The sequence below is a fragment of the Pristis pectinata genome, chromosome 14 (assembly GCF_009764475.1).
Source record: "Pristis pectinata isolate sPriPec2 chromosome 14, sPriPec2.1.pri, whole genome shotgun sequence".
In the NCBI taxonomy this organism is placed as follows: Eukaryota; Metazoa; Chordata; class Chondrichthyes; order Rhinopristiformes; family Pristidae; genus Pristis; species Pristis pectinata.
In genome coordinates this window covers 31,277,565-31,854,280 of record NC_067418.1, presented here as the reverse complement: position 1 = coordinate 31,854,280, position 576,716 = coordinate 31,277,565, and the positions used below count along the sequence as shown (strand labels likewise).

The following is a 576,716-nucleotide window of genomic DNA, read 5'->3' as shown; positions in this document are numbered from 1 at the left end:
AGAAACCTATAAGATGGCATTGAAAACCAGGAATGAACCAGAAATACAAATGAAATTTCTCATGTCCATTCCCTGTCATTTGCATCCCATAGGTTTACCTACCGTTTGTCAGCCCAAGTACTTATATTGTCCAAGTACTACAGAAAGCCAGATTGAGTTTTATGATCAGTGACTGGAGTTGAACACAATAGTGTCATGAAAGCAACTTCCCCCAGAGGTCCTTGACATGACACAAGCATCTCTCACCTCTCCTCAGGCATTCACATATTTTGTCAACATCTTAAAAAGTTCCAAAAAAAGTCTGGAACACAGCAATCTTGATGGGACCATTAAAAAAAGTAGGTGGCACTAGAATGGTTTGTCAACAACTTCTTCTATTGTTTTACTGCTGCTTGGGAAGATGTGAATAGGGTAGTCAAGAGCATTATTCGTTTCCTTTTTTGTGGTGGAATATAACTGGGGATTCTTCCATATTTGTTTTGTAAAAGTTAATATATTTTGCAAGAGTTTGAATAGGGGACATTTAAATCAAGAGTACTGATTGCCACCAAATCATCACAGTTCTCAGTCTTTCCTATGTTTTATGATATTAAGAAGCTACCCAATACGTTGAGTGCAATTGGTTAGGCACTGGCTTCAATCAATAAGGAGTCATTCATTTAGGACAGGATCTGAAGAAATTTCTTCATCAACAGTGGCAAATCTTTGGATTTTTCTGCCCAGAGAGTCAAAGATCCATGGAGCACAGAAATAGGTCCTTCAACCCTGTATGTCCATTCCAGCCATCATAAACCTACCTACATTAATCCCATTTCCACCACTTGGCCTGTAACTTTCTATGCTATGGCATTTCAGGTGCTCATCTAAATACTACTTAAATGTTATGAGTGTACTTCCTGCACCACCACCTCAGGTGAGAAGTTCCAGAATACAACTCACCCTCTGGGTGAAAAAATTCTTGCTCAAGTCCCCTCTCAACCACCTCCCCCTCACCTTCAACTTATGCTCACTGTTCATAGACACCTTTGTTAAGGGAAAAAAAAAATTCTCACATTCTACCCCTTCCCCTCATTATTTTGTATACTTCAATCAGGATATCCAGTCTTTCCTCATCACAGAAACACCCCAACCCAGGCAACATCCTGGTAAACCCCCTCTGCACCCTCTTCAGTGGGCAGTCGAGGCTCAGTCAGTCAGTATATTCAAGACAAATGGACAGTGCAGGAAAAGGGAACTGACACAGGCATGTTTAGCTAAAGGACTTCTGGGAAACACTTCAGTCTTGATGCTTGAACTTGTGTATCAGAATCTACTATGGTTGAAGATGGTGACGTTTAGGGAATTTCTCTGACAAGTTTAGTTATTCATCATCAACTGGATGTGGTTAGGCTCCAGAACTTTGGTCCATTGTTCTTGGGAACTACTTAACTTTACCTGAAGATGCCAGGTTTTGCACCTTGTAGCCAGAAGTTTTGATGGTGAGCAACATTTACTGAAGGGGTTCTCTCTTAATTCACATAAACAAAATGGAAGTACAACAGTAAGTTAAATATTCTGCTTTATGTTCAAATGTCTCTTTTATAAACCAACTTGCAGAAATTCAGAGAACCAAAATCTTTTCATCAACAAAAATTACACTGCAAGGAAAATAGTACAATATTTCAACTAAAAACAAAACAATGGTATATTTTAAAATCTGTTCACAGCACTATTCTCTTCATGGCTAAGACAATGAATTTAATTTGAATTTCAGTGGAATACTTGTACATACGTTTGTGGTAGAGTTTTCTTTAGAAAGGCAGAATGGGGTAAAGAAGCAAATAATGAAACATTGCACTTAAAGTCAACAAATATGCAATACAATGCATTCACTTCTATCCCAGGTCACAACTTTCTTCCTTTTAATTTAAATGAATTTCATGTTCACTAAGGTTGAAGATGTGGTACCAGGATAGTTAACACAGTTCTAGCTTTAACATTCTACTTTTAAGCATTCCAGATTAGGTGCAACATCAATGCAAAAAAAAAAGCTAACAACCCCCCTCCCACAACATGCTGCAAATATATGTATTCACACAAAGACACTCAAGAGGACCCCTGGATCTATCTGTAAAGGCATTTTGTATTTCTAATATCAATGAGGTAAGAAACAGTGTCAGTTTGTGTTATGGTAAGTACAGCTTTGTGGTGTGGATCTTATTTTAATAATTCAATAGACGTGTGCTAAACACTGAATTCAATCTTCCTTTATGTAAAATACATGGATTCCTCTGGTCTCAATAGGACTTACAAATTCTCACCCACAATGCTCCTAGCTTTTTAGGTGTTTCAGCAATTAGTTCTAACCATGCAAGATGGTTTGATAACAAATAGTATTAGTAATTTTGAAATATAAAAATATTTTTCTTGGCTACTGTATAGCAATGCTGCTGAGGAAAATGAGCCTCCAGGCTTCTGCTAATATCTGACCAGTATGCCAAGAGAAGCTTCACTCTAATTTCTCCCCGTCGTAAAACCTGGACTTCATTTATTATCACCTCAGATTAGCACAGCTAAATCAGCATGTTTAAGAGGAATTATGTGCAAATCCATGCTCTCCAGATTAAGGTAAAGTGCACTTGTAATTCAATGCACCACATTACTGTACAACTTCAAACTGAACAATAAGTTCATTAATTCAACAATCATCTGACAATGAAAATGTTGTCAGCTTCTTGAATTCGAGAAGGCTGCAAATCTTAAAATAATAAAAAACAAATCAGTCTCTAATGCTTAATGCCTTCAGCATTATCCAGTCAAAAGTATTCATACAATAAAATGCAAGAAACACATGGTGCTTAATGTTTGTATACTTTACAATGGCAGAAAAGTATTTAGGAAACCAAGCTGTTCAGGGTTGGAATTGTCATTGATTCCTACAAATACCATAGGCTTTGCCAGAATACAGATGAACCAGTATTACCATACACAGAGTGACCATTGTATGTGTATTAAATTATAAAAAAAAAGTGGAATCAGAGAATGATTGGATGATTCTTAATTCAAAATTCCCGAATACATTTTAGAATTTATGTACTAATATGGCTTTTAAAAGAACCATATATTAAGATTTGAGAAAACATTTAAATCTTATCTGCAATTATAATTTACTATTGGCAAATGAATAATGGTGTCTTTTAACAGGTCTGAACTGTCAGAATTTAAAATTGCTTCAAATTCATACACATAGGCAATCCAACATTAAAACATCTATATTCATCATTGAGCATTTAGTATAACTCAATGCTTTGTGACTAATGACAAATCATTTTAAAATATGGCATTTTAGAAAATTAATGTGGTGGCAGCTCCTGAATCTGGAACTGCTATTTGGTAATTCATACAAGTCTGTTAGAATGTTTGGATTGTTAGTGAATTATCAATGACATGGACAGAACATGGTCTCAGATTATGTTTTACAGATCTCATTAGAATGACAGAGTATTGATGGTATTGGTGGACTTTAACAAGAGTGGCGGTTAAAAAGAAATGCTGAAGTCTTCAGCTATTGGAATATAATTTTAAACATTACTCCTAGTAATCCTCCAAAATCCATCAATGTAACAAATGGTAAAGTCTTTAAAACACAGTGGAAGAGTACATGCACTTAAATATCCCTGCTTTTTGTTTTGGCCAAAGCAATCCCCCAACAAAATGTTAACGATCCATGTGCAAGGATTCCACAGTACTCATTGTTGACCTTGATAGCAGCAAATTTGATAATTAACACATTAGCTTTGGCCTGTATGGATAAAATACTGGAGATCCTCAGAGAGAAGAATTGTAGCTGGAAAGATGCAACGGCCACTGCACAGTAGAGATAGTAGGACAGAGCTAATAACGTGTCTGCTATCCCAAATCTTTAACCCAATTCCTTACATATAAGACGAACATTTCTCCTACTGCGAACCCCACATTACTGTTCCAAATTTCTCATTTATATTCTACAATGAAATACCATAAACAAACTTTAATTCTGTCCCACAGAACCATCCCATTCTCCCAACAAAAGAAATACATGTATAACAAAATGAAAACATTCTTACAGCTGCTCACAACTAAATGGAGTTAAATTCTATTATAGTTTCAATTTGCAAAGTTATTGTCAGACACTAGTCAGGGTGTTTGTGAAATTCAGTTCAAGACTGTTCAAATATCAACAGAAGTAAACCACCTTTCTCTGAAAAGTACCTGCACAAGAGTTTTCAGTAACCACCTTGAACAAAATGCTTGCAAAACAGTGGTCTTCACACAGCATGAAATTAACATGACTAAACAGTGGCAAAAAATATTGGATTAGATTAGTGATCATTTGGACCCAAAAAGAAACCAAGAACGCCTGTATTAGCACAAATACTGGAGGCAAGAAGGTTACTGATGAGGCTGATCCTGTCCAACTGCAGGTGGCTGGTTTGGGTCTTGCAATTGGTCATGGCCTGGAGGAGCAGGCTGTTCCATACCTATGAGAATAAACATTTAGCACAACTTAGACAGGAAGCTAACGTTTCAGGAAAATGTGATGTTTACACTCGAGGATCCTGAAGCTTAGCTCATGAAGTCAACAGCAAGCAAACAGGCAACAAGATAACAATGATCTTATTTTACATTCTGTCATATTAGTTTCTTCACCAATAATAAAATCCTGAAAAAAATTTCAGGGTAAATTTTCTTCTTGTTTTCACTTGTATGTGGCATAACTCAAGCTGTGGCCACATAATCTTGATCACCCCAGCAGAAAAAGCAATATCCCTGTATCTATCCTATTGACTATCCTTGTAAACAAATTCAATTTGATCACAGGAAAACATTCTAAGTCCAAGTGAACACGAGCCAAGTTAATGCAATATATCCAAATAAGTTAACTCTCAAAGCCCTGATATCATTCCAATAAATCTGCACTATACCCCGGCAAAGCCAATATCTCCTCCCTGAACTGCTGCACCCAAGACTGGATGCAATACTCCAGATGAGACAAGGTTTGTGTAACTGAAGCAAAAATTACATCCCTCTTGAGCTTCAGTCTCATGGAAGTAATGGTCAACATTCCCTTTGCCATTTTAATGCTTTTTGTACTTCTGCACGAACTTTTAACAATGCATGCATCTGGATATCAAATCCCTTTGCTCTTCCACAATACCTAGGCTCATCAATGAGATGCTGTTTCTAAACACAACTGATCTACCAAAGGATATTTAATGTTGTTTTCCCTCTAACTTTCATGCTAAAATAATTTGATTTTAGTCATAAGGATAAAGGAAAATCATGCATCACTTGATAAACTCAAATAACTACTTAAGGAAAATTATGAAAATTAATTGGGCCGAGTCATCATGCAATATATTAGTAAACAATGATCTGAATCAGCAAGTCACCAACCAGGATGAAACTGAAGTTCCCCATTTGGTCCTTCTGGAGGAGGAGCTTGTTGTGCTTGTCTCTTCTGTTCCAGTTGCTGTACAGCCTTTTGAATTTTATATTAAAAAGGGAAACAAAAAAAATAAAAGACAGAAAACCTATGATTCTTTTGTACATTGAGCTAATAGGGAGTGCAATAAAGTTCCAGCAACCTCTCCCCCAGTTATTACTTTGAATTAACTGTTCTGGCTTTTCAAAATGAAGACAATACAAACTTGGTCTGGAAATATTTATCCACTTTTAATACCTAGCATCTGACACTCCCAGATCAAGGTAAAGATGGAGTAAAGTTCAATGCTTGCACTAAATAATGTGCTTTGACACGAGTTCAGTAGTTTCCTCTGCTCTTTGATAACTTTCATATATTATGGAATTAAATATTCTTTCAAACACTATTTTTTGTGCTCTGGTTCTACACCAGAGATTAAGAGAAGAGAGAAAATCTCTAATTCAAAATGTAGGCCTTGTACCTGATGGAATTCCAATTTCTCAGCATGGAGCTGATCTTGTTGAAGCTGCAACTCTTCCCGCTGCTTTAGTAGATCATCTGATTTCATCCTCAGTTCATTCTCCTGCTTAGTCAGTCGCCTCTCAAACTCTTGCAGCTCATCTTCTGAATAGATCTCCTGTTCATCTAGAGTCTGCAGTACAAGACACAATAAAAGCACCAAGCACCACCATGGTGGAAGGTTGTTTGTTGGACTGCAGGCCTGTGACTAGTGGTCTGCCTCAGGGGTCAGTGCTAGGCCTATTGTTATTTGTCATCTATATCAATGATTTGGATGAAAATGTACAAGGCATGGTGAGCAAGTTTGCAGATGACACTAAAATAGGTGGTGCCGTAGATAGTGAAGATGGCTATCAAGAATTATCTTGATCAACTGGGTAACTGGACAGAGAAGCGACAAATGGAGTTTAATTCAGAGAAGTGCTAGGTGCTACATCTTGGGAAGTCAAACCAGGGTAGGACTTTCACAGTGAACAATAGGGCCCTGGGGAGTGTTATAGAACAGAAGTACCTTGGAGTACAAGTACATGGTTCCCTAAAAGTGGCCTCACAGGTAGGCAGGGTGGTGAAGGTGGCTTTTGGCAGACTGGCCTTCATCAGTCAAGGCAGTGAGTATGGAAGTTGGGACTTTATGTTGCAGTTGTACAAGATGTTGGTGAGACTGCATTTGGAATATTGTGTTCAGTTTTGGTCACCATGCTATAGGGAAGATGCCATTAAGTTGGAAAGAGTGCAGAAAAGATTTACGAGGATGTTGCCATGACTCAAAGGGCTGAGTTATAGAGAGGTTAATCAAGCTAAGACTATTTATTGGAACACAGGAGAACGAGGGTTGATCTTATCGAGGTGTATAAAATCATGAGGGGTATAGATGTGCTGAATGTACAGTCTTTTTCCCAGGGTTGGGGAATCAAAAACTAGAGTGCCTAGGTTTAAGGTGAAAGGGGAGAGATTTAATAAGAACCTGAGGGGCAACTTTTCCACCCAGAGGGTGGTCCATATATGGAATGAGCTGCCAGAGGAAGTGGTTGAGGCAGCTTCATTAACAACATTTAAAAGGCACTTGGACAGGTACGTGGATAGGAAAGGTTTAGAGGGATATGGGCCAAACGCAGGCAAATGGGATCAGCTTAGATGGGCACCTTGGTTGATATGGACCGATTGGGCCAAAGGGCCTGTTTCTGTGCTGTATGACCCCAAGTCAAATGAGCAAGCACCCTTAACCTATCAGTATTTCTGACTTATGGGAGAGGAAAAGCTAAGCATTACCAATTATGCCTTAAATTCAGAATTAATTGTTGGCACATTTAAAATAACAAGGTAGCATGGATTAATCGCTGGCAGTAAATACAAGTCCCAGTTCTGACTTGCTTCATCTCCAGAATTTTAAAAAGTCAGATGATCAAACTAGGCACCATCAGCTTGTCCTTCCAATAATACCCCTTCCCTGGCAAAAAGCATGATGAGAAAATTAAAACCAGACTAAAGCTCAAATATAAATTTTATAGAAGAGCAAAAATGGAACTACTAAAATGCATACTTCATTCCAACAATGAAAATATACTGTAATAAATCTCATGCTGCACACCTCACCGCAAGTGGGTGTATTTCATGGACTGTAGTCACAAATATCCCTAGTGGCACTGAATTATAGACTTTACACAGAAGATCCTTTGCAATTATCTCACAGACCCACTCACCTCCCAAGGGTCTGTTTCTGCAAATTCCTTCTTTTCTGAAGCCCTTAAAAATTCTTGAGCTGATATCAACCGATCCTTGTTTGTATCAATCTGAAAAAGAAATAAAGTTGATTTTGAGCAACGTGATTAGTTTAACGCATTTAGTCCAACACCTGGCACTTGTATAGCATCTCAACATTAAGCAAAAAACTAAAAAATATACAGAGAACGTGTTTAAATATAATGAAACAGATAGAGCCATTTTCCTATAGACAAGGAAAAGTGAACCAAACTTTCTTTGAGATGATGAATTTAAGAAAATATTTAAGTAACATAAACAAAAGTGAGGCAAAGTCTGAGAAAGCAGGACTAAGGCAGTTGGCAACTCTATTACAAAAGGTAGGTGGGGAGACACAAAAAAAGCAGGAGTAGGAGAACAGAAGCATGCAGGAGAGAACACAAGATGGAGTCATCCAAGTTATGATCTTGGACTATTTGGGAGGACCAGGAGCTTATATCCAGTGTATTGAGCACAGAATAAATCAATCCAGATAGGAATCCAGTCAAACATTACCAAACCAGATAAATGAATTATGAACAGTCCGTGTTTATTATTCAGGATGGACACATGCAGCAAAAGAACTGATAAAATAAAAGTAAATTCAACACCTTACAAAAGCATGGATAAAGGTCTAAGTGGCAGTAGGAACCAGGTTGAGGTAGAGGTAGAGGCAGACAATATTCAAGAGCCTGAAGTAGAAGTCTTGATGATAGATAGTACATCACAGTTTAGAACTCAGATTGGAGTCAAACAGTTGTTGATAAAGCTCATCACAAGAAAATAAATTCACTCTTCCTTGTGTCTACTTGGAGGCATTTTAACAATATCATGAGCACACAAATATTAACAGTATCAAGCGAAGTGGTACATGGGAAGATTAGAGTTGCCATTCTCCCTTAGGAAAGTTTAAGCTTATATCCCTTATAAAGAGAATAATGAACTGGACTCACTGGAGACATAGCATAGAGCTAAAAACTAACACAAAATAGTACTGAAAAAGTTGGAATAATGATAAAACCATCTTCAATGTTATGTAACAATCAAAACAACTTAATTTTAAAATTAAATTTACTAACAAAGCTCCAAACCATTTGCACAAGGACAACAGCCTCCATTTACTAATTTCATAATCTTGAAAATAATAAATCACATTTAAATAAGTTTCACAATTAAATATGATTAGCAAAAGGTATGTCCCTTGCACTTCTTTAAACTAAATACTCCAAAGGGACCATACAACACCATGTGTGTGCTTATCCTGTACCTCTGTCATAACATGTTCTCTCATCCTCAATCGTTCTTCCTCCATCTCCACCATATCATCTTCTGCATTGTTAGGATCATAAATCTTCTCCAGCTGCATTTTTGTTTAAAAAAAAGAGAAGCAGCTTAAAATGGGCACTTTAATTCTGTCCCTTATTTCTTAGCAGAACCAACATTCCAGCACCTTCAGAGAAATTACAGCTTTTTTTTGTTGCAGAGTGTTCAGTCATTAAAATTTTTCAAAACTAAACTTCCCCATTTGCTAAGTGTTTTGAATGTTATGCTTGTGAACTCTATGGAGTACTTAAAAGTAGGGAAACATGTAGAATCATAGTGACAGATAGGGTGGCAAGTTGGAAAAGTTCACAATTGATGGCAATCAGTACATTGCCCCAGATGATTTTTTTTAGGCATCAAAAGGGAGTGCACATAACAGTTAAGCAAGCTCAGAAGTACAGATTTCTCATTTTCTAATGTTGCAATAAATCTGCTATCTGCAAGTAATCTCTGGTTCTGAGTAATGGCAGTAGGCTGGTTAAGAGGCCAACCAGATCATTTTTAGAAACTATCACAGACTCCAAACTAGGAAGGAAAATTGAAACACAAGGAATTCTGTAGATGCTGGAAGGAAAATTGTTTTTAAATATTTAAAATAGAATATAGAAAGCAAAACAAAACTTGGGATGCACATATGGAATTAAGATTGAAGTTAAAATAGGATACACTTTAAAATAAATTAAAATAGCAGTTTTAAAAAATATTTTGAGGGAATGGCAAATGATATAAAACTTGCTTTTTGGACCAGAATAGATTGTTCACCAGATATTGTGTGTCTTGGTACATTTAAAAATATAGTTTTAGCTCACTCTACAAAGCTAAACATTCTGTTTTTTTGTTGCCACAGCAAGAACAGTGCATAAATATCTAATGAATACACAAGTATTTAAAGTGTGACATCCTGCATTCTGTGGAAGAATATCTGTAACAGCAACCTGTGCAATTTTCATGTTTAATTATATACTCTTGAACACCAGCTGTTGTTGCTAAGTTTACAGAATAACAATAACACCACTGACAGTTTTACTGTTATCACAAAAAATTTCAGGGCAACAAATTCCTCATCCCCTTGTACAATGGTTATTACAACTGTTAACTTGATTAATCCTGTACAGTTTGGAATTTAAGGCAAATATGCTTACAAGCAGACCAAAAATAGCACAAGAGAATGAAAATATAATTATTGTTAACACATTTTGAAAAGCACAGGCTACGTTCAAGTAGATTTCTTAGAACTGATCTCTCACGATGTTATAAAAGTGATTGAAAATTGATTTTATACAGGAGAGATTTTCAAGTAAGGAAGTACTGCAACTGGGCCATCAAACATTCACCAAGAAGAACGCCTGTATTTTGTACTAAATGCCAGTATAAATCTGAGGATACACAAGAATTTGGGTGGAACGGTATCAGAGACACAAATAAATTACAAAGACAGTATACTTCTCCACAATGCACATCCCAATGAAAAATAAGATGGCAATCTGGAACAGTTTAAATTGTTCATAAAGTGCACACTTCTGCAGGAAAGTAGCATGAACAATGAAGAGGAAGACAGAGAGAAGAGGGTCATAGAGGGACAATACAAACTCTGCCAGTGTGAGAGGAGAGCAAGAACAACTTGGACTAGGAGACAGATAGTTACTAATTCTCAATACCAAGATATTTAACCAAACTAACTGCAGTACCACCTTCAAAAAGAGAGCAAATGTTATCTGATCAAATGTTAACATTATTTTACTGTGCATGATTGATACTGCATGATTATTCATTTTCCAAGATGCTGTAATCACTGGCAAGGCCAGCATTCATTGTCCAATCCACGTGACCTCAAGAAGCTGGTGGTGAGCCAACTTTTTGAACTGATGCAGTCTTACTGCTGAAGGCACTCCCATAGTGCTGTTGATTAGGGAGCACCATCATTCAGACCAGCAATGATGACAGAATGGAAACCTATTTCCAAGTTGGATTGGTGTGTGATTTGGAGGGTGTGATCTGCAGTTAATGGTGTCCCCAAGCAATTACTGCCTTGGTTCTTCTTGGTGGTAGAGGTCACAGGTTTGGCAAATGCTTTCAGAATAAATGTGATGCTTTTTGTAGGTTGTACACAATGAAGTCATTGTTAACCAGTGGTGGGGAGAATGAATGCATAGGATGGTGCGTGGGCTACCAGTCAAGCAAGTTACTGTGAGCTGAATGATGTTGAGATTTCCAAGAGTTGTTGAAGCTCCACTCATCCTGACAAGTGGACAGTATTCCATCATTCTACTGATTTGTGACTTATAGTTGTGAGTAAGGCTTTGGATGTTAACAATTAATAATTTGATGGCAATTATGCCATGGAACCTCAAGAGCAGGTTCTTAAACACACTTGTGTTAGAGATAGTTAAATATTACAATACCTGATCAAGAATACATCAAATACAAAATTGACAATCATTTCTCCCCCCAATTGTGCCAATGAGTGTTACTGATTCACATTAAATATAGGACATATAACATTCTTAAAAATAATTCAGACAAGAACAGAACGGATAGGATTACTGACTAACAAAAGAAATATTCAGAAATAGATAGCAGAAAAGGAAAGACACAAAGCAGATGTAAACCTTCAGAGGAGCTCAGATGGCTCTTTAACTGCCCCTAGGAAGCAAAGGAGGAGGAGGGAAATGCAGAAAATAGGATAATTCAGGATTTGGGGAAAATAACACTCAGAAAGCAATTGTTATATGAGAAGACTCTCAATGGAGCAAATATTCGGCTAACATTAGCTCAGCAATAACAATCCCAGCAGGGGAGAGTCCTGCCATAATATTTATTTGTCAGGATATCAAGTCATGTTGTTAAGTTGGGTGGGAGATGCAAACAGAAATTCTGCCATATGTATACAGAAAAGAATATGGACATGTGATAATCAAGACTTAACACCAAACTAAGGCACTTCAAGTAATGAGGGGCAAGAATATGATGATATACCAAGTTTAGGCCTCATACCAGCTTTTAATTCAGAATACTGGCAGGGAGTTTATCCGGGGGTGGGTGGGGGGGTGGTGGGGGTGGGGGGTGCTGGTCATGAGACCAGGTTGGAAAGAAACAGCACAGGTTTAATGACTATGGTCAATTTTTTGGAATCCATTATTCACAAACCAGAAGATTATCAGAGTAACACATGGACAATGCTCATATTAAAGCATTTTTGAATATGATTGCCATTTATACATTCAGCTGCAGTCAGTTTTGGTACTAACTGCATAAAATGTCATCTGTTGCACAGGTAACACTGGTGTTGTGCTGATTTTCTCAAATTGCATAACATAGGAGTGGTCAGTGCAAAGTGAAACTATGTGGTGAGATATGAAGATGGAAAAAAAAGATGGGATAAATGGTACATAAAGGGGTAAGGAAATAGATCATTCCTGCTGTTGGCCAATTGAGAACCTGTCATCTCTTGTTGCTTTATTCATACCAGTGATGAGGTGAGAAATACAAGGAAGCCATGTAAGGTAATACAAAATAGTTCATGCAAAACATACAGTCAGTGAACCAAAAAAAAGGCACATTTTTCTCAGCAGTGTATATGTAGTTTCTGCAGCACATATAACTCCAAACACCAAAACCCAATTCCAGCTGTGAATTTTATTCTGAACGTGTTTGACTTCAAATTTAATTTAATGTTGTGTTTTAATACAAACACTGTGGCAAAGTTTTCCAAAGAGGAGCAGAATATTGGTTAATACCTCTTTAGTAAATAATGCTTCCATCTCCTGCTCATCCAAGAATCCATCACCATTGGTATCTGAGGGGGAAAAACTTCTTGCAGTTAATTCTTTAACAAGTATACCCAATAAGTATACAAGCAGAAACCTGTCCCTATTCTTCTCTTAAAGCTAATGGCAGATAGTGGATGAAATCAAATGTTAATTTCAATATTAAAATAACATATTCCTGACTAAGCCAGTTACTAAAACTATGGTCACAATATTATAATAATTGCTAAACACTGTCTCCAGAATTAGGTGGCAGCATTGTGGGAGTATATTCATTCATTTTGGGGGCCTGGGCAGGACCGGCAAGGTGAGCATTTATTGCCTATCCCTAACCACCCTCGAGAAGGTGGTGAGAATGAGCTGCAACCTTGAAGTGCTGCAATACTTCTGGTGAATGTACTCCCACAGCACTGCTGGACAGGCAGCTCCAGGATTTAGACCCAGTGACAATATTATTTCCAAGTCAGGGTGGAGGGAAACATGCAGGTGGTGATGTTTTCATGCAGCCGAAGCCTTTGTCCTTCTTGGTGATGGAGGCTGAATGTTGAAGAGGTTGCAGAGGAACCAACGTGGGCAACTGCTGTACATGTTGTAGCTGGTACACTCTGCAGCCACTATGGTTGGTGGAGAAAAAGCATTTTTAGAGAGATGTTGGAATACTATTTAAGTGTACTGGCCTTATCCTGGATAAGCTTCCTAACTTATGTTGGAGCTGCACTCTTCCAAACTAAGAGAATTCTGTCATGTAGGTAGTGGTAAGGCTTCGGGATGTCAAGTGTTGAATCACTCGCCACAAGATACCCCAGTCTCTGACCTGTTCTTCCAACCACAGTATTCATGTGGCTGATCTAGTGGAACTTCAGGTCAACGGTGACTCTGCACCCTGCCTGCCTCCAAGACTTCAGTGGTGAGGGACTTAGAAAAGCTGATACCATTGAATATCAAGGGTCAGTGGCTAGACTCTCTTGTTGGAGGTTGTCATTTCTTGGCGTGTGTGGCACAATCTGTACTTGCAACTTACCACCCCAAGCCTGAAATATTGCCCAAGTCTTGCTGCATGAAGGTATGGCCACTTCATTTGCCAAGGAGTTGCAAGAGAAATTGAACCTGTGAAATCAGCAGTGACCTTATGATGAAGCAACTGAAGATGGTTGAAGTTAGGACAATGCCAGAGGAAATTCTGTGTGACATCATGTGGCTGGGATGATTAACCACCAATAATCATAACCATCTTCATTTTGTGTAAGGCATCATTCCAACCATTAGAGAATTTTCTGCTTGATATCCACTGAAATTAGTTTTTCTAAGGGCTTCTTGATTTGACACACAACAAATGCTGCCTTGATGTTACATGCAGTTAGCCTCGTGCCATCTGCGGAATTTAACTCTCTGGTCCATGTTTGAATCCAAGCTGCAATGAGGTATGGAGCCCAGCAGAAACTAGCATACCCTGAAACATCTCTTGATAGCATTGGCAACAATGCCTTTCATCATTTTGTTGATGATTGAGAGTAAACAAATTAGACATTAATTAGCCAGATTGGATCTGTCCTGCCTGTGAACAGGACATACCTGGGTAACTTTTCCACATCATTGGGTAGATACTAGTTGTAACTGTACTGAGGTAGCTTAGCTAGAAAGACAGGTAGTTTTGTAGCACAGATCTTCAATATTATAGCCAGGATATTTCCTAGTCCCACAGCTTTTACTGCATCCAGTGTTTAATCATTGCTTCACATCACATGCACTGAATTGAATTGACTGATGACTGGTTTCGGAGGTAGTGGGGAGCTCAGAAGAACCCAATCAGCACTCACGCTTCTTGCGCCACCACAATTTGCAAGGGTAATAAATGCTGATCTTGCCAGCGAAAACCGTATCACATGCACAAAAAACAAATTTTAACTGCTTAGTGCTCTCACTATTATCTCGGTATGATAATTTAAATAAAGAAATAATTAACCAATCTTACCATGCAGCTTGAAGAATGTCTTTGGTTCAAAGTCATCAGGATCAAGGCCATCAGTTTCCTCCCAAACTTCTTTCAATTGATCCTTGCTTCCCTGAAAAAGGATGATGGGCAGAACATTTAAGACTCAATGCCAACATCATAGCATACAGCACCAAATAAAAATCACATCCATCGTTCCCAACAACTACCAAATTCTCTTCACACTTGGGTCTACTTCCATATGGCACGTGTTAAGGTCTTGAAAACAGCCACATGGTCTAAACCAGAGGACAGAGAGTAAATAACTGACATGTTGCAGGTGGGAATACGGAAAAGCACAAAAATTTTCACATTTGGCAGGAAGATACTAACCTCACTATATTGTTATGGTCTACCTTTTAGAAATATGACAAACCAAACTAGCTAAAAATGTACATGTTGCACTGTACAAGGAATCACCAATGTTGAAGGAAAAATAAGGTAATCCAGGCACCATGGTTAGCTGAAGTAAAGACCAGGTTTTATAAGTCCGGAGGAAAAAAAAGACAGTATGTGAAGATGAAAAATGTGAGCTTTAAAGATAGACGAATTACAACAGACGATCATGGAAAATGAATAAGTGAAAACTGGAGCAATCTAAGAGCAGCATTGTGAGAGCTCAGCTCAGCAATGTAAAGCAGCCAAAGAAAAACCAGTGTCATTATCAACAAATTTAAGAAAGTGATGTAGTACAACCACCGACTTTGAAATTGCTAACAAATGAGCAGCAGACCTGATGGAAATTGATCTGTGCACTCAATTCATTATATGTAGAGTAAATATAACTATAAAAAGCACATACATTCTAAATCATGAATGAAAGTTTGTTTGTGCAGACCCTGTGGAAATAAAGCAAGGCATAATCCGAAAGAGACATCACAATGAGCATAGAATACAAGATCAGAAGCCAAGAAATTGGGCAGGCAAGCAGCAAGAAATGCATTTCTAAAGCAATGGTGGGAATAAAGAGTAAGCAGCTATAAACTGTGTTAAAAAGGAGGAGTGCAATAGGAAATTTAAAAACTGAGGACTGCTATTGACATCGAGTTAACCTACCTGTACAGTAATGCAGTGCCTCCATACAAAAAAAATGGCAATATTAACTTGTATTGTTCTAGAGAAAGATAAACAAAACCCTACAGAATGCCACATATTGAAAAAGATAAGATGTGCAAAGGAAAGTTATGTGGTCATACTTCAAGTTAACAGAATGGCACTAGAAGTTAACAAAGCCAAGAACTTATGTAGATGGATATGAGAAATAAAATACATAACAATCGCACTAAAAGGACAGTCTGTAAACCAGGCAACTGTGGAAAGGAGGTGCAGGAAAAAGTATGCAAACAAATTAGTGAAATGATTAACCAACATTGTATAACCACATGGGAAATGTCAACTACTCTGAAATTAAATGCACCAGCTATGCTTCACCATTGGATTCTTCAGCAGAGGTACACAAAATTGCAGTAACCCCCCAACACTTGTAAGCTGAGGAATCCATTCAAAGTCAAACACATTTAGAAACATTCCAGAATGCAACCAGGCAGCAAAACAAAAAGAACACTGAACAGTAACATAAAGGCAGACAGTTTGTTGAGTGGGGTGGAAGAAAGAAATCACTGCCTGCACTTGCCTGGTTTGGATCTGCGAGGAAAAACTTCCTGCCTGATGGCCTTAATTTTTCATGACAAGTACCACATGCAATTATAATACTGATCTCAGAGGAGTCACAAATCACTTGCCCTTTCTACAGGAGTTCTAGCTTCAACTGGTTTTCACAATTTGAAAATAAGATCCAAATTCAGAGGCTTTTTCCCAGGGCTGAACCGGTTGCCACAAGAGGACACAGGTTTAAGGTGCTGGGGAGTAGGTACAGAGGAGATGTCAGGGGTAAGTTTTTTTACTCAGAGAGTGGTGAGTGCGTGGAATGGGCTGCCGGCAACGGTGGTGGAGGCAGATACGACAGGGTCTTACAAGAGACTTTTGGATAGGTACATGGAGCTTAGAAAAATAGAGGGCTATGGGTAAGCCTAGTAATTCCTAAGGTAGGGACAAGTCCGGCACAACCTTGTGGGCCGAAGGGCCTGTATGTACTGTAGGTTTTCTATGTTTCTACGTTTTTATTAATACAAGCAAAGTCAAAGAGCCCAGAAGTGATCTATTTCAGCTTTCTTTTCACTTTAGTTATATTGCTCTTACTGGATGATTAATTTTTGGGTGATCCATGTGTTTCTTTCTCATTTCTTCATATCGTTCCTCTTCCTCCTTCCTCTTCTCTTCATCCAGCGTTTTCAAATACTCCCGCCTTTCATGTTCTTTCAACATCTCATATTGTTTAAATTCTTCATGTCGCTCTCGGTCATAGTTTTCCAGATCATTGGTGGCCTATATACAACAAAAACAAATCAAACCAACATTCTGTACTAAATGCAAAAACCCCAAAATTCCTGATGAAATTAACAGCAGAAACAATGTTTTAATATGCACAAGTAGCATGATTTACATATAGTTGTTAACAAAAAGGTTTTAACAATGAGATCTACAATTCATCATTGCACTCTTTGTAACGGCCACTTACAGTTTTAATCAATAATTCCAGATCCTCAGGCTCAAAGCTATGAGGGTTTTGGTGATTGAGGTGCTCAAATTGCTTCAGTAGAGCGTGATGGTCTATTCTTGCATCTGAAGGATTAAAACAAAAGCTTAGCTTGATGTGCAGAATATAGTGATTTATATTAAAAGGATATATATTGTAATTGATGGCGACATTTTCTCTGAAATGCAAAATAATGAGTCAGCCCATCTGGCTCACATATAACAGTACATTAACCAGGCACTAGAGGGCATCATTGCCCTGCAATGGAACCCTCCCTTTGGTAGCCTGATGAGATCCACACGTGCAGAGAATCCACACCAGGAGGGAGGTGTTGTTCACCAGTGGAACAAGCAAACTTCTGGCAGCAACATTTCTAGAAACGTGGAGAAAGGCTGAAAAAAATACCACAACCTCACAATATGTTGAGATCAAAAAAAACTCCCTCTAAAGATCCCAACTTCAGCCACAGTACTCAGATACACAACCGCACCTAGATCCAGTAAGAATGTTCTTGATAGACTAGAGAAAACATCCTACAAGCAAGTTGAAGGATCCAGGCCAGCAAATCAGATTGTGTGGGAATTCTACTGTCGGAGGGTGGCAGGAGAATCAGGGGGAGTTGATAAGCTCAAGAGACAGAGACAGAGAGAGACACACACAGAGAGAATAGATTTGGGAGAGTGGGACTAATGGAAATGGTCTGAGAGCCAGTACAAACTTGATGGGCTGAATCGCCTCCTTCTATGTTGTGAGAAAAACAAACTATGAGAAACCTAGCTATTGTGTTCAGCTTCAGTATTTAGCCTCCTGAGTTATCTGCAAATGGCTCTGCAACATAGTAGGCAATATTACAGAGACCTAAAGGGTCCGTGACAGGCAACATTGGTATCTGATCTGTTTAGTGTTTCTTGCATCTTCTGTCTTTGTTTCAGACTTCCAGTCTCTGCATTATTTTGCTTCAAAATAGAGAAATCTGCTTAGTTTGTGACAACCAAGTAACAGTGATTCTTTGGACAAGCATTATTGAATGTAAAGCAGTAGTATACTGAAATGACATAACCCCTAAATGATATCATGGGGTATCCATGCAGAAGCTGCATCAGATGCACAAGCTCACATCATGATCAGAAGGACATTATCTGATCCATATTCCACTCCAAACAAAATAAACTAAAATGCTGAATCAATATTATACATGCGCATTCTGATTTTAATATTCATTCCAGCAAGTTCCTCTTAGATTAAAAAAAATAGAAAAAGGAAAAAGAAATTTGAGTCCCTGTTGTCCAATGCCATTAACAGTCAGAATCATTTAGTTCAATCCATCAAGGGACATACTTTTAGCAGTAACCAACAGTAATTGTTCTTTCCATCCAACTTTTGAATACTCTTATTTTAATACTACAAGGAATCCAACAATCGAGGAACTGAATTATATGTGCAGACCTCCAGTAAAACTTATGAAATAGGTTTGGTACCCAGTTTTTGTAAAGCGCTAGCCAATAGCCAAATCAATATCAATGTATCCCAATTATCCAGCATTTCATATCTTTATACAAGATTTTTTTTATAATTTAAAAATGTATTCTTATAAATAATTATGATTTATTCATAAGTTGAAAGACCCCATTCACAAAACAGAACTCAAAACTATTGCACTAGTTTGGAGACGTAACATGTATCAGAGACTTAATAAAGGATGACAGCAGAATTATGTGGTCACAATTTTTGATACCCAAATGGAACCAAATTACGTGTGATGAAAGAGACTGCAGGACATTCAATTAATGGAAAACCCGCTTAGAGAATGCACCAGATACCATCCCTCATCCAGGGTGAGCAAACATTTTAGATTCCATCTCAAATGTCCTTTGCTCTACAAAGTTGAACAATGGCAAACAAAGCAATGATGTTTCCATACAGTACCTTTACCTTGCTGTGCATCTATTTTGGCTTTAATCAGCATTCGTAGCCGGGACACCTCCTGTCTTTTCAATTCATCCAATTTAGTTCTCACAAGATGACTTACTAAGTTTAGTTCCTTTGCCATTTTACCGCTCTTCATTAAAAGAGAAAAGGAAATTAATCAAATTATCCCAATAATTGGCCAGGCATCAAAGAATCGCAGGCATTTACTGATGAGATATTAAAATATTTCTGCTTCATTGTCACAGAAACCTAGAACCACCAACCCCCTCTTCCACCCCTCACCATGTCACATCACAACACCCAACCACCTGCTGAATTACTTCAAAGTCATTGCTTCTTCAACTGATCACCAATTTCAGCCAATCAATATATTTTATGAACAAATTCTAATTTTTTTTTCTTTTCTTAATTTACATCCATGTGCTATTGCACATGTAATTTACTTTCTAAAATATGGTCAGGATTAATTATTTACTACTCATGGCTTCCTGTTACTCTGTCAGTATCCTGTCCAGGTCATCAAGTTATTTTCACTTCTATGTTTTTCATCTTTAGCTGAGGTCTTATTAAAAAGATTAATCAAATATCTTCTGGAACTCCTTACAAATAATATCCATAAACTACTTTGTCCATTACTTTTGTTCTAAAAAAATAAATTGGGTTCATCAGGCAAGTTCTACCTGCACAGATCCATGTTGACTTTCTCTGAACAATTGAAATATATATAAAAATAATCTATCCTTAAAACAGATCTTGGGTTAATGAGTTTGCAAGATCTTGATGATCCTGTCCTTTCTCTACTGAAAATACTGGCCTAAAAACATTTCCAAATAAATTTTTGTAAGATTTATAATCAATCTTGCAATTTGAAATCAGATCAAAGTTTGTCCATCCAAATTATTTATGCTAGAAAAATCTTTAAATACTCAAAACTTTACACCTGAACAGGAGAAAACTCCTTTAAAACTGCACTTTCATTTTTCCTCACAAGGATTTAAACCTAGAGAAAAACTTTCCATAGCTAAAACATTAACATCTAAATCTTTTAACTCAAATTGTTTTTGAAAAACACCATCTTATATTTACATTGCATTGTTAACAAAGTAAATTATCTCCAAACTGCATTACAGGAGTAAATCAAGGTTTGAAAGCAGGATCTTTTAGGAAATACTATGACAGGCGATCAAAAACTTGATCAAAGATTCAAGAGTCCTTTAAAAAGGGAAGGACAGTTTTAGGAAAGAAATTCAGCAGATGGGATCAATTAAACGAGTAATGGACAATATTAGATTTGGAGGCATTCAGAATTCTTGGAGAATTGCAATTTCATGAGAAAGTTACAGAGACAGTATGGGACGATTTGAACACAAGGATAAGTTCAGTTTCAACAGTCAAGAAAGGGATGGAAACAAGTTTGTGGTAGGGAGCAAAGATAATGGCTTTGGTCTGTGAAATACTTAACTGGGGATGAGCTTTATGATTACTATAAGTATGGTGGAGTACTTAAGACAAAGCCAATGGTGAAGTCAAGCAGAGTGCTATCAGCAGACACTTGGAACCTGTTGTGTTTTGAAAGAAAATGCAAAGGTATAGAACACAAGAAGTCGTCAGAAGAGGCCAAGAAGTCATCCTTGCATAGCTCCAGGAGGTAATCAAGAAGCAAGATTGTGTAACAATTGCAGGACTCTCTGACAGTAACTGAACAGATAAGAAATCTTAACAGGTAGCATACCTTAATGTCTTCTATATCTGCTGTCTGGAGCTTTTCACGGAAGTGTTTATCAGTTTCTAAAACGTCAATTACTTCTCTAAGGTAACGATTATAATATAACCCAGTGTCCTGCAGGAATGTGGAAGAAATGAAAGTGTGTTACAGAACTCCAACAAGAATATCTATTCTGAAAACTATAATCCATTTTTGTGGTGATCCCATGAAGTAATTTTTTTTTAAAATAAAGCCCATCCATGACCCATTCAGTTGAACATTGAACATGCACAGTGCCTTTTAAAGCATGTTGTTTCATGACCATCCAAAACAAAGGAAAATTGAACAGGTAAGGAAGGTAAAGAAGATAACTGAAGGTGTAAATCAGTCAGACATGTTTTCAGGAAGCTTTGGAAAGTGAAGAAGATGCAGCAAAATAAAAAAGAGCTGCTGGACCTGTGCACACCTGCAATCACATTCTAAATAAATTTTGAGTTTATACGCAAGGTTAAAATGGTATTAATCTTCCAGTTAGTGCTGTCAATACAATCTCAGAAAAGCAAATGGCAGGCTTTTGAAATAGTCATGCTTTGTTCTTTTAAACTAAATAGTTAGATATGGCTACACAGATTTTCCCTTGCAAACCATAGGCTGTACTCAGAGAAAGCTTATTGAGCTATTAATGATCTCTCATTGTTACAAGTTTGTTACTGATGGTAGTAATTATGGGAGAACAAGCTGAGTTATGCAGAGTTGATTCTTAATCTGGTATATATTTAACAGAACATTATTTTTGCTAAGGGCTATTGACATAGTAAGTTGAATAAAGATTCCCAACACAGTCACAGGTTTACACAATCTGGTTAATGTAGAAGTGATACATAGTGAGCTGATGACTTTACAATGAAAGCCAAAAAGGGACAGATTTTTTTTGTAGTGATACTAGATGACAACAATCCATGGACAGATATTTTTCATATTAACATTTAAAATACACCAGGAGTAAATCTTCCCAGAAGCCTGCAATAGGACTGTGCATCCATTGGGCCCTATTGGACCAATGCAGTGATGGACAATGTTTTCAAACGGGGGCTAGACTAACCATCCAAAATACTTCCAAAGGCAGCTCCGGTGAAGTAGGTTTTAGTTTAAAATATCAGTATCTGGTTATGTTATTGGTCATCTTTTGAAGGCAAAAACACAACACTTAACAACCTAATCTATATTCAGTTTGTAACCAAATACGTTCTTAATTAAAATGTGTGGAATTGTTACTCGGTTTTATTTGGGCTCAAAACTATTTTAAGCCTTCTGTGCTTGAGAATCAATAGCAGTATGGGTCTATAAATTAAAAGAACATTCTATCATTGATTTTAAAACATGCACTGGTTTGCAAATCAAACTAAACTTCAGTTGTAAAATACAATAAATTTCCACTAACAACCCCATAAACTTTGTTGACCACTTGACCTCTGACCACACAAAAACAAAACAATTGTTTCAAAAATAAGCGAATTGAACTTAAAAGAATTTCTGTTCTGCTGGTATGTACTGCACATCATTCATATCCTGCCCACTCCTATTTCAACTGGTAACCTAATGATAACCAATTTACCAGATGATGATTTTTGGATTCAACCCAGCAACTTTACAAATGATTTGCAGAAGATTTGGCAAATGGGTTGAACATCTGATCGGAGTAGACCTCTAATAAACTTGCAGGTTCATAAAGGTAGAACAGGGCATTTATTATAGAGCTTTTCATGAAAAGGGAGACTCAGAATTTCTAGGACTCTTCCCCCGAATACAAAATTGACCAAGTATCTAAACTTCAATACTGGATATACTGCAGTATACAAGCCAAAATTTTGGAAGCTCAGATGATCCAACAGATCGATTTGGAATCTCTGTGTTTTTATTTGGTCAAAATTGAATGGCCAACAAAACTAATGCCAATACCATACAAACCAAATGGGAAAAGCCTCCTCACCCATTACAATTCCACTTAAATTCCCTATAACAGCATCAACACAATCCCCTAGAAACAATAGAGAAGGCCCTCTCTAGCCATCCACATATAGCAAAATTTTCCAGGTCAGGGAATCATGGAAGCAGGTTGCAGGGTGTCTGCTTGACGGCAAATGAAAGTCTTTTAATTGAGACAAGAGATTCTGCAGATGCTGGAATCTGGAATAACATACACAAAGTGCTACAGGAACTCAACAGGTCAGGCAGCATCTATGGAGAGAAATAAACAGTTGATATTTTGGGTCAAGACCCTTCAAAGGGACTGGAAAGGAAGAGGGCAGAAGCCAGAATAGGGGGAAGGTAGGACAGTGGGGGGGGGGGGGGGGGGGGGGGGGGGGGGGCGGGTGGTGGTGGAAGAAAAGATAAGGAGGTGATAGGTAGAAGAGGCAAAGGGCTGAAGGAGGAATCCAGTAGGAGAGGGCAGTGGACCATGGAATAAAAGGGAAGAAGGTGGGGAATAGATGGGCAGGTCATTAAGGTGGGGGAAGGGGAAAGGAATGTGTTTTAATTTTTTATCTTTCACTGTTAATTTCAGGTGATCATTTGGAGATGAGCACAACCTGCAGACACTAATCAGGAAGTTACTGTACCACTGAAAGATGACAAACTGCATGCCTGGAATGACCCAAATGCTTCCACTCAGTGTTGATCACTTGGACTCTTCAAACTGGCTACCAGCAGGTTTGGTTAAGCACACACACCTTGTAATCATGTTGTAAAAGGCTGTGAAATTTTATAAAATATTTGCATTGTAGGTAGTTAGACCTGTTTGGTACCACAGGTAAGGAAGTAGAGCCAACCAGCAGGACCAATCTATCTGCCCTCCCTTGCCACGTCAAAGGCTCTGAGGCAGTTCGGGAAGAGTGATCTGATGTGCAAGATCCACATTGTGGCACAAAAGTGTAAAAGTATTGAACAAATAGAAATCACAAGAGGACAGAAACTGAAACTTGAGATAAACCAACCCAATGCAAATTACAAATCTACCCTGCATCATAAGAAATTAATGCAACAGGAACTGACCAATGCATAGCATCCAACCACTTTGGGTCTGTGTGAGTGGGTTAGCCTTTACCAATGTAGTCATCAAGAAAGCTCCCAAGAAACTGAAGTGATCTTTAGAGAAGACAATGCAGTGGACATACAGAAAGAATTGTTCCTTTTCATCACACTGGTATTTGCCATTGGCAAATATCATACTACCCACAAGAAAAGTTTCTGTTCAGTTACTGAGCCACAACTTGCCACCATCGTATCTAAAAATCTTGCAATATTTCTCATTATGTAATTTCTAAAAAGGTTCCTAGCTTAGAACCGAGCATTGCAGACTGAAACAAAATGGCAATGATCCAATTCAGAACAAATTTCCTGCAGCTCCCTGGTTGTCCTCCTCCAGCAAAACTCAAAATTTAGACTTTGGATTATGAAAATACTTTGACTAATCTATGCACAGTTTTGTAGGCCCTAAAGTGCTTAAGACTGGAATATAAGCATTTAAATAAAGTTAAAGAAAATTTTGAAACTATATGCTTCTGTTTTCAGGGTGGGTGGGAAAGAAGAAGAGGAATAAAAAGCAGGATACCAGCAAAGGATGACAGGCAAGCAACTGATTTCCTGAACAGGATTCCACTTCAGCACAGAGGTGCCAGATTGTCATGGGACTCTCCAACAACTCACTGCTGAAAAAGCTTCCCACAGGTGCACTGCACAGGCATCCTCCCCATTTTTCTGATGTGGAAATCATGGCAGGACACGAGGATGGCTCATATGTACAAGTATCAGTGCGAATTTCCAGAAAGGAAAGGAACCACTAGAAGTGGGCATCAATGCATCTGGCTCCAGGGGCAATTGAATTGTTTTGACTAATGCCGGAAAAGACTTACATGACTGAATTTCTAAACAAAGGCCATCAGAAAAATCTCAACCAAATCAGCTAGTCCTGTGTAACTGAAAGCACCAGTTGCCTCTTGCTTCAAACCCCATAATTCCATTTTCAGCATTTCCTTTTATAACCATACTGGTACTAATATGAAACAGATTTGCACTGCAAGATGTCTATTTATAGCTTTATGTATGAAGTTTTTATTCATATATTGCTGCTATTTGAACAGAATTTCAACTCAGGATGGTGAGAGACTCAAAGAGAAACTTGGAGGTGTAACCATGCAAATACTGCCCTCACCCTTCTGTGCTGTAAATGCCACAGGCCCTAGAGGTGCTATTAAAGAATCCTCGGTGATTTGCTGCAGTACATGTTTTTGATAGCAAAGACTGCAATCATGTTGTATCACTGGTGATATGCAAGATTGTGGATGGATTGGGAACCAAGCAGGTTGGTTGGTTTGACGTGCAATAGGGTAGTGAGCCAATCAAGTACATTAAAGCACAAGATTGGTTTCTCCTGACAGCTTAGACAAAGACTTCCACGACTCAAACCAGGTTGGCACTAACGTCATTACAGCCAAATGGCCATGTTTTTGTTCACACTTTATTTGGCACCTGGTTGTCCTCTGTCTCATGCTAGACCGGTTATCCAATGATAGAGTCATTATCAGTTCCTTGCCAGTAATTTCTGAGCATTCTGAGAATATTTTGTGGACTATTACCCATTTTTGCATGCGACAGCCTCCAAATGTTTATTCAAACTGAAATCTGTCCATTCTTCTCTTCTGCATTGGTAGTTTTTAACCATTTGGCTACCACACTCTCAGTGACACCTTCTGCCATTTTGCTGACGATTGAGAGTACCCTGATTTGGGCAGCGACTGGGCCATACATAACTTTTTGGGACAGGATCTGTGTTATAGATTAACTATAGCAGCTTTAGGGTGATGGCTGGTTTGGCACTACTGCCTTCAGCATGACAACCAGTATTTTGTTGTAGCACTGTCTTTGGTACAACCTGCACCCAGCAATTTCCTGACGTCATAGAATTCAAGCAACTGAAACCTGGCTTCTGTAACTGCAGGAACATCAGAAAGAGAGAGGATTTAGTCACCCAACACCTAGCTGAAAAGAATGAAAATGCTTCAGCCCCAGCCTTTAGCTGCTAAAACCACACCTGGGTAAATAACTGGATACAAAATTATCCCTTTACAGAAACAATAAATCTGATTTATTGTCATTACAAATTGCAGTAAATGATTTATTGTGGAGAATTCATGTTACACCCACTATCAGTGCTCTTGTTAATCACTGTGCTAACAGCAATAGGAACAGTATTCTGGCAGGCAGTCAGATTCAATCTGAAGTTCCCACCTTCAATCAGAGGTTCCCACCTGTTTTAAGGCAGCCACTATCATCCCAGTACCAAAGAAAAACAAGGTAACATGCCTTAATGACTACCAACCAGTGGCTCTGACATCCACCATCATGAAGTGCTTTGAGAGACTGGTCCTGGCACGCATCAACTCCAGCCTCCCAGACAACCTCAACCCACTGCAATTCACCTACCGCCTAAACAAGTATACAGTGGTCACCATCTCCCTGGCCCTACACTCATCTCTGGAGCATCTGGACAGTAAAGACACCTACATTAGACAATGGTTTATTGACAACAGCTCCACCTTCAATAATACAATTCCAAGCAAACTCATCACCGAACTCCGAGACCTGGGACTCAACACCTCCCTCTGTAACTGGATCCTTGACTTTCTGACCAACAGACAGCAATCAGTGAGGATAGGCAGCAACACCTCCAGCACGATTATTCTCAACACTGGTGCCCCACAAGGCTGCATCCTCAGCCCTCTACTCTAATCCCTATATACTCATGACTGTGTGACCAGATTCTGCTCTAACTTCACCTGCAAGTTTGCAGATGATACCACCATAGTAGGCCATATTTCAGATAATGATGAGTTGGAGTACAGGAAGGAGATAGAGAGCTTAGTGACATGGTGTCATGACAACAACCTTTCCCTCAATGTCAGCAAAACAGAAGAGCTGGTCATTGACCTCAGGAGAGGGGGTGGTGTACATGCACCTGTCTATATCAATGGTGCTGAGGTCAAGAGGGTTGAGAGCTTCCAAGTTCCTTGGAGTGAACATCACCAATAGCCTGTCCTGGTCCAACCACATAGACGCCATGGCCAAGAAAGCTCACCAGTGCCCCAAATTCCTCAGGAGGCTGAAGAAATTTGGCACGTCCCCTTTGACACTCAATTTTTATCGCTGTACCATGGAAAGCATCCTATCTGGATGCATCACTGCTTGGTATGGCAGCTGCTCTGCCCAGGACCTCAAGAAACTGCAGAGAGTTGTGGACACAGCCCAGCACATCACCGAAACCAGCCTCCCCTCCATGGACTCTGATTATGCTGGTTGCTTCACCAAGGCAGCGAGGGGTACAGACAAAGACCCCACCCACCAGATCATTCTCTCTTCTCTCCTCTCCCATAAGGCAGAAGATACAGGAGCCTGAGGGCACATACCACCAAGCTCAAGGACAGTTTATATCCCATGGTGATAAGACTATTGAACGATTCCCTTATACGATGAGGTGGATTCTTGACCTCACAATCTACCTTGTTTGACCTTGCACCTTATTGTCTACCTGCACTGCACTTCCTCTGCAGCTGTGGCACTTTACTCTGTATTCTGTTATTGTTTTTACCCTGTACTACCTCAATGCACTGTGTACTACATCAATGCACTGTGTAATGAATTGATCTGAATGAACAGTATGCAAGACAAGTTTTTCACTTACCTCGGTAAAAGTGACAATAATAAACCAAACCAAAAAACTTAGAGGAATTTAAGCTTTCAAATTGATTATCCAATTCAGTTATTTCAGATCAGCAACGTTAATACAGATAAAAGCAAATGAACTGACATATAGCAAAGCACAGAAGTCAGAAAGTTTCAGATTCAGAGGTCTCCATGATGTACTTTTTGCTAGTCAAAGGAACAGTAGTTAACCGAACATATAGTTAACCGAAGGAATCAGCAATACCCTCCAACTTGATCACTTTGTAGGATCCTTGTAGGAAAAAAAAGCATTTAAATTTCAGCATCAGGTTAGGTGGTAGTGTCACTGTGCTCATTTATTCTTAGAAAGGAGACAATACAAATGAGGTCACTTTTAGAGCCCATTGCTGGTTTTCCTTTGAAGGCAATGATAAGCCTCTTCCTTGTATTGTTTCAGCTCAAATGCTGGTAAGGAATGAATAAAATAAAATCTAGTGCAAAGACATGAATCAAACAGATTGCCATGTCCTGGCAGGCTGTGAACTTATGAATGTTTTTGTATTCATTCCTTACCAGCATTTGGAAGGTACATGCAAATTGTAATTCCTGGTAAATACTTCAATTTCAACCTGGTACCTCTAGACACAGCTGACAGGACACGTTTCAAATAACAGCAAAATTAGAAAATTGTTGCCAGTGAAGGCCTCTGCAATTGTTCTACGAGCTATTTTATTCACACTACCAAAAGAGGGCATGTAATGAGTTTTTTTCTTATTCAATAAACTTATTCACTGGCAGCTCAGTGACTGCCAGCATTCACATATCGTGCCAGTCTCTACAGTCTAGTAGTGAAGATTTTTTATCCTCACTTTGGCAAGATTCCCTGGCAGAAGCTGGGGGTGCACAAGTCACAGACAGCAGCCCTCAAATCCCCAACAACATCAAGTAGAGACTAATGTTGTGTGCTCAGACCTAGTTCAAGGTTGAATAATGGAACACAAAAATAATAAATGGATCATATATGACCTGCATCCAAGAAAAAGGATGTATTTTGCTCAGAGATATTTCTCTCCCACCCCACTTAACATCATGCTCACCAATATCCCTCTCAGCCCCAATCCATTTGAGTAGAGGCAACCGCCAGATAAAAATGCAGATATGACTTTAATTTAAGCTGAATCGGCTTCACTATATGTTGAAAGAGAAAGAATGTAGGTATTGTAATATTTATTACCTGTACCATTCACTCAGATGACGTGCAAAAATATTACAAGCCACATAACAGAAAAGAACAACATGACCACAACTGTGTGATTTTAACGACCTGCCAAAGATAACAAATTCATCCCACCTGTAGCTCCAAGCTATACTGCAGCAAAAGCATGATATACACATGCCTATCAAGTCAACAGAACAGAGGTCAGAAGGCAAAATACAATATATGGTCACTACTTTATAGTGCGTTCAGTGCTACTATCCAGTAACTTCTTGGTAATGCTGCTCACATTTGAGTAATTTTTATTATGGTAGGCGCAGAGTTCAAAATGATATTGAGTCACTTGAACTTTATTTCGACCTTGTTGGTGGTGCAACCTTAATGCAACAAAATATTTAAGAAAGATACATCAAGTGGAATTCTACAATTTAGATTGACTAGGGTGGTATAACCCAAGCTTAAAATAAAACTTCATCTCTCTTTCCAGATTCCACACTCCAAACCATTTGTTCTCCTACAGATAAAATACATCTTAAGTTTTGAAGGCTATTAACAAGCTACAGGAGCCTTCAGTGGTAGATGTCCAGTTATTTCACACCACATGATATCCCGCAGTGTCAGTTGATCTTTTTTTTAAAAAAGTTCTTCCTTGGCATGTGTCCACGGACAAAGTCTTGGCATTGGGTGCTTCAGGATAAATCCAATTGCTTCATGAAATTACTTGATGAAACTGAGGCGCACAAGCAACCATCAAACAAATTTGATTTTGTTCTCCAGGAACATTATTTGTTTTGCGAGTATATTTACTCTATTAGCTCTTCAGTGCTCCTGGCAACCCTTATGAAACATCACATAATTCACATAAAATTAACACAGCTATTTAGAAAATGGAATAAAACCTTTCAATAAATAGTTAAGGATTGATTATGGGATATATTCGAAATCTCTCACAGGTCTGAGGGTCTATATTTAATACTCAAGCATGTTCGACATCTGTGAGTATGTCTCCAATGCAAATAAACTTTTTCATATAAACCATGTTGGATGATTCAAATGCTTACTTGAGGTTCAGGTGTCGTCTGCACTTCTGGCTCTTCAATTTTGGTCACCTTGATTTTATCGATTGGTACGCTTTCAGCAACAACGAGACAGAACAGCAGCCAACAGTCTGACGTTGATACATACTTCCAATACATCTACAGAGTACAAAAGTAAAACAATCTCAAATACTTCTGAGAAGGATCCTTGCAATTTATTCACTCAACTATAACTTTTCAATTTAGCAAACACTCAAAATTAAGAATCATCTTTTCTCCCCCCCCAATATAATCACGATGGCTATTAGAATCAGGTTGTTTGATTTGTAGGAATATCACGGTGAAGAGCATTTCTAGGCTGTCTTATCAGTACAATTTTCCTGATGGCTTCCTATCCTCTAACTTGTAAACTCCAGCTCCTCCAAAACTAGGTAGTTATATTCTACATCAACTTCTGTGCATTGTGTCTCCTATTCTATTGTACAATACCCCCACCAAATGCAATTTAAGTTACTGATAAAGTCACTTCACACCTCACCTCAACTTGCCTAGCAATGCGGCCCCATAAAAAATCATCATACTTCTGTATTATAGTCACTATTCACCCATTTAGGTCCCACCTTGTTGAAATCCTCACTAAAACATTCAGCATGTTAACCTCCCTCTAATCCTTCAATAGTCATTTAAGGCTTAAATCAAAGTAGTTTCTGGTCAATTGCTGTAATAATGCTATCTTTGATTCACTATCTTTTAGCTTGGAAAATGACTATGCGCCTCCAAAATGCTTTGAAAAATTCCATGTAATGTATATTATAATGGATGGCGTACAACAGAGTGATACGCTAGGGCATGTCGACATGAGGAAAGAGGATGTGCTGGAATTTTTGAAAAACATTAGGATAGATAAGTCACTGGGGCTGGAGAGGATATATCCAAAATTATTACAGGAAGCAAGAGATTGCTGCACCTTTGGCGATGATCTTTGCATCCTCACTGGTCACAGGAGTAGTGCCAGATGATTGGAGGGTGGTAAATATAGTTCCTTTGTTTAAGAAAGGAAGTAGGGACAACCCTGGGAATTACAGGCCAGTGAGTCTTACTTCAGTGCTGGGCAAATTACTGGAGAAGATTCTTAGAGACAGGGTTTATAGGCATTTTGAGAAGCATAGGCTGATTAGGGACATTCAGCATGGCTTTGTGAGGGGCAGGTCGTGCCTCACGAGCCCAATTGAATTCTTTGAGGATGTGACAAAGCACGTTGAAGGTACAGCACTGGATGTGGTGTATATGGATTTTAGTAAGGCATTTAATAAGGTTCCTCATGGAAGGCTCATTCAGAAAGTCAGGAGGCATGGGATCCAGGGAAACTTGGCTGCGTGGATTCAGAATTGGCTCACCCATAGAAGACGGAGGGTGGTGGTAGATGGAGTCTATTCTGCCTGGAGGTCGGTGACCAGTGGTGTTCTGCAGGGATCTGTTCTGGAACCCCTACTCTATGTTATTTTTAATAAAAGACTTGGATGAGGATGTGGAAGGGTGGGTTAGTAAGTTTGCAGATGACACAAAGATGGTGGTGTTGTGGATAGTGTAGAATGTTGCTGTAGGTTACAACAGGACATTAATAGGATGCAGAGCTGGGCTGAGAAGTGGCAGATGGAGTTCAACCTGGAAAAGTGTGAAGTGATACACTTCCGGAGATCGAATTTGAAGGCAGAATACAAGGTTAATGGCAGGACTCTTAGCAGTGTGGAGGAACAGAGGGATTTTGGGATCCACATCCACAGATCCCTCAAGGTTGCTGGGCAGGTTGATAGTGTTGTTAAGAAAGCATATGGTGCATTGGACTTCATTAGTCATGGTATTGAGTTCAAGAGCTGAGGTAATGTTGCAGCTCTATAGAACTCTGGTTAGACCATACTTGGAGTATTGCGTTCAGTTCTGGTCTCCTCATTATAGGAAGAATGTGGAAGCTTTAGAGAGGGTGCAGAGGAGATTTATCAGGATGTTGCCTGGATTGGAGAGCATATCTTATGAGGATAGATTGAGTGAGCTAGGGCTTTCCTCTTTGGAGAGGAGGATGAGAGGTGACTTGATAGAGGTGTACAATTATTCTCAACACTGGTGCCCCACAAGGCTGCATCCTCATCCCTCTACTCTACTCCCTGTACACTCTGACTGTGTGGCCAGATTCTGCTCTAACTCCATCTACAAGTTTGCAGATGATACCACTGTTGTAGACCATATCTCAAACAGTGATGGAGTCGGAGTACAGGAAGGAGAGAGAGAGAGCTTAGTGGAATGGTGTCATAACAACAACCTTTCCCTCAATGTCAACAAAACAAAAGAGCTGGTCATTGACTTCAGGAAAGGGGGCGGTGCACATGCACCTGTCTACATCAATGGTGCGGAGGTCAAGAGGGTTGAGAGCTTCAAGTTCCTGGGAGTGAACATCACCAACAGCCTGTCCTGGTCAAATCACGTTGATGCCACGGCCAAGAAAGCTCACCAGCGCCTCTACTTCCTCAGGAGACTAAAGAAATTTGGGTTGTCCCCTTTGACCCTCACCAACTTTTACCGATGCACCATAGAAAGCATCCTATCTGGATGTATCATGGCTTGGTACGGAAACTGCTCTGCCCAGGACCACAAGAAACCACAGAGTTGTGGACACAGCGCATCACGGACACCAGCCTCCCCTCCTCAGACTCCGTCTATACCTTTCGTTGTCTTGATGAAGCAGCCAGCATAATCAAAGACCCCACCCACCCGGGACATTCTCTTTTCTATAGGGTGGAAGATACAGGAGCCTGAGGGCACGTACCACCAGACTTAAGGACAGCTTCTACCCCACTGTGATAAGACTAATGAACGGTTCCCTTATACAATGAGATGGACTATGACCTCATGATCTACCTTGTAGTGACCTTGCACCTTATTGCACTGCACTTCCTCTGTAGCTGTGACACTTTACTCTGTATTGTTATTGTTTTTACCTGTACTACATCAATGCACTCTGTACTAACTCAATGTAACTGCACTGTGTAATGAATTGGCCTGTACGATCGGTTTGTAAGACAAGCTTGTCACTGTACCTCGGTACAAGTGACAATAATAAACCAATACCAAGATGATAAGAGGCATGGATCGAGTGGACGGTCAGAGACTTTTCCCCAGGCGAAACTGGCTAACAGGAGGGGGCATAATTTTAAGATGATTGGAGGAAGGTACAAGGGGGATGTCAGATGCAATTTTTTTTATATAAACACAGAGTGGTGGGTGCGTAGAATGCACTGCCAGCAGAGGTTGTGGGGACAGATACATTAGGGATATTTAAGAGTGTCTTAGATAGCCACATGAATGATAGAGAAATGGAGGGCTATGTGAGAAGGAAGGATTAGATAGATATTAGAGCAGGATTAAATCTCGGCACAACATTGTGGGCTGAAGAGCCTGTACTATGCTGTAATGTTCTATGTTCTATAAAGCCAAATTGCTGTAGCATTGTTTGCTTTGCACAATGTGATATCAAACTTGTTAAGACTATCCAGTGGATTACTATATCATGTGATTTTTCTTTGCTACTCTGCAGCACCTACATAAACTTCTCATTTTAAAAGCTAATGCTGTAGAATTTAACCCAAAATATCAGTTCTAAAAGATTATCAAGACACAATAACAGTGCTAATTTTGTTTATAATGCAAAACTAATTTATTTAATTCCAACAGAATACTCAGCAACTTAAATTTCATTTTTGGCTGGATTCCTACTGTCAAATTCAATGGAATTATCTTAAATAGTAAAACTTTAATGCAATAAACATTGTAGCAGTAAATAAAAAGTGCCCACAAACAGCTGGAGAAAGTATTTTGGGAATGAAGTACAGAATTGAGAAAAAATTTGAATCTGTTCATGTCAGATACAAATTGTACTGCAGTGCCAAGAGCAAGTTGTTTTACTGATTTCCAAATTAATATCTTGATTATTAATTATCATTCAGAAACCCACTACCTCCCTTGTTTCACTTGTCGCCAACCTATAATAATGATAAAGTAATGGCCAATTAACCTACAACCAACACGTCTTTGAGATTTGGGAAGAAACTGAAGCTGCCCCCCTTCCCCCCACCCCACACTAAAAACCCACATAGTCACAGAGAGAATGTGCAAACTTCACACAGACAGCACCAGAAGCAAGGATCAAACCCAGGTTGCTGAACTGCAAGGAAGCAGTACTACCTGCTGTGCCAGCCCACAGTATTGTCAGAACCACAAAATCAGAAATGTTACTACACGGCCCATTGAGTTCAATAGGTCGTATGGTCGTTCGTTCAGAAAAGTCCAAAATTAACCCAAAACATTAACATCAACCTTCTGCCTGCACTGACGCTGCTTGACCCACAGTTCTTCCTGCATTTTGCTTTTTGTTCCAGATTCCAGCATCTCCAGTCACTTTTGTCCCCAAAACTCATCATACTGCCCTCGATAGCCTTGGACCTCACCCTACTTTTAATAGAAAATTGGATAAATACTTTAAGATAGATGCAACAATTCCTGTCTCAACCCCATCACATGGCAAACTATTCTTATCTGTGTGAAGAATTTTCCTGAAAAAATACTTTGAGAGTTGAAAATGAGGAATCACTGTTTTGGTGAAGAATAACTAGAGAACGTTCATTGTATGAAAACTCCACATAGCTTTAAACATCATTTGAACTCCACTGAAAACCCTAATAACCCTCATCATTATAATCATAGATTACACTACTACTGCAATCCCATCATGGAACCATTGTGTGGTTTCTTCATCTCTCAACCCATGGCTACTAGATCTTATCTCATCAGTACTTTTCCACCTCTATTCATAAGCCATGTTTCAAAGCTCTAACCCACTTTGATATACCTCCTGCTCCCATGCTTCTCCTTACATTCTCCCTTGAATCAACCATCAATACCTCGTGCACAGAAAGTTAAATTTCTCTATCTTCACTCACCATCAAGCGCCTCCAAATTCTGTACACCACTGCCACCACACTGGGCAATGTAGCAAATAGATCACAACTCTTTCCACATTTGCCTCAAATACATTAGGTTCAGAAAACCCTGAATATGTATAATTTTGTGGACTCCTCCATTAATAATTTGGCTTTGACTTAAACTTGGATCAATGGCGGCAATAACATGCCTCCCATTCTTCATCATTACTTTCAGTTTTAATTTAAAGAAAACTATTCTGTCTCAAACCAAGACCCATCTCACCCATCAGCCTCAATTTTTTTTTTCAGGTTGATCCCAAAAGTGTCAAATTTAAAATTAACATAGTTTGCTCTTAATTTCTTTTATGGCCTTGTCTCTCTTTACCTTTATAACTTCAAATCTTACAACCCTCAAAAAGGTATTTGGCAAGGTTTCTTCAGGTTTAGACATTTGATAAAAATGACAGCACCAACTTTATACAGCATCATTTAATGTTGATATAAGAAAAATAAGTTTTCAACTCCTCCAATTTGGATATTTTATTAGTTAAATTTATGCCACCATTAATGGCCATTAAGATTAAGAGGTCCCTCCCCAAAGCTTTGAGCATTCACATTTTGCATTTTTTGATCAATGCTTTTACTTCGGTCAACATAAAAAACATTGTCTCCAAAACAACTAAAGATAGCTTTCTACTTTAAAATGGTGCTGGATAAAGTTGCTGCTATCAAATGTCTAAATCATGGAGGAACTTCGCTTAATAAGTTCTAAAAGTCCCTTTGTACATCTGTTGCAATATTGTCAGTGAAACAACTCATCTGTACTTCAAAAAAAAACTTTGATGTTGGTTACGTTAGATTGGTTTATAAAAAGGTCCAACATGTTAACCTTGTTGACATTTGCCCAAAGCATCATAGTGACATTAGACCAGATAACAGATACAACAAAAACACTACTTCCACAATATCTTCCCCTTCCCATCAGAAATTGCAGCAACTCTGTCATTACTGTCAGCAGAGTTGATTCTCTACAGTTGTCTCCCTCTCATCAAATCCTTCTTGAGACTACCTGCTTCACAGCTTGTTTTTGCTGAGCGACTAAGATAATTGCATTAATCATTTGTTTAATTACACCATGTAACTAAATCATCCAATAAAAAAGTGACAAGTATGACTTATCCTGACCTACTGCTCTTCGCCCATGTGCCTGCTTGTGAAACAACCTTTTCACTGCATCTTTTATTTGAAACAAAATGCTCATTACTGGACTTTATGGTTCCTTCCCTAGTTCCTACCTTCTAACAGAGAAGGCGGCATATATCAGCCCTTAGAATATTCCCACCAGTCTCATTACCCACTTATTTACCTGTGGTGTATCCTCTCTCTCATGCCCATAACTCCCCTCAATTCTCCCATCACCCACCTACAGTCAGGGCAGTTTAGCTAATGAACCTATCAGCACCATGTTGGGAGTTGGGAGGAAACCCACATATTCATAGGGAGAACTGGAATGTCGACACACAGGCCTGCTTCCTGAACAGATCCATTGTGAAAAACTTTTGTCCACAACCCAGGGCTAAGCTGATATAACTAACATCGTCTAGTATTCTGGTGCTTTCATACAAACTTCATAAGCTAGAACTAAATCAGTGTAACTGATCAACACAAAAATAGAAAAAGCAGACACATGTACAATCTTGTTATCAAATCAATTAGTACATAACCCTAGATAATAAGGGCCCCAAGAAGAATGTTTAACTCACCAAACATAATTACCATTCCTGAAAGGGCAGATTAATAACTCATCTTCATGCTATCTGCAATACAATTTTTATGCCTATATAAAATGGCAATCATTGCCCAGTTCTAAATGCAGACATACAATAATAAGAAGAATAAACAGATGAAAGCAAGAACTACATATGGGCTCAGTGTACATTAATATTGCATCTAATTTAGTGATAAAGCACAAGACTGCATTAACTGTTCAACAAAAGGAATGTCAACATTTCAAAAAAAAAGAATGATGTGTTCCTTCCAACCACACCATGCATCTCCATCCAGCAATCACCTTACCCAGGGGAACCCAGAAGGTGGAGATGCCGAGGCAGAAACTGACAAACACACCCACCCTTTATCCTTTTTATACAGAATAGAATTAGCAAGGCAATTTATTCAATTTTAACATAACAAACATGCTGAATCAAGGAAGACGTGCCAGCATATTTACTTTCTGACAAGATTATGGAGGTTCAGCATGGCACTGAACACTCTAACAAACTTCTAATAATGCACTGTTGAAAGTATCCTGATTGGTTTCATGATCTGGCAATTCAAATGCGCAGGAACACAAGAAGCTGCAGAGAGTAGTGGACCCAGCCCAATACATCATAGGCACATCCCTCCGCACCATTGACAGTATCTATACAAGGGGCTGCCGCAGGAAGGCAACATCTATCAAAGATCCCCATTGTGTGCGCCATGCCATCTTCTTGCAGCTACCATTGGGCAGGAGGTATAGATACCTCAAGTCGCACACCACCAGTTTCAAGAACAGCTTCTTCCCTTCAATCATTCAGTTCTTGAACCAATTTGCAAATCCCTAATCTCTACCTGACCACTTTGCACTACAATGGACTAGTTTTGTTTTTGTTCTAATTGTGTTCTTGTGTAATTTTGTACATGTTTAATTTATGTTTTTCCTGTGAATGTTGCAACTCTAATGGTATGTGCCTGTGATGCTGCGGCAATTAAGTTTTTCATTGCACTGTGCACACGTGTACTTGTGCATATGACAATAAACTTGACTTTCTCCCCCAGAGATCGTGGAATGCAACAAAATCATGGACGAAAGAAAATACTGCCTGATCGCTTATGAAGTGTACCAGCAATCCTCATAACACAGATTAATTATACAAAAGCTGGTTTGACTAAATATTGCTGGTAAAGTAAAGGCAATTCTGTGGCATGCAATATTATGAATGTCATGCAACAACTAAGGGAGATGCTCTATTGGATCCAACATTCACCAATGACGTCCATCAGTTCACATTTCCAATAATACGTTGCAGACAGGAGACAAAAGGGAAAATGCAGATGCTGGAAATCTGGAGCAACACACACAAAATGCTGGAGGAACTCAGCAGGTCAAGGCAACATCTATGGAGGGAAGTGATATTACACCTTGTAATACAATCTAAAGAATATAGGAAAAAACTCTAATTCAAAGGAACCAATTGAAATGAGCCATTCCAATAACTTTTCAATATGCCTTTGCTTGTGAAATCTGTGTCTTGTTTTATTTTCCCTTTATAGTTGCTTCATCTGGCGCAAGCTACCTTGTTTCTATTGTTTCACTATAAAGTAAAATGTAACGGTAAATTATCACTTCATATGAGGTTTCGGTTATTGTTCTGAACACCATTCCTGAAACATCAACTTTCTTTTTCAGTTGTTTCATCACTGGCAGGCAACAATGCCCAAAACATCAAACACAACAAAGTAACGACATTTTTGAGTACCGCAAATTCTCACTCTCTATAGTCAGATATCGCTACCATCTCTATATGAAGACTTCTTTTTAAATAAAAGATTACAAACGCTAAATCTTCGTGGAACATTCTTCAGAGTGCACAAGTGTTCTGCAAAATGGATAAGATGTTTCAGATCAAACGTCTACTATGAAGCATAGCATTACAAAACGCACTCACTCACAATAATTGTATTACAGAATAGTTAAAAACAAAAGTCTTATCCATTTTGTGTGTAACTTTTTTGTTGTCATTATTGATAAGCCCTTAATACAGTTACATATGTTCAAAACATTCGTCATTTGATTCATCTTTATAGGGTGCTGGGAAATATCATTATCAGTATTTTGCAACATAGCCTGCAAGAAATAAGCAGATGCATAACATGCTTCTGTGTTTCACGATCTGAGCAAGAGGCTTGGCAAGAATCATGGATAAATTGCAAAGATCTCTGTCTCCTGATACCTGCAGCAGGTTTGAAAGCCAAGTTTAAAAACATGGCAGCTAATCACACGAATGTTTGTAGCAAAACAAATTTCATACAATGAATCACGGTAACGGTATAGCTTTACTCCTTACCCTGATATTTGGGTACCTTCCGTTTTCAAACGCGATTTCTGATAACAAAGTCCCTCTTCGATTGGTAAAGTTAGATATCAGTCCTCCAATAACACACAACACTTATACACTAATCAGCCCTGCGACCCTCCCCGGGAACGAGCACCCACTAAGTCCAGAGAGCAGAGTGCAGCCCCATTTGTCAAAGATCACAACCTAACCGAGCAGCGGCGCCTACGTGCCCTGCCTCTTCTGGTTGTCATTGGCTCGTTGCTGCCCCTGCCTCGCAATCTCTGTTTGTAGCAAATCCCCATAGGTTAATCCTGATTGTCGATCTGGGAATGGGCGTGATTTCACAGCAGGGTTGGTTGAGAGGCGAAATAAATCCACGTACGTGGCGTTCTGAGGATCAGACTCCACCTGGAAGGGATGTGACGTCAACTTGGTAAGGAGTTGTTTTGCAATTTGTTGCCATCTGAAAGCATTTTAGGATGAACTAAGGAAGATTTCGTTTGGTGAACAATGTCAATACAGTCTTCGGAGTGATTTTAATTAATAAAGAGTCATGTAGTTTGCAAATGCTTCTATATAAGAAAGATAGGCAGTGGGTAGATTCTATATTTGAAATAGTTTCGTCAATGTGGATTGGTAAACTACTCCTGTAAACAACAACATAGGGTTTGAAATTAAGTCATTGATAATGACTGGTAAAAAGTCAGTCCCCTCTCTGGGTTAAGCTTGTTCGTCGTTTATATTAGAGCAGAAAGAAGCTAAGATGATATTTGATGCATTGAAAAGCGTGAAGGGTTAGTGAGAGAGTAAGAGCAAATTTGTTTCCATACCTTGAGGCAATAAATTTAAGGTAATTGGTGCATGACGAGCTATAACTTGAGGATAGGCTGCTTTTTAAGATGAGTAATTAGGATTTGGCATGTACTGCATAACGAGATTGAATGTAGACTTAATAGGATATTGAATAAATACTTGAGGGGAAAAAAATCGTGGGGATATGGGAAAAGAGCAGATGAGAAATACTCACTGGTTTGCTCTTTAAAAGAAATGATAGCAGCTTAATACACTCCATGGTCTCCTATGTTGTATTAACGTATACTTCTGTCACAGACACAAGAGATTCTGCAGCTGCTGGAAGCTAGAGCAACACAGACCATGGCTACAATCGGAAATCAGAGTCTGGATAATCCTTGAGGTCGTGTGTGGCCTGTTCATGAGGAGAGAGTGCATACTGTAGTTTTGACATTGAAGTTTGGAAGTAAGAGAGATGATCTCATTGAAACATGCAAGATTCTGATCTGATGTATATGCTGGAAGTTTGTTTCCTTTGGTTGGAAAGTCTATGACTGTGGGCAATGCTTAGGATAATGGAGTGTCTATCTTAAACCGAGATAGGTAACTTCTTTATTCATTGTTGTGAAGCTTTGATGTTGTCAATCTTGGATGGTAGCATATGTTCAGTTATTGAGAGCGATGATTCTTGGACCCTATGGAATTTGTGAGATGTGGGGATCAGGCAGTAAAGTGTATGAAATAGAAGATCAGTGTCGACCTCTGGATGGCAGTGTGGCCTTTGTACACTGTGTGATCCACACCTGCTTCCATTTTTCTTATCCTTCAGTAAGTAACTCATCCCATCAGTTTCCAAAGCCTTGCCACCATCTTCAACATAAGGAAGAAAATGATGGAATACTGCTGATCTGCCTACTGCAACAACATTCAAGAAATTCAACACCATATAGAACAAACATGTGGGTTAATTGGGTATCTATCCACCATGATAAACATTCACTCCCCCTACTAGCAATGCATCATGGCTGCAGTATGCTGCTTCAACAACACATCCTAAATCCACAGCTTCCAGTGTTGGAAGAATGTCAGCAGGCAGATGAAAATGCAAGCACTCGCAAATTTTCCTCCAAGTTGCATCCAGACCTGGAAATACCTGTTGGTTCCCTCATCGTTGTTGAATCACTTCCTGGAGCCTCATAGCAAACAGTCCTTTGCTGTAAGGATTCTAGTATTTCAGGACAATTAAGCTTGTGCATTAAATGCTGGCCTGGTCAGCATTGCCCATATTCTGCAAGTGAATTGGGTGAATTGATATGAGGTTCAGCAGTTCAAACAGATAAAAAGTGAGTCCAGCTAAGGTTAATGTTCCTGACTGCTACACCACTGACTCTTGAAATGTGTATGTGGATAGCAGCAAAAGCCAAATTTGGATTGGTTTGATTATGGCCTTTCATACTGATCTTTATTTGATATGTCATTCTATCATTGTAGGCCAAAAGTACCACAGCAATGGGAATATGTTGAACTTCAGCCAAAAAGAACCATTTTGGCAGGGGGATGGGTGCTGGAAATACTGGAATCATAGAAAATGACAAGTGAATTGAAGACAGGTCACGTGCAAGCTCTAATGATAAATTTGATTTGATAGTATAATTAACATCAGTTAATTATAATATTACTGTATGTATGGCTGCATCAGCCTTGGAAGGAAAGCCTTTGGGAACTTGAGAGGATTAGAAAGGAAGTAGAGCTAGAAATAAAGTATAGAAAATGGAAAATCAGATATCAGTGTTCATTAATTCAGTGGGCAAATTAAACTATTATTTCCTGATGATATAAAGATAATTAAGTTGAGTTGCTTTCAAACATGTACACCAATTTACAATTCAATTGTACTGATAAATTAAAAAAATAAGTAAACTGCAATACTAGTTGTACTGCTTACAACAAAGTCTAGAAATAGCTGCCTGAAGAGCTGAATCCACATACACCCAAGAATAAAGACTTCAGTAAGCTTGTGAACATTTTCCATTGACTTGCCCAGCTGAATCTCATCAAAGTTCAGTATTGCTTTTGAAAGGACTGGTATTTGCTATTTTATCAGATAGTAACAAGTCCAAAATTTGGACATCATTCCATTACAATACAAGATATTTACCAATTTGTCATAAATTGAATGAAGCATACCACATTTTAATGTAATCTGGACTTATACCTGTTTGAATATTTAATAAGATCATGTCTGATCTCTTACTTCAGTGGTACTATCTTGTATTATCTCCATATCCCTTGATTCCCTTAATAGCAAAAAAATCTAAGTCACTATCTTTAATTTACTTAGTAACTGATCCTCTGCAACCCTCTTTGGTAAAGAATTCGAAAGGTTTTGTATGACTGACCCATTATTTTGAGACTGTGAATTCTGAATGAAAAATGTCAGTCAGAATGTCTGCATCTACCCCATTATAATTTTTGTACATTTCAATGAGATCACTTTATGAACTCTAGAGAGTATCACCCAATCTGCTTAATGTCTCAAAGGACAGTCCCTCCATCTCATGAGTCAACTTGGTGAACCTTTATTACCATCTGTTGATAATATATATAGCCTTGAGCAAGAGAGACTAAACCTATACATAATATTCCAGGTGTGATTGCACAAGGGTCCTATATAATTGCACTTTTGTACTCGAGTTCTCCACTCAAAGATCAACATTCCATCTCCCATCCATGTAATGTTGATATTTGTATTGTTTGCTATACTTGCTTGTTAATTTTTATGATTCATGAAAAAGGACACTGAAGTCCCTCTGAACAACACCTTTCAATCTCGCCATTTTCTTAAAAAATTACTTGCTGTTTTTTTTTTCTCCATCCAAGTACATTTGCCTACACAGTATTCCAGCTGTGATCATTTTTTTTATTCAATTAGCTTGACTGTATCCCATTATGAAGTCAGTTATGCAGTACAAAAGCAGGCCCAACACATCCATGCCAACTATGTTGCCTACCTCAGCTAGTCCCATTTATCTGCACTTGGCCCATATTCCTCCACATCCTTTCTATCCATGTACCTGTCCAAGTGTCTTTTAAACATTATAATTGTACCTGCCTCTACCACTTCCTCTGGCAGCTCGTTCCATTTTCCCACCACCTTCTGTGTGGGAAAAAGTTGCCTCTCAGGTCCCCTTTAAGTATTAAACCATGGCCTCCCATAGTTTAATAAATTTTAGACTCCCTTACCCCTGGAAAAAGACTGACCATTCACTTTATCTCTGCCCCTCATGATTTTACATAAGGTTACTCTTAAGTCTCTCCTTATAACTCAAGCCCTCATCCCGGTAACATCCCTGTTAATCTGTTTTCCAGCTTAATGAAATCCTCCCTATAACAAGGCAACCAGAATTGCTCACAATACTCCATGTGCAATCTTGCCAACATCTTGTACATGATGTTCCAACTTTTGTACTCAATGCCCTCAATGATGAAGGCAAGTATGTCAAACACCTTCACCACCCTGTCTAACTGTGTCACCACTTTCAGGAAAATATGTACTTGAACCCAAGTTAAGTTCCATCCGCCATCCCTTGGCTCACTTTCCCAGTTGATCAAGATTCTGTTGTAATCATAAATGAGCCTCTTTACTGTACCACCAATTTTGGCATTGTCTGCAAACTTACTAACGGTGCCAACTACATTCTCATCCAAATCGTTAGTATAAATGACAAACACTAATGCAGCACTAATCCTTGTGGCACATGACTGGTCATAGCTCCCACTCTGGGGAAAAAAACAACCCTCCAGTACCAACTTCTGATTCCTACCATCAAGCCAATTTTGTATCATGTAGGCTAGCTCACCCTGGACGCCATGTGATCTAACCTTCCAAACCGGCCGACCATGCAGGATCTTGCTAAAATCAATGTAGACAACATGTACTGCCCTGCCCTCATCAGTCCTGTTGATCACCTCTTCAAAGAACTCAGTCAAATTTGTGAGACAAGTTTTCCCATGCCCAAAGCCATGCTGACTATCCTTGATCAGTCCTTGCCTTTCCAAATGCAGGTAGATCCTGTCTCACAGAATACCCTCCAGTAACTTTCCCACCACTGATGGAGACCCAAGAGACTGCAGATGCCAGAATCTGGAGCAAAAAGCAATCTGCTGGATTAATTCAGCAGATCAGGCACCATCTATGGAGGGAAACGAACAGTTGATGTTTTGGGTCGAGATCCTTCATCCGGACTGAGAGTAGAGGGGAGATAACCAGTATAAAGAGGGAGAGGGGTGGGGCAAGAGCTGGCAAGCGATAGATGAATCCAGGTGGGGAGGGATTGATTGGCAGATGGAGTCAGGTAGGGAAGGAATGGGTAGAAATAGTGACAAAGGCTCAGAGGTGATAGGTGGTAGCAACAAAGGGCTACAGATGATGAAATGATAGGAAAGGAAGGTGGAGCATGGAACAAAATGAGGTAGGGTGGGCAGAACGGTGAGTGGAAGGGACCCAGTGAGAGGAGTGCATCGGTGACGAGCAGATGGAGTAGGTGTGGGAGGGGAAAGAAACTGGGTGAAAGGGGCTGGGGGTGTGTGAGAGGACCTGGGTAGATCAGAAGGAGAGATAAAGGGACCGGAAATTGGAGAATCAATGTTAATGACGTTGGGTTGTAGACTACCCAGGAGGAATATGAGGTGTTGTCCCTCTCATTTGCATTTGGCTTCACCCTGGCAGTGGAGGAGGCAGAGGACAGACAGGTTGGTGTGGGAATGGAGAGGGTTAGGCTTGCGACTGTGAGCTCCAGATGGCCATGGCAGACAGAGCAGTCACCACGCGGCAGCAGGTCTCACTGATGTAGAGGAGGCCACATTGAGAATACAGAATGCAGTAGACGAGGGTTGGAGGAGTTCATGTGAATCTCTGCTTCACCTGCAAGGGCTGTTTAGATGCCTGGATGTAAGTGAGGGAGGAGGTGTAGGGACAAGGGAAAGTGGCCTGGGTGGAGGAGGGATGGGTGAGGAGGATAAATGAACAAGGGAGTCACACCACTGGTGTTAGACTCACTGGCCTGTAGTTCACTGGCTTGTTGTTGCAGCTCTTCTTAAATAAAGGGACAACATTAGCCATCCTCCCGTTTTCTAGTATCTCACCCTTGGCTAACAATGATACAAATATCTCAGCCAGGACCCCAGCAATTTCTTCCCACAATGTCCTAGGAAACACTTGGTCAGGCCCCAGTGATTTATCCACCTTAATATGTATTGAGATTGCCAGCACCTCCTCTTTTTATAATGTGGTTATGTGTCAAGACATCACTGTTCCATTCCATGAGTTCCCAAGCTTCCATGATCTACTCCACGGTAAATACTAACTTAAAACCTCACCCATGTCCTGTGGCTCTACACATAGACAACCACATTAATCCTGAAGGGGACTTATTCTCTCTCTAGTTACCCTTTTGCTCTTAATATACTTATGAAATCTGTTGGGATTCTCCTTTATCTTATCTGCCAAAGCTGTCTCATGTCTTTTTTCCCCTGCTATTTTCCCTCTTAACTCTAATCCTACATACATACAGCTCATGGGATTCACTTGATCTGTTCAAGACTCCCTGCATCCACCTTGCAAGCTACACTGCCACTCAATTTTGTATCATTAGCAAAACTGAATTTATTACATTTGGTCCCATTATCTAAATCGTTGATCTAGATTGTAAACATTTGGGGTCCCTAACACTAACTCCTGTGGTATCCACGAGTTGCAGACTTATTTATTCCTACTCTGTGGCTATTAACCAATGCTCAGTATATTAGCCCAATTCCATGTGCTATAATTTTGCTTGATAACCTCTTATGTGGCTTCTTATTGAAGTCCTTCTGGAAGTCCAAATACAGCAATTACATTTTTCTCCTTATCCATTCTGTTACTTACAACCTTAAAGCACATTTGCCAAATGTCAATTTCCTTTCACACAATCTGTGTTGCATCTGCCCAATCCTATTATTTGCTAAGTAGCCTGATACAACTTCTTAATAAGTGAAAGCAAATGTCATTTCGCCATTGCTTCCCATGCACAGACTTTGGCCATCTAAGGAAAAGAGTAATTAAAGATGAAAACCTCAAATTGGCACAAAGCTCACAATCTACTAGGTAGCAGTGATCCTCATCCTCCATAGCATCTAAAGTGTGAGCTATCTACAACAGGCACCTCAAAGTACTGGAGTGAAATCACAGTGCTATCTTTGTAAAATCCTCTACGTCCACTGGCAGGGAATGTGATCCACATTAGCATTTTTTCCCGATTTCATGCCATTAGGCAGGCCATGTCATTTGTCACTTGTGTGCCCAGTACCAGACTCCTAAAACAGGTTCCATTTAGAGTTCCGTCTTGGGCAGAGATTAACAGAAGAAAAGATGTTCTCAAAACCTTGTTGAAGAAAATACAACATCTCTATCACAGAAATAGGCAGGGAATAGAGGGATAGAGAGGATGTGCAGACAGATGGGATTAATTAGATTAGCATAATGGTTGATGCAGACATCAACCAAAGGGCCCATTCCTGTACTGTTCTATGTATTGACTCGTGGGAATCCATGGCTCATGACTGCTCAAGGTGGAAAAGAAGTACTAGCAATGAGAACTTGGGTCTTTATGTCAAAGCATATATGAGCCCAACATAAGTGGTGGAAGGAATGCACCACCTCACAAACTACCCATCCTGCCAAGCACCTTCTGCTCCATCAGTGGCATAATCTGTGGGTCCCACATTGGCCTAACCAGTCACCACAAAACCTACAGAACTGGAGTGGAAGCAAGTCATTCTCTAGGTATTACTTAAGAAGAAGAGAATAGGTTGTAGTATTTTCTCCACTACTGATATAAAGCTAACTGGTCTGCAGGTTCCCCACTTTCTCACTTCTTCCTCTCTTAATTAAAAGACTTAGTTTTGCTACCCATTGCCCCAAAGCACCTCTCCTCGCCTATTAGGAGTATGATTGGAATGATTAGTTTTACCAGTGCATACAAAACAAAACTTCTGGTTCTCCCTCCTGTTTTTAGTTTTTATTTTACAAGAAATAATACTTATTGTTGGTCCTCCTAAGAGCATTTGCTTATCTCTGATTGAGGTAGTGGATAGGAATTTGCTCACTACCTGTTAATTCTGCTCTCTTTTATCACTCCTAAAGATCAATGACTTTTCACTTATTTTTCACTTCCTGGAGGGAAGCATCTAGTTTTATTTGTATCTTTACTGTCAGATAAAAGTTAGACAAATCTTTGTGGTGAATTTGGATTGCTCTTTGCATTTTATAGAATAGCCAGTTTTGGCTGAAGATATTTTGATAATCATAAACAATGCTGTTTAGGAAGTACTCAGCATTGGTCAAGTCTTTGTTTTCCTACTTATTGAGTCAGCTTTGTGAACCCTTTCTAGATTCACCATGTTTGTTTCTAATTTCCTTGATTTCCTCCTTTCATCATTTTCTGAAACCTTTCTTGGAGCAGAGACCCTCCACTAAAAGGTCTGGTGTTGTGAAAAAAAAACTAACTGAATTTTCTGAAATTTGCAGGTTTTTTTGTCTGTAGGAAGAAATAGTCACTTAACCAGAGCTCAAAATCCATTCCTGATATATGGCAAATATAAACTTCAAGGGCCATCAGAATTTCCTCTGATATAACAGAGACTTTCAACAGACCTAGAATGTCTGGTGAAATCAATCAGCAAGGCAGTGAGAGAATGCAACCTCTACCACATTGTGGCAAATCTGCGGTTAAAAAAAAATGATGAAAGTCTAAGCAAATATAATGGTGGAAATCTGATAACAGCTTTCAAAAAATGTTCATGTGCATTTATTATCTGTGATTCCGTACTGTACCATGGAGAGCACAGCTTTACAGCCTTCTCTAGCATTATCCAGACAAATTGGGAAACTGACATAAACTTAAGGAACTTAATTATCCTTTCTTTAAAAAAGGCTGGGACTGTTTTGCATCAGTAAGTCTGAGTTTTTAATGAAAAACTAAGCCATATATACTGTGTAGTGGTGTCACTGAACCTAAAATGCCTAAAAATGTGAACGCTGTCATTGCCAAATACAAATACTTATAAAATCTATATTTTTCTAAATAAAATTCGTATATACAGTATTTTTGTTGTTAATGACATTTCAACCTTTATTGTCTGTGTATGTTCTGATCTTTGTTTGAAAGGTAGTTCAAGTCATGATTTTGACATCCTGGTTTACTGCAAAAATTCTTCAGGATGATTGGCTGCTTAACTTGCTTGATGGATTTGTTGTTTCTGGATGTCAGAACTCCTCTTGAGTTGAAATGTGAGAGCAACTTGTACTCAGAAAGATGACATTTGTTCCACTGAAATTGCTAGATCTTTGCAGACATATTTCCTCCAATTCAACAGAAAGCACTGCATACAAAATTTGGTCCATTATTTTTTTTTATCTATCCTGGAGAAAAGCAATAAAAAATCAATACTTTTCATTTTAACATTATACTTCTTCAATAGTGTCATATTGAGCAGTCACTGCATTAAGGCATGTGGTTTATATTAGGGTTGTTTCCCTGACTGTCACAAAATTTCTGCACTTAATCCTGTGTCAGAGGAATGTTCATTCCAACAGAAGGGTTATAAAGCTAGATTGGTGCCATTCAGTGCTTAAAAGGAAACTATGTTAACAAATCTGTGATCAAACATGGCCTTCAGCATATAAAAACACAACATCTAAATTTAAACAAAAGTTGCTGGAGGAACTCAACATGTGCGTGTACTCTTTCCCCCTCCCCTCACCTTCTTATTCTGGCTTCTGCCTCTTCCTTTCCAGTCCTGATGAAGAGTCTTGGCCCAAAACGTCAACTGTTTATTTTCCTCCATAGATGCTGCCTGACCTGCTGAGTTCCTCCAACACTTTGTGTATTGCTCCAGGTTCCAGCATCTGCAGAACTTTTTGCGTCTTCTAAATTTAAAGTTGTGGATATGTTAGCTGTAAATCAATGCCGAGGCTGGTTGGATCTTTATTATTATATGTAAATTAAGTAGATTTTCTGTCACATCAAAACTTTATTTCACATCTATTCTGTACAGAATGAACACTTAATATTTTGAAAATATTTTATTACTTTCATTTAACATTTAGATTTTATTTCTCATGCACATCTTTATTGCACCAAGTGTCAGAATGATTGCAAATGTTTTCTTACTTAGATCTAAAAGGCACACACTAAAGTTTAAATATTTATTTTATTCATCCCTATTGGGAGATAGAATTTAGTTTCATCGTGATTAATTGCTGCCTCTAAACTGGCTATTTAAGTATAGAATAAAACAACATCATTGCAAACGTTGCAAGTGTTTCATTGAAATTTTGTTACAGACAGTTTAATGCATCACACTCCACAACTACAATCATTATAAGTAACTGATGCTGTGTTGCATCAATTGTCATATTGCACCATAGTTTTATTGCTTAATTTTTATTTTTAAAACTTCCAGGTATAGCAACCACTTGACTTGAGTGGATCTGAATGATAACAAATCACTTGCTCAGGAATAAGGCACCAAGAGAGCTAGCACATAGATCTTTGTGTTTGAAGTTTGTCCATCCCATCAGTTTGTGATAGTATCTGCAATACCACCTTTGAGTCCTAAATGAAATCTTAATATTGTTTTCTTTTAATTGCAGATTAAAATCAAAACTTTGCAGAACTAACAAGACTAAATTATCAGTCTCACTCAAAAAGGCATTAAGATAGCCAGAATGAAAAAGGGAACTCTAAACATTTTGTGATAGATTGCTTTCTCCATCTTCTTTTGCTGATTGTGACAAGAAGACAACACTTGGTATTAGCCCCATTCTATATTTGACTTGATATGCTAATACTGGGTGTAAGAACTAGAAGTATCCTTCATTATGGAAATGGTGGGACTTGCTTTTGTGACAGCAAAATTTAGTGCCTCCAGAAAAACTTAAAATACTAGATTGAAAATGTCAAAATTTGATGTGTTGGAGAGGTTAGCGACTGGCATAAGATGCTGAAAATGTTTTGTTGTATCAGTTCTTATTATTGGAGATCTGCTGAAACCAAGGAAACTATCACAGCAGAATTAATATCCCAAATTGCAGTGAAAAATGGGAAAACCTCCTGTCATTATAAAAATAAATTTATCTGTAGATTACAGGCTTCCTATTTGCTTGAGCTTGGATTCAACACATATTAGAATGGCTTCAGTCATTGAAAACCCATGGTTAGCATATTCTCTCTACTGTATTGTTGACATTTTACAGATCCTCAAAAGCAAATGGAATTGATTTAAAAAAAAATCATTCATGTCTATACTCTCCCCTCTACTTAGAAATCCAGTCCAACCCTACATGCTTATGGCAATAATTTTTCTTTAGATATTTGCAGTACTGATCAGTATCCATAATGAGTAATTCTCATACTTGTTGCATAGCCTTTTAGTCTTTAAGAAGGATGTATTGGATTTTGGTCTGTAAAATAGTAAGAGAATTAATTGCATAGAAGTTAAAGAGCTACACAGAACAGTACAGCACAGGAGCAGGCCCTTCAGCCTGTAATGTCTGTGCTGACCATGATGCCAATTTAAATTGCACATCTACCCACACATGTTCTACATCCCGCAATTCCCTGCCTGTTCATGTGTTATCTAAATGCCTCTTAAATGTTGCTATTGTTTCTGCTTCCCTGGTAATGCATTCCAGGCACCTTCCATTCTGTGTGTCGCCACATAATTCTCCTTTAAATTTCCCCCACTTGCCTTAAAGCTACGCTCTTCAGTTTTTGACATTTCCATCCTGGGAAAAGGACTCTGACTATCTGTCCTATCTGTGCCTCCTTAGACAGCACCTTACAAACCCACAATCTCTATCAGCTAGAAGGACAAGGGCAGCAAAAGCATGAGAACACCACCACCTGGAAGTTTCCCTCCAAACCCCACACCATAAGACACAGGAGCAGAATTAGGCTATTTGGTCCCTTGAGTCTGCTCCACCATTTGACTATGGTTGATGTATTTTTCCCTCTCAACCCGACTCTCCTGCCTTCTCCCTGTAACCTTTGACACCCTTACTAATCAAGAACCTATCAACCTCCACTTTAAATAAACCCAATGACTTGGCCTCCACAGCCATCTGTGGCAATGAATTCCACAGATTCACCACCCTCTGGCTTAAGAAATTCCTCCTCATTTCTGTTCTAAAGGGACATCCTTCTGTTCTGAGGCTGTGCCCTCTGGTCCTAAACACTCCCACTACTGGAAACATCCTCTTCACGTCCACTCTATCCAGGCCTTTCAATATTCGGTAGCTTTCGATGAGATTCTTCTAAACTCCAGTGAGTACAGGCCCAGAGCCATCAAATGCTCCTCATATATTAACCCTTTCATTCCCAGATTCATTCTTGTAAACTTCCTCTGGAAGCTCTCCAATGTCAGCACATCCTTCCTTAGATATGGGGCCCAAAACTGCTCACAATACTTCAAATGTGGTTTGACCAACACCTTATAAAGGCTCAACATTACATCCTTGCCTTTATATTTTAGTCCTCTCAAAATGAATGCAAACATTGCATTTGCCTTCCTTACTACCGACCCAACTTGCAAGTTAGCCTTTGGGGAATCCTGCACTAGGACTCCCAAGTCCCTTTGCACCTCTGTTTTCTGAATTCTCTCCCCATTTAGAAAAAAGTCTATGCCTTTATTCCTTCTAACAAAGTGCATGACCGTACACTTCCCTATGCTGTATTACATCTGCTACTTCTTTGCCCATTTTCCCAACCTGTCCAAGTCCTTCTGCAGACTCCCTGTTTCCTCAACACTACCTGCCCCTCCACCTATCTTTGTATCATCCACAGACTTGGTCACAAAGCCCTCAATTCCATCATCCAGTTCATTAACATATAACGTGAAAAGTAGCGGACCCAACACCAACCCCTGCGGAACACCACTAGTCACCACAGCCAACCAGAAAAGGCCCCCTTTGTTCCCACTCTTTGCTTTCTGCCAGTCAGCCAATCTTCCATCCATGCTAGTACCTTTCCTGTAATACCATGGGCTCCAATCTTGTTTAGCAGCCTTATGTGTGGCATCTTATCAAAGGCCTTCTGAAAATCCAAGTAAGCAACATCTGCTGACTCTCCTTTGCCTATCCTGCCTGTTACTTCCTCAAATAATTCCAACAGATTTGTCGGGCAAGATCTCCCTCTTAAGGAAACCATGTTGACTTTGGCATATTTTTATCATGAGCTTCCAAGTACCCCGAAACCTCATCCTTAATAATGGACTCTAACATCTTACTAACCACTGAAGTCAGGCTAACTGGCCTATAATTTATCATCTTTTCCCTCCCTCCCTTCTTAAAGAGAGAAGTGACATTTGCGACTTTCTAGTCCTCCAGAACCGTTCCTGACTCTAGTGATTCTTGAAAGGTCGCTACTAATACCTCCACAATCTCTTCAGCTACCTCTTTCAGAACCCTGGGGTGTAGTCCCCTTCAGACCTTTCAGTTTCCCAAGCACCTTCTCCTTAGCCATAGTGATTACACTCACTTCTGCCCCCTGACTCTCTCGAATTTCTGGCTTGTTGCTAATGTCTTCCACAGTGAAGACTGACGCAAAATACTTATTCAGTTTGTCCGCCATTTGTTTGTTCCCTATTACTATCTCTCCAGTGTCATTTTCCAGCAGTCCAATGTCCACTCTTGCCTCTCTTTTACTCTTTATATATCTGGAAAAACTTTTGGTATCTTCTTTTATATTGTTAGCTAGTTTACCTTCATATTTCATCTTTTCTCCCCTTATTGCTTTTTCAGTTGCCTTCTGCTGGTTTTTAAAAGCTTCCCATTTCTCTAGCTTCCCACTAGTCTTTGCAATATTGTATGCCCTCTCTTTTGCTTTTATGCTATCTTTCACTTCCCTTGTCAGCCACAGTTGCCTCATTTCCACCCCCCCCCCCCCCACCCTTTTAGAATGCTGCTGCTTCTTTGGGATGAACTGATCCTGCGTCTTCTGAATTACTCCCAGAAACTCCTGCCATTGCTGGTCCTGTTAGGGTCCCCTTCCGATCAACTTTGGCCACCTCCTCTTTCACACTTCTGTAGTTACCTTTACTCGACTGTACTACCAATATATCTGATTTCAGCTTCTCCCTCTCAAACTGCAGGGTGAATGCCATCATATTATGATCACTGCTGCCTGATGGTTCCTTTACCTTAAGCTCCCTAATCAAGTCTTGTTCATTGCACAACAGCAAATCCAGAATTGCCTTTTCCCTCATGGGCTCAACCACAATCTGCTCGGAAAAGCCATCTCGTAGGCATTCTACAAATTTCCTTCTCTTGGAATCCAGTACCAACCTGATTTTCCCAATCTACCTGCATACCGAAATCCCCCATAACCACTGTAACATTGCCCTTTTTACATGCTTTTTCTATCTTCGTTGTAATTTGTACCCCTCATCCTGGCTACTATTCGGAGGCCTGTATATAATTCCCATCAGGGTCTTTTTACTCTTGCAGTTTCTTAACTCTACCCACAAGGATTCTACATCTTCTGATCCTATTGTCACTTCCTGCTAAGGATTTGATTTCATTTTTTACTAACAGAGCCACCCTCCCCCTCTACCCACCCACCTATCTTTTCAATAGGATGTGTATCCTTGGATGTTCAGCTCCCAGCTGTGATCTTCTTTCAACCACAACTCTGTGATGCTCACAACATCATATCTGCCGGTTTCTAACTGCTTATTTTGTATACTGCGTACATTCACATATAACACCTTCAGTTCTGTATTCACCACCCTTCTTCTCAAGTTTGTCTCCACGTTGCCTGAAGTTAAATTATCCCTTTCTAAACTTTGTCTTATACTTTATTCTGGAGAATTCAGTAACCTCTCCTGCATTCCCTTTCCGTTTTACTTTATCCATACTCTTCCAATCTGTTGAACCCACCCCCCTACTATTTAGAACTCGCACCATCCTGACTTGGAAATGTATCACTGTTCTTTACCATCGCTGGGTCAAAATCCTAGAACTCTCTCCCTAACAGCATTGTGGGTATACCCACACACCAAGGACTGCAGTGGTTCAAGAAGTTCACCACCACCTTCTCAAGGGCAACTAGGGGTGGCAAATAAATGCTGACTCAGTCTACGAAGCCCATATCCCTTGAATGAGTAAGTTTTTTTTTAAAAAAATATTCAATACCTCACACTTGTCTGAATTAAACTCCATCTACCATTTCTCTGCCCACATTTCCGACTGGTCTATATCCTACTAAATGCTTTGACAACCTTCCTTACTATCCACAGTTCTGCCAATTTTTGTGTCATCTGCAAACTTGCTAATCAGCCCACCTATATTTTTATCCTATGGTCCCAGCACTAGTCCTTGTGAAACACTATTGGTCACAGACATCCAGCCTTCCACCACTACCCTCTGTCTTCACAAGATCACAAGATAAGGGAGCAGAAGCAGGCCATTCGGCCCATCGAGTCTTCTATGGCCAAGCCAATTTTGAATCCAATCTACCAAGTCTCCATGGAACCCAAGTGCCTTAATCTTCTGGATCAGCCTACCATGAGAAATCTTGTCAAAAGCTTTACTAACATCCACTGCATACCATCAATCATCTTCATCACCTCCTCAAAAAAACTATCAAATTTGAAAGGAACTACCCCACCCAATGCAGTGCTGACTATCCCTAATAAGTCTGCTTTTCCACATGCAAATAGATCCTATCCCTAAGCTGAAAAGAGTGCAGAAAAAAAAATTAAGAGTATGTTGCCAGGACTAGTATGTTGAGCAGGCTAGGACGTTATTGATTGGAGCATTGGAGACTGAGGGGTGATCTTATAGAAGTGTATACAGTTATAAGGGTATAGATAGGATGAATGCACATAGTCTTTTTCCCAGGGAAAGGGAACTAAAAACTAGAGGGAATAGAGTTAAGGTTAAGGTAAGAGGGCAAAGATTTACTAGAGTTAAGGTAAGAGGGCAAAGATTTACTAAGAACCTGAGAGGAAACATTTTCACTTATTACCTGTCGGTTATATGGAATGAGCTGCCAGAGGAAGTGGTTGAGGAGGTACAATAACAACATTTAAAAGGCATTTAGACAGGTACATGGATAGGAAAGATTTGGAGGGATATGGGCCAAATCTACTGCAAATGGGACTAGCTTAGATGGGCACCTTAGCTGGCATGGACCAGTTGGGCCAAAGGGCCTGTTTCCATGTGTATAATTATATGACTCCATGACTCTAAGAATCTTCTCCAGTAACTTCCCTACCACTGATGTAAGGCTCACCGGCCTGTAATTTCCTGGCTTGTCTTCTTAAAAAGAGGAACAACATTGGGTATTCTCCAATCCTCTGGGGCCTTGCCTGTAGCTAAGGAGGATGCAAAGATCTCTGTCAAGGCTCCAGCAATCTCCTCTCATGCCTCTCTCAGTAACCTGGGATAAGTCCCCTCAGGTCTCGGGGACTTATTCACCTTAATACTCTTCAGGAGACCCAACAGCTCCTACTTGCTATCAACATGCCCTAGAGTATCAGATTACTCCTGCCGAATCTCACTATCCTCCATGTCCTCCTTGGTGAATACTGATGCAAAGTTCTCATTTACTACCTCACCCATTTCCTCTGGCTCCAGGCATAAATTCCCTGCTTTGATGAAAAAACAGTATGATGCTGGAGGAACTCAGCAGGCCAGGCAGCATGCGTGGAGAAAAGCAGGCCGTCAATGTTTTGGGTCAGGACCCTTCTTCAGGACTGAAGACAGGAAAAGGGGGAGGGAAAAGCAGAGCAGTGATAGGTGGACAAAGGAGGGGAGGCAGGGTGGGCAAAAGGTGGTGATAGGTAGATGCAGATAAGAGATAGTGATAGGCAGGTGTGGGGGAGGAGGGGAGAGCAGATCCACTGGGGGATGGGTCAAAGGTAAGGAGAGAAAAAAAAGTGTAGAAAAGAGAGAGAGAGGCTAGGAAAGGGAAGAAAAGAAGAAGCATAGTTGGGGGGGGGGGGGGGCGCGGGAGGTTGTGGGGATTACTTAAAGTGGGAGAATTCAATGTTCATGCCGTTAGACTGCAAGGTTCCAAGACGGAAAATGAGGTGCTGTTCCTCCAGTTTGTGCTTGGAATTCTCCTGACAGTGGAGGAGGCCGAGGACTGACATATCTGTGATAGTGTGGGAGGGGGAGTTGAAGTGACTGGCATCAGGGCGATTCTGCCTGGCCTGCTGAACCTCCAGCATCATAGTGTTTTGGTATTGGTTTATTATTGTCACTTGTACCGAAGCACAGTGGAAAAACTTGTCTTGCATCCTGATCATACAGGTCAATTCATTACACAGTGCAGTTACATTGGGTTAGTACAGAGTGCATTGATGTAGTACAGGTAAAAACAATAACAGTACAGAGTAAAGTGTCACAGCTACAGAGAAAGTGCAATGCAATAAGGTGCAAGATCACAACAAGGTAGATCGTGAGGTCAGAATCCATCTCATTGTATAAGGGAACCGTTCTATAGTCTTATCACAGTGGGGTAGAAGCTGTCCTTAAGTCTGGTGGTACACGCCCTCAGGCTCCTGTATCTTCTACCCGATAGAAGAGGAGAGAAGAGAGAATGTCCCGGGTGGGTTCCAGCAACTGCAGTCCTTTGTTTCTCTAATTCCCTGCTTTGTCCTTGAGTGTTCCTACCCAATTCCTAGTTGCCCTCTGGTCTTTAATGTATGTATAAAATGCCTTGAGATTTTATTTAATCCTACTCACTAATGACATTTCACCGTCCCTTTTGGCCTTCCTGATTCCCTAAGTTATCTCCCGCTTTCTACTCTTTCTTAAAGGCCCTGTCTGATTTCAGCTTCCTAAACATTACGTATGCTTCCTTTTTGTTTCCTTTTTGACTAAATGCAATGAGTACAAGTTATCCATGCACAGGAATAGGCATATTTTTGAAATACTTCTCTACACAGAGTTGATGGCTTATACAGCTAGTTGCCAACTTATACAATGAGTGTGCTATCACTGCAAGCTTTTAAAAATGAGATCACTTAATGCATCAACTGTGCTCAGTTCATTGCACATTCACCTCTGAGCAACAAACTTGAGTTTTGTGTGATACTTCAGAGATGCCATCATTAGAATGAGACATTAATACTAGGAAGAACAAGTGAGTTTCCCATTGAACCTTAGCCAATGTTTCTTCCTCAATCGGTGTCTCTAAAACAGGTTATCTAGTCTTCATCACATTGCTGTTTTTGGGGATCTGTGGCATGAAAATTGATTACTGCACTTCTTGCATTATAACCATTATCTTTCCTTCAAATGTGTATTGGGTATCTTGAGGAAATGAAAGTGCTATTTAAATGCTATCCCTTTCTGTAACAGTCTCCAATCATTGTGCTGTCTTCTTATCACCTGGGATCTGAATGCAAAACTCCTTAACCAACCTTTAACTTTCTTCTGGTAAAATTAGAGACAACATTCAGATATGATAAGGCACCATTTTATGTTGGCTGATTATAGTCATCGGCCACTATTGTGATGGCTGTAGTATCAAAATAGAAATTCCGGATTGGAATTATTGGATAAAAACAGAAAATGCTGAAAGTACACAGCAGAATAGGCAGTGTCTGTGGCAAGAGAAACCAAATTAATATTTCATCATAACTTGGAACAGTTTTTTAAAAAAAACATGTTTTAAGTTTGAGAAGAGGAAAGAATAGAGAGAACAGAGGGAATGTTTGTCATTGGATGAAGAGGAAGAGTAAATGGATGACACAGATTGGTGGTTGAGAGAGCAGTAGTGAAGACTTGTTAATGGCAGCTGATCGGTCTGGAAGAGGTGTGAATAGAAGGAGAACAGAGAGAAAAAATGCTGCCAAAAGACTTGTTTGCATACAGACAAAGTATGTATGCTTTGTGCATGCCCATTGTTTTTCAGAAGATTGCGATGTCCTTCCTTGCACCCCCCTTCCCCCGTCATTGTATCATGCAATCATATGTTGCCATTACTTCCTAGTTGAAGGAGTACCGGTTCTATCATAGAGACGCAAGAGATTGCAGATGCTGGAATCTGAAGCAAAAAGCAAACTGCTGGAGGAACTTGGTGTCTGGGTGATGGGCAGATGGAACCTATATACCTGGGTTTCTTCTCCCTCGGTCTACCTTTCCTATCCTCTCTCCTCACCTAGCTCCATCTACCGATTCCTGCCCCCAACCTGGTTCTACCTATCACATACCAACCCCTGTCTCACCTTTCACTCTCACCTCTTTATAGACTACCAGGAAAATGCCTCCAGCTCTGGTGTTTTGCAGGAATTTTTTCATTTCTGGAGGGCTTGTTCACAATAATTGCAATGGCATGAGGATCCAGCGAAGCCAGTATTCTTGAATAAAGGTCATGAGCTTCCATTAACTATTTATTAAGAGAGTAATGATTGAAAGGATTGGCAAAATTGCATTTCTGCCCAAAGCTAAATAGAGTATTTGTGTTTACTTCTGTCTGCCTGCACCTTCAAGGCATTGGTAAAACATAATAATAGGATAATGTTGCCATCACTTTGTCAGCTTCAAATTTATCTTATAGCCACATTGCAATCGATTTCAGACTGTTGAACTTGTTTCAGAATTATGGAAGCTAAGTTTTTAAAAATGTTTAAAAATGATTTCCTTCATTAATGAGCAGTATTGATTCTTCATCTTTTGTTTTACCTCTGCCACATATTCAGCCAGTGATTCATACTGCAGTACAGTTCCTTGGGTACAAGTGCCTTACTTTACTTGAGTAGTTAATGTTGAATCCTGGTAGTAGTCCAGATTCTCTTGTATTAATATTTTTGGAAGGTATTACAGCTGCTTGATACATAAACCATGCAGCTGTGTTCAGTTGTACAGACCCTCATCCAGAAATCATTCTGCACCTTAATCAATTATGTGTTTTATGTGTGAACTGCCCGCAGTCATATTCAAATGTGCTCAAGGCCCAAGGATTTTTTTGCAATGAAATCAGCTTTACTGCCTCTGTCAACTTCACAATTATGGTAATAAAGGGGAAATTCAAGGTAAATTTCCACTTGTCACATTTGAGATTTGATGCTTCAGGTTGGGATCTTCATTCTTTCGGTAGGCATGTTGTTCAGCATCTTGAGAATTGAATCAGATCATCAGTGAAATGAATGGAGGATTCATATTGGTTCATTTGCTTTGGGGTGTCAGGAACATTGTTGGAGCTGGTAGAGAAGGTCCAGAAGGAGACCTTCAGCAGGGAGTGGATGGTGAGGAGTTGGTTGTTCAATATCGAGAGGAAAGTGGGAAACATAGGGAGATCTTTCACTAGGAGAATCCATGCACTGAACTCTGTGGCTGGCTCCATTAAGCTTGTGCTGAAGCAGGCCTTGTTTGTCTTGTAAGGGCCTACTTCCCCAAGTTTGTTGATCAATTGAACTTTGAAAAAGAACATCAAAGGCTATTTTGACTATGGGTAAGTGCATCTGGTTCATGGAGGACCTGAAAACAAATTGCTGTCCTAGGAGAATTGCATATGAATTACCCAGTCAAAGAGTCCTAGAGAGATACAGCACATAAATGGGTCTTTCAGCCCACTGAGTCCCCACTGACCAACAACCACCGACTTGCACTAATGCTACATTAATCCCATTTTTTATTCTCCCCACATCATGAGCTTCCCCTGTATTCTACCACTCACCTGCACAATAGGGACAATTTATAGTCAGCAATTAACCTACTAACTGGCACATTTTTGGGATGTGGGAGGAAGCTAGAACACTAGGAGGAAATCCACGCAATCAGAGGGAGAACATGCAAACTCCACACAGCACCAAAGGTCAGAATTAAACCCAGGTGCCTGGCATTGTGAGGCAGTGGCTCTGTTAACTGCACCATTGTGTTGTCCATATTTTGGATTTGTTTCTCAATGCCGTTTATGAAGAGCACAACAGGGGTGGTATAAAAACTTACTTAATAAAGGATATTTAAGATCATGATCTTTCATTAGCTATTTTTCTAAAGAGAATAATCGATGATTGACAGGATTGGCAAAGATTGCATTTCTTCTCAGAGTAAAAGAGGATATTTGTGTTTACTTCAATGTCTGTCTATACCTTTTTAAAGGCATTAGTATAACACAATAAAAGGATAACATTATAACCATTTTTGTTTGACAGATTCAAAATGTCTTACAGCTATATTGCAGTTAATTTGAGGCCTTTTTTAAAAATCTTCAAAAATGATTTCCTTCCAAAATTTATTACATTTTCATCTTTACCACTTATTAAAGCCTTACTTTACCTGAGTGCTTAATGTCTGAATCCTAATAACGTAACTGCTCTGCCCCCGACAGCAAGAAACTGCAGAGAATTGTGGACACAGCTCAGCACATCACAGAAACCAGCCTCCCCTCCATGCAATCTGTCTATACTTCTCGCTGCCTTGGTAAAGCAGACAACATAATCAAAGACCCCTCCCACCCCGGACATTCTCTCTCCTCCCCCCTCGCATCGGGCAGAAGATACAAAAGCTTGAGAGCATATGCCACCAGGCTCAAAGACAGCTTCTATCCTGCTATTATAACACTATTGAATAGTTCACTAGTACGATAAGATGGACTCTTGACCTCTCAATCTACCTTGTTATGACCTTGCACTTAATTGCCTACCTGCACTGCACTTTCTCTGTAGCTGTTACACTTCATACTGCATTTTGTATTGTTTTACCTTGTACTACTTCAATGCGCTTTGTAATGAATTGATCTGTATGAACACTATGTAAGTTTTTCACTGTGCCTTGGTGCAAGTGACAATAACAAACCAATTCCAATTCAGTTTTTCCTACTTGTATCAATGTTTTTGGAAGGTACCAGATATGTAAACTATCTGGCAAATGCTATTCAGCTGGAAAGACACTGACCTAAAAATCAGGATGTTTCACTTTAATTTAAAGTCTTTGTTGCATCCATTCATATTTTTGTTATGTACAACTTCAAAAAGGTCTCACTCAATGAATGTCCATTTGACATGGATGTCTAAGATTACATAACAACAGTAATTAATGTGGAAATTATGGATGGGAGTAAGCAATATTAGGGAATGTGTATTTGCTGTTTCATTTCCCTTTTCAATTACTTTTTAGGTAGCATTAAAGTCCAGAGAAAAAAAGGCTGTTTGATTGATATTCAAGAATTATCCAGTGAGACAATGCTTTTACAATTCATAATTGGTGCAGGCAGGCATGGTGCTTTGAAGGAAAGGAGAGGTGGGACAAATCTGTTATAGGCATATCATGACACTTGCAAGAAGATGACCAACCAGCCATGGTGACTCTATCATGAGCCTTTGTGACAAATGATGGTGTTTTCACTCCAGGATAAATACTGGCTTCACTAGATTCCGGATGTGATGTGAATGGGAAAATAATAAGTCCAATAGAGAGACGCAAGTTGTTCAGGTTACATGATAAATGTTCAAAGCTCATTAACCAGTACTTGTATTGCCATGTTTACAGACACAACTGGGTAAAACTTAAGTTACCATGCATTCAACAGATTGTACAAAATCAAGCATATGAGAGTAATTAAGAGCCAGAGTTGGTTGGCAAGCCACATATAAAACCTTGCCATTAACCACTTGTATGGGCTCCTACAGTGACAAGTGTCCTCGGAGGTAGGTGTAGCATGCTGCATGTGCTGTAAGAAAGCTAAAGCCACATTTTAGCTTTAGAGTAGTGCAGGAAGACAGGAATACATGATCTAGAGCTTTGATGTAGGTGATTTAATCAGGATAATATTTTGAAGAGATGCTAAGTGTATCAGCTTGGAAAGCATCTGATATATATATACCAACAGCTACTAAACTGAAAACCAGGTGCAGAGTTGCCATCTTACGCTTTCCTGAACAGTGGATTTCTTTTCCTTTAGTTTATGTCCTCCTCTTCTATATCACTTGTCCCATCAATGTATAGAGATATTTTCCTTATGCTCTCCGAAGATGTAGAGATGTTATTTTGCCACTTTATCACCCACCCCCACCCCCATGCAACTAATGGAACAGTTATTAATTGGCTCCCTGCCTTTAATTTTGATTTACACACATCCTGTTTTCACCTGCCAAATGCAGACTTAAATTGTAAACTATCTACTTCTGTTTTGACCCTGTAACCCAGCTGATAGCTATTCTAATCTTAATGCCAAGATGTATATAAATCTCCCATCATAGCCAGTCAATCCTGTTTTCATTTATATGCACTTACAAGCAGGGATCACTAAGTAGTGATTGGGAACACACATCTGAATAGATGTACTGTTGAAGTCTCTGGAGATGAATACAATTGAAATCACTGAAATGATGTGAACTTTAAATTTTTGTACAGTATTCCCATTGTAAAGACCATCAAAAGAAAATGAAGTCTTCTGAATGAAGTGTAATTAAGTTTTTTTTAACTGCAAACTAATTCATGTTCGCTGAACAACCTTTCTGGTTCTGTAAAACTAACATTGTGTCTGTGTTATGCCAAATTCCCTATTTCATAGTTAAAAACTGCATGAATCTTAAACTTTTTTAAAAACAAAATTTGTTAATAGTAGTTCATCTTCTAATTGAATCCCACATGTTTGTTCCATGCTTCATTTTTGCAGCACTTATGAAAAGTGAACAATAAAAGCAGTCTGATGGATAGCCTAGCCTGGTTGATAATGTCATTCCTGGATGTCAGACAAGCTCTTGAATTAATGCTAGAATTAGACTAATTTCAGGAATGGTGATATCCACATGAGAAATCACTAGATTTTTCTCTTGCAGCTTTCTCTTGAGGTCAGTGCTGAGCATAGTCACCTTGTCCTTGATTTACAAGGCTCTTTTCCTGATAACAAACAACATTTAATGTCAGCAATAAATGGCAATTGAAAACTGTGGAGCAGAACACTATCCTTGTTGACACAGCTGCTCGACGAAAATCACAAACCACTTGACACGTGCGCTTAAGAGTGTGGGATGAAAGCTCTAGGCAAAGTGGCAGAGAGAGTGAGAGGAGGAAAGGGTGGGTGAGGAAGAGAAAATGGGGACAGCATGGGGTTCGCGGCAAGGGATAGCGAGAAACAGGAGGGATGGCAGAGAGATGGCAAAAATCAGGGGGGAGAGAGCCAGTGGAAAGCAAGGGAGAGATGACTGACAAAAGAGAATCATTTGTATGTTGCACTTAACTGCACTACATAGCTGTTGTATTATGTCTGTTTTCATTATCTTATTTTAAGATTCAATTTATAATATTTTATTCAAATACTTATTGATGTATTTTAAGTCTTTAGGAGTTATTAACTAAAATTCTTGAGCTCAAAGCAACCAGAATTTTTGCATTGAAATTAATAGGAAACGCCTTTATAATTTGTAAATTTTCACTTAACACAATGATTTCCCAGAATGTAATTCCTTTGTAAATTGAGGGATACCTGTATTTGTTTATTGTATTGCTAATAATCATGTGGTCCAGTTTGCCCAGTTTTTGTTTCATTCTTGTGATCCTTTGACCTTACTACCCACTTATTTTTTTTTTGGAGACAGTGGCTGATAATTAAACTTTCACTATTGTGCTTCTAAAGAGAATGCCAGTTTTTACCAATTGCTCACTGATACCCAACTGTGTCCTGAACTGGGAGTCTACAGAATGAATGCTAGCAAAGTGTTCAGCCACTGAGAGCAACATTCAATCTAACTTCCAGTTGTGACTACAAATCAAAAAGTACTTGGCTGCTTGAAAAAAGATTGGGACATCCTGAAATTGTAAAAAGCAATTTTTAAGTAAATCTTTACAATATTCTCTGCATCAATTTACATCCATTTGTCATCAAATTAATGCACCATGAAAAGAATGGAATTCTTGATTTTGTTTTCACCATCAATCATGTGAGCTATCTATGTGGCAGTAGGAACCATTGGAGCATCACTATTACTGACTTAATTCGTATCAGCCATAAAAGCAAAACTGACAACTTAATGTGGGGTTTTTCCATAGATTCCATATTCCACAAATAAATATTTTCACCCATTAAGCATTGGACCCATTCTAAAAATTGGACACCCATCAAAATTGATAATAGGTGAAGCCTGCAACACTCCTTCAAGGCCTTGAAGCAGCCATATTTAATTTATGGTATTTCTTATATATACATTTTTTGAATTTGTATCTTCTTCAAGGACCAGTAAGGTCTTCTGAAATTATTCATTGGCTTTTCTGAATATTAGCATCTGGCAGGTACAGGGTGTAAATAATTTATTATAAATGTGTATACCAATTGTACTACTTTAAATATTGACTGTATAGATACTCTAATAATTCAAAGCAAAATACTGCAGATGCCATACAACTGAAAATACTCATCTGTGGATTTCCATGGCTGCCAGTTGTCCCATTATGTATTTCCAGCATCTTCTCTTATTTGAAATTATTCATACTTAGTAGTCTGGTTTAAAATTATAATAATGGTAGAGGTAATTTTCGAGAAGCCTCATCTTTCAATGTTGGCACACCATGTAGTTTAACAGTATATGAGGAAATGGGTTCTTAAATCCAAGAACAAACTCAAAAGAAACCAAAAGATTAGTATGAGAATGTTTAGCATATTTTTCAATGTAAATCTTGTGGTGGAAGGAATGTCCTAGCTTCTCAGATGGCTTTAAACAATGAAATTTATTACAAAATATTATGAATAAATCAACACAAATCTGTAACGCTCATTAAGACGGAAGCACTGGTTGGACTAAGAGGTAAACTGCTCCCCAACAGTAGGGGGTGCTTTTCTACACACAAAGCAGAAATCCGTAGCAAGGTCAGAATTGTTTCTGATAATGGGGAATATGACTTGATGATGAAGATGGGCAAAGTTCATTTCATTTAGCCTTGAACCACAGACTTTAATTAAAATAAGCACAAAGAGAAAAGTGGCAATGTCCACGTGGCAAAATGACTCAAATTCTTGTCCTGCTTAACTTTGGTCAGACCTAATTGGAGCACTTTTTTTCACAAATACAAAATATTCATTCTTCCCTTCCCCATTTCTCCACCCCCCCCCCCCCCCCCCACTTCCAGTGAAGGAGCCTTGGAGTACTTAAACATACAAGGTGCCAACTTAATAACCAGAACTCATTTTAAAGAATCACAGAATTGGGGAACGAAGGAAACTGAGTCACAATCAGCATCGATATAATAATCTCTTTGAACAATTTCACCAAACATCAAGTTTCAATTGTGCAATGATAGAAATTATATTTGTATAAAGCCTTTCATGATCAATTATTGCCTCAAATCTCCTGAAATATTTATTTGCTTTGAAATGCAGTTAATGCTATTTATTCAGTGGCCTGTTAATCTATCAAACTGTGTGTCCTTGGGATTTGAGAGGAAACCAGAGCAGCTGGGGAAATACCCATGGCCAAAGGAAAAACATACAAAGTCCACCAGAGGTCAGGATTAAATCCTGGTCAATGGAGCTGAGAAGCAGCAACACTTGTGTTACCCTCAGACAAATAACTCAGGGATGGGTGCTGACATTACCTAAGCAAAAGCTAAATGGCAGGAATGGGATTTAAACCTGCACCTCCAAGAAAAGACTGCAACCTGAACAAAGTGCTGTACACCACTCAGTGATCTCGGTACAGTCTAGTGCTTTCTGGTAGAAAAGCTATGAGTCTCTTCACAGGTGCTAGTCATGGTGGGCATCAGGATAATCCAGATGCTGTAGACACTCTGAAACTTCTCTCAGTTGAGGATCATCAGGTTGTCTCTGAAGCATTGTGTGAGGTCTTCAACACTGATTTTCCTGAAGCAAAATTTCTGTTGGCATCTTTATTTTAGGGCCAGGGTTAGGAGATAATGAAGTAGATCCCTTTTTAGACTTGGGGTTTATTTTCTTTTTACCATAGCATAATAAGTGAGTGGAGAGTTATGAGAAATTTATACATTCCACAGTGTCAATTAATGATTTGCTAAACCAAATACTTGATGACAAAGTTCACTCGTGAAACCACCTTTGTTCTGAGTTGGTTCACTCTTGCCCATTGCGTCGCACTCAGGGTGGTGAGATTAAAGTCAAAGTACAGTGTTCCTACAGACGCAGGTACAATTACAATGATTAAAAGACATTTGAACAGAAAAGGTATATGGATAGAAAAGGTTTTGAGGGATATGGGCCAAACACAGGCAAATGGAACTAGGTTGGATAGACATCTTGGTCAGCATGGACAAGTTGGGCCAAAGGGCCTGTTTCTGTGCTGTAGAACTCTGTCAAGTAACATCTGTGGAGACAGATACATATTTACTATTTCAGGTCAATGAGGCTTCAGCAGAATAGAAAAATGAGAAAGCAAGTGTATTTTAAGTTGCAGAGAAAAAAGTACTTCATAGCCTGGAGACAAAGGTTGGATGATGGTCATTAGCTGATCTGGTTGGAGCAGTGTAAATCAAGGAAGATGAATAAGGGCAGTTAGTACCAGCACGTTGTTACTTTTCTGTGAGAAGCAGAACACAACAACTGACACAACAATGAAAAGCCAGTGAGCTGAAATTATTGTATTTAATATTGAGTCCCAAGGGTGAAAATGTGCCTAGATAGAGGATGAAGTTATATTGGGCTTTGTTGGAACATATTAACAGTATTGAATGCCAAAGGCTGAGGTGCTAGAGTTGAGTGGCAAGGAGAATTATAGCGACAGGTGATTGGAAGTTCCGGGTCACCTTTAGATGTTCTGCAAAGTAGTTACTCAATCTGCATTTTTTTTCCTCCGACACAGTGGAGACCATGTCATGAGCACCAAAAGCAATAAGGTGATTCCAGAGGACAGAGTGACTGCCTTGACATCAAGGCAGCATTTGACTGAGTGAGGCATCAAGGATCTCAGTTAAAACTGAAGTCAAATGGCATCAAAGGAAGAACACTCTAGTGGTTGGAGTCATATCTCATGGAAAGATGGTTTTGATTATTGGAGGTCAATCATCCCAGTCCCAAGACATCCCTACAGGAGTCCCTCAGGGCAGTGCCCTAGGACCATCTACTGCTGCTTCATCAATGGCCTTCCTCCCATCATAAGCTCAGAAGTGAGGATATAAGTGTGTGATTGTAGAATATTCAATTCTATTTGCAATTCCTCAGCAAATGAAGCAGTCCATGCCTGCATGCAATGAGACAAAGACAATCTTCAGGCAAGTAATAGTCATTCCATTGAAGTGCCAGGCTTCTAATAAGTCCGTTTCTGAAAATAAAAGAAATACTGTATATGATAAATTAGGAGAAACACAAGTTAATGGCTGCTTCATGGGAATGACTGTTTGGGTCTCCAAATGGTAGCGAGAGAAGAAGAAGTCCAGTCTCGCAGGAAATTGTTGTGACAAGGGAAGTGTTCGGTGGAAATGGAAGAATGACCCAGGGGTTTGCAGAGCGAATTCTCCCTTTAGAATGCCGAAAGGAAATCAGATTCAGAATCAGGTTTATTATCACTGATTTGTATGTCATGAAATTTGTTGTTTTGTGCCAGCAGTGCAGTGCAAAGGCATAAAATTACCATAAATTACAAAATAAATATAGTGCAAAAAGAAAAGGAATAATGAAGTGTTCATGGACCATTCAGAAATCTGACGGCGGAGGGGAAGAAGCTGTTCCTAAATCATTGAGTGTGGGTCTTCAGGCTCCTGTACATGTCCCCGATATTAGTAACGAAAAGGGGGCATATCCCGGATGGTGAGAGTGGTGGATGACACTGCCTTAAGGCACCGCCTCTTGAAGGTGTCCTCGATGGTGGGGAGAGTTGTGCCCGTGATGGAGCTGGCTGAGTCTACAATCCTCTGCAGCCTCTTGTGATCCTATGCATTGGAGCCTTCATACCAGGCTGTGATGCAACCACTCAGAATGCTCTCCACGGTACATTTATAGAAAGTCTTTGGAGACATACCGAATCTCCTCAACCTCCTAACGAAGTAGAGCCATTCGCATGCCTTCTTCGTGATTGCATCAACATCAATGTGTTGGGCCCAGGATAGATCCTCTGAGATGCTGACATGCAGAAACTTGAAGCTGCTCACCTTCCCCACCCACCCGCACCCCCCGACCCCTCAGTGAGGACTGGTATGTGTTCTCCATATGCTATGACTGGCAGTGGAAATTACAGAGCATATATGTGGAGACCGGCCAGGTGGAAAGTGAGGAGAGGGAATATCCTATCCTTGCTGTGGCTGAGGAGGAAGTGAGAGCAGAAATGCAAGAAAAAGAGGTGCGGTTGAAAGACCTGTTGACTGTAATGGAAAAGGAGTCACAGTTAAGGAAAACATGAGAGATCTCAGAAGCAATGGTATGGAAAGTCTCACATTCAGATATGACAGAGGCTGAGAAACAGAATAGAATGGTGTTCTTACAGAAATCGGGGTGGAAAAAGGTGTAGTCATGACATCTGTGAGAATCTCTGGGCTTGTTGGGGATATTGATTGCTAAACTCTCTCCCCAAGATGGGGAGGGAGAGGTCAGGGGAGGGAAGAGTCAGTTACAGACTTGTGAAAGAGAGCAGAGTACAAATTGACAGCAAAGGGCCCCATGTCTAAGGAAGGATGTGCTGACATTGGAGAGGATCCAGAGGCTTACGAGAATGAGAGAATGATCCTGAGAATGAAAGGGTTAACATACGAGGAGCGTTTGATGGCTCTGGGCCTGTACTCACTGGAGTTTGAGGGGGGATTTCATTGAAACCAACCGAATATTGAAAGGTGTAGATAGAGTGGATGTGGAGAGGATGTTTCCAATTGTGGAAGAGTCTAGGACCAGAGGGCACAGCCTCAGAATAAAAAGGCATACCTTTAGAATAGGGATGAGGAGGAATTTCTTTAGCCAGAGGGTGGTGAATCTGTGGAGGCCAAGTCATTCGGTATATTTAAAGTAGTTGATAGGTTCTTGATTAGTAAGGGTGTCATGATCGAATGGCGGAGCAGCCTCGATGGGTCGAATGGCCTAATTCTGCTCCTATGTCTTATGGTCAAAGACAATCAAATGCGAGTTCTGAGGGACACCAGAGTGGAGCCTAAATAAGACTGAAGCAAATACTCTGCCATGTATCCGATAACGAGATACATAGGCATAGCACGTGTCCATCAAGTTCCCATAACTATACCTTTGATTTGGAAGATACAAAACCAAAAGGAGGAGTCCAAGAGGAACAGAAACCATGGAGATGGAAGAAAGGGCTCCGTCTAGGGTGAAGAGTCCTGGCCAAAGAAATGAGCATGAAGGTGAGGGAAGAAGAAATCAACATCAGACCTGCCTTAGAATTCATTAAAGTGGAAAGTAGGGAGATAAAGCTAAGGCGCGAGGTGAGCACCAGTCATTCCGAATGAATTTGGAAAAGATCGCCCTCGGTCTGGGTGAGGAAGCGACTCCAAAGGATAGTGAGGGGTAGAGGGAAGATCCGGGCGTATTGCAATTTAAAACCTGCTCGACCAGTCAAGCATCTCCAGCCCCACTTGAGGCCTAAAAGTCCCACATTGGCCACCTCAGAACTAGTGTGGAAGTCATCCTCTAGCCCCAGCGACCGCCTAAGTATTAGGAAGAATTGCCTGACTAGTTGGAACAATTAACATTAAGGTCAGATCCAGTGTGGATCGAGAATTCCTCTTAGCAGATAGCTACCAGTTTATGTTCAGCATTTGTTACAAGTTTTAATGCTTTGGTTCAGATTTACTGTTATATTCCCGTTTCTCCCCCTGTGGTCCACACGCAGGTGGTGTAATTTAAAGTGAAATGAATGTAATGTCATACAATTTGTGGATTATTCCAAATATTTAACTCGCACATCCCAGATGTCTATGAATGCAGACATATCCGAATGTGAGAAGCCTAATTCATACATAGAGTCCAATAAATTCGTTAAATGTAGAATTATCCTGAAATTATTTAAAGTTAACATTTTTAATCTCAGGAAACTCTTGATGATGGAATGACCAAAGCTGCAAATGTATCAGTGAATTCGTTTCCTGAACTACTCGAATCAACCCTGTACATTAATTTCAGCTTGGCGAGAACGACCAATGTAACTAACAGACGCGATTTCGGACACGCCATAAATTTTGTGTTGGGTGGGGTGGAAATCAAAGCATTGTAGATGTTGGAAATATCATATAACACGATGGAAGCCCAAGCCGTTGTGTAACACAATAGCAATTGGAAACTGTCATGCTGCTGGGCTGATTTGCTACGTTTCAAGGAGGTGCGATCGGAATTCCTGCCATTGTTTAGGCAGGACGCTGCATTTCATAGGACGTCAAACAATTCGCGCACCGCAAGGGCAGGTTTCCTGCGTGACCACGGCATTCGTGCAGAATCCTGAGTGTTCCGAGAGAACGCTGCCAGACTGTCTCGGGGTTCGATCGGAACGTAGTCCTATTGTTCTCGCCGAACGCCCGGCTACTCGGGATTCCATCCTCCCTTCTTCTGTCGCTTCGACTGATAGCCGTGTTCACTCGCCACTTATCCGAGCTCGACCACGCAGCAAAACCTCCTCCTGTCCAGCGCGGTCATTTAAAGGGCCCCCTGCATCAAGCACTCGAGCCTCGACTTGATTCCCGGAAGTGACGGCCCCTCTGTGGCTACTGGAGATCGCTGGAAGATGGCGGCTGGATACAATGCTGCGCTGTGAGGTGAGTGAGGAGGCGCGCTGCACAGCTTCCAATTTTGATTCTTCCAGCTAAGTGTCTCTGACGGTGAGAGGTCCGCCTGTGAGGTTTAATGGAGTTGGAAGTATAGGGGTTGGGAGGTGGATGAACTTTTAGTTTACTGTCTACTTGCAAATGTATGAAATAATGTGAAGTTCTGGGGCTGTTGTAGCGGCTATAGGACTGGGTCAGAGCTAACAGTTTAGAGCGCTAAAGGAGATAATTATAGAAACTAGTTTTGTTCATAACAATAAGTGTCCTGGAAAATGGAAAACACTGGCGCACCTCTTGTGTTTGTATCTTTCTAACGGTTTGCTTTCCGTGGGCTTTAGGTCGGCAAGAAACTTTTTGGTTCTGAAGTCACTGTTTTTAAATGGTGCAGTTGAGTTTATCTTAATTTATGGTTTGTGCTGAGGGACTGTATTTAACCCTTTTCTCAGATAGATTTTGTAGCATACCCAAAATACCATTTATTTTCTTGCTGCCAGTGTTAGAGGGACAATGTTTAAAATGTTTTCCCAAATGTCCTGGAAGAGAAAAGATATCAGCATTTAGTCTTGATGTTTCAGTTCAACTTCTGATGTTTTGATGTATGTCCAATAAAAAGCTTTACAAAATTTCAGGATGTTTTGAAAATGGGCATGTTTCTCCCAGCTTTTAGAGATTTTTAAATTGTTAGTGTTTTTGCCAGCTACTGCCTGATGTTCTGAAAATCTAATTTCAAGATGGATTGAGTTAAATCTACCTCTTATGTTTTGAATTCTCAGTTATTGGTAACTATGATATATTATGTCTATCATAACTATTTTTTTTGAAACTACTTGCTCCTAAATCTGGTCTGTTGGCCATTGTATAAAGACTTACTTTAATGGATTGTGTAAATTCTCAAAGAGAAATCTGGTACCAAAAAGTTTTGATGAATTTAGGGCAGGGGTTTCCTGAATGGTTAAGATTTACATCCTTTTTATTCACAGAGTAAAAGTTTAAACCATCAGCGTGATTGACTTCTGGACTAAAAAAGCTTCTTGGTTTTAATGTTTTTGTTTGTTTGGGCATCTTAATGGTGAATAAAAAGGATGGTTTGTTATCCTATGTATTTTATAACCATTCATTCTTGGGCTGATCCTGTTCTAATTGTTTTCAGTCTGATCTGAAGCACACTGCTGCGTTGGCTCTTTTCAAATCATTAATTTTGACACTTTGTATTTCATTATGTTCAGCCTATTGAAATCCTTGAATTGCCTGCACTGCCCTTCACAGATGTTTCCCTTCCTTCAGTTGAGAATTCTGTTACATCTAAAGGAATAAAAGTTCTGTGCTTTGGGTTTTATGAACTTGAGCAAATTTTGAAATGCATTCACTATTTTGGAAAGACAGTGGTTATTTTTGCCAATGATGGGTCAATTTCATTAAGAAATATCTGGTGCTTGGAACTTTAGACTATGGTCATACACGTCCTAGACAAGGGATAAATGCTGATTTTTTTTTCTATTGAAATGTTCTATTCAACATTAAAATGTGAAATAGAAACAGAAAAGTTAACATGCATTTAACATTAGGCTTATCAGCATTTGATGGGGGTGTGCTGAAATTTAGAGCATCCCCAGTGGATGAACTACTGCTACCAATATCACAAATGGAAAGAGGGACAAAGACTAGTTATCTAGTTGGAAGAGTCTGTGCAATAATTCAAGGAAGAGGATTTTAAACTCACATCATGTTTCATAAAATTTATACTGATAAATATAGTTATAACAGACGATTCAAAAATCATGCCTTCTCTAATGGTGGGGGTAAGAATAATGTTTTAAGAAGAAACCCAAGATTCTAGTAATTAAGCTTCTTTTAGGTATCATTCCTAGAATGTTACAGCAACACAGAAATGGGCCATTCAGTATATGAAATCTGAGCCTGTGATTTGCTTCATCTAAACTGGTCTATTCTTGTACTCTTGTTCATCCTATACCCAGTAATATTTCCTTCAACTTTTATTCAACAACTCCTTTGAATTCTGCTTTGCTTTGATAGATTTCTTTTGGCTCATGACAAAGGTATATTGCAGTCACCCTCATCAAATTGACTTCCAATCTTTAGTTCTTTGGTTATTTCACATTTGAGCTCTGCTGAACTGGCTACATATTTAAATTTCTTTGAATAAAATTAGACACATGCAGTTGCTGTCTGCTGAAATGTACCTACTGAATCTGCAGCTGTAGACTGACTCTTTTGTGCTGAGCCAAAGCTTACGGCATTGATGACTCACTGCAGATTTCTTGCAGCAAACTGTGACCCAGATGTGAGCAGATTGGAAAGGCATGGTAAAATTGGGTCATGCCGTGAGTTTTGGTGAGTTCTAGCAAGTTTTGTAGTTGAGTTTCAATGAGTTTGCGACCTGTCCCCAGTGTTGGAAAGGATGAGCTTGGCCTCGTTGCTGCAAAATGTCCCATTTAATTGGTTTTTGCCACACTGCCTGTCCTCAGCAGAAAAGTTCCTTTTGAAAAACACCTATGACCATGTCGATCAGGCAGTAGTCAGCATGGAATACACTGCAGGCCCTGTGGGAGAACACAATAGATCTTGTGGGATGGTTTGCCGAGCAGACTGTTAAAATTATTTAGCAGAATGCCTCCTCATCAGAACTTGCCAACAGGCACCAAGACCTTGCAAGGTTGGTGGTGAGAGGGTCTCTTCCCCCATCAGATCCATCCGTTATGGTTGGAGTCTCACTCCCAATGCATGCTGCCTTGGAGATGGCTACAATGGGGAAGATACAGGTCCACCTATTTGAGGACTGCATTTGCAAAACAAGTCTGGGAAAGGATGCATAATGGAGGACTCTCTGATCTATTGGAATTGATTTATTATTGTCACTTGTACTGAGGTACGGTGAAAAACTCGTCTTGCGTACGATTCATACAGATCAGTTCATTACACAGTGCACTGAGGTCATACAAGGTAAAACAATACAGAATGTCCCAGCTACAGAGAGTGCAGTGCAGGTAGACAATATGGTGCAAGGTCATAACAAGGTAGATTGACGTCAAGAATCCATTTTGTCGTACTAGGGAACTGTTCGATAGTCTTATAACAGCAGGATAGAAGCCCTCCTTGAGCCTGGAGGTATGTGCTTTCGGCATTTTGTATATTCTGCCCGATGGGAGAGGGCAGAAGAGAGAATATCTGGGGTAGTTGGGGTCTTTGGTTGTGCTGGCTGCTTTACTGAGGCAACAAGAAGTATAGACAGAGTCCATGGAGGTGAGGCTGGTTTCCGTGATGCACTGGGCTGTGTCCACGACTCTCTGCGGTTTCTTGTGGTCCCGGGCAGAGCAATTGCCAAACCAAGCCATGATGCATCCAGATAGGATGCTTTCTATGGTGCATTGATATAAGTTGGTGAGTATCAAAGAGGACGTGCCAAATTTCTTTAGCCTCCTGAGGAAGTAGAAGTGCTGGTGAGCTTTCTTGGCCGTGGCTATGTAGTTGGACTAAGACAGGCTATTGGTGATATTCTCTTTTAGAAACTTGAGGCTCTCAACCCTCGACCTCAGCACAGTTGATGTAGACAGGTGCATGTGCACCACCTCCTTCCTGAAGTCGATGACCAGCTCTTTTGTTTTGCTGACAGTGAGCGAAAGGTTGTTGTCATGACACCACGTCACTTAGCTCTCTATCTCCTTCCTGTACTCTGACTCACTGTTGTTTGAGACATGGCCCACCACTGTGATATCATCTGCAAACTGGCCACACAGTCATGAGTGTATAGGGAGTAGAGTAGGGGCCTGAGGATGCAGCCTTGTGGAGCACCAGTGTTGAGAATAATCATGGCAGAGGTGTTGCTGCCTATCCTTACTGATTATGGTCTGTTGGTCAGAAAGTCAAGTATCCAGTTGCAAAGGGAGGTGTTGAGCCCCAGATCTAGGAGTTTGGTCATGAGGTTGCTTAGAATCACAGTATTGAGGGTGGAGCTGTAGTCAATAAACAATAGTCTAATGTAGGTGTCTTTACTGTCTAGTTGCTCCAGAGATGAGTGTAGGGCCAGGGAGGTGGCATCCACTGTGGACCTGTTTCAGTGGTAGGCGAATTACATTGGGTCGACGTTTTCTGGGAGACTGGAGTTAATGCGTGCCTTGACCAGCCTCTTGAAGCACTTCATGATAGCAGATGTCAGTGCCACCGGGCGGTAGTCATTAAGGCACGTTACCTTGTTTTTCTTTGGTACTGGGATGATAGTAGTCTTCTTAAAGCAGGTGGGAAACACGGCCCAGTCTCCACAGGAGTGTTCCCAGGGGCACATACTGAGATGAACAGATGTGCTTTGGTCTGCCTGAAACTTGTTGATTTTTCCAGTATAAATGGGATGTCTGTAAGTGAATGCTGCTGCCTGGCTCATTCCAGCCTTGCATGTACATGCTGAGCAATTCACGGCTTTGAGGGGAAGGACTGTGATCCAAGGCCCTGTCACCAACGAGAAGCTGCTCCTGTCTAATAGCCTCACGATATTTTAAGATTGTACTGTTCAAAGAAACCTTGTGAGTGACATTGGTGCTTGGTACACAGAGCTGATTGATGTGACAGCGCAATGAATGTACAGCCTGGATGACACAATGAATGTATAGAACTTAATCAATGAGTTCAAACTAAAAGGGGCCCTGAAGTGTCCTTGACAAGTAAGATGAAGGAGAATACTAAGGCATTTTGTATGTCTATTGGGAGCAAGAGTGTAGCTAGAGAAAAGGTACGTCTACTCAAGGACAAAGGAGGAAATTTGTGCATGGACCCTGAGAAAGTGGGTGAGGTTGTAAATGAGTACTTCATATCAGTATTCACTAAGGAGAAGGATGTGGTTGATGCTGAGATAAGGGAGGGATATGTTGATACTCCAGGACATGTCAATATTAAGAAGGAGCATGTGATGGGGGTCCCGAAAAAAACATTTAAGATGGATGTTCTCCACTCCATCCACCACACTTCCACACTCCCTCCCTGCCCCCCACTCACCTTCCAGGGCTTAATGGAATCTGTCCCAGGACACTGAGGGAGGAAATTACTAGGGCCTTGACAGATCTTTGTATCCTCTTTAGCCATGAGTGAGGTCACAGGTGACTGAAGAATAGCCAGTCTTATTCCTTTAAGAAAGGCAACAGGGTAATCCAGGAGATTAAGCTGATGAGCCTTGTGTCAGTGGTAGGCAAATTATTGGAGAAGATTCTCAGGGATGGGAATTATTAGCATTTCAAAAAGCATCCACTTGTTAGGGATAGTCAGCGTGGCTTTGTGCAGGGGGAGGTCCTGTCTCTCAAACTTGATTGAGTTTTTTTGAGGTGGTGATGAAGGTGATCCATGAGTGCAGGGGTGGATGTTGTTTACATGGGCTTTAGTAAAGCATTTGACAAGGACCTTCATGGTATGCTGATCCAGAGGATTAAGTCACATGGGATCGATGGTAAGTTGCATATGAAATTGGCTTGGTCATGGAAGACAAAAGGTTCTGATGGAGAGGTGTTTTTCTGATTGAGAGGTCTGTGACTTGTGGTGTTCTGCAAGGATCAGTACTGGGATCTCTGTAGATTGTAGTACGATAATAATTTCAGATAAAAATGCAGGTGGTCTGATTAGTAAGTTTGCAGATGACATGATGTGAAAATTAGAGTTGTGGATAGTGAGGAAGGTAGTCAAAGGATAGAGATCGGTTAGAAGTGTGGGCAAAGAAATAGCAGATGGCGTTTAATCCAAACAAGTGTGAGGTGATGCATTTTGGGAGGTCAAATGCAAGGGTATTGATAGAGAGGAAATGGCAGAACTCTTGGAAGCATTGATGTACAGAGGATCTTGAGATGCAAATCCATAGCTCCCTGAAAGGCAACATAACTGGATAGGGTGCAGAAGAGGTTTGCCTGGCTTGGAGTGTATTGGTGATAAGGAAAATTTGGATAAACTTGGATTGTTTTCTATCGAGTGTCGGAGGCTGAGGGGAGACCTGGTAGAAGTTCACAAAATTATTATGAGAGGCATAGATAATTTTCTTCCAGGGTGTAAATGTCAAATATTAGAGGGCATAGGTTTAAGGCGAGAGGGAAAAAGCTTAAAGGAGATTTGCTAGGCAAGTCTTTCTTGGACAGAGATTGGTAGGTGCCTGGCATGCACAGCCAGCTGAGGTGGTAGAAACAGATATGATGGCAACATTTAAGAGGGATTTACATGAACAAGCAGGGAATAGAGGGATACAGACAATGTGTATGCAAATAGAACTAGATTGGCATTGTGGTTAGTGCAGACATGGTGGGCCAAAGAGCTTGTTCCTGTGCTGTAATGTTCTGTTTTCAAGCTATGTGCTGTTTTGATTAACTTGTGTATTTTTTTAAGTTTATTTTTGAAATAAAAACAAGTTACAGTTAACTGCATAAGATAACAATCACTGGTCTTTGGTTGTATGAAAGCAGCTCTGGTATTTAAGTACTTGCAGATACATTGAATACCAGAACGTGACCTGTTCCATATCCAGGAGCTTTCAACTTGTGCATTCTAATTATTTGTGAATTATCTAATAAAATTGTGAGCACATTGGCAGTGAGCAGGCATGAGAGGTTTTAAGGAACTTTTTCCAAGAATTTTATCCCATATTTGCCATTGACTGTTACATTAGCTTGTTGAGCAATGTAAAGCTCCTGGCAATATACAGTGGAGTCAGTACACTTGAATGCCACTTTTTAAAATAAAATCTCAATTTAAACGTATGGAATTTAAGCTAGTTTAGGATGCATCCCATTGTGGTGAAGTTAACATGATTAGAGAAATTTTTTGTTGTATATTGTTTCTCTTTGAAAGCATTGTCCAGTGTTTGAAGTTAAAATTTATGCAAGGCCCTACATTTTGAGGTGGTTCCCCATGTATTGTTTTGAGATGAAAGAACGTCTGTTCTGCTCAGCTGTGCTGACTTGTATATTACCACTACTATATTCTTTATGACATCTTATATATTTAAGTTTTGATATTTAGTCCCTAACCCACAGAATGTTAACTGTAGGGACACTTTTACAGTAGCACTATGTTTGGCTAGGTTAAAAGATTGTTCTCCCTGGTGCAGAATACATCAAAGTTTAGTATTTGAATTTTAGAACTCTAAAGTCTGCAAAGCAGTGCATCAGATACATTATTGTGTAATCATTTAAGAGTGTGTGGAAAGACTCTCAATCTCTCTCTCGTCCAGAATGAGTTGTGTAAAGTTAGATCTCCCTCTACAGCTCTATATTCCTTTCTCCATCTTGTTTGTTACTTGTATTTCTCGTATACATCTTCCTCTTCAGTACTGATAGTGGTGTCTGATTTATGCATTCTGTGAATACTGAGTAATAGTTCTGCATTCCCGATCATCAGGTGTCAGCTTCTGTTTACTCTTTAATTTTTGCTGTGGTGAGTGAACTTCTCCTGGTAATGAACTGAAGTTCCTTGTAACTAAACCAGGTACACTCTGTTCCTATTTGCCACATCAGCCGTCTTTGTACCCTTATCTAACTGAACACTTAAATTTAAATATTGATTATTTTAAACTTAAAAAGTTTCCCTTCACCAATAGAAAAGTATTAATTGTCCATTGTTAAACAGATATCTTTATACTTGATCATTACTGAAAGGCCTTTTTTTAATGCTGTTTTTACAGGTTTTGCTGCCTTATTTTCCTGTTTAATTGTTGAAACTAAATGTTTTTGGCCTTTTTAAATACTTGGTTGTTATGTGTATGCCCCTAAGGGTTCCTACTCTCGAAGTGACACGGTGTGTGTGTAGAATATGTGTGAAGCAGGTAATATCTGGAAAATGTACAGCTTATTTGAGATTCTTCTCTGTATGCAAAATATTCTCATGGAGTAATGCCACACTGAATTACTTATATGACATTGAACATTCAAGATTTAGTTATTTGTTAGAAAGCATCCAGAAATGATACATTTTCTTCTTGTAGTGGTTTTCATTATTGGTACTTTAAACACAAGATTCTCGTAATTAAATTTAGTTATCTACTTGTGAAGAAGGCAGTGCAGTTTAGATCCTATTTCACTCTCCCACAGGTTTTCTTCTTGGTTTTCTCTCCTTGGGATCAATATTGATTTAAGATGATTTTGAAGCTCTTGATTGTCACCTTTTAGTTAGACGAATGCCTGTCTCCTCTGGTTGCTGTACTAGTTCATAAAATAAGAATATTAAAACACTATTGGAATGCAAGTAGTGTGGTAACATTCCTCTTCTATTTAATTGATGGTTGTAAACAGTTTAAAATGGACAGGAAAGTACCTAATCCATGAATGGTGACCAGAATTGAATTGATGTCAGGTTACGTTGGTTGGGCAAGATCTATCTTGTTTTTGTCCTGTTTATTTCCATTTGTCAGTGTGGCAGCAATATCGAGTATACTTTGTAAGGTAATCATGATGAAGAATTAAGAGATTTGTATGGAATTGTGTGCCACAGAATTTTGTTGGAGTAGAATCCATACTTTTTGAGGTTTTCTCTTGACATTTTATTTTATGGTAAATGCCTAGTTCTTGTGCTAAAGTAGCTTGAACTAAATAACTGAAGCAAGGGAGAAACAATTTTGCATTAATAGGAGTAGACTGTGGTTGTTGAAGAATAGAATGTACATGGAGGGAGTAACATGAAGTTAGACTGGGTAGATTTTAGGAAAAACATTGAATAGGTTATTGCTGCACTAACAGATTCTGTTCTGATTTCCAATTTCCTTGGAAATGTCTTTTTTTCACTTTGCTTATTTTTGTGGTAACTGTTCTCTACTTGTGCTGGTTACCCTCTGACACGAAAGAAAATGGAAATCTTGAGGTTTTGTGATGTTATTGTCCAAACTACCACATACCTTTTAAAATATGTTTTGTGTATTTAAAACTGTGTCCTTAAGTTTGAATTTGGTGATTTCAGCTTCCAAGACCATAGCCATGCTAAGGTGGTCAGTCAGTTGTAGAGACGTGTTCTTGGCATCATATCCAGAAATGATGCATTTTCTTTTAGTTATGTTGCTGACCATTTCTGCACACCCCCACCACCATGGTGGTTCCAGAAAGTAACTGCAGAGCAGGGTGACATCAGTGTTTCTTGAGGTATGGTCAGCATTTATTGTCCATTTGATATCCTGAGAAGGTAAGATCTTTGTTTATTGGCAGACTCCAGGAATTTAACTCATGGCAATGTGGGAACAAGAGCTTCTGGACCATGATGGCTGTGTGACTTGAGGTGATTGGTGTATCCCTATTACAGGTTATAAAGATGCCAATTTGGCCCAGCAATTCGGAGCTTTCATTTCACATGATTGGGGAAACTGAAATCCATGTTGCATGGCGTAATTATGATGCATCATTTCTTGAAGAAGTAGGAGCCCATTAGCCTTTAAGGTAGCACTTGCCAGTTAATGATGTATCTTCTACTGCTAGCCAATGCATATAACTACACTATAGGCTTATACACACTAAATCAGTGCAGGTCAGTTGTAAGCTTGCATATTAGTTACAACCAGAAAGTCAATTTATAAATTCAGTGATATTTCAAGAACTTATACACAATAAAACACTTTGAATTGCAGGTTCCTTATTCTTGCGGTATCATCTTTTCTTCCTATTCGTCTCGTCCTGAATCATCCAGTGAATAGTGTCCCTGATCTACATTGATTACCTACTGGTTAACATCTTAGCAGGCACTCTTGGTGAACCCTGCATATCCATTACATTTGTTGTATTTTTTCCTATTCCATAAAACCATTTCGTGCTGTAAGTACTCATGTTTATATGCTTATTTTAATGTTCATTCTCTCCACAGCTTCCCCTTTTGAAGTTTTGAATTGCAGATCTTTATTCTGCTTCCCTTCTGGAGACTTCTCCTTTGACTTCACCTTTCCAAAATGCCTCCGAACTGATTTTTACTTTGTTTGTGTAACCACATATTGGCAGTACTGTGATCCATCATCTAGTGCCAGCTCTCCCATTGATTTGATTGTGAATCAAATTGCTAGGCATTGGCATTTTGGCACTTTTTCCTTCAGTCTGAGAACACACAATCAAGAGTTCCCTGAGCAACGCATACATGATTGACCGATGTCACTTGTTAGACTTCCCTTCCTACCTCCATTGCTTTTTTTTGTTTTCACAATAACTTGTCACTACATTTCATTCTCTGGTTCCAGAGTATAGACTTTCCAGTCCTGAGTCTCTGGTAACATTTCCAACAATCCAATGCTAGTTTTAGATCACTCTTTCCCCCATGACGTGGTTTCCTTTAGGTTCCATGGTATTTTCTTTCAACTGATGCTGTTTATGTTCTTTTCTGATGGGCCTTGTGGCTACAGCATTCTATGTATCTTCATCTACAGATTCATGTAGGAAATGTGTGTCACTGTTGTCTTGCTCCCAGTCAAGAATAGTGGTGTCTCTTGGTACCTTTGCTTGTATCATCTTGTTCCCAGCCTGGTATTACAGTCAGTGCTTTAATCAGTGACATTCCATTATAATCACACTTGTGTGTTGTATCTGTGTTGGAACTCACTACCTCATCTGCAATAAGTATCTTCAAATTTTGCTGTGCTTCCTTGTCCTTCACCTTGAATATAGTTGTGCTGTCCTCAAAATGAACACCCAACTTGGGTTATTTCAATGTGGATTCAACAGCCACTATATTCTTAATTTCAACAAATGTAGCCTGTGATCCTGTGTCAACTTGAAGCAGGAATTCTAAAAATCTGTAGTATCCTCTCTCCATGATGTTCTGTGGTCTCTTTCTGTTCCGTGGCTGTGTCAGCTTTCTTGTCAGTCACGCAACTTGAATCGTCATCTTGAGCAGGTCTGTTTCAGTCATTGCATTTCCTGTTTGGTGAGACAATTTAAGATCCTTCTCTAAATGATTTTTTTATATATTGATATTTGTTCTGTCACTGTCCATCTGGTGTAGTGCTTCTCATGGCATCTGTGCTGCTACTTGCCTTCACTTGCAGCCATTCTCTGATGCAGAGTCATAGCTGAACTTCTGATCTACCCAGACACTTTGACTTCACTTTCTCCATGGTCTGCTTGAGTGTCTCTCTTTTGTCTTCCTTGTGCCAAATCAAAGGCTAAATGAGTGATTCTGGAGGGAAAGGGCTGTCATTTTACTATTTTGTGCTTCCATTCCATTAAGCATTTGATGAAAGACAATGATATCTCTAAGTGTTTTAATCAAAACCTTTTGCCCAACTTTTTTTAAACTAGTGTAGACTGTTACAGTTATTGGAAGTTGATCACTGCGATTATCTTAATCTATAGTGCACCTTATTTTTCCCATAATTTCGCACTTCTCCAAGGAACGTGCATTATTGGATGTAACTTTCCATTAGTGCGATTTGTCCATGGTGATCCCTGTGAGTGCCTCATCCCATTATTGAGCAATCTGCTGCAGTATTCACCATTTATAATCTGACCACTTTATTTTCATTGTACTTATGAACTCCATAGTCCTTTTACCATGTTAAAATTCATCTCTATCATGGTAAAGGACTATAGAGTTCACAAATGCCAGTGGTATTTGGAGCACCAACCTGGGTACAGATTTTGGCTCCGGGCAAATATGGGCAGTCATTCTGTGTCAGCTTCTACAGACTCAGTGTCCAATTTTATTACAATTATGACAGTGGGTTACTGTAATTGGGCAGCTTGGTTTCCCTGACATTGATAGTGGGACCTGTCTTTTGCATTTGTGATTGCTCTGCCCCTGTAGTTCCTGTGGTTAGCTGCTTTCCGCTCCCTAAGAAGTCCTTTAATACCCACATAACCATGATGGAGAAGGTGTGCTGGCAATGTCTTAAGGACCCTGTAGTTTTATCCCATAATCCTGCATCTCTTTAAGCTGAGTGAACTATCACGTTTCTCAGTACCATGTTCATTAAAATCACAGTTCTTGTTCCTTCTCAGTAATAAGTTCTTTGAGTTTTGCCTGGTTACTTTAAGCCATACAGTATCTTGTCCTTGAACACTCGAAGTTGTGCTATCTTCCTAACTATCTCAGACTGATAATACAATCCCCAAATGCCACCACCTAATATCTGGTTGCAAGTGCCAAACTCGTAACTCCGATGTATTTTGCATCATGCTGGATTGAAGTCTGCTTTCTGCTTCAATATTCTCATCAAATGTAATGTCCATTGCACTCCATAGTGCCAACAGATTTGCTAGTGTCTCACAATTGTCAAAGTTCACTGCTACAGATGGTTTTTATTTCTGCTCTGAAATGGCCACATTAATGTAGTCATTTATAGCCTCTAGAACATTGTTTTACAATGTCCAAATGTTCCAGGGAAGTACTAAATTCCCCTTGCAGTTGGTTGCATTTCCTGAGTCTTCCAATATAAGCCACTTGAACCATTTCTACTATCTTATCTACTGTCTTAAGCTTGAGCTTCCCTTTGCTTGTGCTAATTTTATTTTGCTTTCAAGGAATGTCTTTTTTGCCCCACATTTGCAAACTTGCCCAGACTTTGCAAACTTGCCCAGTCTTTCTTTCCACAGCTAGGGACTTGCATCATGTCCTATCCTCATTGTTAGTGCAGTGTATTTGGGTTTTTCTGAACTGGTCTCTCAAAATGCACATCACTGACGTCAAATGAGTTAGCTATCGAGCTTCAAATAGACATCACCTTTTAGTTTATTTATGGCGGTTGACTTTCACCTGAATTGCAAACATCATTCAAGCATGTTACGAGGTGTAACCAAGTGATATTGTCTAATAAGATGGTCATAATAAAGGTACCACTTTCGTTAGCAGCTAATAGGCATGCATCCAATACACTTTATTCTTTATTGAGTCATGAAATGGCAGGAAAGGTGAACTGAACAAATCCTCATGATCTGGACTGAGCCTCTGCCACTTTTGAAATCTACAGGAATCAATTGTTTGTCCCTCATTCAAATCACTGTACTCTTAAACATTAACCAATTTGGATAAAATACTTTTCAGTTAAGCTTTTTGCAGAAAACATTAAAATCAAAAGCATCCAAAGCATTTGATGTGAAAAAGGCCAAAGTATTCTGAGTTGTGATGCCGGGTTGGGAGAAAGCCTACCTTTTTCACTAACCTCATTGCCACTGCAACAACATCATGGAAGCAATAATTGTATGTATGATTTATGAACTATGTAATTTGACCAATGGAAGTGTGTAGTTTGGAACTTGAGTGCAAGTCCAAAGACTCTTCACCAAATAAATTTAATTTGTTTTAATCTCTTCAAATCCTTATTTTCTGCAACTACTTTTATACTTGCACCACTGTAGTTTTGATTCTTCCCGTTCTCTAATCATTTATCCACACTGAATGACTTGTAGCCTATTCCTGCTAATTTGCAACTCGTACGGTACATATTTAGCACATGGCCCAAAGAGCCGTAGGTTTGGTTTTCAAAAGGCCTTGGACAAGGTGGTGCACAAATACCAAAATATTGAAAAGTTTGTTAATATGGATTGGAAACTGGCTGTCATATTAAAAAGAGTTGTGATAAATGGGTCTTTTTTAGGCTGGAACTAGTGAAGTACCCCAGGGGTCGGTTCATAGCCCTCAATTATTTACTATTTAGGATAATAACCTGGAGGAAGGAATAAAATGTCAAGTTTCCAAATTTGCTAATGACACAAAAACAGGTGGAAGGGCATGTTGTGATGAGGAAACTTGTGATTTTTGTTTTGCAATGGGATATAGATAGATTTGAGTGAATGGATGAAAACCTGGCAAATAGGATTTAATGCAAAAAACAAACTGCTGAAGAACTCAACAGATCAGGTCATTAATCTGAACTAATGTTGTGAAGTATGAGGTCATGCAGTTTGGTAGGAGGACCCAAAAAGTAGATTATTATCTAAATGGAGAGAGACTGCAAATGAGTAAAGCTTGGAGGGATCCAGATCTTCTAGTGCCTGAATGACAAAAAAATTTAACAGGCAGGTCCAACAAGTGGTCAGGAAGGCAAATGGCATTTTGGCCTTTATTGCAAAGGGGTTGAGTTTAAGAATGGGGAGGATTTGTTAAAATTGTACAAGGTGTTGGTGAGGCCACACCTGGAATAGTGTGTACAGTTTTGGTTGCCCCAACACACAGGATATAGTGGCATTGGAGATGGTCCCAAAGGAGATTCACCAGGCTCATTCCTGGGATGAAAGGGTTGCCCTATCGAGAAGCCAGACTGTTTGGGTCTGTACTCCTTGGAGTTTAGAAGAATGAGTGGTGACTTTATTCAAACAAGATCCTAATGAAGCTTAATGGGGTAGACATTGAAATGTTTTCACTTTGGAGCTTTTCTTCTTTTCCTTTCCTAGCGCTCTCATTTTCTATTTGTTGTCATTGTTTGTTGATTTTTTTCTTCATCTTGTTTTCCTATGTGGTTCCTATCCGGACATGAACTTAAATAGGAGGCAATTAGGGATTAATTTGATTCTAAACTTATAAGATGGGAGTACTTGCATGGGGTTCTGGATAAGTTTGTCCCATTGAGGCAGGGTGAGGATGGCAGAGTGAAGGAACCGTGGTTGATGAGATGTAGAATATCTTTTGAAGAGAAAGAAGCTTACCCAAGGTTTAGAAAGCATAGATCAGACAGTGTTCTGGAGAGTTGCAAGGTAGCCAGGGGAGACCTTAAGAGTTAGAAGGGGGCATGAGAAGGCCTTGGCAAGTAGGATGAAGGAAAACCTCAAGGCATTCTACATGCATGTGAAGAATAGGAGGATGACTAGAGTGAGGGTAGGACCGATCAGGGATAAGGGAGGAAATGTACCTGGATCCAGAAGAGGTAGGGGAGGTCCTTAATGAATACTTCAGTATTTGCCAGTGAGAGAGACCTTGATGGTTGTGAGGATGGCGTACAACAGGCTGAATACACTAGGGTATGTCAACGTGAGGAAAGAGGATGTGCTGGAACTTACAAAAAACATTAGGATAGATGAGTCACCGGGGCTGGACAGGATATATCCAAGGTTATTATGGGAAGCGAGGGAAGAGATTGCTGCGCCTTTGGCGATGATCTTTGCATCCTCACTGGCCACAGGAGTAGTGCTAGATGATTGGAGGGTGGCAAATGTTGTTCCTTTGTTTAAGGAAGGGAGTAGGGATAACCCTGGGAATTACAGGCCAGTGAGACTTTCTTCATTGGTGGGAAAATTACTGAAGAAGATTCTTAGAGACAGTATTTATGGGCATTTGGAGAAGCACAGGCTGATTAGGGACAGTCAGCATGGCTTTGAGGGGTAGGTCATGCCTCACGAGCCTGATTAAATTCTTTGAGGATGTGACAAAGCACGTTGAATGTAGAGCAGTGGATGTGGTGTACATCGATTTAAGTAAGGCATTTGATAAGGTTCCTCATGGAAGGCTCATTCAGAAAATCGGGAGGCATGGAATCCCCAGGGAAACTTGGCTATGTGGATTCAGAATTGGCTCGCCCATAGGAGACACAGTGGTGGTAGACGGAGCATATTCTACCTGGAGGTCGGTGACCAGTGGTGTTCCACAGACTTGGATGAAGATGTGGAAGGGTGGGTTCAGTAAGTTTGCTGATGACGAAGGTTGGTGGTGTTGTGGATAGTGTAGAAGGTTGCTTTAGATTACAACAGGACATTGAGAGGATGCAGAGCTGGGCTGAGAAGTGGCAGATGGCGTTCAACCCAGAAAAGTGTGAAGTGATACACTTTGGAAGATCGATTTGAAGGCAGAATACAAGGTTAATTGCAGGGCTCTTAACAGTATGGAGGAACAGAGGGATCTTGTGGTCCACATCCATAGATCCCTCAAGGTTTCTATGCAGGTCGATAGGGTTGTTAAGAAGGCGTATGGTATGTTGGCCTTCGTTAGTCAGGGTATTGAGTTCAAGAGCCACGAGGTAATGCTGCAGCTCTGTAGAACTCTGGTTAGACCACACTTGGAGTATTGTGTTCAGATCTGGTTGCTTCATTAGAGAGGGTGCAGAGGAGATTTACCAGGATGCTGCCTGGGTTGGAGAGCCTGTCTTACGAGGATAGGCTTTTCTCTTTGGAGAGAAGGAGGATGAGAGGTGACTTGATAGAGGTGTACAAGATGATAGGAGGCATAGATCAAGTGGACAGTCAGAGACTTTTTCCCAGGATGAAAATGGCTAACACAAGGGGGCATGATTTTAAGGTGATTGGCAGAAAGTATAAGGGGGATGTCAGAGGTAAGTTTTTTTTTAGAGTGGTGGGTGCGTGGAACGCACTGCCGGCAGAGGTTGTGTGGGCAGATACATTAGTGACATTTAAGAGACTCTTAGATGGCCCCCTCCATTTTTCTAACATTCATGTGGCTATGTGGGAGGGAAGGGTTAGGTAGATAATAGAGCAGGATGAAATGTCGGTACAATGCCATGGGCCGAAGGACCAGTACTGCTGTAATGTTCTATGCATTCAATAATTTAGTCTGAGTAAATAACAATCTACAAAATGATCCCATTTGGGGCAAAGCTGTCGTTGTTGATGAGAAATGGCCTTAAATGCTGACATTTTTACCATGCACGCTATTGAATTGCTTCAACCCTGTTGGGATCAATAGCTCCCATCACACAGACCCCCTGTTTCAACAGTTTCTATTTTGTTTCTTTCTGAGAACTGCACATTGTTCAGTTTATTTATCTGACGCTTGTTATCCTGCAAACTATAAAGAACCTTTCTCGTACCGCTGTTCAAAGATAAAGCGTTCATCAAAGCTTGACGTGCTCAAGGAGGTGGACTGATGCTACCATGGTGATATTGTAGTTTGCAGATGTCTCTTGTTGATATTCTTGTTGCCTAGATGCACCCAAGTATGAAAACCTGCTTTAGATTGTAGAATTATATTTGCAGCCTACTGCTGTAAAGTTCCCACAGTGAATGCTTTCTTGGACTTCAGCATACGAGAATAAATGTCTTTTCAGTCTTTTGGCAGCGACATTACAGTTTTTTTATTTGGCCTTGCATCTTATCAAGTAGCTCAGTGCCAGCACAGTTCCAGTTCCTAATGCTGAATGAGCAGCCTTGAGGGATAGTGATCACCATTGTACATGTCAGTACCTGCAGAATTGTGAACTGTGCCTTGCCTACTCAGAACTTGAGTAGGAGTACTGCAACATTAATCATCTGTGTTAACCCATCATACTTGGAACAGTTGAATTGTAGTTTTAAAAAGGCAAACAATTGGAATGAAGCTGAAAATCTTCATCAAAAAAGACAATGACCAAGATGGCCTTAACATCGATTTCTCAAACTTCCAGTAACCCCACCCCTTGTCTTCCCTTATTCCTATGGCTCCCTTCCCCCACCCTGATGACCTGTCCATCTCTCCTCCCCTCCCCCATCCTTTATTCTATGCTCCACTGCCCTCTCCTGCTGGATTCCTCCTCCTCCAGCCCTCAGCCTCTTCTACCTGTCACCTCTCAGGTTATTACATCTTCTCTCCATCCCCCACCCACTACCTTCCCCACTCACCTGACCCCGCCTATCCCCTGCCTGCGTGTACCCCCCCCCCCCCCCATCACCTGATTCTGGCTTCTGCCCTCTTCCTTTCCAGTCCTGATGAAGGACCTCGGCCCAAAACGTCAACTCTTTATTTCCCTCCATGAATGCTGCCTGACATGCTGAGTTCCTCGAACATTTTTTTTGTGTGTGGCTCCAGATTCCAGCATCTGCAGAATTTCTTGTGTCTCTGAACCACTAGGTATTATTTTGGTTTATAAGTGTTTTTTCTTTAAACTGAAAACCTTTCGTCTTTTTTCACTTTTTACTTGGAAGGTAATTGTCAAAAGTCTGAAATAAAAGTAGAAAAAGCAAGGAAAACTCAGAAGCCTAATCACCTGTGGAGAGAACAGACTTCAGAGCAACAAGTGAGATTATAACAAAAATGCATGCGTAACTCCTATGCCCATAGCTGCTATCCTTCTTGCCCATGTATTTTCCTGTTTCTTTTTTCACTTCGTCCCACTTTGGATTACAGAAGAAAACCTGCAAGCACAATCGCAACTTGTGCTTTTCATGAAAGCAGTTGCAACTACATCCAAAATCCCATCAACTGTATCAAAGTGGCAGGTAGAAACTGAAGGGCTCTAATAAAAGGTCAATCTTTTGAGAACTTTTGCAGAGAATTCCAATTATGATTTGGTATTATTAATGCATCATGGCTGGTAACTCTAAAATGTAAAGCAGAGCAATATTATTTAAACTGAATCAATGATTTTGCTAATCTTCATGCAGAGAAAGCAGCATTGAACTTGTTTGGAAGCGATGCAAGTCTTACTCCAAGTTCTGCTTCTTAGATGTTTATGCAGCAAGCACAGGGCAGTGCGAAGTGGGATGATGGCCACACTTTATGAATTGGCTGCCAGATGTGTTTTCATCTACTTTTGAATCTTGTAGATCTGAGTTTATTTTTAGGTTCGAACTACAGGGATAAAAGTGGGAAGGGAAATGGTTCTCAATGTGTATTGGTATCTCCTTGGAAACAATGCTATAACTATTCTTGTATTTAACTGGAATTTAATTGTACAAGAATTACTGAAAATGTACAGAGCAACTGGAATTTCTAAAATTATACTGGCAACTCCCATTTGTACTTCCTTTCCTGACTGCTCCACTCTCCGCCTCTGTATGGTTTGACTGTTTTATAATATTCGGTCTCTGATCTGCAATTTTGCCCAAATAAGTATTTCAAAAACCAAATATAACTTTTTTTTTTGTTGGGCCCAGCAGAAATTCTGTATCCTTGTCCCTTCCCCCAAATGAGTTTTCAATCCCACGTCCTTTCCATTATTCAGTAAAATGATCAACCTAAAATGTTAACTTTGCATCCCCTCATGGAGGCTCCCTGAATCACTACGCATTCCTAGTATTTTTTTTTGTTTTTGGCTTTTGTGTAGATTTTTGCTTTCCATCATTTCTTGCTTTATTCATGTAAAATCAAAACCTCTGTGGACCCCCACCCCAACACTGCTTCAGTCAATCTGCTGCAGAAGCCATCATAAAATATTGGAGCAGAATTTGGCCATTCAGCCAATCGAGTCTGCTCTGCCATTTAATCGTAGATGATTTTTTTTCAATCCCACACTCCTGCCTTCTTCCCTTAATCCCTTTACCAGTCAAGAACCTATCAATCTCTGCCTTGGGTACACCCAATGACTTGGCCTGCACAGCCCTCTGTGGCACCTAATTCCAGAGATTCACAACCATCTGGCTGAAGAAATTCCTGCTCATCTCAGTTTTAAAGGGACATCCCTTTTATTCTGAGGCTGTGCCCTCAGATTCTAGACTCTCCTACTAATGGAAACATCGTCCTCATGTCCACTTCATCCAGTCCTTTTAGTATTCGGTAGATTTCAATGAAATGCCCCCCCCTCCCCCGCACCCCTTCATTCATTACTTTGTCATCTCCACACTTGTTTGTTCTAATGTTGCCTCAGTCTTACTTCCATCCTGTACTCTCCATAAGTTTCAGTTTTTTTGAAATTGTCCATACTTTGGCTTGCTGCTTGTATCCTTGATGATCAATGCTGCTTAAATTCTCCTAAGGACTTGGGTTTTAATGGTATATGAATGCCTTGTGACCTTGCCACCTCTCCTCTTGCTCTACTCTGTAATTTATTCTGTCATATCAAAGAATCCTGGAAACATAAAGCACAGAAATGAGCCATTCTGGCCCACTTTGTCCAGGCTGATTGCAATGTCCATATCCCTCTACTTTCCTATTCAAGCACCTGTCCAAATACCTTTTTTAAACCTTGTAATCGTATCTGCCTCCACTATCTCCTCTGGCAGCTCATTCCAAATATTCACCACACTCTGTAAGGAAAAATGCAGTCAGATACCCTGTAAATTTCTCTCCTCTCACCTTAAACCTATGCTGTCTAGTTCTAGACTTCCCTGCCCTGGAAAAAAGATTGTAACTATCTAACCTAATCTATGCCCCTAGTCATTTTTGAGATTTTGATTGAGTAATAAATGACCAGACTAGTAGAAGAATACCTTTTGAATCGTGCTGTGGGATCCTTGCAGTCACTGAGGGCATCTGGGGATTTAGTGTGACGTCTAAAAGATGACACCATAACCAGCAATGTAGTGTTTCATCAGTACTGAACAAAGTGTTTTCATGCCTCTGAATTCCTCAAAGGTATGCAAATTAATAATGGGGAAAATGTTATTCAGAGATTACTGCATTTCCTTTTCCTCCCTTAGTTCGAATACATTCTCCTAATCACAAAACCTCCCTGTTCTGCCCAAATCTCTTGAATGTGTTGTTGCCAGCAGGAACTGTCTGCCCTTATTTCTCTGACATGAAGTACTCCAATCTGTTCACTTACCAAGAAACCGTGGGGCCTAGAATATATTTTTTATTCTTTATGACTATATATGTCATGATTGTCCTCCCGATCTCTTTGTATTATGTGTATAATTACTGATGTTATATGTATTAATCTGTATTAATTTGAAAATTAATAAAAAGATTGAAAAAGAATTACTCCAATCTTTCATTTAATTCTGGACTTGCCCCGAGGATGTATCCAATCATTTCTCATGTGCATGCTATTTGTCCACACTTCCCAAATTCTTAGAACTTTCTTCAGCTTCTGCATTTCTATGCTCTTCCAATTCTAGGCTGTTGTGCAATCCTGATTCTAATCTACCCTTGTTCTTGAATATTGGCCGTGCTTCTGACCCCTACCCACACCTTTAAATTGTCTTTCGCTTTTTAACATGCTCTTTGAATCTGAACTGTTAATAGACCTTGTGTAATTTGTGCTCGCTCATATTGCTTCCTGCATCAAATTAGTTGTGATACTCATATTAACAACATTGGAATGTGGCATTCCATTGCTGTCATTTTATTGAGAAAGTCCCCTCCCACTGAGCCTACAGATATGTGATCCCATATAAATTTTGTGGCAGAATATTTCCACGCAGTGGGGAAGTCCTTGTCTCTTCCTAGGGTGAGTTGAGTAGCATGTGTCTTGTTTGAGGAGCTAGTAATTCCTCTTCAGATATTGCAATACAAATCATACGAAATAAAAGCAGGGATAGGCCACTCGGCCCCTTCGAGCCTGCTCTGCCATTCAATAACATGGCTGTTCTAACCTGGAAGTTGCCTTCCAAGCCATATGCCATCCTGACTTGGAAATATATCCCAGTTCCTTCAGTCGCTGGGTCAAAATCCTGGGACTCTTCCTTGTGGTATTATGGGTATACTTACACCTGAAGGACTGCAGTAGTTCAAGAAGGCAGCTCACCACCACTCTCAATGGCAATAAGAAATGGGCAATTAAATGCTGGCTCAGCCTGCAAAGCCACCTCCCTTGAAAATTCCAGGGGATTGGTCAGACTTCGGTCCTTTTAGTTGCCCATTACTTTTTTTCCTCATTTTAAATTCCTCACTCTGTATTCTTTCCTTGGATACCCACCATTTTTGCTTCTGAAGTGAAGAAAGAAAATAGCCAATCATTAAACACTTTTCTATTTGCTATTTAATGACTTTGTCAGGTTCTAAAGAACAAACTTTTTTTAGCTTGTTTATTTGAAATCCTTGGAAAATCTCTTGCAATTAGTTTTGATGCTCCTTGCTAACTCCCATGGTCCATCTGATCTATCCAAATCAATTTTTTTTTAGCTATTCCATGGTTCCTAAAATTCCCCCATCTTCCAACTTCATATTATTCCTACTTTAGCCAACTCTCCATTAATTGTCTTTCATTTTAGTTTCTAGTTTGCAACTTAAATTTGTTCAAAGTATGGAAACCTGATTTACTTTCCCTAATAAATCTGTAGAAATTGCTCATCATTTTTGGCTTATTACACATGGTGAAGTCTAATGTAACCTGATCTGTAGTTGGGTCCACAGTGCATTGTTCCTGGGGAACTCTTTAATACAAACCATGAACTTATCCTTAAAACTATCTTTTGGATATTTTAATTTGTCCAGTTTATATGAAAATTAAATATCCTCCAATAACTGTTCAATCTTTGCTGGTCCCCATTATTTCTTCAGTGTGTGTTCAATAGGGAATTTGGATATTTAAAAGCGAGAGGACAAAGAAACTGCATCATGTAATGAGAAGCAGAATGTCACAGGAAGGGACAGAGGAAAATGGCAAGCCAAAATTCAAGATTATTTTTCTGAATGTATCATGCATTAATGAACACCTGGGTAGGTCAACATCATGCAGATACTTATAAACTAGCAGTACTTCAGTGGTTTAATCTGCTCGCTTAAACACAAGTACATCTTGTCATACCCAAGTTTTGGACTCTCATAATCCAAGGTGTCTTCCTCATTCCTTCTGCCAAAGTGTTTCACAATACTTCTCTTCCACATATTTAAGCAGCCAAGCTGATTGGAAATGGTGGAAGTCATTGACCAGAAGTATTAACTTTCTTTCTCCACAGATGTCCCTGACACCTGGAATATTGAGTTTTTATTAGATTTTCAGCATTGGCAGTTTTTGTTTTTTGATTTACGAAATGCCTGTTTGGTCCTTGTATTGCTGTACTGCACTTTATCTGGACCACCTTTTGAGCCTGTGTTGTTTCATGAAAATTGATCAATAGTAAACTGTTTACATGATGTGTTTTGGAATTTAATTCTGGGTTTGACTTGATTTAATTCTACATGAAATTAGACTTGGAATATATACTTGGTTGAACCTAAAGTTTCTGTATATCAGTTGTTCCTGTGGATCTTGGGGAGTGGAAAGCAGATGAAACAGAAGTTTTCTTCCCCACTTTCTCTCCCCCCTCCCCCCCCCCCCCCTAACTGTTGAAGTAAACAATGAAAAGTGTTCAGTCTTTATATCTTATTTTAAGCAATGAATATTTTTTTTTCATGACACTTGCATGTCTCTGATATAAAATAGAGCACAAATAAATGAGCAGGTTAAATGCTTTTTTGTTTTTGCTGTGCTTTTGGGTTTACAGGAACTATTATTAGCATAGCATGTCCTCAGGAACTGAGAGTCTGTGAACTTGTGAGATAAAACAATTGCCTGTTTAGTTCTTGACCATGCCGAACAAATGAGGAACGCCTATGGTTTTTAAAAGAAACAAATGTTCTACATGAACTTCAGTTTTCCTTGTTGTCAGTGAATAGTTCTCGTTATGCTTTGTAATGCTTAATCATCTTACTTTAATTGTTTTAAAGCTAAAGTAGACTTGGTTGTGAATTTCAAAGCTTTTTAAATCAGTGGGTATTAGCTTTCAACAAAGTATACATTATTAACCTGACAATCTGATTTTTAGGCACTATATTTAAAGAGCAAATAATCTGCATCACTTGGGTAAAAATCTCTCAGAACATGAGTGAAAAATGGAGGCAATTGATGGAATATGTTGATGGGAATGGCAGAGCAAGAGAACAAAAGCTAATTCACTTCAGAATCAGACTTGGTATCACTGACTTGGATGACCTGAAATGTGTTGTTTTGCAGCAGTAGTGTGACAACATAAAGATTACTAGAAATTACACAATAGTACAAAAAAAATGAGTATTCATGGATTTGTGACCATTCAGAAATCTAATGTGGAGGGGAAGAAGCTGTTCCTGAATCGTTCAGTGTGGGTCTTCAGGCTCCTGTACCACCTCTCCAATGGTAGTAACAAGAACAGGGCAGGTTCAGGATGGTGAGGGTCTGTAGTAATGTTTGCAGCTGCCTTGAGGCACCACCTCTTGAACGTGCCCTTGATGGTGGGAAGGGTTGTGCCTATGATGGAGCATTGAAACCTCCATACCAGGCTGTAATGCAACCAGTCAGAATGCTCTTCACTGCACAACTATAGAAATTTGCAAGAGTCTTTGGTGACATCGCATATCTTCTCAAACTCCTAACGAAGTAGAGGCATTGGTGTGCCACCTTCATAATAATATCAGTGTGTTGGGCCCAGGATAGATCCTCTGAGACGTTGACACCCAAGAACTTGAGGCTGCTCACCCTTTCCACCACTAACCCCCTCAATAAGGACTGGTGTACGCTCTCCCGACTTCCCCTTCCTGAAGTCCACAATCAATTCCTTGGTCTTGGTGTCATGTTAAGGGTGACTGTCTTGGAGTAAAAATGTACCTTTCTATTTATTCCACTCCATTATATTAAATCCTTGATCTACTATTGCAAAATGGGGTTAGCATTAATTTGAGGTGGCAACTCTATTTTATTTGTGTTCAGTTCAAGCCTTTATGTATGCGCAGCCATAAGGAAGATAGAAATATTGCAACACATTGAAATGCAACAAATCTGCGGTGGTACAGGATTTTGCTGAAATGGTTATTAGCAAATTGTACTTGCTAATTAACTATTATTCAGTAAAGCATGAAGGATTGGATTTATTTTAGGAGGTATAGTAGGTGTAGACTGCTTGTAGCTTTGCAATTTATCTAGTCCAGAATTGTACTCCATTTGTGTTATCAGCCTGTGCACATACTTATTTTCCAGATGTGATGATTATTATTCAGCTGCTTTTACTGGAGGGTGGGGATGGAAAGAGTCCGGTGTGCATATTTATATCCATCTATTTTGAGAGTTCGTGCATTACGTCCATGACTACGTATCAAGAAATACAGCTAAAGAGATTTTCATCCACAAACTGAGCTGAGTTTTAATCCATCTTGCGTGACGAATGTCACCTGTACTTGCAATGACATTCCATTTACTCAATTTTAATTTGCAGTGGGTTACTTTGCTCATAAAACCTGCTAAGAAATACTTGGGAGTAAAATATTGTATCACTCGGGATTTGATTTCCTTGAAATTGATCTAGCTATGAATTTCCATCAGTTCGAGATGGGAACTTTGTGTTTAAATGTTGTCACTTGAGGAAATGGTGCTATCTCAATGTTATGAAGGAAGCACACTATAACATTGAAGGTTCATTTATTCTTTGGGCACTTGCCCATTTATTTTCTTCACAAATTTCAATGTTCTTTCATCTCTCTCCAAAGCATTTTGTTTTCTTTGTAATCGCAGCCCTTTATGGTACAAAAAAATTTCCTGTTGCTGTTTAAACTTGTACTTCTTTTTAAAAAATCCACACGTCAGCTGTTTGAAAGGCTGTGTATTTGGAAATTATTTTGCATGGAGAATGGAAGCAATGTCATTTGGTGAAAATAAAAAGCATTTGGTTGCAAAAGTATATTAAATGCAAACCTAGTTTATGCAGTGCAAATATAACAGTAGGCCAGGACTTGTTAAATACGTGATAGGAAGAGGATTTGTTGGGTGGGTTCCAGTAATTATCAATCAACTGAATCTGGTTTCGGTCTGAATTTACATGATATGGGTTGTGGGATGGAGAAAAGAGTGGTCTCCTGATAAGGCTTCAAATGAAAAATTCTTTTTTAAACTTGGAATCTTTCTGTAACCAAATAGTCAAGGCAAATGCTTGTTTTTCACATTTTCTAATCGGGGGTTTGCTGAGAACAGTGCTCTCTTTTCACTTAGCATTTGGATGCAGGATGCGCGGTCTGGCAGCTCCATTATGGTGGTTTAGTGGAGCACTGAGATAACATAAATACTGACACCAGGTCTTTGGATTGTTTTTGCTGAAGAAAAACAGAAAAATGCAATAGATCAAGGAACCAAGTGCCTCTAGTGGGAGAGTAGAAACCCATAGAGAAGTACAGGAGTGGGAAGAGAAACCATTTGTGGGTAATTCTTTAACTACACACTTGGGTGAGTGATTATGGAACCAGCCACCTGGATGACCATTGAAGGTGGCTTGGGAAATCGACCATTTCAAGTGTAGTCAGAGAAAAGGCATAATTGTGGTATTGTTATGGGTGCAAACAAGAGTAGAGGAACTTGCACTGCTGTAGGAAACAATGAAAGTGGAATGAAAGGATGAATGGTTTCGGGGATAGCTTTTTGATGACTGGGCTAATGGCAGCGTTGAAGTTGTAAGGGTACCAGAGTTGAGAGAAGATTTAATTGTACCAGCATCATAACAGGTAACATTGATGGTAGGAAGGGAAGTTAGATGATTGGTTTAAGCAGAATGGGGTCAAGAGTAGGAGGTGGGACTTACGGACTAAGCTTGCCTTGGAGAGCATAATGAAATTGGCAGGACAATAATAGAAATGTGCAAATTTGATGCTTGGCTTTGAGGGAACCTTAAAATTTGGCCATGTGCACAAGGGGACCAGAGAGGAGTTGCAAAGATGTGTGATATGCTGGTTTTAAAGTTTGTCTCAAAAGATTTTGAAGTGATTTGTTGGAGCAGAAGAGATGGGGATGTGTTTAAGATGGTTTGCATTAGAAGAAGAAGTTGGGTGTATCTAGTCTAAACTGCTGTTTTCTACCCTCTTTCTCTACCCCCCCCCCCCCCCCTTTTCTGAACAAGAATTTCCCTTTTGATCAAGGGATAAAGGTGAAGGTCATACCAGCCATCTTACTGATCCAGTTAAATTTGTTGCAATAAGTTGCAGAGTAACATTGGCTTGTATAATTTTAATATTGATATTGTTAATATAGCATTGTTAACATTTGTGTTTTTGCTTTCAGATGGAGCATCCAATTGAGACACAACAGAGGAATACTTCAGACTTATAACTAAGGCAAGGAAGTTTAAGTTGAAAACCAGGCTGTCAATCAAATGTGTATACAAACAGACCATATGTATATGCTAAGTTTAATGTCTTTGTTTTTCCACTTTTAGGGTTATTGTATCTCTTTTTACAAAGAGCTGTAACATTTTCTATAAGAAACAGCATTTTGTTATCCTTCTGTGAGAACACGTGAGATGGTAGAGTGAGGGATATTCCATTCCAACAATTATATGTAGTGAGGGAATATAACTGTCCCACAACTAACCTATGTCTATGATCTGCCTGTTCTGTTCTGAATCTATCCCAATGAGCATAGTGTAGTGCCACACATCACAATGTAGAATGTCCAGCTGTAATCTTCACTTCTACCAATACTGTCATGGGCAGTTTGTTGTATACATATGCATATATTTAAATATGTATGTGACAATTAATTGTATGTGTGACATGAGCATGCATTAGTTGTTAATTTGCAATAAAGGAGTTAGTGCGTGTTCTGAAGAGCTTCATGTCTCCTAGAGTTATTTATAGCAGTTCTCATTTTATCAACTTGTGTATCAGCACAACTTCTCAACATTCAGCAGTTGGTTGTGAGGAGAACTGCAAACAAATGCTGCACAGCTGGACCTCAATGTTCCCAACTTGACAGCGAGCAGAACTTGCTGATGCATTTAAAGAAAACAGCTGGAATGGCACCGTGAGTCAGTAAACATGTGTTTTGGGCAGCTGTAGTCTGTTCTACTGTGAGAAAATTGAGTACTGATAACCAATGCAGTGTAGAGAAGTCTTGAATACAACATTGCCATTGCTTAGGTGAGAACTGCGCACAGGGAGTGTACAATCAAGCATGCAATTCTCTCAGTGTACATATTTGGAAATTCAAGACTTGTGGGAAGGGCAGAAGCATGATGTACTGCCCTAAGGGAATGTAAGAAGGCTATTTTAGTAACTGAGATGGACCCTGGCTCTGAGACCTATCATGCTTGCTAATCTTGTAACCCTGTGGAAAGCCAAAAATCTTACCTTTTGCAGAAAGGCTGCTGAAATTGGAGGATTATTTCAGTCCAGTCATTTCAAATAGCAGAGAGCACAAGGAATCAATGACCAAAAGAGACCATCAGCAACTATTTTGTCACATTAAAGGACTGAAGGCATTGCAACTTTGGTGAATTCTTCAACTAAGATTTTGTGTGGCCTAATTGAATCAATTTGGTCCAAGTTGTTAAGCAGGAAGAGATTTGCATTTAACCTGAAACAAAGGATGGGAACAAAGGGCAGCACAGTAGTGTAGCGGTTAGTGCGACGCTATTACAGCGCCAGTGATCGGGGTTCGATTCCCGTCACTGTCTATAAGGAGTTTGTACGTTCTCCCATGTCTGCGTGGGTTTCCTCCGGGTGCTCCAGTTTCCTCCCACATTGCAAAGACATACGGGTAGGTTAATTTGGGTTTAAAATGGGTGGCGCGGACTCATTGGGCCAGAAGGGCCTGTTACCACGCTGTATTTAAAATTTAAATTTAAAAAGTTTAATCAGTAGAAATATAGATTAACGTTATAGCACCATTATGGGTGGAGGCAGCTACAGCAAGTCCAGAGAACAGTTGGTCACAAGACCCAGCAATTTTTGAAGATCTTTGGGCAAAAGAATTCCACAGTGCCTTAAAGCTTACCTATAGTGGACTGACGGTTATTAGACAAGCATTGACTAAGGAAACTAATAATCAATTGGACTGAGGTGTTTGATGTCCATGTGCATACTCAAATTGCATTTGGTGATGTTGTTTAAATATGGAGGTAGCTTCAAAATTTCGTATACTGGCATTACGACATGCAAGACACTCATCCATGGCAAGCCCATGTACTGTAACATAGCTGTGTCTACTTGTCAAGTGGAAGTAGTATTGAACAAGCTGGAGAAGAATGGAGGTAAGGTAAGGTGGGGGGAAAAAAAACTAAGTTTGGCAACCCCAAATGTGGTAGTATCATATTTGACAGTAGATAAGACAGTAGGTTATTTGGCAACTCTAAAGTGATCCAGAACTTGGCAATTGATGAGCATTAATTCTTAATAGTTTAAGAACTTTATGTAAGATTGGCTGCAACCCGGTTCTTCGAATTGGGTTTGTTGCATAAATATGCCCAATATTGCCTTGCTATAAGAATGCGCAAGGTCTGTACTCTCTCTGTCCAAAACTGCCGCACGAAATCAAATCTTCAATTTCACAATGGTTATGATCCTGCAAAGCAAAGCAATTGCCTATCCAACCAAAACAACACTTGTTACCACTACTAATGAAGAAGATGATCTTCACATTTTTGAAGCATTTCTTAAATGACTGCATCGCCTGAATGTGAACCAAAATGAACGTTCCTTTGTTCAAACAGAAGTTGCCTATTTAGTAATGAAATTGCAAGCTAGAGGTCTACAGTCTGTCAAAGCCATTGTAAAGTCAAAGAGATCAGAAAATGTGACAGCTTAGCCATTTTAATTTTGGCATGATTTGTATATTAGTCATAATCCTTTGCAGATTCGGTGGTGATGCTTCCACCAGCTGCTCAAGAATGAAGATCAACATGGTATGATCTCATGGCATGCTTGTGGGAGTGGTGTTAGACAATAAACTATCCAATATTTGAATGCCTCATGAGATTCGGTGGTTTCAAGTGTACTTCATTTCCAGCCAAATATTCTGTGCATATCCTCAAGCAATGAAAAGTGAATTTCCAAGCTTCAAATATAATCGTAAATTATTTATTTAGCTTGCATTCTGTTTAAGTATCAGACACCATCATGTTCCACTTTAGGATTCACACTAGCAGAGCTGTTAATGATTAGATTTCCAATGTACTTGAGTTTAATATAGTCTGGTATGGAGGAGAGAGTGGAGAGTCTTTCTGGAAGGACTTGAAGAACTTTTTGGAAGGACTGGAAGAAAGGGCTAAAAAAAAATCAAGTCAGAGCATAGAGACCAGCTCACTAGTAATGCAGGTGGGATATTGCTGACAGAGTACAAGTCTGTGATCTGAGGATTTATTTGCTACAAAATGGAGGAAGTGTTTGTATCAACCAAACAATTGCAGCAAAAGACATAACAGTAGGTAATGGAGAAAGATGCAACGACAAAGTTATTCCAGAAGTGAGGAGGACTTGCAAGTCAACAGTGAGTTGAGTTTGGATGTTACACAGGAGTAAGTTGAGAGCCAACTACAAAGTTAGGGACCCAACTGCCTCAAAGAAGATCTCGAGGAAACCTGTTTGGGTAGGGAGAGGGAGAGGAAGGGGGGGTATACTTTTCAAAGGAATACAATTACATTTTTTAATGTAAATGAATCACTTGCATATGACAATGCATTTGTATACTAGATGTAAGAAAGTTACCTATGAGTTTGCAATAACAGTGTTGGCACATTCTGCAGAGCTCAGTATCTCACTAGAATAGTTTACAGCAGCTGTCCTTGGGCTGGACTGTGCTTGATCTAATCTGCTGTCTGCAGTCTACCCCTGCTAATCCCACAGCTCAACTTGCCTGCTGTGCCACCCAATGACTGAGCCTCGCTGATGGCCTCCACTCTACACTCCTTCTGAGGAGTATTGATCATGTCTCAGGTGGTGGAACCTAAAGCCCCTTCCCCCCAGTATTACTCTGAACTTTGAGCGATCAGTGCCGTCAAGAACTCCTTTCACTGTCTTAAATCTCTGGGGATTAAATTAGTTATTGAAAACTTGGTTAATTTATCTTTATTTCACCGTACAGTTTAACTAAAACACTTTGCTCAATTAATGAATGTCAGTGACATACCCCTTCTTCCCCCCCCCCCCCCCCCCCCCATTTGTACATAAAGCATTATGGCAGAGCAGGAGATGAGACAAGCCAGGAGCCATACTTCCACAATGCAGTGGGCAAACACATTAACAGCAGTGTGCAGGCCCACAAAAAAGCGCAACACAGCCCACTAGTTTTACTATTGCAGTATCAGCATCATCAAACCTACTTCACACAGTTGTTTCTATTGCAGATAATTTGCCCATCCAGGGTTTGCCCCTCTCCCTAATTATTGCTGGATCACTCAGTTATAGTCACTAATAGTGCTGAATTGTATCCTCGCACACCTCATTTCTTCAAAGTAGCATGTCATTGAGTAGGTTGGCAATGGAAGATGATAGTTGGTACCACTTTGTATGACAATTAATGTTCCATTTGGTTTTTCAGTTACTTGTTGTATCTTCCTGTTGACTTTCACAGTGTTTGACCTTAAAGTATGAGGGAATATAATAGGAGTAATGGACAAAGTTTCCCATATCACATGCTTGCACGCAATCAACTTGTCAGGAAAAAGATTTTTAAAATGAATTTGGTCTGTCTTTGAATTTTTATTGCTTTAAATCTATATAAATACATGATTTTTAAACAAAAATGATGATTTACTTCTGAGATGTAGATATCTCAAGTTTGTTTAAAGTGGACCTAGTTGCTGGTAAAGGGCTGTGGGAAGTTAGCTGTGTTGCTTGCTGTTAACAAGGCTACTAAATCAGGCAGTTTGCCAATGTTGTTCTTAACCCTGATACTCTGCTACAGGCCTAATAGACATCTGAAAACGAGTATTTTATCCTGTTTATACTGGAAAAAATAAAATCAGGCCACAGAGTTGAAAAATAAGATATCTTGGTCACATTTACATCGAAACACACAGTGAAATGCATCTTTTGTGTAGAGAGTTCTGGGGGCAGCCCACAAGTGTCGCCATGCTTCCGGTGCCAACATAGCACACCCACAACTTTCTAACCTGTACATCTTTGGAATGTGGGAGGAAACCAGAGCACTTGGAGGAATCCCATGCAGGCGTGGGGAGAACGTACAAAATCCTTACAGACAGCAGCGGGAATTGAACCCGGGTCGCTGGTGCTGTAATAGCTTTACGCTAACCACTACACTACCGCCTAAGACAGTAGCAACGGTACTTCATGCCGGCCGCTGCCAGGGCAACAGCCAGTTATCCCAGGCCAACCAGCGAGTCGTGGTGCTAGGGTATCATTCTGTTTAGGCAGGATTCTGACTTAGGTGTTCAGTCATAATCCTGCAATGGTAGCTTCGCACCATTGGCTTCTCAGCCAAGCACATACACCAAATGTCCAAACCTGCAGTTCCTCTTGTACTAAGCAGGATTACTATTTGTAACAACACATCACCAGTAGGGTAAAACTAACCTGTCTCATGGCGCAAGATTTCTCTGGATGAAATCTAACCAATTTGCATGCAAGCTATTCTTAAAATGATAACCCTTACTGTATGATAAAGAACTGCATGGGTGGATCACATTCCTAATTATTTGCTTTGTAACTTTCTTTTAGGACTTTGACCTCTGACTCCCTGAGGATTTCCTATCTGAGCTTTTGGATCTTTGAATGGAAATCTATAGTAGTTGACACAATGGCCCAGATATCCAGCAGAAATGGGTTCAAGCAGTCTACCTCTTCAACAGTGGGCCACTCTGGGAAGCGAGCTGTTGGCAAAGAGGAAGCCCTGCAAATGGAGGCGGAGGCCTTGGCGAAGTTGCAGAAGGATAGACTTCAGAGCCTAAAGGAAGAACATCCAGTCAAGTCTGCCAGCAGTGCTTGCTCAAAGTCACCAAACACCAAGCAGGAGTATGATCTCATTCACTTTCCAGAGGCAGAAAACTCAAAAAAACAAGCTGCCACACTGTCTGATCAGGATATCATGAAACTAACTTCAGCTGAACTAGAAAAATTGCTGTTGGACAAAAGCTTTGGCCCTAAAAATATAACCCGACCACACACGTTACCAAATACTCCTCTTGTGAGCCCGTCGTTCTCTAGCCAATTTTACAACCGGGCACCTTTCTCTGGGAGTCAGTGGACAGGTGGGTTACAGAGGCCTGTAGTCCAAACAACTGGTTACCATGCAACATCTGTGACATTCCCTAAACCACCTGATCTATTTCAGAATGGCTTTTGTCCTGGACAGTCTTCATACCGTCCTTCAGAATCTATGTACGTTGGCCTTCATGCAAAGCCGTACATGTCCTTCCCACTCCAGCCTGCTACACCTGTACACCCTGCAGGTGCTCTCCCTGTTTATTCACCAGTCACGCCTGAGCTTGCAAAATTATATGATAAAATAGCCAGCACATCAGAATACCTGAAAAACAGCAAATCGAACAATGATTTGGAATCTACCAGCACGATGATTCCTAAGCTGCCAGATTGTGAAAACTTGAACGATGTTAGCAAATTTGATTGGCTGGATCTTGACCCACTCAGCAAAGCAAAGATTGAAAACGTAGAGCCCTTACAAAATGCAGCAGAGGCTGAGCAAAAGGTAGACACGGGTGCTGCAGCTGGGGATCCTTGGGAGCAAGTGTTGCAAAAGCAGACTTCATCAGAAAGCTTCCAGCCCAGTGCTAAGATTGAAGAGACATTATTTAAGCAGCCAACTGGAAAATCACAATCTGGACCTTCAGTTACACGTAGTTTGTCCCTTAACTTGCGGTCTACAAGTTCGCAGTTTTCCCACAGAGTGCAAGAACCAAACACCAAAACATTACAGGTATAATTTTTTTTCTATGATATTTCTAAGAATTACCCTATTCTTTTACCTCCTTTCTGTCTGTCAACTGATAATCCAGGGAACAGTCAGACTTGCCTACTCCTGCCTCCAGCAATAACCTCCACCACACCCCTCCTCCCATGTTTGGAAATATTTGTGAATGCTACAAGATAACAGGTTCAACATAGGCTGGCAGATTTACAAACAATTTCTTTTAAAAGCTTTCTCATGTTTATTTCCCACTTTACTTGCAATATATGAGGCCATTTAGCCCATCAAGTCTATGTCAGCTTTCAGTGCAATCCATCAATCCCACTTCCCCACTAATTTCCGTGTAACCTATTTTCTCTCCTGCTCATTGCCACCCACCTTCACTCAGAATAACGCGGTGGCCAATCATCCTGTCAGCCAGCACATCTTTGGGATGTGGAAGGAAAACTGAGCACTCAGGGAGGTAACCCAAGAAGTCACAGGGAGAATGTGCAGACTTCCCACAGGAAGCACCAGACGTCAGGATCAAACCTTGGTTGTTCTGTAGCACCAGCACTAACTGCTGTGCCTCTGTGCCATCCATTCTTGTGTACTGCAATCTTACGCTTTTACTCAGCTCAGACTGCATCTCCTCTCATTTTAAGCTATGCGGACTGCATTCCCTGTAATCTTACTCGGTGCAGACTGCGATTCCCTCCCCATTTAATCAGAGGGATTATATCCTGCCAATGAGAGAAGATACTTTCATTTATAATGCAACCCTCATGACTACAGAATGTCTGGAAAGTGTTTATAAGTAATGAAGTACAACCATTGTTGTAAAGTAGGAAATGGTTCTATATTATAATTCAGCATCCAGTTGAAACTGTATTACTTCTAATTGGAGACCTGAATTATTTGCATTTATTCTTCTTAAACCTAGCGGGGAGTGGTTATTTTAAATTTGCTATGGTTGCAGCATTTTACGTGCTCTTGTCTTTAGTGTGACTGTTTTGTATCAATGCTTTGTTTTTCATAGTTGAAATATTTAATGAACCCCAAAGAGGTTTAAAATGCTGGCATGAAATTAGAGGAAAACTGTTTTGTTTCCATTTTCAAATGTAATTTTATTTCAAAGCTATCTTTTACCCTGCATGCAAGTAATCCATGCCCAGGAACAGCCACTTATTTGCAGTCATTTCTAAATAAAGCATTTGAATGGACTCCAAAAACACTACCAAAGTGACTTGGGGATCATTTTACATTGTGTACAAGATGTTTGGCTCTCAGTTACTTACTCTGAGATGGTATGGGCAAGAATATGTACAGGCAACCCCCGTGTTACGGGGAGTTGCGTTCCGAGAAAAATGATCCATATTGCTTCTAGAAAACAGTCCAGATCATAATTTTTCTGTAACACAAAGCAGTGTCATCTGTGTATGTGTAAAGAACACGAGATGAAGACAGAAATTTTGTTTATTAACTTTTTTACCACGCAAATTCTCTAAGAACAAATTTTAATCAGTATCTCAAAATTTTTGGGAAGTGATTTGTGAATTCTATTAGGGCAAATTTCCATTATCCGAAACAACCGTATCTAGGGGTAGGGGTGGGGGAGGGTAGAGGGAGGTGGGTGGGGTGGGGGTAGGGGGTGGTTGGGGGGGGTAGATGGGGTTAGGGGGTGGGTGGGTGGTGGGGGGGCCCACTGTCTCCTGTCCTTGGAAATAGCAGACTTTTCTATAACCACCTGTCCTACCTTTTAGCTATGAACACCAAACTCGTCAATTCGGTAGCATTTGGCAACTAGCTTTCCTACATTTCTATTCTATTATTCCGGTCTGTGCTACAGCTTGTGCAAGCCTCTTCTCCGTTCTCTGGTATAACTGAGAGGCCATGTGTGTTTTCAGAGTAGGCCATGCCAGCTTGTTAGGTGGTTTGGCCTAGTCTTTACAATCAGGCATGCATTAACAACAGGTCACTAGCCTGGAAGGGCTTACCTTGACTTGAGGAGGTCCATAGGGCACTTACTGTAAAGCTGTTTCCAGCTTTCTGGTACTGTGTATACAAGGGAAAAGTTTGACCAGGAAACTATTTTACACTATGGATGAGATTTGCATTGCATGATAGAACTATGGTTTGCGTGGGATGAAAGGTTATTATATATTCAAGTGTGACCTCTTGCTTTTTCTGATGTGATCCAAACAGAGTGAGAATTGAGAAACATTTCCAGCATTCCCTGACTAATAATGCAAACACTGCAGCCGGGGAAACATTCCTTTCAACAAATGGGAGGTCTTATTCAGCAAGCACATTTCCTGTTTTTGTAAAATAGCCTAGATTGAACTTCACATTGCTCAGGAAAAAATGAGGAAAAATGTTATAGTTATAAACATCTGAATTGTCTTTGCATTTGTCTTTTCCACAGTTGATTTAATGTGTCTAATTTGTCCTTATTAGCATTTTTAGCATTCTAGAACAGCAGGCAGATGTTTTATTATTCCCTCCTTTGGGTAATATGTGAGTGAATACCAGGAAAACAGTTCAATGAAGATGTTATTTCTTTGTGGTTTGGAATGTGAAGTATATTGTGAATTTCCCATAATGATTTAACACCATGAGGTGCCAGTTTTGAATTGCTTTCTTCTATGTATTTTGCGAACTATTGTTTTTTTTTTTGTTTTGGTTAACTGTTCATGTCAGAAAAGGAACTTTATCTGCTATTCCGTTTAGTAGACATTGCAAAGATAACTGAAATTTTGAGATTTACCCTGTTGTACTTCTAGCTCTTTAAAATAACATCTCGTCTATCTTCTGTTTTCCTTCTGAATGCATTTTGTCTGCGAGGTTGGATTCAAAGCCTTTTCCTTCACATTACCACCCAACAACATCTCTTCAATCTTCAATTTGGGAGTCTAAAGGGGACACATTGGAATATCACACTACTTTCATGCTAGGGAGAGTGCAAAATTGGTAATTATGGACACAATTTGGAGAATGTGTATGCAAAATCTCCATTTCACATCTCTCATAGCTGTGGCTTTGCATATTCTGGCTGGTTCAAATGATTTTAACTTGGGAAATTAAAATTCTGATCAATTGATGCAATATTTTACAAAGTCCCAGTTTGTTTACCTTTTGCATTCTGTTGAGTAATGGTTAACATGGTTAAACTTTCAAGCGGTGTACCTAAAGTTCAGATTTTTGTTATATGAAGATGGAATTGTTTGACAGCCAGGACCTTTATCAAATAAAAACATCCCTCCACTTATTATCTTAAAAAATTATTTCCAGATAAGTCTCAAACATATTTTGTAACTGGGGATGAAAGGAAACCTTGCTTGAAATGAGCAGCAGAGGAGAAAAGTCAGCATCTGGCAATGATCTTAAAAACACTTTACATGATCATTGTTGTACTTGAAAAGCAATAAGTAAATGTGTATTTAATTTAATCTACTTTTTTTTGTATTTATTGCATTATTGCAATATGGATATATCTGATGAAAGTGGTATCCATTGCCTGATCCTAATTATCCCCTGACCGAGTGGGTTCCTAGACCATTACAGAGGTCATTTAGGAATCCAACATGTCACTTATGGGTCAGGACCAAATATTAAATTGGTAAATTGGTTTATTATTGTCACATGTACCAAGATACAGTGAAAACTTTTGTTTTGCATGCCATTCATACAGATCATTTCATCATGTCAGTGCATCGAGGTAGTAAAAGGGAAAACAATAACAATGCAGAATAAAGTGCTACAGTTACAGAGGAATTGCAGTGCAGGCAGACAATAAGGTGCAAGGCTATAACTGGGTAGATTGTGAGGACAAGAGTCCATCTTATCGGACTAGGGGACTGTTCAGTAGTCTTACAACAGCAGGATAGAAGCTGTCCTTGAGATATGATGGCAGATTTTCCATAAAAGTTATCAGTGAACCATATAGGTTTTTGTCACTGTTAGTTTCATATTCACCATTACTGATACCACTTTACTCCAGATTTACTTACTTAAGTTGAAGTTCCCCCATCTGGAGGGGTGGGATTTGATCTCCAGTCATATTCCAGACCTCTAGGATACCAAGCCAAGTGCATGTTGAAGACTGGAGTATTCTCCTGCACCATGAATAACAGATAATTTTGACTTCCTTCTGTTTACTTAAACTTCCTTTTGAGGGACATATAGTCTCTGACTTGAGTAAGTTGACATAATTGATTTTTTTTTGTTGTTAATATTGCACATTTTCAATTACTGGTTTTCAGTCAAGAAAATGAAAACTTGCTTTCAAATAATTCAGTTTGGGCATTGGATATAAAACATTCCTGCTGAATCTTTGTAGTTTGACTGTTGTCTTGCATTTCCTTCCACAACCTCTACTGTCCCCCTAGAATTGGGCTGAAATTCAGTATAACGTTCCTCAAAGTCGATCCTTTAGTAAGAATAACTGGTCATGCAATTGTATAGAGGTTAGATGGACAGGTAAATGGAAATGTTTCCACTTGTTATTTGGTACATGCATTCTTTTTTCTTAAAAATAAAATGCTCTAAGTAAATCAAATCTCAGCTGGAGATCAGGTCAAAAAATAAACTGTTAGACGAACTCAGTGGGTCAAACAGCATCTGTGGAGGCAAAGGGTTGGGTTACATTTCAGGTGGGGATATCAGTTTATTCTACTGAAGTCTGGGCATAAAATTAAAATCCAGCCTGAGTGTGAGGACTTAGAATATCTTTCTCTGTCAGACCTGACCCAGAAGCATTTGCAAAATTGTGAGGAGTGAAAGATTTTGCTACTTTGTTCATTATCAATTCAATGTACATGCAAAGGACTACAGTACTAGTGCTAAACAAAATATCCTGATCTGGACAAGTTACTGTGCCAGATCAGCATTTTGAGGCCCAACCTAACCTGAGTGGAACCCAACTACTTCATTAAACCCAATTCATATACTCTTGTTCAGTTGGGCTTGGATTAGATAACCAGGCTACAAACCAAGCAATTGTCAGCCATGTATCCTCCTGCACTCCTTGTGCCCCTCTGTGCAACAACTTTTCCAGCCTTAGCCATCCATAATTAAGAAAGAAGACTGCTTTCCAATCTGTTCTCCCAGTGCAGCCTATTTGTGATTCCAGACCCATTCAATGTGCTTGACTCTTAACTGCCCCTTAAAATGGCCTTGCAGGTTTCTCATTTATCAAGTGGAGGTAATGGTTGCAGTGGTATTATCACTGGATTAATAATCTAGACACCCAGGGCAAAATCCTGAGGACCTGGGTTCAAATCCCACCACGGAAGGTGGTAATAAATCCAAAATCCTGGACCGTGAAAACCATTGTTGATTGTTGTCAGGACCCATCTGGTTCACTAATGTTCTGTCGGGAAGGAAAGCTGCCACCCTTACCTGGTCTGGCCGACACGTGACTCCAGAACCACTGCAATGTGGTTGACTCTTAACTGCCCTCTGAAATAGCCTAGCAAGCCATTCAGTTGTAATAAACCACTGTAATAAGAAAATGAAACTGAATGGATCAGCTGGAACTGACAACAGCAAAAAAAAAAATGCCCTGTCCTCCATGCCAACATCTGAGGGCTTGTACAAAATTCCTCCACAGATGCTGCCTGACTTGCTGAGTTCCTCCGGCAGTTTGTTTTTGCTCCAGATTCCAACATCTGCAGACTCTTGTATCTCCATACTCATGGAATCGTACCTTACAGTCAATGCCCCGGACACCACCATCTCCATTCCTGGGGGGTAAGTTGGAATCGCTCCACTGACGCACAGTAGCAGAGTTTGTACCATCTACAGGAATGCACTGCAAGACTCCTTGGACAGCACAAAGGATGATGATTGTAGTGGTTGGAGGTCAATGATCTCAGCCACAGGACATCTCTGCAGGAGTTACTCATGATAATATCCTAGGCCCAACCATCTTCAGCTGCTTCCTCAATGACCTTACGATTGAAGTAAGGTCAGAAGTAGGGATGTTTGCTGATTGCACAATGTTCAGTACCATTCACACCAACTCCGATAATGAAACGGTCCGTAACCAAATGCAGCGAGGCCAAGATCATATCCAGCTTGGGCTTGATGGGTGGCAAGTAACTTGTGTGCCCCACAAATGCCAGGCAAAGACTACATTGAACAAGAGAAAATCCAGCTGTCACCCCCGACATTCAATGGCTTTACCATTAATTAAATCTCCACTATCAATATCCTGGGGGTTACCTTTGACTAGAAACTGAACTGGAGTAGCCATGCACACAATGTGGTTACAAGACCAAGTCAGAGGCTAGAAATCCTGTGGCAAATAATTCACCTCCTAACTCACCAAAGCCTGTCCACCATCAACAAGGTTCAAATTGGGAGTGTGATGGAATACTGTCCACTTGCCTAAATGGGTGCAGCTTCAACATTCAAGAAATTGAACACCATACAGAACATCGTAGTTCGCTTGATAGGCACCCCAGCCAAAGCCATTCACTCACTCCACCGACACACAGTAGTGGCAGTTTGTACCATCTACAGGAATGCACTGCAAAGACTCCTGGAAACCCGTGACGTCTACCGGCTAACAGGACAAGGGTAGCAGAAGCATGGGAAACACCACCATCTGGAGTTGCCCTCCAAGCCACAACCACCCTGACTTGGAACTGTATCACCATTCCTTGACCCATCCATTGGGTCAAGAATCCTGTAACTGTCTCCCGAAGAGCATTGTGGGCATATTCACACCTTGAGAACTGCAGAGGTTCAAGAATGCAGCTCACTACCACCTAGGTCAGCTAGGGAAATGGCTGCTTTTATTGCCCCTGTTACTCTTAAAAAAGTGGGTCCCAAGCCATTTTTTTTCCCACATTCATTCAAGGGACATGAGCTTTGTAGGCTCAGCCTACAAAGTAGGGGGACAATAAGAGCAGCCATTTCCACATTGCCCAGAAAATTAAAGTTATTCTACCTGGTTTTTTTTGCCACTCCCTGTAGTAATTGTTTAGCATTGTGGAGGCAGATCTTCCTACTCCTTTCAAACCGGTTATTGATTTAATTTTTCCAGCAGTAATTTTTTCCATACTTTCTTTTCATAATGATTTTGCCACTAATCCGAACTTCCACATCCTGAACGTTGATATCACAGATGTGGTGCTGGTTGTAGCTTTTGTAGCAGAGAAGTGAAAAGCTTGGTTTGTTGGGTGGTTGAAAGGTATTTTGTGAATTTTAGTCATGAGGGTGCTTGAAGGATTTAGTATAATAGCCATATTGAATAGAATTTAAATAAGATTTACAAAATATCACTGCAATATAGTAAACACCATAGGGTGTGGATATTAATTCATGTTCTACATTTAACTAATTTTGATTGGATTTCTACTTCAATTTTGTCTGCCTTGCAAGTAAGGTTAAGGTTACACTTTGAAACTCTTTTGCAAAACCTTCATAAACGGTCTCAAGCTGAAACGTCGACGGTTTATTTCCCTCCATAGATGCTGCCTGACCTGCTGAGTTCTTCCAGCGTTTTGTGTGTGTTGTTTAAGGTTTTGAAGTGATTTAAGTGGTGGCAGAAGCAGGGTGGAGGCTGGGAGAGGAAAGTTCTTGTTCTTGCCATTTTACGCTTGTAAATTGCCATGCGTGCTCTGGAGAATATTTTGCAAATGTTAATTAAAGCAAATTGAGTATATTGGCCTGTCTTCATCACCTAAAGTTGCAGAGTCTCAATATACCTGTTACTGTCAGAATTACATTTGCAGTGCCTACATTTTTGTCCATGGTGCAGTGATGACAATTTTAAGAAATATTTATTTTTAAATATTTTTACTCCTAAGAAAAGTATAAAAGGATTGTACCTGAGAAGGTTATGGTGTAAGTATGTCAATATTTGACTGTAGAAGCTCCTACTGTATAATTTTATGATTTTAAAAACTGATGGGTTGATATTAAGAACAGCAAATTGTTTTGTTGCTTTTGTCCAATCTTGATTACAAAATATCAACCATTGTTTAATGTGTACCTAATGGCCCCATCCATGCACTTTGTTTGAGTCAGTTACATCCTGCTATCCACCATGCTAAATGTGCTAATGCAAACTTGATTTCAGTGTCAAACTCTGCTTTTATTACAGGATGAAAATGGGACCAATAATGATCTTTCAGGAGAAAAATATCTTGAACAAATCAGTTCACAAAATTGGGAAGTGTCAGCTTTTTGGCAAGAAGTTATTAAGTAAGGTTAACCAAACACTTTATTTGCTACTTATTTAATAGATGTGGTCACTTCACATCTGCATGAGAGTGTGTTCAGAAGTGAGAGACTTGGACCTTTCAGTGCTGCCCAGATCTGTCAATAGGTTATTAGTATTTCTAGTTAATTCCACGTGTTCCAAACTCCAGTGGAAGTTGAACTTGGATTGCAGAATATGAGATTGTAAAAAATGTCTATGTCAATTATACCAGAGCTGAAATAATGTTGTGAATAGCAATTTGACACCTCATGCCTGCTCCACCATTCAATAAGGTCATCGCTGATCATTTGCCTCACCACCCACTTTCCTGCAATAATCCCCAAATCCTTTGATTTCCTTAATATCTAAAAATCCATCCATCTCTGCCTTGAATATACTCAGCAACATGAATCTTGCACAGCTCTCTTGGGAAGAGAATTCCAAAGATTCACCACCATTCAAGTGAAGAAATTTAATTTTGCTTCTGTCCTGAATGGCCAATAATTTATCTTGATGACCCACAATTTTGGACAGCTCAGCGGAAGAATCATCCATGCTGCTATCCTTTGTTCCATGGGTAGGGAGAATGGACCAGTAGATGCACTTGCAGTGCAGTCTCCATTAGAGTCCTATAGAATTGGAGCAAGATGTCTCTTCTCTTATGCTCAAATCCTCTTGCAATCCAAGTCAGCATATCATTTGCCTTCCTAATTCTTGCTGTACCCACCTGTTAAATTCCAATGAGAAGGGAATTTTAGATGGGAATCTACATGGGATGTATTGGAGCCAGAGACATGTGCTTAGTGAAGAGATGCGGCTGTGGAAGGGAGTTTTTGAGAGCTTTCATCCTTCCTAATTTCCAGTTACTCATGTATGAGGATCCCCATATAAACACCACCTTTCAATCAATCACCATTTCTACCAACCTCACATTTTTCCACATTATGTTCCATTTACCATGTCCTTGCCAATTCACTTAACCTGTCTGTTTCCTTCTGAGGCCTTTCGGCATTCTCCTTGTAGCCCATCCAGCTTAGTGTCATCAGCAAATTTAGAGAGATTACTCGCAATACTCCATCCAAATCATTGATATAGATTGTGAACAGCTGGGCCACGGCATCAGTCCGTGCAGCATCCAAGCTGAAAATGGTTCATTTATTCTTGATCTACTTTCTGGATGTTAGCTGATCCTCAGTCTCTGCCAGTCTGTTACGCTTGATTAGTTAGCCTTTTTTTCGACTGCTAACTGAATCTTTAGAGTTATGAGATAAATAAGTTCGAGTAATAGAGTAATACAGCATGGAAACAGGCCCTTCAACCCAATTCGTCCATGCTGACCAAGTTGCTCATGTAAGCTAGTTCTGTTTGCCTGCATTTGGCCTATATCCCTCCTGAGCCTTTCCTATCCATGCACTTGTCCAAATGGCTTTTTAAATGTTGTTATTGTTCCTGCCTCAACCACTTCCTCTGGAAGGTCGTTCCATATATGCATCACCCACTGCGTGAAGAAGCTGCCCCTCAGGTTCTTTTTAAATCTTTCCCCTCTCACCTTAAACCTATGACCTGTAATTTTGATTCACTTTCCATGAGGCAAAAGACTGAGTATTCACCCTATCTATGCCCCTCATGATTTTATAAACCTCAATAAGGTAACCCCTCAGTTTCCTACATCCCAAGAATAAAGACCTAGCCTGCCCAATCTCTCCCTATAACTCAGGCCCTCTAGTCCTGGCAACAATCTCAAAAATCTTCTTTGCATTCTTTCAGTTTATTGAAGTCTTTACTATAACAGGGTAACCAAAACTGTACACAATACTTCAGGTGCAGCCTCACCAACATCTTGCACAACTGCAATATAATGTTCCAACTCTTATACTCAATACATTGACTGATGAAGGTCAGAATGCCAAATACTTTCTTCACCACCCTGTTTATCTGTGAAACTATTTTTGGGGAACTATATATTTGTACTCCTGGGTTCCTCTGTTCTACAACACTCCCCAGGGCCCCACTGTTTGCTGTGAAAGTCCTACCTGGTTTGACTTCCCTAAATGCAACACCTTTGACTTGTATGAATTGAATGCTATTTGTCGTTCCTTGGCCTATTTACCTAGCTGATCAAGATCCCCCTGTAATTTTTGATGACCACCTTCACTGTCTACGATGCTATCTATTTTAGTGTCATCAGTATTGTTGTTCATCAGCAGCAATGATGAACAACAAAAATCCCCAGCACCAATCCCTGTGACACACCACTAGTCACAGGCCTCTAGTCCAATTAACAACCTTCCACCATCACCCTCTGCTTCCTACCATCAGCCAGTAACGTATCCACTAAGCTAGCTCTATGCGATCTAACCTTCCAGACTAGCCTTCCGTGTGGGACCTTGTCAAAGGCCTTGCTAAAATCCCCATAAGACAACGTCCAACACCCTGCCCTCATAAATCCTCTTGGTTACCTCTTCAAAAAAAAAACTCTTAACAGATTAGTGAGACAGTTGAAATCACTTTTGCAATACTGCAAGACTTTGCAAATGTGACACTAAATTCTGAAATGGATATTAATAAACCTTTAAAAATGGCTTTTAGAACATTTGAAGAATCAGTAAATTGAATATATCTGGTGGGTGGAGTTAAATATAATGCCTTAGTGAGGTGTTGATACTGTAGTTAATCTTACTATCCAATTAAAAACTAAATTAACATTGGAAGCCACAACAAGAACAGCTATACAAAAAAAGAAGTTGTGCAATGCAAATTGATATCATGGGCATTTGAATCTAAATATTTGTCCTGAAGTTCAAATAACTTTTGCATTTAGGTTACGATCCAAATTTCCATTTACTAACCACTCCACCAATCCAGGTTATGTTTTGAGTCCTGTAATGCTTCACCGTGACATGAATGGAGAAAATGCAAGTGTGAAAGTCTCCATAGAAATTGAAGAATTTCAGCAGCCAGTCACATTCACCTGTGATGGTAAGCTATATCATTTACACTAAAGCATAGATTGTCCAAAGTGCTACAATACGAGATATGTATTGATTTTGTGCAGGTTCAAAAGGAATGTTTGCATAAATGCTGCTTACTCACCTGTGTTTGTTTCAAATTACAAACTGCCAAATACTAAATCTTAACCAAACACTCGGTTTTTGGCAATTGGATAATCAACACTACATTTTGAAATGAGAGATGTGATTAAATTTATAGGGGTATCATTCTGCATAATCCAAAAAATGTGGAAAATGAATTTATGAAGTTGAAAACTGCAAAAAACTAATGATAAATCTAAATGTTCTTTTATCAGCTATCTAAAAGCAGCCTCAAGTATCTAGACTATTTTGAGTTGGATGGCTGAGGAGTGACACTCAAAATAAATCATGGGTATTTACTTGTGCAAAATGAAACTTGCGAAAGAAATTTCACAGGGAACTAACAACCAGAAACAAATGACTGTATTTGCCTGATAATAATATAGCAGAAATCCTGTCTGAATCCTGAACTCTCTTTGCCAGTAACATAAATCCAAGTCAAATAACTTAAGTGTAACTGAAAATCATTGATTGAATCAATATGTTAGCTTATGCATGTTGTAAAATATATTTATAACATTGAGTAAAAAAGACCTAATTAAATGTATGCCTAACTTGTGTAGTTTGGTCATTATGTACAGCTAAACCACACAAAATGTCTCCGCAATTCTGTTTTTCTGTCACTAATCAGGATGGAATACACTACAAATCTGGTTGAAAGACGCATAATGTTTGCAAACTATTTTACTACTCTGGCATTACCACTCTACAATTAAGAGAGACAAAAAGTCCTTGCATGTGGAACATTTTTCAGAATCTCAAGGCATTAAGATATCCTTCATAGTCAGGGAAATATTTTTGAAGTGTAGTCACTGATGTAAGGTCATTTGATTTATTTTTGTAGTCCTGATTCGAAAGAACAAGTAACTCTGTTAATATAGGGAAATTATATTTTGCTGATTTAGAGCACATTTACTTTTGGCCTCCCTTCTTTCCATTCTTCATTTCTTTTGAAACTGCATGCTACTTGCAATTCTATAGAAGCAGAAGTGAAATCTCTTAAATTTGTATACCACCCTAAAATGGTGGTATATAAACTTGCCCTGAGATTTTGTTTAAATTAGTACTTTGAGATTATGTCTATCACTAGAGGCTACCTTGCTGGGTAATCCAATCGAGAAAAAGGTTTTTCTTAAAAAAACATTTTTATCAGTAGTGATTTGCCGTGGAGATGGTGGTAAACTTCCGTACTTGAACTGCTCCAATATGTGTGGTGAGATAGGAGATCCAACATTTTAAACCTGCACTGATTGATGTCCAAGTGCAACACAAACAATGGAATCTGAAAATCCCTGTGCTGATTATCCCCAACCAGTCTCCAAGTGTTGGTGATTCAGGACTTCATCTTGAATATTGTGGTGAAGATTGGTGACATCACCATGGTGTTGATGGCATTATCACTGTGCTCAATAGTGTTGATTCAGGAAAGACAACTGAATTTTGAGATATTGAGAGGCATTAGCAACAACTGAATTGTACACATGACCTGATACATCTCTCACTTTGTTACCCATTAAAGATCTTCTGAAATTGGAAAAAGAGACCGATAAAAATAATTTGATCTTTTGAGTTAGCATGTAAATTGTGGTGACAAACTTCTAAGTAATCAGTATTGATAATTGTGTGGATTCTGTCATCATTCTACCCTGCATCATCCTGGATTAATACCTATTTCTACAAATCTGCTTGAAAGGAATTGGGATCTTTTGAGGAATCCATGAGCTTGCAGCTCATAGAGGGAATGACTCAATACTCTATTAATGAAAGTTATTCGTTCATTTTATATTCACAGGACGCTGATGTATACTTGCTGCATTTTTTCCCCCTCCACCCCAAAAAAAATACGGGCATGAATGTTCTGGTGGGTGCATCATCCCTCCCCCCACCTTCTTATTCCGGCTCCTGCCCTCTTCCTTTCCAGTCCTGATGAAGGGTCTTGGCCCGAAACATTGACTGTTTATTTCCCTCCATGGATGCTGCCTGACCTGCTGAGTTCCTCTAGCACTTTTTATGTATTGCATCCTTTGATGTTCTTGTTCAGCATCTTTTAGCTGGTTTGGGCACTATGTCTGGAACTTAGCATTTTGTGGCATTTGTTTTATCGTGTGGAATATTTTTTCTGAAGTTAGATTTTATAATTTGCAGGCATCTTCCCAAGCACATAGGCTTCAATAACAGGATGTCTGCAGAAGAAAGAGTCTGAATATTTAATGGAATGACTGGAATGAGAATTCCTGTTATATTCATCTGGGAATTAAAGCAGAAATGACACGGCTGTTAAGATGGCAATTAGGTCATTCAGAAGGAATATGAGTTACAGAAAAATCTAAAGAATGTTAAAGCATTTATTTTGGCAACTCAATGTCTTTACAATATGTATGTGACCCAAAATTCTTTAAATGAAATAAGCATCTTTTAAGACTGGAATAAAAAGTGAATTAAGTCTACTTAACAGCCTTTGGTTTCCCAGTGGCATAGCTAATTAAGGTAGCCAATAGCTCAACCAAATTAAGTTGTAAGAGTCATACAGCACAGAAACAGGTCCCTTGGCCATCATTTCCAGGCCAACCATCATGTACCTACTTGTTACTAATTCCACCTACCAGCACTTTCTTCATGGCCAACTATGCCTTGGCATTTCAAGTGCTCCTCCAGATGCTGCTTAAATATTGTGACGGTACTTGCCTCTACCACCTTCTCGGGTAGTCCAATCCAGTGGAGGCAGAGCAGGAAAGACCTCGCCTTTTGATCTGCTCAATTGATTGGCTTATCAGGGTTCCTGCATTTAGCATGTGACCTTGCATTGGGAGAGGACATCAAGCTTCATGCCTTGGAAGACTTCCATTAATTGTTTTCAAATCTTGTAAGTTTAAAGTGGCAAGAGTTGTAATGATAAAACTCCCTTAAAAACCTAGGATCACAAAGGCTAAATTAAGCTGAGAGCCCAGGTTAAGCTGAGGTTCACATAGGTGTGAACACATAAGATGAGAGCCTTCAGATTTGGTCCTGAGTGCCAATGCACATTCTGTCCTGCAACTGCCTGACTCCAACTACAGTGTATGTGTAGGCTGCAGAGGCTCATTTTCTCTCTTCCCCCACTGCCCCCCCCAACCTTTTTTCATTTTTTTCTTCAAGACCTCCACGCCACTTACATCTCTTTGAGATTTGTTTCCAGAGTCAAATACAATGTTTCAAACATAGAAGTCTTTTAATGTGGATATTGGCTTTCTACCAACTTGTGTCCATAAATGGACATGAAATCTGATGCTGATATGTCTTGGTTTCAAATTGTTTGCCGAAGGTGTTAACCATTACCTTTTGTTATTGTCAACCACATTATTTTCTTTTCCATTGTGTACTTCCAAAAGGTATAAAATACCACATTTACTCTGCTTCTCACAGTCTAAACTATTGAATTATAACTGGATTAACAGGAGCAACATAAGATAGCAAAGAAGTGAAAATCAAATATTGCTTCAGCCAATAATAGGTTAAATTATGTTTTTCAGTATACATTCCTTGCTCGTCTTGATGGAAAATATTTGTGAGCAGTTTTTGTAGACCTTTCTGATGTAAATCGTGGATGAAATGAACTTCCAATCTGCAAGCCTTTGATCTCCAGCTGGAAGGGGCAGATTTTAGCTTTGTTTTTTATGTTATGACTTTGAACTTCATCGGCAAACTAAGCAGTGCAGTCCCCAAAATATTTTTGTTGGCTTTATTACTGGTTGTGGGTGACTATGGCTGTAAGGTAATTGTGGAAGCTGAATTCCATTCAAATGCTTGTGGTTAAGAAAATTACTTGGATAGGATGAAAAAGGGACAGTAGATGTCAGATTTCATTACGAGTACTTCTGTCCTTTTCTTCCACCTGACACCGTCAGTTAGATTCTATTACCTTGGATCTCAGTAATTGAGAGCTAAACTGCCTAAGTCATTCATAACATTTGGAGTAACAGCTCCATAGAGAAACTTACTAACCAACCCCTTTTCCTTTGTACTTATTTAGAGGAACAGCAGCAACAAATTTGGCCATGAGGAAAGACACTGTCTTGGCTTTAGTTTTACTTCTCCCAAGTGGGACTTGCCATTTCTATTCGCAACATTCACTTTCTATCTTAATTGCCTATTTTAGGGTGGTTCAATAAAACATTAGTTTTCATAACTAAATGCAGAACACAGCAGAAGTGTTACAAATCTATATTAATTGGTGTTGAATAACTATAATGAGATGTGCTAAAAATACTCAGTTAATTAGCTTCTGAAAGTATTTGAAATTTTCACAACCTGCAACTTAATCTTGACAACTGTAGGCAGGTCACATTTTTAATCTCTCATCTTGCATGACTGACTTCAAATTTCATACAACAATGAATCTGGACATTTTGCTTTTGCAAATTGTTTCAAACCACAGCATGTGATGCTCATAAAACTGCAACCTTTCACATGCATGCAGTATTGCTGCTAAACAATAATTTTCTGTTGACTGCTTCAAAAAAAAACTCTTAAACAATTATGTTACACAACTGTGTTACTGTTATTTGAGAAAGACACCAGAATAGTGCAAGGAATACTTCTCAATCTTTCAATGGATTGTTAGAAAACATTTTAATATTAGATGCTTATTTTTAATTTGAAAAAGCAATACAAGATTTAATTTATTATTGCCTCAGACATGAAGTACTGATTATGGCAGCTTGATCTTTATGTTTCAAAACTCTTATTTGTACATCTAAACTAGATTTATAATTAAACAAAAATATGGCGTGCAATTTATTTGTTTGAGTTCATATAACAGCATGTTGGCAGAATGTCATGACATTCATCTGTATGTTTGGAGTTAAGTATATACTGTCTGCCAATTTCGATAATGTCATACTTCATTCATTATGTCACTAGACAAAAATAGAAGAGTGAGACTGAAATGTTCATGGTGATTTAATCCAGCATCTAAAGTTGGCTATATTTTTGAGGTTTTTAAGAGCTGTCTGAAGATTTTAGCAGAAATAGTCATGGTCTTGGTCTCCAGAAGACAGACAAGAACTTGCAATTATATAGTGCTCTTTAGGACAAGGATGTGACCAGGCCAAAGAATTTTCTTTGAAGTGTATTCACTTTAGTAATGAATGTTAGTTCTCTGCCTGTTTTGTTGCAACAACATTAGACATAATTGGCAAAACACAATGTACAGTGGGTCCTTGTTATTCATTGTAGATGTTGCCAGGAAATTGCGATGAATAATGATTTACTTAAGAATTATTATAATGGAGGATGCAAGAAAGGGTCTTATTGTCCAAATTCTGAGCACTGGTATCATCCAAAGTAAGGAGAATCTTAAAGATAAAATTTTCTTTTGCATAATGGTATTTCATCTCGTGCACAAAGTGGAGTCACAGAGCCATTCAGTATAGAAACAAGCCCTTGAGCCCACCGAGTCCATGCCAACCATCAATAGTCTTTTGCTGGATAAGGGCAAGGATGATTTCCACTAATCATACACTCATACTATTTTATTCTACCCAAAATCCCATCTACTTCCCTAAAACTTTGCCACTCACCAACATTTTAGGGGCAGTTTCAGGTTGCCAATTAACCTATCTACTTTTGGGATGTGTAAGAAAACTGGAGCACCCAGCAGAAATGCACAAGGTATCAGGGAGAATGAACAGACAGCACCATAGATTAGAATTGAAACTGGGTCACTGGATCTACCAGCTGTGTGATTATGCCACCTAAACCACTCCTGGAAGATCTGTTGAGTTATCCACACCTAACAGTGTGATTTCCAGGAGACTTCACATAACTCTTAATTGCCCACAAGTTCTCGCTGTGGTAAATCAGGAAAGCTTCCAGTCTCCTGTCACCTTTTGTATTACTATCTAATAAAAAAAAAAGTAAGATGGCCTTTCCAAAGCTTTAAAAGCAGAAGTACTTTGCTCATTGATGGAAGTATAGGTTCCTGACGGCATCTGTTTTGATACTTGGTGATGGTCAAAACCACTGTACTGTGATTTGCCGCAAAGTGTCCAGATGGCATCAATGTTGGCACTTGGATTCCCCCTGCACTTTGTACATTCTTAAAACTGTGCCACATCTGCAACTGTTGTAAGCAAATAAAGTTTGCAGCAACAGTGTTTTATTTTGCATTAGGGCCTACAGTAGAGCTTTCTATCTCTTATTCCTTGATATCTTTATGAAGGACTAATAGCCTTTTGCTAGATAAGGGCAAAGCTAATTGGTATGTCATTCTGCTGAAGATCAAGCTTTATAGCCAGCCTTCATTCCATTACATCTTTTGCTTCACTACATGGTCTGTTATCTTGTGTCAGATACTGTGTTGTAAGCTTTGCTTTCTCGCTGATCTCATCGCTGTTTCACAGGATGGAGCATATGGTCAACAGCAACAAGCCAGGATAGGGAGTGATGTCAACACCACAATCACCACATTTATTTCACTTTAGAATGTCTAGTTTCACATTGAATCACACTTTTGCGCTGTTGCTTAGTTTGAACAACCTTTGCACTAGTGATGCATTTTTGAGTCACAGATGGAGGATTACATGGATTCAGAACAATAAATGTTAACAACAATCTCATACTTTCATAATGAGAGCTTCAAAGACTGCCAAGGAGAACTCCAGTCCTCATCCCCGCCTTTCACAGAATGAAAAAAATACAAACAGATCAATGAATGTTGAAAAATTGTTCTCTGATGTAGGGCAGGACCTGTATCCAAAACAATGAAAAGCAGGACCACGAGTAATGGACGCTATCTGGTTACGTGAAATTAAGCTGTGCATGAATCACAGACCAGCACTAATCAGACTTGGACTGTTTGACTTCTTTAAAAATCTGCTCCAATTCATTGTTCCTACACTGTTCTCCGGGTGTGCACTGTGATCTTCACACTGGATGAATTTCCATTCTTGTATGGAAGAGTGTGAAACCCCATGTCTGGATCCTGAACCTTCAGCTAACTTGGTCTTATAACTCTGGAGTTTCTTTCTTAATATTCTTTGTCATGTATCCTCATACCCTTCAGAAGTCTTCGTGAATCTCATTTCCCTAATCATATCTTCAGTTACTTTTTCCAATAATTCTCCCCCCTAAATCGCTTACTGTCAATTTTCGCCTCTATATGCATCAGGACACTTTAACACTTTAACATAATTAACTGACATCTGTATTTATTGTCTTTGAACTGACTAGTTAACTAAGAATTAAATAGTTGATGGAGTTTACTCACTTCAGTAATGGTGCATATGCAACCTTTTTAAACCTGCGTAACATTGATCCTCAGTTGAATTAATAAAATTTTCAGCTAAGTTCTTAACCACACTCGTATACTGCTGTAACTTTAGATTTTCAGATGGAGATGTCCAATTGGAAGGAAGCTATACCAGTTAAATAGGTTTTGCTCTTTATTCACACTACCTTAAAATTAGAGAGTTTTCACCCAAAACATTGTGAGATTATTTAAAAGCAACCAAGAAAATGCACTGCAAGCCTGGGGAGTTATCTCAAACCAATCTTGTGTTGTTATTAATAAAATTATTTCAATAAATTATGATGCAAGTGATTCTTGTATGTCCTTTTACTGCTTCTTACTAAATTTTAACCTTCTGCTTTTCTTTTTGCAGTAAGCTCTCATGTAGAGCTTATTATAATGCAGGCTCTGTGCTGGGCTCATGATGACCTAAATAAGGTTGACATTGGGAGCTACATATTGAAAGTCTGTGGACAGGAGGAAGTCTTACAGAAGTAAGGTTCCAAAATCCTAATTAATACATCTTCTCATTACTATCATTAGGAAATAACAATTTACATTAGAAGGAAAATAATTTGGCCCATAGGATTATTTAAGTGCTTATTTAAATTATTTTTATTTGTTACTTATTTGTCAGAGTTGTTTGTGAATGGATACAATATGTACTTTTAACTCTATACATTATTTGTGGCTTTGGTTAAATCCTATGTTATTTTTCTGTTTTGAATAGCTTTAACTTCAAACTGAATCTGATCTCTCTGCTTACTTTCAATTATCGCTGATTATCCATTCTGGGGCAAGAAAAAAGATTTGGATGTGTATGATGCCTGTCAGGATATCCGAACATAATTTATAGACAAGGTGTTCTTTATTTGAAATGTTATAATGTAGGAAATATGACGCCCAGTTTATTCACAGGAAGTGATGTGATAAAGAATAGATCACCTCTTTTAGTACAGTAGTATTGAGTGAACAATGAATACCACCAAGACTTTGGGGAGAATTCACCTGCTGTTCATCCAAATTTTCCATGTCTTCTCTTAAACTAACTGAAGAGACCAGTTGCGGAGCTTGCTTTACTATCTCAGAAGTTTTTTTCCAGTAGAGTTGAAAAGGAAAATACAGAAGGGTAGGGCTTCCTTATGACCTTAATAATCAAGCACATTTCTTAGGTGACTGATTGAGCACTCATTTTCCAGTAATTGATTCAAGGGTGTTAATTTCAGCAATTGACCTCAGCTTTTTGGCCTTGTAACTGTGTTGCATGGGGCAAGATGGTAGTGACTGGGTGGAATGTTGAAATATGTTGCATGTGGCTGGAAATGATGTAACCGTCATAGCCTTGATCAGAGATCAGGTTCCACGTTATGTCAAGATAAAAGTAATTACATTCGTGACATCAAACAATTTACAAGAATTATGCAGCTGTATTTAAATATAAAGGCATGAATTGCCTTATACTACAGCATTCTTTTAAGTTTCTCCCATCCATAGATTTTTGGATATTTTTGAATGTTGAGGGAATCGAAGGGTATGAGTTAGTACAAGAAAGTAGTGCTGAGGTACAGGATCAATCGTGATCTTATTAAATTGCAAATTGAGGGTTTGAATGGCCTAATCATGTGTCTACATTAATGTTGTCATGTTCAAAAAGAAACCAAGTTTGAACTGTTATGGAAAATTAACTTGATCAACCAGAAAATATTACAATGAGATATTTGAGTATTGAAGTCTTTTGATTAAAATAGCATTTTCTATTGGAATTTTTAAAATGAAGTCCCCAATATAATTTATTGTTTGTAATTGTTTAAAAGGTGATTGACTGCACCAGACTTTAAGTGAAATACTATCGGGAAACAAATTAAATTGCAGTATTTGGTATATGATTCATATTGTGAAAATTACAAGTGGTCTGGCATAAAACATTCATTGGATTTCAATTCAATCAGGATCAAGATTTTTTTTAAGGAACCAACTTGTAGTCTAAGTGGTAGCCTGTGTACGAAAGTTAAGATTGCTTATGCAGCTGCTCTTTGAGTAATTATTTGAAGGTACACCTATTAAATTCTCCACCAGGGGTAATTTTTTAAACAAAAGACCTTAAATATATTTGAAATGTCTGAAGTTTCTTTGTGTATCTTGCAGTAAACACTGCTTAGGAAGCCATGAGTACATTCAGAACTGCCGAAAATGTGACACTGAGATCAAGCTGCAGCTATTAAGCCACAGTACCATATGCAGGGCTCTGGCCCGTACGGTGAGCACGATTTATTGGTTGACATTTTTTTCTTTTGGATCATGCAAAATGATTTGGTGGTAATGTAGAATCTAAATTGAAGCTAGCTTAAGTATATGTTATGGTGTAAACTGAACTGGGTCTGGCACAAAATTGCTTGAATGTCATGAATTGATAGCCTTAAATGTGTTTTTTTGTAGATTAATCTACTAAGGACTCTCTTGAGAGCAGATTAGAATTGGAAATTTCACTGTGTACAATTACACTATGTCTGAACTCATAGTCCCTGATGTTGACATTGGGTTTCAAGTGCAGAAGTGTTTTATTTAGCAAGATTGATGCATTTCACTTCAGCAGAAACTTCAAAAGAAGAACCTTTGTAAGGCTTAAAAAAGGATTTTCCTTTGAACCATTTTTTTCAAATTGTACACAATTTTTGAACACGTGTAAATATTTCAGTTTTGTCTAAAATTAAACCAACACTTGTGTTCTACCATGTTTTTTTTTCTTCTGGACTAATATCCTTAATTTCAGCCAAACATTTTGGAACCAATTGCTTTTGTTTCATCTCTTCTTGCACCAATTGACTTGTGTGAATTTTAGTACAGAACCAGGCTTTCAGTGTGAGATTTACAATTTGGTACTGTTGTTGTTGAATGACAATTGCTAACAGCAACTTCATAGGTTTTATGCAAGGTTTGCCACTTCGGATATGTAACTCGGTTACACTTTTGGATGATGCTTAGTAATTTTATTTCCCAACAACTGTCACGATTTTGTTTGTGTTGGTGGGATGAGGTCAGAGGTCATGCAAACTGATGTTATTTAAAATTGGAATTTAATGAGCAATATTTGAAGGCCTTTTTTATTGAAAAGTAATCAATTAGTCGCACAGATTTCAGAATGAGGGTAACTGTTCATATCCTTTAGCAATTCAATTTGGCATCACTGTAATTAAAATATGTACGCAATTATGAATTTGAATGCAAAATCCAATATAAAATAGTGGATGGAGCATTTGTACATATTGTCACTTACTTCATTGATCAAGATAGTTGTGGCCAGCAATTGTTGATCTCACTGGAAGTAGCAATGTATTGACATAAATGTATATAATGAGCAGGCAGAAGATGACGATGGTACCTACAGATTTCACAAAGTATCTCTATCGGTTGGAAAAGCCCTTCAAACAAATTACTACAAGGTAAATAAAAAGTCCACTCACTTATCTCACTATCAAATCAGCACTTTCTTGAACCTTTCCTTTATAAATATTCCTCTTATGCCCATATGTTGTTTGCCTAGGCAACGTCTTGCTGAACTTCTGGAAGCCTATCATAAGCGGGGAAAAAGCAGTTCTTCCAAAAGGAAAGTAGGTATTAATCTGGTATGAAGGTTTTTTTTTTTTGCCATTTTAATCTGCTGGAATGCAAGAGATAAACAATAATGTTGATAAAAATTCAAAATTCAGTCCCATTAGTTGAGTACTATGAAATGGAGTGATGACTATTCCCAGAATCAAATGTGGTGGAAAAAAAATTCACTTGAGTAGCCACTTCTGTGCAGTTATGTGTGTGCTTTAGAGGTCTGCATTTCTGTCAATATTTATGGGAAAGAAAGGTGAAGGGAGATTTGGAATAAAGTTCATTTCCCAATCCAGTTACCCAATTGGAGTAATTTGCAATCTTTGCTGTGAAGAAGGGATTTTAAAAAAAAACCACATGCTCTCACCTGAGAATCATTCCAGAATGTAAAGATTTGTTTGTCTTGATGACAACTTGTAATGCAACAGCTGGGGGAGTCCATTGCCATTCTGCAGTAATTATTGCAAAGTAGTTTGAATATATTTTCCTCTAAGATTGGGCTACTTTCCAAAGTCCAAAGAACGTGCAGGATCGGTATTTTTTCCCCTCCCTATCATGTCAATTACTAAGACTTGCAACGTGAAAAGAGAAAATGCTGGGAACACTCAGCTGGCCAGGTAGCATCTATGGAAGGAGAAACAGAGTTGATGTTTCAGGTCAGGGACGCTTTATAAGATCTGAGGCTTCCGAGATGAAGGAAAACAGGCAAGAATTTAGTTTGAGCTGCCATTATAAACAATCTACTCTATCCCTATCAGCCAAATTAAACAAATGATTTACTTGAATATTATTACAATTCCTTTATGAAAAAAGTGCTGACTGAGTTTAGCAGCATGGTCTATCCTGTATTAATGCTTGCATAAGGGAAATTTTAATGCAGCTGATTGTATTCCAATCTTCTTTGAAAAATGTAGACCAGCATTCTTAATTACATGTTTGTGTTATTGCAGAATAAAGTGTGAGCTTGGAGTGCCTAATGTTTTCTCAAATAAGTTCTTTCAACAATAGTGCCCTGTAATGTTGGCTTTTTTTTCCTAAATATGTACAACGTTCCTGTGCTGTTCAATTTTAACTAGGGAAAACAATACAAAATGGTGGAACAGATTATCCAATCTGTAAAGGACATTTGCAGTGCATTGGATGGTGCAGAGACCAAGGCTGTCACTGATGCTGTAAAGAAATTAAAACGGGTTGTTAATCTACCAAAAAGTAAAACTGTTGAGGTAAGATCATCACATTTTTTGCTACACATCTAATTAATCCATACTGAAAAAATATTCTCTTCTCCTGCACCAAGTTTGACTGAATAGCAGAATTCCTTACAGTTGAGATATTTGAAGATTCTTGCTGTTGTTTTATCATTCAATTGGCTACATTTGTTATCTCATTCTAGGATTAAAGTAATGTGACTCGTTTTACTGGTGTTCAGTTGATAAGTGTTCAAACAGTTTGGCTTACTTATCATATACAAACCTGCTGCTCTAGTACCTACTGGGGAGGATGTGCAGGAAATGACCCCCAAAGAGAAAGCAACTTTTGGTGGTATAGAGCGCAACATTTTTCCTTTGTCAGCACCATATCTCATTGAATAAGGTGGCCATTACTGAATTTAATTGTTAATCTTCGACGCGCAGCGATTCACAATAGTTGCATAATAATGTTATCTTAAACTAAGCTTAGTACAACTCAAACCTTAAACCTACTTTATTTCAATAACGGCACTGCTTTGTCTTTCAGAGTATTTACTTGTTGCTTAACCTTTTATGGCCGTTCAAGATCATTGTTAGTTGGTAATTCCCCCTTCTGGGAGTTACATTACCACGATTTGTTGATCAGTCATAACAATTGATCTATGTTGATCACTGAGGAGGAGCTCATGTATAGCATCAGTCTTAAGCAATGAGTTCAAGAGCTACAACATTCATAATAGCAGTTAAAAGTTGTTGCTGAGCTGGTAACATGATCATTGTTGTGTCACTTGAAGTTGGGAGATTGTGGTGTTTTTCAATGCAAAAATGATTGCCCAGCAGACTGGGAGTAATGTAACCCCTAATGTTCCAATATTATGGGTCATTAAGCAGCAATGTGCTCTCAGTCCATATAAAATGCAATAGTGGGTTTTAGCAATCCATCCATTGAATATTTTGTAGAATATGGAGAAAATCTATGATTCTAGTTTATTAGCAGTCTAAGGAATCCACTTAATACTAATTAAGAAGGGAAATGAAGCCTTATTGGTTATTTCTAGATGCCCCTTAAAATTATCATCAATCTTTATTGCATTATGCCCAAATGTTATTGTCTTATTTTTAGCTTGAACGTATAAAAGGATGTTCCTTTATCAAAAGTAAGGTTGAGGAGCATCTCAAGCATTTTATAGCATGATAGCATTTTCATCTCAGTAAATTGTTGTCAGTAGTGATGGATTTAAATATTAGATAACCTTGATTATTAATTTTGTGTCATACTTGAGAAATGAATTTAGACAGACATACTACCAAAATGTTAGAGCTGGAGAATAAAATATCAGATGATGGTTGAATTGTGTTCAAAATTGTTTTGCTAGGTTCCTGTAAGAATAACGGATAGTGTGTTTCTAAGGACTATGTGCAATCTGTATCCTCTTTGATATATAACCAATCCCCATGTCACCACCAGGCACACATTACCTACTTCCATCTCCAAAGCAACAACTTGCCCTTCTCTAACACCTGTTCATCTGTAGCCAACATCTTTATTACAGTGCTCTCTTAACCTCCATCCTGCGTACTCCATATGTTGAAGTTTCTCCAAATCTCTGCTGCCCATATCCTACCATGCAGCCGTGAACTCTGTCCCAGCTTACATATATGAACTCCCAGTCCTTCCAAAATCACAACTTTTGCAATTCATTCTCATGTTTTGTTCTGCTCCTCCCTATCTGTTTGATCTGTGTAAATTTACTTCAACTCTCAAACTCTTTTCAGCTGTATGTCTCTTGTCCATTAGCTTTCTTCTTTACTATTCCCCAGCCTCATTGCTATTTATGGGTCATTACTTTAGATGCATTAACCCATACGAAGGAATTCTCTTTCCAAGTTCTTCTACCCCTCCACTGTCCACTTTATTTTGAAAGCTTCTCTGAATGTCTTTGTTTCATCCCTCCTTTGGCTTGATAAGGTACAAGAAACACAAAATAGGAGCAGAAGTGAGCCATCAAGCCATTCAAGCTACCCTGCCATTTAGTATGATCATGACTGACCTATGCTGGCCTCAACTCCTCTTCTGTGTCACTTCTCAGTTTCCCTCTGTTCCTTGATCTATCAAATATTTGTTCACTTTCACTTTAAATACTTCTAATGATCCAGCTACCATCACCCACCAGGGCAGAAAATTCCAGAGATTCACCGCCCTCTGCAAAAAGAAGTTTCAATGTACCTCAGTTTTAAATGACTAGCCCCTTTATCTTGTAATTATGTGCCCTTGTTTGAGACTCTTCCACTAGTGAAAACATCCCAACATCTACCCTGTCAAGCTTTCTTAGGATCTTGCATGTTTGACTAAATTCCAGGCCCAAAGTATTTAGTCTCCCTTGGTAGGAGAACACTCTCATCCCAGGAACTAGCCAGGTGAATCTCCTTCAGACTGCCTCCAATGTTACTACTTTTTCTTTTCAAGGTAAGGGGACCAAAACTGTACGCATTATTCCAGATGATGCCTCACCAACACCCGGTACAATTGTACCGCAACCTCCCTATTTTTAAACTCCTTTTGCAATGAAGACCAAAATGGTGTTTGCATTTTTGATTACTTGTTGATGTAGTCTGCCAGCTTTTTGTGATTCATGCATTAGAACCCCTGTGTGCCTCTGAACTTCTCTCACGTTCAGTCTCTTTCCATTTAGATACGAAAACTGCCTTTTGCTTCATCTCACTGAAGTGCATATTAAACTCCATTTGCCAGTCTTCTGCCCACCCACTCAAACTACTCTTTTCATTGGAGAATCACAGTATCCTTATCACAACCTTTCCTTTCACCTATTTTCCTATCATCAGCAAATATGGAAACTTGCACACTGTTCCTTACATCCAGATCATTATTGTAAATAGTGAACGATTGTGGGCCAAGAAGTGATCCCTATGATACTCCACGAGTTACCTCATTTGAGTCTGAAAAGGACCCATGTATTCTAACTGTCTTATTGTATGAGACGGACAGTTTGCAATCCATTCAAAGGTGACCAGAATGACCAAAAGCATCTTCACTTCTCAACTAATTTCATTGTAGCAAAAATCTCTGCAAAAATGACCTCTTTGGATTATAGCATATTTACTGCAGTATTGAGTTACATTGAATCTCCTACCTGAGATTTCCTTGCATTCCTTGCATTCCAGGGTTGTGAGTTCAGTAATTGCTCCCTTTTTTTATTTTCTGGTGAAGCTGCTGCCGTGTTGCTGGTTGCATTTCTGTACAAATGTCATAGTCGTTGCACGGAAATGGGCCCTTTAGTCCACCGAGTCTGTGCCAACCATCAAACACCTATTTGCACTGATCATACACTATTCCAATTTTATTCTTCCCACATTCCCATTATCTCCCCCAGATTCAATCACTCACTTACAAACTTGGGGCAATTAACCTACCAACCCGTTAGAGCTGCGCCATTGTGCTTCCCATTGATACGATAAGAGCGATTTATGAGTAAGCTTGCAGAAATGTTATCCTTTTGATATGAGATTATGTTCTCTTTTTAAGATGGTTTCTGTTGAAACTTGTAGCGGAGACTGAGGTATGGAAAATTGCACAATGTAAAGCATGACAATTTTCCTTCACTTGGAAAATAAGTGTTCATTTGAATATAAAATTTAAGAACATAGTATTCAATTCTCAGTATTCATAACACACCAGGGTTAAATCTGTATTGGATTTAACGCAGCACGATAGTTGATAAGGTAAATTGCTGCAATCTTTAAGTTACTTGTGATCATGTCTGGGAACTATTAACGAACAGTATATATTGTTGAAATCATTCTAAATGCATTAGAAAGAAATAATAGGCAGCAGGGGGAAACTAAAGGGAATGTTGTCATGGAAATGAGCTAGCTGAAATGGAGCTTTGGGTAAAGCTGTCTGAATACATGTTCTGTGTTACCCCGTGTAGCAGCAAGTCATAGAGCAGAAGGTCTTGAGTTTGATTCCATGTCCTTTGTGTTAGTTACTTTGCCACCAGTGGAAGACATTTCAGCCAGGGAGACCACCACCTCTGAAAATGTCTTACCTTCTCTGTTGTATCCCCAACTTCTGAAGCCACCTTAAAACTTTAAGCCAAACTTCTGGCGTCCTTAAGATTTTTACTTTAGCCATGTTTTCTAGCCATTCTTTTTTGTAACGACAATCAAATGTGTGATACTTGCGAGAATGTTTTTTTTGTGTTCTGTTAAACTGTGGTCAATAAACAAAAGCTGCTTGAACATAGGATGTTGAGTACGTATCAAACCATCTATCATTGATGAGTAAACTCAGATTGCTTTGTGTTTAATGTCAAAAAATCCACTATTATCGTGACCAAGTACCCAGGCACAGTCTTCCACTAGGAAGTAAGTCCCAGCTAATTCAGCATTGGGTTTTGCCAATCTTAACAGGCAGACCTGAACCACAAAAGCTGAGTCAGTTAAATCCTGCTCTGGCTTGCAAGCTGTTGAAGGGTGTGAATGTTCATGACATTCACAAATACTTAAAAATTATTAAAAATTAAAAGTACTTTTTTTTAAAAAAAATTAAGAGTTTAAATACTCAAAAAACACTAGGAAGATTTAAAAGCAATTAAATCCAACAATTAAAATGAATGGGTTTGCTGCTTAACAGGTAGATTTCTTAGCATAAGTTTGGTGAAATCTCCTGAACTTTGCGCTTCCCACTGGGCTCCACGAGGAGTCCCAATGGTAGGATATCGTTCTCCCAGGAGCAGCAATCAACAATGCAAAAGTTTTCGGACTTTTGCCTTTGGAAGTTCAGACTTTTGCACAATTACATAGTCGAAACCCTGTAATTTATGTGGAACTGCCAGCTTTTTAAGCAGAAGATCCAGACCATTGAGATAAATGTGAAATTAAATGTTGTAACTTAATTATCTTCCAAGTGAAGTGAAATTATCATGCATTACATTGTGCAATGTTCAGTTCCTTGGAGTCTCCTGAATTTCAATTCACAAGTGACATAGGGAACCATCTCATCCTGACTTTGGAAACTAATTATAAATGTGTTCTCAAAATACAGGTTAAATCAAAAGAGAGTGGCGATTCATCAAATGTTGCAAAGAATGGTAAGTCATCTTTGTGCAAAATTTAAAGTTTATTACTGCAAGTATTTAACAGTGTAGTGACTCACTTTATGACAATGAGGCTGTGCTGTTGAGGACTATTGTGACAGATTTTCTCCTTGGCCATCCCATTACCGAACAAATGCATGCATTTATATATTTTGGGGCCTTTGCATTATCTTGATCTGTACCATGTAAATATAATGCCAAAGAATTTTGCATGTCAGCTGCAAAATTCTGTTCTATTTCCCAGAAATAGAAGTTCCTGACAACTTTCTATAAGCTACCTTATTTCAATCGTGAAGACGCAGGTGACTTTATTTTCAGTTTTCTTGGGTATTGATAGTGACTGCACTATTTCCACAAATGCATAGGATATTTAGATGCCCTCTTCAATTATTGATCACATGAGTTGTTTACACAAAACATAACTCATCCTTTTTGTGCTGGGTTAATTACAAACAGATTGCGTTTAAGTTTAGAAGGCTGATGCACACAACATATAACCTTTGAGCATTTACCTGTATAGCTCACAGAATCAAACTGTTTTAATTCAGTTTAAAATAAAAACAGAAAATGCTGAAAATACTCAGCAGGTCAGACCATATCCATGGGAAGGGAAACAATTAATGCTTGAAAACTGGGAAGGAGACAAAAGAAGCTTGTTAAACTGTGGGGAGAGTAGGGGAGAGGGATGTCTCTGATAGGGTCAAGCCGGTGTGACCACAGGGATAAGATGTAAATAGGTTATCTGGTCAATGAATGAATGGGAGCAGTTAGAGCACGAGGGCATAGACAAAAAAACATAGCTCAAAGAATGTAGGAGTTGCAAAATGCAGAGCAGGAAGGTGTGGCTGGCAGATCAAGCTGGCCATGTACTCTACTCCAGAGAGAAATAAAAGCGATCTGCAAAGCAATCACACAATCTGCATTTGGTTTCTCCAGTGTAGTGGAGACCACATTGTGAACACTGAATGCAATACACTACATTGGAAGAAGTACAAGTGAATTGCTGATTCATTTGGAAAGGCTGTCTGGGTCCTCAGCTGGTGGGAAGAGAAGATGTGAAAGGACAAGTTTTGCATCGCAAGGTAAAGTGCTGTAAGAAGAGGTTTGGTTGGTTGGTTGGTTGGAATGGAAGGGTGGACCAGGGGGTTGCGAAGACAACAGTTTCTGCCAAAAGCTTAAAGGGAAGAGAGGGGAAGATGTATCTGGTGGTGGAATCACTTTTGAAGGTGGCAGAAATTGCAGAGGATGATCTGTCGAATGCAGAAGCTGGTGGGGTGGAAGGTGAGGACCAGGGGAACTCTATCCTTGTTCCACCTCAGAGAAGAAGGATGAGAGCAGAGGTGTGGAAAGTGAGTGAGATGTGGATCAAAGGACTTTGTTAATAATAATAGAGGGGAAGTCATGGTTCAGGGAGAAGGAAGGCATTTCAAAAGCACATGTACGGAAAGTCTCATCATTGGAGCAAATACGACAGAGACTAAGGAACTGCTTGAAATCCTTACTGGAGGCTGGGTGGAGGTCAAGATAGACGTGGGAGTTGTTCAGCTTGTAATCGATGTTAGTAGCTAGCCCGGCCCTCTCTGTTGTCTCAGCAACCAGGTTTGTCTCTTTTTTTGAAGAATTGCGGCACCCCTGTAATTCATTTGCATGTCCTCTTCTTTGGGGGCTGTGGGAATGAGGCTGTGAATTGTGTCTTGAACTTCTGGGATACAGTCTGCTCCCAAAGTTTTGTTGTTTTGTGGTTTTGATATGGCCTTGAATTTCTTGTCAGTCTGGACTAGACTTAGTCCAATGTCCATGTGTGCAATAGGATTGGCAGCTTGACTTATAGAAGCACTGCTTTATTATGCATATAACCAGAGCAGTGCCTAGTCAATATGTTCACAACTAGACATTAACAAAAATTGATAAAGTAGTATTCTCCAGTATTGCCATTAAACCAGAAAGGCAAAATGGACACACTAAAATTAGTACTATTGCAAAGGAACCAGTGGATTATGTGTTTTTTTTAATTGGTTTCTTGGAAATAACACACATGGTACTCGGCTGCTTTATTGTAAAGCTGTCAAAAAGCACAAATGTCTACTTTCTGGCAAGCACCAATTATTTTTTGTCAAAAACAAGATCCAAATTGACTCAACACAACCCCACCCTCAGTAAAGTCAATCAGATATGATCATGTTTATTGCTAAACAAGGTATATCAAGCACTCAATCTTGTTTTCCTCCAGTATTAGTTCTCATTCAGTACTTCTTAAAATCCTACAATACTTGAATGAGCTAAGAGGTCAAATATAATGCAATTTAACAGTTACAAAGTTCTTTCCTTTTTTTTAAAAAAAAATGTTGGAGAGTGTTCAAACTGAGTAGAAAATTGAATCTGACCAATCATATTGGAAGAGTTTACAATTTGCCACACAAAATGTTAGTTATTCTATAGTTTTGCAAGTCATTACAAAAAAACTTGAGAATTTGAAATCCGATTGTTGTCTGTTACTGATTTTGTGATTAGAGAACTGAGAAAATGTCTGGAAGCTTCACTTCAAAGCCTTAGCTGGAGATGTAATCCAGCAGTACCATCAAAGTTACTTCATTAATAATTGATATACATTGAATTATTGTGTTCTGATTACCAAGCCCATGAATCTAATGTATTGCTTCCATGTGGAATTTAATTAAGTGAAGATCAAAAAAACTGCATTTGCCAGAAATCTAAAACAGAAAAGGTTATCTGGTCAGTGAGTGAATGGAAGCAGTTAAAGGGCGAGGACAAAAGAACATGGATAAATGTGAGGGGAGCTACAAAATGCAAATGTTCCTGGCAAGTCAGGTTGGGCATGTCTTCCACTCCCAGAGGAAAAAGAAGAAAAAGGGTGGGGTGGGGGGAATACCAGTAGCTGAGCCGTTATCACAGATGAATGACTGATACAGACAGAAATCAAGCTACCTGAAGTTGTAGTAATCAACATTAAGTCCCAAAGGCTGTAACCTGCCCAGATGGAAGAGATGATGCTGTTCTTCAAGTTGCATTGGGCCTCATTGTAACAGTACTAGAAGCCACAGAGAATAAGTCAGAGTGAGAGTGGGATGGAGAATTAAAGTGGCAGATAACAGGGAAATCAGTGTCACCCCCGCTCCTGCAAACTGAACACAAGTGCTGTTTCCTGTACTCATGCACAAATTCATTACTTTGCTATCAATTTCTACCCTGCCCTCACCTTTACATGGTCAGTCTCTGACTCTTCCCTTCCTTTTCTGGATCTCTCTGTCTCCATCTCACACTGGAGTCAAACAAAGCTCTGTTGTTGCCCCAGTACTCCTCTAAATCTTTGTCACTACAGTACTGCATCTAAGCTCCAACTAGCTCTCTGCTGGAGTGAAGCTAACCTGCAGAACAAATGGAAAATTGTTAAATCTATGTCACATCCACCCAGAACCAAGTTCAGTCATTAAGCTACAGTACACAGACCCTGTTTGCAGACTGAGCACCAAGTCATTAACTTTTGCACAAGTCAGCTTTCGTACAAGAGAATAGTCCTTGCATTAAAATAAACATCCTCCACTATCCTTCACCCACTGTACAACGCTGCCCCAGACAAAATGATGCAACAAGACCCTGGAAAATGTGCACACTTTCCATGTCTCAGAAGCCACCTGTAGTGAAGTCAGACATTACTGCCTTCAGTATGTCAGCACAGCCTTTGGTAATGTAAAGAAAAGGATTTAAAGGTTTAAGACCACAACCTTGGCACAAGGCTCATGCTGTACCGAGCAGTAGTGATCCCTGCCCATTCTGCATGCTTTATGAGTCAGAGAGCAGCTTCAAAGCACTAGAGACGTACCACTGATGTTGTCCCCACAGTATCCTCCAAATCCTCTGGCTGGATAAGCAAACTGTGGTCAGCATCAAAGCTCCAATTGCACTCACGTGGATGTGATGGAGAGACCACATCATTTGTATGCCCACCAGTCTCCAAAACAGGCATTCCACTTGAAACCCTATCATGGTAAGAGATTATGAGGAGACAGACCAAACTGTTGAAGGATGCTGTCATCCTCCAACTCAAAATGGACAAGGAGCATCTGGGATGATTCTCAGCATCTCCAGAGTCCCTTTTAGAAGCACACAGAAGCCCCTCATAAACAGAAGGAGCACACAAGCTTGCATACAACCCATTTAGTCACCCTGTCCAGCACCTCCTGCAGGTCACCTATTGACTACCACAGAACTTGAATGAAGAAAGTCACCTCAATGCTAAAAGTATACATTAAATGGAAAATGGGCTTGGAGTCCATTTTAAATTGAACCAGATTATTTGTTACCTCATTACCATATGGACCCAGTCTTTTATTTTCTCTATCTGAGGTCTGTCTGTCCCTGCTCCCATTTTAGCCCTTTAAAAATCTTGATGCATGCCTTTGTCAGTTCAAATGCTGCCCTGGCTAATATCTCATCATCTAAATCTCAACTTGTAGTAAACTCTATCAAGCATGACATCCCATAATATCTCACCTTTACATTATATCTATCCTTGCTGATCTTTATTGGCCATCAGTTTCTCATGTTTCATTGCTTAGACATCTTTCCTGTGTTTTAATTCCATAAGCCAAGACCTTCCTTATCTCTAACTTCCAATCTTACAACTCATCTCTGACTCTCACTCCTCCAAGAACACTCTCATTGTACACTTCTCTTATTTTGTCTTGCCATCAGTAGCCATGCCTTTAGCCACCCAGGTCCGATATTCCATAAAATCATTTTATCTTTTCTCCTTTCAGATCTTACTTAAATCTGCTTCTGACCAAACTTTTGGCCATTCCTCTGAATCCTCTTGTCCTTTTGGCAATTGCCTTTCATTTATTCTTCATAGATCTCTGAAAAGCTGTGGAACATACGAAAGGTGCTAGTTTTTGGAAGTTTGGCTGAATTGCATGTTTGTTGACAAAATTAACATTTCTCATTAGGCTGGATTGAGTTTGACTTTGCCTGCGTCTCGCATTCCTATACAATGGGATCATTACCGTCCCACTAATCTTTCGTGGCTGCACAGCCTCCAGTATCCTTGAGGTATTGCAGCCATGGCATTCCCATGGAGTGGGGTGGTCAGAGAGCATCAAGGAAATCTCAGTCAGTGGATCCTGAGCACGAAACTATCCCTGATGGTCATCTTGCAGCTTGTGCTGTCAGGAGGCCTCTTCAAATGTGTTTAAACATTTTTAGTGATTGGGAATGTTAAGAAACTTAATTTAAACAACTTTTTAAAATAAAACTTTTCTGTTAATTTAGGAAAAGTTTTTAAAATAAAATCTAGCTTCACTTTTTTTTAAACTGAAGATTAGCTGCATTAGATGTGCCATTTATTGGGAGCCAGTAAGGCTGAGAAGCCACATAAGATATGTTTGTGCTCTGAGCTAAGAACAATTTGGAACTGCTGCTGGATTTGGTGCTGAGTCCAGTGATGGAGTTGGAAGGTCAGGTGTGCTGCTATGTGATTTTCAGTGCATTCTGTATTGCCAATGCTGAGTGTACAGAGATGAAATCAGAACATGCTGATCCACATTCTATAACTAGCCTGCATTTTCCCCTACAAAGTGCATCAATTACAATCAGCAGCAATCAGACCCAATATCTAGAGGTGATGATAAATGAATGAGGATCTCTTTCTGCTGAAAATAGCGAAGCTCCGACTTGCTTCTGACCGTGGAGCAGATGATCCTTTATTTATTATGCTACACAAGGTTTTAATCCCTGTTTAGAAATGATGAGGACAAAGGGATATCTGATTTTTTTCTCTCTTAATGAATCCAAATTGTATCTAGATTCAACTTGGGTAACTCGCATGGTTTAGCTTAATAGCAAGATTGTAATTTCTTTTCTTCCCCCCCCCCCCCCCCCCCAAGAGCTTTCAGCTAAGACAAAACACAGCGGTATAACTTCAGTGCATGGATTTAAATAAGACGTGTTGTACTCTGATTTCAGGATCTTCACCTGCAGTAAATCCTCTGAAGGCAAGCATCCATGACTTAACATTGGCTGTCTATGACCTGCTACAACTCTACTTGAGTTCCTTTAGCAACAGGCCTGGGTGCCACTGGGAATCTGCCACAGAGTGCTAAGTGCACAAAGGAAGCACGGACCACATCAGAACACCTGCAGTTCACACTGTTTGCAGCACATAGAATTCCGGGGATATGGGTCAGCAGGTGGGTGTTGAGGAAAATTTGTAAGACTTATCTGCACAGCCTTTCAAATCTGAATCAGCGCATAAAGAAAATGCTTAAAAAATTTACGTGAACACATAAGAAAGAGAATTGCTTTTTTAAAAAAGATGGACAGAAGCTGCAAATAGGTTACCTAATTTGCTGCTCAATATTCTGTATTTTAGTATAGAAAATTTGACCTAGATTTTGAAGTCCCTTCTGTGCATTCCCTGCCAGAAAAAGAAATGCCTATAAAAATCTGGAACAGAAACTTATGGCAAGAGCCCTGGGGTGTTGTTGGGGATTGGCCTGTTTGAAGTGACACCTGAGAGCAGTAAAGTAATTCCTTCAAATTTCACAGCTTCTCCTTAATGCATTCTTTTACCTTGATAAGTATTTAAAACAGTAATGAGTTACTTTAAACCATTGTTTTAAGTATTTAACAATGAACTCTACAAATTATAAGCGTTACAACATTTAGAAGCATCTTAGTTTTAATATTGTACAATATATTCACACTCATTTAAGTGATCTTTCTTTTATGGATGACCCTTTCCAGGAGTTTCTGTTCCCCTCCCTATAATCTTATCTCCTTATTTTCCACCTAGCCTGTGAAGGCAAGGATAGTCAGTACAGTGCATGTTCCAGGCCAATTTTAATTAATTCACACTTTTATGAAACGTTAGATATTCTCATATTGTGGACATGTTATATGTTTGACTTAGTGCTTTACCTCTTGACACTATTCACTTTACAGACCAGAGACTTGGTGAAGCAGTGTTTGAACTTTAACCACTCCATGTGACTGAACATTAATGTACCTTCACTTAGCTTAAGCATGGCCATTTTCTTATTCTGATTAGCCTTGCATAAATTCATAAATCTTAAATTACTAATATCTAGAAAAGCATAGCAAGTGTAGAGGTGAAATGAAAAAAGGTAAGAATCATCAACGAAAATATAAAGGTGTGTTATAACTACATTGAGATGGTAACTCGGGAAAGGCTGCAACCAATTAGGCAGCAAAAAGTTAAGCATGTGTGGCGATACAAATTGGGTTCTTAATAAATACTAAGCAGCTGGCTCAGAAAAGAGGAGGAGGATGCAAATGTTTCAGTTCAGGAGGAAGTGTGCGAAATATGGGATGTGATAAACGTAGCAAGAGAGGAAGTATTAAGAGGTTTAACACTTCGAAAGTGCATCAAAATCAAGACTGGGGTGCAATATATGCTAGGCTGTTAAAAGAAGCAAGAAAGAAAACTGCAGAACTCTGATCATTATTTTTCAGTCCTCTCTGAGTGTTGGAGTGGTGTTAGAGGATTGGAGGGTTGCTAACCTTGCTTAAAAAGGGATGAGGGGATAAATGATTACAAGCTAGTTAGTTTAACTTAAATGATGGGCAAACTATTGGAATTAATTCTAAGGATGCATTAACCTTCATTTTAAAAGGCACAGATTGACCAAGGACACTCAGCATAGATCTGTTAAAGAGAATTGTTTGACCGACTCAATTAACTTTGTTGAAGAAGTAACCAGGGCAGCAAGTGAAGATAAATTTGATGTAACTTAACATTGATCTCAGCAAGGCTTTTGACAACAACCCATGTGGAAGGCTGAGCAATAAAGTCAAAGCCCATGGGATCCAAGCCCAAGGAGGAATGGCAAATTGGGCCCAAAGTTGGCTCAGTAGCAGGAAGCAAGGGGTTTTTGTGAGGGTTTCATGGGGGTCTTGTTCTTGTTTTGCAGTAATCTTAAATTATTTGAATCTAAACATAGAGGGAAAGATAAAGAAACTTGCATGTGATATTAAGAAGGCTTGATCGGTTGATACGTAAGATGAAAACTTTAGACTTCAGCAGAAAGATGTAAAGGTCTGACCAGTTGGACAGAATAATGTCATATAAAGTTTATTGCAGAGAAGTGAAAGCTGATGTATTTGGGGAGATGTGACAAATGAAAGGAATGCACAATAAATGTGAGAATATTGAGCAGTGTGGAGAAACAGAGACCTTGTAGTCTATATCCGAAGGTACTTAAAGATAGGTTGACAAGGAGGATAAAAAGGCGTAAGGGAACCTCTTTATTAGCCAAAGCAGAGTATATAACACTACTTAGATCACAGTTCAAGTCCTACATATATTTCTGGTCTCCACATTTTGGGGAAAAATATAAATTGCACTGGTGAGCCTTATTATGCTAAAAGGCAAAATAGATATGGATTGCTGTTCTCTCTTGATTAAAGTTTGTATATTAATACACATTTTTAAAAGATTTTACTGAATCAATTGAGAGCTTTTTTATGGCTGGTTATTTTTCCACCTCTAAAATTGACTCTTTTCCAGCAGTACTCTGACTAATGTAAAATGATAGGAAAAGCAGTCCAGAGTAGTTGATCTCCATGATCCTGAGTTGACCCCGTTTTGATTCCAGTCATATTCATTTCTGTTGCTATGCAACAGAAACCATGTAATAATATTGCATATCTAAACTGTAAATTCTGGAAACAGCAATCTTCTACAAAAAAAAATGTAGATCTTTTTCATTTGTTTGAGAGGGTTGTGTTTTCAAAGTGAATAATTACCCCATGTTGCTGATGAAATTGGGAACACTTTCACTTCAGAGCACCATTTCACAAATGTAGTACACAACTGAAGGGCAAAATGGGGCTGGCGATTCAAAAAGATAGCATCCACTATTATGTGAAATCACAATGAACTTTTGTTTTATCCAGTGTTCAACTTTATCACATTAAAGCTAGAAATAGGAATCCCTAAATATATAGATTCTGAGGGCGCCAAGTTTTGTTGTTCTTTGTAGTTGAGGTTTGCCATATAATGTGGAGTCCTAATATATTTGGTAATTGAAAGGTGTTGAATCTTGGTACTGAATGCAAATAACTGTAGTACCTAAGTATTGAATACTATTCAGATTGTCTTGCGTTTTTATTTAAACACCTTGTACCATTTCCTCAATGCAGTCCTCTAACCTCACAGTAACTGAAGCGGTTATCCAAGTGTTACAAGATAATTTGGCCTTGCAGTGTCCATGCAAGTCATATGTCTAACAACCATTTTCTTGAAGTTCCAAATTATTGGTAGTTGCCTCCTGGTTGCAACCATCACTATCTGCAGAGCTGGTGTGGAAGTACGATGCTGCTTCACTTTACCTGAGCTCCCGGCAACAACTACTCTGCTAAAATCAGTGAGTGGAATGGGGTTAAGAGCTATGGATCTAAACTGGTCAGTCATGGTTATTGTGCCCAAAAGTCAATGTCTTAACGATGTCTGCATTACTTGTGCAGGGGGTGGGACTTTTTCATGTGATAACATTCTCTTTGAAAAATAAAAACAGTGCTCGTAACAGTATGATCAACTCTGTCCACTTTTTAGTAGGACTAACCAGAATGAATCAGTTGCTGCAGCATAAAGATGTGAGATGAATCCTGTAACAGTTCAGCCCTGACAGTCTCTTATTAAAACATTGCATGACTGCAAACTTGTTTCTGAATAATCACTTTGAGGTAAAGATTTAGATCTTGTTCCATGCATCTCTTGCCAAGATACCATGGAGTTCTCACTCCATAAAGCCCTCCAATACGTAACTTTGCATTTGTAGGTGATTTTTTTTTTGGTTGGAAACTCGCCTCTTTTCAACTGCACGGTCAGCTATGTTTTCATGGTTTACATTGGTCAACCCACATGCAGAAAGGGCAATTGTTGGTAGGCAAAAAGTTGACTCAAGTATTTTACCATAATATGAATTCAAATTGGGGGCAGTTCTCTGTGTACTACTTCCAAGTTACACATAAGTGGTCTTCCATTTTTAAATTGGTGTGTATGGGAAAGTACTTTGGGGAGGAATATGTGGATGTAAGTATATTCCAGTCATAAACTGGTTAACCAAAACTCAATGACCAAGGCTGGGAACGATGCACTTGTGGAAGGGATGTAGAGCAGGGCAGTTATTTCTTTCACACACCTTCAAGTATATCCATTATACTGAGTTTGGGCGCTTACTAGAGATTTAAGGGTGATTTATTTGCCTTAGCCCAGTCTGTGTAATTGTATCCCAATGCATTAGTGAAGGAATGGGTGAGGAACAGAAATTGAAATGATAGAAATTAAAAGAAAAAACATACACACTATCCAATAATCACTTCTCATTCGTAAATCATAGTAAAATGTTTTTTCCAATTATATTTACTGATCTCCTAGTTACATTATACTGAAATTGGTAAATGAGTCTTGCATGCACTTCAAGTTTAAATTTGATATATAATCCTATTGAATGTTATTTTATTTCCCAAGCTGTAATCAAGAATATACTTGTTAAATGTAATTCTGCTGATATTCGGTGCATATTTTCTCCTCAGTTTTGAGAAATACTTCTTGATATGTTCATTGACACACAATGGGAAGGATCTACTTAAACCAGTGCAATCCAAGAAGGTTGGGACATATCGCAGTTTTTTCTACCACATCAAATGGGATGAGCTGTGAGTATATTTTCTGTTTTACATGCACTAAATGGAGTCCTTGGAATGGTGGGAATCTGAAATAACAAATTTCTTGAAATACTCTGGTCAGCAGCATTTCTGGAAAGAGAAACAAATATAATGTTTCAGAGCACCAATCTACATTAGAACATCAAAGTCATTGACCTGAAGTGTTAACTGTTTTCTCTCACCATAGGTGCTGGTTGATTTGTGAAGCATTTACTGCATTTTCTGTTTTTAACAATTAACCTTGACTCGCTGCTGCTGCAGAAATGCATATCAATTGAGTGAGTTTTGCAATACCCTTTGAAGTGTAGGCAACTTTCACATTTTTTCCATTTGCTGTCAGACTTGGATCTCCTGATGGTCCAGTCAATTAAAAAGTTGGCTGTTGTGCCAAACCACTTAAAGAATGGCACATTACAGGTTCATTTGCTATATGCTGAATTATATTGAGTGAGTTTGGCTGCTATAGGTGACCACTTTTATAAAGAGCTGTTTATAATGGTGCTGTTCAATTCTGTAATTCATACTTGATCATTTTAGGTGAAGACTGGATTGTGCTTGACTGTTATGTGTGTTCAGTGGTCATCTTATTGACAGCACAAGTTTAAGCATGAAGAATGACTGACTGACTGGATAAGGTGCAAGACCTGAGCTGATATGCACAGAATCATACTGGTGCTGTGCTTACTACCACCAGGAAAAGTAGGAAGGTGTAGGAGGAGGAATTCGGGGCACAGATATGGAGGAGGGGGAAGTGTGCTGGAGGAAGGTGGAAGAGAAAATTAGCCCAGTTAGGTTCCACTGATGGCTCGTACGTAAAAGAGTTGACTTGGAATCCAAAGGCAAGTTCCAGGTTCTTGATAACTCCTGAACCTTGTTTATGAAGATCGAAATGCCATGAGCAGTGATTTTAGTTTCCCTTTCATCTAACAATGTATGGTTGTAGGCTAGAGTGAATATCAATACTATAAAGGTTTTTTTCCTTTCCTTTCTATTTTAAATTTCATCTTGCCATCTGCATTTAAGTACAAGCCATCCCCGGGTAATGGACAGGTTCTGTTTTTACAGACATCTGTAAGTTGATTTTTGTCCTTGTGTTGGAAAATACACAAAAATCACTTGATGTGGTAACTGTATCTCCACAGTATTGTAATGAATGGCATCAAAAGCACATAAGACTGAGGAAATTAGTTGTGCCCTTCATTGAAAGGACATTTATATGTACATCAGACTTTTGAATTTAATATTATGAAAGCTCACTTGTATATACGGGAACCCATAAGTTGGGTGTTTCTAACTGTAACAGCCTTTATTCCAAAAATGGGATTCTTTATTTATTAACCACTTAGACATTGGCTCCACCTATTATATAACTCTTGAAGTTCAAATCTTTCTGAAATGAAATTAATTTATTATTTGTAGTTTTCCCTCCTAATATGAGGTTTGCATATCTTTAAGATTAGCATGTTTACATAGACTTGTACAATGGTTTTATCAAATCACTGTGTAATTTGATTAATGATGTCCACCTCTAAATGATGAAAGGAAGGGCAGGAATGGGAATGGACGGAGAGGAACACCTTAATGGAAATAATGACATTGAGGAAAAATAAAGTGAGTTAAGACGGATTCTCAGTGGTATAGGAATGAGTTCACTTAAATTGGCTGCAATTCAAAATGGTCAATGGGATCGATGCAAAATGGTCCCTGAAGAGCAAGTTAAGAGGATAATCTTTCAAATGCTTTGTGAGCTTTTGACCTTCTTTCCATGGCTTTCACTTTTTTTGTATTGACGTGCCCAGATATTGAGCAAATGAAAGGTCAAACAGAGCTGCAAACAATTATTTGCAGCTTTCCTCTTAATCTATCGGTATTGCCTGTTGGGCGAGTTTTCACCCACATCTTCAACCAGGAATAGTTCAGCTGTTTCCTTTGATTGATTAATCATATTGTGGGCTTGCTATCCTTGCAGATTGGGTCAACTTGCAGGGAAGTGCAGCTTTCAGTGAGTATAATAATGAAGGACTTACCACCAAGCACATGAACAAATGTAGAATTGCATTCTATGAATATTAATTTTAATGTTGGAAAGAAAGGCAAATTTGCTAATTCTGTCTATAATGAAGAGGTGAAAGTATCTTTTAAAAAAGATTTAGCAGATACTTTTTTTTGAAAAAAAGCATTTTCACACAAAGCTAAATTTAGACTGCACCTCGTAAGTAATCCAAGGAATGCAAAACTATTGAATAGAAGGAATTTGTGGTTTTCACTGCACTTCAGTAGGAGCAACTTTAATGTTAATGATTCTGAAACTAGGTCACCAGTGATAAATTGGTCATAAAGCTGCAGCTTAAGTCTCCCAATGAAACTGGTAATGCCTCATTTTCGTTGAGGATGTCTTTTTCTGTTCCATTCTATATAAGGGTTATGATTGATGTTTTTTTAATAAGAAGCTTCTCAGTTTATATTGGTCCACAGGGTTAATATGAAAACGTTATGATTATCTTTGGAAGTTTGTTGAGTTTCCAACCTGGCCAACCTAACAGGTTCGAAGAAGCATTGCTGCAAGTTTTATAGTGTCTTACCAGCCATTTATTGACTTTGCCTTCCAGAATCAGCTTCCCTGTTCAGATTTCACAGTTGGCCCTTGAATCAATGCTAAGTCTTAGTTTGTATGGAGTTCCGAATCCCTCAGCAGCTGGATCACCGGATTCAAACAAACAAAGGAAGGGACCAGAGTACCTTGGTCGAGTCTCTATGCCTCTCTTTGACTTTAATCGGTAATAATCTTTTTCTTTTCATTGCCTCAACACAATGTGACAAATTAGACGGTTATCCCATTGCTCCTATATTTTCTTAGATTGTACTGATTTTCAGATGGGGGATCCATAAGGAACGACTAGCTTGTTGCCATTCACATGTCTGTACATTCTGGACTTCCACAGCTGGGCAGCATGCTGAATCCAGTGGAATTCCTGATGATACTGAGACAAGAGGACAGATTCACTTCATACCTAGCTGTTCCAGTTTATGCCCAGCATTATCCTCCTCCATTTAAAAGGAAGGAGAAGCCAAATCATTTGTTTTATTTTCCTTTAATTTACTTTAAATAAGTGTTTGTATAAACATTTATTTTGAATATTTTGTATTTTATTCACTTATTTAAATATATTTCAACTATTTCTGAATGTCCTTGATTATTGGAAATATACAGAAACAATAGGAAAGGCCTTCTGGCCAGATGAGCGATCAGATCAGATTAGTTCATTGTCAAAAACATCAGGGTGCAAAGAAATTCCTATACATGGTAATAATAAATACAATGATGAGCACAACACAGCACAATGGTGCAAACATTGTAGTGCAATCTGAAGTAGTGTAAAAAGAAATGTTAAAATGACAATAATGGAATAACCGAGAGAGGTAGAATTAGGAGTACGGAAATGTGGCCATTGGGCCCGAGGTCTTCTCGCTACTTGTAGACTGCTCCACTTTGCAGGACTGCAGCAGGAACTCCTTCAAAACCTTGGGAGTCATGTAACCACAAAATGTCCAGGCATCTGCAAGGCACAAGTTAGATCAAACACAATTTGCCCATTATATTTTGACACAAACAAGTTTCCTCCTGTGTCTTTAATGTGTCTGTTTTATTTGATAGTGTGTTGACAAGTGGAAGAAAGCTACTTGGTCTCTGGACATCAGACTTTGGAAATACAGGTGGTGGGACCGTCAATAAAAAGGGGAGCTCAATGGAAAGAGTTGTGTTACAGGTGAGTTTTGCTCATCCTGGAAGAAATTTAATCTTTAAAATTGTCCTTTAGTGATATTTTCAACTCTGTACTTTTCCATGAAAACCTTGTTTGACTTGTAAATTGAAATTGTAGCTAGTAACTAGAGGTGACATTTTGTTACCAAAGGGAACAAACTTTTTTTTAAGAGAGAAATTAAACTGTGTTAATTTAACTAAGCAAACTTTGCTAATGAATGACCAAAACCAAGGGCATATTTCAGCCAAAATTAAACAATGCTGACTTTAAAATTGAACTGGACACCAATGAGCTCCAATGATTTCCCATCACTATAACCATGTTTTAGTTAATGCCAAGTTGGCTGACACTGTTTTCTCTCAGAACAGTTTATGTACTTTTTTGCCAGTATTTAAGCTGAAACAAGCATCTATATTTCCTTGCAAACAACTGTTGACACCTTGAAGTCCGTTAAATAATCAGAATCAAGTTTATTATCACTGACATATGTTGTGAAATGTGTTGTTTTGTGGCAGCAATACAGTGCAAGACATAAAGGTTACGATAAGTTACCAAAAAATAAATAAATAAAATGGTGCAAAAGAGGAATAATGAGGTAGTGTTTATGGACCATTCAGAAATCTGATGGCAGAGGGAAAGAAACTTTTCCTAAACTGTTGAGTGTGGGTCTTTAGGCTCCTGTACCACCTCCTTGATGGTAGTAATGAGAAGAGAGCATGTCCCAGATGATGAGGGTCCTTTATGATGGATGCTGCTACCTTGAGGTACCACCTCTTGAAGATGTCCTCGATGATGGGGAAGGTTGTACCTATGATGGAGTTTGGCTGAGTCTACAACCCGCTGCGTCCTCTTTGCAATCCTGCCCATTGGAGCCTCCATACCAGGCGGTGATGCAACCAGTCAGAATGCTCTCCACGTACATTTATAGAAATTTGCAAGAGTCTTTGGTGACATCTCCTCAAACTCCTAATGAACTAGAGTCGCTGGAGTGCCGCCTTCGTGATTGCATCAATTTGTTGGGCCCAGGATAGATCCTCTGAAATGTTGACGCCCAGGAACTTGAAGCTGCTCACCCTTTCCACCGCTGACCCCTCAATGAGGACTGCTGTGTGTTCTCCTGACTTTCCCTTTCTGGAGTCCACAATCAATTCCTTGGTCTTGCTGATGTTGAGTCTTCTGCTTTTATCATTGAAACAAAAAAATATTTTATATTGTAATAATAGATCTAATTTATTTTCTGTACCATTGTGTTTCATATTCTCTTTCTTTGTGTACAACAGATGCCACAAGGCAGCAGACTCTAACCTTTACCTTTTTCAATTTAGGTGGATTTTCCATCATTCGTGTTTGATATTCTCTACTATCCTCCAGAGTCCAGCCGAATGATTGAGCTTGGGTTTGAAACACTTGATCAAGGTTTCCAGAAACAGCTGCTTGACGTGTTTGCTAAAGACTTGACTCTTGAGTAGGTTCTTCCTGTGGACAGTTTGTTTTATATTTGATTTTGTTATGCGTGCAAGGCCGTATTCAATGCAATGTGTGTATAATTCAGCCTTTAAAGTTCATATTAATTTGGATATGCAATCATAGCTTTTAAATAAATGAAATGATACAAAATAAATGATGTTCATCCAGTATGTCTTTTAAGCTGCAGTGAATTAGTTGATTAAAAAGAGTTGAAATGGTGCCAAGTTTTGAAAATGAATTCTTTCATAGATTTACTTGGCTGATTTCATAATGACAAAGGCAATATATAATTTTAGCCTTGGACCCCAAAAAATTAATGCTGCATCTGAAAGACAGAATGGCTGATTGAGCCAGTATTGCATCAACACTGGTATGTGTTTTGCTCTCCAGACATTTGTTGGTGAAAACAACATATCATTTAACCAAACAGACCAGAGTATCCCAAGTTCAATTCCCAGTCTGCTGAGTTGGTTAATCTGAATTGAATTGTTTGTGCAACAAAAACTAGCTCCTTTGCAGGACGGAAATGTGGGTGGAACCAGGATCACATCAGTGCATATTTTTCCATATCCAAGGCCAGATGCTTATAGCAGAGCTACTATGTATCTATTTCTTTCTTTCCTTCCTCTGTAGCGGTATTGCCATCAATTGTTGACTTTTCTAGTAACTGTAGTGCCACATCTAGAAGGTTGTTTCTATTCTTTACTGTCACCGTATCAGATCATAATATGAAGAAATACTTCAGAAATTCAGTTGCTATTTAAACTTGCTTAAAGTCTACAGAGATTTCTGCATTCTTAGCTGTTGACTTTGGTTTGGATTTCTGTTCTCTAATGCATCGATTCTAATACTCTGTCTTTCAGTGACTTGCTTAGGTACAAACATAATATGACTGAAAAAATTACAGTTCAATTTAAGTGCACATTAGGTATTTACAATATAGGTCCAAATAATACCTTCAATTTCTGTGGTGCCAGCAGACTGGTACCATGCCTACAGGAGCCGGCAGCCCCAGTAATCATCTTAAGTAGTAATTCCTTAATGCATGAGCCCAGATAAAATGTCTATGCATGTACTCAGCCATGGAGCGATATCACAACTGAGCCTCATTGTGCAAAAACAAACTGCCTTCACAGATGCTGCCTGACCCTCTGAGTTCCTCCAGCAGAGGGATAGTTGACATTGTGGGTTTGCGTGATGCAATAGCCTCCTAATAGTGGCCAAGTTTTAAAAAATTCATTCAAGGGATGTGGGCTTCTCCAGCCATTTAATTGCCCATCCCTAATTGCCTGTAAGAAGCTGCCACCGTGAATCAGTGCAGTTCTTGAGGTGGGGGTATACCCATAGTGCTGTTAGAGAGAGTTCCAGGATTTTGACCCAGCAACAGTGATATATTTCCAAGTCAGGATGCTGTGTGACTTGGAAGGTAACTTCCAGGTGCTGGCATTTCCATGCTTTTGCTGCCCTCGTCCTACAAGCTGGTAAAGGTCATGGGTTTGGAAGGTGGTGTCTAAAGTGGATTGCAGCAGTGCATCCTCAAGATGGTACAGACTGCTGCTACTGTGGCTTGATTATGGAGTGAGTGGGCGGGGTGCCTATCAAGTGAGCTGTAGTGTCCTGTGTGGTGTCAAACATCTTGAGTGTTGTTGAAGCTGCTCTCATCCAATCAACTCGTGTGAATTATGTCCCTCTAGGATAGATACCAGAGGAATGGCTAGTGACCTAAGAATGTAATGCAACATGCTTACTCCTTTTGGGGATATAGTGGTTATCATTTTATGGAGAAAGTTGTACATCCTCTATAGTAAGCATAATGAAAATGATTGTTTTAACAAGCACTTTTACTTATCTGCAGACTGTCCAAGACAGAGAAAGAACTTTTGTGGGATAAGAGGCAGTACTGCTTTTCCCATGTTAACAGCCTTCCCAAGATTCTTGCTAGTGCACCAAGTTGGGACTGGGATGCTCTACCAGAGATCTACTCTCTTCTCCATCAATGGACACCACTCCCTCCCATCTCTGCTCTGGAGCTACTGGATTCCAAGTAAGATTTCTGACTAATGTCTGAATTATTTCTTTAAATAGCATGATGGTGTTACTTAGTTTTATTTCTCTGACCTGCTGTTGGTGGGTATTGGCCAGAGATCCTGCTTTTGGTAACTCTCCAATCAGAATTCTGAAACTAAAGTACTCTTCTGGAGGTCTGTTCTCTGATCCAGGTTGAAGTTGTTGAACATGACAAGTCAGTTGTGAAATACCCCTGCCCAATCCCAGTGATCACTACTTCATTGGGATGAGTCTGTACAAAGTGACCTTGATACTCGATAATCCCTATTGAACTGTTAGCTCAAAATGCAGAGGCACGATATCATTGTGCTTGGAGGCAAAAGATCCAGAGAGAGAAGTATCGGCTTCTACCATGGCAGATGTGGAATACAAGTTCAGTTTATTATTCCAGATATTTTTGTGTTTAATTACTTCTTACTTTACTGGTCATTATGAAATTAGCAGATTGCATCTGGTAAACTAATATATTCTGAGGGATGAAATACGCTCCAGACCTCTACCAGTGTTTCACAGCTCATTTAAAACCATGGTGCACCATGGAGATTAGGGGTGCCCTTTAAATGCTGGCCTTGCCAGTAACACCCATATATAAGTATAGGAAATAGGATGAAGAATAGAGTCACTTTGCCATTCAATCAAGAAGTGGCTAATCCTTTATCTCAACTCCACCTTCCCACACTATCTCAGATTTCTTTGGTTTCCTTGGACCAAAAATACATCATCTGTGTCTTGACTTTCTTCTTAGCATCCACAGTCTTCTGAGGAAGAGAATTCTAAATAACCCATTCAGTTAAGAAATCTCTCCTCACTTCAGCCCTAACAAGCCAAATGAAACTTGGTCTGTGGCCACTGGTTCTTGACTTGCCAGCCAGAGGCAATCTTGTCCCAGTATTTACCCTGGTAGGCCCTTCAGAAAATTTACCATTTTAATGAGATCAGCTCTTATTCTTCGTAACACGAGAGAAAGTAAGCCCAGACTGCTCAATCACAACTTGTGTGACAATTCCCATATTATGTGTGAGATTGTGAGGGGAAGAAAAACATTGAAAAGGTTTTTTTTAAATGCTCAATTTTTTTTTTAACTTTTTAAATTTTCCTTGGAATCAAATGGGATGATGAAATAAAAATTGAGTGTATTCCACCCTAAGATGACATGCAATTTGTTTCCTGAACTAACATTATAGTGAATTTAAAATAACAGAATTAACAGTAAGAAGTACACTCAGATTGCATGTTTCTCAAAGGAGTTGTGTCGGATTCAGGATCTCATTGACTAAAGCTGAAAATGAACAAAATGAATTTGTACACATTTTAAGACTGAGATTCTGTGTTCTTTTGGCATCTTGGAATGTCTCAATTCAGTTCTTAATAGAGCTGTGACATATTCAACTACTCCCTTTCTCGGTTGATTCCCTTGGCTGTGTATTTTGAATTATCAGTTTAATATTCCTGATACCAAAATGATCCTTTTTCCTTCCATGGTTATGCAGCAAGTTTTAGGCGCAATCTTTTGAGTTCACTGTTCTCAGCTGGGCAGCAAGAGATGTGCTGCAATTGTTATCCACACCTTCTATTAAATTCAAACCACAGCTAATATTCAGGAATGCTATTTGCAACTCATTGTTGGAAGTCTATAAACTGTGAGCATTTGGTGAGGGCAGTCTCTGGCTTTTACACAGTCCACCTGTGAGCAAGGAACTGCATCTTTGATATTTACTGATCTATTTGAAGAAATCCACTGTCATTTTCCCTCTTGACTAAGATATTCTGTCTGAAATTATCTGACCTCTATTTCCTATTCCCAAAATGTCTGCATTTTGATTTACCCAGGATTTTAATTCCTCCCTTTTCGCTGTCCACTTTTCCAGCCACTGGCCCATTCTGCCTCTTGCCTGACTTTGCCTTGACATGACCAACTGTAACTCGTAACAAACTGGCACGAAAAGCAAAATGTGCATGCTCCATAGTTCTCCTAACAATGATGTAAATTTTAATTAAACATTTCAATTTGCCAGTTCCAGCAATAACAAAACTAGAGTAATGTAAGGATCTACTTGTGCTTCATATCTCTGGGGACCTGCTAAACTTACATCAAGCTGTGAACAACTAAGATTATATATTGTATCTATGTTTTGCTGAATCTGGATGTTTGAAGAATTTAATTTTAAATTCATAGAGTCATACAGCATGGAAACAGGCCACTCAGGCTATCAAGTCTGTGCCAATCATCAAGCACCCATTTACACTAACTCTGCACCAATGCCATTTCGTTTCCCTCACATTTCCATTGAATAGATGAAGTAAAGCCTCTACTAAAGTTTAAAATGGCATGCTTGGAGCATTTGGTCATGAGTATTCTTTATAGGTTTGCAGATAAAGAAGTGAGAAGTACAGCAGTGAATTGGATTGAACAAATGACTGACGATGAACTGGTTGATTATCTGCCTCAATTTGTGGAGGTATGTTATTTGCTTACTTGTAATCTGAAACACTTGTACTGTTACATATTTCAGAATTATTTTCTGATGCAAATCCTGTTAGCTGCAGGCAAATTTTTATACAACTTCTGGGGAGATGGAATCAGATGGGGAATTTATCTAAATTGAAACATTCTCAGCAGTTATAAAGTTGTGATCCCCTAACTAAATCCCCTTCCTTATTTAAAATATATATTTTTTAATATTATTTTGATTAAAAAGTTATTGACCAGAAGCATTAACGTTAGTCTGCAGATGATGCCTGACCTATTGAGTATTTCCATCATTTGCCATTTTTATTTCAGACTTCTAGCATCCGAACTATTTTGCTTTTGAGTCAAAAATATTTCTTGTGTGTATATTTCTAACTTAACACAGTATAGGGCAAAACAATCCCTGAAAAATACTCATCACTTACAGAACATATATTTTAAAATGTATGTCTTCCTGCCATTCTCAAAGGCACTTGTGTTATTTGAAGGGTTAGGACTTTGTGTTTGCTGAAGGTAGTGTGATTTACATTGTTGCTGTTTGTTTTATTTATAGGCTGTGAAGCATGAGTGTTACCTGGATAATGCCTTAGTGAAATTCCTTTTATCTCGAGCTCTGGGGAATGTTTGTGTAGCACACCACTTATACTGGTAAGAAGATAACTTTCAAACTTTGCGCATAATAAATATTATTTCTTGGCTAACTTGCTTGGAAGAAGCGTACTTCAGAGCTCTGGTAATGGGTTATTTTATTCATTTTCCACCAAAGATTTTCTTTCCACTGTACCTAAACAAATAGAAAAGTTGTATAATGGTATTCAATTCAATCCATTATGATGAGCGATAATTGGATGTACATTTTTATTTGAAGGGACTGTAGCTTCTCTGTAAGGCAATTAATTACTGACACCATTATTAGATAACATTCACTAATGCAGGAATGATTTGCAATGCAGCAAGAATAAAAGAGGATATCAAAGCCAACAATGAAAAACACATGTCACCCTACATTGGCATCCAGATGCATAGTAATAAAATCTGATATTGATTTTGCTTTTTTCCTTGGCAAATGCTTATCATTTTCATTGTGTGATATAACTGTAAGCTGGATGCCTTCATTCCCCCAGCTTTGTTAGTGTTGATATTGAACTAGGTCAAGTACTCTCCTTGTATAAGTATGAATCCTTCAATTTCATATTTAAGAACAGGACTTACCCCATTTACCAAATGTAAAAGCCCTCGCACAGTTCACCATCCTTTACAGCCTCTGTTGCCTTTTAAACAGTCAAACCAGCCACTTTTCTTTGTTGCTACCTGCGTAGCACAGCCTAGTGCAGACACTTAAATTCCCTACAGTTCTATCCTTGGCCTTCCCCGAGAGAGAGGGAGGCTAGTCATGTAGAAGTGATTGGTTGGTTGGAATACATTGAACGATATTCTTGGCCTTTCCTTCCTCATTTGCATGCTGTTTTTCAATGATGGCCCAGGGACACAGTTCAATTTACCTCAACCAATCAGCCACCTTTGTGTGGGACTACCCATTTCTCACCCCTTCCACTAATTCTATGGTCAGCCTCCTGGCCCAATCTTGAATAATTTCCTCTGAAGCGTCAAAAAAATCCAAGCTAATTTCTTATGCTCACAACGCACTGTTCCTTTGTCAGCAATTGCAAATGGTACCTGTAACTGGCATAAAGAATTAATCAGACTTTTTGGAGCACCTTATTTGACCTGAGCTTCCTCACAACAATCTGTCACTAAAATTGCTTACCTTCAACGCTGCCATCACTCATCTGTCTCATTCAGTAATGCAGTTGGAAACAAGATTTTGTTAGGCCCAGACTTGCATATTCCAATGCTTTCTGCCATCTCTTTGTCTTCCACTTGCCATGAATTTGAGTTCATCCCAAGTCTTCCTGTATTCTTATACTCACTGAGTTCTGCTCATTTTTATCCTTGTGCTCACTGAACTACATTGGCTCTTGGTCCATCGTTGTATCAAATTTAACATTTTCCTTCACATACCTTTACTTCTTCATTCCTCCCTAACTCAAGCTCTGTAGCCCATCAAAAATTCTAACTTTTACCACTTGCACATTCACCAAAACGATTCCCATCTGATCTCAAGAAACAAATTTCACCATCACTCCACATAACAGCCTCCTTGGGAATCAAAGGAAGGTGTTGGTAATGGTTCATTTAGATGCAAAGTAAATTGGTTTATTTCAAAAAAAATAGTACCAGGTGGTGTGGTGAAAAATAACCTGTTATTTTTCCACGTCCCCCTCAACTCCCCAGCTTCTACCACTCACCTACACACTAAGGGCACTCTATAGTAGCCAATTAACTTACCAACCCACACATCCTTGGAATGTGGGAGGAAACCAGAGCAAACCTGCATGGTCACGGAGAATGTGTAAACTCCACGCAGACGGCACCAAAGGTCCGGATCAAACCTGGGTCCTTGGAGCTAGGAGTCATCAGTTCTACTCATGTGCCAATGTGCCTTCAAAAGTCTTCCAAAAATCATAAACTTTGTTGCATGCAGTATATTTGAATTTTTAATCGCAGAATAATTCCTCTAGCCTAAAAATACACTTTGTATCTGTGGACTGTCATTCCCTCAAAATGTTTCAGAAATCCAACCCTTTTTTAAAGTAAAAGTAGTTTTAATTTACTAGGTTTATTTTGTTTGGGCTGTTATAGGTTCTAAATCTTGTGTATGTTCCAATATTTATTTTGCACTCTACAACATGTCATAAATATTTAACTCTTGCTTTATAATTCCTTAGTTTGTTGCCTATGAACACTCCTCAATGCAAAAGGCAACCCAGCACTAGATGCTATCACTGTAGCTGGATGCCACAGATCCCCCCCCCCCCCCCCCCCCCCCCCCAAGAGTTAATGCCCAATTGCAATAGATAGGGTTAAAGGGGTTAATTCATAGCTATCCTCTGGGTTACTAAATCCTGGTGCATATGTTTCCATTTTCTTCACTGTTACCAAGAATCTTTGGCCATTGTTTTCACATGTACCATGATTAATGTGAAACAAGACATACAGTAAATATTAGCATGCTGAGAGGTACAGATACTCATACACTTGATGCTTAAAGCCTAACTTTTAGATGAAGATTTTAATCACCCCTCTGCATATATTCTCCTTTTCTTGGTATCAATTTCGATTCCAATAAGGAATTTAGAATATTTTTAGAACATTAAGAATGTAAGTTGTTTTGTTTGTGCTTTCATTCTCCATAAATACCCTCTGAATAATTTGGATCAATGAAGCACTCAAGCTTCTGTGATTATAGAGCTAAATGTGGTGTTGAGTGTAGTGGCTTCTGATTAGCTTCCTGAAATTAATCTCCAATTGGTACACATTACTCCAACCGTGAAGTCATACCACCATCCCTCATCACTTAAGTGTGAACAGATGCCTTTACAGATGAATTCCAATTAAGGGACCAGAAATAAACACACACTGTAGCTCTTGTAGAAATTGGCCCAAAGCCAGGAAAACTGTAAAATGCATAAGGAGATGTGTTGAGCATCATTGTAATCGACCAAATTGTTTTCATGAGCAATGGACAAAATTGTCTCCCTGTCTGTTATTGAAGGGATATAATTGAATTTGATTGAAGAGGTTGATTTATCCTTTCCCATTCCCAAGTTGAGCATGACCGGTATTGGAGCACCAGTTCATGATAAATGGATTTTGCATTTACAGTGGCAGTTTCACTGTGGGCTTGCTGGATTTGCTAAATTTAGCCACAATGAAGACCAATACTGTTAAATCAGTTCTTCCCTGCAGCCAGCTAAGTAATTCTGTAAAATTTAGTTCGGGATTTACAATGTGTACAGACCCTATGATTCAAGACTTAAAACACTAAACCTGCGAACATTTGTTTTATGCTGATGATAAAATTAATTTAATAATTATTGGAACTCATTTGTATTGACTTGGATTGTTTGCCTCACCTTTAATCATCATCATCTTTTCATCAGTTGTTGAGTAACAGACCCAATACACGTCAGACTTAAGGAACCAGAACCAATAACAAGTACCATTATTTTTCAATAGCTGATATTGATTTTATACCTCCAGTTTTTATTTTGGGTTCTTGAAGGTAGGTCCTTTAATCAACTCCCGACAATTTTGACTGCTAAATCTACTGTGCTTTCCACTGTTACAGACTAATGAAGTCTGTGACTTTTGTCAGGAAAAGGAAGTTGGACTTTCTGGTACATATTGACTTTTGGAATCCTCATTAAAGTAATAACAGCATAAAAGGAAACCAATTAACTCTTGTTGTTAGCCATTTGTTAAAAGTGAACAGGTATTGAAGAAAAATGGATGGAGGAGCCATTAAAGCCCATCAGGAATCCAAGTTTGCCTTATTCTTGATACTCTGCTTCCCAACCACTGCAGCAAGTTACAGGAGGAGGAGAAAACTCGATCAGTGAACAGTTGTATTGCAACAAAATTTACTTTGATGGAAACAAAATCAACTGTACAGACAGTTGAGAGAATAATTTGGAGGGCCATGGGAAAGAGGTGGTGTAGTAGGGCTGACAGAATAGCTCAATTAAGAGCCAGCATAGATCCAATAATCCAAATGGCCACCTTCCATGCCATAGACAATCCGTGTATTAGGGTAGTGAACTCCTTTGTTACTTTTCAACCAGCCTGTATGGGTGCCAAAGCAACACATTATACTCCAAATCACAATTCCTCTTGTACAAGAGGAAGGTAGTGCTTTTATTTTGGATTGCCCTTGCAATAAATCTTAACAAAAGCAAAGAATATGAGTGGTTGTGAACTTTCAAGACATTCATGAAGAAACATTGTCATCAAAGGCAGCCTCCGATGGTTGGAGTCATTCCTTACACAAAGGACGATGGTTGTGTTTGTTGGAGATCAATCATTCCATCCCCAGGGCTTCACTGCAAGAGTTCTTCAAGGCAGCATACTCAGCCCAACCATCATCTTCAGCTGCTTTATCAATGACCTACTTTCCATCAGGTCACAAATGGGGAACTCGCGGTGCAATGTTCAATTATATTTGCAATTCCTCAGTAAATGAAGCTGTCTGTGCTTGCATGCAGCAAGAATTGCACAACCATTAGGCATGGGCTGATAAATGACAGATAACATTCATGTCACAAAATGCTAGGCCATGACCATCTCCAACAAGAGAGAATCTGACCATCTGTAGTTGATATTCAATGGCATTAGAATTGCTGGGTCCCCTACCATCAATATCCTGGGACTTAACTGGACCAGTCACACAAATAAGACTACAAATGTAAATCAGAGGACTGAGTGAGAGCAGCTTTAACAACAATTGAGAAGCTCAGTATCATGCAGGACAATGCACCCTAAACATTAATTCTCTCCATCATCTATAGAATGCACTGCCTTTACTTACCTCTGCCAGTGCCTCCCAAACCAATGACCTCTGCCACCAAGAAGGGCAAGAATGTCAGCAATGTGGATTCATCATCTATGCTTTACTTGCCAAGTCACATACCGGAAATATATTACTGGTCCTTAATTGTTGCTAAATCCTGGAATCTCCCCATCAGCACTGTGGAAGCACCTTGAACCGGAAGGGACAATTAAACCTCATGGACAATTGGTGCTGGCCTTGCAGTGATGCTGTGCCTATTAAACACAATTAATTCTTTATACAAGATCCCACAAGAATCTTTGCAAATTCATTCACCTACTGTGGCATTTTTCAAAAAATAACCTCTGTAAATATCCAGGTTTTGATGTCAATGAGGTTGTTTACCATTAACAACTTTCTTCATCGCGCATGATCTTTTACTCTATTAATTTTAGTATCTAGTAAACCTTTCTCAATCAAGATGTCTGTGGAACATATCTTTCAAGCTGCTTTCCAGTAATTGACAGCTGATGTGCCTAAAACTATTTACTTTCAAAGCCATTCTTTTATGAATATTTGCACTCTACAATCTTCAGGATCAATCCTAGATGCTAGAGAGGTATTAAATACTTGTTTTTTTTCATGTATCCACATTGTTAAACTTGAAATGTAGTATCACAAATGATTATTTGTGAGGCAGGTGATGAACCTGGTGGATCTACAACTATTCATGTATAATTGTGCAGTGCAGACTACAATCTTTCTTGACAGATTAATGTTGCTAACAAGTTGCTTGACACTTCCATTTGCATCACCTTGTTAGATGCTCAGCACTATCGTACCTGGAAGACTCACTTTGAATTATTTAATTATGCTCTAACTTTACAGGCTGTTGAATAATGCACTTCATGACCCATATTTTGGGGTACGTTACGAACTCCTTTTGGGTGCCCTACTTTGTATATGTGGGAAGGGCTTAAGAGAAGAGTTTGAAATGCAGACCAGACTTGTACGGAAACTGGGAGTGGTAGCAGAGAAAGTTCGCCAAGCCAGTGGATCAGCAAGGCAGGTATGGCATCAGAATGAACAGATCAACAAAAATATTCTAAACACTACATGTCTCTGCAAGTTTACATACCAAGCTCATCAACAAGGTTATTGTAAACATGAACTGTAAGTTTGCAACAGCACTAATTATAACTCCACTTTGTATTTATAATAGCCATGTATTCACCCCGTTTTCTTTCTCCCCCACCCCAACCCCCTGAAATTTTGTTTAATCTTTCATACATATAGAGTTACATCAAATTATTACATCTCCTGCACTTGTATAACCAGCATGTACTCTGTTAGCACTGGTAGAAATGTTATATCTTTTGCAAAAATGAAATGTGAAATTGCTCCCTATCTTACTTTTTATATAAAATTTAAGTTGCTGAGCAATTAAAGCTTGATCCACTTATAGGAGGTTTGCTTATTTGCTTAACTGTTGTGTGCCGCTGTACTTATTTCCTCTGCAATTTTTTGGCAAATACAATACTTCCTTCCTTCTGCCCAAAGCACCTCAAGAGCATGTGCTACACATCCATTGCTGAAAGAGTAAATGACTGGCTTTTGTGCATTGTTATGCAGTGTGAGCTTGACCAACTAGTGAGGAGAAAAATCACTTTGCCTCAACCAATGCCCATGAGCACTGATTTACATTAAGGCTGTAAAGAAAAATCCTTCCTGCACCTGGATTCTCCCTTTACTTATTGTTGCTTTTCCTCATATTGATCATCTGTACCTTGCTAGAAATCATTAGCTTTGTTAAATTTGACTGATATTTAACAATATTGATTTACTTGTAAAATGCAAGAGGGTTAATGTGTAGACAAAATGGGAAAATCTGAATTTTTGCGAACAAATAGGGGAAAATATCTTGCTGCTTTGAAGTTAATGAAATCTCAAAAGCTGTGATGATAGTACATTGTTAACACTGGGGGAATATTAATCAGCTTCAAGCGCAAAAGGTGGAATAACTTCACACTATTACTAAAATTCCAGTATTTTTTTCTTAAAAGGCTGTCCTTCAGGAAGGCATGGATCGTGTACAGACATTCTTCAAAAATAAGTGTCGATTGCCTCTCAACCCAAGCCTTGTAGCAAAAGAATTAAATGTTAAGGTATCCATGACCTATCAAAACTTCATTGAAATGCAGTTTAAGCATTGTTTGATATTCTTGTTATGGGCCATCTTTGATCATGTTAGTAGCAACACCAACTCTGAAATTGATGCTTTTAATCTCATTACTTCCTGTGCTACTTAATTGTTCAGTTGTTCTAAATTTTAATCTTTAGATTTGTGATTTTAGCAGGTTTGGCATGTTTTGAATTGCTTTGAATTTTTAAATTGGGCTCATGTATTGGCATTTTGATTTACATGATTAATTCTCTTTAGCAAATAGTTTTACCTGTATCTGCCAAGAAGCTTGCATATTATTTTGCTTAAAATTTGTAGTTGTAAAAGCAGAACTTTCCAAATTATATTTCTTTTTAATTTGGAGACAGATGACAGATGCTGGAATCTGGAGCAACAAACAATGCTGAAAGAACTTGGCGGATCGAGCAGCATCTGGGGTGGGGAAACGTTTTGAGTTGAAACTATGTAATCCAAAATGTCGACAATTCCTTTCTTCCCATAGATGCTGCGCGACCTGCTGAGTTCCTTCAGTAGATTGTTTCTTCTTAATTTACCTCATTCAGATACAAGTTTTATTTTGATTTGGTAATGCTATAAAATTAACAGATACTTTAGGGATAATTGTGCCAAAAGGAATCTCAATTAAAATCCGACATTCACACAACACCCTTATGGACCTTGCTAATCTGCATAGTAGTACATGATGCACAGGAATGTACTTTTTATTTTGATACAAGTCTGAAGCCAGGGGATGGACCTTTATAATGGATATTTAACTTGTAACTCCATATTGGGCCTGATCATGCTTGATCTGGGATGCTCTTCACTCTCTCCCTCTTCCCCCAACATAATGTTATTCACAAGGCTGTGCTTTCTGCAGTGGCAACTAGTAATGGATCTTGAGGGCCCTTTTATAGATGTCTGATCACCTTGTTACCACTTGTCGCTGTCACGGACTACAGCCGTAAATATTGTGCCAAGTCCATCAACAGATCAGAAGGTCCATGTGCCAGGAAATGACCTTTAGTGTGTTCCTGACTTCCAAATTACAATGTGCAGTTGCAGAAGTCGAGAAAGCATTGACTCCATGAAATAGAATGATCCAGCCCATAGTTTAGCATTTACCATATTTAGTTCTGGTTCCGAAGACCTTGTATGTACCATGGTACAGTTTATCTTTTCTGTAACTTTCCTATATCCCTGTCCAGAAGATTCATTCTCCCCACCCATAGCCCAGCCACATACTTAACACATCAACATCCTTTAACTTGTGCAGGATTTGGTTTGTGTTTTGCAAAGTGTCTGGCTCTGATACTTAATTATTAACACAACTTCCTCTTTCTGTTTATAGGCTTGCTCCTTCTTCAACTCCAATGCAGTTCCACTAAAGTTAACATTGGTGAATGCTGACCCACTGGGGGATGAAATCAATGTTATGTTTAAGGTATGTTGACATTTGCAGTCAAACTTAATCTTATTAAAATTATGAGTGGCAAGAAGTCAAGAAATTGTGTCTTAGCCTGCCAAGTCAGCTGAAGCAAATAGATCACTGTGTTTGCAGTTCCACCCTTTACTTATCAAGGTCATTATTTGCTTCCACATTTTAAATGCTAAGATCATTGAAGCCTGTGTCTTCGTTACTGATATACCTTTATAACCTTCCAGTCTTTAGCCCATTTGCAGAAGAAATGGCTTTTCAAGTTTACCACTGTTAGATAATTGGAATGAAAACAATATGAATCTTTTTATATTTGTACATTTGCACTATTTTTACCATAGAAATAGTTATCAAGTTTTATGTGTCATTGTCACAAACCAGCTTTCCAGTTAGTTCATGGCATCTTTAACTACAAGTTTGACAGTGATTGACAAATGCTCATTTATAGGCTTGTATAATAATGTTCCTACTTGAACACAGATTGGGGAAGATTTGCGACAAGACATGCTGGCACTCCAGATGATCAAGATTATGGACAAAATCTGGCTTCAGGAGGGATTGGACTTGCGCATGGTCATTTTCAAATGCATCTCCACAGGGAAGGATAGAGGTATGTTATATTTGGGAATGTGTGCTTGTCTTTCATAAGACTGCACATTTTTGTAACAAATTGTTTAAAACTTCAACCCAGTTTCTTTGCACCTAATTGCAACTGCAATCATGTGTAAACATTTTCCCCAGCACGGTCGTACAAGAAAAAGAATTTTGTCCAATTTTAAATCCTGGTAAAATAGACATGGCAAGAAAATAAAAACAAACTGCACATCTTCAATGTAGGTTCTGCTACAAAATCACTGTTAACTTCAGTGGCTATCTGGTGCTCACCAATCTACTTGCAGAAATTTGGTTGGGTTTGCTTCTTTCACATTCCTACTGCCCCTACATGCCACCAACACAAAGGCCACCTGATGCTAATTTTTCTTAAACTCCAAATAGTTTTGCAGAAACTTGCTGAGATCTGTAAATATTTAAGATGATATTGCAATTATAAGATGACAGTGGATGGTGACAGAAGTTAAATGTTTAAACAGATACTGTAACAAAATCAAATGTTGGTTTCAAACATTATGAATAATTTAGTAGCCAAGGAGGTACAAATGCAAACTGAAATGTTTATAATTCCGTTCATGGCAAGATAGAATGAATGGGAGGATTAAGATGTGTTGTGTTGGAGGATTGTTTCTCATTCAGACTTCATTCCCCTCTCTTTAGGTATGGTTGAACTTGTACCAGCTTCAGAAACTCTTAGAAAAATCCAGGTTGAGTATGGAGTAACTGGCTCCTTTAAGGATAAACCACTAGCTGAGTGGCTTAGGAAATACAATCCCACAGAAGAAGAATATGAGAAGGTGAGGTGCTGCCTGCAGGGTGTGGAGGAGGGAGGGGGAGGTTTCCACCTGGTGTATTTTTTCCAGATTTGTATAGTGCTCAGAATGATCGTAGTTGAGGATGACTTACTTCTGCTCCAGTTCTGAAGAGCCAAATCTTGTATTGTTGCAAATCAGTTACCACATGACTTGAATCAAGTAGGGTCCCGGTCCAATGGTAACAAGATCCAAAACAATTGGAGACCAGGCTTTGCTGCACAGGCTTGTTATGCACATGTATGTATGGGCACACAAAAACACACATTCTGCATGTGTGCGTGCACGCACATATATATATACACACTTGTATATTTTTGTACACTTGTATGTTTTTGCACTTAAGTCCATAAGTCGTTCTCACATTTATTCATTCACTGCACACACAGACACACACACACACATTCACTTGCTCACTCATTCATTCACGCACAGAGGTGCACACAGTTCACAGACTTCTTCCTTTCTCATTCGCCAATTGACTCGCTTGCATTCATGTGTGAACACTCATACACACTCCCTAATGCTCACTCATTCACTCAATGGGTACGTCGGGGCTGAATGGGCGTACCCAGACAACAATGGCATGTTCATCCTGCAGGAGTGGGACCATCTCACTCGGTATCACTCTCCAAATTGGGGCTGTTTGTTCCGAATATTTTCTTGGAGAAGTTACTTCAAATACAATCACTTATTTTGAAATCTAATGACTTTAGCAGATGTTAGCAAAGGCAGCAGTGATTTTTATCATGACAAGTTCCTCAAGCTGCAGTTGCAGTTAGTGACTGGTTCATCTGTTTCAGGTGACATTGTTTGAAAATGAAGTTCCATCTATTGTTTGGAAAATGACAGTTTTAACAGATGACATCTCAATTTAACTTTGGATCTGTATAACAGCACTTGTAGTTTCAGTAGTGGAGCAATGTTTAGCTCCTCCTAAAATGAACACTCCCAGATTTGGAGTATCTACCAGTGTAAACTGGCATTCTGCCAGTTCTGTCCCAGTGATATATTTGAAGTCTTTTACACTATGATTATTGCTCAAACCAAAATGATCAATGGTTGGTGAAATTTGATAATTGTTTTTACTTGTTTTCACTCTCTGCTCTCGTCTGAAATCATGAGCAGCAAGGTTGAGATTACTAAAATTCATTTCAAATGAAATCATAATAGCAGGGGGAAAATATGTTATTTTGGCATGGAGTATGGTTGAGTGGATTCTAGCCTTGCCATGAGTACTCAAATCTGAGGAAAGATCCGAGGAAAGAGAAATAATGTTTTAGGTCAATGACCCTTCTTCAAATCCTCCTTCAAAAGAAGCCTCATCAATCTGAAGCATTAACTCCTTCTTTCTCCACAGCTACTGCCTGAGCTGCTATTTCCAGTATTTTCTGTTTCTTATTTCTGATCCCCAGTATCTGCAATTATTTTGGTTTTCGAGCATTGTTGTCATGATGTGTGCATCACTGCATAAATACTCCAGCAGTTTTGTTGGGAAGACCTGGATTATATTTTAAATTTAGAGAATTACTCAATGCCTATATTTGCAAGATTCCAAAAATTGTATTTTAATTGCTCAACCTAGGCATCTGAAAACTTCATCTATTCATGTGCGGGATGCTGCGTAGCTACCTATGTGCTGGGGATATGTGATCGCCACAATGACAACATCATGCTCAGGTCAACTGGCCACATGTTCCATATAGATTTTGGGAAATTTCTTGGACATGCACAGATGTTTGGAAGTTTTAAAAGGTAAATTTCCTCTTAATGTTATTCTTAACTCCAGTCTGGATTTTTCTTTGTCTGTTCGGTATAGAACACAGAACAGTACAGCACAGTACTGGCCCTTCAGCCAACAATGTTGTGCCGACCTATATAAGCATCTACTCTCTGATCAATACTTCCCTCCTACACAGCCCATAACCCTCCTTTTTTTCTTACATCCACGTGCCTAGCTAAGAGTCTGTTAAGTTTCCCTATTGTATCAATCCCTACCACTACTCCCAGCAATGCATTCCAGGCACCCACCATGCTCTGTGTATTTAAAAAAAAACACCTTCCTCTGACATTTTCCCCTAAACTTTCCTCCACTCACCTTAAACTAATGCCCTCTCATATTGGCCATTGCCACCCTGGGGAAAAGGTGCTGGCTGTCCACTCTATCTATGCCCCTCATAGTCTTATACACCTCTATCAAGCTGCCTCTCATCCTGCATCAGTCTAAAGAGAAAAGCCCTAACTCACTCAACCTTTCCTCAGAAGACATGCTCTCCAATCCAGGCAGCATTCTGGTAAGTCTCTTCTGCACCCTTTCTAAAGCTTCCACATCCTTCCTATAATGAGGTGACAAGAACTGAACACAATGCTCCAAGTGTGGTCTAACCAGAGTTTTATAGAGTTTTACCTCACAGCTCTTAATCTCAATCCCCCGGTCAATGAAGGCCATCTTAACCACCCTATCAACTTGCGTGGCAACCTTGAGGGATCTGTGTACTTGGATCCCACGATCCCCCTGTTCCTCCACACTGTTAAGAACCCTGCCATTAACCTTGTACTCCACCTTCAAGTTCTTTCTTCCAAAATGTATCACTTCACACTTTTCCAGATTGAACTCCATCTGCTACTTCTCCGCCCAACTCTGCATCCTGTATATATCCCACTGTAACCTACGACAACCTTCTACACGACCCACAACACCTCCAAACTTGTCATCTGCAAACTTACTGACCCATCCCTCCACTTCCTCAACCAAGTCATTTATAAAAATCATAAAGAGCAGGGGTCCCAGAACAGACCCCTGCGGAACACCACTAGTCACCAACCTCCAGGCAGAATACTCTCCATCTATTACCACCCTCTGCCTTCTCTGGGCAAGCCAATTCCAAACCCACGCAGCCAACTTTCCATGGATCCCATGTCTCATGACTTTCTGCATGAGCCTACCATGGGGAACCTTGTCAAACGCCTTACTGAACTCCATATACAGCACACCCATCACTCTACCTTCATCAATCTGTTTTGTCACCTCCTCGAAAAGCTCAATTAGGCTTGTGAGGCATGACCTGCCCCTCTCAAAGCCATGCTAATAAGACTATGTTTCTCCAAATGCTTGTAAATCCTGTCCCTAAGAATCCCCCCCAACAACTTGCCCACCACTGATGTAAGACTCGCTTGTCTGCAATTCCCAGGATTATCCCTGATACCTTTCTTGAACAAGGGAACAACATTTGCAATCCTCCAGTCCTCTGGTACCACTCCTGTGGCCAGGGAGGACACAAATATCATTGTCAACCCCCCAGTGATCTCTTCCCTCGCTTCCCGTAGTAACTTGGGGTATATCACGTCCAGCCCTGGGTGCTTATGTATCCTAATGTTTTTCAGAAGCTCCAACGCTACCTCTTTCTTAACCTCAACATGCTCCAGCACATTAGCCTGTTTTACACTGACCTCACATTCATCAAAGTCCCTCTCTCTAGTGAACACTGAAGCAAAGTATTCATTCAGGGCCTCCCCGACCTCCTCTGCCTCCAGGCACATGTTTCCCCCCTTTATTCCTGAGATGTCCTACCCTCACTCTAGTCATCCTCCTATTCTTCATGTACGTGTAGAATGCCTTGGGGTTTTCCTTAATTCTTCTCATGTCCCCTTCTAGCTCTCCTAAGTCCCTTCTTAAGCTCCTTCCTAGCTACCGTATAAATTTCAAAGAGCCCTGTCTGATTTTTACTTCCTAATCTTTAAGTATGCTTCCTTCTTCCTCTTGACTAAATGTTTCACCTCTCTTGTCAACCCATGGTTCCTTTACCCTGCCCTCCTTTCCCAGTATCTCTAGTCTGGACTATTCCTATGCACTCCTGGCTGTTTTCCCGTCTGTTACTCTTTGTAAAATTTGAAGTCATCCAAAACTGTTGTCAAATCATAATTGCAACATCTACCCATCAACTCGCATCACAGAACCAGACAAAGGAATACTGTTTTGTACATGCTCCTCTCTGTGGTTTATCCTCCATCTTTGCAATTGTCTCTGGCCCCATAACCTCCTTGACATTTCCTCCAATTTTGGCTTCTTGATAATCTCTGAATTTAAGGGTATCCCCACTGCTGGACCTGCTTTGAACTTTCTGGGCCCAGATATTGGGGTATTTCCTGACCAGATTCTCCACCCCGACTCTCTTCCTGCCTTCTCTGATCGAGCTTTGAACCATCTTATTTGATTCAGCGTCCATTTTGTTTTGACGATGCTCCTGGGAAATGCCTTCGTATGTTTCTTTATGTTAAAGGTGTAAAACATATGCAATTTATTATAGCTTTACAAGGATTTCATAACCTGGATGAATTTCTGCAAAAGAACTAAAGATTGAAATAAGACGTGCAGAGCATTTGCATCATGCATTTTTTTAAGACGAGAATGTAACCTGTTCACAGATCATGCTTATTTCCACTAAATTCTTTTGCACAGAGTGGCATTCGTGAGGAAAAGCTCATGAGCCACCACAAGTTGAAATCTGTAAGATTAGAATAAATGTTGTACCCTCGAGGTCAAATAAAGCAATCACGTGGTTAACGTTGAGTCCTTTGTTTTAAATTTAGTATTGGTTCCTTTATTTTTTAAACAGTAGGAATCTTACTGACACAGAGTGGCTGCTTGTTTTGTATTCAAACTGTTGTCTTGGAGTAAAATCTGCAGCTAGATCTGTGGTTTGGGGTGAGTTAGCCGAAGAAGCTCGTACAATGTGTGTTGTTTCCAACCAAATGAAAGTGGATAGGGGAACAAATTAGTAGGTTCCTGGTCCTGATCAGCAGCAGCGATTACTGTTGGTATGTGCCAAGATTAAAGCAAAATCTTGCTTGTTGTATATTGTTGTGATATTATACAATGCAACACCACTGGAAAAAATACTACATATGCAGTAATTTATGAATTGAACACGGTCTTCTTTCTCCTTCAGAGATAGAGCTCCTTTCGTGCTGACCTCTGATATGGCTTACGTAATCAATGGTGGGGAGAAGCCAACCAGCCGATTCCAGTTGTTTGTGGATTTGTGCTGTCAGTCGTATAATCTCATCCGCAAGCATGCCAACCACTTCCTGAATCTCCTGTCACTGGTAATGCATATTCTGAATGATTTGTCCCAGAGTCAATATTTGGGCAGCACTTGGGTAAAACGGAGCGGCCATCTCAAGTTCAACAAATGAAACACGATGCTAGACGAGCGTAGTGTCTTCAACAGACCAGTTCATGCTCTGGTTGCAGGTTGAACATCAATGCACACAAGCCTCATTCCTTGGGACTTGGCCAGAAATGGGAAGGTTAAAGTATCAAGCACTGCAGTCACCTTTTGGATATCTGCAGACGTTGATGCAATCTTTAAAGTTCTTTATTCTGTATCATGATGTTACTGTGGTAACTGGAAATTATCTTTATAAAGAAAAACAGTAAAATATTACTTATTAAAAACTTAAAATATCTATTTTTTTTGTATTGACATATTGCTACACAGTCCCTTTTTCTATTAGTTTTTGTTGTGCTTCAATGATTTCATACTTTAAATAGACCACTTCCATGTTGATGACCTAGTGACTGATACATGATACAGTGAGCATTTCCACTAGCGTTTATCATATTTTAACTATGATTTTTTTTCCAGATGCTGTCTTCTGGATTACCTGAGCTCACCAACATACAGGATCTGAAATATGTCCAAGATGCACTGCAGCCCCAGACCACTGATGCTGAAGCCACCATCTTTTTCACCAGGTAAAGTGAACTACACACACTCTCCAAATTAAAGCAAAAGGAGGGTGAGGTGACCATATAAGGTGTCATCCCCCATGGTAAAGTACTAACTTTGTACTTGCAGGAGTAATCCTCCAGCAGATCACTTCCTGAAATTGTGGTATTCAGCTCATATTGAATAACCCTGGAGTACACTGAGCACCAAAGATTCGTCCAGCTATCTTGAGAAACTGAAACAGATGCAATGTAACTTTTTCTATTTAAAATCCTATTTCTCTTCAGATTGATAGAATCCAGCTTGGGCAGTATGGCCACCAAGTTTAACTTCCTCATTCACAACCTGGCACAGTTGCGGTTTTCAGGGTTACCATCCAATGAGCAAGCCATCCTCTCGTTCTCTCCTAAAACGTATTCTCTCAAACAAGATGGGCGAATCAAAGAAGTGACCGTTTACACCTACCAGAAGAGGTACAACCCTGACAAGTACTATGTAAGTATAAGGCAGCTTCTCTGACACTACAGATTCCACAAATGTGCATGAGTGCCTAACACTCGTGCTAATCCAAGATGCAGTCCATCCCCTTCTATCATTCAGTTCTGCGGAAGGCAAAATGTTGTCACATTTTATCTTAAGTGCAGGTTCCAGCCGAGAGTGCTGGAAGGACGGGGGTGTGCCTGTGATTTCCCCGTACATTTCCTGATGTAAGGCAATATTGGAAGCATCAGGAAAAGGAAACACTTTCCTTGGGGAGATGGAGGATTGCTTTGGGCTGCACAAATCCAAGATCAGCTTTTGTCGTGGTTGATGACAGATTCTCTGTCTCCCATTTCAGTTGAGGACTTCTGAAAAGAAAACTCTTCCATGTTTGCACATTCAAATGTGCAAAAAAAGATGTCAAGCAGTTGGAACTGATTGCACTGAAAAGGGAATGGGGAAGAAAGTTTTATATAGTTGGCTGAGGACCATAACACCACAATAAGCTTTCCAGCCACAGGATCATATCCACCAGAATGATGTTTTGCAGCCAGCATAGAAGTAGTTGAAAACCAACTCCTTTTGCAATTATTCATTTGTTTAAAGTCCACAGAATGAATAATATCCTGGCCAAAAGAGGCTACTCATGAAGCATTTCTTCATTTGTTAAAGTTTAGGTTCTCAGTTAAGAATATTTGGAGGGGTATATATTCCATAGTAGACTCCCAAAATGACCTTGCCTTCAACTCCGATGAGAGAATTTGTCCCATTTTGGTGAGCAAGAAAATCCCGCTCTGAAGTTACTAAGAAAGAACTTGCTGTAAAAATCACCAGGGCTGCCAATGAAGTATTAAATAAGAAGTGAATATCATCACTGGCCACCAAGATTCAGCAAAGCCTGAGACTGACACCACACTGCCTCTACATTTTCCACTTACAAAGTTAGATACTCATCCTCTACTTTCAGCCGTCACTGACCTCTCCCCACAACCTCCCTCACTCACAAATTTCAATGATATTGTGATAGTAATTAATGCCTTCAATAATTACTGCATTTGCTTTAAATATAATCTCAAGATTAAAGTTCTGAAAATTGAGGGGGAGCAGACAGAAAGCCATATCTAGATATCAAACAGTGAGTTTAACTTGGGAGTAGCTTCCATGCAGCACTGATATATTGAAGGTTGGGGTTCTGTTTGTCAGTAGACATGGTGTGTCAGTAACCTCATCAAAGCATATATTATTTGTATTATTAAAATCATGGTTATTTTTAAAGAAATTCAGCGCAATATCTCACTGCAGGTTATATTCAAAATGCAAGAAATATTATGCCCTATTATTTTACATGAAAGAAGCTCTTAGAACTCCAGGTGTATTCTTCTTGCAAAACTGCATCATGTGATGTTGCATTGAACCACATACAACAGAAGAGACTAAAATAAAACTCTTTAATTGTGCTAACCTAATTGGAGAGTGCTGAAACTGCCACCACCTGAACTGCTATAAATTTCTCCAGTCAAAGGAAGAAGATTGACATGGACTTGAGCTTCTCTCTTGCTTTTGAGTGACTTGCCAGTAGAATTGCAATTGTGTGGATGTTGATTTAAGGGATGATTGGGTTTGATTTAGGTTTAGACCTTTTGTTGTCTTCATTAACTTGGTTAACCAGGAATTCTTGTTTTGCCAGAACCTCTATGTCTGCATTCTAGAAGCTTTTTAACAATAAGGGTTATGGTAGATCTGGCAAGAGATGTTTAATGGCTGTCACTCTTACTGCACAGATATATGTGGTGAGGATATTGCGGGAAGGACAGATTGCACCAATGTTCATCTTCAGAACGTTTGATGAATTCCAAGAGCTCCACAACAAACTAGGCATCCTCTTTCCACTGTGGAAGCTTCCAGGGTGGGTGTTGAATACATATAAGAAATACTTCAAGTTATGAACTTTTTGTTTACGGCAATTTATACAAAAGCCATTGTTTTTCCAGCTTCCCCAACAAAGTGGTCCTCGGCCGAACTCACATTAAGGATGTGGCCTCCAAGCGGAAGGTGGAGCTGAACAATTATGTGCAATGTCTGATGAATAGCTCGACTGAAGTAGCTGAGGTAAGTGTTGAATGGAATTGGAAACAAAGTTAAGACTCTTCAACACCCAACACCTGTCTGGACACATTCCGTTTTCTCCATCCTTGGATGCACGCTGACCAGGATGTATGGTCCACTTGCCATGACTGGCCTGGTTTAAAAAAAACATCAGGAATGGTATTTTTTCACCCCGTGCACTACCTTGCTCCTAAAATGGCCACTTGCACTTCTGTTCTGAACTATGCACTTGAAAAAGCTATCAAAGTAAACAATAAAAACTTTTGTTGTTGTTAATTTTCAGTGTGATCTCGTCTACACCTTTTTCCACCCACTAGGCCGGGATGAAAAGGCTGAAGGAATAGATGGAATAGTCAAGCCTGCAGGTATTGCAAATGAAATTTTGTTTGGCATGTATCGTTTTGCAATTTGCTTGTGATAGTGGCATATATTCATTTCGTGAATGCGGTATTTATCAACTTGTTGAGGCATATTTTTTTTAAAATCCATACAAGTTGTTATCATATCCACTAATGTGTTACAACTTGTGAAACAATTTGATGTTTTGTGAAATCCAATTTGCAATCTTGATTTGTATGAAAAGATGCAGGTGTGCAAGTTTCTTGTAAGTGGAACTTTGGACCAAGCCACCAATCCTGATTTAGTTGTTTAGATGACTATCAATCTCGCTTAAGTTTTTTCTTTATGTCCAGAAATCGCTACAGTCAGCAGTATTCCTAGTAATGTGGCTGCTTCATCAAGTTTTTGATTGTGAAAACTTTAACCAGCATTGTTAGATCACAATTATTTAATTGTACAATTTGCTTGGGCATGTTCTGATTTTGAGCAGTTTTTTGTCCTAAATAAGAAAATTTGATTTTTCAAAGACCCCATTGCATGATAGACATGAAAGTGTAGGCCAATAAATCTGACAATAATTAGGACTGTGCATGGGGCTAAATTGCCAAGTTGGCCTTGTAGATTCAGTTTTGTAATTGTATGACCCAACTTGATTGATGGTTGGCAGCATTATAAATTGTGCACTGCAAAATTTTTAATGAATCGTGCTTCACTTGGCATATGAGCAATCTGCAATGGAGCCTTAGAATTGACTGAAAATTCCTAAACCACCACCTCTTCTCCCACCCAGGCCTTGCTCAGTTCATGAACGGGCTTCCAGACTTGAATGTTATTCCCTCTGATTTTAAGTTTTTCATCTATTGTCAGAAACCTGCAGGCCAAAGGGAGAAAAAAAATAGCTGCAGCTGAATTATATTTATTAAATACTATTATAGAACTATTATATAGTACTTAGGCACAGTGCTCTTACACTCTGGAGAGAGTAAAACAAAAAGTGAAACATTTTATTTAAGCAAAAGTTGTTTGTCTTTAAGGGAAACTTTCTCCACGTTCTTTCCCCTAAAGGGAGTTCTAACTATTGTTAATTTGTACAGGCAGGAAGGCAACATGCTGTCTGCTGAACAGCTGAGAGGACATCCGTAATGTGAGCATTAGGGCAACCCATTTCTCTTATAACCCAGCATAGTCTTCAGTCTCTATTTGACATCCTGGCCCAACTCTTTATCCCATTATCTCCACTTCAAACTCAAGAGCTTGTAACCACAGAGCTTAAATAGAACTTGCTGGCTGATATTAAATAGCAACTGGAGAGGAGATACTTTCCCATAAGCTATACTGCTATTTAGAGAAATACAGTGAAAGTGAAAAGAAATTAGGTATAGAATTGTGACATTTTTCCCAGATTTTATATTTTTGGGCCTAACCTATTAATTTCGTCATTGCCCAGGTCCTGATTTCCATGCTGAGCATTGGATTGACCATTTAACAATCACTGAGAGTTCACCTGCACTTTGTTAAATGTATTAACTCTGTCTATCCAAACAGTAAGGTGTTCACAGTCTCCTTTTGCCATGTGCAATGTAGCTGATCATGTCCCATAGTTAACCAATATTATCACAAGCACACTCTGGGGCAGGTTACTCAAGTGATCAGGAGCAGGACCTGTAGCCGACTTTTTCCCCTGTCTTTCTCTTGCACATCTTTTCACTTTCACTCTCGCCACTTCCCCAGGATGTGACACTGTTTTTGCTCTCCTGCCACCATGGCTGAGCATGTTAGAGAATTTGGAGCTTTCCAAGATTGTGTGGCTCATTTTGGGCTCTTGAGAAAGATTTAAAAATATCATTCTAAGTAGAGCAAAATCAAAGTAGTAAATGGTCTGGGGTAGAAATCATAGATTCATTACTTCATGTAAATTCCCAAGGGTAATTAAATTTTTTGAATTTGTATCTACACAGAAATAGTTCCACCTTCAGCCAATTCAGGTCAAGTAGGTGGAGAAGTTAAACTGTCCATTTCATACAGGAACAGCACACTATTCATCATGGTAATGCACATACGAGACTTGGTAAGTGACAATTACGCTCAGAGCTATGGCTCCCTGACCCATTTCCTTGATTTATGTACAACCATGAGCTTTGGCTTCTGTGTCCCTTAAGTGCAACCAAATTAAAATTGGAGTTCAGCCTTTCTCATTCGCTCTCTCGCCCTTCTCTTGCCTGCTTTGGTCCTTCTTCCATTTCCACCTTCTCTCGGCTCTCATGCACGTTAGCGTCCTGCCTTTCATGCACTCCTTTGATTCTCTTTACCTTCCTTTTTTATTGCTTTATTTTCCTTCCCGTGTCCTTTGTCTGACACAAGGATTCTTTGATTTTTTTTCTGTGCTACTGCTTTTCAAAATGGTGCAAACACTTAAAACTTTTTTTTTCAACAGCAGGATGCGTTACCTCTGTGTCATATCATAGTAAACATATGCTATATAATTTTAGCCAAGTTTTTAATGATGAAACACTTAATATTTTGCTTGATTTTTTTTACTTAATACTTTAATTATAGGTTACTGAAGATGGAGCAGATCCAAATCCTTATGTAAAAACTTACTTGCTTCCTGATCCACACAAAATAACCAAGCACAAAACAAAGGTATCAAGGAAAACACGAAACCCAACCTACAATGAAATGGTAAGCACCTGTATTTTGTCTGCTGGAACTTCTCACAGTTTCAATTTTCAGCTTTTAACTTTTGAGCCCCTTTAGAAAGTTTACCTTTTGACCTATGAGCAAGTGCTTAAGGCTGGAAGAACAGTAATTGCAATGCTATTTCTGAATGGAAGAAATACAGAATCTTGGATGAATCTGTGCGAGGAGAATTTCACTTAATTGAGACAAGTGACCGACACAAAATCTTGTGAATATCTTTCCTCATTGTAAACAGATGAAGGTCAGCAGGTCCTGTCAGTGTGCCAATGCTATCTAGAAATAATGAGATCCACTTTGGATTATCTTATCTGCTGGGGATGAAAATATTAGCTTCTGAGTAATTCTTTGTCGGAGCACTTACTTAACCGAAGATTAAGCAAAGAGTTTCCTTCCCTTTTGTAATGTTAGTGAACCAACTGGGATTTTCTGATCCTACAGCTTCATAATCACTGATACCAATCATTCTTCCATATGCTTCAAATACCACTTGGTAGTTCAAATAACTCTTTCCCAAATCAAAGATTATAGAACAGTTACTTTACATTCTTAAGAAATCTTACTAGCTCCAGTTTGTAGTGCTACTCACTCATCTACTTGAGGAAATGTTCAGTCCTGGAGCTCTTTTGTGACCTTCGCACTGTTAAGAGTTAGAATGCTTTTAAGAGCAACCCAAAAATCAGTTCGTGCTCCTCTTTTTTGAGGTGAGTAAAGTTCTTGGCCAGGGCCAGAGAGACGTTGGAGAGTGCAGACACTTCTGCACCTGTACAGACTGAACCAGCCATGTGAACATACTAATTACACATCCCACGATTTGGGTTGGGTTCCATTCCCTTCCATCTGGACAGCCTTGGATTGTCACTCTTTAAGTCACCCTTGGGCAATTCCCTATCTATTCCTGCTCCTTGTTTATAGAATATCTTGATTATTTGGTTGGCCAGAAGACATTGTCTAAATGGACAGTTATTGTCTCATGAATTTCAAAAAGTGTATTAAATAATGATCTCTGGGCTATCTACTGGAGCATAGCACTGGCCAATTGCAACAAAACTAACACTGTCTTGCTCTGCTTTGCAAAATAACACTGAACGTGCACATCTGCCTGCGGCTGTACTGGGACCACTTCCTGATACTGGGAGTTAACATCATAAATGTCTAATGTGAAGAAAAAATATGCACACATTATTGAAGGTTTTCAGTTGATATTGCAGTACCTTTATTGGGAAAACTCATCTTCTCACTTGTAAAATTCCTCAACTGCCAACTTGGAGCTCTCACAATCTCGGAATACAGAAACTTGTTCAATGTATATTTTTTTCTTATAGTTGGTGTACAGTGGATACAGTAAAGAATCGCTCAAACAGAGGGAGTTACAGCTCAGCGTGTTAAGTGCAGAGTCATTGCGTGAAAATGTTTACCTTGGTGGCACTACGTTAATCCTGAAGGAATTTGACTTGAGCAAGGAAACCATTAACTGGTACAAATTGACTGCTGCATCCAGTGGGTAACTGACCACTCCCCTCCCTACCATGCCTTGCACAAAGTATGTGAAAAGTGAAACAATTTGCAAAGAGAAATCCAACCAGACTCCTACAATTTACTTGAAAGAAGACTTTAACTGTGGTCAAACAGCAATTTCAGCTGATGCACATCGCCAGTGGACCAATCAGTTTGATGAAATCACAAAGAATATAGTTGCATGCACTTAATGTCACCTTCATCTAATATCTTTTTTCTTAATTTCTCTGATTAAAGGATGGTGGGAAATTGTGTGTGCCAAATGAAACTGTAGAAGCACTTAACAATTTACAGTGTGAAACAATGCCTTTCTCTGTTATGGCTCCAAACTCTCAATTAAATTCAAGGTGCTAAATTCACTGGCTTACTCAGACATGTGCTGTTCCCTGGGAAATATTACAAGTAAGACCAGGCACAAGGATATTAATTGCTGTAACTTCATGTCACTGGGCTGCTTTTAGTGGAAATGAAAACAAAAAGGATACAAGTGTTACTGCCCCAAAGATTATCTGTTAAAACCCAAGTAGAATATATGCTCTTTGAAGGAGATCTTTCATTTGTGGTGGTGTGGCCTCCATGTTTTCTGTGGTTTTTGCCATTGAAGAAGATCCAGGACGAATGACCCTGCAGGCAGACATAACAAGTAATAACTCAAAAACGAACAAAATGAGTGCATGGAAAGGCTTGATTAAGTATCTCAGACATGGTCATGAAATAATAATTGTGTGAAAGGTGAAGCTGAACAGTGAATGCCAAAGTATAAAAGTGAAGTTATGAATTAAATTGCAGTACTTTATTCTTGGGTCCAAAATCTGAGTTGAGAGAATCTGTGACTTTGCAGTCACATAAATAAGTATTGCTAATAGCAAAATTCAAAAGATTTCAACTATTAGATGAAACGTGGATTTCTTGGGATGTATTTTCTCTCTTGCTTTGCTGTTACAGTACTAGACTGCATGCAGAAGAATAAGTTGTAAAAATTGAAAAGGCACATCAAATATGCAAGTGGGTTTCACCTGTGGTTATATTTTTTTGTTGCTGTAATTCTTGCAGAAAAGCACCATGAGTAGCAATTTTATAAGCTACAGTTTACTTTCTAACACACCTCAGTCGCTTGACTGATATTCTGGGGTTAAAATCAATATGTTGCCAGAAAAAATTCCTGAAGGATGACAAGCCACGTAGGGAAGTGCAATGGAAATAATAGGGGTAAAGACTTTTCTGAGAAGTGTGTATGTGTTTATTTCCAAGATTTGGTGAAAATACAAAAAAAAATCTGGGGAAGGTTTGCTAACACTTCCACTGCACCAGAATGGTTAATTGTACCTTCCTTTTAACCATCTGCCTTTCAGCCATGCCCTGCACATGACACTCAGTTCATGTACCACTGGACTGCATTCCTAGGCAACATTTTTGCTGCTGCATTGTGTGCAAGCTTCGGCAGTTAACTGTGGAAATGTGGAATTGTTCAAGGCAGTAAAATGGAAGGTGGATGTATTTCCTCAATTCAACTCGTCTTCTCTCACAGCAGAGTTGAAGTCGGTCTTAAAACTGGCAGACTTGACATTTGCCCCAGTCTGTAAATAACTCTGCAGAAGCCCACAGTTGCTGCAAACTTGCAGTTGCCTCTGCAACCATGGGTACCTCTGAATGATAGATTTGCACAAACTGACCAAGTAGTATTTTGTTTCTTTAAAATGTCTTGCCGACTTAGTGTTTGTTGACTGCATCAAGAGCAGAATAATTTACTTAAATGCTTTGACTGTTCTAATCTTAGAGGTTTACAGCTCTTTCGATGATTTTTTTCCCCACTTCTATCCAAATATTGATTTGTTGCATATATCACAGCTTAGTTTGCACCAGGTAAATGTCATGTGTCTGTTGCCAATTTATTTAATAGGTTGTCTTAAACGAACCAAATTCAGATCTGTAACATAGCATGTTTCAGTCTCAAATGTGTGAACATCACCTTGGGGTTCCAAGTTTGATTTTTTTTTAATGATTGCATATATTCCACCGAAAATACACTACTTTCAACTTCAAGACAGTAGATATTAAAAAATATGAATTTTGATTGATTTTTAAGTAAGATCCAGACAAAAATATTGATCCTGAACAGCAGAAAAAATGGTGCACCATTTCTATGTTGCACCTGTTTTCTTAAAAGAAGATCATTTTTGTGCCTTGCTCAACCTTTCTAGCTGAGTGTCTGCACATCAATTACTTATTAAACATAACTTTTATATGGTGAAAATGAAATTTAGCTGCTCATGTCTATTTTAATGTAAATAAACTTGTCCTTAACATTTAAAAATTCTATATCTACACCCTTATTGAAGATGAATAAATAACCATTAAAATTAATAGGTGATTGTTCATGATTTCCCAAGCTGACGAGAGTTTCAAATGGGTAGTTTCAACAGAACCACCTTCACAATAGCTGAATGTGAAACTAAAGCATTAATTTTCACTACAGTAGGTTGAATTTAGGAGAAAAGCAAAATTTAAACATTAAATGGTAATAAACTGCCTTTATGTATTACTTATACTATCATTGAAAAATATTTGCAGAAGTTCTTAAATGGGAGACAGTGAAATTTTGCATATGACTTGTGTAGGGGACAGGAGGTCCCACTGTTAACATAATTTGATGACATTTCATTTTGCCGCCACTTGATGCTATGCTGTATTAATTGTAAATGTAGCAAAACAAAAAGCATAGTGGGGAGCAAAATTGTTGCCTTGACTGATCTATACCGCCTTTAGATCTAAGAACCAAATGTATGTCCTGATCATGTTTTTTCTTTAACTAAATGAAGATGTACAGTATTTCTATCCAAATCCTGTCCACATCCTAATGGACTAAATGTGACTCCATAACTGTTAAATATATAACTTGTTTTTAATAAAGTCGGTTTCAAAAATCACATGGTTCTGTATCTTCTGACTTGGGTTTTGCTCTTCATGTCCAGTAGGTACTGGAAAGATATGTAAGAAGTTGGTTCCATTCTAAAAAGTGTGGATAAGCAAAAGCCATACTTGCAAAGAAATGGGTCTGTGTGAAACGTTCTCTGATCATTTCCTTTTTAACTAAAGATATGGATATATTGTACAACATGGGTGCAAAAAGTAATTCTAAAAGGATAAATGGAATTGTATCCATTAACTCAAGGTAGATTGCAATGCAATGGGTTGGAGTAGTGCTTCAACTGCTGCTCAGTCCCCAGTGCAAATATGTTCAGCTTCAGTTACCAACATAAGGATGTACTGATCTGTTTAAAGGGAAGGTAGTTAGGGTTAGGCTCTCAAATTCCAATATTAAGTTGCCATGCACTGATCCTGTATTTCCTTCTGGTAATCTGATGGAGCTGCTTAATTGACAGTGAAGATGGAGGAGGCAGGTTCTCTCACAACACTTAAGAAGTATCTGGACAAGCATTTGGATCATCAAGGCATAACAGGCTGCGATCCGTGCTGGTAAATGGGATTAATATAGATGGGACTTGATGGTCAGTATAGATATGGTGGGCTGAAGGGCCTGTTTCTGTACTGTATAACTCTGATGATATTTAGATGGGGAGGGAGGGACGTCCAGCTCGGAAGGAGGAAGGGGCAGAAGTCAAAAGGAAAACTGAAACAAGATTATTCAGCTTTCCAGCGATGCTCACATCCTCTAAATGAATAACACAATACAGAATGCTTCCATCAGCCAAAATTAACACTTCCTAAAATTCTGCTGATGCTCTTGGCACTTGTTCTTCTGGCTCTCCCACTTTCTCCTGATCCAATATCCAATCTTACTGCAATTAGCAGCAAATAGACTAATAATTTCTGCAAGTGCCGAAGTTACCACATTCGGACATTCCTTCATCTTCATCATAATTCAACGGTCTCACGCCTGCGCTTTCTTCGCTCTCTCAGCTGCAGCCACCACACTCAGAAGTTTCCAGTTTCCTCCATTATATTCCCCATGGCCACCAAAAAACCACAGTGGGCATTTTCTTCTGCTGCTGGTCCTCCACTGCTGGCTCACTCCCACGTTGTGTGCATCTCTGACTGCAGTTATTCTCATTCAGTCTGGTTCTGCTCTTGCGTCATTTATTCATTTGCCATTCAATGCACTCAACCAAGCAGATGCAAGACACAAGCTCTACTTCCTCCAAGACAAATGCAACTGATGGCAACCTCGCTGAACTTTGTTTGATTTCCATTCCCTGAAGTGGTATTCAAGCTGCATTAAAAGATCAAAACTCAATGGTTCAGCATTAAAATTGATCTTAAATTCAACATCAGATCGATGAGAGAAAGTAAATGATAGTGGCTGAAGGGAGTTTTAATGACTAGAGGCCACTACAGGACTCAATACCTTGCCCCTTTTCATGGTGTGTATAAGGGACAATAGGTGAAAAGTCTGTCAAAGATACCAAAAGAGCAACGTGGTTGATGATGAAGGAAGGGAGTTCTACACTGCTGTAAGGTCTCAATGGACTGGTTAGATGGATACAAAAACGGCAAGTGTAATTAAATCTGAAGTGTGATGTACTGCATCCGGAGCAGGCAAATTAAGAAAATGTACAGTAAATGGTAGGATGCTATGAGGTGGAGAGGGAACATTGATATTGGAGCAAAAAAACAGACTGCTGGAGGAACTCAGTGGGTCAAGGGGCATCTGTGGAGGCGTAGGGATGGTCGGCAATTCAGGTTGAAACCCTGCACCAGGACTGGGATGTTAGAATCCATGTCCACAGATCCCTGAAGGTACCAGGACAGTGAGGTAAGATGAGTTATAAGATGTATTAATGCTTGTCTTTTTTGGACAAGACTTAGAACATAGAAATCATGCATGAATTGTATAAAGCATGAGTTGGCCTACAGCTCCAGAATGGTGTACAGTTCTGTAAGTACTGGAGAGGGTATGGAGGAGATGCCTGAACAATGCTACCTGGATTGTAGAATTATAGCTATGTGGAGAGGTTGTTTAGGCTGCGGTTAAGTATAAAATTGAGGCAAAGGCAAGATGAACAGGAATGATTCATTTTCTATAGCAGAGAAGATCAAAGGGACATGCATTTAATTTAATTGCAAGAAGAATTGGATAGATTTGGGGAGGAAATTTTTCACTCAACAAGTAGTGGGGATCTGAAACTTGCTGCCTGAAATCTGATGAAGACACAAACTCTCAACACTTGAGTTATAAATACAAGGCCAGGGATCAAGAGATGAGAGCTTGGATTAAACTAATGTTCATGTTTACTTGGCATTAACACAATGAGCCAAATGGTGTCCTCGTGTGCTCTACATACCATACACTGACTGTAAGGAAAAAGCCACCACAGAAAGCATCTGTGGACATACACTATCTCCACAGACTGTGCCTTATCCTCTTCATTGAAAAACTGAGTGGGGTGGGGGTGGAAAGTCAGAAAACCGTGATAACAAATCACCTTGCCCCAATCCACTGCAATCTTTGTGGCAAATGAGATGGAATGATAATAAAATAGCCTGGAATTATAATAGAATCTTAGAGTTTCCATGGATGTGAAACAGTTGAAGCATGCTGTGCCTGAATATATCAGTCATGTGAACCTGAGAAAAGAAATTTGCAATTGCTTAAATTGCACTGATGCTGTTAATTATAGTCTAACAACAAGCAATGTGCACGTTTGTGCAAAGATTTCCACTATAGCATTGATTAAGAGGGATTACATAATGATCTAAGTAACTATAGTGGAACAACTGCTGCCAAGTTAACTGAAGGCAGCCGAAACAGCATACATAATGACTAGGTGCAGGGGCATGATGCTGTGATCCTACTTCTGGGAAGTTAAGGATGTGTCATAGAGACAGCACAGAAACGGGCCCTTCAGCCCAACGAGTCTACACCAAATAATCAATCAATCAACCATTTACACTAATCCTACATTAATCCCATTTATTATTCTCCCCACATTCTCATCAACTCCCCCTAAATTCTACCACTCATCTACACACTAGGTGAAATTTATAATGACCAAATAACCTACCAACCTGCACATCTTTGAGATGTGGGAGGAAACTGAAGCACCCAGAGGAAACCCATGCGGTCGTAGCGTGGGGTTGCTTGAGGACAGCAGTTCTAAGATGCTGCTCCCTGTCAATTAGATTCTGCACTTAGAGCAGTATCCATGTGACAATCTGAGGAGAGCTTGAAGTCTGATGTCTGGTTAAAGAGGGGTGTTTTCAGAAATAGAAAAGGCCAAAGCTGTTGTACATTTGACTCCAGAAAAGATAAATGCTCAACTTCTCATAGAGTTATGAACAGCATCACAAACAACAGCAATTTTCCTTGAGCCTTTCACAGTCACGCACCACACCAGTCCTGCTTCCCCTATTGTTGTGGCTCTGTCAGTTGCATTTGTCATGGAACAAGGGGAACCAAAACTTCTGGAGCTCCCTGATGGAACGTAGGGTGATTGGCTTGTCAATGAACAAAAAAAGGAAGAATAAAGTGTAAGAGATGGACCGGCGGTGATTAACTGCATGCCAATTCAGAGTGAATCGAGCGGAACACAAAAATGCCAATTGCACTCTCTTGTGGACATAGTGAGCATAGTTACAGAACATGGAGACTGTGAGCGCTGCAGTTAACAGCAGAGAGCATGGAGAGTGAGATAGATGAAGTGGAGATAAAGAACAGCAGGCCACAAACAACACAAGACCAATGCTGTGTTAATGATAAAGAGAGTGGTTGTCAGGGCTGGTGAGGATTTGGTTGTTAAATGAAGTGTGAGGCTCTGCATCTGGTTGTGGTGATAATGTTGGGCTTGAGAGGGGAAAATGTACATGGATAGGAAAGGTTTGGAAGGTTATCAGCCAAACACTGGCAAATGGAACTAGCTTGGATGGGCATCTTGGTCGGCATAGACCACTGCGGCCAAAGGACCTGTTTCTATACTGTGTGACTCTATTACTTATAATTTTGGTCTTAATTAAGGTCATCAATTCATCTTGAACATTTTTTTTTCCCTAAGGTTGATGTTCCAGCCACAGGCACCCTTCAGCTCAACTTTCAGTGCTTTGGAAGCGGTAGATTGTATTGGAATGTCAAACTCTACTACTGTCATTGAGAGTTAGCTGTGAAGGCTCCAGCTGTGAAAAGAAGGTTAATTTGTTATTGCAATTGTCTGCCTTTCTTTGACTTGGTTCCCAACAATAAACTGGGCAAGGCACAGTTGGTGAGGTGTGTGTGTTTCTGCAGAACTTGTTTCCTGCTCTCTCCTTGTCCTTGTTATAAATACACAGTCACCAGCAACAATATGGAACCTATGGTCTTGATCTTTTAATGCATCTTGGAAGCCTATTCATGCAGTGGAAATTAAAATAAAAATGTTGCTGTGCTGTTTAGGTGGTTGACCTGTTCTCTGAGCTGGCCTGAACAGGTTGGATAAAATTAGACAGAACAGAACAATCCAGAACTATTCTGAAAGTTTCTTAAGACTAAGAACATACGACAAAGAAAATAAACTCAAATACTGCAAGTAAATTAATATCTGATATTACAAGAAATTCAGAAAGATTATATGGTGTAAAATACAATAAAATGCTAATGACTGATGTGACTTATGTACTCTCATGAATTTTCACAAATTAAATAGCAATGTATCTCACAAGTACTTTTCTCCAACTCTTACTCTGAACTGAACTCACTCTGGTGATTATTCAAAGGAAGCTGAAGACACAAGAGACTGCAGATGCTGGAATCTGGAGCAAAAATAACAAACTGCAAGAGGAAATCGACGGGTCAGACAGCATCTGTGGAGGCAGAGGGGTGGTCGACAATTTGGGTCTAGACCATGCATCATTCAAAGGAATTTATTCCTGTCTGTCACTCTGACTTAATTTCTTGTAAGCTGCCTTTTTAATTTAAATATTACTCACATGTACAGCTCTCTTTAACACCAGGTGATTTCAAACTGAACTCATCCCAATGATCACTTGAAGGCATCTGTTCCCATATGTACAGGGGACCAATCTTGTCTGCAACTCCTACCAGGTTGTTAAGGTTTGCCCCAAATTCTCATTTTGTAGTACAAAGTTACAGCTGCAGCACTTTGAATGATGTGAAACCCCCACCACCCCAGTGCCCCCTTGAACAGTACCACCTTTACCTTCATCTCTTTTGTTTGCTGTAAGTCTCAAGGGAAGTTCATCCTGTTTTCTGTCTCAACCATGATCACAGAAGCGTGTTCTGATGAGAAATATGCTCAGTTTCTAACCAATTTGAGCAGTCACATTTCCAAAGGTTTTGGGGATGAATCTGGACTTGGTGGAACCAAGATTGCTACTTCACTTTTGATCTGTTTGTCACGCAGACAGCCACAGCACATGAGTTCAGGGAAGGAAACACAGCTCATTTCTTTCAATCTCACACTCTGTTCAATGTTCATTAAAAATCCCTTGGTTAATTATAACATGCTGGGATAGAAATTTTGATCAATTCTTAACCAATGCTGGATTATCATGAGCTAAACGCATTCTTGCTACAGGATTCATGACAAAAATCCGCCACGAAGTGGCTCATGTCCTGACCTCTCAGTGGCAGCAGTCACTTCTAACCAGCTTTTTGCATTCTTGCTGAACCAAAGCCTTGTGCGTTAATTTCTGCTGCTTCTTTTTTCATTTCTCTCTCACTGATGGAAACAGCAGATTACAGTGTCCGAATGCATCACAACCAGTACATGGGACACAACCTTTATCCAGGGGTTTATCTCAATTATCGTCCACCAGTACCATGACTGGTGTCACTATGGAGTAGATATATTTTGTATGCCTTCCCCCACTTAATTTTTATTTCCATAATACATGCTGGGTGACATCAAGATAACTAAGGTTATTTTACCCTGAACTTCAGTTTCAGCCAAGTCAATAGCAGAGCTAAATTTGCTAACATGTTTTTTCCATGTTTACATTTGGCAATTGGTTAAATGTATCAATGCTCATTGAGGGGTTCGAGGGATTCTATATCCTATCAATTCTACCTAAGTAGCCACAATATAAAATGTTAGGTGCTTAATTGTGCATGTCAAATAATTTCCAAAGGTAAGAAAATTTACTGTTGTGGTTACACAGTACACTCCTTGCTCTACATGTGAAGAGTCAATAAGTCTGATAAGACAAAACAAAGTTCAATGTTTGATGACTCTCTTACTTTAAAACACCTTTCACAGTGTTAATCTTTTAATCTTCCTTATTTGGGCTGAAGCAGGTTCTTCTTTCTGTCCTTCGCAATTGTTTTTGCAGTGGATCTGGTTAAGGTTTTCTGTCTCTGTTTTTGACATCATAGTCAAGCCTCAATAGACCAACCCATGAATAATGACCAATTGTGCCATGATTGGAATATGTGGCAAGGTTCTAATCTAAGGATTTCAGTATTCATACCAATATCCCCCAATTGTGGGATCTCCTCCTAAATGTGTTTATACTTCTGCATTTGTTAAGGTGTTATAAAGTTTTTGTGACTGGTTAACTTGTTTCATAAACTATACTAGTTGTTCTGATAAGGGTAGATATCATACCCAAACCATGCTACATAATAATGTAATTGTTCCGTTAACCCCTCTACTGCCACTTCACCATTATACCATTACACTATTAATAAACCCTACTACCCGAATCTTACACATGGCACTGGAGTGAAGCAAGAAATCCCTGACAGACAGGACAAGTCAGTGTCTGTACTAATAGTCCCAGTGCAGGGTAGTCACACAGAAACTCCCTTTTCACTCAGAAGGTTGATCACATGGGAAAGTGCAGTTACTGATATGGAACATTTCCAAGGATCCCTGTCCCATCAAACCAAAACACATGTGCAGCAGGCCTCTTTATAGACAGAGGTGCATCTCAGGTTTGAGTAGATTCAGAGCCACTTATACTCAAATAAATTAGGATGGGATAGTATCACTGCACCAGGTTCTCTTTCAGGCTGGTTGTGGAGAGAATGTTGGATAGGAGAAAGATAAGGTTAGAGTAAGCCAGGCGAGTCTGGTGTCTGACTAAGGAAGGTTTAAGAATGAAGGCAGTAGTTTGGACTTGCAGTGTTGCCATTGACTGTACGGGCAGGCAAGCTTTTATTCTGGAGACACAGGAAGCTGCAGATGTTGGAATCTGGAGCAACACACAAACCACTGGAGGAACTCAGCAGCACAGGCCACATCCGTGGAGGGAAATGGGCGGTCAACGTTTTGGGTCAAGACCCTTCATCTGTCCATTTCCCTCCATAGATGCTGCCTGTCCTGCTAAATTCCTCAAGCTTTTATTCTGTTCTGTTTTTTTAGTAACCTATTTGCCTTACGGTGAGCAGGAACTATGCCCACACTTTAAAAAGGATGTAAAGGCTTTGGAGAAGGTGCAGAACAGATTTTCCAAGGTGCTTCCAGGAATGAGGGACTTAAGTGAGTGAACAGAAGAAGATGAGGTTGCTCTCTTTGGAGCAGAGAAGGTTGTAAGGAGATCTGATGAGTTAAAATCATGACGAATATAGACACAGGAGATGGAGAGTAACTGTTCCCATTGGGTAAGGGGGAGAAAATTGAAAATAATTCAGAAGTGAACCAAAAGTGGCATGAGGAATATCCCTGGAACTACTTTGGAGAGAGCACTGAAGAGATTTTCTAGAGCTTTTTACATCCTTCCTAAAGTGTGACGCCCAGGACAGGACTGTTGCAACTTCCTTGTTTTGTACTCAGTGCTTCGGAAGTATTCAGAAACACCAAGATCCCTAAAGTTTTTTTTAACCACTTCTCAACCTGCCTAGCGACATTCAACTATGATGTACATCCGCAGCTCTCTGTTCTCCTATCCCTTTAAGAATTGTGCCCTCTAGTTTATTTTGTATTTTCTCATTCTCCCTTTTAGTTGCATTTGTCGTGGGGAAAAAAAGGATTCCAAAACTTCCAGAGCTCCCTAAGTGATTTGGCTTGTGAATGAACAAAAAAAAAGGAAAAAGCAAAGATGAAGCTGATTGCAAAGTAACGGGAGATGTGTGCAATTTAGGACTGAGTCAGAGTAGAGTGAAAAACTTATAAATGAATGAAGTCAGTAGCGATGAGAGAGGCATCTTGCGTAAGAGAGAATGAAAGGGCAATCGCGCTCTCTCGTGGTGGTAGTGAGCACAGTTATCGAAACTGGTTGTCTTGTGTATGTAGTGCCTGTAGCCAACAGCAGAGAGCGTCCCGAGTGAGGGCAATGGGGCAGAGACACACATAGACCACCTGTAATGTTACCGGATTGATAAGAACTTGGTTGTGATAATAATCTTGGCATAGGAAAGAAAATAGAATATAAGCATGCTGCGTTCTGTGGAAGGTTTAAGAATGAAAGCCATAGTTTGTCCTCAGCAGTATTGCAGGAGTGTGCAAGTTTGTGTTAAAAGGGTAGCCTTGCTGTTGTTGCCGAGAGTCACATTTGTAATAAAAATTCCAACAGCAACACATTTTTGGACTTAAAGAGGCAGGGAAGGCAGTCTTGGGAACTGTTTTTTACAGACCCTGCTTTCTCTGTGTCCTTTTCCTAATGGTGTATGATTAGCAGCAACAATATTAAAGCACAACGTTTTGGAAGACAATTCAAGGAGTTTTACTGGCCCTCTAACAGCTACATTTGCCATGGAATGAAGACAAGTAGAACTCCCAGAGTTTTAATAAACAGTGAAAATCTTGTGAAGAGGGGGGAGAATTTAAGGGGAAAAAAGCGGAGTTGACTTTATTGAGAGTAACTTCAGTGAGAGGTGCATTCAGTTGAGGAGTGGGGAATTGAAAATTGCGCCTTCATGTGGCCACGGGGATTATATTACCAGAACTGAGAATCTTTAGGTGCAGTGTCTGCAGTGAGCAGCAGGGAGCAGTGACAGGTGAAACACATCTAGGCAGCGTGCAATATGATAAATCAATGAAGTGATAATTATATTATAATTTGCAGATGAGAGTTTGGCTGTTGTATAACTTGGCTACTGGTTGTGGTGACAATTTTGGTAGTGGGAGAGAAAATCGATAAGCAGGATAGATGAGCTGTCTCATCTATTAATCAAATTAGATTGTGCAAACTTCTTTCCGCTATTAAGTGCAGGAAAAAAGGATGCATCTCACTGTATTGGGCAGCGGCAACTTGCAGCCTCGTATTCACAGGTGCTACCTGACTCCAGCACAGTACAGGGGCTTTGACCTGCTCCGTTCCCGACCTGGGCCGGTTCACCCCTCTTTAACCACCTGGTGACCTCAGGTTCTCCTCAGATCACCAATGTGGATACTGCGCTGAGTGCAGACACCCGTTCCACATAGACAGCTGCAGCCCAGAACTCCTGCCCTCAAGCAATCTGCATCCTCAGCCTCCCGGCAGCAGGATTACAAGTGCACGCCACTGCACCCGGCGCTTTTCTGCATAGATTCGGCTGCCTTCATTCAGTAGCAGCAGGACGTGCAGACGGGATGCTCCTCTGTCTCTGAGCATCCGAGGGAATTTGTTTGTGGAAACTGGCAGATTGCTTGCAATTTTGATTCTGATTGAGATCATCAACTCAATATGAACGAATGCAAATGTATTTATAAGGCTGCCATTCCGGATAGATGCAACCATTTGCACACTCCGGCTGTTGTCTAGGAGGCTGAGCAACCTTTCCGCGCTCTCCCCCACTTCCCCCTGGCTCTCGTGTAACTGAAATGATGTGGGGCCAGTGAGAATTAGGTTGTTGTATAAATGATTGCTGATCATAATCCTGGAGCTGCAAGAGGAAAGGCTGAGCCAAACGGGACCAGTACATTGCCAACTGTGGGGGTTTGAGAATGAATGGTGCGAGGCAGGTAATAACTGAGTGAGATGGTAAACTGTTATTCTGTGTTGGGCCAGAACGAATGCAAGGGTCTCGACCCGACACTTCGACTTTCCATTTCCCTCCATAGATGCTGCTGACCCGCTGAGTTCCTCCAGCTTTTGTGTGTTGCTGAAGATCTGCAGTCTCTTAAGTCTAGTGTTGAGCACGCCGTCTGCCCAACGAAGCTGACTGTAACTAGGACCTCAATGTTGAGCGTTGGCCTGTGAAGGGACATTGATGTCAGTTTTGTTTTGACCTTCCAGTCATAGAACAGAACATTACAGCATAGTACAAGCCCTTTGGCCCACGATATTGTGCCGACATTTATCCTGCTCTACTATCTAGCTAACCCTTGCCCTCCCACATAGCCCTCCATTTCTTTATCATTCATGTGTCTAAGAGTCTCTTAAAACGTCCCTAATGTATCTCTCCCCCACAACCTCGGCCGGCAGTGCGTCCCACGCACCCACCACTCTCTGTGTGGAAAAAAAACTTACCTCTGACGTCCCCCTTATATCTTCCTCCAATAACCTTAAAATTATGCCCCCTCATATTAGCCATTTCACCCTGGGAAAAGTCTCTAACTATCCACTTGATCTATGCCTCTTACCATCTTGTAAACCTCTATCAAGTCACCCTCTCATCCCCCTCTCCAAAGAGAAAAGCCCTAGCTCACTCAACCTATCCTCATAAGCATGCTCTCCAATCCAGGCAGCATCCTGGTAAAGCTCCTCTGCACCCCCTTTAAAGCTTCCACATCCTTCTTGTAATGAGGTGACCAGAACTGAACATAATACTCCAGTTAATTTGAAGGATTTTGGCGACAGCAACGATTATATTTTTACAGTGCCTTTAGATGCTGACTGTAGCTAGTGCAGAAGCGTATAGGAGGACAAGGATCACTACGTCCCGATAGACCATGAATTTTGTGCCAGGTATGAGGTCTTGATCTTCAAATATCCTTTCCCTCTGGTGTACTGAAGGTGGTGTTGAATTTTGTCGTTGGTGTCTGCCTTTGCCAAGAAGTGGCTGCTGAAATGTGGAAACTAGTCCATGTTTTCCAGAGTCATGCCCTGAACCTTTACTGTCAGGGGGGGGGGGGGGGGCAGCATAGTGCAGCAGAGGTAGGTTGTAGGGGACCTTTGCCTTGTAGATACTGAGCGCAAGGCTCATCCTCTCATATACTTCAGTGCAAGTGTCATCGATGATTTGGAGCTCGACCTCTGAGAGCATGCAAAGTGTCATTTGCACACGGCTGAGAAGGTATGCGGCAGAGTTTGGGACCGGTGTTAGCTGCGGGGTTGGGGACTATTGTGGTTGGGTGTGGGGTTCGGGTCATGGATAGTGTGGGACAAGGACTGGTGTGGTTAGATGGCTGACCGGTGTTAGGGAACAGTGTGGATCAGCGCACTCAATGCAGTCACATACTCAACATAAAGCATAACAGCTCAGGTCTCTTTTTCTCGTGCAACCCAACATCCTCGACCTCCAAACCACAGAAAACACATGCTAGCCACTGCACCCAGGTACTTTGTCTATTTCACTGCCTTCAGTTCAAAGACAGCTACTCGAGGACAGCAAATAATGCTAATGTCAGCTTACTCGTAGTTCATACTCCTCGTGAGTTGTTGTACAAACTTCCACATCACTTGCAATTTTGAGTATAATTAATATTATCAACAAACATTAAATGTTTGCAGGGTCTTTTTTTGAGGTTGACCTTCCTAATATCTCCAGCTATGGCTTCCCTCCAGCTTGTGTTAAAAGGAAAGCCCTGTTGATGAGAGTTGCAATGAAAATTGCAGCAGGAAAGATCAGTGCATTTGTTATTGCTGAAGGTACAGAAGCCTGAAGTCCCACACCACCAGGTTCAAGAACAGTTATTTCCCTTCAACCATTCTGCTCTTGAACCAACCTGCATAACCCTAATCGCTACCTCAGTATATTACATGATGATCACTTGGCACTATAATGGACTTTTGATTGTGCTAATTGTTCTTTCTTGTATAATTTTGTATAATTTATGTTTTGCTTGTGAATGTTATGTATCTGATACTATGTGCCTACGATAGTGTTGCAAGTAAGTTTTTCATTGAACCTATGCATACATATTGCAGGAGTCAGGAGCTGAGAGTGGGAGCAGGAACTTGTGAAAAGGCATGTCTTGTTGATTGGCTAATTGGAGGGCACTTTACCCAATAAAAGGAAGGTGAGGTTAAGTGGATTGGCCATTTTGGAGTGGCCATTGTGAGAGTGAGACTTTGGGTAGACAGATTTTAGTGAGGAGTAGGTAAGGTTTTTAAATTTCTTTTACAATGTTTTTATTGAAACCAGGAAAAAAATAGAGTACATGCATCAAGAAAGAGAATAAAAATACTACTGAATACGTTGTATTAAATCATACTTGATTACAATACTCTAAATTAATAATCACATATAGAAATTAGTTAACAAAGGAAAAAAAAATTGAAATATTTTATTATAAAAAAAAATCTACTCCCACTACCAAAACCTGAAGCTGTTAGATGGAAAAAAACAAGGAAAAACCTTTAAAAATGTAACCGTGTCAGCCAATATCTGTGTTTTCAGTCCCCAAATCAGATTTTGAAAATAATTCAAAAAAAGGTCCCCACTAGGGTTTGAAAGTCTAGGTTAGATTCAAAAACTGAACAGCAAATCTTCTCTAGATTCAGTATGACATAACATCCCGTACCATTGAGCATGAGTAGGCGGAGTAACTTCCTTCCATTTAAGCAATGATTTCTTATTCATCCTTAGCACCTGACTCAGTATAGGCAGGATGGCGGGGTTAGCAGCAGTAGGCGGGGTCTCTGGCACTGTGACTGGCTCTGAGGCACAGAGGAAAAGTGTGCAGTCAGACAGGGCAAATAGTGATAGGAAGACTCGATAGTCCAGGGGGCAGACAGGAGATTCTGTGGCCTCAGAAGAGTTGCCAGGATGGTGTGTTGTCTCCTGGGTTCTAGGGTCAAGGATGTCTCTGAGGAGCTGCAGAAAATTCTAGAGCGGGAGGCCGAGCAGCCAGAGGTTGTATGTGTTGGTACAAATGTCATAGGTAGAACAAGGGATGAGGTCCTGCAGAATGAGTATGGAAATGAGGTAAGGAGTTAAGAAACAGGACTTCGAGAGTAGTGACCTCCGGATTACTCCCGGTGCCATGCGCTAGTGAGCTCAGAAAGAGAAACATAGGCCAGATGAATTCGTAGCTGAGGAGCTGCTGCAGGGATTCAGGTTCTGGGACCATTGGGATCTCTTCTGGGGTAGAGGCGACCTGTACAAGAGGGACGGGTTGCACTTGAACCAGAGAGGGACCAATATCCTTGCATGGAAGTTTGCTAGTGCTACACAGGAGGGTTTAGACTAGATTGGCAGGGGAGGGTGGGACTCTGAGCAAGAGCAAGTCGTGGGATAAAGCAGCAGCTTGTGAGAGCAAGTTCTGTAATCAGGATTGTCAGGGGCACAGTGAAGGTGGGGAAAGGAATACTAAGTTAAACTGCATTTATTTCAATGCACAAGGGTTAACAGGTCAGGCAGATGAACTCAGAGCATGGATTGTCTCTTAGGATTGGGATGTTATAAACATAACAGAAACATGGCTGAGAGAAGGGCAGGACTGGCAGCTCAATGTTCCAGGATACAGATGCTACAGGTGTGACAGAGGTACAGCTAAGCAAGGTGGGGGTGTTGCCTTTTTGATAAGGGAGGAAGTAACAGCAGTGCTTAGAGATGACGTCCTTGGAGGATCGTCCAGTGAGGCCATATGGGTAGAACTTAGGAACAAGAAGGGGAGGGTCACTCTAGTTGGTTTGTATTATAGCCCCCCTAATAGTGGAAATTTGAGGATCAGGTGTGTAGAGAAATTGCTCATAGTTGTAAGAATAACAGGGTTGTATTAGTGGGAGATTCTAATTTCCCCACTATTGATTGGGCCACCCAGAATATTAAGGACCTGGACAGTATAGAATTTGTGAAATGCGTCCAGGAAGTTTCCTGAGTCAATATATAAAGGGACCTACAAGGGAGGGTGCAATACTGGACCTGTTCCTTGGGGAATGAGGCAGGGAAGTAACAGAGGTGGCAGTCAGAGAGCACTCTGGCTCTAGCGACCATAATTCTATTAGTTTTAAGATGGTGATGGAAAGGATAGGACAGGTCTGTGGGTAAGAGTCCTAAACTGGAGCAGGGCTAATTTTGGGGGAATTAGGCAGGAGCTAGCAGAGGTAAATTGGGAGAGCCTGTTTGAGGGGAAAGGTATAAATGGCAAGTGGGAGGCTTTTAAGAGTGAGAGATCAAGAGTCTAGGAGCAGGGAAAGCCTGGCAAGTTTAGGGAACCCTGGCTGATTAGAGAGACTGAGGTTCTGGCCAAGAAAAAGAAGGAAGCATGCATTGTGTTTAAGAGGTTGGGGACAAGTGAATCCATTGATGACTATAAAAAGATTAAGAATTTAAGTGTATTTAAATCAGAAGGGCAAAGAGAAAGTATGAGGTGGATCTAGCAGGTGAGGTTAAGGGAAATCCCAAGAGGTTCTATAGCTATATAAAGAGTAAAAGGGTGGCCAGAGAGAGAGTAGGTCCCTTAAGAGATCAGCAGGGCTGCCTATGTCTCAAGCTGTAGGAGATGGGTGGGATTTTTACAGAGGAGAAAATCTTGGTTGCTCAAGATAAGGGAAACAAGTGGAGATTTTTTTGGAGAACATTCATATTACCAGTGAGGAGGTATTTGCAGCCTTACAGTGCATTAAGGTGGATAAATCCTCAGCGCCTGACAGAGTACATCCTCGGACTTTGTGGGAGGCGAGAGAAGAAATTGTGAAGGCCCTTGCAGAGATACTTGCTTCATCGTTAGCCACTGGTGAAGTTCCCAAAGACTGGAAGATGGCTATTGTTGTTCCATTGCTTAAGAAGGGTAGCAAGGACAGGCCAGAGAGCTACAGACTGGTCAGCCTGACATTAGTGGTGGGGAAGGTACTGACAGGATCTACTAGCATTTGGATAGACATAGTCTGATTAAGAGGAGTCAGCATGGCTTTGTGTGTGGGGAATGATGTTTGATGAATCTTTTAGTTCTTTGAAGAGGTAACCAAAAGGGTAGATGAGGGTAGGGCAGTGAATGTTGTCCATTTGGACTTTTGCAAGGTTTTCAACAAGGTCCTGCATGGCAGGCTGGTCTGGAAGGTTGTGTCCCATGGTGTGGATCCAGGGAGAGCTAGTAAGATGAATTCAAATTGGCTTGGAGGTAGAAAGCAGAGGGTGGTGGTTGAAGGTTGTTTTTCAGAATGGAGGCCAGTGACTAGTGGTGTGCCGCAGGGGTCGGTGTTGGGACCCTTACTATTTGTTATTTATATAAATGATTTGGATGTGAATGCACAAGGCTTGATCAGCAAGTTTGCAGATAACACAAAATTAGGAGGTGGTGTTGATCGTGAAGATGGTTATTGTCGATTACAGGGGGATCTTGATCAGTTAGGGAAGTGGGCCAAGGAGAGGCAAGTGGATTTCAATACAGATAAGTGTGAGGTGATGTATTTTGGAAAGTCAAACCAGCGTAGGACTTGTACCATGAATGGTAGGGCACTGGGGAGCATAATGGAACAGAGGGACCTAGGAGTACAAGTGCATAGTTCGTTGAAAGTGGTGTCACAGGTAGACAGGATGGTGAAAAAGGCATTTAGCATGCTGGCCTTCATCAGTCAGGGCACTGAGTATAGGAGTTGGGACATTATGTTGCAGTTATGTAAGTTGTTGGTGAGGCCACACTTGGAGTACTGTGTACAATTTTGGTTACCCTGTTATAGGAAAGATGTGATTAAATAGAAAGAGCAGAGAAAAGATCTACAAGGATGTTGCCAGGACTAGAGGGCCTGAGTTGCAGGGGGAGGTTGGCCAGGCTAGGTCTTTATTCCTTGGAACGTTGGAGAATGAGGGGAGACCTTGTGGAAGTGTTTTAAAATTATGACAGGCAGAGACAAGGTGGACGATAACAGTCTTTTCCCCAGGGTAGAGGAATCCAAAACTAGGGGGCATAGATTTAGGGTGACAGAAAGGGGAAAAATTTTAAACGGACCTGAGAGGCAACTTTTTCACACATACAGTATATGGAATGAGCTGTTGAGGAAGTGGTTGAGGCAGGTACAATGGTATCATTTAAGAAACGTTTGGATAGGTACATGGCGGGAAGGGGCCTGGAGGGATATGGGCCAAAGGCAGGAAATTGGGACGAGCTAGGTGGACAACGTGGTCGGCATGGAGTCATCGGGCCCAAGGGCCTTCATCCATGCTGCATTGCTCTACGATTCTATGGACTGGTGCAGGTGACAATAAACCTGACTTTGACTTTGCAATTGCATTGTATTTTTTGACTGTTCACTCGCTCGGTGAAGCAGACAGGAGAGTTGTTGGGAATTGCTTGTTTCTCCTGATCCTGTTTTCTTTGTCATTTTCCTTGTGGTAAGTATATTGTTAGGAGTGACAATATTGAAGCAATAGGTTTGATGCATTTGGGAAGATAATCCAAGGAGTGGAAATTAAACTGAAATTTTCACTGAGCCTCCATCAGTTCTATTTGTTGTGGAATGAAGGACAGCAGAACTTTTAGTGATCCTTTTTAATAAAGCTTGTGAATGAAGGAAATATAAGTAAGAAGTTGAGAGTTGACTGATTGAAAGGAGTGAGTTAAGCCAAGAGTGGAGGAGGAGGAATTGAAAATTAATCTCCCTGTTGGCCATGGAGAGGGTCATTATCAAAACTGGAGATTTTGTAAGTGCAGTGGCTACAGTCAGCAGCAGCGCTGCACAAAACAGGTGGTATGCAATGCGGTATGAAGCATTTTGTAGTTTTGTTGTAAATCTGCACTACTGGCTGGTTGTTGCACATTCTGCTGTCACAAAAGATCGAAATCCCATTTTAAGCCTCTTGCACGCAGATCGAAATCCCATTTTAAGCCTCTTGCACGCTTCACCCTTCCTTCCACTCATTTATTCCACTCACTGTTTAATTAACTCAAAACTAATCACTGGCTTATTTAGATTGCAAGAAGCATCTGAAAGAGACACTGCCAAGGTTCCTCACCCCCCAACTAAAGATCACCAAAATCCTTTGTTCAAAGTTTCATTCACTCGCACATTATCAGCTTGGGTGGCAGTGAATGTTGACAGAGCAATTAATGGATAAACAAAACAAAAAAAAATGCAGATGCTGGATATCGCAAATAAAAACACAAAATACTGGAAACACTCAGGATGTGTTGAGTATCTCCACCATTTTCTGTTTTTTTTACATATAATTAATTGCTCTGGTTTCAGCTTGCACAGGAAATTAGTTCATCATCTTCATCAAGTTAGAGCAAGTGAGCTAATACTCCAATATGGAAGATAAAACAAATCACCCTGTTGTTCATTACATACTATCCATTAAATACTTACATATGAGATATTTGCACAGGAGGTACTGATGTTATACATTGACCAACTACAGGAGCCTTTGAATCGGCAAACCCAACATTCAGTTGTTTTTTACCAAGTTTTGTAACTTGCTTTTCAAATACAATTTAAGTAAATGTTTCCCGTTTCATTCCCACCTTTTCAATATTCACTGTCACTTACATTTCCCAACTTTAGAAACTTCTGAATCACGAGACCAGGAGTCATAAAATACGGAGGGGGAGTGCAAGTTCTCAACACTCCAAGCTAGCCCATCCCACAAAATTTGGGAGATAACCATTCTTAGTCGGTAAGATGAGGAGCAGAAAACTTATTTTGATTAAAGAAGTCCCTTCTGATCCCCTCCAAGGTTATTATTGGGAAGCGAGGGAAGAGATTGCTATGCCTTTGGCGATGATCTTTGCATCCTCACTGGCCACAGGAGTAGTGCCAGATGATTGTAGGGTGGCAAATATTGGTCCTTTGTTCAAGAAAGGGATTATGGGCCAGTGAGACTTAATTCATTGGTGGGTAAATTACTGGAGAAGATTCTTAGAGGCAGGATTTTTGGGCATTTGGAGAAGCATAGGCTGATTAGGGACAGTCAGCATGGCTTTGTGAGGGGCAGGTCATGCCTCACGAGCCTGATTGAATTCTTTGAAAATGTGACAAAGTGCATTGATGAAGGTAGAGCAGTGGATGTGGTGTACATGGATTTTAGTAAGGTGTTTGATAAGGTTCCTCATGGAAGGCTTATTCAGAAAGTTAGGAGGCATGGGATCAAGGGAAACTTGGCTTTGTGGATTCAGAATTGGCTTGCCCATAGAAGACAGAGGGTGGTTGTAGATGGAGAGTATTCTGCCTGGAGGTCAGTGACCAGTGGTGTTCCACAGGGATCTGTTCTGGAACCCCTGCTCCTTGTGATTTTTATAAATGACTTGGATGAGGACGTGGAAGGGTGGGTTAGTAAGTTTGCAGGTGACATGAAGGTTGGTGTGTTGTGAATTGTGTAGAAGTTTGCTGTAGGTTACAACATGACATTGATAGGATGCAGAGCTGGGCTGAGAAGTGGCAGATGGGGTTCAACCCAGAAAAGTGTGAAGTGATACACTTTGGATGATTGAATTTGAAGGCAGAATACAAGGTTAATGGCAGGACTCTTTTCTTTTTCAATCTTTTTATTAATTTTTGAATTAGTACAAAATAGTATATCTAACATTAGTAATTATACATATGGTGCAAAGAGATCAGGATAGCAATCATAACAGTTAATATATATATAATCACAAGGAGTAAAAAAAAGTAATCTAGACCTCCCGTTCTCTTATTAAGTGAACAAATACAAAAGGAAAGATTGAAAAGAAATGAAATTTAATTATATGAAAGAAGAACACCCAAATCAAAAAAAAATTGATAATAAACCGAAAAAACCAAAAACTTCAAAAGAAAAACTGGACTGATATTTCTTCAATTAAAAAGAGAAAAAAAAACATTATTACATCGTCAACTCCGCTCCTCTGCATTCAGGGTTATTGAAAGGGATCTGAAAAAGGTTAGCTTATATCATGGAAATATTGAATAAATGGACTCCAAACTTCCTCAAATTTAAGTGAAGGATCAATAGTACCACTCCTAATTTTTTCTAAGTTTAAACATGCATTGTTTGAGAAAGCCACTGAAGAGTGGTGGGAGGTATTGGATCCTTCCATTTGAACAAAATGGATCGCTTGGGCATTAATGTGACAAAGGCAATCATACGACAAGCAGAAGCAGATAAATGGCGAGATTCCATCATTGGTAACCCAAAAATTGCAGTAGTAGGAAGAGGTTGTAAATCAATGTTCAATACAGATGAAATAATGTTAAAAATGTCTTTCCAATATTTTTCCAAAAGGGGACAGGACCAAAACATGCATCAGGGAAGCCACCTTCAAATTACATCTGTCACACATAGAATTTATATGATGATAAAAACAGGCTAACTTGTCCTTGGACATATGGGTCCTGTGAACCACCTTAAACTGTATCAAAGAGTGTCTAGCACACATAGAAGATGTTTTAACTAATTGAAGAATTTTCTTCCATGTCTCTGTTGGTAAAGGTATCTGGAGTTCTCTTTCCCATTCATTCTTAATTTTATCAAGTACCTCTGAATGTATTTTCATAATCCGATCATAAATTATTGCTATCAGGCCCTTCTGATAAGGATTAAAACCTAAAATTTTTTCCGTAATTTCAATTTTATATGGTGTCGGAAAAGAAGGTAAAGTAACTTTTAAAATATTTCTAATCTGTAAATATTGAAAAAATGTGATCTAGGTAGATTGTATTTATTAGACAACTGTTCAAAAGATTAAAAAAAAACAGTTATCAATGAATAAATATCAAAAACATGTTATTCCCTTCATTCTCCATAAGGAAAAGGCTGAGTCAATTCTAGATGGTTGAAAGAAAAAATTAGATTGAATAGGACTTGATAAATTAAATTTAATCAATCCAAAAAATTTAAGAAATTGAAACCATATCCGTATTGTATGTTTAACTATTGGATTAGCTATTTGTTTACTCAATTTAGTAAGTGCAAAAGGGAATGAATCTCCTAAAATAGAAACTAATGAAAATCCTTGCACTGATTCACACTCATGGTGTACCCAACAGGGACAATGACTTGCATCTAAATCTTGTGCCCAGAAAATTAAGTATCTAATATTAATTGTCCAATAGTAAAATCTAAAATTAGGCAAAGCCATACCACCATCCTTTTTTTAATCTTTGTAAATATTTCTTACTTAACCTTGGGTTTTTATTCAGCCTTATATATGAAAGAATTTTGGAATCAATAGTGTCGAAAAAGGATTTCGAAATAAAGGTTGGAATCGCCTGAAATAGATACAAAAATTTTGGTAAAATATTCATCTTAATTGCATTAATTCGGCCAATCAATGATAAAGAGAATGGGGACCATTTAGTGAATAATTGTTTAACATAATTAATTAACAGTAAAAAGTTCATTTTAAATAAGTCCTTGTGTTTCTTGGTAATTTTAACACCCAGGTACGAAAAGAAATCAGTCACTAATCAGTACCTAATAGGTAATTGCCTATAAATTGGGACTTGCATGTTTAATGGGAAAAGTTCACTCTTATTAAGATTTAATCTATAACCAGAGAAAACACTAAACTGAGCAAGTAGTGATAATGTTAGAAGAATCCCGAATAGCAATTGCCAAAGGTTCCAAAGCAATATTAAATAATAAAGGACTCAGAGGGCAACCTTGTCTAGTGCCTCAAAAAAGCCTGAAGAAGGGGGATCTCTGATTATTAGTAAGTATTGAAGCCATAGGTGTGTGGTAAATCAATCTGATCGTGGATATGAAATTTGAACTAAAATTAAATTTCTCAAGCATGTTAAATAAATATTCCCATTCGACTCTATCAAACACCTTCTCGGCATCTAACGAAATAACACATTCTGGAATTGCAGATGAAGGGGTATATATAATATTCATCACAGTGTGGAGGGACAGGGATCTTGGGGTCCACGTCTATAGATCCCTCAAGGTTGCCGCGCAGGTCAATAGGGTTGTTAAGAAGGCATATGGTGTGTTGGCCTTCATTAGTCAGGGTATTGAGTTTAAGAGCCACAAAGTAATGTTCAGGTCTATAGAATTCTGGTCAGACCACACTTGGAGTATTGCGTTCAGTTCTGGTCACCTCATTATAGGAAGGATGTGGAAGCTTGAGAGGATGCAGAGGAGATTTACAAGGATGTGGCCTGGATTGGAGAGCATGTTTTATGCGGATAGGTTGAGCAAGCTAGGGCTTTTCTCTTTGGAGCAAAGGAGGATGAGAGGTGACTTGATAGAGGTGTACAAGATGATAGGAGGCATAGATCGAGTGGACAGGCAGAGACTTTTTCCCAGGGCGGAAATGGCTAACATGAGGGGACATAATTTTAAGGTGATTGGAGGAAAGTATAGGGGGGATGTCAGAGGTAAGTTTTTTTTACACAGAGTGGTGGGTGTGTGGAACACACTGCCAGCAGAGGTGGTGGAGGCAGATACGTTAGGGCCATTTAAGAGACTCTTAAACACATGAATGATAGAAAAATGGAGGGGAGGGGGATATGTGAGAGGGAAGGGTTAGATAGATCTTAGAGCAAGATAATTGTCGGCACAACATAGCGGGCCGAAGGGCCTGTACTGTGCCGTAATGTTCACTGTGATCCATGACTTTTTGCTCCAGCTAGATAATATGAAATGATTGTCTATTTTAGAAAAAAAACAAGATCACAAGCTAAATGAACTTTTTTTGTTTAACAAATGCTGTTGTCTTAACTTTTACTGAGAATTTCAGATTTTTTAAGACTTATTTTTGTACACGGGTTCTACGGTGAATTGTGATAGAGGAGCGGGCAAATTAGCACTCCCTCGTGGACATTTACGGCATAAATGTCAAAGAAACAAGGATTCCAGTACAACATCAAACCTGTGGGCAGTAGAGGGCAGTAGCAGCGAGGCGACCCTAACACGATAACCAGCTCATTAATCGCAAGAAACACGAAAATATAACTTGTTTTAGGGGCCAGGAAGTGACTGAACAATTATTAGGGTGCAGTTGGAGTGTGGCTAAAAAAATAACTAAGTTAAGCATAAGAAACAAGAGTAAGAAAATCCACCTCTCAAGCCTGCTGCTCCATTCACGTAACTCATTTAAAGTAGCGTTTAAGTAGCATTTAAAGTAAAATGCATTTATTTAAGCAGTGAAGGAAACAGACTTCTTTATGGAGAGAATAATATGATTGCTGCTCTTGTGAAGGAAACACTCCCTTCGGTTCTATAAAATGCAATTGCTTGAAGAATGAAAAAAGACTGCGTCCCACTATATTGGGCAGGCTGCACTGCAGCGTCTATTCACAGGCACGATCCCATTACAGATCAGCACGGGGGCTTTGACCTGCTCCGTTTCCGACCTGGGCCGGTTCACCCCTCTTTATCACACCTGGTGGTTCCGAGTTCCCCTGGAAGCACCATATGGATACTGAACTTAATGCGGATGCCCGATCGGCATAGTCCGCAGCAGCCCAGAACTCCTGACCTCAAGCGATCCTGCAGCCTCAGCCTCCGAGCAGCCGGATAACAGGCGCACGCCACTGCGCCCGGCGACTGTACCCTCGCCGACAACCGCCTTCAGTCTGACGGGCCCGTGACGTCACGCGGCCCGGCTGCGGGTGGGCGGGCTGGAGCGGCGTCGGCGGACGGGGTGACGTGTGTTCCGGACGTTCGTCCATAACTGGCGCATGCGCGACCGGGTCGTTCTTTTGCCTTGCTGCCGCCGCCGCCGCCGCCATGGGTCGCATGCACGCTCCCGGGTAAGCGGCGGGCGGATCGGGGTCTGTCCGCCTTCCCCCTCCCTTGGCCAGCTGCACCCCGGGCTGAAGCCCAATCCTTCCCCCTCCTTCTCCCACCTCCCCCGCACCGCTGCTGCTGCGGCCGCTCCCTCGGGCCCGGGCGGTAATGGCGGCGTCTCCAGCCTCGTGCTTTCCTCCCGGGCTCAGCCTCACGGAGCGGCCAGGCACCGCCTGCTGTGACCCGGGGTGAAGGGGTGGGGGGTGCGGAGAAACCGCCGCCGCTGCCACGTTGGTGCAGGGGCCTCTGGCCCAGGAGGCCTGCTCTGGCCGTGGCTGAGCCCGCGGCCGCCGCCGCCTCCAACACGAGGCCCCCGCAGCCCTCTGGCGGGAGTTGCGGGGGCCGCTGCCGGAGTGTTTCCTGCAGGTCAATCCCTCCCTCGGCTTTCTATGTCTGTGACCGAGCGAGGCCGCTGAAAGTTAATGATCGTGCTTTTCAGAAGTCTGACCGCATGTTCGGCTTCTGTCCTCCCTTCCAGTCTCCTGGTGAAGGGTCTCGACACGAAACGTCGACTATTTATTTCCCACCATAGATGCTGCCTGACCTGCTGAGTTCCTCTAGCATTTGGTGTGTTTGGCTTCAGATTGCAGCATCTGTAGAATCTCTTGTGACTGCATGTGAATAATTTGTGCGTAATGAATTACAACTTTTTCTCCACAGAAAGGGCTTGTCCCAGTCAGCTCTACCCTACAGACGGAGTGTGCCCACGGTAAGTGAACGGATTTTATTAAGTGCCCTTGGCTATTAAAAAGCAGTAACTGATCACAACAAAAAAAATGCTCAACTAGTCTCGTACTTTTTCATCGTTCTGGAAAACTATTTCCCTTTTCTTTTACCCTTTGAAGGTTTATATTTAAACACACTCGGTTGCACGGAGCAGGTTGACGTCAGAGGGATATGTGTGGTAACTGGGCTAGTGATTATAAAAAAGCTTGGTCACATTAAATCCAAGTTAAATTTTGAGATACAGTGCAGTTTTGCCTGTTTCAGTTAGGGTTTGAATGTTAGTTGAGACAGTAACTGCCTCTGATATTCCTGGTGTTAAATGATGGCAGAAAATAATAGATTTGAGTAAGGGTGACTTTCATCAAGCTACAGACCAGGGAATGAGTACTTTAGGCTTCAAGAGGATTAGCTAAGAAGCAATTTGTCAGATGTAGTAAAGTGTCACTAAATGTGAGGTTATCAGCTTTAGTGGAATCGACAAATGCTAGGTAGTTTTTAAATGGTGAGTGGTTTGTAAGTGCTGATGTCTAAAGGAACCTGGATGTCCTTGTACACAAGTGATTGAAAGCTACCATGCAGGTAGAGAGGATGGTTCAGCTTTTTGCTACCGGATGACCTACTGTTGTATAGGTGAAACCATTTGTGGAATATTGTGAATTTTATCCTTGAATTTGGCAAGGGATATACTTGCTATAAGAATGCAATGTAGTTTCATGGTTTGCTCAGATGCCATCTCAGGAAGGAGTAAGCAAGCAAATTAAGCCTAAATAATCTTCAGAAGAAGGGTAAGAGATAGTGAAATGTACAAAATTCTTTGAGGGCCTGTCGCGGTAGATGCAGGGAGATGTGCTTCCCTGGCTGAATGTTAGAGGTGTTGAATCTCTAGAGTTCTCTACTCTGGTTGCTTTGAAAGCTGTAGTCCTTGCATTTTGGGTATTAGTGGAATCACAGGATAGGGCAGAATAATGAATGGCCATAATCTTGTTGAATAGTGGAGTGGACCTCCAGGGCTGAATAGCTCACTGTTGCTTCTAATGTCATCCTTTCAGTAGTCTTATTTTAGTGTTGAAAATTGATTTGGCTTGCTTGGAAAATTGCAGATGGTTTGGGGGGAGGGGGGTGGGGGAGGAGAGAAGAGACAGGAAATGCAGAAAGAACTCAATCCAGTCAAGTGGAATCTGTCGAAAGATACCTGCTGACATTTTGGATTGGGGGCCCTTCTTTAGAAGGACCGGTTCTCCCCCCCCCCCCCCCCCCCCCCCCCCCCAAGCTCTGCTTTGAATACATAAATCTTCCACTTGTCTCCCAGTACATTTGTAAGTTGTGAGATGGGATCCACTTTTAGGTAGACTGACCTTGCTTAGAATGTTGTCCAATTGATTTGTAAGTACCATCTATTATAATTGGAGCTCTTTGATGCAATTCAAGTGCCTCAAATCACATACCTTTTGACCTTTTCCTCAGTGGAGGTTTGGAGTTCTCAGATCTTCATCTGGATGACATCTCTTAAACTAAGAAGTCTGTTGCAGTACTGTGATTTTTTAAAATATTTTTCCTAGTGGCTAAAACTCACATCTGATGATGTAAAAGAGCAAATTTACAAGCTGGCAAAGAAGGGATTGACCCCATCACAGATTGGTGAGTGCACTTTTTAAAAGTTGCTTTGATTTACAGCACAAGTTCTGATTGCTGTGGCTTGATATGACAGGCTACTTCCTGAGTGGACAGGTCTATCATGACAGAGTCAACATGTTATGCCTCTTAGGGTAGTTGGCCCATTTTTGAAGTTTGCTGTGTTTCATTTAATTGTGACCTATGGGGATAATCTAGCTTTGGTTAGATGCTCACTATGATGACTGTTCTTCCAACCATTCGCAGTTTCGCCCAGAAAGGACAGGTCCATGTGTTGGTTTGACCTTCCTTGGATGTCTGAGTGAGCATTGAAGTGTTCCCTTGCTATATTGGAGGTCATTTGGTCAGTCGAGGCTATGTGGGCTCTGAGAGTAATCCCACCTCCCCCTGTATTTCCTCTGTAACCTGTTCTTTCACACCCATCAACTCTACCCTGATTCTCCTACCACCCACCTACATGAGGGGTAAATTATGGCAGCCAATTAACCCACCAGCCAATACTACTTTAGGGGTGGGGGGGTGTTCCTGAGGGAAACGTGGGCAGTCACAGTAAGGGCGGGTGGTTAGAGCTATGAGGCAGTTGTAATTCCTGTGGCTCGACAGTGCTGCTTTGAGGAACTCAAATGTGTTCTTTTTTTTATATTTAATATTGTTATAAATACGACTGGTTGGGTAGGGCAGATTGTTGGCTTTGAACTTTAGAATGAGTGGTGGTACAGTCCTAAAGTATTGTATATTTTTTCAGGTGTGATCTTGAGGGATTCCCATGGTGTTGCCCAGGTGCGTTTTGTTACTGGGAACAAAATCCTCAGGATCCTCAAGTCCAAGGGCCTGGCTCCTGACCTTCCAGAGGATTTGTACCACTTGATCAAGACTGCTGTGGCTGTCCGTAAACATTTGGAGAGGAACAGGAAGGTAACAATTTTGCATTAAATGCTCTTCATAATTGGGGTATTATTGGTGAAAGGTTCACTGATGCCAGTTTCCTTAGTCATTGGTTGTTTTGATGGTTAGGTTTTATTGAAATTGCAGCTTCCATAATTTCAAACCATGTTTGTTAGGTAATTATAGAATCCCACTTATTGGTCTTTGAATGAGGCAGCCTGTTGTACATGTATGTTGAAACCTGAATGGTGGTTTGTCCATTTAAAGAAATGAGCTGTGTCAGAAATTTTTAGCATCTCTGAAATTGAACCACTAATTGTATTTGGTAGTCAATTTATGTAATTTGCAGTGCATGTTATTTAATTTTGATTTGTTCTCAATTATGAAGACCATTTTAGTTTATGTATGTGCTTCTGAGTATCAGTTGCACGAGACAAACAGGTTAAGTGGTTTGGCCTGACTTTGCAGGGAAATTTGAATTTAATTTTAGATTATAACTGCTTTGTTTTGGGTATCTGAAAACGATGTTACAGAGCACTTTACGTGATTCGAAAGATGATTTGCACAGTTTTTGCTCACAATGATGAATGTTTTATCCACCATTCGCAGTTTCCTCCAGAAAGGGGTTTTTCTCCTTTGTGTTGGCAAATCCTTCCTTGGATGTCTGAGTGAGCTATGTTGTTGGCTGATGTGCGAGTTCTTGGTATCTGTGACTGCAGCCAATTGTTTCTGCTCAAGTATCTTAAAATTTGCTCTGAACAGTATTTTCTTTGCAGGATAAAGATGCCAAGTTCCGTCTGATTCTTATTGAGAGTAGAATCCACAGGCTGGCCCGTTATTACAAGTCCAAGCGGGTGCTTCCACCCAACTGGAAGTAGTGAGTATCAATCTACAGAGTATCATGGTGTTTTATTCTTTGAATCTGTTGTAAATACATTGAATGGAGTTGCTCACAATGATGATTGTTTTGTCCAATCATTCGCAGTTTCTACCAGAAAGGTATTTCCCTGCATGATGGCAAACCCTTCCTTGGATGTCTGAGTGAGCTAACTTGAAAGTGTGATTTGTGTGCTATTGCTTGAGTTAAAGCACATGGAGTTCTGTATTTCTTAACTTGATTCTGAAAGTTTAGCAATTACCCCAGTTAATTTTTTAGCTGCTCGTGGAAATTGCTGTTTTAGCATTTTCAAGGCAATTTTTAACTTGTAGGTAACACAATATTTTGAATCTAAGCAAATTAATTGGAATGGGAAGAAGCAATGGTTGATTTTTGTGCATTCTTGCAGCTGGGTATTAAATATTAGTTCTGGTAGTTGGGCAAGTGGCAATCCTTTATGCTCCTTTGACCATGACCACTAGTCTGATCCTTCATGGGATTTGAGAGCCAGTCCTTCTGGCTCTTTACCTATTTTGTTGACTTCTGCCTGAATCCTTTACAAATTTGTAGTTGGGAGGGAACTTCAGTCACTGCTTTTTGCTTTTGATACAATGAACTTTTTTTTTCTCTCCGCAGTGAATCTTCCACAGCTTCGGCACTTGTAGCCTAAGAAACTTCGTTGATTCAACGGATCTTAGAAAAAAATAAAATTGTCTTGTTAACAGTCGGTTTGTCTGAGTTTTGATTGAGATGGAAGATTCCTTGGTATTACAGTATAATTATATAATGGATAGTATGATCATGTGGTTTTGTTATAACTTGGTCATGTTTCTTTGGACTGGTTAAACCTTCTTACTGCCGAGGATTGCAAGCCTGAGACAAATGTTCTTCCTGTAAATAATTCCTTGTCTCCTTCTCTTTGCCAACTTAATGTCCACATTATGGTGTGGCTTGTTAGAATCTTTCTAAATAACAGGTTTTGAAACATCTGCTTGAAACTATCTAATCAAATCAGTTAATAAAGTACATGAGGTAATGTAACCTGTAGCTAAGTCTCCCACATGCCTTAAGATTACAGTTTGCAAAATGTCAGCTTTTAATCAGTGCTATTCTTTATTGGAGCTGTTCTTGTGATGAAAATGTTTCTTTTAAGATCTTCATAGCATAGAAATGGCCTATCCTGACTTTTTAAAAAAAACACTAGTTAGCCAGGTTGTACTCATCTAAACAAACATTTTTTGTGTTGGAGATGTGTTATTCTTTGTACGTGCACTCCACTGTTAGCACTGTCTGCTGATCCTTGAACTATTAAAGTGCACTCCACTGTTAGCACTGTCTGCTGATCCTTGAACTATTAAAGTAATGTATATCAGCCTGTGTCACAACCTAAATATGGAGGTAACAGACCAACTTTAAAAATCCTCCTTCAAATTTTGTTGAACATCACTTGGCTTCAATGGATTCTCACATGCATAAAAGCTCAGTTCCTTCAATGGACTTCTCCAAAATAGACTTGCTCTGCAAGCTGCACCCTCGCACCAGTATGTACAACTTTCACTAGTGCTATTCTGGAAAAGCATCTTAAGAATAGGGGCTTGAAGATCTGATATTTTTTCCAGTTGGTAGTATTGGAAATGTTTTAGAGCCATTGAATCAGGTTTATTATCACTGATTTGTATGACATGACATTTATTTTGCAGCAGCAGTACAATGCAAAACCATAATAACTTATACTGTACTTTTAAAGTGTAGATATTTAGATGTAGTACTTGTGTTACAAATTAAGTTGTAATTTTTGCCATTGCCCAAACTGTTGATTAAAATGTTTGAACAAGTCCACTGCCCATTTTATAAAAAAAAGTGCTGTATTTTCATATTTGTGAAAATGGTGAGCAATAGTTGATTTAAACATGAGAAAATGGCATTCTTTTCAGGGTGAAAGTAAGACAAAATGAAATTCTGTTTTTGTTCAATTCTTCCATTTACAATTGCTGGTAGGTTGGGATTGTAGTTGAAGAGGAAGGAAACAAAGAACAATCTAAAAAGATGGACAGGAATGATTGGATGGTGTAAGCAATATTGCAAGTCAAAGATTGGTCTACCAGCAATTTGTAAAGAATTGAACCAAAACACAATGCAGGTCAGGTATCATTTATAATGAGAAAGTCAACAGTTTGGGTCTGTAACCATTCATCAAAACTGAACAATGTTTTCATTTAGAGTTTTGATACAAAAGTATATGCTAAAATGATATGTTGGCTGATTTGTTTTTGGAAGGTTGAAGCAAAAAAAGCTTTAGGAAACCAGCCATTCTGTTTATTGTTTATTCTGCTTTTAAAAAAATAATAGATTTTTTTATTTAATGCATTTACCTGAAATATTGATGCTTTGCAGGATAAAAAACATTTTAAAGTAAAACATTTGGGTTCTGACTGTAGATATCTGGTTAACTTTTTTTTAAAGTGAGTTGCATTAAAGAATCCTTGTAAGTTTGACACCAGCAATAGTCATTGTCATACAAGTCACACTGGGTTTTTTTCTTCATCTTCCCTAACCAGAACTGACTCAGTTCCTCTTCCAATAGTTCATGAAAATACAAAAATTTAACACTGAGCCACTTGAAGAAAATGGGTCAGTGACAAAAAGTTCGAGCAGGTAGGTTTTTAAGGGGTGACGCAATGAGATTCAACATCTAAATTTTATGGAGGAACTGCTGTACCTCAGAACCAAGGTACCTGAAGAAATTGCCACAAATGCTGGAGTATGGAAACTCAGTGGTATGCATGGTTCTCAATAGCAGAAGTTCAGATGAGATGTTTTCACCATATGACTGATTTCCACCCCTCCCCCCAAACACTGCTGGAGGGATGTACAAGTGGGAGTATTGTTTTGAGGAATTAATAATTCCATGGTTTTAACTGTTCCTGCATTTGTGAAGCCAACCTTTTTCACGTAGTTCATTGCAAGAAACAACATTGGATTTGCTTCCTGAATCTGTCATTTCCACAATTAAAATCGATCAATTGAGCTTGGATATTACAGTGCAGGGCAACAATTTGATAAATGTTGAATTAGCTATTAGAATTCCCAGATTAGTTTTTGTCCCATAAGAAAGACTAATAGACATAACTAACTGCTTAGTTGAATCATTCAGCAAAAGTATATTAGGAAAAGTGCACTTTGTGTATTTTGAATTGGTCTGGCAAGCTCAAAAATAACATGAAGAAAAATTATTGAATTAATAGCAACTGTTGGATACCTATATTGAGAACCAGTCTCTTCCCACTATCACTCCTCCACCTGGCTGAACTTGTCCTCACCCTGAACAATTTCATTTTCAATTCCTCTCACTTTCTACAGACTAAGGGTATAGCTATGGGTCCCAGATGTGTCTCTATGTTGAACAGTCTGTTCCAAGCCTACTCTGGCTGCATTCCTCGATTCTTTCTCCACTATATTGATGACTGCATTGTTGCCACCTGTTGTACCTATGCAGAACTTGACAGTTTCATAAACTTCGCCACTAATTTTTCACCCTGCTCTGTAATTCACTAGGACTACTCTTGACACATTCCTTGATCTTTGTCTCCATCTCAGGAAATTCCTTATCCACTGATGCCCTCAGCTACCTTGATTGCAGCTCCTCTGACTCTGTCTTTTGCAAGGACTCTATCCCTTTTTCTCAATTTCTCTGCCTCTGCCACATCTCCCATCATGAGGCTTATCACTCCAGGACATCTGAGATGCCCAACTTTTCTAATTGGAGCTCACCCCCCCCCCCCCCCCCCCAAGTGTGGTCGAGAGAGCTAACACCTGTATCTCTGCCATTTCCTGCACCTCCACTCTCAACCGCCTCCCAGACCCAACAGGGATAGGGTCCCCCTTGTACTCATATTTAATCCCACCAGCCTGAATCCAACATCATTCTCCACCATCTCCATTGGGACCCCACTACCAAGCATATCTTCCCCTCTCTGCCTTTTGCAGGGACCACTCTCTTCCACCCATCCCACCCTGGGAACTTTCCACTGCCCCTGCCATAAGTGTAACACCTGTGCCTACACCACCTCCATCCAGGGAACTAAACAGCCCTTTCAGGTGAGACAAAGATTCACCTGCACCTCCCTTGACATCATCTACTGCAGTTGGTGCTCCAAGTGTGACGTCCTCTACATTGATGAGACCAAACACAGACTAGGTGCCCGTTTTGTACAGCACCTGCGCTCTGTCCGTAACCACGATCTGCATCTCCCTGTTGCCAGTCACTTCAACTCACCCTCCCACACTGTCACTGATATGTCAGTCCTAGGCCTCCTCCACTGCCAGGAGAATTCCAAATGCAAACTGGAGGAACAGCACCTCATTTTCTGTCTTGGAACCTTGCAGCCTAACGGCATGAACATTGAATTCTCCCACTTTAAGTAATCCCCCAACCCTCCCCATGTTACTTCTCCCTTTCCGAGCCTATCTCTTTTCTTCCCCCCCCCCCCTTTTTCCTTTGTCTCCTTACCTTTGACCCATCCCCAGGTGGATCTGCTCTCACTACCTCCCCCTACCCCTGCCTATCACTATCTCTTAGCTAGATCGATCACCACCTTGTGCCCACCCCGCCTCCACTCTTCTGTCGACCTATCACTGTTCTGCTTTTCCCTTCTGATATATTGGGCTTCCCCTTTTCCTTATCTTCAATCCTGAAGAAGGGTCCTGACCCGAGCCGTTGACCGCCTGCTTTTCTCCACGGATGCTGCCTGGCCTGCTGAGTTCCTCCAGCATCATCGTGTTTTTCATCTAGATTCCAGCATCTGCAGTCCTTTATTTCTCTACCTTGTGTTCGTTCAACACAAGTGGTAGTCGTGTTGATGACTCATTTGGTGAGTTCGTGCGGCTTTCTTCCGTGCTCTGCTCGGAATTTCCTGCCTGACGTTATGGAAACTACTGCCTGACGATTCAGCTGATCTTTCTGCGTAATTTCCTCCTTGAGGGGGGAGCTTTCTGATTACAGCAGGCGAGGATTGCCATCTCGATTCGTTGTCCGCTGTTAGTGTTCTGGCTTTGAAAGTGAGTACAAGTTATGAGAAGGTAGAGTCAGAGGTGCCCGCTTTGTGTTGGATGCGGTGTTAAACTGGCCGAGTGAAATAACCTGTGTTATTGTTGTTTGTGTGGAGGTTCCAGGCTATCGTCCCTTGGTGTCCGTGGCTTAGCTACGAGGCTGCTTCAGTGACATGGTTCCCGTTAAGCACCTTCACAGTCAAGACTCACCCACCTTGTTGGCCAGAGTTAACTGCACAGTCTCCGTGCTGTGGCATTGTGGGCAGATTCTGCTGACACAGTTCAGGGTCTTCTTTGGGTTGTTGACCAAGCTCCACACAGGTAAGCGGGAATGGACAGGGGATGTGGTGAAGCAATTTCTGACTCCATCAAATGTGTTCTATGTTGACGGCTATGTAAAGCATTTTGCTCCATTTGGACTGATATGAGGACTGTAACTGGTTTCTCGCTTGCTCGGGGATTTGATGTGCAGAACACCCATCGTAGGTGATGGGAGTGTTGTTCGCGATCTCACCTGTGGTCTCGCTACAACAGCATCGGTCATCTTTCAGTCCTTTTTAACTTTCGGCTGGTTCGGGATACTCCAAAGGGATCGGTTGCCTGTGGGAAACCTTGGCCACTCCGTTTTGTCCGGGTCCATACGATTAAGCGGTTTGGTAATCTGAGCCAGTTTTGTTGCAACAAATGATTGTTGTGAGGTTCCGCGTTGGAGAAAATATTGCTGTAGCTTTTGAAGGATTTGCTTTCGTAGTGGGACAGCCATGTCTGTGTTATTAGTTTCCATGAAGTGGTCTTCCAAGCTATCGAAAACTGAGTTAAACAGTGTCGCTCGCAGTCTTTGTGGAGTCGGCGCCTTAGAATACGTAGATTTTATGAAATAATTGAATTGTGATGAATTTGGAGAGGTAGAATTATGTAGGGATTTATGAATATACAAAATCATTGTTTTCGTTAGTGAAAGTAACTTATAATGGAGACATTGAGATGGTTCTGTCTTCAGATAAGATTTGGAATTGGTGTTACTTCTACAATTTTCTCCATTGAATTTATTTGGCAGCAAGGTGTGTATTTTAGGGGCATTAGCAGGAGATGTATTGTAAGGAAGGGGGAGGGAGGGTATTTTTCAACTGTTGGGTTGTGATAATATCAGGGTAGGTCTTGAATCGAGCTTGGATAGTCCATGCCATACTGACTGTTCAGGTTCACCAGTACTTAATGGACATTTATTTGCAGATCTGGAAGATTGGAATATACAGATGTAAACAGTGACAATTTGATGCATTAGGGAAAGATGAAGGAGCTGGGGGTGAATATATGTATTTGACCCAGATAGGACTAAGCCTTTAGTGGAATGCTAATGGTGTAGCCTTTAGTTGTACTGTTTGAAAGGGCCAGAGAGAGAGATTATTCTTTTAACTATCTTTTATTTTTTGGCAAAATAGTCAAAATGTGAAGCAGAAGAGGTCTGGGACAGCCTCGCTGTTCAGTCTGTCCCCAGTCTAATCCTTTATATATTTTAGTCATTAAAATTTGTCGTGTTTGTGATTATGCCATCATAGTCAACTTCATTTTAAATCTGATACATTGCAGTTCTTCTGCTGTCCAGATCATCGCATCTCAAGCCTATAGAAAACAGACCATCAAGTAATGAACAAGTGGTTGAAGTCAAAAAATTGCTGAACAGGTTTGGAAAAGCAGGCAGTACCATTGATGCAGGTAATCTGCAGTGTGGATTCATACAGACTGCCAAAGGAATTAATTCTCAGTTGACCCTAAATAAATGTAATTTAAATGACCACAAAAGAATCTCCATGCCTCCAGTTATTTCTGAAAATAGTGCTCCGCCCAGTACTGAGAAGAACTATTGTCAACATTATCTGAACAATAAATTCAACCAAGATCACTTCAGAGATGATGGTAACTGTATGACTGATTGCAAATGTGTAGCTGTCAGATACCCTGTCAATCAATGCACAATTACAAAATTGACTATGAGAGAATGGAACAATATAGTGGCTGATCAGGAAGATTGCAGTTCTATTGATAATGAAGAATGGGGTGACTCTGACGAAGAGTCTGATACTCAGTGCAACAGTTATGAATCACTTAGTGATGAGGAACAGAATGAAATCCTCTGGAACTCTTTCTTTACAGCAGACCCTTACAATCCATTGAATTTTGCTGCTCAACTTACCAGTTCTTCCACAAAAATAGTGGGTGAAGATTTGAAGGAACAGTGTTTAGAAGAAAATGTGAAGAGGAGAAACATTGCACAGAAACCAATTTTACCGCAGAGACATTTCCAACACTTTTGCAAACTTGGCACTAGAGAAAACGTCAAATTACATGTGTGGAAAAAGTCATCAAAATGCACTAAATCTGAAGAAGGCGACAAAGTAATGAGTAAACCAGCCAGTAAAAAGGTATGCCCATCCAAAATTTTCCTTCCTTGCTTCTGTTCTGTGATCACTCACATTTTTGGACCTATTTTTTATTTCTACATCTAAAAAAAAACACAAAATACATAGTGAAAAGGCTGGAACTCCTTGGAAAGTCGGGCAGCATTTGCAGAGGTGGAAGCAGTTAATATTTCATTTCAGCAACCATTCAACTGTCCTCCCTTCCACCTTTAGTTTACTTATAGCACTTTCAACTTGGCTTTCTGTAAAATTAGGTAATTACATCCACTACTCTCTCTCATGTCTTGAGTGCTGACAAAGCAAGATTATCTGTTTTAGAATTTTTTTAAATCTGACACTTTTGCATTTTCTTATTTAGCAAGGATTTCATTGTTTTAAATGCAATGCCAACAGTCTGTTGGGTAGTCAACAGTATGCTTCTCTTTAAGGAGAGAGGTAAAGCAAGTCTGATCAGCTTAAAATCAGTGGAATTCTTGCACTCAAGGAGAAAGTTACAGCAGAAAATGGTAAGGGGAGCTGTCGGCAGGGAACAGGGAGAAGGTGGGTGGGGCAGGGAGCTTTGTCTTTGGATTGTGCGTTGTCTGTTTTGTAAAATAAGAGAGATGTGAATAAGAGATTTTTGATAAAAATGCTTTTCTGCCCTGCATCCTTGCAGCACTTGAGTCTGAACTACAGCCAGAAAAGGTAATGGTTCCCATTCTAACAGGTAGAATAGCCTATTATTTTTGAAGGCAATGAAAGTTAGTAAGTGGAAATTTATAGAGAGTAATGTGGCAATGGTGTGGCTCAGGAGTATAAAAATAGAAAGTGTTTAATAAAGTTAAGGGACAGAGCCTAACTACAAGTTATAATTTGAAAGGATTGCATCATGACAAAGTGGGGAAAATGAGAATTTGGTGAATGTGGAAGTTTTATGCAGAGGGCTAAGGGGTTCTTTAGCATGTACAGACATTTGTTAGGTTGTAGCATTGAGTATTTAACACTGAAGGCTTGAGGAATATCTCATTAATGGATTAAATTAGTTAGAAAACAAGAGTAATAATTACAAAACCTGTGGTAAATATACAAGATGCAATTAGGTATGTGGCAGTGTGGGAGATGAATTCTATCTGTAGGGTTTGCCAGGTAGTAATCGTGACGGTGGAGAGAGAGGGTGGGCGAGATAGCATTTTATCAGGCAACTATATTTGTTGTAAATGTGTGCAGCTCGAGGAAGTTAGGTTCAGAATTCTTGAGATGAATTCCAAGGTAACCTAAGTGCATCCTTTGCTAGGAGGTTTAGGAATTTAATCTGAAACAACCTTTTACTTTTATGGATTATTACTAAACTTCCAACTATTTAATCAAGCATCCATGTTGACGTACTAAGACTGCTTTGTACTTGTCTGTAATCCTTTTACAATACCTTTTTATGTACTGTGTTGTTTATTCAGTGTCACTGTTATTCTTCACTTGCATCAGTGAGGAATTATGTATATAAAGCATTTGAAAAAGAGATTGGGAGTATCCATGGCGATATGACTACTGATTTAACAGTTCATTCACACCTTGATGTTAATGGTTGCTGTGTAACTTCCCTATTAAGGGACAGCTTAACTGTATTAAATACTGTGAGACATAACGTTTGTGGTGATAAATGGCTGCAACTGATATTTGGTTAACATGACATTTGCTGCTTAGTTACAGTCATCTTTCAGCTGTAATAAGTTAGCAGTTAGTTTTTCTAACTGGGCTATCACCCACGTTTCAAAACCAGAGCTTCAGTTCCACAATGGAGACAAGAGATTCTGCAGATGTTGGAATCTGGAGCAACACACACAAAGTGCTGGAGGAACTCAGCAGGTCAGGCAGCATTTACGGAGAGAAATAAACAGTCGACGTTTACAGGACTGATGAAGTGTCTCGACCTGAAACATCAACTGTTCATTTCCCTCCATAGATGCTGCCTGACTTGCTGAGTTCCTCCAGCACTTTGTGTGTGTGTTGCTTCAGTTCCATAATGTTTCTGTGCAAAGTTAAATGCAAGCTATCATTGAAGGTTTATGGCCATGGATGTTAGATTAGCAAAGAATGAGAATATTTTCTAGAGATGCGTGAGATGGGAGTTTAGATGAAAATGAACTTTGTATATCAAGGGTAAAGCATTTTGAACAGACACAGCAAATAGACATGTTTACCTGGTATACAAAACACACATATCTGATTGCCATGGATGTGACGTTATTGAAGTGAATTCGGACAATAATGTAATAACATTGATCAGGTAACACCATTGTGAGGGAGTTCAGCACAGCACAGCGAATGGTTTCACAAGAGAAACTGCAGATGCTGGAATCTGGAACAAAAAAAAACATCTCTAGGAACTCAACAGATTGAGCAGCATCTGTGGAGGCAGAGGGAGGTTTTTGTTAAATGAAATTATCAAGAAATAAGAATCTGGTACAAATCATCACAATGTGATAGAATGGCAAAATAGACTTGAAGGGCTGAATGTCCCACTCATATTCCAACACTATCTGTCTGCAAAACAGTACTGCAAACATTACAATTAGTTTGTAAACAAAAAGCATTAGTTTTTTAAAATTATTAATATTTAATTTTTTAATTTTCTTTTCCAGCTCAGATTTTCTCCTGTTGTTGAAGTTCACATAATGGTGGCATGGTCCTTTGCACTACGTGAAGCTCGGAAGGGCCATTGGATACAGGTGGCTAATGACAGAGCCAGGTTCTTACACAGGGTGCACAACACAGAACTGGCAATTGGTTATTGTCTCCACAAGGACCACAGGTTGAAAATCTGGGAAAAAATTCACAGTCAAGCCAGAATTATGTAGTGCTTTTCCCCCAGTCTCTGAGTGCACAAAGGACTTAATGGACGCTGCTGCTCCCTCCTTTTTACCATTTAGGTTATATGGCTATACCAGCGTTGCAGTAGCAAGTCAGGTACTGCCTCTGACATTGATGGATCTTTCCAAGCTGGCCTGGTGGAGATTTGAAATTCTGATGCAAGTCGCAAACTTAAAGCTGCTGGTTCCATGTGTGTAGGCCAGCAAGTGCTGAGTTTTGAATTAAAGAGCTTTGAATGAAGAATATTTTCCAATCTTAGTAATAGAGGAGCTTGCACTGTCCTTTCTGTTGTAATGTAAATTAAGTAGATTCCAGAAACTATAGCTTGTGCAGAACTGCTACTCTGTTCTGGTTTTGTCTGTTCAATTGTCACACTTCAAATGTCTAAATTGCAACAAAATAATTAATTATGTATAATTTATCATGTGTTTCAGTTGTAGTATTTTGTATATCAGATTTATTGATTTCTTGCCTATTGAGAAAGGTTGAACATTTCTGAATATATATTTTGAACTCGCTGTAGTCTTCATTTTTCTGTTGGATCTGATGGTATATTTTGGTCAGTGTATTAATGTTAATAAATAGATTGATATGACTTCACTGAAAACCAACTTTTCTGTTGCACAAATCTGTGCAGATTTCAACACAAAGGGAAAAAAAAGTCTGAATGGATATAACTATCTGAAAACTTCTCTTAACGATAAATGTTATAGTTTTTGTCTTTGGATAGTTCCCTCTATTTACCATGCATGTCACTCTGATAATGGGAGTTAACCATTTTTCATACATGTAGATGCAGCTAGACCCAGGGGTGAATCAGAAATTTTTCACTTGTTAATGCCTTGCCTTGGTAATGGAATATCTCATCTGCTGGCATGTTATCTAATTTTTGAAACACAAAACAAGCATTTCTATCTGATCAGAATGGTCTTCTATTCGTGAGAATTACTATTTTGCTAATGTAACAATTGCAAATTCAGATATTTATGTTAATAGTGAACTTATTGACACTTTTGGTCAAGCTATCCCTCAACATTAAAATGTATATTGAAATATGGTTTCTTCACTTAACATTCAGATATTTGTCACAGTAGACTCATTAAGTTGCTTTTGTATCTCGTCTGTGGATTTGCTGGTTTTAGTTATAAAGTTTAGCATTGGATTATTTTATAAAGGGATATTAAAACTGGCGTCTCATCAACTGATAATTCCCAGATGTACCCTTAGGAAAGTGACTAATATACAAAGTCGCCTCACAGGGTATTTCTAATTAATTTAAATACTTCCTGCAGGAAACAGTTTTTTTTGGTTAAAGCGGGTTCCATTCAAAAACAACAGTCACCTCTATGGGTACAGACACAATCCAGTTGATGCCTATTAACTTACAGCAAGAAACATTGACAAACCAGGGAGTAGTGAATATTCTTAATAATTTGCTGAAATAATTAGTTTTTTTTTGCACATACATATTTCAGAAGAATATGCACTGGATTGTCTTAGCCTGAATGGGAATATAAATAGTGTTGCTTGGGGTAATGTAAGAAAATTAACTTGTGTTTGAAAGGTAGTTGAATACAAGATTTAATTGGTCTTGTCAGAAGCTAATTATGTAGGGACATTACCCCATGGAAGGAAGCAGAGTTGATTGGTTTGTTGTAAAGTTGCAGTGAACCTGCATAAATGACCCAAGTGAGCACATCTATTACTACATGTCAGTGATATCCTTGCTGTAGGATAGTGCACAGAAATATTGTGTACAAGATGAAAATCAAAACAATAGTCAGCAGTCAGGCAGCAATTGTGGAGAGAGAAGCAGTTAATGTTTCACGTCTGTGACCCTTCATCAGAAATTTTTCTCTCCACAGAATGATGCCTGGCTTCCTGAGTGCTTCCAATTTTTGTGTCCAAGATGCCTAGTTTGGAGTGTTGAGGTAAGCTGGCAACCAATCAATGTCACTGGTGGTGACATTTTACATCATGACACTAAGACAAACATATAAGGCATTTCAGGAGTTTATATATTTCAGTTTATTGCATTTAATTGGCAGTTGTGACTTCCCTGGAGTTTATCAAACTTCTTCACTGGCTGCAGATTTTCAGCACAGTCTCTCTGGTCTTTCCAAATTACAGGCACTATTGATAGTACACAATGGCAAAATGGCTTAATTGACCTAATAAATCTAATTTATCTTCTAAATCAAATACAACAATATTTTTCTTTTATTTCCTTCCTTTTGAACAGACTCTGCCATATGAGGGATGTACTGAGTATTGTGTGAATGGTAAGGATGCCATCTCTCTCTCAATGAAAGAGAAATTGTGTTATTTAAAGGAGTACTTTGTTGAATGACTGTGTGGGCGATGAAGCATCCTGTTGATAAATTGTATTTATATAGCAAATTTATCGTAAATTGTCCCAAGGCATTTCCTGGGAGAATTACCAAACGTTACATGCACCATGCCACATATGAGATATTAGGGCAGGTGATAATCATACAAATAGATTTTAAAAAGGAAAGATAAAGGGAGGTTGAGGGTAAGGAAGGGAATTGCAGAGTTTGGTGCCTAGACAACTGGAAACACTGCCAATAGTGAAGACTTGATAATCCGGGAATGGTGAGAGGGTTGAGTTAGAGGGTAACAGGTTTGGATGAGGTGGCAGAAGTATGCAAGAGTTTGAAAAGAATGAGATTTTTAAGACCAAGGCAATGAGAGATCCTAATGCACCACGATGACTGCTTTTTTTGAAAATTATTGACATACAATGCTTTTGCTAGCTGAACACGTGCTCATATATTGAACCGACCTATTTTGTCGTTGCTTCTGTTCTCACAAGAGCAAAGGATACCTCCTATTCTAATCTTTCCCTATGACCTAGCAGGAGGACAATCGTCCCATCAAATCTATGCCAGCTGTTGGAGGAATCCTATCCCCCGACTTAATTCCCTGTAACCTTTTCTGTCTTGCATGCTTACCGATCTTATCAGGGATAATTTACTGTTGTCAAATTAACTACTAATCAACATGTCTTTGGGATGTGGGAGGAAACCAAAACATCCAGGGAAATCCACGTAGTCACAGTGAAATGATTCAAATTCCACACGATCCATTTCCTAGGCCTCTTCTCCCTGCTTTAAAGGAATAAAGATCTTCATTGTGATAGATTTTGATACATAGTGGACAGATAGAAACTGAGGATTGTCTGCAGTTATTAATTAAGCCACAGGGTGGTGCTACGCATTAACGGGTTAGATTTTTACACTAATTTCTTCCACTGAATGCATTACAAAATATTTTATTTGTACACTACACGTGGGTGCCATTGGCAATTCTAGAAATTTATTGCCCATGCAACTACTAGGTCATCATGTTGATCTGCCTTGAACTACTGCAATCTTTGTGATGAAAGTACTTCCAGCACTAAAGTACAAAAGGACTGGTTTGCACTCGTATAATGATCATGGTTTCAGATCATACCACGGTACTACTTCTGCTAATGAATTGTTTCTTTTAGCAAGTGTTACTGTGTAGTGGAAAGATTTTTGCTGGCAGTTTCCACATTAAGGCTCAACAAACCAAAATATGATGTGAAGGAGTAATATGGTGTTGACTTAGGGCTACAGTATTGATGAGAGCCAATCTGCTCATTAAACTCTGAGAGTATGGACATTCATTTGAAAAGATTGATGGGGTTTTATAAGGATCTCATCCAAAATCTGGTACTTGTGCTACATCTCAGTAACTTTGCTACCTTCACTTGATCCAAATTCTCTGCACTTTGTGTTGCCTTTCTCAATTCCATTGCCCCACCTAGTTCGGTATCAGCTGTAGAACTACAATTTTGGGTGTTTGATCCAGATCTTTGATGTATATTATAAACAGTAATGGTCCTCGGCAAGGGAAAAGAAGACTTCTTTTTTTATATTTGTAGTTTCATTTTCATAAACTGTAACTTGGTATGATTTTTGCAATGCACCAGAATATTTGAGACAGCAGATTAATAATCCAATAATCATTCACAGAAGAAATAATGCAGTAATTAGTAAATTGTGAGTTCAAAGCAGATCCTGTCAGTATGGACTATTTATTTGGTTATTCCAATGAGCTATTTTGCATAATGTTTTCTATTTTTTTGTGGAAGATGAGAAGACCCATTTTATTTAGATCTATGTAACCATCTGCTAGGAATAGAATACATTACACTAGAAAATACATTAGATGAATTATTGCACAGATTGACACAATGGCATTATTGCCCATGACAGGGTGCAATGCTATCTGATGAGATGGCTCCCTCTCCTGGAGGAAACAGATGTTAGCTGCAGTTTAGGCCTTCTGTAGGCAGGGGCATGGTATGATATTTGGCGATAATTAGGTAGACAGCAATACAAGTGTGTGATCATTGCTGTTGTATTTAAATATGGCAGGTCACATACAGCCAGCACCCTCTACTTCTAGAACTGTTGTGCTTCAATGACTTAAAGGGGTATAAACCCTTTGTCTAGCACTGTCTTTGAGACTTGTGTTGGAAAATATAATTTGGAGAAGGAACTTCTCTATAATTGAAGGAAATTTGAATTATCCTTTTTGAAAGTCTTCAAATGGAAAAATTTGAAAATTTGTCTGTCATTTCTGCTGTTCCTTTCTCCTTGTCTTGTTCTGTTTAACTCAATATTGTTCCAGTTAGTATATTTAAAAACTCAACATTTTATTGCATTACCAGCTGACAGTCCAAACTAACTAATCAGAGTCTTCTTTACTCTTTTCCCACTGATTTTTCCACTCGAAGTGGCATTAACTTCTGCATTCAAGTCCGACTCTTATGATTATAGTGCAAAATCTGAGCTGCTTCTCCAGTGGAGAATGGAAGGTATGGTCTGCACTTCTGAACTTCCTGCCTTGGAATGGAATGTTAAATCAAAACCATGGCTTGATGACAGTTGACAGGCTGTCATCAGGACCCGTGCAATTGAAAAGGAAGAGAAGGAAAGAATAGTGGCAGTTTCTTTTGGAATGATTTATTATTTGATGTGCTTTATTGTAACCCAAGGCCTGAAATATTAAATGCATTCTTTAAACAGCTAAATTGGAACTGTCGTAAACTTGACCTGATCACTTAAGGCTACAGCTCGGATACTTTTGGTATTTTAGTGACTAACTGATGATGGAAGTTTCTATAGTTTGGAAGCTGCTTGTTGTGGGAGAGCCAGTCAATGAGGGGTGGAGGTGCTGATGACGAGGGAAATGGTGATGTTTGCAGTATGCCCAAAGCAGAGGCAGCAGAGAGGAGCCAGATTCTGTTCAAGTGTAGGCCTGATTTCATCGGCATTAAGATGGTTGACATCTGAATAGAACAACCACAGTGGGTAATGGGGGTTGGAGGTGAAGACAGTCATAGTAGATATTATTTAGGTTCATATCTAAGTTTGAAGAACTCTAATGACTATGAGTGAACTAACGGACTGCATTGATTGTGGCCCTAAAGTATGATATACGGTTGTGGAAGTACCATGATAGAAACAGCAATGACAGGAGGATGTAATTAAATATTACGATGAGAATAGCATGGATGTGCATGACATTTAGTATTATCATATTGTGGTTGGATGCTACTTAACAGAAATGCTTGCAGCAACATTACAAATCTGCAAATTCAATGTCTGAATATTTCTCAGTCTATCAGTCTCTTGGGCAAATAAAGACCTTTAAGCAGAAATCCATTGTTGGACACAATATTAAATTTATCCTGTCAGGGATCAATTAGTCAACAAACTCCAGTTTATCCAATCTTCGCATTGAAATGAAATGAAATAAATCTTCATATTGAGATGTGTATATTTGTTTAAAATACTTTTGGATGAGAGATTCCCAATGGAACGTTACTAAATTCAGTGTAATATAATTTTATGCAGAGAATTAAAACTCATTGTGTTCTATTCAGATTCAGCAGGTCATTAAACAAGCAGAGATTTCTGGGTCTATGTATATTTAATGTGGGCAAGATGTACAACCTGATGAAACTTATGTTACTGAATTTAAAACTTGCTCATTATCACACCTAAGCACAAACACTGGAAGGAATGTTGGAATCACCAGCTACATGAAAGATTTTCAGTGTGTGCCTCAAACTATAATGGGCCAAATCATATTCAATTGGACTTGAATATGGTCCACCCTCTGACCTGTGCTAATCCTGTGGCCCCAGCTACCTGCTGCAGCACCTACAGGGTGGGCCATGCTGGGGATGTCCACACTGCAGCCCAGCTGTGAAGTGGAGTGGGCCACAAGTCACAACAGACCCTCGGGTGGTAGCACCTGAGACCCTGTCCCCAGCTCTGATGGCATTCAACAGCTCATTGCTGTCAAAGATATTTCACTTTTATTTTTAAATCTTTAATATTCAGAAACATTTAAGAACAGTTGAAATTGAATTAAGCAATTGACCTATATTAGTAATGAAGTTTAAAAGAACTTTATTGTAAATTAATTCATTGCAAGTATACAATGAACTAAAGAAAATAAAACATTTGACCTGAGTGTATCATTCTAACAAGTAGGGCTGCCACTCGTTCATCAGCCATGGCGTAAAGGTGGATGAGGAAAAGATTTAACCAGCTCCTCAGTTCAGTCCATTTAGTGGCCATTCTAGGCTCAGTGGTCACTCCAGTGGCAGAGTAGGAAGTCGTGATATAGAAATAAGGCAATAGTTCCAGCATTACTTTGTACAATTCGTGCGTCTTACCGGTGAGTTTTCTATTGCGGCCTTGCTGGACTTTACAGACAAAGGCATCTCCCTTGTCTCCTTTGAGCTTTAAAGACTTGGATGGTTGCAAGTTTGAACTTCAGATTGTGCTGATCAAGAGGATCCTAATGTGAATTGACCGAGTGTTCACTTTTCCTGGTTCAAAGACAATCAGCGAGCATTTCTGCCTCACCATCTACTGCTCTTTTCAGAACGATGTACAGGTTTGGATGTTGTATGAGGACAGGATTAAACAAGTGACAATTGGTTGCTGATTTCCATTGACTAGAAATGCAAATGAACCATATCTTTTATTGGGACGCTAGAAGAGTGGAAACAACTAGAGTTTACATAGGATTTATAGCACAGAAGCAGACTGTTCGGCTTGACCGGTCCATGCCAGCATTTAGGCTCCATTTAAGCCTCCTGTTTTCCTCAGCTGAATCTATCAACTCAAACCTTTATTCCTTCTCCCTCATATTTGTCCAACCTCCTCTCAAGTGCATCTATACTATTTGCTTCAATCACTTGTGGTAGAGTTTGACATTTTCTTTACTCCTTGGGTTCAGAAGTTTCTTCTGAATTTCCCATGGACAGAGACTGAAAATAATTGTAAAATTCAAATGGACAGCTGAAATGTGTGTCCAAATGACTGAAACACCAAGGTGAAGTGCAGTTTTGCAATTGTATGTAACAGTTCCCATATTGAGTGAACTTTGCAAGATTGTCGGGGCCTATAATGTTCTCACTTTCTTCCAAGTCTGATCCTGTGGATTTGTCATTCTTTAATGCCATTATTATTGTTTCTCACTACCTTTTAATTGTTTGCATTAATATTTTTAAGGTCCTCATCCCTGATTCAGTACTTGCTCCTTGGGATATTGTTTATGTTTTCCTCTTCCTCTATTTTAAATATTTACACAAAGTAATTATCAAACATGCCCACTAATCCTTGCTTTCGTTTACAATGTTATCATGATGATGTTTCAAGGGGCCCACACTTCTCTGAACTTCCTATTGAATAGTTTTGTTGATTTTGATATCCCTTCTAAGTTTTTATATTTCCTTCTTGTTATTGTTTTCTTACCATTTGTTTTCTTTCTATTTCTTTCAGATACCAGGATCTGTGCTCTTTTTTTGTCTTTCTTGTTTACTTTTCATTTAGTTTTGTTTTCCTTGCCTCTTTTGTCAAGTATAGTTTTCATTTGATTATAGAATTCTCGGTAGAAGTTAGTATGGTATTTTTTTTGAACGTATATTAATCTCCTGTCTGTATACTTAATAACAAGATTTCCCAGTTAACAATAGATAGGTTCAGTAATACTCCTTTGACATCATTTTTACCCAAAGTGAAAATAATTAGCTATTTGTTCGTTTATTCTAAGCATTCTGCACTGAGAATGGGTCTATTGTGGACCTATTAGTTTGGATCATGGCTTGAATGCCATCAAGAAGCTGATGCAAGATGGAGACAAATTTCCTTGGGCAACCAAATTCGAGGAGTATCCACAGTTGCCTCTTGATCGACAAAGCAAAAACGTGTATAATGCTGATGCTTTTCCTTGCACTTCTTTTGGAGTTTACACATGGTGACGATTGTGTCCATTCTGCTTCTGGATGAAGAGATTCCACACTGTGATTCAGAAAGTAATTCTTCTGCCAGGAGGAGGAACTTGGCAATGACTCTTCCTGTGGCAGACAGCAGTGACACCCCTCTACAGTTATCACACTCAAATTTCTCTCTTGAAATCCGTATTGATCATGGCTATTGGTTATATAACAATTTGTCAGGTTGATTTTTCTTCATGAAAATAGCTTTGCTTTCCCTTTTCTCTACTTTTCATTCATCCTTGTTTACTCACAAGTGTAAAAACATATGAGGCTGTGGCTAAGGAGGTACCTTTCTTGTTTCTGAGTCAAAATATTCGAGGTTCATGCCACTCCAGGGACCTGGAGCTGGCTAACACTGCACTACAATGTAAGATGGTGCTTCATTACTGAGTCTCTCAAGTGGAAGTAAAAGATCCCACACAATCAGGGTCCAAGGTAAGATTGTGATCTGCTATCCAGAGCCCTGCATTTATTGATTCGGAGAATCACACCAAGGTAACTTGGGAATTCAAATTCAAATAATTAAGTAAAGTTGGAATAAAAAGCTAGTATGAATAATACAATGAAATTATTGGACAGTTGTAAAATCTATCTGGTTTACTAATTTTTATCAGGGAAGTAAATCTTCCATCTTTCCCCTATCTGGCCCACATGTGAGCTCAGAACCAGACCAATGTAACTGTCTGATTGAATCCTGAAAGGTCAGACAACCTGCTTTCTTGAACTGTAATTAAGGAGGGGCCATTAATGCTAGCCACATCCCCACATCCCTTGATTCCATTAATATCGAGAAACCTATCAATCTCTATTTTGAATGTAATCAATGACTGAGCTCCAAGTCTCTGACAGAGGATTCCAAAGATTCACCATCTTTTTAAGTGAAGAAATTTCTCATCATTTTAGTCCTAAGTGGTCTTGCATATAGTGGATTGGCTGTAAAACATGAAAAGTTTATTATAAATGCGAGTACTTTTTATACAAATGAAACGTAAGTGTTCTACAGCTGAACAATCTTAAAAAATGAAATACACACCATTAATCAAGACAGTTCTGTGTATTACATTTAATATTTTTTTTTAATTTGTGGTACGGAACAGGAGTATGGAAATCATACTATAGATGGACAAAATTATGCTAAAAACTCACTGGATTCCTATGTTCAGCTTTGGGCACTGTCCTTTAGGATGGATATTGAATTAAGTATATGCTACTTGGACTCCAAAGGTCGAATTAGGAGGAGTGATTGCACAAATTGGAGTTGTATTTGTTGGAAGCTGGAAAATTAGGATGTAATTTCATCAAAGTTTTCAATGTATTAAGGAGGATCAAACAGGACAGCCAGCGGGTCAACTATTATTGGTTCTGGGGGAGTGGGTGGTGCCTTGGATTTTGGGGCAGAGTCCTGATGGGAGTCAGGCCTTTCAGGAGTGAAAGAAGGAATCTCCTCCATCTAAAATGTGGTAGATATGTGAAACTCGCTTCTGCAACTGGCAGATGATGCTGGATCAATCATTAATTTTAAAGCTGAGATTGATCTAAAAGTATCAAGGAATAAAAGGCAAAGGTGGGTATGGAGTTTATTTGGAGATCACTTATTACCCCATTAATTTGTGGCTTGAAGGCCTAAAGGGGCTACTCCTGTTCCTTTGGAAATGATTAAAACTACCATGCATCAATTTTTGATTTGCTCCTACTCATCTTGCTGTCAAATACAAAATCTGCCTGTGGCATAAAATATTTTTGGGTTAGATTTGAGTTTTGGATTCTTATTTACAGTGGAGCTCTGAGCTACAGACACTGTTGGATAAGTATGGGAAGGCAGCAAAATTATTTCAGGCATTAATTTACTCTTGGTTTGAACAGAAATTTTACTGTAAGCATTTGTCAGAATTTGATGTGAAGTTGATATTTTGTGGCACCTTTTGCTTCTGCTGTTTTGTGCTCACTGCTGTGATATCTTGCACGTTTACCACCAGGAGAGTTGCGCCTGTTCAAGGGCAAATGTAATGAGACAAGTTCAACAATTTAGTCTTTATCAACCACTGCAAAGAAGGTGGGTGGTGGTGGTGGACAAATGAAAGGGATGGAGACAACGCAAGGTCAAATCTGGTTAGCCATATTTCTGGAGGTTTTATCATATGACCTTGGCTCCAGCTACACAAAGAAAGCCTTTTTACTTAGTCTCTAATAATTTAGAATCGAATGGTTCAGATACCTTGTTATGTCTTATTTTTCTTCGGGGCTGTAGCTTCAATTCCCAGAAAGGCCAGAACAGTCTGGAAGGGTGACCACATTTGGGTGGATGCAGGTAACCTAATAAATGTCACTAAGCAAGGGGTCGAACAGTGTTGGTATTGTACAACAACTCTGAGATAACATTCACTTGGATAGCATCAGAGATCTGATATCCATTCTGTTATAATTTATATAGAAGAGATTAATAATGGAATTTGATGGAATCTGATTTCAGCCTGATGTTTTATTTGATACATTGTATCCAGTAACAAGTTCAGACGGCAATAACAAAACATCACAGAGCGGGGATATAGTGAGCGATTGTTGCCCTTGCCGCTTGTTATCAGTAACATGTTCCCATCTCCTTTTCCCTGCTGGCAACTGACGTGTTAATTAGCTTTCATTCCCCCTTTAAAGGGAATTAGCCGGGTGTTTTTTCTCAATTGTTATTTTTTGTCGGCGGAAACCAACCTGCACTGTTCCTTTAACCCTGGCCCGTCCTTGATCGAGGGCTGATAATCCGTGAGACGGAGGGAGGTTTTCATGGCAGGATCATGGCGGCTGAGTTGAGGCGGGAGATGCTACCTGATCACTGGTCTTACGGGGTCTGCAAGGATGGCCGTATCTTTTTCATTGAGTACGTTCACCCAGCGCAACTTTCACGCCGCCTCGTCGGTCACAGTAATCACATTTAATTTTAAATGACTATTTTGTTTGTGTTTGTGTGCCCTTCTCTTTGTTTTGTTTCCCGCAGCGATCAAACACGAACCACCACTTGGCTACATCCCAGGACGGCTCTACCTGTCAACTCCGGCCATATGATCCGCTCAGGTGGGAGACTTTGCTAACTTTTCCCTTAAGTTGCCTCCACCTGTTTCCAGACGGGCGGCTTTGTTGTAGACTGAGGCGAGGGGGTGGAAAGTTGCGGCCGCTGACCCGGGTCCCCCTCTTACTCTTTGCAGATCTGCCTCGAGGATGGGAGGAAGGTTTCAGTGAAGAAGGCGCCAGTTACTTCGTAAAGTGAGTTTTGTGTTTCTTTTTGCTGTTGTTTTTTTTTGCTTTTTGCAAACTTGTAACACTTCGAGTTGGTGACCTCGGCGGGTAATCAGCAGCATTCTCAGGTGAACTGAGCAGATCCCGCTTCGCCGCCAACCCACCTGTGCTACTTCAGTGGGTAGTTTGGCGAATGTCTTTCCCCCCTTCTTCATTAAGCTTTGTGCTCCCAACCAGCAACAGTTAATCCTGCAGGTGACATTCACTACCTGTTTAATATTGGCTCGTGTAAACATTTAATGATCGTCGAGGCGGTCATATGATTGTGGAATTTAAGTAACAGGTAGTCACGTGAATTTTACAATCTGTGAGGTTGATTTGTAGTGTGTGAACCTGGAACTGCAGCTTCCAAACAGCACGCATTTTATTTGTGGTATTTCCCGGTATCATTAGTTTCTTTTTAAAAGGTAGCGGCCCACTAGAGAGGGAGAGAGAAGAAGACAGGTGAATTCGCGCTCTCTTTTCTGTTCTAATGCAAATTGGATGCCAGCGTGTTCCCTGGGTGCGTGGAAGCAGCAACAATGTGGAAATTCCGTGCCTTTCGGTGTAATGAGTCGCGTTGGTATGGTGGGTAATAGGAGAAGCTGAACTGTGCGGGATTCCCGAGTGTATCACTAGTTGTGCAGGAGATATTAATCTTTGCTTTGTCGTTTTACGAAAAGCGTTGTAATGGCAAAAATATCTTCAACAATGTAAATTGGGAATTTGTTTGGTTGCTATGGTGATAAATAGCCCCTCGCAGTGAACTGTTCAGTGTCGAATTTAAAATGCCTTCTTCCTCAATAAAAGTCCTGCTTTTAAATTATTCCAGGCAATCTATGTTGGGGTGTCTGCATATAGTCTCTTTGAAACCTATGACCTATGGCGTTGAATTGAAATTGTTTCACAGATGGGAGTCTGATTATATTACCTGTCAAAACATTTACAGCAGAGAAGCACATTTTGTTCTGTGCCTCAATTTTTAGCTGCCTGTACTTTTTTTTAAGAAAAAGTCACTGGATAGACTATGATGTCATGTTAAACTGAGTGATTTTAGGAGATTAAAATTTTCTCCTTGCCTTGCCTTATTTGTGGTATTACAGTTAATCCCCCTTTTGGATGTTGATTAGAACATGTAGGGTTGTCTTATTTTATGGAACTGGTTTGTGATTACACCAGTACATTGTTGTGCCCAGACATAACTTAGTTTATGGGTGGGTACAGTTATTACCCACGCATTGGAATTAGACCACACACCATCAATTGTCTACTTCTGAAACTCTGCCTCAAGTGAGGGAAGAAGAGTACACATAGGTAAAAAATACTTGCCACTATTTTTCTAAATAATTGATTTCAGAATTAATTATCTGGTTGGGTGGTATTTTCACTTTAGATACAAATCAAAAAACCATTGACAATTTTTGGACCAAAGCTGGTGGTTCCAGAGGTGGTGGGGGTACTGGGACCCAGTAACTACATTGTGAAGGTAGATGATGGATGTAGAAAGGTTTATATAGGTTGTGCTACATGCATGTGACACCTGTGAAAACGATGATTGAGACCAGGTACAGAATGATCACGGGTTTGAACTGCAGGACAGTTGTGATGGAGCAGTTGGGGTACAAGTCAGAATGGACTGGAGTTCTGTAATGTAGATGATGCAGGCCTTGCAGGAGGAGGTGATCCAGCAGAGTTGCTGGGACTTGAAATAAACACAAGCTGACAGATGTACCACTGCAGTCAAGCAGATCCCAGCAAACAAGACCAGGAGTTGATTGATTGAAATTAACACAGTTAATTTGTGTATAAATAGTTCCACATCATAGTTTAGCTGTATGGTGCATTTCATTTTAAAGGATGTGTAGGATACCTTTAAGAACAGGAGTGTATCAAGTTGTATGACTCAAATGCTTTGTTTGCGGTTGATACCTTGAATAAATTATGTGGGTCAAGCCTTACCTTGATCAGAGTGCATTTTTGTTGCTTAAAAGAAATGCTCAGACACACGTTATTAGCCATGTTCCTCGTGTACATGTGCTCGCCAAACATTTGTGTCGCTGCCTGCATTGCATTTCTAACGGTTAACAAAATTGGTTTATTTTGATAGCTAGGATGAATCCTGCTTATCATTGTGTTTCTTTAATGGAATATGATTTGTCAAAGTATTAAACATTTCAATTTATGGGATCATGGATTAGAAATCATTAACTGTCAAAGCTATTTGGTGTATGTGTGCAACAATTTGTTGGTCCAAGGTTACTGGAATTTTAATGCTGTCTTATAATACAGGTTAAATGCTTTCTTGGTTAGAATTCTGGAAGGGCATGTCTGATTGGGGAAATGGCCTTTTTGCTTGTCCTTGACCATCCTGTTTGTTGTTGGACCTCTGGTTCATTTCATAGTCACTTCTTCAATTTTGATTCAAAATGTGATGCTGAAATAATTTTAATGACGTTTTAAAACTTAGTCTGTACTAAAAATAGTACAATAATCACTATTAAAAGTGTAGGAAATATATATTTTTGAACATTTGTTGCTTATGTGGTTCTACTGAAGTGTTTTTTCTGCCTCTTTGTTTATTAATTGATGAGTGACAAAACTGCCGCTGGTCTATTTTTTTTAAATGGTTGATTATTGGCATTGAAATCATACAAACAGATGAAGTAGCAGACAGCCTTCGACTTGATGCCTGATCATTGTCATAGATGGAGAATGATATGACAGGCACAGGAGGGCAGGCAAGGGCTTCAAGAGAACACCAGCTTTGAGAAAATGTTGAGTGAATTAAACCATCATGTGCAAGATAGCATGGAGATCAGTTGTGGACATAGGGAGCATGTTAACGACCTGTTGTGTCTGTCTCTGTTCCGGTGGCCTCAGTGGGCTGTCTTGTTTCTAACCTTGCACATGTACATGAGTTCAGTGATAGAAAGTATAGGATTGGAGTATTTTATCTGCCATCTTTGTTAACATAGGCAGTGGTGCCACCAAATTAGTCTCAGCCTTTTACCTATGGGATAAAGACAGATTTTCCTTCTGATGGTGTACTTGCTCTTTCACTACCCTTCTCTCCCTACCTACAAGCTACAGCTCAAGTTAGGGTCAGCTCATTGCAGCTGCTTCATGTGAAGATCCTGTTTGTTTCTACAACCCAAACCTATTGGGAAATCTTTTGTAAATCCTACATGGCATTTCTTCCAAAATCAGTCAGGGCTTAAGGGCTTTAGATAGACATTAGAGTGGGGGAATGGGAATGAATAGATTGCTTTGAGAAGCTGGCATGGATTCAGTCGACTGAATTGTCTCCTGTGCTGTAGAGGTATAGTGTGTGAAATTATTTTAAATTTAAAACTTGCAGCACCAGCTGAATATTTCTGAATGACTTTAATGGAGCAGTTAGAATCTTTGAATGAATCATTGCCTGATTTAATTCACTATCACAAAACCTCAGGGGAAAGTTTACTGTGGCCTACATTAATCTACCGGGGACTTTAAGTTGGGGTAGTTAAAATAGCATATTTGTACGTGGTAGATATATGAATTCTTTATGGAGGGATTGGATATGCCTGAAATTTTCTTCCTGCCTTCAATTTGTGGGAGATTAAAAACTTTCTATTTGGAAGCTTGGCATTATAGCTTGCAAAGTGGAATGAATCTAGAGCTTAAATGTGAGAGAAATTTCTCGAGTCCACAAGGATTCTTTTGAATAATGCAAACCACGAATGAAGTTAACATCTGATATTGTTGCACATTTTTAAGTCCATCAGATGTAATAACAATTACATATTGAAAAGGTACAAATTACTGAAGTGTATATTGATATGTATTAAAATATTGGACCAGTTCAAAGTGCCCTAGCTGACATGTTGTTTATTGGAAAAAAAGAAAAGCATTAGAATTGGAGCAAGAATAATCCATATAGCCCCTTGAGCCATTCACTAAAATCATGGCTAATCTGGTACTGGCTTCAGCTCCACATTCTTTCCCAGTAAAACATTGCCTTGAATATATTCATTAGTACAGCCTCCACAGTTCTTTTGGTGTACAGAATTCCAAAGATCCAAGGCCCTCCTGAGGAGAAATTCCTCCTCGTCTTTCTTAAATGTGATTCCTAGTTCAGAAAGTGTTCCCCTTTCTCTCCATACCACCCCTCCCCCCAACTACCAGATTCCTTCAGTGGGGGAAGCATTGACTCAGCATCTATCCTGTCAACCCCCATCAAAATCTTGTGTTTGTATATGGTTACGACTCATTCTAAGCATGGGCCCAATATGCTTTACCACCTTTGCTTATGGATCAAACTCATCATCCCAGGAATCAACTTACTGAACCTTCCCTGAACTGCTTCCAATGCCCCCACCCTCCTAAAATGAAACCAAAATTGCATGCAGAGCTCCATGTACAGATGCAGCAAAAACTTCCCTGTTTTTGTATTCCATCTCCTTTGCAATAACTGGTTGCTGTATCTGCATGCCAGTCTCGTTTCATGTACGAGGACATCCAGATCCCTTGATAGCTGCATTCTGTCATCTGTTTTCATTTAAGCAATATTCTGGTTTTCCATTCTTTTGAGGGTAGATACCATTCCCCTGCATTACACCACAGCTACCAAATTTTTGCTCTCTTGTTTATTCTGAATTTTCCTTTGTAGATTTTTGCATTCTCCAGCAACTTGCTTCCCCACCTTGGATTGTATCACAAGGAATTTTGGCTATAATGCAATTGATCCCTTCATCTTGGTCATTAACATAGATTGTAAGTAATCGAAGCCCAAGCACTGATAACCTAGTGCAGTCAACTAGTTACAACTCGTCAACCTGAAAACGATCCATCTATTGAGAATGTCATCTGTTAGTATGGATGAATAATTAGCTGATATATCCAATACCTGTGTAGTACCTTTTTTATGTGGAACCTTACTGAATTTCCTCTGGAAACTCAAATGGATTAGTTCCTTCAATCCTTCCCTGAACGTTGAATTTAATGTCTGAGCTCAATTTGTATTTGCTTCTACTGTCTGTCCCAGGACACTTAATGGTGTGTAAGAATCATGTGTTTTATTTTCCTCCTCGCTTTCCCAGACTGGGGCTATCCATTTAAATGGGCGATCTTAACCATGGATTAAGTCAGTCATAGTATCATGGAACATGGAAGTGCCCCTTTCACCCACTGCATTCATACTGAGAATCAAGCACCCATCTACACTAATCCTGTTTTTCCCCCTTGTCACCATCAACTTTTCCACACCTCTGCCCCAATTCTCCTGCCACTCACCAATCCTTGCCATTTATTGTAGCCATTTAACCTACCAATCAGCACGTCTTTGGCATGAGGAAGGGGCACTTGGGCAAAATCCACATAATCACAGGGCAAATATGCAAACTGCAAATGCGCAGCACCCAAGGTTGGGGTTGAACCTGGGTCTCTGGAGCTGTGAGGCAGTAATTTCTGTTCGAGCACAAGTTAAAGTAAAATGCAATCTGTGACGTATCCATTTATGAGCAGGTAATAAAATAGAATATTTGACTATCAAGTGGTTCCACTTGCAATATGTAAATGATCAGTATTTGTCATGAATGAACAACAACATGTGAATGGTTAGTTGCAAAGGGATTTAAATATTGTGGATCAGTTGCTGCATGTACTTCACTGATGTTTCATTAGCTAAAATAACCTCTGCTTACCACAGATATGGGAAATTTCAATTGGATACTCAATTGAAATTGATTAATCAGCCCAGCAGTATTAAAAAAAAGGTGAAGGTCTCCAGTTGATCAATGGATGATCTGCATGCATGAATTTAATGCAGCATTGAAGTCTTAGATTGCCCTGTTAGAATGTTTTGTTCTAGGAAGACGATGGACATTAAATGTTGGAAAGTGGCTGATAAGTGATAACTGATGAGAATATTTGGTACCAGATTTTTTTTTCATATTATTGTTTTCAATTAATTTATTTTTTCTCTTTTTCTGGCATCATAGATTGCTTTGGTCAGATACCTTAAGTGAATGCTGAATGGCAATAGATTTGGCAGCTTTTAATCAAATAGGGCATCATGTAAGGAAACTCTGCATTAAGGGTGGTTAGGTTATGGAAATTCACTCTTATGGAATTCACAAATCACTACCCAAAAATTTGAATTGCAGAATAAAATCTGCTCTTTCAGAAATTATGTAGGGGTAAAAAATATAAAATGTGAAAGCAACAAAAATCTGTTTATTTTTAGTCACTCAATACTGTGGGGCAATAAGATTTGGATATGGTATCACTGTGTTATTTGGATTAACAGTCACAGCTGATTCTCTCTGCAATGGTCTTTCCAGTCCGAGAGCGTGAACAGACATCTCTGAGTGTAGTGCTGCCGTGCTCTTCATCAGCAAGGCATTTTCTCTAATGCACTGCATTGTGGGGAGCAACAGTAACCATGGCCAGCTCCTTGGTAAAGTAGCCAGCATAATCAAAGACCCCAGCTACCACAGACATTCTCTCTTCTTCCCTTTCCCATCGGGCAGAAGACATATAAAAGCCTGAAAGCACGTGCCACCAGGCACAAGGACAGCTGTTATAAGACTACTGAACGGTTCCTTTGTACGATAAGATGGACTCTTGACCTCACAATCTACCTTGTTATGACCTTGCACCTTATTGTCTACCTGCACTACACTCTCTCTGTAACCGTAACACTTTATTCTGCATTCTGTTATTGTTTTACCTTGTACTACCTCAATGCACTGTAATGAATTGATTTGTATGAATGGTATGCAAGACAAGTTTTTCACTGTACCTCAGTACACATGACAATAATAAACCAATTTATAGTCCCTCGGCCTTTTCTACAAGTAGCGGTATGGTAGCGTAGCGATAGGGTTTCGATTCCCGTCGCTGTCTGTAAGGAGTTTGTACGTTCTCCTGTGTCTGCGTGGGTCTCCCCCGGGTGCCCTGGTTTCCTCCCATATTGCAAAGACATACAGGTAGGTTAATTGGGTTTAAAATGGGTGGCGTGGACTCGTTGGGCTGGAAGGGCCTGTTACCACGCTGTAAATAAAACTTAAAAAATTTAAAAAATTTCCATTAAGTCTCCGCACTTTAACCCATTACCCACTGAACCCCTTCTATACCACCTCTCTCCCATGAACCCTGATCTTTGAATCCCATCCCTTTCCCTCATATCCCCACTTCCTAAAACCTTTCCTAATTCATGAGCATTGCGCATCAGAGAAAGTGCCTTGCAGGTGAAGAGTGCGGCAGTGCTACACTCTGAGATGTCTGTCCAACGAGTCCTTGGACTAGAGAGGGTGTGGCAAAGGATTGTTTTGGCTGTGACTGCCAACCCAGTCGAGGTGGTGACGGCATATCCAAATTCTATTGCTCCACAGTATTAAGTGACGAAAAGTAAAAATGGACAAAATTTGCTGTTTCTTTTGCACAAGACTTATCTATGCCCCCGAGTCTAATGTTGGCCTCAGCTGTTAAAAAACGGCAGTGGGTCACTTTGTTTTTGCCTGTAAAACAGTTTAATATGAGACACAAACATCCTGGGGGAACTCATTTACACTTGTAACATGGGATTCCATGGGAAAAGGGGATGCATATTATAGAAAATTGTGATACGGACAGTTTTCTAGGAATGCAGCCCCTCCATAACACAGGGCTGTCTGTACATTTTCTTCATGGGCTTCTTTCCAAATGAATGTAAAATTGTGATCAACAGTTGGAAAAATACTGGCCAGTTCCCTGGAGCGCCTCATGAGGCACTGATCAGGGATCAAACGTACCACTGTTACAATTCTTCAGTCTTAATCCATTGTAGAAATGGATGAAGTTAATTAGGTTAGATAAGCAGAATGGCTTTGCTCTTGGACTGTATTCCCATACAGTTTAGTTTGTTTGTACTTGGAAAGAAGTGATTTGTGATTATTGGCCGAAAGTCGAGGATTTGAACTTTAGTCACCATCTAAAAATTAATTACCAAAGAAAATACTTCCATTGCTAACCAGAAGTAGAGAATCTGGTATTTAATGCATGTATTACATCTTATAAATTGCAAAAATAAATATTAAATTAAGTAAATGTGTCCTGATGCAGGATCTCGATCCAAAACGTCGACCATTTCTGTCTTCACAGATGCTGCCCGACCCTCTAAGTTTCTCCAGCAGTTTGTTTTTTGCTAATGGTTTATGTAACTTGCTTTAGGCCAAGTTGTTTGGCTTCAGTTTCTGTGCATTTATTTGTGAATGAACTGGCAAGATGAAGGATTATGTGACTGGTTGCAATTATATCCTTCCCTGTTCAAGTATGATGTTACTGTACTTCTGTATAATAGGATGCCTTTTAAAGGTGATTGTGACTTTTGGGGGAGGTTTGGTTTGAAGCACTGGTAACGCAACAGTACCTAATTCTGGGCAATAACTTTCACAGGAGTCTGGACAGCAAACATTGGTAGGCTGTTCTCTAATGATTTGTAAGAAAGTCAAGACCAATTCTGTTCTTTATATGAATGAAGTGGATTGAAATGAGACTTGAGCTTGATTTTTGTTCTTGTCAAGATCCTCTATGACTATAAGTCAAATGTGAATCGTGTTCGTTGTCTTGGATTGGTTGGTGTGGACCCTCTTTTTGTTTAAATATTTAGGAAATAATATAGCCCTGATGATGGGAACTGCAGTAAATTTGATTATTGTGACAATCTAATTTGTTCTGTGCAGTCAAAATTAGGATAGTGCATCCATGTGTCTGTCCCTATTACATAATACAACCATCAGTTTGCTCCTAATTTCTAATTACTTCCTGGCATGAAGCACCTCTAATGTACATTATGAAAGAAGGAAATGTTAGTTCTCGCAGTGTTGTAGGAGCATAACTTGTGACAAATTATAAATGGAGCTACTTTGTACATGCTGACAGTTAAGTGTCATAGTGGCATCTGCACTGCAGAAGTTGATAGCATAGGGAGTGTTACCACTGCATTATATGGGTATTTACTAGACAAATCTCACTGTTTTCCTCAAAATATTTCCTAAGCTTGAAATATTTGTTGATTGCAAAGGTCTTCACTTGCTCACTGCAAGATTCCTGTTCAAAGGAAATTTCTCCTCGCCGAGGTACTGCTTCAAAGCTCTCCAAAAGTTGGGAAGATCTGCTGACAAAAAAAAAACTTGTACCTGAATAATACCTACTCAGCTGTGGTTCAAGAAGACTTATGGTTACCTTCCCAAGTGTCCAAACAAGAAAGCACATCTGCTGCACACCTCCACATAATAGGTGACTTATTCACCATGGATGCCATCACAGTACAAATGTCACCAAATATTTTGCACAATCTAACTACCATGGATCTTGGAATTATCAATTTGAACAAACTGTTGTTAATGCTAAGTTGGCTTGGCAACAACTTTGTTTCATAGCACTAACCTTCCATCAGAACTGACTAGAATGGAGAGTTACAGTACAGTAGCAGACAAAGTGTGCAAAGCAACAGTGAAAGGAAACAAGGTGAGTTTTGATGTGTAAATGGGAATAGCAGAATTAATTATTGAACTAAATGTATAGAAGGCAGAATGAACAGATTGTCATGAAAAATAATGTAGCCAATCCTGCAGTAAAAACACATTCAAATATAACATTCAAAGAGGATATTTAGCTGTTTGGAATGGTAGTTTTGTGGCACAAATTGACCAAATTTTATCCCGGTGTGCTAAGAAGAATATAAGGGGTCTGTAAAGAACTTAAGAACAAACAGTGAGTTGAGGAAAATGTAGGTAGAGCTGACATGTGGCAGTTGGAACCATATGCTGTGGCAAACAGCAAGATTGACAAGTCAACACAAGTAACAATAAGTTTTAAGTGTGAATTTGTCCCTGACAACCTCTGAAAGTGGTCAATATTTGAATTGCTACTAGAGCAACCCAATCTTCCAGAATGCTGAAAAACTCATACTCTTTCCCCTTCAAAATAGTTTGATTCTGATTATTGATAAACAAATTACATTTCTTTAATGCAAAGGATTGATTTAGTAAATTGACCAATTTATGGGTTTCACCACCTTTTATCCAGTTCCGTTTTGCATGCAGAAAGACGTGCTGTCTTCCAATGAAGTTTAACTTAACTGTTGATTTCTAGGCTCTCAATTAGACTGATTCAGTAAGGATGACGCACAAAAAAGTATATTTAGAGCTGGATTGTTCCGCACAAGAGCTTTGAACACTCAAAGCAAGATTTAAAGCCTGTGACAAAGGATGATGCAAACTCTAGTTGCAAGGTTATGCAAACAGTTTGGATGACAAAAGACATGGAGACTGCTGAAAATGATCAGAGTTTGACCTTAAAAAGAATAACTCCTTGGCTAGGAAGATGCTGCAATCATGAAGGGATAGCCTGGTCTGTCACCAGAAGATTTGCATCAACAGATTGTCAGTGAATTAACCCCTGGTGGTCAAGGTTCTAACTAAGAGAGCATATCAAAAGTTGTTGAGTCAGCCCTTAATGGGTGGTTGTAATCAACTCATAAGTAGATCATGAGAAGAATAAATTTTGGTCTATCTTCATTAACTATATCCCTGGGTTGGACCCTTGTACAGCTGGTGACACCTGTTGCAAACATGGGTAGGCCTGGTGGAACAACCTACAGCAGTCTTGCAATCTGCAATCAATCTCTTCAGAGGAGATGGCATTGTGATCAGTGTGTATAACATTTAAATTGATCCAAGTACCAATTAATGTCTCACTTGCTGAACTATGGTGGTCTGGAAATTGGGGAGGGAAGAAAGGAAAGGTGTTCATTCACTTGACCTTGCAAGGTTCTCAGTGGCCTGATTTAAACATTGGAAAACAATTTGCATTGAAAAAAAATTTTTGTAGAGTAATTTTGAAGGAAAAACTACTGAATATGCAAAAGTGCTGTAGAGAAAAGTAGAATCTAGAACAACTCATTTTCAACTGGACCAATACTTGCAATGTTTTAAACAAGAAGGAAAGTTTTTAAGATCTGACTTTTCAAAGCAACCAAGATATAAGTAGTTACCTTTTGAGATGCTGGGGGCAAAAAAAAAATAGGTTTATTGAAGTTTTTTTTGTTTGGGGAAGGGCTGGTAGAGAAATTCAATAATTCCTGAATAAAGGTGGACCAAATGCAGTTCATAATTTGTCCATATAGACTGTCCCTGGGTTAAGAGTGCCCGATTTATGGACAACCCCAGCATATGAATGAGCTCCCGTGATATTCTCAAATTCAAAAGATGGCACCTACACACGTTCATTCCTACAGACAGACTAGTTTCCTCTTTCTCCACTTTAGTAATTGTCCTTATCAATCTTTTGATGCCATTCATTACAATACTGTGGAGGTGTGGTTACCATGTTGTACATTTTCTGAATTGCAGACAAAATCGACTTATGGGCATCTGTAAAAACTGAACCCGTTCATTACCTGGGGATGGCCTGTAATGTGTAAACCACAAATGCTGTGCTTTGCACAGCTCGTTTGGTGATTTCTGGGCCCTGTTATTGGAATGGTGGGAAGTGATTAGCACTTGTTTCATATGCATTGCATGATGCATAATGGTATTACAGATTAAAGATCTGATTCATTAATGCTATAGAATAGTGTGATTAGAACATAACGTTACAGCACAGTACAGGCCCTTTGGCCCACGATGTTGTGCTGACATTTTATCCTGCTCTATCCTCTATCTAACCCTTCCCTCCCACATAGCCCTCCATTTTCCTATCATTCATGTGGCTATCTGTGGTAGGAGGATTATGGTATTGCTGCATGTTTTGGTAAATCGGTTAGTTTAAAAAAAAATTCCATCACCATATTGTTACAAGATATTTTCCATTCGATCATATAGTTGCATGATTGTAATCTGAAAAACTGGCTGCATTTCATGAGACAGTTGCGTAATTTGTGTATTCTCCTAATTGCTATCCCCTTTCCCTCATCAGGACTGGATACAACTCAGCTGGAATGATTTGTTTTTCATTGTCCAATCAACTATTGTTTGTCAAAGTTCTGCTTCAAAGAAATAATTAAGCTGCTTGTGGCCCATCAGAACACAAAAACCTATTTAAAGTCCATCTGTTAATTTGAAATGAAGGGCACGATAAAAGAGCAGATGCTGGGTTTCAAATGTGACTTTTCCAAAATGAATTTCAATTTTTGTTTAGTATGAGAGTATAAATATTTGCAAATTATTGGTTGGGTGTCTGTTAGAGGATAATTCTGGTCACTGCATTTCGTGAGAGAGATCAGGCTTTGGAAGTTGTACAAGAGGATTTCTAGCACACAGAGGATTTTAATTAGAGGTTGGATCGACTGGGATTATCTCCTTTTGGAAATGAGAAGGATAATAGGCCCACTGGATATAATCAAAATCAGAGGGGTTTTGATGCAATGGGTGGGAGTAGTTGTTTCTGGCCAATAGCCAGAGGTTGGAGCTGTAAAATAGTAACCCAAGTGTGTTTTTGTCGTCTCCTAGTTAAGACATGGCGTGCACTGCTTGAAAGGATGGTCTAATCGGATTCTGTAAGGTTGTTTAAAAAGCATTTGGACATGTGACTAATTTGCAGAGTTATGGAAGAAATGAATGGATTGTGGGATTAAATTAGATGATACTTTCAAAGAGCTAACATGGGCATTGTCTGAGTGGCTGTTGTATACTGTAAGGTTCTTTTAGATCGAGAGGATCTGGATTGCTGCTACTATGTTGACCGTGAGCTTTGTGCCAGGTTTGAGGCAGAGATGAAAGTAATTTAACTGGCTGGTACAGTTGTATTACTAACATTACTGATTTAACCAATTTTTACTAATTGGTTAAATCAGTAATGTTAGTAATTTTCACTTTCTTATCAGCACACCATATTGTCATCTGCAGGCTTGTTTTTACCTCCTAAGGTCAGTCTTCAAACACACCCGCCCAAAAGCTGTGCTGATGATTGGAGGTGGTGGTGAGTTTCATAAGTGAAGTCTGCGATTCCTGAAGTGTCTTCTGATATATGTGGTCCATGTTTATCTAGGGTCTTGCTCCCCTTTATTGTTGGGGAGAGGAGGAGGAGTGTGTTGTACATGGGGGTAGGCTCGTAGTGGTTTCAGTGAACAATCATCAATGATTTGGACCTTGACACTGGTACACATGCATGAACTGCTTCACAAACCCAGAGATCTGGGTTCAAGCCTGCTTTGAGTGCTTTTTGTGCAGATTTTGCATGTTCTCTCTGTGATTGTGTGGGTTTTCTCCAATATCCCAAAGGTGTGCTGGTGAACTGGCTTCTGCAAATTATGTTGATGGGCATGTAAGGTAAAGTTGCAGAAAAAAGGGGACTAAACAGATTGCTCCCTTGGGAGTCAGCATGGATCCAATGGTAGAATGCCCACTTGACATTCAAAACGTAAAAGATGATAATGTGTCTGGAACTTGATGACTGAGGTTGGAATGAACTTTGTTTTGGTCTGGAGACAGTGCAGCTTGCCAGTTTCCCATGTGTCCTGGAAAGTTGTTCCACTTGAGAAGCTCGAGGTATGTGATGTCCCATATTTCAGACATTGAGGTTACACATTTTTCTCTCATGACTGAAGCTTGCATTTGTAGCATACACAGTGAATATTCTACTATTTTAGAGCTAACATCTTTCATAACAGTACACTTCTCAACTTGCAAAACTGTATTAGCTGTCCACTCAAAGGAGAGGTGCTGTCATTGTGAGGAAAATACAATAATTATAAATGAGAATCATGGTGAAAATGGGTAACGGTATTATGAGTATCACGCTGCTTGAACTAAAAATCTAGAATCCAGTTTATTTTTCATGGACTTTATTAGTGAAATGTTGACCCAATTTTATGATCAGCTGTGAAAATGTTCACCAGCAGCCATGCTAATGGCTTTGGTGGTGGTGTGTACTTTTGTGCAGTGACTTGCTGTTGGGTGTCTCCACTCACTCCAGTGTCCTCTACTGTGGAGTGACAGTAGGATGAGCAATCCCTCTTTAATGAGGGAGGTCATTAGAAAGTAGCTATCTCTGAACACATAAAGTAATCACTTCCAGTTAGTGCGGCAGCCTTAAATTTGTTAGCACTTTTAGTAGGTAAGTATGTAAACATCTCCTTGCATGAGTGTCTGTGCCCACCCCTATCAGTCAAATAGTATTACACTGTAATCTCCCAAGGGTCATGGTGTGCCTGAACACAATTTACAAAATCCCATGCGTAATCTGCAGAAGTTGCTGTCCAGTTCGCAACAAACTAATTGTTGATGTCTTATACTTGATGCAAAATTCAGATCTCCTGTTGCTCCCTTTGCCATTTATTGTTAGGATTGGGCACTTGGAGCAGAAGGCTCAACTTTGGTGAGGGGGAAGGGAGAACCTGTGGAAATTTTACGACGAGTCTTGGGATTTCAGAAGACTGGCTTCACGATCTAAAGTCTGGAGAGGTTCAGTTATATCCAGACGATTTGATCATTTCATTAAACAAAATATATAATCTGCAATGTTAGTAGTCTCTCATTGGCTTCTTATAACCAGCCGTTATTAAAAACTTCAGCGAAATACAATGGCTGCTGGAAATGGCTTAGGAACTCGGAGTGAGAGAGTGTTACCCTTTCAATCAGCTGACCTTTTGAGCTTCATCAAAACAAATTATTCTTAAGCTTTTGCATTTTGACATTTCAGTAATGGAACTTCTGTGTTAATTTTTACAAGATAGATGTATGTGACTGGCAAGGACAACATTTACTCTCCTTCACTACTTGCCAATGAGAAGGTGGCAAACTGCCACCCCGAGCTACAGCATTATGTCGTGAAGACGTTATCATTCTGGGGAGGGAATTCCAGTCTTTAGACTGTAGAAGGGAGAGTGAAGTTTCTGAAGTCAGGACTGTATGCAACTTGCAGAAGAATTCACAAGTGGTGCTGTTTTCTATACACAATTTATCCTTCGAGGTGCTAGTGATTGTGGGTTTGGGAGGTGGTATTGAATAAGCCTTTTGGAGTTGAAGTTCATTTAAAAGGTGGTATACAGAGTAGACTTGGGATGCTGGTGGTAGAGGGTGTGCATATCCAGGATTGTGGATCAAGTGGTTACTCTGATCTAGATGATGATAAGATTTTATTATTCATCATCTAGATAAGAGTTCTCAGCATGTACCTTTTTTCAGATGGTGGTAGTGCTTAGAGTCTGGGAGAGGGTCAGTTGCCACTAAATTGCCAACTAAAGTCATTTCATCTATGTCCATTTAGGTTTCTGGCTGCCAGGAAGATAATGATGGTGGGGGGATTTGGTAGTTGTATTGAATGTGGGGCGACGGGGAGGATGATGATGTTTGATGGTTTCTTACTGGACATGGTCTCCATCTGCCACCTGTAGCACCATGTTCCCTCTTGTAAGCTATCTCTGTCTGAAATACGTCTGTCACTGCAGTGGTCTTAATCAAGCTTTGGATCTAGCAAAGCAAAACAATCCCTGACTATTCATTAATAGAACTGACTCGAGCTAGCCTAATGCACATCCCCAAGAGTTAATAACTTGAACCTTTGTAGCATATTTAGTACAGTAAAATGGCTCTGTGGATAACTTTATTAATTTTAATTTCATGGGAGAACACTCAAAAATAATGGCTACTTAGATGAGATTCTTCACAGTTAAGACTTGGGACTTTTGCAAAATTTGAAAACAAGTTATTTACTGTCTAGCACAATTCACAGCTGAAACTGCAGCAACATCTCTTGATTGAAGGCTTGATGGAGTACTTTGCAAAAAATGGGGTCATATGGTTTAGGGCAAAAATACAATGGACATAAAATAGTATGACACAAAACTTCAATCACTTGATGCAAGGTAGTATTCAATTGTGATTGATAGAATTGCCCAATTGTTTTGATTCTGACTTGGAGGAGTGGTGTCATTAGATGCTGCATTCACTGAACTGGATGATTACTAGGAATAAGAAAGAACAAAGCTCCTACTTTGTCCTAAAACTCATCCTAAGTTTAAAGAACAGAAGGTATTACCCCAAATGTGTATATTGCCAATATCTTTGCAATGCCACATAAGATGTACAGTATTTATTAGTCCCATGCACTTCACTGTGTTTCGATGTACTTCTTTTGTGTAGAGTGTTCTGGGTGCAGCCCGCAAGTGTCGCCCTGCTTCTGGCGCCAACATAGCATGCCCACAACTTCCTAACCCTTATGTCTTTGGAATGTGGGAGGAAACCGGAGCACCCGGAGGAAACCCACATAGACACGGGGAGAACGTACAAACTCTTTACAGACAGTGGCTGGAATTGAACCCGGGTCGCTGGCGCTGTAAAGCATTAAGGAGGAATATTGCCCTGAATTCCAAATGCTGCTTCACCACCTGGTCCATGTATTTTGATATGCAACCTAATACCTGGTATGATGTCTATAGATAAAATAGAAAAGTGAGGGAAAAAGCTGCAATCAATGGATTCTTCAAATCGCATACAATCTGCCCTTGAAAATTTAAAAAACCTGCATTGCTAGAAATCTGAAAATAAAAGCTGGTGGAAATATTCTGCAGGTTAATAAATACGACATTGTGGCAATCACCGAGTCATGGCTTTATGATGGATGTGATTGGGAACTGAATGTCCAGGGGTACACAGTGTATAGGAAGGATAGGCTGGTAGGCAGAGGGGGTGGTGTGGCCATGATGGTTAGTAGTGATATAAAATCAATAGAAAGGAAGGATATTGGGTCAGAGGAGGTGGAATCCTTGTGGGTGGAGCTAAGAAATAGCAAGGGTAAAAGGACAATAGTAGCAGTCATATATAGGCCCCCTAATAGCAGTCAGCAAGTGGACGATAAGTTGCAGTTTGAGATAGAAAAAGCATGCCAGAGTGACAATGTGAAGATAATTATGGGGGATTTTAACATGAGGGTGGACTGGGAAATCCAGAATGGCGTAAGTACTCGGGAGAGGGAGTTTGTGGAATGTCTAAGTGACGTTTTTCTAGAGCAACTTGTTGAAGAGCCCACCAGGGGATCGGCTGTTTTGGATTGGGTGCTGTGTAATGAACCGGAGGTGATTAGGGAACTAAAGGTAAAGGAACCACTGGGAACCAGTGATCACAATATGATTGAGTTCAGTTTCAAGTTTGAGAAGGAGAAGCTGATAACTGGTGTATCAATATTTCAGTGGAACAAAGGAAATTACAATGGTATGAGAGAGGAGTTGGCCCTAATTGATTGGAAGAGTAAGCTGGCTGGAGGGACGGCAGAGGAGAAATGGAAGGAATTTCTACAGGAAATAAGGAAATTGCAGGATAGATATATTCCAAGAAAAAAGAAGGTTTTTAATGGAAAAAAGGCACAAATGTGGATAACGAGAGAGGTGAAGGCTAAAATAAAAGCAAAAGGGGCGGCGTACAAAGAAGCAAAAATTAGTGGGAAAACAGAAGACTGGGAAGCTTTTAAAAACCTGCAGAGAGAAACTAAGAAGGTCATTAGGAAAGCAAAGATGAATTATGAAAGGAAGTTGGCGGATAACATTTGAAAGGATACTAAGTTTTTGTAAGTACACAAGGTGTAAAAGAGAGACACGGGTTGATATAGGACCAACTGATAACGGTGCAGGAGCTATTATAATGGACGATAGAGAGATGGCAGAGGAATTGAATGAATATTTTGCATCGGTCTTCACCGTGGAGGACATCAGCAATGTGCCGGTTAGTCAGGGGTCTCACGAAATGGAATTGAGTTCAGTTAAGATTACTAGGGAGAAGGTGCTAGGAAAACTAAATGGGCTAAAGACTGATAAGTCTCCCGGACCGGATGAGGTGCATCCCTGGGTTCTGGAGGAGGTGGCTTTAGAGATAGCGGAGGCATTGGTGATAATTTTCCAGAAATCAGTAGATTCCGGCGTGGTTCCAGAGGACTGGAGGGTTGCAAATGTAGTTCCGTTGTATAAGAAAGGTGGGAGGCAGCATAAGGGAAATTACAGACCTATTAGTCTGACGTCAGTGGTGGGAAAGTTATTGGAATCTATCTTCAAAGACGGGGTTATGGAATACCTAGAGGCGCAAGGCAAGATAGGTCCTAGCCAACATGGTTTTGTGAAGGGAAGATCCTGCCTGACCAACTTATTGGAGTTTTTTTGAAGAAATCACAGGTAAGGTGGATAAGGGAGAGGCGGTAGATGTTGTGTATTTAGACTTTCAAAAGGCCTTTGATAAGGTGCCTCACAAGAGACTGATTAATAAGATGAGAGGTCATGGAATTACGGGTAGGATAACAGAATGGGTGGAGCATTGGCTGGTTGACAGGAAGCAAAGAGTGGAAATAAAAGGATCTCGTTCTGGTTGGTTACCGGTTACTAGTGGTGTGCCGCAAGGGTCGGTGTTGGGACCGCTCCGTTTTACCTTGTGCATTAACGATTTGGATGATGGAATAAATGGTTTCGTGGCTAAGTTTGCGGATGACACCAAGATAGGGGGAGGAGTAGGGAGTATTGAAGAGATAGGAAGGTTGCAGAGGGACCTAGACAGTTTAGGAGAATGGGCAAGGAAATGGCAGATGAGATTCAATGTAGGGAAATGTGCAGTTGTACACTTTGGAAGCAGAAATAAGCGGGCAGATTATTATCTAGGAGGAGAGAAAATCCAAAGCACGGAAGTACAAAGGGACTTGGGGGTACTCGTGCAGGATACCTTAAAGGTTAACCACCAGGTCGGATCGGTGGTAAAGAAAGCGAATGCTATGTTGGCATTCATTTCGAGAGGTATAGTGTATAAAAGTAAGGAAGTGTTGATGAGGCTCTACGGGGCACTAATGAGGCCTCATTTGGAATATTGTGCGCAGTTTTGGGCCCCACATCTTAGGAAGGATGTGTTGACGTTGGAGAGGGTTCAGAGGAGATTTACGAGGATGATTCCAGGAATGAAAGGGCTTACGTATGAGGAGCGTTTGTCGGCTCTTGGACTGTACTCACTGGAGTACAGAAGAATGAGAGGGGACCTCATAGTGACATTTAAAATATTGATAGGAAAGGACAGAGTAAATGTGGCTAGGCTGTTTCCCTTGGTGGGTGAGTCCAGGACCAGAGAGCACAATCTTAGAATTAGAGGGTACAGTTTCAAAACAGAGATGAGGAAAAATTTCTTTAGCCAGAGGGTGGTGAATTTGTGGAACTCCTTGCCACGTACAGCAGTGGAGGCCAGATCAGTGGGGGCGTTCAAGGAGGAGATAGATAGATATCTAAGTAGTCAGGATATCAAGGGATATGGGGATAAGGCCGGAAATTGGGATTAGAATAGTTTTTTTTTCTTCTTCCCCCATTTCTCATTTCTATTTCCCTTTCCTTGGAGCAGACTCGATGGGCCGAATGGCCTGCTTCTGCTCCCTTGTCTTGTGATCTTGTGATAAGTGGAGAAAGAAATGGTTAACATTTCAGGTGAATGATTTTTCATTAGAACTGGAGAAGTGAGAATACAAGTGCCTCTTGCATTGCAAGGAGGGGGAGGGATGGAGAGAACAGAAGGATTATTTACCATGGGTTGGAAGCCAAGGTTGCCAGGTGACATGTAGTTAATGGATGAATGGGGCAATTAGGGAGAGGGGGAAGAGAGAGGCCAGAAGAACATGTTGGAATTCTGAGATAAAAGAGAACCCTGGAAATACCTAGCAGATCAGACAGCATCTGTGGAGAGAAGAAAAGCTGAGTGCTGTTTCTCAACCTTAGGATGGGCTTTGGAACAATGTAGGAGGCCAAAGACGCAGGTGGGAGGGCAAATTAATGTGACGGGTGACTGTAAGCCCAGGGTCACCCTTGTGGAGTGAATGGAGTTGTTCTGCAACATGGTCACCCAATCTGCTTGGTTTCTGCAGTGCGGAGGGTCTCAAGTGTTTATGCTGATGAATTTTTTAGTCATGATTGTTCTGCAGGAAACACAAATGCCTTAAAACTGTCAAGGCTGGCATTGAACAACGCAGGAATGCTGGACTGAGCAGGAGATTGTCTTTTGGATGAGATGGGACATTTGCATTTAAGAGCAATAATCTTCCCTAGAAGACATCTGGCTCTGATGGACTATATAAATACATTAATATGTCAACCTAGGTTGCTTCTCTCATTATTATCATTCATCTTCAGCTGGACTAAGAATTTCCACTCTGCGCACTGAATTTGACTTGAGCACAAATTGTACAGATTTGTACTTTACAAGTTTCACAGTAAACTCATTTGCAATTCAGAAGCAGAAACCATTATAAACTGTGGTAACACTTCAGAGAGTAATTTAAAAACTCATAGTTTGCACAAAGTTACCTTGCAATTATATTAATGCATTCTGGGGATTAAAAAAAGTAGTTTTAATTATCTGTCTAATCCAGCTTCTGTATGTAGACTGATTAAATAATAAACCTTTTACTATTTCATACAGTACTGCTTTCAGAAAATTTTAGAAATCTTTCAAATCATCCCATATGTTCTCTGATCTTTTTTTTAAAAAAAGTTGAATTTCAAGAGAATCCTCAGACTTGCAAGCACATGCAATTAGTGGGAAAATACAGAAGATTAAAGTTGTTGAAGTTATGGGTGCGATGGATCTTGTTCAGTTTGTTCATTGGAATTGGCTTCTAATGCAATTTCATATACTATTGGCTTCTAATGCAATTTCATATACTAGTTCAAAGTAATTGTTTTCAAAATTCTTCAAACATTTGTTTCAAAATTGCAGAGATGTGGCTGCTGGAAATCTGAAAAAGTAGAAATTACTGGAAACCAGTCAGGCAATATCACTGGAAAAAAAAAACAATGTTTTGGGTTGAAGACCCTTCATTGGAACTGATATTTAATATACCTAAGCTTCTGAAGAAAGGATCCTTAATGATAGTTTTAATGAACTAGTATGTATTGCAATAATTTGGGTCATTCTGAGATATCTACTAAATTATGGATCTTTCCTTTTAATTGACTTTTGGTTTGCTCAACGCATGGTGATAGCAGGATAAGCTGTTTGGGGATTCCTGCAAAGAAAATGGGAAAACTGGACAATCCTTCTGGAGAAGGAAAAGTAATTAATGTTTGTGTTGCTAAGAAGTCCAAGTGAAGAAGATGCTTTGTTGTACCTACATAAATCTCTATTCTAGTTAGCCAAAGAAGAATATTTTAAAATTATTTCATTTTCTGCAGATATGTTTAAACATGGATGGAATTGGCTCCCAGATGTATATTAGTGTTTGTTGACCTTAGCAGAACCAGAACACTCCGTTCTTAATCAATATCTGTTACCACTGTATTTGCAACATTTAACTTGCCCAAAGCTTAAGTTGATTTAAATCACACATGGTATGCTTACCTGAACATTAACTACTTTTCTTGAATTTTTTTTGCTTTTAGGGAAGAAATTTTAAAAATTAAAAAAAATTGTATTAGTTTTTACAAGCAATGACTTGAGCTAAATACGCAGAAAGGAATAACACGTTATGCAATTGCACAGATTCTCATTATCATAATGTGTAGTGTGATTCACAATATACGACTCAAATGTGATATTCCTGCAATGTTATCTTGCATGAGTAGGTGTCAAGTTGTTTAGGAAGCCAGTGAAGCACTAATTGGTTCCTAATGAGTATTAACCTTAGTACAGGAGCAACAGCTGTGCTATTTTATCAGCAAACTATTGTCACTGAAAGCTTATTCATAAGATGTTGAAAATTTTTATGCTTATTAGGAGTAAGTGATGGGACCTGTGTCTGTGTATCTCAATGAGCTTGTGTTGTTTTACTCTGCTTTTTCAGGCACTGAAGTTGCTTTTACAATTCAGTAGATTCAAGTAGTCTTTTGTGTACCTTCAGATCATTTCAAATGAATCATGATGATTTTTGGTTAATTTTGTAAATAAACTTTTCTGAAAATTAATGTAAGACTCTAGAGTTGTATGTCATTAAATATTTAGTTTTGAGTAGTCTGAATGTTTTGGGCTTCTGATGGTAACTTTGGGTATTTGGCGAGTTTTACTCATAGCAAGTAATTTTACAATTAAAAGTATTGCAGAATAGGACCTGAAATCAAGACATCTGCATGGCTTTGCGCAAAAACAGTGCATGTTGTTATGAAATGAAGAATTTCTGAGAGATTTGGGTTGGAAGTGAACATGGGGAATAGAATTGGACATTGGTGTTGAACTAGCAGAAACACAGTATCACTGTGTAGACGAGGAGTTGAGTTTCAGCTGTTCAAAGATCTGTTTAGACCATGTTTGTTGGGTGCTGCATTTCAGGAAGGATATTTTGACCTTGGGGTTGGGAGGGGGAGTGCATTGTAAATTTGATTATGGACTCTGCTAAATTGAGGAGAGAAGTAAACAAGGGCTATGTTTTCTGGAGGAATTACTTGAATTATTTGTAATTCCTTCATTGTCATTGAATTAATATCCTGGAACTGGAACTCGCTCTCCCAACAATGCTAGGAAACCATCTTTAATATATGGATTGTATCAAACATCATTAGTGATTTGAAAACAAATGGACTTTCTACTGATGCTTGCATTTTGTGAATGAATTTTTTAATAAAATTACCTTGGTGTTGGATTTTACAGTCTAATATTTTTGAACAATATTCTGGGCCCTATTACGATGTCAAAGTTGCTAAATAAATGGCAGTGATGTTGGAATTGGAAGGAACTGGGCCATGTTTGTACAGTGCTAAGGGGAATCAACAAGGTGGATACGAAGGAACTATTTCTGATTTTCTACAGTGTTTTAATTTTGAGGTTGGGTAAGTAGAATATGGGCTATTTTGTCATAGCTATCCTGTGTTTAAACATTGGGGCAAGTGACTTTGCCACTTGGAAGCTTGCTAACCTCTCTGTATTTAGTACTTTGACAGCTATGCTCAATACACTAAATCTTCAGAGGATAAAGCTGAGGTAAAGTTCTCAGTCAGTACTTCATCTGTGTTACAAAAGCATTGGTGAACTCAATACCCCTTTGAACTACCTTTCACTGTGAGAGAAGCTAATGTATCTTCAATTTAGCCTCTGCCTTTTGCCTTAAATTTTAAAGTCTCACTTATGTTTTCTCCATCTAGATTATTTCTGTATTGTGTTGGACCTTAAAATTGTCTTAAACCTTTCAGTTTTATATTAGTCATCTGGAAAGCTCTACTTTTTATTGCTATCCTCATTTCCTCCTACAGTAGAATTTTTTTTTGACCTGAAGGAGGGTTTGAGCACGTGGGAGCACTCACTCAGTGATCAACTTTAAGCATCAAATTTCCCATGTTAAATTTTTTTTTATTTACAGCGTGGTAACAGGCCCTTCTGGCCTAACGAGTCCACGCCGCCCATTTTTTTAAACCCATATTAACCTACCTGTACGTCTTTGGAATGTGGGAGGAAACCAGAGCACCCAGAGGAAACCCACGCAGACACGGGAGAACGTACAAACTCCTTACAGACAGCAGGAATCAAACACCGATCGCTGGCGCTGTAATAGCGTCAAGCTAACCGCTATGCTACCGTGCCGCCCCTACAAGAATCACTGGTAATAGAGCTTGCCTTTACGAACAAATTTTTTGGAAATCTATTTACTAAATACTTTTAAATATTTAATGATGGTGTCATCTACTTGGTTTAAATGGTTAAATTTTAATTATTTCCATTGTCTGGAATGCATCTGGTACTTTCCCTTCAACTCTAACTTCATCCCAAAATTCTGCTGCCATTCTGTTTAGTAAGTTATTGCTTTCTTGCAGCCAGTCACAGCTCTATCCGCAAAGACTTGGAGCGGCTTAACATTTTATTTTGGAAATGTTATTACTTTCCCTGGTCCCCTCCTATGGAGCATTTGCCAATACCAAAATTTATTGAGGGTGTTGTGTTTTTATTGGAGATGTTTCAGTTTGCTTGGCATGATTGAAACTGCTCTGTGATTACAAATAAGCTCCATGTCTCCAAGGGAACTGCATCACAAGTTACATAATAATGAATGTCGCATGTGAATTTTGGAAACTATGGAGAGCTGTACTTTTAAAATGTGAAACATGTCCACATCAAAACAATTTCTTAGTCAGAAAAAGAGTAATTAATCCAAAAATGAACTTTGTTGTATATGAACAACTTGGAGGCAGTAAATGTGTACTTGCACTACAGGGCACTCCTATGTTACAGCCATTTGGGTAATAGAAATTTGCTTTTACAGAATTCACAATTTCCTACCCAAGAATTTGAGATGCAGAATAAAATGCACCTTCACAGAATTTATGTGGGGGTGGGGGGGGAATAAAAAGTAAATAAGTACAAATTATTTTTGTTCAACTTGCACTTCTTAACACATGCGCAGCCTTGTGTTACTGAAAATCACAATACAGACCATTTTCTCAGAATGCAACCCCCTCCACCCCCCCACTCCAGCCGTATTGCAGGGGTCACCTGCATTTGCTTTGCTGCAACCTCTTCCACCCATGCCAAATCCATCAATGATGCAGTGTTAGATTTTGTAAACCATTTGTATAATGAGCAAGTATAAATGTTCTGATAGTATAATTTATTTGTAGATTTCCAACTGGTACGAAAGGCTGGAAGACTACCATGACTAAAGCAGAAGAATTAGTGTTTGAGTTTCTCATTAGCAGAATAGAAATTCAAATGCTGGAAAATGTGGCACAGCAAGATTAATTTAATGAAACCATTAATTTGCAGTAAGTTCTTGCTGATCTGAATACATGGTTTAGAATGGAAATGTCACATTCTTTCCACAATTGCTTAATCTGTACAATTAATCTTGTAACAATCAGCTATAAATTGGTATGAAACAGTTTTTTTAATTGTCTGGAACTAACGTTGGGGATAATGTTCTGGATTTGATCCCTACCTTATTCTTGTCTTATAAAGTACAAATTTTTTTTGTTCAGTCGGCAAAACTTTTGCAGGTTGGCCAGCTACATATCCTTGATATTTATCCTCTTTTTGGTGTACTTTCCTCCAGTTTAATGCACACAGAATTTACCAGTCTTTAGTTTTGCCAGTCACCATTATTTTAGATTAACATTTCAACAAACTTCTTCAACTGTTAACCACTGTATTCATAATTTGCTATCATCTGGAATGGTATACTACTATAAAGGCTAAAACAGCTACTTCAGTTTGTTGTAAATTAATCTGTGTACATAAATCTGAAGTCAAATTTTCCCTAAATCACTTAAAATCAACACTGTTAATTTTTGCACTCTGTATATTCAAAAGTTTTGGAAATCACTGCAGTTTTTGCAAAAAGTTTCTTTGTCATTTGCTTTGTCCAATGGAGACCAGCCACCTTGCCATTGCTCATCTGCCTTGATTGGGATAATAGGCTGCATTCATCACCATGTTCAGTCAGATGTGCCAGATAGATGATCCATCTCACCTTCCTCCCTGACCTCCCCACCATTGCAGAAGCTGGTTTTAAGCCTTTTTGATTCAGTCTATGAAATGATGCAATATAGCAAAGGCTATAGGGCCAAACAACTTTCTGACTATGGTACTAAGACCTATTATCCACAGCTCACCAGCCTGTTGCAGTAAACTTACAAAGCTGACTTCTATTCGACAAAGTAGAAAATGGTCCAGGTATATTATTTTTCACAGAAAGTAGGACAAATCTAACCCAGCTGACTACCATCCAATCAGACCACTCCCAATCATCAGTGATGTGATGGAAACTGTTACTGATAGTGCTGTGAAGTGGCATTTACAAATAACCTATTTACTGAATTTTTGTTCAGGACTGCATGGCCCCATTTCTTATCACAGCCTTGGATGAAAAAGCCGAATTCCAGAGGCAGAGTGACGGTAACTGTCCTTGATAACAAAGCAGCATTTGATCCAATTGACATCTAGGATTCCTGCAAAAATTGAATTCGATGGGCATGAAGGGGTTGGAGTTGTACCTTTTGCAAACAAAAATCTAGCTGTGGTTGTTGGACAATCAACCCAACCCCAGGACATCACTGCAGGAGTCCACCAGGGCAGTGTCCAAGGCCCAGGTAAATTTAGCTGATTCGTCAAGAACCTTTCTTCCATCGTAATCCTCATAACACTTGTAACCCTTGATATTAAATGGCATTGTCATCACCATGACTACCCCTCCCCTCCCTCCAAATTAATATCCTGCAGGTCTTTATTAACTGGAACCTCAACCAGACTAGCCACAAATACTATGCTTATAGGACCATGTCAGAAGCTGGATAGCTTGTGTCAATTGATTTCCCCACCTGAAACCCCAACATTTCCATCATTTACAAGACTCAAGTCCAGAGTGTGACAAATCTCTGCATTTATCTGGATCGACATAGTTCCCTCAACAATTTTGAAGCTTGAAGCTCTCTGCATAATTGGTACACCACCACCTGAACATTCCCTCCACCACTGGTGTACAGTGGCTATAGCATGCATCTTCTACAAAATGCACTGCAGTTACTCACCTGGTCTATTCTATTCTGACAGTACCTCACAAATCTCTACCACCAAGAAGGACAAGAGAATGAGCCATGTGAGAGCACCACCTGTACGTTTCTCTCCAAATTGCGCACATTCCTGATTTGGAGAACTATTGGTAGTTGTCCTCCATAATTGGGTCTAAAGCCAGGACCTCCCTCCCCAAAACTACTTTGCTGGTTCCTTCACTGTAAGGACAACAGCATTTCAAGAAGATGGCTCGATACCATCACATCGAGGATAATTAGGGATGGTTAATAAATACTGGCCTTGCTGATGAACCCAGATCCTGAAAAATGAGCATGTAGCGACTCACTGTCCGAGCAAGCGAACTGGCTCGGCGGTCGGGTCGTGCGTCGTTGGAGCGGCGAGGCCCAAGATGGCGGTGGGCCTTCGTCTTCCCCAAACGACAGGGAGAACCCGCGCACAGGAAAGGTTTGATGACATGGCGTATACGTCATTGCTGTTTTGAGTGGGCGGGAACTGACTCTCTTAAAAGGCCCACGCAAGGTGGGAAAATAAACAGTTTTTGTTCTGAAACCCTTCGACTATTGTCTTGTTTCACAGCGTGGTAGCAGCCGCTACGTTGGTGACCCCGACGGTCCAACCGGATCTTGGACCTGCATAATGGACGACAACGCAGCAGCCAACGCAGTGGCACTCAAGCTGCCCACCTTTTGGACGCTTCGTCCCAGCGTCTGGTTCGACCAGGCTGAAGCACAATTCCACCTTCAGCAGATCACCTCCGACTCCACAAAGTACTACCACGTGGTCAGCTCTCTGGACCAGGAGACAGCCGCCCAGGTCGAAGACTTCATCCAGTCTCCTCCAGAGGAGGATAAGTACCCAGCTTTCAAAGACCACCTGATTTGGACCTTCGGCCTCTCCCGTCGCGAGCGCGCTGCCCGCCTGCTTCATCTTGACGGCCTGGGGGACAGATCCCCATCTGCCCTCATGAATGAGATGCTGGCATTGGCCGAGGGACACAAGCCCTGCCTAATGTTCGAACAGGCCTTCCTGGAACAACTTTCCGATGACATTCACCTGCTGTTGGTTGACGCCGACTTCAGCAACCCACGTGAGGTAGCTGCCTGGGCAGATGTCCTGTGGAAGGCCAAACGCGAGAGCGGTTCGTTGGCCAAATCGCCAGGCCGCGAGCCCAATGCCTGCCTAAACCAGTCCCAGCAACTAAGCGACCACACCCCAGAAACACAGATGATGACACTGGCGACTAGCTGTGTTTCTACCATCAGAGGTGGGGCAGGGAGGCCCGTCGATGCCGCCCACCCTGCAGGTTTCAGGGAAATGCCAGGGCCAGCTGCTGCTGACGGCTACGGCGGCTGGTCGCCGACAAAGCCTCCTATTCGTTCAGGACAAGCAGTCTGGGCGGTGTTTCCTCGTCGATACTGGAGCAGAGGTCAGTATTTTGCCCCCGACTGGCCGCGACACTCGTAACAGGCAACAAGGTCCTGTACTCAATGCCGTAAACGGCACAACGATACGGACTTTTGGTACCTGTACACTTCAATTGCAATTTGGCAGCAGCCGTTTTACCTGGCCCTTTACCCTTGCCACTGTCGCCCGACCACTCCTAGGAGCCGATTTCCTTCGGGCCCACAACCTGTTAGTCGACCTGCGAGGGAAGCGGTTAGTCCACTCCAGAACTTTCCAGACCTACCCCCTGGGAGAAACCAGCCCACCAGCCCCGCGCCTGGAATCCATTTCCCTGCCTGGCAAAGAGTTCACCAAGCTCCTAGCCGAATTCCCATCAGTTTTGGCACCTCAGTTTACAAATTCTAGGCCCAAACACGGGGTGCGACACCACATCATTACCACAGGGCCACCCCTTCATGCCCGAGTACGACGACTACCTCCAGACAAGCTCCGCCTGGCAAAGGAAGAGTTCCGTCGCATGGAGGGGCTGGGGATTGTTCGCAGGTCAGACAGCCCCTGGGCCTCCCCCCCCCCCCCCCCCCCCCCCTGCACACGGTCCCCAAAGCCACCGGCGGGTGGAGGCCCTGTGGCGACTACCGCAGGCTGAATGATGCCGCCACCCCAGACCGCTACCCCATCCCTCACATCCAGGACTTCGCAGCGAACCTACATGGGGCCCGCATCTTCTCCAAAGTTGACCTCGTTCGGGGATACCACCAAATCCTAGTTCATCCGGACGACGTCCCCAAGACTGCGATTATCACCCCATTTGGCATCTTTGAATGGTGTTTGGCCTTAAGAACGCCGCGCAGACTTTTCAGCGGCTGATGGACGCGGTAGGCCGAGACCTGGACTTTGTGTTCATTTACTTAGATGACATCCTAATCGCCAGCCGTGACCACCAAGAACACCTTTCCCACCTCCGCCAACTGTATTCCAGTCTCCGTGATTTCGGCCTCACGATCAACCCGACCAAGTGCCAATTCGGACGACTCTATCGATTTCCTCGGCCACAAAATCACCAGCGACAGGGCAACACCTCTACCCTCCAAGGTAGACGCTATCTGCCATTTTACCCGCCCCAACATGGTCAAAGGCCTACAGGAGTTCCTGGGGATGGTCAACTTTTACCATCAGTTCATCCCTGCAGCTGCCCGTATCCTGCGCCCTTTGTTCTCGCTGATGGCTGGTAAGGGCAAGGATGTCGCCTGGAACAATGAGGCCGCGGCTCCTTTGTTAAGGCCAAGGACGCCCTGGCAGACGCCACGATGCTTGTACACCCTAGGACAGACGTCCCAACCGCCCTCACGGTGGACGCGTCCAACACCGCGGTTGGTGGGGTACTGGAACAACTAATCAAAGGCTGTTGGCAACCCTTGGCATTTTTCAGCAAGCACCTTAGACCACCCGAACTGAAATACAGCACTTTTGATCGGGAACTTCTAGCGCTGTACCTAGCGGTCCAGCATTTCCAGTATTTTCTAGAAGGCAGGCCTTTCACCGCCTTCACTGACCATAAGCCTTTGTCCTTCGCCTTCTCCAAAGTCTCCGATCCCTGGTCAGCTCATCAACAGAGACATCTGGCCTACATTTCCGAATTCACAACGGATGTCCAACATGTCTCCAGAAAGAACGATGTCGTTGCTGACGCACTTTCCAGACCAACCATCCACAACCTGTCCCTGGGTGTTGACTACATGGCCCTGGCTGATGCACAGCAAACCAACAACGAGCTGCCCAGCTACAGAACCGCAGTCTCGGGCCTGCAGCTCCAAGATTTCTTGGTCGGTCCAGTCGGCAGACCCTCCTTTGTGACATCACAACAGGTCAACCCTGCCCTATAGTTCCCGCAGCCTGGCAGAAACGCGTTTTCGACTCGATACATGGGTTGGAGCACCCGTCCATCAGATCAACTGTCCGACTGGTCGCCAGCAAGTTCGTCTGGCGTGGCCTGTGCAAACAGGTCTGTGAGTGGGCCAGGACTTGTCCGCACTGCCAGACATCGAAAATCCAACGACACACCAAGATTCCGCCACAGCAGTTCGAGCCTACCCGTAGAATGTTCAACCACATCCACATCGACCTCGTTGGTCCTCTGCTAGTTTCAAGAGGAGCCTGGTACCTCCTTACCATCGTGGACCGGTTCACGAGGTGGCCAGAGGCAACCCCCCTATCTGACATCACGACTGATTCCTGTGCCCGGGCGCTGCTCAGAACTTGGATCTCACGTTTTGGTGTTCCGGCCCACATCACTTCAGACAGAGGCACCCAATTTACCTCCAGCCTCCGGTCTGCATTAGTGACCATGCTGGGGACGCAGCTGCACACCACCACGGCCTACCACCCTCAATCAAACAGGTTAGTGGAACGTTTCCACCGCCATCTAAAATCAGCCTTGATGGTCTGCCTGAAGGGTCCTAACTGGGTCAACGAACTGCCTTGGGTCCTGCTTGGCATACGCACTGCCCCCAAGGAAGACCTCCACGCTTCGTCAGCTGAACTTGTGTATGGTGCGCCCCTGGTCGTCCCAGGGGATTTCATACCTGCCCTTCGGGACCAAGGGGAACAACCCACGGCAGTCCTGCAAAGACTGCGCGAGAGGCTCGGCAACTTGGCCCTAATTCCCACTTTGCGGCACGGTCAAGCCCCATCCTGTCAGCCCAAAGAACTATGAGATTGTAAGTTTGTTTTCGTTCGCAGGGGCACACCTCGGGCACCGTTGCAATGACCATATGAGGGGTCGTTCCGAGTCATTAGGAATAATGGGTCCACCTTTATTTTGGACATTGGGGGCAAGGAGCAGGTCTTCACGACAGACCGCCTCAAACCGGCCCATTTGGATCTACAACAACCAGTCGAGGTTCCCGTACCGCGACGCAGAGGCCGACCTCCTAAGCAGCCGCTAACACAGCCCGCGGACCTTAGGCACCGTATCGCCAGTTCTGGGGGGGGGGTTGTGTAGCGACTCACCGTCCAAGTAAGCGAACTGGTTCGGTGGTCGGCTCGCATGTCGTTGGAGCGGTGAGGCCCAAGATGGTGGTGGGCCTTCGTCTTCCCCAAACGATGGAGAACCCACGCGCGGGAAAGGTTTGATGACTTGGCGTATACGTCATTGCCATTTTGAGTGGGCAGGAACTGAGTCTCTTAAAAGGCCTGTGCAAGGCGGGAAAATTAAACAGTTCTTCTTCTGAAACCCTTCGACTAGTGTCTTGTTTCACATCGCGGTAGCAGCCGCTACAAGCTAATAGTAAAGAAAAGTACTACTTTAAACAGTTACTAATAAAATTGATTAAAATATTGAACATGGAGTCAACTGCTTTCAATAGCAATTTTAAAATGGAGCACTGCAATTAACAGCTAGAAATGAAAGTTGCCTTATAAACCCTAATCTATGTATGGGGGGGAGGAGCAATCTGATCCTTTGGACAACTGTTCGCTTGTAGACAGTTTTCCACATTACAGTGGAGGATGAGGCATGTCCTTTAGAAATTTAGTTATTTTAGCACATGCATTCTTCTTTTGCACTGTTCCCTTTAAGAACAGTGAACATAATCCTCAAACTTTTAAAACTCGAGTCTTCTGTTCAATGTTTTCCTCGAAGGAATCATTAGTGTTACAAAAGCAAACTATCAAGACTGGAAATCTGAATTAAAAGTGCAGAAATGTTTAGGTCAGGCAGCATCTGTAACGAGGCAGAAATAGTTGATATTTTAAGTACTGGAAATATTTATACAATAGCAAAGAGAGAAGGAAGGAAGGATGAAAAGTTCTGATAGGATACAAGATGAGAGAACTGAAATAGCAGCTGGGCTGATAATGCAAAACCAAACTGCATTATGGGAGAATGGTGGATAAATCCCCAGAGCCAAATGTGATGTCGCCCAGGATCCTCTGAGGTAAGGGAGGAGATTGCTGGGGCTGACCGGGTGAGGTGCCAGGTCTTCGAAGGACAGTAAATGTACCTTTTTCATGAAGGACAGCTGGGATAAGCCAGGTTGTCACAGGATGTTGAAGCACCTTTTGAGAAGTAGAGATGGGTGGGGAGGAGAGCAAAAGGGAAGGTTGGTGATGAAGTGAGAAGATAATGGAATGCCGGAAGTGATAGTGGAAGATGGTGGTAATAGGCTGCAGAAGCCCAAGCCTGTCTTTTGGGAGGAAAGAACAAACCAGAACAATCTGAACTTATCAGCACAATGGGAACTTAGGTATTGCCAAGAAATGTGTATTGGAGTTTAATAGAAGAGAATGCATTCTAGGAGCTGGTGTTGGTGATCAAATCTTGTTTGAATGTGATGTGGTCACATCTCTGCTACCATATTTCAATGTTGCAGAACAAATTCTCAGGAGCTTGGCCAAATTATGCTGCTAGGTAGGTGACCAAATGTTTTGTTAGAGGCCTAGGTTTTGAGGAGTGTCATAAAGGAGGAAAAAAACAAAGAAATTCATGGTGTCAATTCCAGAACTGAGAACATTTTGTGGTGGTTGAAAACATGATCGGTAACGGTGGATTGATTTGCTTTTGAGGCCAGAATTAGAGGAATTACCAGTATTTTAGAGTGGAGGATATTCTGGAAATATGGAGGGAGAGATCATGGAAGGATCTGAAAGCTTAGACTTCTTGATTTTAAAGTTCCAATCCTAACATAAATTGTGTTGAGACCGTTGTAAGTCGAGGAAACACAGGGCGCTAAAAGGGATTTTTGGATCTGTGGCTTGTGAATGGGTTGTGTCACTGGGACTGAAGAAAATTTCTTAAACTATAGAAACCATAGAAAACTACAGCATAGAAAACAGGCCATTTGGCCCTTCTAGTCTGTGCTGAAACATTATTCTGCTAGTCCCATTTACCTGCCCCCCGCTCATACCCCTCCAGACCTCTCGTCCATGTATCTATCCAATTTACTCTTAAAAGTTAAGAGCAAGCCCGCATTTACCACATCAGATGGCAGCCCATTCCACACTCCCACCGCTCTTTGAGTGAAGAAGTTCCCTCTAATGTTCCTCCTAAACCTTTCCCCTTTCACCCTAAAGCCATGTCCTCTCGTACTTATCTTTCCTAATCTAGGTGGAAAGACCCTATTTATTTATTCCAATATTTTCATTTATTCCAATATTTTCAGTTGAGATGGTGTCTGCTGGCCCAATCCTCTATGTTAGACAAAGAGTCTGGTGGTTAAGAGTCTGACTGATTAACACTCTTACAGTATATAATTGGTCACTATGATTTTACATGTGCTATATTTCCAAATAATCATTTTAAAAGTTCACAAATGGATCAAGTCACAGTCTTGTAAATGTCAGAAAATCTGTGGATTTCTGAGTGTTATGTTACTTACATTTGTTTTCTAATGACGTGTGTCCTATACAGAAGGAAACCTGCTGTCCTTTAAGTAGATAGACTTCTCTGACTCTGGACCCACCAATCTTTATCTGCCCTCCTGAAATGTCTGAGCAAACCATGCATAGGCCAATTGGACATGGACAATGAATGCTAGCCTTGCCAGTGAAGTTTAAAAACTTGTGCGAAAATGAATATCAACCTAGGGTATTCATGGCTCAACATCACATGGCATATTTCCCAACTTCTCTATGTGGGGAGGTGAACTGAAGATAACACAACCTTGATGTATTTGTTTTTGTTGTACAATTTTGTCAATGAAACAATTAGAAAAATGAAAGCTTTGGAGATGGATATAAGATTTGTGATGCTTTGCATCAGAAACAAAAAAAAAATAAAATGATGGTACAGTTATGCACGAGGTATACTGAACAGTAGTGCTGCTGTGTATGTGCACCACATCATCAGTCATGCCCATAAAAGCAAGGTAAAATGAGACAGGTAAGGCCTCCAGGTATGCTTACACACTGAACTGTCTGCTGAAGATGGTCAGTTTAGCTACAGTGATTCACAGTTTGAAGCCAATAAAAACAATGGAGAAACTTTTCATTAGGAAGCAAATGTAAGAAATTGGCTACTTAGAAATCTGTGAATTTTCTGGCTATTTTAAGAGATGTCTGGCTGTGACTTGATTGTGCCTTCTATTGTGGCCTAATGTAGTGTACTGTAAGTATTGAAGCTTGCTTGTGCCACTTAAAAGAAAATTAATCTCTGTGCACACCATTACAGCTTGCTTCATGCTTCTGTGGGTGAGTCATTTAAGTTTTTGAACAATTTTGGTCCCTGTTGAAATGTCATTGCTGCTGAGGGATGGATTCAGTTGCAATTTCAATCTGAAGCTATGAATTACTGCTAAACAGTTCAGTGCAACATTAAACCAAGAAATAATCTCTCATATACAAGTTTGAGAGAAATGGATTTACTTGTAAGGGTTCCTGGATAGAAGGCGAAAGATGGACAGAACAATCATACTCATTCATATCATATCTGCTTTGCAAAGCTTGTTTCCAATTAGGAGAATAATTTAATTTCTATCTAAGTCTAAAAAGTAATTGAAGGGTTTCAATTCTGACAAAAACACATTAGAAATTAATATCATCTGGAAAGAATGTAGGAAGGCATGTAAAAAGTATTGATTCTTTTCCCTGTTTAACATTGGTGAACTTGAATGATCACATTTTTGTGGTCTGAAAAACAACTCGCACTAAAATAATGCAACTTTATTCCATCCCACAACAATGTGATTTAAGACTGTTGAGGCAATTCTATTTAAATAAATAGTAAAGTGAAATTGAATTCCTTTCCACCTTGCCTCCTAAATTGAACTTAAACTGTTCTGTTTCAGAAATTATTTCACAGTACCAGAGCTGCTATCAACCTTTTTATCTTGAGAAATGAGATAAGGGTTTCATTGGTAAGGTCAGCATTTCACATCTATACCTAATTGCCCTTGAAAGTGGAGATGAGCTACCTCATTTCAACTACTTGCAGTCCACAAGTCCTTGAGTAGGCAGTTCTAGAATTTTGTCCCAACATTCTTGATTTCCAGCATGAGAATATTTCTGACTAGTGTGACCTGTCAGTAGTTGTGGTCCTTGACATATTACATCTACCACTTAAGACAAGTACGTTAGGAATATGTTTGGAATATAGTGATGAAATCTTACTGATTTACTGCAGTGCGTCAGGTAGCTGGTACATCTAGCCTCCAGCGTAAGCAAAATATTGTTGTGATTTTAAGGGTAATGGATGAGATTGTGCCTGCTTTGTTCTGCAGTTAGGCTTTGTGTTGGTGGAACTTATCAAGTGTGTAGGGAATTTTAATCATATCCCTTACTCATGCCTTGTAAAGTCTTTTGAGTGTGGAGGATATCCTGCCTCCAATTTGCTCTGGTAGCCAGAGACAGGAGAGACAGCTTTACCCCTAGTTTTGCCTTGTGTCTGAACCTGTCGGGGGCTTTGGCAGTCTGCGTGCTGAGGCCTTGGCTGAAGCCTCAAGAATCCAGATGCCCAGCAAAATTCCACCTTTGTATTCATACCAGGTTGGTGCGAGCTTTGGTGGAGGCTAGGCAGTGAGCTGGACATGTGGGTCTGCCCAAGGCAATGTTTTATGCTAATGAATATTAAGTGGTTTGCTTCTCTCCGTGAGAGATTGTCATTACTTAGTATGTGTGGATCACAGATTTTACTTTGGTAATTGAATGTTTGCTGGAACATTGTAAGCTGTTACTTAATGCATGGGTAGTTCATCATATGAGGACTTGTTATCATCAATGAGCCTCCCTATTTCTGATTCTTAGAATGCTGCCTAGAGAAATTCCTGCAGTGCTAACCCTGGACTAAGCTGACCTCTGTTTTTGGGTCTATCCTGTAGAGAGCTTTTTGTCTTGGCATAAATTTTATCAGGCTCGTTGGTGTTGCACACACTTGCCTTTTGTGTTACCTACCTCCTGTCTGGAATTCAACTTGTTGAACGACATTCAGATGAAGACTGTGATGTCTGAAACTCTGTGGGTCTGATGGCATACAAACTAAGCATCAGCAAGCAGGTCAGTTCTGACCAAATGCTGCTTGTTGGGCTCACCTTCCATTCGGGACAGTACTGGTAATACCAGGTAGTAAGTACCACACAGAAACACAGTAGATTATGAGGATATGGGAAACATTGCAGCTGAACTCAGTCCTACTTTAAATGTACCCTTGCAGGGATCAGTTTTTAGGACCTGACTATGCACTATATATATATTTTGGAAGAGGGAACTAGATGTAACACCTCCAAGTTTGCAGATGACATAAGGCTGGGGATGTGAGCTGTGAGAAGGATGCAAAGAAGCTCGGTGTACTTTAGACAAATTGAGTAAGTGGGCAACTATATGGCAGATGCAGTTTACTGTGGGGGTAAAATGAAGTTATCTGCTTCAATTCTAAACAAAGGTGGTGAATTATCATCTGAATGGCGATTGGGGGGGGGGGGGGGAGGAGGAACGTGCAACGAGATCTGGATATCCTTGTACGCCAGTTGCTGAAAGTATTCAGATCATACAGTTATAGAGAGAATTAGCACAGAATTGGGATCTTTAGCCTATTGAATCCATGGCAACCATCAAGCACACATTTACATTAATCCTATCCTAACCAATTGTTTTCTCCCCACATTACCAGCTGGCACAGGCAGTTAGGAAGGCAAATACTATGTGACATAAGAACATAAGAAATCTGAGCAGGACTAGGCCATCTGGCCCATTGAACCTGCTCCACCATTCAATAAGATCATGGCTGATCTGGCCATGGACTCAAATCCACATACCTGCCTTTTCCCCATAACTCTTAATTCCCTTGCTATGCAAAAATCTATTTTACTGTGTCTTAAATATATTTAATGAGGTAGCCTCTACTGTTTCCCTGGGCAGAGAATTCCACAGATTCACTACTCTCTGGGAAAAGCAGTTTCTCCTTATCTCAGTCCTGAATCTTGAGGCTATATACCCTAGTTCTAGTCTCACCTACCAGTGGAAACAACCTTCCTGCCTCTATCTTATCTATCCCTTTCATAATTTTATGTTTCTATTGGATCCCCTCGCATTCTTCTTAATGCCAGCGAGTATAGTCCCAGGTGATTTAATCTCTCCTCATAGGCTAACTCCCGCATCTCCGGAATCAACCTGGTGCACCTCCTCCAAAGCCGATATACCCTTCCTCAAGTAAGGAGACCAGAACTGCACGCAGTACTCCAGGTGTGGCCTCACCAGTACCCTGTACAGTTGCAGCAAAACCTCCCTGCTCTTAAATTCAATCCCTCTCTCAATGAAGGTCAACATTCCATTTGCCTTCTTGATAACATGTTGCACCTGCAAACCAATCTTTTGCGATTCATGCACAAGCACTCCCAAGTCCCTCTGCACAACAGCATGCTGCAATCTTTCACCATGTAAATCATAATCTGATTTTCTATTTTGCCTTCTAAAGTGAATGACCTGGGATTTACCAGCATTGTACTCCATCTGCCAGACCCTTGCCCACTCACTTAACCTGTCTATATCTCTCTGCAGACTCTCCGCATCCTCTGCACAATTTGCTTTTCCACTCAATTTAGTGTCATCAGCAAACTTGGATATGCTACACTCGGTCCCCTCTTCCAAATCGTTAATATATGTTGTGAACAGTTGCAGGCTCAGCACCGAACTCTGCAGCAACCCACTCACCACTGATTGCCAACCAGAGAAAGACCCATTTATCCCAACTCTCTGCCTTCTATTGGTTAATCAATCCTCTATCCATGCTAATATATTACCCCCAACTCTATGCATCCTTATGGCTCAGCCTTTTATGCGGCACCTTATCAAATGCCTTATGGAAATCCAAGTATACAACATCCACCTGTTCCCCTCTATCCACTGTGCTCATTATATCCTCAAAGAATTCCAATGAGTTTTTCAAACAGGATCTGCCCTTCCTGAAGCCATGCTGTGTCTGCCTGATGGAACCACTTCTATCCAGATTTCGCTATTTCTTTCTTAATGATAGCTTCAAGCACTTTCTTGACTACAGCCGTTAGCTAACTGGCTTATAGTTACCAGCCTTTTGACTACATCCTTTTTTTTAAACAGTGACGTGACTTTCGCTGTCTTCCAATCTGCCGAGACCTGTCCAGAGAACTTTTTGGTAAATTATCACAAGTGCCTCTACTATAACCCTGAGGTGCATCCCATCAGGACCAGGAGACTTATCTACCTTTATGTCCACTAGTTTGCTCATCACTACCTCTTTAGTGACAGCGATTGTATTGAGGTCCTCGCCTCCCATCGCATCCATAACATCTCTCTTGGGCACGTTAGATGTGTCTGTCCTCCATTGCGAAGACTGACACAAAATAGTTGTTCAAGGCCTTGGCCATTTCCACGTTACCCAATATTAATTCCCCCTTCTCATCTTCCAAGGGACCTACATTCACTTTAGCCACCCTTTTCTGCTTTATATAATAAAAGTTTTTACTATCTGTTTTTATATTTTGTGCTATTTTACTTTCATAATCTATCTTCCCTTTCCTTATTGCTTGCTTAGTGGTTCTTTGTTGCGTCGCGCTATTACAGCGCCAGCAACCTGGGTTCAATTTTGGCCGCTGCCTGTAAGGAGTTTGTATGTTCTCCCCGTGTCTGCGTGGGTTTCCTCTGGGTGCTCCGATTTCCTCCCACATTCCAAAGGTGTACAGGTTAGGAAGTTGTGGGCATGCTATGTTGGCGCTGGAAGAATGACAACACTTGCGGGCTGCCCCCAGAACGTTCTACGCAAAGATGCATTTCACTGTGTGTTTTGATGTACGTGTGGCTAATAAAGGTATTTTATAATCTTTTTAAAGTTTTCCTAATCTTCCAATTTCCCACTACTCTTGGTGAGTTTGTATGCATGAGCTTTTAGCTTAATGCCGCCTTTTATTTCCTCAGTTAACCAAGGCTGGCTCTCCCGACTCTTACTGTCCTTGCTTTTAACTGGAATGTACTTTCGTTGAGTACCGTGAAAAATCTCTTTGAAAGTCTTCCACTGTTCCTCAACTGTCCCACCATATAGCCTGTGTTCGCAGTCTACGCTAGCCAACTCCTCCCTCATCCTGTTGAAGTCTCCCTTGTTTAGACATAATACACTGGCTTTAGATTGAACGCTCCATTTGTATGAGAAATTCAATCATACTATGATCACTCTTTCCAAGAGGATCCCTAACTGCAAGGTAGGCTGGTTCAGAAGGTTGAGGCACATAGGATCCAAAGTGAGCTGGGTAATTGGATCCAAAATGGGCTTGGTGATATGAGGCAAGAGGGTGAAAGTTTGTATTTCTGATTGGAAGTCTGTGACCCGTGGTGTACCACAGGGATTGGTGCTGGGATCTGTATTGTTTCTGATGTATACTGCCTTGGATGTAAATGAAGGAGATATAAATCTGTAAACTTACAGTAAGTTTACAGATGACAAGAAAATTGCTCATGTTGTGGATAGAAGTTTGTTTAAGCAGGAAATAGATCAGATGGGAAGTTGGGCAGAGCATTGGCAGGTGGAATTTAATCCCAACGTGCAGAGTGATGCATTTTGGGAAGTCAGTTAGGCGTTGGACATGTATCATAAATGGTCATGCACTAAGGAATGTTAATGAAGAGAGAGAGCTTGGAATTTGAGTCGATAGTTCCCTAAAAGTTGCAACGTAGGAGGGTGGTGAATAAGGTATATGGCATGCCAGCCTTTTGTAGGTCAGGGCATCCCAATATGAAAGTTGGGATGTTATAACTTTATAAAACACTGGTTGGGTTTGTTTTCCCTGGAGGGAAGGAGGTTGAAGGGTGACCTGATAAGAGGTGTATAAAATTATAAGAGGCATAGATAGGGTAGATAGTCAGAAAGTTTACCCAACATAGGGGTATCAGAAACAAGTGGGCATAGGTTTAAGGTGAGAGGAAGGAGGGAAAGTTTTTCACCCAGATATCTGGAACTCGCTGCCAGAAGGCTGGAGGAATCAGGTACAATCTCTGCATTTAAGATGCATTTAGACAGGCACTTGAATAGCAAGGCGTAGAAGGATACAGATCTAATGCAGGCAAATAGGATTAGTGCAGATGAGCAAAAATGTCAGATTTGACATGGTGGGCTGAAGGTCCTTTTCTGTGCAATACCATTCTGTGACTCTAGTCATCAGGAGCATCCTCCCTGCATTTCTTAGAGTCCAGAATTGGGGATCACAGCCTTGGGATATGATTTATGCCATTTAAAACTGAGATAAGGAGAAATTTCTTTGTGCACAGGGTGTTTAAACTGTGATTTCTCCACCACAGAGGGCAGTGGTCACCAAGTCATTAAATTAATTCAAGAGAAGGTAAACATTTTTTGCCAAAGTAATCAAGGGAAACTGTGAAATGGCAGGAATAGTGTACAAAAGTGGATCATCAGACATCATGGTGTTGAAATGGTGTAGTTAGTCCTGCTGTTTTCAGTGTTCCTGTTTTTCTTCTCAGTCAGATAGTGAGCAGGAAGTCTTTTAGGATTTTGTTTTGCCGGGTGTGAGGTGTTGCACTGGGAGGTCAAGTAAATGGCAGTACCCTTAAGAGCATTGATCTACAGAGATATCTTAGGGTGCAAGTCTATAGCTCGCTGAAAGTGGCAACGCAAGTAGATAGGGTGGTTAAGAAGACGTACGGCATACTTGCCTTTATCGGTTGGGGCACAGATTATAAAAGCTGGCAAGCTGTGTTACAGCTGTATGAAGGTTTGGTCAGACCACATTTGGAGTATTGCATTGCAGTTCTGGTAGCCGCATTACAGGAAGGATGTGGAAGCTCTGGAGAGGGTGCAGAAGAGGTTCACCAGGATGTTGCCTGGAGAAAATGGGCCGTCTGTGGGTAATGAACAGGTTCTGTTTTTACAGATGTCCATTGGTTGATTTTCTCATATGTTGTGAATTAAAAATTCCTTGATTATGGTAATCATACCTTCACATTATTGTAACGAATGGTGTCTAAAGCACATAAGACTGATTTTAAAAAAAACAATTATTTAATTTGGATTTTGTTTTACTGGAGCTTGGGAGGCTGAGGAGAGACCTGATAGAAGTACAGTGTATAAAATTATGAGGGGCATAGATAAGGTGGATGGTCAGTGCTTTTCCCAGGGTGGAAACGTCAGATACTGGAAGGCATAGATTTAAGTTGAGAGGAGGAAACATTTAAAGGAGATTCACTAGGCAAGTTTTTGTTTTACGCAGAAAATGGTAGATGCCTGGAACACGCTGCCAGTGGAAGCAGATGCGATAGTAAAATTTAAGAGGCATTTAGACAAACACATCAGCAGGCATGGAAAAGAGAGATATGGACCTTCTGCAGGTAGGATTAGTTTAAATTGGCATCATCATGAGATCAAGGGTCAGTTTCTATAGTGTAACTATTCTATGATCTCTGCTGAGGGAAATTGAACCCAGAAGCTGTTCCCTATTATTATCTAGTCTCAGGTAAGGTAAACTCTGCTCAAATTTGGGACCAAACCAGGGTTACTTTCTCATCAGTATTGATGGATTGAACTATTTTCAATGGAATTCATAAATCCTGAAGTTGTAAAAAAAAAATTACCTGAGGTACTGCAGGGACTGAGTGGTGCCAAACTGGAGCTGAAGTGGTGCTATTACATATGTAAATATTTTCTACATTGTTAGCTCATAACTGAAAGTTAATTGTCATTGACTCATTGCCAAAAGTAACCTTGTACCTGGATTACGGGACAGCTTTTCCAACAGTAACTGAAAAGAGACACTGAAGAATTCCTTTATTCTTTCCAGAGAAGTGGGTATGGAGGACAGCTGTGAGGTTGCCAATTAACCTAATTGGAGGAAGGACTTAGATTCATAAATACCAATGCACAGAACTGAAATGTTATGCAAAACATCAGTGGCATCCAAGGCAGCAAATAAGTGAAAACTTTAATTATAGAAATGATCTACAAGGTCGGATTGGTATTCTGTGGTATTCCTGATTTACTCAATGGAGCAGTTGGAGAGAGAAATAGAACACTTTCAACTGTGTTCATGAAAGCCAGAAAGCAAAGTGACCTTTCCTGATTTTGTACTTGAAGCATTATGGAATGTTTGCTCTCCCTGTTTTAGAAATTTGTCACTCCTGCTGATGAGGGAAGTGTGTGATGTCATTAATTTGAAATATTTGCTGTGGTGATCTGTGAATGTTTAAATCTGCTGTTATTTTTGATCCTATATTTATTACTTTGAAGAGCCAGGGAGGAATTTCATATAGAAAATGAACTGTCTGAATGGGGGTTCACTGGATTTGATAAATTTGGAAAATGAGGACAATTAGTGTTGCAAACAGTTGGTTAGTCAAGCACTTAATACTTGGCATTGACAAGCTTAGAACAGGGACCAACATTGGGGAACTCTGAGATTCCCTCTGGATTGAGAATAACTTCCACTGGCATTCTGAAGTGGCTGATGAGACCAATGTGGGACTTGCAGACTCTACCGCTGGTGGAGCAGGAGACACTCAAAAGGGTGTGCAGGTGAATAGTTAGGGAGGTGGTTTGGTCCTTTCCCTGTTTACACAAGGCTTTAGTGTGCTTGTAAAAAGGACTCCTGTGTGTGCCACCCCAGAATGCTCCTTCATATTAAATGATCCTGGACCACATATTCCCATATGTCAGAGGGGATGGTTACATATTTTTCAAGGAGGCTTTGAATTTTTATCTCTGTTCACCTGGCAATCTGTTGTGCTAGCCCACTGAATGTTATCTGTTTCATGAGTCTGCTGTTGGGTTCGTGAACAATATGGCCTGCCCACAAGAGCCAGGGCTTCAAAGTTAAGGATGTTGACCTGGGAGAGGATACCAGTTTTCATTTCCTTATCTTTCCAGTGGATTTGGTTCTGAGGTGCCTGTTGTTGGTAGGAGGGTAGAGATCACTGTTGCCTGGTTGACCATAAGCTTTGTGCTAGGTTTGAGGTCTTGATTTTCAAACACACTTTTCCTCAGATAGCCAAAAGTGCTGGTGCACTATAGGTAGTGGTGAATTTCATCATCAATATCTGCAAACGTGTGGAGACAGCAGCATTGCGATGATGTACTGCTTAAGATGTATGAATCTCTCGGTCTCAGTTCCTTGATTCCTTGAAAGTGAAAACGTTTGGGCCCCTTGGAGTGTGCAAACACACACACAGGGGATTCTTGTCCAGATAATTTTGGGACCAGAACAATGTCAAGCAATTCCAAAACTCTTTGAATGCTGTGGTGTCAACCTTGTTACTGATTGACTGGAGTAATCGAAGGCTGCTGTTCATTGTATTTTAATTGAAGCAATAAAGCAAGAGTTTTGTTTTATTTCAGCTATTTCTAGTTAATTTTTTTATGCTGGCCTAGGGAAGTGAGATGTTGCTTCTAAGTTATTATGAAACACCAAAGGAAAATTTTGAAATTCATTGATCTGTTTTTGAAAATGTTGGTTCTTGCGCTCTAATTAATGACAAATCCAGGAGCCTTTTCTGAGGTGCAGATATTCTTCAGGGGGTCAAATTGAGATTTCTCAAACTTGCTTAATTCTGGATTGTGATAAATATTTGGATTCCAAACTAGTTGCTTGACTGTGTCAAAGATGCTTTGGGTATTTTGTCCCAATTGATTTAAGTTCAAAGATGAAAAGCTTGCTGTCTACCAATCCCAGAAAAGCTTTCTTGAAATTCAGTAAAAAAAAATTCATGTGAAGAAGTATGTTTCAAACTTGTGCATTTCAAACTCTTGGGGATCACTGTCCACATTTAGAAATAATTAGTTTACCAAAGGAGCTGCAGCAAAGTTGAAGCTTTCTTCATTTTCAATAATATTAATGTTGTGTTCATGACATGCAGTCCAATACTACACCACCTCAAATTCCATATGTGGCTTTTTCTAGTATGGCTCTAGTTGCAAAAAGTAGGGAAAGAGAAATCAAGTTTAAAATACTGCTAACATATGCATAATTTTGATTTTGGAGAAACTGGAGAAACAAGTAGCAGCCAACATATTGACAACATTGTTCTATGATGGGTGGATAATCTTAGTGCTCCTGATTTGAAGAATAAATAATTACTTGGTCAGAGTAGTTAGTACCATTGCTTTTAATGAAGATCATGAACTTGAGAGCAGAAGGTGCTTTGGTTAACATCTCTGGCACTGTAGAACTCTGAGTACTGCACCAATGGTATACTTAGACTTTTGGGGCATGAACCCAAAACTTCCTCCTTTATTAAAAGACTGTGTTCTGCCAATTTGTTTTCCTGCTGTTTCAATGTACTCCATTGTTTCATGTGTGCCATTTTTTCCCCCTCTTGCCCTAAATAACTCCCCTTTCCAAAGCATGAAAGCAATTTGCAAGAAGCAATTCTACTTCTGTATCTGGATCTTATCTGCATTCCCAACTGCATGAGTTTTGTCAAGCTGAACTTTAACAGCAAGAATGACACATTATATTTTTCCTTGTCCAAACTCAATAAATTTGACATATACCAAAAGCTCTTAAAGTTATCCAATGCTTGCCTCTGTTGAGCTCAGTTAATTTGTCACATAAGGGATGGAACAGGAAACCCTTCACTCCAATTTCACAACCCGTCTCTGGGATAGGAAGAGAGAGAATAGGGAAGGTTGCCTGTTTGTAAAATGTCATTATTGAGTGGGAGCAGAATTGAAAAAGATTTGTGGGAGGAAGATTGACAGGAGTTATATTGAAGTGTGGAGATTAGAGTCATACAGCTTGGAAATAGGCCATTTGGCCTACCACATCCACACTGACCAGTGGGTCCCCATGTGTTAAACCCATTTTCCAGCACTTGGCCCATAACCTTTTTCTGATTAAGCGATTCAGGTGCTTATCAAGACTCTTAGTTGTTGTCAATTACTCTGCTTCTACCATTCAGGCAGTGTATTCCAGGTACTCATTACCCTAAACATATCCTCCAGTTTTATCTACCTCTGATATGGGGAAACGTTTCCTGCCATCTACCCTATCTATACCCCTCATAATTTTATATACCTCAATCATGTTCCATCTTAACCTCCTCCATTTCAGGGAGAACAGACGTAGCCTCTCCAGTCTCCTCATAACTGAAACACTCTATCCCAGGCAATATCCTGGTGAATCTCTATACGGTGTCCAGCGCAATCACATCCTTATAGTGTGGTCACTAGAACTGCATGCAGTACTCCAGCTGAGGTCTGATGAATGTTTTCTAAAATTGGAGCATTACATCCCTGCTGTTGTATTCATAGCCCTGACTAATGAAGGCTGGTATCCCATATGGCTTCTCAACCACATTAGTTACCTTAACTGCCACCTTCAAGGATCTCTGGACTTGTAAACCTCAATACTCTTGAGGACCCTGCCATTCATGGTGTATGTCCTAGCCTCATTAGTAGTCCAATGTTGCATCACCTCACATTTACCAGGGTTCAACTCAACCTTCTGTTTCTCAACCCATTTCACCAACTCATCAATATCACCCTGTAGCTTAAGACTACCATTCACACTATCAACAACTCCACCAATCTTTGTGTCATCTGCAGACTTACTGATCATGCCTCCTACATCCACATCTAAATCATTCACGTGTATTGTAAACAGCATGGGTCCCAGCAATGATCTCTCATGGAACACCACTAGTTTCAGGCGTCAAATCACAAAAAACAATCTTGTACTATCACCCTCTGTCTCCTATTGCCAAGCCCTGGATCTCATAGGCCCTAACCTTTTGGACCAGTGTCCCATGTGTGACCTTATCAAAGGATTTACTGAGGTCCATGTAAACCACATCTACTGCACTGCTCTCTTTGTTACCTCTTCAAAAAATTCAATCAGGTTGAACCAATTCAATTATTAGAAGAGAAATCAGAAAAGTTCTATTTTCTGTTTACTTCAAGATTTCTATTAAGTTTAGGATCTAATTCATTTTTCTTAGGCCAGCAGTAATATACTTTCTTGTTATTCAGCTGGGCTCTGCTGATGTGTTACAACTCAGTCTGAGAGCATACCAATATACATCACTAAGACTTTGTGAAGGAACTCATATTTTATGTATTCATTGCCTCTAAACATGCCAGTGTTCTTTGCTGCCCTTTCTCATTCCCTCCTCAAAGCTGAGCCTATGTCCTTGCATCAAAACCCATTGACACACAAGACCTGTGCCAGCCGACCTACTTTGCTTCAGATCCCTTCACAGGCCTTCCCTATATTAGTTTTCGAAGCTCTTGGTGCACAATGCACCACAATTATTTGTCTAGTTTACCCCAGCAGCAGCTCACCAACCCATGTCCTGAACCACTAAGCCAGACAAAGGCACCAGATGCATGGAAATACCACCACTTGCAGTTTCCCCTCCAAATTGTGAACGATCCCTCATTGGGTTTAAGTACATGAACTTCCTACCCAACCACATTGGCAGTAGTATCACTGGGAAGGCTGCAGCAATTCAAGAAGTTGGTTCACCAACATGTCCTCGAGGGAAATTTGAGTTGGTTAATAAATGTAGACTTAGCCCTAGATGCCCACATCTACTAAAGGAAGAAATAATTGTACCATATAAAATCTGACCTCTGATACCTGAAATTAATTGAACCATGATTGAAGGTTGTACTTAATTTAAAAGGATTCTAACCGCAAGAATTTTTTTTTAAAGCCCCTGTCTTTTTACCTTCTTCCTCCATTTAAGATGCTGCTGAAAACTAGCCCTTGGGTCTCTGTATTAACACAGCTTGGTGCTGAATGGTCAAGAAAAATATTGCAGATGTTTGAAATACCTAGCAGGTCAAGAAGTACCTGGGAGGTTTTGGGTGGGGGTGTGGAGGGAGAAAGTAGATACTTTAGATTGATGACCTTTATCAGAACTCTGCTTTTGAAGCATCTGGGGCAATGCTGGAGGTTAAAAGTGTCATTGATATTAGCTGTTTATGGTTCACAATCATGCCAGTTAGTCAAATTTAAAGTTATCTTGGGTGAAGGATTTTGTAAACTTGACATAACTTCAAGTGAACAAGTAAAATTTTATGGCAAGCTGGAATGTGTGTTATCAAAAATAGGAATGTTGCAGTTTTGAGTGCCTTTAATCAATTTAACTTGATTGTATAATTTTAGAATCATTCCCTCTGCAGGCAAACGCAAATTGCTTAAAATGTGTTCAATTCTTATTCACTACTTGATTAACTTTCAGAATATTCTCATTCCCAGCACCTCTGTGGGCACAGTCCAATCCATTGACAATTAAAAGCCATGGTGCATCCAAACCTATCATTATAAACAGTAAAAGTAATGTGAAGGATCTTTTGTCAAGTGGCAAGTGGGCGAGTCTTTTAACAAGATTAAAAGTTGTTGGCAAAAGAGGCAAATTTACACAGTGATTTATGAACTGCAATGCACTGGAAGCAGATTCTCTTGGAGGATAACTCTAGTTTATCTGGTCTTTCATCTAAATACATATTAAATATATGTCATCCCAATGAATTCGGCATTGGAATTTCCTAAAATTGAAGACTTATCCCTGAGTGAGGTCTGACCAGAGCACACCAAAATTCATGCTGCTTTCTTGTACATTCTGTACTGCTTAACAATGAACCTTGACATCCCATGAAATTTCCTGATGATTTTTGCACAAGCAAGCTGCTTATTTCATTTACTTTACTGATGCATTTGATCCTTTTGTTCACCAACCTGATACATGATTTGTTGTTTTGATTGTATTAGCATTTCTTCTGACCAAAATGTGTCCTTGCATTTTGTGATCTCTGTGGTCTATTGTTCACGCATGCTTTTTGTTTTGTGGATATGCTTAATTTGTTTTCTTGTATTTTTAAAAATATTTTCAAATCCAGTCATTAAACTGTAGGGAAAAAGAAATCAAAAATTGAAGCTGAATATTGTTCATTGGGAGTTAGTGAGTATGGGTGGTAATAACTGCTTTTTGGTCTGTTTTTTGCTTTCCATTTGAGGCTTTTTTTTTGGTGGTCAGAATCCTGATAATGACACACACACACTGATGTCTTAGTCTTGCTTTGGAAGCTTGTTGATAAAATAGCTGTGTGTGGCTTGATTTCTATATGAACATCCAGAAAGTGGCACAGCAAGTTGTAATTTGGAAGCCTGTTACTATTGGATACCGGTCAATTGAATTCAGGTGATAATCAGCGACTGATGTTCAGAGTATGAGCTTTGGTAGATTGGAGGTGGCACGGAAGTGAGTGTGGGCAGTAGGAGTGACTCAACAGCGGCTGACATCAATGCAAGTCAGGTAGCTAATTTGTGAATAACCAAGGAGTTTCTCTTCTGTCAAATCTCTGCTTTATATGGTTTCACTAAAAGTGAGTGTAGCTTTCAGTAGTGCTGGGATTTGGGGAAAGAAGCTAGCTGAGTATCTGGTAAGTGGTTAAGATCTATTCTATCCCTAAGATTTGAAATGGTATAAAACTGGTGGTAAAGTAATAAAAACATAAAAAGAAGAATAATTTAATTTGTATAGTTTAGTTAGCTCACCAATACATTTTAATGATGCTGGGATAGACCATGTATAATGGCAGTTGCATTGTTTTAATAAGTGGATAATTTGAAGTAGTGTGCTACTTCCATTGCTTATGTAGAGCTTCACTGTGCTCCCAATGCATGAAAGTGAGGTTCTCAATACCATCCCAAATGCTCCTCTATTTTGAGCACTTATAGACCAAAGATTCAAGAGGTAGTGGGGAAGACATGTTGATTCAGGGAGGCATTTTGAGGACATCCTAGAACCTTTCCTTCTGTCTGCCTGGGAGTCCCTTCCAATGTCAGAACTCAGAATAGAAGCTCTGCCTTGGGAGTCATGGCCTGCCCATAGTGGCTGACTATTTCTAACCAGGATCTCAATACTTGTGGATATTGGTTTAGGAGAGAATACTGATAGTAATTCACTGGTCCTTCCAGTGAATTTGGAGGACTTTGCAGAGACAGTATCATTCCAGTACCTTGAGGGGTCTTTTGCAGGTAGTCCAGGTCTCAGACGCATATAGAATGGCAGGAATGCTGCTGCCTGCTAGACCAGTTTTTGTGCTGCACTGCACTGGTTTGGAGTTTGTAATCCCTTGTGCTTGTAATCCCTTGCCTGTTTTTTTTAAATCTCATTGTCAAATCTTCCTCTACTTTTTACCTTGCAACCCCTGAAGAGACTGAGGCCCTGCCAAAAGGTTGCTCGAATTCAACTAACTGGGCACCAGTAAAGTGCTGGAGCAGTCTGATTTATGGCAAATTTTAATTAATTCTTCACCAGATGTGGGTGTTGGTGGTAAGGCCAGTACTTATTGCCCTTGAGCAGGTGGGAGTGGACCACACTGAAGTGCAATCAATCTTCTGATTGATTGGATTTTTTTGTTCTAATTATGTTTTCTTGTGAAACAAAATTGTGTATAATTTGTTTTTCTTATGAATGCTGCTTATATAACGTGTGCCTGTGATGCTGCTGCAAGTAAGTTTTTCATTGCACCTGTGCACACACGTAGTTGTGCATATGACAATAAATTTGACTTTGAAACATCAGGAGAGCTCAATTTCAATTTTGAAAGTGTTCACTGATTGTGAACATCAGGATTCCTAAATTCATTTTCAAAGTGTCATATTAAATCATGTTCCTGAACCTTTCCTCTTCCTACAATGTTGTGCTCACAGAGACATTACTGTTTGATAATGCTGTGTTCGTTATTTAATAACTCTTGTAACCTCCTGGAAATCCTACTATTTGGTACTGTGCAGTACAATCATCAGGGAATATTTGGAAGAACATTTAACATGCTAACTGAAGACTTCAAACATTATTCTCTTCTAAAAAGGTAAATTGTTAATGATGCATCTAAAAACTATATTCTAAATATATCATGGAAATGCTGAATGCAGAAGTAATGGACGTTGGTATGAAATGTATAGTGAGTATAGAACATTACAGCATAGTACAGGCCCTTCAGCCCATGATATGCTGACATTTTATCCTGCTCTATTATCTATCTAACCCTTCCCTCCAACATAGCCCTCCATTTTTCTATCATTCATGTGCCTATCTCAGAGTCTCTTAAATATCCTTAATGTATCTGCCCCCACAACCTCTGCCAGTAGTGCGTTCCACGCACCCACCACTCTCTGTGTAAAAACAAAACTTAACTCCGACACCTCCCTTATACCTTTCTCCAATCACCTTAAAATTATGTCCCCACGTGTTAGCCATTGTCGCCCTTGGAAAAAGTCTCTGACTGCCCATTCGATCTATGCCTCTTATCATCTTGTACATCTCTATCGTCACCTCTCATCTTCCTTCTCTCCAAAAAATAAAAGCCCCAGCTCACTGAACCTATCCTCATAAGACATGCTCTCCAATCCAGGCAGCATCCTGGTGAATCTCCTTTGTACCCTCTCTAAAGCTTCCACATTTTTCCTATAATGAAGGTGACCAGAACTGAACACAATACTCCAAGTGTGGTCTAACCAGAGTTCTATAGAGCTGAACATTACACTGTGGCTCTTAAACTCAATTCCCCCACTAATGAAGACCAACACACCACACGCCTTCTTAACAACCCTATCAACCTGCGTGGCAACCTTGAGGGATCTATGGACTTGGACCCCAAGGTCCCTCTGTTCCTCCACACTGCTAAGAGTCCTGCCATTAACCTTGTATTCTGCCTTCAAATTCAATCTTCCAAAGTGTATCACTTCACACTTTTCTGGGTTGAACTCCATCTGCCACTTCTCAGCCCAGGTCCGCATCCCATCAACGTCCTGTTGTAATCTACAGCAAACTTTTACACTGTCCACAACACCACCAACCTTCATGTCATCAGCAAACTTACTAACCCACCCTTCCACATCCTCATCCAAGTCATTTATAAAAATCCCAAAGAGCAGGGGTCCTAGAACAGATCGCCGCGGAACAGCACTGGTCACTGACCTCCAGGCAGAATACGCTCCATCAGTGAGCTAATTCTGAATCCACGCAGCCAAGTTTCTCTGGATCCCATGTCTTCTGACTTTCTGAATGATCTTTCCAGGAGGAACCTTATCAAATGCCTTAATGAAGTCCATGTACACCACATCCACGGCTCTACCTTCATCAATGTGCTATGTCACATCCTCAAAGAATTCAATCAGGCTGGTGAGGCACAACCTGTCCCTCACAAAGATATGCTGACTGTCCCTAATCAGCCTGTGCTTCTCTAAATGCCTGTAAATCCTGTCTCTAAGAATCTTTTCCAGTAATTTGCCCACCACTGAAGTAAGAGTCACTGGCCTGTAATTCCCAGGGTTGTTCCTACTCCCTTTCTTAAAAGAACAATATTTACCACCCTCCAATCATCTGGCACTAGTCCTGCGTCAGTGAGGACGCAAAGATCATTGCAAAAGGTGCAGCACTCTCTTCCGTCACTTCCCGTAATAACCTTGGATATATCCCTTGGACTTACCTATCCTAATGTTTTAAAAAAGTTCCAGCACATCCTCTTTCCTCATGTCAACATGCCCTAGCGTATCACCCTGTTGTACACCATCCTCACAAATGTCAAGGTCTCCCTCACTGGTGAATACTGAAGCAAAGTATTCATTAAGCACCTCCCCTACCTCTTCCAACTCCAGGCATATGTTTCCTCTTTTATCCCTGATTGGTCCTACCCTCACTCTAGTCATCCTCCTATTCTTCACGTACATGTAGGATGCCTTGGGGGTTTTCCTTAATCCTACTTGCCAAGGCCTTCTCATTCCCCCTTCTAGCTCTCCTAAGTCCCTCCTGGCTACCTCACAATTTTCCAGAGCCCGGTCTGATCCATGCTTTCTAAACCATAGGTAAGCTTTCTTCCTCTTGACAACATGTTCTATGTCTCTTGTCAACCATGGTTCCTTTACTCTACCATCTTTACCCTGTCTCAATGGGACAAACCTATCCAGAACTCCAAACAAGTACTCCCTAAACAACTCCACATTTCCGCTGTGCACTTCCTCAAGAACATCTGTTCTCATCTTATACTCCCAAGTTCCTGCCTAATAGCATCATAACTCATAATGAGGGGCAGAGGTAAGGTGGATGTTCACAGTCTGTTTCCCCAGGGTACAGGAGTCTAAAGATTGAGGGTGTAGATTTAAGGTGAGAGGGGAAGAATTTAAAGGGGACCTGAGGGGTAAGTTTTTCAGAGGATGGTGGCTATGTGGAATGAGCTGCCTGAGGAAGTGGTTGATGTGGATACAGTTACAACATTTAAGGGACATATTGATGGGTACATGAATAGGAAAGGTTTGGAGGGATGTGGAATGCAGGCAAATGGGACTAGCTCAGGTGGGCACCATGGCTGGCATGGACTAGTTGGGCTGTAGTGCCTGCTTCAGTGCTGTATAACTTTGACTTTCATGGTGGGGTGGTAATGGACTGGTCTTTGCATAGAAAATCTACAGGAGGGCTGATGTTTTCACATCATTGTGATACCAGAAATGCTATGCTATGTGAATATTTCAAAATACACAAATGCTCTGAAAATAAGCATGGAAGAAATGAAAGCAATATTTGCTGGTAACTAAATAATGCCAAGTAAGTCTGTGGTGGCAGGGTTGGGGTGGGGGGGGGGGGCACATGGAGCACAGGTCCATAGAGACTCGTTAGGGAGTGATTAAATACACATAGTTTATGCATTTCAAGAAAGAGACGCAAACTGCATTTGCTACATATTTGCTCACTCCCTAACTAATGTCCTTGAGAGGGTGGTTTTGGAGGAAGTTGGGGAGCAACTGTACAGATACACATCTTAAATTTTCTACAGAGTGGAGTAAGAGATTTGCAGGTGCCAGTAATCAAGGTGCAGGTGCAAAGGTAATTGAAAACCCAGGGACTTATTTCCTCTGCTGCAGAGTGAATTGAAAGTACATGTGAAAAGATGTTGAGTCTGTGCAAAATACTAGTTTGGGTAATTTTCAAATTTTATCTCTAATTTTGGGAACCCTATAATGGAAAAAAATGTTGGAGTCATGGAAATTATTTGATTCAGATTTGTGGCACCAGAGAGGATTTTTTTGGAAACTGGGTCTATATTCCCTATAGAATTGAAGCTATATTAGAACATAGAATGGTCCAGCACAGGAACAGTCCCTTCGGCCCAAACTAATTAAACTAGTAATTAAACGCCTAACTAAACTAATCCCTTCTGTCTACACAATGTCCATATCCCTCCATTCTCCACACATTCATGTGCCTATCTAAGAGCCTCTTAAATGCATCTTATCCTATTTGCCTCCACCAGCACCCCTGTCAGTTCATTCCAGACACCCACCACTTCTTTGTTTTTAAAAAAAATACTTGCCCTGCTCATTTCCTTTGAACTTACCACCTCTTAGCTTAAATGCATGCCCTCTAATTTTAGACATTTTGACTCTGGGGGGTGAAAAGATACCAACTGTCTATCTCTGCCTCTCGTAATCTTGTAAACTTTTATCAGGTCTCCCCTCAGCCTCCACTGCTCCAGAGGAATAACCAAAATCTGTCCAACGTATTGAAATTACTGTAGAGTACAAAGGATGAAGAAATTCAGCAGTGGTTGAATTTGTCATGAAGCATGGCTTTATGATTAGTAACTGCAGGAATAAAGGTTAATTTTTGTAATGAGATTATAATATTAGGATATGGAATATTTCCCTATAAATGGCTTTTAAAGTCAGATGACCATACTTAAGCAAATCCCCACCAGGAAAAATATTCTAAGAATTGGTAAGAGTGGGAAGGTTAGGGTGAGGAGGAATCGCTAGGAACTGAGCCCTAGCATTGGCAGACTTGGCTGAAGTTGCATATAATATGATTGCATGAACATAAACTGAAACTGCCTTGTGTTTTGAGCATGCAGCTAAGCAACAGGCTGAGCTAATTTCATTGTGTATGCACTACACAGAGGATTTAGCCTTTATTTACTAGTTATATTAAATGAAATATTACTTGAGCAACTATTCATTTGTTGGTGTACAACGATCTAATTAGCATTTTTTTGAAGCACAGTGATAGCTGCTATCCAATTATTGTAAAGAGTTGTTCTGTTTCAGATGACAGTTTTTAAAAGGTGTTCTTTCAGTGATGAATCCCTAAGTATTAATAAAAAGTATAACATTATTTATATAGGGGTGGAATTAAATTTTGAATTTGGCTTTTAATACTGCTGTACCACCCTAATGTCTCCTTCTCATGCTTGAACATTGCATGATCTCCAGTGCTCTTCAACTGAAGTTTCAAATCTGTCACTTGCCCACCACAAGCCTCCTCACATTTATTTCCACAATGTTATTCAAAGCTTATTCCAAATTTAGAACTTTATCTGGAAGACAATTTGCTCCCAATGCAGTTGTCATATAGCCTTTTTGACTAGCTGATCTGGCAGGCGATGAGGCACATTCAGAGAGTTTGCTGTGGGATGGAATCAAAGATGTTAATGTTGAGGATATGCACTTTGAAGATATGAACATGTTGAGTTTGCACTTTGAGGACCATCTCTGAGGCTTTTTGCTTCAAATGGGCATTGACTTGCTCCTATGTTGGTAAGTTTGCCTTTGTTCTTGGCTCTTGGCAGCATTAGTCCTCGGATGGTCTTGATAGTAGGGAGGAATCTGCACATATTGTGGTTATTGGTAAGCTGCTGGGCCTCCCTGAGCTCTATCCACCTACCATCTGCTCTTGGGTCACAGATTTTCTGTTGCATGTTGGTCTTCAGGTTCCTGTAGAACTGCTTTTAATTGCTTTGAGATTTGGAGTTTCCAATCCAAGGGTTCCTTGCATTTATGTTTAATTAGCTCCCAGATCTCCAGTTCATTCTTAATAAATCAGGACTGATTTTCTGGTAGAGAATCAAGAGTCTCATAACTGGTACTAATTGTTGTGGACTTAAGTGTAGTCCAGACACTAGATATCATGCAGCTCATAATCGGGATCATCAGTGATTTCTGAGAAGAGCCACGCTTACAGGTTTCTTGGGATCCCCTTCTCTGATTTTCTTTTGGTAACATTTCAGGTTTGCGGAGTGGGAACTTGGGGCACTTTCGATGTGACCACTAAGAAAGGAAACACATTTGGTTAGCAGTAAAACATCACAGCTATCTGCCCCAGGGAAAGCTATTGCCAGGGTTGGCCTGAACCCCTGCCTCCCAGTGACTGCAGAGCTACTTCTTAAATTCAGCATGCATTCTGCCCGGGCACAATGAACATCTTCAAGCATCAACTGCAAGAAATTTAGGAACCACAGTGGCTTTTCACCTCTTTAAATTATTCAAATCTGTCGATTAAGAGCAATAATTGACTGTAAGCATGCTTGTCAAATTTGGCTGCCTGCCCAAATGTGCCTCCATTTGCTACCTGGTGCCAGATTGGTAAATTAGTTTATTATTGTCACATGTACTGAGGTGCAGTGGAAAAACTTTGTTTTGCATGCAATCCATACAGATCATTTAATTACAACAGTGCATTGTGGTCGTACAAGGGAAAACAGAATAAAGTGTTACAGTTACAGAGAAAGTGTAGGCAGACAATAAGATGCAAGGTCATAATGAGGTAGATTGAGAGGTCAAGAGTCCATTTTATTGTACTAGGGAACCGTTCAATAGTCTTAGTGGGATAGAAGCTGTCCTTGATCCTGGTGGTTCATGCTTTCAGGTTTTTGTATCATCTTCCGGATGGGATGGGGGAGAAGAGAGAATGTCTGGGGTGGGAGGGGTCTTTGAATAAGTTGGCTGTTTTACCGAGGATGCAAGATGTATAGACAGAGTCCATGGAGGAGAGGTGGTTTCCGTGCTATGCTGAACTGCGTCCACAACCCTCTACAGTTTCTTGCGGTAAGAGCAGTTGCCATACCATACGGTGCATCAATTAAAAATTAGTGAGGGTCGACGGGGACATGCCAAATTTCTTTAGCCTCTTAAGGAAGTAGAGGCGCTGGTGCGCTTTCTTGGATGAAGCAGTGATCTGAACTAATCGGTTCACAACTGACCCACCTTCAATAGACACGTGTTTGGGGTTTGAATTCTATGTCATTTGCACATTCGCTGAAGCAAGCAAGCAAATGGACCTTGCTCTTCCATTAATCAAGGCTCTACCACAACACTTGCTTCTCGCTCTCCTTCCATCCCTCCACTCCCTAACAATAAAGGCTCATGAGGAGGTCCTAGCATATGAGACCACTTCCCATACCCAAGGAGCTACCTTTGAACAAAAACAGACATTGGTGGATTTTATCATTGTCTTCAGCCTACTGGAGCTGCTGTCTCAGAGCTTCAATGACCTGGATTCAATCATGACTTGCAGTGCTCTCTGCATGGAGTTTTGAACGTTCTTTCTATGGCCGTGTGGATTCCCTTTTGGGTGTTCCATCCAGTTCTTTCCCACATCCCAAATATGTGTGGGCTGCCAGGTGAATTGGCCACTACAAATTGCCTCTATTGTGTGGATTGTGATTAGAATCTGGAGGGAGTTGATGGGAATGTGGGATGAAGAAAAAAGATCAGTGTAACTGAGAGCTTGATGGTCATTAGGGTCATTGTGGACTTGGTATTTCATAGGGACTATTTCCATTTTGAACGACTCTCTTATTCCACTTCCCTCCCGCCCCCCCCCCCCTTGTCTTTCCTGCCACCTTGTCACAGCTGGTAATTTGCTTTCACCTGTGAAGCACCTACTTTCTTCAGCTAACTAAGGCCTGCTCTTATTTGGAGAAAACTTTCTTCTACCCACAACACTTCAACCTGACAACATGTCAATTTTTGCAGAATTTAATTATTTCAAGAAGGATTGTATTTACCAATTCCATTTGTCTGTCATGTACTGGTCAATGTTTTGGTTAGTGGCCTGACTCTGAGGGGAAAAAAGCCAGAACACCACTGAAGCAGGCCTAGAATGGAGCAAAAGGAAGTGTACTTGATTGTATGAGAGGAAAATAAATATTTTCTACAAGAAATTAGTGGAACCATTGTAAATTTGATACGTTTGTTGACACCAGCAAAATCTCCAATCAGGTTCCAAAGCATCAATGTAGTCCATCCTGTGCACACGGGGTAAAACTGTATTAATTAATTCTGTAACTAACATGGCCCTAGCTGTTTTAACTTGGTCTTTGAAATGGTCAGTGTACATATTTTCAAATGGCCAAAATGTTTTACAAGAGAACAACAACTGATTGTGCCACTTGCTTATTAACAATGAAGCTTTGATTGAAGGATGGAATGCCTTTTGTTCTACAATACACAGAGTAAACTATTAACGAATGACATTCAAAATGAATATTTTGACAGCTGGCAGTGGTGGGGGGTGGTGGTATGAATGGGGAAAAATCCAGCATTGAATGCACCCAGAAAGGCTTTGGGGTAGTCTTTGAATCAAAAATCTGAAAAGTTTTAATGCTTTCAGAAACTAACATCAGTGGATGGCTTTTGTTCCTTCCCTTTTTTTCCTCCGTGTGCATAACATTTAATATTTGTGGGTTATATTTCTCATCAGACAAGGTTCATTTTGAAAAATGTCGTTATCTGTTTATTTCTGTAAATATTTACACAAGCTAACAGTATATATTAAGTGCTGCATAGAGATTGTTACTGGTCCAAAAGGTTAGGGCCCATGGGATCCAGGGCGTGTTGACATTATTGAATCCAAAATTGGCTTGGCAATAGGAGTCAGAGGGTGATGGCATGGGGTTTTTGATTTGGATGCCTGTGACTAGTGGTGTTCCACAGGAGTTGGTGCTGGGACCCTTGCAGTTTGTAATATACATGAATGATGTGGATGTAGGGGGCACGATCAGTAATTTTTGCAGATGACACAAAGACTAGTGGAGTTGTTGATGGTGTGGATAGTAGTCTTGGCTCCAGGGTGATATTGATGTGTTGGTGAAGTGGCAGATGGAATTTAATCCTGATAAATGTGAGCTGACGCATTTTGAGAGTACCAATGAGTCTAGGACCTACACCTTGAATGGTTGGGTCCCAGGGAGTACTGAGGGATTTTGGTGTGCAGATCTAATGATCCTTGACAGGCAAATAACATAGTTAAGAAGGCATGTGGGATACTGGCCTTCATTAATGGGGCATTGAAGATTAGATCAGGGAAGTTATGTTCCAACTTTATGGCACATTGGTCAGACATCAGCTGGAGTACTACATGCATTTCAGGCCACTACACTATAGGAAAGATGTGATAGTACTGGAGAGGGTACAGATGGGATTCACCAAGATGTTGCCTGGGATGGAGCATTTTAGTTATGAGGAGAGCCTGGGTCTGTTTTCCCTGAGGCATAGGAGGTTTTGAGGGGATGTGATTGAGGTGTGTAAAATTATAGGTGGTAGAGATAGGGTAGATTGTAGGAAACTCTTCCTCTTATCAGTGGTGAATAAAACTGGAGGACATAGATTTAAGGTAAGGGGTAAGAGATTTAGAGGGCATCTGAGGGGGATTTCTTTCATCCAGAGAGTGATGAGTGCCTAGAATGCATTGCTGGAGAGAAAATGATGATAACAGTATTTAAGAAGTGTTTAGACAAACACTTGAACCTCAGGCAGAGAAGACCATGGGCCAAGTGCTGGAAGATGGGATTAATGAAAGTGGGTGCCCACTGGTTGGTGTAGACGTTGTGGGCCAAATGACCTGTTCCTATGCTGTATACTCCAGACTTTATTGTTATACCTGATGTAATCATAAAACCAAATGAACCTTCTCAGTATCCCAATACCAACACTTTAATTATTGACTTGATGAGTGACATGTTCCTTAGTAATTTTCTGTGCTTTGTGTGTCAAGATTTCTGTTGGTGTTCTTCTGACAACTTGCTTGGTATTTATTGTCTTGCCTAAACTAGAAAGTTTTTTTTTCCACTGGTGGCAATTGAAAAGTTGGAAATTTTAACCAACATTCCTCAAGTCCCAGAAAAATTTGACAAGGTCAAATTTATTTTGTCTGTGCCAGGTGTGGGGAAAATCTATTTATAGTGTTGTCAGCTGGTTGTAAATGCTCTTGTTGGAATTGCTGAATTGCTGATACTTAATCAGGAAAGCTGTGAGTCTTAACGTTTTGGGAATTCTGATTTAGAAATGGTCTGTGTTTTTCAGTGAGAAATGATGTACACGCTAGATAGTGGTTACAGCATTAAACTAAAAATGTGGAGCACTGGACTAAAGAACAAGTGATCTGCAATTCCCTTCACAGCAGCTCAGAAAATTTAAGTTTTGTTAAATTGGAATTGAAAAATTGCTGGAAGACAAGAAGTAAAAGTAGGAGTATGCCATTCAGTCCCTTGTGTCAATTGTGGCATTTGGCTGCACTTTCTCTTCATCCATTGATTCCTACAAAAGGCAGAAGTCTTTTGATCTCATCTTTGAATATAATTGGTGACTCAGCCTCCACAATCCTCTGGGTGTAGAGAATTGTATCGATTCACCACCCTTTGAAGAAATTTCTTCTTATTTTAGTATTAGTTGGCCTACTCTTAGTTTGAGACAGTGACCCTGGTTTCCCTTGGCTAAGCAGCCAACACTGATTCTCCACATACCTACCATGATTTTATACTACAGGAAAATCATGGGGATTGGTCAGGAAGGTGAAAGTATGTCCAAAGATCTCACACAGCTATTTTTTTACAGCTGCAAAGTACTCTCAAGGGCCCATATGGCATACCCTGACTTTGGCATCGGTCTAATTTCGGATGGGCAATATGCCGGCCTTGTCAACGATCTCAAAGTATAATGAAAGAATAAAGGGAAATTTTGACGATTTGTAGTTTAAAGAATGAATGTTGCTGTCAGATTTTAGTGTTAAGTTTACATAATGACAGCTGTCTACAAAACAATGAATTACCACCAGATTGAGGTGCTGTTATAAATTTAACATGCCTTAATGATGAATAATCTGTGTGTGTAATGAGTTCACACCTAGCAAAGTGATAATGACAAGATTTTTTCAAGTCATCACTGAGGGATAAATATTGGCCAGAATTCACAGGATAACTCTCCATTTTTTTTTGCAATAGTTTTATGCAATCTCTTGTACACATCAGATCAGAGAATCATGCTTTAGTTGGCCTTATTCGAAAGACCATACCTCTAACAGTACTCCTATTTGCACTTTGTGATGCTTTCTCGGGGATGTGAAGTTGAAATCTTTTGACTGAGTGCTACAAAATGAGCGGAACCTGGCAAGTGATATTTGAGGGTCACCTAGTTTGCAAAGAGGAATAAAAAGTTACAAAAGCTAAATAGAGAAGATGTAAATGTAAAATTTGTCTCAAATCAGTACATGTGCAACAGCAGCAATTTTTTTGATCATGCAAAATGTTCTAAATAGCTTAGAGGAGCAAAAATGAATTACTGTTGAAATTTGCAGGTGTTTGAGGAATAGCAGAGTTTAAAAATAGTAGTTCCTTTTGGCAGAGTCCAGGAAAAAAAATGACTAAATTAACCATTGTGCTGCTCTTCTTTCGAACTTGGAATATTTAATCATAAGATGTGCAAATTTTGCCTTTTAAAGTAACCATCTTGGACTTTGGCAAAGCTTTTCTTTAAGTCATTCCATTGTGGACTGTTCATCACTCGTTTGTTGGTATCACACTGCAAGAACTCTAATACTAACAAATTTATGGCATTTTCAGAGGGAGGGTTTTATGTAGGTAACTTGGGCGTCAGTTTGTACCTTGTTTGTTAAGCTTGTCCTAAAAGGCTGTGGATTGTTGGAGAGTTTGTAGTTAAATGACCCGAGGAAACCAAGTTAGGGAGAGAAATAAAATTTCAATTGTTGAGATGAAGGAAAGATGTACAAATGCAAAACTGGAGTTTTTTTTATATATGAAAACAAAATATAAGTTGGAGTAGTGACAGAAAGGAAAAGAGAGAGTTAGGGTTGCACACAGTTTGAGAACTCTTTGTGCATGGAAATGAAGGCTCTCTAATACTGGTTGCTTTATTTTTCTCTCCTTTTGTGAGTTACCTCTTCTCTTGATCCCTTACCAACTCATAATTGCATGAGCCCCACTCATTCCTGACATTGTGATCAAATAGCTGCTTTTCTTCAGTGAGCTTTGACCATAGGGGTACACTATTTTAACGAGACATTACAGCTGAGACCAAACTTGTCCTCACTTTTTTCAGCAAGACACATATGGATAGCAATCATGAGAGAAACCTGACTGACCCTGATCCTACAGCAGGAACTTTGCCACCCTCCCTGCTGCCCTGAGAACAGTTAATTCAATACAGAAAGAGGATTGAACTGGGTTACTTTCTGGTGTGTGGCACTCAATGAGAGCACATTGTTTCATTGAACCATTGCGTCCATTTGTATTATGTGTTTCTAAAGGTTTCTGAAAATTTAATCTGATGATGCTATTTGAAATATAGTAGTCTCTGTATTTAGTTTCCTTTGCAATGAGCTGTGATGTAATATGAATTATTCAATACTCTGACAAGTTCATGTTTAAATAATGATGCACAACTTCTGTTTGTGAAACTGTTTATCTCACTGACAGCATGGTTTAAAGCATGGCAGTGAAAATTTCTGAAATGTTTGCTGATAGTCAAGTTTCAGAAGGGTTTTTTAATGAATTAATTAAAGATGACAATTTGTTCATTTTTAATTGCAAGTATTCTCTTTATTTCATAAAGGCTTCTCTGAAGTGCTGGTTTGTTGCATCTGTGAAAAGTCTATTTAATAAAAGAACATTAGCAAATTGTTTCATGATTTTAAATTTTGAATAGAATTTGTCCTTGCAATTTTTAAGAAAGTGTTCCAATCGTAGATCCTTTATTCTTTGTAAATCCTTCATCTGCCCAATGTTTTCCCTTCAGTAGAGCCAAGTCATTTAAGTGAAATCGAGAACTAGTGGGAGTCTGGCACTTCCTCATTGGAGACACCGCATTGCCAAGTCAATTGAAATTGTAAAAATTGAGTGTTTTAGACAAAACCCATGGATATGAACAAAGAGTGAAATGGAGTTGAGGTACAGATCAGTCCTGATCAAGTGGAATGATGAAAAAGGGTCAAGAGATTGTAAGGTTTATTCCTGTTGTTGGCTCTGGTTCAGTGTCTTCCAGCACTGTCTGATGTGTTAAGTTTGTGGGTAGAGATGGAAGATTGAATGGGATCTGTTCAAACATTGAAACTGATTTGATCTTCCCTCAACAACATGAACTCTCTTTGCACCAGAAAGCAATCCAAGCTGATTTTATTAATTTCGTCTCCAAGGCTGGGGATGTTTTTGTTCAATTTCTGGCACCACTATATAGCAGGATGAGATTATCTAACTCAAGTTGAGGATGCAGAAGTCGCACTGTCTTGGGTTGCATGACTTGCTTTGGAACTTGGTTCTGTATTGAACCAGCAGGCTTTAGGTGGAGTTCCACATCCTCTCTTTCCAAAAAGTCATTCTTTCGATTGGTTTTGGGCTGATGGTATTGTATGAAGTAAAATCAGTTGAAAACAAAAAATTGCTTTTTAAGGAGGTCTTTGGGTTTTATTGGTGAAAATTCAGGGCCTACACCATGGTCAAGGAAAGCACCCATGCCCTGTGCATTTTGGGAAAAGTATTAAGTCTTGTATTTCAGATATTAGGTTTCCAGTAGAACTGTTGACTGTTAACAGTAAATACTCTTAACAGTAATGGGCACGTAACTAGAATTTAAAACATTCATCTGTTCAGCTTTTTTTTAAATTTTGGGATGAAGAAGAATTTTTGAGCTGAAGACCAATGCTGATCTATACCAATCCCTCTGATGTTGATAGCAATTTTAAGAGAATTCCTTTTTCCTTGGAATGTTTGAATGGTTTTCTTCTTGAGACTTGATACCTGATAAAGTGAGTCTTGTGGTAGGGCTGAACAGCATCTGCTTTGAGGTCTAGCCTGCTTTTTATCCTTTCTATTGTGTTCTCCTCTTCTTCCCAGCAAGACTGAATACACTCGAGTTGCTGACATTCACAACCTATGTCCTGTGACTTAAGTGAGAACCACAAAAGATTTATTCACCCAAATATAATTGGTGAGGGAATGCAGGTTACAGACCTGCTCAATATGTTGTTTTTCTTTCCCCAAGATTGAATATTGTTTGCTGGTATGCTGACTAAAGAAGTTTTTAAAGGAAACCATCAGCTGTATTTTGCTCATATCCTATTTCTGAATGTAATCACCCAATAGAGTTAAGGTAGCCAAAAATATGTCAGACACCAGCCCTGGAGATTCCCTTGTGAGATTTGAATGGGTCACGTATGGTACCACAGCCACTTGCTTAATCACTTGACCATCAGTCTGGCTCTATGCAAATGATGAATCTTTACTTGGCATATATTGATATTTTTACTTTCTAACAGGAGAATATATTGCAGTGCCTGCATCTAATGTGTTACCTGCATTTTGTTGATTTCTTACTTGGCTGTGGGTTTGTATGTGTTAAGGTTTTTGTTTGCAATTCAGATTGAAGCTTTAATGCCGGCTATAAGATGGTACTTCATTGTCAATGGTGCTGAGATAATAAGCCAAAGCTGCATCCGCCTGTTTTGGCATTCAAGTGGACATTGAAGGCATATTGAAAGGGATCTTCATTTTGATGCTGGTTTTGTTTGGGTTACTGCATGATAGTATTCAGCTGTTGGCACCCTGTCTTTCAGTTGAGATTGTTAAAACAGTGTCTTGATCACAGCAGCAGAATTGTAGATCCATTTTCTTCAGCCTGCTTTTTTTTCCTGTTGAGACTGGAAAACCACCTCTACCGACATAAATTGGGAATGTTAGAACGTGGGTGCCTTATTATGTATTTCTAGTGGATCTTTGTCCCTGAACCAATAAAAATTGGTAACACATTTTATTGCTGCTTTATCATAATTTGTGTGGTTAATGATGAGAATCTGATCGTTTTAAATTATTTTACTTTCTGAAGCACAGGTGTTTTAATGCGATGAATATATAGTTCAAGTATTTTTCTGTTGGAAGGAAAAATGTGCACTTTATGAAATGTTTGTATTTTCTGATAAGTTTTAAATGTTTAGAAATTTAATCTACTGCCTGTTAATACATTTCAAATTCCAGTGTTATGAACTGGCCTGTGTTGGTAGAACAGTGATATAACACATGAATATACCTCTGGAAGAGCAGAAAGCTGCTTCATATGGATCACTTTGTTATTGTGGGGTGCACTAAGACATAGCACAATATATAATCATGCAAAACAAATGTGAATGAACAAATGTCATTTATGCAGTGCTTTGACCTTGGATTTCCATCCATCCTTATCAGTTTCTCCAGTTGAATAACAAGTGCCTGTGGTTATGTAGTATCTTTTGATGATGCAAAGAATTTTGCACTTTAAGCACTTCATGGCTGCAGTTATTGTGGTGATAGAGGAAACACAGTTGCCAATCTGGGCAAAGTATGGTCCTGCAGACAGCAATGTAATAACAAGATCTAATTAGTAATGTTGAGGGATATATATTCAAAATACTGTTGATAACTGTTGCTATTCAAAAAAAAATTGGAACTTGTACTTCTGTTAGAGATGGCAGACAGGGCCTTAGTTTAGCTTCTTAAACAGGACAACAGTAAAAAATGTTTTTACTGTTGATGTTAAAACGCAATGCCTAACATTTGCACATTGAGCTCAGTTTCTGAAAATTGGTTTCATGGAAGTCAAAAGTTAATTTCAGAAGTGTAATTTAACATCTGTAACTAAATAGTGCATTACGTGCAGAGCAGAGGATGAACTTCTGTCTCAGCAGTTCTGTTGCTGCTGGTCTGAGGTACTGGCCAAGAAAATGTGCTCATCACTGGAATGGAACTTAAACCCACAACTACCATAAAGTAAGGCAGTTGTAGCTGACACCTAATCTTTAAATACACCTTTGTGGAGCTGTTAGCTGAATTGGCAGGGAACCATGTAGCTTGTTCTCATCCTTGGCTGATAACGTTTTGGGGAGATTATGGGAAAGGAGAAAACATTTGTTGTGTAGAAGAATACTGCTTACAGAGTGAATTGCAGATGAAAATGCCTTTGTGCAATGCCTGGGAAAATGCTTGAACCATTTTCTGTCTAGCAATGTTATTAGTTTGAGCTCTATTGAAACTGTTGATTTCAGCTGGAGATGTGCAAACAATACTTCCGTCACATAACCGGGAGCTGGGAATGGGAAGATTGGACACTCTTCCCGTGGCTGATCAAAATTATTGATTAATGACAAAAGCTATTCCCAAATGAGAAAAGTATTTTTTTCCAAACTTACTTTTTGTTAAGTTGTTGGAAGATTCTAGTCCTTGGTGGCTATCCGTGGGGAATGCACGATGGGTATTGATGGAAGGATTCATGTAACCAAAATAAAACAGTGCAGTCAATTTTGCATAACTATGGGTCACTACAACAAAGCAGTGGAGGGTTACTGAGTTTTGTAGAATGATACAGCAGAAATTGGCATATTGGGATAAACGAGTTAGGGTCTTGTATTTGGAAACTTGAAGTAGAAACAGCTCGGTAAGACAATATGGGCAGGTGATGCTTTTGGGGGAGGGGAAGCAACAGCTGGCTTTGGCAGGGAAGATAATTGAATGGTCTGTTTTTAGAGAATGCGGAATGGCCAAGGTAACATGGTGGCAATGTAACCAAGGAAGGGCGCTTAAGAAGAGATGGTATTGTTTGAGGAGGAATTAAGAGGTCTTTGGGGTGGGAAACTGCTTGAAGTTCAGCTTGCATGTAAACTTCAGCACCCAGGCTTAACAAGTGCCGGCCTGAATCTGAAACGTTGATGAGAGTGTGCGTGGAATCCATAGTTAAGTTAGTTTGAAGTCGCCACTGAAGATGGTAGTCTTTTGTTTTCCAAATGTTTTACGAGAGAAAATTGCAGTTTATTAGCCCTGAGTGTTGGACAAACTGGCTTACAACTCGGACAGCATAAGGTTTTAGATGGTGGTGAAACCGCTTAATGTAAACAGTTGAAAATGTGGAATCTAATTACATATTGTTGTGATGTTGCAGAGCAGATGCTATCGGAATAGTTGAGTTCGAAGGGAGAACAGTAATGTGGCTGTGGAAATGGTGTGGGGTTAGGAAGAGAAATCATTGTTCGCCCTGTAGCTTTCTCAAATGGCGATGAAATATTCATCAGTATGCTGCAGGTAAAGTTGCTGGATTTTTGTTTTGAACAGAAATGGAGGCCTTTTTAATTATAAAGCCCTATCAGAGTCCTTTGGTTACAGCTGCACAAGCCTGTTGCTGCATTGCAACTGAGTGGTAAACCACTTGATTTCCCTCTGAGTGTATTGTTCCCCAGAGGTGATCTGCTCCTCCTAAGCAGGATCAGCGAGCATCAGCAATAGTTCCAGACCATCTGTTGGATCAGACTTTCTGGTTTGTATAACTCAACTACTCATTCGGTAAACTTGCTGATTACTTATTTCCCAGATGACAGTATATTGCAAAATGAGGAAATGACAGGTTAATCATGAATGATCTCGATTGTTGGCTCTTGTATTCCAGTAATTCCCAGAATATGCATATACATGTAGTCTGCTTGTCATTGCTAGTGTACGGACCCTAGATTTTGGCTACTAGATTGACAGGTACTACTTGCTATATGTCACTTAGCAATAGATGTTTTCCTTCATTCAGTTCACTTTCATTCTAAGATGGTGGTCAGATTGTCAGCAGATGACTTTTGTCTTAGTGAAAGCTTAACCAAGTCTGTGAGGAGGTGAGAGTTAATTAAAATTTAAGCCTGTCACTGCTCAGTGAAGACTTGAATGCACTATTCACCTTCTGTCCCTTTTGCAACGTGGTTTTAAAAAAGTCTATTATTTTTAATTGGACTGTGTTGCAAACTTGAAGCTGCTTACATCATGTTGGCAGTAAGTTGATCAGTCACTAAGCTGATTTTAATTTCAGAATGTCACCATATTGCAGAATAGCTTTTTTTTCCTGAGACGTAAGATTTTGCAGGGGGTGGGGGAGGTGGAGATGGTGGAGAACAAGCATCTGAAAACATTATGGATGACAAATATCATTATTCCTTCCAATGCAGCTACTTCATCAGCCTCAACGTTTGACTAAAAATGATAAATTTGGAAAGTGTCTGCATCTCAACAAGTATGTGAGGAGAGAGAAAGTTTTGGGGTGGCAATATTTCATCAGAACTGAAAATATTACATTAACATTTGATATTGTGGTATGCTTGGGTATAAAGTTAAAACCTAAACTGGTCCTTGGTTAATTCATTGCCGAGCTCCAGTACGTGCAATGCTTTATGTATCTGAAGTAACAAGGAGGCATTTGAAGGAAAGTGGAAGAAAGGCTTGGCCTGTTGCACAATTAGTAATCAAGAACAGAGGTCACTTAATGCTGTACTAAACAAATTATCTTGACCTCTATCATACTATCACAGTAAGATCTGATCTGACCTGACCTAAACCCAAATGTTTTAAAAGTGTGGACTTGACCAGGCCTGTATTTGGGTTTAACTGAGGTCATAACTAGGCTCTGGTATATTCGCTTAAAGCTATGAATATGCTGCCTGCTGGTTATTGTGTGCATTTGAAAAGAAGGATGTTTTTCGCCATGATATTAACATAAAGGTATATTGCAAAGCATGGGAATTTGCCTTTCTCAATGCTTTGTCTAAAAACCCATCCAGTTGTACAGAATGTATAAGCCAACTATTGAAAGTGAAGTCCAATGAAGTTTTTTTTCTACTTTAAACCAAGGCGTTACTTAACGTGTTATTTCAATTTGTAGTTCTTGTACAGAAAAATGGAATGGTTACTTTCGGCATGAATGGTTGGTCACTTTTCTGGCTGTTGATTAAAGGAATTGTTTACTCTCCAGGATATCTTGATTAGTACATGCCTGCCTTCAGCTGCCATCTGATATCATATTTTGGAACTTGATGCCCTCTTAAGGACAGCATCTCCAATAGTGCAACATTACCTTTAGTATGGCGAATAAAGCTGTAGTTTTGTTGTGAAGGATATGATCATTACAAATACTTGTACTGTTTCAGGTAAAAAGTACTGGGCTCAAATCACTTTGAGACATAAGTGAGACTGCTGCCATCTGAACTAAACTAGTAGTGGTCATATACTGCCTATGTTTTTTAAAAAAACAAGCGATGGGAAAAAGGTTTGCAATAATCCTTTCTCCAAATACTCTGTTTCTTCTGGATATGGAGTATTAGTGCTGGTTATGGGCCTGAATGTCAATTGTAAGGGTGATATTTTAAAAATAGATATATTCTTTTGGTCCATTTTCTAAGCTGTTGGAAGTTATGAGATGTTTCTGTCATGTTAACTGTAGAGCTTCAGTACTGAACAAATTTCAGGGACATTGAGTATTTACACAATTTCTGACCACAAATTCCATCTTCTGAATTCCAGTGTCCGGACTTTTAAAATGACAAAAAGCAAACCTTCAGTACAGACCTATTTTTAATAGTATATCCTCTTGCACAAATACTTGGATCCTTCACACAGATGCCAGACAGCAACCATCTCCAGTAAAAGGAAATGCACAAGACTCATCCAGATATTCAATGAAATTAACATGGAAAAATCTACCACCATCAAGACCCTTGAAGTCCTCATTGACCAGAGACTTAATTACATTTCTCATTTAAATCATTTCTTAGATGTTACATTGGGAGCAAGAATGACTTGTTTTACTGGCTTTGAGCATTTACTACGTGACTGAGGCCAATGTGAAAACAGCAGAGTCTTCTCAAAAATGAGGCAGGTGGTGGCAGACAGAGTGGGAAGGCAGGCTGTAAGATGGTGCATTTCTTTTGTGGCTCAGCACTTTTAAGAAAAGCTGAGCAGGATAGTTCTCAGATATAAAAACAGAAAATGCTGGAAATGCTCAGCATGTGGGACTGCAACAGTGGGAAGAGAAACAGCGTTGATGTCTTGGGTCAAAGACCCTTCATGAGATTTTCACTTGATTTACATAGTTCTCCGATATTTATCTTGCATTTGACATTGAAAACAGGAAATGAACAGAAAATGCTGCAAACTCTCATGTCAGGCAGCATCTGTGGAAAGAGAAATGGTGAAAATTTCAAGTTGACCATTGTCTGTTTATACTTCAGTTTTATAACATCTGTGGTTTTTGGTTGGCTTTTAGAACAGATTTAGTTGATTATCAAATTGCTGAGTGGGAGCTTGCTTCCTCAAATTGGCTGCCATGCTTTCTACCTGGGAGCAATGATAGTAATGCACAAATAATTTACAGCTAATGAAAGGTATTTGATGTTCTATTACGAAATTAGTAATGAAAGCATGACAGCTTTCCTTTTGAGTGCATATTGCCCATAATTGACTGAACCCAGATAAAGTATCAAATATTTGTATAGATTTTGTGGAGCTTTTTTTTGAATTAGCATGAAGTTGTCCTTGGTTGACAATTCTCCTGAGTGAACTGCACCTTTGCACCACATGGATTTTTGAGGCTCTTCAAATTGAGCTTTTTAAAAAGCGTCAGTGCACACTTTTCACTTAAAAGATTTTGGATCTATTAACTTTGGTGGTCTTAGAATGTTTTTATGGCTACAATATTTGAAATTAGCTTGTTTGGAGTTGGTAGACCACCCGCAAAATGCTTTTTTGTGATGAACTCATTATCGGCTGATTACCATCTGATTTCCATCCTCAAATATCAGGGCAGAGCTTTAATAATAAAAAAATAGTTGTATAAATTACACCTTTGTGCTTAATTTGATCTGCTTCATGATTCATTTTACTTTCAGCAATATGCAAATACATTTGCTTGGAAACGAGGAGCTCAAGTTGTGCATTTGGCATTTGAATCACTGTTTGTACTAAAAGTAAACTCCTGGTCAGAATTTGTAATCTGAGTGTAAAAGGTATTGTCTAGACATACAGGCAATGAACTTATTCAGTTAATGAAGGGAAAAACTAGTGTGTTGGTAGAAAATGTTTTGGGGATTTTAAATCCCAATTTGCTTGAAAACTGGAGCTTGTTTTACATTGTCATGTATAAATGTGGATAATTCTATCACTGAGTTTACTGTCTGAAGAATGTAAGCAAAGATCAATGGATGTCTGCTGGTTTTGAGGGTAATGTTTTATTTTGTGCATCAAGCTTTATTTGCAGAAGATTGTACTTCAGCCAATTGAGCACCTTCACAACAAATTTCCAGGTAGTGGGGGATGTTATGTTATTTCTCCCTCCCCTCCTGAAGTTTGCACTGTTTTATAGGGTCAATAAGCTTTCTGATTGCTTGTTTAGGATTTATAACTTGAGTAAAAGATGATGTTATCTGTGAGGTGAATGTCCAGGATAAGCGATGCCTTACGTAAAAGTGAAGAATCGATTTAATAACCATAAAATGGCCTGGTTTAATTATTAATTTTAAGTGTATTGATGCTTTTGGTAAAGTTTGGGCAGAAATTTCATTACAGGGAATTTAATTATCACAACTTTTATATCCCAGAGGAGAATTTTACAATTAAATTCAAAGAATTCTAGACACTGGTAATCTGAAATTTTAAAAAAACTGGAAACACTTAGCAGGTCAGGTAGCATCTGTGGAAAGAGAAAGTTAACATTTTGGGCCAAAGTCTCTTCTTCATAATTGGGAAAGAGAGAAAACGAGACAAGGCATAACCCCATGGCAATTCTGGCCTCACCCTATCAGAGCGAGTCACTTTGGCCTATTCATCCCTCCCCTATTTTTTCTGCAACATAATACCAACTTATTTTCTCTTTCCCAGTTATGACGAATGGTCTCCCAACTTGAAACATTAACTCTGTTTCTCTCTTATGAACCTCCTGATCTGCTGAATGTTTCCCACATTTTTTTTGTTAGAATTTTACAATTTTTGAGTTGTGATAAAATGGCTGAACTGGTTATGGATGAAGATGGGTGGCTGGAGGGTAGTATGGGAAAGGGTCAAAAATGGGAGGACCAGAGGAGAATTGGAAGGAGAGATGGGGGGGTGGGGGGGTGGGCGGGGGCAACACACTGGTGAAGGTTAACTGAAATTGGAAATCACTTTCCTTATCAGATTCCAACACAGTCTCTGTGTTCCTGCTTCCCACCCTTCTAGTGGTCTCTACTTTCATGTACACTCCCTCTTTCCCCCCCACCCCCACCCCCTCCCAACTCCATCTATCATCCACCTGCCTCTGTCTCCCAACTCCACCCCTCCCCCTCTCCTACCTGACTCGATCTGTCCATCATGCCTCACCCTTCCTCAGTCCACCAATCACCTCTAGCCGCTGTCTCACTACTCACCCTCTCCTCTTTATACCACTGTAGCTATCTCCCTCGCCACTCTCTGCCCTGATGTGGGTTTTTGACCCAAAACATCGACAATTCTTCTCTCCCCCTCTAAACTGCCCCCCCTCTCCATCCCCCCCCCCCCCCCGCTGAGTTCCTCCAGTAGATCATTTGTTGCTTACAGATCCTCCCCAGCTTACAAACACCCAACTTGTGTACAGCCCGTACATATGAATGAGAGCTTGGGAGACCAATGGGATGGATTTGCTGGTACGGAGGAGCTTCATGCATCTTCTGCTGTGCAGGAACTCTGTTTCACACTGTCTAACCCTGAGGAAGACCTGTACTTCATACATGCCTGTGTCTGGTTCCCAAATCCAACCTGGTATAATTTTGCGCACTGGAATCTGATTAAAGTTGTCTGGAAATACAAATTCACAACTTTCAGAGTTGCTTCCTTACCTACTTTATTAGTTACATCCTCAAGAAAAGCTCCATCAGATATCCTTTCATAAACCCATTCTGACTTTGGCAAATCCCATTAATGTTTTCCAAGTGTTCTGCAAAAGCAGGAGTCGGCCATTGAGTAAGATCACAGCTGATCCTGTGCCTCAGGTCCACTCTCCTGCCCAAATTTACTCTCACCTGAATTCCTTAAGTGTTGCATTAAAGCACCATGAATTTCTTTTCCTGGACACTGCCATACTAACTTTGTTTTCTCAAACTTTTTCTTCGCTCCTCAGCTTTGCAACAGGAATAAAATTTGTCTAGAATTCTTTCAAAGATTATTTTGGTAAAATATCTGAGTTATTATTACCAGAGGTGCAAAACTGAATTTATTTCCTGGTACTGACACTGAAGTGATGAATCTTGAGCATTGTGTGCTCTGTACTTATAATAATTAAGAACAGGAGATGAAGTTTCTGGTGTGGTCCTCATTAAGATGCAGAATGTACTGCCTGTTTGAATTGTGTTTGCCAGCATTGATTTACAGTGGGGTGGAAGAGAAGCTGACAGTAATGGTGTAAATCATAACTCTTTAAAGGGCTGCAATCAGAATTAAAGGATGTAATTGCTTAAAGCTAAGTACCGGAATGTGGGGACAATTTTGATTTGTGTAACAGAGCCCAAAATATTGTCAGCAATAGATAAAGAAGCACAGAATGATCTCTGTGGTCAAATGATGAAGCAGTGCTCTGTCATATTAATGGCTGTCAAAGGGAACTTTCTGCTGTTTCTGGACTGAAGCCAGAAGGGTTGCAGTGACAGTCTAGGCTACCATCCATGGTGGTGGTGTCACTGCCCACCCAGATGGTGGTGGTGTCACTGCCCACCCAGATGGTGGTGGTGGTCAGGATCAACTGTTCCTAGAAACTCTCATGGGATCTATGAGGATTGAGGGAGGGGGCGAGAAAGAGGAAATGCAACAATTAATGGTGTATTTGAATCAAGTCTAAAACCTGCAGAGCCATTTTTTGGGTAAATTGATATATGCATGGCAGCTTGTCAACATGCTTCACATTTGCGCCAAGCCCCAATCATGTCACCGACTAAACTTGCAGCTCCATGTTTAGGATCCACATTGAATGGAATAGTGATGGGCTTTTGTGATGGTGATCTCCAGGGATCATCAGATTTGTTTCATCATGGTTCGTTGTCGAAGCATGACAGCTGCTCAGCTTTTTAATGAAGTAAGCTTTACCATCTAGTGTTTCATGGTTTGAAAAGAAAATTTAATATGTTCTAAAGATGAGATTTTTAAAGGAAATAATTTAATGATTTTTATTTGCAATTTTCAATGCAAATATAATGGGAAGAGAGTCCAACATTTGAAACCTTATCTTCAGAAATAATATGAATGGATATTGGAAACCTCTGACTTCAATGTGATCGTGGAAAGAGTTGCTGTCAGTTTTGAGGGCAAATGATGGGTGTTCTGTGCGTGCCTTTATGTGTGCTTTGTTGAAGTGCAGTTGTCACCATATAATTGAGTGGTTATATTTTTTAAAAAATATTGCATTGTTTGGGAGCAGCAAGACCTATATTGTCACAAACATGAACTGCATATGGATTTGTTAGCTCCCTTTCTGTCAAATATGCAGCAATGGATAAAACAAAATGAGGAAGAACAGTTACTTACCCCAGGTTGCCATTTTTGAACAAGGCAGTTGTCCCCTTTGTTTCTCTGTTGGTTGTAGGTTATTCAAGCAATTTACTTAGGCTGAGAAAAATTATTATACTTCTCAATTAGCTGTAAAATGCCAGAATATATTGCAGATTAAATATTCTTTAATTTAATGTTTTCAATTTCTGTGTTGTGATTTTGATTCTTAATTTGGATCAAAATCAGGCTGCTGAACAACAGAAAATGGTTTAACTTATGATGTGCTTCTGAAGTCTTGTGCAGATTATTCTGTTCCTATCAGCAGCCTGTATGTGGAATTGTCAGCTTTTTAGTACACTTAATTTTTCCTGCTTGAAATCAAACTAAATTTTAAATTGTTTTGTCAAATTCTGCGTATGATCATGCTCAAAATAAGGCCAATGAAGCCAAAACAATTCAGCCATACCTTGGGTTTCTAGATACTTAAAAGCTGCAGCTTCTAGAATGGGCATTTGTACCTTTATTTGGACACCCATAAAAGAATGAAATACTAAAGTCTGGCATTTTTTTTATGGGATGAAATGAGATGTATGGTAAGTCTGCTGGTTGATAATACCTTTTTTGTTCAGAAATAAGCATACTTTCAGACTGTTTCAGAAGCTGACATTTTTGGACATCAAAATGTTGCTGTTTATGTATTAGTAAACATTCAGTTGCATAAAGAGGGTATTGAGTTTCATGTTTAGTGGGTGTTGTTCCAAGATTTATGGAATACTTAGTTGGATCATGCCTCTTGTGGGTTTTGATATTGAATAAATTAGCCCTGTTTTCAAAAAAAAACTTACTCCAAAGATGTATATTGTGCAAGATGGAGCAGTCTTTCAAGCAACGGCAAAAAAGAAAAGGCAAAGTACAAATTTGTAGAAAACGCACACGGTACAGAATGGCATCCTATTGTAGCTGCCTACCAATCAGGCAACTGAGGACCAAGATTGTCTTTAGACGGGGCATTTTTGGTACAAATAAACGGATGAAGACTTTTTTTAACTCCACCTTATCGGGGTAAGGCTTGAGTCTTTGAAGTAGGATTTCTGTAAAGTGAAATGTTGATGTGAGTTTTCTACTTTTCTGGTTCAAATGCATACAATGAGAAATAAAATTCTCAGTCTTGGTTGTAGCACTGTTTTTGGGTCAGCTACTGATGAAATGGTGGGAGCAATCTGAGATAACATTACTAGAGAAGAAATTGATTGACTCAAAATTAAGAAACTAGCTTTATGATTTCTGCTATTATGTGACTGCTAAATGAACAAGTGATTAATCTTCACAATCACTGTTAAATGAAAGCTATACACATTAATGATGAAGAGAAACCATGAGGTTTTGTTGATGGTAATAGAGCTGTAAGTTTATGGCCAGACTGGAACTTAACTTTGGGAAAACCAATTTAAAAAAGCAACAAATTTGTAGGTTGGCTTAAGATCCTAATGTCTATGATCCCACATTAAAGATGCACCTTGCTATTTTTGGTTACTGTTTGATAAACTTGATAATGTAAAATCTGAAATAAAGCTGACTTCTTTGAGTGTTAATAAATGACTTGGCTCAAGATGCAACCAGTTCACTTGGAAACTGATTTTTGCCATCTTAATATTTAAGACAATGCTATGAAGAGATTTAAACCCCAACAAATCATCCATAAATCAGCTAAAGATTAATATCTTGCCAGATGTACATAGAATAATTGGTGTAATATATGTTTATCATATTAATGGAATGAGTTTGGATTATGAATTCTTGTGGTATTCCATCTTTTTCAATGGTTTTAATTTGGTAACAGTGAAATCCTCTTGAATGGATAAAAGATAGCATATGTGACTAAAACCTTATTATTGGACATGTAGGCACAATTAAGACTTCAAGAATGACTATGTCACAGAACTTTTCTGGGGACTCCAAGCATGCCATTCCAACTGAATGCCTCTATACATTGTGCTTTCCATGTAACCAGTTGTGCACACAATGTGAATCACGTCGCCTGTCTTGTTCTCAACCATCTTGACATCTTGCTGCAGCCTTCCAGTGTTCCCTACCCAACTTATCTACTTGCACTTCAACTCTGTTGTAATGGCAAAATCAGTCCTGACAATCTGATTGTGAAAAGGGCACATTGTTGTCCCCTCCTGGCCATAACATCTACCTCAAATGTAGATTGACTGAAGTAAAGTGGACTTTACTTGTTTTACTTGCTCTCTGAGAAATGGAACTTGATAATTTCTATTTGCTTTCAACACCATTCAGTTTTTAGATTGCATTTCTCCTTGCATATTACTTGTGCAATGCATGCTCAGTTAACATTAAGACCGGTCAGACCACTTTTAGGGTATTGTAAGCAATTTTGGGCCCCGTAATCTAAGGAAGGAGAGTGCTGGCCCTGGAGAAGGTTTAGAGGAAGTTCACAAGAATGATCCCAGGAATGAAAGGCTTAATATATTAGCATGGAATGTCTCTGGGCCTGTACTTGATAGAGTTCAGAAAGATGAGGGAAAGTCTCATTGAAATCCACTCTTTCCAGGTACTGAAAGGCCTGGAAAGCGTGGCTGTGGAGAGGGTGTTTCCATTAGTAGGATCTGAGGGCACAGCCTCAGAATAAAGGTATGTCCCTTTAAAACTGAGATGAGGAGGAATTTCTTCAGCAGAGGGTGGTGAATCTGTGGATTGCCGTAGAGGGCTATGGAGGCCAAGTCATTGGGTGTTTTTAAAGCAAGTATTGATAGGTTCTTGATTGGTAAGCGAGTTAAAGGTTATGGGGAGAAGGCGGGAGAAAGGAGTTTAAATAAAAAAATCCAGCATGATTGAATGGCAGAGTAGACTTGATGGGCCAAATGGCCTAATTCTACTCCTATATCTTATGCTCTTGTGGTTTAAGCTAAAGCTATTCTACCTCTGGTAGCACAGTTGCACTATTTGCAAGATGTTCAGACTTGCAAGGGTAGTGGAACCAAACTGCATGAAATTCTGAAATAGAAAATACACTGTATACAGTGGCTCTAGGCAGCTACTCACACAGCATTTGCCATAGATGTTTAATGTTGTCAGGGTGTTAAAGTTTCAATAAAGAAAACACCTGTGATTTAATTGAACATTTAATATGCCATTAGTTTTCCTTAATGTTCTCCAGAATGGGGGATACAATATCTTCTGTGCCTCATTACAACATGTCTCCTTTGCAAGTGCAGCTTGTATTGTGGGAAAAATGCACATATTTAATATTTGACAAAAGTTGGTGAATAATATTGAACATAAATGCATGAGTTTGGTAGACTCAAATCATTATTCACTTTTTGACTCTCGAATTCTCTGGCTTATTAGTGTTGAAATGGAGCTGGTGAGGGTAATCTTGACATAAATTGCTGTCAAGTTTGACATGGGTAGATTAAAACAGCAGGAATGGAAATCTTGTTCATTACTCAATACATTTGTGGAAACAGTAAACTTGTAAATGCACAAAGTAGGAATATTAAATCTGTACCTAACAAATTAATTTACACACCAGTATTCTTTAATGAAAAATAGACATGCATTCAAAATTTTTAATTTGGTCAAAATGGTGCTAGAATGAAAATATGGATTCTATAAATATAGAGTTTCATAAGTTTTGAATCTGCCTCTCCATGAAATGGAGTTAGGAGGAATGACATGGTTGCTGGCTTCTTGAAGATTGTGCAAATCCATCTATCTTTAAAAAGGAAGGCTGCAGGCGTTTGCTGAATATACAATAAAGATAGAGTTTGATGTTGTACTCAATCTAGCATTTGGACTATTTTACGTGGGTTTTGGGGAAATGGCAGGAAAATGAACGTTTAATGTTAAAACCAAAAAAAATGTAACAGATGTTTGAAGTGTGAAATAAAGACAGTGTCAGGAATATTCAGCAAGTCAGGCAACATTTATTGAGGGAAATGGTGATCTTTCATCATCCTGAAACATACTGTATTTCTTTCTGCAGAGGTGTTGATTATCTCCAGACGGAATTGAAGTCTTTGTTGCCAAGTTTGCGGATGATACAAAGATGGGTGGAGGGGCAGGTAGTGTTGAGGAAGCAGGGAGTCTGCAGAAGGACTGGGAAAGTTGGGAGAATGGACAAAGAAGTGGCAGATGGAATACAACACAGGGAAGTCTAAGGTCATGCACTGTAGTAGAAGGCATAAAGGCGTAGACTATTTTCTAAATGGGGAGAGAAATCGGACATGCAAAGGGACTTTGGAGTCCTAGTGCAGGATTCCCCAAAGGTTAACTTGCAGGTTGAGTCTGTAGTAAGGAAGTCAAATGCAATGTTATCATTCATTTCGAGAGGACAAGAATGTAAAAACAAGGATGTAATGCTGGGGCTTTATAAGGCATTGGTAGGACCACATTTAGAGTATTGTGAGCAGTTTTGGGCTCCATATCTAAGGAAGGATGTGCTGGTGTTGGAGAGGATCCAGAAGAGGTTTATGAGAATGATTCCAGTGGTGAAAGGGTTAACATATGAGGAGTGTTTGATGGCTCTGGACCTGTACTCACTGGAGTTCGGAAGAATGAAGGGGGATCTCATTGAAACTTACTGAATATTGAAAGGCCTGGATGGAGAGGATGTTTCCAGTAGTGGGAGAGTCTAGGACCAAAGGGCACAGCGTCAGAATAAAAGGATGTTCCTTTAGAACAGAGATGAAAAGGAATTTCTTCAGCCAGAGGGTGGTGAACCTGTGGAATTCATTGCCACAGATAGCTGTGGAGGCTAAGTCATTGCGTATATTTAAAGCACAGGTTGATAGGTTCTTGATTAGTAAAGGTGTCAAAGGTTACAGGGAGAAGGCAGAAGAATGGGGTTGAGAGGGAAAAATAAATCAGCCATGATCGAATGGCGGAGCAGTCTGGATGGGCTGAATGGCCTAATTCTGCTCCTGTGTCTTATTTTCTATGTTTACATCAAGATAGCACACTGCAGCATGGTAGTGCAGCATGTTCATTATTTTCACATTGTGAGGGCTCTTTGGAACATAAATCTTGACAGAATTGAAGAATCCACCACCATTGTGGTTGTCAACTAACTGCTGGATCTGCGTCATTCTTTCCATGAACCATCTGTTCTTGAGATCCCAGGGTGAAGATTGGCTAAATATCATCCCTTCTGGCTAAAGATCTGGGTTCTGTCAAAGGAAATTGCAACCATCTCTTTTGGTTGAGGCTGTACTATCAGTCTGAGTATGCTTTGCATATACAGTTTATTAGCTCCTGGATGTCTTGGTCATTCTCTCAAATCGGTCTGTGTTTCCTGGTAGAGAAGTTGAGAATATCTTACCAAGTTGGGAATCAGGAGACTTGACTTTTGCAGGGTCTTTGAGTCCTGTGATACTGATTTTTTTGTTTATTCTCCCCCACCCTCTGGAGTAGTGTTTCAGTTGCTTTTTTTGGATCAATGTTGACTGTGAAGCAGATTGGGTGGTGATTTCATTTCCTGTCATAACGTGGATGAGATGGACAACCACGTTGCCCTTTCTTGGAAGATGGCACCTGCTGGATTACAGTGCTTGGATTTTGGTACTGCCATGATACCTTCCATCTTCTGACAAAGGAGAGTGTTTATGACCAAACCATATTCTAAGCATTCCCCCATCCTTTATTCCATGGTCCACTGCCCTCTCCTACTGGATTCCATCTTCTTCAGTCCTTTGCCTCTTCTACCTATCACCTCTTAGCTTATTACATCATCTTCCCCTCTGCCACCCATCTACCTTCCCCCCCCCCCCCCCTCACCTACCTTCCCCCTCCCACCTGGACGACTCTATCACTTGAACTCACCCATCCTCTGCCTGCATGTGCTCCTTCCCATCCCCCCACCTTTTTCTGGCTTCTGTCCTCTTCCTTTCCAGTCCTGATGAAGGGTGTCGGGCCAACATGCCTGCTGTTTATTTCCCTCCATGGATGCTGCCTGACCTGCTGAGTTCCTCCAGCACTTTTTGTGTATTGCTCCAGATTCCAGCATCTGGAGAATTTTTTGTCTTCTAAGCATTGTGTTAGGAGGAGGTTCTGTTAGAATTAGTGTTCCTTACTCAACCCCTGCCAACTGCACCATTCCAGAGATACGTGGCCTTTCTAAGTTTATTATTGAAGTCAGCAAGGAGGGTCAGCTTGTTTCTTGTTGAGCTCTGATCAATGATTGGTCATGTTTAGAGTAGAACTCTTGACTTTGTTGTTTCTAATGTCGGGGCGGGTGGGTATATGATGCTGACCATAGCCTGCTAGTTCTTGGATAGAATAAACAGTGAGGTCGTGTGGGGTTTGTTTATCCTGTGGGGCAGTCACTAAGGTGACAGATTAGTGTATTTATGATGGTAAAACCAACCCATTGAAGATGGTGTTCTTGTGCTTAACCCTTTCATGAGGTCTATCTGCAACTTTGCTCCTCCAGTTGGCCATCTCCTGTTTATCTTGCCTTGCTCAGGGCTGCCTTGTCAATGTCAAAGGGTCTGAGTTCCCAGACTCTTATTAAGTGTTGTTCAGGTCTTAAACTGCTGGGCTTATTTATGATGGTCCGGGTATTTGAGGTCATGACCTTGGTACTGAGGATGAGAAGATACCTGCACACTCATTCATCTAAAATGTGATGGTCATTGTAAACCCACTACCTCTTGGTCCACAGGCAAGGAGATCCAAAATGAGTCCAACCTCGCAAACCAAGTGTCCAGTATGGATCCTACTCATCAACAAACACAATGGGCAGGATGCCTACTGATGTATCCAAGCTAAGTGCAGGTAGCAGCATTGACCACCATCATCTTTAATCTTATAGAAGCCTTCAAATCTGTCAACAGAATGGGGACTATGGAGTGGTCTTGTCATATTTGGCTGTCCTCAAATATTCTTTACAATGCTTTGTCTGCTCTACAATCACATTCAAACCACAATCCTCATCACCGATCCAGTCCCAGTGCAGATTGGGATTAATCAGGACTGTACCATTGCACTAACCTTCCAAACCTAATTGCAAAGTTTCACCTCGCCTCCTGACTTCCTGCTGGAGTGAAGTTAATCTACATAATGAACATGAGACTGTTCAACATTACACCACAGAATCAGTCATACTGACTTCCATTATAGAGTTAGAGCACACAGACAATGCCCGTCCATGCACACTTAAGAGCACAAGCTCCAAACCATAGATTCTTTCACTGAGGTGTATGAGAGGATGAACTTTGCATTAAACAACTGGAAGTTCCTTCAACAACCTGTGGCAAAACACTGGCTTACACCACTCCCCTCTTCTTGCACCAAAATTCCTTGGTGGTTTTAATAGGATTTGAGCTCATTTCTCTGGATCACACTTCTCTGGATCATTTATCCAGACTTTTAGTTGAATCTAGAACAGGATATTGTATTTAAAGATTTGGCTTCATTTTCAGTATTTGAGTTTTCATGGTTGCTGAATTGGTAAAAGGACAATGTAGTCTTGAATTATATCATCCAGTCAATCCTCTTCATCTTTGCAAAATCAGCTGATTCCATCTAAATACCGTGAATGCTCAATGGCCCCAACACGTCCCGAACTTGCAGAAAGTGTTAGGCTTGCCTGTGCCATCCCAGTCACACTAGTTAATCTAACAGTGAACCTAGTTTACAGTGTTGAAAGGCTATGTGGCCCATTTTTCTATCTCATCTTGGCTAGAGCTTGGTGAAATTAGTTGTATCAGTGAATGAAAAGATGCAGTGATCACTATTCTATTGACACACTCAGGTAAAATCTTTCATGTTGAAGCAGGCTAACTAATATCAGGTACCAGATGTGGTGGGGTGGGGAGGGGTGGGTTGCAGGGTAGGGGAGTTGGAGAAAGTGGTTAGGGGTTATCAGCATTAAATTTGTACAATGATGCAACGGCAGTCTCTTGCCCTGTAATCCCTATCCGGTCCGATTTCCTCTCTGAGTGAACTGAATACATGTCTGTATGACAGATATTTTGTAAACATTTTGAGAGCATATTTGTTCCAGAGTTTTAATTAATGATGGCCATGAATAGTTAAAGCCAGATTTATGCAGTAAACAAGTGAACAGTTGACAGGATTGGAGAATATTTGTCATTTACTTAATTTATTCAGGGTGCTGTAAGAGAAACTTGAAGTTTGCTTATAGTTTTGGTTTCCAGGTCATCTGCCACTCAAGAAAATCAACTGAGAACCTCATGCTTGTGTACATGAGCTATTTTCCATATAGGATACAATTGTAAAGATATAATTCCACATCAGTGTTTGGAGCATTGCTGGTGAAATAACCTTGCATTGTTCCAAAATGTCACCAACTAACCTTGAGGTTTTGTGTTACTTTAAGTATATTAAATTCCATTGAAATGTGTGCAACTCTTGAATCCTAATCTGCAGTCAACAATGAATGTGTTTGGATGAAACATCCAGTGAATGGACTATAATATTTTAAAACTCTCTTTCAATGGGAGAATAAGAAAAAGTTTCTGCCTGAAAGGGCATTAGAGGAAGAAACACTCATTGCATTCAAAAAGCACTTGTATGACCAATTGGTATGCAGTAACCTACAAAGCTGTGGATAGAGAGCTGGGAAAAGAGATTAGGCTGGGTAGCTCTTTTTTGGCTGGCCTGGCTGTGTGCCAATGGTCTTTGTGTACTGTAAATTTCTAATTGTGTTTCAATGCTGATCAAATTTATCACTGAAAGATCCAATCATGGAAACACAATGCTCTTCTGATTCTACTGAAAATGTTCATGTGTCAGTCTAAGTTTGAACAAGATTTATTAAGAGAAATCCTCCCGATTGGGTGTTTAGACTATGGTGACAGAACTGCAAATAGACTTGAAATTATTAGACCATGCTTTCAGTTTATTGGGATTGCATTGTGTGGATTCTGGATGTTGAATAGAATCTGGGTCAAGTACATTCCTTGGCAAGTCTGCCCAAGTTTCATCAAGTCTAGCTGAAATGGCTTTCAGATTTTAATTAATGTGTCTAAAGAATTTTATATCTGAGCCTGGCCATGCTGTGTTATTGTGTGGCACAGGGAATAACTGGAAAAAGGCGTGAGACTAGGTGAGCAAGTACTTTGAGTTACGATTTAAGATTGTCGTTTCTTGAATTAAAGGTATTTGTGTGGCTGTCTGAACACAGCTCAGCAGTGAATATATATTTTTGTTCTCTGTTAGTCTCGGAAATCAAAATGATTGTTGTGCCTAACTGGCTCAGTGATAAGTGATATGACTGAATTACAGACCACGTGGTCATGGGTTAGATCCCTGTTTCTGCAACTCGGTTGGTCTGAGAGGTTAGACTATTGTAATCGACAAAGGCAAATTTGAGTGTTGGGAAATGGCCAAAGTTCCAGCACTTATTTGCTGTCTAGTAACTCCTGATTAGCTGGGGAGAGTATTATGTTTGGATGTGAAAAAACTTATTGTTGAATTTATTACTGATATTGGTACCTAGATTTGCATACAAAGAATAGAATAACTGTTGGGACTTAGTTCTTAGTCAGCATAGTCAAACTATATCCTGCTGAAGTGACACCTGCACGAAAGAAGAATGTAGTGGGGAAAAAGGGACGTGGGACTCAACATCTCCCTATGTAACTGGATCCCTGACTTTCTGACCAATAGACCGCAATCAGTGAGGAAAGGCAGCAACACCTCCGGCACGATTATTCTCAACACTGACCCACAAGGTTGTGTCCTCAGCCCTCCACTCTACTCCCTATATACTCATGACTGCATGGCCAGATTCTGCTCTAACTCCATCTACAAGTTTGCAGATGATTGCCACTGTAGTAGGCCATATCTCAAACAGCAATGAGTTGGAGTACAGGAAGGAGATAGAGAACTTAGTGACATGGTGTCATGACAACAACCTTTCCCTCAGTGTCAGTAAAACAAAAGAGCTGGTCATTGACTTCAGGAGAAGGGGCGGTGTACACGCACCTGTCTACATTAACGGTGTTGAGGTCGACAGGGTTGAGAGTTTCAAGTTCCTAGAAGTGAACATCACCAATAGCCTGTCCTGGTCCAAGCATGTAGATGCCACAGCCAAGAAAGCTCACCAGCACCTCTACTTCCTCAGGAGGCGGAGAAAATCTGGCATGTTCCCTTTGACACTCACCAACTTTTATCGATGCACCATAGAAAGCATCCTATCTGGATGCATCATGGCTTGGTATGGCAACTGCTCTACCCAGGACCGCAGGAAACTGCAGGGAGTTGTGGACACAGCCGAGCACATCACAGAAACCAGCTCCGTGGACTCTGTCTATACCTCTCGCTGCCTTGGTGAAGCAGTGAGCATAATCAAAGACCCCACCCACCCGGTTCCCTTCTTCCCCTCTCCCATTAGGCAGAAGATACAGGAGCCTGAGGGCACATACCACCAGGCTCAAAGACAGCTTCTATCCCACTGTGATAAGACTATTGATCAGGTCCCTTATATGATGAGATGGACTCTTGACTTCACAATCTACCTTATTATGACCTTGCACCTTATAGTCTACCTGCAATGCATTTCCCTGTAGCTGTGATGCTTTATTCTGTATTCTGTTATTGTTTTTACCCTGTATTACCTCAATGCTCTGTGTAATGAATTAATCTGTATGAACGGTATGCGAGACAAGTTTTTCACTGAACCTCGGTACAGGTGACAATGATAAACCATTACCAATAATTATACTGGCCTTCTCCCCTCTCCACTCTGTCCTGATGCAGGGTTTACGTAAGAACATAAAAAATAAGAGCCGGACTAGGCCATCTGGCCTGTCGAGCCTGTTCCCCCATTCAATAAGATCATGGTTGATCTGGCTGTGGAGTCAGATCCACCTACCTGCTTTTTCCCCATAACCCTTAATTCCCCTACTATGCAAAAATCTATCTGTGTCTTAAATATTTAATGAGGTAGCCTCCACTGCTTCCCTGGGCAGAGATTTCCATAGATTCACTACACTCTGGCAAAAGCAGTTTCTCGTCATCTCCATCCCAATCACTTGGTTTCAACCCAAAACGCTGACAATTCCTCCCCCCATCCCCACCCCACCCCACCCCAACCCTCACAGATGCTGCTTGACCTGCTGTGTTCCTCCAGCAGATTGTTTGTTGCTTTTTGCTTTGCATGTCTATCAGTCAGATTTGCCAGTTTCCTTGGTAAGTTATATATTGGAAGACCAATTAAAGTGTCCTGGTTTGAAAACTGGGGAAAAATTAAATCCATTCTTTTTTAATGGTGTAATATTGCACAGAAGATTGTTAAAACTACTGCTTCCAAATTTGGAAAAATAAGACATTTAAAGAAAAAATAATTTATCTATTTTTGTAGCAATCTCCACAAAGAAATATGCATAACCATGATTTTCAATTTGTAATTTTAGTATTTAGAAAATCTGGCTCTGAGGGATTCCTGAAGTATGCATTCTTGATCGGATCTCAGCCTTGAGCTTTGATATCAGTGGATAGTCTCAATTCCTTCAATTGGCCAAAATTCCTTTTTTAGAGCCAGTGACTTCTATAACAAAATCTTCAATTATGGACACCACACCACAGGAAATATCATCCCTGCACATGCCCTGTCAAGCCTACAAAGAGTTGTAGGAACAGATTATTTTGCAAACTACCCACTTTCATGTCCCATTGGTTATCACCTACACCATCTGTGGAAGAGTCTGCAGATATAAAAATGGAGTGGAAGTAAGTCGTCCTCAACCCCATGGGAACAAGATATTCCTTTGTAGCCTCTGTATCCTCCTCACAATACAACTGCCACTTAGCTTTATCATTAGCAAGCATGGATATATTGCAGTTGGTCACCACCTCACAACCATCTGAACATTTGAAGCCCTAGCCCACATCCCTGCAGCATCCCATGTGTCTTGGACACCAAATCTAAAAATGGCCCATTTACCCCACCAGTTTATTACCACTGCCCCCCCCCCCCCCCCCCCAAGTCCCAGGTGCTTTAATCTTAAATAATCTGTCTAAGGCCTTCTGAAAGTTCAAATACACCACATTTTCTGTTTTTCCCAAGTCTATCTCAGTGTAAAAACTTCCCATTGGTGCAGTGATCCATGAATTAAAATCTATTTTTTCCACATCAATCTTTAAGCCACACATTCTTTGTGTTGATTTTACTTGGTTTGGGTCGTAATCCAGAGATAGTTCCCTTTTTATATGGTTTAGCTTTTTGATTTGGACCTTTGTTGCTCTTATTCCTTCAAGAGAACCATCTCTATTCTGTCAATGGTTTCCACATGGGTAACAATAATTGGGTCTTTCTCCTCCCACTCCCAGTTTTTCTCCAACTCTGAGAGGATGTCCTTCACCCAGCCACAGGGCAGGCAATGTAGCCTTTGGGATTTGCAATTGTAGCTGCAAACATAAACCGAAAGATGCTGTCCTTTTATAACAATGTTCCTTTATTCTTTCCACTTGAATGGCTCCCTGTACCACCGTGCTGTGAAAGCAAACAGAATGGAGTTCGAGGTATTTAAAGTACCATCTTTGCTCATCAATAGTAGAACCAGGCAATATGCCAAAGGTTCTTGGGCGGTATTATTTAGACAGTGTAGTCACATCTTTTTGCATATTTTATTACATTGGTCATTGAATTGAAAGGTGTGCAGCTTGAGGGCAGGACTTAAGGCAACTTATTCTTATAAGCATCAGACAAAATCAATTTGAACCATCTCTGTGAACTGTAACAAACAAAACTAATGAGCAAAATTACAGCTCCTGATAAAAGCAACCTTTCTTGTCATCTACTTTGGCAGTCCCACAGGAATGAGGATGTCTTGCTTCCGTTCATCTATTTGGCAAAATGCAGTGTGGAGGATGAGTGCATGTAAGCAGATTATATTTGACAATCCTATATTATTGCAAAATATTCTGCAGCTATTGTACAATGAATTTCATTCCTGCATTAAAACCATAACTTGAACTCAGCAGCATTCTCAAATTATCATTAGAAGCATTGCGTTCGCCATTCACATAAAGGGTCTTCAATCTGAAATATTAACTCTTTCTCTTCCACAGATGCTGCCTGACCTACTGGTTTCCAGAATTTTGTTTTTATTTTGATCTTGAGAAGTGATTGATAGGGGAACTAACCAATTATCTCCAGTCCTGGTTGGAACAGTATATCATTATTTGCTCCTTTAGTCATGCGTGCATGCAAGTTCCTCCAGGTTGCACAACCAAGGTTCGCAGTGATCAGTAGAATCCAAACCCTGGAGTCACTGAGCGGCTTTTTATTCTCAATGATATGTATACCTGTATGATCTTGAACACCTTCCATCTGGAGAGTGAAGATAAAATTGAAGGGTAAGGCTTATCTCTTACTTTGATCTTGTTGAATATGCTCATATTTTAAAAACCATTTCAGAGTTCATACGATCATGTTTTTTTCCCTAGTTTTCCATCACACTTCATAAAACAATATATGGATTCATGGTTAAATACAATCTAATTCTCGTTCTAGGCTAGGCTGCAGAAGAAAATAGATGTATGAATTGCCAACCCTCTGTTTACATTTGCACAGACCCTTACAGAAAATCTTGGTGGGAACATTTATTAAAGGAAAGCTATCTTTAATTTTGTTTCATTGAAAATATAACTAATCTGAAAAGGGCACTAATGATAGGAGTTACAATTCTTTTTCTTCAGTCATGTTTTTTCCTACTTTGTGGAAGCGGTGTGAGATTTTTGGTATAGTTGCACAGATTCCATTAGGCTCTCTAACCCCAGTTCATTTTTTTGATGCTTGACACAAGATAGTCTAGGCTTTCAATTAAGAAACATCACACCAAGATCTTGACTATCTTCACTGGAAATCCATGCAGGAAACTTGGTACTATTCAGTATGGGAACTGTAGCTGTTGATTTATTTTTCTTTGCTCCACCCTCACTGGGGACATTTGCCACTGCTGCATTGTTCAGTCCTACACATAAAATATCCAGTGTATCTCAACATTGATACATGGACATATTTTGCTATTATGACTAATAGGACCATTTGTTTGTAATCTTTGAATCTATTTAAATTGAGGTAATTAATACTTGGACTGAACATTGTATAATTTTGAATTTGTGCACTAAATGAATACAATACTGCTTTTAGACTGTAACATGAGTTGAAAGGTGCTTTTAGTGTTGTATGCCATAGATATTTGTTACCATGCTGTTTCATGCTGCTGTGGTAGTATTCAAGAGGGTTTGGCAACTGTTAGTGTGGGGTTTTATGTAAAGGATTGTTTCTCTTTGCTCTTTCTATAAGGAACCTATTGCTAGTCAAGCAGGTATGACACATTTTGAAGTCAAAACTTTGAGCTTTGACCTATTTATTTTAATTTCATAAGAGGCTTTCTTGTCATTGGCTTTAGATTGGCTGCCAAGAAAAAAAACGCAATGAATGCCAAAAGAAAGAATGCTGAGATTCCACATTTTGAGGGCTTTCTTAGCAAGTCTGCTTTGAAGGGGGTGAAAGAACAAACATTTCTTCAGTTCTTCAATTGAATGAGTAAATCAAATTGATTATAGTTGGCATTGGCATGTAATTAATTCTGTATTATCCATCCTTGTGTTAGCAGGTAGAAGACATAGTTATGTGCGTGTCTGGACTAGAGAATTTAATTTCCTTCGTGTTTGTAATTTGGGAGCTTGATGAACGGAATCTTGGGTAGCACATTCTAATAAAACTGGTATTATTACTCAGTGAAATGTTAAAAGTCACAAGATTTCTTAGCTTCCATTCTCATAATTTCTGAAGAAATTTTAATTACATATACATTTGATTTGGTATAAGATGAAGATGAAATGATGGAACTTTACAGTTTTAAGCTTTTGACTGCTGCTAACAGTTCAACATATGGAAACTTTAACGTGTTTGTCTTTTAATAGTGAAATTGTGTACAGTAAAATAAATTTAATTAAATGCAGATTAGTCACTGTTGAAATATGGAATGGATTTTTAATTTTGCCAGAATGTTGGTTTTGCGGTTGCCATTTCGTGTGTGTACATGGGTTCCCAGAGCCTGCCGAAGGAGTACAAAATTAGGAGGTGTTACACAAGTGATTGTACTCTTTTGTACACATTGTACTCTTTTTGACTGGAGATTGACAAATGACAGGTATTCCAGCATTCATAGTAAAACCCATACAGAACCTGTAAATCACAGCCTGTTGTTTCAAAGTTTTCATCAATTTTGCTGAAACTATGGATCAAGCAGTTTAACAAACCTTAGAATCTCTCTGTGGTGCCACCTCTTGTGTCATTTAGTCTCATGCCTCTGCACCCCATTATAGATATTGGCATTTTTTTTAACCTTTCCTCCTCTTGTGCAGATTAAAACAAATTTGGTTTCAGATTTTTGTGCACTCTGATGTGACATCATCAACGGTAAGACATTAGTTCTATTTCTCACTCCACAACTACTGAGTATTTCTAGCACCTTCTGTTTGTATTTCAGATTTTCAGCAGCTTCACTGTTTTGCTTTTGGATTAAACACGTTTTATGTGTGTGATGGATACCTGATGTGCTCTGTAACCAGATTATTACATGGACTGGATCCTCTTATTACAGACCTGGGCAAGTTCTCCACCAAGCTGAGAGAGACGGAGAACATTGGTTACTAGTCATCAGTAAGATGGCTCCATTGTTGACTACCTAGGAAAACCCACCAAATGAATTATGTCAGAACAGTTGGTATAAACACTGCACCTGTTTGACTGATCCGTGAATCATAAATTACTTAAACTATCAGTGACCTTTAACTGCTGTAGATACAAGGGAGTGTGGAAATCCAGTTTATCCAAGCACATTAATTTACAGGCATAGAAAGAAAATTTGCATCTATTCAATGGGGCTTGAAGGGCAGTGGAGTTGCCAGAGGTGTAAAATTTGGAGTTCTATCAAAATCAAACAATTTCACATTATTTATTTATTTATTTTCTCCAGCAATTAAGTATTGGAATAAACCAATGCACAAGGTCAATTGTCTTGATAGGATTCTTGCTGCCAGTGTAGAAGGTGAGATGGAAGAAGTTTGCAAATGTTACAGGCAGATTTATGAGGAGAAGAGAATACATTAGCACCACTTGAATTCAATAAAGACGAACCTCTGAAGCCCAGCTTGGCAATTTTAATCCTATGATGTGCTTGGTACAAAGGTAATGTCACAAGATCACAAGACGAAGGAGCAGAAGTAGGCCATTCGGCCCATCGAGTCTGCTCCATGAGCTAATCTAAAACTATTCCTATCTAGCCCCGATTTCCAGCCTTATCCCCATACCCCTTGATGCCTTGACTAATTAGATACCTATCAACCTACCTCCTTAAACGCCACCAATGATTGGGCCTCCACAGCTGTATGTGGCAAAGAATTCCATAAATTCACTACCCTCCAGCTAAAGAAATTTCTCCTCATTTCTGTTTTAAACTGGTACCCTCTAATTCTAAGACTGTGCCCTCTAGTCCTGGACTCGCCCACCAAGGGAAACAGCTTAGCTACATCTACTCTGTCCAGTCCTTTCAACATCTGAAATGTTTCTATGAGGTCCCCTCTCATTCTTCTGCAAGAATTATATCTACAGCATTTTCCCCACAAGAATGATTTTCATTTTTCATTTCAGTACACATCATGCAACAATTACCCATGCATTCACTCAACAGGCAAAAATATGTTGCTTTTGAAAAATATCCAGGGCTACCAATTTAGATTTGTTTTGTTTTTGAAAACTCCATTGAAATAAAATTTTTAATTTGTGTGGGCATGGAAAAAATAAAGCTTGTTGGCATTTTCACCCACTGGACAGTAGCGCATGAAAGAGAAAACCATGTCTGAAGAATGAACCCTGCAACTGAGTCTCAGAACTAGGCTGTGTTAAGAGCAGCTGAGATGGAAAAAAACTGACCATTCCACAGCTTGTCTGCCATTCTTCAATAATGAGTGATGGCTGTAATCTGAATGTCTCCAATATTCAATCATGCCTTGCGAACTGGTCAAAATATTTATCACCTGAGGGTGGAAAAAAGTGATGGAAGTACTCAGTGTTTGTTAATGGGGAAAACCAAATAATAATCTGAAATTCAGAGAGAAAACAGTGTGCTGGATATGAGATTCAAAGATCTGGTACTGCTGAACATCTGAGGTTTTTGAAATCATTGAAGTCTAGCGGCTGTCTGATCAGAAGATGTGATGTTTTTGATCTTGTATTGGAAGAGATTGGACAGCAAAGGCTGATCAGTTTGATTGAGATTTGAAGTGATGGATAAGTAGCCGTGTTTTGCCAAGTAATCAGTGGATCTGCATGGAGACCATATCATGAGCACTGAATGTAGGGTAGTAAACTAGCAGTACAAGCAGTAGCTAGATGGGCATCTTGGTCCAGTTGGGCTGAAGGGTATGTCTCTGAGCTGTATGACTGTGACTTTCAGTAGTAGTTGTAGGCTTGTATTGCATACTGGTCACAAGCCTATTCCCTGAAATTGGTGTTGGAGTGGTAGAAGGGAGAGTTGGGGATTAACCATATGAAAGCAGGGTGGAAATTGGCTTGAAGGTTAAACCATTCTACTTTGGTTTCAGTGTAGAAAGTGACAGTGATACTCATCAGTGAGGTGAGGGAGGTGATCTAAATAGGTCTGAAACAATATGGTATATATCCTACGGATTAGCATGGAACTTGGGCCCATGTGGATTGCTGTAAGTACACATTTTAGGAAGGAGTGAGTATAGTTGACAAGGATGTTACACAAAGGTGACAACCAGTTGAGCCAGACAGATGCATAAGGGGACGAGTTGGCATGAATAAGTAAATTGCCCTTGGGTTATCTTGCTGGGAGACGGAGGTGTAGAGGGATTGGATTTCTTTGCAACGAGATAAGGGAATGGTCATTTAAAATTGAGTCTTGTAGGAATTTCTTCCCTCAGAGGGTTGTGAACCGCTGGAATCCTCTACCCTGCAGAGTTGTGGAGGTTAGATCACTGGAGGGATTTAGAGGATAGGGATAAATTTTTGAAAGTCTGGGGAATTGACGACTCTGGAGATCTGGCACAGAAAAGGAGTTGAGGCCTGGGGTAGATCAGCCATGATCATATTGAACAGTGGAGCAGGGTTTTCTCCACCTGAGTTGACAGGACTCTCAACTGACTCCATTCCACGTCCCACATTTATGCCTTGTCTTCCTGCCCAAACCTGCTTGGCTTTTACTTTCAGATAATTATTCTGTTGCTATTTATACCAACTCAAGATTTGCATTTATATGATGAATTAATGCTTGTAGCACCTTTCTCACTTCACACTTGGATCCTTTTGTTACTTAATCCCATTTGATGCCCACTCCATAGACTTTGTTTATGTTAAATCATACAGCATGGAAACGGGTCCTTTGACCCATTAAATTTGCAATGACCATTAAGTACCCATTTACGTTAATCCTACACTAATCTCATTTTATTATCCCTACATTCACTCAATTCCCCACAGATTCTACCATTCACCTGCACTCTAGGGGCAATTTACAAACCCCTGTCTGTATCAAAAGTGCTGAGGTGAGAGCTTCAACTTCCTTGGTGTAAATATCACCAACGGTGTGTCCTGGTCCAGCTACATGGATGCTATGGCCAAGAAAGCACACCAATGCCTCTACTTCCTTAAAAGGCTAAGGAAATTTGGCATGTCCCCTATGACTCTCACCAATTTTTACAGATGCATCATAGAAAGCATCCTATCTGGATGTATCACAGTTTGTGCAAGAAATTGCAGAGAGCTGTGTATGCAGCCCAGTCCATCGTGCAAACTATCCTCCCCTCAATTAACTCCTGTCTTCACTTCCTGATGCCTCAGGAAAGTGGTCCACATAATCAAGGACCCTTCCCACCCTGGTTATTCTTTCTTCCTCCTCCTCCCATAAGGCAGAAGATACAAAAGCTTGAGAACACCTACAATCAGGCTCGAGGACAGCTTCTATCCCACTGTTATCAAACTCTTGAATGGACTTCTTGTACACTAAAGATGAACTCTTCATCCCTTAACGTACCTTTTCATTGCCCTTGCACTTGTCTACTTGGACTTTTTTTTCCTTTTGTACTTCTTCGATGTACTTATGTATGGAATGATTTGTCTGGATGGTATGCAAACAAAAGCCTTTCACTCTATCTCGGTACATGTGATGACAGTAAACCAATTACTAATTAAAGTGGCCAATTAACCTACCAATTCGCATTCTCTCCCCATTTCTCTCGGCTCCCTCCCTTTCCAATTTAAAACTAGTTTTATCTTCTTTTCCTAGTTCTAATGAGAGGACATTGACATCAAATGTTCATTTTCATTCTGTTGATACGACATGACCTGGGCATCTGTAGCATTTTGTATTTGGAATGAATTTCTGCAATATATTGCTTCACCACCGAGAATGTTATGCCACTGTAATTAATTTCCTTTATGGAATTTGGGAAATTACATGTGTACTGAATAAACTTTTGATCTCCAATTATCAAAAATTCATTAGAAATATGATTAAATTCAGGGCTGCATCAGATAGTGAAGTGGTCACAAGTTGCACCAACTATATTGAGGTTACAGTGAATATTAAGTTATTATTTAACATCTATGACTTTTGTCATGGCAAATTTGTAATTCCTTTGAGCTTTCCAAGATTAAATTGAGACCCACATAGCTTCAAATGACCTCTGTATTATGGACTCTTCTTTCAAGTGGTAGGTGGAACACTTGGCAAATTGGAGCTGTCAATTGCAGTCTGATGGGCTTGATTTTGCTTTTGTGTGACTGTTTTGAGTGAGTTATAATGAATGAAAAGTGTTTTCTCTCTTCTGACTCGCTTGAGGATTCCTTTGTTCTTCTGGCCTCCAGCAATAGCCTCTTAGGAAAGTTGAGTATATGTAAAATTTGCAACTGCAAAATGGTGTTTTTTCAAAAAAAACACAAAGCAAATTTATAAATACACTAATACAATTAAATTAGAAACTTCTGTAATGCATTAATTTCCTTTAAGCCTACTGATACTTCCAATGGCCAGTCCAGTAACACAAAAGTCCAACCCAGAGATTTATTAAATGATGACAAACCCCGAATTTATTTTTCTTTGCTCTTCGTTTACCAGAGTTGACAGGTGGCACTACGACTTCCAATATTCCCTCTGTGCTGCAAGCTTAACCATGCATAGACATGGCCACCACTGTAGCCAATCGACCAACAAACCTGTGATATGCTGCCTGATCGTGGAGCAGGTCATCCCTTCCCAACTTTGTGTCATGTTAATTGAGGTGGCTGGGGACTTGATTCAAGTTTTGCAACTTTCTGGCCTAGAATGTGTGTGTGTATGTATGTGTATATGTTTAAAAAAAAAATCAGCTCATTATTCTCTTGCCTATGCGTCAGCTGCACATTTGTCTTAGTACACTTCAGGAGATTACACATCCAACAATTAAGTTGTACTTAATGTGAAACATATTTTGTGACTCTGCATGTCTTACTGCACACTGACTTTTTTTTTGATACTCCCCACGTGATGATTGTGCCATCATTATTCTTTTGACTTGTTGGTTCTTTAATTGATCAATTTAGTGAACCAGTCTATTACCATTAAGGAAATGTCATTCTGTTTGAGTTGTCATCATTATGCAGAGGTATTTTGATGGGATAAGTTCTGGTTCACTTGCATTTTGAAGGATTCATGTTTGGAGTTCAGTTCAACCATCTGAGCCTTAACATTCCTAAAAAGCGTTTGGGGATAGGTCCAGACTTGGTGGAGCCAAGTTTGCTCTTTATTGATTTCTTTGTTTTGTGGATAGTCTGACCACAGGGGTTCAGGGAAGGAAAAAGATTCTCCAGCATTTTCTTCAGCTTGAATCTTGTTTTAAAAGCCCACTAAAAATTCATTGATTGCTCATTGCAAGCTGGGGAATGCAATTTGTTCAGTTTCTGTGTGAAAGCCACAAAACTTCCTTCACAGTACAGTTTGATCTCGTTTAATGTGTTTTTTTCCTGAGTTAAATGTGTTTTGCTGCACTTTCAGTTGCACCTTGTTCAGCCTGTGAAGCATTGTTCAGTTCCATTAAAGTTTGGTTTAGGAGTTGTTTTGATGCAGTGTTATTGGGGAAAGAGTTGTATTGGCATGAGTGTAGTATATATTCCTTTTATCAGTTGCAAATTCTTTCTCTGCGTACTATTTGGAATAAACAATTGTTAGTTTAGGCTGTGATATATATCTGGTCAGAATAGCAAACTTCTGACTATTCTAGATATTGGGTATGTCAGATGGGCAATGTTTTCTGTTTGGGGATCAACAGTAACTTAAGAATGGCCCATCAAGCTTGCCCTTTTGTTCAGGAAGATCATGTGGTTCTGTCTTGGGTTGATCAGTTTCTTCATAACCCTCAACTCCCCCATGGATCAAAAACTCCAAGGTTTTAATTAAGGAGACCAGAGCCATACAGTACTCCCAGATGTGGTTGTGACATCACTGCCCTGTATAGCCATAGTAGGTGAACGGTTGGTGCTAAGGCACTCTGTATTCTATGTGCAACTGTTCCACATGATTTCAATTAACAGTACAGCAGATGTCACTCAACTGCCAAAGTTTAACCTTCAAGATGAAAAGTTCTATGAAGCTTAAATAGGTTAGGAAGTGGTACAAGAGGACTTCTGGTTTTCATTTCATAGAAATATTTAAATATTAAATTTTTTCATTGCATTTATCATAGTTTATATAAACCTTGTAGTGTTGTTATCTACTGTACAATACTGAGAAAGGATTTTACTTCGGAACAGAATTTTGGTCATATTAATTTTGGAAGGGGTCCTCAACTGCGCAGGTAATGAAGGTATTTGAGTGATGCTATGTGAAAAGTTTGTTACAATGAGGGTAAGATAATATTGGACAAATCAGCTGTGGTAGAATGAAATGGAGTAGCAATGATTCCAGGCATCAGAAAAACTTCCAATGGAGAATACAAAAAAAAGTTGTCAATTAAAGATACTTTTCCAGCCAAATTCTAATTACCATGAGGTCTGGAATCATCCAACCATGTGATTTATTATAGTACCAGGTCTGTGCCAATATGACTGGGTTTATTCCTCATAGTTTTAACTGTCTGTCTCCTGCATTGTGTGCTGCTGGATTGCCAGAAGAATTCAGTGTGTCAACAACAGTAGGATGTTTCTCTTTCATGGCTGCTGCCTTTTATCCCTCCTTTCTGGGCATCACCATTTCTGGCCTGATAACAGCACATCATCAGTGTAAAGAAACAGTGAACTTTGAGTTGATGAGCTTTGGAGCCTTTCCATATCATGTGAAATTCGAGAATGAAATAATTACATGCACAGATCTGTTACTGGTAGCAATTATGAGAGAAAATTGAGATGATCACTAAGGTATTGCAAAACATTAACTTGCCTGCATATTCTCCAATAGTATTAATGGTAACATTTCATTAGCTAAAGATTGTTTTCAGCTTAAGGACACCAGCCATTAAAATCAATAGTGTATTCATGAATAATTGCATAGGTAATTCATCACTTAATAGTTAAATTGCTTAAAAATAGACTTTTCAGTTTACTAAATCATACACTGTTGTACAAAATACCAAATGGACTGAATAAAGTCCAATGATTTTTATAACAAGGTGGAAATGATATATCAGTCAACTGGAATGAAAATGGTAGAACTATTCAGCAGGTTGGCCAGCATCTGCGGAGAGAAGTACTTAATATGTTGAGTCAATGGCTTTTCAAAATCTGGATTACTAATTTTCTCCCATTGTGATGAAATGTCGTCTGTTCACAGATTCATCCATTAATATTTATAACTGGTTTCGTAACATGAAAAATTTTTAATTGATGAATTGCAATCACTACACTATTTGATATGCTAAGCAAATCTAGCATTTACTTTTAGATTTTCAGTAACTGCAGAATTCCATTTTAGTGATCAATTGACTATTTTAAACAAAAAACAACTTATAATGTTGGATGTCATAAGACTATAATTTTGACTCTCAAAAATAAGAGCTTTGGTTCCTCTATTTGCCTTGTCCAAGACCCTGTAGAGATTTGCTATTTAGTAAGATCATGCCGAATGACATTGGGAGAGACGTCACCTGTGGAATTATTTTCTCAAATGGAAGGCAGCTTAAGAATAGGATAATATTAGGTCTACGATTATTAGGGCTGAGCACAGTAGTGTAGCAGTTAGTGTAACGCTATTACAGCGCCAGCGACTCGGGTTCAATTCCGGCTGCTGTCTGTAAGGAGTTTATATGTTCTCCCCGTGTCTGCATGGGTTTCCTCTGGGTGCTCCGGTTTCCTCCCACATTCTAAAGACATATGGGTTAGGAGTTGTGGGCATGCTATGTTGGCACTGGAGGTGTGGCAACACTTGCGGGCTGTCCCCAGAACACTATGCAAAAGATGCATTTCACTGTTTGTACATGTCACCAATAAAGATATCTTATGTTTAAAAAAAAATACATTTGATGTTGCATGATACCACATGCAGGTTCTGCTCGTGATTGCCATTTTAGGTATGCGGAAAATTAAACTTGGTTTCCTTTCAGGTTCTAAAACCAAACCAGCACCTTAAAATGAATGATAAACTGATCATCTGCAATGAGTGTTTCTCTGACAGTTATCGATCATGTATTTAAGCTGTTTGCATCAATTCATTCTTAGTTCTTGGTCCCTGTCCTCACTAAGTTGAAGTGAAAACAAACCACAGTTAATTTGGTGAAACGAAATCCAGAATCTTTTGATATTAGTTTCAAGATTTCATCCAAAATCGGAAAGAATGTTTGGCGCTTTGGAGGGTCGAGGTGAGAAATTCATATGGATCTCCTTCAAATCTGTTAAATGAGCTCTGTTAGGTATGCACATGTCTTTCTGTTGAAGAGAAGCTCAGACTGTGCAATGTTAAGTCGTTCATACTCAACAAGAAAAACTGGCCCAGCTCAACCTTTGGATGAACATTTGACATTTTTAGTATGGGGGGGAAAAAAAAAGAAACAAAATTCAACAATGTGGGTATGAGGAAATTGGCAAAGGGTGGCAGCTGAATAATAGCAAAAGTTCCAATCACTTTTCCCCATTTGTCTTATTCTGACATTTCCCTTGCATACCATTTTATTTTCAATTTTTTGCAAGCTGATTGCTGTATATTTAACTCCATAGTATTGCATGCCCACTAAGAGCCTTGAAAGGGACTGAACACATCAGGGATAGAAAACAATCTACACTCATTGGAAGGGGAATTTTAACTGTGACTCAGTCCTAGATGTGAGTGCACTTGACTCTGTACCTCGGTAGTTTATCTGGGACAGTCTTTTCACCAGTCCTGACTTGCAACTTGGAGGCCGTATCCCAACTCAAAAATAACAATGTCAGACAGTATGTAGGCCAAAGAACTTCAATCTTAAATCCACAACTTCATTTCCCATGTCTGGGAAGAGATGGATATTTCAGGGGATATTAGATGCTATCGTTATGACCACCTTCAAGAAAGGAGATATGTCTGAATGTGGTAACAAGAGGGGTCTTCCCTGTTGTCTACCACATGGAAGGTCATCCTTAGTTGCATCCTCGAGGCAGGAAAGCTGCTCCCTGAACCTTGCTATATTCAGTCCATCTATAGGTGGAGTGGGCATGACCTACACCAGATGACAATGTGTGAAGAATGCAGTGAGCAGCACCAGCCATGAAACATGGCCTTTTTCAACCTAACTAGATCCTTTGACTCCATTTCGGTAGGGTTGGAACACCCTCCTCAAATTTGGCTGTCCACGGAAATTCATCTCCATCTTGCACTTGCCCCATGATGGCATGCAAGCCGTGATATTAATAGAAAATTTGTGAGTGAAGACAAGTCAGCTCAAAATCTCCTTGGAGAAATGTGATATCTCCACTGGCTCTTTGGTACTTCTGGCCCATGAGCACTCCAAGTAGAGGAGTATTTTGAAAGTTATTGAGAACCTTGAGGCCGTGCTTTGGGAACACAGAGAGGCCCTGCATTAGTGGTGGAAGAATTGGACTGCCTAAAACTACCGACCTGCCAGCCTCTCAGTCACTACCTGCTCAATCTGCGGAAGAATCTGCAGTTCAACATTAGCCTCGTTAGCCACTTCAGAATCAACCATACCCTAGTGGAAGTTAGACATCCTTGATTCTGAAGGACTGCTTTATAAGAACACTCCATAATTATTGCATTTGCCTTGAGTGCATGGATTTATCGTAGTGTACATATATTTTCCACAATAAATGCCATGCCATAAAGACCTGAGAGCAGTTGATTTCATAAAGTGCAACCATATGAGTTTGGTTTCTGAGCCCTCATTGCTGTTCATTTCCAGAATGATAGTGACAGAATCCTATCTATTGGCTGTTTTTATTTGTGTATGGAAGCTTCAAAACCAAAGTACAATCTTCAGGACCTGTATGTTGACACAATGGATCTCTTTCCTTTGTAAATTTTTGCTGGATGACCTCAGGTTATTCCATAACCTGCAATTGCAGTGTGCTCTTGACACTGGTGGGTTGGTAATATGTAGTTGGAACAGGCCTTTTATGTATTTTCTTTGACATCCACTTGGAGATGCTCAATCGTGCATGACAATATCCTGTTTGTGTGTGTTGCCCATGGGTCTGTGATCACCATTGCAAGATTTCAGATTGGATTCAGGCAAATAAGGTCTTGGAACTTCCATGGGGTGCTGTCCACAGCTGGGCATTTAGTAGAAACTTGGGAATCCACAAGCCCTTCACGTTTGAATTAATAAAAATCTGCATCAGTGCAAAATCTTCAGTGCTGCATGTCCCAAGAACAGCAGTGCTTTTGGATGACACAGCTACAGAGTCTTTCTCACAGGCATATGCTTTGAACTAATGCACTATGAGCATAGCATACTTTCTGATGCTTGTTGAAATGTCCAAAAGCAGCCCTGGCTTTGTAACAGCAAGCATTAATGTAACCATTGATGACATAATGATGCAGGAGGCTTTATCGAAAGCAAAGCTTGTCATCTGCATCAGGTTCATGGTCGTTGATCTTTGCATTCATTGGTGCAAAGGAGCAGCATTCTTTCTATGTGTACAAGGTATGATGTGCAGAACTCAACCGTAATATTCAAGTTAAGATCTCAACCAACTGTATGGAGTAAAGGCTATTAAGTAGTAATAGTATCAGCACATCCTGTTTACAGCTTACTGAGAAGGTAATGAAATTATAGATATCTCTAAAATCCCTTATTGTTGCTGGCATAAAGAACATGAAGTGTGAATTTGTCTGGCCAAACTATCTTCTTGAGCAGTGTGCACAGATTATTTCTGTTGATGGAATTAGACGCCTTTCAGGCCCATTCTGACATCAGTCACAACGCATTTAACATTGCAAGCTGTTTGGCTGCCAAAATCCTGTTGTTCTCTCATCTGGAAAACCAGATTAACTATCAAGAATTATCCCATTTAAAATCATTTTTTGGTTTAAGCAGCATCAGAACAGGGATGTTTCCCTATGATTGTTGCGTGTACTGTCTCCTTTTTGCTGGTAGAAACAAACAATCTGAACACGAGGTCCTCTGGGTCAGTCTCTTCCAGACATTCATTAAACAAATGTGTTCAGTGCATTGCCAATTGTGGATGCTATGTTGAAGCACTTCAAGGTGCCTGCCTCAGGGATATCTGTTTGATGGCATGCTTGGCAGCAATGAGCCACAGTGTCCCAGTCTGAAATCTAATTTAGAATAGGCATTGACTTAAAATGCCCTGGTCATCTTTCCAGGATTTTTCTGTGCTCAATTGGAATGCTTGCATCTGCAGACTGAACAGGGGTGGCTGACTAGTTGGGTCCACACTGCAGAGTGTTTTGACATTATTGATCTGTAGTCCTGTATAGCTCAGCTGCTCTGTTGGTCCATGACTCATTTGTTTGCTGGAGCCTTTTCTGAACTTGTTGTTTAGTTCTGTTGTCAGCAGCCATCTCAGCACTAACATAAAGCCTATGATTTAGAAAAGCAAGTTGCAGACATTTGATTGGAAAGTTGAAGCAGCCATGTCGTGCTTATTGAACAAGTCTCTGTGTGTTGCAGGATGGAATCCAAGGCTATGAACTGCATGTGGGTATGTAAGACTCGTGGAGGGATCCATGCTTCATTGCAATTGAGATTTGTTTAGTTTTAAATGACAGTTTTTGGTCTTTAACTTTTTTTGCTACATGAGGAAGCTTGAACTGAGCAGTTAATATGGCCAGGCTGCTGGTTTCTTTTGGCTAAAACACAACGTTGAGGGGAAATTTGTCTGAATTCAATCTGTCTTGACGTGACTAAATTACATATAATTGCTACACCAGTAGTTGTTCATGTTTGGGTACTGCCAGATAGTCTAAGCTTTGTTTGCTTGTTGGAACGTGGTGTTGATGACTGTTTAAAGACAGTTCAAATCTGGAGCAAGGTGCTATTTACATTCTCCCTGTGATCAAGCACCCTCTGCATAATCGGTGCAAGAACCATAATGTTGTATATAAAAAAAGAACTTGGATTTACGTGGCTCTAGATTTTCCACAATGATGCTAGCATGGTGTTGCTTTACAATGTCAGTTATGAGCAGAATGGACAGCTGATTCATTGTGGGTTCTATCCTTGTTATAGTTTGAGCTGTTGTTTCAACAGCTGAGGAGTCATGTGTTATCGTTCTAAATTGAGCTTTGGGATGAAGGTGGATTGACAGAAAATTCAAAATGAGTCCAATGGGCATCCAAAATTATATATCTTGTAACAGCCTCGACAATAGAAGTTGCAAGGGTTAAGTCTCATTTGTCCCAATGTCAATATTTTATTTTGAAAGTTCACATCTAATTATGGCTATTTTATGTTCATGAAGTTAATCATTGTCTAACAAAAGTACATGAATTCCAGACTGCTACTTTAGTTATGTAATTTTAACTTGGATACTATTAAGGTTCAATTGCAGAGAGACAGCTGTCAAATATTTTGATTGCATGTAGGGGGGCAGCTCTTGACCAGAAAAGAGTTACACGTGTAACATAATAAAGGAGTACAGAAGTGAGATTATGTGGCCATTCATTTATTGGGAAGAATCAAGAGCAGGAGGTGGGTCTCGTGAGCAAACTGTTTGCAGAGCCAGAAGAAAAACTACAGAATGTGAATCCCCACCTGAGTGGGGCAAACACTTGATGCCTGATCTGATGATAACCAGAAGAAAGGAAAGCAGTGGAGGTAACACAGCAGATGGTTTTAGTCTCCCTAGAAAATGAACTCCTTGCTCTTGATTTTGGAGGTGAGTGTGGAGGAGACAAGTGTGACTTTAGATGAAAGTTGGCAGTAGAAATAGTAAAAACAGAAAGTAATGGAAACGGTCAGCAGATCAGGCGACATCTGTGGAAGGAGAAACAGTTAATGTTTTGGGTTGAAGTCCCTACATCAGAACTCAAAGTGAGGGAAAAAATTGATTTGATGTTACTGAAAGCCAAGGGGAGGAATGAGGCTAGGGCAAAGGGAATACCTCTAATAGGGTGTGGTCAGGTTGCCATGGTGATGCACTGTTTATGAAGCTGTCTGGTTGCTATATTAATAGGAGCAATTAGAAAATAAAGGGACATGTCAAAGTTGTGTGGGTCAGAGCTAATGTAGAGAACTGAAACGAAAAGGAAAATGTTGGAAGTGACCAACAGATCGGGCCATATCCAACCCAGTCTGTGATAAGTATGGGCTCTACCGAGAAAGGCCAGGGTTGTACGGGTCAATAGTCTTAATGGCAGTGAGCATGACAATAGTGGAGCCAAATGTTCAGTTCAGTAGATTAATAATTACATTGAATAAAGGACCAAGGTCCAGCAGATGTGCTTTTCAAAGTCAAGCTGTAAGTAAATATTTTTTTTCGTGGGTGGTGCAGAATGATAGAGGTATAGGAAAGGATGATGTACGAGGTGATAAGTTTGTGAAAGTGAATGTAGGTGTGGAACAATAAAAGGAAGTGATCAGAGATGGCCATGTTGTTTGGGACAAAAGGAGAGGAAAGACAATGGGGAATGCCAAGGTTGAACAGTGTTTAATCACTAAAGCCCTATCTAAACGTGATGTTGTGCATTTTGCAATATATAATGCTATGTGCCAATCTACTTTTGGGATTTTGGATCTTCCCTATGGCTGCTCCCATGGTCTCTGACCTTTCTCTTGGCTACTTTCAAGGTTTGCTGTCTGCCCATTCAAACCTGGACCAGCCTGTTTCTGCAGTGATCCCTGCAAACCAAACTAATCATGACCCTGGATTGGAGGAGTAAACAACACATCATATTTTTCCCTATTTTGTTCTCTTCATGTTCTCGTCAACACCCCCTACCCTCAGATTCTGCCACTCACCTTCACGCTAGGAGCAATTTACAGTGGCTAATTAACCTACCAACCTGCATGTCTTTGGGATGTGGGAGGAAACAGAAGCACTCGGGGAAACCCATGCAGTCATGGGGAGAATGTGCAAACTCCACGTGACACCCAAAGTCAGGATTGAACTTGGACCTCTGGTGCTGTGAAGCTAGCTACGCAACTGTGCCACCCTGCAGTGCATCAAGGGGGTGTGTATTGGGGGAAAATCTAGTTAATAAAGTTAAAACACTTAGCAAACATGATTAAATGGCATGTTTTAAAAAAAACACTTAATATGTTTGTTCAGTAAGCTGTGCCTCTCCAGAAACAAACATGTCAATTGACTTGGCCATATTACCATAATTAGTAAAAGTAGATATTACTTTTCCATAGTGTTGCCTGTCTTGTCCACATCTCAGCCAGAACTTTTAAGTTAACAATGCGATTTAGAAAGAACCTAACAATGAGTGTATCTGTGGGGGTTGGACTAAAGCAGGAAATATTTTGTCTGACACTGTCACTAGCTTCATCAGGGGTATTGCTGAAAAACAAATTAAATTAAAACACCTTTCCTGTCCCATCAACTACTCTTGCTTTAAACTTCTAGCCACACTATTCTCAGTCTCATTCCCTTCATCCTTGCATTTTTACTGCAAAGATTTCCATCATTACATCACTCCTGCTTTCTTCTTCTCTAATGGAGCCATAGCCACTCTGAAATGAGGCTTCTGTGAAATAAAGGAAATACTGAGGTTGCTCAGCAGTTCAGGCAGCATCTATGGAGAGGGAAATAGTTGATGCTTCACATCAATGATCTTTTGTCAGAACTGAAAAAGTGAGAGAGCAAATATGTTCCAAATTGAAGAGAGGGTGAACAGTGGGAAGGGTTGCTTTCAATACTGTCTGAGAGAGAATTGAATGTTGGTTAATCACCAGCTGATCTGTTTGAACAATTATAAATAGATGAAGGTGAATGAGGGCAGTTAGGGGGGTAAAAGATACTTGGAAGGTAAGATGCAGAGCATAGCAGTTGCTGGAAATCTAAAGTAAAGGGAAATACTTGAGTGTCCATGAACCCCTGCCTGATTTTTAGCCATCTGACCCACTAAGTCTGTGCACTTGCTCATACCACACTGCCAGCTTAGCTGATAACTCCTGTTTTGCTGCAGGCAGATTTAAAAGACTGGAGATTCTTAAGACCACTCAGTGCAGTCATGCACTGACGTCACTTGATGTGATCACAGAGAAAGGTAAACCCTGTGACAAGTTATGAGGTTGAACAAAATTATTCTTAAAAATTATCCACAAACGGACAGAATGGAATAGCTGAAAACAATTTTACTCTGTTATTGGTGTCATTGTTACTAGAGCTAGGACCAAATGACATAGAGCAGAAATGTATTACAGAAATTGGAAACCCGAAGTAAAAAGACGATGGAGGTTGTCAGTCGGATTGGAGTTGTGGAGTAAAATGGCAAAGGTTGGGGGGGGGTGGGGGGGGGTCAGTATCTTTTCAACAGAACTCCTGATGAAGGGTCATGGATGTGAAATGTTACTATGTTACTCTACATTTGTGTTGCCTGACAAGGTGTGTATTGCTGGAGTAAAAAAAGGGATGGTGGTATTGAGGATGAAGGTGATGATTATGGAGTAATCAGGGAATTGCTCTGAGGTACTTTGAATCAAATTCTCCTTTTCGGTTGCTACTGATGAAGTGTTGAGGTCTGGTCTCCCTGTCAAAAGATTAATGGTGTCAGTTTCTTGGGGCTAAAAGCAGACGAATCGTTAGGACCCAATGACCTGCACCCAAGGGTATTAGAGGAAGTGGTTGCAAAGATAGTGGACCAACTAGATGAAAATTTTCAAAATTCACTCAATTGCAGGAGAGAACTAGAAGATTATAAAACAGCCAGGGTGACTCCCTTGTTCAAAAAGGGAGGAAAACAGATGGTGTGGAACCATAGGTCAGTTAGTTTAGCATCTATTGTTGGCAAGATGCTAGAGTCAATAATCAAAGAGGAAATAACTAATCAATTGGGGAAGCTGAATATAATCAAAGTTAGTCAATGTGTTTTTATGAAAAGTAAATCATGTTTGACAAATTTGCTTGAGGATGTGACGGGAATTTGATAGAGGGAACCTGTTGATTCAGTGTATTCAGATTTTCAAGAGGCATTTGACAAGGTGTCACATAAAAGGCTGGTGAATAAATTAGGAGCCAAAGATATTAGAAGCAGTGTGTCATCCTGCATTGAAAACTGGCTGTCACAAAGAAAACAATGAATTGGAATAAATGGGTCCTTTTCAGAATGGAGGGTTGTAATTCGTGGAGCATCCCAAACATCCATTTTTGGCTCTCATTTATTTACTATTTACAATAATGACTTAGCAGAGGAATGAAATGTGAGGTTTTCAAGTTTGTCGATGATATGAAAATGGGTGGAAGGGCATGTTGTGATGAGTCATTGATTCTGCATCTGTATATAGATTTGAGTGAATGGATGAAAACCTGGCAATAGGAGTTTAATATGTGGAAGTGTGAAGTCATGCACTGAAGTAAGAGGAATCAAAAGACATTATTATCCAAATGGAGAAAGACTACAAATGAGTGAAGATCAGGTGGATCTAAGTGTTCAAGTGCTTGAATCACAAAAATTTAGCAGGCAGGTCCAAAAGTAGTTCAGAAGGCAAATGGCATGTTAGTCTTTATTGTGAAGGGTTGAGTTTAAGAATAGGGAGGTTTTGTTATAGTTGTACAAGGTGTTGGTGAGGCCACACCAGAATACAGTATGCAGTGGTGGTCCCCTTGCCTAAAAAAGGACATGATAGCTCTGGAGGTCATCCAAAGGTGATTCATCAGGATAAATTCTAGGATAAGAAAGTTGTCCTGTCAAGAGAGGCAAGACAGTTTAGGCCTGTATTCTTTGGAGTTTAGAAGAAGGTTTGGTGACCTTATTCGAATACATGAGATCCTAAGGGGGTTTGACAGGGTAGATGTTGAGATATTTTCACTAGTGGGAGAGTCACAAACAAGGGGACATAGCTACAAAATAAGAGGCTGGTCATTTAAAACTGAGGTGAGTAGATAATTTTTCTCAGAGGGTAGTGAATCTCAGGAATTTTCTTCCCCTGAGGGTGATGGAGACCAAATCATTAGATATATTTAAGGCGGAGATAGGTAATTCCATGATCTCTTAGGGGATCTGACACAGAAGAGGGGTTAAGGCCAGGATTGATCAGCCATGGTCATATAGAATAGTGGAGCAACCTTGAGGTGCCTCCTGGTGCCTCCTGCTTCTATTTTCTTCTGTCACAAATCAGGATGCAGCAGACCTTTGTTAATCTGACGTGCTGGGACTTTGCTGCCAGACTAGCAGATTTTGTGGATTATTGGAAATTATTCCTATTAATACTCCAACACATATTTAACTTGCTTTTAAGATGTAGTGCAGTAGAATATTATATTTTCCAGTGATCTCAGCAAGTTTAAAGGGAACACAGTGAAACAGAACCAGATGAACTTCGAGGGAGCCTGGGAAGCAGGGCCTGGTTAGCCAGGCATAGAACCATTGGGATTCCCAAATAGTCAGATAGCAAATTCCTGGAATTCTACAGTATATGGTCTGGGATTTACTGGAAAGCTGAGGCCGGCATGTGTTTCAAACACCGGAGTAACTTGCTGTTAAAATGATCTCAACATGAGCCCAGCAGAACATAGTTGAGACCTTAAAACACAAAATATGACTGTCAACATTGTGTTCAGGATTTCGCTGGAATTTGGGTGTTGTATGGGTGGGTGTGTGAGTGTCTGTTCTAAAATTAATCATCATTCATGCTCAAAGTATCCAGTCTGCTCAGCACATAGTATGCACTCCTCTTCAGTAGAAAGACAAAGAACTCAAGTATATGAGGTAAAAAGGCATCCATTGTTGCATAGTGTCACACCAGTAATCGTGATCCAGATAAGACAAATGGGTGTGTCTGTAAATGAATATATTTTGTAGGCAGTACACTTCATTGTACAAAATTGTTCCTGGTGCAGTCACTGTTTATCTCGTCAATTAAAATTCTGTGTATCTGGAAATTTTTTGCAGGCCAAAGTTCACAATGTGTTTGCATATCAAAACACTCACTCAAATTCCACGTGAATGAAGAATTAATTTAAAGAACAGTGAAATGCACTGTACATTCCATTTCTTAAAAGGAATTTGCTGAAAATTTGTATCCCTTGGAGATGATATAAATAACTGAATGCATTAATGTCTTGCTTTGACCATTGCTTGCAATGTCTTTCAAACTTAAGCATCATTTTAACCTTTTGTCTCTTAATTGTCGATAAGATATTCATAAAACAACAAATCACATTGAGCTTAATTTGCTGGTTTGTAGCCCCATGACCTCAATAAATCAGCATACGCATGACCATTCCTTTTTATCCCTCGCCACCCATTTACCGTTCACTTCTGCATTTGCTCCATCGAAAGGAAATACGTCCTAGAGTAACAGCAATTTTATGATGCCACTGTTAGATAGACACATGAAAATGCAGGGAATGGACGGATATGGGTCATGCACAGGCAGAAGAAATTTGGCCTAATTTGGCATCATTTTTGGTGTGGACATCATGGGCCGAAGGGCCTATTGCTGTGCAGTAATGTTCTGTGTTCTATGCTGGATTAACGGAGTTTCACTGTAAAACAAAATATACGTTGTAACCTTGCAAATGGGGTTTGGTTCAAGTTGTTGATCTGGTTGTTTGGGATCATGTAGAGATGTTGGCTGTGTGCTTGGATGCATGAAAAGGTGCTCATGAACTGATGTAATAGACTTGTATCTCTATTGATTTTTGAATCATTAGCAATAGTGCCACAATAAATCCAGTTAGCATTAAATGGACAAAGGTAGAGTGATTTTCAAGAAAGCAATCCGACTAGAATGATGTCTAAGTCACCTATTGATGTCAGCTGGACCCTTGGATTCAACTACTGCTGTAAACTGTCAGCATCATAATTATTCATTTAATACAAAGCCATGGGCAAACTGTTATAACTGATGACAAATAAACACAAGGTGATTTAAAGCATTGGACTATGACATGAGGCACAAAGTGGAATTTAACGTATCCTTCAGTATAAGGTTACTGGAGTCAGCACAAAATATAAATCATCAACAGTTCGTAATGCAGAAGTATGAGAAGGTAAACACTTCATGCAATTACAAACACATTTGACTTACTGGTAACTGCTCTGTTAAATTGGGACCTGAATATTTTTTGGACAGATGCAGATCAATAACTGGAAAAACTGAATGATCACCAGACTGGTATGTTACTTGGGTTTGCAAAGTACTGCACTGGGAGGGTAATGGATTAGCTAGTATGCTTCTATCAACATCCCCCACAATGTTCATTTCTGTGTGATAGCCAATGTGCTTTATTTTTAGTCATAGAAACATACTCAAACATAAACCTTGAACCTGGTTAATAGATCTAAAGTTTGCATTGAATACAGTGCCCTCAGGAATATTAGCTTTCATATTTAATGCAAGTTGCCTTGTTTACTTTTCTTAGATTCATAGACTTGTACGGCGTGGCAACAGGCCCTTCAGCCCAACTCATCTATACTGATCAAGATGCCTATCTAAGCTAATCCTATTTGCATGAATTTGGCCCATATCCCTCTAAATCTTTACCATCCACATACTTGTCCAAATGTTTTTAAGCAACGTAATTGTATCTGCCTCTACCACTTCCTCTGGCAGCTCATTCCATGTACCCACCACCCTCTGTGTGGAAAAACTTGTCCCTCATGCCCCCTTTAAATCTTTCCTCTCACCTTAAATCAGTGCCCACCAGCTTTGGACTGCCCTACCCTGGGAAAAAGACTGTGACCATCCACCTTATCTCTGACCCTCATGATTTTATAAACCTCTTTAAGGTCTCCTCTTGGCCTCCTTTGCTCCAGAGAAAAAAGTCCCAGCCTATCCATTCTCCTTTTGTAACTCCAGCCCTCCAGTCCAAAAGCATCCTTGTGATCTCCCGTCAGCCTCCGACGCTCTAGGTAGAACAACCCAAGATTGTCCAACCTGTCCTTATAGCTCATACCCTCTAATCCATCTCACGATCTTCACATCCTTCCTATAGTGTGGTGACCAGAATTGCAAACAATACTCCAAGTGTGGTCTAAGCAATGTTTTGTACAACTGTAACATGACATTCCAACTGTTGTACCCAATGCCCCATCTGATGAAAGAAAGCATCCCGTATGCCACCTTCACCACCCTTTCAAGGAACAATGTACTTGTACCCCTCGGTCCCTCTGTTCAACAACACTCACCACGGCCCTGCCATTCACTGTGTATGTCCTGGCCTGGTGTAATTCCCAAAATGCATCTCTTTGCACATGTTGGGGTCAAATTCCATCTGCCATACCTTTGCTCACTTTTCCGATGGATCAATATCCTGTTGTAATCCTAGACGTTCTTCATTGTTCACAATATCACCAATTTTGGTGTCACCTGCAAACTTACTAATCATGCCACCTACTATATCATCCAAATCATTTGACAAACAGGGGACTCAGCACTGATCCCTGTGGCCTTGTGGCACAACCCTGTCACAGGCCCCCAATCCAAAAAAAAACAGCCCTCCACTAACACTCTCTGCCTCCTACCACCAAGCTAATTCTGTAGCCAGTTGGCTAGCTCACTCTAGATCCTATGTGTTCTGACCTTCCAGACCAGCCTACTATGCAGGACCTTGTCAAAGGCCTTGCTGAAGTCCTCCATGTCTACTGCCCTGCCCTCCTCAATATTCTTGGATACCTCTTCAAAAAAAAAACTCCATTAAATTTGTGAGGCATGATTTCCCATACACCAAGCCATGTTGATTAGTCCTTGCCTCTTCAAATACCAATAAATCCTATGTCTCAATATTCCTTCCAATCACTTTCCCACAGCTGATGTAAGGTTCATCAGTCTGTAGTTCCCTAGCTTGTCCTTGCAGCCTTTTAAATATCAGCACAACATTAGTCATTCTCCAGTCCTCTGGTACCTCAGCTGTGGCCGATGATGGTACAAGAATCTCTCCCATCGATTTTCTGGACACAAACAAGTGCTGAGTGAAGAGGTTTTGTTAATATTGAAGGCCTTGTTGCAGGCCTGTGATGTCAGCTGCAACAAGTGTAGAAGGAAATGCTTTAAAGGGCAAGGGAGGCCATTTTGAAGGCAGGAGGGTGGACCAATGTGTGGTTACAATCTAACTCATCTTGGATCCAGAGTCAAGTAAAAGTCGATGAGCAGCTTGCTAAAGTTCCTTTTCGAAAGTTGGCATGAGCAGAGGGGTTTAGTGGCAGGGGAGAAGAGACAAAAGCTTTGGTTTTTAAGTCTAGTGAAAACTAACCATGTGCATTATGAAATCCAAGCAGGCTGCAGATTTGATTTGTGTTTGACCTTCAGGTAAGGGTAGAATACTTCGAAGTCTTTGCTGGAAACCATTAGCTTGTTGACCTACTGCAGTGCGGCTTCAATGATGAATTGTAAATACGTTTGAAGAAAGTCCTGGAGTAATTTTAATTTGCTTTCCTGTTTCATATACAAAATAAGTGTCACTGCAGCTCAATGTGACTTTCCTCGCTGCTGTTGCCTAGAGCAGACTTTGCTTTCATGACCTTGTGCACAATACCGTAAATGCTCTTTGATCAACCATTTATTCTAATATTTGTCATCATCATCATTAGTCAAATTGAATTCAAATGTTATGGTCATTTCAGTTTACAAAAAAAGAACGTGTTATTAAATTGCATTTGTCCCTTTGTCAAACTACATTGTTGCATTTAGTTGTCATAAGTAGTGTTCTGGTGTTCATCTAGTGAGATGAGACTTGAACTTCTGTTACTTGGATCCTAAGTGACTATCTTGTTCAATGGCATCAATTCATCATGATGTGAATGCTTGTACTTGTGTGCGGACTCAGTGATCAGTACCAATTTCCAGTCTAGTCCAATTCATGGATGAGGCAATGCGAGCCTCTTGTTAATCTGAGCTGGACATCTGCATCTTGTATTTGTGCCTTCATGTTACTCTCCAATCTTTTTGTAGCACTCAAACAAAATTTATGATGATGCTTGTCTAAAACTTACGATTAGACCCATTTAATTAAACCAATGCAGTGAGATTCTGTTGTATCATAACTGTAGGCTTATGTAATCTGATAATAAGGCAAGTCAATAAAAGAAGCAGTCTGTTTAAAAAAAAATATCTTGAGAGGTAGCCATTGGGCTCATTGAGTCTTTATGGGCTAAGTACTGTATGTGCGCATCCCACCTGTTTAAAATTCTGAGTCCAGAGAGGACTTGCGGTTGCGAAATCTACTTTGACAATGTCTGACTGAAACTTTTAGTATGCCTGGTCTTTACCACTTGAAATAAGGGCTTATTCCTGACAATTATTTCCGAATGCTCAAAACTGAGGGTACATAACCCCACACCGGAATATTGGAATGAGTTCTAGTGTTTGTTTAATGGTCAGTCATTGATTAAAGGACAAGAGATTGTTGACGTGTGTCTCTAGTAATTTATTTTTGCTTTGCATTTCAAACATCTGCAATATTTTATGCTTGGCCTTCATTTCATGCACTTTTTATTGAAAAGCATAAGTTATCCTGAAACATGATAATGGTCTTTTTGAAAATGTCACATTACATTTGCTGTTATAGATTGCATCAACCTGAACTTCCATTATTTTCTTTACAAAATCTCCATATGATTACTGCATAATTTTGTTGTAGATTCCAGGAAGGTTTTAAATTTGAGTTGTCAGATCTGGGCTCCAGTAGTGATAGAGATGTAGTCAGTTTTCAGTCTTTTTCGTGAATGAAGAATGTAATGACAATCACAATCTATCCAGGCTGATTCTTCCTGTGGTTCTTCCTATCTCCTTGTGTGAGTACGTCTGTAGGTGATCATGAGTTGGAACCTCAAAGGATGAAAATCATGTCAGCATGGAAAGAAAAATATTTGAAATGTGATGTCTGGAAGCAGTTTGCATTGTTTTAAGGCATGGATTGAGGCTTGCTCTCCTTTTCCTGTCCATAACCTCTTAATATTATAGAGCAAAATTGCTGCAGTTTAAAATGATTTCAATTCGCAAAGTGTACTTGGTAGAAACCTTCTGGAAGTTACTGGGTGGTAGAGTCATTTAAATAGTTTAGAGGAAAAATAAGTTTTCAGTTGGGCTCATCTAAAAAATAGAGTAGATATCGTGCAGCATTTGAGTGTGTACGAACATTGAAGTGCTACAGGCTTATGTTTGATAAATGCTTTATTATTTGGAGTTTGAAGAAGAGGAACCATGCATCAGTTTGAATATATTGGTACCATGCACATTTGATATGGAGATAACATTTTGTTTGTTGTTGGTGGATCAGATGAATAAACTGTGCTGGTTACTTAAATGTGAATACGAGGAGGATATTGGGTTTAACTTCCGGTCGGGAAGTGGTAGAAATGGAACAGTTAATGTCTACATCCCAGTGCTAGGGAGAAATGAATCATCTGAGTTTCTTAATTGGTTATTTTGTAACTGCCGTGGGAGAGCTTGTTCCTACCTTTGTGCTTGACCAGTGATGCTTGTATAGTCTCTATGTTGGAAACGTGAAGACTGAATGTGGCTACGTGAGGGCTATGGGTCAAACGTGGGCAGATGGACTAGCTCGCTTGTTAACACAGTAGGGATGGACGAGTTGGGCCGAAGGGCCTGTTTCCATGCTGTAAGACTCTATGAATAAAAATAGCAGAAGGAGCATACTGGCTCCCATCCACCTACCCATTAACCGAGACTTGCCCCACAAACGGAAGAGTCTGCAGATCCCACATTGAACTTGTTAGCTACCTGAGATCCCATAAACCTTGAATGGAAACAAGTTGGTTTCAACCCTAAGTATTAAGTTGCTGCTAATTTTCAGCATATAAGCTTCTGTGTCCAAAATATCCCTTTCTGTATTGCAGTGAAGCACCATCCTCATGAAGAGAGGGAAGAATTGGACACTTCTCTCAAGAACCAGGCTCCTGTAACAGATGTTGGAAGAAAATGTACAATTTTCTTCAGTAGCTTTGAGCAGCAGGGTTGCAAGTGTTCGACAGAGTTCCATAGGACCAATGCTAATATAGTCCTTGTTTCTGAAGAATGTATGAACTCTTTCATGTTTCTGGTAAAACACTTAGTGTAATCGCCAAAACTCACTAGGTTGATTGTCCAAATAATTAAAGGAATATCGGATCTTAGAATTTCATGAATGTGGTTTTATCTGTTAATGAAAAGTCTTAAACACTGTTATCATATCTTCCAGGTCACTTTGACGTGTTTTTAGTTATTTATTCAAAGTGCATTTGTAAATCTAAAATTCACCTAATCTACTGTTTGTTTCTATCTTTTGTGCTGTAGGCATATGATCCATACTTACACTGTTCAATAGTGAGATAGGTGAAGAGCATAGAGATTATGTTCTCTATGTTCTTCACCTACATTACTATTGTATGTATAATAGCAACGTTCCTTGGTGCACCTGGAATCCAGCATCATCGGAGTAATGTGGCTAACTTGTGCAAGTGCTGACAAATAGCCTTTCATTGGTCCTCTGGCTCCAACAGTTGTGGTATTCTTAATGTTCTTTATAGAACTGTATTGATGATCAGGAAAAGATGTGTAGTTCTGCATTTGATAGCTTAACACTGAACTATAGTCAACTTGACAAGTTCATGTGACCCATTGAGCACAACCATAAGGACTCTAAACCAGAGCAGAAATTGGGAAATGTAGAAGTCTGAGACCTAAAGTACAGATCTGATGTTGGCAGTCTGCTGTCTGCTTTACTCTTGTAATGTCGACCTTCAACATCCAGAGTATTATAGCCTCATGCCTAAACCAGAATTAATTTCCTATCACGAAAGACGATGGTTGAACCCTCGCATTGAGTACATATTCACCAGCTTTACCTTTAAATATAATTGGTATTGGTTTATTATTGTCACTTGTACTGAGGTACAGTGAAAAACTTGTCTTGCATGCCGATTGTACAGGTCAATTTATTACACAGTGCAGATACATTGGGTTAGTACAGAGTGCATTGAGGTAGTACAGGTAAAGACAATAACAGTACAGAGTAAAGTGTCACAGTTACAGAGGAAGTGCAGTGCAGGTAGGTGATAAGGTGCAAGGTCGCAACAAGGTAGATTGTGAGGTCAAGAGTCCATCTCATCGTATAAGGGACCTGATCAATAGTCTTATCACAGTGGGATAGAAGCTGTCTTTGAGCCTGGTGGTATGTGCTCTTGGGTTCCTGTATCTTCTGCCTTATGGGAGAGGAGAGAAGAGAGAATGACCCGGGTGCGTGGGGTCTTTGGTTATGCTGGCTGCTTCAGCAAGGCAGCGAGAGGGTAAAGACGGTCCATGGAGGGGAGGCTGCTTTCTGTGATGCACTGGGCTGTGTCCACAGCTCTCTGCAGTTTCTTGTGGTCCTGGGCAGAGCGGTTGCTATACCAAGCTGTGATGCATCCAGATAGGATGCTTTTTATGGTGCATCGATAAAAGTTGGTGAATATCAAAGGGGACATAGTGAATTTCTTTAGCCTTCTGAAGAAGTAGAGGGGCTGGTGAGTTTTCTTGGCTGTGGCGTCTACATGATTGGACCAGGACAGGCTATTGGTGATGTTCACTTCTAGGAACTTGAAGCTCTCAACCCTCTCAACCTCAGCACTGTTGATGTAGGCAGGTGCATGTACAACGCCCCCTTTCCTGAAGTCAATGACCAGCTCTTTTGTTAACATTGAGGGAAAGGTTGTTGTCATGACACCATGTCACTAAGCTCTCTATCTCCTTCATGTACTCAGACTCATTGTTATTTGAGATATGGCCTATTACAGTGGTATCATCTGCAAACTTGTAGATGGAGTTAGAGCAGAATCTGGCCACACAGTCATGAGTATATAGGGAGTAGAGGGCTGTGGACGCAGCCTTGTGGGGCACCGATGTTGAGAATAATCGTGTTGGAGGTATTGCTGCCTATCCTCACTGATTGTGGTCTGTTGGTCAGAAAGTCAAGGATCCAGTTACAGAGGGAGGTGTTGAGTCCCTGGTCTTGGAGTTTGGTGATGAGTTTGCTTGGCTGAATTATAATATTTTACGGCAGAGCTATAAGCAATAAACAATAGTCTAAAGTAGGTGTCTTATTAAAGATTACTCTTGTTAATGAACTTGTTCTACTGCCGCTTGGAGCTAGACATGCTATAGGGCACAAAACATTAGCTAACACGCATGTGTAATTACACAAATATTGAATTTTTCCTATTCTGATCATCAGGGTGGCTCTATAAGGACTGTAAGAAAAGACACAGCTGGTGGAACCGGAGGGCCAATGAAAGACTATTTGTCAGCACTTGCACGAGTCATCCACATTGTTGAGAACATAACCAAGAGAAACTAATTCCTCAGCTTGGCTGCTGAGTGTGGAAGTATTCTATATTGTTACTGGAAAGAATGCAAGTTTGCTGGCCTAAGCGGTTGATATGTAGAGAGAGTGAGAGAGAGAATTCATGACACTCAGGACCAGGGTGCAGCATGAGCATTCGTAGACTCCCACTAAAAAGCAGGATATCGCAGAGAGTGACCATTTGGTCTGCAATTTTTTGCACTCCCAGAAGTGTTGGAATGTTGCCAGCTTGGAGTTTCAACAATTCATCAAGGAAAGAAAGGTTTAGATTACCATATCACCCACACATTTGCCAGTCCGTGGATAAAGACTGCTCCTCAACTCTTGCAAAGTGGAAAAGTTGCTTAAGTGTTCTCTCCAAAGCACCTGTCTGCATGTTGCTTTTTCAGCCACCTTTACTAACCAACAGAACTGTGGCAACCACTTCGCCTGTATAGACTGTCATTACTGATGGAATATACAGTGGCATGCAAAAGTTTTGGAACCCCTGGTCAGAATTTCTGTTACTGTGAATAGCTAAGCGAGTAAAAGATGACCTGATTTCCAGAAGGCATAAAGTTAAAGATAACACATTTCTTTAATATTTTAAGCAAGATTACTTTTTTTATTTCCATCTTTTACAGTTTCAAAATAACAAAAAAGGAAAAGGGCCCGAAGCAAAAGTTTGGGCACCCTGCATGGTCAGTACTTAGTAACATCCCCTTTGGCAAGTATCACAGCTTGTAAATGCTTTCTGTAGCCAGGTAAGAATCTTTCAATTCTTGTTTGGGGGATTTTTGCCCATTCTTCCTTGCAAAAGTCTTCTAGTTCTGTGAGATTCTTGGGCTGTCTTACATGTACTGCTCTTTTGAGGTCTATCCACAGATTTTCGATGATGTTTAGGTCGGGGGACTGAGGCCCATGGCAAAACCTTCTGCTTGTGCCTCTTGAGGCAGTCCATTGTAGATTTTGAGATGTGTTTAGGATCGTTATCCTGTTGTAGAAGCCGTTGCCTTTTTACCTTCAGCTTTTTTACAGACAGTGTGATGTTTGCTTCCAGAATTTGCTGGTACTTAATTGAATTAATTCTTCCTTCTACCAGTGAAATGTTCCCCGTGCCACTGACTGCAACATAAGCCCAAAGCATGATCGATCCACCCCCGTGCTTAACAGTTGGAGAGGTGTTCTTTTTGTGAAATTCTGCACCCTTTTTTCTCCAAACATACCTTTGCTCATTGTGGCCAAAAAGTTCTATTTTAACTTCATCAGTCCACAAGACTTGTTTCCAAATGCATCAGGCTTGTTTAGGTGTTCCTTTGCAAACTTCTGACGCTGAATTTTGTGGTGAAGATGCAGGAAAATTTGGAGAAAAATGGGTGCAGAATTTCATGAAAAGAACACCTCTCCAACTGTTAAGCACAGGGGTGGATTGATCATGCTTTGGGCTTGTGTTGCAGCCAGTGGCACGGGGAACATTTCACTAGTAGAGGGAAGAATGAATTCAATTAAATACCAGCAAATTCTGAAAGCAAACATCACACCATCTGTACCAAAAAAAGCTGAAGATGAAAAGAGGATGGCTTCTACAACAGGATAATGATCCTGATCACACGTCACAATCCACAATGGACTACCTCAAGAGGCACAAGCTGAAGGTTTTGCCATGGGCCTCACAGTCCCCTGATCTAAACATCATCGAAAATCTGTGGATAGACCTCAAAAGAGCAGTGCATGCAAGACGGCCCAAGAATCTTACAGAACTAGAAGCCTTTTGCAAGGAAAAATGGGCAAAAATCCCCCAAACAAGAATTGAAAGAGTCCTGTCTGGCTACAGAAAGCATTTATAAGCTGTGATACTTGCCAAAGGGGGTGTTACTAAGTACTGACCATGCAGGGTGCCCAAAGTTTTGCTTCGGGCCCTTTTCCTCTTTTGTTATTTTGAAACTGTAGAAGATGGAAATAAAAAAATAATCTTGCTTAAAATATTAAAGAAATGAGTCATCTTTAACTTTATGCCTTTTGGAAATCAGGTCATCTTTTACTCGCTTAGCTAATCACAGTAACAGAAATTTTGACCACGGATGCCCAAACTTTTGCATGCCACAGTTCCTTCAGAATCACAGCCAGAATAACGGAATGTCTTGCTCAATTTTCCTCAAACGCTTGGCACTGGAATTATCCTGGAAATCTGGCACCACTCCATGTTGTTGCCATCCTGCCATCAAAAACCAGCTGTTGATCTCAAGAATAACCTTCTCATCACTTTTTCTGTGATCTGTGTGATGATCATCATCTCATTCTTTTTGATTGAAGCGTAAAAGGTCCTGAATGGTCATGACAGGGTGGATATGAAGAGCAATTTCCTCCAGTGGGAAAATTTGGAACAAGACTTCATTGTTTTTTTATCAGAAGAAGTTTCCCATTAGGGAAGTGAGGTGAGGTTTGAGGTTCTTTTGGAGTAAGACATTTGAATATTTTTAAGGCAGAGGCAGACATGCTTGATGAGCAAGAGGGTGAAAGGTTACAATGGGTAGACACAAATCTGAAGTTGAGGTCAAAACTGCAAGAGCCATGCTCTTATTAAATGGCAGGGCAGACTTGAGAGGCCAGATGGCCTACTCCTCCTAATTCATTTGTCCTGAGTTAGAAATAGACTTGGATAATGTCCATGGATCTCATGGTATACATGTTTCTAAAAGAACCATGTTTTAAAAATTATGAGAGGCATAGATAAGGTAGACAGTCAGGATCTTTTCCCCGGGGTAGAAATGTCAAACATGAGAGGACAAGGTTAGGGGGGGAAATTTAAAGGCAACGTGAGGGGAAAATTTTTTATGCAGAGAATGGTAGGTGCCTGGAATAGGTCACTGGGGTAGTAGTGGAGGCAGGCAAATTGGTGGGAGTTTAAGAGACTTTTAGATAGATACATGAATATGAAGGGAATGGAAGGATATGGATGATACACAGGATGAGAACATTTAGTATAAATTGGCATCAAGATCGGCACAACATCGTGGGCCAAATTGCCTGTCTAGTGCTATATTCTATGTTCTAAAGAACCAACACCTCATCACTAACCCAGCAGAAGAGGTTTCTTGCTTGATCTTCCCTCAAAGGTAGGAAACAGCTTAATTAAATCTGCCCAGGACATGGATTTTACAGCGACTTTCTCTGTCAATGGAAGATTCTGTCAAGAGGTGATCCAAGACGTGTCAAAAGCACCTTTTGAAGATATTAGATCTACTCAAGTCTCCTGTGAGACGCTTCATTTCTCCACAGGTATCACTTGAGGGTACTTGGTGGATAAATAACTTACACATTCCCCTAAACCATTTCTTCTCAAATGAAAGTAGTAGCATAGTGCATAAATATGTTTATGATGACGTCTGTCCATGCTTTTCAACAATGCAGCTTATGGTCACGTTCTGAGGGTGGAGGATAAGCATTTCAAACATGCCCACATTCCATTGCTTGTCACACCATCTCCTCCCTTTTACATGCAACCTAAGAACTGAGTCCCCACTTTGGTTTTTCCATTGGCACCCTCTGATTTCCATACAGTCTTGTCTGATTTGTGTAAACTTTAAATGTGTGCTGTTCATTTTATTCACTTGCCCTTTTTCCAGGAACAAGATTCCATGCTGTTTGTGTGTTTGAAGAACTAGAACCAGAGTCGTTAAGTGTCAATTTTGACAATTATTTTGAAAGAAATTAACCTTCAAATGACCTCCACCTTTACCCCTCTTAAGCTTCTTTGATAAATGGCCTCGCTCAATGCGGCTTTATCAGAAACACTTCAGCATTTCCTGGTGCATGGACATGAACCAGAGCTGGTATAAAACCTTAATAAGGAATGTTGGGTTTTGTAGCTGTGCAGTTATCTGGTATCAGTCCTCAAGTTAGATTTACTATAAGCCATATCGCACCAGCATGGAACACTTCAAAGTAAATACAATTTTTTTTTCTCCCCCTTGTACCATAAGATAAAATAATTTGGATTTCTGTTTATGGATAGAAAATGATTTTTGAAGAGTGGCTGGATTGACTGCATTAAATGACTATTGAAGTCTCAAATGACATTTGAGTCACAGGCTCAAATGGGCAAGTTTGTCATTAACTCTTTGAGCAACTAATTTACTTAGAAAAGACAAGCATGCATTTATGTAGTGGCTTTTAGTCATACTAGGCATTCAAAATGCTTTGCAGTCAACAAAGCAGTTTTGGTATGGTTATTTTATCCACAGAGCTCTCACAAATAGCAACAATTTAACAGATCATTTTTAATAGTGTTTGCCGAATAAACTATTTCTTAGTGTAGGGAAATTACCACAAGTAGTGTTTAAAAAGAAAATCATTCAAAAGAGAAAGTTTGTGGGTGCAGTATTTGATGAATATTGCAAATAGATTGTCAACTTAAATTTTTGTGCTCAAGTCTCTGAAATAAAACTGGAGTTCACAACCTCCGATTCACCTTCATACAGAATGTATTGCTTGGCCTAGTTTGTCACGGTGATCAACTTCTCTAATAAGACAGATGTTGTGTAACTTGTAAGCTCTATGGTGAAGTATAACTGGATTTCAATTTTGATAGTTAATGCTGGAATGCAACTGGGCTTTTCTGAAATTGAGACTTTGGTCTTCCCTTCCATTTAACTTGGGGCTAGTTAATGGGATTTATGCATCACACACCAGGTCAGCATTTATTTCCTCACTGCTATTTGAAATTCCTTGTTAGGTCATTTCAGAGGGCACTTGAGAGTGAAGAACTTTGGTTTAGATCTGGGATTGCATACAAATCAGATAGATGACAGATGGCAGGTTTCTTTCCACAATGTCTGTTGTGACAGTCTGAAGTTCATTGGTCACATTGCTGATTATAATCAGTCACTTTAGATGCACGTCCCTGGATAACATATTCTAATCTGTATGTACCTTTCATGAGATCAGGAAATTACCCAGCACTGTACAACCATGCCAGCAGCAGACACACTTTCTCGTTTCTTCACTTTCTCGTTTCTTCACCTTCTCGCATTCTGAAGGGAATATTCCCTCTGGGATGTTCTGGTTCAGCTCTACCAATATCCTTTGCATAGCAAATTCAGTGTATCCACGGGCACAGAGTACCTGCTCCTACCTCCTCTCTTCTCACTGTCAAGAACCATAATCAGAATCAGGTTTATTATCACTGACCTATGTCGTGAAACTTGTTGTTTTGTGGCAGCAATAAAATGCATAAGACATAAAAATTACTATGTTACAAAAATAAATAAATAGTGTAAAAGAGAAATAACAAGGTTGTGTTCGTGGACCGTTCAGAAATCTGATGGTGGAGGGGAAGGAGCTGTTCCTGAAACATTGAGTGTGGGTCTTCATTCTGCTGTACCACCACCTCGATGGTAGTAACGTGAAGAGGGCACGTCCCAGGTGGTGAGGGTCCTTAACGATGGATGCTTCCTTCTTGAGGCACCGCCTGTTGAAGATGTCCTCGATGTCGGGGAGGGTTGTGCCTGTGATAGCTGGCTGAGTCTGCAACCCACTGCAGCCTCTTTCGATCCTGCACGTTGGAGCCTTCATACCAGGCCGTGATGCAACCAGTCAGAATGCTCTCCACTGTACATCTGTAGAAATTTGCAAAAATATACTTTTTCCAGGTGAAACAGTGATTTAATTGGCCTTGGATTAAATGGAGATTGGATGATCAGTGTTTCGACCAGATCTGTTCACTGACTAACACTGTGCTCAATTGACACAGAGTTCAGAGGAGCCTGAGAAACAGCATCTTATCTTCTGACCAGGCACGTCACGGCCTTGGGCACTTGATGTTCTGAGTTTGAAAATTTCAGTATTTTTAGTATTTTGAGTTCATATTTTAATCACTTTTTAATTGTAATTTCATATAATTATTCTGATTCCTCCATTTTATACCACCTTCATTTTATCCCTACCCATTTGACCCTTTTGTTCCTTTTTAACGCATTACCACTCTATGAAGCATTTTCATTTCCACCAGAGCACAGACTTCCCATTTTCCCTACACTCCTCCCTTTCTTGACATCCTAAACTGATACATCAATCTTTGCCCAGTTCTGTTAAAAGTTCATCAACCTAAAACATGAACAGTTTCTTTCACCATTGATTCTGCCTGTCTTGATTATGTCTAGGATTTTGCTTCTATTGCAGAGAGTGAAAACCTTTTGCAGTACAGTCATGGGTATGATGTAGCATGTGCAGTAGTCCCTTGTCTACAAGTTCCTATGTACAGCATTGTGTCTACAATCAGGTGTGTTTGCTGATGTCAGTCAAGGAAACCAACCAGGACATGCTCCATCTTCTCTGCTCTTTAATATAATACTTAGGGACCTTTTGTATCCATCTGAATGCCGATGGTCTTGGTTTTGGATCTCATTTGGAAGATTATGCCATGACAATGGAGCAGTTACTCAGGAGCACACTGGAAAGTGCTTAGATTTTCCTGATCAAGTAACAGTAAGTGCCTTGCTGAGTCTGGAGTCTCCATATCAACAAGGTTATAAACTGAAATGGGAGAGTAGAGCTTTAGAATTTAATCCAGCCCTCAACTAACATTCAAATATACTTGCTTCCCATCAGGCATTATTAAACGTTGATGGAGACCGGGACCCTGAATTATCACCTCTTGTCTCGGATTCTGAGGCCCTGACTCATTGCAAATACTTTCCACTTGTTAACTACACTTCTAGCTCATACTTGGCATGTTTTAAGATTTTTAGATTTTGAGTTGGTACTGCAATTGTATAATGTCATTTTTAAAAACAGAAAGACATATATTCAATTGTTTTGTCTCCCAAAATATCTGAAATATTGGGTGAGCTTTAACTTCAGCTATTGGCTTAGATGTGATTAAAGCTTATCTGGGGAATGTTAAGTGTTGGTATTTTACTGCCTGTTGATCAGTTCTACGTTTGGTTGCCAGCCAAAACGGGCTGTTGATCTTCATGAAGTATATAATCCACTTTGCTTATTTCCATCGCAAAAATGCTTCACTCCTGCATTTACTTGCATATTGTGAATTCCTTACAATGAAAACATTCTTCAGGTATGCAGGAAATCAACTGAGTAAGTTTTGCACATCAGTAACCAGTTACAAAGTGGAAAATGTTACTTAATAAAGTTCCACTGAAATCTAATCCCAATTCAGTGTGTACTTTTTACGTTCGAAGTGAATGGAACTAATAGTCAATCACGAAATGGTACACTGGTGAATATTTAGGAACAGTGGTGTTGCTTTCAAAACCAGCCTATACTGTTTGCAGTTAAGATGTTTATTGTACTATCGGGAGTTGGGGGTATAGATAGCAGCTGCACTTCAAGTACAGTTACTTGTCATTTGCTCCCGTATGTTGGGGCAGTTGACCCATTCTCCTTTCAACTTGATCCTTGCTGACCTTGGCAACATTACTGCATGCAAACCAGTCACTGTTTCCTCATGAATATGAGGAATGAGCAACTGGGGAATGGGATTGTGCCCTCTCAGCGATCAGAATAGAGGACATTAGCAGATATGAGAGCTGTCGGATGCGAAGCATTTCGTAGCTTTCGTAGAAAATGTGTGTTTTTTGTATCCTTGATTGCTAAGATGAAACTTTGGCATTCTTCAGAAAGAAGTCTGCTTTGATACTGCTTAATGAAAGCATTATTTTCAAAGAATATTGCCACTGTTGATGTGAAATAAATAGAGAATGGCAGATCTGGTAATACAAACAAGTGTAAGCCGCAGTGTGTGTCATGCACTGCTGTTTGCACTAAGAAGCACTGAAAACTGATGACCAGCTTTGGTTCCTGTGGATTTATTCGATGCTGCAAATAATTTGTCCTGAATAATTGAACCAATGATGCTGTTAGCCAAAGTAGCTTTTGCAAAAAGACCAAAACATCTATTTTAGGTAATTCATCAATTTTTCTTTGAATTAAAGTTTTGGCTTCGTGTTTCATTTATGGTCCACTGGAATTAGAATTACCAAGCCAGCCATGGTGCAAAAGTTTAATTATTTAATTGGATTAAAGTGTATAAATGACACGGTGGTGCAGCAGGTAGAGTCGCTGCCTCCACAGCACCAGGTGTTCAGTTCTGACCTGTAGTGCTGTCTTTGTGGAGTTTGCACATTCTCCCTTTGACTGCATGGTATTTCTCTGAGTGCTCTGGTTTTCTCCCACATGCCAAAGACATGCAGATTGGTAGGTAGGCCACTGTAAATCGCCTCTAGTGTGTAGCTGAATGATAGAATCTGGGCATATGTGGGCAAGGTTAAAGATAATGCAGGATGAATATAAAATGTGATTGATGTGGGATTAATGTTGGTTGCTGGTTGGTGTGGACTTGGGGCTGAAAAGCTTGTTTTCGTGCTGTATCTCTCTATGACTCTATGATCGTTGAAATGTATTCTTGGCTGATAACCTTGTGTTTTGGCTAATAAGTTGGAGTTTCAGAACAAATTTCCTGGATTGTCTGCTTTGTGACATTGAATGGCTTTTTCATAATTTTTTTTGTAAACTACTTAGCAGGTGGAGGAGTACGAGCGGTGGTAGTGATCTAGCTATTTTCCAATATTGGATTTACTCAGAGTCATGGAGTTAAACAGCACAGAAACAGGCCCTTTGGCCCAACTTGCCCATGCCGGCCAATATGCCTTCCTGATCCATTTGTCTGTGTTTGGCCTATATCCCTCTAAACCTTTCCTATCCATGTATCTGTCCAAATGTCTTTTAAATGTTGTAATTGTATCTGTCTCTACCACTTCCTCTGGCAGCTTGTTTCATATGTCCACTACCCTCTGTGTTTAAAAACTTGCCCCTCAAGTTCTCTTTAAATCTCTCCCCTCTCAAACTCATGCCCTCTAGTTTTAGACTCCCCTACCCTGGAAAAAAAGACTGACCTTATCTCTGCCCCTCACGATTTTATAAACTTCTATAAGGTTACCCCTCAGTCTCTTACGCTGCAGGGAAAACAATCCCAGCCTATCCAGCCTCCCAAGCCCTCCACTCCCTGCGACATCCTTGTGAATCTTTTCTGTACCCTCTCCACCTTAATCACATCCTTCCTTTAGGATGGTGACCAGAACTACACAAACTACTCCGTGTGGTGTAATATGATGTACCAACTTTTGTACTCAATGCACAGAAGGGAAGTGTGCTCTATGCTACATTCACCATCCTGTTTGACTATGTCACCCCTTTTGGGGAACTATGTATTTGAACCCTGAGATTACTCTTGTTCAACACTCTCCAGGGCCCTGCCATTCATTGTGTATGTCCTGCCCTTCTCTAACCTTCCAAAATGCATCACCAAGCTAATCTTGTATCTAATTGGTTAGCTTGCCCTGGATCTCATGTGTTTTAATCTTCAGAACTAACCTACCATGTTCTTTAAAGCATGCCATTCACAAATTTCTGCAGTTAAATTGAAATAATGATCACAGAATTTTAATGAGCATAAGGATTATGTTGATTAAGGAAAGACTAAAGGATGTGCAATTCACTATCTCATCTCAGCAAAAGATAAATACCTTGTGGGATGCCATTGGTTACTTTTGGCTGCTGTAATAGTTTTTTTAAAAAGTGGTGTTGTTAGTACCAGTAAAAGCAATAATACCAATTAAGTAGGCAAAATGGAAAGCAGCAAGCCTGAGCTGTGGTCTGCCCCAGAAATTTAATATGTATGACAGTTATCAATGTTATTTTAATCAATACTAATTTGCCTACAGTAATTGAGATTTTCATACACACACAATATCCCAAAGTGCTTTAAAGCTTGCTAAGAGCATATGAAGTGTAGTCACTGCCACATTATAGCAAAGTCCTATGAGAAGCCTGCTGATTTGTGGAAGCATGGTGTTTCAATTCATCATTATTATCCAAAAGCAAATTGTACTAATTGAACAAAATATATGGGAACATTGAAATTAAAACATGAAAAGCAATGAAATAAAGCCACTTTATAATTAGTATTCAGCACTAGCCTGAGTAATGCTGTTAACAGCACCGTGGAGGATTTCAGATCGAGAGGGCAGTTGGAGGAGGGAGCTCACCAACATCACCGTCTTGAGGACAGTTTGGACTTGACTTTGAATGCTGGCCTTGCCAAAGGCATCCATGTCTTTAAAAAGGCTATTTCATTGAATGTTGAAATTGTTGCTCATTCTGGTTTAATCTCCAAATTTGACTATTCCAACACACTCAGTTGGTCTCCCATGTTATTATCTGTGAATGAGGTCATCCTGAACGCTATGCACTCATGCAAGTACTGTTCAAACAACATCTGTGTACTTGCAGAACAATGCTGGTTTCTGTTTGAGCAAACCCTCAATTTTAGGAACTTCATCCTGGTTTGCAAATCATTCTTCGGGTACACTTCTCTCCATCTTTAATTTCCTCCAGTTCCATAACATTCTAATTGCTCTTCCAATCCTAGTATGTTCATCATCCCTGAAGTTAATGCTTTACTTTTTCCTTGATGTTCGTTAAAACATGTTCTTTTGTTCAGCCTTTGTTACCTCCTTGTGGCTTTTTGTCACATTCGGTTTTATTAATCCCGTGATGCTTTGCTACATGTCTCATGTCTACATATGGTGTCTTTAATTTGTTGCTGGGCATCAACCCTGTTCAATTCTCCACCTGTAATTTATAAATAGAATGGTATTAATGTACAGTAAAACTCTGACAATCTGGCGCACTTGGGACTTTGGTCCCAGACTGGCAGATTTTTCTAGACTGTTGGATGTTATTCCTGTTAATACTCCAACACTTCGAATTCACCTTTGATGTTGTGACATTATAATTTTTCCAGTGAACCTGGCGAGTTTTGAGGGGGTGCGGGAACTAGTGCCCCAGCTAGTTTAGAGTGAGTGCAGCAAACATCAGCTGGTGTCCCAGTTGCCGAACTATTGGGACTTCTGAACAGTCAGATAGTGGATTATCAGAGTTTCGCTGTATCAAAAAAAGGCCCATAGAATGTGCATGCAGTGGTAATAATATACTTGAAATTAGATTTACTAAGCTGAAATGAAATATTTAATTGGGATCCCAGTTGGATCATTAAACCAGTGGACCATCCCTATGCTATTGCTGTGATCGGCAGTGGCCATGCTTAAGAACTCAATACACCAACTGAGCTATGTGCAGCAATTTAATTAAAAAATGGAATAGACTGTTCAGTGACCTATCAGCAAGTCACTAACTGTGTGTCAGCCTCTGTAGTGCTTAGCCCAGGCTTCCAATTGGTGTGATACAGATGTGAAATTGACATGCATCTTTAAACTACTGTTCAGAGTATCTGCATTATTGAGCCTTAATGTAATTCAATACATTTGGAATGTAATCCCATCTGTGAAGAGCTCATTTTTGTTCATGAATATTGATTTCCTTGCCAAAACTAACTTAATGTACGAGCATTTCTTTTCATCTCTGTAGTTCTTATTGGTGTGCTGCTATGTTCTGTTGGAAGTACAGGTATATATCAGGACACTGACAATAAGTAAGGTCAACAGAATTGATGTTACCATTGAAGTATTGATCTTAACCCTGATAGTAAATGGCAACAGAGGTTGTAAATTATAAAGTCTACACATCGTTTTGGGTGAATGATTTAGACCATCTTACTGGTACTGTGTTGGTAACAAGCAAGGTGGTTGTCGTTGATAAACATGCATTATTTCATCTTCACAGTGTAATAGATCCTGTCTCTTAAATGAGGCAGCAGACATATGCTCCTAAAGTGCAGGTAACAATGGTGTACTTGTGCTATTTATTGTTTGCTTCTCACAAATAGAGTAAATTTCTAAGCAGTTGGGCTCCTGTAGTACATAGAATTCCAATACAGAAGCAGGGTCCATGCAAACTTTCTCCAACCCTACTACTTCTAACCGATCAGCATAACGGACAGCACAGAATCGCAGTTCATAGAACTGCTGCCTCACCGTTCCAGCTCACTGGGAAGAACGCTGACCTCCAGTGTTCTCCCTATCACTGTGTCAATGTAATCTCCGGTTAAAGGGAACATGGGCAATATAGGTTACAGGGAAAATTATTAGGGAATGGGAATGCTCTTGAGAGCCATCATAAAGGTGATGGACAGAATACTTCCTCCCATGTCATGAGATTATATTTTCTTTTGTCCCTTTGTATATTTGTTGAACCGGTTTTTCCTCTTTGCTATTATTCTCAATCACAGCCTATTGTGTTCCAGTTCTGACCATTTTGAGTAAAGATGCTTCTTGACCCCCTATTGTACTTGTTTGCTGTTGCTATGTATTTGGAACTCCTATGTATGTGTGGAAGCATCCCTGTATTTACCAATCAGAGTTCTTTCTGGCTCTTTTTAAAAAAAAATCTGAATCTGATCATGCCCAATTACATTTAATTTGATTCTTTAACAAAAATAACCAATTAACTTTGGTTAGGAAATCGGTAAAAAGATGATACCAAAGTTATGTTCTAAATTGGAGTTGAAATCTGAACCTTGGACAGAAAATGCAGAAAGCACTCAGCAAGGTGGGTAGCCTTGACGAGTTGAGAGAGCGTCAACGTTTCAGGTCAGGGATCATGCATCAGAACTAGAACAATGAGAAACCAAGTGTTTTAAGTTGTAGAGAAGGGGAGGGGTGGAGAGTTTAGAGCAATGATCTGTAGATGCTAGAAATGTAAAATATACACAATGCTGGAAGCACTCATCAAGTCATGTTGGCCTCCAATGTTGTTCCAGCAATGTCCAACACAAGCTCGAGGAATGGCACCTCCATCTTCCACCTGGGCATGCGGTCTTTGATACTTTAAACGTTGAGTCTAACAATCTTGTGTCTCTATTTTAAGACAATTTTCATTTTGACAAATTTGGTCATCCCCTTTGTTTGCTCCACCCCAACCCTTTGTGTAACTTAAAATGTATTTACTCATTTTTCCAGATCTAACAAAGGCTCCTTGACCAAAAACACTGATTCTTATTCTCTCCCTGATGAAGGTACCTGATCTGTTGAGGGCTTCCAGCATTTTCTGTCCTTTGTTTTAAATACTAGTAGAAACAAATTGTTCATTTGTTGTTTAAAAAAAATTGAACTTGTTCAATCCTGTTCTTCCAGCTTGAGTGCTGAGGTTGTGTCTGACTCTGGTACATTGATATCCATGAAGCGACTGTAGAAAGCTACCCAGTTAAACCGTGGGGGGTCCTTTTCTCACGAGGATGATTGATAGTTCAGCAAAACTGTCATTTTTTTCAAGCTAACAATGGAAAATTGTTATTTTTCAGAAGTAAAACTCTGTATATTTTAAAATATTTGAAGGAAGTAATGGAATCATATGATGAATGCATAAAGCTAAAGGAATCTATGAAGGCACCAAGCACAATCCTGAGACTGCATTCGTTGATCTTTGTCCCTTCAATTTTTCTTGGCACCATTGGATACCAAAGGAAAACTTGACTTGGGATTCCAAGGATAGGTGTTTTTTTTTCACTTTTGTGTGGACCTGCACCTTCATTTTGCTTTAATGCACTGAATGAAATGGGTTCTAATATTAAATTTACTAATGTGTATAGCCAGCTTGGGTCAAATATCTGGAAGATTACCTTTTTTAAAACAAAAAAAAAAGAACGAGCACTTGGATAAGGTTGACAAAGCTAGAAAGATCATTTCTTGAAAGGAATCATACTGTTCCAGTCAAATCCCTATAACTCACTTTCTTGCCGACAAGCAACTGAAGCAATCAGCTCTTACGCATCTTGACTTAGTAATGTGGCAGCCACCTTTTCTACGACTGCTGATTGGAATCAACTGGCATCGGCCAAATATCCAAGTTCGGTAACCTACAGCATGAAATTCCAAACCATCATCTCTGAAGTGCCACAAGTTGAACTTAGTAACATAGTCTCCATCCAGTTGTGTGCTTCACTTGACTGTTCCAATCTACAAAGGAACTTTTCCAGATTCCAGAAATAACAATCTCAATGTAATGGAAAGTGTTTGTGGAATGCTAGCTGCTCATTATCTATGATTACTGGACTATCCAAAATAGAGAGGGAATGTTTTGGCAAGGATATACTGTTGAGTATCAAATCAAATGTGGTGGGTTTATTTTTCCAGATTGGAAGTTTTTAGATCCAAAATTAATACTTTCTTGGAAGTGTTCCATTGATAAACTCTGGGTAAAATTTGACCTTTGTTCCACTATTTTGCTCCAGTACAGAGAAAGCAACGCTTAAAAAAACCACAGGAAAATGGAATTAATTGACTGATGCAAAAAACGTTGACACGTCTTCACTGCAGTAACCAGCAATTATTTTTTTCCATGCAAGACAAAATTGCTAATGTCAAGTTCAAGAACTTGCCAAAAAATAGTTTGACTTTTCCACAAAATAAACATTTCAGCAGTTGCTCCATTGATTTGGGACCAAGGACTGATTTTTTTCATCTCATAATGATGCACCATTTGTTAAATGTAATAAGGCAATCTTACTTTCCCAGAGTCATATCTGGAACGTAAATACAAACAATGAAAAAGATCCTAAATTATCTTACTATCGTAATGTCAGCAGTCTGTTGTTTCCTGACTAATAAAATACAACAGTGTTCAGATCGGAGATCTGGGAGGTCATCTTGTTTTGTTCCTAAATTCTATTGCTACCTTTAATTAGATGTGATCTAGGACTGCTTGCATTGGAAACCATGGCTGCTGTACCCAAGAACATTTTGAAAGTCAGAATAGAGTAATCATCTGTTATGAAACTATGCTGTATTATTGACATTTTAATTTGACCCTTTTTAACTGTATTGAAAGTACTGATTTTTAATTTGAAAACATTTAAGCTTTTGAGGATGAATGCAATTAACTTTCATTCTCGATATTTTCTTTCTCTAGTGGATAAAATTGTTCACACTGAAGGATTCTTATTTAACTGGACTGACAGTACAAAATGTAGTTTGAAGTTAGTTATTTCTGATGAAGAGGGAAGGATGTTTTGATTTTTATATTAATATAGTCATTAACACATAGAACTGCTTTATTTTGCATTTTTCTATGCTGTTATACAGATTTCACTAGGTAGGAGCTTAATTTCTCTTGTAAAACTTTATAAATAATGGATTTAAATTTTAGAAGTGGAGAATCTTTTTGCATCAGACAATATGAAGATGTTTTATTTTCCTTGCTAATTCACTCTTCTGCATTATTTTCCAAAATAAAAACAGATTTTAAGCTTAAACAGTGGTTTGGCAGCAAGGTGATTTAGATTTGGGGTGAGGGGTATATGTGATGAGGGGTATATTTTTTCTGATGAGGATCGAAATGATTAGCTAACATTCTTGACACAATTCATTTAAGAGTAACCAGAGAATCCTTGAATATGTGTGCACATCAAGGATTGCATGACTGAGCTCAATTGTGTGTGCCTGACTAAATATGTGGTGTCATCCGTGGCTTTGCCAGCACTTGAGTCTTGAGTTACATGTGCGTTCAAGACCCAGTGCAGAGATGTGAGCTGAGAAGTTGAGGGAGTGCTGCACCCAGAAGTAACTTTTTTTTGGATGAGATATGATAAAAGGAGATCAACTTGCAATGTTTGAATCCATTTCTATCTTTTCAGATGCTGCCATGTTTTATGAAGCAAAGGGAAAATTGGATGGTTCAGTAATCCACCAATCACGTCTTTTCAAAATATTATCAGGCTGTAGCAATGTTCATCTTGACTCTGGAAATGGAGAATACATTGAAGTTCAGAATGAAGGAAAGCATTTGAACTTGTGAACATTCATATTAGCAGTAGGTCACTTGCCCATCGAGCCCCTCTGCTGTTCAATAGGAAATATGCTGATTGTAACATCAAATCTGCATTCGTTTCTGTCCCTGATAACCTTCCAAACCCATGTTTATCATGGATCTATCTACTTTTGCCTTAAAAAAATATTCATAAACTCTGCTTCCACCATCCTTTGAGGAAGGAAGTTCCAAAAACATAAAGCTTCAGTGAAAATTTTGCCCCATTTGTCTTAAAAATGGGCAACCCATCATTTTTAAAACAGTGAGTGATCTTTAGTTCTGAATTTTCCCATAAGCAGAAATATCTTCCACAACTCCACCCTCAGAATCTTGTGTGAGGCTAAAACTGTCCCCATTTTGCAACCTTCTGTCCTTTTAAGTTATGCTCAGTAGTAACTACCAATTGTTTCCATGCAAGTCAAAATTGCAAGTGTCAGCATGCATTTCAAATGGTTCATGCCATTTGAACCAGGTTTTATAGTTCCTGGACCCTGTGCAGTTTTCCAGCAAATTTATTGGGTGGTGATGAGGGATGGGAACCGTGGTGGACTTTTCTCTTCTTTCGCTGAGGGATGTCAAAGCCAAATAATGCCATTTGACCATGGCTGAAATGATCTAACTTGGCCCAAAGTAGGAATTAAGCCTGGGATCTGAGAAGCCTTGGGAATCTTTAGCACATTTCTTTCAAGTACAAAAATTGACTATTAAGCCATTCCAAAAAAAAAACAGTTGCTTATCTGTTCATGGTATGAAATTGTGAAGATAAATGGAGCTGTAAACGTCACCATGACTTTGAGCTAAGCCTTGAAAACCCTGATTATTGTGCTGGTTCATGGAATTTCTGGCTAAAACAGACAGTGCTGGACGCACTCAACAGGTCAGGCAGCATTTTTTTTAGCATGAGCAACAGAATTAACATTTCAGGTCAAGGATTCTTTGTCAGTATAACGATTTTTCAAGATTTAAATGCACTGGAATGTTGGGTATATAACATTTCTGTATCTGATTTGTGTAAACTACTTGTCCTTCCAACCTAAGATTGCACCTAAAGAGCATTTTGATCTTTATAACAACCAGGATGGTTAAAATCTGCTTTGTGACAGAACCAGTTTAAGGTAAACAGAGAACAGTACAGCACTGGACAGGCTATTCGGGCCACGATGTGCTGATCTTAATGCCAATTTATACTAAATGTCCTCCTCCTGTGTATCGTCCATATCCCTCCATTCCCTTCATATTCATGTATCTATCTAAAAGCCTCTTAAACTCCACCAAACTGCCTGCTTCCACTACTACCCCTGGTAACCTATTCCAGGCACCTACCACTGTAATATCTTTTTAATAAAAAGAACAACTTGCCCCTCACATCGCCTTTAAACTCCCCCCCCCCTCTAATCTTAAAAGCATGTCCTCTGATGTTTGATATGTCTACTCTGGAGAAAAGATTCTGACTGTCTACCCTATCTATGCCTCTCATAATTTCAAAAACCTCTATCAGATCTCCCCTCAGCCTCCGATGCTCTAGGTAGAACAACCCAAGATTGTCCAACCTGTCCTTATAGCTCATACCTTCTAATCCAGGCAGCAGCATCCTGGTAAACCTCTTCTGCACCGTCTCCACAGTCTCCACATCCTTCCTATAATGGTGCGACCAGAACTGCACACAATACTCCAAGTGTGGTCTGACTAAATCATGCTGCAGTATGACTTCTTTACTCTTATATTCAACACCCCTACCAATGAAGGCAAGCATGCCATATGCCTTCTTTACCACCTTATCCACTTGCATAGCCACTTTCAGTGAACTATGGACCTGAACCCCAAGATCCCTCTGTACCTCAATGCAACTAAGGGGCCTACTGATAACTATATACGTTCTTCTTTCATTTGACCTCCCAAAATGCAACATCTCTCACTTACCCAGATTAAACTCCATCTGCCACTTCACTGCCCATATCTGTAACTGATCTATATCCCGCTGTATTCTTTGACAGTCCTTTACACTGTCCACAACTCCACCAATCTTGGTGTCATCTGCAGACTTGCTAATCCACTCATCTATATTTTCATCCAAATCATTGATGCATATCACAGACAACAGAGGCCCCAGCACTGATCCCTGTGGAACACCACTGGTCACGGACTTCCAACCAGAATAACAGCCTTCCACCCCTACTGTCTTCTATGGGCAAGCCAGTTCTGAATCCAAACTTACAATTTACCCTGGATCCCATGCATCTTTATCTTCTGAATCAACCTACCATGAGGGACCTTATCAAATGCCTTACTGAAGTCCATGTAGATAACGTTTTCTGCCTAACCCTCATCAATCACCTTTGTCGCCTCCTCAAAAAGTTATAAACCAAGTGTTCCATTACCAATGTGAAGAGAAAATGGTGGAAATATTCAGCAAGTCAGGTAACATCAATGATGACAAAAACATTAAGGTTTCATTTTTTTTAAACATTAGAAAGGAAATAGTTGGAGATGAGCAGGTTTTAACATCTAGGAAAAGGGGGACGAGAAAAGATGAGGGAAGGGAGTGAGATACATGAAGCAGAGAAGGCCTGCAGAGCAGAGCTCTGAGCCTGCTCCACCATTCAGTAAGATCATGCTGATCCAGTCTTGTCTTCAACAGCACTTCCTTACTTTCACTGCATAACCTCTTGGCTCCCTTGTTTTTTTCTCATATGCATGATTTTAAAAAATAATGTCCTTGGGGGCAAGAAGACTGGGTAGTGGGCTAAGTGAAACACAAGGTCATTTTGGAGGATGTGGACATGGGTGAGTCAGAGTTGCCATTAAAGTATCGTGAATGCTAGTCAAAATGAAAAACGGTGATCTGAAATAGTTGACCTGAAAGTTGAGTGCAAAAGATAATGACTTTGACCTGCTTTGGAATAGTGTAAAGACTCGGTATAATTTAAAAGATGTGTAACAGGAAGTTTTAGGCCAATCTTGCAGTCTGAATGGACGTTTTTATCTAATCTGTGTTTTGTTTCACTAATCTAAAGGGTGCTTCATTTCAAGCAGTGAATGCAGTACATTAATTTAAAAGTGAATGGCTAGTTCACCTGTAATGTCTTTTGAGGACCAAGCTAGAGGTGAGGGAGGTAATAAAGGCAGGAGTTGCATCTCCTGTGGTTGCATGAGAGATAATGTATGAAAGTGAATGGGTATTGTTTGAGATGTTCAAGTGAACCACTAAGTGGGCCTGAAAGAGATACGCCAAGGTGCTGTTCAAGTGGACCTGAAAGTGTGTTGGCCGAGTGGACCTGAAAGGGTGAAGGTCTGGCAGACCCCATAGAGTGAAGCAGGGGCAGGGATGGACACAGTGAAGAGGCAACTAACCAAGGAATGCCCAACAGTGGGGGCCTGAAAGAGGTTCACCAGGGTGTCACTAAAGTGGACCTGAAAGGGCAATAACTGAGCAGACCGTGTAGGGTGAACCTGCAGCAGAATGGACAGCACGAAGGGGCAACTAACCAAGTAATCAACTGCAGGGTGGAGCAGGGTAATTGGAAATGGACTGGAAAAAAGAAAGGAAAGAGCTCAGCACAACATCGTGGGCTGAAGAGCCTGTTGCTGCACTGTACTGTTCTATGTTCCATGTGTGTCCTGGAGAGAATGTTGAACTGGAAGGGGAGTTGAAGCTGTGTGAAAGCTGTGTTACAGAGCCGCCACATTGAAGACTTTTCAACTAGACTTCAGTTATTAAAGTTAGAACACTTGTGGTGCTTCAAGTTTACTTCAGATTCCCACAATCCCTGAAACTTGAGACATTTGGTGGATCTTCCATTGCTGGTGATCATTGGCCACCAGTTCCTGGGCCATGCAGTGTTTTGATGCAGTTAATAATTGGATGTTGGGCTCCCCACATATCAAGTGAGGTTCAGATTGAGATCTCTCTCAGAGCAAATGGTCAACTGCACTGACAGAGTGGCTTTGCTAGCTTGAGAGGCCCTGGTACCAGCTGTCTCTTTGAATGTTGCCAAATTTTTATGACATTAAAATCGTCTGGTACTCCTTAATGGTTAGTAATGTTGAACTTAATTTTACACCTAAATTAAATCAAAATACTTTCCTTGCTTTTCTCCCAGTTGCTGATTTCCCACATTCAGTTTAATGGGACCATTATTCTTGCACCCTACACTGGCTTGAGAGCTGGGGAATCTGCAGAATTTGGGCACCTCTACATGTTTCGGCAGGCACTATCCTGACCAGAGGTAGCCCAGTTACTTCTCTGGGAATGAGTTACTAGAATATAGAATATTGCAGCACAGTACAGGCCCTTTGGTCCACTATGTTGTGCTGACCTTTCAACCTACTCTAAGATCAATCTAACCATTCCCTCCCACATACCAGTCTATTTTTCTATCATCCATGTGCCTATCTAAGAGTCTCTTAAATGGCCCTAATAAAGGCCTCTACCAGCACCCCTGGCAGTATGTTCCATGCACCCACCACTCTCTGTGTAAAAAAAAAAACATCTCTGATTTCTTCCCCCCTGTACTTTTCTCCAATCACCTTAAAATTATGCCCCCTCGTGTTAGCCATTTCTGCCCTGGGAAAAAGTCTCTGGCTGTCCACTCGATCTGTGCCTCTGTTTATCATCTTGTACACCTCTATCAGGTCACCTCTCATCCTCCTCTGCTCCAAAGAGAAAAGCCCCAGCTCGCTCAACCTATGCTCATAAGACATGCTCTCCAATCCAGGTAGCATCCTGGTAAATCTCCTCTGCACCCTTTCTAAAGCTTCCACATCCTTCCTGTAGTGAAGTGACCAGAACTGGATACAATATTCTCAGTGTAGTCTAACCAGGGTTTTATAGAGCTGCAACAATACCTCGCAGCTCTTGAACTCAATGCCACGACTAATGAAGGCCAACACTCCATATGCCTTCTCAACTTGCGCAGCAACTTTGAGGGATCTCTGGACTTGGACCCCCAAGGTGTCTCTGTTCCTCCACACTGCTAAGAATCCTGCCATTAACACTGTACATTTTGCCTTCAAATTGAACCTTCCAAAGTGAATCACTTCACACTGTTCTGCCCTTACTGAAATAATTGTGTACTGAAGCACTAACTTGTAAAAGGGGTCAGCATTCAAAGAAAAATATTGAGAGTCACTCGGTCGTGATTGCCTTTGCCTTTGATCGGTGAATTTTGAAGGATTTTTGAGCTGTTAATTTCTGTACTTGGAGCAGTGTGACCTTTTAGAGAAGGAGAATGGTAAGCTAAGTCTATCCCAGGTAGGATTATGGGACAAGTGCAAATGATGTCAGCAAAGCATCTGAGTGGGCACACATACCCATAAACCATTATAAATATACTTGGCCAGAAGAGAGGCAGTCAGAGTCATTTCTTTATTTGCATGAGTTTTTATTTTAAATGGTTATTTCAGTGGTATTTTAAACACCTGTTTCTGCGGTCTGAGGGATGGAAGTTCATTTTTTTTTACCATAGAAGTGAATTTTATGTTTAAAATAGATTATGAATAAATAGAAGTGATCTTTTGATGGTCTAGGTCTAAGACCATTGTTATGTGGGAAACTGACAAATGCTACAGAAAGAATTCCACCCCTTCCTAATCAGCTCATGCAACTATAAATGAGTGAGTTATGAAATTGGCAGTTTTGGCATTGTCAATTTTCCATCGGATTGGTAGCTTATTTTGACGCCACAGGGTCAGTGATTGTGGTCCCTTCACGTTTTTGCCATTCTTGGGTGTAGGTTGAAAATTGCTCTACTTGGGCTTCATTATGAAGCTCCATCAGGTGGCCTGTTTGAGAACTGCAAGCACTTGCTGAATTTGTGCACTTAAGAGACTGCAGATGCTGGAATCTGGAGCAACAAATCATCTGCTGGAGCGGGTTGAACAGCATGTGTGGGAGGAAGGGAATTGTTGATGATGATTTGGGTTGAAACCCTGCACCAGTCCTGATGCAGGGTTTCGACCTGCAACGCTGACTGTTCCTTTCCTCCCACAGATGCTGCTCGACCTGCTGAGTTCCTCCAGCAGATTGTTTGTTGCTGCATTTGGGTAATTGAATTGACAGCTGTAGACTTGGCAGTTGATTTGTCAGAATTGTTGTGCTCTGTTGAATGTGGGAATGCATTGTTTGAACAAACCCCAAATTAGAAGATTATTTGCTGAAACTCGAAAATCTACATCTGACGAGTTGTAACTTTAAATCGTTAATTGTTTAAGATCTTATCCAACTTGGCTGCTCAACTATTAAAACACACTGTAGTTGTGAACAGAAGCCATAGTGACCAACCGACTGTTTCAATCCTTGTTGCTATCTAATGAGCTGGTTAATTTTTAGACAGAATTCCAGATTCAAAACTTCAGATGACAACCATTGTCTCCTAGTTGTTCGTGTCAATCAACAGATGATGGAACTAGTTCTAGCTTTGATGTTTGCAGCTATTCCAGATGATTTATTTTTTTGTTCTATCACCGTGGTCATTTGTCTTTTGCTATCCTCATTGTAGTTTAATACATCTGCCTCTTTCTCTGAGATGATCCATTTTAACTTTCCTTCCCCTTTCACTCACTCAGTGGTTCAATACAAGGTTAAAATGGATAAATCTCAAATTGCTTTCACTTATTTTAAAACAAAAGTATTGTTCTAAACTGCTGTCTCCATAGAAGCTGCTCAATGTATTTTTAATATACAACATAAGCACATAAACACCATGAGTAGAAGTGGGCCAATTGACCACTTAAGGTTGCTCAATGACCACTTGAGTGTGTGTGTTCAATAACAAACACTTCCACAGTTCTCTGCAGCAGAGAATTCCAGATCTTTGTGACTCATCAGAACAATTTACTCCACATCTCTGTTGTAAATGGGCATGCCCTCATTCTGAATCCATGCCCAATAGTTCTAGTAACCCCACCAGGAGTAAGAAGTAAAAACCCCACTAGGAGTTCTCAGCATCCACCAAGCAATTTCCTCTCATGTGTTTCAATACAGCCACCTTCATTCTTATATACTCCAATGAATATTGGCCTAACTTGCTCGCTCATCATATGTCAACGTTTTCATCCTAGAAATCAACGAAATGATAAGATAAGATATCTTTATTAGTCACATTTACATCGAAGCACAGTGAAATGCATCTTTTGCGTAGAATGTTCTGGAGGCAGCCCGCAAATGTCGCCACGCTTCCGGCGCCAACATAGCATGCCCACAACTTCCTAACCTGTACACCTTTGGAATGTGGGAGGAAACTGGAGCACCCGGAGGAAACCCACGCAGTCATGGGGAGAATGTACAGACTCCTTACACACAGTGGCCGGAGTTGAACTCAGGTCGCTGGCGCTGTAATAGCGTTACGCTAACCACTACACTACCTAAACCTTGTCCGTACTTGAGGCTGTAATTCATTTGAGCTAAGAAAGGGGAAAGAAGCTGGATTCCTTTTGTGAGCATTGTTGAATGACTTTTGCTGGAAAGTGTTCATTTTGATGTTAGATTAGGCATTGACAATAGCCTGCTGGTTATTGTCACATGTACTGAGTGAAAAACCTTGTTCCGCATGCTATCCGTAAAAAAGTGCAGTGCAGGCAGACAATAAGGTGAAAGGCCATGGCAAGTTACATTGTGAGGTCAAGAGTCCACCTTAATCTACAAGAAGTCCGTTCAATGGTCTGATAACAGAAGCTGTCCTTGAGCCTGGTGGTCTGTGGCTTCAGGTTTTTGTGTTTCCTGCACGATGGGGGGGGGGGGGGGTGAGAAGAGGGAATGTCTGGGGTGGGAGGGGTTGCTGACTATGTTGGCTGCTTTTTTGAGGCAGCAAGATGTTGACAGATTCCATGGAAGGGAGGCTGGTTTTTGTGATGTGCTGAACTGTATTCACAAATCTGCAGTTTCTTGCGGTCTTGAGCAAAGCAGTTGCCGTACTGAGCCATGATGCATCCGGATACAATGCTTTCTTTTGTGCATCTATAACAATTGGTGAGGGTCAATGGGAACATCCGAACTTCTTTAGCCTCCTGAGGAAGTAGAGGTGCTAGTGCACTTTCTTGCTTATGGCGTCTACATGGTTGGACCAGCACAGGCTACTGGTGATATTTGGTGAACTTGAAGCTCTTAACCATCTCAACCTTGGCACTATTGATGTAAATAGGAACGCGTGCAGTGCCCTGTTTCCTGAAGTCAATGACTAGCTCTTTTGTTTTGCTGACATTGAGGAAAAGGTTGTCATGACACCATGTCACTAGGCTCTCCTATCTCCTTGCTGTACCCTGAGTCATCGTTATTTGAGATTCTGTCCACCACAGTGATGTCATCTGCAAACTTGTAGATGGAGTTCGAGCAGGATCTGGCCACACAGTTGTGAGTGTTTGGGGAATGGAGTAGGGGGCTGAGGATGCACCCTTGTGGGGCACCAGCATTGAGGATATTCGTGGCAGAGGTGTTGCTGCCTATCCTTACTAATTATGGTCTGTTGGTCAGGAAGTCGAGGATCCAGTTGCAAAGGAAGATGATGAGTCCCAGGTCTCGGAGTTTGGAGATGAGTTTGCTTGTAATTATGGTATTGAAGGCAGTCAATAAATAGTAGTCTGATGTAGGTGTCTTTATTATCCAGACGCACCAGAGGTGAATGCAGGGCAAGGAAGATGGCATCTGCCGTGGACCTGTTTCGGTGGTAGGCGTATTGCTGTGGGTCAAAGTTGCCGGGGAGGCTGGAGTTGATGTGTGCCATGACCAGGCTCTTGAAGTACTTCATAAATGGTGAATGTCAGGGTCACCAGGCAGTAGTCATGAAGGCACCATTGCCTTATTTTTCTTGGGTACTGGTATGATAGTGGTCTTCTTAAAGCAGGTGGGAACCTCAGATTGAAGTAGAAAGAGGTCAAAGGTATCTGCAAATACCCCCGCCAGGATCTAAGGACGCAGCCAGGAATACCATCCGGGCCAGATGCTTTCCGCAGATTCACTCTCCAGAAGACTGATCTGACGTCTGCGATGTTGACTGTGGGTACAGGCGCACTGGAGGTTGTCAGGGCAGATGGTGATAGTCCATTCCCCTTATGTTAAAACGTGCATAGAATAAGTAAAGCTCATCAGGAAGGGATGCACTGTTGTCAGTGATGCTGTCTGACTTCGTTTTGTAGCCCGTTATAGCGTGTAAACCCTGCCACAACTGACGGCTGGTCTGGGACTCTATTTTGGACTGGTTTTGTCTCTTGGCATTCCTGATAGCTTTATGAATGTCGTATTTGAATTTCTAGTTTGGATAATGATAATGTTGCCTTTGACCAAGATGTACCTGTGGGGATTTGTGAATTCCATACATCTTGAGCATTCTGCTTTAACCCCAGTTGAGTTTCTAGCCATGGCTTGGATCCTTGCCATATAGACTCAATGGTAGCCTTCACAGAATCCTTAAAAACAAAAGGGAGGAGTTTTACTGAAGCAAATAATTGATTTTCTTGAGTTCACATTCACTGCTCTGATTGTATGCATTGGCTGCAAAAGAAACAGGCAAACTAATTTAGATTTCAAATAGCAGAAATGACAAACATTGTGTTGGACTTGGTTCTTCCAATGATTATTTCTGGTTCAGTTCAAGGTAGGAAGTGGGATATTTACTGTTGTTTGGCTAAATTGGGTATTTTTTTGAAAAAAACATCTGGTTACTGTAATTGCAACAGAGTTCTAATGACAAATAATACCTGTTCATTCAAAGTCATCCTTTGTCATCTGTGGTTGTGGTTAATGGAGTTTTCCTCTCAAGCTATGCAGTCAAATTATTGACACGCATATTCCATTACTGGTTGATGAACACAGGCAATCAATCCACACTGTGTGTGTGGAACATTCACACTTTGAAAGAGTCACTCTTAAGCGAAATGTATCATCGTCAGTAAGTGTATTGCCAGGAGTTTTATCGGTGCTATTTAAACAAAAACAAGAAAAATTGAAGTAGGTGTTGGGAGTTCAACAAAACAAAAAAAAAACAAAATACTCTGTTTCTTTTAAACATGCAAGTCTTGTAACCAGCTCAAGGATGTTGGCTTAACTCTTTCAACTTGCACATGAATCATGGCAAGTTGTGCAAGGTATTACTCGTTGATTGCAATTAAGAAGAGAATTTTTAAGTGAATACAGTAAAGGTAATATAGGAAATTTGGGGAGAATCGTTTCCCAAATGCTTGCTGGTGGAGGCAAGGTTCCAGCTAATTTTTCTTTATTGGATCTTGGTGTTGCTGGCAAGGCCCGCATTTAATGCCATCCCTAATTGTCATCAAGAAGGTGTTTGTGAACTTCTGCTTCAACACCCTACAGTTCTTGCAGTGAAGATTCTCCTGCAATGATTTTGGGTTGTGAATCGCAGTGTATAAACATAGCAAAGCAGAATTAATGACAAATACTTCCCAAGTCAGTACAGTGTGAGCTTGCAGGGAAACATGTTGGTGGTGCCATTGCCATGTGCCTGTTGCCTTGTCCTTCACCAGGTTTGGAAGGTGTCAAAGAACCTTAGAAGCGTGAAATAAAAATAGAAATGCTGAAATTTCTCAGCAGGTGAAATGTTAGCTCTGTTTTTCTTTCCACAGATTTTGTCTGACCCGTTGAGTATTTCCAGCAATTTCTGCTTTCAGTTTTCCAGCACCTGCAGATTTTTGATTTTCATTAACCCTTAGAAAGTAACATGTATGTAACTTGTATATGGTATATATTGTAGACACTTTAGAGAGTAAATAACTAGAGTGATGCCAATCAGGTAGGCTTTATCCTGGATGGTATTGAGTTCCTTAAGTGTTGTTGGAGCTGCACTCATCCAAGCTTGTAGAGAGTATTCCCAGTCATCTGGCTTGTTCTATTAAATCGTGGAAAGACTTTCGAGTATAGTGCTGAGCCACTTACTGCAGGATAGCTAAGTTCTGCTCTTAGAGAAGCTGTGCACTTAAATGGCCGGTCAAATTAAGTTTCAGGTCATTAGTAGTCCCCAAAAGGCTGAAAGTACGAGACTTGTCTCCGGTAATGCCATTAAATTTCTAGAGTCCTTGGTTTAACACTCGTTGGAGATGATCATTACCTCCTACTTCAGACATAAATGCTTTTTACTAGCCCTTGCCTAAAGGTTGCCCAGGCCTTCATGTGCGCATAGACTTTATCTGAGGAACTGCAAATGGAACTGAGCACAACCCATTCATCAGCAAACATCCCCACCTCTATTCTCATAATGGAGGAACTGCAGAACAAGAAACTGAAGGCAGCAAGGTTGAGGACACAGCCCCAATGAATTGCACTGGGATGTAAGCACTCCAGCAATAATAGCCATCTTCCTTTGTACTAGGTGCAATTTCAGTCAATGGAGAGCTTTCCCTTGAAGTGAATTTTACTCTGGTTCCTTGATGGTATTCTCAGTCAATCTTACATTGGTTATGAAGGCAACTACTCCTCTCCTTTGGAATTCAACTCTGTAGCCTAGGGCTACAGAGGCCTGGAACTGAGTGGTGCTGCTTGAACCCAACCTAATTGTTGTGGAACAGGCGTTAATGAATAAATGCCCCTGGATAGCACTATTGACGGTACTAACAATGTCATTGTAGATCGAATTTGTCCTTTTCTCTTTTGGATGAGACATAACCAGGACAAATGTAGCTGTAATGAAACAATTTGGTTTGAGAGATGGCTGGTTCTGGAATTCATTTCTATATTTCCAAACCAGAATGCTGAGCAAATATGGATGGATGCGTAAAAGTGGTAGTGTTTCATGGAGTTCGTAAGTTTGGGAGGTGCCACTGCAGTATCTGAGATGAGTAACTGCAGTGCATTTTATAGACTGCTCACACTGCAACCATGGTCCCACAGTGGTGATGTTAGGGTGCCAATCAAGTGGATGGCTTTGTCCTGCATCTTATTGTGCCTTATTTCTACTTGTCCAGATTAGTAGAGAACAATTTGCTGCTCCTAACTTGTGATGGTAGAAAATCTTTGGAATGTCAGCAGATGAGTCACTTGCTGAAGCACAGTCAGTCTTTGATCTGTTCCTGTTGCTACTGTAATGTTGTTACTAATATACTTAAATTTCAGGTCAGTGGTGACCACCCAGGATGTTAATGATGGGGTTCATGGTGATGGTAATACTATTGCATGTCAAGGATAGGCAGTTGTATTTTGTTGATGGTCATGGCCTGGCACTATAAGCCCATGCCAGAAATTTTGTTCAGACCTGTCTTCACGTGGGTAGGGACTACATTATTTTCTGAGGAGCTGCAAATAGAATTGAGTATTGTACATTGCTCAGCAAATATATTATCTCATCATAAGGTCAGAAGTGGGGAAGTTTATTGAAGCAGCTGAAGATGCCTAGGTCTAGGATGCTGCCCTAAGGAACTCCTAAAGTGATGTCCTGGGGTTGGGATGATTGACCATAGATGACAGCCATGTTCTTTTGTGCAAACTATGACTCAGCTATTGGAGACAATTCCCTTGATGTTTCCTTTCAGTCTACAGGGCAAACTTGATGTTACACATTATCAAGTGCTACTTTGTTGTCAAGGTCAGTGAATCTCACCTCGTCTCTGGAATTTTGCCTTTTGGTCCATCTTTGTTCCATGGTTGTGAAGAGCCAAATGATCACAGCAAAACCCAAAATGGGCATCAGTGAGTGGGTTATTGGTGAGTCAGTGCAGCTTCACAGCACTGGATGGCACCTTCTATCACTTCACTACTGACTGAGCAGTAACGAGTCAGAATGAATTTGTCCCTTTTGTTGTGAATGAGCATTCCCTGGGCAATTTTCCACATGATCAGGTCAGTTCAGTAGTGTAACCAGATTGGAATGGCTTGGCTAGATGTTCAGTTAGTTCTGGAATACACATCTTCCGTATTCCAGTAAGGATGCATCCAGTGCTGTAAGTCACTTGTTGATTTCGTGTGGAATGATTTGAATTGGCAGAAGACTGGCTTCTGTGGTGGAAATCTCAGATGTATATTATATATTTTGTCTAATTAGTAGTGATGTAATTTGTACTTGAGCCAAAGTGACAAATTATCTTCTGTCTTATTAAGAGTTAAAAGTAATTGTGCCTGGCTTAAAGTGGTGCTATTATAAGAAGACGTACCATCTTCTGAAATTTGTGAAAGGCTAGGTTTTTGGAAGCAAAAGTATCTTATTTACCTATTACTAAGGGCTGCTGCTTTTGTGTCATATACGGTTAAAACTGACTTCATTAGTTTATTAAATATCAGTTTAACGTCAAAGCCATAGCATTGTTCAATCGCTTCAAATGGGGTATTTGTTACAGTGTGTTGCATACTGTGCTTTAAAGATAAAGAAAAGTAAAGCTGTGTTTCTGAAAGAGCTGCTCCCATAGCCAACAAAAAATATACCCACCATCTCCATATTCATTAGCTGATGGAAGGGATCTGCAGTGTTTGCAGTACTTCATAGCAGGTACTGGAAGGGTGCCAGACAAAGCACGGCTGCTGTGGTGAGTTAGTGAATTTCTCCTTCAGTCTTCCCTAGCTAGCTCAGATGAAGAACAACACATGGAAACAAAACTCTTGAAGACCAAAGAATGAACCATCTGTTCATTGCAGAGGAAATGGGTTCCGATGTGATCATTTGTATAGCTGTTAGAATCCTGTGATGTTGGCGAACAAAGCTTTTTAGCTTTGAGTGAAATCAAGACTGTGGTAAGATGTTGAGAAAATAAGGATTTCTGAATCTGTTACCTTGGGTGGCATGTTTTTGACCAGCTGCAAGATGTGTGTTTCTTTCATGATCATGCAGAAGCTTTTCACTAATAATTGGCTGGCATTTGGTCCAATTTTTTCTTCACTTCTCCAAGTGAAATTGTTTGCAGATGACACAAAGACTGGTGGTGTTGTGGATAGTGTGGAGGGCTGTAGAAGCTTGCAGAGGGATATTGATAGGATGCAGAGCTGGGCTGAGAAGTGGCAGATGGAGTTCAATCCAGAGAAATGTGAGGTAGTACACTTTGGAAGGACAAACTCCAAGGTGGAGTACAATGTAAATGGCAGGATTCTGGGCAGTGTAGAGGAGCAGAGGGATCTGGGGGTTCATATCCACAGATCACTCAAAGTTGCCTCGCAGGTGGATAGGGTAGTTAAGAAAGCTTATGGGATGTTAGCTTTCAGGATGCTGCCTGGATTAGAGAGTGTGGATTATGAGGAGAGACCAAAGGAGCTAGGGCTGTTCTCATTGGAAAGAAGGAGGATGAGAGGAGATATGATAGAGGTATACAAGATATTGAGAGGAATAGGTGGAGTGGACAGCCAGCGTTTCTTTCCCAGGGCGCCAATGCTCAAAACAAGAGGACATGGCTTTAAGGTATTGGGTGGGAAGTTCAAGGGTGATGTCAGAGGGAGGTTTTTCACCCAGAGAGTGGTTGGTGCATGAAATGCGCTGCCTGGGGTGGTGGTGGAGGCTGATACATTGGACAAGTTCAAGAGATTGTTAGATAAGCATATGGAGGAATTTAAGTTAGAGGGATATGTGGGAAGAAGGGGTTAGATAGTATTAGGTGTGGTTTGAAGGGCGGCACAACATGGTGGGCTGAAAGGCCTGTATTGTGCTGTATTGTTCTATGGTTCTATGGAAATTATAATTGTGGTGAGCATTGGAAAAAGAATTGCCTGAGCAGACAGGATAAGGCCTATGGTTTGAAGTGACTATTTAACGTGGTGGATGAAAGATGGTGTGTGATTATTAGCTTTGGAGTGTTTGTGTTGTCTCTATTTTACCAAATAATTTGAGATACTGTAAACTTGACCACGTGATTATTATCTAGGTAATGGTGCCCCATGTTGAAAAGTACAATTACTTGTCAATAAGGAAAATCCCATTTGATCCAATTGATTATCATGTTTAAAGTGTCCTAGGAATAATTTTGTTTGTCGTGAACAATGCCATACAGGCCTAAACAATGACTGAAGCTGTATACAAAGCTATTTCTGCAAAACATTTGCAAGGTATCCATGAGCCACATTGTTAGGTTCATTCTCCCTGGCCTCCATTGTCCATCTAAACTGAAACTCTTGGCAACTTTCCCATGCTGTTTGCACAGAGATTCTACCCCAAGTCTTCCCTCTGCTTGCTCTCATTTTCTTATGGCCACCCCTGATCTGGAAGGTTGGATGCTGAATTGTTTCAGAGATAACTGAAAAAGGATATTTGAAAAGCACTGTGCAAAAGTGTAGATGTGTTTGCAAAGAGTGCCAGTGTTGGTCGTTGAGTAGAGGGTCCTGGGTGTTAGTATACAAGTAACAGAGTTTTAGATGAGCTCTTCAGAGATGGGAGGCCAGCCAGGAGATGCTGCTGCATATTTTTGTGTACTTCTGTCACTTGCAGATCTAATAAAAGCAATGAACTTGCAGCTACTTGTAGATTCACTGGCCACCACAAATCTCATAATGTTTGAAACTCGGCTGCCCCCACCCCACCCCACCTGTTCTCTGTCAGCATCTCAACATAAATATATTTTTCCAGGTGTTTAAATCTCTCTCATCTGGACTGTTTGAGCTCTGTAACAATGTCCAACTCTATTATCCATCCCCTCGAGCCTCTTTTATATCTGGTTCCATTTGCCCCACCATCAGCAGATAAAAGTGATCCGAGCCCTCCACTCTGGAATTCATCCCTCAAGCTATGAGTAAGACGATTGTGAAGCAAGACTGTGCTCATTTTTACTCCCTGGAGCATCCAACATTTCTTCATTTTCCTCCAGTTTTCAAAATATGTCTGCAAAGGTTTGTGGTGATGTTTAGCTCTTAAATATTCTGCACAAATTCAAGTTGAATGTGACTAAACCCTCATGTATGCATCACTGGCAGAAAACCACTGAAAAATGCTCAGGATGAGGAACGTGGCTTACTTTTCTACTTCATACTTGACACTGTTAGGCATATCATTTCATTATGTCTGAACTCAGCATTGAGTGGGAATTAAGCAAGGCTGCCTTTTCCTTTAATAATTAAAGTCAGGTTGGTATCGGAGTCTTCCTCATCATTTGCCTAAATGTGATGGTTTTTTTTGTGTGTATGGTGACCAATATTTGAAAGAAATAGATGAATGTTCAGTGATTTTAATGGCTGTTGAAAGAATATGCCAGATCTGTTTTTCAATTTTATGCCTAATTAGGATCTGTAATTGTTTTTTTTCCACCATGTGTCAAAAGTGCATATTTTTGTGTGGGATGTTCCCCAGCTTTTGTTCAGAGTTCCTTTAGGTTGAGCCAGTGGTTAATAGAAATTCCAGGGAGAGGCGTGTTCTGATGAACTGATACTATTTATGTCTGATGACCTAGAAGGAAGTGCACCTTGTGGGAGTAAGATTGCTTAACTAAGTTTCATGTGGGAATGAATTGGTAGTTTCAAAGTAGGGTGGTTTCTGAAAATTCAGCTCCTAATGACTTGGTCATCTTGTCTGTTTTCTCTGTTACATAAAGAACTCTTGGTTTGGAGTTTGCAAGGTAGGTCTCCAAGTGTAATTTTATAAAAGGCTGTCTGTTTACCAAGGTTTTATGAATCCAGTTCTTTGCTTTTGTTATCGTAAAATGTTACTGTAAAGGTTTAAATTCCATTTGTGGGCTGTGGTTTCAGCAACTCGCTATGCTTGCTTTGACAGCATTTCTGCTATGAAGGCGGAGTGTGTGCATACTACGAGTGCTGAGTTACTTTTCCTTGTGCTTGAGCTTGATCTGCTTTTACATAAGATTTGCCGGTCTCTTAAATCACCTGCAGGCTAAAGCATAAGCAAGCCAAGCCTACAAGATCCAACATCATTGTAGTTATAGGAACACGAGTCTTAAATTAGTTTGCTGCAGTGAAATAAATCTGGGTCCAGATCATCAAATTGCCATGTAAGTCTCTATCTTTAATCACACAGCAAGTAAGTGAAAGATTGTTCTTAAAGTGTGATGTTGAGGTGGAGAACAATATGCATGCATTCTGAAAGCCTTCGATACAGTGAATACACTTTTAAATAAATATAAGGCAGGAGATATGTATAGTTAATGGTGAAAAGATTTGGCTAATTTTGGAATTTTGTAAAACTGCATCAGGCTGATTTAGTTCCTCAAGTTTATATATTTGGAGAAAGTTTACATTATTAGCATATTAAACTGGTTGTTATTTTGACTAATGGCTAAATATATGTCATGGAATTTGGGTGTCTGAAGCTGCCTATTTATATCACTCTTAAATGAGTGTTGGTGCTGTGAGTGACAGTCAATGTATTATTAAAGCTCTGCTGCATTCCCTTTAAGTGCTGTGGATGGAATGCTTATTGTGTCCTTCACTAGCCCCTGAAAAGAGTGTAACCCACAGTCAGTGTTCCTGCCACTCTTAATTTGAGCTCTAAAATCTGTTCCGCATACTTTTTAAAAAAAAAGTTTAAAAGCTGCACTTGATTATTTGTAACTTCAGTGTATTAAACCTAATTACTGATTCCTTGCGACAAGCCAGCTTCAAATGATAAAATATTTCACAAGTAAATTAACCTTGCAAATTTAAGATAATGCAATTTGTTTCCTTTTTTTCTAAATTTATAAATTAATACCTTAATTGGGTAAATTGATCCATTTTAGAAGTTAATGTGCAATTTGTCACTTAGAAATAGACCATTTGACCCAACAGGTCTATAGCGTTCTTTATATTCTGTGAGAGCTTCCACCCATCCCTTTACCTCATCCAATCTATTTGTTAGTTTTCAACCCACTGGGTTCCTCCAGCACTTTATTTTTTGCTGCTAGTTTCATTTGTTTTATATATTCCATTGTAGTTTTCGAACTGGAGGTGGTTGTGTTGGCTTGTTTATTCCTGAACCTATGGGACCAAAAATAAAATGACACCAGAAGGGGGTCATTCAACCCATTGGGTCCATGTCAGCTCCCAAGATAGCAATCCCAATTGTCCAACTGGTATTGGTTTATTATTGTCACTTGTATCAAGGTACAGTGAAAAACTTGTCTTGCGTACCGATCGTGCAGGTCAATTCATTACACAGTGCAGTTACATTGGGTTAGTACAGAGTGCATTGATGTAGTACAGGTAAAAACAATAACAGTACAAAGTGTCACAGCTACAGAGAAAGTGCAGTGCAATAAGGTGCAAGGTCACAACAAGGTAGTTCATGAGGTCATAGTCCATCTTGTTGTATAAGGGAACCGTTCAATAGTCTTATCGCAGTGGGGTAGAAGCTGTCGTTAAGTCTGGTGGTACGTGCACTTAGGCTCCTGTATCTTTTACCTGATGGGAGAGGAGAGAAGAGAGAATGTCCTGGGTGGGTGGGGTCTTTGATTATGCTGGCTGCTTCACCAAGACAATGAAAGGTATAGACAGAGTCCAAGGAGGGGAGGCTGGTATCCGTGATGCACTGGGCTGTGTTCACAACTCTCTGTAGTTTCTTGCGGTCCTAGGCAGAGCAGTTGCCGTACCAAGCTGTGATGCATCCAGATAGGATGCTTTCTGTGGTGTATCAATAAAAGTTGGTGAGACTCAAAGGGGACAAACCGAATTTCTTTAGCCTCCTGAGGAAGTAGAGGCGCTGGTGAGCTTTCTTGGCCGTGGCATTTCCGTGACTTGACCAGGACAGGAACCTGAAGCTCTCAACCCTCTTGACCTCAGCAGCGTTGAAGAGCAGCAGTTACAGAGCAAATATGCAAATACCATATTGCAAATTGACCCTGGGTCCCTGGAGCTTTGAGCCAGCAGTATTAAATGCTACACCACTCTACTGCCCCCGACCAGATTTGCTGGTCATTTATTTCAGTATTCTTTTGTTAATTAGCTGCTGTACTCAACTTTACAATAGTGTATGAAAATATATGTATGAATAACACTTCGAGATCACTGTTCTATTTATAGGCAGGTAATTTTTATTTTGTTTGGGATACCTGTAAAAGCACCAATATATCTATGGGTAATTGTTAACAACTAATCCTTGACACCCGTACTTAGTATCAGAAGTGTAGGTGGCCCATAAAATATGCACTGATATCAACACAACAGGCCAGGTTTTAGTTCTTCTGTGCACAAACGCAAAAGATGTCAAGGAGGTGTTAAATGTTTTTTTCCATTCGGAAGGATTTATCGTGTGTCGGAAAGTATTAATGAGGTAGAATACATTTAATTCTGCCAAAAATTAATAATTTCAAAAAGTTGCAGTTGCTGGAAACATGAAATAAAAGCAGGTGCTGCCTGATCTGTTTTCAGCAGTTTGTGGGAGGAAAGAAACAGTTAATTTTTCAGGTCCAAAACCCTTCATCAGAACCACAAAAAAAAAACTAATTTATTTTCTAAGTTATAGAGAAGTTGGTGGAGAGATTGGGTAGGATAAAGCAACTGCCCCTGATGGAGTGAGGCCAGGATTGCTATGGGGATAAATTGCAGAGATTATCCAGCTGATGTGTTAATGGGTGTAGTTCTGGAAAAATTGAAACAAACGCTTTCAGCCGAGGGCAGTTAGAGGGCAACTAATGGAACATAAAAGTTGCAATAAGCAGGACACGCCCAGTAGGTCAGCCTTTGCTAATTGAGAGAAGAATTGAGTCATGACCGTAGACTGATGACTTGCAGCAGAATGACCAGTTGTAATGCAGTCAGATGAGTTCCCGAAGTTAGATTATTCAATATAGAGTCCAGAAGACTGCAACGTGCCCAGACAGATGATGTGGTGGTGTTCCTCAATGTTACGTTGGACTTCATTGTAGCAGTGCAGGTATTCTGCAAAGCTGTCCCTGAATCTACGCTTGGTTTCTCTAATATAGTAGAGATCACATTGTGGGCACCAAATACACTACCCTAGATTGGAACAAGTGCAAGTGAATTGCTGCTTCAACCAGAAGGACTGTTTGGGTCCCTGGATGTTGGAAAGGAAAGAGATTAAAAAGATGCATATTGCGTGGTAAAATGCTGCAAGAAGGGAAGTGATTTTGGGGGGATGGAAGAGTGGATCAAAGAGTCACAAAGACAATGGTTTCTTCAAAATGCTGAACAGGGAATGGAAGATATATTTGATGTTAGATTCTTATTGCAGAAATTGTTGAATGTGGAGGCTGGTGAGGTGGAAAATGAGGAACGGGGAACTCTATTTTTGCTCAATCCTGGAGGAGAGGGGTTGTGTGCAGAGGCACAGGAAGTAGATGAGATAGTGATAAGGGCTCTGTCAACTGTGGGGGAGGGGAAGCCACAGTTCAGGAAGAAGGAACATATCTTAGAAGCACTTGTGCGGAAAGTCTTGATATTGGTGCAAATACAATGAAGATCAAGGAAATAGGACAAAGGAATGGAGTCTTTTCAGAAGGCAAGGTGGGAGCAAATGTATTTGAGATGGATGTGGGAGTCTGTTGCTAGCCATCTCCTGAGGTTGGAGACTGAGTGATGCAGAAAAGGAAGGGCAGAGTCAGAAATGGGCCATATGAAGATGAGAGCAGGGTGGAAAACGATAGCAGAAATAATGAAATGTTCGAGTTCTGTTGGAAGCAGGAAGCCACACCAATGCTATCACTGATGTACCTGTAAAGGAGTTGAGGGAGGGTCCTGAGTAGGACTGAAACAAAAACTATTCCACTGATCCCACAAAAAGTCTGGTGTAACTTGGGATCATGGTAGTTTCCTTTGATCTGGAGAATTGAGTGAGTTGTAGGTGAAATTATTCAATGTGAGGACAAGTTCAGCCTGCTGAATGAGTGTTGGTGGAGAGGAACTGTTTGGGCCTCTGCTCAAGGCAGAAGGTGAGAACCCTCAGATAATCCTGGTATGGGATGGCAAAGTAGAGGTATTGTGCATCCATGCTAAAGATGAGCCATTTAGGACCAGGGAATTAGAAGCTGTCAAAGTGATGGATGCCATTGTAGATGGGACGGGACTGGAACAGGGGGAAGGGATCAAGTCAGGATATTAAGAAACAAGTTCAGTGGGGCAAGAGCATGCTGAAATAATGGGTCTGCCAGACCCATCCTACTTGTGGATCCTGGGCAGGAGTTAGAAATGGGCTGAGCGGTGCCAGGAGACTAAAAGGCTGCAAGTTGTGGAGGAAAGGTGTCCTGATGAGGTCTGTGACTATCTGTGAGACAATGGCCTAATGTTCCGTATATGTCTGAGAGCTGATGTTTGGCCTCTGTGCGATAGCGTCTTGGAGGATGTAGCTGAATACTGGTTTTATGCTAATTAAATGAATATAATTTTCCGCACAGGTGCTTCTGAGATATGTCATGTTGGTTGAAAGTTAAGCAAATAGTGTGGGGACAGGCTGCAATAATAATCTGATTAGGATGAAGGTCAAAGTAGTTTTTGCCTGGAATTTGTATTATGACCAATAAGCTGATAGTATGCAGTGGATCATGGTTTATGTTATTATCAGGACTGGGCTACATGCTGTGCCCCAGCATCACTAGTATTTATCAACAGATTATACATCTTGGTGTTGTGTTTTATTGAGTCAGAATTTAAAATGCAAAGAATCTTTGGGTTTGGCCTCTTCCAATTACTCTTGTTCCAAAACTATTGATTTTCTCACCTGACCCTTTATTTCATTCACCTTGCACCATGACTCATTTTAGTGTCGAGTTGTAGAGTCACACAGCACAGAAACAGACCCTTCAGCCCACCCTGTCCACCTGGACCATTAAGAACTAATTCCATTTATACTAATGGGATGATTATACTATACTAATCCCATTTACCAGCATTTAGTCTGTAGTCTCATCCAATGAATGTTTCAACTGGAACAGCTTCTTCCAAAATTCATCATTTAAAATATTGATTTCAGGATTTTTATTTGTTGGCAGTTAGAATTTGGAAAAACCTCTTCCTTGTAATCAAAATTCAAGTTCATTTTGCACATTTGATTCTGCTCACTAGCAAGGCCATCCTGGGTTCAGGTTTATTGGGCTAAAATTTGTCTTTGCCATTTAAGGTCAACCTCCAAATGGCATCAGAAATATGTTTGGTGCCTCTTTGATTTGGCTGCTAATGTGGCATCACTGGCAGTGGTTGGGGATGGTGCTGGGCTATTTGAAAATGCTGCTATTGCCAGTTTTAGATTCAACATTTTCAAGAATTCTCTCAAAGGACAAATTTTGGCCTTTCTGGTGTTGTTTTCATTTCACCTGTAAACTGCTCAATACTTTGTACTGTTCAGTGAATGTCCACTACCTCGTGATTTGATCATTACGATGGTGGTGGATATTACACAAGTCAAATGGTGTAGGCAGATCCATCACTATACAATCAGTCATCTTGCCATTGTGAGCCCACATAATCACATAATGAAGTATTCCAAACCTGGATTTGGTATTTAGCAAATAGTCTTAAAAAAATTGAAAGATAATGAACAGTCACTTCCTGAAACTTTATCTTTACCTGTGACCTTGTAGGGAAGAGCTTCCCTTTACTGTAGTTTTTGATGTTAACAAATGCTTTCATAAGGCAGTCATTGTTGGAGGATCATTGATAGAACTTGCAGCTGATTGAATGCTGACTCCATAGTTTCAATTGAAAACGTTGTTGCAATGTTCACACATTTGCAAGTCTTCTCCCATTCTAATGACATAAAAGGATTGTGTAGTCCCACTAGTCCTGCAAATTGGAGATGTTTCCAATAGCTGTGGCTTGTAGATTGTTTGCAGAGCATCAGAGTTTCATTTGCATTTTTGACGAGTCATGAGACTTATATTGGAATTAGCATTGAATTATCCTCTCTATAGTAGGCTACTTTTTTTATATTGTTTTGTTTTCAAAAAGGTTTTAAGAAGATGATTGTCTTATGACATCTATCTGACCCTAATGGCAACACAATCAATGAGATGCCAGTGTTTCCACTGTTGGGACATCTAAGATATCCTGTTGTGGTTTTGTAAGCAGAACACAAGTAATGAGGCTGTGTTCAGTGTATTTAGAAACTGAGGGTGCCCATTCATCTTGCATTGCCAGAGGACACTTTTTTTTGTGTCTAGCCATGCATTGAAGTCAAAGATGATGAACTCATCAGTTTAGGATGCTTGTAAAATTATCTTTGATTAGATCTAAGTTGGTCACGATGGGTTTAGATGCCCCATTTGCAAAGATGTCTATCAAATAAAAAAAATATTTAATTTCCAGAGCTTGATGCAAGGATTCCAATTTAGCATTCTATATAAAATTGTGAAATACATCAAATGCTGTCTATTTAAGAATCTGACCTGAAAGTGGCTTCAAGTTAAACATCTTATAATGCTGTAAATCTGGGAGTGAGGTTTGGGTTGGAAGTCAATATATGAGGAATTTTGTAAGGTGAGTTCATGAACTCTGGATCTGAAGGAAAAGCATGGAATCTGAGCAGTGATGAGATTTTCTTAATATTTAAAAAAAAATTGAAGATATCTTTTCACCCAGCTTAGTGGTCAGAACACAACTAATGAGATTTATTCTGTTCAGGGGGGAGCTAAAAAAAAATCAGCATCCACAATTTCCTGTTTCTTCTAAATCTACCTTTACTGCCAATTGAATATCATATTGCCAGTTAAGTTATTGATGAAAACTTTGTTTTAATCTGGGTTGGATGTAACCACAGGCGACCCCAGTGTTATAGCTGTTTGGGTAACAGAAATTCACCTTACAGAATTCACAAATCACTATCCAGAAGTTTGATATGCGGAACAATATTCATCCTCTCAGAACTTATGTGGGGGAGGGGGGGGAGGGAGAAAAAAAAGTAAATAAATAAACTGAAAATTTATTTTAACTTCTGTTTCTTGGCACGTGCGTAGATAGTGCAGTTTTGTGTTTATGGAAAATCCTGATACAGTCTGTTTTCGAGGAACACAACCCTCCCCCTCCCCACCATAATGTTTGGGGTGGTGGGGTTCTCACCTATAAGTGGTTGCATATGTGTCTTCATTCCACTCCAAGATTTAAGCTACCGATTTATGCAGACACATTAAGACTGCACAATTTTAGTATGGTGTTCCTGAACTCATGCAATGAAAAATGTATTAAATGGCCCTTTGTGGAGTTATTTGATCCCAAAATGGCAGCTGTTTGCATGCACGATGATGATTGCTTAAATATAAAGTACTTTGCATAATGCAAAATATTCCAAGGAGACAATGACATGTTATATAAATGGAAATCTTCCACAAGCACTTATAACATCTGTGGCTTGAAAATGATTGTGTTTTGAGGTAAACCTATAATTTAAACTCTTTCTCCCTATTGTGTCTGGGATGATCCAAGGTGGAAAAAAAAACCTGTTCATCTGGTCACATTGGTATAGTTAATTTAGTTGAAATAGCATTTCCATATGACTCGCAATTGAATCATCATAATTTATGTCCATTATCATGCTGGATAGAATGGAGCTATTTAAGTCATTCTTCCTTCCCAGCTCAGCCCAGAGACTTGTAGTTTGTGGTCTTCATGTGCTCTTCAGCACTTTTCCTCCACCACCATCCTTTCAGGTAGTGAATTGTAGACTCTCATCTACTCTGTGGGCAGAAAACATGAGTTAATTATCCTTCTAGCAATTAACTAAGATCAGTAACTTGGAGGCATAAATTTTTCTGCCAGGGGAAAGAGATCATTTCAGTTTACCCTGAATGGGCTTTTGATATTATACATCTAATTTAAATTCTCCCATAGTTTCTTTTATTCCAAATAAAACTGCTCCAACCTAGCTATTGCTGTAATTGTCCATCCCTGGTAACATGCTTGTAAATCTCCTTTGTGCCATCATGTTCTTCCTGTCATGGGATGATTAGAACTGTACATACAACTGTCGTCTTAACGTTGCTTTGTACAAGTCTGGCTCAACATCCTGGATATTTTTTAGAATTTAAGTATCCTGTATTTCACCATGGACATCTCAACTGCCATCTCTCATCTTACTACCTTGCAGAATCTGTGGACATGTACTCCAAGGTCAATAACATACACTTAATATCCTACTACTTGTCATCAGTTTTCTTCATTGTTTGTTTTTCCCAAAAGTTTTCTCTTGCGCTAATTCGGGTTGAATTTCATTTAACCAATATATCGATCTCTTTCTGCAGTCCAGAACCTTCCCGACTGTTACCTTTTTGAGTCATTGACTTGCAGTCACCCAATTCTCTTTTTGGATTAGTAGTTTTCTCAATTCTAGCCCAATTGAAATTGGGCCATGAGGAACATATTTCCTCTCAGTTCTGATGATGGGTCTTTGACCTGAAACATTAACTGTTTCTCTTTCTACAGATGCTGCCTGACCTCCTGAGTTTTTTCATCATTTTATATTTTTATTTAGACTTCCAGCATCCATAGTTTTTTTTGTAACTTCCTCTTTTTTAACTTGTGTGAAAATATAGAACTGGTAATGTGTGGGAACCATTATAAATGTCATGTTTTGTTTGGATTGATACTCCAATATTATTTGTCTTCAAAGGATGTGATTAATATTTCTATATCCTCTTGGGGTGTTAAGTTATTGATTTGGATTGAAACTTCAGATTCCTTAAGGACTTATCATTATCATTCATTACCTGATGTGGATTTTCAAGAATGGGATTAGAAATTCTGAGATGTGTTAGAGTTGGAGTAGAGGAAGGAGACAGAGCCTAGTGACATGGTGTTATCACAACAAACTTTCCCTCAATGTCAGCAAAACAAAAGAGCTGATCATTGACTTCAGGAAAGGGGGCAGTGCAAATGCTCCTGTTTACACCAATGGTGCTGAGGTTGAGAGCTTCAGGTTCCTTGGGGTGAACATCATCAGTAGCCTGTCCTAGTCCAACCATGTTGACGACACGGCCAAGAAAGCTCACTAGCGCCTCTACTTCCTCAGGAGGCTAAAGAAAGTTGGCAAGTCCCCTTTTGACCACCAATTTTATTCAATGCTCCATAGAAAGCATCCTATCCGGGCTCGGTATGGCAACTGCTTTGCCCGTGACCGCAAGAAACTGCAGAGGGTTGTGGACACAACTCAGCACATAATGGAAACCAGCCTCCCCTCCATGGACTCTGTCTACACTTCTGGCTGCCTCGGTAAAGCAGCCAGCATAATCTAAGACCCCACCCACCTGGCTCAAGGACAGCTTCTATCCTGCTGTTATTACACTACTAAATGGTTCCCCAGTACGATAGGATCGATTCTTGACCTCACAGTCTACTTCGTTATGACCTTGCACCTGCTTGTCTTCCTGCATTGCACTTTCTCTGTAACTGTAATACTTTTGATTCTACACTTTTTTACTTTATATTTTTTTTACCTTGTACTACCTCATGCACTGTTATAATGAATTGACCTGTGTGAACGGTATGCAAGACAAGTTTTTCACTGTACTTTGGTACATGTCACAGTAATAAACCAATACATTATTTTCCACGCCTCTTTCAAGCAGATCAGCTGATAAATATTACACAGCATGTATTAAGTATGTTTACCTTACTCTTTAATTAATATACTGTTATAAGCTGTAAATGTGTCCAAATATTTTGACTTGTCTGAAAGTTGTCCCTGTGGAAATAGCTAAATTGTAGTAGTGGATTTTGGGAGGGGGAAAAAATATTTGTTCTAAGCCTTACTGCATTGGTGTTTTGCAGTGAGGATTACTTGTAAAAGGATCCATTGGGGCCTTAATTGTTCACCAAAATATATTTGGATGATGGGACAAAGCAGTGGAAATAGATTAGTGCACACAAACATGTGGTCATCCATGTTGGACAACAGAGTACTTTTTAAATGATTTAAACCGAGAAGCAGTCAATATTCAGAGATGTGGAGTTCTAGGTACATCCCTTCATGTCATGGACAGTTATTTAAAGTAATTAAGGTTACTGGACTACTAACCTTTGTATCTTGAACAGGAGTACAACTGGACACGATTGCACCATCTCCAGGGAAAGCTGTAATGAGGCCACAGCTGAAAGTTCTGGGATCCACACTTACTGTCTTTGAAGGGAGTACCAGAATGAAACTTGCACTTCAAGGATTAATCAAACTGTGTGCCCTGGAATTTACATGAGATCTTTAAAATATTAACTAGCATCCAGGTTGAATATGTAGAGAGAGAAAGTATTTATGCTAGTTGGAGAGTTTAAGACGGTTGGTGGGGTGGGTGGTGGCATGGGAAGGTTTTGGCCTGAAAGTTGAATTAGACTTTTCAGGACTTAGGTGAGGAAACACTTGTACATCCTGAGTGATATAAACAATATTAAATTATGTACAGGAAGAAAAATAAAAGTGGAATATGCAGGCAGGAAGGAGAGAGACTGGTGATGTATAAAGTAAAATTATGTAAATACTGCTCTGTCAATTCCCTTCTAAGATTCCACACTTGGAAAAGGTTTCTGGTCCAGTGAAAATTTTGAGTCATTTATCAAACTTTTTAAAAAAAAAAATTGGTTTGTTCCTTAAAATCAGTCCAACTTTTATTTTGCCGTATTTTTGTGTAACCACTTAGTGCCCAGAGTACATATTATTCCAGTGATATCAGCAACCAAACAACAGTGCATACTATGGGGGGAGGGGGTTTCTCAAAAAACCTTCTGGGTTTCCACATTAAAGAACATTTGTGCAAATGTCAGAATTTTGGGAAGTGCCCTGTAATAATGGTGAGCACTTTTAACTTCTTTGTTAACATCATGGTAAAATCTGGCTAGCTATGTTGCATCCTAAACCCATTTCTCGCCTCTTGCTCATGTTTGTGTTGTTGTTGTTGTCATGAACTCAAAAAGGAATTGCCTGCTTTTTATTCCCCCAGATTTCTTTTGTTGTACAACAAATAGGCAGTAATTGGCAGTGGGTGTGGGTGAAGGTGCTATGAAAGGTCAGAAAGAATGGAACATTTTGAGTTTGCATTTTTTTTTACCATTTGGACTGCCCACTCAGTAATGAATTGAGCATGATATTTTGGTCAGCAATAAGCATCACTCAGCAGTGAAGAAATGCCCAGTTGGTGAAAATACTTATTTGTGATAACATAATGTGCTATAAATTGTAAAAATGGATGAAAACATTGCTTGTAATTTGGTATGCATTGCCTTCGAGTACAAATAACCATTTCATTGTCTTCAGAAATAGAGCTCAAATGCTGCACTGAACAAAACTTGGGTTTATTAGATGTATACCCCAGAGTTTGTTTTAATTTAAGAAACAAGCATCAAGATTATTTTGTAACTTGGTTTAAGATTATTAATAATCTTTGTAACTATATCAATGCTTTTCCTTTTATTTCAAATGTTATTCTGGCATGAATAAAGTGGATGTAAAGACAATAGACTGTTCGACAGTTGAAATTGGGCAGTTGGTGTGGGTCCAGTGCTTGGGTGGCAAGTGGCCACTTTTTCAGAGCATACAGTTAAAAGCATGTGATCTACTTAGTGCATTTGTAGGCAATATTTCTGGCTCCACCAATATTTTACGATTGTGTGAGACTATTGCAAGTAGGAACTCGCCATGAGAAACTGAGACAATTTGGGACCACAAGTTTCAGTTCTACTGATTTAATTCATCTTTGCAAATACACTCTCTAAACACCATCCCACTATCCCCATCCCCCCACCTTTTCCCAACCACAGACATTACTGGTGTGTTTTAAAGCTGGTAGGATGTGATTGGGAAATCCAATTATATTGCTTGGATGTGAAGGTTCCAGTGGTATTAATCCCTCTGCCAAGAAGGATGCAAGGGTCCTTGTTTAGGTTCATCCCAAGCACCTGTGTGAAAGAGGACTCTGATCTATGGGCTGTTCCCAGAGACCTGCACAGATACAGACATCAAGTGCTGCTGGAAGGTCATCAACTCGGTGAAAGACGCTCTCTTGTCTGCCTGAAACTTGTTGGTCTCCCGGCACAGCGAGATGTCCATAGGGGAATGCTGCTGACTGGCACAGTCCGGGCTGCAGAAGTATGTGCTGAAGGATGCAATGAAGCTCTGTGTAGCCAACACAAAGGCTTTGTGGAGAAGGACCACAGTCTTGGGTCCTTTGCTACTGGACATGGGACTGAGTTTGGTGGGGAAGCCTCCCAAACAATGAAAGGGTGTATCACACAAAAAGGCCACATGAGGGGCAATGGTCCTATATCTTTAAGAGTGTTAACACTATGAATGTATTGACCAAATGACACTAAGACTGTAAGAAATTTTGTGTTTTTCTTTTTGTGTGTAAAAAGAATAATATGAAGTTTATTTTTCCAAAAAAAATGCTAAATCAAAGCACTGCTCTCTCTGTTCATAGTGTCACAAGGCAGGTTGCATTGCTTTTAGCTGTTGTCTAGTTCTGAGCCATGCTTTTGTTGCTGGATTCTGCGGGGAAAATTTTGCAAAACTGCAATTAAGTCCAGCTCAGGCAGCCTGATGTTGCAATAACTCCTTAGACTCTCAGTGGGGAATTCTGGCACACAGTCAGTCTGTTGATATCAATGGAGGGGAATGGCTGCGAGGGACATGGTTCAGTTGCAGTTGGTTAGATGTGTTCAAATTATTTAAAATATGTTTTGATGATTGGCCAACTTAGTTTGTGAGGCTTAGAAATTGCAGGCCAAATGGGACTCCAGGCAAAAGTTGGAGACGCAAGAGATTCTGCAGATGATGGAAACTGAAGTTCCTCCAGCATTTTGTGTGTGTTGCCAGGACAAAAGTTGTTCTGAAATCAAAACAGAAACTGGCTGGAAACACAAGAGATGCTGGAATCTGGAGCAACTCATGCAAAATGCTGGAGGAACTCAGCAGGTCAGGCAGCATTTGCAAAATGAGGAACAGAGTTACTGCTTCAGGTTGAAGGTCCTTCATCAGAATTAAGCCTGAAACATTTACACTGTTTGTACTTAACCTGTAGAGTGTTTCCTGCATTCTTTTATTTCAGATTTCCAGCAAATGCAATTTTTTGATTTTCTAGTTCTGAGGTTGTACCACTTAGGAATGGAGCTGCGTCGTAAGTCTGGACTGTTCCAGCTGAATGGAATGGCTGATCCCCTTTTATTGTGGAAATAAATTTACTTGCTTATTTTATATAATTTTGGCCGATGTGTTTAGCATTGTAACTTGAGCCTTCTGCATTATCCACCCAATGAGTCCAATTTTCTTCAAATCAGTACAGGCAAGAAAATATTAAAAGACTTCCTGTTTGTCTTTTGGGTACTAGCTGCTGTAGTGGAAAGGATTGGATAATGGTGGAACTGTTGTCTTTGAACCTGCTTCGTCTGCTGTATTTGAGGATATGCTGTAACATTCTCAATACAGAGGAGTAAGGAAGAATCTTGTTAATGTAGCTGTAAATTGGCCTTGAATCTCGTTGGTAGTTTTCTCTTATTCCTTCTTTGATACCGAAGGTTGTGCTTCCTAAATGTCTTATTCTGATAAATTTGAGGAAGCTGCAAGCTGTAATGTGTGTTTTCCATTACCTTGGGGCCTCTGCTGTTTGAAAGGTGAGTAGAATAGATATTAAAGTCAGTGTTTTCATGTGAGCTGAACCATAAATTCTGCTCAGCATTTTAACATTTGGAAGCAAGAAAATGAGCCTTTTAAAATTGTAATGGGCGTTGTGACCTTTAATTAATGTCATTTGTGTAAGATTTTGTTGCTGTTACAGTATCGCTCAGTTTCTACAATATTTGCTTTCTAGATTATTCAAACTATATGGCCCCAGAATGTCTATTGCTAAACATTAGGCGACAAACACACATACAAGTTTCTCTGTTAAGACCATGTGCTGTAAAATTCACAATTCTCTTGTATAGTACTCGCCTTTGTCAGTGGTTAACACTGCACTGCAGAAATCACAATCGCCTATGCAAAGCTACTTGGAAGATTAAGTCAGTGCACAAATGCTGTACCTTAAGTGACAATTACAGCACTGCTATGCCTTTTTGTATCTAAAGGCATAAGCACTGATCAGGTGTTTCAAGGTTTACCTACATAGGACCTAACTGTCAATACGTTGACCTAAGATTAAATATGCAAGTATTCATAAGCTCCTTTGCAGTTACAGAATCAGAAGTTAGGTGGGAGGCAAGAATGTATAATCAAGAATTGACATACATAGACAGTGTGCCATGATGCTGACATTTTAAATTTAACTTAAGGTTGGCGTTGGAATGAATTCTGGACATAGCAGTGCAGATTTGTCATGTTTTATTCAGAAATTACTAAACTGAGCACTTTTTATGTCATATTTTGGGATATTGAGATGGGATTTGTAAAATACTAAATGCATAAGAAAAGCGTAAAAACAAATGCATAAGGATCTGAATAGCAAAAGAAAATTGTAACTTCAGAATAACTATTCTACTCCTTGCATATTATTCTAGATGTGGCTTGCTCTTGGCTGAAGATGACAATCCTTAGTTGGCAATCCATAATTGGTAATTAAACTAACAAGCTAATGAAGAAAGAAGGCTGTTGTATCTTTCAATATTGATCCTGAGTTCTCATTGAAACGATAGCAAGGAAGTACATTTTTTTCTGAAGTAAATAAGACAGTTACTACTTCTGCACATGCGCAGTTAAAGATGTAAATCCATTATGATCTAATTTGTTCAATTGCATCGTGAACTTTGATACACCAATAGCTCGCCAGTTGACCTTGCAAAGATTTCAGTGCTTTGAAATTGGTGGTGTTCTTCACTTATTATGTATTAAGCATGTCAGAAAATGTTATGCCTGCTGGCTGTAAGTGAACTTTAATCAGCTCAAGTTTTTTTTCCTGCTTGGTGCAGAGGGGGAAGAAGATCTATCTTTTTTGTTTCTGATTCTTGGTTATATAAGCTCAATGAAGCAAAATTTTATTCACTGTTTTTGTGCTCAATATGTAACTTTTTTTAAAAAAAAGCAACACTAGTCTAAACAGCAGATTTTAATTGGACGAAGATACTGTAGAACAGCTTTGTGCCTAGACTGCGATGTGTGAGAGTTTGTGGAGGGTAACATTGTCCTGAGTAAACACGTTTCCTGTTGTTTTATCTACCTTGCATCCTTGTTGCTCAGTTCTTTTTTGCATATGCTGACACCAGGTAGGCATATTGTCTAGACTCTTTGCTTTAGACAATTGTCTCAAGTGGTGACGGATCAAAATGTGGTTTGTCTGACTAACAGATTCATGAAAAAAGACAACACAAGTGAGGGAGACTTGGTGTTTTTTTTGTACAAATGCTGAAGATCAAGAAAACAAATTGAGCTGAAGGTTTGTCTTGGATGGTGTGAATTGATCGTAATTGTGGTTAAAAGAAGCTGAGCACTGGCAACTAAATACATCAGATTTCAATGTCTGTGGGAAAGATGGGTACAATGCCAAAGGGAGAGGAATACTTATCCTGAAGTGTTGTTTCTTGTGATACAAGACTTGTTACCTTTTGTTTACAGGTGGTTGTGGCACAAAGGCAAAATAATACAGAAGCTGGACATCTGAAGTAAAACAAGTTACTAGAAGTACTGAAGATGGCCAGCATTTGTGGAGGGAGCAATGGTTAGCATGTCAGGTCCATGTTCTCAAACTGGTAATCTGACTTGTTTTGGCTAATATAGGATCAAGATGCCAGTGGTCCAAGTTGCAGATTAATATATTCTGCCCAGACCAAAACAAAATGATAAATAGCATAGTAGAGTTGCCAGAAGTGTTTTTGATTGGATATGTTTTTTTTACAGTAATGAGGAATTGTATTCACTATGCGTGAGGAATTATACAGGTATTCAATTCCAATTAAATGGTGAGCAACTCCTGCCCTCCAGAAATCCCTGATTGTTTTCCTTCTCATGACTGCGGTTTTCCAACTAGCTGCAAAATTACTGCTTTGGTCCAATATTTCACTGCCTCTTAAGCATTTCCATGCCTGCTTGAGAAGGATTGTGACTTTTTTGTATGCGGTTATAAAAGAATAATAAAGGGTAATGAAATTCGTAGTCATAAACATCCTTCACTGAAGCCTCATTACTGCTTAATTATTTACCTGAAAATATGACCTGCCATTTTTATAGAGTGGTTAAATTGAAAAATATATTCTGCCTCGACTTGTCAAGCTGGTTGGGTGGAGGTAGGAGGCCAGTGAATTTTCTGCTTTCTGACCAACTACTCCCCTAATGCAGGGTTAGTAGATATTCTTTCAGTCGAAGAACTGCACTGGTTAAAGAACAAGGGTAACCACTACCACCTTGTGCAATAAGGAATGGGCAATAAATGTCACCCTTCCCATTGATGATTACGACATATAAATGATTAAAAACTGGGTGAATGTGAATGACCATAGTGAAATACCTTTGCTTTCAATTTGACATGCACTCAATTTTTTGCTCAAGATGCAAAAATTGAAAATGTTAGTATTGCTCTGGTACAAGCCGCTGATTGTTTATGAAATAAGTCGCTGGTTTTTGTGACTGAAGGTGCTTTTTGGTGATTCAGCTCTTTCTCAGGTGCTCAACAATTGTGAGGACCTGGGGGAAAAAGGTTAATTTGTAATTTTCAGTTGCTGTTCGTTTCAAACTTTCTCGATATTCTCTCCGAATTGGGTTGTTTGCACTTCACTTATCGTGAAGTGACAGTGAGGTAGATCTTGAGAAAGTGTCATTTTGGTTCTTGCCATTGTTTAGACTTGTCTGCACCCCTCAACTTAAAATTGTATCATAACAGTGGAAGTGCAAATTGTTCATGGCATTGTGAAGGCAATATGAGACCTGGAAGCTTTATGAATGGCGGTACCAACAATATGCCTCTTTAACTAATTGTGTTGGAAATCTGACACATTAAGGACAGATGAGGGTTAATTACGAGGCAAATGCAATTTCAATCAGGTTGTAGAAAGAAATAGAGAGGAGGATTAAATTGAGAGAAATGGAGATTTTTTTCATCAGTTTGCAAAATGGGGGCCAAAGGTTAATTTTAATGACAAAAGCAATCGTGTTAAGAGCACACTTCAACTATTAATTCCTAAACCCGTCTCTCTGACTTTAATGGACATCTAATGTACATCAGTGACTACTTAAATAATTGATGTAAGGAGTAAGATCATTTTTGTGTGAACAAATGTCCCAACAGTGTTAATTGGCCACCAAATTCTAATGATAACTAGCAGCAAATCTTTCAATTTGTGACCAGTTTCCACATTAACAAAGAGTATCCTTATCTAGTCTACACAAACCATATGTGAAAATATGTACATTATTTCTGCCCCCTTTTGAGCACTTTTCCATAACCTCATGAGATGCAGTATGTTTCTTTATTTCACCCCCTGCTTTCTACCTTGTAACCTTTCGATTCTTGCCTTTGCAAGCACTGAATTTTATTGCATGACTTCAATTTAAGGAGCATGCAGGGAAAGAATGAAATCATCTTTATTGATAGTAGATATGACTGTTGACCACAGTTAGTCAATTTGTTTAAAAAAAATTTGAAGTAAAAAATGTATAGTAAAACTCCAAGCTGCTATCAAGTTGTTCAGAAATCCTGATGGTTCGGCTTTTTGCTCACTCAGTTCTGTTTTCTGCCTTCTCTTTAGACTCTCAAGGGCCTGATTTCCTGTGCTCCTTTTGAGTTCGTTGAATTTTTTTTAATCACTGGAAGACTGGAGGGTGGCTAAAGTTGTGCCTTTATTTAAGAAGGGCTACAAGGACAAACCAGGGAACTAAAGGCCAGTAAGCCTAACATCAGTGGTGGTGAAGTTACTGAAGTGGATTCTGAAAGGCAAAATCTACTTGCATTTAGAAAAGTAAAGACTGATTAAGGATAGTCAGCATGGCTTTGTGTGTGGGGAAATTGTGTCTCTCAAATTTGATTGAGAATTCTTTGAAGAAGTGACCAAGAAAATGATGAGGGCAGGGCGGTAAACGTTGTCTACATGGACTCAGCAGGGCCTTTGACAAGGTCCTGCCTGGTATGCTGGTCTGGAATGTTAGCTCATATGGCATCCAGGGTGAGCTAGCCAATTGGATACAATATAGGCTTGGTAGAAGGAGTCAGAGGGTGGTACTGGAGAGTTTTTCAGATTTGGAGGCCTGTGGCCAGTGGTGTGCCACAGGTATCTATGCTGGATCCCGTGTTGTTTGTCATCTATATTAAAGTTTTGAATAAAAATGTAGGGGCATGGTTAGTAAATGTCTTCACTTCAATGGGATCTCTTCGGATTTTCCTAAACATTAGTGAATCAGGCCCAGTTGAGCCAATCTCTTCTCACAAGACAGTCCTGCAATCCTAGGAATTAGTCCGGTGAATTTTTTCATGTTCTCTGTCAAATTTGTCCTTTCCTCAGTGAGCAGAGAAATAGTTCTTGGATTGTAGATACTAGAGTTGGTTAAAATGACCAACTTTAAAACTGATTTGTTGTTGGAGTAACTACCTATGTATATGTAAATTAATTTCATTAAGTATGTAAGGGAAAATATCTCAGAGTGATTATCTGTTGGCATACCAATTTAAGGGCATTGCTGGATTACATTTCTCCATTTGTGGCACTGCCACATATTTGATTTTTTTAAATGTCCAAGCATGAAGGAAACTGTTACTTTCTCTTCCATTTTGTGAACCAAAATCCTGAAGATTTATAGATCAACGCACAAATCCCAGTCTGTGGTGTTGAAAGACCACATTGATCTGAGTCTCGTTGCATGGTTTTCATTGCATCTAGCAGATTTTCTGGCTTGCTTGTTTTGCAAATTGTCACTGTTCTTCTCAGTGGCACTGTTAAATGTCAAGTTGTCTAAATTAAAACAAGACAATTGAGAGAAATAGTTTATTGTAAGTTGAATGGCATAATGGAGCAGCTTGATTGTGGCTCTTTTTCTTGTGTGGCAGTTAGCAGAGCTGATAAAAACCAAATTTTGTCAAGTCCACTTGGGTTTGAGCAAGCATTTGAACAAGTCGCTTAAAGTTGTTTTTTGTAATCAAACAGAAGTGCAGGAGCAAAGTGTATTTTGCTTGTGAATAGGGAAGTATTGATTAAATGGTGCTAAACTTGGTGTTCAAAAGATTACGGAATAAAGGATCAAGAATGACAAGATAATAAAGTAAGTGCAGCCGTTTACTTTTTGGTATCCCAGGAAAAGAATGTTAAAAGCAGAAACTGGAATTGTTTTTTTTGGCATCTGAGCTCTAGGAATAGCAGGTAGTAAAACTAAATTGAACAGTGCTTTTTTAACTTTGAGAAACAAAGTAAAATTTGAGGTACAGTTAGTGGCTTGCTTTAAAGATACAAAAGGATTTTGGACAGTCATGAAGGCAAGAAGGGTTTTTAAAAAAAAAGCTATTGATTAGGAAGCTTTACCATCCGAACTTGGAGGTGCTTGAATATTTTTTTTGGAGGTGGAGTTATTGTTTATGCCTGAAACTTGAGCCTGTCTGGCAATTAGTAGTTTTGAAGGTAAAGGCAGTGTTTAGCACTGCTTTGAAAACTCGCTTGGTAAAATACATTGTAGGCATAAAATGGTTGTGCAGGACTTGACAAGAAATGGTTGGAGCATAAATGGCAGTGAAGAAAATGAGAATGAAATATTGAAGCCAAAAATGAGATGAGGGACATGGCAATGAAATTTCCATTGTCCCATTCAAATGCAAAGAATGTAACTATTCACCCTTGCACTGGTCCTTTGTTGCCAGATGCATCATGTATAAAATCCTGTATTGTTGATAAATGGATCCATAGTTGATGAACCATTTCCATAATTCCCTTTTGCCGAATTTCTCTTGCTACTGGAATGTGATGCATCCTTCAATCTTGTAGCATTCTTTTACACTCCTCCATCTTTTCCTGCCTTAAACAACTACTGAACACTTGGGACTAAATCGTAATTGTTTCAAGGATGGTGTAGCCAGCAGGAATGAAACCTGATTTGTGTCTGAACTGTCGTTTGAAAAATGTTTAGGCCACAGGAAGACGTTAAGAAAAGTTTTTTGAAAGATGAAAGAATTAAAATATTATTGTGAATTGAATAACGCATTGTCAGACATGAAGATTGGAATATCAGTGCCCTGACTCAAAATATGAAGGGAGGCACATGAGTAAATCAGGATAGGCTCAGGATGAAGTAAGGGGCCGAGAACAGCTCACCTCCTCATCCATAATCATTCAAGTGAAAACAGGATTTTTGGCCTTGCACATTAGACCTGTAACAGCAGGTATACAAGCTTAACCAACTGCAGAATCAAAGAAATCAACATAGTTGTTCATCCCTTGGTATAGTTCTGCTGAGGTGCTACTTGGTGAATATGTGTGCATTCAGCCATACTTATTTAAGTGTGTCTACTAGGGACTGTGTTGAAGAATCTAACTGAATAGTTGTGAATAGGCAAGTATTGATTAAATGGTGCTAAATGCTCGGTTATTGCTGATGCAAGAGTTCCTTAGGTTCATATTCTAGGCCAAACCATTTTCAACTACTTTACAATTTTCCCTCTATTAAAAATCCAATTGTGGTGATGTTTACAGATTACGTACAAAACTTCCATTGCAACTTGTTGAATAGAGCAACAGCTGATCAATATTCAAGTTGAGATTTTGATTTGAGATTTGCAGAAATGCTTGGCTTAAGGTTGCCGTGGAGCCTATGAATGTTTGATACGAGCCCTGTTCTTCCTTTCTGATATACAAGATAGGAGTAGAGCGAATTGAACAGTGCCTGACTTTTGAACTGATGGGAGATGGGTTCAATAAGGAATTTGGAGATATCGACGATTTATGAACTACTTGTGGCACTGCAGGTTCCTTAGGGTTGGACATCTAGGTCCTTCTGCTTTTATTGCCTTCGGTGTGGATGCAGAGTGTCAATACTCCATTCCACCCATTTCGCCAAAGCCTTCAGTGCAGTGTTGGAAAAACTGTGGTGTATTCCCAGCTTTTATGTTTATTGTTGATTTTTGATTCATTAATATAAACCCTGTTTGGATATCATAATCTACAAATGTCATTCACAGTGATGTGGTTTGTATGGTTAAATGGTATTCCATATTTGTCATATTAAATAATCATCACATGCTGTATGGGGCAATAACGTGTTGTAAACTGTGCTGTGTCAATCCTGCGCTTCACATGGATCATCTTAATATTCCATAGTCTGGAGTTCACTCAGTAATATTACTACCCATTACTTACCATGGTTAATATGGTGATTTTAAAAAAATGAATGTCCTCAACAATGTGGTCTTCATTGAACTGTACACTTCTGTATCTCCTGTCACCAGATGTGCTATTTTGATCTTATTCTATTTCCTTTCAACTACAAAAGAAAGAATGGAGACCTGACGGGTTAAAAAGATGAAAACTGAACTAGTCACCTCAGTGGAAAAATAACCATGATGTTACCTACTTAAAAAGTTGTGAAACTTCTTCTGTTTTTTGGCTTTTGTTTCTAATATGCATAACATTTACCAGGCATTGCAGCAAGCACACGTATCTTGTGAACCATTACACAGTAATTCTGGGAGGAGTTTTGATTTTAACCCCTTGGCTTTTAAACACTTCAAACAACAAACCTTGCTCCTTTTTAGCACATTTCTTGATAAGAAATCAGATAATGTTTTGGTTGTTTTTGCTATGTATGTTTTGTGCTATTTTACTTTTTACAATGGATGTGACTCTTTTTAAGTATTTATAATATTTTAGCTATGAAGTTTAAAAAATAAATTAGAACCTAAAGTGTGCACTGCTTGATATAATCCATGGTTATAAACGTTCCAACTTGTAAGTTTTGGAATGTTTGCAGTGAGCTGGCCTTTAAAACCTCCTGAGAGATATTATTCACATTCCATTGTCTAAAAATATTTCATCCATCGTATGTCTAGTACTGAAAATGAAATCCCAAGATTAATTTATAGCCATCTCACATTGCCTTCAACATTCGGTTGAGGGTTGATTGAAATAAATCCTACTGTGAGCAGCACTGTCTGTGCCCGTCGACAAAAGGAAGCAAATATTACCATAAGGAAGCTGCAGCTGAACTGGACATTTTTTTGGGCAAGTGTAAGTTTTTGATGTCTATTTGGATAATATTGTATTTTTAACCCCTGATAGGGTTTGAAAGAAATATAACTCTACAGAGACTAAGTATTCCATACACAGATCGTCAACTTCCATTTCTGAGCTTATTTCTTAAAACAAAAACATATTAGAGCTGGTAACCCATTAGGTGGGTATTGACACTCCTGTGAAGGAGATTCCCACATTGTGTATATATATTCTGGTGATTGCCACTGTTAGTTAGTTGATATAAAGCCCACTTAACTTCTTTTGACCACTTTTAAGTCTGTGGTCACTGAGACCAAACACATTGTCCTTGTCTTGCCCCAGCTGGTGCCCAGGCTGAGATTAGCTAACTAAACACAGACCAAATATTAACTCTGTTATGTCTCTATGGCTCAGTACTTTACTGCAAATTGAGAACTTGAGCCATTATTCCAGCTTGTTAGTTACCATCAATAATACTGAGTGATTTGTTTTTTGCTATTACTAATTTCTGATTAATTTGAAGTTGTAAGTTAAATAATGGGGGAGCTACATGAACGATGCAGATAATCAGCATTCTGTTATTTAGTAGTGTATTGTTTAGTGCACTTTGTTAATAAGTTGACAGCTGTGAAAGGTATAAATTTTGGTTTGTAATCATAATTTTTTGGCAATAGAATATTATAATTGAAGCAAAATCTGAATGTGGAATGTCCTGTGTGCTTGACCCATCAAGGTTTAATTGCTGAAGATTTTCTTTTACAGAATTAATTTCTTTACACTGTTTTGCATTTTAACAATGCAAACACCAAGGGATTTCTTATGACAAAATTGTAAAGAAGTGGTTTTAACCTAGTTACAACTGACATTTGAAAGGTTGGCTACTGAGTTTTGGGCATGTCTTTGAAAATGCACTTATTGGTGATGGGGAAATTACTGATGCTAATACTTTTGAATTGAGTATGAAATGAGAAGCATTGGCCAGCTTGTTGTTTCCAAAATGTACTTACTGTGCCAAATAGTTTTGGAAATCTATTGATGAAATATTGGCAAAGGTGCAGTCAACAAAGTTATGGATGTCAGATCTGTTGATTGTATTGTAAATGGGATAGATTTTCCAGCTGTCTGTGGGTGGGGAGCAGCGGACTGGGGGGCAAACAATTAAAATAATGAAAGGATATTTTGGATTATTGACCCCAGTTCCATTGTTTTCTAATCCCCAGACAAGTACTTTTATTTAAAAAAAACCATCTCAATTTCATAGCCAAGTATATAACTTTAGTATATAACTTCTAGCCCACAATATAAGTACACATTTATTGGTTTTCTTTTTTGTGTATGGTAGCACCTTTTGTCCAGCTCTCATTGCAGCCTTGTGTCAGAGACAAAATGCTGTGGAGACTTGAGTACATAATCCTGGCTGGGATTTCAGTGCAGAGCTGAGAATGTGTTGAGTTATGATAGATTGCTTTTCAGAAGAGATGAGCACTGATTCAAGAAGAGTAATGGTGTTCTTCTCATCTCTTGACTTAGATTTATCCAACCAACTGCTGAATCAGTTTATCTGGTTAATTATCTCATTGCTGTTCAATGGCTTTGGCTGTTGCCTCCTTTTACAGCAATGCTTCAACATTTCCAAAAAAAAACTTGATATTGAAATAATTTCAGACGTTAAAAGATGGTGAAAGGTATACACTATATCTTCTATATATTAATTAATGATCTCTCCTTGTACGTCTACATGGCTTTAAATCCTATTCTTAACTTGATGTTTCTGCTGTGGTCTTTTAAACCAGTTTCCTTGCCATGGGGTGATGTCAGTTTCTAACACAAATCTGAGGATTTGCTTAAATTGCTGTGCTCCTATCTAAAAATGAAAATGTAGATTGTGTTGTGTTATAAAAGTAAGTTTTAACAACTAATAAATTAACATTTGTACTTGGAACACCACATGTGTATATGATTAATGCAGATTTGATGCTCCAAAATGGAAGTGCAATGAATCACCTTTTGTGAATTATGCATTGTTTACATTTGTTGGTGCCGCAGTCATTGGCACTATTAGGAATTGGAAATGAAATTGGTTTATTATTGTCACATGTACTGAGATATAGTGAAAAGCTTTTGTTTGCATGCCATCCAGACAGGTCATCGGTGGAGATTGCACATGTTCAATGAAGGCAGCTTGCATAGTATGAGGGGTCCAGCTAAACATGTTGAAGGCCCTTCTGCCCTCTCTATCCTGTTCTCCTTTCTCTCCCACCTCTAAGCCCAGTCATGCAATCATATAGTAGAAATGCGAGCTATTCCACCCATTGTAGCTGTGCCACAACTGATTTTTCTCGAGGATGTTTCCATGCATGACCCTCCATTATCTCACACAAATTGATAGCTGTCATTTGAGCCTAAAGGTTTCTTTAAGTGGTGTTCTGCATCAGGATCTGAGAGAGTCCACACACTGCTTTCACCTGGAGGTTGCTAAAATGTTATTCAGAGCAAAACCCATGGCAGAGTTATTTCCCCTTCAGCTCTGGCATTTGAAGGTGAATTTCTGTGCATGTACTGGATTTATGCACGGGCATGTGACAGACTAATCTTGTATTTCAGCTGATCCTACATGCCTTGATTTCCACAAAATCCAAAAAAAATCGCTATCTCAAATATATAAAGGAACTGAGAATCTGCAACTAGCTTGGGTAGAAAATTTCAAAGGTTCACCATCCTCTGGGTAGAGAGATTTCTTTTAATCTCCACTCCTGAAAAACCAACCCATTCTCTTGACACCGTGATCCCTGTTTTTTTTAGATATATCAAAGAAGGGAAATATCCCTGCCCTCTTCTGCCATACCCCTGTAGCTTGAGCATATATTGGAACTTGTTATGTCAATGCAAATTTTTGGAAGAAGAAATGATTACTGATCTCTTGTTCTCACTGAATTTTACTTAACAGAAAAAAGTGAGACTATTTTTTGCACTATCATTGAGTAGGTAAGTTTGCAATTGTGTAAAATTCTGTCAAATCAACATTCAAAACAGGTGAAGTTAGTGGAATTGTAGACAGATAATTGAATAAATGAGAAATGCAACTGAATTTTCAGACTTGACTCCATAAGGTTGTAGAACGAACTAAGTAAATTGGCAGGAATTCAACAGATTTAGAATGACATGAAATAAAATTTAAAGCTAATTTCTTAGCTGAATGCCATTGGCTTATTTGAAAGACCAAGTTAAGAGGTTATCAGCAGAACAAATGGATCCTTGATCCTGTGATATGACATAATCAAATCATTATTTCTACAATGATTTTTTTTGGAAGTTGCAAACAGGAACTGAATTGCCAGAAGACTGCTGGCAACTCAGCTTGTACTTTCATCGTAAAGAATCTGGGGTGTTTGAACTGAAATGATCTCTTGTATTTGAGCAATGTTGGGAGTGGCAACTGATCTGGAGTACTGCAGATTGCTTAGTTTTTGCCAACTTAATTTGTGCTTTATCCCATTTACAGCAGTGTAACTTCTTTTAAGTAAACAAATTTGATTTACTTAAAAACTGCTTAATTTTCTTTGGGAATCTAGAACTTCCTCTGGGAAGGCACTGGTTCTCTTTGCTGTGCCTGTAATTAGTGACTTGATTAATGGCTACTTGGTTGAGGTACTGGTGGATATTTGGTATCAAAAAATCTGTGGCCAAACAATTAACAAATATTTTCAGAAGGAGGAATATTGATGTGATAGTGTTGGTGATAAAGGGTGTAGGGTAGGGAATATGTGTGATTTGTTTGTGTTTATGATTTTTGAATAAATGTGCAAGTGTTTATACAAAGTAACTCTGAGCCTTTATCGTGTACTCTGTGCAATCTGCCACAACTGGTTGCAAAAAGTTGGATAAACATTCCGTCACATTTTAATAACTGGATAAACAAGCTCTTAAAGGCGGTGGAATTAAAAATGGGAGGAAATGAAGACAATGTAGCACAGATACGTTTGACACCTGGTTTTGTCATTCACTGCCAAATTTGGCAAGATCACAACTATCACGCCCTAAACTCTGTCAAACTTGCTCAGAATTCCACCACCGTCAACCACTTATTTACTAACAACACTCGGCTGCTTCTTTCCACTCCACACAGATTTCTTAAACCCCTCATCAAGCTCTTTTTCACCCTTCCCTCAGAGTGCATGGAGGTTATGGATGACTTTGTCATCGGGATTGAGATGGGAGTTTAGTGATCAAAATCTGGACTAATAATTCAGAGATGAGTTCAAATACCACTGGAGCAGTCGAGGAATTTAATTTGTTACTTAAATATGGAATTGCAAATCTAGCATCAGTGTGAGTGACCAGAAAGCTACTGAATTAACAGAAAATCCATCTGGGTCTCTGTACTTTGTCTGACCCATGTGAGACTTCACATCCGGCTGTCGCTTCAAATGGCTACTCAAGGGTGCTTGTGGTATGGTCAATAAAACTGGAAGCCATCCATTTGTCAGTCTTAGCCACTTGTCTCCCTTCCTTTCACATATTAGGCTAAACTAATATTTTACTATTTTTCAAATGTCTCTTTTGAATCCTTGATATTGGTGCTTTAATTTACTGTTTTTTTTTCACTCTTGTAACATTAAGCTCCTCCAATTTTGGCTCCCTTGGTATCTCCAAATCCATTTGACCCAGCACTGCAACTGCCAAGGTTCCAAGCTTGGGATTTCCCTCAACCTCTCCTCTCCTCCTCAGAACTAATCTCCTAATCTATTTGTGCACCTCTGTGTCAAATTTTGCTGGATAAACGTAATGGATTTTTAAGCATTACCCCACATGGATACATTAAGAGCAGTATATTTCATGTTGTGATTTTTTACTGGACAAGAGTCATTTTGTACATGTTTAGCAGGTACAACATCATCAGAATCAGGAACATTCAGTTTACAGCTTTGAAACTCAACATGGAAATAGTTTGTGTGCCACTACTTTGGAGATAAGTACTCTATTAGTATTCACCAAGAGGAATTGGCAATGAGAATGTTGAAGACATTGACTCTCAGCTACCAAGTTAGGACCAAAACTAACTTTTCCTCAGTGTTTTCCTGTGACCACTTGCATGGAATCTGGTCTCCTGTGTGTACAAATTGGAGTTCATAGCTCAGCAAGCCTGTGGCATTGATCCATTTGCAGGACTGTCGCATGCAGTTTAGCTGCAATGTTGTTGAAATGGAATGCCAGTATGGTGCAACACATGGCATCAGGAGTCTGAACATGGATGACAGAGCTTGAGCTATCCAGCTTGTATAGTATATGGAATGAATACATTAATTTTTCTTTACAGCAAACAATATCCTGGACATTGAAGGAGAGGGTGAACCTTTGCAGAAGAAATAAATATTTGCTTGAAATTGGTGACAAAATCTGAAGTGTTCATGTAGGTCAAATGATAGTTGTTAGAAGTAGAGTCTGGATGTTAGTTGCATGATCATGAAATTGTCTGAGATGGCTCAAGGAAGTGAAGTAACAAATTCAATCGAGTCTTAAAAAGAAACAGGCCAGATTTCAGATGCAGAACCGAAAGTTCCCAATAGTCATTTTGGCACCAAAGTTTGCAAGGAGGCCTGGACATCTCCAAAACTGGTCACGACTAAATTTATAGTAGTTTGTTAAATGATGAACATGTGTCTGCTGCTTTAAAAAGGACCACAGCATGACATGTTATTAAGTATGGAATATATAGTTCGAAATGAATCCACTTATGCCCAGGTTGTATCTCAGCCAGTGCCGACTTGGTCTGCTTCTCAGCAATGGAACTTTGTCACATACTGGAACACTCTTTGCAGCAAAAATGTTAGTCCCAACATGCAAGTTGTTTATGTGCTAAATTTTAAATAAACCGCTTTCTCTTGGAACATAATACATAATATTCTGTATCGATAGATTCATGAAGGGATTGCTAAAGGGCTTGCACGAAGCATCTTTGGTTATTTTGCTGTTTTAAAGGTGTTCTAAAAATATAGCTTGTTGACAAGGAATGTAATTGGATTCTTATAGTTATGGGTCATTATCACTCAGATGTAACTGAAGAATAACTAGTCTGTCTTTTTCTGAATGTTGTATAGTGTAACACATTGCTCAAGTTGTTCAGTAAAGGTAATTAACTTGCATCTTTGGATTTTTAAATGTCTGAAAGCTGGCTGTTTGATTTGACAAGTGAATATGTGCAGAGATCCCATTTGTATCTTTTCATTGAAAAAGGATGAAGATAACAAAAAATGTTGGTGATTCAAGTTGGAATTTCCAAGGAAGTTGAGCAAATTTTATAACAGGACAAAGTAGCACGTGTAAGCAAATCCCCTGTCATCATTGCATTGAGTAAAATTATACAGGTAATGCAAAGTAAATTAATCATCTGAAACAGAGGGAGTAACCTTAAGGAGTATCTTTAAACTCTGTTTTCTTTCTAACTGACCAGTCACTGAGTTTAAGAACTTTGGGAATGTTATTGGAAGCAACTGCTTATGGGTCTGAAGGAATTAATAGATCAGTGCTTATTAGTGCAGTTAAAGCAGTGAGCTGGACTGACCAAGTTGATCATGTATTTGGATTTTTATTTACATAGCCAGAATATTTTTTCCCTACCCACCATTTCCATTGATACCGTGGCATGCAAAAGTTTGGGCACCCCTGGTCAAAATTTCTGTTACTGTGAATTGCTAAGTGAGTAAAAGACGACCTGATTTCCAAAAGGCATAAAGTTAAAGATGACACATTTCTTTAATATTTTAAGCAAGATTACTTTTTTATTTCCATCTTTTACAGTTTCAAAATAATAAAAAAGGAAAAGGGCCCAAAGCAAAAGTTTGGGCACCCTGCATGGTCAGTACTTAGTAACACCCCCTTTGGCAAGTATCACCACTTGTAAACGCTTTCTGTAGCCAGCCAAGAGTCTTTCAATTCTTGTTTGGGGGATTTTCACCCATTCTTCCTTACAAAAGGCCTCTAGTTCTGTGAGATTCTTGGGCCGTCTTGCATGCACTGCTCTTTTGAGGTCTATCCACAGATTTTTGATGATGTTTAGGTCAGGGGACTGTGAGGGCCATGGCAAAACCTTCAGCTTGTGCCTCTTGAGGTAGTCCATTGTGGATTTTGAGGTGTGGTTAGGATCGTTATCCTGTTGTAGAAGCCATCCTCTTTTCATCTTCAGCTTTTTTACAGATGGTGTGATGTTTGCTTCCAGAATTTGCTGGTGTTTAATTGAATTCGTTCTTCCCTCTACCAGTGAAATGTTCCCTGTGCCACTGGCTGCAACACAAGCCCAAAGCATGATCGATCCACCCCCGTGCTTAACAGTTGGAGAGGTGTTCTTTTCGTGAAATTCTCCACCCTTTTTTCTCCAAACATACCTTTGCTCATTGCGGCCAAGAAGTTTTATTTTAACTTCATCGGTCCACAGGACTTGTTTCCAAAATGCATCAGGCTTGTTTAGATGTTCCTTTGCAAACTTCTGATGCTGAATTTTGTGGTGAGGACACAGGAAAGTTTGCAGTTTGGGACTGTAAAGACTGTGTACTAAATAATCTGAAATCTAAGGTGGTCTTAGGATGTTGTGCACTTCATTTTCTGCATGGTCTCTGTGTGCTCCTGTCATGACAACTCTGTTCACATTGCCTTCCTCTGTGTTGTTTCTCTCCATGCCGGGGATCACCATGAATTGTTGAAGGTTTTGCTTTTTTTTATTCCAAGGAGTCAAAGGATTTTTTGAGATTGTAAAAGGGCATATACTTTTTACACTTTGTTGGATTTGTCGCAGAATACAGACCATCTCCATTCTACCAAATAATCTGGATGAACTTTATCATAGTCAAATCATGTTCTCTGTTGTAGTTAATCTTGTATTTTGGTACACCATTGGGTGCCATGAACTTAATGGTAACAGTCTCGATTCTGGTTGCTTCTAAGAACCCACAAAAATCTTCCTTTGGTTTCACATTGTCCTGTACCTTTCATCCTCTTCCAATCTCTAAATCATGCTTTTCTTCTCTTCTTTCCCTTTCGAATCTGGGAGAGTTGATGGGAAGGTGGAGAGAATTGGTGACAGGGAAAATGAGTGAGGGAATGGGATTGCAGTGTGAGTGGGCATATGAGACTTTCAGATTCTATGCACGTGTACTGAAAATACCAATTTCCAAGTGATTAAAAAAAGTTTTTAAAAACAATTTTTTTAAGCCAAGTGGCTTTGAGAGTTTGAAATAGTAATGGACTTTTTGCATGAAGATACTTCCTGGGGCAGCACAAGATGGATTCAAAAGCCTTGCAAGTTGCTTTTTGCTAGTGAGTCACAACTTGAAAGTGGATTGCATTCTAGAATCAAATCCATTTTTTTTTTTGGTCCAGTGATTTATTAAAGCTAAATTTTGCTCTCGGAAAAACGAGTTCTTCAGTGTTCTGGTTTTTAAGGTTTGTAACTCTTGATGCTAAACTTGAACATTGTGTTTTCCCCATATTAAGGACTGCCTCCTATTCCTGAAACGTACATTTGTGGTCCTGCTGTACTCTAACAAAATCCTCATTAATAACATCATCTTGAAAATCGACCTTCCAAATGGCCTTTTCACACACTCACTGACTTTCACCTCTCATAACTTAAATTAATCTACTGATCTGTGTTGAGCAATCCCTCCTGAACAACCTTTGCTCTTGACCTTGCTAGATCTATTATTTCTGTTTTAAGTAACTTAAACCCCTTCACTTACTAATCTCTTCCCTTTTCTGTGAATAGTCCCTTGTCACCCTGTCTCAATTTATAACATATTCTTCATTTCTCTTGAATTCCCTCGAGTTGTCATTTCAGTGCTGTAGCTGCCAATGTGACAATACTCCACTTTCTGCAATAGTGAATATTCCTGGCAGGTTAATCAACTGTTCACTTCTAGCTCCCATGTATTTTCTCTCTTCATTCATTAGCTCATGAGATAAGGATTTCACTGGGAAGCCCAGAATTTATTTTCCTACGCATTTGTCTTTGAAGGTGGTGTTGGGTCACTTCCATGAGCCAGTGCAGTCAATGAGGTAAAGTTACTTGCATCATGTTAGGGAGAGGTAGCTGGTCTCTGTTTGGGAAGACATCATCATACAACACCATGCATGATGAGTGATCAAGTTGAATTCCTCAACCCTGCTGCATTTGTGGAGAGTAGGCAATCATGTCTGAATACCTGATTGAATTGTGACACTTCTCAGGTGGCTACCGGGATTCAGCTTCTGAATCTACTTATGGTCTGTAATGTTATTCCTCCGCAGACTTGCCGTTGCTGTCCATGTGCTTGCTTACGAGTTCTAAATTTAAAATGGACAAAATTTAACTAAATCCATTAGTTTGAGTGTTTGCACACCCTATGATGTTGCACCCTCAAATCTGTATTGAGGAACCATGCTCTTGGTTGTCCTGAGCCAGTAGCTGTACATATCAAGGCCCAAGCAGACCCATGAAGCAATATCAATTCATTGTGATAAAGCCACAAGCTTGATTGCCATATTATCTCTATCAGTTAAGAATGACATAAAGTCAGCTTATTGGTGTTACCATCTTTTCATTTGACTGGGGATTTCCAGCTCCTCCCCCCCCCCTCCCCCATCTGATGGATGCATTGAGTCCTGTGAGGATGAATGAGAAGCATGCAACTCAAAGAGCATGAGGTTTGATGTGTTTCCATGGTGGGTGGATAAATGGAAAGTTGAAGGTAATGATGTGAATGCTGCTGAAATTTGAGTAGATGTGGAGAATGATGTAACAGGAAATGCCATTTAAGATGGTATGGAATAAACCCCAATATTGCTCAAAATTGCTAATGTTTTCAATTTTCCCAACCTGATAAAGTCATTAAACTCCTTCAGACTTAACACATTCTTGCTGCTCACTTTCTGAGCTGACTCCAACCATACTGCATTGGGGGAAATAATGTTTTTTTTCCATCTTACTATCACCATCAATGGGAAAAATATGGTCCCCTCCTGGGCCTGATTCTATCCAGTTGAAATTCAAGTGATGCATTGTTGAATCTAGCTGCTGCATTTCCTCTGTGCATCCATTACAAACACCTCCAGCTTCCATTAGTGTATTTAATTACAAATGAGATTGCTAAAGGGAGGAAATTATTCTGAACTTTTGAAAACAATTGAAATCAGTGGAAAGTTGTGTCACTTTTGGTTGACACAGCAAGAAGGTTGTGGAGGGTTCAGAAAGAATGCAGAAAAAATTTCTAGAGTGGTTCTAGAAACAAGGGGACTTGTGTTGCAAGGAAAGGCAGGAGAAATTGTGGTTGTTCTCAAGCAGAAAAGGTTGGGGGTGAATGCAGTAGTAAAATAATTATGGCTAAAAACAAAACAGCCCTTCGTGTTGACCAGCAGACACAAATAATTTTGGCAAATGTATTGAAAGCAACATCAGGAAAAGCTCATGCAATGAGTAGCTGGAGAAGTGAATTCGATCAGAACTTGGAAGAAAATTTGCAGAGCTGTGGGCAGGGGCAGCATTGGGTGACCAGCAGTATTGGTCTTGTAGGGAGCCAGTATGGTTGAATGTTGCCTCCTGAACTATTGCCTGCATTTGTAGTAAGTTCAGATTCCCAGCACCCACACCATTTTATTTTTGTTGCCAGTCTGATGATAACCTTTCCCAATTATTGCAGAGTAAAAGTATAGAAATAGTATTTCCCTTAATTGTGCTGCTTGTTTCACTGTGATAATTTCTGAGCCTTCCAGTTGCAAAGGCTTTGAGCTGTGAACTTCTGATATCTACTCAGAGCTCCATTTGTGATTAGTATATTATATTGTTAATGGAACATCTTTGCAATCCTTTTCTATGTGACATTTATGTGGTGTTATTGTTTATAATTGTTAATGCCGCTTTTTAAACTGGATGACTTTATGCATCAGCAGAGCAGAAATGTATAATTAATTGGAATTGTGTGGTTGGTGCCTTCAATTCTGTCAATGTGCCTTTCATTAACAATCAAATCTGATGGTCAGATATGAATAGCATTTTGCTAAGGTTTTCTGCAGATGCTGTCTTGTATTGAAAAGGCTCAGGCATTTCACTATGAATTATTTTTGAAGAGCAATGATTTGTTATTTATGCAAAGGTGGTTGTTATCCTGCAGCACCACATTACCAAACAGCAATGAAATGGTCAACTGCTGCACTTTGTATGCAATAGATCACAGAAGAATTTTAAATTAAGTATTATGATTTGAAATGTCTGCTCTTTTAATAGTGTCATGGAATCCATGAAATTCTTGGGATGGGTTGAAGAACCTAAATTAAATATTTTAACCAAAAGGCAAAAGATGCATTTTCATCAGAGCTTCCTTACCTAATTAAACAGACAACATTCTAAAACTAATTTCTGGAATATATTAATGTCCAACCACAGTCATCTTCATTGCCAATGGCCACAAAACCATTGCATGTACTTTCTGTGGAGAGCTAGTGAACTTGTGCAGTTTCACAGTTAAGGGAACAGCCACCACCCTCAATTTTCATATGCTCTTTTTAGTGGACTTCAAAAGGGGGAAAAAAAAGGCTAAAGTAAGAAACAAGTTATTTAAATATAAGCAATTTTTAATAGCCTTGTCATGTTGGAATGCTTTTTCAACAGCTGGTAAGTCAGGGACCATGCAGATTAATTTTTAGCAGTACCTCTGGCTATGTAGTTGCAGGAGAAGCAGCAGTGTGTAATGTAACTTCACTGAAGGATGGAGTGACTACTATAACGTGAATGTTCTTCCTATTATTTTTAGCAGGTATTAAGTGGCTTTAAATATGTATCTTCAGATAACAGAAAAATATTCCTGTATAATCAATCTAAATTGGTTTATGGAGTTAGTGCCTTAATGCAGATTGAGAACTGAGATTAATTTAGTATAATGAAGCAGTGTAGTTTTACAAATTATCTCTTGAATATTAAACAGGGATATATGTGCCTGTGGGTTCATTATGATTGTATTGATGCAGTGTTAGTACTGCAATATTTAAGCTATGATGACCATTCTGATCATGGATGTGTGGTTGAAATAAAGGTGTTTCTGGTTAATGAAGACAAAAAAATTGTTTGAGTGGATGATCAGAATACTTTGTAGGTCCAGAAACTCCTTGATGTGCTCAGAATGGTTGCCTCATTTTTCATTTCTCATTAAAATGTTAAGCAATTTAGCTTTCAGCTTCAAAGATGCAATCTCACGTTGAGAAAGGATTACTAAACAGCCTGTGTGTTGGGAAACAATTAATCACACCTTTCACTTTATTGGTTTGTTTACATTCATTTGGAAGGTCTGTCTTAAATGGTTTATACATTTGCAATTCTGATCATTGCCTCTTGTCCTGCTGGTAACCAATGGGTGAAGTAAGGTGAGCATTATACATTTTTCTGTTGCCTTTACACATTTTGTAGTCTATTATCTCAGCTTGTGCACTTAACTATTTAATAATAGGCTGCATATAGTGGGAATGCTTGACCCAGGCAGAAAGAGGATAATTTGATGAATTGCCTTTGATTCAAGTTTATTGGACACATTACTCTCAATGGCTAAAATTGAATTTATGCACATATATCCTGTACTCTATTTTTCTGGAAAAATGACCCTGTTTTTGTTTTGGATATGTTGCTATAGTTTGTGTCCTCTGCTTTTTAATTAGTCTTTGTTTTGTGAATAAGTTGACTTGAGCACCACAGACAGGTATACTTCTCTGAGAAACACTGTATATCACCTATAACTCAATTGTCATGGTATCGTCAATATATATTGTTAACAGTATGGGACAGTGTCAGGACCCAGCTAAATACTTGTTCTCAACTATTCTAATTGTCTTGGCTTTCTTGTCTATAATTCCACAGTTCGCTCTTCAGTACATTGCCCATAAGTTATTTAAATTCATGTTAGCAGATCGTTTGATCGTGGTGGAGGTATTTTCTCAAGGTCAAAATATTGTCTAAATGTCTCTGTAAATAGACTTATCAACAGGATGTACAGGACTGGGGGCAGCTGTTTTTCTTGCTATGTTATGCTTATGACACTTAATGTATCCATACTAATGTTTCTGCTCTTGTCAGTTAATGGAATGCAGATAGAAATTGTGACATACAATTGCTGGTCTGCAGGGTTTTTCACTTTGTCATGGGATGGATTTATTCACACAACATCCAGAGAATCTTGGAATGCATTAATAGAATTACCTCTAGTGGGTTAGGGCAGTGTTGCTTCTATTGGTCACAGAGTGGCAATTTTTGCAGGTTCTTCCTCCCTGCATCTGCTTGTTTCATAAGACTATAGTCCTTTGTAATGCATAGAACAGACGGCTGATCCCCTAATTGATTGTAGAGCTGTGAGAATCTAGATTACCGATCCCTTTGAAATAGCAGTGATGAAATAATTTGAATCTGAAGTGTTTTTATCGTGTTTTGTATCCAAATTTACCCACTAGTTACTAGCAGGAACAAGAGATGATCAGAATTGTAATTGCGGAAGCTATGATGTGTGTCAATGACACCCTCTCATGTTAAAGGTGCCTTGTGTAGTCTGTGTCCTGTTCATGCACACTGCTTATAGTCATGAAAAGAACATGTTTGCTTGACAGCTGAGCAATGATTGTATTCTGTAGCAGTTTTTACTGTTTCATGGTTCGCTGAAATATAATATAGTTTGATGATGTATTTTTAGGCAAAACAGCTCCTTTGGAGCAATGTCCAGTGCAAACTATTGCTTTTCTGTTGGTAATCAGCTCCAGTTGGTTGCACGTAAATGTGTATTTAATCTAAGCCTAAAATTGCAATGTATCAAATCACAGAATACTATTGCATTCTGGCCACAATTACAGGTATGATTTTTTTTCAAATGGTACTTTCCATGCAAAGTCCATTTCGGACTGGTGAGCCATCACTCAAAGTGACATTTTCACTGCTCCTCAGTTATTGATACAAAATTGAGGTAGCTAGGCAACAGAAGTGTGCAGATTCATAAGATTTATCAGGTAATGTATCCAATTTTGCAATAATACAGTTAAGTTGGCAGTTGATCCTTTGAAGTGCATTTCCTTTTCTGAGAAAATGTTTCTCTGAAATATTTTCTATTATCATTTAATAAGTGTTTATGTGGGCTTTGGAAATATGCATTTAGTGTTTCTTAGCTGCATCTATGCAAAGAAATTGAATAGAGCTAAGATTTTGTTAGCAATCTGATTTGTACATTAAATTTGCTGCCAGATCAACAGCAATTCTGCTCACCTGCATATTAACATAAATGACTATCATAAATTCCATAAACAGAAAACTTCTGCAAGACTTGGTACGATGTTTTGAACCTAACCTATGAAATATCCTTCAAATTTTCTCTCCTCTCCTCAAAGTAATGGCCCTTTGTATCATGATGGAGTGAATCTTGACAACCCTATTATTTATTTTTGTATGATTCCAGCCTCGCACAGTGCTATCAGGTGTACTGTGGTCAATCCAATTTGTTCCCTTGTTGTTCATTCACAGGTGGTGACTTTCTGGCAGTAGTGCATGGGGCCAGAAACCCTGGTCACCTTACTTGCCAATACAAATTGACTGCACTGAAATTCAACCTTTCTTCACTGAACCTTTTGTTACTTAACTGACACATTCGGAATATAAGTGACAAACTGCACTAGGCAAAGTGAATAAAGTTTTTTAGATCAGGAGTATGGTAGAGTAGTGGGTAAGTTGTTGAGTGAGCAGCCAGAGTCATGCACCAATTGTTCAGGGAATATGTTCAATCCTAATGTGGCAGCTGGGGAATTTAAATTCAAGCAGTTGGTATTTTTTAAAAAAAGCTTGTCTCTGTAATGCTAACCATAGAACTACCTGATTGTTGTAAAATCCCTTATAGTTCAGTGATAATTTTCAGGGAAGGAAATCTACCATCCTAACTAGACTGTATGTGTGCAACTCTGGACTTGCCAGCATTGGAATACCTTCATATTACAGGGGCAATTAGGGATGGGTAATAAATGCTGGCATTTCCAGTGATGACCACGATCTGTGAATATGTGACTAAAAATAAAGCTTCTGTATGTTTAAGGATTATGCTACTTCAGTGGAAATGAAGGCAACTGAACTGAAGTTTAACATTATACTGCAAAGATAAGTTGTTCATATATATCAACCTTTCCGTTATTTTCAGTCCAAGTTTGCAGAATTATCATAGCATTTATAGTTTTCCCTCTTTACCAGGAAATTCATTCAAATCATAATTTGATCTCAGGTTCACCACTGCTGCTAAAAGTTAATCATGCTTCATTTCTGGTCTTTTTTTTGGAGGAAGTGGGGTATGCCATTAATTTCCTAGCCATCTCTCCTAATGGTTGTTTCATCCAAATTTGCTTTGCAATGACTTAATGGAAAAGATTGTATGCTTGAGTTGGTTTTATGTTCATCTAAACAGGGAAAACAATTGTTTCATATTTATAGGTGATTGTTTTGCTGGAAAAAAATCATTTGAGATGGCATATCTTCTGCTTGGTGCATGTTCTTAGATGTAATGAGAAAGAATTGAATCCACAAACTGAATTTGAATTTGAGCAGTTCTGCTTGCATGAGTCGCTGAAAGCCTAGTTATTGGTAGAAACCTGTCTTTTGGGATTGCTGGTCTTTTCAGAAAAATCCTAAACCCTTTGTAATGAGAACCAGAAATTGAATTGAAACTTTGCTATTCCATATTTTACTTTCTACAGATAGATTAAATAGGTAAATTTGATGAAAGCAAACAAGGAGCAAATTCCAATTAGGTTTCGTGTTCTTTTGCCAGTTCAAGCATAGTTAATGGTTAACTGGCCAGACAGAATGTGAAAGCTCTTCAGGAAGAACTCTTACGGTATTGGAATGTGTTGCGGGTAAGTTAGGATGATAATTAAGGACATTGTAAATGCATAATGTGAGTGTGGACAGAGAGGCCATAGTTCAGATGAGTTCATCATAGAGAAATTTTTTTATCTTATTTGTCTTGTCACAATGTGCAAGATGTGTATGAAAGCTATGTACAGTGTAGTAAAGCCAATATTTGGATGAGTATGTCCCAGGCGGTGGAGTAATGCCAATTGCTATTTTGCACCATTTTCATAGTATGTAACTTTCATTTATCCAACAATGTAGATACAAGTGCAGTAATGATGATTTGTAATGGCAAAAACTTTTCTTTCAGGGCAGAAAAAAATTGAAAATTCGAAGTGTACAGAAATGAAATGAAATTACTAATGCATGGTAATGAATAACTTGTACTCTGTTGGAAGGTTGTTTAGTGAAAATAGAAATACTTGCTTGAAGGAAGACGTCAGTGATCTCAAGGATTGTCTCTGCCTCTTGTTTCATTGAAAGCTGTTTTACTTAGCATGAAGTTTGTGGGTAGTCATTCTCTTAACACGTTTCATAAGCAAGATTAATCTTGGCATTTTTATTGGCTGCTGTGAGTGTATCTGAAAGCTACTCTTTCAAGATGATGCACGGCAGTGGATTTTTGCTCTTGCTATCTTTTTGTTAGAACAATGTATGGCTGTTGTTGAAAGTTTTGGAGCACCCTTTTGTCTTGAATAGTAAAGTGGTTATTACTGTTTTAAGAAATGCAGATTTACTGATGTTATTTGCATGTGTTTGTACTTGCATGCATTGAAATGCAAGAATGTTTCCATTTTTGTCTTGCAGTGAAGGAATGTTTTATGTTAATACCAATGTTAGATAAACGATCTGTGATTATTTTTGTCATTTGTTGCAATTTATAGAGGAGGGGACACGTGGGGAGTGCAGTGGCGCAGCTACTAGAGCCTCTGCCTCAGTACCAGAAACCCAGGTGCAATCTTGACCTCAGATGCTGCCTGTGTGGAGTTTGCACATTCCCCCTGTGACTGTGTGGGTTTCTTCCAGGTGCTCCTTTCCGTTCACATCCCAGAAAAGTGTAGGTTGATAGGTTAGTTGGCTGCTGTAAATTCCCCAAGTGTGTTGGTGAGTAGTCAAATCTCTGGGGGGGCGTGGAGTTGAAGAGAATGTGGGGAGAATTAAAAATGGGATTAATGTAGGATTAGGGTAAAATGGGTGGTTGATGATCGGTGCAAACTTGATGGGCCTTGGGACCTGTTTTCATGCTGTATCTTTCTGTGACATGCTGGAGTTTGGAGCCACAAGTGCCCTTTGCTCTGCAGTATTTTGTCCCAGTGTCTAGTGTACATGAATGACAGCTAACTGGTAAATTGAGAGAGTAAATCTCAAATGAACTAGATTTTGATAGCTTCCAATTGCACATGAAGATTATTCCATGGCCATTGAGTAGTATACAGAGCAGAAATAATATCTTTGTTTTTGCCCTGCTCAACTCTGCTCATCTCGGATCAACTAAAGTGGCTTTGGGTCAAACCAGGGTCCTTGTGGGTCCTAAAGGCTCAGCTTCTTTATTCTAATGACAAGTGCCTTACTAAAATTTTAGATTCATAGAGTTATGCAGCACCAAAACCGGCCCTTCGGCCCAACTCATCCATGCCAACCAAGCTGTTTATCCGAGCTAGTCCTGTTTGCCTGTGTTTGCCCCATATGCCTTTCAGTCTTCTATCCATGTACCTATACAAATGTCCTGTATAAAATGTACTTGTACCAGCCTCTATGGTTTCCTCTGGCAGCTTATTCCATTTACCCACCACATTCTGTGTGGAAGAAGTTGCCCCTCAAGTCCTTTTTAAATCATTCCACTCTCACCTTAAGTCTATGTCCTCTAGTTTTAGACTCCCCTACAATGGGAAAAAGGTTGTGACTGTCCACCTTATTTATGCCCCTCATAATTTTATGTACCTCTATAAGGTCATCCCTTAGCCTCCTACACTCCAGGGAAAATGGCCCCAGCCTGTCCTTATAACTCAAGCCCTCTAGTCCTGGTAGTATCGTTGTGAGTCTTTTCTGCGTGCTTTCAAGCTTAATGACAACCAGAACTGCACACAATACTCCAATTCTGGTCTCACCAATGACTTGTACAGTTGTAACATGACATCCCAACTTATGTACTCAGTGCCCTGACTGATGAAGATAAGCATGCCAACCATCACTGTCACCACCCTGTCTGCCTGTGTGCCCACTTTCAGGGTACTATGTACCCCTGGTGAATGCAGGGTTTCGACCCAAAACGTCAACAATTCCTTTCCTCCCACAGAGTTCCTCCAGCATATTGTTGTTCTAGCATCTGCAGTCTCCTGTGTCTCCACTGATTCAACTACATTGAAGATCTCAAATGGATATTTTGGTAGGGAAAAAAGTGAAGACTCTGCATTAAAGTAAGCCGATGTTGATGGGCTTTCTTTACAAACAGGTACAGTTTTTGGAGGCTATCACTAAGTAGAGATCAGATGTATGAACCCTGATTAGTGTCATTTTATTTATTGTGCTTCCTAATTCAAAAATTCTGTATCCCCTTGAAGGCCCCCTTGCTTTAGTCACTTGACTCATATCTTAAAGTGATAGAACGTGGAAATTTCTTTTCCGTGCGGCTTGTTACCATGCCAGGCTCACCATTTAATAATCAAGTCATTCATCTTGTTTAAACAAATTTGTACCTGATCTTTCTCGTAACTGGTCTTGCTGAATTTACTTGAGCTCCCAAAGAGTTTCTGAGCACAGGTCCAGTTTGAAACCAATGTAACTTTGTGTTGTTTACATCTGTCAGCCGTTGACTTATGGGCAGTTTTGCTGAAGGGAGGTGAATAGGAAAAAGGTCACATAATGAACAGTAACTTGTAGGATGACTCTAAACAAAACTAACTTGTAGAATCTAGAAGCTCAAATAAGAACGTTAGTGGATCACAATTACCAGCTGTTAAACCAGACAGAGGTTAAGAAGAATTAAATTATTAGAGGCATTCTGTGATGAGCAATTGAAGCAAAAAACTGCAAAAGTTTGAAATATGTTTTGATTTAATATTTGGATTATTGAGCCATGTCATGGTGCAGCATGCAGTTATACTTTCACACTTAATGGTTGTTCAGTTACCTTGAAAGTAACTTACTTTGGACAAATTTTCAAAACAGGAAAGTTCTAGAACCATATCAAGTCGGGCAATAATTGTGATGAGCAGATGTGAACAGATTAATTCACATTTTGGATTATCAGTTTTTTCTGCTTTTCATTTTTCACTTTTGTCTGAATTAAAATGACTGTGTCAGGTCATTTCAGTTCTACAAATAGTTAATATTTTATGATAGTAAACCTAATTCTAAACAGAATGAGATTTACCCAGGTCCTTTGGGTAAATTAACCTGTACTCATTATTGACACAGATGTTGACACCAGAGAGCTGTTTCAATGAGCTGCCAGTTTAAGCCAGTTCAGCATGTTCTTTTTAAAAAAATTACCTCATCTAATTACCTACTTCCTGTTTTCCATAGCCCCTTAAAAAAATTACATTTAAAATGTCTTTGTACCCTTGAAATTCTTCCTTTTGGTCTCAGTAAGCACCAAAGCAGGCTTCAAACATTGAAAGCTGTTTTCAATAGCGGCACTTCACTTCCCTTGTGGATGTTTTTCACATATTCTTTTAGAACTTCAAAACGTTAGTACTAAATTAAGGAGATTTCACCTGATAAAATTATTTCCCCTTTTCCATGTGAACTCCTGTGTTGGTGGAGTTTATGGAGTACCCGTAAACAATGGTAGTCTCAATTTTAGAAGTTTTAGCTTGTTAGTGCTGCCCGAAATCAAATTTGTAATACTTGCAAGAGTTGTTATTTTTGATAAAGGAGACACAGATTACAGGTAAATCTTAGGCCCTTTACAGTAGTGTATTGTGGAGGTTAATGGTATTTGAACAAAGTTTTCTTATTATTAAAATAAATAAAGTGAATATACTCCAGTTATTGATTTTCTGCTCATAAACTTCTGCTTGAGCTATGTAACAGTAAGATGCACTAATAGGTTACACATCTGTCATGGTTGATGGAACAATGTGAGGAAAATTTAATAGCACCAATTGAAATCGTACATCGTTAAGTTGTACTTGAGTTACTTTTCCCTGTGGTGTAGTTATAGGCCTTAAAAGCATTGACACACAGAAATTTGGAAGTGCTTTTGCCTCGAAGGCTAATAAACAAGCAGATTTAATAAAACAGATCTACAGTCCTGTGTGAATGTAGGAGCATCAGCCTTGTCAAGGAGGTTATTGGTCCTTGCTCCTCAACTTCACAGAATTAACTAATCTAAGTCACCAGGTATGGTAATTACCAGGTCTCTGACTTGTGATATCTTAAGAGAAGGAATATCTCAATGGTTGAAATGTCTGTTCAGCAGCATCTTTATGCTTATTTGCATTGGGTGCAAATGTTTGTTGTGAACAGGAAATTGTAATTAGGTGATCATTTGTTCTCACCAGAGTATAATTGGCAGTTTACGCTGTGCTATTGACAAATTGTTCAAACACATGTTTGAAAACTGATTGCATTATTTTAAATATAGTACTGTAGAACATTTCACCTGGGCAGTGTGATATCAAATTTAAAGCCTTTCATTTTGAGAAGTGTGTGAAGGTTGATGGGGTATATGCAGTACAGGTTGACTGTAAAACTGAGATGCATCACTGGGGTAATGTTGCTGCATAACTTCTCACTTGAAAAAGCTAGATCAAATTCAATAATTAGAATGGGAAAGGATTAAATTATTCCTTTGCCTCAAGATACTCAATGATTCTGTAGCTAATGTCTCTATGAAGGGCCAGAGTTCTACTAATGGTTGAGGTAGTTTAACAGTACTGTGTTACTTACCCAGAGTTTCCTGGAACTTGCTGAGTTGTGCTTTTGCAGCAGGAGTGTGCCTTGAGCCAGTGAATTTTCGTGCCATGATGTTTCTATTAATATACATGACACATTTTCTGCTCAGTGTAATATTTAATATTTGCACAAAAAAACCTACTGTGGTGGTTATTAGAAGAACTTTTAACCACGTTGCAGAATTTGCCTCTTATTGCTAAGAAGCTTCAATTATCAGTTCTGTGTTACTCGTCTACTTGTACATTTGGAGAGTTTGCCTTCAGCCCTTGGTTGATCACAATCGCAATGGGGCTGCACAGTGGCATAGCTAATGGAGCCGCTGCCTCACAGCCCCAGTGACCTGGTTTCAGTTCTGATATCTGGTGGCATCAGTGTGGACTTAGCATGTTCTCCGCGTGATCATGTGAATTTCCTCCTGGCTCTCCAGTTTCCGCAGGTTGGTAGGTTAATTGTCTACTGTAAATTTCTCCTAGTATGCAGGTAAATGGTAGAATTTGGGAGAGAGTTGATGGGAATGTGGGGAGAATAAAATTGGTTAGGGTAAGATTAGCATAATGCTTTACAGCGCCAGAGACCCGGGTTCAAATCCGGCCACTGTCTGTAAGGAGTTTGTACGTTCTCCCTGTGTCTGTGTGGGTTTCCTCCCGGTGCTCCGGTTTCCTCCCACATTCCAAATATGTACAGGTTAGGAAGTTATGGGCATGCTATGTTGGCGCCTGAAGCGTGGTGACACTTGCGGGCTGCCCCCCAAAATCACTACTCAAAAGATGTATTTCACTGTGTGTTTTGATGTACATGTGACTAATAAAGATCTTATCTTATGATGCTCCACATGTGCAGTGGGCCAAAGCGTCTGTTTCCATGCCATATCTGTCTTTGACTCCATAAAATGTTTGAACACAAGTTACTGAAGCATCACTTGCAGTAAGTTTTAGTCAATAATATGGTAGCTTTATAAATGAATGCACATTATGTATTTATTGTATTTGTTGATAGATTTATTGATCATTTTGTAGTTTAAGAACAAAGCATCAGTTGAACCATAGCTCAGAATAGTGAGGCTTATTTTTCTGTAAACTGCGACTGTGTCTAAAGACAGATAATCAGCTGGGAGTTATTTTTTTCCCAAAAGCTGACCTATGATTACACCAGTACATTAACTTCAATTATGTTTTAAGTGGCCTGCTTGTCGGTGATGTTATCAAACTAATTCTCAGCCTTGTCCTGTATCCAATTTGCCTTAAGGTAATGTGAATTACTTTTGTGGAAACTACATTATTTTGTTCGTATTTTTACTGTGTGTCAGTTGCCTTTGCAGGTCAGGTTCATTTGCTGACTAAATAGTAGATTGGAACTGTTAATTGTGAAACCAATTACATAATAACTGTTGTAGGTAGTACTAAATTTGTAACGTTAAGATAGCGTCCTTTAAACTTGTTTAAAATGAAGTTGTTTGCAAAATTTCTTTCCTATGGAGGTGGTTTTAACAGAAAATCATATGCATTGGTTTGGTAACTGTGCCAAATTTTTGCAAGTCAAGGTAGCTTTGAATGACGAAGCCAACAGCCTTTTTGCTCTCATTTTCCAAAACAATAATATAACTTTATGTAATGTTAGATTTAGCTCTTTTGTTCATGACTTTGTTAGATCGGTATGCAATATTCATCCTGACAATTTGTTCCAACGATTGATCTTCTGAACCATTTGTCCTCATCTTTACCAACAATGGACCAGTCTCCCCTTTGCCTTTTCGTCCCTGAATAAATGAAATTATGATTTCTCTATCCTATGAAATGAATTGCAGAGTTGTCACTGGTTGCTGAAGATCTTTAGATCATCAGTTTGCAGCTGAGTGGCATGGTACTTCATACATTCAGTATATACTGTATGTGGGATCATTCCGGCTAATTTGCTGACTGCCAACTTTTCCTTTGCTGGCTCTCTTGATAAAGGGACAGTTCATTGTTTTGTCAAATGGCAGGACCCTAACCAACCTTTGATGCAGATGGTTCTGAATTCAAAGCACAATCAGTGTTTTGTAATCAGCTATTACAATACCTACCTTTATAATAATGCCGACATTTCAAAAGCTTCTCATTATCTGTAAGATGTGTTACGATGTTTTGAAACATAAAATATAAATGCAGTCTCTCAAACTACTCCATCTCCAGTCTGTCTGTGCAGTCTTATTGTTTTTACTGACCCACAACTCTAACTCTTTCACCTCTTTTAACCATCCATGCAATCTCTTTGGTATGTTGCCAAGTTGTTTGTCCAGCATCTAGTCTTAACTTCCTCTTGCTAAGACTGAAACCCCTGTAGCCCTGCTACAAATTCTGTATCCTTTCACATTCATGTCATTGATTTATCCGGTCTCTCCACCTGAATAATTTGTTCTTTTGAGAGTTCATGACTTATGTTTCTGGTGTCTTTTGTGCTGTAAGGTTCTGCATTTCTTACCAAGCACATCCCAATTTTACTGCTTTCTTGCGCTTCCATTTCTCACTTCATTGGATGACTGAGCTTAGGCAGTGAGCATCTATTGTTCTCTTGGCCTAACAACTTGCAATCACCCATACTCTGTAATTGTACAATTCCTTCCCTGAAACTCATGACCTCTGTCTCGCTCTCTGCCCATCTAACATCTTTTAAATCTTTATTAATTTTTCATTACACCTCTGTTAATGTCCCTTGAACTGTTTTGCCATGGTAGAGTCACTTTTTTAATCAAGTTGATGTTGAAGCTGCCTGATCCACTTTTAGCATGAGTGAATGGCAGGCTACATGATCCATTCACGTTCTACCTGAATGCAGCTCTCAACTTTGAAGCCAATTGTCAAATCAGAAGTTTCGTTGTAAGTATAAATAACCTCCGTAGAATTATTATTGTCATTTAGTATCCCATGATGATAAAAATTATCATCAACAGGTGCATATGTCAGTGAAAAGTTGCTTGGGAATATTACACCACCTCTATAGTTTTAAACAATGACAGTTATTCATGTTCTCAAATAACTTTAAACAATATTTCTTTTTGCTGTTTGAAATAATTACTTTGTTATTTTGGTGTTGGTTTATTATTGTCACTTGTACCGAGGTACAGTGGAAAAACTTGTCTTGCATACGGTTTGTACAGATCAATTCATTACACAGTACATTGAGGTGGTACAGAGTGCAAAAAGAGGTCGTACAGAGTAACAACTATTATTATTATTATTGTTGTTATTTCTTTATTTGTCATTGTACTGTTGCAACAACAACACAACGAGATTACGATGGCACTCCCTTGCCTAATAAAAACCAAAACAGTAGATTGATAAGAGCAATTATAACTATAAAATAAAATAAACATACTTACACAAATATAAAGTATAAAAAAAATATAAAAAGGCAGGGTGCAAATGAACCATGATAATAATAATGATAATCAGCAGCATATCAATATTAATATATTAAATAACACCATGATGAGTCCAGCCGGTAAAGGGGGGAAGACGTAGTATGTGTATGTATGTATAGGAGGTGTCAGTCCATGTTCAACAATTTAACAGCTTTGGGGAAAAAAGCTGTGTTTCAGTCTTGTAGTGTGTGCATGTATTGTCCTGTATCGCCTACCAGAGGGGAGTAGTTTAAAAAGGTAGTGAGCAGGGTGAGCTGGTTCTCGAATGATGTTTAAAGCCCTGCTCCGACATCGAGCCTGATAGATGTCCTCCATCACTGGTAACTGAGTCCCAATGATGTTTTGGGCTGTCTTGATGACCCTCTGCAGAGCCTTCTGCTCCTTCCTAGTGCAGCTGGCATACCAAGCAGTAATGCTGTATGTCAGGATGCTCTCCACCGCACACCGGTAGAAGTTCACCAGAATGTCCTGAGACAGTCTGGCTCTCCTCAATTTCGTCAAACAATAGAGGTGTTGCTGTGCCTTCCTAATGACAGCTGAGGTGTGTATTGCCCAGGAAAAGTCCTCGGTGACGTATACCCCCAGGAATTTAAAACTGGAGACTCTCTCCGCAGCCTCGCCATCAATGAACACTGGACCAAGATCTATCTTCCTTGACTTCCTGAAATCCACCACAATCTCTTTAGTCTTTTGGGTGTCGAGAATGAGATTGTTGGCGGAACACCAGGCTGTCAGGTTTTGTACCTCATCCCTGTATGCCAATTCATTATTGTTCATGATCAGGCCAATGACTGCTGTGTCGTCTGCAAACTTTATGATGGTGTGTTTCATGGACGGATGAACAGTCATGAGTAAAAAGGGCATACAGGAAGGGACTCAGCACACACCTCTGGGGAACACCAGTATTCAGGGTGAGGGTGGAAGATATGTGCCCTCCTAACCTGACAGTCTGCGGATGATTGGTCAAAAAGTCTATAATCCAGTTACAGATTGTAGTATTCAGGCCCAGGCTGTGGAGTTTGGACACTAGTCTGCTGGGAATAACTGTGTTAAAGGCTGAACTGAAGTCCAAAAAGAGCATCCTGACATACGTGTCTGGTCTTTCCAGGTGCACCAGAGCAGTATGGAGGGTGAGACTAATTGCATCCTCCGTTGATCTATTTGCCCGGTAGGCAAACTGGTGCTGGTCCACGGTGGCAGGGATAGCACGTTTAATGTGCTTCAAAATCAGTCTCTCGAAGCAACAATAATGGAATACAGAGTAAAGGGTCACAGCTACAGGGAAGTGCATTGCAGGGTAGTTAGTGACATAGAACTTAAATTTAAACGTGTAGAAAGATTATAGTGAAAGTAATGAGTAGATCTACAGAGAAGAGCTTGCAACATATTCAGTCTTATTCAACCCATCAGATCCCTTAATGATTTTTTTAAAAAAAACTATTAAATCTCCTCTGGTTTCCTCTGCCTCATTGAAAATGTTCCTGTTAAATCAATCGGCTTGTTATTACTACAGATGAGTAATGTTAGCAGGCAACTTGTGCTATGTCTAGTTGCATTTTCACTTGACATCTATAAGTAAGCCTGGTCAGGCTCACCGGACAGTTATTGGGCAGGAGAATCCTGACTATTTCCTTTGCCCTGTGCTGTGGTTAATAAGACTAATATATGTGCATAAGCAAGCACAAGTGTGTACTCACTCACTCTGAATAAGGTAGGGGCAAGAAACCTAGGGTTCATTCAGTCTGCTTATTGTTTCACTTTCCTCAGGTGGACTCTTTTTAAAATATTCAGTCACTGATCAATGAACCTGCATGTTGCCAGCAGCATCTATTCTTGCTGTAGTATCACTAACTTGTGAGCTCAGATTGAATGTCTGACCCAGCTAGTTTTGTGGGTTTGGATCTTCTGCTGGTATGAGGTCAGTTTGGCCAATCTTCTACATCCCTGTTCCGAGAAGCTGCTTGGCCACAGAAGTATGCACTCCTGATCATGGCATGAAACTTTTTTATACATGCAGTTAGTTGTACACTTGCACAAAAGTATTGGTTATCAATGTAAATTGGAATGCAACACAGGGCTATCAACACTTCAGGATTGTTCAAACATATTTGAGTTTCTTTGCCAGCTTTTTAAGTAGGGTGTAACTGAAGCCTCGAGCGACAGCTAGAAATAGTTAATCGCTATCGTTTCATTTCATGCCGAACACTGAGCTGGGCCAATACCATGCTGACATATTCTAAGAGAAATCCAGGCAGAAGTATCCTGTCCCCTGCTTCATTTCGGTGCTTGTCCTTGCTGTAGTGCAACCTCTTGTTTGTCTGTGATGCAGACTGAGGAAAGATTATTGTGACTGAAGGTGCTGAATCTCAGGGTGGACGGCAGAAAACAATTTGAGCAAAGAACAGTCTTAGCCAAAAGGTAGATATGATTTGCAGTTCGTTGTTGGACAGGGCATTTATTCAAGCTTTGAAACATACTGTGCTTGCTGTTCTGCAGCTGCTTCTAAAGCACATTATGTAGCAGTTCGAGCCTTGCAGTGGCTTAGCACTTAATAAGTAAAATAAATGAAATCATTGTATCACTTACCAATACTTCACCCAAGGTTAGGCTTTTGCTTTAGAACTATGTCAGTAATTTTATGGGAAAGAAATCACTGTTGATTTAAAAGTGATAACTTAGTTATTATAATGAGTAACATACACTTGAATAATTAGAAGCGAGTTTTTTTACATGACAAATCAAAGCAGTGTGCTGTAAAAATGCTGACTTCATAGAGGCATTTGGGAAGAATTGCTTTCTCCACTATCTTGCACCCCTCACCCTTGCAATTGGAATATTATTTTGCAATTTTTTTGACCTCCAAACCAATAAGACATCGGTGTAAATTCAGTACCATACCATCCTAAGATAACATAGCTGTGATATCTCACTCAAGTGACCATTTGAAATGCAGATTTAGTGAATGTTCAGAGGACATTCAGTAGTCCAGAACTCGGAGATCTGAGAATTGTACATACCCAGTATTGACTCATTAAGCAAATCCCACTCAAATTACTAATGACTTTTTACAATCGAGGGAAAATGGACAAATAGTTATTTTAATGTCAAAACATGAAGCTAACAAATCCTTTGGAATAGCACATGTTGACCAGGTGCTAAATGATGAAAATCTGCAAAATCCTCTTAATCTTGAAGTACATTGGGTACAAGTGAAACTTCATGTTTCATTTTTCTTATGACACAGGAGACCATTCAGCCCATTGAGTTTATGCCAACTCGTATAGCAATCCCATGATCCCAGTAATTTTTCCCTGTAACCTATTCTCTCTATGTTACCAGAAACTACTACCCCCCGCCCTATCCACCAAGATTCTAGCACTGCCCCATGAACCAAGGGCAATTTATTGTGGCCAAGTAAACTGCCAATCTGCATGTCTTTAGGATCTGTGACAAAACCGAGTACCTGAATGAAACCCATGTGGTCACCTGGAGAATGTGCAACCTCCACTCAGATGGCACCAGAGATCAGGATTGCTGGTGTTGTGAGGTAGCAGCTCCACTCGAGGTGCCATCCACTGAACTGAAGATCAGGCAATGCATTGTTTAAATTAAGAAAGGAAGCACATTTGGCAAATCAGCTGCAGGCCCATTTACTAACATGATCAAAAGGAAAGAAAATGATTAGAATTATTAGATTAGAACAGCACCTGTCTAGCAATGACTTGGAAAGAAGTGGCTAGTGTGAATTTAATGGGGGAAGAGATGCTGTCTCTAAAACTTTGTATCCAAAGTGTGATGGTTAAAGTTAATGATGAATGACATGGTTTATTCCAGCTTTTATCAAGATTCCTATACAAGACGCAGTTGCAAGACTTTTATTTAACATAAATTCTTAGATTCTGGATAGAATATTGGATGTTGATACTTCATTTTAAGATCTCAAGTTTGAGTTACAATGAAAAATGTAACATTCAAGTTGGGCAAGAGGGGAGGTGAGTCATGGTTTTTCTCAGGAACTGGGCATTGCTGGTAAGGCCAGCATTTATTGCCCATCCCTAATTATCTTTGCAGATGTAGTGGTGAACCGCTGCCTTGTACCATTACAATCCTTGAAGGAATGGTGATACATTTCGATGTCAGATGGTGCATTCCCGTGTACCTGCTGGTCTTGTCCTCCTTGGTGGCCAACATTGCACGTTTCTGAGGTACTGTTAAGGTAGCTTGAGTGAATGCAGTGCATTTTATTAATGATTCACATCACAGCTACTGTGTCGTAGTGGTGGCGTGAATGAATGTTTAGGGCAGTTGATGGGATACCAATCAAATGGACTACTTTGTTCTGCATGCTGCTTGAAAGATGTTGTTGGAATTGCACTCCAAGCAAATGGAGTGTTCCAAAATACGCCTGACATGTGATTGAACTCTATCACTTTTAATACATGAAAGCTTCTTGTTAAAGAATTGTGGAAGGACTTGGATTAATCATGATCATGGAAAAGCAGAGCTGCATATAACATCAAGGAAGCTAACGTGTTTCAGTATTGCTTGAAAAAGTGTATCATCTCTGTGTGGGAAGTGAGGTAGAGCAGGAAAAGTTCAAAGGGCTCTGGAGTAATTGTTGACTTGCTACTCAATGTATGTACGTTATGCTGAATAATTTAACTGAACTAATAAAATGCTACAGTGAATATTCTGAATAGTGCATTACAGCAGAGTTATCATGACATATATAAGTACACCATTCAGCCCATTGAGTTTATGCTGAGTGTTTTTAGTCAGCCTACTATGTTTATCCCATGTCCTTCTCACATTAATCATCTCTGCTTCCACCTCTCATTGTGTTTAAAAGAAAAAGTGCTTTTGCATATCCCTCAAACTGAAATTGGTGTTTCCTATTCCTTGGACCATCAGCTAATGGGAATAGATTTTCTACCTTATTTAAACATATCATGATCTTATACACCACAATCAAATTTCCCTTAACTATTTTCACTCCAAGGAGAGCAACCCCAGCATTTTCTACCTAGTGGCTAAAGCTCCTCATCTCTGAAATGTTCTGGTATACCTACTCTGCACTCTTGAGGACCTTCCCATCCTTCCATATATGGTGATCAGAAATGGATGTAATACCCCTGTTGTGGATGTGAACTTTGAGGCTTTGATGAAATGTCCCTGTTTCTGTATTCATATTTATTAATGAAGCTCATATTCTGTGCATATTCCTAACTACTTTCTCAACATGCCCTGTTATCTACTAAGATCAATGAAGTAAACTCCAGGTTGTTCTTTCCTGTACTCTCTTTAGAACTCTGTAATAGTCTAATATTGCCTGTCCTGAACCCTACCATCAAAATGTATTACGATGCATTTCTATGCATTGAATGTCTTTTATGACTTGTCTGACTATTTTACTAGCTTCTGTCCCATTGCAGTTGATTACTATCAACCTGCTATGTTTGCTTCACTTTTAATATCATTCACAAATTGAACTTTTACTCTTTATATTAATATTGAAGTTATTTCCATCAATAATAAGCTGTCACCCTAGCACTGACCCTTGAGAAAATACCACTCTCCATATTTTCATAACACTATAAAAGGAGGTCATTTGGTCCATTGAGTCCATGCCAGCTCTGAGGAAGTACATGAATCACGTTCGCCCATTTCTTTACTCTGTCACCTGTTCTTTCTCACATTCCTATTGACACCCCTGATATTCCTCCCACCCAGTTATACTTGGGCAGTTTACAGTAGCCAATGAGCAGAACAAACAGTAGATCTAGGGGAGAAAGCCAAATGGTAACAGGGTGAACATACACATTCCATGTAGGCAGCACTGGGCATCAGGATTGAATCTGGGATGCTGGAGCTGTGAGACAGCTGCTGTAACTGCAGCACCACTATGCTGTCCATCAATTTTCTAGTCTTAAAGAAGGCTCGTTAATGTGTTTCCTGTTTTTTTTTTGCCCTTTAGCCTGTTTTCTTTATTAACCTGGCAACGACCCTCTTCACTCTGTCTTGATGCAGGGATTTGACCCGAAGTATCAAGTCCTTTACCCCTAACACATACTGCTCGACCTGCTGAGTTCCCCCAGTAGATAGTTTGTTGCTACTGATCCTCATATTGCTTTGATCCTGTGTTAACCAGCCTTTTATGTGAGTGTTATCAAATGCTTTCTTAAAAATCATCTACGCAATGTCCACTGCATTCTCTTCATCTTGGTTGTTACTTCAAAAAAAAAATCTTTTAGTTTACTCGGGCACAATCTATCTTAAACTAATCTGTGCTGGCTGTGCAAAATTAACACAAACATCTCAGAATAGCTGGTCACTTTTTTTCGTTTTTTTTCAAACCTTGCACATCTTTAGTTCCTCATTGTCTTAGGGCTTTCTTAAGGATAATGATGACCTGCTTGGACTGTGGGAGATGTTTATGCATGAATTTTCACATGGGGAGGCTATTGCATTGTGTCTGGATGATGAGTAGCCCACTCCCTACTCAGTCTCTGTAATGTGAAAGGTTGTGGCTGTCATGTGACACCACTGAGTACTGGTCGAAAGTGACACCACTGAGTACTGGTCGAAAGTGACACCACTGAGTACTGGTCGAAAGTGACACCACTGAGTACTGGTCGAAAGTGACACCACTGTCAATCAGGGTCTAGCCCCACCCAGCCATTAGCAGCACATTCCTGACCATTGGTCCCTGTGCACACCTCTCATACCTGGCCATGACTCATTGGACTTGTTGAATTACCTGAGCTAGCTCCATCCAGCTCTCCAGCAATATAAAGGATGCCACATGTGCTTGGCTCTTTCTCTTTTGATTGGTGCCGGGGTCGAAACCACGTCGAGGGACCACTGGTAAGAGTGTGCGCGCCCACAGGGGTTTAGGGGCATTTTTAAGTAGATTCCCAGTAGCATAGAGCCAATGCTTGTCCAGAGGCAGGGGGTTCAGGCATCGTATTGCGTTTTTCCCTGACCATTTGTAACTAGTTCACTCGAGTGTGTGTGTGTACTTCACTCCCGTTGCGACTCCCCTCACATTCTGCGATTACCCAAGTGAGTGTGCATCTGTTCCCGTTCATTCTGTTCCCGCGTTTGTCTTTGTAAATAAATTCTTTTTAAAATCCAAAGACTGTGTCTGGATTCCTCTGCCTTTGAGTCCCGAAAGAACCTTTTCCCACAACAGTCTCCCACCATTGCTGAGTACTCCCCCTACTCGTGCTCTCTTCCCCTACTGCTTTTCTTCTGCCCTCAATCCCCCACTTCCTCCTCACCCCTCTCTCCAACAGTGACCACTTGTTCTCTCTTGAGATGAGGCTACCACTGCTTTTTTGTCACTATAGGACTACTCTGAGCAGTTCCTTTCATTGTTTGATCTGGCTTATTATGGTCATTTTCTGAGACTGTGTTAACCTTTGACTAAACTAACTTGAGAAGGAAAAATTCTGAAGTTGTGACCCCTTTACAATATTTTATTTCTGCTGAATCAGCAGACCAATTCCAGCATTCAAAGGCAGGTTAGGAATGGTTGAATTCTGGGCCTGAAAATAATTGACTTGTCTGTATCTTCCATTTCTCTTGTCGGTACTTTGCATAATGTGCTTGGTGTTTGGGTTGCAATTGGCTATCTTATCTGAAATGTATACAAACACTTTCATCAATCAGTGGTGTATGCCAACTACATTATGTGTAGCCTTGCAGCCCACCTTGTGGTGGAATGATGAAAAATAATTTTCATGTACAAGGTTAAAGAAGGTTGCTTCTGCCTAAATGATCTGGAGATGGGTTCCATTGTTAAGTTTTCCATCTGCAAACATTTGGAGGCAGAAATTTACAAACTACTTTCTGCTTTATTTTGGGTTTTCATTAATTGATTGCATTTAGTATAAGATGATTCTTTTCCAAGAATTTGGCCATATTTGAAGGAAGTGCTGGTTTCATTATATTAGAACATAGAACAGTACAGTATGTGCCCTTCGGCCCACGATGTTGTGCCGACTTATGTAAACCTTATCCACATTCTATCTATTCACCTCCCATAACCCTCTCTTTTCCTTTCATGTGCCTATCTAAGAGTCTCTTAAATGACCCAATTGTATCAGCTGCTGTCACCCCTCCCGGCAGTGCATTCCAGGCACCCACCACTCTCTGTGTAAAACAAAACCTACATCTGACATCGCCCCGAACTTTCCTCCAAGCACCTTAAACAGGTGACCTCTAGTATTGGCCATTATACTCTGGGGAAAAGATGCTGGCTGTCCACACCTCTCATCATCTTGTATATCTCTCTCAAGTTTCCTGTCATCCTCCGTCTCTCCGGGGAGAAATGTTGATGTTCTCCATTGCAGAGGAATGCAAGAGTGAATGAATAAGAGAAAAATATAGCTTGGGAGTCATGTTCAAATGATACTAAAATTGTAGGTTTAATTTGTAATCCATACAAATTGCATGTGTTCAAGTCACAAATTTTAGTGACTATTTGTCCATAATTTTAGTATTATCAAGGACACTTGGTTATATCTTCTATGCTGATTCTAAATTATCTAAATTGTGCTGAAGTCTCCAAAGTGGGGTTTAAACCCACCAGTTGCCACATTGGGAATGAAACTTATTATATTGACTCCTGGGTCATGAATGAAAGAAGACCAGTTACCCACTTCATCCTTTCAACATTCCAGCAACTGCTGTACAGCATTTATTCATACAGCTGTGTTTTTGCGCATTCTAAAGTTGGTGTCTCTCTTAATCCAGTTTGCAAGACATGACTGATTTCTGTCACCTTTTTTATGTGAAGAAGTTCTTCAGTCTAAAGTTTCAATTTTATTTCTGGTATTTAATACTTGATGTGTGAATCCTATTTTTAAGTAAAGTAATAATTAATTCAATAAAGTTCTGATCTTTCCCTATTGAGGACTAACATTCATCAAACTCTTCCTCTTAGCTCATCTTTAATCTTAAAATCATTCTCGTTCTGACTTTCCTTCCATAAACTTGCATATATCTGTTATGATCAGAACCACAGATTGTTGCCCAAGCTTGATCAAGGACTAACATCACACTGCCCGTTTTATGTTGTCTGGATGAATAAGCAATCAGTTTTACCATGGAATTAAGATGTGATAACTCGTTAAGTAATTTACAAACTCTGAGGCGAATCAGCTGTTCAGCTTCCACTTTCTCTACTTTTTTCTTTCCCTGAGGTTTTGATTCATTTTTGGGTATGGTGTCACCTTTCCCATTGGTTTAAATTATCAGGAAAATGGAATATATTAGACTCAGACTTTAATCCTTGTCTTTTCTTCCAAGTGATTAAAATGAATTCTACCTAGCTAAGTATTCAGAAATGACCTTGTGTGTTTCCGCAACCTGAAAAAACTCTTGTTTCTTGCTTTTCATTCTAACTTTGCTCTGCCCATTGTAATATTACACCACAACTCAGGGTGTATTCATTTTATGTAATAACTTTTTATCTGCTATGCCTTGAAGTATCTTTAGCAAATCCAGGTATGGTGCATGTAATTTTTTTTTCAACCCCCTTGATCTATCCTGCTGGTTACATCTTGAAACCTATTACAGATATCAAACATGATTTATTTGTTCACAAAATTTTATTAGTTTTATTTAATCTATTTGCTAAACACACGTGCCAGGTGAACTGATCTTTCTTTAATTGCTCACTTTGCTCCCTTAAAGTCTGCTGCATCTATTCTAAAATGTAGACAACTTCAGTAGATTACAAATACATCCACTGTTTATGCACCTGCTCTTTCAAAATCCTGGAATGCAAAATTTTAGGGCAGAGCATTTATTAGCTTTATGCCCTCTTGATAAATGACTTTGCTCTTCTTTGTAATTATACCATTGGTTCACCAATATTTGCTGTATATCTTGTATCTTCTGCATTGAGGAACCATTTACATATTGCCTCAGATATTTCAGTATAATGAAACATGTAGGATGGAGAGGAGAGATATTGTTAAATTAGGAGCCTGGTTCCCATCTTTTCCCAACTTTCTTCAGTATTGCCTACTACTATTATAAGTTCTAACATTTTGACAAAGTGAGTAACAGTGGCAATGATTAACAAGTTGCTATCTTCATGCTGTGCACATTAAAATGCCATTTTATTTCCTGGGCTATTTTGTATTTAAGATCAAACAACATGTGTTATTTTGGAGCAAATTCATGTCTGAACAGCAAGAAATGTTTTGTATAAAATTCACGCCAACCAGATGAAAAGGCTTTAAATAAACTGACTTTAAGTATCACCTGGTACTATAGAACTTAAGCAGCGAATACCCTTAATATAACACATATTTGAATTCACATATGTTCTGTGGGAATGTAATTTGGATAATATGCTACGAAAATAAAGCCCACTTGTGCTTTACTGGTGGATATTTGTTTTTAATGAATGACCAGTGCTGAGTTTTGCAAACTGTTTACTGTATGACATTGCTATTCTAATTTGTGTAAAATGCAATTTCATTAATGTTTTAAAGCAGTTCCCTGAGTTAGCTGGGCCATTTGAGGAACTGCCAGATATAATGAAAAGTAGTCAGGGTGATGGGGGTTGGTGGTAGTGGACTGATACTGTGACCAAGTATGAGGCATTTGCCACCAGCCAAGCAGCCAGCAGTAAATTTATTGGAGACCAAGATTGCACTGAAACTTTTCTTTCTCCTCTTAATTTATGTAAAGGAAGTTTTACTCATTTTGATAGCTGATTATTTAAATGAGGCTGATCTTGTATTTTGTGCGAGTTTTTTGTATCTGTGGTAATGTTTTTGACAATAGTCCAGCAATTATAATGCAACAATATTTGTGCTCACATTGAAAGATATTGGGCTCAAGCCTCACTTTGAGTTGAGTGCATAATCACTTTTGACATTTCAGTGCAGTTCTCTGGGACTGGGGCACTTTTGGAAGGCGTCTCTTTAAAAAAAAGGTTAAGCCATATTTGTCTTCAATCTGATACCACAGCAACTTAAAGGAAAGATTAGGCAGTTCTGTCATGTGTCTCGACCAATATGCAAGCTCCAGTCATTACAAGCAAACATCCACTAAGTTTTCAAGAACATCACTATGTGTACTTGCAGTGGGCAACTTGGCTGTCACATTGACCTGAATAATAATTGCATTTCAAAATAGAAGCTGTCCCCGTGTAATGAACTGGTTCAATTTTGACAGACATCCTTAAGTCGGAAAATATACAAAAATCACTCGATATAGTAACCATACTTCCACAGTATTTGAAAGGAATAGCATCAAAAGCATTGATAAGCAGAAATAATTATGAAGAGTAGAGAGAGAGAGAGGAAATTAGTTCTGCCATTCATAGGAATGTACATACATAGGACGTTTGAAGTTCATAATATTATAGGAGGTTGTTTGTATGTAGGGTGTCCATAAGTCAGGCGTTCTTAACCCAGGGAGGCCTGTGTCTCTCTGGATGGTTTGGGGTATCTTGAAGATGCTAACAAATGCAAATATTTTAATGGGTTGACGTGGTTGTCTAATAATTTTAAGAGGATAGTAATGCATATTGCTGGGGATTAGTATGATTTTGTTGTTACTAGTTTGGTTTAAAAATGAGGCAAGACATCAAAGTCTTGGCTGAATCTGTGTGTAAAGTAGAAGATGGATATGGCTTTGACTGACTCTTCAGGTCAAAAATGAACAAAGGAAAGAGCTCTCAGACTTGTCCCCCATTAAATAGAGCCTTAGCTGTTGAAGATGTAATAATGTTATGGTTAACCATTATAGCTTTAGTCAAGGAAGAGAAAAAGAAGAATTAACTACTTTAGCTCTTGTTCAGTGACAACTAAGGTGTGCGTTTGTGTAAAGTGAAAGCTTGATTGGACATGTGATCCTTGTTGCTTGAAGGAGTGCTTGGAATTTTCCCTCAGGACACATGAGTGCCCTTTGAAGTAGAGCATAGAAATGGTGAAAAACTGAAAGTTGAATCTTCATAAACAAAATATTAGTCATTATTCAGGGCCATCAACAGGAACCTTGGTTTTATCTAAGTGCATTCTGTATAGCTGCAAGACGGACAGCAAAAGAAACTGGGAGGTTAGGAAGGAGGAAGGCGTCAGTTAATCAATAGTTGTCAGATCTGCTGATTACTATGCTGGAACAATTTCTCAATGAACTCTGGGAGATGCCTTTTTGGTGCATCTGTTCATGCATAACTTAAGTGTTGAACAGCCTAGACATCAAAAACTCAGGTGATTTAGCTTCTGGAGTACGTGAGTTTTTAAAACAGCTAGATCGTGTTAATTGCATCATTTTAATGTTGCTAAAAGCTTAGTAACATTTTAAATTATTGGCATTTTTTCAGTTGAATGGAGCTTTTGGTTTAATTTGAGTTATGCTGATTATCATAACCAGCTGAGCATAATATATGATCTGAGAGCTGGCACAAATACAGCGCTGCAGGCTGTTGGCAGATTCAACACACGTGTGTTGAAATCCAAAGAAAATATTGAAATACGAGGCATCTCTACATGATAAATCACCCCCATATATCTTTATGAATAAGAATTAGCTTGAATAAGAATAACATGGGGGAGAAAATGCTGCTTCAACTATAATAAATTGGTGCTAATTATCTTGTGATTTATTACAGTCATAATCAACGGGCAACATCATTCAGACATCCAGTGACTGGGCAGATTTCTCCAGAAAACACCGAATACATACTGAAGGAGCAGTAAGTGAAAGTGTTGTAGCGTGTGGCAGGACGGTGTGGTGCATTGGAAAGTGTTGCAAATAAGACTCTAGAACTTGATTTTTTAAATCCAATATTATGACTGGCTCTAATTTAAATATGAAAGGAATGTTGCTAGTAATTGCATATAACTAAATGTGATTAATTGGTTAGGCTGCTAGCAGGACTTTTTCTGGTGCAGGTAAAGTTAATAATTTATGCATAAAGTTTTCAATTATGTTTTAATTTTAAAGGGAATCAAGACAATCAAGTGGTCTTTGCTTATTAACAGTATTATCCAAAGGTTACCCCAGTTAAGCAATAAACACCAGAAAGTTTCCTGGTACAATTTCTAATTTGGTCTTGAATCGGCTGATCTTACTTCGTGCAGTAATAGGAATTTGCAATTGTCTAGCTTTTCCTGATTGAAAGGGAAAATCTACTCTTACTAGTTTATCCCTTCTGAAGTTTTATGGATAAATGTCAGATGAATATGCTGTTAGTCTATGATCATTTTAGAGCCGTAATCCTTTAACAAATAGGTTTGAGAAGGAGAAGTGGGTAGAAATAGCTGGGGGAGGTAATAGGGTGGAGGGAAAGGGAGTCAAATGCTGGTATTAGGTAATACTAACATGGTATAGAATGGATTTTCAGTTATAAATGTGTTTTAAGAATAAAACAACCCTCAAAACATTGGCCTGGATTTTGAAATCTGTTATGATATTCCCTGTGAAATGAGTATACAGCAGTCCACACGTTTTAATGAAATCAAAAATCTACAGATGTTAGAAATCCTGAAGTAAAATGGGAAATTGTTGGGAATGTAATCGAGGGAATTGCATGGGACAAAACAATGTTTGTGTGTTTTATGGGATACGTGGAACAGTCTTTGTTTCAGTTCTACTTGCGTGTGCTCCCTCCTTCCCTCAACTCTTTTTCTGATACATTGATGATTGTTTTGGTGCTGCTTCTTGCACTCATACAGAACTCGAGAACTTCATTACTTTTGCTGCCAATTTCCATCCTCCTCTCACCTGGATATGGTATGTCTCTGCCTCTTCACTTTCTAGATCTTTGTCTCCATTTTAGGGGTTGGGCTAATGACAAGCATCTATTACAAGGCTACAGACTCCTACAGATTTCTCGTCTATACTTCCATCCTACCTCCTGTAAGGACTCCATTCCATTCTTCCAGTTTGTCCAACTCTGTATTTGCTCCAGTGATAAAACTTTACACAGAGATGCTCCTGAAATGTTTTCCTCCTTTCTGAACTATAGCTTCACTTCTACCCAGTTGACAGAACCCTTGATTGCATCTCATCTGTTTCTGCTCCCCATCCCTCTCTTCTTGGATAGAGCAAGGATAGAGTTGCGCTGGTTCTCATCTTCAACCCCACAACCTCTGCATTCAATGGTTCATCCTTCACAATTTCCACCAGCATCAATGAGATTCCACCTCTCGACACCTCTTGCCTCCCATCCCTTTTCAGCATTTCAAAGGGATAGTTCCTTTCATGATTCCCTGATCTGTTCTTCCTTTCCCACCAACGACTCTCCATTCTACAGTACTTTTCTATGCAACTGTGATAGCTGCAAAACTTGTCCCTTCCCCCTCCTTGTATCCAGGGATCCAAACAGTGCTTCCAAGTGATGCTGTGATTCACGTCAAAGTTGAGTTTATTGTCATATGCACAAGTACATGTATGCGCAGGTGCAATGAAAAACTTGCTTGCAGCAGCATCACAGGCACATAGCATCATACAAGCACCATTCACAAGAAAAACATAAAATGTCCACAATTTTTACAAGAAAGAACACGATCAGAACAAAAAAAAGTCCACTTTAGTGCAAAGTGATTGGTGTTCACAGTGTGGTCCCCTCCATATTGGAGAAACCAACACAGTGTGGGTAACCACTTTTCCGGATCACCTGCATTCAGTCTGGGGTGACTCAGAACTCCCTGCTGCCTGCCACTTTAATTCTCCATCCCACACCTCTCCAACCGATTTGTGGACTTATGCACTGTTATAATGAGATAAAATGTAAGCTTGAGAAACAGCATCTTCCCCTTGTTGCAACTTTTCAAACGCAATATTGAATTCTTTAACTTCAGGGATCTTGCTTTTTCCATCTGCATCAGGACTGGCAGTTTCTGCTGTAAGTCATCCATCTGTGATATTAGTTTAGTTTTTCTCTTCCCATTTGTGCAGCCTGCCCTGCTGAACATCACAACTTTTATGTTTCTTTATGTTCTAACTCACCAACTGACCCCAGTAATCCATTCCTCTGCATAATCTCGCTAAATTAACCCGCATTAATCCTGGATTTGCCCAATCAGAGAGGTTTCCTTTGACCTTCCCCCACTTTCTCTGCAATTTAAAACTAACTTGTTTTCTCTCTTCCCTGGTTCTGATGAAGGGTATTTGACTTGAAACTCTGTTCCTCTTTCCACAGATCGTGTCTAACAGTTTCAGTTTTTACCACACACTTTAATAAAGTTTTGCAGTAATTGGAGAGCTATTTCAGAATATCGCACTCTGCATGAAAGTTATCTTTTGTACAGAACAAATGAAAATGTATCTATCAGTATTAACTTGAGAAATTTTGAGTGAAGAGGAAGTTTACACCAATATGTGCAAGTTAGAATGTTTAGTAAATTGTAAAATTATCTGCATAAATTAAAAGAGGGTAGGTCAGAAAAATGGGATTCAGAGAGTGATGAGAGACCTAAGTTTACAAAAAAAAGTATTTAAGTCCAGACTGTAGCATTGAGACTGTAATTGTAAGTATTCACTGTTGGATAGAACAGCGAAAGCGTTGTTTCCTAACATTTTGTAATCCAGCGGATTTAAGTAATCTGTAGTATTGATGAAGGGGGCAGTGCCAAAGGAACAGTGGGACTGGTGGAGGGGCAGTGCAGAGTTAATGGCCTGGTTGACATGTGATTAATTGGCATCTGTCAAGTCTGGCACATACTGGATAACAAAGCTTTTACTATCATCAAGACTTATAATGGTCTATCTTTGTGAATTAACTTGGAATGTGCAACATAAAACATTCTGCTGTGTTTAATGATCATTCAGAAAATGTACTGAAGTATTCTGCTTGTGGTTCGTGGTTCTGAAAAGAACTGCCAATATTCAGCAATCTGCACTGAAGCAGCTCATGGATATATGCAGACCCACTTAGTGCAGAACTCCATCTCGTAGAGTGATCAGTCCAGCTATACAGGAGAAAGCTGGTGGATAGACATTTAAAGAAGAAAAAAATAGCAGCCGGGCACTGGGCAATGGATTGACAAGGTCACTCTGGTAGTATCGGCTTCAAGGACCAATGGGCTCTTTCTGTGCCGTTATGATTATATGAGTATAGAATAGAATTCAATTCTATTCATCAGTAATAATTCAGCAGTAATAAGTGTGGAATCTGTTATAGTGAAGTCCTTGGAGAAGTAGAACAAATTGGACAGCAGTTTTGTGATTTCTATGCATCTGCGGTAAATTTGCTGTTTAGTTTACTCCAGGACTTTCAGTAGAATACTTTTTCTTCCTTGTGTTTTTTTCACTTCAGAGTGACATATTATTCAGTGAAATTAAATAACAAATGTGCAAGCAGATTATGCTTTTCATTTTCTTGGGATATTTCAAAGTATCAGAATCACTGCCTTTCTCTTCGAAAAATACCCACTTTTCTGGACAAATCTATCAACCAGTCTTTGCACAAGATCTCGCACACTGCAAATGAGGTAAAAGAGGAGTTGTTTGTTCTTTGGCAATGTTGGATGTAACAAGTGTTGGCTAGGTTACTGGGGAAACTCTCCACTACCTTTTCAAACTGTGTTTTTAAATTCGTTGAGACAGATGGGATTTTGGTTTAATATGTCACCCTAAAGTCAGCACCTTCGATAAAGTACAGAATTTGATAACTGCACATAATTTTGAGTCTGATTATGAAGTTTAAATCCTGCATTGTGATGCAGCCACTTCACCTTGAAACGTGGTAACTGGGAGCCTGTTTCACTGCTTAAAGCTACCTCTAAGATCATGGCTAATCCATGACCTAACTTTTCTACCAGTTTTAGATCCATATCCTTTAATATCTTTGGTTAAAAAATCTTATTAATTTCTTATTTAAAACTAACAATCTACCTGCACCATCTGCCTATTGGAAAAAGGAACACCAAATTCTGTATTATTTTGCCTCGCATATAGGAATATTTCTTAACTTCAGTACTGAAAGCCATAAATTACAGACAGGGCTTTCTCCCCCAGTTCTCAACTCCCCGGTCAGCAGTAAATTTTTCTCTCTATCAATTCCAGTTTCCCTCTCCAGCACATACCCTTTTTATTCTTTTGAATTTCACAGAATAAAATCTTAGTTTATGAACTTTTCCTTGAAGCTGAAGATCAGGTACTGGTTTGATACCTCTCTGCTGCTATCCCACTAAGGCTAATCTGTACTTTAAGGTGTGGATGTTCATGGTATTGTGTGTCCTTTGCTGTAGTATTATTTCTACCCCCTTGTGCTGTGAAGAATTGGCCATGCTCATTCTTTAGTGCCTGAGCTAATTATGTTCATTGTTTATCGTGCTGCCTTTTGTTGTGTTATCGCCCAGTTTGGATATGAGACTTTCAATCCCTCCTTCCTTGAGAATGGTTTGAACCACTATTTCAGATTGATCTAATTATCCAAAATGATCTGGCTCAGTTGATAGCAAAACCAGTTGAGTTTTTACTTACTTAAATAGGCAAATACTTGAAGAACACAATGCATTTGCTAATGTTCTGGAGAGCATGGGGGAGAGGAAAATTATAACAAAGATGAGATGTCTGTCCTGATGTCTATTGGTTAATGCAAATTACACAGCAATTCTTTATAAATGATTTGAGTGAAGCTTTTTCTGTAATTAATATTTGAATGGAGTTAATGATGAAAGTGGATGATTGTTCTCATGTATTCTTTGTTTAGTGTAGCTATTATTACATTATTATAATCCTAGAGCACCTAGTGTTTTGTGGTGAACTAATTCTTTGGTCTTCTGGTCATTCTTACCAAGGCAGTCCTGCCTTTTATAAGATAAGCTATCTTTATTAGTCACATGTTATATTGAAACACACTGTGAAATGCATCTTTTTGCGTAGAGTGTTCTGGGGGCAGCCTACAAGTGTCACCACCCTTCCGGCGCCAACATAACATGCCCACGACTTCCTAACCCGTACGTCTTTGGAATGTGGGAGGAAACCGGAGCCCCCGGAAGAAACTCACACGGACATGGGGAGAACGTACAAACTCCTTACAGTGTCCGGAACTGAACCCGGGTCGCTGGCGCTGTGATAGCGTTATGCTAACCGCTACACTACCGTGCCTGCCCATATACATTACTGATATAAAAGCCAGGAGTCTCTTCCCAGGTGGCAGTTACAATGGACTAGAGGAGGTCAGATGCTGTGAATGTTTTGTGTGCCTCCTGTTGGCTGGGAATCCTCAGGTTGTATGTGAGGTGCTGTCTTTGTGGGGCCCTTTTGAACTTCATTGTTGATTTTCATAGTGCAGTGTCTCTGCTGTTGCTGTTGTTTTGGGGCCAGATCACTGGAGATGAGAGTAGATTAAGCAATGGTCAGTCTGACAATCATTGGTACCTCTCGTATTTTGGGTAACGTGGACATCTTTGTGCTCTCTTACTTGAACAATGATGTCATCCAGTAAGTGGCAATGTTTTGATCTGGGTTTTATCATGAGCTTTTGTGCTCATCTTTCATTGTGACAAAACTGTGCTTCACCCATTTTTGTCAGGAGGATGACTCTGGCAGTTAGCTTTCCCTAGTCCCTCCTTGCTGATCACATCTTGATGGAGGGTTTTATCTTTCTCACCCCAGCCGTGATATTGCCCAGAAGATCAGTTTGTCTCCCTCCGGGATGCTGGCCCAGGGCCTTCTCAAAGTCAGAATAGAAGTGCTGCTCGACCTCATCCATAGACTCCAGGGTTGGTGTGTATGCACTGATCACTATTAGCAAGCTGGCTCAGTGTTAATTCACTGGAGTGTCATGAAGTGTACCCTCACTTCATGATGATGTTGATGGGACCCAAGGTGAACTCTTGATGGTAGAGTTCATCCCCTGAAGGTGGTGTTCCCCTTCCTGGGATGCTGATGTCAATGTCTGAACTTCTGAGCTATGACAGCAGAGTGACATTTGAATCCATTGCCACTGGGGCAGTCCATACAGATCCTGATGGTTCAGGTCCCAAGCTTCAAGCTGAGCAGTGGAAGTTACTTATGCATGATTTCTTTGAACTGAGGGAAGCTGTTGCAATCCAGTGTGAGATCTCAGCCTAGTGGCAAGGGCTCCTAGTCTGCTGTAGATCAGACTCAGCTGAATGAATATAAATGTGAATGTAGGTGGGCCTGCATTTTTTTTTTGCAAGGGTGCAGATGGCCTTGTCAACTGCCTGATACTTGCTGCTTCCCCTCACTCGTGCTCTCCTTAATCCTGTTCCCCCTCAATCCTTCACGTGCCTGATTTTCTTCAAGTGTCCTTCATGCCTCACGCAAAGGCCAAAGTGCAACAGAAAACCTGTGACCAAAGAGCAGATGATAAGTGGAGAGAGAACAGTAAGGCCAGCAACTTGCCAATGGATTTCATGCCATGAAGGCCATCTTTGGTCCCAGCATCCAAGACCCTATCCCACGAAGAACCAAGAACGGAGGTGAATTTATCAACAGTGGAGAGATGGTCAGTGTCAGTTGCAAGAAGCACTTCGAAGACCAACTCAACTGCCACTCTGTCCTCGATAGGACGCCCTTGACTCCATCCAGTCTTGCTTGAAGCACCTAACCAAGAAGTTGTTGAAAAGGCCATATGACAACTTAAAAGCAAGGCCCAACAAGTGACAATACCCCCAATGAGGTTCTAAAACTTGGCAGGGTAAGGACCTTTAGATACAAATTCACAACTTCATCTCCTCTGTTTGGTAAGAGGATACGTCAGGGATGTCAAAGATGCTGCTTGATCTGCTGAGTTCCTCCAGCAGACTGTTTGTTGGTCAGTATATAAGATATCGCCCTGTGAGAAATTTTGTCAGTTTTGCTGTCCTGTCGAGTTGCTACACACACACACACACACACACACACACACACACACACACACACACACACACACACACACACACACACACACACACCTTTATCAGAAGCAGATTACTGTTTGATTATTAATAATTCAAAAGCATATGGCAATTGTACATTATCTCGAAGAAACTAGATAATTTATTTCAAGTTGCCAACTCACTGTTCCCCTTATCACCCACATTTAAAAGAAGAATTGTACTGTTATCAACAGAAGAAATTCATTGGTGTTTAAACAGTAAAATTCTAGCAGTAAAAAGAAGATTTGATTTCAGTTCAGGCCTAATTAGTGTCAGATAGCATTATTTTACAACAAGAGCCTGGTTGTGGGCCCTGCAATGGCAAATCGCTGCTGCTGTTAATACCAGTAATAGAGCCCCAGAGAGCCAGCCACGTGCTCTATCATATCCCATGCACTCAGTTACTATGGCAGCAGCGGATGAAAAATATAAGCACCTGGTTTACTGCGGCTGAAACTTGGTTAAGTAGGTGAGGACTACAATTATTTTTGCTTTACTTGCTGCCTAAAAAGATCATTCAGTGTGGTAAGGTCAATTAATTAATGTGTTAATGGAACATGTTATTGAGCCTATAATTCTGTTTGAGGTGGGGGGAGAAAGGTGCCGCTTAACCGTATAAGTACTGATATTAATGCAGGAATCTGATCTCAATCTTCTCGTCCGCATCCTGTAAAAGCAAATCTATGATTACCTCATGTAAATATAAAATTATTTTATAAGGAAGAATTAAAGAAACATTTACGAATAAGGGTAGGGCAGTCTATTGCCCATGCCTCATTGCTATGATGGTAGTCCATTTTGTTCATCTGCTGCTGCTGTCTATGTGATGATGATGATGATGATGATTCCACAATGGTGTTAGGAAGGAAGGTTTACGATTCTGATTCAGTGAATAAGAATTAATATGGCCAAATCCAGAATGCTGTACAATAAGGGAAAGGAGGCTTTGAGATGGTGGTGATCTGATGTTTTATATACACTATAGAAGGATGCTATCAAATGTTCTGTGGCAAGAGCACTGGTTATGCAAACTATGTCCTGAATGGTGTTTGGCTATTTGACATCCATCCAGGTGTTGGCAAAATTTCTATTACACCCTGAATGGAGTTTTGAAGATGATGGGAAGGTGAGAGATCTTGAAATGAACAATGAAAATAAGAATATCAAACTTGTGCCACGTGAATTTAGTCACAATGTTAATGTGGTTTAGCAATTTAAGGATCTGGACAGTTAGATCCCAGAATGTTGATCCTGGAGTTCTTGGCAATAATAAAGATCAATACTAAAGGGAAGGACAGATAATTGGAAATTTTTTGGTTGAAGAGAATTATCACTGTACTTTTGCATGAATGTTGCCTGCTTGTGCTATTTATTGATATAGTCTGTTTCAGTGGTGGTAGATTGGACAGAAAATCTTATCATGCACAGTACATTGTGCCTCATGAATAGTGAAATATCAGAGCCAGACCTTCTGCCAGCCAAGTAAGACTTCTGGGGACCAGCAGGTCACAGTTTGGCGTTACAGTTTGAACTAAAGACAATTCATCACACTATCTTATGGCACCAGCTTTACTTGGGCTGTCCCAGTAGTGGTGTGGCTCTTATCGTAAAACTATGCCACATTTTCTTCTTGAAGCATGTCTCCTTAAAGTGGGAAGGGAACAAGCCAGTTATTGTGGTCAATCTGAGAACCATTGACATAGAGCAAAGGAGACTGTGGTAATGAAGCTTGGATCCAAATTAAAAAGCAGGAGCACAAAGGTAGTAATCTCTGGATTACCATCTGGGAAGTATGAAAATTGGCAAAGGGTCAATAAGATAAGAGTTGAATGTGTGGCTTACGGATTGGTGTGGGAGAAGTGGGTTTCAATCTCTGGGGTATTAGCACCTGTGGGAAGAGGAAGCTGTCTGTGGATCTGAGCTTCACTTGAATCTGGTTGGGACTAGTGTTGGAGCAAATCAAATAACTAGGCTGCAGATGAGACTTTAAACTAGATAAATTGGTAGTGTGGAGGGGGGGAGGGGTGTGGCAGTGGTGGTGATTCTGAGGGAAAATTTAGTGAGTTAAGAGATGAGGGATATCATTTAAAGGAAAGTTGAAGGACTGCAGATTAATGAAATGGGTAATGATAACCAGTGCCCATTGGTAATGGACAGTGCACACAAACTTGAGTAGTAAAGTAAAAAATCGTGAGTACAGCATTCGTAAAAAGGTGGATGAATTAATCACACAATAATAAATACAACAACTGTCTGAGATGTGTTTGCAAATTGCCCAAGGTTTGGAATTGAATATTCCAGAATACTTAGGGAAGAGAAAGGTTAAGTGGAAATGGAGGAAAGATAGCCTTGATGATAAAGGTAAGTATACATAGATGGAACGGATCTTTGCTCAGAGAAAAGTATTGGGGGAAATGAATGGGGCTGACAGCCCATTAATCACTGGGACTTGTATATTAGGTTGCTGGAAGAAGTGGTGTATAGTGCATGTACTGATTGCCATTTTCCAAGATTCCAAATGTTCAAATAGTTCCTTCAGGTTGGATTATAGCAGAGTAAGCCCACTACACAAGAACACAAGGAAATAGGAGCAGGGAAGCCCATCAGGTGCCCCAAGCCTGTCCAGCCATTCAGTCTGATCTTGGCTGATCTGTGCTGACCTCAACTTTTCTTCTGTGCCGGTTCCCCACAATGCTAAATTCCTCAATTTTTCAAATATTAATCCATCTCTGTTTTAAATATATCTAATGATCTGGGCTCCACCAGCCTCTGGGGCAGAGAAATCCAGAGGTTCACTATCCTCTGAGACAAGAATTTCTCTGCATCCAGAAAAAGAGGGAGAAAGAAAACATGGAACAGACTGATAAACTTGATGTCAGTAGTAGGGAAATTACCAGAATCTATTATTAAGGAAATTGTAACAGAGCATTTCAATATTAGTAGTATTGAACAGAGTTGAATTAATTTATGGAAAGGAAATAATGTTTGATAAGTCTGTTAGAGGTACAGAAGCCTGAAGTCCCACACCGGCAGGTTCAAGAACAGCTACTTCTCTTCAACCGTTTGGTTCTTGAACTGGCCGGCAAAACCCTCATCACCACTACAGTTTAGCACCACACTGATCACTTTGGACTAAAATGGACGTTTTGTTTTTTGTTCTAATAGTGTTTTTTATAAAAATTGTGTATAACTTGTTTTTCTTGTGCATGCTGCTTGTATGATGCTGTGCACCTGTGATGCTGCTACAGGTGAGTTTCTCATTGCACCTGTGCATACATATACTTGTGCACATGACAATAAACTCAACTTTGACTTTGAAGATTTTCTTGACGTTATAACTAGCAAAATCAATAAGGGGGAAACAGAGTTCAAGTTCCAGTTTATTGTTGTCATAGTATAAATGCTATGAAAATGAGCTTTTTGCTGCAGCAGCACAGTACATTGCAAAAACTGGTGAATGGGTTGAAATTTGTACTTACAGGAGATCTTCAGTAAGGTTCCGTCCAAGGCTGTCAACAAGATTTCAGCACATGAGAATGAGAGGGGTGTAGTGGCGTGGATTGAGGATTGGTTAACGAACAGGAAATGGGAATGAATGGGTTATTTTCTATTTGGAAGGATCCGACTAGTGGGGTGGGATGGTGATCTGTGCTGCAGTCTCAGCCGTTAGGAATGATTTCAATGAGGGAATCAAGTATGATATATCCATGTTTGCTGATACTCAACTGCTTGATAGTGTGGGTTGTAAGGAGACTTCAGGCATACCTCGGAAAAAAAAATAGTAGGGTGAGGACCTGGCATATGGAATAAAATGTGGAAAAACTGAGAGATCACCCATTTTGGCAGATGTGATCTAATAAATGAATTTTATTTTCCAAGATGAGAGGTTGATGGGTCTCCTTGTATACAAATAACTGAAAGTTTAACATGTTGGTCCAGCAGTTAGAAAGGCTAATGATATATTGGCTGTTATTGAAAGAAAATTTGGGTACCAGAATGAGAGATGTTACTTAAATGATATAGGATACTGAGGAGGCAAATATCTGAAATATTGTACACATGACTAGTCTCCATACCTGAAGAAGGATACATTTGTGTGATAGTGAGTGCAATGTATGTGCACCAGATGGATTCCTGTGATCTTCAGAGAGTGGGGAGGACAGGAGGCAGGAATGCAGCATGAGGAGAGATTAGGAAAACGAGAGGTGATCATAGTTAACCTGCTGTTATCCTGTGGTTTAACTAATAAAGTAAAGCAAATGAACTGATAATACATTTTCAACAACCTTGTTGACCTGTCCTGCTACCTTTTCCAGTCTACACTGCGAGGTCATTCTGTTACTCCAGTCCTCTCAGAATCCTGTTTATTATATGTTCTCTTGTTGCATCTTCCCAAATGCATTCATCCACATTTCTCCAGAATGAATTCTATTTGCCACTTTTCTGCTTAACTGATCAGGTGATGTAAACCTTCCTGTTGTTCTAAGCATTCCTCCCCACTGTCAACCACTCAGCCAGTTTTTGCACTCTTGTCTGTTTATGTGGCTTGGTGATTAAATTTATTTAATAATGTTCCTGTGAAGCACATAGTGACAGTTTACTTGGTTAATAGGCACTGAATAACTGTAAGATGTTATTGTTGCCTTTTATGATTCTGTGTCGAGAACTTGGTATTGGTTTTACAGCTCTGGTTTTAGTACCTAGATATTGTTGAGAAGAACTTTGTGAGTTTGACTGGATTGACATTAACAGTCTGATGCTTAAGAGTTCCATCCCTTATTTCCTTGATACTCTTCTTCATAAATTATCCACCAGTTGTGGGGCTGGAGATGTGAAACTTATATGAAGGATAGGTTATTGATTCATTCATGAAGAATTCATAATCCAGCCTTTTCAACATGGATTTATTGAATTCAATTTCACAACTTGTCATGATAAGACACAAATTCATAGCAATGATTTAGTCCAGTGCTGTTGGCACTTAGACTATAAGATATAGGAGCAGAATTAGGCCATTTGGCCCATCGAGTCTGTTCCACCATTCAATCATGGCTGATTTTTTCTTTATTAAACTCTATTCTTCCGCCTTCCCCCCATAACCCTTACCGATCAAGAACCTAATAATCTCTTCCTTAAAATCACCCAATGACTTGGCCTCCACAGCCCTCTGTGGTGCTTAATGTGATCGAGGCCCACTTGGAGGCTGACTTCCTGTCATGGCCTTAAATTTTATGTCAGTGATAGCTAAAATCTGCCCTTCCCGCACAGTTTAACCATTTTGTTGCAAATGCATCCTCTGGACAGAATGAGGTGGTGGCATTCAGCAGGGTGCTGCAGAGTGAGCTGGTGGTTGGGTGTAGTGGTAGCAGTGCAAGTTCCTAATGGCTGAGACTCAATCACTGAAGTCGGAGCCGGCAATCGAGCGATGAAAATCGAGCATTTTAGATAAAGGGCATCCTTATTAACATTAGTATAGTTTTTGGGCTTAAATCAATTCTTGTAATAAGTTGCTGGTAAAATCTGCAAGTAGTGTTATGTGGAGCACCACATAGAGCTCCATTTGGGAAGCCTTTAAACTGTTGTAATTAAAATAATATTGGAAACACTCTGCAAGTTCAGCAGTCTCCATGGAAGGAAATACAGTTGATGTTTAAACTGTTGTTTTGTTTGTATGTTGCTTCCTTGGATTGTTCTTCAGCCAGGGGAAACAGAAATCAATGCATACTTGATTTTATTCAATTGATTGCCCTTATTCTGAATTCATTTACTGTAACCATAGTTCCTTAGCTTTATTTACTATATTGCTACATCAACAGATAATAGAGTGCCAGAAGAAGCCATATGTGTGGCACATGTGGGCTTCAGGGAAATCCCCTTGGAATTCATTTTTTGAATCTGTGATGCAGCACTTTATCTCGTGAAGTTTTGTGTTTTTACCTGTAGCTTTTCCACTCCAGTTAAACTACTTCCTCCTCCTCCATCCCATCCCCCTACTTCACCCAAGTATGTATTTTATATTTTGAACCCAAATGGTGAGTATCTGTTCCGTCACAAGAGATTGCAGGTAACTTATTCTGACAAAGTATTAGCAGTTCAATCTTTTTCCCGGTAGGAATCTCTGAACAGCAGTCAGATTTTCTTCAACTTGACAATTTCAACCTCTCCTACCCCCACGCCCCACAATCAACAACACGAATTTCATGTAGAAGCCAATTTTATTTAACCAACTATCGTTTGGACTCATCAGCTGATTGATCAAACTGAGAATCAAACCTTAGCCGTTATAGGTGTGAGCTGCTGAGTTCCATACCAGGTAGTGAATTTCTGAACAAATACCTGGAGGATGGAGCTTATTGTATGCAAAATTTAAATTGTAAATTTGCTATCAATGTTGATTAACATACTCAGAAAATAAGCCAGGCAATTTGTTTTTCCCATTGGTAATTTAAATGCACTTTACCTAACTAATAATTAATGAAATATAAACATAGTTTTAATGTCTAATAAAAATCTTATCCTCCTTCCCAATCTTACACTCATCACTCCTAACATAATCGCTATCCTTCCATGGGTACATGGAGAACTTTGACTGACCCAGTGATTTTCCAATGAAATCTAAACATGAATTATCAGTGGTTTATGAAACAGGGATGAGGGTACATTGCAGTTAACAAATGGAATCCAAAATTATTCTACACGCATGCAAATAGTAGGCGGGTAGTAAGAAGAGCTGTAGGAATAGTTAGGCATAAAAAGGCAATGTCATATTTTCATTAGATATGCAATCAGGCCATTGAGCCCATTGAGTCTCTGCTGGCTCCCATTCCCCTGTTTATTTTCCTTTAACCTATTCTCTCTCATCAATTACACCTGATCCTCATTCCCCCACCTACATCAAGGGCGTTTTACGGTAGCCAACCTGCATGTCTTTGGGACATAGGAGGGATTCAGTGTGCTCAGGGAAACCCATGAGAGAACACACAAACTCCACACAGACACTACCTGCTTTGCCACTCTGCCACCCAACCTTCATGCCCATCTCTTACAACTCCTTTGAATTCCTCATAAGTTATGCTTGTATTGTATTATAACGCAATAGTAATTTAGTGATAACTAGTGGCAGAGTGAAGTCTAAATGTGCAGGTTCCCATGAATAAGATCTTAATCCCTGAGCCGAAATCTAGACACAAAACATGGAGAAAAGTCAGGAATAATGTACATAATACATCTGACTTAGTAAGATGTAGCAGTAATGAATACTTCAGTTCCTCCTTTTTGATTAACCACAAACAATCCCAGCAATGAGTAAGAATGTCAAGAGTGCAGAAAAGCTTTTGATCATGATGTAGCTTGCCTTTTCAGCATTATAATTTGGATTGCCTCAGAATTTTGTCTGCTAAATTCTGTTCACTCAGCTCATTCAGAATAACTTCCTTGTGTTGGAGCAAAAGGATAAAGCAGTGTAATGAAGACTTGTGCATCCCATCGGGCAGGTTTTTGCAAAGTCTGAAGAGGAAGGTGGGGAGGAATAAGTACATGTGAGATTGAATGGTCTGAAAGGGGAACAGCTGATGTCTTTTGCCTGAGTTTCTGCTCTCTGAAATCCTGTCAGTTTGCCTTCAGTTGGTGGACTTGCTCTCCTATACATTGGATACAGATTAAGATTACCCTTACTGGGAACTATAAGAAAGTGAGGTGCTTATTGGGGCATGCATGATTGACAGGGAAGATGCTTAGAAGCAGTTTGAGACTGGGAATGCGTATCCAATGAGCATTTCTTTTTCTTTTTTCCCTTTTCTTTGGAGCAGACTCGATGGGCCGAATGGTCTACTTCTGCTCCCTTGTCTTGTCTTGTGATCTTGTGTTGCTTGATAAAGATTTGGCCATCTCAGACATTAATGAGGAGAAATTTCTTAGTTCAAAGGCTGAAAATCTTCAGAATTTACCATTGAAGCAGGCTGTGAATTTTCAGTCCTTGTATATAGTCAAGGATGTGTAATGGATTTTGGACATTAAAGTGAATGAGGGATTTAGGGATTGGGCATGAAAGCTGAGGAGACATGGGATCAGCCAACATACTGAAAGGTGAGGCAGGCTTCAAGGGCAACATTGCTTTTTGCTGCATCTATCTTCTATTCTTGTGATGTAAAAAGTGGCTAAGTAGTCTTGCAGTACTACATGGTAAATGTAGAGTGCATGGCTGGTTGAGAACTTAAAGTTTATTTTCTTTCCACAACAGTGGAGAATCTGATAAATGCCCATTGCCAGCCATGGGCAGAAATCGAGACACAAGAGACTGCAGATGTTGGAATCTGGAGCAACAAACAATCTGCTGGAAGAACTCAGTGGGTCGAGCAGCATCTGAGGGGGGCGGGTGAGGAATTGTCGATGTTTCGGGTCCAAACCCTGCATCAGAAGCAGAAATGGTCTCAATTTTCCATGGGTGGACATCTGTTAATTTACAAAGAGCTCATTTCAAAAGTTGCTTAATGTTATCAAGAAACATGTATACTAAACCATTAATGATGACTTGAATTAGGAATATGCTCTATTGTTAGTAATATTAGCAGTGTACAAAACAGAATCCTAGAAGTCTGAATTCATTTGTTAGCAGGTTAATTATAAGACTTAAATAAAGTTTTCTTGTGAGGTAGGGATTACAGCATGGAAACAGACCATTTGGCCCACCACGTCCACGTCAACCAATGGGTACCCGTCTTATTAATCCCATCTTCCATCACTTGACCCATAGCCTTCTATGCCTTGGTGATTCAAATGCTTATCTAGACACTTCTTAAATCCTATCAGCATCTCTACTTCTTCTACTCTCTCCGGCAGCGCATTCCAGCTACTCACCACTCTCTGGATGGAACAAGGTCCCCCTTGGATCCCCTTCTAAATTTATTACCCCTAATTCTATGTCATCTAGTTTTATTTACCTCTGATAAGGGGGAAAGTGTCCTGCGTTCTATCCTATCTCTACCCCTCACGTGATAATGTCTTTCTTTTAAATGCTTTAGACATTGTAAGGAATTTCCAAGAAACTTATCATTGACAATTCTCTGACATCCATCCTAAATGCAATGCCTAACCATCTTGAGTTGATATTGTTTGAAGCAACTCTTGTAAATTTACCTTGAAATTAATGCTTTGAATTTAACTACATGTTCCCTTACTTCTGTATTCCATAACATTACTTCTTGGACACTCCTGTTTTAGGCTAAAATTTGTGTATATCCTCTCTTTCTGTATGACCCTTGATGAGTCATCAATAATGTTTTTCTGTGTGGTGTCAAGGCAATTTAAACTCGATGCAATTCTTGAAATGTCAGCTGACCAGTATATTATGCATGTTTAACCACAATGTGCTCATACATCTATCCATTGGTTTAGATAACGTATGCAATACTCAATTAGCTTTTGTTAGTACATTGTCAGATATTGATTTAAATGAACTTCTTTAATCATTTTTACAAAAGAAAAGGAATAGGTAACATTAGATGCCTGTCGCAGTGTGTTTATATATGATAATTTGGGGTGGCACTGACCGCCCCCATCGGATTAAGAAAACTCAAAGCAGCAGACTGTCTCAGTAGACCAAAAATACTATCAGTACTCACTGACATAATGACTTAAGTGTGTAGTTGTGCGCTGTGGATCTGTATTGCCTACTAACATAGGGCTTCATAGTAAACTACATTGCTAGATTCTTTACTGTTAAATTAATATAGCGTGAATTATCTGATTTTTCCTGTGTCTATGAAGGTGGAATTTCAGCAATGATATTCCTTAAGGTCAGATATCCTCCCACTTCTCAGTGTAAAGTTCGTTTATGTCAAATGGCCAGCGGGTAAAGTGTAAAACTAGGGTGTTGTATTCTAATGTTGTTGGTATGTTGAGATATAAAAAATTTTATAGCTGAGAAACAGAACTGAGAAATTAAACTTCAATGCTGGTTAAGTTTTTGAGCAGCACTAATTTTCTCCTAAGCCTATTGTGTTTAGATGTTACAATAGCATCTCAATGGCAATATTTAACCTGAAACTGGGTTTCCAGATTAACTAATGTGAGTGGACCAAACATCCACTTTTGTATAACAAGGTGAGTTGCCAGTTTTCCCAATTTGTAGTTAAACAGTTCCAAACAAAGAGGTTGTACTTCCTAGAAGTGTTTGATAACAATTAAAAACCTGTTTACATTGCTGCTTTACATTTATATAGTCTAAGTGGTATGTATCAGAGTAAGTATTTGAAAGAAACATGTTACTGTGTGCAGTTGACTGTGCAGAACCTTTGCATGGGAAGTTGATGACAGCAGTAAAAATGTGCCTATAATCACCATGTCATTAACTCTACTGTAAACTAGTCTAAGATATCACTGCAAAATAATCCAGTGAAGTATAAAATGTGGGCGTAATGATGAACAGCTAGAATGGTTTTCAATGTTCAGAGCAATAAATGGCATTAGAGATTTTATTTTTACAGTCAGTTCCACTTCATTTCCTTTTCTAAAATAAGCTTTGTATGTGTTTATTATCCTGATGTATTAGGTTTGCAGTTATTTCTTTGGGCATATTCTCTGTGTATAATCCACAAGCTTGTATCTATGGCATGTCATTTGCTTCCACTGATCAAATCAGTGCAAATTGTAACAATAGTAAGGTTAGCCACATTTAAATCTGGCAATTTTTTTTATTGTTTAGACCAAATATCCACATGTCCAAGCAACAGACAGACCAAAGGCCACAGAGCGTGGTCAGTGAGAGCTCCACAGGAGTAACTACATCCACAGTGGGAACTGTTCCTATTTCAAAGGTGAGGATTTCTTTCCTTTCATTATCTGTGAAATGAATTCTAAGTTGACCTCCCAGTATAGCAATTTTCCAGTCAGTATTACTTGGGTACCAAGTATGAATATTAACTATTTATTTAAGGTGTCTAAAAGCCCTTAATCTGTCTTGGCCTATGAGTACTTTATTTTCTTGTTGTTTAGGTAGTTCTTATCACCTATCCATCTGAAAAACTGACTCAACTAACCAAAATGTGGTTAAGCACAATAATATTTTAATGTATGCTGAAGTGCCAATCATATACTCATATGGAACTCTCAGATGGGGGGTGGGATAGGAATCAGAGCAACTGGTCAGCAAATGAAGGAATTGAGGAAATATAGAGGTTAGGTTAAGTAAGCCTGAAGGGAAGGGCAGGTAGGGTCAGGGTAAAGGACGTGGTGGGGCTGATAGGCTTAAGTGTATTTATTTCAATGCAAGGAGTATTAGAGGTAAGGCAGATGAATTTAGAGCCTGGATTAGTGCATGGGACTTCAATGTTGTTGCCATTACAGAGGCTTGGTTGAGAGAGGGGCAGGACTGGCAGTTTAATGTTTCAGGATTCAGATGTTTCAGACACAGTAGAGAGGGATGTAAAAGAGATGGGGAAGTTGCACTACTGATCAGGGAGAATATCACAGAGGAACTTAGAGAGGAGATCCTTGTGGTCTCATCCAGTGAGACAATATGGCTAGAGTTCATGCATAAGAAAGGTGCAATTGCTTTGATAGGATTATGCTATGAGCCTCCCAATTGCCAGATGGAGACAGGGGAACAGATATGTTGGCAGATTATGGATAGATGTGAAAGCAACGGGGCAGTTGTAGTGGGCGACTTGAATGTCACCAATATTGACTCAGGCTTGCTTAGTGCCAGAGGCTTTTATGGGGTTGAATTTGTTAAGTGCATCCAGGAGGGTCGCTCGACATAGTAGTAGATAGTCCAACTGGGGAGGAGGCCATACCAGACTTTGTATTAGGAAATGAGCCTGGCCAGGTGATCGGAACTTCAGTGTGAGAGCATTTTGGGAACAGTGATCACAACTAATTTTTCAGATAACTGTGTGTAAAGATAAGACGGACTTTGGGGGGGGGGGCGTGCTAAATTGGGAAAGGCTAATTCCAACAGTATTAAGCAGCAGTTGGGGAGTGTAGATTGTGAACAGCTGTTATTGGGCAAGTCCACATCCAACATGTGGGAGTTGTTTAAAGGCCAGCTGGTTAGAATTTGGGACCAACACGTCCTGTAGAAAGACAAGGATGGCAAGGTTCTGGAACTACGTGGATTCTATATGGACCTTAGCAAAGCTTTTGATAAGGTCTCTCATGGTAGGTTGATCCAGAAGATTTAAGACACATGGAGACTTGGTAGATTGGATTTAAAACTGGCTTGCCCAGAGAAGACGGAGAGTAGTGGTGGAGAGGTGTTATTCTGACTGGAGGTCTGTGACTGCAAGGATCAGTGCTAAATGATTTGGATGAAAATGTGGGTAAGCTTGCAGGCGACACAAAAAAAGTCAAAGAATTCAGCAGGATATAGACCTGTTGGAAATGTGGGCTGAGAACTGGCAGATGGAGTTTAATCGAGACAAGTGTGAGATGGTGCATTTTGGGAACTCAAATGTCAGAGGAAAGTATACAGTAAATGGCAGGACCCTTTGGACCATTGAGATACACCGGGATTTTGAGGTGCAAATCCATAGCTCCCTGAAAGTGGCAACGCAAGTAGATAGGGTGGTAAAAAAAGGTGTATGGCATACTTGCCTTCATCGTTCAGGGGTGTTAAGTATTAAAGTGGGGGAGTCATGTTGCAGGTGTATAAAATTTTGGTTAGGCCACATTTTGGAGTATAGTGTGCAGTTCTGGTTGCCACACTATAGGAAGGATGTGAAGGCTTTGGAGAGAGTGCAGAAGAGGTTCACCAGGAGTATTAGTTATAAGGAGAGGTTGGACAAATGGATTGTATTCTGTGGAGCATCAGAGGCTGGGGAATCATCTGATACAAGCATATAAATTCATGACAGGCATAGATGGGGTAAATTGTCTTTTTCCCATGGTAGAGGGAGAAAGTTTAAAGGAAATTTACGAGGAAAGTTTTTGTTTCTACAGAGAGTGGTAGATGCCTGAAACGCTCTGCTACTGGAGGTGGTGTATGCAGATGTGATATGAGTGTTTAAGAGGCATTTGGACAGGCAGGGGATAGAGGGAAACGGACTTTGTGCAGCCAGATTGGATTTGTTAGATTGGCACAGACATCGTGGGCTGAAGGGCCTGTTCCTGTGCTATGCTGTTCTATGTCCTATATTTTTAAAAAATGTAAGAAATGTGAAATTATGGATTTACCTTGATTGTAAGATCACCTACAGCTTAATGACAATTCCTTTTGGAGGCAGAGGTGGGTTTTGGAGGTGAGACATAAGGAGGTGGGCTGTGATGCAATTGTATGTTACCTCCATTACAATTTAAATGGTTTGAACTCCACAGAACATGGAGCTCCAGCAAAGTAATTATACATTTTGATTTGAAGCAACGTTGAAGATATTCCTTCTCATTTTCATTTGGGGGGTAGGGGTTTGCGAAACTGGTGTTAATGTACCAGATTTATAAATGAGTTAATGTTTGATTGAATGTTAGTCATCACCTCAGAATCTCCCCACTCCACCGATGAAAGTATGAAGTTACTTTTTGACGCATAAAAATTGCCTCCAACTCGGTCCCCTGTTCTTTCCAGCTTTTCAGCCCTGCCTGAGAAGTGTGAGGAGGGATGAGAAAGATAAAGAACAATTGAAAGAATTGTTATTGGAGGAGGTATTGTCTTTTAAGTAATAACTTGGAGAAAATAGAGACTTGAATTTTTGTGGTTAGTTTCTTGAGTTCAGTGTTCTTGAGCTCAGTTTCTCTGCAAAGATCATGTGGTCTCTGATATATTCTTCCGGTTTACTAACATTGGTTGTTGCCAGGTGTCAGTCCAAACTGACCCTGATGATGAGAACAATTCTGTTGTCAAGGTGGTTAAAGGACTGCAAACCATAATGGGAAAAATATCATTTTTAGTTCCTGTTTAAATATTCTTACAGTAGAAAAAAGATGACAACATAAACTAAGATTAAATGAGTAAAAATCTTTTAAACCTTTGTTTTTGCGATATTTTGCCATTAATTACAATACACAAAACGTTCTTCTTTCTTTGGCTCCAGAGGGTTTGCAAAGCAATAATTATGGGTGAGAGTTTAAAATGTCCATGAGGCTTGTGAAACATTTATGGAATATTTTGCAGCAAAAATAATTCGTTTTTGACTGATACCCTGTCAGTTCACTGAATTTGCTTGATTAGGCTAGAGAAGACTGCAGAACAACATACTGTGTGGAAATACTAAACCACTGACAGCCACATTGGGATTTCTGTGTTAAGCTGTGCATGCATGTAAATCCTGCAGTCGTTGTTATTTTCATTATGTAATGACTATGAGCAGTTAATGTTTTGTCGTCATTGAAACCACAAACCTGGAGCTTGTCTCCCCTAATTTCATCGAAAAATGCTTGGACTTGGGTTGAGTTTTTGCTTTGCTTTGTCTTGAAAAATGAAAAGATCACTTGAGTCCATGAAACAATATTTGCATCCAGATTGGGCAACCTGAAAAGCATGTCGTTATAATTAGGAGATCCAAATGAGAGAAGAATGCAGCAAAAGGGAGGTTGTTAATGGCCTTTTATAAACTGAATGCATATTTGATATTGAATTAGATTACACGATCCCTTGTTTTATGTAACTCAATTTCTCTGATTTAAGCTTGTCTCTTGGTTTGGCATTATTTGACTGTTTTTCCTTGATATATTTTGAATTGTCTTGTGTTCTGTAGCTGTATTCAGAAAATCTCAACCCCTTCTGTGTTTATAGATTCTCTTTCACCAATCTCCCTTTAGATTAGAGCAAAAGCATGAAGACCTATAGTTTGCAGTCTATTGATGTTATCTGTATTCTGACTATTATTATAATTGGTAGGCAGCCTGGCAACCGTGAGTCTATTTTAAGGTGTAATGAAGCTTAGCTTATGACATCTGTCATAATTTCTAATTTATTATTGGATTTCATTTTTTTATGTTCATTTATGTGTGTCTGTACTGTTGCTGAATTCCCTTAGTTCAGAGCAATCTGCAGCAGAATCTGTACTTCTATTATGGAAAACTAAAAGACATCAGCATAATATTAGCTTCACTGTTTTAAGAGTAATCTAATGATACAACTTTTGATTAATGTTTCTTGGTGTAAACCTAATAAATTTTCCATATAAGCACCTACTTAAACTTGAGTCTTACATTAATCAAATACAATTAGTATTTGTGATAATCAGATACTAGCAATACTGATGGGTTCTAAGCTGCTTTTTGTAAAATGGTAATGAGGTTTCTTGCATGTAAGATGATGACAAATGGGAGCAGGAGTAGACCTACTTGCTCTTTGAGCCTTGTTAACCATTAATAGCTGATCTTCAGAGGGCACTGGTGAGACTGCACCTGGAGTACTTTGTACAGTTTTGGTCCCTGCATTTAGGGAGGGATGTACTTGCATTAGAGCCAGTGCGGAGAAGATTTACTTGATTGATTCCTAGGATCAAGAATGGTTAAGCAGGTTGGCCCTCCACACAATGGAGAATAGAAGGATGAGCAGTAATCTTATTGATACGTGTAGAATTCAGAGGAGTATTGACAGGGTGGTACTGCAAGGAAGTTTCTCTAAGTGGGGGATATGGAGATATCCCTAGAACTAGGGGGCAGAGTTTCAGAATAAGCAGTCACCCATCCAAGTTGGATCTGAGGGGGAATTTCTTCTAAGGTTTGTGAATCTTTGGAATTCTCTATTCTGGAGAACTGTGGAGGCAGTTGTTCCCATGTTGACCATACTAAACCTATTTTAAGCACCTGCGGCCTTCAATGTCATGGCAAGTCAAGTGCTCATCTCATTCCTGGAACGTTGAGAGCTGATGTTAAACGCCTCCCCTTTTCCTCAGGCAGTGCATTTCAGATTTCATCTACCCTCTGGTGGAAAAAAAACTTCCTCAATTCTCCTTTTAAGTTCCCACCTCTTACCGTAAACGCATGCTTTCTAGTTATAGACAGTTGTGTTAAGGGGAAGAGTGTTTCACTATCTGCCTGCATTGAGGGCATTGAGTCAATGAGTATATTCAATGCAAGGTATGAAGAAGAAACCGGGAAATGATGTTGAGGACAAGACTGGATCAACCATGATCTTAATGGTGCAGCAGACTCAAGAAGCCAGTTGGCCTCCTCCAGTTCCAGTTTTGCTTCTCATATTCACTTACCTGTCTGATCCAACTGTTTCTCCACTGCCCCTTTATTTAAAAAATGTGTTTGTGTGGAATGACTGAGTATCGATAACCCTTGGATACAGAATTCCAACAATTCACAGCCCTCCAAGTTGAACATGTCCTCTTGATCTTTATCTGGATCTCTTAACTTGAGATTCTGCTTGTTCTTGATTCTCCGACCAAGGTGAGTAACCTGTCTGCATTCATCATTTTACCTGACCTGCAGGACATTTCCAGCATTCAGTTTTTATTTCAGATGTATGATATTTAGGATGAAGTTAGGAATAAGAAAGGGGCAGTTACCCTTCTGGGAGTATTCTATAGGCCCCCCGGTAGCAGTAGGGATACTGAGGAGCAGATTGGGAGGCAGTTTTTGGAGAGATGCAAAAATAACAGGGTTATTATGATGGGAGACTTCAACTATCCAAATATTGATTGGCACCTACTTAGTGCCAAGGGTTTAGACGGGGCGCAGTTTGTTAAGTGTGTCCAGGATGGATTCCTGACGCAGTATGTTGACAGGCCAACTAGAGGGAATGCCATATTAGATCTAGTTTTAGGTAGTGAACCGGGTCAGGTGACAGATCTATCGGTGAGTGAGCATTTGGGGGGCAGTGACCATTGCTCCATAACCTTTAGAATCGTCATGGACAGGGATAGGAGCAAAGAGGACGGGAATATATTTAATTGGGGGAAGGCGAATTATGAGGCTATAAGGCGAGAACTTGGGAGGGTAAATTGGGGTGACATTTTTGAAGGGAAATGTACTATGGAGATGTGGTCGATGTTCAGGGATCTTTTGCAGGATGTTGGATAAATTTGTCCCGGTGAGGCAGAGAAGGAATGGTATGAATACCATTCATACCATTCATACTGGCACCTGGGGTGACTCATCATTCAGTGAAACAAAACCCTCTGATACATACGAACGGAATTCCTTTCTCACCTCCTCCAACTTTTCCGCTTTTCCCTCTTGCAAGGACTGATCTTTAACAGCATCTCCTGAACCTTTTTGATTTTTAATTGCCTGAAAGCAAGCATTGGGCCCAGCTTCCTTCTTTTTCTTCAAAAGGGCACAATTAGATATCACGTGGCCAGGTTTCCTACAGTAATAACAAGTACGCTCAACAGGTTTCTCCAGCCCTGGCCTCTTTTCATCTTTTCCTTTTTGATTACCTCCCAATTTGAAGTAGAATGTCTAATAATATCATAATCCCCATCTACATATAAGATCCATATAAGATCCTCCCACAGGTACGAGGACTGTTAGAAGATTTTTGGGAATGGTTGGATATTACCGAAAATTTTGTAAAAATTTTGCTGATATTGCTCTTCCCCTAACTAATCTTCAGAAGAAGGGAGTAAAGTTTGTTTGGACAGATTCTTGTCACGAACCAGCAACAAAAGAAACACACTGAGCATGATTTAGTGTTAAAAACTATTTTATTAATCACTACTTATGATAATACGTAAAATAAAAGTAAAAATGTTAGTATGTTAGAATTCAAGAATGTTAAACCTCGAACGTTAACCCCAAAACTAAACTCTTCGTGTGTGTGTGTGACAAAGTCCAAAACTCCCAGTTCCTGAATGGTTCTTAAAGTTCAGTTCCGCAAGCCATAAGGTGAAACATGAGCAAGGGCTTCTTCAACAACCACCGTTGTCTGAAGATAAGATGTAGATGTAGAAAAACATAGAGAGAGTAAATACGAAATCCAAATGTTCCACGATGGAACCCAAACGACACTTCAGTGTTTACTCGGTAGTGACTTCCTCACCCCGAAAAGCATCCGAACCGTGGTCGTCCACACACAAATACCTGTTTCCTTCTACAGGTCAGCAACAAAGTGAACTCCACCGGATTACTTCCAACTTCCATACATGGATTTCAGTGGCAAACACTGTTTCTCATCCATCGATAGAGAAAACAAGCAGGCTGGTGTCTCTCTCCCTTCTCTCTCTCTCTCCTTCTTCTTCTTACTTCTTCAACAACGTCATTACGTCCTTTATCTTCTATTGACGTAAGCACGCCCCACACACACATACACACACACTCTCTATCTTAAAGGGACTTTCACTGAGTCCGTAACAGGTGAAGGAACCGTGGGTGACGAGAGAGGTGGAACAACTAGTTAGGAAGAAGAGGATAGCATATATAAGGTGTACGCAGCAAGGATCAGATAGGGCTCATGAGGAATATAGAGTAGCAAGGAAGGAACTTAAGAAAGGGCTGAGGAGAGAGAGAAGGGGACATGAAAAGGCTTTGTCAAGCAGGGTTAAGGAGAATCCCAAGGCTTTTTTCTCCTACGTAAAGAGCAGAAGGATGGCTAGGGTAAAGGTAGGTCCGATTAAAGACAAAGGTGGGAGGATGTGCCTGGAAGCTGTGGAAGTGGGTGAGGTTCTCAATGAATACCAGTATTCACCAAGGAGAGGGGTCTTGATGATGCTGAGAACAGTGTAGGTGAGGGTAATGTTCTGGAGTATGTAGATATTAAGAGAGAGGATGTGATGGAGTTGTTAGAAAATATTAGGATGGATAAGTCCCCGGGGCCTGATGGAATATTCCCCAGGCTGCTTCGTGAGGCGAGGGAGGAGATTGCTGAACTGTTGGTTAGGATCTTTGAGTCCTTGTCAACAGGGATGGTACCGGAGGATTGAAGGGTGGTGAATCTTGTCCCCTTAATCAAAAAAGGTAGTAGGGATAGTCCAGGGAATTACAGATTACAGACTGGTGAGCCTTACGTCTGTGGTGGGTAAGCTGTTGGAAAGAATTCTAAGAGATAGGATCTATAAGCACTTGGAGAAACATGGACTGATTAGGGACAGCCAGCATGGTTTTGTGAAGGGAAGATCTTGCCTCACAAGCCCGATAGGGTTCTTTGAGGAGGTGACGAGGAAGATTGATGAGGGCAGTGCAGTGGATGTGGTCTACATGGATTTTAGTGAGTTGTTTGACAAGGTTCCGCATGGTAGGCTTCTTCAGAAGGTCAGAGGCCAAGGGATCCGGGGAAGCTTGGTCGTGTGGATTCAAAATTGGCTTGCCTGTAGAAAGCAGAGGGTTGTGGTGGAGGGAGTGCATTCAGATTGGAGGGCTGTGACTAGTGATGTCCTGCAGGGATCGGTTCTGGGACCTCTGCTTTTTGTGATATTTATTAATGACTTGGATGAGGGGGTGGAAGGGTGGGTTAGCAAGTTTGCAGATGACACAAAGATCGGTGGTGTTGTGGATAGTGTGGAGGGCTGTAGAAGCTTGCAGAGGGATATTGATAGGATGCAGAGCTGGGCTGAGAAGTGGCAGATGGAGGTCAATCCAGAGAAGTGTGAGGTGGTACACTTTGGAAGGACAAACTCCAAGGCGGAGTACAAGGTAAATGGCAGGATTCTGGACAGTGTAGAGGAGCAGAGGGATCTGGGGGTTCATATCCACAGATCACTGAAAGTTGCCTCGCAGGTGGATAGGGTAGCTAAGAAAGCTTATGGGATGTTAGCTTTCATAAATCGGGGGATCGAATTTAAGAGCTGCGAAGTAATGATGCAGCTTTACAAAACTCTGGTTAGACCGCACTTAGAGTACTGTGTCCAGTTCTAGTCGCCTCATTATAGGAAGGATGTGGAGGCGTTGGAAAGGGTGCAGAGGAGATTTACCAGGATGCTGCCTGGATTGGAGAGTATGGATTATGGGGTGAGATTAAAGGAGCTAAGGCTGTTCTCATTGGAGAGAAGGAGGATGGGGGGAGACATGATAGAGGTATACAAAATATTGAGAGGAATAGATAGAGTGGACAGCCAGTGCCTCTTTCCCAGGGCACCAATGCTCAAAACAAGAGGACGTGGCTTTATGGTATTGGGTGGGAAGTTCAAGGATGATGTTAGAGGGAGGTTTTTCACCCAGAGAGTGGTTGGTGCATGGAATGTGCTGCCTGGGGTGGTGGTTGGAGGCTGATACATTGGACAAGTTCAAGAGATTGTTAGATAAGCATATGGAGGAATTTAAGTTAGAGGGATATGTGGGAAGAAGGGGTTAGATAGTCTTAGGTGTGGTTTGAAGGGCAGCACAACATGGTGGGCTGAAGGGCCTGTATTGTTCTATGGTTCTATATCTGCAGTCATTTGCTTCTCAGTTATTTGAAAATGTTTGTGGATTGAATGCACAGCCACCCTGTGGTCAGCTGGTGAAATTAAAGCAAGGAGACAAAGCCCATTGTGAATCTGGACATAGGAATTTCTACCACGAAAAAGTTGCCAAAATGCAATTCAGGAGGTGGATCAATAATATTTTTATTAAGATGCACTTAATAATTTCTGAGCTAATTTTTGAAAAGATATCATTCAATCTGGAGATTTTGAGCAAACTTATATTGATGCAATTTGTGACCTAATTTCATAGATGGTGTAAACTTTGTGATGTTATCCAGTGAAGTTGTGCAGATGGTTTGCTTGTGATTTGGTGTTTGTCTGATTGTTCTGGTTCCTGTGTGGATTATTGTTTTTATAAGTGGAAGGGATAATGTGTATTCTACAGAATACAAATGAACTGAAGTCTGTGGAGGTCAAGGGTAATCAGAAAGTGCAGCAATGTTTTTCTATTTGTTTTCTTCTCCACTGAAGTTAGTGATTCATAGTGAAGTACATTTCAGTCTTTGAGAAGCCTCATTGACTGCACAGAATATCAGTGTTGTTCCAGATCGAATTCTGCGCAGTCTACTGCAAATGGAAGCTTTCATGCAGCAGTGCACAAATAGTGACCCGGAAGAGAAAACTGAGGGTTTAATTAAGTTTCTAATTTCGGAGAAATATCTATTCGGTTCAATCCAAGGTGGGATAGTAAGGAGTCAAAATTAACTTCTAGCAGGTTTCAGTCATTTACATTTGGATTGGCATTTTAAGCTGACCTGTATCCTTGCAGTCAGAGAACCCCATTGAAATTCATGTAAACTGCATTCATGATTGTGAATAGGGGTGAAAAGCATCCTTTTGTACCCTGTGCCATATTTTTCTTTGCCAGGCTAAATTTTGCTTGTACTTGCGCCAAATCTTACCCATCAGCATTGGGTGGTGCAAGTCGAGCACTAAACATTTGAGATGATGGCTGAAGAGGTCACTCATGACACAGTTGGAAGGGCTCTTGTCCCTCGACTGAAGATTGTGAGTTCAAGTTTAGTTCCAGAGACTTGACTGCATAATTCTGGGTTGACACTCCAGTATTGTACCGAACCTGTGCTCCATTGTTGTAGGTAATATATTTTGGATAGTACACTAAACCAAGGCCCTTCCTGCAGTCATTGAGAATGAAAAGTATCCCATGAAATTGTTCAAGTGGGTTATGGGAATTATCTTGGTGTTCCAGGCATTATCTATCTATTGCATTCCTCTTCCTTGGAGCTTGTGATGTGTAATTTGGCTGCTGGACTTCCTACATTATAATTGTAGTACATGTTCATAGAAGCATGTGAGGTAATGGTTAGAAATTATGGATTTTAAAATGATTGTTAAAAGAGCTAAAGACTAAGATATTTTTCCCCAACATGTGGAGTGTGTAAATCTACCAAGTATCACCTGAGAGGGTGGTGGAAACTGATTCACTCTAATCTTTAAAATGGCATTTGGGTATGCGCTTGAAGCGGATCTGTTTGCAAGTTTATGGGGATAAAGCTTGGGGTGTGGTACTAAATTCAGCAACTTTTATTGGAGAGCAGCACAACTGATAGTAAACCTCCCACACTATCTGATTATGTAAAGCTGCTGCTTCATCAAAACTCTTACTTCCAGATTTAGCTAGAAAATTGTAGCTTTTGTGGCAGTAAAACTTTTGTTCTGCCTAGTTTTTATTTCAAAAGGAAGAATTCCATCCAATTTACTGAGGATAAATTCAGAAATGCATGAATGTAGAAATGCATGAATTCAGTGTTGGTGTTTGGGATTGATATAGATGGGACTTGGTGTCTGACCTGATGAGTATATCCAGCATACGTGGAAAGAGAAATGGTTTCAGGTCCAAGACTCTTCATCAGCACTGAAAAAGAGCGGGAAGTAGATTTCGGTAGCAGAGAAGGTGGGGGAAGGATGGGTAGAACAAAAGGAATATCTCTGAAAGCAGCAAACAATCTACTGGAGGAACTTGGTGGGTTGAGCAGCATCTGTTGGGGGAGGAGGAGGAGTGTCTCAGGATTGAAGCAGCGTTTTGACCTGAATTGCTGACAATGCCTCCCCGCCCCACAGATACTGCTCAACCCACTGAGTCTGTCCAGCAGACTGTTGCTTCAGATATGGGCAGCACGGCAGCGTAGTGGTTAGTGTAACGCTATTACAGCGCCAGCGATCAGTGTTCAATTCCTGCCACTGTCTGTAAGGAGCTTGTATGTTCTCCCCATGACTACGTGGGTTTCCTCCGGGTGCTCTGGTTTCCTCCTACATTCCGAAGAAGTACGGGTTAGTCAGTTAACATGGGTGTAGTTGGGCGGTGAGGGCTCCTTGGGCTGGAAGAGCTGGTTACCATGCTGTGTAAGTAAAGTTTTATTCCAGCATTTGCAGTCTCTTGTGTCATCAGTATCTCTGAAAAGTCAAGACCCAATGAGTTCATATAGTAGTTGGAGTTGCAGTTAAGGTCAGATTATGCTGTTTTGTCAGTGTTGGTAATTCCTTCACAGTTCTGATCATGGGTCTCTGATATCAACTGATTCTCTTTCCACAGATGCTGCCTGACCTGCTAAGTATTTCTGTTTCAGTTACGCTGTCCCATTCCCCATTTAAGATATTTTTATTAGTCGCATGTACATCAAAACACACAGTGAAATACATCTTTTGCGTAGAGTGTTCTGGGGGCAGCCTGCAAGTGTCGCCACGCTTCCGGCGCCAACATAGCACGCCCACAACTTCCTAACTCGTATATCTTTGGAATGTGGGAGGAAACCAGAGTACCCAAAGGAAACCTGCGCAGACATGAGGAGAACGTACAAACTCCTTACAGACGGCGGCAGGAATTGAACCCGGGTCGCTGGCACCATAATAGCGTTATGCTAACCGCTACACTACCGTGCCTGCCCATTTCCCACTGCTCACCAACACGGCTCTCATCCTCCTGAGAGAGCTCATCTCCTGATCTAGTCCTCTTGATCTTAGAGTCATATAGCATAGAAACAGGTCCTGAGTGTTTCCAACATTTCCTGCTTTTATTTCAGATTACCCAGCATCTGCAGTTTTTATTTTTATTTACAATGTGAAAGAGTAGAATGGTGGAGCTAGAGCATGAAAAAGGGAAGAGAGCTGAAATATACATAATTAGATAAAATGATGGATGAGGTGTTGTTTCCTCATGAGCATAGTCATGGTAAATCCAGTTTGTGTACATAAAGTCTGTAAATCTGTTTAGTTATTTCAGTTTGGTTCATTGATCACAAAGTACCTGGCTATTTGAGATTCTCATTTTGTTCTTTGGTAGAAATGCTATATGCTTATATAAAGCCATTAAATATTTAAAAAGAGGCCTGTGTATTGTTGACTGTGCTGGAAGTGCAGGTGCGTTGAATACTAAGTGTGCCCAGTAAGAGCCAGGTTTATAACTTTTTATTAATTAATAACGTTGATATTGAAACAACCCTAGGATTGACTTCACTCGGAACATTTTCATCTCTTTCTGGTGTTCAGTTAGTACAGTCATCTCTCATGTAAAGAGGTGGGATGTGTATCTATTATTTTTGGTGTGCTTGATTTCAATGTACTTGAAATAAGAATAAGGAACAAAAGTAGTCCGATGGTATGAAGTAAGTTGCAGAGCAAACCATTCTTGCCTCTTGATGCTTTGACATTTGATATATTGAATTTTAGCTCATCACTTAACACACGAAATTCCATCATTATTTAACGGAGGCACTAAATGGTTTGTTATAAACAATATGTTCTATCCATTAAAATATCAGGCAGAGGATTTTTTTTTCAAAAAATGTTAAACTTCTGTGCCAAAATTTAAACAAAAGTTTCAAGGAGGAAGGATCAGAAACAAATTAAGTTAGGATGATCATGGTCAATTGTGAAACAAAATGAGAAAATTCTGGAAATATTCAGCAGGTCAGGCAGCATCTGTGGGGAGAGGAAAGGGGTTGGGTTGATGACTTACCAACACTGTTAGACTGAATTAGAAAATAAGCATGTTTAGGTTGAAAAGAAGGGGAAGGGGTGGACAGAATGAAAGGAATGTCCACGATAGATGGGAGACTGGTAGTGGTGCTAGCTGAGGATGGGTGGTGAAGGCTTATTTATTATACATGATCTATCTGAGGGAGATATAAATAGACGGTGAATGAGAATAGAGGGCCAAAAATTTGGAGATCTCGAACTCTGTAGTTGCTAGGAATGCTCCGCAGGTCAGGAAATGTATGAAGCGTGGAAGACCACTTTAATATCACCAAGCTGATAACCTTCCATTAGAGCCAGCCACTTGCGAAATAAACTGGAAAGGCTGGATATCTGAAATTGTTAAACTTAATGCCATGTCCTGAGAGCTGTGATGTATCTAGACAGAGGATGAGCTGCTGTTCCTCAAGCTATGGTTGGGCTTAATTGGAACAGTGTAAGTGGCCAAAGACAGAGGCAGGAGTGGGATGGAGAATTCAAGTGACACGCAACACAAAACTCAGGATCCTCCTTGCAAGGCAGACATCCAGTCTACATTTGGTTTCTCCAATATAGCAGAGACCATGCCATGAGCATCAAATTGAGTATTGTGAATGAAAGTACACATGCAGGACATGATTGGGTCCCTGAATGGTGGGAAGGGAAGAAGTAAAAAAAAAAGACAGCTGTTGCATCTACTGCAAATGTATGGGAAGGTGATGTGAAAAGGGAATTGGATGTTGGATTTGGAAGAGTGAACCAAGGAGTTGTGGAGGGAATGGTCTTTCATAATACTGGGAAAAGGGTGTGGAGGGGAATGTAAGGCCAATGGTGGCATCTCATTGAAGTTGGCATAAATTACTCAAGATGATTGTTGAATGTGGCTTATGTCATAGAGTAATGCAGCATGGAAACAGGCCCTTTGGTCCAACTTGTCCATATTGACCATGGTACCCACCAAGCTAGTCCCACTTGCCTATGGTTGGCCCATATCCCTCTAAACCCCTCCTATCCATGTTACTTATCCAAATATCTTTTGGATGTATGTGGTGGAAGGCAAGGGTTAGGGAAAAACTATCCTTTACTTCTCCTGTCAACTAAGGTTAGCCTTTCTGTTGTAGTCACCTTCCAGTCCACAAGCCACCATATTCAATGGACCATCCTCTGTAATTTCTGCCTCCTTCAATGGCAAAGCATCATTCAATCTGCAGAGGTTAACCTGAGCTTTTGGTCACATGTCTTGTTTCTACTCTGACCTCTGCTTTGGGCTTTAAGAGCCCAAAGACAAGATTGAGGAACTGCAGTTCTTTTGACTGGGAGCATTATAGCCCTCAGGACTTGATATTCCATTCAACACATCAAATAACCAACCAACCCAATTTGCATCAGAACTGGCCAGCAGTGTTCTGGATTTCTCCGTTTCGGAAATGTTTCCTTCCCTTTTTCCCCATTCACCTCCACCTATTTAATTTCCTCCAATCAGACCATCTACAATTAACAATCCATCTCAGCCGTCTCAGCTGGCACCACTACCACTTGTGTGATTCAGTCTCTCTTGGTCTTCACCCTATCAGATATTCTCATTTCTCTCTCCCCCTCTGCAACCCAAAACATATTTAATATCTTTCTGTGCTTACTTTAGGTGAAAGGTTATCAGCAAGAAACATTCTGTTCCTCTCTTCACAGCCACTGCCAAACATGCTGAATATTTCCAGCATCTGCAGCTTCTTTGCTTAATGATGATTAGTTAAGAATTGTTTGCACAACATCGAGTTGACATCAGATTGCAGTCTCTCCCAAATTGAAGTTACTGGTGCAGAAAATGGGAAATTCCACATTGCATAGAGAGTGTTGTTATAAAGTGGGAATTCTTGGGGCATAGTGGACGGATCTTTGTTAGGTATTTTAATGCACTGCAAACACTTGATAATTTATATTTATTAATTCATTGGATGTTGCTAGAAATGCTAGCATCTATTGCATAATCCAAATTATTCCTGAACTGAAGTTAAGAGTGAACCTCATTGGTAAGTCTAGACACGAGTGAAGCAGATGGGACGTCGATAAAGTACATAAGATGAAGAAAATTGCTGAGATGTTCTTGTCAGCAACAGCAATGTTCTGAGAGGAATGTTATTTTAAGAAATGTTTAAGTAAGCTTGATTGTCTATTCAAAGTATTAGTCACTTATTACATCAGCTGAGGAGAAATTTGTGATTGTGGTGCATTTAATAAGTGAGATGTTAATATTAATTTGGAGTTTGAACCATTTAGAATTGCTGGACTTGGAATGAGTTGAGGTAAAACTGAAACCTTGCTCTTAAAGTTGGCTATTAAGTTTCATGTTTCTTCATTTGTGATAATCCTACAGGCCTAAATCTTAATGGAAGGTCACAAGTTCTAATGCATACTATTTAAAGTAAAGGATTGACCTAGCACTTAAGACATTTGTTATCTTAATGCAGATGTGTTTATTTATGATCAGGTTTTAAAACCAAGCGGAAAAGTCCATAACTTTGGAAAGAGGGAGCAATCAATTAAGAGGAATCCAAATGCACCGGTGGTAGTGAGAGGATGGCTTTACAAACAGGTAAAACTTGCACTTTTATTGCAACTCATGTTTGAACTACAGATGAAAGATGTAGAGTGATTGTAAATGCTCAATTTTTCTCCTTTTCTCCTAATGTCATTTGGTTAACTGCAATGTGTATAGACACAGATGTGTTTGTAGTGACCTGATACTGAACTTCAAAAGTTTGTTCATGTGTCTCTATGGGAAGAGAAATTAAAATCTTCTTGCACAAGACTTGATAATGACCATCCAATGTTTGAAGGCATTTATTTAAGAGGAAACATTCAGCATGATTGCTAGCCATTTTGCATTGAAATCACAGTCGTAAAGGTTGTTTGAAGATCTGAATTTACATTGTGATGTTCATGAAGCTATGATCTTTGTGTATTAGCGAAAAATTGAAGTTCAATTGGTAGGAGTTTTGCACATACACAGGATTTTGCTGTACGATCCTGAAAGAATCTGTAGACATCTGTTAACATGGAATTGATCACGTACAAAAGGCATAGTTCAGATTTTCAGACTCCAGAAACATTTCACATATGACACCATTTACATGCGACTATGAAATTACCTGGAAGAGATAAAAGGAAAATTAAAAAAAAATTTCCTTACTTGAGAGAAGCTGAAGACAACTTTGCCAGGCCCACAAAACAATCAAGGGATGCTTTGGGAGGCTGTAAAAGCCTAGTTAAAACTGGAAATTTCCTCTTCACTTCGGAAGATTTTTTTTAATTTCAAAAATAAACTTTATTCATAATAAAACAAAATACAAAGGAAGAACAGTGCAAAATACAAAAGCTTAAAATTCATGGTTGTTACATTCAGTAATGTAAAACTTGAGAAAAAAAGAACACACAAACAAGCATAGCACCATATGTGGCACCTTGAGTTGATACATCTTTCATTGTTTGAGGGGCTTCCCCACCCTACTCAGCCCCTCCGTGTGCGGTAGTGGAAGGAGCCTAGACTGTGGTCCTTCCCCACAGAGCCTTAGCATTGGCTGCACCGAGCTTCAGTACATCCCTCAGCACGTACTCCTGCAGCCTGGACTGTGCCAGTCTGTAGCATTCCCTTACAGACATCTCACTGTGCCGGAAGACCAACAAGTTTTGGGCAGACCAAAGGACGTCCTTCACTAAGTTGATGACCTTCCAGCAGCACTTGATGTCTGTCTCGGTGTATGTCAAATTCACTTCAAAGAACACACCTGTACTGATCTGGTGGAGATGTGTGGTTAGAATCGTTTTGGCTTCCTAATCCCACTTAGGTCACAGTGATGAGTGACTGAGCCTCAGCCACCTTGCAGTCAAATGCTTTTGAAAACTTTTTAAATAGTCAGATAATAACTATTGGATGTAAATAATAATTAAAAATAAAAGGTAACACACATAAATTGCTAAGAACTTAGTGAAAATATTAAAATAACAAACACTTCCTGCACTTTTCCCACATGATTGATGATTTCATTCAAATGAACAACAAGATTTTTTTTTGCCAGCCAAAGTAACAATGCTGCTAATCATAATTGCTGTTATAGCATATGGCCAAGGGGCTAGATGGAAAGTACATCCAGACTCCTACAGGCATCAGACCTGGAGCTCATTTTGGACTTCAACATTTCAACAGACGTTTGTGGAAATCTGACACGCACTGATTATTGAAGAGTTGGCAGATGGCAATTGACTAAGGAGCCCCCAGCTCCCTGTAGGCATGATTTTGCCTGATTAATCTGCATGTGTTACAGAACACTAACTCGGGGGGAATTGAGCTAGTGGTGCACAGTTCAAGCACGGATCTTGCTATCATCCCCTACAAATTTGTGTGATTTTTGCATGCATAATAGAAATTATGATTAGCAGCACTGTTATTTTGGCAGTTAAATCCCTGTGACTGACCCATCTGTTCCATTGAAGGTCCTGGATTGACAAAGTGCATGGTTAAATATGTACAAAACGTAACTATTTAATCTATTGTGTACAAGCCACATGATAGTGTATGAAGCAAATAAATGATGTATTGAGCAAGATTTGGACTCTGGCTCCAGTAACAACTTTAAAACATCGATGTTCACATCAGGATGAAAGGCACGATAACTTGGATAGAAAAATGTGATTTTTAAATCACTGTGTATTTTTCTGCTAGGATACTTAGTTTTGGACACTTGTGAGAAATATATAGGATGTTAATACAATAAACAGTCTTTGATTAGACTTTTGTACACTGCTATTGAAGTGTATCAGCCCTACTACAAGGACATAATTTGTGTTCTGGTTATCAATTTGCTTGCATTCTTAAAGATTGTATTTTACATTGATTATTTTATGATATCTGAAACTGTCCTGGAACTGGGGTGGCACGGTAGCGTAGCGGTTAGCGCGACGCTATTACAGCGCCAGCGATCGGGGTTCGATTCCTGTCGCTGTCTGTAAGGAGCTTGTACGTTCTCCCATGTCTGCGTGGGTTCCTCCGGGTGCTCTGGTTTCTTCCCACATTCTAAAGACGTACGGGTAGGTTAATTTGGGGTTTAAAATGGGCGGCGCGGACTCGTTGGGCCGAAAGGGCCTGTTACCATGCTGTAAATAAAATTAGAAAGAAAACTGATACAGCAGTAGGAGCATAATACAGTAACCACATAAGATTCACTTTTGTACTGAAAGTTGGAGATAGGATGAAGTCGATGGCAATATTATCATTTCCATTTTGAATATGATAGGAAATACTAGGAAAACAAATCCATCAGCCTTTCTTGCAGCTTTATATTGTCAGCTTAATTTTTGTGTTGTATTTCAACAGGTAATCTGTACGTGTTCTCCCTGATGCATCTCTTCATTGCATATTTTAAGATTCTTGTGATCCATGTCACTCACAGCTGTTTTGCAAGATTTGTCCAATCTAGGCGCTGAATTACATTTTACAGCATTTAAGTTCCAGCTGTTTCTGTTGTCTCTGTTCTGTTGTACTATATCAGCTGTCAACATGCTTGTTTTCACGAAAGCCACTTTGATGATGGATTACCATCTGTTTGCGGTTGTAGGACAGTTCTGGAATGAGACTGTGGAAACGGCGGTGGTTTGCACTTTCAGAATATTGCCTGTTCTATTACAAGGGTGAGTAACAACTCATTTAAAAAAAACTTTTCTATTGCTATGTTGGATAAACAAAAGATAGAAACCAGCCGTCACTGTTGAATCCAATGTTTAATATATGCTGATTAGTCTCTGTGACTGCAATAATCAAATTCGGTGTACAGTGAAAGATTGGCAAACTTGCATTTACCCAGCTTTGCTTATAGCTGTGATTCATCTCACTGCATTTTAAAGCCAATGGGCAGCAAGGTGTTGTCTCACATCTTTAGGGACCCAGATTTGACCCTGACCTTGGGTGCTGTCCGTGTGGAATTTGCACGTTCTTCCTGTGATTGTGTAAGTTTCTGCAGGGTTTTTATTCGCATCTCAAGTCTGTCCTGGGTGGTTAATTGACCACTGTAAATTCCTCGTTTAGTGTATTAACTAGCAAAAGAATCAAGGGAGAGTGGATGGGCAACTGAGAGAAAATAAATTCCAGGGCTGCACAGAATTGAAGGGAGATTGGGACTACTCTTTTCAAAGCCAGCAATGACCTGTTGGGCTAAGTAGCAGCCTCATGTTGTCACAGTGAGTAAGTAACTACTTCTGAACTGTAGTCAATTTTGCAGTGTAGAAAATGTGACAATCTGAACATGACAGATAGGATCTTTCATCTCCACCTTATCCAAAAAAGAATGGCACTCTTGACAGCCACAAGCATCACTCTTTGTGCCAGAGGTTTATATGTCATGGAACATAACAGAAACAGACCCCTCAGCCCACGATGTCTCTGCTGACCAGAAATCTTACAGTTTATAAAAAAATAGATCCTGATCATTTTTAGAATTAATCAGGTCATCTGCACACACCCTGTCCAGTTGATTTGAGGGATTGGTAGGGGAAAGAATGCTGGTGCTACTTTATTCAGTAACTCTTCATTAAAAAGAGGTTGATATTCATTTTGAGAAAAACCCTGCTTTGGGTCTGAAGTGTTTTCCTTTAGCACTACAACCAAAATGGCTGAAAACATTTTACTCCTGTCTTCTTATGAGCATAGGAATGACATCAGGAATGTATTCTGAAGTGTGTGTGTTGGTAGAGGAAAAAGATAATTGCAGAGAGTGGATACTGCAAATAAACCCCACAATTCATTTTATTTTTATATTATGAATTGTATTATTATATTTGAATGCCTGTTTCTATGAACAGAAATTGCTGAAGGGATGACTCATATTTTCTGTTATCCTTGTTGTGGCCCCCCACAATCTCTTGAACTGAAGAATAAAAAACATACTACACTAATAATGTTAAAAAAATTGCAATTGGTTACTTATCTAGTGCTTTCAATGGAAAATGCTTTCAACTGTCCAATCCATATGTGTCTGGCAGCAAAATTCTGTTTAGCCTTGACTTCATTACTTGATTGGCATTTGATTATATGTTTCAGGATGTGACACTAACTTTAGATTATCAGAAGCTAATCGGTGGGAAAGTAAACAATATTTGTGGCTTGATGAAAACTTTCCTCGATAAGAATCTTGTGCTGTCACGTTTTGTTAGCATTGGTGAATATTTTTCATCCTGCAAACTGAAGTGCGAGTATTTGAAGTAAATAAAAATAACAATGTAATTTGTTTTATGTTACACAGATAGCAGAGAAGAGACTGTGTTGGGCAGCATTCCTTTGCCTAGTTACGTTATCTCACCTGTTGAACCTGATGATCACATAAGTCGCAAATATGCTTTTAAGGTAGGGGACTTAATAATAAATAGAGATTATAAAACTGAGTGTTTAATAAGGATCTTACCATGTCCCCAAACCCACTGATAGGGTTAAGGGTAGAGGTCATCTGGCACTTGCACCAGAACTTGATGCCAATGGATTTTAGTTAATGAGAGTTTTACTCTGATTGATCAGTCAGCGGTGTGAAGCTGCTCTGTGTTGTTTTGTTTAATCACTTCAGAAACTTACCAGTCATCTGTCTATGGGTCAAAGTAAGGCATACCATCGCGGCTATGACCTCAGTTTTATTTAAACTGTAGCCATTATCAAATAAAGCAAACCGTACTATTTGGATTAAATCATCTCCTGGGTATAAGGCATCTCTAAGTAGTGATTGGAAATAACGAAGCTGTTAAAGTGTTGGGAAGTTAAATACAGTTACTTTTCTGTTACTGTTTATTTTTGATTGATTACTCAGTGCTAACAGACAACTCAACTCAGTGCTAATAGTTTTCAATATGCTTAGGTATATTCTGAAACCAGGGTTGAATTGGTACCTTCTCCATTTCTCCTTGGCTTTTTCATTGGGCTAGCGTCATTGGTCCTTCTTTGAGCTTATAACCACTGACCTCTTTGTATTTGTACAATCGTAATTAAGCACAACATGTTTAGAGATTAGCCCAATGAGAATATCTTGGTTAACCTAATTGCCTTATTACATTCCTTTTCCTTAAGGAGCCATGGAATCCACCTTTTACAATGTTGAATGGATGTCTCAAATGAAATATTTAATGCACTAATGTTACTGCTAATAAATTAATCCAGTGGCTTGAAGCTGTATTCTTAGGTAATAGCCTTTTTATGTACTTGCTGGTGTTTGAAGAGAGATGTGAGTTTTTACAGATGAGAAAATGCCCTTCTGGCCACTCCTGTGGTAACTTGCATATCACAATATATAATCTTTGCCCCTTAACCAAGACCATATGATCTAAAGTGAAAAACAGATTTGGTGATTAAACCCACAAAATTCTTTGATTTCTCCCACTTCTCAGATGGTCAAAATTAGTTATGAGGGTTTCTCAGGCTCTGAATTCTATGCAGTAATCCTTGCATCGGCCTTAATAGATTTAAGCTGAGGTCTTTTGATGCATGGGTCCAGAGAACCCAGTGGAGGCATATGTCCTTACACCCAAGGCTAACACTGCCAATGGTTCTCTACTTGCCCAGGAATAATTTTTAATCTTAATTTGCACTGGAGCTCAAATCTGATTTAAGATAATTTGAGGAATTGCCATTGACATGATATGCTATGGTACTTCCTGATTATGAAAAGAGTATTGATTGGCCTGTATTACTCTGACATGGCCCACTGATTTTGCTGTGAAACTAACAGAGGCTGTAGTAGTGGAGGCACAGGTATTCGTGTAATCTGTCACTCTACAACACTGATACTTGTGGGCGTGGGTCTGTCACCTTAGAACATTGGGGGATGGCAATAGTGAGCACAGATTTATCAACATTCAACTCTGGCATGGTACTGGTGGGTTGTTGCTTGTCAGTAGCAAAATCTGCAGTTTCAAAGAGCTCTTATAAGGACAATAGTCTGAGATTTTTTTGAATTGCTGTCTTATTTCCCAGAAGTGATGGTATTAATCCAAGCTAAAACATCATTCCTATTGTGTTATATTTGTGGCAATCCATGTTTCAGAGTGAATTTCTGAAACTATATTTTTTGTGTGTGTCAAAATTGAGTAGTTACATTATTGACATGGCATGTTTTGCTTTATTTATCATTGTACCTAAAAACACTCAATGGGTCTATTTGTTGTTTTTTAAGGGTAGCGGGGACTCTAATTTTCTGTTTGCCCAGAAACTTGCCCAGAAATCCATCACACATTCGAATCTTTGAAAAAATTCAGGGAATTGACATCCACAGCAAAACTGTTTAAACTTTTCCTAATGTCCACTATTCTCTGGGAAAATAGATCTTTACTTTTAACTTCACTCAGATTTTGGACAATAGTGAATCCGCCTCCCTCCCATAGCCTCTGTATTCCCTTTCCTGCTTTCAGCAATAGCTTGAAGACATTCTGATCCCTTCACGATCATATCAACTTCTAATCCACTTATCTCAGGTTCTCAATTCCAAGCCCTTGCTTAGCCGTTTCAGAGAGCAATTATGAGTTATGATATTTTATTATTATGTTATTATATAATATAATTATTTAATATTATTATATTATATTATTATATTAAAATATCAGTCTATCTTGAAAACTGGAGAGTTTAAATGGAGAGTTTTTGTGGGAGTCCTCTGCAAGTTTTCTGAACTTTGATACCACTCATCATGCAAGGAGACCAAATGTGGGTACAACATTCTTCATTGAGATCCACCCAAGATAGAGTACAAATTCAAGGTGGTGTTGTATGTCTTGTAATTAGTTGTCCTAAATGTGCACCTTGCTCCCTAACAATGAGTAAATGTTTTATAGCATTGTTTATGCTGCTTAGTTTTTGAGAAAATAAGAATGAATTAATGATCAGACTATGAACAAAATCATGTGCAACAACTTTGATTAACTTTGACATCTTTCTCTTCATACGTATTTAAATCTTCCAGTTGGTTAACCAAGTAAGACCGTAGGATTATTTCAGGAAGAGATCTTTTGTTTTCGCTTCAACTAAACTGTTGCAGTGGCTGCTGTATTCTGGCTCTGTGTTGTAGGTTGCATCCTGAGTGAAAACTCCAGATCTAATTCCTTACAGTAGACATGGATCAGGAATGCTTCAGCTTTTGCTGTTGTATGCTGAGACACGTCTAATGTCAGTCTGGCTGTTGAATGCCCAGCCTGATTTGGCTGCCCTTCTGCTTTGCATGGCTCAGCTGCTCAGTTCATAAATTCATTGAGGCATGGGGGACATGTTCAATGTGCTTTAGTTTGACATCAGTACACATCAAATCTTGTCACTCAGTCAAAAAGCAGTCACTCACTAACCCGTGCTGAAGTGGCCAGTATCTGTAGAGCGATCATAACTCATAATTGCTCTCTGAAATGGCTAAGCAAGGCCCTTGCTTGATTTGATGTACTATGAGAAATAGTGTGAAAATTATATAGGCCTTCCAGTGATGACTGTGGAAATGGATTTTAATATGACTATGGCAGTGCCTGCAAAGTTAATGCTATAGAGTTTTGGCTAACCGGTGGCAAAATTGTGAGGTCTGTCCCATGATGATTTGAGCAAAAGCCTGTCATAGTCATAGAAACAGTATTACACCTTTCAATAAATATCTCAGATTCCAGTGCTATCTCCAGTTTTGTTTAGTCCCATTGACAGGACAGGTCCATTGAAGCATAATGGTAAACAGGTGGGGATGGTAGAAGGCGGGGTCCTGAGAGTCCTTGGTATGGACTCGAGATACCATGAAGTCTCTTAGTATTGGGTTGCCAGGTTTGAAGGAGTCTACTTTATTGATGTCCTATCCACCACATAAATGTTTGCTCCTTCCATCAGCGGCACACTGTGACTGCAATGCATGTCATCTACAGACTGCACTGCAGCAACTCTCTTAAACTTCTTTAAAAGCACTTCTCCAAACCTGGAATTCTAGCATCTCGAAGGACAACGATGGCTACTCCTTGTAAGTCACAAACAGTCCTAACTTAGATGTAATACCACTCCTTCACCAACCCAGCCAAAATACAGACTGGTTGTGGGAATATCTTCACCAAGTGAATTGCAGCAGGACAAAATGTGCCTTACCACCAGCTTCCAGTGTTGAGGATAGTTAATGATAAATGCTATATATATCTATCACATGAATGAAGTGAAAAGCTATCCTCAGATACTCAAATAACCAACCTGTCAGTGATTACGATCTGTGTCCATGTTTGTATAATGCCTAGTTAATCAGGTGGAAGGGCAGAACTTGGTACCCTGGAACCAAGCTTCAGTCGAAGGTGAACTACTTTGAGATGAGCTGATTTGCTTGAGTAATTTGACAGTACAAATGAGAAATTGCGTTTTGTTTCTGTTTCTTCCATTCCCTTTATCTCAACCCATCCATGGCCAAAATTCTGCCACGCCATTGACAATGCTGTTTTTTGATTGACTGCGCAAATGATAAGGCCATTAGCTTATCTTTTTCAGTGCTATATATGGCCTTTCCCGATGATGGATTGGCTGAAATCTCTCTGTGAACATAAATGATTGCCCAATTGTTGTTGCAACATATTTTCTCTCAGACTTTTCACAGTTCACAGCAGAGCTAATTTAAAATATTTGTAATAATTGGAGACCATAATCACTCGCAATATTGGAAATTTTCTTGCAAGATCCCTTAAAATTAAACGTTATTTTTCATGTGAAATGTATTACAAATATTCCAATTTATAACATATGGAATATTACAAATATCCTAGATTTGTAGCAGCTGGGAGATTTGTAATATCCCAGATGTTACAAATTTATATTGGGTATGAAGAAATATTTATCAATCACCATGATAATGATTGTAACTTAATGAACTGATTGTTTAATGAATGTATTCATCATCAACCCACAATCTAGTAGAATGACTATGTAAAGTCATATTTATAGATCGTAATCTGATGAGGCAAGCCATTTAGTTAATTTTAACTGTGCTTTCCAGAAAGCACAACATTCCTGTAACCAGTAAGTGAGTTTAAGGTTTTTGCCACCACCAACGTAGTTTGAGAGAGGATTGGAATGGTGAATTGCTTTTTTTGAAGAAATTATAGATACAGGCCATCCCCTGTTACAAACACCCCTACATGTGACTGAGCTCCCATAATATTATTACATTCAAAAATCTGACATACATTCCTACGAATGGCAGAACTAGTTTCCTCTCCCTTTCCCCTTTTAGTAAGTGTTCTTTCTTATCAGTCTTGTGCTTTTGATGCTATTCATTACAATACTGTGGATGTATGGTCACTATATTGAATAATTTTCCTATGTTTTCCCATTTATGGATAAAATCGACTGAATGGACATCTGTAAAAACGAAACTTGTCCGTTACCTGAGGACAGCCCGTATTGATTCTTTTGTCTCTGGCTTTTCTCTTTTATTTTAAAGAATCCCTTTTTCAACCCTTGAGCTCAGACATGTTGCAAGCAATTTCTACTGTCTGAGGGGTAAATTCGGATATTAATACAGATTTATTATTGGCAAAATTCAGAGCACATTTGATTTGAAATGGGTACAACTGTAGGTTGATTCCTTTTTGGGTGTTGTCCCTCACTCCTCTAATAGTTTACAGTGTGTTTTTTCCCAGAGTAGTAAAGGATTGGTTTTCTAAAAATAAAGAGAAATTAAAATACTGAAAGATCTATTTAAGAAGTATGCCCCCTTTATGATTCATTGGGATCATGTACAAACAAATACGATATTGAGTCATATACAGGCTGTCCTCTGGTAACGGATGAGTTTCGTTTTTACAGATGTCCATTCAGTCGATTTTATCCATAAGTGGGAAAACACATAAAATACTACTACACCTGTGCAGATCCCCACAGCATCTGGCATCCTGCGATCTCTGTCTTGGAGGCCAATGTCAGAATATTCTTCAAGAGGGTGAACCCTTGCAGGGCGTCAGGCCCGTGTCAGTACCTGGCTGGGTACTGAAAATCTGTGCCAACCAAGTGGCTGGAGTATTCAAGGACATCTTAAACCTCACTGCTGCAGTCTGAGGTTCCCATCTGCTTCAAAAGGGCATCAATCATACTAGTGCCCAAGAAGAGCAGGGTGAGCTGCCTCGATGACTATCGCCCAGTAGCACTCACATCTACTGTGATGATATGCTTTGAGAGGTTGGTCATGGCTAGAATTAACTCCTGCCTGAGCAAGGAACTGGACCCACTGTAATTTGCCTACCGCTGCAACAGGTCTACAGTGGATGCAATCTCACTGGCTCTTCACTCGGCTTTGGAGAACCTAGACAACAGCAATAGATGCGTCAGGCTGCTGTTTATCAATTACAGCTCGGCGTTCAACACCGTCATCACCTCAGTACGAATCAACAAGCTTCAAAACCTGGGCCTCTGTACCTCTCTCTGCAACTGGATCCTTGGCTCCCTTATCGGGAGACCACAGTGCGGATCGGTAGTAACACCTCCTCCTCGCTGGCAATCAACACAGGCGCACCTCAAGAATGCGTGCTTAGCCCACTGCTCTCTACACTCATGACTGTGTGGCTCGGCACAGCTCAAATGCCATCTATAAATTCACTGATGACACCACTGTTGCTAGCAGAACCTCAGATGGTGACAAGGAGGCATACAGGAGTAAAATATGTTGGCTGGTTGAGCGGTGTCACATCAACTTCGCACTCAATGTCAGGAAGACCAAGGAATTGATTGTGGACCAGGAAGGAGAAGTCGGGAGAACACACACCAGTCCTCATTGAGGGATCAGCGGTGGAAAGGGTGAGCAGCTTCAAGTTCCTGGGTGTCAACATTTTGGGGGATCTATCCTGGGCCCAACATGTTGATGCAATCACAAAGAAGGCATGCCAGTGGCTCGACTTCATTAGGAGTTTGATATGTCACCAAAGGTTCTTGCAAATTTCTATAGGTGTACAGTGGAGAGTATTCTGACTGATTGATTGCATCACTGCCTGGTATGGAGGCTCTAATGTGCAAGATTGAAAGAGGCTGCAGAGGGTTGCAGACTCAGCCAGCTCCATCATGGGCACAACCCTCCCTGCCATTGAGGACGTCTTCAAGAGGCAGTGCCTCAAGAAGGTGGCATCCATCATTAAGGACCCTCACTATCCAGGACATGTCCCCTTCTCTTTACTACTATCAGGGAGGAGGTACAGGAGACTGAAGACCCACACTCAACGATTTAGGAACAGCTTCTTTTCCGCCATCAGCTTTCTGAATGGTCCATGAACACTACTTCATTATTTCTCTTTTGCACTATTTTCTTTATTTATTTTTTGGTAACTTATAGTAATTTTTATGTCTTGCACTGTACTGTTGCTGCAAAACAACAAATTTCACAACATAAGTCAGTGATAATAAACCTGACTCTGATTCATATACCCAAAAATGTTCTCATTGGATCTTCAGTTTATGCTATTTTCCCCTCCTTTAAACTGCTTCTTGAAACCTCCGTGTGACTAAGCTTTAGTCATGTGCACTATTATCTCCTTCTGTGGCTTGAGTCAGTTTTGGTTTGACATTCCTTTGAAGCATTTGGTGGTATTTCACAATTTCAATGGTGCTGAAAAGTTGGACAGTATCACCCAACTCAACAAGTATCAGGCTTGTGGACTGTCATTCTTGATGTTGAATATAATGCTATAACTGACTGTGGATTTTTTTTTAAGAACTATTTGGTTGACCTGCACTTGAATGTGCAGCTTGTAAGAACAGGCCTGCATAGGAACAGGCCCTTCAGCCCACCAGGTCTGCACTGACCAGGTTGCCAACCTAACTAATCCCATCTGCTGCATGTAGTCTGTATCCCTCTATTCCCTGCCTGTTCATGTGTCTATCTTAATGTCTCTTATATATTATTGTGATATCTTCTGTTACCACCTCCCCTGGCAGCGTGTTTCGGACACTTATCACTCTCTTTGTTTAAAAAATAAATTGCCATGCACATCTCCTTTAAACTTTCTCCTCCTTACTTTAAGCCCATGCACTCTAATATTTGACATTTCCACCCTGAGAAAAAGATTCTGACTATCTACACTATCTATGCCTCTCAAAATTTAATATATTTCTATCAGGTCACCCAGTATCTTCTGAAGCTGCAGAGAAAACAATCCTGGTGTGTCCAACCTCCTTATAGTTAATATGCTCCAATCTAGGCAACATCCTGGTGAACCTCTTCTGCATTTTCTCCAAAGCTTCAACATTCTTCCGATAGTGTGGCGATCAGAACTGCTAATATGGCCTTACAGAAGTTTTATACAGCCGCAACATGACTTTCCAAATTTAATACTCAATCCCCTGACCGAGGAAGGCAAGTATGCCATACGCCTCCTTTACCACCCTATCTACTTGCATTGCCACATTCAGCAGGCTATGGACTTGGACTCGAACCCCAGGATTCCTCTATACATCAATGGTCCTGAGGGTCCTGCCATTTACTCCATACTTTCCTCTTACATTTGACGTCCCAAAATGCATCACCTCACACTTGTCCAGATTAAACTCCTTCTGCCATTTCTCTGCCCAAATTTCCAACTGATCTGTATCTTGCTGTATCCTTTGACAACCTTCCTTGTTATCCACAATTCCACCAACTTTCATGTCGTTTGCAAACTTAGCAATCAACCCACCTACATTTTCATCGAAATCACAGGTCTCCAGTCAGGAAAACATCCCTCCACCACATCCCTCTATCACTAAGCCAATTTTGCATGCAACTTACCAACTCAGCATGGATCCCATGTGACTAAATGTTCTGGACCAGCCTACCATGAGGGACCTTGTCAGATGCTTAATTAAAGTCCATGTGGACAACATTCACTAATCTCCCCTCATCAATCATCTTTGTCACCTCCTCAAAAAAAAAACTCAAATCTGTGAGATCCCCAAACAAAGCTATTGCTGACTATCCCCAAAGAGCCTGTGTTTTTCCCAAATGTGAGTGAATCCTGTCCCTAAACATATTGTTGAAATACAACAATAATCCATTGCTATCTGGTTTAAAAGTAAGGCCTAAATGCACTAGTGGCAATGCAAATTTACACTGTCCTGCACCAGTTTAGCATTTAAGCATCAACCTAGTTTTAATATGAATGCATGTCCCTTTTTAGGAACAAGAGTGGGCAACTAGCCCTTGATCCTGTTCTGCCATTAAATAAACTGATGGTTGACTTTTACACCATATCCTTAAACTTTTATTTACTGATGATGTTATTGGAAATAAAATTAAGAATTGATTTTGCATCAGTTGCTCTCACTCTGCAGGAAAGCGTTTTCTAACTGGAGTCTTGAAGGACCTGGCTCTGAATAGATTGCAAACTCTTTGTGACACACAGGTTAGAGAATATCAATGTGCACTGCACTGAGAGCTTCAACCACAATTTTATAGGTGTCAGCAAGCACAGTCTTAAATGTACTGAAATATGGAAACAGCTATGGTTGCCTGTTAATACTGTATGCTGTGTCAGCAAATATGAGAGAGGTTTTATTAAATGTTATATCTCATGTAACCAAGCATAATTGGAAAAACAAAATAAAAACTGTCGTTCAAGGCTTTCCTCAAATTCACTGCATCATGTAGGATGCTACTGCAATGAAATTAAAATAATAATCAAGTCAGTTTGTTAGCTGAAGAAACGAACACTTTTACTGTGAGTAGACAGTTCAGTGACCATAACGCCAGATAAGTACACTATGACGATGCTAACTCTTGCAAATCAGCAGTACTTATAAATTCATGGTGCAGACTGAGGTGAGGTAGGTGGGCAGACAGGGACTATCCTCCCTTCAATAGTCTTTAAGTACAAGTATACACACATGTGTGAACTTAAATGGATGTGTGTGTTTGGTATGCTTGTCCAATAGTGGTCAAATTTCAACTCCTATATGTGCCCTGGTTGTAACCTAAGGTGCTTGTATCCAAACTTATTGGATGGGATTCAGGAATCCAATTGAATTGAATGAAGGACATTTATGAAATAGAAGGAAGGCAGTTTCCACCCCTCACCCTCTTATCTGTTTTGACCAAAAAGAAAACTGATTGAATTAATTCCACATTGTAGTTCTTGGCCTAAAGCCACCTAGGTTATTGCACTTATATCCTTTCAGACAGAAGCTTCTGGATCTTCCTTACCTTCTGGGTAGGAGCAAAACATTTTTTTCTTCTCTCTATCATTAAATTTGTAACCCCTGGTAATAATCTTTCTAGCAATTGGCCTTTTCTGTTCATCTGCTAGCCCTTTCATTTTATACACGTCCATTATTATCTCTCACTGGCCTCCTCTGTTTCAACAACAATTTGTGGCAGTCATCATATTTCCTCATATTTCCTTCTGGTGCAATAAATAAGTACCTTAAAATAAGGTGGCTGGAAATGTGCCCAGTACTCTAGCTGTGGCCTTGTTCTTGTTTTTCTGCAGTTCCAGCACATCTTCCTCCTCTTGTATTTCATGCCTTGGCAAAAAAAAAAGAGACTGCCTTGTATGCTGTCTCGACCACAGTGTTCCCCTATCCTACTGCCTCAAGGGATCTACCTGCTATTACCTCACATGCAAGTTCATGATAACTGAACACGTTGGGCCAGATTGAGCTGAAGAATAACTCGTGGTCCTATGCAGAATGTGAGGATTGTATTAGGGTACATTAATATTGTCATTAATATCCTCTCCTCTCCTCTCCTCTCCTGGCCTCTGGCAGCCATACCCAGGATCATAGCACACCGTACTCAATGTGAAGCTTGTGGGCACTGTCCCCACCGCCTCCCTCTCTCCCCCATTCCACCACCAGCCCACATCTCTTCCATCTCTGATTTCATCCCTTATCCACCTGACTTTGTTTGTTACTGCAGGTAGAAGCAGCAATCCATTTAATGTTGAGTGAAATGGGAAATGTGTTGGTGAGAGTGTTACTGTTTGTTTGTAAAGTGGAGGCTCTGACTAAAATGTTGGGCATGTGTTTATTTCTACGAATTGTGATGTGATCCATTCCTGGCATATAGTCCATGCTGCTTACACTAACACTGAGTTTGTATGTGATTGTTAAACATTAGTAACACTGCAATGTTTCTGTAATTTGGTCCCAAAGGCTTTTCTGGTCCACCATTTGCAGGCCCCTGACTGGGTGTCCTCCCTTTTGACTGCAGTTGGTGTCAGTGAAACAGGTTGCCCAATCCTGGGGTTTGGCCCCATCCTGTCAACATTGCTCTTTGTATAACTTCAACCACTGGATAGGGTTGATGATGGTGTCTCCTTTAAGAAGTCAATTCATTTTATGAAATAGCTGGAGCATGAGTTTTCTAAAAATGTGTGCAGTTAGTGTGACTAAATGGTAAAAAAAAATACTTGATTGGTACCTGAAGTGCCTTTAATCACAGTATGAGCTGCATACATAAAAATCCTGTGTTTTTAAAAAAAAAGCACATACAATCTGCGTGAACCCCTCTCTCAGTCCCATTTTATACATCTTCATGTATGATCTAATATCTGGACCCAAGTGTTCTGGAGGTGACCTTTTGAACTCACGGCATTCCTTTAGAGTACTTGCTCAGCAATGTTGCACAGCTTGTTAGGTGATCTGCTTTGGCCCTTGTCTGTCAGATTAAGCAGATTTCATTGTTGCTAACTGCCCATTGTGTCTGTAATGACTAAGATGATAATGACTTGCTTTCTCATCAGCAATATTTTTCCAAAGGTTATTAAGTGAAATTATTTAATTTAACAATTAAATATACATTGACCAAATCAAGTTTGTGGCATTGAAGACTGAAGCAATTGAATTTACTTATAATTTTGAACTTAAAATAAGTTTTAGATTTGTAATCTATAACTTAGTCACAAAATGTGTTCTGCGGTCTTTGTTAATTTTAAAATTAATAAATTGATCATCAGCTGGAGCAGCTGAAACACAACAGTCTGCTGACTATGTTTGTAAGTTTCCTGAATGGCTGTCAGTTTATATTAACAGTTACACTTGTTGAGATTAGTTTTAACTGCATGATTGCAGGATGATCTACATTTGTTGGAAAAGGGAAACTGATTTTTGCTACATTTCTAGCCATAGCTATGGAGCGAGGTGGCAGTCAGTTATTTAAGTAATCCTTACAGAACTTTTGGAACTAAATGATGTGCGGGAAGAAGTTGGAAAAAGGTTGAGATAACTTTGTTGTTATACAGTATTAGAGAATGGTAGGGCCACATTCATTGTTGGTAAGGATATGAATGTATTGAGCAGTATTTACACAATTAATATTGTGATTTGTTTTATATATTATAGTGAATACTTATCTAACAGCTAGTTATGTGACAATGGTGTGTGCAAAATGTATAGAGCAGATGAAGAAGGAAGGGGGCTTGATCATTTCCAGTTAGTTTGAACTCCTATCAGAGGACACAGATGTTTTTAACCTCTGAGTTGTGGTTATCACTAGATTTTTCAGTTTAAGTATGTCACTTAGACTTGAATATAAAGATGCCAATTATTTTTTAATGAAACCTATCTTTAACTTTCTCCCTGGATTTAAGATGCTGACTGGCGCTGGGTTATAATTCTGTGAGCATTATCAACTCTCAGCATTGTACTCAATGCCCATTTTTTCATATAGGAGCCTAGAAGTGAGTGGTGAGTGGATAATTATTGATGGAGGATAACAGCCAAGCCTGAGCTTATCCACATCCAATGTCCTTTGTAAAGAAATGATCAGGTCGCAATTTGAGGTCCTGTGTATTTTACACTGCACTAGTTTTTTTAAATGAGCTGCCATTTTGTTCAATGTTTATCAGTTTGACTTTAAAATGTATTTGCATTGATCCATAAAGCTCAACCTGAATAAATAATACAATTTAAAAACTTCCCAACCCAACCCACCACCACCTCCATCCTGAGTGGACCCTCAGGTGATTTTACCTTCAGCCAAAAGTGTGTAAATTATTGTAATATTTTGATTCCACAAAGTTTCTATGTGAAAATGTATTGTAGATGGATGGCAATTTCAATGAAACCATCAGGTGAATCAGATTTTCGGTTAGTTCAGGGTAAGATAGTTACAATGAAAAAAATCAGGTTTACTTGATTATTTCTGTAACTAACCTTGTGTTTAGTCTTAAATTGAAACCAATTTAAATCAGGAATCTGAAGGGCCTGTGCTTGTTATCGTGCTTTTAATTAATCTTGAATCTAATGGAGCCCACGTTTCTTCAATGGCTGTTTATAAATTAGGCAAAAAGGCCACAAGTGTTGGGTTGTAACCAGTGTTCTTGACTTGCATGATACTCAGTGCCCCAAAAAACCCTAAACTGAAATTTTAGTTTGTGTGAAGTGAATTAAATGTAGTGTGCCTTGGTATTCTTACTTTTCATTGTATATCAGATTGGCCAGGTCATTATCCCTTCCAGACTTGCTATATTTCAGGAGAATTGTTATTACCCAGAGAGTGACTAGAAGATGGAATTTAATATCACGAGGAGTACTTGAGGCAAAGAACAGATGTTTTAAAGGAGAAGCTCTTATTTTTGAGACATTCAAAAGTGGAAATTATAGTTTCAGTATTTAATAGTTTCAGTATTTAATAGTTTCTCTTTGGGAGCCAAAGGTTTTACTAAGCACTGGGGCTGTCAATTGTTTGCATTTGCTATGCACAATTAGTACTAAGGATGTTACCGGGACTGGAGGGCTGGAGTTGTAAGGAGACACTGTGCAGGCTGCAGCTGGCCTCTCTGGAGTGAAGGAGGCTGACATGTGACTTTATAAAATCATGTGGTGCATAGCCAGGCTGAATAGTCGGTCTTTTCCCCAGGGTAGGGGAGTCTAAAACTGAAGGGCATAGATTTCAGTTATAGAATCATAGAGCAACACAGCACGGATACAGGCCCTTTGGCTCAACGAGTCCATGCCGACCAGGGTGCCCGCCCAGCTAGTTCTGATTTCCTGCGTTCAGCCCATGTCCCTCTAAGCCTCGTCCCTCTATGTACCTATCCAAGTGCTGCTTAAATGATACCTGCCTCAACCACTTCCTCTGGCAGCTCATTGCATATACTCACCATCCTGTGTGTGGAAAAAATTGCCCTTCAAGTCCCTTTTAAATCTTTCCCCTCTCATCCTAAATCTGTTCTCCCTAGTTTTGGACTTCCCCTACCCTGGGGAAAAGACTGTTACCATCCACATTATTGATGCCTCTCATAATTTTAAACCTTTTGATAAGGTAGCCCCTCATTCTGCTATGTTCCAAGGAATAAAGATCTAGCCTGGCCAACTTCTCCCTACAACTTGGGCCCTCTAGTTCTGGCAACATTCTCGTAAATCTTTTCTGCACTCTTTCCAGTTTAACCACATCTTTCCTATAACATGGTAACCAAAACTGTACACAGTACTCCAAGCGCAGCTTCACCAATGACTTATACAACTGCAACATAATGTCCCAACTCCTATACTCAGTGCCCTGACTGATGAAGGCCAGAGTACTAAATGCCTTTTTCACCACCCTGTCTACCTGTGATACTGGTTTCAACGAGCTATGCACTTATACTCCGAGGTCCCTCTGTTCCATTACACTCCCTAGTGTCCTACCATTCATAGTACAAGTCCTACACTTGTTTGATTTCCCAAAATGCACCACCTCATACTTAGCTGTATTGAAATCCATTTGCACTCCTCAACCCATCTCCCTAACTGATCAACATTCCCCTGTAATCTACAATACAATCTTCTTCACTATCAACAACACCTCTTAATTTTGTGTCATCCGCAAACTTGCTGACCAAGCCTTGTGCATTCGCATCCAAATCATTTATATAAATAACAAATAACAAGGGTCCCAACACCAACCCCTGCAGCACACCACTAGTCACCGGCCTCCATTCCAAGAAACAACCTTCAATCACCACCCTCTGCTTCCTGCCTCTGAGCCAAGTTTGAATCTACCTAACTAGCTCTCCCTGGATTCTGTGGGACCTAACCTTCCAGACCAGCCTATCATGCAGGATCTTGTCAAAGGCCTTGCTAAAGTCCAAATAGACAACATTCACTGCCCTACCCTCATCTACCTTTCTGGTTACCTCTTCAAAAAAACTCAGAGGTTCATCAAGCATGGCTTTCCACACACAAAGCCATGCTGACTCCTCCTAATCAGACTCTGTTTATCCTAATGCTGGTAGATCTTGTCCCACAGAGTTCCCTCCAGTAACTTTCCTACTACTGATGTCAGGCTGACCAGCCTGTAGTTCCCTGATTTGTCCTTACTATCCTTCTTAAACAATGGAACAACATTAGCCACCTTCCAGTCTTCGGGAACTTCACCAGTGGCTGACGATGAAGCAAATATCTCCACGAGGGCCTCCACAATTTCTTCTCTAGCCTCCCACAAAGTCTGAGAATGCACTCAGTCAGGTCCTGGGGATTTATCCACCTTAATGGGCTGTAAGGCTGCAAATACCTCCTCAGATTGAGATACCTCAAGTTGAGAGGGGAAAAATTGAAAGGGGACATTTTTCACACTGAGAGTGGTGGATATATGGAACAATGTGCTAGAGGATGTGGTAGAGGTGGATACAATTACATTGTTTAAATGGCATTAGACACGTACATGGATAGGAGAGGTTTAGAGGGATATGGGCAAACAGGCAAATGGACAAGTTGGACCGAAGGATCTGTTTCCGTGCTGTATAATTCTTCAACTCTATGACAAATACAGATTAACGAGTCAATTTTTTAAACAAATTCGTTGCTCACATCTGCAGAAAAATAAAAAATTATTCTAAGATTTCTGGTGATCTATGAGCTGCCTGCACTCATTGCTGACCTATATGTCTGTGTGGATCCCTCATGACAACTGCCTGCCCCAGCAGCAAGGTTAACCCAGACAGCATATAGATTGGTGACAATTGTGGGCAGCTCACCACCAGCAGAGTTTGTCCCTGGCCAAGTTTGTTTTTAAAATGTTTCTGTTGGCTTGTACCATAAACTTCAATGTATTGATAGCCTTGTTAAAAAGAGAGAGATAAGTAAGTATGTATATGGGTCCTTTATGGGTCAAGGTGAACAAAAGTAACTGTGGCATACGGTAAAAGAGAAATATTAAAAACATCTTTTGTTTTTGCATCAGTGGAGTAACCCAGAAGCATTGGAAACAAAGCATTTAATGAGATTTAAGAAGAGGCTACAGGCATGGTTAACTCATTGGTTTTGGTCATGCAGATTTTTTTTGCCTTTTATCATGGTCCCTGCAGATTGGAGAGTGGCAAGTGTAGCTTTACAGTTCAAGAAAGCAAGGAACCAAGAGCCAGTTAGACTGACATGGTAAATAGAGAAAATACTAAAATCTCCAGTGTTGTGGTAATGCAGCACTTCAAATAACTGGCAGATTGGCAGAGTTAACTGACTTCTGAAAAGGAAAAGCTATAGAATTCGTTTGGATTAGCAAAATGAATTCAATAATGTGCAAGTACTATTACATAAAATTAAGGCGATTGGGATAATTAATTAGCAGGCATAAAATGGAAAGCAGGAATAAGCTGGTCACTTGAGCGTTGGCAGACCATCATCAAGTGGGATACAACAAGATCAGTGTTTGGTCTTTTGTCTTGCACAATCAATACCATTAAGTTTAAATGGGGGGACTGTGGGTACTGTATCAAAATTTTCACATGGCACTAAGCTTAATGGAAAAGTTGTTCATGTTCAAGGGACCTGGATTCCTTTACAACATTTTGGAGAAAATTAATGCATTGGTACCACAAACAACTAGGAAGGCTAATTATGTTAGCCAAGGATTAGGAGAGATCACGCATTTGCTTTGAACACAATCCTTCCATTTAACTGGACTGAGTTGGTTGGCCTATCAGAAGATTTTGGCTCTGGTATGTCTATCCGTGGTCTGTAATGTCATTGGTAACTTGATATTTTTTGAGTCTTTTCCCATTTGTTTTGCCTCTATTTCTCTTCATCAAATGTTGTACTTTGAGATAAGTGGTAGAATGGACGCCTTTTAATGGAATGTAAAAAAGAATAATTTTATGTTTTGGATGCAGAGGATATGCTGCAATTGCTGTTATTCTCCATGCCAGCTTACTGACAATCAATAAATGATGGTCTAGATATTTAGGGTATTAAATAATATTTACATCATTTAATAAATGCCTTTGTTTAACTTTTTATTTATTTCTATTCTTGCCTATTCTGTAATTTCTTGGAAATGAGTATCAAGAAGATTCCTTTCTTCAAAAAAGATTAAAAATATAATAATAATCAGCTTTGTTTGGTATACATCCCAAAATATTGAAAGAGAATTTGGAGCTACTAATTTTCAGAAAGGGATTTGTACCCAAGTTGGCACAAGAGAGTGAAGGGGTGAAGAAACTTTAGCAGATTATTTGAATTAGGTTAAACTGAACGTTGATTCAGCCTGACTCCTGAATGAAGGAATGCCGTTTCCTCCATACTGAAAAGAACAATGAGTATTATGGCTGGGAATTGAAAGTTACAGAGGGAGATAGACAGATTTAGTGATGGAACAAAACTGGAAGATGGAGTTCATAAGGGAAAACACAAGTTAATCTATTTAGGATCCAAAAAGAGGAACTAAAATAGGTTCCAAATGTCGGATTGGGATTAATGGAGAGGCAAAGATTTGAGTGTCCAAATGTGTAAATCATAAAAAGTCATCAAATGCGTTCGTGGAATGTTGGTGTTACCTCGTGTATCAGTGGGAAGGAGATACACTCAAAAGTTATGGAAACCTTGGCCAGATTTCATCTGAAGTATTACTTGGTTCTGGGTAGTGTACTTGAAGTGTATTTTGGTTTAAGACATCTGTTGATATGTCAAAATAATACTGTGGCTCTTGCCAATGAAGCATGATCAATGATAATTGTTTTATATTGTGATAATGCATCCTTAGAATCTGAGCAAATACTCAGCTTTAGGTTGTTTAGTTGTCACTTCTGATTTACTTCATACTGGAAAGGATTTTCCTATATGCAGCAGAACTTCAAATGTATTTAAGGTAATTCTTGCAAATATATATTGGCTGCATTACAGACTTTAGGAAACACTAACATGCTTTATCCATTCAATCTAACATTTTGCTCCGGGTTTCAGAAATATTTAATATCTTACCTTATATTGAAAGGGGAAAGATTTCTTTGAACTAAAAATGTGCTCATACAACAGTTTATAATGCTTAAAAAAAAAAGCAGTTGATATTTGGCTCTTCTCAAGTTAAGTGACCATGCATAAATTCTTTGGAATGGTGGTATATCATACTTGCACTGAGAAGCATTGATGAGGAATATCTGTGTAATTATAATTTGACTCCATTTTTCATTTTTAATATTACATCTTCCCTCGTGTTATTCAGAATGTTGTTACTGTTTGTGGCGGCACGGTAGCGTAGTGCCTAGCGCAACGCTATTACAGCACCAGCGTTCGGGGTTCGATTCCCATCGCTGTCTGTAAGGAGTTTGTACGTCCTCCCGTGTCTGCATGGGTTTCATCTGGGTGGTCCGGTTTCCTCCCACGTTGCAAAGCCATATGGGTAGGTTAATTTGGGTTTAAAATGGGCGGCGCGGACTTGTTGGGCCAGAAGGGCCTGTTACCACACTGTAAATAAAATCTAAAAAAATTTAAAATTTATTGGAAAAAGTCAAGTTTACTGTGTTTAGCTTCACTTTGATTTTGTTATCAAGTTCAATTAATGTGGGATCAACAGAATGAAATATCAATATTAAAACAGCATGTGAAGTGGATAAGAGTGCTATGTTCTTTGTGAAGGGTTCTTGCAAGTCCTTCCATTAAATCGGCTATATGAGAAGAGCAAAAACATTTCCCTTGCCAGCACTGAGGTTGCCCCAGTGCTCTTTGGCATCTTACTTCCACAACAGAAAACTGGCTTAGTATTTTATTAAATTTTTCTGTGATTCAAATTTATTTTTCTTTTTTCAGGCTACCCATACAGGCATGCGGACATACATTTATAGTATGAACTCTATTATTGGCTCACAGGCAGACCGTACTGGCATGAGAACATACTATTTCAGTGCCGATACTCAAGAGGATATGAATGGCTGGATCAGGGCTATGAACCAAGCTGCCCTTATGCAAGGATACTCTATAAAAAGGTTATTCTTAACTTGTATTAATTAATACTAATCTTTATTTTTAAAAAATGTCATTTTATGGATTTTGATTCCACAGCAGATAATGAATTCTTTCCTTAAAAGGTGATGATAAAATGACATCCTGTTTGCTCGTTTTGAAGGTTTGGGGTTTGTAGATTCAAATAAGTACTGATTTCTGGTGTCCAGGCCAATAGAATTTCCCTTAATTAACTTCACTGGAATAGTTCAATTGGTCATTTATCTGTTTGAGGTTTGTGGAAATTTTCAGCCACCAAATAGTTGATACGATCAGTGCATAACGGCCGCAACATTTAGGAAGAAAGACTTGCATAAGCTTTTTAGAACATACAACGTAGAACATTACAGCACAGTACAGGCCCTTTGGCCCACAATGTTGTGCTGACATTTTATCCTGCTCGAAGGTCTATCGAACCCTTCCTCCCACATAGCCCTCCATTTTTCTATCGTTCATGTGTCTCTAAGAGTCTCTTAAATGTCCCTAATATATCTGCCCCCACAACCTCTGCCAGCAGTGTGTTCCACGCACCCACCACTCTGTGTAAATAAAAAACCTTACCCCTGACATCCCCTTTATATCTTCCTACAATCACCTTAAAATTATGTCCCCTCGTGTCAGCCATTGTCGCCCTGGGAAAAAGTCTCTGACTGTCCACTCGATCTATGCCTCCTATCATCTTGTACGCCTCTAACAAGTCACCTCTCATCCTCCTCCTCTCCAAAGAGAAAAGCCCTAGCTCACTCAACCTATCCTCATAAGACACGCTCTCCAATCCAGGCAGCATTCTGGTAAATCTCCTTTGCACTCTCTCTAAAGCTTCCACATCCTTCCTATAATGAGGCAACCAGAACTGATCACAATATTCCAAGTGTGGTCTAACCAGAGCTCTATAGAGCAGCAAAATTACCTCACAGCTCTTGAACTCAATACCCCGACTAATGAAGGCCAACACACCATCCGCCTTCTTAGCAACCCCATCGACTTGCGCGGCAACCTTGAGGAATCTACAGTATGTACGTGGACCCGAAGATCCCTATGTTCCTCCACACTACTAAGAGTCCTGCCATTAACCTTGTATTCTGCCTTAATTCGATCTCCCGAAGTGTATCACTTCACACTTTTCAGGGTTGAACTCCATCTGCCACTTCTCAGCCCAGCTCTGCATTCTATCGATATCCTGTTGTAATCTACAGCAACCTTCTACACTATCCCAAACAGCACCAACCTTTGTATCATCAGCAAACTTACTAACCCACCCTTCCACATCCTCATCCAAGTCATTTATAAAAATCCACAAAGAGCAGGGGCCCCAGAACAGATCCCTGCAGGACACCACTGGTCACTGACCTCCAGGCAGAATATGCTCCATCTACCACCACCCTCCATCTTCTATGAGCGAGCTAATTCTGAATCCACACAGCCAAGTTTCCCTGGATTCCATTCCTCCTAACTTTCTGAATGAGCCTTCCATGAGGAACCTTATCAAATGCCTTACTAAAATCCATGTACACAATATCCACTGCTCTACCTTCATCAATGTGCTTTGTCACATCCTCAAAGAATTCAATCAGGCTCGTGAGGCACGACGTGCCCTTCACAAAGCCATGCTGACTGTCCCTAATCAGCCTATCCTTCTCAAAATGCATATAAATCCTATCTCTAAGAACCTTCTCCAGTAATTTGCCTACCACTGAAGTAAGACTCAATGGTCTGTAATTCCCAGGGTTATCCCTACTCCCCTTCTTAAACAAAGGAGCAACATTTGCCACCCTCCAATCATCTGGCACTACTGCTGTGGCCAGTGAGGATGCAAAAGTCATCGCCAAAGGCACAGCAATCTCTTCCCTTGCTTCCTGTAATAACCTTGGATATATCCTGACCAGCCCTGGTGACTTATCTATCCTAATGTTTTTCAAAAGTTCCAGCATATCCTGTTTCCTCACGTCGACATGTCCTAGTATATCAGCCTGTCATACGCCATCCTCACAAACGTCAAGGTCTCTCTCACTGGTGAATAAAGTATTTGTTAAGGACCTCCCCTACCTCTTCAGACTCCAGGCACATGTTTCCTCTTTTATCCCTGATTGGTCCTACCCTCACTCTAGTCATCCTCCTATTCTTCACATACGTGTGGAATGCCTTGGGGTTTTTCCTGATCCTACTTGCCAAGCACTTCTCATGCCCCCTTCTAGCTCTCCTAAGCCCATTCTTAAGCTCCCTCCTGGCTACCTTGTAACTCTCCAGAGCCCTGTCTGATCCATACTTTCTAAACCTTAGGTAAGCTTCTTTCTTCCTCTTGACGTGATATTCTACATCTCTTGTCAACCACGGTTCCTTCGCTCTACCATCCTTGCCCTGCCTCAATGGGACAAACCTATCCAGAACACCATGCAAGTATTCCTTAAACAACCTCCACATTTCCGCTGTGCACTTCCCCAAGAACATCTATTCCCAATTTACGCTCTCAAGTTCCTGCCTAATAACATCATAATTTCCCCCTCCCCCAGTTAAATACTTTCCCTTATCGTCTGCTCCTATCCCTCTCCAAGGCTTGACAAGTGTCATGTGTTTCCAGTAATGATGAATGAGAAAAAGATTGGATTTGGTGTGAAACTCATCTATTCTTTTGTTGATATTCAACATTGATGCTCACACATATAAAGCTATTCTGGTAAAGTACCAGAACTCCAACTTGAGGAATCAATTGCAAAACAAAGGGGTGAATGGTACATTGATTGTTTGCACAACAGCTTATTTCTTTGGAAACCAAGATAGTTTGCTGATAAGTATTGTAAATTGACATCTTATTCTTATAAAAATACTTATGCATTTCTTCTGTTCATTTGATGAAATGCTGTGTCACTACAGACTTGTGTAGTAAGCTAGTGATGTGCTAGAGGAAGCTTGACAATATGGTTGGATTGAATAGAGAGAATAGGGCACCCATTCAAATATAACTTGGCCTGTTAGCTCAAAATTCAGTGGCATTGTTTGCTGTAGATAAGGTGGCATGTCATTCTAAGATTACGGGTAAAATTTCAAAGGTGCCAGTGTTGTCACTTTGGAAGGATGTCCTATCTTCATAATTTAGAGGTATCCCAAGGTGATCTTGCCAAATAACTTCAGTGTCGTTCCTGTGCAACTAGGGCTTGCAGATATTTGCAATCTTTTGGGCCTGTATTCCAGTAGAGTATAAGGGTGGTTGCAGATGCTCATTTATACAAATAGAGTGGATTAGAAATCATGTTCTCTGACCCAAAAGCAACAGGCAGAAGAATCATGCAGCTTCCCAAGGTTTGCAGACTTCATAATGGTCTAGGGTTCTGTTGACTGCACTTTTCCAGCAATACATGTCAGCTCTTGAGATATGCTACAACTGAAAAGGAATCCAATCTCTTGATGTCCCTAGTATGTGATTTTAGGCAGCACACCTTGCATATCACTAAACCAGTATTTTGTCATCAGTCAAAATACCTGCCTCTGCAGCCTATTGTACCATCTGCATTTGAGCCACCTCAGTAAATTGGAAGAGACTACTGAGCAAGGAGTGCTAGCCTCTCAAGGCATGGCTTGAGAAGGGAGGATGGAAACTGGACCGCTCCTTCCTGCCTGGTATCACCATGATTAACTCATTGGATTCTAGTAATTATAAATGCAATCTGAATGCCCATTCAGCCAAAAGTCCTACTCCTTTGCTAACCATCACACTAACTTGGGCACAATGCAAAAATTAAAGCCAATACAAAATTTGAAACAACTTATAAATCACAGTTTGCCAAATTGCATATAAATAGCAACTAATATCTCTATGTTCACTTCTTGTTGTCTGTATTCCATGTACCTTTTCCTACCAGTGGTCCCATGTAGTTGCCCCAGTGGATATCCCTTGGGTTAGTGGAGTTTGCTGACTTTCAGCAGTGACTGCAGGTAGCTTTGGTTGGCGTCAAGGATCTCTGTGCCCGGAAAGCCTGTGTTTGTATTGCAACATCTGGGCACAGCTTACAGCAGTCAAGATTGACTAGGTAGCTGACACATAACAGCTTGGGCGCTCGCTGATTGGCAATGGTAAAGAAGAAATAACTAATGACTGCAGGTTTGTGCTCCACTGAAGCACCAGTGTTCCGTTGGGGCTGGTACCAATCAATCTGGATAGAGTGCAGGATTTCAGTGAGAGCCTGCGAGCCCTTTTGAAACATGGTGGCATTAGTCTGATCATGCATGGTGGCAAACTAAGCTTGCAGGACAGAATTTTGATCAACCACTGCAGAATCAGTGATCCTTGATGTTGAATGGGGGGGGGGGGGTGGCTAATGGAAAATTGGATTTTCTTTTATTTGTGTCTTGGGATCCGAACAAGGCCAGCAATTTTTGCCTATTACTCGTTGCCTTTGTGAAGGTCATTGTGAGCCAGCAAAAAGTGGTTTGTTTCCCCATATATAATAGGCAGATATTGCAAGACTGGTCCTTTACCTGGAATCACGGGCTTTGGTCCCTCACAGCACAATTGCCTTGCCTGGGTGCCGACCCTCCCCATTTCAGAGTCCATCACATTTTTTGTGTCAGGGCAATGTTGGACTTGAAAGACCACATCCCCAAAACCAGTCTGGTAACCTTTTGCAGCCATTAAAGCTGAGGACCGAGTATTTCTGTCGACAAAAGCAATAATTGTTTTTTAAGCATCTGTGACATTCAGAGATATTTAAAGGTTTTGAAATTGAAAATAAGAAAGATAAAACACTTGTAATTTAAAAGTGCTAAAGGAAAGCAGGATAATTAGTGGAATAAAAGCAAAGTGCTAGATTTACTTAGCACCTCATGTAGCTTTCTGTAGAGAGAGAGAGAGAATGTTTCACATCAATTATCCTTCATCAATTTCCAGTATCTGCTGTTTTTGATTTTCAGTAATTAAATAGTGCATTGTTTTCCTTTTTGTTTCCAAATTCTTGGCTTTGCAATCCGTGGATATCAGTTGAGTTTCTGATCCAGATTTAAGAGCCTTTTTTTTATCGTTTTCCCACTTTCCCCTGCCTCCTGCCCCCACTTGAACTAATGCTGTCAAATCTCAGCAAGATTGAGCTTTGCTGAAGGACTCCACATGGAGTCCAGCAGAAGATAAAAATGACATATTCAGCAGTCTGAAACACTCCTGGTAACGTTTTTGACAGCATGTGCACCGAAGTCTGTGACTTCTGTTTCAAAGGCTGAACATCAGAACATGAGAGAGATCTGCAGGGATAGGCCCTTTGGTAGGCCCCTTGAGCGATATCCACCATTCAAAAAAATCATGGCTAATCATTCCAGCACTAATCCCATAAACCTTGATTTCATTTATATCGAAAAATAATTAAGGAAGAGATCAATAGATACTTAATCTTCCATGATACAGAGTTCTTAAAATTTATAACCCTCTAGGTGAAGAAAATTTTCCTCAGGCCTTAGTCTGAGATTGTGACCCCTGGGTCTAGACACACCACATGGGAAATTTCAATTCTGTGTCTATCCTGTCAAGTCCCCTAAGAAATTTGTATGTTTCAATAAGATCACCTCTCGTTATGCTTAACTTGAATATAGGTGCAGTCTTCCAAACGTTATCTCATCTCAAATGACAAACCTGCCATTCCAGTGCTCAATCTGGTGAACCTTTGCTGCACTTCCTCTGGAGCAAGCGTTTCCTCCTTGGGTAAGGAGTCTGGACTGAACATAGTGTTCCTGATGCAGTCTCACCATTGGCTTATATAACTGGAGGAAGACATCTCTACTCTTGTACTTAAATCCTTCTGCAGCAAAAGCCAGCATACCATTTGCTGCCCTGATTGCTTGCCTTGCCTGCACTTTAACATTCAATAATTTGGGCACAAGCATACCCAGGTCTCTCACCTTTTTAAACAATATTCTGCCTTTCTAGTTTTTTTTTACCAATGTGACTGAATGCTGTTTTAACTGGAGCTGCTGGCAAGATCTTGCTCCTTAACTGCTTTTAACTAGTAGGTGGTGCATTTTAGAACTTATTCAACTTTTAGAAAATTGTCACTCCCTGTGATTGTGCAAATCTGTTCCTTCTACAAGAAGTGGTGAATCATGTTCCTCAATGAAAAATGGTTTTAACAGCAAATCTAGTCCCACGCATTTCGACCAATATCTGAACTGTTGATGTATTATTGGTATTGGTTTATTATTGTCACTTGTACTGAGGTACAGTGAAAAGCTTGTCTTACAAACCGATCGTACAGGTCAATTCATTACACAGTGCAGTTACATTGAGTTAGTACAAAGTGCACAGGTAAAAACAGTAACAGTACAGAGTAAAGTGTCACAGCTACAGAGAAAGTGCAGTGCAATAAGGTGCAAGGTCACAACAACATAGATCGTGAGGTCATAGTCCATCTCATTGTATAAGGGAACTGTTCAATAGTCTTATCACAGTGGGGTAGAAGCTGTCCTTAAGTCTGGTGGTACGTGTCCTCAGGCACCTGTATCTTCTACCTGATGGAAGAGGAGAGAAGAGAGAATGTCCTGGGTGGGTGGGGTCTTTGATTATGCTGGCTGCTACACCAAGACAACGAGAGGTAAAGACAGTCCAAGGAGGGGAGGCTGGTATCCGTGATGCGCTGGGCTGTGTCCATAACCCTCTGCAGCTTCTTGCGGTCCTGGGCAGAGCAGTTGCCGTACCAAGCCGTGATACATCCAGATAGGATGCTTTCTATGGTGCATTGGTAAAAGTTGATGAGAGTCAAAGGGGACAAACCAAATTTCTTTAGCTTCCTGAGGAAGTAGAGGCGCTGGTGAGCTTTCTTGGCTATGGCATCTACGTGGTTTGACCAGGACAGGCTGTTGGTGATGTTCACTCCCAAGAACTTGAAGCTCTCAACCCTCTCGACCTCGGTACCATTGATGTAGACAGGTGTATGTACACCGCCCCCTTTCCTGAAGTCAATGACCAGCTCTTTTGTTTTGTTGACATTGAGGGAAAGGTTGTTGTCATGACACCATTCCACTAAGCTCTCTATCTCCTTCCTGTACTCTGACTCATCGCTGTTTGAGATACGGCCTACAACGGTGGTATCATCTGCAAACTTGTAGATGGAGGTAGAGCAGAACCTGGCCATACAGTCATGAGTGTATAGGGAGTAGAGTAGAGGGCTGAGAACGCAGCCTTGTGGGGCACCAGTGTTGAGAATAATCGTGCCGGAGGTATTGCTGCCTATCCTCACTGATTGCGGTCTGTTTGCTAGAAAGTCAAGGATCCAGTTACTGAGGGAGGTGTTGAGTCCTAGGTCTTGGAGTTTGGTGACAAGCTTGCTTGGAATTATTGTATTGAAGGCAGGGCTGTAATCAATAAACAATAGTCTAACGTATGTGTCTTTACTGTCCAGATGCTCCAGAGCTGAGTGAAGGGCCAGGGAGATGGCATCTGCTGTAGACCTGTTTTGCCGATAGGTGAATTGCAATGGGTCCAGGTTGTCTGGTAGGCTGGAGTTGATGCATGCCATGACCAACCTCTCAAAGCACTTCATGATGGTGGATGTCAGAGCCGTGGTCGCCTAGTCTATAAAAAAGCAACTGCTTTTTTTCATTTTATCAAAATTTTATGTTGGAATCAAATTATGAGGATTTTATGTGTCTTATGTGTGTGAGTTGTCATGAATTGAAAACCAGCTGAGGAAAAGCAAATGACTTTTTTTTTGCAAGGATGGGGTGATTTGTCTGTTTTTCATCGGTTAGGAGCTAAAAGTATACACTGATGTTAAAAGGCTGCAGAATTGAGCTTGGGTATCAAGAGAAACTTTGAAAATTAATTCTGCCACTATGATTTATATGCATGATATGAATGTCACTTTGAGAATTTATTAGGTGAAGTACCCTGAATGTAGTACTTCAATGATAAATTGATGCTAGTTTTTAGGGCATGTCAGATAACAAGTGCTGAAAATTCAGTTTAAAAATGTTTTTGTGTCTTCTGTGATGAATTATTGTTGTATGCAGAGATCTTTGACTATTTTCTTAATATAGATGGAAGTTTAAGAAATATTTGTTTGCTTTTTGGAAGATTGATATGCTCTTGAAATACAGGCAATTTATATTTGGGTCAAGTGTGCAACTTCGTGGCTTTTCCTTGTGTTGCTCTGGCTTCTGAATCCACATTCAAAGATCTCTCAATAAAGAGGAAAACTGAGTTCAGGTTATTCTTTTAATTAATGGTACACATAATAAAATAACTGGGTCTTCTGGTGAAACATGTGTAATTGCATAGCAAGCCTTAAAACTCAGCAGTCTGACTTCTCCATAGTTAAATTGTGTAGAGCAACACAGTTATGGTTTTGACCCTGGTTTGTCCAAACCTCGGATGGTGTGATGGTTTGAATGCTATGGTTGGCCTCTGTTCTGTGAAGATTGTCTAAGGCCTTTAATCATCATTACCTAGTAACAGCTGCTTAAAGTGCATGGGTTTCAGCTGCGAGCAGGAATAAAATTGCTTGTGCCGCATTTACTGACACTATCAGGGCTATGGCATGCAGATTTGTCACTTGGCTAAAACGTGGAAATACAACCAAATGATAAATACACTTTGGCATGTTTTAAGAAGGTTAATCTGGGCCATTGATAGAATTTAGAAGTCTTTGTGTAAAGACAAATACATTTTGAAACCCAAATTTAGTTCATTAATCCAGATCATTGCACGTTGCGGAATGTTTTGCAGGTTGCATTGTTGTTTGATGATGAAATAATGACTCATTCAGTGTTGTTTCTTTAACTTTCATTGTTTTTTGCCCGTTTTCTCCTTTTATCCCATCATCTTCACTTGGCACGAGTGTCGGCATGAATTAAGGGGCGTTGTATGAGCCTTAACTCGTCACAAGTACATTTAGAATAGAGCTGATTGGAGGCACTTGTTTTCCTTGAGCTCTTTCCTCATGCCCAAAAAAAATTGCTTTGGCAATTTTGTAGTTTAATCCCTATTGTTTCAACAGAGACCTGAGCCATTGTCACCCCATTGCATGTGAACTTGTGAAGGTATTCGTAGGCTGGGGAACATTTTGATAAATTACCTGATTTGAGAGAACCAGCAAATGTTGATAAAAGCTAAATCATACTGTCTGATCAATCTGATAGTTTTTTTTAAAGAAGTGGCTAAAGTGGACAAGACATTTTACTAAGTTGCTCAAAGTTTAGTTCAAGTTAAAATTTGTGGAATTGAAGGTGAATTATTGGACAGGTTGAGAAATTGGGTGAGCAGCTTGTAATTGACAGAAGTGGATGAGCTGTATTCAAACTGTAGGATATGACTAGTGGAATTGCACAGGATGTTTTGGCACTGCAGTTATGTTTATGCAATGTTAATGGTGTACAAAATCACACATCCAAGGTTGCCTGTTACACAAAAACAAATGTTGCTGTAGATGGTGTTGATAGAAGCATTAAATTACAGAGATTAGAGATGGATGAATTGCCACAGTGACCAATGGATTTCAGTGTCAGCGAATGAGGCCATTCACTCTTAATCACAAAAAGGCAGAGCAGAATCATTTCCATATGATGAAAACCTGAAAGCAGTGGATGTTTAAAGGGACTTACAAGTTCAAGTATGTTTCGCTGACATGCGATGAGCAGCTACGAAGAAATTAGGAATTAAATTTTGATGAAGCCACCACTGAATTCTGGTCTTTAAATTTAAAGACCGAGAATGCAAAAGGCAGAACTTATACTGCACCTGCACAGAGTTCTGTTCATACCACATCAGAATTGCCAAGAGAAGGTTTGGGCACCCCTACCTTAAGTATTTATTTGTGTTGGATTAGTACCAGAATGATAGCTGATACATAAATCAAACCGGGTAAAGATGGCAGATTTCCTCCCATGTAGTACACCATTGTAGCTTATGGATTTTTACAACAACCCTGTGGTTTTGTGGTCACCATTAATGAAATTTTTAAAATTCTAGTGGGATTTGAAGATGGCATCTCTGTATTGTTCATCGAGGCCTTTGAATTTAACCACTGCATCACAACCATCCCATTCTAAGTATCTGAAAACTTGTTTGAAGAGCCGCAACAGCATACTGAGTGTTTAATTTGTTCAGAGAGTAGAATCAAATGATATTTGAGATATTTTTAAAAACTGTAAATGGCCCATAGATCTGCCATGTCTGAGACTAATTTTGCTGTCTGTCAATATTTATCCTGCTTCCATTTGTGGTCCTATTGGTAACTTTTTTTGTTACAGAGAACCAGAAAATGGAGATGGACCGCGTGCTATTCAAAGCAACCATATCGACATGCATAAGGGCCTTACCAAGCCAGAAGTGTATCAGAGTAAAGAGCATGCTCAGAAAATAGATAAGTTTGGGTCTGAGAAATGTGAAGAAATCATGAGAGCGAGGGATGAAGAGGAGTGGTATGGCTTCCAAAAATCCCCTGTGGAGATATCAGGCAGAAAATTGAATAACAGGGTGCAAGAAAATTCAACAGAAAGCGACATGTTTACTGAACGCCATGCCTCATCTCGACCACGGCGCAATGGCGCACTTCAGCCTTCTGCAACAAGTACCGCTCAGGTGGACCAGAATGGTGCAGTTGTTTATCGGAGGGGCTTTGTGGGCCAGACTGGCTCAGAGAATGTCCAGCGTAAAAGTTCAATGGTGCAAGTAGAACACTGGGTGAAGTCGCACAAAGGAGATAATAGAAGGTCAGCAAAGCTTTCATTAAATTATTATATTGCTTGAATGTGCAACCAGACCAGAAAGGAAAAAAGTCTTACTAATCTGATATATTGATCCAATTGGTTACTCCTCACTTATACCTTTTTGGAGTTTTAAGTTTATTACTGTGGTTAATAATCTGCATTTTCAACTGTTTACTGCTTGGCATACTATAAGTTGCTGTAGCATATTTGGAAACAGAAATTATGCAAACTACATTTTTGGAAGAGCTATGATTTTATTATATTTCAATCAAGGGAAGTGGGTGGTATCTTTACATTAACCATTAGAACTTTAGAATGCCATCCTTAACTTCAAAACAAAAAGCTTACAATTGCTTGAATGCCTAACTGAAGTATTGCCAATAAACAGAACGTAGTATATCATGAGAGTGGTTTTCTGTTTAGATCCAGAAATGAATGGAGTTGCAAAGTATTATTCTTTAAAGCATTGACTGAAATTCCACAAAGTAAATTGGAGCTAAATTTCTGTTATTCATGTCAACAAGGTGATCCACTTCATGAGAAGTAAAAAAAAGCTGTTACTGCAAGTCTCTTAAGGTTAATGTGCAGCCAGTTCTGAGCTTTGCCATTTGAGAAGCTATAAGCATCTGCTTCCAATTGTTGACATCATTAAGGGTGAGTTTGAGGTGCCAGTAGCAGCTTTCAGGTATGATTGGTTGAGTGCAAATTTTTTATGCTCTAGCGCACTGCTTCAACTGGTTGGGTATGCTCAGATAAAGATACTGGAAATTCTGTTTCAAAGGGATTTTTTTTTAAACATTGTTCTTTTGGATGTAGAATATCCTGCCCCTCCCACTAAATTGATGCAACCAGATTAAGTTGTTACTGATTATTGCGGAAGTACTACCTCTGAATCATGTTGAGTAGGACTGGGAGCAAACCTCAGGCAGAGTACCACAGGGAAAAGGATGGGAGTGATCTCACGAACCCAGAATAGGTGGGGAGGACTCAGTTAGAGGTCAATGTCAGCATGAACTGGAAAATGGAGCAAGGAAGGGTACATGAAGAAGGGTAGCTGGCAGGGTGAAGAAGTTGGAACTGCAGGCAATGAGGGTGAAGATTATAAGCAAGAAGAAGAAAGCACCATTCAGTGGGAGGAGGGGAGAGTGCCAGATAGAGCTCGAGAACGTGCACTTAAGGGGCAGGTAACAAACCATGGGGAGGGTAGAGTGATGCACGAGATGAATGCATCAAATTGAATTATTTGGTTATAAGTGGGGGGTTAAATACTGTAAAGTTTAATATCCGATTTCTTTGTAGTCAAGAAGAGCGCCTTGTCTTAATGTGCTTCGAAGTAGGCTTTTCTCTCACCAACATCAGAATCAGATTTATTATCACTGGCTTATATGACGTGAAATTTGTTGCTTTGCAGCAGCAATACAGTTCAAAGACATAAAATTACTATAAATTACAAAAACAAATAGTACAAATAAAAAGGAATAACGAGGTAGGGTTCATGGACTGTTCAGAATTCAGATGGTGGAGGGGAAGAGGCTGTTTCTGAATCAATGAGTGTGGGTCTTCAGTCTCCTGTACCACCTCCCTGATGGTAGTAACAAGTCCTGGATGGTGAGGGCCCTTGGTGATGGATGCCACGTTCTTGAGGCACCACCTCTTGAGGATGTCCTCGTTGGTGGGGAAGGTTGTGCCGTGATGGAAATGGGTGAGTCTACAACCCTCTGCAGCTTCTTGAGATCCTGTGCATTGAAGCCTCCATACCAGGCAGTGATGCAACCAGTCAGGATGCTCTCCACTGTACGTCTATAGAAATTTGTACGAGTCTTCGGTTACATACCACATTTCCTCAAACTCCTAATAGTGTAGAGCTGCTGGCATACCTTCCTCGTGATTGCATCAATGTGTTGGGCCCAGGATAGATCCTCTGAGATGTTGACGCCCAGGAACTTAAGGGGCAGGTAACAAACCATGCAGCTGCTGACCCTTTCCACTGCTGGCCCTTCAATGAGAACTGGTGTGTGTTCTCCCGACTTCCCTTTCCTCAAGTCCACAATCAATTCTTTGGTCTTGTTGACATTGAGCGCGAGATTGTTGTTGTGACACCACTCAACCAGCCGATCTATCTCACTCCTCTGTGCCTCCTCAGCACCATCTGAGATTTTATCAACAACAGGGGTGTCATCGGTGAATTTATACGTAGCGTTTAAGCTGTGCCTAGCCACACAGTCATGAATCTAGACAGAGTAGAGCAGTGGGCTAAGCGCACATCCTTGAGGTGTGCCTGTGTTGATTGTCAACGAGGAGGAGATGTTATTACAGGTCCGCACTGACTGAATTGCTTTGAGTTGTCTTTCAGTCAGTTGTCCATTTTTACCTGAATATTATTTAAAATTACAGTAGATATGGCAGTTGCCTTTTGAAATGATTTGAAGTGTATTATTTTATAAGCAATTACTGATTAAACTTGATTTGAAGCCATTTAGTAGGTCCAATTTAGATACCTGTGTTACACTCTGAATTCCATACATTTTTAGAAAAGTTTATTCAAAAATTTCCTGTGCACTAACTTGTTGAAGGATTGCTTTCCTCTACTTAATTTTAATAATCCATGGGTGTTGTGAGCCACCTTGGTATTCCAAAACAAGAAGTTCGTTAAATAATTCCAATTTCATAAACATGGCTTTTTAATACAAGCTGTGCAGCATTTTACTGTCAACTTGCTGAAATTATGCAGTATTTCCATGGACCATGAGTCAAATTTATTCAGTCAGAAAGATCTTTTCCTAAGGCTGGAGGTATGAAAGCTTGCAGGAATTGAATTTGTCAATGTGGAGACCTTTTGCCTTTGAGGAGAATTATTTTGCATGCCAAGAAAGGTGGTTGTTTTCACTAGATCTCTCGAGGGCTATGCTTTGCCTTCATTTAATTTTTGAAATCCAAGTGAAATTGAAATTCAAACACTTAAGTTCAACCACTTAAATGTGGCACCATGCCTTATGCTACAATGTCTAATGTAAAGTATCTGCTGATGTCATTATATGTTCATGGCTTGTATGTCAAACATGCAAGAAGTGGGGCTGTATTTTGGACTGTGCAGTTAAGGTGTGATTCTGCTGCCATGTTACTATTTGAGATGTATCAGAGCTGTTCGTGATGTTCTGACCGCATCTAGTTTCAGTGGTGCACAGTTAGACAATTAGAAAGTTTAGCCAGATTTTTCCCATATTGTGCCTTGTACAAGCTTTTACCTGTATCTTATAGTGAAGCAAAGGAAAGCCAGCAGAAAAGAATCTTATTTAAGGTCGTGTATTTTCTCAGTAATAAACATGAAGTGGAGTGTTCTAAGCAGTGTAACTAAATATCCAAAGGTACTGAGAATAAATATCTGAAAGGGGAATTTATTTTAAGCTTTTTCTTGGCCAATGATTTCAGCAGCCTAATTTTTAATTTCAGTAGTTGATTTTGAAAAGTTTTTTTTTTATAATTATTGTTTACAAAATGAAGAGAACGAAGGGTCATCAGTGATGCAAGGTCACAACAAGGTAGATCGTGAGGTCATAGTCTATCTCATTGTATAAGGGAACCGTTCAATAATCTTATCACAGTGGGGTAGAAGCTGTCCTTAAGTCTGGTGGTACGTGCCCTCAGGCTCCTGTTTCTTCTGCCCGATGGAAGAGGAGAGAAGAGAGAATGTCCCGGGTGGGTGGGGTCTTTGATTGTGCTAGCTGCTTCGACAAGACAATGAGAGGTAAAGATAGAGTCCAAGGAGGGGAGGCTGGTGTCCGTGATGCACTGGGCTGTGTCCACAACTCCCTGCAGCTTCTTGCAGTCCTGGGCAGAGCAGTTGCCGTACCAAGCCATGATACATCCAGATAGGATGCTTTCTGTGGTGAATCTGTAAAAGTTGGTGAGAGTCAAAGGGGACAAACCAAATTTCTTTAGCCTCCTGAGGAAGTAGAGGTGCTGGTGAGCTTTCTTGGCTGTGGCATCTACGTGGTTTGACCAGGACAGGCTGTTGGTGCTGGTCACACCCAGGAACTTGAAGCTCTCAACCCTCTTGACCTCAGCACCATTGATGTAGACAGGTGCATGTACGCCATCCCCTTTCCTGAAGTCAATGACCAGCTCTTTTGTTTTGTTGACATTGAGGGACATTGGTTGTCATAAGGTTGTGGTCCCCTGGCTAAATGTTTGTGATTGGGTGAGGGATATCACCGTGTATGATGCTGCAGATTAAAGTAGAATGCAATTCTGCTGCCACTAATGACCCACAATGACATCAGAATGTCTGGTTTGGAGTGGCTTGATTTTTTCAGAAATACACTGTTTTGCGTGGCAATGATGCCACACACAATAGATGGTATCCAAACGTGAAGGCTGAATAAGGAATGTGTGGTGGATCTCCTATCAGTGCTATAGTGGATTGATTAATTTGAGACAAATAAATTGACAATAAGGTTAAGTCATTTTTTTCCTTCTGTTGGTTCTCTCACCATCTGCAGCATTGAAAGTCTGGCAGTTATGTTCATCACACCGGTCAGTAGTGAGCTATACTTTACGGTAGATATTAATGTCCTCCACTCCAGGAACAATTCATTACAGAAATACCAGCTTTAAAATAGTAACTGCTAAAAGATTTCTCTACTGTTTGCAGGCAAGTGTGGTTGGTTTAAGAACAAGCTCTTTTTCAGAATTCAGATTTCAGTAAATTTGCATGCTTGAAATAGTCTGCAGCAAAATTATATTATACTTGTAAATGTCAGTCAAAATGCATGAATACAAAATGTTGCTTGGTGCCAAGGTAACAGTCGTTGTATATTTTTTAATTTGCCATGACTATTTGGTATGAGATGGGGAAACTGCAAGAAAAAACTAACACTGAAATCCTAATGTCTGAAAACACAAAATAGTCTGAATGGCAGTGGAGGGCGAATGGAAAAGGTACATTGCAGTCAGCGGGAGGTTGATTTACCTCGATGAGAATCCTGAAACCATATTTCAGATGCCTAAATGAATTAGTGTGCAGCTTAGAACTGAGCAGCAATATAATCGGCAAGACCATTATAATCTTTTTCAATTGGCATAACAGGGAAAAGACCCAACTGTATCTGAGGGCCGAAAAGGAAAAGAAGCCAGAATGTATTGCGCTCTTGGAAGTGTAGTCTTAGGCAGCACTTAAAAGCTACAGCTGTACACTATTTTCCACCGAACTAATTCTCAAAAACAAGCCCAATTCAAGCTGAGTTCTTGTTAATGAGATCAATCTTGGAAATTAAAAAGCTTGAATATGATTTAAGTATGCACTATTCTTACTGAACTAATTACTTCTGTGCAGTGGCCACAAACATAGCAGTTTTATTCTCTCTCGTATCTTTGAAGTAGTAATTAGAATTGCATACCAAAGGGGTGAACAAATGAATGATATATCGGAAAAGCTCCCAATGACTGTGAGACAATACCTTACCTTATCTGAGATGGAGGGTAAAATTTGAAAAAAGATGTTAAAGGAAATATGTTTCCAAATGACTGGGGGATAAAGACATGGATTATGTGCCACTTTATCCCCTCTCTCTGAAACATCAGGAAATGCATCATGCAAAATAATTTCTGAAGAGCAACTGTGATATAGCTCTATGTGGCACCTATTTTGCACTGCAGCTCCACGTCCAGCAATGAGATTGCATGATTAGTTAACATCAGTAGTGCTGAGGGAAATACGTTGGTTAGGATTTTGGGGAAAAAAATCTATGCACTTCACTTTGTACCACAGGTTCTCTCAAATTCATCTGATTGCTGACTTAATACTTGAGATGACGGATGGAAGCTCTGCAACGTTCTCTATTGCTGTACAGGATTCTTGGAGGAGCACTTGACTGACTCATAAATATCGATCAGTACCTGCATGACTTTTGTAACCTTAAGTATTGTTGGCAGTTATTCAGTCCTGCTGCCTAGGTTCTGCTGTTGTGTGGCTGTTCAATATGTATGGGTACAAATGTTTAATACTTTAATGTTACTGCTGCACTATGCAGAGTAGTTCATTTAAATCTTCTTTTCCCGTGTTGTGTCTGGCTTCTGGCAAATTTCATTGAACATGTTTAATGGAGCTCTGGGGCTGTGTTGATTTGTTTTGTGACTGTTTAATATTAAACTTGCAACAGCTCAAGTTGATTATTGATTGTAACTGATGTAGAGGAGTCCTGAAATGACAGAAAATTTATCCAGGTTCAAATATTGCTTTCTCAATGATAATTAGCAAATGACGTGTTTGATCTTAGGAGCGATATTCCTCTTTAGCTTAAAAATATTCTGTTTTGGTTCTTGATTCAACTATTTTATCAAATAGAGTCTGATGTGCACCAGTCTCAATTTGATTTCCACTATTAACCATCTGATTGTATTATCCAGAATGTTTTTCCCTTCTGCAATACACTTTTGTGATGTTTGCATGGTACATATTTAAATATACTCTATGGTGTGACATTCTTTTGTGTGCGAATAGGCTTTTGAGAGAATGACGTTGATGGAGAACACTGGCACTACAGTGGTGTGATAGGCTATTGATTCAGGTCATGTCGCAAACAGATCACACTGCTGTTATCAGTAAGTTGTGAACTGTACATTTCTGTTTCATAATCTCTTGCACATTGTGACAATCAAAATATTTGGTAATGTCGAGCCACCTAGCAGCCAAAGTTGTTGTGGACAGATTCTGGAAGCAATAGTCTTAATAAATCAAGTAGGGTATTTGCATTTTTTAAAAATGACTGATTGTGATTGAATGCAAATACTTTGCAGTGGAAGAAAATGGATTATTAGATATGTGCATACATCTGATACCTCTCCTCTGTGTGCATGTGTGAGAGAGTTTGACCTGCATGTACTTCTCACTAATTAAGACTCTGAACAGGAGTCACTCCAACGATTACTCTAAGGAGCCCATCCCAATCTGTACAGGTGGTCTCTACCGTCTCCACTTCCATTGCAAACTTTTTTTTTACATTAAATATTACTTACTTTTAACTCTAGATGATTTTCAATAAACTTACCCTGGTGATCACTTGCAGAAGGCAAGTGTTCAGTGGATCAGTTCTGTCCACAACTTTCAGCAAGTTGCTAAAGTTTGACCTCAACTCTCCTTCCTTTATGATGCAAAAAAAATACACCATGACAATTGGATTGTACCTTCTTTTCCAGTTTGCCTGTGGCAAGTCCGTGAACTGTTCGATATAGAACAGTTTGATATTCAATCATTAGCAGGACAAAAATGTTTTGAGGAAAAGTTTGAGTTTACCAGCATTCTGTAAATTGGTGAATGGGTTTTATTGTGATGTTGATTCTGATAATTAACACCTTCCAAGGCACGACTGGTCAGCCATGTCAGCATCACCATTTTACTTGTGTTGACTTGTAAAACTTTGACCGCAGGATTTCAGAGAACACACTAATTCCAGCTGTTTCTTTTTTAGAGTCATAGAGTAATACAGCACGGAAACAGGCCCCACCGGTTCATCCTGACCACAGCATTATCCCTGCAAGTCCCAGTTGCCTGCATTCGGCCCATAACCCTCAGCCCCTCCCTGCCATGTACCCATCCAAGTGCCTCTTAAATGTTGCAATTGCACTTGCCTTGACCCACATCCTCTGGCAGCTCATTCCAGATATTCACTACCCTCTGTGTAAAGAAGTTACCTCTCAGGTCTCTTTTAAATCTCTCCCCTCTTAACTTGTATCTGTGCCCTCCAGTTATGGACTCCCCAACCCTGGGAAAAAGGCTACGACTGTCCACCCTATCCATACCTCCCATGATTTTGTAAACTTCTGTGAGGTCGCCCCTCATTTTCCCACACCCGGAGGGAATAAAGATCCAGCGTGGCCAACTCTCCCTATAACTCAGACCCTCTAGTCCAAGCAGCATCCTTGTAAATCTCTTCTGCACCCTCTCCAGCTTGACAATATCTTCCCTATGACAGGATGACCAAAACTGTACATAATATTCTAAGTGCGGCCTCACCAACGACTTGTATAACTGCAACATAATGTCCCTACTCCTAAACTTGATGCCCTGACTGATGAAGACCATCATGCTACATGCCGCCTTCACCACCCTGTCTACTTGCACAGTCACTTTCAGCAAACTGTGCACTTTTAATCCCAGGTCCCTCTGTTCCACAACACTCGTCAGTGCCCTGCCATTCACTGTTTAAGTCCTAGGTTTGTGTCTACATAGAACAATTACAGCACAATTCAGGCCCTTCGGCTCACAAAGCTGTGCCGAACATGTCCTTACCCTAGAAATTACTAGGCTTACCCATAGCCCTCTATTTTACTCAGCTCCATATACCTATCTAACAGTCTCTTGAAAGACCCTATCGTATCCGCCTCCACCACTGTTTCTGGCAGCCCATTCCACGCACTCACCACTCTGAGTAAAAAAAAAACTTACCCCTGACATCTCCTCTATATCTACTCCCCAGCACCTTAAACCTATGTCCTCTTGTGGCCACCAATTCAGCCCTGGGGAAAAGCCTCTGACTATCTACCCAATCAATACCTCTCATCATCTTATACACCTCAATCAGGTCCCCCCTCATCCTCCGTCTCTCCAAGGAGAAAAGGCCGAGTTCCCTCATCCTGCTTTCATAAGGCATGCTCCTCATTCCAGGCAGCATCCTTGTAAATCTCCTTTGCACCCTCTCTATGGCTTCCACATGTTTCCTGTAGTGAGGTGGCCAGAACTGAGCACAGTACTCCAAGTGGGGTCTGACCAGGGACCTATATAGCTGCAACAATACCTCACGGCTCCTAAATTCAATTCCCCGATTGATGAAGGACAATACACCATATGCCTTTTTAACCACAGAGTCAACCTGCGCAGCCGCTTTGAGCGTCCTATGGACTCTGACCCCAAGATCCCTCTGATCCTCCACACTGCCAAGAGTCCTACCATTAATACTATATTCCGCCAACATATTTGACCTACCAAAATGAACCACTTCACACTTACCTGTGAATAGCCATGCTGACTATTCCTAATCATATTATACCTCAGCTTCCACACTTCCTCTCACCTTGAAGTCTTTTTCCCAGGGTGGGTGGAGTCTGAAACTAGAGGGCAGGGGTTTAAGGTGTGAAGGGAGAAGTTTAAAGCAGATCTAAGGGGCATGTTAGTATTGGTATTGCTTTATTATTGTCACATGTACTAAGATACAGTGAAAAGCTTTTGTTTTGCATGCCATCCAGGCAGATCATGCCCTACATAATTACATCGAGTTTAAAAAAAGAAAACAGAATGCAAAATATAGTGTTGCAATGCAGGTAGACAAATAAAGTGCAAGGGCCATGATGAGGTAGATTAAGAGATCAAGAGTTCAAGAGCTCATCTTTTAGCATTTGAGAGGTCTGTTCAAGAGTCTGATAACAGTGGGATAGAAGCTGTCCTTGAGCCTGGTGGTTCATACTCTCAGGCTTTTGTATCTTCTGCCCGACGGGAGAAGGGAGAAAAGAGAATGACCGAGGGTGGGGAGGGGTCCTTGATCATGTTAGCTGTTCTCCCACACTGAGGGTTGTGGGTATATGAAACGAGCTGCCAGAGGAAGAAGTAGAGACAGATATAATTACAGCATTTGCAAGGCATTTGGACAGATACTTGGATAGGAGAGAAGTAGAGAGAGATGGGCAAATGGGACATGCTCATGGTCAGCACGGATGAGTTGGGTCAAAGGGTCTATTTCTGTGCTGTACAATTCTGAGACTTTATGGAAAAAATCAAGACTGTGGCCCTTAGCTCCTTACAGCATGCTGCTATAGAAATTTTGATCAATTTTTTTGGTCCACATTGCCTTATTGTGAATTAAGGCTGAAGTTTTAACTGTAAGATGCAGGCAGTGATGTTTTGGATAAATCAAGGTATGTAGTAGACTGACCAGAGGAGCTTGGGAATAATCTTGATGGAATGACAGTACCTGAATGGGGGTTCTAACACTGGGTGTGCTGAGGTACAGATGGATGCAGTAAATGTATTGGTGGGGGTGAGTGGTCTTTGTACTGGAGAGGCTGTAGGATTGGAAATCATTATTGATATGTTAGCTTGATACATTGCCTGGGGAATACCATGAAATTGGTGGCAGTAAGATATTTATTTATTAGTCACATGTACATCGAAACACACAGTGAAATACGTCTTTTTTGCGTTGCTGAGAATGTGCTGGGGGCAGCCTGCAAGTGTTGCCACTCTTCCAGTGCCAACATAGCATGCCCACAGCTCCTAACCTGTATGTCTTTGGGACGTGGGAGGAAACCGGAGCACCCGGAGGAAACCCACGCAGACACAGGGAGAACGTACAAACTTCTTACAGACAGTGGCGGGAATTGAACCCAGGTCGCTGGCGCTATAAATAGCATTACGCTAACCGCTATGCTACTGTGCTGCAAGCAGTTTGAGTGGAGAACGAAGAAGCTTCTCTTTATTTTTTTTTTAGAGTTTTTCTGGAGGAATTGCACATCCAAATTTGAAAGTCAGGCATACAAAATAGCAACATGCTGTGGACACCAGAGGTGATGAGGACCTAAAAATAAAATGTGCAGTTGCTGCAGATGTGAAATCTGACAGCATTTCAGTGGATGGAATCAACAAGTCCCAGCATGTTGGTGAAAAAGAGAGGAGAGCTAATTGGCAGGTCCTTGAGGGAACCCCAGAAATGATGATGCAGCTAATCTGGCTATGGTCAGATAGGTATCAGTGAAATATTTTGAAGTTCACTTGGCTGAACAGTCAAAGCATGGGACCAGAGAAAGATAAGTTAATCGTACCAAAGGCAGGGAACAAAACCAAGATGCGTAACACACATGGTCTCTCCTGACTCTGCTTATATCAGACTAGTGCTGCTGTAGGGTCAGATAGCTGATTGAAGAAATTCAAATACGTATTTACTTGAAAGATTGATGCACTTATGAAGGACAGGGAGATTTTGTGATTTGTGGGGACATAAGAATCAGTCGTTATCTTTACAAGGGACTAATGGCAGTTTTCAGCAGAAGCAGGATAGTATTTGAGGAGACTGAATTATTTAGCAATCTATGTTCAAATGGAATCAGGAGCTGGATTTCATGTACAAAATGACCTTGGTATTGGTTTATTATTGTCACTTGTACCGAGGTACAGTGGAAAAACTTGTCTTACAAACTGATCGTACAGGTCAATTCATTACACAATGCAGTTACATTGAGTTAATACAAAGTGCGTTGATGTAGTACAGGTAAAAACAATAACAGTACAGTGTAAAGAGTCACAGCTACAGAGAAAGTGCAGTGCAATAAGGTGCAAGGTCACAACAAGTGACGTGAGGTCATAGTCCATTTCAATAGTCTTATCACAGTGGGGTAGAAGCTGTCCTTAAGTCTGGTGGTACGTGCCCTCAGGCACCTGTACCTTCTACCCGATGGAAGAGGAGAGAAGAGAGAATGTCCCGGGTGGGTGGGGTCTTTGATTATGCTGGCTGCTTCACCAAGACAACGAGAGGTAAAGACAGAGTCCAAGGAGGGGAGGCTGGTATCCGTGATGCGCTGGGCTGTGTCCACAACTCTCTGCAGCTTCTTGCAGTCCTGGGCAGAGCAGTTGCCTTACCAAGCTGTGATACATCCAGATAGGATGCTTTCTATGGTGCATCGCTAAAAGCTGGTGAGAGTTAAAGGGGACAAACCAAATTTCTTTAGCCTCCTGAGGAAGTAGAGGTGCTGGTGAGCTTTCCTGGCTGTGGCATCTACGTGATTTGACCAGGACAGGCTGTTGGTGATGTTCACTCCCAGGAACTTGAAGCTCTCAACCCTCTTGACTTTAGCACCATTGATGTAGACAGGTGCATGTACACTGCCCCCTTTCCTGAAGTCAATGACCAGCTCTTTGGTTGACATTGAGGGAAAGGTTGTTGTCATGACACCATTCCCTTGGGAAAAGCTTCAAGGCCAGGCTTGTGGGAGGATGGCAAAAAGCAAAATGACAGTGCACAGTCATAAAGTAAAGTGAATTGGAATGAAATAACAGAATAGTAAATCTGGTCTCTATCCTGAATGGAGAGAAATGGACAGTCAACGTTTCAGGTTGAGACTCTTCATCTGGACTGAAAGATGGAGGGGAGGTGGCCAGTAACCCGAAATGTCAACTGTCCATTTCCCTCCACAGATGCTACCTGACCTCCTGAGTGCCTCCAGCAGATTGTTTTGTGCTCCAGAATTCAGCATCTGCAGTCTCTTGTCTCTGCAGATTAAAGGCAAAGTTTGCTTAATCTCTCCTCATATGACAAACCTGCCATCCCAGGAATCAATCTGGTGAACCTTGGCTGCACATCTTAACATAGGGATACCAACATCCCAATTGTTCTCACCTGGGCCCTATGTTATTGGAGCAAGGCAACTACTCTTAGCTGAAAATCAAGAAACTGCAGATGCTCAGTCTAAAATAAAAGCACAAAATGCTGAAAATACCTAGCAGGTCAGGCTGCATCTGTGGAAGGAGAAACAGAAGCAATACTTCAAAGTGAGAGCCTTTTGTCAGATCTTCATAAGATTCTACAGGTTCTTCAACCTGAAACAAACTTTATTTCTCCTCCCACAGATGCTGCTGGTCCGTCTGAGTATGTCCAGCATTTTTTTTGTTTTTGCATTAACTGCTCTTGGCCTTTATTGCAAAAAGATTAAAGAGTGCATGTTATTTCCCTTCCAAACTAGTTGCTGCACCTGCAGTGATTTGTGTACAAAAGCATTGAGGTCCCTCTGAAAGCCAACATCTTTCAGCCCCTCACCATTTAAAAACTGCTCGGCCTTTCTATTTTAACCAAAGTGAATGACCTCATATTTCTTCTGAAGCAACAAACAATCTGCTTGAGGAACTCAGCAGGTCGAGCAGCATCTGTGGGCGGGAAAGCAATTGTTGACCTTTTCTGTCGAAACCCTGCATTAGAGTCGATAATTCCTCCCCCCCACAGATGCCGCTCGAGCCACTGAGTCCCTCCAGCAGATTGTTGCTCCAGATTCCAGCACCTACTGTCTCTCCTCTCTCTCATTTCTCCTTGTTATATTCCATCTGCCATATTGTTACCACTTAAACTGCCTGTTTCTCCCTGAGGTGCCTCTGCATTGTTCTGGCAGCCCACTCTGCCACCTTAGTTTGTATCATCAGCAAACTTGTATATATTATGCTTGATCCCCTCATCCAAATCATTGATATAGATTGTGAACTGCAGGAACCCCAGCACTGATCACTGTAGCATCCCACGAGTATCAGCCTCTCCATGTGCAAATCCCCTACCACTGAAATAATGACTATCGTTCATGGAAGGAAAATGTTTATTTTTCACAAGTTCAAGGAATGGTAGTGAGTAACTCTTCGAATTTAATAATTTCATCTCACTATTGCTCTTGCCTTTGTAATGTTTAAGTTTGTTATAAATTGGGAAATCTAGTGAAATATCAAGACATGGTGTTTGGGCCACTATTAAGGATGAAAGATCAGGAGAGAAATGATAAATTAGGTTAGATCATGCCAGTCCAACCTTTACCCTCTGTTTTCTCCCAAAGGCATTTTGGATACGATCACAATTAATTTGACTGCTGAAGGTGTGATAACCAAGTTCATGTACATTTTCACTTGAGATTCATGCATGCACACTTTGCACAAGGTCACTGGGTGGAAGTTGGGAGCAGTTGATCCAGGTGGTTTCATTTCCTCAAGGGGCATTAACGCTTGTTGAGGCATTCCCTGCTGCTCTTTTAAAGAGGCTGAAAACAAACAGGGATCCATACAGTTTATTTAGCAATGGTGTCAGCGGGCTGACATTTTTGATTGCAATAAAAAGATAAGTGGAAATTACCAAATGTGAAAGTTATTTTCAACTATCACAAATGTTCATAAGGACTGCACATACCATTATTGAGAAGTGGCAATAAGCAGACTGATTACGACGATTGTTTGCACATAATCTCTCAAACTTGTGATGAAAGACCAAGTAACCCATGTTCTGATCTTAGTTGAGTAAAGAAATGATCAAATTTCTTAGAATTCTGAAATTATGTTCAGCAGTTATGATTTGCCATTTACACTTTTATATGATCATGTCTTTCAGCCTTTCATCCACCCAGACTCTTCCACATCGGACAGCAACTCAACCTCAGCCTTACTCAGAGAGTTACCAAACTCTGCCAAAGAATATAGGGCAACCTTTAGAAAGCTCTCCTCCTCCACATCGTAACCTGCCAAGTGACTACAAGTATGCCCAAGATCGCGTTACCCACTTGAAAATGACACATGAAGATCGCAGGGCTACGAAGGAGGGCACTGTATGGCAGCTGTATGAGTGGCAGCAGAGGCAGCAGTTTAAGCACGGCAGTCCAACTGCTCCAGTCTATCCCTCGCATGCCACGGACTTTAACTCTGGATTATCAAAATCTACCTTTGATGTTCCTCGCTCAATCTCTGTCCCTCCATCTCCCTCAGACATCCCACCACCAGGACCTCCAAAAGCCCTGTCACCCAGAAGACCCCACACTCCTGCAGAAAGGGTTACTGTTAAACCCTCAGAAGAAAGGTCTTTTGAGATCTTGTTAACAGGGTCACCGAGAAGAGCACGTGGCCCTTTGACAAAGGTAAAGCTCCTGATAACCCTTGTTTACCCATTTTCCTCTGTGCAGTAATTAGTAAAATGATGTTTGAAATTATAAGAACCAGCCTCGAACCCTTGGTATATTCTGAACAAGATATTCCCATGTAGATGAAGAGGACTCACTTCTCTGAGAGGGCGGGAAAATCGATTTGGGTTTCAGTTTCAGGGTAAAAGTAGTCAGCTGACAATCTGAGATGAAAACATGAATGTGTATGACATCTCAGGTCAAGGTTTGCCACTCCACGCAAGTCTGATCTTTATGTCCATTGACTTCACTGGGGGCTGATGAACATAAAACGCAGAATCCCAACCCCCTGTAGAGTTATGCAGCTTGGAGATTTTATTTTATTTTATTTTCTAAGTGTGACAACTCATTCTGAACAATGGCTGTATTTACATTGACTGCTTCCCAGTACCTCAACCTATGGTCCATAATTTGACTGTTAGTCTTGGTGGCAAGCTGTTTAACCGTGTGACTTAGCTCTGTTCTAATAGAATTGACATCATTTGGTTTATAAATCATTTAACTGATTTTTTTTATATTGCTATGCAATGAATCTGTATTGACTTAGATCTCTTTTTTTGGCAGAGTTCAGCACACATTGATAGGCGCTCCATGCCTCCTATGGGTTACATGACGCACACTGTTAGTGCCCCCAGCTTGCATGGAAAGACGGTAAGTACAAATAATGAAGAATCTTGTAATTATATTACAAAATTAAGGAGAGTGAGTTTAAATAATTCACCATTCGGCTTCATGTCACAATCATTGTACTGCTCCCCGGGTAGTTATCAGTCGAAACAGTTACACCCTGCAGTACTAAGGTCTGAAGATGAGAAATTGCAAATTATATTTCCTAATTATGTTCCCACTCAAGTATATGGTTTCACACTAATCAAAATTAACATTTGGGGAAAATTGCTTGCATTTTTATCACACTGCACAGATTTAAATTTTCACACTCCGTGTAAGAGTAAATGTTACTTTCCAAGAGGATAAGTTGATGTGTTGGAGAGCAGGTGTTTTACGACTATTTAGAAATAGCCTGTTTGGTTCCATGCCCATACATTTTTCAAAGAATCATATTTTGCCCTAAATGACAATAATATCATTCCATTTCAATTCCTGATGTGAGCAATATTAATCAGTAGATGCGGAAGAGTTTATAAATCCACTGAATGCATTGGTAATGACTTAAACATGCTTTGTTTATTATGTCATGAGTACTCCCCATGCTCTTGTTCAGATCTCAAAAATTGGAAATGCACTGACTTTATCAGTGGACCCTCTCAATCTTTTTGAAACTGTTTATTGTATTATATGTATTTGTCATTCTGCTTTTGAATTATCATCACTCTAAAAGTGTGAGCGAAGTATTCTACCGATCTATATTTACTCAACAAGTGCACTGGAATAAAATTGTTTGCTTTTAATGTAAATCTGCTGTACAGATTTAGCAGGCACAATGTCGTGTATTGTAACAATCACTATTGTATGTGTCTCATATACATAAACATCGATAATTTCTTGCAGCATTTCCTCTTGCAATTAACAGTAGTTTTCTGATTAAAAGCACTCAAAGCAGAAATTTTAATGTAGCTGCTCTCATTTTGATTTCCTGATGTATTGTTTGAAGTATGCACATTTCCACTTCAGTTTGGAAGAACTCAGCTGGGCTCAGAGGTGATAATTTGAAAAAATATAAGTAGCTTTATGTAAGGAATTCACTGATTACCTGCTGTGTTTGCTTATGTTGACCTTGAAGAATCCTGTTGCCATTTCAGCCAAATTCAAATGGAAATTGAAAATGAGATTCATAATTGATTTATTATTTCACATGAGGTAAAGTGAAAAACAGATTCTTTCATTACATCAGTACATCGAGGTAGTACAAGGGAAAAGCAATGACAGAATATAGTGTTACAGTTACAGAGAAAGCGCAGTGCAGGCAGCCAACAAGGTGCAAGACCATGGTGAGATAGATTGTGAGGTCAAGAGTCCATCTTGCAATTTGTGTTTGGTTTGTTGCTCAGGCAGGGTAAAAAAAAAATCAACATTGCTTTGTACTTCAAAGCCTATGCAAGGAAACAAAAATCATGCACATCCCTTTCTTGAGATTTTCATCATTTTAGATGCCTATTGTGGGTAAATTTTAACAGAGCTGATTATTCAAATGTTGCTAACTCTTCTGGTTAGATCTTGATTGTCATGAACTCATGGCAAGATACAGGTGCCTTGGAGTTTGGGTGACATGCTATAACTGCTAATACCTCCCTTTATGACCCACTATATTACCTACAGCTGGAAGAACTAACTTTACTTCTCATCCAATTACGGAGACACCAATCCAAGTTGGCTAATGTTCGAAATCACACACTTAAGCAGTTACAACTAAACAAGCTGAGTCAATCCAGCCATCAGGTCAGCAGCTGACTGGCTTGCATATGTCACCTGATGTGATTGTTTGTCCCAGAATGCTTTGTGAGGTGACGTCTGATGCTTTATGTGGCTGTACTTATAATTTAAATGTTTAAATTTACAGCTTATTGAGCTTCTAATGCTTACTTCCATTGAACCTCATTTGGTCATTTTTCAGATGTCCTCAAAAGCCTGTGTTTTTATATAAATAATATTCAATAGTTTCAACAAAATTTGTAGCCTCTTTTCATTTTTGCTCAATTTTTTGCTGCAGAATATTTGATTGTTAATGATAAATGGTTTAAACCAAAATCTGGAGTAGTTGGGAGGACCATTCGGTATAAATTGGGAAAATCAGATAAGTTCAAAACTCACAGTCATTAGACAGTGATTGCTGCTGCAGTGAAGAAAGGATGTGTCACCACCAGCACACTGTTCAGATTCACTTGTGAACCCAAACCAATTAAACTACCACAGGACAGCCAGTGTTCCTGGTACCAGACCTCTCGGAATTGTATTTCCTGTGAAAAGGAAGAAAATTCATTAGTTTTAGTGGGTAGATGTATAATATTTTCTCTGCTTTGAGGCAGTAATCTTTTGTTCACCATTAAATACCCATGTTTGAAATTGAAACTAAACATCTTGCAAATAGATATTGCTTGATTCTTTATGCTCTACTAATGCTGTTAAATTACTAATTGTGAAGTTGTAAAGAATTGAATTTCTCACCTAAATTAAAAAATATTTTCACTCACCTTAAGCATGAATATTGTTGCCAGTTATTTTAATTGCATTTTTATTTGCCTGGACTTTGGCTAGAAAAATCCGTTCTCCTATCAAACCTTCTAACTTTTGCATTCAATTGGTGTGTATTAGGTTATCTCTGATCTTTTTTCTCGTTCATGATAATGAAATATTAAACCTGTTCCAATCAAATATTTATTTCTTTAAGGTGATGGTAAATTTTGTTAACCACGTTCTACTCTTTTGTTGAAATAGACTGTTCCTGCCCAGCCTTCCATTATTTGACCTATGCATGTTACTGTATGAACTTCTGGCTGCAATTTTTCTTATGGAAGAGTTGATTAGGAGCAGCTACACTTTTGTTTTACGGAACACCATTTTGTTTATTCTCAAGTATCTGGTACAGAGGCTGTTGAAAATCTGCATAGCATTTATGTATTTGTGTACAAACCTGCTTGTGAATAGCTAAAATCCAGAACTTTGTACCCTCAATACCATAAAAAAATTCCTTTAAAGGAATATTTAGATTAAATTTAGTTACTCAATTTCATCATATAGAAACACTGATTATCACCAAGGAGCCAGTATTAACCTGTGATGTTCAAAGTTCTGGAACTTTACTATGTAGTGGATTTTTTTTCCTCCCTTTGAAATGGTGCATGCCATAAGGATAAAAAGGAATTTCAGAGAAATGATTAACATGATTTTGATTTTTTTTTTCATTTTCTCATCTGCAACATCAGGCTGATGACACATACATGCAACTGAAGAAGAATCTGGAGTATCTGGATCTAAAGGTGCGACAGGGCACTTATTGACTACCTCCCTCCTCTGCCTTTGCTCTCTAATCCTTTGTTTATTATACGATTTCCTGTGGCTTCCTCTATTCCTCTCACACTCCCTATCTGAGTTCTTTACTGCAGTTCAATGAGGTAGCCAAGTGCTATTTTTCCAAGAATGTGTAGTTGCACAGCAAATATTAAAAACTTAATTATTTTGTATAATAATATTGTGCTGTTTCAAAGTTGCTTAAATAGAACCTCAAAGATCCTTAATGTTGAAATTAAAGTAATGCAGCAAATTTGCTAACTGAAAGTAGGCTCTTTCCCCACAACTGCATCTCAGTCCTATAATGGCTTCTGCCAAGGAGCAACTTTGTTGAGCTTGTTATTGTGTGGAATCCACTCCATAGAAAAAAGGAATTGTACTGGAACGAATTATACTGGAAGATGCTTATGGAAGCTGTTGGTGATAACAGTTATAATTATGCCTGAAAAACCTTTTCATCTTGTTGTAACTTTTAAATTTTGGCAAGTTATATTTGTTTCCAAATTACTGAAACTTTGGAATTTCACTGAAATTTCATTTGCTTACACAAAACACACCTAAAAATGTCTGTTTTCCACTTTTTCTGCAGCTGCGTTGTGAAAGTCTGTTCAATAATAGAAGATTAAGGAATGTAACTTCTGTTGTGTTTGGTTTGGTTTTTGGGTTATCTAATGGCAAGGAAGTTCAAAATTGGTGAAGTATTTGTTATTTCCATGTCCACGATGTTCTCTTCTGTGTATGTGACTTGCTTGCTCATAACAGCACAGAATTATCAGCCAATCTGCAGTGCACATTTAATATCACTGCTGTAATGGTGTGGCACATCTATGCACTGAAGAAATCATGAAGCTCAAAAATGCAGGAGCAGGATTTTATGCTGGAGTAAAATCATGCTCCGAATAAGCTAAAGGCACTACCTCAATATGAGGCATTGCTGGGAGTCCACTTAAATGAGCCGAGATCTTCGATAGCCCTGATGTATTTGATGTTACATGTAAGATGGGGAAATGGCTTCACCAGTCTTTGCCTGATGTCTGCCTCTAATAGTAAGACAGTACGCCCTTTGTTGGAAGTATGTAGAGCCCACTCACATCTCCACCCTGCCAACTAAAGGCAAAGTTGTATTGGTTTTGGTTTATTGTTGTCACTTGTACCGAGGTACAGTGAAAAGCTTGTCTTACAAACTGATCGTACAGGTCAATTCATCACACAGTGCAGCTACATTGAGTTAGTACAGAGTGCATTAAAGTAGTACAGGTAAAAACAATAACAGTACAGAGTAAAGTGTCACAGCTACAGAGAAAGTACAGTGCAATAAGGTGCAAGGTCACAACAAGGTAGATCATGAGGTCATAGTCCATCTCATTGTATAAGAGAACTGTTCAATAGTCTTATCACAGTGGGGTAGAAGCTGTCCTTAAGTCTGGTGGTACGGTCCCTCAGGCTCCTGTATCATCTACCCGATGGAAGAGGAGAGAAGAGAGGCTGTCCCGGGTGGGTGGGGTCTTTGATTATGCTGGCTGCTACACCAAGACAACGAGAGGTAAAGACAGAGTCCAAGGAGGGGAGGCTGGTGTCTGTGATGCGCTGGGCTGTGTCCACAACTCTCTGCAGCTTCTTGCGGTCCTGGGCAGAGCAGTTGCCATACCAAGCCGTGATACATCCAGATAGGATGCTTTCTATGGTGCATCGCTAAAAGCTGGTGAGAGTCAAAGGGGACAAACCAAATTTCTTTAGCCTCCTGAGGAAGTAGAGGCACTGGTGAGCTTTCTTAGCCGTGGCATCGACGTGATTTGCCCAGGAGAGCCTGTTGGTGATGTTCACTCCCAGGAACTTGAAGCTCTCAACCCTCTTGACCTCGGCACTATTGATGTAGACAGGTGCATGTACACTGCCACCTTTCCTGAAGTCAATGACCAGCTCTTTTGTTTTGTTGACATTGAGGGAAAGGTTGTCATGTCAGCATTCCACTAAGCACTCTATCTCCTTCCTGTACTCCGACTCGTCGCTGTTTGAGATGTGGCCTACAACGGTGGTATCATCTGCAAACTTGTAGATGGAGTTAGAGCAGAATCTGGCCACGCAGTCATGAGTGTATAGGGAGTAGAGGGCTGAGGACGCAGCCTTGTGGGGCACCAGTGTTGAGAATAATTGTGTCGGAGGTACTGCTGCCTATCCTCACTGATTGCGGTCTGTTTGTTAGAAAGTCAAGGATCCAGTTACAGAGGGAGATGTTGAGTCCTAGGTCTCCTATACTAAGTAAATTCCTATACTAAGTAACAAAACGGCAGTGTATTCTTTCTGTGGTGTGCACATGTTGTTGAGGGGTTTCCTGGGGGAACCTAATAATAAAAAAAAGACTAGTTGATGGGTGTGCAAGCTGGCAAGCTTGGGTTCTTCTTTACCCCCTGATTGCATGAAAAGTAGTTCATAGTTTTGTCATATTTATGTAAAAATTGAGGTAATTGCAAAGTACTTTTTTTTCCTGATTTCTCTTATTTTTCCTTACCCACTTTAATCGTACCCACTTAGAAAATATTGAAGTGTCTTCTTGAATTTACCTGGTTATTGCCTTCTGCAGATAGGGACCTGATCATGAAATAGCCATCTGTCTTTAAACATCAAAATGCCTTTATGAAAAAGTGGCCAAAATGCAGCCAACTATATTCATAACTGCCTTGTCGTTCATTGTTAGACTGATAATTGGTTGACTGGTTTCACATCTGATTCGTGGGTTCCATTCTCCCATCTCACATCTTTAGCTCCTTGCCATTGATTTGTTTGCCATTTGGGTCTGTGACTGAAATGTTCAACTGTAAACGGTTCTTTGATCTAACTACCTGTAACTTCCAGCATTGCTCACAATAATGTAATCATCTGCTATTATGGTGATCCTAATTACAACAGCAGAGGTGCTGCAATTAGATGCACTGCCTCAGATTTTGTGTAGGGTTCTGCTGATTTGTTGTATAATGACTCCTATTGTGTGTGTATGTGTTAGCAAGATATTAGAGGTGATCATCACAAGAATTAGGCCATTGAACCTACTTAGTCGATGCTGGCGTTTATGTATGACTCGAGTCTCTTTCCACTCTGCTTCTCTCTCCAAGTGCCTACCTTCTGGTTCTTTCTTCTGCTTTTCAAGTTTCCTTTTAACTACTATCTACTTATGGTAGAAAGAATTCCATTTGGGTCCTTTGGTTTTTGACTGTCCCAAAAGGATTAAAAAAAATTCTACACATCTCTCCTTTCATTTATATAAGTTGAAAGAAAATAACTCTGGTCAGTATTCCTGTAAAATGTAATGAATACTTTTCCAAGGAAAAAGTGCAGTATTAATACTCAAGAACTCTGTGTTCCCCGTACATACCTTGAAGTTTTTGCTTTTAAAAGACAAGTGTTATTGGATCCAATTAGAAATCTGTTTTATCGTAACCAACGTTTCTTCTCAATTATCCTTCGAGGCAGGATTTGTCCTGATCTAGTTGAAACTCCAGCAACGATAGAAGTGCTGCAATTTTTTGCACTGCCTCGGATTTTGTGTAGAGTATCTGCTGATTTGCTTTATAATGGCTCCTGTTGGGTGGGTGCGTGTCTGTGTGTTGGCAAGGTATTAGAGGTGACCGTCAAAAGAAACAGTACCTGTAAGGAGTCAATGCTTTCAGGATTAGATAACAGAGGAGAATATAACATAAAATTAGATAAGAGGGCAATGCTGGTAATAGCATCCAATTTTTGAAGTTGAAGGTTGGAGGAACAGTACCTGAAGGAAGAGAATCATTAACAATATCAGCTCATAAAAAGTCCACAAAAGGAAGTTAGATTGTTAGTGATTCTTTGGGAATATGGTTTCAAGGAGGAGAAGGATCCATGGACAAGGTGAATTTGCAGGACATGTGAGGGGAAGAGGATAGTAGGATTAAAGGAGAAAGATCCAAGTTTGATGTTCAGACAGGAAGGAGATGGGGTTGTAGGGACAATATTTGAAGCCTGTAGACTAATAGAAAGAAGTGGCAAAAGCAACAGAGCAAATAGTCTCAATTCCTAGCAACAAAGAAGGTGGTGAAGCTTCACTTGTTATCAGAGGTGAAAGTTGAGGAGGCAAGACAGTAGGGTTAAAGATGGTAATGGCTGATTGTTGGGGACTCATCCTTATTGTCCAGAGTAAAGCGAGGCCCTGTGGTAAAGCCATATCTGACAGTGAATGGCTGAATCAGTTCCCTGCCAAATCTATTCACATTTGGATTAAACTTGAAGCAAGGGAATTGAGGTGTAAACTGCAGAAAGGGGAGTTGCCAGGGAGAGACAATAGTGGTTCTCATGGGGGATTAAGGCCTCAAAGAAGGGGGGCAAGTGTTCAGATGAGATTATTCTAAATTGATACCCAACAAAACACTCATTCACCCAGATTTTTACTGAATTTAACCCCCTGCTTGTGCTTGTGCCCATTCTCCCTCCCACCTGCTTTTCCCAGGACCACACTTGCTGTCCTACTGTTCCACTCAGCCTGTAGAATTGGCAGTTGTGGCCATGGAGCAGAACAGGCCAAGAACAATGACTAGGTCTTGGGCAGTGTGTCCTCAGACAGCAAACCACTTCCAGAGGCCTTTTTAATTTTTAAATTTTCAAATAGATTTAGATATTTTTATAAAGACATTAAAATAGTTTAGACTACTAGATGTAAAATGAAGAAAAATAAACCATTCACCTCTACTTGCCTTTTAATTAAGGCCTGTGATCCCATTCAAATAAATGGTGTCACAATACTTATGCCTGCTGTTCCTCCCCCCCCCCCCCCCCCCCCCCATTAAGTTATATCCAGTACCTGCATTTAATAACATTTGTGTTACATCTGGACTCATCACTGCGTGCAGTGGTGACATGGAAAATCAGATGTGCTTAAGTTTGACCTCCAGTTTATCTCTGACTTCTGAGCCTGCACATTGCTATGCATATGTCAGAAATGAGCTGACCTTCCAAAGACCCACAGTCAGGAGCTCTTTGTGGATTGCTGGTCACAGGTAAGTATGATCCAGCCTAACGGCTGCTTAACTTTGAACTCTATTACTCTTGTTACCATTGTTTAGGTTCGCATGTGATGTAAGATGATGGATTTGAGTGGCATTACAGAATATTCTGCAAGATGAGAAGTTCATTTTTGAGTTTTGCTCTCTGAATCAGACTGAGAATTGGTGCCCAGATCAATGATATCTGATTAAAAGTTTGTGTGATACCATTCACTTGGTAGTTTCTCATGGACCAGAGGTATCCCCTGGTGGTGAATTATGTTACAGCTCTTTTAAAGTTATTTTGTGGGACTTGACAAGCATCTGCTACCTAAAACGGGAAAAAAAACCCTCAACATCTGTACTTGATCAATTACTTTTAAAAGTATTGACTCTGGATAATTGAACAAATGAAAATCCTTTCTGCTCTTGTACAAGACCACAGACCACTTTTATTGATTGGTTGAGGGCAGTCAAAATACAAGGAAAATTTAAAACATTACAGATACCAGCAAGGGGGAGAAAATAGATGATTTTCTGGAGGACTGTTGATAATTATTATGATGACTATATGTGCAATATTGTGATTGCTTCATCGTATTAAATAGGTTCCAGCGTATTCTACTGATTGAATGGATTTTGCCAAAACACCTTTCATGACATAATGTTGATGTGAGGAAGGTGTTCCCATTATTGTAATACAATGTATTCCTCTTATGTTTGGAACAGATGAAATCTAATGTACCTTTGATCAACATGATTCACAGAATGGTAACGAAACTCACTCCAAGATTTCGACCCAGTCTCCAAGTAAGGCTGCTTGTTCCAGCTGAAAATTAAAAAAACAAATCATGCAGCTATTCCATCAGCAGCTTGCTTTCTACCATGGATGAATATTCAGTGTTTAGAAATCAGTGTGTCCTGTTTCTCAGTGATTTGGTCATTTCTGTGAATTAAAATATTGCTTTCCAAGATAGATCTTCCATTTCAGGCCACAAGGCTGGGTTTACTTTGTAATGTTCAAGACTTTGTTAAACTAATTGTGCTCATACTTACCTTGTGTGAGTGAGTGATTTCATTAAAGGGGCATCATAGATGGGGGAAAAAATTGGCAAAACTCTTGATTCCAAATATGTCCCTCAACCATACAAATTGAATTGAAATGCAACATTGTATCTCCTGTGACTCTTCATCAGGATGAAATTAATTTGCAATTTATGCACATGCATGTATCAACCTACAAACCTGCTCATGCCATCATACACTTGCATCATTTGATAAACGTCTTGAAGACATTGCCCCTTTAAGGAAGGCATTTAAAGCAACATGTGGCATGCTTACCATGGCAAGATCTAGCATTTTACTGTGTGCCATAACATTTCTGTGTGTTCAATTTTACTTGCACTACTTCAGCACAAAGGTGCAGTGGTATGTAATTAGGATTAATTCCACTAGGTGGTCTTATTTCTTGCAACCATTTATATTAATCAAATTGGATGGTTCAGGATGTCTTGCAGGATGTTTGCAGGTGCCAAGTTAATTGGAGGTTAGTTTTGGAAGATTGCTGCAATAATGCGAAGAGACAGTCAGAGCAAGTACAGTGTTATTTCAACCAAAATTAATGTTATCGGGAGACAGAATTATGGATTTGTTTTAATGCAGTTCAAAGTTAAAAGCAGATAGAATGTGGTATATAAACTAATCCTCAGCTGGCCACACTATCTCCTACAATCTGCGTCACTCACTGCCGTACTCAGAGTTGGTAAATAGTTAATTTTGAACATTTTCGAGCTAAGATGTTGATTATAAAGGAGAGATTATGGTTTTATAATTTCCATATGTTTAACATTTCATTTTATTTATGTCAAATTAAAGATTTCCATTATGAAATTCTCACATTAGGATGGTCTGTATTTTTATAAATCCATTACCTTTCCAAATTATTCCCCTCCTGAAGTATTGGACTTTGGTTGCACAGTTACCAGAATTCTGTTCACATGTTGCTCAAGTAGCCATTATGAATAGACAAGTAGACTAGAAACAGTCAGAAATAGCAGGTAAACACTTGTAGGGTTAATACGTCGATCCTTCATTCACTTTCTTACCTAGAGTGTTAATATTGCTTATATTACCACAGGTGATACCTGTGAATATCCAAGGCCAATTCAAACATGAGCAGCAAGTGCATCTTTTCTGAGTTTTATATGGTTTTTTTGAAAACGGTCACAGACATGTAATTTCCAGCATGGGTCATTGGAAAATAATCAGGAGTAGGAACCCTGGTTAGTTCTTTACCCACAATGCATCTCCCTCTCTCAACATCCTTCATCTGCTTCAAGACCAATTGTGGCAATCCCACCACGAACTCACTGACCGCTTCACCTTGTGCAAAATGTTCTGAGAAGGCTGAGAAGAATTGTTTAGGGAGTACCTGCTTGTGGAGTGATTGCTTTGTAAATATTGGTTAAAAACTTTGTGGTCCATTTGTTATTTATTTTGCTGGCAATACTCCTTCAGTATTCTGCTCTCTCATTTACAATTTTCTCCTTTATCTACACTTCTATTTTTCCTTGATCTGCTTACTAAACAGCAGCTCTCAGTTTGAGTTTTATTTATTTTGGACTTTGTCCACGGCATTAAAATACATTCTCAGTGAGCTGATAGTGCTCTATCATTTCACTGCCTGCTTTTATCTTTTTTTCTCTCTTATTCCAGGTGACAGGGCAAGAACCAATAAGGCGTGCTGTGAAGCCAGTTAAAATTGCAGAAAGCAACGCTGATGTGAGTCCACTTTCCTTCTGAACAGACAGATATTGACACATTCCATAGAGGTGGAAGCAGCCCAATATTATGTGCTATTAAATTGTAGACTTCAAGTGCAGGTAGGCTGTCTGTGAGGATTTTATAGGCTGACCTTGTCTTATCTGGAACTCCACTGAGCCAGTGCAGGAATAGTGACTGCCCAAAGTTTTCTCTTCACCTGAGGTGATGACAGTGAGTGTAACTGAGATCAAATTAGAAAAATTTTAAACCTAGAACAAGATGTGTGTATATCTTAATATTACATTCAATGGTACATTTAGCAGCTTGGGCATTAGTGAGCTTCAACCAAATACAATTGTAATTAGACTTGAAAATCAAAAGAAAACTGTCAATGCTGGGATCTGAATAAAAACAGAAAATGCTGGAAAACTCGTCATGTCAGCAGGTGTATTGGACCTTTATGTAACTGTGCAGGAGGCCGGAGATGGATAGATCAGAGTGGGATGGAGAATTAAAGTGGCAGGCAACCAGAAGCTCAGGATCACTCCTGCAGACTGAATGCAGCTGCTCCACAAAGCGATCACTGAATCTGCTGTTGGATTCTCCATTGTGGAGGAGAGAATTTACTTTGGAGAAACTGAACACAAATTGGGTGATCACTTTTCCCTGTTACAATAAGGCCCAATGTCGGCTTAAAGAACGACACCTCATCTGTCTGGGCACTTTGCAGCCCTCCTGACTCTATTGACTTCTCCAATGTTAGGTAACTTGCTGTTTCTTGCTGTCTGTATCAGAACTGGCCATTTCTGCCAGTCATCCATCTGTGGTTTTGACTCAGTTTTTCTCTCTCCACTGGTATAACCAGGCCTGCTGGACATGTCCCACCACCCTGCTATTAACAACACTTAACACAGACAAAGAAGCATAATCTGATCTATCACATTAACTCATTTTGTCTCTTGGAAATATTTCTCTTTGTTCTACTCATCCCTACCCTACCTTCTCTGCCACTGAAAGCTCAGATGCTTTCTCTCTTTCCTAGTTCAGACAAAAGCTCTCAAGCCTGAATTGTTAACTTTGTTTCTTTTTCCACAGGTACTGCCTGAACCTCCTGTGTGTTTGCAGCATTTTCTTTCTTTTGTATTTGTATTTAGACTTGATTGGTTCTCCTGCATACTGAGGCTCAATTTAAATAGACTGACTCCATACTTAAAACATGTTCCGAGCATAAATTTGAGATTGGTAGACTTACATTAAAACTGAACTGATAGTGTGGTTACTATGGGGAGCAAGAGCATAGAATTTTACTAAAATTCTTATTAACTGAATATTTTGTGGGGAAGACACTTTCTTTATTAACAAGAGCTGTATCCATGCCTTTGTGAGCAATGTTACACGGCAGTGATTGATTCCTATCTGTAATTTGTCCTTTTAGCACCCAATCTTGATGGACTGGTTATTGGCCAAGTTCAATCTTTTATGATCTTATAGATCCAAAAAGTTGTCCGTCAGTTACTAAACTAAATTTTAAAGCACGTTCCCACTTGTGTTTTAAAACCAGGGTTTTCTAAAGATAGAGAGGGAGAAAAGAAAGGTGGAAAAATTTCACAGTTTGGAAAGAGATTTTTTGGAGGCTAGTTTCTAAATGAGTTGAAAGCTGGGATATGGGATGGTTTGTAGCAATAGCAATGGCCAATCATTGACATAGATGTGCATCGAATTTTACAAGATGGTGAGCGAAGTGTTCAATAGTGGAGCCTAACAGTTCCCTGAATAATAACCTTGATTTGGTGTGAACTTTGTGAATATTTATTCATTGTGACATTACTAATATTGCTAAAAGAGCTATTGTATGTTTTCTTTGGTCCACTTGTAAACATTGTTTAACTGCAGCAAGGTACAATGAGGAAAAATAAAACTAACTGCTGGAAATATTCAGTAGGCCAGGTCATGCAGAGTCTGCAGAGGGTTAACACTTCAGGTTAATGACCCCTCATTGAATATTCAGATCAGATTCTGAATCTGAATCAGAATCTTTCTTTCTCCTAAGACGTGGCCAGACCTGTTGAGTATCTACCACACTTTCTGTTTTTATTTTTGATTTCCCGCATCTGCAGTTTTTTGATTGTAACTTGAAAGTTGTTTTCTTCTGAGATTTCCAGCGTTTTCAATATTTATTTTAGTATTGGTGTTCACTTTTTGCTTTTATACTATTTTGTCATCTCAATAACTGGCACAGACTTGTGCACTAGGGAGGCGAGAATTCACAGCTAATAATAGTTCATCCCATTCTTGTGTGCAAGATGTAGCAGGTACCCAGAATGATTCTCATTAAGTACTGTTGTGTTTAATTTTACAAATTGTTAAATATTCTGCTGTTTCTAGTCCCGTCAGAAATAATACCAAAAGAATGTACCTAATTCCAATACTGTTTCACTAGTATTCATTCTTTCTGCCTCCAGGCTAAGTTGACCAGGCTTTGTGAACGGGACAAAAGTCTTCAAGATCTGGAAGCAAAAGTTCGTCAGCTAAAGATAGATAAGGTATTCTGCAAGGATCAAACAAAAACCATATAAAATATGAAATAGCAAGCAGGGACATCTGAGTAGGATTGGGCTTAACATCATCTTGAATTTACATTTGTCATTCAAATAGATTGTAGCCATACTTGTATGTCAACACTTTCCCATGCTTTCCCTTTATGCTCTGATTATTGGGCATGATCTTGGTTTTAAGTATACACATTGATGGAGGATCCTTATCCCTTTGTGGGAGGGGAGATGGATGTCAAATGATTGACAAGAAGGAGAATGAACAAATTTCTTTGTGTATCAGTCCAAAATGTATTTTACTCCCTTCCACTTGTATCAGTGGCACATAATTCTGGACTTTCAGCCAGGGTAAGTAGCTTCGAGCATCTACCCCATCAGGACACCTAAGAATTTTATGTTTCAATGAGGTTTACACATTCATTTGAGAATATTGACCCATTCTATTTGTTTCTCTGCAATATGGGAAATATGGCTGCTTTGTTTCTAACTCTCTGCAACAGAAGTGTACAGAAAGCAGCAATGGATCAGGTACTCTAAGGCTCTGTTCATTAAGGGCTCCAGCTAACTGGATTTAAATTCTTCAATATTCCTTTTAATACACTGAAGCCACAGTGCACAATGTTCTAACGCGTTCCTCTCTCAATGCACAGTGTGCATTCAATCTGCCATAGGCCTTTTCTCTGCAATCTCTCTAATGTTGGATAGGTTGGGGAGAGGGGGGGAAATCAGAGGTTAAGGGAAAGAACACTCTTGGCAGCAGAGTGAGCTTTGTGGAGGAGGTGATTAGAAGAATAGTCAAGTGCTACAGAATGGATTATGGATCTGGGAGAATGATTGGGAAGTTTGGGAGAAATTAGTGTGGGAAGATAATGGTAGAGGTGAGTGTGCAAGGACTTCTAGGAAGGGATGAGGCAGAAGTTAGTGGAAAAAGTCCTGGGAGAGGATTGGGAGGAGATGCAAAGTGCCATGGAGGACAGTAAAGTTCGGATGGGAGTAGTCTGTGACCGTTAAAAGTTATATTTGGTCAACTAAATGGACCTGTGTGGTATTATTTTGGTAGTTTGCAGATTTGGTGGCCCACAGCTTCCCTCTTTTCCCACAGATATTTGGGCTTTGGAGGCAGAGCAGAGAAATGAGAAATAGAGCAGATTCCTAATATCGGTGGTCAGTGTTATAAGAAAGAATAGAAATTCCTTTGAATAGTTGGGCAAGGAGTCTACATCTTTGGCATAATTTGTGTGCCTCATTTATTTTTCTCTTCAACAGCAATTGAGGAAGCCTGATATTCAAACCTGAATGTGAATGGTTGGAAGGTAATAAACCAAGCAGATGGAATTTGCTTCAGAAGGAGATTAAAAGCACTCATGAATCACCAATAATTGATTCCTTTAGCTTAGTTTATTAGTCATTAGTGAGCACAGATGGGATCAGGTGACTTTACTCTTTTAATCCATTTCTTTTTTGGAAAATGCTAACTTGGGATGGTATTTTACTATCTGCATTGGTGTTGATAATGTAGAGTTGCATATTGTTTCGACTGTTGTCTATACATTGATCAGAATTTCCTTTGCATATGTCCCCATCTACTAAATGTGGCGTTCTTTGCTTTATCCACTGGGCCGTTTGTAATACCCGTCACTGTATCCTTTTAAGCAGCAATCCCAAATACTTATGTTCTTATTTCACCAACTTTCTATCCACTGGGTGCCAATATCTTTCCCATTCTACTTACCCAGTGCCGTCAGTTCAGGCTCTGCCAATGAATTAATTGCTGTTTTCTGTATACCTTTTTGAAATGTCCATTTGTTGCTGTACCCTGCAGAGAAATCTGATTCTTGGGGAAGGCAGAGGTAACTGCACCTTTCATTTCACATGAGAGTTAAGAGAAGATCAAGACAGCTACAAATTCTATTTTGTTATGTATCCTCAGGATAAACTTGAATCGGTGTTGGAGGTAACTCACAGACAACTGGATCAGTATAAAGGGCAGCCAAACCACACTGAGAAAATAGCTTATCAGCAGCGGCTTCTGCAAGAGGACCTGGTTCATATCAGAGCTGAAATTTCTAAAGTCTGCACAGTAAGTGCTTTTGATAAACTTTAAGTTGCACTACTTGAACATGATGTAACTGGTGGGGAAAAAAACACACTCTAGCTATCCGATATTCCCAGTAAAAAGCTGACCAAGAGGGGTGAGGTGACAGCATGAATTTGGTGTCTCAACACGTGCATGCAGAGATTTAGCAGTGTGACACTTCAACCAGGAACATCCCCTTACTGCATTTTAAACTTCGTTTTGGTCTGAAGGCTCTTTTATGGGTGCCAGTGCCGTTGGTACCCGGGGAAATTTGGAAATTGTAAAGAATTTCTTCTGATGCTTCGGCCTGCTGATCTAACTATAAAAGTCAATGGTAGAAGGAGCAGAGTTGTTGGTTGGACAGTAGATCTGTAGTATACCTGCAGTCTTAGTAGATGTTTAGTAATGTTGTTTGAGCTTTGTCGTGTGTTTTTTGATCCATTGCAAATCAACTTTAGGCAAACTGCATTTCTATTGAGGCCAAATGTATGAAATGATTTAATTCAAAAAAACGAGATTCAGTTGTTAGAGTGTTGCAAGATCTGAGTGTTTAATTAATATTTGTAAAGGCATCAATTTTATCAATTTGCTGCTGATACTCCTCAATCATGCAACACCTATAGCTGCTTGTGCATAAAGGAAAGCCCAGAGACCATCTTCCTGGTCTCTGTCAATACCACCGTGTACCTATTGTGAGGAATAGGATGGTGACACAACACTGTTCTAAACCATTGTGCTCAGCATTGAATTTTATTTTCCTATAAGTCAACGTTTCGTTGATTACATTATTGTCAAAGATGATTGATCAATAGATTAGTAGTCCTTTCTCTAAATTGTGACTGTAGACAGAGAGTTGTTTTCATTGAACAAGAATACTTGAAAGGTTTATAGTCTAAATTAGCAAATAGTTCAGGTGAATCTTTTACCTTTTTGGATTAAAGTTTAAGCACTTTCTGGGAGATTATTGCATGACCAGCTCCATGATGATAAATGTATCAATTGTGTTATAAACTGAAGCAATTGAAACTGAAATTATAGGCTCCATTTGAAGGGGAACCAGACTGAGAATCTTGTGTTTAATTTTTGGTCAAGATACTGGATTTCACTGGGTTTCAGAATTATGGGACTTAGGGGGAGAAATTGGTTTCCAATCCTGATAGCCGAAGAAAGGACACAGGTTGATACTAGATGCAACTGTGATTAGAACTGCTTGATTCAATCCTTAGATATTTGTGGGTTGCATCTCTATTAATGTTCGAAGTATTCTGAAGGCTTCCAAGAGCTCTTCACTACTTCATTTAATGCACCTAAATCCCTCCCCTCTCCTCCCTTAAATTACACCATGAAATTAACTAAAACATGTGTGTTAGGAGCTGGAGAATGCATGGAAGGAATATGAACAAACAGAAAACGATGTGAACCAGCTCAAAGAGACGATCCTGGGACACATGAAGATGGTACCAAGCCTCCAGGTAAGCTCAATGTATTTGAACTGCTTTTAACTGAGATAATTACTTAGGTATTATGTGAAGGTCAATGCAAGTTTGCATCATTTAGTTTTTGATCCTCACTTGGGTGAGGGCATTGGAAACAAAGAATAAAGGGGCTGAGGGAACATTGAGCTGGTTGTGTGAATATGTCTCTGCTTTCTCTCACTTTGCCTCCTAACCACATGACTTATTTGCAGGTGCTTTGGACAGATGGCCATTGGTGATGTGCTCAGATGTGGCCAATTGCTAGCCCCATTTATGTTCTCTTACTGACCTTGTAACCTCTGGAGTGATCAGTGCTGAAAGGGATCAACTTTATAACAATTAATGACACACTGGATTTATAATGCCTTTTGTATTGTTAGGAGAAAGAAAAGTAGCATAAAAAGTTACTATAAAGCTGGAAAACTAATAAAATTAAAAACATATTCTCAGCTTTTAAGCTGCTGTATTTTAGTGCAGAATTAAGTCTATAACGTCTGTTCTGCTGCACAAAAATCTTGCTGATTTCACAACACACTCTGAAATTGAATATACTGAGGATAGTTAGCTGGTCAGACAGCATCCGTGAAGGGAGAAGAACAGTTAGTTTTACAAGTCATTGACTCTTTAGATTTGCAGCCTCTGCCATTTCTTGTTTTTTCAAAATGTATTGTAATGTATTTAGTCTTGACTGTGTAGCTGTTTAATAATTTGATTTTTTAACCTGTTTATATTTCATTAATTAAAGCGCACAATAGTTGTGGGTTAACAACATGATCTGAATTAATTACTGTAAAGGGTATAAACATTTGCTCCCCAAGTCCCTGGTGTTTCTGCCAAACTCAATGGTTGACTTGTGTGCACAGAATTTACAAATGGATAACTTGCTTTTCTGGATTTAGGATCAAGAACAGATGAGGAAGGATCTGTGGAGGATTGAGGATGTCATGGGAGGTCTCAGTGCGAACAAAAACAACTATAGAATGATTATTGAATCCATTCAAAATCCTGGTGAGTTGTGGTTTAAGTAGTTGTGTGTGTGGTTTCTTTTGGCAATGTGTGATTAAAAAATTCCACCATCACAATTTATTAATATATTAGAAAAAAACTTCAAGGAATCCTTTCAGCTTGACCAAAACAAAATTAAGCCTCACTCAAACCTGGAGCCCTCAACTAACCCTCCAGTCCAATGCCTCTTAATTTGCTTCCTTCTGTCAGGATAATAAATGTTATGAAGCTCTACAAATGCTGTTTCTTTTGAAGGAAGTACCAGAAGAAAATATAATTGTCTAAGCCAATATTCTTCCAAGTTATTTATGTTAGTACTTCCTGAGATTCCATGATGCCAAAATCTCTGCCATGCTTCTCAATTAAGGGCTGTAATTGCATCAGAGATGCAGCAAACTTCAGTAATCATGTGAAACGTTTCAAAGGTTTCTGAACTGTTTTGGATATTTGTGGTGTTCTGGTTTTTGTTGGTCCTTACCAAAGACATCTGTTAAGTAGTAATATTTGAGTGCTGTGCTTTTTAAAATGTTACACATCTAAAAAGCCACAATCACTTACAGTTGACATTTCACTGTCACCGAAGCAATCCCAGCTTCCATAATATCTTGTCTCTCTCAGTCCAGGCACAGACAAAAAGAAATGTCACTAAAACCTTAGCTTACAGTCTAGAAAAAAAATGTTGTCTCTTATGTTTACAGTATTTTTTAAATTTTTAGATTCTTGGGGGTTGAAAGTTGCTGCTTTCTGTTTAGTACCATCTGGCCCTTTACATTGGCTGTGTGTGTGGGGAAAGAAAAAAAAAATCCTGTTTATTATACCTATCAGCAGTTTGACTAGAGATTAACTAAATATGAGAAAACCACCCAGGGAGTAAAGATGTTAAATTGCAAGTCGTAAATCTATGTCTGCTAATTATATTTTGCTAATGTAGGTTCACCCGCTGCTTGAACAGTGACTCGGGTTTTGATGATTCAGTGTCACGGCATGATGAAACAGCAATATAACAAAATTGAAAAATGGGAAAATTGCAAAGTGAAGCTCAGAGCTTTTTTGTAGTTGGATATTTATTACTGTTGAAATTCAGTGCAAGAGTTTGGCAGCACAATTCTGTAACCATCCAAAATGTAGCAGGGCAGTTGAAGGTGAGGCATGCTCTCAATGAATTATTAAGTCAGGGGTATCTTTTATAATTTGATGTACCAAAGTTGGATTAAGTCTTCTGTTTGGGAAATTGTATCTGAATTAATTCAGTTTGCATTGACTAAAATCTGAAATTGATTCCATAAAATACCTTGAGCAGCTTTTTGCAGGATATGCTGTGGGACAATCGAACTAATGTAACTTTGAGCAGAGCGAAAGTTGGTAGATAAGCGCTGTGGCCGTTCCTTTGTAGAAAAGTAATTCAAATGTCCAAATGATTTTTTTTATCCATCCCAAGTCAAAAGTCGAGACCCTGCATCAGGACTGAGAGTGGAGAGGGAAGATAACTAGTATAAAGAGGAGAGGGTGAGGGGTGAGACGGGGGCCAGTAGGTGATGGGTAGACTGAGAAGGGGTGTAGGAGGATGGGCAGGAAGAGCCATGGAGCCACTGGGGGGGGGGGGGGGGGGGGGGGAGGGGAGAGTGAAGGTGGAGACAGGCTGGCAGGGACACGAAGGCTACAACTGCTGAACTCTGATAAATAAGGAAGGTGGTAATGGGAAGCATTAAGGGAGAGGTGAAGGGCAGATGGGGGATGGCAGATCCGATGGATGAAGTGTATGGCCAGTAGGTGGATAGAACCAGAAGGGAGAGGGGATGAAGATGGGGTTTGGGGGGTAGGGTATGTGAAAGGGGACAAAAATGGGAGAACCAGAGATGGATCTGAAGGAGATCAAAGGGGAACACAGGAGGAAAGGATTACCTGAAATTGTAAAATTCAATGTTCATACTATTGGGTTGCTTACTACCCAGGCAGAATGTGAGATGTTGTTCTTCTAGTCTGTGTTGAGCCTCCCCCTGGCATTGGAGAAAGCAGGAGGAGGGACTGGTTGTTATGGGAAGGAAAGTTGAAATGGCATGCAGCCGGGAGCTCGGGCTGCTCTTGCTTAAACTACTGGAGCTCAGCAAATCTCAGATTTCTGTGCCTATTGAACATTCCCAGTTTTAATCTTTCCACAATTGGCAATTATACCTTCAGCTAGCTAGTCTTTACCTCTGGAATTTCCTTCCTAAGCTACTTTGTCTCCCTACACCTTGCCTGTTAAAGCACCATGTAGAACCTACCTTGCTGTCTGTTTTCATCTCTCCTTGAGGCTTGGCATAAAATTTTATTTCATTGTGCTTGCCACATTTAGCTGCCTGAAAATTTGTATGATGATGCAAGCTGTTGCTGAACAAAATTTAATGGACCTAGCTCAAGCATTAATTCTAAGTAAAAGCAAAAGCTAACTATGTTAAATATTGCTTCTTTCTTGATTCAGACTCAAATTGTACTCATTTGCTCTTTGTAGAGAGAGAACCTGTGCCTTCCTCAACAGTGCCTTCCATATTAAACATTGGTGCAATGCCAGAGAGGAAATCTACAACTCGGCCAAGTCCCCCTGTCAATCCAATGCTGCCTTCTCCAGAGCCTGTGGAAACACGAGCTCAACCTCAAACTCGACCTCAGCCACAGCCTCAGTTCAAGCCTCAATCTCTAACTCTGCCTCAGTTCAAACAAGATCCAAATTTGGTAAGTATCTTCAAGATTTTCTAAATTAGGGTAAACTTTCTTAGGGTACAAAATATTTCAGAATTTTATTTGGAAGTCTCAATTGTTTTCCAGCAGGTGGGAGCCAAATGCAGAGATCAAGAAATTTGCTGTTCCTCAATACTCTAGCTTAGATGAATTCTGCTTATTGTGATTTTCCTAAGTCAAGCTCTTATTTTTTGTTTAGAGAGTCTTCCAAGCATAACAGTTTTTCAAGAACTGGAAAAGGCCATTCAGTCTATTTTTCCACTGATCTCATTTTCACCATTTCATTATTTTCCCCTAATTCATCCTTCCTTAATTTTTGTTGAACAATTTATTCAGTTTGTTTCAATTGCCTTTCATGATTAATGGTTACATGTTATTTTTACCTCTCTGTATCATTGCTCAAATCGCCTATTTAATCTTTAATTTGTTCTAAATTTTGTCTTTAACAGTTTTGTTCATATATTTTGAATTTTTAAAATATTATCTTTTAAATTATATTTTTAACTGCTTAATCTTCATATTTTAGTATCCTGAGATTTGGCAGTACCACAACAGTGTTCTTTCCATTGTCTTGTACTTAATGTCTCAAATTTTTAATCTAATTAAAATTCATGTAGTTAGAGGATCAAGTTCCTCCTCGACCACCTCTCCCCCAGATGTATAGTCCTGATGACCAGCCACCAGCTGTACCACCTCTTCCAAAAGATGCTACAGTCATCAGACACACATCAGTTCGGGGACTGAAACGGCAATCAGATGAGAGGAAGAGAGACCGGGAGTATGGCCATTATGTGAATGGAGATTACAAAGTAAGCAATGGAGGAAAGTATTTTATCAATACCAGAAAAATGGTATGATGGATATGCATTTAGTGAAGATAAACTGAATATTTTATGTAATACACCAAACCAGTCTGAGTACTAGAGAAGGCAGTTGCCAGGTCTGGTGAATGTTAGTTATGAGAAGAGATTGGCTAGGCTGGTGTTACTTTCTTTAGAGCAAAGGAGGCTGAGGGACAGTTTAATTGATGAGACGCTTAAATGAATGGCACACAGGGAACCTACTTCACTTACCAGTAACTAAGATAAGATATTTATTTATTAATCACATGTACATAGAAACACACAGTGAAATGCATCTTTTTGCGTTACTGAGAATGTGCTGGGGGCAGCCCATATGTGTCGCCACTCTTCCAGCGCCAACATAGCATGCCTACAGGTCCTAACCTGTACGTCTTTGGAATGTGGGAGGAAACCAGAGCACCCGGAGGAAACCCTGCACAGAGAGAATGTACAAACTCCTTACAGACAGCGGCGGGAATTGAACCTGGGTCGCTGGCGCTGTAATAGCATTATGCTAACCGCTACGCTACCATGCTGCCCAAAGACTGCGTCCCACTATATTGGGCAGGTTGCACTGCAGCGTCTATTCACAGGCACGATCCCATTACAGATCAGCACGGGGGCTTTGTCCTGCTCTGTTTCCGACCTGGGCCGGTTCACCCCTCTTCATCACACCTGGTGGTTCCAAGTTCCCCTGGAAGCACCATATAGATACTGAACTTTATGCGGATGCCCTATTGGCATAGTCCGCAGCAGCCCAGAACTCCTGACCTCAAGCAACCCTGCAGCCTCAGCCTCCAAGCAGCCGGGTAACAGGCGCATGCCACTGTGCCCGGCAGCGAGTATATTTGAGAAAGATTAAAAAGAGCTGAGGAAGTATGTTTTGACTAAAGGATAGTGCAGGTGTGGCCTAAAGTAGGCAAATGAGCATTTAAACTACTGTAATTTGAAGGGCCACAGACTAATCTGGAAAGTAGGATTATCCTAAATAGATCTTTTTGACTCGCATGGGTTAAATTTTTATGATTCTACGTTAATTATTTTTTACTCAATACTTGTATAAGGCAGAATTTTCAAACCTTGCTATAGGACAAAATCAAACCTACCTTGTCTGAACAAGGTACAGTTTTATACAGAACAAAGAGAAGCAAGTTCCTGTGGCTCTTCTAAAGTCAGCCACTCAGAGGGATACTCCATAATCCTATAACGGCTGTTAATTGCTTGGATCATTCAGGCTTATCACCTTTCTGCTCTCAGTTGAAGTAATTTCTTGGTACTTATCAAGATTTCACTGGTATGAATCATTGTCAACTTGCTGTAACTTAATTTTAAAATAATATTTCAAAATCATATTTTCCTAGTCTATTTTCTATTTTACAGTTCATAGAAGAACTGTTGGATAATTGCTTTTCAAGATAAAATCCCAAACTATTTCCTTTCCTAATCAAATTTTTAACAATAGTAATGAATTTAGTGGGTAGAAATACATGGAATACTTAATGTGATCTGACCAGTGAGTGGTACAAGGTGATCAAATGACACTGCAGGTAATGCAGAAGAATCTGTGTATCATCTATTAATTGCCTATTGATTTATGATGAGTTTGATCTTAATTGTTATTTCTTGCATTTGTTTCAGGCAGAGCTACGTTCATACATGAGTGATCCTGAACTTGTATCAGTAGGAAGTGGCTTCAATGTGACCACAGCTGGAGCCTTGAGACTTGACAGTAATTTGCCTGGTAGAGGTAGGTTAGGGTGCTAGCAGAATGACAAAGAGACCCGTTTCCTCGTATTGTTGGTGTCTCACCACTCCTTAACACTTTGATTTCTTGTGCTGGTGTGGTTCAGTGTGTGCTTTCAATGTCTAATTCTTTCTTCAATTATGAGTCTAAACTCTGTGAACCACAGTGAAAGTAATTACTGCCAAATCTAATTCTAACTGTGTCAGATGCCCAGGTATGAACATTTTCCCCTCCTCGCTACATGTAACTTATCGACTTAGCTGAGACTAGCCAATCTTAGAAAAAACTGAGATCAAACCTGAGATTTAATTGTTTTCTGTTGCACAGCTGGTTATCTTTGCTGTAATCAGTAGAATTACTGGAGAAGAGGTATTGCCAAAGACGTGAACAGTTGTTCTTGTGGAGTTAGAATACTCAACAGGTTGGCATCTACATTCATATCATGGTGAAATTCACAGCATAGATTATCAACTTTCCAGAAGGCAAAAGAGAAAATAAAAAACAGCTTGTAGTTTCCAGTACCTAGGTTCAGAGTTGCAATGGAAGAAGTGGGCTGTCAATTCTCAGAGACCAGTAGGATGGGAAATAATTCAACAGGAGTAGCAATCAACTCCACGTGGTCTTGCTAACATGAGTCAAAATGTTACATCTGAACAGATAGCTAAAATATGAGGGGAGTTAAGTGGGATACTTATGGGAAATGTTTATTATACACACAATTTTTAATGTATTAGCAATAATTTAAAGCTACGTATTTCTGGTAGCTATTTCAGTTCAAGTTTATTATGATACAGCCTGCACAGATTTGGCATTTTCCTGACACTGGAATTATGGACTTGTACACACATTCATTGCTCTGCTATTTTTTTCTTGCTCTAATCTATCCCTTGAATTTCTGTACCCTTGTAAATCTCTGGACTGTCTTATTGACATTTGGTCCCACAAGTAGAACTTGTCAATGCCCAGCCTGCCCATATGTTTATTGTTTACTTATGAAAGCTTTGAATGCAGGCTGTCTGACTTTTGAAGACAGACATGGACGAGTTGGGCTGAAGGGCCCACTTCTATGCTATACAACTCTATGACATCATAGTTGAACACAGTCTTTGATATCCACACAATCCTGTATCCAAAAGATGTTCACTTAATCAGGACTGGTAACCCTTGGCAATGTACAGTTTGACTGGCTTGGGAGTTACTAATTGTAGTGTCCTCTCCATTAGCCCAGCTAGTTTCAGCTAATTTATGAGACTGGCAGGTAATTCTGCAGTCCTCAGCCATTAAATCTGCACTACCAAATTTCCACTGCATTTTGGTACTACTGCTACTTGGTATATATTCCCTTTTTCCTGAAAATGTAATTTTCAGAAAACCTAATTTTATTTATGATGTTTTCAGGGGTGTCATCATCTAATTCAGGGCTGCAACAGTCATCAACCATAGCCTCTTATGTCACGCTTCGGCGGAAAAAAGATGAAACCAGCTCTAAGGTAAAACTGTTTATAATCTGTTGCTTTTTAAATTTTTTTTGCAATTCTTTCTTGCACAATAAGCTGGATATAAATAAGGGGTGACATTATGAATGCTAAGTCTCATGATATTTAGTTGAGCTATGAAAAGCACTCAGCAGTGCAGTTTTGTGTTAAACTTGGGGTGAGTGAAGCAAAAATATTTTGAGTTACTTAAACAATGGGGTGAGATTTTGTGGATTCCAGGAAAAATTCAACTGGTGATTGTAATTTCACAAGACAGATTGAACAAATACATTGTATCCTAATTTGGGCTGTGGTAGATTCTCCTGCAATGTATTAGGACTAATGAATTAAATATAACCATTGAAAACAGTTCTGAGGACATGTCCAATCTGTTGTAAAACAGCATAACCAGTTGCTAATGAGATCCCCTTATTGTCCTTGCTTTTCAAAAAAAATTGTTCCTATACATTTGAGGAAATCATTCCAAATTGAAGACTTTGTTAAGTATAATCAAATAGATATATAGCTATATTTGCTGTGGTTTACATTGTTGCTTTGGCACTTAATTGCCAGTATAAGCAAGAATTTAAGAAAAATGAAGTCAGTGTGGTTTCCTTATGCAGATGAGCTCAGGACTTTTGAGGGAAGAAAACTACATTTTATTCCTCTTTGAATTCAGATTCTGATCCTCTTAAACATTCTAGGATTATTTCTCTTTCCCTTTTAGATTAATGAAAACAAGTTATGATATAAAAGTTCAAATTAGTCCATGTATTTTTGGGTTATGCATTTCTTGACAGAGAACTTAATGTAGATTGTTTTCTTTTATCCTTGGGCTATGTATTTCCCATATATTGAAGAAGGAATGTGCTGTTCTTTGGCTTCTGCCTGAGTTGTTATGAAATGCACTTAGTATTTTGTTGAACATTCCCATTACCCACTATCTTTAGGGTGGCTCGTGAAGGTCCTCTTCTGAGGCTTTTATTGTGCAACCCATGTGCCTCCTTGACCAGCTGTGCCCTAGCTCTATGCTTGGGATCTCATCAAGTGCAGATCCAGCTTTTTATACTGTCTCTAAATTACTTGTCTTTATCTGAGCAGGTGGCAAGAAGTGTGAAATTAAATGATGATGCACCTTCATTATTATCTTGCTATTTCCAGCTGCATAGCTAGTTCATACTACTTGAGTATCTGAAAGTACATAGCCACGAGAGTGATTTTTTTTTCAGGGAATAGAAATGCTATGAGCTGCATGCTTAAATTATCTGCAGCTTGTAATTCAGAAATGATTGCAGGATGAGAAAGTGGGATATGAGATTAGATGCAAGTTAACTTCAATGTTTTCAGGTCTGCCATTGATTAGTAATAGGTATATATCTGCAGACAGATAAATTGCATCATTTCCTCCTGCAAGAAAGGAGGAGGTGCAACAGAGTTTCATGGAACTTGCTGATGTTTGTATATTGAATGACTGGTAGGGAATGGAAGCTGAGAGACTGAGTGTGACAAATTCCTGGTACATAAAGGTGAGGTGAAGTCTGTGTATGTTTGACACAGGACTTGAAGGATTGTTGATAGGTAAGGAATGGGAACAAGTTGAGTTGTTACATGTCTCAGGCTTGTCTGTCAGTTAGAACAATATATATTTATGGTGCGTTCACTGAAAATGATGCTTGTGAGACTTTTGAACCAATCATTTAGCAGCCAGGATCTCTGGACTAGTCTGCTGATACTGAATTATGTGTTTGCAAAATTTCATGCATACAAGTTATCTCTATCCACCTGTTTCAAACACTTCACTATACCACCTGACCAATTTGAAGCCTGCCCTGTACCTTGATTTTCTATTGTCTACTTTCCCAGGTTAGATTCACATTTTGCATGACTGCCATCACCTGTTCCAGCTACACTGCACCTGCATTTTGTGACATGGGTTTCCTTCAGGCAGTGCAGGCTGACCTCAGCTGGTGTTAAGAAGTTGTGATGTTAAACCACTGACTGATGCATGAAACCAAACAGCAGCAATTTTTACACCAGCAGAATATAGAAATCATTATGCAGAGCAGATGTCGCAATATCAGCATGCTGCCTGCATTGCAGTCAACGGGTCTAGGTTAATCATTATCGTGATCTCTCCTCCATCTTCAAACACAACCTGATACTTCAGCCTGAATCTTCACTGATGCCTACTTAATCTGGCATTATTACAAAGAGGAACATGGGGGCAATTGTTCCAGCTTGATTCTGATTTTTATATTTTCATTGAGTGCCTCATCTGTGTCACAATGATCCACACTAGTAGAACAATATCTCCAATAATATTCTGAAACAGATTCAGTTGACTGCTGTTTAAAGCAAGGTGATTTGCTTCCATTCTGAATTTGAGAGTTCTGAGGTGACTGATGGGGTCAGTGTGGGTATTGCAAACTCTTCCACAGATGAGACAGGAAGGAGTTTACAAGGTGGGTGGGTACTTTGTCAGGTGATGTACTCCCGCTGCCACTTCTGCAGGACCTCTGTGTGCTCCTGATATATGGTCTCAAGATTCTCAATACGATCTGAACGTTCCTTCTCCACTTTGAGTGGTCTTGCTTCAGAGGTTCCAGGAGTCAATGGGGATGCTGTATTTCTTCAAGGAAACTCTGAGCATAAGCTTTTCCTCTGTCTTCGTGGTAATCTTCTAGCATGAAAGAGCTTGATATGAGATGTGTGAGTTGGGAGTCTGGAGTTGGGTATGTGAATAGCAGACTCAGAAAATAGGGTCTCGATACTGGGGATGCCGGTCTGGGAAAGGATGTTGACAATGGTAAATTTGGAGGATTTTACAGAGGTATGTTGAACAAGTATTTTTCCAGTACCTTGAGATGTTTGCTGTAGGTAGTTTGGGTCTCAGAAGCATAGGATGGCAGGGACAACCACTGCCTGGTCGGCCTTGCGTTTGTGCCACTCTGGGGTCTTGATCTTCAAGTACATTTTTTGTCAATCAAACAAAAGCTGTGCTGGTGCATTAAAGGCAATGGTGAATTTCTGCATCAATATCTGCCTTCACTGAGAGGAGGCTCCTGAGATATGGGAAGCGGTCCTCGTTTTCCAAGGTCTCGTAATGAACCTTTACTTTCAGAGTGCAATAAGGATAGTTTGGTAGATGGCCTTTGCGTGGGGCGTGTTGAATGTAAGGCCCATCCTCTCATATACTTCAGTGAACAAGTCAACTATATTTCAGAGCTTGTTCTCTCTGCAAATGCAAGAATTGTCTCATACTGCTCAACCACTGACATTTGGGTGAACTTAGTTCCAGAATGTAGTCTCCCATGAACAATTTCCCACTCATTCTGAAGACCAGCTCCACACCGAAGGGCAGTTTGTTTCAGGTGAGGCGCAACATTGCAGCTGGGTTCTGACTACACATCCCAGCTTCAATCTTAGTTCAGTTGTCTTATGCAGTTTGGTACTTGTTTCCTTTGTGTTTTTATAGTTCGTAAGATCTACATGCACCCATGTTTTTCTTGACCCAAAACGTGGACTGTCAGTTTCCCTCCATAGTTGCCACCTGACCCTCTGAGTTCCTCCACCTTTGTGTGTTGCTCCAGATTTCCAGCATCTGCAGTCTCTTGTGTCTCCATGTTTTGTGGGTCTTTCAGACTTGTGAAGACTATGATCAAGTTGTTTCTCAAAAGTGTAAAAGCCTTTTTTTATATGCTAGTCCCCCCCCTAATTCTTTTCTGGCCATAGAACTGTACTTCAAAAGCTGTTTCTCAGATAGTATATTTGGTACACCAGTCTGCAGTGTTAGCGAAAAATCTTTTGAAGGGTTGGCTTGCAATCTGAGCTACATGTCATCATTGACGGTGTATTCTGGGGCAGCAATTTCACTGGAGTAGCTAAGGGTCACTGATAACCTTCCCAAAGTACATTTGTGAGCCAGCTAGGTTCTTGCAGTTTCATGGTCAATATTACTGATACTATTTTTGTTTAACTACTAGATTTTATTTAATTAACTGAATTTAAGTGTAATGACTGAGATATGGGATACGGTCCTTGTTTTCCAGGGTCTCAATGAACCTTCATTGTCAGAGTGCGACATAGTGCAACAAGGATAGTTTGGTAAATAGCCTTCATGTTGGGCATGTTGAATTTGTATCTTTGAGTCATCAGTCCAGCCTTTGGCTAGCTAAGACTAACTTTATCACTCTGCTACCACTCCAAATGAAATTCTGGCAGAAAGATTCAGCAACTCATTTTAGGCAATTCTGCAGCTTCAGCAATAAAGGCTTTTTTTTTTATATAGAAGTATAAGTTTTTTGAATAAAGTTACATGAAGTTTTATGAAACTCTTGTTTTTGTACATGATTTATTAATATATATAAAAAAAAATTCTCATCCACTTTTCCATCTGCCATGGCTGCAGGAAAGACCAAAGAGTGCCTTGGAGCGTCTCTACGGAGAACACCAAAGAGGTAGAATGAGTGCAGAAGAGCAATTGGAACGCATGAAGAGACATCAGAAGGCTTTGGTCCGTGAGCGCAAGAGAACATTGAGTCTTGGAGAACGGCACTCAAGTTCATCCCGAACTACATCCAGGCCATTTTCTGCTGATGTTGGCTCAGTACGTTGGTAGTAGTTAAGGAATGTAATATATAAAATAGAGGATATGTATTTCAGAAGATTCTTTTTAAATAATTAGGCTGATGAAATTAATTTTCTATTCATACATTTAAACAGAAGTAATTTTAACAGATTAATCAATTGAGAGTTAAATATTTTCATCAGCTTTCAAATATTGGGAAGATATTTTGGTGTAACTGCAGGTAAGGTGGTATGAGTATTGTGTGGTTTGAGCAGAGCTTGAGAGTTATTGGAAGGATTTGGATTTGGAAAATAATTCACTGGAGAAAAGCTGTCATGTTCTTAGAACGTCCTTTCAGCATAACCCACATATTTAACCTCATGTATAGAGCAGCTTGAGCCTTTCCAAATCCATCCAGCAGTTTTATGACTAGTACCACTTTTTTATGAAATGGGAAAATGAAATTATTTTTGAGAACCATTTTTAGAACTTGAAAATGCCAAAAATGTAATATTATACTTGTAAAACAAAATCTATTTAAATTGAATTAGGAAATGTGTTTATTGTTGTTAAGTATTGTTGTCCTGAAGGTTTCAAGTAAAATGCTTTATTGATTCTTCATTTTTTTTTGAAGTACCTTAAATAATCTTGGTTGTGAATGGATGCAGACCTGTAATAATTGATGGTCAGGTTCCCTGCTGTTGATTTATTTGCATTTTCAGCTGAAGTTGCTGAGAAGGCTGTATTCTGGTACTGATTGTGCAAGCGTGGTAAGCAACAATGCTAGAACCAGTAGAATTAAGGTTTTTCTTTCCTAGGAAAGAAATATTGTAGGCAAATGGTGATCCCTCTCCATGACTACCTATGTGCAATTAACCCCGAGTGCTGCATTAGAAGCTTCAATAGACCTACCAATTGTATTCTGAACTATAGCTTTCGATGTTATTCTGTAAATCCTTTATATCTGAATCAATGCACAAGTTACCCAACTGTTGGCAATCTATCACCAATTTCTCTTGCTTTCATTATGAGCTTCACTTACTTGCCTGTAACATCTAACAGGATCCCTTGCTTTTTATGTATCACCAGGCCTCACTGTGTTTCTGTACGGCAATGCAATGTGCAATTTTGGTCATACAGTATTTATAGCTTATTTCAAATCCTCTGTCTTTGTCTTGTCTTATGAACCTAATGTTTAAAGTATTAAATCACTTCAACTCACCTTAAATCAGACAGCTAAATGGCAGTGACTTTAGTACCAATTTATTGCATTCCTCTGTGTTCTGACAGGCAAGAAGAACTGTGGCTAGTGGCCACATTGAAATCGAGTGCCCACATGATCAATCCTTCACTGCTTCCAGACTTGTAACCTTTCAGAATTGTACTGAGTTGGGAACACTGGATGCTGTGGCTTTGTTGCAATTGGTCAGTTTTGTTTTTTCTCCCCAAAATAAACTAAATTATATTTAGAATTGGCATCCGGAAGTCAATACTACCAGCTTACACAATTGAATATTGGCTGCCTGCTTTAATATCCAGATTTTTGCATGTAGATATTTGTTACAAAGGTCACTGCCAGAGTTCCAGAAATAACCAATTAAAATCTAACATCCAGCGGAGTCAAGAAATATTTTAATAGATACATATAATCTCTTTGAAATTGAACTTTAAAACAATTTTATTATTTTAGGTTATATTTACAGAAGTGCTCTAAACATGGTAAGCCTATTCTCTGCACTTTTAACAGATTTTGTATGAACATTTTCTGGATTACCAGCATTTGTGTTAAAATGAATGTTCATTTGTGAAATAACTGTCAGGACATCCAGAACAAAACTGTATACTGTAAATTCCCATGTATAAATTGCATCATCATTGGCAGCTCATTGTTTAAACATAGACGTGGACTGTGTGCCTGTGCCAGTTCTTTTTAAAAGACTTGTGCTATTAACCAAAACAGCCACTATAAAATTAAGGTGCAATTTATAATTGGATTTTATGGTGGCTAACAGCAAACAACATGGTTGTGAAATGTAGATGACATTTTATATTTAACCATACACTCGCAAGTTAAATGTAGTTTGATATATGAAAAAAATCAAATAAAGCTGTTAAGACGTTACTCTCTGATGGAATTTCTTTTTCATTTTGACTAATCCTTTTCATTATATTTCTGTGTACTGATGATTAACCCCATCACATTGAGGCCTGGTTCTGTGTACAAACTATTCATTGATTAGTGTTTTGCTGCAAAATAAAAAACAAGGAATCTTAGAATAAAAAAGTTGCATTTTATCTAATATTCTGGGAATGGATAAGATCATCTTGTGGGTTAATTGATCAGAAAACTAAATCTTGTCTTTCCTCTCTGCCTGTATGATAGAATATGTGACTTTGAAATGAAGTGATAAGATTTCTCTGCTTTATTTTTCCCCTCTTCCTGACATGTCACATTTGGTGCTTGTGCATTATTTATTCAGGAACAAAGAGTGGTTGAACCATTTGTTTCATATTGCCAAAATGGAATTTATGGCAACCGTCTAACCAGATGTATAAAAATGCTTTTAGTTGTTATTTTTCGTGTTGAGCATTTTGGACATCAGATATTCAGAGAATCAAAATTTCAGACATATTTTGTTTGTAATTTGGTAATTGCAAAAACATTTGCCACTATTTTTGAAGAACATCATCAGGCAATGTGAATGTCTGTCAATTTTTCTGTTTGAAATAAGTCTTTGGATGCTGTGGGTAATGATTTGAGTTGCCCATCTCTACAAAATGTGACTTTAGGCACATGGTATTTCCTTGTCTGGCTCTTGAAATTATCACTTTAGTTACATAAGTATTCTAGGGTATAAAATTTTAAAGTTGAGAAGAGTAAATTAGAGACACTTTGTTCAAACTATTTAAGCCAATGGAAGCCTTACTACTTTGTAACAAAGATCTTGCACTGGTGGAGTAATGGCTTACGCTTCTCCCTAGTTTACTTTCTACATCAATTTTCATCCAGGAGGTCTCACAATAGATGAAAAACACGATGATGCTGGAGGAACTCAGCAGGCCAGGCAGCCTCGGTGGAGAAAAGCAGGCGGTCAATGTTTTGGTCAAGACCCTTCTTCAGGACTGAAGATAGGAAAAGGAGAAGCCCAATATATAGGAGGGAAAAGCAGAGCAGTGATGGGTGGATAAAAGAGGGGAGGCGGGGTGGGCACAAGGTGGTGACATGTAAATGCAGGTAAGAGATAGTGATAGGCAGGTGCGGGGGAAGAGGGGAGAGCAGATCCATGGGGGATGGGTCAAAGATAAGGAGAGAGAGAAAACATCCCCTGCATCCACCTCCTATCCTACATCTCCCTCTTCACCCCTTTGCCACTCCCAACCTCTCTCACCCCTTTCCTCTCACCAGCCCAGCCCCTCTACCCCCTTTCCTTCCTCCTCTAGCCCCAACTCTAACCCTGGAGCTGGGTCTTTACCATCCCCCATGACCTCCCCCTCTCTGAAGCTGAGCGGTCTGATCTCAGCAAAGGCCTCATCTTCATACCTCTACGCCCCCACCTCAACAAATCATGTGCCGGCACGATGCCGAGCTCTTTTTCCACCGCCTCCAACTCCGTACCGCCTCCTTTGGTAAGGAGTCCTCTCCCCCTTCTAATGACCTGTTCTCCTGCCTCCAGCTCTCTTCTTCCACCTGGGCTCCCCCCATCGGGCCTGTTACCACCCCTGGATTTATTCATTGCCAGCTGTCGGTGTGACATCAGGTGTGTTGACTTTTCTGCCCCCCTCACCTACTCCAACCTTACCCCTTCTGAACACTCTGATCTCCACTTTCTCCGTACCAGCCCTGACATTGTCATCAAACCAGCCGACAAAGAAGGACTACCCCTGCAGACCTATTGTCTCCGCATGCTCTTGCCCCATGCCCCATGGAGCTTGTATCCTCATACCCGGACACTACCCTGTCCCACCCGCACCCCCCACCCCCAGTCCAATCCCTTCTCATCTACATTCATGACACATCACACACTCTCCAACTCTTCCATATCTTTAAATTCTCCGGTATGCACAACCTCATCTTCACCATGGATGTTGCTTCTTTCTTGACCAGAGACAGAACCAGTCCCCTTCCACTAGCACACTCCTCCGCCTGGCTGAACTTGTCCTCACCCTAAGCAACTTCACTTTCGATTCCTCTCACTTTCTACAGACTAAGGGTGTAGCTATGGGCACTTGTATGGGCCCCAGCTATGCCTGCCTCTTCGTTGGCTATGTTGAACAGTCACTGTTCCAAGCCTGCTCCGGCCCCATTCCTCAACCCTTTCTCCGCTATATCGATGACTGCATTGGTGCCACCTCTTGTACCCGTGCGGAATTCAACAGTTTCATAAATTTCGCCACAAATTTTCACCCAGCTTTCCAATTCACTTGGACTATCTCTCTCCTTCCTCGATCTTTCTGTCTCCATCTCAGGAGATTCCTTATCCACTGACATAGAACATAGAACACTACAGCACAGTACAGGCCCTTCGGCCCACAATGTTGTCTATCTCTCTCTATCTCTCTCTCTCTCTCTCTATCTCTCCATCTCTCCATCTCTCCATCTCTCCATCTCTCCATCTCTCCATCTCTCCCTCTCTCCCTCTCTCCCTCTCTCCCTCTCTCCCTCTCTCCCTCTCTCCCTCTCTCCCTCTCTCCCTCTCTCCCTCTCTCCCTCTCTCCCTCTCTCCCTCTCTCCCTCTCTCCCTCTCTCCCTCTCTCCCTCTCTCCCTCCCTCTCTCCCTCTCTCTCTCCCTCTCTCTCTCCCTCTCTCTCCCTCTCTCTCCCTCTCTCTCCCTCTCTCTCCCTCTCTCTCCCTCTCTCTCCCTCTCCCTCCCTCTCCCTCCCTCTCCCTCCCTCTCCCTCCCTCTCCCTCCCTCTCCCTCCCTCTCCCTCCCTCTCCCTCCCTCTCCCTCCCTCTCCCTCCCTCTCCCTCCCTCTCCCTCCCTCTCCCTCCCTCTCCCTCCCTCTCCCTCCCTCTCCCTCCCTCTCCCTCCCTCTCCCTCCCTCTCCCTCCCTCTCCCTCCCTCTCCCTCCCTCTCCCTCCCTCTCCCTCCCTCTCCCTCCCTCTCCCTCCCTCTCCCTCCCTCTCCCTCCCTCTCCCTCCCTCTCCCTCCCTCTCCCTCCCTCTCCCTCCCTCTCCCTCCCTCTCCCTCCCTCTCCCTCCCTCTCCCTCCCTCTCCCTCCCTCTCCCTCCCTCTCCCTCCCTCTCCCTCCCTCTCCCTCCCTCTCCCTCCCTCTCCCTCCCTCTCCCTCCCTCTCCCTGCCTCTCCCTCCCTCTCCCTGCCTCTCCCTGCCTCTCCCTGCCTCTCCCTGCCTCTCCCTGCCTCTCCCTGCCTCTCCCTGCCTCTCCCTGCCTCTCCCTGCCTCTCCCTGCCTCTCCCTGCCTCTCCCTGCCTCTCCCTCCCTCTCCCTCCCTTCCCACATAGCCCCCCATCTCTCTATCATTCATGTGTATAAATCTTCAACAAACCCACTGATGTCCACAGCTATCTTGATTACAGCTCCTCCCACCCTGTCTCTTGCAAGGACACTGTCCCTCTTTCTCAATTTCTCTGCCTCCACCACATCTGCTCCCATGATGAGGTTTTCCACTCCAGGACATCCAAGATGTTCAACTTCTTTTCTAACCGAGGCTTCCCCCCCAACTGGTCGAGAGAGCTTGCACCCATATCTCTGCCATGTCCTGCACCTCCGCTCTCACCCCATCCCTCCCAGACCCAACAGAGATAGGGTCCCCTTGTCCTCACATTTCATCCCATCAGCCTACGTATCCAACACATCATTCTCTGCCACTTCTGCCATCAACGGGACCCCACCACCAAGCATTACCTTCCCCTCCTCACCCCTTTCTGCCTTTCGCAGGGACCGCTCTCTCTGCGACTCCCTAGTTCACTCCCCCATCCCGCATCCTGGTCCCACCTCAGGAACTTTCCACTGCCCCCACCAAAGGTGCAGCACCTGCCCCTACACCATCTCCATCACGTCCATCCAGGGACCCAAATAGTCCTTTCAGGTGAGACAGAGATTCACCTGCACCTCCCTTAACATCATCTACTGCATTCAGTGCTCCAAGTGTGGCCTCCTCTACATTGGTGAGGCCAAACGCAGACTAGGGGACCATTTCGCCGAATACCTGCGCTCTATCTGTAATCTGCATCTCCCTGTTGCCAGTCACTTCAACTCCCCCTTCCACACTATACCTGATATGACAGTCCTTGGCCGCCTCCACTTTCAGGGGAATGCCAAGCGCAAACTGGAGGAACGGCACCTCATTTTCCGTCTTGGAACATGAACATTGAATTCTCCCACTTTAGGTAATCCCCACCCCCTTCCACACAACCCCCCCACCATGCTTCTTCTCTTCCTCCCTTTCCTAGCCTTTTTTTACCTTTTATCTCTCTCTCCTTACCTTTGACCCATCCCCCGGTGGATCTGCTCTCCCCTCCTCCCCCGCACCTGCCTATCACTATCTCTTACCTGCATCTACCTGTCACCACCTTGTGCCCACCCCGCCTCCCCTCTTTTGTCCCCCTATCACTGCTCTATTTTTCCCTCCTATATATTGGGCTTCCCCTTTTCCTGTCTTCAGTCCTGAAGAAGGGCCCTGACTTGAAACGTTGACCATCTGCTTTTCTCCATGGATGCTGCCTGGCCTGCTGAGTTCCCCCAGCGTCATAGTGTTTTTCATCTAGATTCCAGCATCTGGAGTCCTTTATTTCTCTAGATCTCATAATAGATTGTTCACGTTATATGGAATAGCAGTGCATTGAGTTGTATTGTCTTGACCAAACTGATCTTGAACCAAACTGATACCAACCTCCTCCCCTATTTACACAGATAAAGTTAAGAGGTATATGTGAACAGATTTGGAGGCTGATACAGATGTTTCTAGATTGGTAGCTTGATATTAATTACATTTATATTGATCATTCATATAAGAGGGAGATTTTTCACAACGGTGAATGTAGGATATAATTGGCTCTTGCATGTAGTACCTTAACAGATGTAGTAAGTTGTAACACACCAACTTCTAAGACTGAGAGTAAACGATCAGTGTGTATTTCCATTCTGATGATGGGAATTATCAGCATGTAATTTTAAAGGTGCTCTGGGTAAGTAAATAGGTAATTGTGTAATTTTGATTAATTATCCAACCTCCTTCCCTTCAGGCTATTTCTGTCTCTAGAACCTACCTGACTTACTGAATGTTTTCAGAACATTTATTTTCTATTCAGATTTCCACACCCTTGAAGTTTTGCTTTCATTTACTGAGCTTCAACTCTGAGCCCACTGTGTTCTGGCAGCAGTACTGGGTACAATTCAGGAAGTGAATTATCTTTGGTGGGGACGATGTGAAGCATTACTAATGCATACACATTTGTTGAGCGGGTGAAGATGTAGTGATAATGAAAAGCAATCTTCAGACAGGCCTTGTAAGAGAGTGTTTGCTCAATTCTACCCTGGGAAAGGTTTACCAGCTGCATTATCTGGCCTCAGCTAATCTTTACTGCAGCTCATGCTGTTCCTTTTATTCGAGAAACCTGCAGACTAATATAACAAGGCTCCGTTTTTCTAGGCTATATTGCAGTATCTTCCTGATTTGTCTATGCATCTAAACTTCGTTTAAGATGCCTGCTTTGTGATCGAGGAGACTTTTGTTCTCATCATGGGTCATGACATTTTTCTTCCTCCTTGAAGAGGTGTATTGACTGCTGTGGATTGTCCTTACTTGGGTTGGCTTTTGCCTCTGTCCAGCTTTTCGTTACGAGGTAATAATGAGTCATAGTTGATTTCCTTAAACTGAAGGTATCAGGGTAGCTACCTGAAAAATGTGCATTCATCTTCACAGTCCTATGTAGCTAGTCATAAACACCCTGCATCCTGATGGAATAATGGTTCATGAGATAAATTAGCACAGTTACTCCATCTAGAATCGTGTAGAGCCATAAGAGTGAAATCAATGGCACCTTGAATTTGTGAAATCCTGTTATTTGAAAAATGTGGTTCTCTTTAAACAGCTGTTGCTACTTGTCCATGGAGCAATAGATAATGCTGCCAACTCCATCAAAAGCACATCAATAAGCTGCAATCAGGAACACTATAGATTGAAGGATTTTACACATGACCCCTGTGGCAGATTATATTGAATTTCTGAAGCATGAATGTTGAGTGTTTTGGTGACCTTGACAGCCAGTAACTTGCCATGATTGTTCTGTGGTTTAGCTGTTAATTACGGTATCCTGAAAGCACAATTTGTAGTCTGTCTGTCGACATCATTCAGTTGAGTCCAGGTAAGGTTCCTCAAGATGCAGTTTGCGTGCATGTGGAGAATGGGCAAAGTAGGAAGATTGCCCATTCATTCAGTGCTGGAGGGCTGATTATAAAGGCCATGGTGCATAATTTGAAGGAGTGTGGTGCTTAAATACTGCAGCATCGACTGATTAGAAAGACTTGCATTTATACGTATATTGCCTTTTATGTCCTCAAAATTGTCCAATGCATTTCTGGACAATTTCTTGAAGAATAATGTTCTATAAAATATGACAACCAAATACATTCATAGCATGCTCCTAAAAGCAGTAGCTTGACAAGGATAATTATTGGGAAAACTCACTTGCTCTTCAAAGTAGCGCCACATATACAGTATGTGATGAGAGAACCTAGGTATTTGAGCAGGGCACAAAGCAGCAAACCACTCTAAGGATATTCCAGAGAAAGCTGACAAATAAGAAAGTGGCAGATGAGCTGTTTATTGCCTCCATAGTCATAGAATTGTTATGATAGATGAGGAGGCCATTCGGTTCATCTGGTCAATGCGAGCAACCTGGCAGCACATTCCCATTGACCTATGTTCCCTATAGCTCTACAAAACTTCCTCTGTCAAGTGTGTCTCCACTTCCTTTCTGGAAGCAGTGACTGATTTGGTTTCTTTCAAGGCGATTAATTCCAGGTCATACCTACTCTGCACTTTTAAAAAGATGTTCTCGCAGCCTTTCTTATCTTTACCCAAATTTTTAATTCTCTACCTCCGACCCTTGAACCATCCACTGATGGGAACAGCTTTTTACTTAACTCATCTAAACCAGTCATAATCTCCTCAGCCTTTGTTCTAAGGAGGACAATGCAGCTTCTCCAGTCTAATCTCACTGCTGTAATTCCTCAACTTCGCAGACTGACAGGAGTATATAGTTTGATAAGGGATTCTTGAGAGCATTGAAGTGGAAAGCTGTTTGGGGAGTCGTACAAAATATTTTTTCATTTGCAAATTTTCAAAAACTTGCCTACCTTCAGTAGTATTTTGTTGCTGGGTAAGATCAGCCTAGGTTGTTGCAAGGTGACATTTATTGCCCAGAACCTGAAACTGCATGCAGATTCACCCACTACACAAAAGTGCATTTGTTGCTTTGAAGCAAAAATTGTCATTTGATTAAAACATTCTTTTTGATTATTTAAATGCACAAATTGAACCATAAGTAAATGTTTACACACTTTCACTGATATTTTCCAATTATGAATGTTGTCCAGAATAAAAATTGAAGTGCGGTTAACACCACTGTCTGTGGGCAACAGCAGGTGAGTATGTTTGCAGACGTCGCTACCTGAGAGGTAGTACTTATCTGCAGACTGCCCAGAAAGCAGCACATTGCTGTCTACCCCCACCCCCAAACACACGCACGTAAACACACCCTACAGTGCCTTGAATAGATTAAGGTTCCCATACTAACATTGTGAATGATAGACTTGCCACAGAACGCATGAACTTTAACTGTGTATCCGTTGAATAGCATGATATCTTAATTACTGCCAAGCAACCTCTTACACCTCAGAATTGAAGTGTGCTGTCACTTAAGAATTTCACCATTGAGATTTTAAAAAATCATCTTTTCAACTATTTAATTATCTCTGTTTATATCTCAATGTAATCTTTGTTTCACGTTTTTCTTCCAATGTCTGATTTTTGACATTCATCATTCTAGAGTACCTTGTTCAGACTCAGCACATTACTGTAGGACTTCAGTCTGGTGTGAGTTTACTGGTCCTGTTAAAACCGCGAGACCCTGTGCTAGTCACCACTTCATTAGAATCTCTCCTGGTGCAAAGGTCATAGAACTTAAATGGGTATGGTCAGGTCTGCATTTTATTCATCAATTTTAGTAAATTCTGGGTCATTGTACTGTTGCCACCCACTGAGCTATTTTAATTTAATATTATTTTAATATTTATTCCAGAGCTGGAAGGATTATTTCTTCTCCTTGTGATATGATTATTCAGAACAATCTTTCTAAATATCACAGCTATATAAAGACTGTTGATACATCACACATCAGCCTGTTAAAAAGAAAAGTGGATTAGTTTAATGAAGTTAAGATTGGTATAACACTGTGGTATGTTTGAAATATAAAAGAAGTCAATATTCAAAGTTGACTCTTCAGGTATGTTGAAGATTTTTAATATAAACAGAAAGCTGTTTCAAGATGAGTCAGTTAGTTAAAACAGATACCCACCATCAGGAATTTCGTGTCCTGGTGCTCAGCTCTGAAGTTAGGACAATTATATTCCAGCTCATTGTGCCTTTTCTCATAAAGTTTTCGATGTTTTAGGGAAAATATGTTCTCTGGATTTTTAAAATTGAGAAACGTAAATGGAAGTTCTGATACAAAAGATCATCAGGCTTGAGTTATATGTTTTAAATAAAAGCTGAGAAACTACCTGAGAAGAAACTTGGAACTTAATAGTCTGAGGATTGTAAGAGGAAACAAAGTATAGGGAAAATTAGGTCCCAGTTACAATATGAGACTGCAAAGTGCCAAAGATGTAGGAAAGAACAACAGTCCATTAGACTATAATTATGAAACAGGACGGGCTCAGTGTTCAATATTCTTTACTCAGAAGCGTAAAGTAGTGATGGCAAATTGTGCCAACCCTGGTATATAAAACCATAAAAGCCAAACCAGAAGGGGAAGGATTTGATTGAATGTATTTCCATTGCGGAATACATCAATTTCAATGCAAATTACATGCTGGTGCTGGAGAGGCTGATAACAAAAATCCAGGGAATTGCTGTGAATTGAAGGATCTTCTGTATGATGTATGTACTTGAATAATCAGTACTGTGATTTTGTCACTACACAGACCACCATAAATGCAATTCCTCAATATTACTTTGCAAAGCTGAAGATTGTGAATAATTTTGCCTTACAGTTGCAAAACACTTGCATTTCATGTCAGCAATCAGCATTTCTGGTCTTACACTGTTTAAGCTTAAGATATGCTGGTTTTGGGATCATTTAAATAGATTATGTGAAGTAGATTACAACTCTTGGCATCTGAAACACTTTATCAGGGTACTTTGACCAACTGTTTTTCACTGGGGAGGCAAGGAAAACCCTATGCTTGCAAGTAGTGCTGGAAGAAGATGAACAAGAATTTCATCTTAATAACCATTTACACCTTGAATTTATATGTTGCCTCTATCATAGTAAGTGATCAAAAGGTGTTTCACAGGAGCACCAGAGGGAGAGAAAATAGACACAATCTTTAAGAGGATGATATTAGGATGGATGATTGGAAGCTTGCTGAATTAGAGACATTTTAAGGAACATTCCTAAAGAAGGAGGAGATGAGTTTTAGCTAAGGAATTTGGAAGCTTAGAAATTTAATTTTTATCCTGATAAACATTTCCCTATCTAAAGAAATAGTTATTGCAGGCTATTTAATGGAATCTGTGTAATTGAAATTGACTTGCACCAACAGCCAGCTCAAACAGTGTAGATTATGAACAGTTATGAAGCTCTGAAGGACACCACAAAAGCAAATCTCCTCAGTACTTCACACACAACCTGTCAACTCCCAGGGCCACAGCTCAATAGCTACCCTGAAGTTCACTGTAATCAACATCTGTGAAGAACACCTTGGCTTCTCTACCGAGAAGAACTGAGATTGGTTTAATGAGAATGACAAGGAAATTGACAGGCTAATCACATGCAAACATAAGACATTCTTGGACCAGGAATGCCACGCTTCCTCAAGGAAAAAGAAGAGGCTCTACAAGCATTTGATGTCAAATGCCCAGTTGAAAATCCATGACCAAAAGAACAGATGGTGGATGGAGAGAGCCATGATGTGTGGGTTTTTCATGTGATGCGTTCTACTATCCAAACACCTTTAGTCTCAGTGTGGTAAGGGCCAAGGGTGACCTCATCAGGGACAGAGAGGCAATCAGTGCCCACAGGAAGGGAAGTTTCTAAGACATTTAAGCACCGCCCCTCTGCACGGGTGCCTTTGACCTCGCTTGGAGACTTTAACTTCATCAGTCGGGATCACAAGACAAGGGAGCAGAAGTAGGCCATTCAGCCCATCGAGTCTGCTCCAAAGAAAAGGGAAAAAAGAAAAAGAAATGAGAAATTGGTGGGGGGGGGCGCAAAAAAAACCCACACTATTCTAACCCCAATTTCCGGCCTTATCCCCATATCCCTTGATACCCCGACTATTTAGATATCTATCTATCTCTTCCTTAAACACCTCCAATGATCTGGCCTCCACTGCTGTACCTGGCAAGGGAGGGTGTGTAGTATAACCTGCTCAAATTTGGCTACCCAGAGAAAATAGTCCCTATTTCACATCTATTCCATAAAATGTGCTAGCCACAATAGTAACCAAGGGATTTACGATAGAACCATTCTCAGCAAAGACCAGTGTCAAATAAGGCTATGTCAGTACCCCAAAACTTCTCTCAATTTTTCTCAATGTCGTGTTGCACTTCACCTCCATTTAACTTCCCATCCTGTAGGAAACTGTTCAAGCTACAATCCAAGACAAAAGAGCACACAAACCTCAGTAGTCGAGCTGCAGTTTGCAGATTGTGATTACGCTTGCGCTGTAGCCAAGCTCCAACATATCATTGAATAATTCACCAAAGTATAAGAGAGGATGGACCTTGCACTCAACGCCTGCCAGACCATAATCCTTCACCAGTCTGCTCCTGTTGGACCACACCTCCCCTCTGACAGTAAAGGTTCCTGACAAGAAAGTGAAAAAAATGGGCTGCTGCCAATACCTCAGAAACCACCTCAAGGTGAAGGCAGACATGGATCACGAAATTCACCACCACCTCCAGTGTGCCAGCATAACCTTTGCTCACTGGAAGAAAAGGATGTTTGAAGATCAAGACCTCAGACCTGGCACAGATCTCACGTCTACTCAGCAGCTGTGATCCCTGCTGTTCTACATGTTTCTAAGACCCGGGCTACCGCAGCAGATGTCTCAAGGAAATAGAAAAATACCACCAATGCTATTTCTGCAAAACACTCCAACTTCACTGGAAAGATAAGTGAACGAATGTCAATATGTTGTCCCAGGCCAATGTCCCTAGCATTGAGGCCTAGTTACCTTCAGCTGGCTACTTTGGGCAGACCATGTCGTTGGACTGCCCAATGCCCAGCACCTGAAAAAAGCACTCTATTCTGAGCTCTGTCGTGGGAGGAGGTGGAGGAAGAAAAAGATTCAAGTATGTGCTTAAAGTTTCCTTGAAGAAATGCAACTTCACTGACTCCTGGGAACTGCCACCTCAGAACCCACAAAACCAGAGTAGAAGCAAGTCACCCTTGATTTTGAGGGCCTGTCTAAAAGTTGTGAACGTACAGCAGGATTGGGGAATTTGGACTGAACTAAGCACTAGTACCATCAAAAAGTTGAATCCACTGAGTTATAAACAGTAGCATTCTGTGTCCGCTGATGGCTTAAAATTTCAGTTGTGCCTCTCACTATCTGCTGCATCTGTGAGGGTAGGAAGTGGTAGCAATTTGTCATCAATTTTTTTGCAAGGTAGAATTCTCAATCAAATGAGGAAAGCCATTCTTTGAACCTACTGCTCCACCCAATACCAGAAATATCCTGCCAATCATTCTGTCTCTTATGCTTCATACTATTCATATTCTGAGATAAGGGAATGTACTAATAAAATAGCAGTTAAAATAGTTTCCAGTTTGAAAGTAGAATTTCAAAGCTGACTGTTCAAGTGCTGTTTGAAGATTGAAGCAAGCTCTCACTGGAGAGAAATACTGTGTCTGACCTTGATGCTTTGGAGGCTACCAATCCTTCAGTCTCTCTTTGTAACTGAGAATCTTCTTTTCTAAGTTGATTTTCCTTGAGTGCATCTCTTCAAGTTCTTTGCCTGGGCAGATTTGACTTGAGTCATTGTCCATCCATTCCCAACATGGAGGATACAGCTGGTTTGGATAATAGTGAATGAGAAACATTTCACTAACAAACTGAATTGCATAAATCCTAAAAAAAATGCTTGATTTCCAACTCGTAGAAAGGAATTTGACCAAATGTTCCTGGGAGTTTTTTTCTAGCATTTGTGTTGTTTTTAAAGGTATTTATTTTACTAAGTTTCTGCCAGCTATCAGTTTTCCAAAAGTTGTTTAATGTCCAATTGGGCTTGTGCTAAAGTTAGATTTTTACGGAAATACCATTTCATACCAAGTTCCACCATTAGTTTGTTATTATAACAACAACTTAAACACTTGCTGTGGCTAAAATCACTCATTTCAGCTCAGAAGTTCCTTGTTTTTTCTCGCTTTACTAATTCTGCAATTTTTCTTTCTTATTCTTAATCATTACAAAAAAAAATCTTGAAAAGTCATTGGTATGTGCACATCCAAAATAACAACTTGCCCTTTTGTCTGTTCTAATTGATTTGTGTTCCATCTTTCAATAGTGAAAATAATTCTTTTTCTACCTTGCATTCTAAAGCTTTCCAAAGTTTGTACATGGTTTATGCTAAAGCTGTTGAAGGCTGTGCTTTGCCACCTTTATTCCTTTGTTTTAGTAGTATATTGTTAGCATATTCACCCCAACACTGAAATCTACAGGTGTGATCAAGGAGTATTTCTACATAAACTTTTTTAAAAAAAAGCACGATTGGTTTGCATCCCAGAGAGAGACAAACCCCTCAGGAATGAATACCAGGTGTGAAAAGATGAATCCTCTGTGAAGGTATGATTGGCAAGGAGGGATTTTTAGAAAGCTATCTCCAACAGACATAATACTTGGAACACAGTCTTGACATAACCAACACCCTACTTCACCAGAGAACTAAGCCCAAGAGTGACTAAAGTTTTAAAGGAGGAACTCCACCCAAAAATTTGCAACCGTCTCCCATATCTAAGAAGGGGAGGTGCTGTATTCATGACCATCTTCAAGAAAGGAGAAATCCAACTGCGGTCATTGAGAAGGACCATGGCACTACTTTCCCTGTGGCAAACAGCAGGATGACTCAAGTACGATTTAACCAGTGTTTTGTAAATTTGCAAAAAAACATTCCAACTTTTATATTCTATGTAATATGCCTTCTTTACCTCTCTATTTGCCTGTGCTGCCACTTTCAAGGAACTATAGACTTGAATCCCAAGGTCCCTCTGTTCAGCAACATCCCTTGGCATTCCTACCATTACTGTATATGTCGTATCCTCTATTGGACTCCCCAGAATGCATCATCTCACACGTCAGAATTAAATTCCATCTGCCATTGTTGCACCCAACATCTAATTGATCTATAACATGTTGTCGGCTTAGACAATCTTCCCTGCTATCCAGAACACCAACTTTTGTATCACCTGCAAACTTGCTATTCTGACCTCCTATACGCACATCCAGATCATTGATATATGACACAAATGTGTTCATTGTAGCTTGGTCAAGGTGAGGTGCAGTCATAGAACTGTATATACCATCTGTGCCGTGCTTCAATTCTATGAGATCCCTTGAGGAGCAAAATGGTGCTATAACAGAAAGCAAGAATAGAGAGATCTCTTCCAGCCACAATCAGTTACAACCAGTACCAATTAGGCCAATGATCATCTTTTATCGATAACACCAAAATTAAATGGAAATTGTATAAGATATCTTTATTAGTCACATGTACATTGAAACACACAGTGAAATGCATCTTTTGCGTAGAGTGTTGTGGGGGCAGCCCGCAAGTGTCGCCACACTTCTGGCACCAACATAGCATGCCCACAACTTCCTAACCCACACACCTTTGGAATGTGGGAGGAAACCAGAGCACCCAGAGGAAACCTACACAGGCATGGGGAGAACGTACAAACTCCTTACACACACTGGCTGGAATTGAAGCTGGGTCGCTGGTGCTGTAATAGTGTTACGCTAACTGCTGCACTACTGTGCCTGCCCTATATTTTCAGTCAAATTTTCAGTCATAATTAGTGAATTTTTATGTAACCAAGCATTGATAACAAATGATGAAGAAATACCTGATTTCTTGCTGTGCAGAGCAAATCCAATCCGGATCATTACTGCCCAATAAGTGTGTTCTCAGTTGCCAACAAAATGATGGAGAATGCCATCGGTGCCATTAAATACCAATATCTACCAACCATTACTCAGTCTGGGTTTCGCCAGGACCACTTGGCTGTAGACTTCATTGCAGCCCTGATCCAAACATGAATCGGAGACAAATTCCAGAGATGAGTATTGACTCTTGCTACAGCTGGGGCTGAGTATTCCCATGTTGGGAACACTACTACCCATCATGTAAATTCATCCATGATTAATGGACAATAAGTCTTTCCTCTACTATTAGGTGTGGAACCCATGAAGTTGATTTGAAGGTTCTCCAAGAGTTAGATGTCAGCTATCTACTTTAATGGCCATTTCTATGTTGTGTTACCAGAGGCACACAAAGGGTCTCGACCTTCCTTAACCAATTTACTTAAAACTTCCTTATTTGCCAAGAAGTCAGTGAGTGACTATTTGGATCCTTACACAGTTCTTGGCTGCCCATGGGTTGTGTTTATAGACCAACTGTTCTTCTTCTCAACAAGAAATGGTCCTTTCCCATTTTACCCGACAGACATTTACCTTGAGAAAAATATTCCCTTCTTGTTTATCCAATGAACAGCAATCTGCGCTGTGTCACCACCGATCTCATAACCTGCAGATTTATTCTATTGGTTTAGATCTTTGAGATGGCTTATCAACTCCCCCTTAACTAATACTCACCTGACTCCTGATTTTGACAATTGGTCCATCACTTGCAATGATCCTGATGACCAGGCTTATTGTTGCTGGACAAAGATCATTTGTCTACGGGGTTCAAAGGATCAAACATTCATCTGAGCTTATGCAAAGGAAAGTTGTCTGTGTATCAAATTGGCAAGTAATCATGGCAATTTGTAGCCATCATTTGAGAAGGGGTAAATCCTTGTTCCATTTATGTCATCGTGTAGACTCTCGCAGACGTCCCTCCATTATCAATCATTGCATTTGGTCTTCAAAGCACTTAACTCTTCCTCACTGTCCTTGTACCAGGTTAACCTGTTTACATTTCACACTGCCAGTATCTAATGTCTTTCACATTCGCACTCTAGCATCATTTGAAGCCCCCAAAGACAAAGTCAGGAGTTGACTGGAATACTCTCCACTTGTTTGGAAGTGTGTAATTCCAACAACACCTAAAAGGACCAATCTGTCAGCTTGATTTGCAACCAATCCACCATTATTGTTTATTGGGTATACCATCTACAACATGCACAGCAGGTACTTGCCTGAGGAATAAAGATATGGATTGCAGTTTCAGCATCAGGTGACTGAGCTAGAGGCAGAGTTAGACTGTCATGGAGGTGGAATCAGGTGGTCTTGGTGCAGATGTGTGGATTGAACCTCGTCTTGAGGTCAGATCTGACTCCAAATTTACAACAACTTGGTTGATTTTCAGCTTGTTGCCAGCAACAGGGAAGTAGTCAGTGGTTCTTTGGAATCATCATCTTTAGTTCTTAACCACCAACTCCAGGAATGTTTTCTTTTGAATATATAATTTTGCAGCAGCATGTTAATTGATTGTTTTCTTTCCTTTTAGTGGAAACGTGAGCAAGAGTTTGATATGCAATTATTAGAAAAAGCAGTGAAGGGAGAGCATAATAGTGTTCAGGATGGATTAACAAAGTCAGTGCCACTGATGGAAGCTGATGTGGAGCCACTAGACTACAATTTGGATCTCAGCAAAGAGGTAATAACGCTGCATTATATCACCTGCAAACATCCAAGCCCCAATGTTTAAAAAAAAATCAAGGGAGATCTTGGTATTTACATAGCATCTTTCATTAGCTCAGATCTCCAAGCCCTCAATGAAGTTTTTTTTCCTCAAGTGTAGTCACTTTTTTGTACAAATGTGGTAACATATTTGCACATACCCTTTCTCCCAAGGGGAGAAAGAGATAAATGACTAGATATTCTGACTGAAGATTAAATGTTTCCCTTACAGCTAAACTCCCATTTCAAATGATGTTACCATATAAGGGGTTTCTTCCAATGACTTGTCTTCAGTGGCAATAGCATTGTAGTTCAAATGCCTATGTAACTACCCATATTCGTGTTCTTCTGAACTCTTTCAAAGGATGTAGTGCTAACTGCAGATACAGTAGATTAAATGTATGGAAATCTGGAACCTCTGTTAAATTATAAGAAATGTTCTGAGACCCTTCCTTTCCTGTGTTCTGTGTTTCACACTACTTTAGGATGATCCCCAGTCCAACAATCTGTTTTGTTTTCTTGGAATCCTATCTTTGGAGTACTAGCCATGAATACGTTTAACTTCCTTTTGCAAAATCCCACCTCCAAAAAAACCTTTATTAGCAAAAGATTTAAAGATTAAACCAAATCAAATCACAATTCCCGTCTGAGGTTGTGGCCTTAGAATTCACAGGATTGGAACGTTTTAATCAATTTGTAATTTGTTGTGCACATATGCCTCTGTGATTTTATTTTCTCTAGTAGAGTGTTTTCAGGTTAGTGGTTTGAATGAATGCAGCAGTTACACAATATACATCTACTTGTTCTCAACATTTACTTCACTTTTATGTGAAGTACGTGGTTTACAAAATGAGCAATTTCTTTAAGGGAAATGGAAAATTTACACAATTTGGTCACTCATTGTCTGCATCAAGTCATTCAAGCCAAGTCATTTGCAGAACATAACTTGGCATAATCAATGTGCCTCAACTTTAGAACACCTGCTTTCACACCAGGGATAACTGCCACACCAGCCTTTCTCACCCAGATGGAATTATATTTAACTTGTCTGAATTAATTTCACCCTGAACCCTTTATAAATGGTGGAAGATGGAGACTTTTACTTCAGGCAACTGTACTGAATTTAAACCTGAGTTCCAAAATGCTTTTGTCTATTTGGTCCATCCTCCCATACAATTGTTAATTTGATCCTTTGTCTTTTTAGTTATCAAAGCCAGATATGGTTCTAATCCCAGAACGCTATATCGAACTGGAGCCTGAGGAACCACTCACCTATGAAGAATGCGAGGCAAGGAGACGCAAGGTGCAAAAAATCAAAAATATTCTTGCCAAATCAAGGTACTGGTAAATAAATGCATGATTTTCATTGTTTTTATTTAAATTCAGGTACTCAAAGAATGTATATCTGTAAAAGAATGCTCTTGAATTTTACTGCTGGGCCTACTGAGTGATTTTCAAACTGTTAAATAGAATCCAAAAACCCTTAACTACATCAAAATACACCACTCATGCTCTTATTTACCATCTTCTCACCTTCAGCTTTATCACCTTCTCCTAATGGGAAAGCAACATTGGATTACTTAGAACCTCTGTTTTTAGATTATCTAGTACCTCTGTTTGGGACACAACACTTGGTATATAAAATCATGAAATGTAGAAGAAACATTTTAATTAAATCTGTGATAAATATGTGGAATATTATTCATAGTAAAAGTATGAGAACAAGATTAAGTAACAAGGAGGGATTGGATGGGCTGGGACTGTTTTCCTTAGAGTGGAGGTGGCTAAGGGGGTAACCTGAGAAGTTTATAAAATTATGAAAAGTCTAGATAGAGTAGATAGTCTAAAACTCGAGGGCCTAGGTTTAAGGTGAGGGGAAAGATTTAAAGGGGATCTGAGAGGCAAATTTTTTCACACACACAGTAGTGGGTATATGGAACCAGCTACCTGAGGAGGTAGTGGAGGCAGGTACAATTAGAACATTTAAAAGACATTTGGGCAGGTAGGTCAATGGGAAATGTTTAGAGGGATATGGGCCAAAAGCAGCAAATGGATTAGCGTAGATAGGCATGGACAAGTTGGGCCAAAGGGCTTGTTCCTGTGCTGCATATCTCTATGAATCGATGAAAATATACGAAACAGTAATGGGTTTCTATAAAGAATTACATTTTGAGAAAAGAATGGGATTGTGAATGTATAAGTAAACGCAATTTTAGAAAGTGTACAAGTAGGATTTTGTGTTGTTGTACTCGAGTTAGAGTCTATAGAACTTCGAATCAAAATATTCTGGAAGCTACAGAATCTAATCGGATTCCAGTATCACTGATCGCTTGCTAATTAAGTTGTACTTGTGCAAACTCAGTATCTATTGAGGATATACCTCAGTGTCCATACCAGGTAACTTGACTGGATTTTTGCCTCTGTCAGCCTTTTAACTAGTTTAGATTAGTAACAGTATATTAATGTGAGACAATGAAAGGGCCTCTCTTCTCTCCCTCCCATACCCCCACCACTTATTTTTGGGATGGGATTCATGAAAGTAAGACTGTGAAAGAGCAGATGGAAATCTCGCTGTCCAAGCTGGTTCTGCGAGGTCTGGCCCATTGAGATGCTTTGTATTTTAGTGAACAGACCTTGGGGTCAGAAGGAACGTCTGGGGTGCAGTTGGTTCACACTCAGCGTGGATGTTCTTGTCTGGATGGAGCACCCATGGCTAATATTTTGGAACCTGGAGGAGACGCCATTGCCCCACTGTCCCACAGAAATAGGACAACTTACCGTGGGGTTCCTGTTCAATGGAAACAACACAATCCTCTGGGTTTAGAGAATTCCAAACATCCACAACCCTTATTATAATGGAAGTTCTGAGCTCAGGCTGAGTCCTCGTCCTAACATTTTGCACTTCGGTTCTTGGTTCTGCAGCCAAAGGAAATTTCTCTGCCAAAACAAAACCAAAGGGGAGTTTGGGGAGAACACTTGTTGATGGTGGCATAAGGCAAATGCACTTTGTCTTCTTCCTGTCCTTGAATGGTTCAATGCAATGCTTTTGTTGGTACCCCACAAAAGTCAATTGCTCTCTGTCCGCAGACCCACATCTGCCACTTTACCAATTCCAACTTTCCTAGACAGCTGGGTCCTCTGCATATCCACCCCAGTCAATGTCACTTGTCGGCCCTTAAACTTGTCATTTTCCTCTCACCAAATGATGTGCCCTTGCCAGAGAAACATCCCACTCCCACATCCCCAGTGGCTGAGTTGATGGCAGGAAGTGAATGTGATATGTAACTGCTGTGATAAGAATTGTGTTGTATTCTGAGATGTCACATTCAGAATTGTTCTTTTTTCTCTGTGTATCAGTTTTCGGAATATGCAGACAGGAGTCAACAGCAGAGAGAGTACAGCTGATCTAGATTCACATCTGCAGGAACAGGAACGTATTATCACCATGTCATATGCATTAGCATCTGAAGCTTCTCAGCGCAGTAAACTGGTAGCAGGTAAATGCCACCCTTCTGATATTAACACATTATACCTAGAAATAAAATTGCTTTCTTTAATGTATCAACAATTAAGAAAGAAGATTTAGAAAAACTTTCCGATGCCTTAATGGAGGTGAAAATTAGAGGTTGAGCGATTCTTGAATGCTTTTTGCATATTAATTGTCGGTCAGTAACAGAGTGGAATAGAGAGGACCAGATAAGCAAGCTACTTGTCAGCTGAGGAACAATATTATATTAAAATCTATTCATTTGTTTTCTTTCATGATTGCACTAAACAGTGATAGAATTGGCTTTTGAAATAGAAACTCAAAACTTCAAACTCAACAAACTATGTATATAAAGTGTTCTTAGGAGTTAATTATTTTATAAGTGAGGTCTGAAAGGAATTGCTTCTGACAGTAGTCTCATCTGTCCACTTAGATAGATGTGAGCTGATGAAATAAGAGCAGGTTATTTTATTTCTCAGTCAATCACAGGATAGTAATTGACCATGGGAATCTTGGTTGATTCTTTCTCTCATTCTAGCCTGAGCAGCGCCAAAGTCAATTATATTACTTGTATTGATCAAATCCAACTGCTAGAACTAATGGTATATTTACCATTAAGACCATTTGGGGAATGACTGGGAGTTTTTTTTTATTTTATAAATATCTCCATTAACCTGTGAAGAATTAACCATATGAAAGATAAACTGATTCTTTTTATCACTAAACACTAAGGAATGCACTTATGTTAATTTATCTGTTATACTTAAAACTATCACTCAATTACTTATTTAGACCAGAAAGGCCATAAGATTTAAAGAAATGGAAATATAAAACTGAAGCAATTGGTTTTGATTAGTATATATTTAAGTTGATCAGTTTTGATGGAATAAAGCAGTAGGTTTATCCCATCGAAGGCTTTTCTTCTGTTTTGTCAATTTCACTGCCTTCAACATTGTACTTACCAAATACATGATTTCTTATTAAATGATATTGAATTCCATTGTCATGTTCTTTACATTGTAAAATCTTACCAGTAACCTCACACAGCTTCCTTTGGACCTTAGAATTATAAACCGTCCTTTGCAATCATTTGTAAATCCGCACACTGCTCTCTCAAGGTCTGTGTGCTCCTGAAGTACAATCTTGTGATAAAACACTTCTAATCACTTTAAGAATCTACTTATTTCCTACTATTTCCCCTTTTCTAACCAGATGCAATCAAATTTGCTATTCATCCTCTGATTTCATTACCCTTAAAGCTTTCCCATACATTAAAGGCTTTACTGTAATGCCATACATCACCTCCTCAGCTGATTCCTTTAAGATTGTGACACAATACTCCTTTCTGAGATTTTGCAGACTAAAGTAAATTTTCTCTGCATCCTGGTGTTTATGAATTAAATCTACAGTTAAAGATTTCAAACACTTTGCAATTTTAGTCCCTAATACCTTACTGAACACTTTGACAAAGAAGTTTTAATTTTAATGGGGCAGTTGAAAATTGCAATTAAATTTTTCCGTTTCCTTTCTTTCAAACCTCTACATTTTATCTATGTAAACGATATTTACATGTTAATTTTGGTCACTTGTACAATTGGTTACAAAGTTATCCTGACAGAGAGAGATTAACCTTCAACTGAAATATGTTGCACCCCTTGTGTTAATTGCTTGCACAGATGATTTATTTTCTCACGTCCCACATTAACTCTTCCTGTCAAGTTCCCTCTCTCCAGACCGTTCCCTTCCACAATTACTGTTACTTTACAAAGGCACACTCATTTGGGTGCTTGTGAGAACATGGAAGGTTGCTACAGTCCATGACAATTTACAGTCTACAGGCGGTGAGAAGTATTTGGTAAAGGAGCAGAATCTCATATCTTCAGCAGGAGTAGGGAGCTCAGGCTTTGAGTGATAGATTGAGATAAGTAGTAGTGAAAATTCTGGTAACAAAAGCTGTTCCCTATTCCAAGCTGCCACCTTAGGGCTCCGATGTACTGCAATAAAATATATCCAATTAGAGTTTGTTTAGATTTTTACATTTTAAAGGAGTTCAGTTGCTAATAGTATTTGATCATTCGATATTGGATGAGAATGGAATTGTGATCAGATGCAGTTACTGACTTCATCTGAATTATGCCCACATGAGCATATTACTAGTAGTTACTGGTGCTTGTATAACTTTCACCAATGTGAGTCAGTAGATTATTTTATACTGTGAGAGTTTTAATGATATGAACATTTTAACTTTTACTTTTATGGTTTATACGTTTTGTTTATATAGTGCTGTACATCAATAGTGATTACAGTTGAGTGAGGGTTGCATGTGGACATTTATTAAAATAATAACTAATTTGTTTCCAAACATAACCAGAAATGATAGTATTGAAACTGTAAATTGTCTGGCTGTCATTGTCTTGTTGCTAACTTTAGTCTTTAACAGTTTTTGTCCTTGTCTCTCTGTGTATGATCCCTTTCAGCGCAACAGCAGGTCCATCCATCTTCAGCACCTTCCCCTCCACACTCCCCTCTAAGCAATGGATTCCACTACACATTTGTCTAAGCAAAGTAAGAACTAACAACTTTTAACATAATTTCCTCAGCTTTAATTGATATTATATCTTGATTACAAACTTAATTTTACACATTGTACTAAGTAATGCCTTCAATAATGTAATTTGATGTTGAAGGTTAACCAGCAAGAGTGATACTGAGCAGAATATTGCATCATGGTGATTGACTAATTGCTTTCTATTCAAGTAGTCCTGATGAATTAACACTATGGTCAGCTATTACAGATTATTTTTTAAGTGAACTGTATGTAAAATGGGTGTGTGACTGATCCTGCTTTTTAAGCTTTGAAAAATTCTGTAAAGTCATTGTAATGATTTGGCATGCAGTACTTAAGTAAAAATGTAGCATTTCTCAGTTAAGTTTTGGAGCTCTGTCAGGGCAAGGAGAAGTTGTGCAGAGAAATAGTGATCTTAGGTATTACTAAAATGGAGAGCTTGGAGTATGTAAGGGATAGAAGGGGGGAGAGAGAGGATTGTGTGGGGGCAGGAGAGGTGGGTATTGAAATTGAGCCATGGGTGGAAGTAAGAAAAAATTGCTTGTGAGACCATCATTTTTATTTTGGCGCTATTCAATGTGTTATTTGAGAATAGTAAGTAAATCTTGGGTGAAGTTGTAGATTCATTGACATTTCTGTTAGGGAATGCCACTTATTTAAACCCAACCTTCTGAAAGCCATCAAAATGTTCAGTAGTGTAATGGTTATCTTGTATTTTAGGATGCTATCCAGTGACAATATCTGAATGCTAATTTGGAAAGTGTGTGCAGTGCATAAATTTAGTTTCGACTGCTTAAAACTTGTCTTGTTCTGCAAGATCGAAAATTTTGGTTCTGCCCTGCAGCTTTCACCAGTTTGTGAATGAGTTAGTTAACTTCAACCCGAGTAAATCGGTGAAAAACACTATGATGCTGGAGGAACTCAGCAGGCCAGGCAGCATCCGTGGAGAAAAGCAGGCCGTCAACTTTTCGGGACAGGACCCTTCTTCAGGACTTAAGATAGGAAAAGGGGAAGCCCAGTATATAGGAGGGAAAAGCAGAGCAGTGATAGGTGGACAAAAGAGGGGAGGTGGGGTGGGCACAAGGTGGTGATAGGTAGATACAGGTAAGAGACAGTGATAGGCAAGTGCGGGGGAGGAGGGGAGAGCAGATCCACCAGGGGGTGGGTCACTGGTCGGATAGTAAATTGATGTTGTGGCAACACCTCTTGTGCCTGCTTAATTTTAATTGAAAACTATTCTAAATGGTAAATAATTCCTTGTCCATATACAAACTATGAGTTTTCTCCTGCCGTATGTCACCTCACACTAAGTCTAATGCTGCACCCCTGTCTAGTGTCTGCTTTGCCAGACTGTTCTGTGCCACTCCTCTCTGTGTTGTTCCTGTTCTCTCCCCTCCACTTCCCACTCCATTCCACTGTGGATGTCTTGAGCCACAGATGAGAAAAAGCAGCATTGATACGCCAGCCTTAGCAAAGAATTTTGTAGCTGAGACTTCCTATTTTAAAAAAAATGGAGTGTTAGCAGGTCCTCTGAAAGGAGTAGAGAGCTGGCCAGTCCAGAGTCAGCAAAGGAGATAGATCATCTTCTAGAAATAATCTGTTTTGCATGCCATTTCTTTTCCCTGTTTCATTCTCTCTGCGTTTCACACCAGAAAAGGTCAAGCAAGGAGCCAACTTGTTTCTAAAGATCTACCAGGGTTTTGTGACAAACTGCATCAGCATAACACAAGAGGGTGGCCTGTCCCACTCTGACAGAGTGCTTCTCAGGTTGTAATTTAGCCCCATTTTTTTTTAGGGAGAGAAATGGGTTTTTTTTGCATACGAGCATCATATTATGGGATCACTCATGCTCAAAGTTAGCAACACAATCAACTAAAACATCATAAAATGTAAAATCCTGATAAAATTGCAGTCTACTTTCAGGAAAATAAGTGGAGAAAAGTTAATTATCCCTAAGGTATATTCCACCAGTACTTTGTTTTTTTTCTTCATTAGTAATGTGTATAATACTTCCTCTTATTATTTGATTTGTAATTTTCTTGGGCAACTTTAAAGCAACTGGGTTTACCTTATAGTATTTAATATTGTATGAATTTCAGTGTGCTGATTTAATTACGGCTTTTGTGCCTGTTGTATTTCTCAATCTGCTCTTCTCTGCATCCTTTTTAACACTGGTATAGCTTTCTTCATGTGGAATATGAACAAAAACTATGCACAATGTGCGAAGTGTCATGTTAACATTAAGTATTATTTTTGAAATTAATAGAATTAATTCTTTATCAACAAATTTCCAAGGCAAAGTTTTGACAAAAATGTTTGACGATCTTTTTTGATCTTGAGTTGGAGATGAAGGAGCCACATGCCTTGTGCATACTGATGCATATAGCACTGCCACAATGATGGATTTTGATTCTGCTTCCATCATTATGCTGTATGTTTGATAAAGTAAATATTTACTTGATAATTTAGTCATAATCGTGAAGGTGGTGTCCCCTAAGTCAGAAGGCACATTGAATTCTTCAAAGCCTCTAATTGTCTAATCATTGCAGTGGAATGAGGAAATTAAACTACCCACAATATTTCCCTTTATCTGAAACATGAGGAAATAGTGAGAATTTGTAGCTGTTTGTACATTCAATGGTTCTGTGTTTTTATTGTTTCATGTAAGGTTATGTTGTAGTGCCATCTGGTGGTAGAGCAAAGTAAATTAAACCTCTGTGGGAAATTAATTACTATTGGAATGACAAATTAAGTTTTAAAATATGTTCAAGAGTTATGCTATGAAATCCAGATGATATGACTATCTTGGGATAGATTGAAAAAGGTTTCTGTTTTCTGTGCAAAGAGCATTATGAACTCATAATCCGAGATTGCTTTCTGTTAAATAATGTTCTTTCATCGTAGATCATAATCGCAGCAGGTTTATATTAACAAAAATCATTACATGGTTTGTAGTAAGCAGTCAAAAGGCAATAATGAAATGATATTTGTGCAGTTTTGAAATTTAATTTTAATGCTCTTGTTAATATCAAATTCAGAAGCCATGATTGTATAGGCCTCAAATATTGTTGTTCAGAAATGGGAAGTAGAAACCAGAAAGACGTCCCGGTTATTTGTTCATCTCTGCAGTGTCAACTTGTCAAAGTCTGAAGAGATTTGACAGTTTTCCAAGAACTGGGACAATGGGACAGAAGGTGCAGCAATCTTAAACTCGTAGAATAGTTATTGGCAGGGAAGGAGGCCAATCCATCCACTGAGTCTATGGGAGCTCTTTGTAAGGCGAAGCTCTCAGTCCCATTCCACTGCATTCCCCCCATCGCCCTGCAAATTACTATCTTTCTAGTGCTTATCCAATTCACTTTTGAATCTGTTTCCACCACCCCTACAGACAGGTCCTAACTACTATGTTTATATATTTAAAAAAGAACTCATATTCACCTTGTCTCCTTTAATCAAAATTTTAGATCTGTATCTATTCGTCCTTAAACTATTCAGTTATTGGAACAACTTCCCTCCATTTATCTAATCTAAAACAGCCATGATCTTGTATACATCGACAAGATCTTCTCTCTGTTCCAAAGTGAACAACACCAGCTTTTCCAGTCCTTGTAGCCAAAGTGCATGAGAATTGCTAACTGTTGGTCCTTTGAAGCATTCTGACCAAGGGAAATATAGGAGTGAATGGATAATTTTCAGTTTTGCCTGATGATTACTCTTAGGGAATTACCTTTGAGGATAGGAAGTTACTTATGCAGATTGGGAGGTTGTGTTTTGGGTAGAAACATTACACGATCTATGAAATCTAGGACGAGGTTGTTTGATCATGATATACCCCAGTCCCTGTGATTTTTTTTAATGAAGTTTAAACATCGTTTTAAGTGAATAAAGAGGCGACACTTAATTCTTTCTCTTCCTAAATTAGCCAAAGCACTGGCTGAACACTAATAACAAGAGAGGAAGGAAGTATTGAACAAGGAAGAAAGTGGGACAAACCTGCAAAGCTGCTCTGATGAAGCGCAACATGGTATTTCAGTCAACCTGCACTAACCAGCCAGAAATGGAAGAAAGTTTGTCAACTAGGTTTTTGTATGGAACTAAAAGACAATTTTTCATTAGGAGGCATTGAAACTGGAATTGTATTGACACTGAATTAGATTGGTTATTTCATTGGGAGGCTAATTTTTAAAAAACATATGGAAAATATCTTGGTAGACACCACAACGGTGAAAGTTTGTTGATTCACACTGGAAACTAAAGTTTTACTTAGCACAACGGGGGTGTGTGCAGTAGGATTAATTTTTTTAAGCATATATATTGTATTGCACTTTTTAAAATGCATATGAAATGCACACACACGTACCACGAAAAGCTGATTTGCTGCATTTTAGAGTCAGAACGTGTTGAAGCAGATTTATATGAAACATGCATTTATTCAGAACAGTTTTGCAGTGTTTGTGAAATGTGTTTAATTTTATTCGCCTGTGTTCAGCTGCAATATTTTATGGTGTCAACAAATTCTGTAAAAGAAAGAGTCGATTCCCTGGTCCTCTCGTGATTTACATTCAAGTGCTCATCTATTTTTGAATCTAAAATTAAACTGCGATATTCCTACCGTTTTTGGATCAATTTTAAAATGAATTTATTTTGTCTGAATCAAGCACTGCCAGAATGAACTTCTATTGCCAAAACCAAATGGATTCTATTGTAATTTCCATAGACACTTGCAAAGTGAAAAGCACAGCAGAAAAATTATTTTGAAAAATGGAGTATAGAAACAATTTTGAAATCTGTGGAATAGTATTGCATAATGTAAATATTAATAAAAAGATTCAACTAACAATACTGTCTTTCATGTCATAAAATCAGGTGATTGTATGATTTGGCAGTAGTGTAGAATCTGTTTAATAATAGTTCAACTGGTGTAATGGTGAGCCAGGTAAGGTTGAAGATCCAGGTGAGTAATAAGTTCCTTGATGTTATTAGAGCTGGTACCTCAGCATTACAAATTGCCTTTGGCACTTTCAGGTCATGAAACTTAGAACAGTTTTATGCATCCAAATCGCTATCAAGTGGCAATGTGTGAAAATGTCTCTGCATGGACATGAGTGAATAGTCTCCACCAATTAGTGTTGAAAATGTATGTAAAGAATGGTCACTTGAAGTATCAGAGTGGTGCTATACCCCAACTTGAGCTGCTGCTTTCAGAAAAGGTGAGTAAATAATGGCAATGGGTTGCTGATTGTTTAGAAGTAC

General features: G+C 39.8%; 5 protein-coding genes and 2 non-coding genes across 15 annotated transcripts; 6 read left to right on the top strand and 1 right to left on the bottom strand.

Moving 5' to 3' along the window:
• Nucleotides 1–1,480: 1,480 nt before the first annotated feature.
• LOC127577669 (nucleobindin-2-like) lies at nt 1,481–39,513 on the bottom strand. 2 transcript variants are annotated; one of them, XM_052029070.1, is made up of 13 exons: nt 39,062–39,513; nt 30,004–30,138; nt 21,037–21,144; nt 19,308–19,434; nt 17,358–17,461; nt 16,979–17,164; nt 14,762–14,852; nt 12,760–12,818; nt 8,967–9,059; nt 7,663–7,752; nt 5,925–6,095; nt 5,416–5,500; nt 1,481–4,499 (listed from the first exon to the last, which is right to left on the bottom strand). In XM_052029070.1, exons 2-13 carry the CDS (start codon nt 30,136–30,138, stop codon nt 4,411–4,413), a joined length of 1,338 nt encoding a protein of 445 aa, XP_051885030.1. In that variant the 5' UTR covers nt 39,062–39,513; the 3' UTR covers nt 1,481–4,410. The 2 variants fall into 2 exon arrangements, with proteins under 2 accessions (XP_051885030.1, XP_051885029.1); XM_052029069.1 differs by having other exon boundaries at nt 19,302–19,434; nt 39,062–39,269.
• Nucleotides 39,514–69,245: 29,732 nt separating this feature from the next.
• On the top strand, nt 69,246–178,826 carry pik3c2a (phosphatidylinositol-4-phosphate 3-kinase, catalytic subunit type 2 alpha). Its single transcript, XM_052029684.1, is given in 36 exon segments — nt 69,246–70,547; nt 97,078–97,130; nt 102,471–103,686; nt 111,770–111,870; nt 114,690–114,847; nt 122,601–122,721; nt 124,373–124,484; nt 125,587–125,601; nt 125,603–125,667; nt 125,769–125,850; nt 126,904–127,050; nt 132,083–132,128; nt 138,114–138,235; nt 138,237–138,337; nt 142,707–142,829; nt 145,448–145,615; nt 146,494–146,605; nt 147,928–148,067; nt 149,925–150,113; nt 152,502–152,595; nt 153,160–153,254; nt 158,884–159,064; nt 160,059–160,160; nt 161,529–161,621; nt 162,096–162,225; nt 162,888–163,024; nt 164,625–164,794; nt 167,989–168,145; nt 168,688–168,797; nt 169,059–169,266; nt 171,033–171,157; nt 171,243–171,360; nt 171,641–171,722; nt 173,655–173,764; nt 174,253–174,378; nt 175,719–178,826. Coding segments are annotated over 34 exon segments (5,160 nt in total). The 5' UTR covers nt 69,246–70,547; nt 97,078–97,130; nt 102,471–102,549; the 3' UTR covers nt 175,902–178,826.
• Nucleotides 178,827–201,453: 22,627 nt separating this feature from the next.
• rps13 (ribosomal protein S13) lies at nt 201,454–206,442 on the top strand. Its single transcript, XM_052029074.1, has 6 exons — nt 201,454–201,561; nt 202,259–202,307; nt 203,884–203,962; nt 204,702–204,871; nt 205,618–205,718; nt 206,355–206,442. Exons 1-6 carry the CDS (start codon nt 201,539–201,541, stop codon nt 206,386–206,388), a joined length of 456 nt encoding a protein of 151 aa, XP_051885034.1. The 5' UTR covers nt 201,454–201,538; the 3' UTR covers nt 206,389–206,442.
• Nucleotides 205,417–205,513, top strand: LOC127578036 (small nucleolar RNA SNORD14). Its single transcript, XR_007957481.1, has one exon. It is a non-coding gene; the product is annotated as a small nucleolar RNA SNORD14 (small nucleolar RNA).
• On the top strand, nt 205,792–205,886 carry LOC127578022 (small nucleolar RNA SNORD14). Its single transcript, XR_007957469.1, has one exon. It is a non-coding gene; the product is annotated as a small nucleolar RNA SNORD14 (small nucleolar RNA).
• Nucleotides 206,443–210,595: 4,153 nt separating the features above from the next.
• LOC127577670 (protein phosphatase 1 regulatory subunit 15B-like) lies at nt 210,596–216,636 on the top strand. The gene is made up of 4 exons (XM_052029071.1): nt 210,596–210,776; nt 210,884–211,088; nt 212,358–213,190; nt 215,806–216,636. Exons 2-4 carry the CDS (start codon nt 210,941–210,943, stop codon nt 216,019–216,021), a joined length of 1,197 nt encoding a protein of 398 aa, XP_051885031.1. The 5' UTR covers nt 210,596–210,776; nt 210,884–210,940; the 3' UTR covers nt 216,022–216,636.
• Nucleotides 216,637–227,059: 10,423 nt separating this feature from the next.
• On the top strand, nt 227,060–576,301 carry plekha7b (pleckstrin homology domain containing, family A member 7b). 8 transcript variants are annotated; one of them, XM_052029062.1, is made up of 28 exons: nt 227,060–227,259; nt 227,377–227,453; nt 227,585–227,642; nt 434,111–434,194; nt 452,038–452,149; nt 468,084–468,188; nt 471,208–471,280; nt 472,888–472,988; nt 491,637–491,752; nt 501,993–502,454; nt 516,569–517,088; nt 517,695–517,781; nt 521,012–521,065; nt 528,818–528,883; nt 531,328–531,408; nt 533,348–533,497; nt 534,865–534,966; nt 535,869–535,977; nt 538,466–538,686; nt 539,310–539,501; nt 541,173–541,281; nt 542,677–542,768; nt 547,162–547,359; nt 565,238–565,387; nt 566,615–566,748; nt 568,768–568,907; nt 571,375–571,462; nt 575,386–576,249. In XM_052029062.1, exons 1-27 carry the CDS (start codon nt 227,177–227,179, stop codon nt 571,455–571,457), a joined length of 3,759 nt encoding a protein of 1,252 aa, XP_051885022.1. In that variant the 5' UTR covers nt 227,060–227,176; the 3' UTR covers nt 571,458–571,462; nt 575,386–576,249. The 8 variants fall into 8 exon arrangements, with proteins under 8 accessions (XP_051885022.1, XP_051885021.1, XP_051885020.1 ...); XM_052029061.1 differs by having other exon boundaries at nt 491,577–491,752; nt 538,493–538,686; XM_052029060.1 differs by having other exon boundaries at nt 491,577–491,752.
• Nucleotides 576,302–576,716: the final 415 nt, after the last annotated feature.

Bases quoted from the DNA above. Each gene is read 5' to 3' on its own strand.
- plekha7b (XM_052029060.1), top strand. From the start codon at position 227,177: ATGGCGGCTGAGTTGAGGCGGGAGATGCTACCTGATCACTGGTCTTAC. The intron at 227,643-434,110 runs GTGAGTTTTGTG...GATTTATTACAG, and splicing joins GGCGCCAGTTACTTCGTAAA to TCATAATCAACGGGCAACAT. The intron at 471,281-472,887 runs GTGAGTAACAAC...TATGTTACACAG, and splicing joins TTGCCTGTTCTATTACAAGG to ATAGCAGAGAAGAGACTGTG.
- rps13 (XM_052029074.1), top strand. From the start codon at position 201,539: ATGGGTCGCATGCACGCTCCCGG. The intron at 203,963-204,701 runs GTGAGTGCACTT...ATATTTTTTCAG, and splicing joins ATTGACCCCATCACAGATTG to GTGTGATCTTGAGGGATTCC. The intron at 204,872-205,617 runs GTAACAATTTTG...TTTTCTTTGCAG, and splicing joins ATTTGGAGAGGAACAGGAAG to GATAAAGATGCCAAGTTCCG.
- LOC127577670 (XM_052029071.1), top strand. From the start codon at position 210,941: ATGGTTCCCGTTAAGCACCTTCACAGTCAAGACTCACCCACCTTGTTG. The intron at 211,089-212,357 runs GTAAGCGGGAAT...GATACATTGCAG, and splicing joins GTTGACCAAGCTCCACACAG to TTCTTCTGCTGTCCAGATCA. The intron at 213,191-215,805 runs GTATGCCCATCC...TTTCTTTTCCAG, and splicing joins GTAAACCAGCCAGTAAAAAG to CTCAGATTTTCTCCTGTTGT.
- LOC127577669 (XM_052029069.1), bottom strand. From the start codon at position 30,138: ATGTATTGGAAGTATGTATCAACGTCAGACTGTTGGCTGCTGTTCTGT. The intron at 17,462-19,301 runs GTACTGTATGGA...TTAATCCTTCAG, and splicing joins AGATGCACAGCAAGGTAAAG to ATGCAAGAATAGACCATCAC. The intron at 9,060-12,759 runs GTATTAACCAAT...ACAAAAATGCAG, and splicing joins AAGCATTATTTACTAAAGAG to CTGGAGAAGATTTATGATCC.